General features: G+C 37.0%; 9 protein-coding genes, 3 long non-coding RNA genes and 1 other non-coding gene across 16 annotated transcripts; 8 read left to right on the forward strand and 5 right to left on the reverse strand.

Moving 5' to 3' along the window:
• Window positions 1-4,164: 4,164 nt before the first annotated feature.
• LOC120432499 (uncharacterized) lies at window positions 4,165-347,845 on the reverse strand. The gene is made up of 8 exons (XM_039597712.2): window positions 346,804-347,845; window positions 326,122-326,249; window positions 294,723-294,934; window positions 244,517-244,652; window positions 214,373-214,506; window positions 97,077-97,151; window positions 95,312-95,438; window positions 4,165-7,910 (listed from the first exon to the last, which is right to left on the reverse strand). The coding sequence occupies exons 2-8, from the start codon at window positions 326,189-326,191 to the stop codon at window positions 7,762-7,764; spliced, it is 903 nt and encodes a 300-aa protein (XP_039453646.1). The 5' UTR covers window positions 326,192-326,249; window positions 346,804-347,845; the 3' UTR covers window positions 4,165-7,761.
• On the forward strand, window positions 38,628-42,071 carry LOC120432501 (uncharacterized). 4 transcript variants are annotated; one of them, XM_052706817.1, is made up of 5 exons: window positions 38,628-38,846; window positions 40,138-40,321; window positions 40,370-41,080; window positions 41,137-41,301; window positions 41,359-42,071. In XM_052706817.1, the coding sequence occupies exons 3-5, from the start codon at window positions 40,816-40,818 to the stop codon at window positions 41,484-41,486; spliced, it is 558 nt and encodes a 185-aa protein (XP_052562777.1). In that variant the 5' UTR covers window positions 38,628-38,846; window positions 40,138-40,321; window positions 40,370-40,815; the 3' UTR covers window positions 41,487-42,071. The 4 variants fall into 4 exon arrangements, with proteins under 4 accessions (XP_052562777.1, XP_039453648.1, XP_052562776.1 ...); XM_039597714.2 differs by lacking the exon at window positions 40,138-40,321; XM_052706816.1 differs by lacking the exon at window positions 38,628-38,846 and having other exon boundaries at window positions 39,849-40,321.
• Window positions 210,339-211,707, forward strand: LOC120432500 (uncharacterized). Its single transcript, XM_039597713.2, has one exon. It carries the CDS (start codon window positions 210,343-210,345, stop codon window positions 210,979-210,981), a length of 639 nt encoding a protein of 212 aa, XP_039453647.1. The 5' UTR covers window positions 210,339-210,342; the 3' UTR covers window positions 210,982-211,707.
• On the forward strand, window positions 219,032-232,517 carry LOC120432497 (uncharacterized). The gene is made up of 7 exons (XM_039597709.2): window positions 219,032-219,317; window positions 219,376-219,533; window positions 225,598-225,666; window positions 225,922-226,020; window positions 226,094-226,254; window positions 230,701-230,806; window positions 230,933-232,517. The coding sequence occupies exons 1-7, from the start codon at window positions 219,233-219,235 to the stop codon at window positions 232,343-232,345; spliced, it is 2,091 nt and encodes a 696-aa protein (XP_039453643.1). The 5' UTR covers window positions 219,032-219,232; the 3' UTR covers window positions 232,346-232,517.
• On the forward strand, window positions 240,732-241,647 carry LOC128092607 (uncharacterized). The gene is made up of 2 exons (XR_008211928.1): window positions 240,732-241,061; window positions 241,126-241,647. It is a non-coding gene; the product is annotated as an uncharacterized LOC128092607 (long non-coding RNA).
• On the forward strand, window positions 249,866-260,630 carry LOC120432498 (alkaline phosphatase-like). Its single transcript, XM_039597710.2, has 3 exons — window positions 249,866-250,292; window positions 250,360-251,041; window positions 259,959-260,630. The coding sequence occupies exons 1-3, from the start codon at window positions 249,915-249,917 to the stop codon at window positions 260,582-260,584; spliced, it is 1,686 nt and encodes a 561-aa protein (XP_039453644.1). The 5' UTR covers window positions 249,866-249,914; the 3' UTR covers window positions 260,585-260,630.
• Window positions 347,846-408,360: 60,515 nt separating the features above from the next.
• On the reverse strand, window positions 408,361-411,981 carry LOC120432529 (uncharacterized). The gene is made up of 4 exons (XR_005608079.2): window positions 411,764-411,981; window positions 411,584-411,686; window positions 411,294-411,506; window positions 408,361-409,046 (listed from the first exon to the last, which is right to left on the reverse strand). It is a non-coding gene; the product is annotated as an uncharacterized LOC120432529 (long non-coding RNA).
• Window positions 411,982-412,146: 165 nt separating this feature from the next.
• On the forward strand, window positions 412,147-413,644 carry LOC120432513 (cyclin-dependent kinase 2). The gene is made up of 2 exons (XM_039597731.2): window positions 412,147-412,423; window positions 412,593-413,644. The coding sequence occupies exons 1-2, from the start codon at window positions 412,299-412,301 to the stop codon at window positions 413,356-413,358; spliced, it is 891 nt and encodes a 296-aa protein (XP_039453665.1). The 5' UTR covers window positions 412,147-412,298; the 3' UTR covers window positions 413,359-413,644.
• A 141-nt stretch (window positions 413,645-413,785) lies between these two features.
• On the reverse strand, window positions 413,786-415,989 carry LOC120432512 (heat shock protein 70 B2). Its single transcript, XM_039597730.2, has one exon. It carries the CDS (start codon window positions 415,798-415,800, stop codon window positions 413,884-413,886), a length of 1,917 nt encoding a protein of 638 aa, XP_039453664.1. The 5' UTR covers window positions 415,801-415,989; the 3' UTR covers window positions 413,786-413,883.
• A 5,804-nt stretch (window positions 415,990-421,793) lies between these two features.
• Window positions 421,794-424,051, reverse strand: LOC120432517 (heat shock protein 70 B2). Its single transcript, XM_039597734.2, has one exon. The coding sequence runs from the start codon at window positions 423,864-423,866 to the stop codon at window positions 421,950-421,952; it is 1,917 nt and encodes a 638-aa protein (XP_039453668.1). The 5' UTR covers window positions 423,867-424,051; the 3' UTR covers window positions 421,794-421,949.
• A 2,040-nt stretch (window positions 424,052-426,091) lies between these two features.
• Window positions 426,092-428,354, forward strand: LOC120432516 (heat shock protein 70 B2). Its single transcript, XM_039597733.2, has one exon. It carries the CDS (start codon window positions 426,282-426,284, stop codon window positions 428,196-428,198), a length of 1,917 nt encoding a protein of 638 aa, XP_039453667.1. The 5' UTR covers window positions 426,092-426,281; the 3' UTR covers window positions 428,199-428,354.
• A 9,627-nt stretch (window positions 428,355-437,981) lies between these two features.
• Window positions 437,982-438,053, reverse strand: Trnaq-cug (transfer RNA glutamine (anticodon CUG)). The gene has a single exon. It is a non-coding gene; the product is annotated as a tRNA-Gln (tRNA).
• Window positions 438,054-471,575: 33,522 nt separating this feature from the next.
• On the forward strand, window positions 471,576-471,859 carry LOC120432528 (uncharacterized). Its single transcript, XR_005608078.2, has 2 exons — window positions 471,576-471,701; window positions 471,760-471,859. It is a non-coding gene; the product is annotated as an uncharacterized LOC120432528 (long non-coding RNA).
• The last annotated feature ends 20,265 nt before the right edge of the window (window positions 471,860-492,124 follow it).

Consider the following 492,124-nt stretch of genomic DNA (forward strand, 5'->3'; position numbering starts at 1 on the left):
TCTTAATTTTATTTTTTCCTAAGATTCATGTTTGCTTTACTACTTAAGGCCAATGGATACTTATTGTATTTAAAGTTATTTCAATGAATTTAGTTTTTTTTTAAATTTTAGTTAGGATTAGTTGTTGAAGTGATTTTTTCTTTTTATTAAAGTCTAAAGTGCATAAATGTAAAACTATTGGGTCCTAAAATGAAGCATAGATTGCTGATATTATTGTTTACAGCGATAGAGCTTATTTTTTTGAGTACAATGACCCTTTGTACGACCACAAAGAGTTTAAAATGGATTTTAAATCAATTTAGAAAAATTAACCTAGCGGTCCTTCTTGACAGACAAGTTCCTACTTGACAGCTCGTTCCAAGGGGACCATAGTTAATCCATCGAAAAATGTTGTCTTGTCAATATTTTTATTTGCATTAAAATTAAAAAAAGTGATCAGAAATGGTTTTTAATCGTGTTTTTTACCGTTGTACATAAAAATTGACATAAGGCTTTAGCACTCAATTGAATAAATTTGAAGTAAATAAATGAAAGTGAACAGTTAATAAAAAGGTCCACACTTCATACAAAACAAAAAAGTTTTTTTGTATGGAAATTTTCACGATGGGGGAGGTGGGGGGAAAGGAGGGGGGAGGTTGAGACTCCCAAAAAAGTGTCCTCGTGGTTTATGGATGGTCCCTTGACAGCAACATGTTTTGGAATAAGCTGCTGTCTTAGGACCTTAGGACAGTGTTGCCAGATAGTCAAATAATGTGGCTCTTCGAAGTGGTTCTTCAAATACGTTTCCAATGACGTAAAGAAACCTAAATTTGGACGTGTTTCTTCAAAATTACCAACATCACGTAAACAAGCTCATATATATAAGTTTAAGTTTTCAATGCTTCTGACAGTGTTGCCAGATAAATAAACCCTTAAAACAACACATTTTGCATTTCAAATAAGTGGTGCTCTGGAATAACCATGTCCGTTAGAGGGATATTTTTTTAATTTTAAGAGTGATAGTCATTGCTTTGAAAAGAAGGCTGATGAGAAAAGATGGATTTCTTTCAAAAACTAGATTTAAACATTTATAATAGCCAGTAGCAATTTATTCACTAAATGTTGTGATTCTTTGGTAGATTCTCTGTCTCAATTCGCGGCAAAAAATTGTTTAATTCGTTATATTTACACCGTTTTGTTGTAGTTGTTTTTTCTTCCTTTAGCTTGGACAGTTACTTACTATCGGGTTTTGGCTCAGTTTGTCTGATTATTTCTCACATCTGTGTCACAATGTTGGTGGTTTGCTACATTAAATTTCACATTTATAATAATTCTCCCTTTTTGAATTTACATCCCTTTTGCTTGTTTTGTCACGCTTTCTGTTTTTTGTTGCAAAAATTTTCAATTTTGTAATTTTTGTTTAATTTTTGCATTGCTAATTTTGCTTTTATCGAACTGAAAACAACGAAATAGCATTTCCTAAACTTTTGTTTGTTCAACTTTTCTCTCACTTTCAACCGAGCTCAACCATTCTGCGGCCAACGGAAAATCCCGCTTCCGCGAACAATAAATAGCGATGATTCACTTAATTACTAGGCATTCATCGTGTATGTGTATGTGTTCTTTTACGCTATCAAAAAAGTGTTTTCACCATTGTGTGTCCGTGTGAGTAACAGGCTTGTAACTCAACATTATTATACAACACAGTTTTCCTATGCTTGTACTCTCTTTCGTACATTTTCCTCATTCATTCACTGGAGAGTGTTTGTTCGGTAATATCTTTTTGTTTTTTTTTTGTTTTTGTTGACAGCTTTTCCTGATCCATATCCGGCGGTGCCAAGGGGTACATTTTGGGTGACTCGTTTCTGTGGTGCCACGATGGCCCCATTTGCACTTAAATTACCCGGCCTTTTTGCGTAATCAATTTTATCGGCTTTCCACGTGGACTGTATTGTTCGGTTTGTGAAAACGGGGGATAAGTGAAAAATATTGACGGCAATGTTTGCTTCTTGGGTGATCAGTTAAATTACATTGTCAAATTAATTGAAACTTCACTAAGACTGACTTGACTCCCATGGACAAAACAACAACTAAAAAACTGTTTTGATGGAGAAACATAGTATTAATTGAACATGCGTCTTATTTTTTGAAATATACACAACATTTTACAACCAGTTTTCCTCTCAACTCGCAGACAAACTTTTACTTCGTTCACTCGGTTACTCAAACACGCTTCTGCATAACGGAACCACTTATAGCGTAAACATTCATAACAAATCTACATCAAGTTTTGTCTCACTTTCACGAGCGCCTTAAATATACACTTAGTATATCGTCATCATCTTCCCCGCGCAGTACGTCTACAACCTTGCACTTTTGTGGCTTGTTTCCGGATTTCATTTTGTGGTTTCGTTCGATTGATTTAAACTCGGGTTTTTTCTTCTTCTTCATGCATTTCCGTCCCCTTAATATCATCAGTAGTAGCGATATATTTGTAGAAGGACAGTCTTTCGAAACTTCAACAAAAAATGAACGTGCCCTTAGTGAAATAAAAACAAAATTTATCGTCTATCTGCGGTTTCCAACTCGATTCACTCTGTGTGAGTGTGGCTCAGTTTCAGATTCTGTGTGGTGCATTTTTTTGGTTGTTTTTCCCTCCCATCAGGAGAGTGGTTCTCTGGGAAATTTGTTTAAAAAAAAAAAACAAATTCAGCTCAAAATAAGATTTGATTCGAGATTTATACTTATAATTTTATTTTACAATTTCAAAAGGGATGAAACTATATCAAAGTCCGGGTAAAAAGTAAGCATGTTTTGATTTAATAAGTCAAAAATTGCCCAAAATTATTTCGAGCGGTATAGGCCTGAAGTCCATATTTCAGCTTTTTGCTTAAAAATTGGCCTTGAGACTCTTTTGACTTTTCATCTTGGACAACGGTATTTTTTTGTTGATTTTTTTTGGTGATACTTTGTGTGTACTTTTTCTATGATCAAAAACATTTTGCATCAACACTTTGTCCATAAAAGTACCCCTAAAATTTTGGCAGCTGCCCGTACAAAAAGGCTATTCAAAAATCTTTATTTTGAGAACGGTTTGTTTTATCGATTGGGTGTCTTCGGCAAAGTTGTAGGTTTTGGGACTTCTAAAAAAAAGTGAAGTAAAACCAATTCAATCATTTTTTTAAATATGACTTTTAACACAAAAAAAGAAATTATATGTTCAACACATTTTATTCAAATTCCCATTTTGGGAAAAAATGAAAAATGGGATTGGCTAAAGATGATCAAATCTCTACGAAATCGGAAATCGGGCCAAACATTCAATATAACGCCCTTTAAAAATGTTGGTTTTAGTTTAAAAATTTTGAAAATATTTTTTTCGAAAAGATCGGAAAATTTTACGAATGATTCATATTTTAACATTGGAATTTTCTCAGCTTTTCAAAAATATTTTTTTTTAAAGTGGTCAAACATGTGCACTAATTAAAAAAAAAATGAAAAACTGAAAACGGTGCACTTTATCAAAATTTTACTAAAGTACTTTTTGATTGCAAATTTGATTTTACATCGAAAAAAAATGTTGAAAAAATTTTGCACCCAATACTTCGATTTTTAAAAAAAATCAGTATTGATTCAAAAATTAATAACTCGGTCAAAGATTTTTTGCCCATTCTGGAAATTTCTGAAAAGTTGGCATTTTATGTCCTCTAAAACATATCAAAAAATAAAACTAGTGTTTTTTTTTGCAAATCAAGTTTCAGTGTCAAAAAGTTAAATAAAAAATCACCAATATTTTTTACCGTGTATAATTTTTTTCCAGTGTAGTCCGTATCCATACCTACAACTTTGCCAAAGACACCAATTTGATCAAAAAATTCCTTCAAAACATACAGATTTTTGAATTTTCATACATTGTTTTTGTATGGACAGCTGCCAAATTTGTATGGAGAATTATATGGACAAACTAATGATGCAAAATGGCTCCCAGTCAAATCAATCCGAATTCTGAAACGGAATCTAATTAGAATCGTATACGAATTCCGTTTCAAACGCAACAACCGGTTCGAACACGGAACCGGTTGTTGCGTTTGAAACGGAATTTGTATACGATTCTAATTAGATTCCGTTTCAGAATTCGGATTGAGTTAACTGGGCTTTTTTGGGCATACCGAAGGCACCAAAAAAGTTTCAGTCGGATTAAAAAATATAAAAAAAAATCGAATGACCGAAATCTGAGAAAACCAATCTTGTGTTTTTTTTGTTGTCAAAAGGATCAGAAAAATCCCTTTACATTTGCTGAAAAAACATTGCAGAAGTTTTTGGTTCAAATATCTCTGACGAAATACCTAATATTTTGCTAAATCATCAATAGAAAAAAAATCACCAAAAACTTCCAAATTTTTTTTCAACTTTACCAACATTATTGAGAAAAACTGAAGACATGTGAAACAATGACACTGACCTACACAAATTGTCAAAAATGACTGCGCAGTAGGGTGACAAGAAAAATTTAAAATTATGCAAAATCTCAAGAGATACCCTCTGGCTCGATTTTTTAGGCAACTCGGATCGTTTTGCATCATTCAACAGAGTTGTAGAGAATTGAATTTCCTACAAAAATCTCACACTTGAACCATTTTGGGCGAGACCTGGCAGAAAAATACTTCGTAAAATAATAAACTATATATAAACTACATCGATAAAAAGCGTCCTTTTAACCTTAACCGATTTGGCTCAAAGTTAGCATAGTTACTTATTATTGCCAAAAGAATCGAGCCAGAGGTAGAGATCCTTAATAGGGAGACTGGTCGAAGTGAATTTGACGTACCCAAACAGACACGAGTATGACGTATCCAAACGAGCATTTGCCCTTAACGCCCAGCAAAACTTATCAGTGTTGCCAAGCTCAAAACATACGTTGCCAGATCGATTTAGCCAGCTATTTAGGGTCTCTAGTCAGAGGGTATCCCCATATCAGACATGCATCGGCCCTAAGAGCTCTTCTTAACTGCACTGAGCTTGTTCTAGTTGACATTTACGTTTAAAGCAGTGTTATGCTTGCTGCCAGTTAAAAACGTATTGTGTTTAGCATGCACCACATTGGTTCATTGGAAAAACCGACTTCAGGTATATTTTCATGTGACTGTTCTCGTAAGCTCTCAACAAGAACTTTTTAAAAGCTCTTTGAGTGCACTTAACCCTATATCTCACTTGGTTTATAATATAACCTCCCAGGGACTTCGGGAGCTTAAAAGATTAGCTTAATTAGTTTACTCTTATTACTGGCACAACATGCTGGAAATCATCTACGCGAAATGCCAAACAAATTCAAAATGTACGTGTTTCTGGCAGAAAGGCTTCTTGCGATGAGCCTGCGCAAAAATTTTGTTGGTCAGCCGTGCGGGAAACCGGCAATGGGGCAATTCATGCGCACCAACCCGAGCATGGGTAAATAACAAGGGAAATGCGTAATAATACCTTTCTCTGGTATCAAATTCTTCTGAAACTATGGGAAATTTTGACCAATTTTGACAAAATAATTAATTTTGCGCTAAAATGATGTCTCAAAGCGAATGCTTTCATTGAAAACCGGAAATTTCAAACTTGATTTTAAACATTTTTGATAGACCCCCTAAAGAAATGACTTGAAATTGTGGAAAATTTTCTAAGTCAGGATGGCACATTTTGGTATTATTTTGGTATTAAAGTATTTTATCAAATTCCTCTGAAACTATGGAAAAATTTTGACCAATTTTGACAAAATAATTAATTTTGCGCTTAAATGATGTCTCAAAGCGAATGCTTTCATTGAAAACCGGAAATTTCAAACTTGATTTTAAACATTTTTGATATACCCCCTAAAGAAATGACTTGAAATTGTGGAAAATTTTCTAAGTCAGGATGGCACATTTTGGTATTATTTTGGTATTAAAGTGTTATATCAAATTCCTCTGAAACTTTGGAAAAATTTTGACCAATTTTGACAAAATAATTAATTTTGCGCTTAAATGATGTCTCAAAGCGAAAGCTTTCATTGAAAACCGGAAATTTCAAACTTGATTTCAAACATTTTTGATAGACCCCCTAAAGAAATGACTTGAAATTGTGGAAATAAATCTAAGTCAGGATGCCACATTTTGGTATTGAAAGGTTTCATCAAATTCCTTAGAAACTATGGGAATTTTTTTTATAAATTTTAATGAGATAATTAATTTTGCGCTAAAATGACTTGAAGCCCAAAAATTTTAAAGCTGATTTTCTTTTTTTTTTTATATACCCACTAAGATTTTTTTTTTAAACGTTGAAATTTCTCTAAGTTGGGATAACCAAATACTTTGAAAAACGAGTTAATCGACAGATTATAGAATTTTGGTGAATTTCAATCCAGTTTCATTTTAATAACACTTATTTTTCAATCTTGTTATTTTTTAGAATCTTCAAGAACTTCAAGCACAGGCCGTTCATCAATGACAAATGCATTCAATGTGGTGAAGAATATCACTAAGAACAACATGGAATCATCAGGTGAGTAGATTTGGCTGTTGCATATGGATCATTTCCGTTTTTTCACTAACTGCAACTGTTGCACTAAAAATGGTATGAAAATACCAAATTTAGGTATTTCTTGTGCAAATACCAGCGACCCGAAATGTGCTCTTGGTTGCCCAGTAATAGATGGTAAAATACCATGAAATCATACCAAAATCATGTATGTGGAAGACCACAGGAATACCAAAATCTGATTTTCCAAGGGCGCGGGAATACCTAAAAATAAAACCATGGCAATACCAAGTTTTGGTATTCAAGCAATGATCAAAAATCCAGAAGACCTCAACTTGGTATTGAAATGGTTTTATTTTGAGGTATTATTTTACCCTTGGAATAACATGGTTTGGTATTGTTGTGCCCTTCCACATACTAGAATTTGGTATGATTTCATGGTATTTTACCATCTATTACTGGGCAACCAAGGGCACATTTTGGTCCCTGTAATACCAAAATTCGGTACTCCCGTGCTATTTACCCCTGCTCGGGAAACTGTCAACATTCCAAAACGTCACTAAGAATGTCTAAAACTGAAATATAGGTGGCCCTTTTTGAATGTTTCAATAACCATTTTGTATAGACAGCTGCCACAATTGTATGGAACCAATAATGCAAAATGTCTTCTTTGGTCATAGAAAAAGTACACACAAGGTTTCGTCCAAATAAAGACAAAGTTACATTTCCAATAAATTTGCTTATTCTTGGGAGAATTACTATCAAAGATTTTTTTTTCAAAATGGCATCATTCACGGTTTATTTCAACATAAGAGGAGAGTAGGCCAGATTGTTTCGATACATTTGGATTTGGATGATTGAAAACTTAGAGGGCCTTTATCTTCAAAATCTGGCCCACCCACTTCTGATGATAAAATAAATCGTAGAAATGGCAAGTGTAATGTACTCAAAAAGTAACATTTCTGAAAAATATTTTTTTCTGAGCGTTAAATATCAATATCAATTAAAAAACAAATGGGAAAAAACATTTGAAAAGATTGAAAAGATTCGCACATTCCCAGAGAATCGCTGCTACTGATTCGCTTGCCATTTAAGGATGACCCCCTCGCCTCCCAGGGAGGGTAAACTTGTGGACACTGTGGTGGCGTGTGGTGGGGAAGGGCCAAAACAACTGGACACATCATTACAACCGACGAGCGAAGGACTGCCATTGGGAGGGAGCTCTCTTTACGAGGACGAGGACACTACGGTTTTTGTCGGGGTGCTGCTGCCGGCAGGGAACTATCTCGTGGCGTCCACGTGCTGCCGGTGCAGGGGATGAAGTTGGTGGAGGTGGTGGTGGTGGCTCAGCAGCACTGCGGTCATCCCCATCAGCAGCAGGCTGGCCCACGGGGGCAGCTTCGGACCGGGAGATCCGTTTGGTGACGTCACTGAGAAAGGCAAGAATTGAGAGATAATAAAAAAACAACATCCGAATGAAATACAACGAAAATACAAGAAATGAGTGTATCATTCTTCTGTCATGTAGGTACGTTGATATATCTGTGATTCGGTTACGTTTTAGTAGAGGGAAAAGTGGGATATCTTGCTCTTCGGTGTGCTCTTCGTTCTATTAAAGAGTTGCTCTTTCTTGTTTTCATTTTTCCTGCTCTCGTCTTTTTCACATTTTTACCACTGTTTTTTGGAACCTTATATTTTTTTTAGTGAATCGATAACATTACTGTTTAGTTTTTCAACTGCAGCACAAATTTTTTTTTCAAATGCAAGGGCAGTTGTTTTTACTGATTCAAAACAATTACATTCACACAAAATATTTGAGAGTTTCAAATTAAGTAATTTTTATCATGTTTATATTGAGATTTAAGATTTTTTAAACTTAAAATATGACATTTATTTATTTTTGTTCCGTTATTTTTTTTTCATATCACCTTGCTCATTTTCTATTTTTCAAATATTTTTTTAGCTTGAAACTGAATTAAAAAAGAAAATTCAATAAATCTAATCTAATGTTTCAAACCGACTCTGCGCCGAAATACCTACCAGCGACAGTATACCTTACAAAGGCTTATGGTAAGAGAAAATCCTTTCCTAACAAACGCTAAAAGACGCTTCCCTTGCATCTTCATTCTCTGAAAAGATCCTCCAGAGTCACACAAATAGAAGAATTACAAGAGCAAATACAGGAAAATCTTTTCTCGTTTATTTCGAGCAAATACGAGAGCCCTGCGACTTTTTCTTCATTTCAACTTTTTTTTTTGTCTTTTAATACTACTTTTTGTCCTTTTTGTGTTCAATGGTTGCAATGGACACACACACACAGTTGACGGTGATAGTTTGCACCTCCTCAAGGCGCTTAATTTTTTGATAATTATCAAGTGTTTTACGAACCCGTGATCAATTCGGAGTGATTCAAATCATTAATTAGTGATACTGTCACAAATTTCGGCTAGTGAATAGTGAATTACTGGTGGGATAGTTGGGTTTGGCTCGGGGGGATTTTTGGCTTACCGGCCGATTATCTTCTGACAATCCATTTTGTGGTTAAAGTGCGTAAGTTGTATCTGTACCAGCGGTATTCTGATCAGCTGTGGTGTTCTGTCGTTCTGGCTGCATCAATACAACTGCTGTGGTTGTTCAGACTGTGGTTGCTTGGTGTACGTGAATCAAGAAAAGTGGTTTAGTAGGAAAAAAATTCTGCAGTTGTGTCCCCGGCCTAAAATATCGGCGCTCGTGCAAGCTCTGGGTGCGTGAGTCCCGCGGTTTGACTCTAGAGTGGTCGAGGTTTTTATTGTGTGCTGGGTCACGACGGTTTGCTCAATAACGGCACTCGTTGTACTTGTACAGGAAGACCCGCGCGTATCTTCGGAGTGTCTGTGGTTGCATCCAGAGGCAGGCTTCGTGGTTTTTTTTCCGAACAACCTCTGAGTACTGTTACGAAGCGTCTCGCAACCGGTCGCTCTGAGTGACTTACTTCGGTTGTACATGCAAACAGACGATAACACGAAGTGATGATAAAGGTATGTGTGTATACTCTACTCTTTTGACCCGCAATTTGGACTCGTGCAAAATCAGCTGTTTCATCAAGAATTTGTTATAAGTTGACCGACAGTTTTGTGTTTGGTTTTTTTCCCCACTTTGGGGTTTTTTCCTTGTAGATGTGCGGTTAAATTATCTATTTTTCTTAAATAACTTTTCATATTTGTAGTTCGTTGTTATTTTTTGTCAATTTTGTGTGTTAAATTATTACTTGCATTAAGATGGAATGGGAAGACGATAATGCTGATTTTACCTGCGGCCTCTGTAATAAATTAGAAACTGATCAACATAAGCTACTAATCTGCATGTACTGCTTTGCAGCAGTTCACCTTGAATGCAAAGGCATAAGAGGCATGGCTGTTAGTCGTATTAGGAAAAATCCTTACTTCTGCTCAACAAAATGTTCCGAAATATACAAAAAAATTATTGAAATGCAACAAAATGATAAATCTTTTTTTTCATCAATCAGTAATAAATTAAACGCTACAGTGGCAAGTGTTGTATCTGATCAAATGCAGGAAGTTAAAAGTGAGGTGAAAACAATTACTAGTGCGGTTGAAGCTTCACAAAATTTCCTATCAGAGAAGTTTGATAAAATTGCGTCTGATTTCACTGATCTAAAAACTGAAAATGAAAAATTAAAACTTGAATTAAAACATGTTAAACACTCACATTCCTCTCTTTCGGCAATTGTCAACAAACTTGAAATGAACTTTGACAAAGTGAACAGGCAATCGGTTTCGAGTAATGTTGTTATTCTTGGAATGCCTTCATTAGCCAGTGAAAATGTGTCTGATCTAGTTCTAAAAACTTTCAAGCAAATTGGTGCCAATTTAACCCCTGATTCAATTGCATCTGCGTCTCGGTTTTACACTCGAGGGAGCAATAAAGATAATAAAAATAGAAACACTTTTATTCCTATCAGAGTTATTCTTAAAGACTCAGCTATGAAAGATTTTGTTTTAGATAAAAAGGCTGAATTTGGACAACTGGTTTCAACATCAATTGACAAATCTTTGGTTATAAATGGAAATGGGTCGAAAATTGCAATTCGTGAAGAACTTACAGCTTTTTCACAAAATCTCTTAAAAGAAATGCGTGAATCTCAAAATATGCTGAACATTAAATATGTCTGGCCTGGTCGCAATGGTGCGATCCTGGTTAAAAAAGATGATGATGCAAAAGTGGAAAAAATTTCAAATCGCGACGACCTTATTCGTATTATAGCTTTATACAAGAATAATGATAACGATGAAGAAATCAAATCCCCAAAGCGTAAAAAGGACAAAAAAAAGGCTTAATATTTTTATCAGTGAAGAATTTGATTTTGATTATTTTTCGCAATGTTTGAAAACGTAGAAAATTTCTTTCATGACAATTTTAGTGATTTTAATAGTAGCTATGTAAGTAACAATCATTCTTTAAAAATTTTTCAGTGGAACGTACGGGGAATTAATAACTTATCTAAATTTGATGAAATTCTACATATTATCGATAAAATGCACACCGAAATTGATATTTTTGTAATCGGCGAAACTTTGCTGAAGCGTGAAAATTGTAATCTTTATGAAATACCTAATTATAAAGCAGTTTTTTCCTGTAGGGAAGATTCAAGCGGTGGTCTAGCGGTGTATGTTAACAAAAATCTTAAAAACAAAGTAATACAAAATTTTCATGTAAATGGTTTTCATCACATTCATATCGAAATAAATCTTAAGGGTCATTATTATGATGTTCATGGCATTTATCGGCCTCCTAGTTATGATTTCAATGTTTTTAGTGACTATTTGGAAAATATTATGAACTCAACTAAACCTAACCATTTTTGCTTGATTACTGGTGATATTAACGTCCCAGTCAATCATGCCAATTTGAATACAGTCACGAAATACAAAATGTTACTAGAATCATTTAGTTTTATAACTACAAACACATACGCAACCAGACCAGCCAGTGCCAATATACTTGATCATGTGATTTCTAAACTGAATGACGTTAGCCGGATTAGAAATGATACAATTGATTTTCCGGGTATCAGCGACCACATACCAATTATTTCTACTTTCAAAACGAGAACAGCTAAGGAACCTGTGGTGCTATCTAAAAAAATTGTAAATCATTACCAACTTAATCGAGAGTTCACAATTTTTTTGAATAATATAGATATTGTCGTCAACGTTGAATCAACTTTACAATCCATTTCTACCACTTATAATTCATTACTTGAACGTTTTTCAAAAATTGTTTACAAAAAAGTTAATTTGAAGGGAACTGCTTGTCCGTGGATGACCTTAGATCTCTGGACATTAATAAGAATTAAAGAAAACTATTTGCAACGAGTTAAACGAAATCCTTTAGATCAGCATCTTTGCGAAATGCTTTCTTATGTCACTAAAAAGCTGGACTCATCGAAAGCTCAAACTAAAAAAAAATATTTTGAAAATTTATTAACAAATACGCCTCACTCAAAACTATGGAAAAATATTCGATCAATATTTGGTCACTCTACTAGTCGGGAAAAAATTACACTTATAAATAACGGCAATGAAATAACAAATAATGTGGAAGTTTGCAATGTTTTTAATAATTTCTTTTCTAGTATTGGACAAAATTTGGCAAATAATATTCCTGCGTCTAATGTCTGTCCACTTCGTAATGTTCAACGAGTAAGTGAGTCCGTATTTCTTCGGCCCTCCTCGATAAATGAAGTTATATTATTAATACAAAATTTGAAAAATAAGAAAAGTAGTGGACCTGACAAAATTCCAGCAGCTGTTCTTAAAATGAATGCTGTAGCCTTTGCAAAAATTTTATCTCAAATTTTTAATTTAATTGTTCAAACAGGTTCTTATCCAGACTGCCTGAAAATTGCAAAAGTTGTCCCAATTTACAAATCTGGTGATGTTTGGGATTGTAATAATTATCGCCCAATTTCTACGTTGTCAGTTTTTAATAAAATTTTAGAAAAAATGCTAGTGTCTAGACTGATTGATTTTTTTAACAAACATGATGTTTTTTATAAATTCCAGTATGGGTTTAGACAAGGGTCTAGCACTCAAACAGCTGTGATTGAACTAGTAGATGAGGTTGTGAAAGGAATTGATGAAGGGAAATTTGTTGGTGGTCTTTTTTTAGATTTGAAGAAGGCGTTTGATACGCTCAATCACAACATTTTACTTAACAAACTAGAATGTTATGGTATCAGAGGTGTTGCTAATGAAGTAATCAAAAGTTATTTGACAAATAGAAAACAATTTGTTCACATTGAAGGTGAGTGTAGCTCTCTATCTCCCATCAACGTTGGTGTACCACAAGGTAGTAACATTGGGCCATTATTATTCTTATTGTTTATTAATGATCTGGGTAGATTGAAACTTAATGGAAATGCAAGACTTTTTGCGGATGATACTGCGTTATTTTATCCTCACAATGACATTCACACAATAATATCACTCATGGAAAAAGATCTTCGAATTTTGAATGAATATTTTAATGCAAACTTATTGTCGCTTAATGCTTCCAAAACGAAATATATGATATTCAAATCTATTAGAAAAATTGTGCCCGATCACGATCAAGTTAGGCTTGGTTGTAACATAATTGAAAAAGTGTATTGTTTTAAATACTTGGGAATTCTATTTGATACTGTGTTGTCCTGGATTAACCACATTAACTTAATTGAAAAACGTGTTTCGTCGTACATTGGAATTTTGTGGAGGGTAAGGCTATTTGTTCCATCAAAAACGCTGTTAACATATTATTATGCCTACATCCACTCTCAAATAAATTACCTAATTTCTGTATGGGGACATACCGCTAGTTCTCATTTATTAAAGTTACAAACCTTACAAAACCGATGCCTAAAAATTATTTTCAAAAAACCAATACTTTATTCAACTCATGAACTTTACTCTGATAATTGTCATAACATATTACCACTAGCCTTTCTCTGTGAAAAACAGACATTACTTTTTGTCCATGATGTACTTAACAATCCTATGTTTCACCACACCATAGAATTTACAAATTCGAATCTGTCACGAAGAACCCGCCAATCGAATAACATTCTAAGCATTAGAGCAGTTACAACACGTGGCCAAAAACGAATCAAGTTTACAGGACCTACGCTATATAATTCACTTCCAAGCAATTTGCAATTAGTAAATAACCGCTCCACTTTTAATGCAAAAATCAAAGAATATTTTAAACAAAAACTCAACGAACTATTTAATTCATCAATTTAGTTTTAAGTAATCACTCGTCAATGTTAGCTTTTAAATAATAAATTTTAATTTCGTGGATCCCTTAAAAGGAAGACTCTTCCACTGGGATACCATCCTTGTAGTTTAACTCACCGCACATCTAATTAGTCCTTGGCTCAATTTTTATTTTCAATTTTCTTGTTTATGTGTGTACGAGCTAAGGATAGTTTGCGTCCACTACCAGGAAGTTCCTAGAGCTTTTTGGTGTGGGGGAGTGTGGTGGGCCATTAAAGAAAAAAATAAAAAAAAAAAATAAAAAAAAAAAATAAATAAAAAGAAGTGTGTGCGTGTAGGTGTGTGTGTGTGTGCCTCCGTTTGAAGGAGTCTCCACTGTGCCGTTTCCGGGCCGCTAAACCTCTCCCTTCCATTTCCGGCCCCTCTATGGAAAGGGGTTGCCCTACTCTGCTGCTGCGGTGGTGTAATTTTGAGACAATGGCAATTGTCAAGTAAATTATTCCTCTCAGGAAACCCGAGAGTAAACATTAAAATTCCCTTTCGCGAGCTTTTGCAAACAAAAATAAGAAGCTTGGCGGTGGGGATGCCCTAAAGAGGCAAACAAAGACTAGTGTGTAGATGAAACAGTTGAAAGTATTATGAGAACAGCATTTAATGTTCACCGGATTAAAAATCTTGGTTTCTTTTTGCAACCCATAAGTTGGCAACACTGACGATTCATATGAAACCTGTCAAATTTGATTGCTAAAGCAATTCTCAATGAAACAATTCGAGCAGTTATTGCATGAAATGCAATGACTTTAGTTGTAATTAGCTTTTTACCAGCATAAAAATAAACAGTTTCCCTCAGGTAAAAACGTTGACTTAAGTTCAATTTTGTTCGAAGAAGTGTTCAATTAGAAGAAGTGTACAGCGGATTCATTATTGTTGATGGAACTGCGTTCGGCTTAGCGAATTCGCTAATTGGAACGACTGACAGCTGTCAAATGCAAGGAAGTTTGACAATTAGTGCTGTTCGGTTCTCCCAGGGCCCCGGCGATGGCCTGATATGAGCTACCGAACAACATTGGCAATATGGCGTCGTTTGTTTACAAACATAAGATTGATTGTGGACGAACCGAAAAATTTACTTTTTTGTAAAAAAAATCTACGATTATTGTGCAATAACATTAAGTCTTACAAAACAAACAACATTTTGTTAAATTCTAGACCAGAATTTGATTTATTATTATTTTTCAATTTTAACCTCTTTTATCGCGATTCTGATCAAAATTGCACAGCAAATCATCGTGCCTATAGTGTATCTTTAGCTTCCACATCGATTCGCTGTAGATTCGTGTTTAAACCGATAATGGGGTAATTCATGCGTTCCAAACTGTCAAAATTCCAAAACGTCATTGCCAATCTTCGGTTCGCTGCTTTTGTTCGTGTTTGAAGTTTCGGGCCGAGACTCTGGGTTCTTAAATTTTGAATTTTGAATATTGCATGAAAATTTTCAAACTTTGGAGATAAATCACTCGGCCCTGTCTAAATATCAAACTTTGGAGATAAACCACTCGGCCCTGTCTAAATATTTTTGAACAATTCAAAGTACACGTGGTTCTGGGGACCCGAAACTTCATGCTTCCTCTCGAGTTGAACCTGCGCAGTCATTGTTGTCAATTTTTGTAGGTCAGTATTATTAGTAAAGGGGTTATGATTACCCCTAACCGTAGCCATATTTATAAGTGCAACATGTTTCAAATGAGCTATTTCCAAAAGCTTCTCACGATTTGCACTCGGCAAACCTCTCCCACAAATGCACCCATCCACACTGGCTAGATAATAGCTTCATTTAATTAAAATTAACAAGAACAATTTATTACCTCGATTCTGTGCAACGTCAAAACCCCTGGTCCTCTACGTTACGCTGCCACTGTGGCCACCGAAAAGTGTCGCCGGGAAAGTTCCGGTAAAAGGCTGCATTGTTCAGTTAAATTTTACAAAAATGACGCAAGCGCCATGAAAAAATAATTTCATTTTTGAGGGATAAGGATGTTGTTAATGAAAGTTGTTGCGATTCCTCGCAAAATGGCTCTTACGTCATTTTGTCCCAATATTTCGAAAACAAGGAAAGGTTGGGAACTTCTCTTGTAATAGTTCTAATTATGGGGAATGCTTTTCTCTGTCTTACACACTGCATTTAATTATCTCTTTTGCTCCTTCATTTTAAAACAACGATGGTGTACTATGGTAACAGCAGTGAGGGTAAAATTCACAGTCGAAATCTTGTTTTATGTTTTGAGAACTTTATTAGATATTTATAGAATTGTTTGGCGAGCTATGGTATTTTAAACTTGGTAAAAATTCTTTTCATGGGGGAAAAATAAAAAATCTTCTTAAATTTTGAAAAGTATCGTCCAATCTATGAACGACCCCTCAAAGCTCCATAAACACCACCAGAGAGTCTCATCACCGCTGCGTTGAGAGTTTGTTCATGAAGTGGCACTTTCTCTCGCTGGGAAGCCACTTACTTTATTGTAGCAACGACGACGCACACCAAGATCGACCGGCAAGCTTGCAGCCAAGTTTTGGTTGAATTATGGGCCATAATTGCTCATGTTAGCAGGCCATGGAAGTACGTTACTCTCGCTTGCTCTGGTCTTGTTTGGGCCTAATACGTTACGGCCTGGAGGGTCGCAAAATTTACGACGTTGTCTGGCTAGTCTGTGGACCAGATTTATGCCGGGAGAATATTTATGTCGCACAGTGAAGTTCTGTTATGTTTTTGTGCGGACAACGATTGTAAAGCTATTTTTCTATCACAAGTAACTTTAGAGATTAGATCGACCAAAATAACGAACAAAAAATCCAAAAAGGTATGAATTGCAAGGTGTGTTCAGCACAGAGCGAACGGTGCCGGGATCGAAGGGCTTTCCTTGCTACGCCTTGTGTAGCACCGGTTAAGCACACGCACACACACACACGGTCTATCCACAGTGACCGAGAGCTTGGGTCGCCACAAGCCCTTTTCGTCCGCAGTCTTCAAAACCTGGCCGCTCTTGCCACCTTTCACCACACAGAAAAAAAGTTGAATTTTGGAATGTTGAAAATTTGGTAGGTTGAATATTACCTCTTTATTTGTGTAATATTACATAAAAAATGTGTAAAAATGTGAACCTGATGAATATTCATCAAAAATTGATAAAAATTCATCATTTTTTGGGGTAAATTTATCATTTATTTTGCCACAAAATCTGTCACCATTTCCTGATGAATATTACCATCATTTTTTTCTGTGCAGGTCGGTCAAGACGCGCCACAAATCCCCAGAGCAACGTGATCGCTCTCACAAACCGGTCCCGATTTTTGCAACACTTAGCAAATTTCGCGCGATCGAACCGTTCGGGCAAAGAAAACTTCTAATTGTTGCAGGGTCAACAAACTTTATTGCAACGAAACGACGCGGCGCGTGGCGGCACAAACTCGTGCGTCTGCGGTAATAGTTTATTCCGAACTGTTCTCAAGTACAATTTCTCTCCCCTTTCTACTCCCTTCCGTACAGCTATCTGCTGTATCTCTCCTTGTATGTGTGATCGGGTTTAGATCACTTTCACATCGTGTTGGCACAAATTGACATTTAAGTTTAGGTTTAGGTAGATATTTACAAATTATAAACTAACTAATTCTAACGAACCCGATTTTCTCCTTAACCGTTTTATTTACAAAAATTTAACTGTCATCTTCAACAAGGTGGAAAAATGAAATTGATTATTTCAATTCAATGATAAGTTTTAATCAAACCAATCATTGATTTCAATTGGAATACAGCATTATTAACATAATCCAAACAAAAGATTCGTTAAAATATAAAAATTGAAGACAAGAAGCCATTATAGAAGACTTCAAATCTTTTTTAGTGGTTGTAGACTATTCAATATGAATAGGAAATAGAAAATATTGAGAAACTTTAGTGGTTGTAGACTTTTCAATACGAATAGGAAATAGAAAATATTGAGAAACTTAAGTGGTTGTAGACTTTTCAATACGAATAGGAAATAGAAAATATTGAGAAACTTTAGTGGTTGTAGACTTTTCAATACGAATAGGAAATAGAAAATATTGAGATACTTTGGTGGTTGTAGACTTTTCAATACGAATAGGAAATAGAAAATAATGAGAAACTTTGGTGGTTGTAGACTTTTCAATACGAATAGGAAATAGAAAATATTGAGAAACTTTAGTGGTTGTAGACTTTTCAATACGAATAGGAAATAGAAAATATTGAGAAACTTTAGTAGTTGTAGACTTTTCAATACGAATAGGAAATCCAAAATATTGAGAAACTTTAGTGGTTGTAGACTTTTCAATACAAATAGGAAATAGAAAATATTGAGAAACTTTAGTGGTTGTAGACCTTTCAATACGAATAGGAAATAGAAAATATTGAGAAACTTTAGTGGTTGTAGACCTTTCAATACGAATAGGAAATAGAAAATATTGAGAAACTTAAGTGGTTGTAGACTTTTCAATACGAATAGGAAATAGAAAATATTGAGAAATTTAAGTGGTTGTAAACTTTTCAATACGAATAGGAAATAGAAAATATTGAGAAACTTTAGTGGTTGTAGACTATTCAATATGAATAGGAAATAGAAAATATTGAGAAACTTTGGTGGTTGTAGACTTTTCAATACGAATAGGAAATAGAAAATATTGAGAAACTTAAGTGGTTGTAGACTTTTCAATACGAATAGGAAATAGAAAATATTGAGAAACTTTAGTGGTTGTAGACTTTTCAATACGAATAGGAAATAGAAAATATTGAGATACTTTGGTGGTTGTAAACTTTTCAATACGAATAGGAAATAGAAAATAATGAGAAACTTTGGTGGTTGTAGACTTTTCAATACGAATAGGAAATAGAAAATATTGAGAAACTTTAGTAGTTGTAGACTTTTCAATACGAATAGGAAATCCAAAATATTGAGAAACTTAAGTGGTTGTAGACTTTTCAATACGAATAGGAAATAGAAAATATTGAGAAACTTTAGTAGTTGTAGACTTTTCAATACGAATAGGAAATCCAAAATATTGAGAAACTTTAGTGGTTGTAGACTTTTCAATACAAATAGGAAATAGAAAATATTGAGAAACTTTAGTGGTTGTAGACCTTTCAATACGAATAGGAAATAGAAAATATTGAGAAACTTTAGTGGTTGTAGACCTTTCAATACGAACAGGAAATAGAAAATATTGAGAAACTTAAGTGGTTGTAGACTTTTCAATACGAATAGGAAATAGAAAATATTGAGAAATTTAAGTGGTTGTAAACTTTTCAATACGAATAGGAAATAGAAAATATTGAGAAACTTTAGTGGTTGTAGACTATTCAATACGAATAGGAAATAGAAAATATTGAGAAACTTTAGTGGTTGTAGACTTTTCAATACGAATAGGAAATAGAAAATATTGAGATACTTTAGCGGTTGTAGACTTTTCAATACGAATAGGAAATAGAAAATATTGAGAAATTTTAGTGATTGTAGACTTTTCAATACGAATAGGAAATAGAAAATATTGAGAAACTTAAGTGGTTGTAGACTTTTCAATACGAATAGGAAATAGAAAATATTGAGAAACTTAAGTGGTTGTAGACTTTTCAATACGAATAGGAAATAGAAAATATTGAGAAACTTTAGTGGTTGTAGACTTTTCAATACGAATAGGAAATAGAAAATATTGAGAAACTTTAGTGGTTGTAGACCTTTCAATACGAATAGGAAATAGAAAATATTGAGAAATTTTAGTGGTTGTAGACCTTTCAATACGAATAGGAAATAGAAAATATTGAGAAACTTAAGTGGTTGTAGACTTTTCAATACGAATAGGAAATAGAAAATATTGAGAAACTTTAGTAGTTGTAGACTTTTCAATACGAATAGGAAATCCAAAATATTGAGAAACTTTAGTGGTTGTAGACTTTTCAATACAAATAGGAAATAGAAAATATTGAGAAACTTTAGTGGTTGTAGACCTTTCAATACGAATAGGAAATAGAAAATATTGAGAAACTTAAGTGGTTGTAGACTTTTCAATACGAATAGGAAATAGAAAATATTGAGAAACTTTAGTGGTTGTAGACTTTTCAATACAAATAGGAAATAGAAAATATTGAGAAACTTTAGTGGTTGTAGACCTTTCAATACGAATAGGAAATAGAAAATATTGAGAAACTTTAGTGGTTGTAGACCTTTCAATACGAATAGGAAATAGAAAATATTGAGAAACTTAAGTGGTTGTAGACTTTTCAATACGAATAGGAAATAGAAAATATTGAGAAACTTTAGTAGTTGTAGACTTTTCAATACGAATAGGAAATCCAAAATATTGAGAAACTTTAGTGGTTGTAGACCTTTCAATACGAATAGGAAATAGAAAATATTGAGAAACTTAAGTGGTTGTAGACTTTTCAATACGAATAGGAAATAGAAAATATTGAGAAACTTTAGTAGTTGTAGACTTTTCAATACGAATAGGAAATCCAAAATATTGAGAAACTTTAGTGGTTGTAGACTTTTCAATACAAATAGGAAATAGAAAATATTGAGAAACTTTAGTGGTTGTAGACCTTTCAATACGAATAGGAAATAGAAAATATTGAGAAACTTTAGTGGTTGTAGACCTTTCAATATGAATAGGAAATAGAAAATATTGAGAAACTTAAGTGGTTGTAGACTTTTCAATACGAATAGGAAATAGAAAATATTGAGAAATTTAAGTGGTTGTAAACTTTTCAATACGAATAGGAAATAGAAAATATTGAGAAACTTTAGTGGTTGTAGACTATTCAATATGAATAGGAAATAGAAAATATTGAGAAACTTTAGTGGTTGTAGACTTTTCAATACGAATAGGAAATAGAAAATATTGAGAAACTTAAGTGGTTGTAGACTTTTCAATACGAATAGGAAATAGAAAATATTGAGAAATTTAAGTGGTTGTAAACTTTTCAATACGAATAGGAAATAGAAAATATTGAGAAACTTTAGTAGTTGTAAACTTTTCAATACGAATAGGAAATAGAAAATATTGAGAAACTTTAGTGTTTGTAGACTTTTCAATACGAATAGGAAATAGAAAATATTGAGAAACTTAAGTGGTTGTAGACTTTTCAATACGAATAGGAAATAGAAAATATTGAGAAACTTTAGTAGTTGTAGACTTTTCAATACGAATAGGAAATCCAAAATATTGAGAAACTTTAGTGGTTGTAGACTTTTCAATACAAATAGGAAATAGAAAATATTGAGAAACTTTAGTGGTTGTAGACCTTTCAATACGAATAGGAAATAGAAAATATTGAGAAACTTTAGTGGTTGTAGACCTTTCAATACGAACAGGAAATAGAAAATATTGAGAAACTTAAGTGGTTGTAGACTTTTCAATACGAATAGGAAATAGAAAATATTGAGAAACTTTAGTGGTTGTAGACTATTCAATACGAATAGGAAATAGAAAATATTGAGAAACTTTAGTGGTTGTAGACTTTTCAATACGAATAGGAAATAGAAAATATTGAGAAACTTTAGCGGTTGTAGACTTTTCAATACGAATAGGAAATAGAAAATATTGAGAAACTTTAGTGATTGTAGACTTTTCAATACGAATAGGAAATAGAAAATATTGAGAAACTTAAGTGGTTGTAGACTTTTCAATACGAATAGGAAATAGAAAATATTGTGAAACTTAAGTGGTTGTAGACTTTTCAATACGAATAGGAAATAGAAAATATTGAGAAATTTAAGTGGTTGTAAACTTTTCAATACGAATAGGAAATAGAAAATATTGAGAAACTTTAGTGGTTGTAGACTATTCAATACGAATAGGAAATAGAAAATATTGAGAAACTTTAGTGGTTGTAGACTTTTCAATACGAATAGGAAATAGAAAATATTGAGAAACTTTAGTGGTTTTAGACCTTTCAATACGAATAGGAAATAGAAAATATTGAGAAACTTAAGTGGTTGTAGACTTTTCAATACGAATAGGAAATAGAAAATATTGAGAAACTTAAGTGGTTGTAGACCTTTCAATACGAATAGGAAATAGAAAATATTGAGAAACTTAAGTGGTTGTAGACCTTTCAATATGAATAGGAAATAGAAAATATTGAGAAACTTAAGTGGTTGTAGACTTTTCAATACGAATATGAAATAGAAAATATTGAGAAACTTTAGCGGTTGTAGACTTTTCAATACGAATAGGAAATAGAAAATATTGAGAAATTTAAGTGGTTGTAAACTTTTCAATACGAATAGGAAATAGAAAATATTGAGAAACTTTAGTGGTTGTAGACTATTCAATATGAATAGGAAATAGAAAATATTGAGAAACTTTAGTGGTTGTAGACTTTTCAATACGAATAGGAAATAGAAAATATTGAGAAACTTAAGTGGTTGTAGACTTTTCAATACGAATAGGAAATAGAAAATATTGAGAAATTTAAGTGGTTGTAAACTTTTCAATACGAATAGGAAATAGAAAATATTGAGAAACTTTAGTAGTTGTAGACTTTTCAATACGAATAGGAAATAGAAAATATTGAGAAACTTTAGTGTTTGTAGACTTTTCAATACGAATAGGAAATAGAAAATATTGAGAAACTTAAGTGGTTGTAGACTTTTCAATACGAATAGGAAATAGAAAATATTGAGAAACTTTAGTAGTTGTAGACTTTTCAATACGAATAGGAAATCCAAAATATTGAGAAACTTTAGTGGTTGTAGACTTTTCAATACAAATAGGAAATAGAAAATATTGAGAAACTTTAGTGGTTGTAGACCTTTCAATACGAATAGGAAATAGAAAATATTGAGAAACTTTAGTGGTTGTAGACCTTTCAATACGAACAGGAAATAGAAAATATTGAGAAACTTAAGTGGTTGTAGACTTTTCAATACGAATAGGAAATAGAAAATATTGAGAAACTTTAGTGGTTGTAGACTATTCAATACGAATAGGAAATAGAAAATATTGAGAAACTTTAGTGGTTGTAGACTTTTCAATACGAATAGGAAATAGAAAATATTGTGAAACTTTAGTGGTTGTAGACTTTTCAATACGAATAGGAAATAGAAAATATTGAGAAACTTAAGTGGTTGTAGACCTTTCAATACGAATAGGAAATAGAAAATATTGAGAAACTTTAGTGGTTGTAGACTATTCAATACGAATAGGAAATAGAAAATATTGAGAAACTTAAGTGGTTGTAGACTTTTCAATACGAATATGAAATAGAAAATATTGAGAAACTTTAGCGGTTGTAGACTTTTCAATACGAATAGGAAATAGAAAATATTGAGAAATTTTAGTGATTGTAGACTTTTCAATACGAATAGGAAATAGAAAATATTGAGAAACTTTACTGGTTGTAGACCTTTCAATACGAATAGGAAATAGAAAATATTGAGAAACTTTAGTGGTTGTAGACTTTTCAATACGAATAGGAAATAGAAAATATTGAGAAACTTTAGTGGTTGTAGACTTTTCAATACGAATAGGAAATAGAAAATATTGAGATACTTTGGTGGTTGTAGACTTTTCAATACGAATAGGAAATAGAAAATAATGAGAAACTTTGGTGGTTGTAGACTTTTCAATACGAATAGGAAATAGAAAATATTGAGAAACTTTAGTGGTGGTAGACCTTTCAATACGAATAGGAAATAGAAAATATTGAGAAACTTAAGTGGTTGTAGACTTTTCAATACGAATAGGAAATAGAAAATATTGAGAAATTTAAGTGGTTGTAAACTTTTCAATACGAATAGGAAATAGAAAATATTGAGAAACTTTAGCGGTTGTAGACTTTTCAATACGAATAGGAAATAGAAAATATTGAGAAATTTTAGTGATTGTAGACTTTTCAATACGAATAGGAAATAGAAAATATTGAGAAACTTTAGTGGTTGTAGACTTTTCAATACGAATAGGAAATAGAAAATATTGAGAAACTTTAGTGGTTGTAGACTTTTCAATACGAATATGAAATAGAAAATATTGAGAAACTTTAGCGGTTGTAGACTTTTCAATACGAATATGAAATAGAAAATATTGAGAAACTTTAGCGGTTGTAGACTTTTCAATACGAATAGGAAATAGAAAATATTGAGAAATTTTAGCGATTGTAGACTTTTCAATACGAATAGGAAATAGAAAATATTGAGAAACTTTAGTGGTTGTAGACTTTTCAATACGAATAGGAAATAGAAAATATTGAGAAACTTAAGTGGTTGTAGACCTTTCAATACGAATAGGAAATAGAAAATATTGAGAAACTTAAGTGGTTGTAGACTTTTCAATACGAATATGAAATAGAAAATATTGAGAAACTTTAGCGGTTGTAGACTTTTCAATACGAATAGGAAATAGAAAATATTGAGAAATTTTAGTGATTGTAGACTTTTCAATACGAATAGGAAATAGAAAATATTGAGAAACTTTAGTGGTTGTAGACTTTTCAATACGAATAGGAAATAGAAAATATTGAGAAACTTAAGTGGTTGTAGACCTTTCAATACGAATAGGAAATAGAAAATATTGAGAAACTTAAGTGGTTGTAGACTTTTCAATACGAATAGGAAATAGAAAATATTGAGAAACTTAAGTGGTTGTAGACCTTTCAATACGAATAGGAAATAGAAAATATTGAGAAACTTAAGTGGTTGTAGACTTTTCAATACGAATATGAAATAGAAAATATTGAGAAACTTTAGTGGTTGTAGACTTTTCAATACGAATAGGAAATAGAAAATATTGAGAAACTTTAGTGGTTTAAGACCTTTCAATACGAATAGGAAATAGAAAATATTGAGAAACTTTAGTGGTTGTAGACTTTTCAATACGAATAGGAAATAGAAAATATTGAGAAACTTAAGTGGTTGTAGACCTTTCAATACGAATAGGAAATAGAAAATATTGAGAAACTTAAGTGGTTGTAGACTTTTCAATACGAATATGAAATAGAAAATATTGAGAAACTTTAGCGGTTGTAGACTTTTCAATACGAATAGGAAATAGAAAATATTGAGAAACTTTAGTGGTTGTAGACTTTTCAATACGAATAGGAAATAGAAAATATTGAGAAACTTAAGTGGTTGTAGACTTTTCAATACGAATAGGAAATAGAAAATATTGAGAAATTTAAGTGGTTGTAAACTTTTCAATACGAATAGGAAATAGAAAATATTGAGAAACTTTGGTGGTTGTATACCTTTCAATATGAATAGGAAATAGAAAATATTGAGAAACTTAAGTGGTTGTAGACTTTTCAATACGAATATGAAATAGAAAATATTGAGAAACTTTAGCGGTTGTAGACTTTTCAATACGAATAGGAAATAGAAAATATTGAGAAATTTTAGTGATTGTAGACTTTTCAATACGAATAGGAAATAGAAAATATTGAGAAACTTTAGTGGTTGTAGACTTTTCAATACGAATAGGAAATAGAAAATATTGAGAAACTTTAGTGGTTGTAGACCTTTCAATACGAATATGAAATAGAAAATATTGAGAAACTTTAGCGGTTGTAGACTTTTCAATACGAATAGGAAATAGAAAATATTGAGAAATTTTAGTGATTGTAGACTTTTCAATACGAATAGGAAATAGAAAATATTGAGAAACTTTAGTGATTGTAGACTTTTCAATACGAATAGGAAATAGAAAATATTGAGAAACTTTGGTGGTTGTAGACCTTTCAATATGAATAGGAAATAGAAAATATTGAGAAACTTTGGTGGTTGTAGACCTTTCAATATGAATAGGAAATAGAAAATATTGAGAAACTTAAGTGGTTGTAGACTTTTCAATACGAATATGAAATAGAAAATATTGAGAAACTTTAGCGGTTGTAGACTTTTCAATACGAATAGGAAATAGAAAATATTGAGAAATTTTAGTGATTGTAGACTTTTCAATACGAATAGGAAATAGAAAATATTGAGAAACTTTAGTGGTTGTAGACTTTTCAATACGAATAGGAAATAGAAAATATTGAGAAACTTTAGTGGTTGTAGACTTTTCAATACGAATAGGAAATAGAAAATATTGAGAAACTTTAGAGGTTGTAGACTTTTCAATACGAATAGGAAATAGAAAATATTGAGAAACTTAAGTGGTTGTAGACTTTTCAATACGAATAGGAAATAGAAAATATTGAGAAATTTAAGTGGTTGTAAACTTTTCAATACGAATAGGAAATAGAAAATATTGAGAAACTTTGGTGGTTGTAGACCTTTCAATATGAATAGGAAATAGAAAATATTGAGAAACTTAAGTGGTTGTAGACTTTTCAATACGAATATGAAATAGAAAATATTGAGAAACTTTAGCGGTTGTAGACTTTTCAATACGAATAGGAAATAGAAAATATTGAGAAATTTTAGTGATTGTAGACTTTTCAATACGAATAGGAAATAGAAAATATTGAGAAACTTTAGTGGTTGTAGACTTTTCAATACGAATAGGAAATAGAAAATATTGAGAAACTTTAGTGGTTGTAGACCTTTCAATACGAATAGGAAATAGAAAATATTGAGAAACTTTAGTGGTTGTAGACTTTTCAATACGAATAGGAAATAGAAAATATTGAGAAACTTTAGTGGTTGTAGACTTTTCAATACGAATAGGAAATAGAAAATATTGAGAAACTTTAGTGGTTGTAGACCTTTCAATACGAATAGGAAATAGAAAATATTGAGAAACTTTAGTGGTTGTAGACCTTTCAATACGAATAGGAAATAGAAAATATTGAGAAACTTTAGTGGTTGTAGACTTTTCAATACGAATATGAAATAGAAAATATTGAGAAACTTTAGTGGTTGTAGACTTTTCAATACGAATAGGAAATAGAAAATATTGAGAAACTTTAGTGGTTGTAGACTTTTCAATACGAATAGGAAATAGAAAATATTGAGAAACTTTAGTGGTTGTAGACTTTTCAATACGAATAGGAAATAGAAAATATTGAGAAACTTTGGTGGTTGTAGACCTTTCAATATGAATAGGAAATAGAAAATATTGAGAAACTTAAGTGGTTGTAGACTTTTCAATACGAATATGAAATAGAAAATATTGAGAAACTTTAGCGGTTGTAGACTTTTCAATACGAATAGGAAATAGAAAATATTGAGAAATTTTAGTGATTGTAGACTTTTCAATACGAATAGGAAATAGAAAATATTGAGAAACTTTAGTGGTTGTAGACTTTTCAATACGAATAGGAAATAGAAAATATTGAGAAACTTTAGTGGTTGTAGACCTTTCAATACGAATAGGAAATAGAAAATATTGAGAAACTTTAGTGGTTGTAGACTTTTCAATACGAATAGGAAATAGAAAATATTGAGAAACTTTAGTGGTTGTAGACTTTTCAATACGAATATGAAATAGAAAATATTGAGAAACTTAAGTGGTTGTAGACTTTTCAATACGAATAGGAAATAGAAAATATTGAGAAATTTAAGTGGTTGTAAACTTTTCAATACGAATAGGAAATAGAAAATATTGAGAAACTTTAGTGGTTGTAGACTTTTCAATACGAATAGGAAATAGAAAATATTGAGAAACTTTGGTGGTTGTAGACCTTTCAATATGAATAGGAAATAGAAAATATTGAGAAACTTAAGTGGTTGTAGACTTTTCAATACGAATATGAAATAGAAAATATTGAGAAACTTTAGCGGTTGTAGACTTTTCAATACGAATAGGAAATAGAAAATATTGAGAAATTTTAGTGATTGTAGACTTTTCAATACGAATAGGAAATAGAAAATATTGAGAAACTTTAGTGGTTGTAGACTTTTCAATACGAATAGGAAATAGAAAATATTGAGAAACTTTAGTGGTTGTAGACTTTTCAATACGAATAGGAAATAGAAAATATTGAGAAATTTTAGTGATTGTAGACTTTTCAATACGAATAGGAAATAGAAAATATTGAGAAACTTTAGTGGTTGTAGACTTTTCAATACGAATAGGAAATAGAAAATATTGAGAAACTTAAGTGGTTGTAGACTTTTCAATACGAATATGAAATAGAAAATATTGAGAAACTTTAGCGGTTGTAGACTTTTCAATACGAATAGGAAATAGAAAATATTGAGAAACTTTAGTGGTTGTAGACTTTTCAATACGAATAGGAAATAGAAAATATTGAGAAACTTAAGTGGTTGTAGACTTTTCAATACGAATAGGAAATAGAAAATATTGAGAAATTTAAGTGGTTGTAAACTTTTCAATACGAATAGGAAATAGAAAATATTGAGAAACTTTGGTGGTTGTATACCTTTCAATATGAATAGGAAATAGAAAATATTGAGAAACTTAAGTGGTTGTAGACTTTTCAATACGAATATGAAATAGAAAATATTGAGAAACTTTAGCGGTTGTAGACTTTTCAATACGAATAGGAAATAGAAAATATTGAGAAATTTTAGTGATTGTAGACTTTTCAATACGAATAGGAAATAGAAAATATTGAGAAACTTTAGTGGTTGTAGACTTTTCAATACGAATAGGAAATAGAAAATATTGAGAAACTTTAGTGGTTGTAGCCCTTTCAATACGAATATGAAATAGAAAATATTGAGAAACTTTAGCGGTTGTAGACTTTTCAATACGAATAGGAAATAGAAAATATTGAGAAATTTTAGTGATTGTAGACTTTTCAATACGAATAGGAAATAGAAAATATTGAGAAACTTTAGTGATTGTAGACTTTTCAATACGAATAGGAAATAGAAAATATTGAGAAACTTTGGTGGTTGTAGACCTTTCAATATGAATAGGAAATAGAAAATATTGAGAAACTTTGGTGGTTGTAGACCTTTCAATATGAATAGGAAATAGAAAATATTGAGAAACTTAAGTGGTTGTAGACTTTTCAATACGAATATGAAATAGAAAATATTGAGAAACTTTAGCGGTTGTAGACTTTTCAATACGAATAGGAAATAGAAAATATTGAGAAATTTTAGTGATTGTAGACTTTTCAATACGAATAGGAAATAGAAAATATTGAGAAACTTTAGTGGTTGTAGACTTTTCAATACGAATAGGAAATAGAAAATATTGAGAAACTTTAGTGGTTGTAGACTTTTCAATACGAATAGGAAATAGAAAATATTGAGAAACTTTAGTGGTTGTAGACTTTTCAATACGAATAGGAAATAGAAAATATTGAGAAACTTAAGTGGTTGTAGACTTTTCAATACGAATAGGAAATAGAAAATATTGAGAAATTTAAGTGGTTGTAAACTTTTCAATACGAATAGGAAATAGAAAATATTGAGAAACTTTGGTGGTTGTAGACCTTTCAATATGAATAGGAAATAGAAAATATTGAGAAACTTAAGTGGTTGTAGACTTTTCAATACGAATATGAAATAGAAAATATTGAGAAACTTTAGCGGTTGTAGACTTTTCAATACGAATAGGAAATAGAAAATATTGAGAAATTTTAGTGATTGTAGACTTTTCAATACGAATAGGAAATAGAAAATATTGAGAAACTTTAGTGGTTGTAGACTTTTCAATACGAATAGGAAATAGAAAATATTGAGAAACTTTAGTGGTTGTAGACCTTTCAATACGAATAGGAAATAGAAAATATTGAGAAACTTTAGTGGTTGTAGACTTTTCAATACGAATAGGAAATAGAAAATATTGAGAAACTTTAGTGGTTGTAGACTTTTCAATACGAATAGGAAATAGAAAATATTGAGAAACTTTAGTGGTTGTAGACCTTTCAATACGAATAGGAAATAGAAAATATTGAGAAACTTTAGTGGTTGTAGACCTTTCAATACGAATAGGAAATAGAAAATATTGAGAAACTTTAGTGGTTGTAGACTTTTCAATACGAATATGAAATAGAAAATATTGAGAAACTTTAGTGGTTGTAGACTTTTCAATACGAATAGGAAATAGAAAATATTGAGAAACTTTAGTGGTTGTAGACTTTTCAATACGAATAGGAAATAGAAAATATTGAGAAACTTTAGTGGTTGTAGACTTTTCAATACGAATAGGAAATAGAAAATATTGAGAAACTTTGGTGGTTGTAGACCTTTCAATATGAATAGGAAATAGAAAATATTGAGAAACTTAAGTGGTTGTAGACTTTTCAATACGAATATGAAATAGAAAATATTGAGAAACTTTAGCGGTTGTAGACTTTTCAATACGAATAGGAAATAGAAAATATTGAGAAATTTTAGTGATTGTAGACTTTTCAATACGAATAGGAAATAGAAAATATTGAGAAACTTTAGTGGTTGTAGACTTTTCAATACGAATAGGAAATAGAAAATATTGAGAAACTTTAGTGGTTGTAGACCTTTCAATACGAATAGGAAATAGAAAATATTGAGAAACTTTAGTGGTTGTAGACTTTTCAATACGAATAGGAAATAGAAAATATTGAGAAACTTTAGTGGTTGTAGACTTTTCAATACGAATATGAAATAGAAAATATTGAGAAACTTAAGTGGTTGTAGACTTTTCAATACGAATAGGAAATAGAAAATATTGAGAAATTTAAGTGGTTGTAAACTTTTCAATACGAATAGGAAATAGAAAATATTGAGAAACTTTAATGGTTGTAGACTATTCAATACGAATAGGAAATAGAAAATATTGAGAAACTTTAGTGGTTGTAGACTTTTCAATACGAATAGGAAATAGAAAATATTGAGAAACTTTAGTGGTTGTAGACCTTTCAATACGAATAGGAAATAGAAAATATTGAGAAACTTAAGTGGTTGTAGACTTTTCAATACGAATATGAAATAGAAAATATTGAGAAACTTTAGCGGTTGTAGACTTTTCAATACGAATAGGAAATAGAAAATATTGAGAAATTTTAGTGATTGTAGACTTTTCAATACGAATAGGAATAAAATATTGAGAAACTTTAGTTGTTGTAGACTTTTCAATACGAATAGGAAATAGAAAATATTGAGAAACTTTGGTGGTTGTAGACCTTTCAATATGAATAGGAAATAGAAAATATTGAGAAACTTTAGTGGTTGTAGACTTTTCAATACGAATAGGAAATAGAAAATATTGAGAAACTTTAGTGGTTGTAGACTTTTCAATACGAATAGGAAATAGAAAATATTGAGAAACTTTAGTGGTTGTAGACCTTTCAATACGAATAGGAAATAGAAAATATTGAGAAACTTTAGTGGTTGTAGACTATTCAATACGAATAGGAAATAGAAAATATTGAGAAACTTTAGTGGTTGTAGACTTTTCAATACGAATAGGAAATAGAAAATATTGAGAAACTTTAGTGGTTGTAGACCTTTCAATACGAATAGGAAATAGAAAATATTGAGAAACTTTAGTGGTTTAAGACCTTTCAATACGAATAGGAAATAGAAAATATTGAGAAACTTTAGTGGTTGTAGACTTTTCAATACGAATAGGAAATAGAAAATATTGAGAAATTTAAGTGGTTGTAGACTTTTCAATACGAATAGGAAATAGAAAATATTGAGAAACTTTAGTGGTTGTAGACTATTCAATACGAATAGGAAATAGAAAATATTGAGAATCTTTAGTGGTTGTAGACTTTTCAATACGAATAGGAAATAGAAAATATTGAGAAACTTTAGTGGTTGTAGACCTTTCAATACGAATAGGAAATAGAAAATATTGAGAAACTTTAGTGGTTGTAGACTTTTCAATACGAATAGGAAATAGAAAATATTGAGAAATTTAAGTGGTTGTAAACTTTTCAATACGAATAGGAAATAGAAAATATTGAGAAACTTTGGTGGTTGTAGACCTTTCAATATGAATAGGAAATAGAAAATATTGAGAAACTTAAGTGGTTGTAGACTTTTCAATACGAATATGAAATAGAAAATATTGAGAAACTTTAGCGGTTGTAGACTTTTCAATACGAATAGGAAATAGAAAATATTGAGAAATTTTAGTTATTGTAGACTTTTCAATACGAATAGGAAATAGAAAATATTGAGAAACTTTAGTGGTTGTAGACTTTTCAATACGAATAGGAAATAGAAAATATTGAGAAACTTTAGTGGTTGTAGACCTTTCAATACGAATAGGAAATAGAAAATATTGAGAAACTTTAGTGGTTGTAGACTTTTCAATACGAATAGGAAATAGAAAATATTGAGAAACTTTAGTGGTTGTAGACTTTTCAATACGAATATGAAATAGAAAATATTGAGAAACTTTAGTGGTTGTAGACTTTTCAATACGAATAGGAAATAGAAAATATTGAGAAATTTAAGTGGTTGTAAACTTTTCAATACGAATAGGAAATAGAAAATATTGAGAAACTTTAGTGGTTGTAGACTATTCAATACGAATAGGAAATAGAAAATATTGAGAAACTTAAGTGGTTGTAGACTTTTCAATACGAATATGAAATAGAAAATATTGAGAAACTTTAGTGGTTGTAGACTTTTCAATACGAATATGAAATAGAAAATATTGAGAAACTTTAGTGGTTGTAGACTTTTCAATACGAATAGGAAATAGAAAATATTGAGAAACTTTAGTGGTTGTAGACCTTTCAATACGAATAGGAAATAGAAAATATTGAGAAACTTAAGTGGTTGTAGACTTTTCAATACGAATATGAAATAGAAAATATTGAGAAACTTTAGTGGTTGTAGACTTTTCAATACGAATAGGAAATAGAAAATATTGAGAAACTTTAGTGGTTGTAGACTATTCAATACGAATAGGAAATAGAAAATATTGAGAAACTTAAGTGGTTGTAGACTTTTCAATACGAATATGAAATAGAAAATATTGAGAAACTTTAGTGGTTGTAGACTTTTCAATACGAATAGGAAATAGAAAATATTGAGAAACTTTAGTGGTTGTAGACCTTTCAATACGAATAGGAAATAGAAAATATTGAGAAACTTAAGTGGTTGTAGACTTTTCAATACGAATATGAAATAGAAAATATTGAGAAACTTTAGCGGTTGTAGACTTTTCAATACGAATAGGAAATAGAAAATATTGAGAAATTTTAGTGATTGTAGACTTTTCAATACGAATAGGAATAAAATATTGAGAAACTTTAGTTGTTGTAGACTTTTCAATACGAATAGGAAATAGAAAATATTGAGAAACTTTGGTGGTTGTAGACCTTTCAATATGAATAGGAAATAGAAAATATTGAGAAACTTTAGTGGTTGTAGACTTTTCAATACGAATAGGAAATAGAAAATATTGAGAAACTTTAGTGGTTGTAGACTTTTCAATACGAATAGGAAATAGAAAATATTGAGAAACTTTAGTGGTTGTAGACCTTTCAATACGAATAGGAAATAGAAAATATTGAGAAACTTTAGTGGTTGTAGACTTTTCAATACGAATATGAAATAGAAAATATTGAGAAACTTTAGTGGTTGTAGACTTTTCAATACGAATAGGAAATAGAAAATATTGAGAAACTTTAGTGGTTGTAGACCTTTCAATACGAATAGGAAATAGAAAATATTGAGAAACTTAAGTGGTTGTAGACTTTTCAATACGAATATGAAATAGAAAATATTGAGAAACTTTAGTGATTGTAGACTTTTCAATACGAATAGGAAATAGAAAATATTGAGAAACTTTAGTGGTTGTAGACTATTCAATACGAATAGGAAATAGAAAATATTGAGAAACTTAAGTGGTTGTAGACTTTTCAATACGAATATGAAATAGAAAATATTGAGAAACTTTAGTGGTTGTAGACTTTTCAATACGAATAGGAAATAGAAAATATTGAGAAACTTTAGTGGTTGTAGACCTTTCAATACGAATAGGAAATAGAAAATATTGAGAAACTTAAGTGGTTGTAGACTTTTCAATACGAATATGAAATAGAAAATATTGAGAAACTTTAGCGGTTGTAGACTTTTCAATACGAATAGGAAATAGAAAATATTGAGAAATTTTAGTGATTGTAGACTTTTCAATACGAATAGGAATAAAATATTGAGAAACTTTAGTTGTTGTAGACTTTTCAATACGAATAGGAAATAGAAAATATTGAGAAACTTTGGTGGTTGTAGACCTTTCAATATGAATAGGAAATAGAAAATATTGAGAAACTTTAGTGGTTGTAGACTTTTCAATACGAATAGGAAATAGAAAATATTGAGAAACTTTAGTGGTTGTAGACTTTTCAATACGAATAGGAAATAGAAAATATTGAGAAACTTTAGTGGTTGTAGACCTTTCAATACGAATAGGAAATAGAAAATATTGAGAAACTTTAGTGGTTGTAGACTATTCAATACGAATAGGAAATAGAAAATATTGAGAAACTTAAGTGGTTGTAGACTTTTCAATACGAATATGAAATAGAAAATATTGAGAAACTTTAGTGGTTGTAGACTTTTCAATACGAATAGGAAATAGAAAATATTGAGAAACTTTAGTGGTTGTAGACCTTTCAATACGAATAGGAAATAGAAAATATTGAGAAACTTAAGTGGTTGTAGACTTTTCAATACGAATATGAAATAGAAAATATTGAGAAACTTTAGCGGTTGTAGACTTTTCAATACGAATAGGAAATAGAAAATATTGAGAAATTTTAGTGATTGTAGACTTTTCAATACGAATAGGAATAAAATATTGAGAAACTTTAGTTGTTGTAGACTTTTCAATACGAATAGGAAATAGAAAATATTGAGAAACTTTGGTGGTTGTAGACCTTTCAATATGAATAGGAAATAGAAAATATTGAGAAACTTTAGTGGTTGTAGACTTTTCAATACGAATAGGAAATAGAAAATATTGAGAAACTTTAGTGGTTGTAGACTTTTCAATACGAATAGGAAATAGAAAATATTGAGAAACTTTAGTGGTTGTAGACCTTTCAATACGAATAGGAAATAGAAAATATTGAGAAACTTTAGTGGTTGTAGACTATTCAATACGAATAGGAAATAGAAAATATTGAGAAACTTTAGTGGTTGTAGACTTTTCAATACGAATAGGAAATAGAAAATATTGAGAAACTTTAGTGGTTGTAGACCTTTCAATACGAATAGGAAATAGAAAATATTGAGAAACTTTAGTGGTTGTAGACTATTCAATACGAATAGGAAATAGAAAATATTGAGAAACTTTAGTGGTTGTAGACTTTTCAATACGAATAGGAAATAGAAAATATTGAGAAACTTTAGTGGTTGTAGACCTTTCAATACGAATATAGGAAAGAGAAAATATTGAGAAACTTTAGTGGTTTAAGACCTTTCAATACGAATAGGAAATAGAAAATATTGAGAAACTTTAGTGGTTGTAAACTTTTCAATACGAATAGGAAATAGAAAATATTGAGAAACTTTAGTGGTTGTAAACTTTTCAATACGAATAGGAAATAGAAAATATTGAGAAACTTTAGTGGTTATAGACTATTCAATACGAATAGGAAATAGAAAATATTGAGAAACTTAAGTGGTTGTAGACTTTTCAATACGAATAGGAAATAGAAAATATTGAGAAACTTTAGTGGTTGTAGACTTTTCAATACGAATAGGAAATAGAAAATATTGAGAAACTTTAGTGGTTGTAGACTTTTCAATACGAATAGGAAATAGAAAATATTGAGAAACTTTAGTGGTTGTAGACTTTTCAATACGAATAGGAAATAGAAAATATTGAGAAACTTTAGTAGTTGTAGACTACGAACTACGAAATAGAAAATATTAGTAAAAGACTTCTTGACCATGAGATGGTATCTCGAAATGTGGTGCCTTATTCAGAATTTCAGTAGGTTTATATACTTGCTACAGGTAATTATAAACATCTGATGACATTGCTTCCGTTTTTTCAGGTATAGTTGTTATTTAGGTACATGATTTTCTACTACTTTCGCTCACGTGTGATTGTGAAAAAATATTAATATTTTTTTATATGTATTAATATGTATTGTGCATATTTGAACGGTTACTTTTCCTATACTTTTCAGTTAACGACTGTCTAAGAGTCAGTTTAGTTCGTCTTGTTTTGCCACCTTGCCGTAAGCCTTCACAGAAAAAAATGTAAATTTACCCGACACTGAAATCATGTTTTGAACGTAAACATGCTCAATGTAAATTTGAAATTTCTTCAAAATTGGTGAATTGCATTTAAATGCCCTTCTCGTAAATTGAGATTCAATGTAGGGGAAATCTACCCATTTTAATCCTAATAAGCGGTCGTGTTTGAATGATGCTGGATAACCTCGAGTCTCCTTTGAATTTTACTAAAACCAAGTACACCAACGAGTAGAGCCAGTTTTTGTGAACATTTCTGTTTATTTTCACTTTCACTAAAAGTTATTCTATTTCTTTTCCAAGCATTTAACAAAAAAAAAAAAATCCCAAGGGTATTCTAATCGAGGCGAATGCATTGGGCCACGCCCATTTTTCTAATATCGGCTTAGTTCTTTTTTCTTCCAACACTCTGTCGAGTGTTGCCATTTGCGCCGACAGTTCAAACGAACACTCACGAAAAGTGTCATTTATAGGGAAAGTTTCCTGGCATCGCTGGCTGTGCTGCTGGTGGTGTTGACGGCCAGCCTTTGTTCTTTTTTGCCTTCGTCTCTCGCTCGGTTTTCTTCAGCCTTCGATTGGAATGCAAAGTGAAAATTGAAACGTCAAACGACTTGGCGCGTTTGTTTTTTTGATGGCGCTTGCTAATTTATTACATTTTTCGGGATTATTCTTCAAGTGAGTGCCTTACTAATGATAAAAAGAACATGTTGCCGGTAGTTGGAAGCAATTTCATATCTTAAGCGCCGTGAAAAAGTAAGCGAAAGTGAAAAGTTAATTTTGGCGATATTCATTAAGCGTTTGAGGGATTCTCGTGTGTGTCACTGTGTGTGCCAACAAAATGATGAGAAGTGGTCTCGCAAAATACAAATTATGATCAAAAGTGCATTAAATGTGATCTTTTTGGCCAGTAAGTGGCATACATTTGCGTGCTTACTCGAGGCGGTGCTGTTGCTGGTAAGTTTATAGCCCAAATAGTATTTTTGGAGCTTTAATCGAGCATCAAACTCTCCATATGACGAAGATAGGTGTTTGATTGGAAAGGGTAGATTTCCCCTAACACATGAATCTAATGTAAATAGAACTTTTTGTTTCTGGCAATTATGAAATTTGAAATTTTGAAAAGCATGTAATTGTACTTCTGATGTTAAAGTAGCTCAATGTGAATTTAAAAAGCATTTATTTTCAATTACAAATCTGTTTCCCAAATGACAGCTCAAGCAGTCAACAAAACAAATCGGTTGAGAGTTATTGAAGTTTGGAGCGCTGCGCAGTAAAGTTGGAGTGTTTTCGCATGAACTGTCCAATTTAGTGTAGTAAAATAAGGTAAGTGAGTCGCATATCAACAGGTGAGGTCTTATCTCATTGGGAAACTCGTTTGCATTGGATGTTTGAGCATTCTTATGGGTTCAGAAGATGAGATTTTCAAAGGGGATTCTGCATCCTGTTCGTTCTTAGAGTAAGTGTTAACTGGGGTAAGCAAAATGCACTGTTTGTAACATTTTAGTCTTAAGCTATTTGACATTGTTTTGTTTGAAATCTAGAGTCTTCTACAATCGAAACGAAGTTGACTTTATAGCTGTCGGCCACCATTGCTAGTACCAACCACTAGTGTCTTCCTTTTATCTACAAGGACTTCGCCGCCCTGGGCTCCTAAGTGTATGAAAGTATGGCACGGAGCGACGGCGCCGAATACCCATATTTACACAAAGAATTTTACAGCGCCCGCCGCGGGATTCGAACCGGCGACCTACAATCGAAATAGGTGTAAATTCCAATTGCAGTTTCACAAACTTACATCATGCAACATCCGGATGCTTTTGAGAAGCGGTTGTCGTCCGGGTTGTGGCCGGGCTCTGCTAGAGAATGCGTCCAATCGTGAGAGTGGGACTTGCTCATACGACTTCTGAGACAGAGAACCGCAGCAGCAGCAGCACCGGACTGCGTAACAGTCGACAATCTGAACAGCGGGTGCTGCGTCGGATGAGGTGTGATGTTCTTGAAGGCTCACTCCAGCAGATTCTGTTTGCGACGAGACAGCTTGACGGTCAGCTCCTGCAGCTGTCGGCGCCTTCGCACACTTCCCGGTAGGCATTTTCCTTAGACTTGGTTGTCTTCAGTTCTGGCACTGCAGGCCGATTTTTCTCGTGTTAGCCCTCTTGTCCGCCGGCTCCGGGGTGGCCGGAGCGTTCACAAATTTCACAGATTTTGGCCGAGAAAAACAAGGTACCTTTCTGGTGTGGTGCACGTTTCACGTCGAAGGACCGAAAAGGAAGATATTTTCCGGGCCCACTGTGCGGTGGCCAAGGCCAAACGGACGGAGGAAATTGACGGACGCAGCACGAAGGAAAATCGCGATCGTGGCCACCCTCTGGTACGCGCTGTGAAAACACGTTTATGGTGAAAAAAATCACTTTGACAGCAAAGCAAAAACCATCGCAATTCCACTGAGAAATGTAACGCCCCGATCGGCCTGTGTCAGCCCGATTTTATTCTACCATCAGACTGATCTGGTCGTTACATTTCTCAGTGGGATTTCGCATCGGTGTACACACCCAGTAAGCACAATCAACTTTACACTCTAGAGAAAAACTAGTAATTGAATTAGGGTTTATCCTTATTTTTCTTGCTAAATTTGTATTAAAATGTACTGAACGTGTGTATCATGAATTTAATCAATATTTATTTCTATTTTAATTTTAATCGTACAATGTTTGTTTACATTCGCCATTTTTGGCTGCAGTTTTCACAACTCCCGGGAGAGTGAGTGGAGTGGTTTTCCGTTGTTACACGGTTACTGAAAATCGCACTTTTGGGAGTTCAGAAATCGCACTTTTGACAGTTCGCTTAAACGAACTGAAAAAAGTGTGATTTCGCGAACTCGAAAAATGGTAAAAATCGCCAAAAAACGAGTTCAGTTAAGCGAACTCCCAAAAGTGCGATTTTGGACTTAGCGAAATTTTTGAAATTCGTTGAAATGTTTCGTCTTAAATATTTATTGTTAGTTTGTTTTTGCGCTCCGGAGCTTCGGGTTGATTTTCAGGTAAGCCTTCCAATGTTGGCAAAAAAGTTCGGTCCACCGGTGGACGGATTACTGGACAAGAACGCAAGAGGAATCCGTCCGCCGGTGGACGGATTGCCTTCCAATGTTGGCGAAAAGGTTCGGTCCACCGGTGGACGGATTAGAGCACAAGGTTTTGCAAGAGGAATCCGTCCACCGGTGGACGGATTGCCTTCCAATGTTGGCGAAAAAGTTCGGTCCACCGGTGGACGGATTACTGGACAAGGACGCAAGAGGAATCCGTCCGCCGGTGGACGGATTGCCTTCCAATGTTGGCGAAAAAGTTCGGTCCACCGGTGGACGGATTACGCAAGAGGAATTCGTCCGAAGGTGGACGGATTGCCTTCCAATAATGGCGAAAAGGTTGGGTCCACCGGTGGACGGATTACGACACAAAGTTTTGCAAGAGGAATCCGTCCACCGGTGGACGGATTGCCTTCCAATGTTGGCAAAAAGGTTCGGTCCACCGGTGGACGGATTATTGGACAAGGACGCAAGAGGAATCCGTCCGCCGGTGGACGGATTGCCTTCCAATAATGGCGAAAAAGTTCGGTCCACCGGTGGACGGATTACGCAAGAAGAATTCGTCCGAAGGTGGACGGATTGCCTTCCAATGTTGGCGAAAAGGTTCGGTCCACAGGTGGACGGATTACGGCACAAGGTTTTGCAAGAGGAATCCGTCCACCGGTGGACGGATTGCCTTCCAATGTTGGCGAAAAAGTTCGGTCCACCGGTGGACGGATTACCAGACAAGGACGCAAGAGGAATTCGTCCGCCGGTGGACGGATTGCCTTGGGACCATCCATAAACCACGTGGACACTTTTTTGGTAATCTCGAACCCCCCCCCCCCCTCTTCGTGGACAATTGTCCATACAATAAAAATCTTTTTTGTATGGAGCGTGGACAATCGCCATACCCCCCCCCCCCCCCAAAGTGTCCACGTGGTTTATGGATGGTCCCCTTCCAATGTTGGCGAAAAGGTTCGGTCCACCGGTGGACGGATTACTAGACAAGGACGCAAGAGGAATTCGTCCGCCGGTGGACGGATTGCCTTCCAATGTTGGCGAAAAGGTTCAGTCCACCGGTGGACGGATTACGGCACAAGGTTTTGCAAGAGGAATCCGTCCACCGGTGGACGTATTGCCTTCCAATGTTGGCGAAAAAGACGGATTACTGGACAAGGACGCAAGAGGAATCCGTCCGCCGGATTAGCAAGAGGAATATTTCCACCGGTGGACAGACCTCACTTTCCGAAGATCTTTTCGATTCCAGCCTTGGGCCGGACTGGCCGGAACGATAACATCGCCGCATCACAGGTGTGCGACGGGGTTCGCTGAACCTCCCGTCCTTTCGTATTATTTTTATCACCATCTGCGATGGATTCCTCGTTCCTACCAAAAACGCGTTCCGGACTCCCTACCAAGTACGCGTTCTGGACTCGACCACCCTCAAACTGGTAAAACTTATTCTTGATTAAGCTTATCTGTAACTAACCTTTTTTTAGGTCAACTCGGACATTCCCGGAATCCTGGAAAAAAACATCCGGACGCTATCTGGCAGCCGCGTTGTAGTTGTACACGATTAATCTGGAAGATCCAAGCTATGATCTGAAGCTGGTGGGATGTCAGACGAGTGCGCATCGGTTCCACAAAGTCGTGTGGAGTCTGCTGGATTTTGGTACGGCCACGACCACGAACCCGAACGGAGTCATTGTCGGTGGTTGCGAAGGTGGCGTCATCCTGGTTTACAGCGCTTCGAAGCTGTTGGCCGGGGAGAACGCGCTGATGGTCCAGCAGGTCAAACACAACGGAGCGGTGCGCAGTATGGACTTCAATCCGTACCAGAATTAACTGTTGGCCTCGGGAGCGTCGAGGTCGGAAATCTACAACTGGAATCTGAACAACACGGCGGCGTCGATGACCCCAGCAACGAAGGCGCAACCAGTTGAGGATGTTCAGGGTCTCGCGTGAACTCACAGAAATGACTCAGCCATGGCGGATTGGGAGCGGAGCCGGTCAAAATTCGTACTACGAGGCGGCCACCGTACAGCAGCGACAACACCACAGCGAAGAAATGTACCAAAAACCTGGCAGCAGTACGGCGCGCAAGAAATCCTACCAAACCTCGCTGATCCGGTGTCTGGACTTTCTGGATCGTGATCGGGTACGCCGACGGGCGGCTCGAGTTCTGGGACGGCACCACCGGCAACTTGAAGGTAAGCTCGTAGATCTCAAGTCGTGTTGGCAGCTAACTGAGGTGCGTTTGTTTCAGGGCATTCACGAGAGTGCACTCGCAAGAACGGTGTCACCAACATCAAGCTGGCTGGGGACAAGGTGGTGGCGGCCCGGCTCAGCAGCCGCATCGACTTCCTGCGGCTCGAAATATACACCAAGAGTCGGCAGATCGACTGGGGATTTTCGTTCGCGTACCGGCGCAGTAAGTTTTATCAACTCAATTCCAAGGATCACTTTTAACAACTTTCAAAATTTCCAGCGCACATTCGCACCGGTTCGGCGGGTAGCTTAAGCATATTCCAGCAGCCGAACGGTCCGGCCAGAGTTCATCACGCCTCGGAGGAGGAGCTGCGCGGCATCCAGGTGTTTCACCAGCAGGGGCACTAGAACCGGAACCGTCATGACCGGCAGCATGGACCACACGGTGTAGTTGTCGTGAAGAAGAGTCACCAGCTGCAGTTTACGCTGCACAGTCACCTCGTGTCGTGGCCCGTTCGAGCCGCTGAATCCCAGCTGGATGTGACCTCGGTCGAGGACTACCGCAAGATGCGCGAGTACGAGCAGGAAAAGTTCCTGAGCATGGTCAAGCAGGTCAAGAACGCCGGAGCAACGCTCGCAATCTGACAAAGGGGATTCGACGACGAGGCGAACCAATTACTGCTGCAGCAAGAACTGCCTGCCGTTCGCTGTCCCATTCTGTGGTCCCGAAATCGTACTGATCCCCATCGCCACCAGCGGCAGAATCGTGCCTCGCTTGGGCTAAACTACACACAGGAAGTGGAACTGGTAACCGGAACTCGCCTGTTGTCGTCATCGTGCTTCCGGCCTTTGTCACCGAACCTAAAAATCGGCGGAGTCACGCGATCCTGCCCGGTGCATTAACTCCAAAATCCATACTTTTTATAATTGTTTGAGTTTTTAGAGTAAAAATAATAAAATAAAAATAGCGCCGTGTTGTTAATTTATTTTAAACTTAGTTTTCATTTCAATCCCAAAAGAGAAATCCAAAAGCGCCCGAAGGTAGGCAATCTCTTAACCTGTGAAATATTTCCCCAGCTCGAACTCGGCAAATCATGAAAATCATGATTTTGCCAGTTCGACCCACTTTACCAAAAAAAGTGTTATCCGAGTTGAACTCGAAAAATCATGATAATTACCATTTTTTTGGTTTTATTTGGTAAGCGTGTATCGTTGTAATGTTGTTGTCATCCGGCACCATTAATCAGTTTGTCTCGAGTTGGCGTTCATCTCATGAACTGGTCATGACGGTGTGCACCTGAAGATCAGTTCAGGATCTTTACCAACCGTTTCGACGAGAAAATCAAGGTAAGTGAGTTCAGCTTAATGCGAGAGTATATTTCTAGTGTTTTTTTGCATAGGTCCTATAAACATATGAAACACAATAGCTTATAGGACCTTTAAAAAATTCTGAATTTGCTTATTATCTTTTTGGATAATTAAAGGACGTTGCCGTCGATTGACTAATTTCTGCGAAATGCTGATAATGTTCTCAGGACATTATCTTTGTTGAGGCCAGGAACAAGAACAGATAATTTTTGGAGAACGCCCGCTCTGTGTTATAGTACCTGGTAAAGAACACCTTTTTGGAGTTGATGAAGCTGCACCTGACTTTCTGCTCATAGGCCGCTAAAACGGAGGTCTTGCGACAAGCCGTAAAATTGCCTAACAAATACGGAATGTGAGATGAACTGTAAAACTTCGGGGCACTTTGGTTTACCCCCTTTCTTTTCTTTTTTTTTAGATAGTCAAAACGGCGAAAGTTTCGTCACTCATCGCGGTAGTTAGTACCATCTGCTTTAGAAGTTTCGGCCACCGTTTTCTGTTTAAGTGATGTAAGTCAACGACATGATTATCACCTTAGTCCAGGATAGGTTCAACTATGGTCAACCGATGACGTTTAAAATTATACCGTAAGTAGAAAAAAAGTTCAATGTTTTTCATAAACACACTTGATTTCAGTACATTCATCGACAAATGGCATTTTAATTTACAATTAAATTGATGTAAATTCGCATCATTAATGACGTGCACTTTTGGAACATCATAAATTATTTAAATTTACCCGATTTTTTTTCTGTGTTGAGCTATGTTCGGAATTGTTGATTAGCTCTGCGGCATTCACATATTGAAGAAATAACCAGCCCGAATACGTTGCTTCAAGCAAAGATGCTGCGGCAGTGAAAGATAAATGAAAAAAAAAAAAAAAACTTTTTTGTTTGTGTGTGTTTTTTATGGTATGAGTATGACTTTAACCCAAGTGTTTCAAGTGATGCAAGTGTATATTTTCAAGTCTCCAAATTACTTCGAAATTACACCCCCAATGAACCCGGCAGGTTTTGCGGTGTTGGTTGTTTTTACTTGCTTTTGCATATATGATTTGAAAAGTTTTCTCCTTGTTGGCAATTTTCACGTACATAACACTGCAGTTCCTTGCACTGTGCTTTATTTGTCAATTAGCATGCATACACGTGTTTTCCCGTTGCTGCAAACACGTGACCAAACTTTGTGAAAGTTGATTGGGATATCGTATGTTTTCAGACTACAGGGTAATTTTTGGTGTTGCAAGATGGCGGTTGGGTATCACGTCTAGTTCGAGTTATTTTAAATAACGATACATATATCAATATAGTTGTGTAACTTGATAAAATTTGCATTTGCAAATGTTAACTAAATCGCAAAAAGAAAACATTTACAAACTATTAAACTGTAGAAACTTACTAATAAGTTGTAGCAGGTATCCACAAAAGTACAGACTTGGTAATTCAGAAAAAATAAATGCTTCTTACTTCTCCACAACCAAATGTTATCTAAAATTGTATAAACCTAAGGTACCTATCCAACCTCAAAAAGCTCTTTCCTCCCCTTTCGGCTTGCGGAAACTCTGATTGATAGTGTTCATTAGGTGGCATAATGGTACCATTTACTCTTGAATCATCCCCCTGGCAGGATTCTGCTGCTGCTGCTGCAAACTCGGGAAGCAAAGTTTAAAAACGCGAGGGTGAACGGTTTAAAATACGGCCAATTAAATTTAATTGAAGTTGGTCGTTTTTTAGCCGGCGTGCTTAATTTTTCAAGTGGGGTGAAAAATCCTCCTTTTTGATTTTATGGATCTTGAATAGACTGCTTGGAGTGCTGGAATATTTAGTGTGCTTAGAGGGAGGTTTTTTTTTTGTTGATGTCTAGCATAAAACCATTTTCACTTGATTTGGGTTGGGATGTTTGTGTTTGAACATCTTCTAAGAAGGCTGGATACTGTGAAAAGCATGAAATGCTTTTTTTAAGAATCGTTAACTTGTTCTTAAAGGCAGTTTCCAAAACTTTTTAACAGCCTCTCAGCTGGCACCAATTTCAACAAAGTTGACCAAAATTGAAATAAAAAAATCCCTCCGAACGCACCGAGAAAACAATAAACAAACAGTCCGAGCATAAAAACAGCAAACTCGTTTTACCCCAACACTCGAGCGATATTTAATTATTTCGTACGGGATCACTCGCCTACAGCTATTTGTTTGCGTCCTACCCAAGAACCCCACCCACTCCCTAACAAGCGCGATAATGAAGCGTGACGCGGAAAAGTTTGGCCCGTGATGTCCCTCGGTTCTTATCCGCTACCAACCCACTGCATACAGCTGGTTTCAGCTCAGCCCAGAGGGAAAGCTTTTCGTTTTTGTCGACATCATGTTGGAATGGAACATTTTCAACAGCGGAAAAAAATGATCGGAAAACTTTTATTTACCACGGTAATAGTAATAGTAAATTTCTTCATTGTATTGTAAAATATGGTATTATTTTAAACCAATATGTTGTTATGTGTTTTCACAAAACTTGTATAAACAATTTTTTGACACATTTAAGTTCACTAATAGCTTTTAGAACTTCTTACTTATGACCCATCCACTGCAATTAAAAAGCCTGGGTGTAAAATAAATTAAGCCATACTTTATGAATTATTATGTAATATTACACCCAGATGTATGTAGCCCGTGATTACGGGAAAACTACTTGACAAAAATTTAAAGCTGCTATAGGCGTTTATTTATTCGGTCTGATAGCCGAGCTGGCTAAGGCGTCAGTCCTCTCAGTGAGTGTTAAGTTTGAATCCCGTCGGTTTCGTTTTTTGTGTAGAAAAACTGTCATGTATTGTGTGATATTAAGTGACTTTAATCACAAAGGTTATATGCTAAAGTTGGCATGCAATTTAAACAATTTTGCTAGGTTGTAATTGAAAAACGTTACTAAATCCACCTTCAGGTGGTTGGTGTCTTCCTCAGGTTCATGTGAATACATTCAGTTAAAATAGCATTATTCTCCCTAAAAATGTTAGACAAATTAAGAATCCTTACTTATTTTTTTTTGATAGGATCTTCAATCTTTATAGCTTAATTGGAACAAATATTTTGATCAAATTTTTTGAGACTTGATTTCAAAAAGTGTGTAATGAGTACTTGAATGCTTGTAGCTTTTGATGGGGCTGTCAGACTTTCAATCTTGTGGGTTCGTATGAAACACCTTTTGATTACCCATATAACGATCTAACGATGGGAGAACCGGACAATATTTTCATAAAAAATATCTAAGATTCGGCCTTCGGTGTATAAATTACACTTAAAGGCTTATAATTTTTAGCAGGGTTGTCATATCTTCGATATTTTAGGCTCATTTGAATTATCTAACTAACGACGGGTCGCATGATGAACCTGGACATCATTTTCATCAAAATATCTGAGATCCGGCCTATAAAAAGTGTATAATTAGCACTAAGTGCTCATAAATTTTGATAGGTTTGTCAGATCTTCAATGTTTTGGACTTGTTATAAAGGTCTTCTAAATACCTTTCTAAAAAAGTATACCAAACATGACGGGTTTTCTAACACAAAACAACCCTTTTTACAATACTCCGGACTTTTCTCGAAATGATTTTTTTTAGCATAACTTTTGAAGTACTTTAACATCATAATATTCACTAGGGTCTTATGGGACACCAAAACGGATCGAATGAGGCCAATATGGTTGAAATTTCAAGCCTCTTTTTACACCTTAGCTTTCATCCACCCCGGTATTTGAACTGACGACCTTTGGATTGTGAATCCAACTGCCTACCACAAAGCAAAAAATCCGATGGTAAAATCGCATGGAAAACTCGCACATAACCTTTGTGAGAAAAAGCATGTTATATTGTATGAGAAAACGTGTACACAAAAAGCATGTACCGAAGAAAAAATTAGGTCTGCTTACCCCAAAAATAACATCAATTTGGCGAGAGTCATATTCATATTACTAAATCCGCGCCCCAACAATCTCGGCTATCTAACCATTATAACGTCATGATTCGAATTCCCGGACGCTTCGAAACCCGGACACTTCAACTTGTTTTATCAATTATTTGGATATAAGTTCGCATAAGGGTCATTCCACCTGAAGTGTGCAAGAAAAAATGCAAATTTGAAAATTACCATCTCCGATTCTGCTCAAATTTGGTAGAGCTGTTGAGACTATCAAAACATGCAAAAATCCCGAATTTCATCCAAATCGGACCACCCCCTCCATTTTTGTACCCTCCCAAAAAATCGACTTTTTGGCGATTTTTGAGCGAAACCCCTATCTTCAAACGACGATAACTCAGGAACCACAAATCTTAGAGGGTCGGTCTTAGACTCAATTTTGAAGGAAATTGGACGTAGAATCCATTTCCGTGATCAAAATTTAGATTAACATATTTTTTCTGCCTGTATTGCGCAATTGAAAAGTTTAAATTGCCGTATCTCAAAACAGTCCAATTTATTTTCCAAATTTGACCTCACCATCGTATTCCCCGTCTGATTTTACATAAGAATCACTTATCGACAGAAAGGAATATGTTTCGTTCCAGTGATATCGAATTTTAAAGTTTTGAGTATTTGAGATTACCTAAATTAGCTACACTCGCCGCATATGCTAGAAGCACTCAGTCGTGCTGATCAATAACTGCTACCTGCTTTTATTTAAATAAGATTTCATCACAAATAATCTTTAGCAAAATAGGCAAATATTGAATTTACACCACTGTAGGAAACTGCTGTATTATCTTAAATTAAAAAATACTATACAGTTAATTTGTGTGCTAGCCCAATGGATAGCCCAAGAATGGAATTCCCGCAGAGCTAGCAGGATTTTGCAATTGATCTTGTAAGTAACACTTAAGAAAAAGGGTACGATACATTGTCGTGTTAAAAATTATGAATTAACATGAATAAAACTCTCGTGAAGCATGATTAAGGAGGAGTATTTCTGGAAAGTATAAAACTGAAAAATGTAAGAAAATCACAAAGATTAATCTGATTAAGAACAAATTCAGTTGTGTTGATTTCTTGTTTTTTATTTTTTTTTGTTTGTCAATCATTTCGAAATCTTGGAAGACGATACAGCTGCTGTCCACATGTATCCGAAGTATATGGTTTTGTTTTTGAAATTAAATGTACCAGAATTGAAAAAAAAATCATCAATTATTCAGATGAAACTGGTTCACAATATAAAAATCGGTTTAATATTATCAATCTTTCAAACCATAAGGCAGATTTTAGAGTTTTTGCTGAATGGCACTATTTTGCTACCGCACATGGGAATTATTTCATCTACTACAGCCAGCTCTACATTTGTTCTCGCTTTAAATAAAAGAAGAATTAGGAATTAGGAAAAATATGAAAATAATATAAAAATGATAAAATTGTATTGTAAACACACTGTAGCATTTGCAAATAAATATTAAAACTTCAGGATTTCTGGAAAGTATAAAACTGAAAAATTTAAGTAAATCACAAAGATTAATCTGATTTATTATCTGATTAAGATCAAATTCAGTTGTGTTGATTTCGACACCGTCCGAACAATAATCTTTTTTTTTTGTTTGTCAATCATTTAGAAATCTTGAAAGACGATAAAGCTGCTGTCCACATGTAACAGAATTGAAAAAATCATAAATTATTCAGATGAAACTGGCTCACAATATAAAAATCGGTTTAATATGATCACCCTTGAAACCGTAAGGCAGATTTTGGGGTTTTTGCTGAATGGCACTATTTCGCTACCGCACATGGTAATAGCTCTAGACCCCATGTGAGTTATTTCATCTACATACCACAGCCAGCTCTACATTTGTTCTCACTTCAAATAAAAGAAATAATTTGAGAAAGTGGGAAGAAATGAGGAATTAGGAAAAATATAAAAATAATAGAAAAATGTTTTTTTTTTGAAAATTGTATTGTTAAAACTCTGTAGCATTTGCAAATAAATATTCAAAGTTCAAATTTTACTTAATATGGTTTAATGACACTGAGATCATGAAAAACAGTGCATTGAAAATTACCCAATAAATATTCCTTAAACAAAAAATAGATTGTTCATGGCATTGATTATCTCAAAATCGTATAAAATTATAAAAAGAATTCATCTTACAGAACACCAGGTAGTAATTATTCATCATCACGAATTAGTGCTTCTAGCAGAGGCGGCGAGTGTAGCTAATTTAGGTAATCTCTCATACTCAAAACTTTAAAATTCGATATCTCTGGAACAAAACATATTCCTTTCTGTCGATAAGTGATTCTTATGTAAAATCGGACGGGGAATACGATGGTGAGGTCAAATTCAAAAAATAAATAGGGCTGTTTTGAGATACGGCCATTTAAAGTTTTCAATTGCGCAATACAGGTAGAAAACATATTTGAATCTAAATTTTGATCACGGAAATGGACGTCCGATTTCCTTCAAAATTGAGTCTAAGACCGACCCTCTAAGATTTGTGGTTCCTGAGTTATCGTCGTTTGAAGATAGGGGTTTCGCTCAAAAATCACCAAAAAGTCGATTTTTTGAGAGGGTACAAAAATGGAGGAGGTGGTCCGATTTGGATGAAATTCGGGATTTTTGCATGCACAGCTCTGCCAAATTTGAGCAGAATCGGAGATGGTAATTTTCAAGTGCTGTTCCGCTTCAGATGGAATGACCCAGAATGTCAAAACTGTGTTATTTGATGAATTGTAACATCAACTTTCATTTAAAGATTGTTTGAACGCTGTAGTTAATGCCAAAACAATTAAATAAAATAAAATTATAAGTTTACCAAAAATGCGAAATATTTCAACGGAAATATTTCATAGGCGTCCGAAGCACCGGGAAGGCAAAGCAGAAATTTATGTTTTTGATTTTCTTAAATTCAAGCCATTTTTTATATAAACTATCGATTGTTTTGATGTTAACAGCTTATTTGAGACCTAAAGAATGCAATTCACTAACATTTTAGTCCAAATTTGTGCGATTCATAAGCAAAAGCGAGTGTCCGGAATTCGAAGCAAAAGTGTCCGGATTTCGAATCAGCTTTTATCAGTGTCCGGGATTCGAAGCACAACAAGTCATTTTGATTTTCAAATTCTGATGAAAAATTGTTAGAAATGACATATTTTGCATGCATTCTCTTAAAACTGACTGTTTATACTAAATCCTGATGATATTTCTACATTTCCAACTTATTACCTGATTTTTTGCCAGCTATAAAAAAAAATATGGTATTAAGTGTCCGGATTTCGAATCATGACGTTATTAAAATTTGGTTCAACGCCAATGCACCAATAGGTTTCTCGTACGTCGTATACTGCATTTACTGTGATACGGTGTATGGGGACCATACAGCTACATGGGTGTTGATTCTGACAATTTCACAGCGGCGAGATAGCCGAGAGTGTTGGGGCGCGGACTTGGTATTCTGGAGATAACTCTCACCGGATTGATGATATTTTTGGGGTGTGCGAAATCTTTTTTTCTTGCGTACATGCTTTTTGTGTACACGTTTTCTCATGCAATATTACAAGCTTTTGTTCACAAAGCTGATGTGCATGCTTTTGCCTGCGATTTTAAACGGAAATTTTTTGCTGTGCAGCGACTCCATCGAGACAGGACCCAGGGGCCAACATTTATTTCCCCGTCCGACGGAAGGCGTGATCTGACTAATCTCGAAAAACGCTATCTGGACCTTCTGGGATCGAACCCAGGCCGACTGAGTGAGAGGCAACCACGCTTACCCCTACACCACGGGTCCAAAAAAAAATCACGAGAACATATAAAAAAAATAACAATACGTTGACTTTTAGCCATAAAAATCAATTTCGATAAACAATAATCAAACAACAACAACACTTTGCCGAATACACTAAATCAATCAGAAAATTTCTTTTCACTAATGATGCAGAATAATTATTTTTTTCATAGAAAATGTAGGTACAAGAAAAATCAAATATAATTACAAAATTTATAACAGCGAATTATAATTGTTTTTAAATATTTTATAAAATTCAGCTAAAAATATGTCATGCCAAAATAACTGTTAAAGTAGGCCTTTTCTCTAGAAACGTAATTTTACCCCTTGGGCTTTCCCTATAACCTTCGTGCGTACTACGCGATCGTCAAACTTTTACTCTCTTTTTCTTTCCACCGATATCACCTTTTGGCAGGTCTGTCTTCACCTTCGCCGCGCCCGGAGCGCACGTGGCAGGTGTTTAAGCTTCCTGTCACTTTCAAAGTTTCCAAGTCTTCACGAAATGAACAAGCGCGATAGCAAACGAGCGAAAAACGATTCTGGTGCTCTTTCCCCAACTTTTCTCTGGCTCAACGGTGGCCGAAACAGGAGGAAAATTATAATCAAATTTATTTCACCCTAACTTTGAGCACGTAAGCTATTTGAACTTTAAATTAATTTTCCAAACTTTCGGGCGAACTTTGGATGCTTTCGGGTAGGGCGAGGACGGAGTTTGTCACCACCAAGCCTTTGGAATGAAGGGCCTAAGGTGCCCCAGTGCACCCTACTGGAAGGTCTTTAGAGACCATTGGTTTTTATGACAAGCTTTAGCACATTTCGCATGAAATTTCATCGGATTTGAGGCGTTGACGAGCTTTAACATTTTCCTCAATTATCTCATAAGAGGTATCGATTGTCGTTTTCAGAAAGAGATAGTTTCAGAATATTCAAATTACGTTCAAGTAAACTTAAAGCGAAACCAACTAATATTTTTGATGAAAATAAACATAGAAATAACAGAGGAAAACATAAAAAGCTAAGATGTTGATGGCATCAAAATGAGATTGTTCACGGAATTTAATTTTGCCGTTGGAAGTTCAAATACCATAAACAAGAAGGTAAAAGCGATCCTTAACCGGGCAGCTTAAAAAGACACTCTTATTTAAATTTGTTATTGCCCTCGACGGTCGGAGTCGTAAAAACGACACGCTGATGCTCTTCCTTCAGTCGGTCATCATCTCTCTGCCCGGGCCGGCCGGCAAACTTGGCTCGTTGAACGCTAGATTGGCTCAATTTTCCAGCCGACGTGCCGCATCGTTCAAAGAGGGATGACATCGCCGTCGACCGCCAGACCAGACGGAATTTCCGTTGCTTTTTTTTAAAGTCTTTTGGCTCTTTTGGATTGGCCAACTTGAGCTTTTCTATCTTTTCTTTTGTGAAATGGGGGGAAAACTAGAGTTCGTGGGAGTGTTGCCAGCTTTTCCGGGTTTCAAACCCTTGAATCTTGAATCCAAATTGGATCGATTTAATATTTGGATCATGCAATCTCTTTCAAATTCTTACAACTTTACAACACAACTGTTTTATTATGATGTCATATTACCATATCACAAGCTTACAAACTAATCGTCTCAGAATTATTATCTCCTACAATCTCAAAATCTTACATTTACACATTTTGACAATTATTTTTATACTAAAATTTGACAATCTTACCGTCTCACAATCATAATATCTTATCGCTTCACAATCATTTTATCCTACAAACTGGAAATCGTACCGTTTCAAATTATGACAGTCTTACTATACTGTCATACAACCATTCTCTCTTACAATCTGATAATCTTGCCGTCTCACAACCTGACTATTTACTGTCTTACTATCAGTCAGATAATCTTACCGTTTCACAACCATTGTATACTACAATCTGACAATTCGCCACCTCACAATCAATGTTTTCTACAATTAGTTAATCTTACCGTCTCACAATGTTTCTATCCTACAATCTGCCAATTTTACTATCTTCCAATCTGATAATCTTATCGTCGCACAATCTTTGTTTCCTAAGAAAAGAATCAGAACATCTAACGACCGTAAGGTCTTTTGTGGTCTTTATTGCAAGTTTCTGCTCGAACCTAAGAGTCCGCAGGCTTGAATGGGTTGAGCACCCAAATCTCTTTTAATCCAAGGAACCTTCCACCCCAGGGTTCAAACTGACGACCTTTGGAATGCAGGTCCAACCGGCGCGCCGTCAGCAATTCCACCATAGCAGGCTTTGTTTGGTGTGTTGTTTGTCCTTATACGGGACAGACGACCGCCTCTCCAATTGTACAATTTTACCATCATAAGTTTTCAATAAATTCATGTTGAGAGAGCAGACAACCAAGTAAGTTGCTGTCTTATTATTCCAAAATTGACAATCTTACGGACCCAGTTCTGAAACAACCTGATTTTAAAAATAGAGCAGTTCTCTACCAAAACCGGAAATGGATTTTATTTGTATTTTTGGTTATGGCTCAAACTTTGTGGGAACCTTCCCTCTATGACCAAATAAGCTATTTTGTGTCATTGGTTCACCCATACAAGTCCCATACAAGACGCATTTTTTCAATGTAAAATTGAATTTCCAATCGAAAAGTACTTTACCGATTTTTTGATTAAGGACTCTGTTTTCAAGATATAGCCACCGAAAGTTTGATTTTAGCGAAATATTTGAAGTTTTTAGATTTTTAAAATTGTGACCATGAATGACCATCTCTAAAATTTTTTTTTTGAAGAGTTCAGAAAATTTGCTATGAAATTTTCTAAAAGACATTGAAGATTGGACCTCTGGTTGCTGAGATACAGCGGCTTAAAGGAAAAAAAAAACACGAAAATTGAAGTTTTCTAAGTCTAACCCAAACAACCCTTCCATTTTCTAATGTCGATATCTCAGCAACTAATGGTCCGATTTTCAATGTTAAAACATGAAACAATCGTGAAATTTTTCGATCTTTTCGGAAAAAATATTAAACAAAAATTAAATCAAGATCAGCATTTTAAATAGGCGTAATATTGAATGTTTGGCCCTTTTAAAATGTTAGTCTCAATTTAAAAAATTTCAAAATATTTTTTTCGAAAAGATCGAAAAATTTCACGAATGTTTCATGTTTTAACATTAAAAAACGTAGTTGCTGAGATATTACATTTTAAAAAAATACGTCAATCATAACTCAGCGGCAGATTTTTTGACCATGTTTCTCTATGGCTTAAAAGTTGCGGGTTTTAGTCTCCTAAAACATATACAAAAAATCTCGAAAATCAAAAAAAAATTAATATTGGGAAATTGAGTTTTTTTTAAATAAAAGTTGATTAAAAAATCTGCATTTTTTCCGTTTACCTATTTTTTTCTCAATAGTCCTCAACAATACCTACAACTTTGCCGAAGACACCAAATTGATCAGAAAATTTACTCAAAAGTTACAGCTGTTTGAATCTTTACGTACCATTTTTGTATGGACAGCAGCCAAAATTGTATGGAGACTTGTTTGAGTGAACCAATGACACGAAATTGCTTTTTTGGCCATAAGAAAGTCCCTCACAAAGTTTGAGCCAAATAAAAAAACACAAGAAATAAAAATGGTCGAAATTGGCTGATGTTGTAGAGAGTTGCTCAATAGTCAAACTTTATTTTATATAACTATGAAGCTAGCACATTAGGGGATAAATAAAAAAAAAACATATGAATAGTTTGGTTTGAACATACTAAAATTTCTGTGTGTAGCGTTAACAGCAATTGTATTGAAATCTCCTTTTTTGTATTTATTTTATTTTTGATTTTTTTTTTCAATATTCGAGTTAAGTTTACGCGTAATTTAATTTCAAATTCCCAAAACTTGTCATGAAAAAGTACAAGCAAATTTTGACGGCACAAGCCAAGGGATCTGACCACTTTGCCCCCTTCCCAGAAGAAGAAAAAAACTTAACTCGTTCAAAACCAGGCGATAAGACAGTGCTCGTGACTTTTAAGTGATGAAAAAAGAGGTCCACGTCGTAAATCTATTCCGCTGGTCGACCGAAGAAGTTTTCGCTCGCCAAGGAAGAGGGGGGTAATAAAAAGGACATTCACTTGCGGGGAAAATGAAAGGGGAAAGAAAAAAATAAATATAAGTGATCCGGGGCAACTTTTTGGCTGACTGCAAGTTTAGAGACGATGAAAAGCTCATTTCGAGTCATCTTTTGAGGATCTTGTACACGCGCATAGTTTCACGCAGACTGTTTCGTGGGATTTTTGAGGGTTAATTATTAAAAGGATTTATATTTAAATTAACGAAAACGAATTTATGAACATGAATTTGGGCAATTTAAGGTTTTAATGAGCCCCGTATTAAATTAAGTCAGCACTTTTGAAACCAAAATTTAACATTGGAAATGTGTGACATATTGAAATGTTGGTATCGAAGTGGACTGAACAAAGAAAGCATGCAGACAAGTAAAGATGGTGAAAAAAGGGACAGTAAAGTTGTTGATGGAGAAAATTTTGTTTCGAAATGGTTTGTTAATACGCGTTACGAGCGACGAACCCCGGGGTTAAGGCAAGAGTGTGGACGCTGAAAGGGGACAGTTTATGAGGGCGCTATATTTCATAAACGTAAACGGATTGTTGTTGGCTGAAGTTTAGTGTGATGTTATATCGCTGATTTGTATTATTTAGCTAGACATAGATAGTGATGTTGTTTTATTTTGACTGCTTTTTTGTTTGGAAAACTCTTATTAATCTGCAAATTTAAGAGAAATATTGACTTCTCAATATAGCTACAGTATTTAAACTTTTTATTTATCTGCAGATTGATTTTATTTGTATGCAGATGAGTATCCGAAAAAATGATCTGAATTAAGTACCTACCAAATTAGCGTAAAATCAAACATTACATCGCCAAACAATTTTGTGAAAATTACTTTGAAACAATTTGCTAACCGCAGGATATTCACCTCTAATGGGATGGTCGAAGACCAGCAAAAAAAAAACCCTGAAACAAAGAAGAATCTTATAAATGATTAACAAGCTAACCGCACCATAAAAATGGACATCCTTCCGGCCTGGCACGCCATCAGCCGAGGTTAGAACCCTCCGGATAGGGCCGCAGATAAAAGGGTTCGCAGTTTCTTCGCCGGTGCACATTTATCGGAAGAGCGGTACTTTTCTGCTTGTTTTTCTTTTTGGCTTCCCGGGCAGACGGTAATAACAAAATTAATAATATTTCAATAACAAATCCTGTTAAAATAACAAAAAGTGGTATTATTTTATCCTGAAGTTCAACTTCAAGAAGAAAAAATAATAAAAGTTTCTGATAAAATAACAAAATTTGGTATTGAAGTGATATTATATTGAAAATGTTTAATAACACGCTAATAAGAGGAAATGTCATTCATTTCAAAAACTCTCCTAATAACAAAATTTGTTATTCGTTCGGTATACTGACTTAGAAATACAATTACCATAAATCGCAAAAATGGAATAGTTTCTAAGTGTCCTTAATACAATCTGTTATTATTTGTTCTTTTGTTAAATATGTTTAGATCTTTGGGATAATTTTGACCAATTTCGTCGGGGTCATTATTTTGGCCATGAAATGGGGTCCTTAAGCTAAAATTATTCTAAAAAGTTGAAAATTTGAAAGTTGATTTTTTTAATTATTTGATATACCCCCTAAAGGACTTTGTTTAAAATGGTTAGAACTATGCGATAATTTTGACCAATTTCGTCGGGGTCATTATTTTGGCCATGAAATGGGGTCCTTAAGCATAAATTATTCCAAAAAGTTTAAATTTTGAAAGTTGATATTTTTAATTATTTGATATACCCCCTAAGGGACTTTGCTAAAATTGGCTTGAACTATGGGATAATTTCATTCCTTTGTGGACCATCATTCAGTGAGGTACTCCTGGATTTTAGCTCCTGAAAAGTGCTTAAAAAGTGCAAAAATGCCTCAGGGCAAGAAAAAGAGGCGGTCCTCACCAGCAGGATCGGCAGATTTGAAGAAGCTAAAGAATGCCGAAGCGCTACCTGCAAAGCCAGGCAGTTTGAGCAAGGACGCTCAAAAATTGTCTGGAAACCAGTTCGCTACCCTCCCTGTGGACGTGAGCGAGAAGGAAGAATTTGAACGACGGGAAAAGTTGCCACCCATTTTTGTGAAAACATCGTCATCGGACTCGGTGCGAAAGTGGCTGACCGGATTTATCAAATCTGGCGCTTTACGAGCTTCCATTCGCTTGTGTGCTGATGGACTCAAAATTCTGCTACCTACCAGAAAGGATTACAACTACGTTCGGGATTTCCTGAACAACACAAAGATTGAATACTACAGCCATGACGATCCAGGTAAACGCCCCATGAAACAGGTCCTCCGAGGCCTGTACGACATGGATGTGAGTGTGCTGAAAGAAGAGCTCAAAACTCTTAAGTTGAACGTGATCGAAGTCTTCAAGATGACGAGACACAACAAGGACATCAAGTATCGTGATCAACTGTACCTGGTTCATCTCGAGAGAGGATCGACAACGCCGTCTGAGCTGAAAGCAGTTCGGGCAATTTTCAACATCATCGTGACTTGGGAACGTTATCGTCCAGTGCACCGTGACGTGACGCAATGTTCGAACTGCTTGCAGTTTGGACATGGTGGAAGGAACTGTTTCATCAAGAGTCGTTGTGCAACCTGCGGAGGTGAGCACAAAACTCAAGCTTGCGAAACAATCAAAGAGAACATCGAAGCCAAATGCTTCAATTGCGGTGGCGACCATTCGACCAAGAATCGAAGCTGCCCAAAACGTGCTGAGTTTGTAAAAATTCGGCAGCAAGCGACGACGAGGCACCAACCAAATCGTCGCAAAACACCACCAACTTTCACGGACGTGGATTTTCCTGCTTTGGCGTCACCAGGAGCAGGATCTACTCGAGTGGTTCCAAATCTGCAGCCATTGCCGTTGAATCAGCGGCAAAGAGTTGCAGAGCATACAACACCTCCAGGCTTCAGTCAGCAACCGAAGGAAAACCAACCAACATCAACGGGTGAAGGCAGTAGTGACCTGTTTTCACCACAAGAACTTCTGAACATTTTCATCGAGATGACAACAACACTGCGTGGTTGCAAAACTCGCCAGGAACAAGTAAGAACTCTTGGAGCATTCATCTTAAAATACAGTTCGTAGTTCACTCGTTCTAGTGATTTTGAATATTTCAATGGATTTATTTTTTTTAGTTTTAGGTTAGGTTAAAGTGATTTTTTTTTCTTTTTTACCCAAATGTATTCAATTCAATGCAATAATGTAAAACAATTTGAAGCAAATAAATAAATGTGATCAGTTAATAATAAAACGAAAAATACAACAAAGATGAAGAGCATTAGGCCATACCACTTATCATGTAAAAGAAATGTAATTATTATAAGAATGTTCAATAAAGACATATTTAATTTCAAAAAAAAAATGGGATAATTTCGACGAATTTCGTCGGGGTCTTTATTTTGGCCATGAAATGGGGTCCTTAAGCTCAAATTATTCTGAAAAGTTGAAATTTTGAAAGTTGTTTTTTTTAATCATTTGATATACCCCCTAAGGGATTTTACTAAATTTGGCTAAAACTAAGAAATAATTTTGACCAATTTTATCGGGGTCATTTATTTCACCATGAAATGGGGTTTCAAGCTAAAATTAATCCGATAAAATTAACTTTTGAAGGTTCATTTTTTTTAATTTTGTTATATTCCCTAACGGAATTGATTTATTTATTGAGAATTTTTGATGTGTGAATAACAAAAACTGTTATTATTTTCATAGAGCCAGGAAGTCGGAGCTGACGTTGAAGTTCGAGCTGGAGTGAGACCTCGGAGACTGCATCGAATTTGCAAATTTTCAGCAACTTTTACTTGGAGTCGGAATCTGTGAAGTCGGGTATTTTTAGAGAGCTGAAGTCGTCGTTGACGTCATATCCTGCATCCAGAGTCGGAGTTGTCTTCAAAGTATGGATTCAAAGTCGCTTGGAGGTACCCGACTCTGCAGCCCTGACTAGTACATAGGAGTTATGGCAACTGCAAGTTTATTTGCAAATTACTAATAAACTAAAACAATAACTTTTTTTGTTATGGAGACATACCAGTTCAATAACATTTTTTGTTATTATGCTGCTCCACCTCTCCGCACAAAATAACAAATCTTGTTATTCCTTCATGATTTCTTCTGTGTTATTGGTTTGTTATTGCAATAACAACATAATAACAGTTTAAGTTATTCTTCGAACAAATCTTTGTTATTGATTTTTGTTATTTTAACAACTAATCCGATCATCCCAATAACATATTTCGATCTTCTCACTTTATCAAAAACTGATCTTCCCAAGTTATTTCCGTCTGCTCGGGGAGTCAGATGGGTCGCTTAAGGCTGGTGCCACTCATACCAAAAGGTGCGATTTTGAACCGCTTAAGGATGGATCACAGACAAATCAACTTATCAAAAGATTTTTTTTTCCATTTTATGTGAAAATTGAAATTATCGATTATCGAAACATTTTATCGATTTGATTTTGTCATTGTTTTCGATTTGGGTAATTCTCTACCAACTCACACGAAATCGGGAAAAGTTGCCCCGACCCCTCTTCGATTTGCGTGAAACTTTGTCCTAAGGGGTAACTTTTGTCAATGATCACGAGTCCGAGGTCTGTTTTTTTATATCTCGTGACGGAGGGGCGGTACGACCCCTTCTATTTTTGAACATGCGAAAAAAGAGGTGTTTTTCAATAATTTGCAACCTGAAACGGTGATGAGATAGAAATTTGGTGTCAAAAGGACTTTTATGTAAAATTAGACGCCCGATTTGATGGCGTACTCAGAAATAAAAAAAAAGAGTATTTTTCATCGAAAAAACACTAAAAAAGTTTTATAAATTCTCCCATTTTTTTAATAATATTACTATCTAAGCAACTTCCTATGATTGTGTTTCAAGACAAACGAAAATAAAATACTTTCAATAAAATTATGTCTAATGATCGATGAAATCCAAAACTTACTAAAAATAACAGCACAAAAATTTGATGTTGAAAATGGAACGAAGCTAAAGAGAGGGAACCCATCCCGGACACAGGTAACAATTTCCTCGCTTCGGGTTATCTTGTTTTGGAAAACCTACGTGGAAAGTGGAAAAGTTTCATGTTTTGCCCCCGAGCATGCTGCTGGTGGAAAATGCTGCCAACATCGAGCGAAAATGATAATCCCAACCGTTTTTCATGCCACCGGCGCTCTTTTTTTTCTCGCGGGTCTGGAATTTTTGACAGTTACTTTATGGTGTTGTTATTTTGCAAAGTTTCACCCAAACTTACCAGACTGGAAAATGTGCTCGCGGAAGTTGGACCGCGATGATCAAAAGGGTATAACATTCTGAAAGTCTATTGAAAGCCACTTTAATCGTTTCAATTGATAGACTACGCTCTTAAAATGAAATGAAAATATAGAATGATTTTTAACTAGATATTGTGGCTTTAGATTAAAATCCTTCTTGAAATATTTGTCGCAAGCAAGTACAAATCAGTCAAGCTTCCCCTCGAGCACTGTTTGCAAACGGATAATCCGATACAGAACCCAGAACTCTCGATGGCAAATCCCCGCACAATCTGGAGCCACATCGAAACAAAGAATTCAATTAACGTCTGAGTCCTCACTTCGGTTGCAGCTGCAACCTGCTGCTCTGGGAACAGGTGAGTCTGTGGCAAATCCTTTGAGAGCTCGAAAGAGTTTCTACCGTTTGCAGCACTGTCCGGTAGGTTCAAGTTTCCAGGAGCAGTTTGGCGGTATTTATTTGAAGCTTTTTTGCGATTTAATTTAGCTAAACTTTGCTTGCAAAGTTAAAAACAGGTCCAAAATTAATTATATTTACGTACTTTATTTAATTGGAACGTCAATCGAAAAATTTCAATTTAAGTCCACCGTCATTTTGCCAGAACAGCAAGACCAGCAACAATGTTTGTGGAAAGTGTTCACACTATCCACGAGAATATCGCGCCAGGAAAATGATACTTGTTGCTGTTTTCCTCACTTCTGCAACTTGTTTGGGGTAAATTTTCCGTTTATTGGCAAGTTAAAACTGATTTTGACAAAGAACTTTGTCCTAAGGTTTCTATACGTGGCGTCAATCCAAAATTTTCGCGAAGCGAAAACGTTACGTGACGAATTCCCCTCTCGGCAAATTTCCCCTCTTTTTGGTGCACGCTGGTTGGATGAACGAACGTTTCCCAATCAGTCAATCGAGAGACGTGAGATTGATGTATCTAAAATCACCCCCACTCCACCTCATAATTTTCGGATCGTCGACGAGCCAACAAAACTCGGCTCGGTCGGTCCCGAAAATTCATTCTATTGCTGGACGTCGACGAGAACACATCAGAAGCAGATGGCCTGGTGGCCCGGTAGCAGACGGCCTGGAGGTCTGGGAGCAGATGGCTTGGAGGCAAGGACCAGCTAAGACATGGCAGTCGCGGGAGTCGATCATTGGAACTGGCCACCACCTGGACTGGAGTGGCCGGAGGCCCCGCGGATGTTCCGATGGGGGGACATTTGCCGAACCGTAAGAGTTGGGGCAATATGGGTATCAAACTTTATGGTTTTTGATACTGGACATGAAATTTGACATTTCGGCAGTAGTGGCCACAATCCGGAGTGGCCGGAGGCCCCGCGGATGTTCCGATGGGGGGGGACATTTACCGAACCGTAAGAGATGGGGCAATATGGGTATCAAACTTTATGGTTTTTGATACTGGACATGAAATTTGACATTTCGGCAGTAGTGGCCACAATCCGGAGTGGCCGGAGGCCCCGCGGATGTTCCGATGGGGGGGACATTTGCCGAACCGTAAGAGTTGGGGCAATATGGGTATCAAACTTTATGGTTTTTGATACTGGACATGAAATTTGACATTTCGGCAGCAGTGGCCACAATCTGGAGTGGCCGGAGGCCCCGCGGATGTTCCGATGGGGGGACATTTGTTGAACCGTAAGAGTTGGGGCAATATGGGTATCAAACTTTATGGTTTTTGATACTGGACATGAAATTTGACATTTCGGCAGTAGTGGCCACAATCCGGAGTGGCCGGAGGCCCCGCGGATGTTCCGATGGGGGGGGGACATTTACCGAACCGTAAGAGATGGGGCAATATGGGTATCAAACTTTATGGTTTTTGATACTGGACATGAAATTTGACATTTCGGCAGCAGTGGCCACAATCTGGAGTGGCCGGAGGCCCCGCGGATGTTCCGATGGGGGGACATTTGTCGAACCGTAAGAGTTGGGGCAATATGGGTATCAAACTTTATGGTTTTTGATACTGGACATGAAATTTGACATTTCGGCAGCAGTGGCCACAATCTGGAGTGGCCGGAGGCCCCGCGGATGTTCCGATGGGGGGACATTTGCCGAACCGTAAGAGTTGGGGCAATATGGGTATCAAACTTTATGGTTTTTGATACTGGACATGAAATTTGACATTTCGGCAGTAGTGGCTACAATCCGGAGTGGCCGGAGGCCCCGCGGATGTTCCGATGGGGGGGGGACATTTACCGAACCGTAAGAGATGGGGCAATATGGGTATCAAACTTTATGGTTTTTGATACTGGACATGAAATTTGACATTTCGGCAGCAGTGGCCACAATCTGGAGTGGCCGGAGGCCCCGCGGATGTTCCGATGGGGGGACATTTGTCGAACCGTAAGAGTTGGGGCAATATGGGTATCAAACTTTATGGTTTTTGATACTGGACATGAAATTTGACATTTCGGCAGCAGTGGCCACAATCTGGAGTGGCCGGAGGCCCCGCGGATGTTCCGATGGGGGGACATTTGTCGAACCGTAAGAGTTGGGGCAATATGGGTATCAAACTTTATGGTTTTTGATGCTGGACATGAAATTTGACATTTCGGCAGTAGTGGCCACAATCCGGAGTAGCCGGAGGCCCCGCGGATGTTCCGATGGGGGGACATTTGCCGAACCGTAAGAGTTGGGGCAATATGGGTATCAAACTTTATGGTTTTTGATACTGGACATGAAATTTGACATTTTGGCAGCAGTGGCCACAATCTAGAGTGGCCGGAGGCCCCGCGGATGTTCCGATGGGGGGACATTTGTTGAACCGTAAGAGTTGGGGCAATATGGGTATCAAACTTTATGGTTTTTGATACTGGACATGAAATTTGACATTTCGGCAGTAGTGGCCACAATCCGGAGTGGCCGGAGGCCCCGCGGATGTTCCGATGGGGGGACATTTGCCGAACCGTAAGAGTTGGGGCAATATGGGTATCAAACTTTATGGTTTTTGATGCTGGACATGAAATTTGACATTTCGGCAGTAGTGGCCACAATCCGGAGTAGCCGGAGGCCCCGCGGATGTTCCGATGGGGGGACATTTGCCGAACCGTAAGAGTTGGGGCAATATGGGTATCAAACTTTATGGTTTTTGATACTGGACATGAAATTTGACATTTCGGAAGCAGTGGCCACAATCTGGAGTGGCCGGAGGCCCCGCGAATGTTCCGATGGGGGGACATTTGTCGAACCGTAAGAGTTGGGGCAATATGGGTATCAAACTTTATGGTTTTTGATGCTGGACATGAAATTTGACATTTCGGCAGTAGTGGCCACAATCCGGAGTGGCCGGAGGCCCCGCGGATGTTCCGATGGGGGGACATTTGCCGAACCGTAAGAGTTGGGGCAATATGGGTATCAAACTTTATGGTTTTTGATGCTGGACATGAAATTTGACATTTCGGCGGTAGTGGCCACAATCCGGAGTGGCCGGAGGCCCCGCGGATGTTCCGATGGGGGGACATTTGCCGAACCGTAAGAGTTGGGGCAATATGGGTATCAAACTTTATGGTTTTTGATGCTGGACATGAAATTTGACATTTCGGCAGTAGTGGCCACAATCCGGAGTGGCCGGAGGCCCCGCGGATGTTCCGATGGGGAGGACATTTACCGAACCGTAAGAGATGGGGCAATATGGGTATCAAACTTTATGGTTTTTGATACTGGACATGAAATTTGACATTTCGGCAGTAGTGGCCACAATCCGGAGTGGCCGGAGGCCCCGCGGATGTTCCGATGGGGGAACATTTGCCGAACCGTAAGAGTTGGGGCAATATGGGTATCAAACTTTATGGTTTTTGATACTGGACATGAAATTTGACATTTCGGCAGTAGTGGCCACAATCCGGAGTGGCCGGAGGCCCCGCGGATGTTCCGATGGGGGGGGGGGGACATTTACCGAACCGTAAGAGATGGGGCAATATGGGTATCAAACTTTATGGTTTTTGATACTGGACATGAAATTTGACATTTCGGCAGTAGTGGCCACAATCTGGAGTGGCCGGAGGTCCTGGGGATGTTCCGATGGGGGGGACATTTGCCGAACCGTAAGAGTTGGGGCAATATGGGTATCATACTTTATGGTTTTTGATACTGCATCTTGGTAACTTTCGAGTGGTGAAGGAAAGTAAATAGATTTCACTTCGATTTCTATTTCAGCTCCACTTGCAATTTCCGTCCCCCTAGTTCGATAGGACGGTAATTATAAGGGGGAAATTTGGACCGGACATTCTAATCGAAAATTTCAACAATCATCTTGCAAAGTTCTTTGTCATACTGGTCATGTGTAACATAACCACCTGCACTTTTTTTTTTAAACTCTTGAGGAAGTTTTATTTTTTTTAATTTACTCAAAAATAGTTTCAAATAATTTAGTTGATTTGAGAATAAAGTGAATTTGACAGTACTTCATAATAATACACTAGTTCAACAATTTCCATATAACTCTTCGCCATCATGGCAGCGCACTTGGAGCTTCGCCTGGGTTATTGAAAATGAATTGCATTAATGCTTGGATAATCAGGATTATAAATTATGTCTGCCCCGCATCTACAAGTTTCGCTGCCACGAGCGAAACTATGCATCAGCAGCAGTCAACAATGTGAACAGGCAAGGTTGCTGGCAGAAATGAGGAAACGCGAGGGAATGCTTAACAACTTAAACAAAGTTGTTAGAATGAAACTTGTGGATTTAATTAAAATTGCATTTTTTTGTTGTGCCTTTCGCAGGTTTGAGGTTCATTATGCCAACATTTATTTGTTTTTGAATAAATAAATAATGAAAAACAACAAATATAAAAAAATCTAATAATTTAAGATGGTGCTAAAATTCAAGAGACCAAAACACGAATGTCTACCCTAGCCGCCTGTACAAGGCACCTGCCTCCAACTCTGCATTCCGATGCCACAGTTTCCAGTGAACCTATTCTGGCATTCAACCTAACGAGTGCTGATGCTGATACAATATTAATAGTCCGGGAACAAAAATCCGTAAATACATAATAGTTACCCCACTTTCCGACATCAGGACTCAACACGTGTTCGCTGTCAGGCAGCACTGGGAAGCTAGCAAAATTGCATTCATTTGTGATGCGAGACCTGTGTTTTGTGGTGACAGGATTAACGTTTTGCGATGTTTGAGAGTGCCCAGTCCTATTGAAAATCAAATTTCAATATTGTTGAACAAGAATTTTCATCAGATGAAGTTTTTAATACGGATCTGAATTAAATAAAATCTATTATCAAAAAAATTGAAAATATGAAAGCCCCTGGTGAGGATGGCATTTTTTACATTTTAATTAAAAAATTACCAGAAGCAACTTTGAGTAGCTTGGTCAAAATTTTCAACAGATGTTTTGATTTGGCATATTTTCCCAGTAGTTGGAAAAATGCCAAAGTAATTCCGATTTTGAAACCGGACAAATATCCTGCTGAAGCTTCGAGCTATCGGCCCATTAGTTTACTTTCATCTATTAGTAAATTATTCGAAAGGATAATTCTTCATAGAATGACGACGCACATTAATGAAAATTCAATTTTCGCTGATGAGCAGTTTGGATTTCGCCTTGGGCATTCAACTACTCATCAGTGGTTGAGAGTTTCAAATTTAATTCGAAGCAACAAATCTGAGGGCTATTCTACTGGCGCTGCTCTTCTAGACATAGAAAAAGCATTTGACAGTGTTTGGCATAAAGGATTGAAAAAGTTTAATTTTCCGATTTATATCATGAAAATTATTCAAAATTATTTGACGGATCGTACTCTGCAGGTATGTTATCAGAATAGTAAATCTGATCAACTACCGACGCCTCTCAAGGAAGCATTTTGGTTCCAATTTTATACAAGAAGATTACAAAAAAGCTTGGATATTTTCAATTCTTATTTGAAAGAAATTTGCGACAAATTATGAGCATGAGCATGAGCATGAGCATGAGAGACCACCCATGGTTGTCCTTCTCCGTTGCTGAACAGAACCGTAATATCCTTTCAACACTACTGATCATAGGCTTCGACTATCAAGTAGTATTTCCCTTATCAACAGCATATATGAATGCGCTGAAAAGATAAAACACCATGATTTCCAGAACAAGATCAGTTGCGAATAGGTAACAGTTATTGGCCACCAACGGCGCCCGCCATGTCAGTTTGTAGATCTCGATTTTAAGGGACGGGAATGTTAGTTAGCGCAGGTTGCTACTGAAAGCTGATTTACTCTGTGCTTACACCCAACAAGCGCCAGGAACCTGAAAATTGGTTAGTAGGATAGGGTGTTTGGTCAGGATTCATCATAGAAGATGATGATGCGACCCAAAATCATAGTGTTTGTTGAAAGGTTAGGGTGGTCCAAATCCGGACTTTTTTGGGGCTACCCCCTGAAATCAAAGATTGACCCATCACTAGGCTAAATTCCAAATTTGAGCTCATTCTGACCACGGGAACCCCTCCCTCCAATCGCTTAAAGTTTGTATGGGAAAAATAGTCAAAATGTATGGAGAAAAGCACCTGTTTTACTTTTTTACCTGTGGAAGGCGCCATAGTTATCCGATTCTTACCATTTCTCAAATGTAGAACCTTCATTAAATTTAGAACAACTTTCCCCAAGACACCATATTTTTTGGATTTTTTCCCGCGAAGTTATTAGCGCCCAAAACTGACCATTTTTGCGCGGCCAGCTGTAAGGGGCTACCTAACAACGATGTTTATTTCCAATTCGTACACGCACGTGCTCTCTCTCAGGTTCAAACTCTCTCACGAGCTTGCTTGCTTGCCTGCCTGCCTGTTTGCCTACAAGCTCGCGCTCTGTTTCTCTGCTTGGACGTTTGTCGTCGTCGTCGTTTTCGTTTGCTGTCCGTTGTATTATGTGATTAACAATAGATATCATATTATCAGAGCGTGTAAGAGAGAATAAAAATTTCGATGAATTAGTTCATCCATGATTGTCATTCATCCACGGTCATCTTGTATTATTGAGTAAATTTTTAAATAGGGATAATGTAATTTAATTTTTTTTAAACAAAAAATTCAAGTAAACGACAAAAAATTAAGAAAAGTTAAAATATTTGTTTATGGTGTCGAGGAACACAGAAAGAAATTTCCAGACAGCACAAAGAGTAATAATTTTATAGAGTATGAATGAAAATTTGCAGCAATAATTGTAAACTTGCCTTGACTTGTAATAAAGTATATTTTTGTTAAAGCAAACTACCTAAAGTAATATAATTTGTATTACCTGATTTTTTTTAAATAATTAAATTATTATCCTGTTAACCTGACATTTGCTGTAATTTTTTTAATGAGCCTAAGCTGTATTTTCTTTAAATTATTTTTTTCCGTTCATTTTGACATAATTTAAGAATTTATATGCTAAATATATCTGAAATCAAACCTGCTATTTTAGTTGAAAATTATAATAAACATGCCAGGAACGCAGCGCAACGGACAGCAAACGAAAACGACGACGACGACAAACGTCCAAGCAGAGAAACAGAGCGCGAGCTTGTAGGCAAACAGGCAGGCAGGCAAGCAAGCAAGCAAGCTCGTGAGAGAGTTTGAACCTGCGAGAGAGCACGTGCGTGTATGAATTCGAAATAAACATCGTTGTTAGGTAGCCCCGTACAGCTGGCCGCGCAAAAATGGTCAGTTTTGGGCGCTAATAACTTCGCGGGAAAAAATCCTAAAAATATGGTGTCTTCGGGAAAGTTGTTCTAAATTTAATGAAGGTTCTACATTTGAGAAATGGTAAGAATCGGATAACTATGGCGCCTTCCACAGGTAAAAAAGTAAAACAGGTGCTTTTCTCCATACATTTTGACTATTTTTCCCATACAAACTTTAAGCGATTGGAGGGAGGGGTTCCCGTGGTCAGAATGAGCTCAAATTTGGAATTTAGCCTAGTGTTGGGTCAATCTTTGATTTCAGGGGGTAGCCCCAAAAAAGTCCGGATTTGGACCACCCTATTGAAAGGTATTATATTTTATTCTCAAGGCAAACAATCGGATGCTGCGGATGAGGCATTTCCCGTTTAACTGTTGTTAAATTTTTAATGAAATGGTTTAATCTGAGACTGCCGGCTGTGGAAAGATAAAACCAAATAATATTTATTTATTAAATGAGGTGTTAAACGCAATGCTGCAATGATAGCGTAGTCTGATTTTTTATTATATAATCATTTAGTTCATGAATTTGTTACGGAAAAGACGCGACGAACTCAATCATCAAGTGCCTTCCGATCTTCTTTCTATTAGCTAGATAAGGTATTGATTTTGGTTGCCTCTCGAGCTACGATGCTATGGAGAGGGCTTAACACACAAACAACCGACGTCGAGCCCTCCGAGCTACGGAGCTATGGGAAGGTCTTTTCAACACAAAAAAGACTCGCGCATCACACGACGTTCTTGATGAATCAAAATAGTTTTGTTACGCGATAAACCTAACGAACTCGGATCATTTTTATCGAAAACTATATCACAATTCATGACAAAAGTGCGAAACAAAAGGCACACAAAAAAATATCCCTTTTTGCACTCCGAATATTTTTTTACGACCACGCGCTCCCTTTGCCAATTATGCACTCAATTGATGTAAATTTGCGACAAATTATACGTAAAAACATGATTTTACGTGTGATTCAACCGTTTACGTTGAATCTCATGTTTACATCAACTGAGTTTACATGTGATTATTTTTTTCCGTGTCGAGTAAATTCACATATTTTTTCTGTGTACATGGATAAGAAAATCTTAATAAATATAAATTGAAAAAAAAAACGTTTTGCGACAATCTACACAGCAAAGAAAATAGTAATCCAGCGGCGTGTAAAAGGCGTGGGTGTAAAATAAATATTGCATTATTTTATAAAATTCTGTGTAATATTACACCCTGAAATATGTAGCTCATCAGTATGGAAAACCTATTTGACCGACATGTCAAGCTCATATATAAGTTTATCATCTCCATTTTTCATCGGTCTGATGGCCGAGCGGGCAAAGGCGCCAGTCCTAACCGTTGGTGCTGGGTTTGAATCCCATCGGTTGCATTTTTTTTTGTGTTTGCAAAAAATGTACATGCAGTGTGTAATATTTAGTGTTTATTTTGACGAAGGTGATGTGCATGCTATTGCATGCGATTTTACCATCCGATTTTTTGCTGTGTATTTAATTTGTTTATGTTTTGTGCATTGAAAAAAAAACAACTTAGTTAAATTTAGTTGATGATTTGCATTGCATTGCTTTAATTTTCGGTGCACAAATCATCCCCTCAGCCGCACAGAAATTTGGTCAGTTTTTGATTCTGTGTCGATAGAAATACATAAATCTGGAAGGTCTAAATAAGATGTTCATTTTTCAAGTTATTTTATAGTCTCAGTGAGGAAGGCAAACTGAAACAGTCTTCGTGTAATTTTTTTTTGTAGCTGTTTTCAGGCATTTCTATTTTATTTTTTAAACAAAAAAATAGGTTTTCTTTTTGTTAGCTGTATATTTTTACGAAATTGTCTGATCTTTTTTTTGTGTTCTACTGAAACACTGTCTTGAATTGTTGCTTTATGTTTTATTTAATCAAGTTTTGTACTAATATCTCACTGATCGAACCACGTAGCCTAGTGGTAACGCTTCCACCTCGTAAGCGGTAGATCGGGGTTCCAATCCCGGCTCGGACCAACACAATTGGTGATCATTTCACTTCTGGATTCGATTGCTTAGTAAAGGGAAGATAGTGTATCGTCACAAGCTGGATCTTAGCACGGGATTGAAACTCGTCCGAAAAACCTGTATCATTTTCTCAATCAAAACGGTGGCACCGCGTGGTGGTAGCTGCCCTGTTTATTACACTGTGAAATTATCCATGGATAATCCAAGGAACCAAAAGGTGACAACAGAAATGTCCGCCCAAAAGGGGTGCTGGCAACCTATGCACTATGGGCTAGCAGGTGGCCAAAAAAATATATTAAAAAGAAAAAAAAAACGTTACTAAATCCACCTTTAGGTGGTTGATGCCTTCCTCACATTCATAAAGTAAAGACACTACACATCCTCAAAAAAGTGTATAAATAACACTTATTTTTTATCAAATTATCTGAGATCCGGCCTCAAAAAAGTGTATCAAAAACACTAAAGTACTTATAACTTTTGATAGGGTTGTCAGATCTTCAATCTTTTGGGCTTGTTGGAAAGGTCTTTTGATCACCTTTCCAACGATGGGTCGCATGATAGATCCGAACAACTTTTTCATCAAAATATTTGAGATCCGGCTTCAAAAAAGTCTATAAATAACACTTAAGTGCTCATAACTTTTGATGGGGTTGTCAGATCTTCAATCTTTTTAACGCGTTGGAAAGGTCTTTCAAATACCTTTCTAATAATATATAGCATGACGGGTTTTCTTACAACAACCACCCTTTTTACAATCTTCCGAAGTTTAAAATCGTTTTTTTAGCATAACTTTTGAAGTACTTTTCTAAACTTCATAATATTAACTGGGGTCTTGTAGGACCCCAAGACGGATCGAATGAGACCAAAACGGTCCAAATCGGTTCAGCCAGTCCGGAGATAATCGAGTGCACATTTTTCGGTGCACGGACTCACATCCAGACACACGCGCAGACATTTGTTCAGAATTTGATTCCGTATACGTGAAGGTGGGTCTACGAGGTCAAATAAAGAAGTTCATTTTTCGAGTGATTTTAAAGCCTTTCCTCATTGAGGTGAGGAAGGCAAAAAGCTTTGCAATTGCCTCAACAGTCAAGCCTTCGGATACCTAGTTTTGAGTAGAAATCTCGCAATCGAGAACGCCAGGGCAATGCTGTAGAGCGAATAGTTTGATTTTTTAATAGTATTACAGTTCTAGACTTTTTGTTTCATAGGTCTTATAATCATATGAAAGAAAATAGCTTAAAAACATCTAGAATTTATAATAATGTATTCTGATAAATAAAGCTCGGTCTCAGTACTTATAGTTTCCTCCGATTTCCAAAGCAAGTAATTGTGCTCTGCAAGTTCCATAAGTCCTCTTGTAAAGTAGTACTCCAAACTTTGTGTTTACCCTTTCATGAAGGTAACAACAACTCCAATCACTGCACTTTTCTTTTTTTTTTGTTCAGGAAGTGTTCTCTAAGATGTCACTTGAAAAAGAAAGTACCTCAAAAGAAAGATAAAAGAAGACAAACGCAGCACATCTCTGCAGCAAAAGGGAAATCTTTTCCGCAAAGTTTGTTCCCGTCCAGAGTGCTTTAGCGCAAACTTTCGCTCGTCAGCTGCTGTCAATGTAGTGGTGGTATACCTATAGCTTCAAACGAAAAGCTCCCCGGCTCAAACGAGCAAAATAGTTCATAAGCACTGCGAACGCCGGAGGCAAAGTTTTCTGCTCACTTGTTTGTAAGTGTGCGTGCTTGTGTGTGTGTGTTTGTGAGTGTGTGCGTTGCTCTCATTCTTCTTTCATCGTCTCAGAATGGGCAGTCTCCGCAGGAAGAGCCAGTGGGAAAAGCCCATTGAAAGTAGAGAAAAAGAAAAAAAAGTTTTTCTTTGCCCATTTTCCTGTTCGACTTTTTTTTCACAAAAAGGAGTTGGGATAACAACAGAAAAACAACAAAGACACATTCGTGGGGACACAATGGAGCAACTTTAAAATGTGGGAAAGGAAAAAAAAAAACATAAATGGAGCTAACACCAACGAGCGCTGGATGGTACAAAGTTTTGCAATAAATAAACTTTGAGAGACTGTGTGTGAGCGTGCTTTTCTTTCTGTGTCACTATTTTTCCCTGATCTGAAAAAGGGATTGTTCCATTTTGGCTAGATGTCCACTGGAGAAGTGTCGAAGGTTGTGTGTGTGTGTGTGTGTGTGAGTGAACGAATGTTTGGTACCCTGAAGTGTTGGAGTAGTTTGCTAAAGAAGAAAATAAAAATAAAACAAAGATTTGTCCAATCTCGGCCCGATCGAAACATTTTGTTCGGATGGAAGCTGTGAAAAGTTGCGCAGGTCATTGTTTTGAATTGTTTGGACAAAATGGAAACATACGTTAGCAGATTCGATCTGAGGTTGGAGTTTGGAGAGTGCGAAACAATATTTTTGAAAATGGTTTTAAGCTGGGTGATGAATAAAGAGAATGCGTAACGTGATTTTCGAATGATCCCACTTTGTTTACATCTTCAAAGTAGGAGGCTGTTCAAGCACAGGCATGACTTTTTTCTTACTGGTAAATCAACTGTTTTATAATCAGTAGTATGTGTTTTATTTTGTCTAGTTTTTTTTCGTAATTTTGTTGCTGAAAAATTGTGTGTTTTCAAGTTTTAATCTGTTTGAAGAGGCTTTTTTACGGGTGGCAAAGAACTGCGGTGAGAGGTCATTCTGCAAAGTCGTAGATAAATTCCCTGGCTGATTTTGGAATCCTGCAGCCCTTCTTGGTCCAGGGAAAAAACTTCGCTAATTCTAGCGAAGCTGATCCAATAAACAGTGAAGATTTTCACTAAACCAGTAGGTTTTTAAACTGAATCAAACAATAAAAATAATTTCTGGATGGATACAAACGCATCGACTTCATAAACAACATCCATTCATAAATATGAAAAATGAAGATCCCGCCTTCAACTTTTTAAAGATTTCTTGACTTCAAATCCAGGTCCTTTAAAGCCACACAATTTTCGCTCTCGCAAAAAAACACACACACAATTTTTAATGATCGATAACAATACTCTCTACTTTTGGCGAACAGTAAATTGGTTCCACTTTGACAGTTCAAAATTGAGGCCGTTTTGCGGACCACTATTCAGCACCCAGGTTTTAAGCTTAATTTGTTTATTTTTGGTAACGTTGTGCAGAATTCATTTAGGCTTTGTACGGTGAAATTCGGCATGATTCGAAACAAAGTTATCCGACACCAAAATTGGTGTAAGGGTTCCTTGGCCGAAATAATCAGACGCGTAGTTCTTTGTTCGGCCATTAGGGTGACCTACACTGTGATAGGGTGGTCCAAAAAATCCAAAATACGAGTAAAACTTCGGAGCAGGTTGAATACCAATTGAAAAAAAAAAAAAATCAGCAAAAATATTTTTTTTTTTATTGTTCAGTATATGTTATAATTCAGGCTAATGCACATTTTTTATATTATTATATTATTTTTTAAATATCATGTACTGCGTTTAAAAAAGTTCATTTATATATTTATTTTTCTGATTTAAGATTTTTTTCATGCATTTTAATAATGATTTGACTTATTGCGCTATGATCACTAAATGATAACCTGTTGAAATCCTTTATTACAAATCGTCGCCGTCGTGCTAACTTGTCGTACGTGCATTTTGGGCCAAATTGAGTTAAGAACGCCAATTTGTGCAGCTCACAATGCCTCACATTTTTACCTTCACAGATCCCCAAAATTCGATTTCAATCCTGAGATATTCAATAAAAACCAAAAAAGCTACGCGGATTTTTGTCACTTTTCATATAAAAGAAGTTTCAATCTTGTCGTGCTATCTTGTCACTCCCTGAAAATTTAGGTAATTGTGACAATTGGCCAAAGGGATTTCAAGTCAGGATGCGTTTGACTCACGTAACTACAAGTGAGACTACCGTAAACATTTGTAATTATAACTCGGGACTCCAGCAACCAACTTCAACCAAACTTAGGGGCAATGCACAGAATGGTCAACCAAACAAAACGTGTTTTTTATTGTTTACATTGCGTGCTCTCGTTTTTTGTTTATTCAAGGTCAAACATTAAATCGCGTTTTTCTCGGAACGTCGAAATGGCGGGTGCGACATGATAGCACGACAGCGTCGAAATGTTTGTAGTATCAAAACTCTCAAAATAATAAGCTATTATGGTTGTTTAGTCAAAAATGTTCAAATTATGCAAATGATTCTTGACTGCCTTCTTTTGCTTGTATTTAAGTACTTTTTTAATTCAAATATGTTGTTCATATCAAATCATCAATAGTTCATATTAATCAAATTTGTAACAAAAGAACAGGCAAATTAATATTTTAGCCCAAAAGCGAATGTTTTGGAAGTTTAAGTAGATCATTTTGTTCAAAAAAACAAGTTCGGAGGTACATTAAAAAAATAAATACATGAAAAAAAAAACTGTTTTTGGAAATCGAAAAAAAAACAAAGTTTAGTAGCCATAATATCCAAATAAATGATAAAGTTTTTAGAACATTTGTAAAACTGGTAAGAATTATCTCATAGCACGTACTGGGCTGAATCACACTATGTCTATGTACGTTAGGGTGGGTACGTTTTTCAAAAAGTTCTCGGATCAAGTTTTAGTATGGTTCCCCTTGTAGGGCATGCCTATAGGGACTTTCATGCCAAATATCAGCTCATTTGGTTGTAAACTGGCTGCGCGCATCAGGGTAAAAGTTTACATGAGCATTTTGTGTGTGTGTGTGTGTGTGTGTGTGTGTGTGTGCAACCAACCAAACGGGACCACGCGGTCGCTTCTTACAAATTGAGTTGTTTCCATGTATTTTAAGATCTACATTCTATGCATGCAAATAACTCGCATAGGCATTTGGAAGGTGTTAGCTCTGCCGAGCTTCGGTGACCCATTTCTACGCTGGCTAGCCGAGCGCGAGGTACTTCAGCTTTGTCGAGCCCCGCCCTGAAGAACGTTTGCACCAATCGGATTCAAACGTTATTTAGAACTTCCGAACCCTTGACAAATGGACAAGGACCCAGCGCGTATATAGTAACAGTATTCCTAATTCCAGTCGTAGCTCACCAAGCCGTGATGGACTAGTGGTTAGCATTTTTGCCTACCAATCCAAAGGACGGGGAATCGAACCCCGACTCGAGCGTCTGTGATTTTTCGTTCATGTTCAGAGTTTCAAGATTTATATTTCCTATACTTTCTCGTTGGGAGCAGATGGGAATCGAACCCAGGACCATTCGCTTACCAAGCGAACACCGTAACCAGTCAGCCACGGCCGCTTCCATTTAAAAGTTTACATGAGCAATTCTCTACCAAAACCGGAAATGGATTTTATTTGTATTTTTTGATTTGGCTCAAACTTTGTGGGGGCCTTCCCTATGACCAAATATGCTATTTTGTGTCATTGGTTCGCCCAAACAAGTCTCCATACAATTTTGGCAGCTGTCCATACAAAAATGGTATGTAAATATTCAAACAGCTTTAACTTTTGAGTGAATTTTCTGATCAATTTGGTGTCTTCGGCAAAGTTGTAGGTATTGTTGAGGACTTTTGAGAAAAAAAAGGTACACGGAAAAAAAATTTGCAGATTTTTTTATCAACATTTTTTTCACTAAAACTCAATTTCCCAAAATACGTATTTTTTGATTTTCGAGATTTTTTGATATGTTTTAGGGAACAAAAATCCGCAACTTTTGAGCCATAGAGAAACATGGTCAAAAATCTGCCGCCGAGTTATGAATTTTTGAAAAAATAGTGATTTTTGGAAAAAATCGAAGTTTTATGCAAAAACAAGTTTGACATTACTTTTTAATGCAAAATTGAATTTGCAATCGAAAAGTACTTTACAGATTTTTTGATAAAGGGCTCCGTTTTCAAGATATAGCCACCGAAAGTTTGATTTTAGCGAAATATTTGCAGTTTTTCAATTTTTAAAAATAGTGACCATGAGTGACCATTTCTAAAAATATTTTTTTTGAAAAATTCAGAAAATTTGCTATAAAATTGTCTAAGAGACATTGAAAATTGGACCTCTGGTTGCTGAGATACAGCGGCTTAAAGAAAAAGAAACACGAAAATTGAAGTTTTCTAAGTCTCACCCAATCAGCCCACCATTTTGTAATGACGTTATCTCAGCAATTAATGGTCCGATTTTCAATGTTAATACATGAAACAATCGTAAAATTTTCCGATCTTTTCGAAAAAAATATTTTGAAAATTTTTAAATCAAGACTAGCATTTTAAATGGCCGTAATATTCAATAGTTTGCCCTTTTAAAATGTAAGTCTTGATTTAAAAATTTTCAAAATATTTTTTTTCGAAAAGATCGGAAAATTTCACGAATGTTTCATATATTAACATTGAAAATCGGACCATTAATTGCTGAGATATCGTCATTAGAAAAAGGTGGGTTGTTTTGGTGAGATTTAGAAAACTTCAATTTTCGTGTTTCTTTTTCTTAAAGCGGCTCTATCTCAGCAACCCGAGGTCCAATCTTCAATGTCTCTTAGACAATTTTATAGCAAATTTTCTGATTTTTTCAAAATAAATATTTTTAGAAATGGTCACTCATGGTCACTATTTTTAAAAAATTGAAAAACTGCAAATATTTCGCTAAAATCAAACTTTCGGTGGCTATATCTTGAAAACGGAGCCCTTTATCAAAAAATCTGTAAAGTACTTTTCGATTGCAAATTCAATTTTGCATTAAAAAGTAATGTCAAACTTGTTTTTGCATAAAACTTCGATTTTTTCCAAAAATCACTATTTTTTCAAAAATTCATAACTCGGCGGCAGATTTTTTGACCATGTTTCTCTATGGCTCAAAAGTTGCGGATTTTTGTCCCCTAAAACATATCAAAAAATCTCGAAAATCAAAAAATACGTATTTTGGGAAATTGAGTTTTAGTGAAAAAAAAGTTGATAAAAAAATCTGCAAAAAAATTTCCGTGTACCTATTTTTTTCTCAAAAGTCCTCAACAATACCTACAACTTTGCCGAAGACACCAAATTGATCAGAAAATTCACTCAAAAGTTACAGCTGTTTGAATATTTACATACCATTTTTGTATGGACAGCAGCCAAAATTGTATGGAGACTTGTATGGGTGAACCAATGACGCAAAATAGCTTATTTGGTCATAGGGAAGGCCCCCACAAAGTTTGAGTCAAATAAAAAAATACAAAAAATAAAAATGGTCGAAATCGGCAGATTTCGTAGAGAGTTGCTCAAATATGAAATATGACCCGACTTCGCAGCCTGGTAAATAGAATGTGCCAAACAATATTTGTTTTGTAAATTTTGGTCACAAAGTTTGTCCATTTAATGAAATATGTACTGGCATTCATAGGAAATGAGCTTCACAATTGCCTCTAACCATGTCATTCTCGCCAGCTCGCCAAACCCTGTAAAACCTCATCTCCTGATTCCAGGTTCCAGTATAACCGCCAGCATCGTCGCGTGAAAAGTCTCGATGCTTTGTTGCACCAGTCGACAGGTACCTCGTGGAGTGTGGGGCAGGACAAAACATCCCTTTTCAATTTCCCGACAGTTTCTACATTTTTGTGGTGGCGATGGTTCGCGCCCGGGAAAAACTTTAATCTCGTTCAGCGCGATATGCGCCGCCACTTTTTCCACCGAACACCACTCTCTTTCCAGTTGGTGTCACCGGGTGGAACATGGGTTTCCCACGCGGGCACACCCCTTTTCCCCGCTCACTTCCGGGGGAACCGTGTTGATGGCGACACCTAGCGGTGAAGAGTGCAAAAAAGGTGGATACAAGGTCGGTACTGGAGAATTACATTAGACAACTTTGAAGAAGAATGTTGTAAAACTTTTGAAAATATAGAAACAACAAAAAAAAAAAAACAAGTGGTTCAAAATAAGATCCCAACAATTTTCAGCATAGCTAAAGAAGAAGACCATTGAATACGTTTGATTTTTTAAATCAAATTTCCACAGCAATCCTTTTCCGATGAAGCGCCTTCGCCAAGATGTTGTGAGTAAAAAGGAGAAATCGCGCTACAAAACGGAAAACGCGCGCTGGGAAAAGCGTGGTTGTTGCTTGTCGGTGACACCTTAACTTTCCTCTCCGGCGGGAAATAAAAAGAAAGAAAATAAGAAGAAATCTCAAAGCATCTTGACTTGGCGTGGGAGGGCTCCGTTGTTTGTGGCTGCCGTAAGTTTCCCACCAGTTATTTCCTCTTTTGGTTTTTGTGTGGTCCATGTTCTGTGCACGGAAAACACCTCCAAACACTTGGAAATCTGACAGTAGGTATGGGGAAAGTTTTGCTCGTAGCACACCACATTCCGAGAGCGACAGGTGGCTCTTGTTCTCACCAGAAGTGACTCTATCGCTGACACATCAGAGGATGGGGAGTTTGGAGGTTCTTCTTTCTAGTTGAAAATGTGTTTAAATACCGAAATCTTGGTACTAGAATTTCTTGACTGAGTATTTCGTTGGTTGTATTCTATCTTGTGTCATACACCATTTTGTTGAAGTTAGTGATGACGTTTTGTTATACTTGGCAAACCCTTCCGATATTGGAAATTCACTTCCATTTCCCGGACATTGCTATACACAGAAAAAAAGTTGAATTTTGGAATGTTGAAAATTTGGTTGATTGAATATTGTCGCTTTTTCCGAGTAATATAGACCAATTTCTCAACAAAATCGTCGTGCTATCTTGTGATACGTCATACAATTTGTTGGAAAATGTTGATTTTTTTCTTGTTTTTCACAAATTTTTGTTAATAGATAGTTAGATAGGCAATGCAATCTTTTGTTATTGAAAATATACTGATTAAGAGTTTTTCACCAATGTGTAACAGGTCGTATCGAGGTGCTCCGATTTGGATGAAATTTTCAGCGTTTGTTTGTCTAAACATGAGATGAACTCATGCCAAGTATGAGCCCTCTACGACAAAGGGAAGTGGGGTAAAACGGGCTTAGAAGTTTAAGGTCGAAAAAACATTTTAAAAAATCGTTAAATTGCTCGCATTTCCGTAAAACTTCATCAATTCCAACTCTCTTAGATGCATTCGAATGGTCTTTTGAAGCACTTCATAATGTGCCATAGACATCCAGGATTGGTTTAACTTTTTCTGATAGATTTTGCAAATAACTGTTAAAAATTGATTTTTTTAAAAACCTTAATATCTTTTTCCAACAGCCTCCAACACCCATACTCCCATAGGTCAAAAGATAGGTAATTTCATGCACTATAAGCCTACGGTATTATCTTTTTGACCAATCGCAGTTTTTCTCATAGTTTTTTTATTTTTCTATAACAAACATTTTACAACAATAGTTTTTGTCCTGTAGGCTGCCATAGCGGCACTTTTTGGTCTCAATTTTGTCATATTCGGAATCCTCGGAAAATTTCACGTAAGTTAGAAGAATTGGAGTTGTGAATTTGATTGGAAAAATTGCCATTTAGAATGAATTGAAATATTTTTTAACAATTTGTTGGATTAGGAGTAAAACAGGTTTTCGCCTACTTGATACAGCATGTGACGTATTAATCATAGGGTAAATGAAATCTATTTCTTTTTGCATCCCTCACTTTACTGAGGAAACTTCTTAATTTGACCTCGTAAACCCACCTTCACGTATACCTATCGACTCAGAATCATGTTGTGTGTGTGTGTGTGTGCAACCAACCAAACGGGACCACGCGGTCGCTTCTTACAAATTGAGTTGTTTCCATGTATTTTTAGATCTACATTCTATACATGCAAATAACTCGCATAGGCATTTGGAAGGTGTTAGCTCTGCCGAGCTTCGGTGACCCATTTCTACGCTGGCTAGCCGAGCGCGAGGTACTTCAGCTTTATCGACAAGCCCCGCCCTGAAGAACGTTTGGACCAATCGGATTCAAACGTTATTTAGAACTTCCGAACCCTTGTCAAATGGACAAGGACCCAGCGCGTATATAGTTGATAGTAACAGTATTCCTAATTCCAGTCATAGCTCACCAAGACGAGAAGGCACAGTGGTTAGCATTTTTGCTTACCAATCCAAAGGACGGGGGATCGAACCCCGACTCGAGCGACTTTGGTTTTTTCGTTCATGTTCAGAGTTTCAAGATTATTATTTCCTATACTTTCTCGTTGGGAGCAGATGGGAATCGAACCCAGGACCATTCGCTTACAAAGCGAACACCGTGACCAGTCAGCCACGGCCGCTCCTATCGACTCAGAATCATGTTCTGAGCAAATGTCTGTGTGGATGTGTGTAGGTGGGTGGACACAAAAATTGTCACTCGATTATCTCCGGACTGGATAAACGGATTTTGACCGTATTAGTCTCATTCGATCCGTCTTGGGGTCCCATAGGTCTCTATTCAAAATCAGCATGTTTAGTTAAGTACTTCAAAAATTATGCTAAAAAAACGATTTTGGCGTATGTCCGGAAGATTGTAAAAAGGGTGGTTTTTGCAAGAAACCTTATCATGTTATACATTTTCAGAAAGGTATTAAAAAGACCTTTCCAATGAGCCCAAAACATTGAAGATCTGACAACCCTATCAAAAGTTATTAGCACTTAAGTGTTATTTGTACACTTTTTGGAGGCCGGATCTCAGATATTTCAGTAAAAATTATGTCCGGGTCCATCATGCGACCCATCGTTAGTTAGATAATTGAAAGACCTTTAAAATGAGCCTAAAACATTGAAGAACTGACAACCCTATAAAAAGTTATTAGCACTTAAGTGTTATTTATAAACTTTTTGGAGGCCGGATCTCAGATATTTCAGTAAAAAATATGTCCAGGTCCATCATGCGACCCATCGTAAGTTAGATAATTGAAAGACCTTTCAAATGAGCCTAAAACATCAAGGATCTGACAACCCTATCAAAAGTTATTGGCACTTAAGTGTTATTTATACACTTTTTGGAGGCCGGATCTGAGATATTGTGATACAAATATTGTCTGAATCTTCCACGTGAACTTTCGTAGGATAGGTTTTTTTTATCAGACCTTGCCGATGAGCCAGAAAAATTGAAGGTCTGCGAACCCTATCAAAAGAAATCAGTAATAAAATTGATTTGTTAAACATGTTAAGGGAATGTTGCTATTTTTACTGAGTGTATTGACTTTATGAATGTGAGGAAGGCACCAACCACCTAAAGGTGGATTAAGTATCGTTTTTCAAAAATGTTTTATTAAATTATTTTTTAAATCAAAATTACAACTCCAATACTTCTAACTTACGTGAAATTTTCCGAATTGTGAATTACTCCAGTACATGATATTTCAAGAATAAAAAGCCACATTTGTTTCAAACGTTCCTTCTTCCCTCTTCCCTCAACCAAACCCAGAGTGCACTTGAGCCGCTATAGAAGAAGCGGGTGACGTCAGGCGGAAAATTCTGCTCGCTTGGCGGAAAACGCAGACGCAGCGGGGGGAAATTGTTAACGAAACGCTGAGCTTTCCGTGCGCGATGCGTCGCAAAAAGCTACAGCCCGAACACAGAACTTGGCTCGCGTCCGTTCATCTTTAACTTTTCACCGCGGTGAAATATCCTCCACGTCGTGCAACAGATGCTTTTGCAAGTTGGAGCTTTCGGATATCGCTGCTGCTGCGGATGTTGGCTGGTGCGTGAGTTTTTAACTAGGTTTTTCGCGGAATGCCAACCGCAAGTTATGTTTTTATGCAGTCGAAAGTTTTTTTCTGCGATCTGCTGGATGTACTGAACTGAATCAAAAGTGGTTGCTGTATAAGAGGGATGGTAGGTTCTCCATTAGAATGCAGATGAACTTGAGAAAAATCGCCGTGTTAGGGTGGCACTCTCGTTTTGTTATTTTAAACAATTTAATCACGGAAAACTTTCAAAAGCGACGTTAGATGATCAGAATTTCGTTAAAGGAAACGTTAAATGGAGTTAGAAAAATATAGCCTAATATTTTTGTAAGACCATGTTGTTTGGATTACTTGGAAATTGTCGTACAACATGTTCAAAAATAGCAGTTCGATACAAGCCTAGAGATTTTTTTTAAAGATAAAAGTGCACCTAAAATGAAAAAAAAATCACAAGGTAAGTCCCCAAGTAGCACTCATAACTTGTCGACTGTTGAATAATAGTTAGACAACATCTGAACATAACTTAAATAACAGTTTGTTTCAAAGCTTGTATAACTGACTTATGTAACTGTCGTATTTTGGGCCACAAAAGTGTTAAAACACAGTCAACTTCACTCTTTTCCAACCTTAATACACAACATGGAGAAAATTCTCACCTATTTGGGAGGTTTAGAACTCGCTCCTAACTCCATCCAATTTGCTGATATACACTGTTTAAACAACTTATTTTGGAACACCTTCGATAGAAACTTGCTTGCTCACTTCCGTTTGAAGTATTTATCACTTGATTTCAGTCAAATACGCTTTTTATGAGCTGTAATTAAACGTCAAAATGCTGATATGCCAAGATGCTGTTCCGTCATCTGCAATGTTTTCCTCGAAAACAGTTTGTTGAATAAGAATAATATTGCACTGTTTGTTTCACTGCTTATCTAACATTGCCATGTTACGGCATCTTCTGAAAAATGGGCGTGGCCAACCATTCTATAAATAACCTTAGATTTTCTCGCTTTGTTACACAACTGTTATTGGAGAATAGGTTATATAACTGATAATCAACAAACATATTCAACTTGGCATTGCGTGTTGTTAGGTGGTGTAAATTTGTACGTGAGGTATTTAGAGTTGTTTATTTATCGAAGATTGCAATAGTTTTGAATGTTGACCGATTAGTTTGAAACCTTATTGCCGGTAAAAGCTACAAAAATGTCAGCTTATGGAGTTCATGATAGCGAAAATAACAAATTTAAATCACACCGATTTCAATGTTGCTTCGTGGTACGGTAATAGAAATGACAGTTGAAACGGTTTGTTATAACTATGTTGTATATAGAGCTTTATGACGTTTCGCGTACGCACACTAGCGCACCATTTGATTTTGCTGGCCGGACAAAATTTAACCTCACTTTCTTTTCGTGTACGTACACGCAATACATGCGCACGTAGATTACTCTATAACAGCCTTTTCTGGAGTTAAGTTCTATAGCTCACTGCTGTATAACAAAGCTGACAGCAGCCTTCTTATTGACGTTTAGGCCAGCTTGTTTACTATGAAGCCTCGTGGAGAGATGTGGAAGCGCGCCTAGACCTGCCGTGGAGATAACAACAAATCGTCGAAGTCATCGGATCGAATCTTGGGAAACACGAAGTTCATCAAAAAAGGAAAATCTAAAAGTTCGCCGTGAAGAGGGTTTCACAAGAATCACAGTTAAACTATTATCAAAAAATTTAAAAATATGAAAGCCCCTGGTGAGGATGACATTTTTTTACATTTTAATTAAAAAATTACCAGAAGCAATTTTAAGTTGCTTGGTCAAAATTTTCAACAAATGTTTTGATTTGGCATATTTTCCCAGTAGTTGGAAAAATGCCAAAGTAATTCCGATTTTGAAACCGGACAAAAATCCTGCCGAAGCTTCAAGCTATCGGCCCATTAGTTTGCTTTCATCTATTAGTAAATTATTCGAAAGGATAATTCGTAATAGAATGATGACGCACATTAATGAAAATTCAATTTTCGCTGATGAGCAGTTTGGATTTCGCCTTGGGCATTCAACTACTCATCAGTTGTTGAGAGTTTCGAATTTAATTCGAAGCAACAAATCTGAGGGCTATTCTACTGGCGCTGCTCTTCTTGATATAGAAAAAGCATTTGACAGTGTTTGGCATAAAGGATTGATTGCGAAATTGAAAAGGTTTAATTTTCCGATTTATATCGTGAAAATTATTCAAAATTATTTGACGGATCGTACTCTGCAGGTATGTTATCAGAATGGCAAATCTGATCAACTACCTGTACGTGCTGGCGTCCCTCAAGGAAGCATTTTGGGTCCAATTTTATACAATATTTTTACTTCTGACTTGCCTGATTTGCCCCCAGGATGTCAGAAATCACTTTTTGCTGATGACACAAGCATCTCCGCCAAAGGCCTTCGTGTCATCACAAGAAGATTACAAAAAAGCTTGGATATTTTCAATTCTTATTTGAAAGAATGGAAAATTACTCCAAATGCTGCAAAAACTCAACATATTATTTTCCCTCACAAACCAAGGGCTGATTTTCTTAAACCAAAAAGTCATCACATTATAAAGATGAATGAGGTAAATTTAAAGTGGGAGGATCAAGTGAAATATCTTGGACTTGCTTTTGACAAAAACCTTACTTACAAGGATCACATTGAAAGTATCCAGGTTAAATGTAACAAATATATTAAATGTTTGTATCCCCTTATAAACAGGAATTCTAGACTTTGTCTCAAGAATAAACTGTTAATTTATAAACAAATTTTCAGACCTGCCATGCTTTATGCTGTGCCGATCTGGACAAGCTGTTGCTTAACCAGGAAGAAAAAACTTCAGAGGATTCAGAACAAAATTCTGAAAATGATTCTGAAACTTCCTCCCTGGTTCAGCACTAGTGAACTTCATCAATTAGCCGAAGTTGACACTTTGGATGTTATGTCCAATAAGATAATTGATGCATTTCGACAAAAATCATTGCAGTCTTCAGCTGCATTGATCCGCTCATTATATAGTTTATAAGTTAGTTTTAAGGTATCCCTTTTCCCTTTTGTACATGTAGGACCTCCTACATTTGAAATCACTGAATAGCGAAAGCTACAATATTTCATGAATAAATGAAAGTTGCTAGTATTTAAAATTGAGGTGAAAAGTCATCGTTTGTGATTGGACACTCAATAATATTTTAACTGAATTAATGTACATGGAAAAGAAATTTGAATAAATATAAATTAAAAAAAAAAAAAAAAAAGAATCACAGTTAAAAAGCGCGAAAGGATTGTTTTTTTAAATGCAATTTCTATTTTTTTTTCTAAATAAATCGGGCAGAAACAAGCGTACCAAAATAGTCAGAGATACTATTCTTATTGGCTTCGTCGTTGATTGAAATTCTAATAAGAACTGTTTGTTTACATGTAAGTTGGGTAACGGTTAGACAACTGTTTTCAATCTATCTTTCCTTTTCAGTGTGCGCTTTGATTTGACAGCACAGCCGTTAACCACGCCCCCTTTTTTTCGTTGAATCTCTTGTTAGCTAGCACAGTGTTGTCAAATACATTTGTACAACTTACTCTGATAACTTGCATCTTATTCTGGCAAGTTATACAACAGAAAAAAGTGCGCTTTTTCCAATGCACAGGAGTTGTAGAACAAGTTGTGGTAACGAGGCCAATGGGTTATACAACCAGTTAGGAAATACGTTTATCTGACAAAGTGTGTTGCTTGGGATCAATCTTTGCCTGTTGCTGTGGGGAACACCGTTGAAGACTATTGGGGCCAGCATTTACAAAGCGGATCCAGAGACAGTTTATTGCTCAGATAATGTAAAAGTGTTTGATATAAATGTTGATGATCCCAATCACAGATAAGAAATTGCCATGATTTCTTTTTTGGTGTAAAGTGTTCAGATAAGGTCCAGTTTAGGGTGGTACACTACCATCTATTTACTGAAGCTCAATTTAGAAGGGAAACGAACATCGTTTGTGTTCGTACGAGCCAGGTACTGAATTCCCGATCTACAGCTTACGAGGTGGAAGCATTACCATGAGACCACAAAGTGAAAAAAAAAAATGAATTTGGAAGGCTGAAAATTTGGTTGGTTGAACATTACCTCTTTTTGATTTTCCTTCATTAAAATTCATCAGACACAAAATCTGTCACCATTCCTGGGTGGATAATTTTGTTCTAAGACAAAAAGGCTCCAAAAATGAACGATTGTTTGGAATATATAATTTCCTTTAAGATCTGGGCTATACTGTAACAAATTAAACTATTGTGTTCTCCAAACATTGTTCTTCAAATAGATGGATTGAATATCGTTTAAGAGGAAACGTTCTACAAATTAAAAAAAAATGATTATAATTTTTGAAGGTAATATAACCATAATTTAGACTGAAAAAGTGACTCTTGAATAGCGGTACATTTACATATTTTTGCCTTCCTCACTGAGTTAAGGCTATAATCCTGCTCTAAAAATGAACTTATATTTTTTTGAACTTATTTTTTTTTCAAAGCTTATCATGCCCATAAAATGGGTGACCTTAAATAATACTTTTTGCAATTCCGTCGTGAAACTACTTTCTTTTCCTGTCATTCTTGAACGACGAAACAGCCTACTTTTCTGTACCAAAAATAACAGAATCGAATAGTAACCCTTTTCAAAACAAATGCTGAAAAGTTCTACTTTTCAGCACTGAAATGGATGCTGAAAAGTTGAACTTTTCAGCACTTGTTAGGAAAAGTTATACTTTTCAACATTTTTTGATTAGAACGATTCATTGACTCAATGCATGGACATTTGTCCTATAATTCTGTCCAAAGGGTGTTTTTCGGCATTGCAAAAAACGTTGTATGGAACTCGTTGCAAAACTTGATTTTTCATCACTCGTCGTATTTATCTAACTCGGACCGATCGAAGTAAACTGCGCGCGCAACCGGACGCGTTTTTTTCCTCTGTCACTTTTTGGTCCCTAGATTTCGTTTAAAAAAAGACAAATTTGTATCATTTGGAGACTTTGCTGTCCTTTTCGGTGAAGTGTTAACTGTGGGAGCAGTGGCAATTACGAAGTGGCCATCGAGGAAACGTTCCTGTTGTTCCAGCCCCGTGTACCAGAAATGTCCTTACTGAACCAACGTCATTCAAGTACTGCTGGATGTCTTCCTGATTGAGTGTGCTGAGTGATGGTCATCGTCTGCAAACTTCCAAGGTCAAGCTGGTTGCTGTCGTTCGTGTGGTGCAAGAATTCAGCTATCTGATCGCAAGTTCCATCAAGTTTGAGACGAACGCAAAATGCCCTAAACCACGGATTACTAATTTGGTGAGACCTTTCCTATTTGAATAACAACATATTCTTTCATCTACTCTAACATTCATACATTTCACTAAAGTCAACCTACGCCAACCTTATTATATACGCGGTAGGGTGTTCCCTCGGTCGTTCGCTGTGAGTTGTGGATTGCCTGCTTCTCTAATGAAGGTTCGACTGGGGGGGCATGCTTATTAATTTCTCGTCGCTCCATACCCTCAGTGACGTGATGGGGACAAGGGCGTCTATGCAAAGTGTCCCTACACCCGCTACAAATTTCCGGTGCTTGGGGAGGGATGAGGGAAACCATTTTGTTCTATGCGCCGGTATTTGTAGCATTAAAATTCGTGCAAAAAAACTTATGCACGTGGGTGTACAGATTACGGAGTAAAAGATGATCGAATTGTTCACCTAGCGCTCACATGTGTTTCAGGACCAAGTTGCCTGCGGGTATGGGGATCATACATACATACATACATACTCGTCGTATTTATCTAACTCGGTAAACCTCGTTAGATAAATGTACGACTCGTGCTGAAAAAATCCTCTTTTTGCAACTTGTTGCATAAACTACTATTTTTGCAATTCCGTCGTGAAACTATTTACTTTTCCTGTCATTCTTGAACGACGAAATAGCCTACTTTTCTGTACCAAAAATAACAGAATCGAATAGAAACACTTTTCAAAATAAATGCTGAAAAGTTATACTTTTCAGCACTCAAATGGGTGCTGAAAAGTTGAACTTTTCAGCACTTGTTTCGAAAAGTAACACTTTTCAATATTTTTTTGATTTAAACGGTTTATTGACAAAATACATGAAAATTTGACATAAAATTTCACTCAGTGTGTGCTTTTTGGAATTGCAAAAAATGTTGTATAGAACTCGTTGCAAAACTTGATTTTTTCAGCACTCTTTGTATTTGTACGACTCGTGCTGAAAAAATCCTCTTTTTGCAACTTTTAGCATAAACTACTATTAACAATCTTAAGGTATGGTTAAAAAAACAGACACGAAAGTTAAACGTAAATTTATCCACTGTTTTAAAGTAAAAACTACAACTCGTAAGCAGCAGTTCTCTTTAAAAACGGTTATTTCATGTCATCAAAACTCATTCATCGCACAATTTATTGCCACAATGATGGTAATTTCCGTTCACTCACATCACTTCGTCCCGCCCAAGTTGACAATCCAGCTAATGGGCACGTGCATTCACAAAAGCACTTTAATTGGCACACTTTCGTGGCAATCGTGTGCGCGTCGATTACACAACCTCTCATCGGGGCCGCCAAAATAGTCAAACTGTTTGCGTTTGATCCCTATTGGGAAGGGGCGGGTCACGGAAAGCGGAGGGCGTTCCGTTCCGGTACAACAACAATTCTCCCCCTCCCCTCCCCTCACCACCACTCAACGTTAGCGGGAGGTCCTTGTTCAAAGTTTCAATTTATGCCTATTTTGCATACATTAACATGGATGATTACATGTTTGGTACAAATTAACATGGAGAGGTTACGTCAATTTGAGGAATTTTGCTATTTGTACACCCTTTTTGCCTTCCTCACTTAGGTAAGGCTATAATCCTGCTCCAAAATTGAACTTTTTATTTTAAGCTCAAAAACCCACCTTGATGTATACATATCGACTCAGAATTGAAAACTGAACAAATGTCTGTGTGTATGTGTACCTTTGTGATTGTTTACATTGTGTCCACTTCTAAGCCAATACTTTTAGCTAATTACCGCTGCAAAAACCACAAAACCCGCCCAAATTTCGCACCAATCCGGCCATAATCGCCACCTGCATCATCGACACCTGTTATCCAGCAACCATCTAAAGGTAGGACAGGAAAATCGCCGTTGAAAATTTATCCGGCCCGATTGTGGAAGGTCGCAGGCTGCCCACCTGCGCTACCCACCTCGCCAATTCCCTCCTCCTTCCATGGTTCGTGTCCTTGCTGCAACCAAGACAACCTCCCAAACCGCCACGTCATCATAATTCAACCCGCCACACAAAATCAACAGCCTAGTTTACTTGATAACACCTGTACAATCATTGTAAACTCGCTGAAGGACCCAATAAACGAAACGTCGCCTGCTGTTGTTTTTATTTGCCGCTGCGCATCATCCGAATCCAGTACTGCCCCGTTCGACAACATCTGTCTCTTTCCACCAATCATCATCTTCGTGGTCCAGTCTACGCCTACGTGTTAGAAGAACAGAGACAGTTGCGATTGCGCTTTGTGTAAGTACGATTCGATAACAGTGTGGAACAGTTGTTGGAAACTGACACAGCACCCCACATCAACTTCGTTTCGTACAGCGCCATCTCCATTCTCACACCAGAAGCCTAATTTTGAGCCCTCGCGTGACCACTGCTGAGTTGTCCAAAATGGTTCAAGGCATTTGTGTGAAATGTGCAAACGAGGTCAAGAGCGAAGTAATCCGCTGTGGCGCGTTCTGCTCGGCGGAAGTTTGCCTGAGATGCTCGGGTATGTCCGCTGCAATGCTGTCCGCAATACGGGGAAGTGCAGGGTTGTTACGGACGGCGCGGTTCGCGCGGATGGCGCGTTTCGCGCGGATAGCGCGGATTTGGCGCGGATTTGCTGACTAGTTTTGCTTAGGCGCGGATTTCGCGCGGTTTACAATTTTGATAAATAAATAGATAAATAGATAGAATTACTTTCAAGTTATTGAGAAAAATATTATTAAGAACTACGAGAATTTGTTTTTTTTCATTGAGTGCAATTGATAGATTTTTTCTGAAATGGTTTGTTTGTATTTTCTTAATACGAACCGTCGAAACATTATGATTATCTTTTAAATGTATGGTTGAGAGTTTCTTTAATAAAATTATTATTACACTTAACTCATTTCTTAATATATCCGGCTTATTTATTTTTAATTTTATTGTGGATATATTCCATTTGCCTTTGAATTTTAGATAGGATCTACCCGAAGATATATTTTTCTTAATTTAAACATTCTTGGCGAAAAATAAAAAGATCAGAACATCAAAAAATTAATGCTCCATTATTCAAAATTCATGTTTTCAAAACTCGAACCTTTTTAATATTTTAATTTTTTTTAATCAAAATTTTTAAAATTCAGATTAAAAAAATTTCGAATTTTTGAAATCGTAATTTAAAAAATCCAGAATTTCTAAGTTCAGAATTTTAAAGATCTGAAATTCAAAACTCCGAAAAAAATCCAAATAAAAAAAATTAAAATTTAAAGAAAAATTCAAAATTAAAAAAAAAAACAAAATTAAAATAAATCAAAATTAAAAAACACTTACACTTTTGTTGATGTCTCTTGAGGTATTTTTTAAATGGACTTTTTTGCTTTCATTCCTTCAAACATAAAACAAGTTTAATTTTTTTTATCAAATACTTTCTGTATTAGTTTTTATCTTTGAAAATAACATTTCTTGAATGTTGGTCGCGATTTTTTATATGGCGTGGATTGGGGTTTCGGTCGGCGCGGATTTGGCGCGGATTTTTTTTCGACTTTCCCGTAACAACCCTGGAAGTGCCCACTGCATATGGATCTGCACCGCGTGCAAAGGCCTCGTCAACAAGGCTCGATTCTCGAATTCGTTGGTTTCTGTCGACACCGCCAACATGACTGTCACGGATTCCCTCAAAACGGAGATCAAAGACAGTATTCTGGCGGAAATAAGAACAGAAATACGGAAGGAAATCCGGGAAGGGTTCAAAACGTGCAAGGCAGCATCCTCGCAAGTCAGCTCATCCAAACGTGCGCGTGAAGATGAGAGTAACGACTCAAGCTATGCGAGCGCCCTGAAGAAAGCTGCCATCAACGTGCGTGGCACAGCACAGCAAGCAGAAAATGAGGCAGATTTGTTCCCGACAGACTCTACGTTCGCAGCCAGCGGTTCTCCCGTTTTTTGGTTGTACATGAGAGGTTTCCGTCCGAACATCACCCCTGAGAGGGTATCTGAATGGGTTCAGTCAAAGCTCGGAACCAGCGACATCAAAGTTCGAAAACTGGTACCCAAAGGCAGAGACGTGAGCGAACTCTCGTTTGTGTCTTTCAAAGTGGGTTTGCCGGTTGACCTGAAGGACGTAGCCCTCTGCAAAGACACTTGGCCTTCGCTGATTTTGTGCCGTGAGTTCGAGGACTATAACTCGCAGTCGGGGTTCGATCCGGACAGACCTCAGGCGCCAGCTACAGAGCAGTCCCAGATGATCGAAGAGCAGCAGCCGTTGGATCCCGTGCAGACCCAGACGCTGACGGTGCCTGTACAACAGACCGTTTCACCTGCCAACCAACCAACTCCGGCCGATGTCGCAATGGAGACTACCGAGTAGAAACTGCTGCCACATCCAACTCTCCACAAATTGCTGCTTCAACTCAACCAACTCATTCAGTGTTATTACCTCGACGCCAACGCCGACCGAATCGAAAGCTTGTCCCTTCCAGTCTCCTCGTTTATTACCAGAACGCAGGTGGTATTCGAACCAAAACTAACCAGTTTAACTCGGCCCTAGCCAGCAGCGATTACCATGTGATAGCGGTGTCTGAAACGTGGCTTCGTGATGGTATTCTGGATTCAGAGCTCTCATCCAACTATCAATTTTTTCGAAAAGATCGTAGTCCTGCTACGAGTGAACTGAGGCGAGGAGGTGGTTGCCTTGTTGCCGTGAAGAATGGACTCGACGCAACTCTTGTGAAACTCGCCGGCTATGATCATCTGGAGCAGACCATAATTCGTGTCAAAGTTCGGCGGCAAAATGTATTTTTGTGCTGAATCTACATAAGACCGAACAGCCCGAACGATATCTACCTTTCGCACTACGCAGCTGTCCGTGAAGTGTTATCGAAAGCTGGCGTAAACGACTTAGTGACTGTAGTTGGAGACTACAACTTGCCTGGTCTGCGCTGGACGTTTGACGACGACGTGAACGCATTCATTCCCAACAATGCCTCGACCGAAATTGAACTTGACCTTATGGAATCCTTACTGACGTCCGGAATGCAGCAGGTTTGTAATCTCTCCAATGCTAGAGGCAACATACTTGACCTAGCTTTCGTGAACGACGCAGATAGAGTTGACCTGATCGAACCTCCGTCGGCTATTCTCAAACCCGACCGACATCACAAACAGTTTGTACTGAAGGTTGACCTCCACCACAATCCCGACCAAGTTAGCCAACACTCTGCTGACGTTGCTGATTTTGACTTCAACCGATGTGACCATGTTGCTGTTACGGATGCATTGAATCAAATCGACTGGGACAACGTGCTGAACTCGGAAGACGCCAACACTCAAGCATCACAGTTCTACAGCGTAGTATTTGACGTGATTCAACAGCTCGTGCCGAGGAAACGGATAGCTAGAGATCGATCAATCAAACAACCATGGTGGAATGCTGAGTTACGGCATAAGCGGAACATTCTGCGCAAAGCAAGGAAACGACTGTTTCGGTCGAAATCACCGGAGGATAACGTTTGTGTCGAGCGACTGGAAACGGAGTACGAGCTGCTGAACGAAACACTGTACCGTGAGTACCTCGACAACATTCAAACCCGCTTAACGGATGACCCTTCGTCGTTTTGGAGTTACGTTAAGAGCAGGAAGCGAACTGATGGCATTCCTTCCGTGGTCGATTCGGGTGATCGTAGCTCAAACAGTCCTGAAGAAGCAGCTAATTTATTTGTCGACTTTTTCAAAGGCGTGTTCAACCATGGCTTGCACACCGCTCCAGCAGATTATCTCGACGAAATTCCCTCCCACAACATTGACATGCCATTTCCGGTTCTTTCTGAAGCAGAAGTTCTAGAAGCTTTGGCTGCAGTTGACTCTTCAAAAGGCCCTGGTCCTGATAAGCTGCCACCTTCTTTCATTAAAATGTGCGCTGGATCGTTGGCACACCCTGTAAGCTTAGTCTTCAACCGATCGCTTACAAATGGTCAGTTCCCAGATGTGTGGAAAGTTGCTGCCATTACGCCAATTCATAAATCTGGACGAAGGAAAGATGTTCAAAACTACAGACCGATCTCAATACTATCCTGCCTGCCAAAAGTTCTAGAACAACTGATTCACAAAAGAATGTACGCTGCCGCAGTCCCCATCATATCGGAGTTTCAGCATGGGTTCGTGAAGAAACGATCCACAGTCTCGAACTTGATGCTGTACGTTAGCTCGATAAATTCCAGCCTTGAGAAACGGTGCCAGGTTGATTCCGTGTACGTGGACTTTGCCAAAGCCTTTGATAAGGTGCCTCATAACTTGGCAATTGAAAAGCTGAGACGTATAGGATTCCCTCGCTGGCTCACGGTATGGCTCTCTTCCTATCTGACCGGCAGAACAGGGTTTGTTCGCATAGGAAGCTCACGATCGCTCCAGTTTGCCGTGACCTCCGGAGTGCCGCAGGGAAGCCACCTCGGCCCATTGATCTTTTTACTGTTCGTCAACGACATTTGCACTCACCTCAAATCCCAAAAGTTGCTGTATGCAGATGACCTCAAAGTGTTTCGTGTTGTTTCCTCTGCCATCGATTGCGTCGCCCTGCAGCAGGATATCTGCACTATTAACGAATGGTGTGTTAGGAACGGGATGAAGGTGAATGAAGAGAAATGCAACGTCATCAGCTTCTCTAAGAAACAGGACACGATTCACTACCGATATGAGATGAATTCACACTTGTTAACTCGTGTCGACTGCATCAAAGACCTCGGCGTAATGATGGACCACAAGCTCACCTTCGACAAGCATGTCGCTGTCACTTCCGCTAAGGCCTTTGCAACGCTGGGATTCCTTCGATGTAACACGGTGGACTTCGAGAACATTCGGGCACTTAAAACGCTGTACATCTCTCTGGTACGAAGTATTCTCGAGTATGCTGTGCAAGTCTGGGCACCGCATTACGCAGTTCTGTGTGACCGCTTGGAGAAAGTGCAGAAAAGCTTTACACTATACGCTCTACGTCGCCTGCCCTGGAGGAACCCTGCGTACCTAACAAGTTACGATGACCGCCGAAGATTACTACAATTAGAATCTCTAGAACATCGCCGGATTTTCCTGCAACGTCTGTTTGTGTTTGACGTTCTTACAAACCGAGTAGACTGCCCGGAGATCCGTCAGAAAATGAGCCTTCACGAGCCCCAACGTGCGCTGAGAACCTACCTGCCGTTTAGGATCGCTAGGCACACTACCGTTTACGGACAAAACCACCCGATCGATCGCTGCTGCCGTTATTTCAACCCAGTTTGGTGCTTTTTTAATTTCGACATGACAAAAGAACTATTTAAAACTAAAATTAGAAACGTGTTGTGAAGTACCTTTATATTTTTAATGTTTTATATCTGTTTATACGTTTAGTTTATAAGTATATACAGTTTGTGCGGCATAATGCCGAAGACGGTGACAAATAAATAAAAAAATGTGTGTGTGTATGTGTGTGTGTATGTGACCAATAATGTCACGCAGTTTTCTCAGCACTGGCTGAACCGATTTTGACCAAACCAGTCGCATTCGACTTGGTTTAGGGTCCCATACGGTGCTATTGAATTGTTTGAAGTTTCGATAAGTAGTTCAAAAGTTATGTATAAAAATGTGTTTTCGCATATTTTCAGAAGTTGAATAAATGGCAGTAAACTGAACCAAACATCATCATGCTATACATCGTTAGTTAGGTAATTGAAAGACCTTTTCAACGAGTCCAAAACATTGATAATCTGGCAACCCTGTCTCGAGTTATAACCACTTAAGTGATATTTATGTAATTTTTTGTAGCCGGATCTCACTTAAATGTATGTAAACAATGTCCGGATCCATCATCCAACCCATCGTTGGTAAGGAAATCAAAAGACCTTTCTAACGAGTCTACAACATTGATAATCTGGCAACCCTGTCTCGAGTTCTGACCACTTAAGTGATATTTATGCACTTTTTTGTAGCCGGATCTCACTTAAATGTATGTAAACAATGTCCGGATCCATCATCCGACCCATCGTTGGTTGGGTAATTGAAAGACTTTTTCAAAGAGTCTAAAATATTGAAGATCTGGCAACTTTGTCTCGAGTTCTGACCACTTAAGTGAGATTTATGCACTTTTTCGTAGCCGGATCTCACTTAAATGTATGTAAACAATGTCCGGATCCATCATCCGACCCATCGTTGGTTAGGTAGTCAAAAGACCTTTCCAACGAGCTTAAAACATTGATAATCTGGCAACCCTGTCTCGAGTTCTGACCACTTAAGTGATATTTATGCACTTTTTTTGTAGCCGGATCTCACTTAAATGTATGTGGACCATCATCCGACCCATCGTTGGTAAGGTAATTGAAAGGCCGAGTCTAAAACATTGAAGATCTGGCAACCCTATCTCGAGTTCTGACCACTTATGATGCAACTTATGAGCCCTTGAGTGATATGTTTGTTTTTTTTTTGTATTCCGGAACTTAACGAAATTAGACGAAATTTGTGTCCAAACCCATCATATCACATATCACCCATTGTTGGAAAAGAGTGAGGAAGGCACCAACCACATAGGTGGATTAAGTTAGTTTTTTACTAAACAAATGATTGAAACATGTTTTTTTGCAATTCCGTTGTATAACTAATTACTTTTGCTGTCATTCTCGCATGACGTCGCCATCTTTCTCTACTAAAAATAAAAGAATCAAAAAGTATTATTTTTCAATACAAGTGCTGAAAAGTTCTATTTTTCAGCACTGAACTAGAACGGGATTTTATCGGTTAATCAACTTATCACATAGACAATTGTATTAAAATGGTACTTGTTGCAAAACTTGATTTTTTCAGCACTCATCGTATTTATCCAACTCGGTAAACCCCGTTGGATACGACTCGTGCTAAAAAAATCTTCTTTTTTTTAACCTGTTGCAAAAAAAATACTATTATTAATATAAATATGAATAAATATTTAATGTCATTTCAAACTTAAAAAACAAAATCGAAAAAATGCCAACGTTTGCCCTGATACAACCAAGTAACCCCTTAATCAACGGCAGAATTGTTTTTGGTCAGTCCCATCAATCGAACGGAAACATTGTAAGCCCAAAAAGGCCAGTACCCGACCTTGTCAACAGAGAGCAGTGGGATAGCGGCTGGGTAAATTTCCAATAAACACACCGATTAGCAAGTTAATTAGATTTCTGTGTGCGTATGTGTATGTATGTATGTATGCATATATGTGGGTGTGTCCTTTGACGCAGGCAACGGCCTACCTACCTCGCTCGGGAATGGGCTCCTTCCGGCTACTCTCCAGCGGCGCCTGGGACACCTCCGAGTAGATGTTGCCCACCTCGGCCAAACATCGCAGGATTAGCTGGCCGGTGGAGTAATGGGACGGCAGGAGCTGCAGAGAGGAAGAAGTGACCTTATTTGTTTTAGGTAGATTGGAATTTAAAATGGATTGTGGATGAACACAGAACGTATTTAGTTTTCCATTTAAATTTGCTTGATTACTTTTGTAACTGTTTTGACGAGGTGGCAAAATGACATTTTAGATTTTTAAGGTATGTTTAATGTTTAATGTTGAATATTATGTTTAATGTTTAATGTTCAATGTTTAATGTTTAATGTTTAATGTTTAATGTTTAATGTTTAATGTTTAATGTTTAATGTTTAATGTTTAATGTTTAATGTTTAATGTTTAATGTTTAATGTTTAATGTTTAATGTTTAATGTTTAATGTTTAATGTTTAATGTTTAATGTTTAATGTTTAATGTTTAATGTTTAATGTTTAATGTTTAATGTTTAATGTTTAATGTTTAATGTTTAATGTTTAATGTTTAATGTTTAATGTTTAATGTTTAATGTTTAATGTTTAATGTTTAATGTTTAATGTTTAATGTTTAATGTTTAATGTTTAATGTTTAATGTTTAATGTTTAATGTTTAATGTTTAATGTTTAATGTTTAATGTTTAATGTTTAATGTTTAATGTTTAATGTTTAATGTTTAATGTTTAATGTTTAATGTTTAATGTTTAATGTTTAATGTTTAATGTTTAATGTTTAATGTTTAATGTTTAATGTTTAATGTTTAATGTTTAATGTCTAATGTTTAATGTTTAATGTTTAATGTTTAATGTTTAATGTTTAATGTTTAATGTTTAATGTTTAATGTTTAATGTTTAATGTTTAATGTTTAATGTTTAATGTTTAATGTTTAATGTTTAATGTTTAATGTTTAATGTTTAATGTTTAATGTTTAATGTTTAATGTTTAATGTTTAATGTTTAATGTTTAATGTTTAATGTTTAATGTTTAATGTTTAATGTTTAATGTTTAATGTTTAATGTTTAATGTTTAATGTTTAATGTTTAATGTTTAATGTTTAATGTTTAATGTTTAATGTTTAATGTTTAATGTTTAATGTTTAATGTTTAATGTTTAATGTTTAATGTTTAATGTTTAATGTTTAATGTTTAATGTTTAATGTTTAATGTTTAATGTTTAATGTTTAATGTTTAATGTTTAATGTTTAATGTTTAATGTTTAATGTTTAATGTTTAATGTTTAATGTTTAATGTTTAATGTTTAATGTTTAATGTTTAATGTTTAATGTTTAATGTTTAATGTTTAATGTTTAATGTTTAATGTTTAATGTTTAATGTTTAATGTTTAATGTTTAATGTTTAATGTTTAATGTTTAATGTTTAATGTTTAATGTTTAATGTTTAATGTTTAATGTTTAATGTTTAATGTTTAATGTTTAATGTTTAATGTTTAATGTTTAATGTTTAATGTTTAATGTTTAATGTTTAATGTTTAATGTTTAATGTTTAATGTTTAATGTTTAATGTTTAATGTTTAATGTTTAATGTTTAATGTTTAATGTTTAATGTTTAATGTTTAATGTTTAATGTTTAATGTTTAATGTTTAATGTTTAATGTTTAATGTTTAATGTTTAATGTTTAATGTTTAATGTTTAATGTTTAATGTTTAATGTTTAATGTTTAATGTTTAATGTTTAACATGTTCAACTAACCTGAATGTTCAGGTCTCGAGACGCCCAATGCAGATTGTCGTGCGTTGGATGTAACACAGTCGGTTCAGTTCCAACCTGCAATAACACAGAAAATATACGATTCTTATTATTATGACAACAAAGGTCAGTGAACCACACCGATGATCACAAAACCGGTTGAACAAATTCAAACAAAATCACAAAAAAAAAAGTTGCTGATACCTGAAGTTCAAATAAATAACTTTCAACAACTGTAACTTTTCGGTGGTTGTTTTTGTGCGCTGCAAGTTACGACCCCTTCCCATGATGACAGCTCAACGAGATCGTTTGCGAGGGTAGTAAAAAATTAATCAATTTGACAGCAAAACACAAAAAGTGCTGAGCAGTAGAGGCACTCGGCATTCGGATATAGTAGTGCCAACTCGGAAGTACATGATGATCTGTTCAACGGTGCAGAGCAACACCAACAAGGTCGTAAAGTGGTGCCCGATTTGTCGTTTCTTCCCGGTAGCACGGAGGGAAATAATTAAAAATATGAAAAATTTGTTAGATTTTAAAATAAAAAGAACCTTCATGACACCTAGCGAAGAATTTTCCACAGTGCAACAATTGGATTGCGCTCACTTTTTCCCTCCGTGGATATTTACAAGATGGCGCAGGAGAAATATAGTAAAAATTTATATCGATGATACAGTTTATTGTTCATAAAAAATAGACTGAGTCGTCGCGGCTTCACTCGGGAGGAAATTTTCAGAGGATGCAGCTGAAAATTGTGTCACTGTCGGGAAATGGCTTTGCGTAAAAGTACGGAACGATGATGCTCAAAAAAGTGTACAAAATTGCTGACCTCAAAAAACTGCTCAAATAATGTTAGGGAACATAATTTGGGTGTTATTTTTTTTGCTTGCCTTTAAAAGCGAATAAAAAGCCGAGATGATTATGAATTGCTTCCGTTTTGATTGAATTTACCGTGAAAAAATCTCGAAATAATTTCAAATTTTTGTCAAGAGAACAATCGATCATCTTCAAAAGTTCCCCTTTCTGAACCCATTCTGCACCCTTTTGCTTACCTTTGTGAGTAATTTTTCCACAGATTTCACATGTTCCAAAACTCCGAAGAAATAAATTTCATCCAAGTGTGGAATTGAAAAAGTTTTCCCCTCGCTTTTTTCACCCTCTCTGCTCTACACCATTTCCCGCAACTAGGAAAATATTTTAATAAATCATCAAAACCAAATGCAGGTGCGCAGTGGAATTCAATACATGATTTGGCAGCGTTTTTTATGCTGTGGCTGGAGTGTCCTGGAAACCGAAAAAATACATTAAAAGCATGTGCTACTCCGAGCAGGAGAAAACAGGTGAGGAAAATGTGGTTACAGGTTTAAAAAAGAAAATCCGAAGTTTTCAATATCGGTAATGGGGCTAACGTAGCGACGATTTTTTTTTCGTCGAGGGAATTATTGAGCTATTTGAACCTGGGATGGATTTGCTGTTTGCCGCAGGCGTTCAAGCTGGTTACTTGTTATCAAGTTTCAAGCTCAAATTTCAAAATTTGGAAGCAAAAAAGATTATTTTACCTCATCTCAGGTCTCAAAAACAAATTGCATTCATTTCCTTCACTTGCCAAATTCATTATTAGAATGCCCAATTACATTAACATGAATCAATTAGTAGACTCTGGTTGAAATGAGCTCTGTTAGACTAAAAAAAAATAATTTAAATTGGAATTAATAATTGCAGCTGCTTTTTTCACCCTGAGCTTGAAGCTCATCCAACCCATCCAAACATTTGTTTTACTAGTTCCACCTACTCAGCCTTAAATCAATGCTCTTCCACTAGTGATTAAATACTACAAAACAATATTCTTCACCGACCCGGAATCATAATCCGTCCCTCCCGAGAGCCGCATTCATTCGGAACGGATTGAACGCTTTTTTGAATCCTCGCTCATCCAAAATCCGGTTGAAATCCCCATCGAATAAGCTCGCCTGGCTAAAACCACTCATTTTTCAGGCTTCCCACCAGTTCTCACCTCGACGACCACGACTTTTCGCTCTTCAGCCCCTCCTTCCCCTCAGCTACAACCCATGAAACTAGCTGCTAAATTCGTGGTTTTCAAAACCTTCCCACGCCCTCCGACCAACCAACCCAGCTGCCGGCAAAAAAGTTTTTCCCCAATCTGATACAACTTTTCCGTGCATCGGCCAGCCGGACCGACCAGTTCAGAAGCCCAGGCTACATCAATCCCAAAACTGTGCACACTGGTCGAACTCGTTTTCCGCCGGAACTCCAGATATGTAGTGAAAATGTGCGGTTTTCTAGTTAATTTGAGGTTGAATATTACACTCGCTGAAGTTGTGGTTTTTTGGAGGGTCGAGCAGTGCCGTCCGCAACAGGGGGCATTTGCAGCTTGTTCCGGGTTTGGCGATACAGGTGAAGCGGGTTCAAATCCATCATTTTTTTTATATGAATTTTACAGTTTTTTTTTTTCAACTTTTAGTGGAACAACATTGGTACGCCACTGGCAAGATTCTAGAACTGTGCAGATCCATGAAAAATGGGCGTAACGAACCTCACTTGCCAACGGGTTTGCTTGCACGCTAGCCATAGTACTTGCAGTCAATTGGAGTTGTTCAAAGTTATGTATGAACAGTTCAACCAGGTTGAATTTTAAGTTGAAAACTTTGAAGAAAAAAAACAAAGTCCGATCCTGGGGGGGGGGCATTGGGGTTCTTCATCTTCATCGACGCGCGTTGGCTATAGCATCATTTCTATTTCCAACACACACACACACTTAGTACATCTGGAAGCGATTCGTTACGAGTTGTCTGGCACCGAACCTGACATATGTTGGTTCCCCTAGGTCGACCAGCTAGGAATCGAGTGGTGGAATTTGTTTTTGGTTGGCAACTTTTTCCAGTCCAGAGTCTGTAGTGGTTTTGTTACCAAGGTGGACCAGTGCAGTGGTTTTGTTACCAAGGAAAAGTAGAGAATGTCAGAACAATCGCTGTCAGTAGGGTGGTAACAGAGGTATATCAACGTTTTCACGTCTTCTAAACTGCAGTCCTTGCCGTTAATGGCCACCACTAGAACACACATACGTTGTAGCCACAATTAGAAAAAAGCAAGTGTGAGATATTTGTTGCATTTTCCAGGAAACACTATACTAATAAAACTTGAATAAATATTGTTTTATGTTTTTTTTTAAAGTAAATTGAGTAGCACAAAATCAATGCGCCAATCTCGAAAACAGTAATGCAAGTAGCAAATCGTGTAACACAGGAGTGCCCAAAGTTTCTGAGAGGCGGGCTAAACTTGAGATCACGTTGTTTTAGTCTATTAGACTTAAGGAGGTATTAGACTATGATAAACGAATCTATGACATTTCCCCGAAACCCATATTACCGAAGGGACATTTCTCCGAATGTCACTTCCCCGAAAAGACACTTCCCCTAATAGTCATTTCCCCGAATTCCATTTACCCGAATTTCCCATTTCCCCTAATCGTCCACATCCCCGAATGCCATTTTCCCGAATGGGCCACAATCCCGAATGCCACTTACCCGATTAGTCATATCCCTGAATAGTCTTTTCCCTGAATGCCATTTCCCTGAATGCCATTTCCCCGAACGCGGTCAAGCGGAAATGCCCGGTGCCCCGGAGCGCGCGGCATTTCCGCTTGACCGCGTTCGGGGAAATGGCATTTTAAAAGAAAAAAAAATGATGACAATTTTTATCACATCAAACAACATATTTAAAGGTTCGTATTGGCCTTGAATGATCAACTTTCTTTTTGGCTTCATTCAAAACAGAAGTAGCATTTTAGGGGGGATTCAATACAAATTCAAATACAATGAATATTGTTACAGACCTTTTTTTTTACATATATTCTCAAAACAAATACTTTTTTGTTATAGACATGATAATAATAATGCAATAGAAGTTTTGTTATTTTTTATGATTCAAAAAACATACCCTGCGATTTTCCTAGTACAGAACCCCGTACACACTGATCATTTTATCCACATTGCTGGTTTGGGATTTGGCGAAAAGTATAATCAACAAAAACTTTAAATAAAATTTGAACCAGCCTTTTGTACCTATTTGTCCGATTTTTGGGTTCTTTGACCAAAATCGAAAAAAGACAAATTTCCTTGCAAATTTCTCAAAAACAACAACTAATCATGCGGTTGAATACAAATGTTAATTGAACAAAAAAAAAAATCTGGTACAGTCCAGACTTGATTATCCGAAGGCTTCGGAAAAAATTTCACTTCAGATAATCGAAACTTCGGATAATCGAATCACGAAAAAAAAATAAATTGTTATGCCTATTTTTTATTGTCGAGCGTATGTCCCCTAAACTACGTTAAAGTGATTTAGAACTTTTAAATCCAAGGCCAATATGGCGGTGTTGAAATATAGAAAAAAAAAGCATTTTATTATTTAATAGGCAATCAACTATTCAAATTTGACTAAAATGGGGTTGCAGAACTCAAATTTGATGTTTAAAACAAGAAAAAGAAGAAAAAAAACGAAAACAAAAGTTTGTTTTTGATTCGATTATTCGAAGTCCCATACAAACCTTCGGATAATCGAACTTCGGAGAATCGAAACTTCGGATAATCGAGTCTGGACTGTAATTGGGTCCTAAAATTAAGCTTAAATTTGTTGTGGTTTGGTTGAGCGTTTTAGCAGAATGCATTACTATGAATACAAAGAGACGAGTTGTTCCTTTTAATTCCGCTATAATTTGTGATATTATTGTTCACAACGATAAGGCTTATATTTCTAAGTACAATGACCCTTTGAACGACCGCAAAGGATTTAAAATGGATTTTTAATTCAATTTTTTAAAAATCACTTCACGGCCCTTCTTGGGATAAAAGCTTCTACTTGACAGCTCGTTCCAAGGGGACCAAAGTTGATCCATCGAAAAAATGTTGTCTTGTCAATAACTTTTTATTTGCATAAAAATGAAAAAAAAAGTTATCAGAAATGGTTTTTAATTTTGTTTTTTACCGTTGTTCATAAAAATTGACAAAGAGCTTTACTACCCAATTTACAACATTTAATCAACAGCATACCCAAAAAGCTGTTTGTTCGGTAAAATTGAGAAAGAAAATAACTGTTAGTCATGGAAAAGGCTTTAGCGAAAATGATGATTAGGGGATATGAAAATTTAAATTTAAATAAACGACAATTGGCGTAAGTGTCACTTCGGGGAAATGGCATTCGGGAAAATGGCCGATTAGGGGAAATGATATTCGGGGAAATAACCGATTAGGGGAAATGATATTCGGGGAAATGGCATTCGGGGATGTAGCTGATTAGGGGAAGTGGTATTCGGGGATGTGGCCATTTAGGGGAAATGATTTTCGGGGAAATGTCATTCGGGGAAATGAGCTAGACCCCCATAAGAAGTGTTCTTAGTGAAGGGTTTCCCGTGGTCAGAATGAGTTATGAGACAATTTTTGATTCAGTGGGTAGCCCGAGGAACCTCGAATTGGGACCACCCTACTTTTATTGTTTGATTAATATTGACCTTTCAAATTAAAATAAAACTCTGTGAGGTAGATTTGCCGGATGCTGAGGTACCGCATACGAAACCTTTTTTTTACTCAAATAAAGCGCAAAACTGTATGAATAGAAATACCCCGACATGAACTGCGCGCCAACATTCACTTATAAAGCCGCTACTGCCGTTTTCTGAGGTTCCACCATCAGTCAGGGGAGAAGTTAAATATGAAATAAAAAAAAAATCGCATCCTTCTTCAACCTTTCCCGGTCACATTCCGACTCTGGTTCCGGCGGGAAAAAGACGGTTTGCCGGGTTCGGGATACAATTTGAGCCGGCAAAAATCGCTTCCAGCATCACCAACTTCTGGGTGCCGCCGGCTGAGCGTACTCTATTGAGCAAAAACTGACGTGAAAGAGTTTTCCACGCCATGCCACTCTGCCGGAAAAGATGCCGGCTCCGGAAGCCCAAAGGTTGGCAAGTTGGGCCACGCCACTGGCGCGCCATCAAGTTATGATGCAATTTAATCAAAGGTTTATCAAGCGAATGAAGCGGTGGCATCGTCTGTGCGGAGAAACGTCCAAAGGAAAATTTCATTTCACTGAAATGCTATTTTGCGGTTCACTTTCCGTTTGATGCGGCTTTGTTGGCGTGTGGCCCCGTCGAAGGTTCCTTCCGTTTGTGTGAAAATGTGATCATATTTCTTTCTAAACCTGTAATTTAATAACTCTTAACTCTTTTTTTAAAGGAAAATGTAAACAACTGAAGTCGAACTGCCAAACTGGTGTCATTCAACACAAAACATACGCTAACGTAAAACAAAAACAAACAAACTGTCACGTCACCACGTGTTTGGGGTGTTGTTTTTGTTGCACGTCACGCCCGCGTCGCTCGCACTTTGCACGCTGTCACGCTGACGAAGAAGAAGTGGCTGAGATTTCGTCTTTTGTTGTGTCACTTCCGGCTGCTGAATGCGGCACATCCGTGTGCTTCTTTCGGCTTCCACTATACTGGGTGGGTCGTAAATCCACCCAGTTCCGGTTTCGGGCAGAGAGAGATAGAGAGTGAGACCGGTTTGACGGAAATAAAATGAAGACGATAATCACATTTTAAATGTCGCACAGGGATGACACTGGTGCTATAAGAAAGGAGTACCCCTGTAGACGGCAGACTCAAAGTGTCAGAAGCTGCCTTCTGGACTTAATTCTGGCTTGCAGGGCGTAGGCTAATCCAAGTTGTCCTGGTGCTGCAAAAATCAACAGTCTACGATACTGGTGCCAGAGAGTCCGCGCTCTATTTTGAATACTCTTTGCTGGTGCTTCATTTCGACTTGATCGTGCTATCTTGTCGCACGTCGCTTTTTGACGTTCCGAGAAAAACGTGTTTTAATGTTTGACTTTGAATAATGTTGAGAATGTTCACAGAAAATGTTGGTCTGTTTCACTGAAAAAAAATGTTGATGGATTCAACTTCAACTTTACTTGACAACAGTTAAAAATAGAAAAAAAACGTAAAGAATAAAGATTTTGTTGAAAAATATCCCATGTTTTTCTAAAAATTTAAGAATAAATCAGTCTGATATTTGGCTCCATTAAAAAATGTATTTTCCCCGAAATTTTGCGGGGTGAATCGAAATGTTTCGTCTTTCGAAATACCTAGAATATTTCATTACAAAATAAATTTACTACCCAACAGTTCATTTTTTTTTGTAATCAATGATTTGATAGAGAACAGTTTGTAGCAGTTCCTTAAAAATGTAAAAGTTTAGGTTCAGCAGAGATATGCCCAACAGCAACTTTCTCCAAAAAATATGGATTACATTTACTTTAAAAAATTTCTTATCAATTGATTTACAGCCATTTTACTGAAGAAAAATTCAACACAATTTAAAAAAAATTAAAAAAAGTTAATCTACACAGTAAAAAAGTCGGTGATTTTGAAAGGTATTACAGCGGAAAACTGGTAAATTTACATATTTTAGAAAGCTACACCTCATTCTCGGATGTAATATTACCATGGTGGGGGCTCCCACTACCGGGATGCTACGGCTGTCATCTGCATACAATGTCACTGAAGCCTAAAAAGTACCAAAGTTTTGGTGTCTAGTGTCAAAATTATGGGGAGTAACATGACGAAAAAGGCGCAAAATCGAAAGGACGAAAATAATTTTTTTCTTTATTTTTGTTTTGTTAATTAAACGAAATTAAATGTGTACCATTATCCGGGGCAAATCGGGACACATGGGGTGAATTGGGAAGTGATTTCAGCAATGTTTTTGCTCAATATTTGGATATTTTTTATTGGTTTCAGTTAGAATAGACGTAAAACAACAAAATTAGTTTCTAAATTTGAACTGTTATGTCTAAAACAGCTGTTCATAGAAGGCTTTCAGGTCGAAAATTTACCACATTCAACCCACGGGGTACCATAAAAGTTGGTTTGTTTGACTCAAAAACATGCTTTCTTGTAAACGTAAATGTGGTGAAATGTACTATGCTTCCTCGAAACTGCATGGTGAACTCCACGACGTCCCTAACAATGGGCTATGCCCTGTTCGTGGACTTGCTCTTAAGGTTCCCCAATACATAACATGGTTGAGCTCACATATTGGTTTAACCACCTCAAATTGTAGATTAAAATTAAAATTATGATGATCTGAAAGTTCATTGGTCAAATTAGAATTTGCGAAGACATTTCAGAGGATTTTAAAAAGACACCTGCTGGGAAGCTTCGCCTGAGACCTGATGCTAGACATATATTGTTGTTGGCGCCATTTTTATTTTATTTTAATGAAAAGAATCATTCTGAGCAGCTACAGGATCTTTTCTCAGAAAAAAAAAAATTAATAAGATTTATTATATTTTGATTTGTGACCCTCTGAAATGTTGATCCCGAAACAGCGCCACCAAACATTTGGTGGCGGCTTCAGCAAGCTACGTCAGTATCACGGGCGTGGTTCTAACCGACATTTTTTTTAATGTGCTCCGCAAAATGTTGGGAAAAAGCCCTTCTTTCATGGTGCCAAATATCAGACTTGCAGACGAAGCACTCAACTCTACGTGAACCAGATTCTCAACACCATGGTTGGATAGTTGTTACGAAGGTTCTTCCCATCTCTCATTGAATGAATTCTTAAAGTCCCCCATTCTATTTTTAGCGAGAAATTGTAGATTCAACTTCAAATGCGCCTACGAGTTATGCAATCTTGTAATGTTCTAAAACACAACTTCAAACTTGCATATTCTCGTCCGATTCTTGTATTTAACTATAGCATTCTTAGTCCTCTCTCTCTTCAAGCTACAGTCCAAAACTTTCTCGTGGGAGCAGATGGGAATGGAACCCAAACCCATTCGCTTACAAAGCAAACATCTTAACAATTCAGCCTTGACTCCTCCTTAAAAAATGTGTAACGTACAGCAAAAAAAATCATGGTAATATTACATTTGGGAAGGAGTACATCTTTTAGGTCAGAAAAAGGGTGTTATTTTACCTCTGAAAATGTGTCATTTCACAACTTTTCTGGTGTAATGAAACTTTTTCAGTTGAGGTAAATTTACATCATAAAAGTGGATCCATTTAGATATAAATAGTTTTGTCCTAAGTATCTTTTTATATAATCAACACATTACGGGGAAACAGGGAGCAAATGTAAAAAAAAACAGCTATTGCTAAATTTAAAAAAATATTTTCCAAATAATTCCCAAATTATATAAAGGCTGTCAATCTAAACATCCCTATATCCAATTTATTTACTTTTTCGCAAGTTCATTTGAGATTTTTGTTTTAATGATGATAATTACATTTTTTTTCATTTTACTACAAATCGATAATTTCTCACCGATCCAAAATCCTCTATTGAATAAGTCTATGGTGTATAGGCACTATGCCGTGTGATTTCTCCATTTGGTTCCTATCCGAGAGTGAGAGGAAAGATTCTGGAGGGACGTTTTCACTGCAGGATCAGCAGCAGCTTCTCACACAAGTGGCAGCACTTTGTCAACCCAGGGTGAAGGATTTAAATTTATAGTTTAATGTGGTGGCATTAGTTCATGCCCTGTTTTGGATGCTGGATGATGGGCGAAGTGTTCTGTGTGCAGTAGGGTGACAGGAAGCAATGAAAATTTTAGAAAATCGTAGCTCGATTCTTTAGGTAGAAATAATTAACTGTGCCAATTTTAAGCCAAATTGGTAAAGGGTCTCTTTTATCGTTGAAGTTTCGGAATCGGAAAAATCGAAAAAATGTATGGAGAAAAGCAAAAGGTGGCGTTAGTTGTGTCGGAACTTTGTCTAGTGTAAAAATCTCATGTAAAATTTTGTGACATACAACTTTGTCGAAAACTGCAAAACGATCCGAGTTAACGCTGAGGAGTTATTAAAGATTTAAAGAAGACGTTTTTGTATGAAAAGATTTGTTTAACCAACTTCAACGATTAAAAGCGACTCTTAACCCTTAACCGATTTCACTCAAAATTTTCACTGTAATTTATTCTTGTTTAAGGTATCGAATCACCCTAGTGTGCAGGCATGTATTAATACTATAAGCTGAATTGGCTTTAAGGAGAAACGGAAAGCCTGTCTCGACTCGAGTTTGAGCAATTCCAGCTCAAATCAGGATTTTTTCTGGTACTTTTGTACCCGACCCTCTCCGATTCCAAAGAAACTTTGTAGACATATTATCCTAGGCCTACCATCCTGCATCAAAAATCATTTACTAAAACTGTTTTTTTGAAAAGTGGTCTAAACGTCAAAATTTTAAAAAGCCAATAGTGGGAATCGATTCCCCAGACAATTTTAAAATGAAAGTCTCCTTATTGACCATTGTCCTGAGTCCAATCCTTGGGAAGATACAGCTGTCTTAAAAAATAAAAATGATGAAACAACTGTTTTTGTAGGTGATTTTTGGCAATTTCTATATGACAGACTTGGATTTTTAGCCTCGTAAAAAATTTTCCCGAAAAGCTCGTCCAATTTCCCATAAGTTTGCCTTTTACAGCATTTCAATTGGATGTACGTTTAATTACATTGCTCATAACTGTAAATATAATATTTTTTTCAGTGTGGTAGAAACCTGGATAGTAAATAAGCTTACATAAATAATAAAACGAGTTAAATTGAAAAGTTGTAACAGGCAAACTTATAAGAATAAGACTTAGGACAATGGTCAATATGGAGACTTTCATGTAAAATTGTCTGGGAAATCGTTTCCCACTATCGGTTTTTGAAAATTTTGACGTTTAGTCCACTTAAAAAAAACAGTTTTAGTAAATGATTTTTGTATTTGTTTAGAAGAGACATACCATTCTGCATTTTTCGTGAGTCTTTTTGTAACATTTTAGACTGTTTCCTCAAAAAATTTGAGCGAGAAAAAATCGTGACATCACCTTGAAAATTAACTTTAAAACTTAAAAATCAAAAAATCTCATAGAAGTGGCGTGTATTTTTGTTTCAGTGTATTTTTTTCAGAAAGCCATTCCAATTTCCTACAAGTTTGTCTTTGACCACTTTTTGATACGATGCAACGGCTTCGAGATACAGTAACTTTTAAACTACAAAATACAAATATATTTAAAAACCTTTCGCCCTTCTCAAATGTTATTTTCGAGTATTGTTGGCTCCATATACACAAAAATAGCTTATATAGGCCTAGGATAACATGTCTACAAAGTTTCATTGAAATCGGAGAGGGTCAGGTACAAAAGTACCAGAAAAAATCCTGATTTGATCTGAAATTGCTCGTTTTTCGTCGTAATTTCCTTGAAGGCGCTTCCAAAAATCGATTCTGGCTTTCCGTGTCACCTTAAGAACAGTTTGGTTTTTCTCGGCATAACTTTATTTTGATGAATAACAAATGAAACGAAAAAAATAGCACTATCTTGAGACTTGAAAGTAAGCGTTTCCCCGAACGTAACGTAAATTCAGCACTCTATGAAAGTGAAATTCGCCGGAACATCCATAATCGTTTGATCGTGACCATTATCAAAATTTCCTCGCAAGTCAGCAGTTTCGCGTATAGCATCTCCTAATGCACTCTCTCTCTCGTCTAGTGGGGAGGCAAAAGATACGACACATTGATAAATAGCACTTTTTATCCCCTCCTAGAGCGTTCATCCTTTTCCGGTTTTCCACACATGCCGAAAACCGAAAGAAAACACATTTCATATATAGAGATATTTATCAAACTCCAAATGCCATTATTATTATTATGAGCGACGAGCAAATCCACCCGAGGATTTCTTCTGTATATTTTACTTTTTTGATGGAGTTTCTTTTTTTTTTTTTGGGAGTGAAAACCATTCATTGTAGAACCGGCAGACGGACCCCATCCGTCTTGCATTGGGGCGGTTTCCGTGAAAAAGCAAATCTAACCATCTGTCATCGTAAGCTCTTTCATGTATGTGGGTCGAATGGGGTGGGATTGGTTAGTTTAGGTTATGGAAGGACATGTTTCTAATGTTATTCTGTTTTTGAATTTATAGTTAATCATTCAAATTGATTCATGCAGTTTATTTACCATACAAATAGTCAAAAATGCAGCAATCGGACTAGTTACGTCAAAAATATCAAGATCAATTCTCGATATCGATATCTTTTTTGAACTGGTTAACTTTAAAGGTTACTGGCGAGCAGAAATCGGATCCGACGCAAACCTGGTTTATGAAATCCCTAAGGGTTGTCACTACCTCACCTTTGAATCTTTGAATATGTTTAATTTACAGTGTAACATTTTCTGACCTTCTCGCTTTGTTTTACGACAATTTCTGGAATTTTGGTGCTGCACAGTATCTCAAAAAAAAAAAAAAAAGGAAATGGTTCACCCTTTATGGCCCCCCGTAAGTAGGCAATCTCACCCGGGGAACCGTTATCGTTGTCGTGACAAAAAGCTCCTCCGTGATGGCGAATGAGTTATACAAATTGAAATTAATCAAACTCAAACGAAAGTGAACGGTCGGGGGCCCGAACGTCCCGTCACCGATCTTTTCTGGCATTGAATTTCAATCTCGAACAACAAAAGCAAGACATTTTTCTTCCAACCCGAAAGTTAACAAAATATCCCCCGAAAAAAAAAAACAACTTTTCTCGCCACAACGTGTCACCGATTTACAGCTTGTCCGTGCTTCCGCGTCGGCAAACTTTGACTCCAGACGTCGAACAAGTTTCGAATTTCCGGACCCGGAAGTGGGGCGACAACAACAACACTAGCAACAAAATTGCTCCGAAAACGAGCTGAGAAAGGAGAAAAATTATACTTTTTTTTTCTCTCTCGCAAGTCTCTGCAATGGATGGGTTTCAATTTTTTCCTGAATCGTAAGCAAAATTGTGCTTTTCTCGCAGCATAATGTATGTAGATATGTTGCCATAGTTGGAGCTTTTCTTTTTTGGGCAACCCTTTCCGGCGGGCGTTTTGTTTGGAACGGTAAGTTTTTCCATCTTTCTATACCAAGAGAACTTTCTCTCGTTTTCAGCAGCGAAAACCGGAACATATACTTTGCACACACACACACACACATCAAACCGTGTGTTGATATGAGTGTATGGAATGGAGTCATTTATCATCGAGCGCAAATGTTCCGGAAAGCGGACGGAAACCTTCTTTTACCGGGAGTTTGCAAAAGTGCGAAATTTTTGCTGAGCCGTAAACTTGAGTAACGAAAAAGTCATATAAATTAATGTCGAAAATTTGCATTAAAATTATTTCTAAATGATTTAAGTTTTCACCTTTAGCCACAACTTTAGCCGTTTATAAATATTCTTCAACATTTATAAACATTTCTAAATATTTTTATATACAAAGTAAAAAAAGTTGACTTATGGTAAGTTGAATATTACATACTTTTCGAGTAATAGTAACACGAAAAAAAAAACAATTCTCGAAATCGTGAATAAAATTCGCGACTGCGAGAACCACGAAGAAATATATTCACGTTTATACACAGAAAAAAATCCGGTAAATTTACATCGTTAATGATGTACCAAAAGTGCACGTCACTATAATGATGCGAATTTACATCAAATTCATTTTAAATTTAGGTTTCATCCGATGTAATTGTGCCGAACAAACAGCGCTTTAAAAACGTGTAAATTTCCGATGAAATCTACGTAAATTTACCCAAAGCAAAAAATAAAATTATCCGTTGAATCTAGAATCTGACGTAATTTTCAAATTTTATTACCGTTTGATGCAGCTCAGAAATGCACACATTTAGGCTATTTTGTAATCAAACTAAGCACTGTAATTCTAGATTATTTTTTTTAAAGATGCCTATCATTGCGCATAGGATCTTTTGAAAAAATACTCTAGAATTTATTATATGTTGGGTTTCCATGTAAAATTAACATTTAAACCCAAAATATGACCAAAAATCGATTTTTCGACACTTTGGCTCAATTCTGAGGTCAGATTCAGATTCAGCGGGCAATATTACATGGAAAAACATATATTTGGCAAATTTTCGAATTTCGTTAGGGTGGTCCCATATGGTTTTCCATAAAAAATTAGATGGAATGGAGATATTTCGAGTTTAAAGAAAAACACCCCTGATATTTTTTCAGCGTTTGTAGTGCAAGATCTCTTTTTTCAAATGCAACTTGGTGCTTAAAATTTGGCTTGCGTTTTTTTGAGATATTTAAGTTTTAAATTTGCATCTTTTTACAGTAAAATGGCTGTATCTTTTGACCGTTAAGTCCAAATTAACTTATTAGATAATAAAAATGTTTGATTTTAAAAGCTCTAAAAGTGTCTAGAACATCACTTTTCTTTAAACCTTAACCCTGAATTTCTACGCTCAAAAAACTGTTTTTTGAAGGTTTGCTCAGAAGCTTTCTCTAAATTTGGTCGTAGAAGGCATAGATTGTGAGATAAAATTTTGGTGTCTTCGACAAAGTTGCTTGGATTGGCAAGCGCAACAACTTTTGAAAAGACAAAAATAATCACAAAAATATTCCTGAAAAGTTAGATTTTCAAAGTCACCCTAATCGTGAATCACCCTAATTTCCAACCTTTCCAAAAGTTGCCCCTTAACAAATCTTCTGAAGACACCAAAGCTCCAAAACTGTGCAGTGGTATCCGTGTTTTTGCTTGTTCAGAGTTAGTTTCATAAAATAATAAAAATTATTTTTTAAATAAAAAAATGTGAAAATGTATGTTGCCCCATAGCAATTACCATACAAATTTCATTTGCTTTGCGTCCATCGAGGACTTAATCAATCGCTTACAAATTTGGGAGGTTGTTTGTGACCCTGAAAGAGACTCAAACAATGTGTTGCTGATTGGATATGTATCATTTCCAATTTTTCTATGTAACTCGATTCCGACCTTATATCCCATTCTCCTTTGAATTTGCCCTGGCGAAAATCTGATGTCGAACACAAAAACGGAATACTTGATTTGGCATAATAGCTTTAATGATAAGCAGTAAATCTTTGTTGAAAACTACATCATAAGGTATTTTGAACACCTGTTTGCCTAGCTCAGTATGGTTCCGTACTACTCGATTTGTTTTTAATTCGTATTTTCATATTGCAAAAAAAAAAATCGTCAGCTCATCACTCACTATGGTAATCGAAGGAAAAGGTCAATTTTTGATCAAGCGAATGTGAGCTATGCAATTTTCCCCAATTAGGAAATGCTCCATTTCAACTTTGTCCAGCAAAACATGCCGACCATCGAAGCGGTAGATCGAGATTTTAATTACGGCAATGGATCTGCGAGCCGTGGTATTTTAATCCCGTGAAAATTCGTCGCCGAGTCGGGTCCGACCATAAACAAGCCAATTACACAGCACTCGATTTTCTGGCGCAAAACTACTCCTCGCTAAAGGTGATTTGCGACGCTTTTCCGCTAATTGATCCATTCGCACCTTAGGGTGGCTCCATTCTAGTCCAACACTTTAGGAATACACATGTTATCAGTTATACATAACACGTAAAAAATATTTCAAACTTCAAAAATTTTCAACAATCCCAAAGGAACTTATTTTGCTGTAATTGTACAGTGTATTTAACACCTCAAAATTCCTCGCCAGTGCGCGATGGTAGTTATTACTGACATTCATCGGTTCCGGTGCCGGTGCCATCTTATTTACGGGTAACTTTCGCGCGGGATTCGGAAGCGAAAATTCAGGTCACTGCTTCGGGACAGTAGATAATGCGAAGCTAGTCCGGGGCGCGTTGGAAAATCACGACGAAACAAAATAATGAGGTATTTTCGTTATGAAATTTTCCCACACCGTAGTGCTTTGTGTGTCGCTATTTCTGCAGGGGAAAAGTTTCCTTCGGAATGTCGGAGGGTTACAACTTTGCTCATTATATTGCGCGAAAACGGAAATCGTTAGTGAAAAGGCTTTTGAGTTAGAAATTATCTTTGTTCTTAACTTAACAGCAAAAACTAAACATTGCATTGTTGATCAAATAGGCTAAAAACCAATAAATCACCCCGGATTTGTTGTTTTCTTTTGTCTTGAAAACTCCAGTTCACAATGTTCGAATCAGAATCAAATCAAGTGTTTTTACATGTTGAACACACAGCAAAAAAAAAAAAAAAAAAAATTTGAAATGTTGAAAATTTAAGTTTGTTTTTTATGATTCTATATAATTTATCATGGATACTGAAAAACGGAATCGACGTAACACCTTATAATGTGGCCCTCTTAAACCTTGCGGTTTCGTCAACGGATCCACAGGCGTGTATCGTTCTTTTTGCGACAAGACCCCGCCTCCCGGGTCTCCTAAGTGTGAAGGTATGGGCACGGGGAGAGGGCACCGAATCCCTATATTTACACTTAGAATTTTTTGCGTCCGCCTCGGGATTCGAACCAGCGACCTCTGGATTGTGAGTCCAGTGCGCGGTCCGATTGATCCACACAGGCAGACAAGATACTGAAATTGCCGGAAAATTGATAGAAATAGTATATTTAATATAAATTCATACGACCATATCAAAAAATGCTCTTGAGTTTGCATCATCAGCTGGCTTTGTTTACGTTTTAAACCACGTGACGTGATGATTTTGACGTAAGCGATCTCGTTTGCGCAGGTTTTCACCAAGAAGAAGTAAAAGAAAACCTGCTTCACTTTTTGAAACCCTGTATCACGTCCGTTCGTCCGTGATAAAAGTAAAATTTTTCAATTATTCGATACTGCATGCAAAAGATCACAAGAAAACTTTCAAATGAAGGCAAAAGCGAATCTTTGAGTTCAATTATCGATTTTCTATGATTTTTTGAACATTGGTCGATCTGTTCATTGTTCCAAATATGAGGGATGACTGTACCATCGTTTTTTTCTTTGCATATAAAAAACCAAATAGAAATGTTTTAATTATCCCGTTTTCACAAGGCACAGTATTCCAGATAGCGAAATTAAGTGAAAAAGTGTGTGACCTCAACGAAATAAGAAAATTGTTCGCTGGATATGAGTCTGTCCTCAGAATTGTCATTAAATTGTGCTCAAAGTCATATTATATTTTAGTTTAATTCAATACTATACTCAAATGTATTTAACAAGAATGATTGATTTCTAGTTGTTTTCAGTTGAGAACAAAAACATAAAATCCAAAATATATATTAAACGTTACCTGGGGTGGATCGACACACATGCAGCGAATTGGGACAGCTAGTTTGGCCAAGTTTTAGGACATTATTTTGATATTGTTAATTGATTTCGGTTAGAACAGATACAGGTAACCTAAATTAGTTAAATTTTACATTCTTTCAATTAAAATAAAAAAAATAATAGAAATTTATCTGATTCGATAAAAGTCGGAAATAACATTTTAAAATGGCTGTATCTTGAGAACTACATCAGCAAACTTACTGAAACTTTGCTCAGAGAAAATTGACAGTCAAATGGAGCTAAATTCGTCATTATCTCGAAATGCATATGCTTTGAAATGCTTAAATTGTACAGATTGTTTTGGTTTTCTAATGGAAAATCGGATGTAACATCTTGAGAGGGCTGTATCTCGAAAACTACATTAGCGAATGTTTTCATTGTTTGCTCAGAGGTGCGTTATGATGTAAGGAATCGATAGACACCCAAATCTCGGATTGCATATATTTTTTCATAATAACGGTATTTTGAGCACCGTGTATTTTTTTTTTTGCAATATTAAAATACGGACTAAAAACAAACGGAATGGTTTAACATCATATAAAGTGTCATAGAGAAGTGTTCATAGTACCAACAGAAGCAGGTTCGATGAATGAGCCAAGTTTTGATAGCTAGTTTACAAGGGTGACCTTGTTTCAATTTAAGTTAAAGGAGTTTTACTTGTGAGAACTGAAATTTTAGATCAGATGTAATGATAATGATTACATCTGTGGTGCTAAGAAAAAATGATTTTTTTTACCACATATTTTTTTAATTTGTGGAATTCCTACGACATTATGCCATTAATTTTTATAAAAAAATAGCTGAAATCAAAAACTTTACAAAATATCTTACAATTCTTCACCATTTTTCTTTTATTGTTCAATGTATGTTTCATCTGACTCCAACTAACAAACCAGTATTCACTGATGTACTACTTGAACCAGAGAAAATTGCCAATTTTCCAAAGTAATTTCCGCGCGTGTACACTATACTCAAAGCCACCATTCATCTGCGCTCGGCTCTTCTCCTAATGGAAATTGTACCCAATTGCAGGGCCATACTTCTCGCAGATGAAAAAAAATCTTCCGAAAAACTCCGACGACACACTTCTTGTTTGCATACTGCTTGAGGGAAAACTTTTTCAATTGCATCCATCAGCATCATTTTCCTTCCCACTTGGGCCAATCCCGAGGGTTGAGAAGAGGGGGAGGAGAACCAAGTTTGCCATAAAATTCCAGATCTCTTGCAGATATTTACACACTTTCCTTCTACAGTTCTACTCTTCTTGTTTGCCAAATCCGACTGATGTCAGAGATTTCCTGTGCACTGGGAGGATGTGTGTAACTCATGTTTGCACGAAGTGTAGTACCTAGAATATCGTAAACTTTTACGTAAACACCTCTTCCTGATGCCAACCTCCCCCGGAAGAGATTGAGAAAAGATGCTCGGATTTCCCAAAAATACTTGGGAGAGGTAGACTGTTGCGTTGTAAAAGTAACCCACGCAGTACTTGGTAAAAAGAAAGAGGTTGTTTTAAAGTAACTTCACAGTTTACTGGAGTGCATCCGATTGTTTGTTTGGGTTTGGGTTGTCGTCTGTGTTTCGTAATAAAATTAATTCTAAAATTGCAATCTTTTTCTAAAATTCAAAATGAAATATCAGCTCCAAAACATCTAAACAACAGGCACTATTTTAACATGATTCGTTTAAATCCTCTGCAGCGTCTCAATTATTGTTCGGTTTGTTTAATTCCTATTATGCCAGTTGATTGATTTTATCTAATTGAGCATTGATTATACTTAATGCTACAGTGATGAATCCATTGTCTAGTAACTTTTATAATAATGGAGAATTAGCTTATCGGCGCCGTAAGGATTATGGAATTTTGAATCAGAAGGTTTACCGAAAATTAGCGGAATTCACGCTTTACAAGCAGTCAAATAGCGATAGATTTTGACGTGCTGAATTTAAAACAAGTTAAAACAATGGTCGCAACTTCTGTTGATTTGATTTTTTTAAATGCTGGATATCAAATAAGCTAAATGTAACGCAGCTTAGTTTGTTGTTTGATGGGACTTGGAATATTTTTTGATATATTTTTTTCCGATAATGATAGGTTGCACTCTATGAAACATAAACCGAAATGACAAATTTGAGTAACATTATTCGTTTAATCAAACCAACAGCAATTCGAGAAACGTTATCACGTAAAATTTTACCAGAGGCAAAACGATCTGGGGTACTGAACAGATGAAAATTAATGATGGCTTCATTGATTTTCATTTCGCACAATTTAGAAATGCAATCCTCTTTGCAACGGTAATTTCCGGTGATTCTATGAGAGTAGGAACCCATTTTCAGCAATTTATATCTATAGCTAACAGAAGTGTATCGAGTCACAAAAGTGTGATTCTAATTATGCGAACTCGCTCCAACCATTTTCAACTATTTATTTGAAAATCAAAGCAAAGTTTTAATTACCAAATCCGTCGTGTATTGTTTGATTACAGTACCGTCAGTGGGGGTGACATTGGATCTTGGAGTGAAATTAGGTCAAAGTGATTTTTTAAGAAATCTTTGCTGAAAAAATCACATTCCAAGAACTAATCCTGTTCATTTTGGCATCTGTATGAAGTTGAGGTACGTTTCCTTTCAAAAAATCAACCTTTCGATATACACTATCAATTTCAAAGTATTTGAAAGCATTGCCTTGGCGTTCTCGATTGCGAGATTCCTACTCGAAACTAGGTGTTCGAAGGCTTGATTATTGAGGAAATTGCTGACCTCTTTTAACACCTTAGCTTCCATCCACCCCGGGATTTGAACTGACGACTTTTGGATTGTGAGTCCAGCTGCCTATCAGCTAGGGCGTCCAATTTTCCTGGGTTTTGAATTTCTCGGGAAACGGGAAAAATATTTTTTAAATCCCGGGAATTCCCGGGATCCCGGGATTTTTTTAAACAGTCTTAAAATCTATATTTTCATTATATTTGCTATGTTTTCAAGCTTTAAATCATAGAATCAGCTCAATCATTTTAATTGGTGATAATCTACACTTCAATCTAAACATAGACAGCTTTTAAAATAGCTTAAGGGGTTACATAAATGTAAATCGGCATAAATGTCAGAGGTTGGTATGAGAACACATTTAAACTTTTTTAAATCTATTTTCAAGACATTAAAATATCTGGAGTTTTTTTTGAAAAGGTCCTATAAACCAAATTTTCATTTTTTGTTTTTTGGGTGTTTTTGAATACCCCTGACTCAAGGCGGTTCTAAAAACACCCAAAAAGCAAAAAAAAAAAAAATCAAAATTTGGTTTATAGGACCTTTAAAAAAAAACTCCAGATATATATTTTAATCTATTAACAAAATAAATTTGAAAACTTTTGGTTGTACTATTGCCAAGATATAACAATTTGAAGTTGGCAGCTTAAAAAAATGGGTGCCACGATATCTCAACACTGCTTTGACCAAATCGGCTCATAATTTTGGTGAAGACTCGTTAAACTGGTTCCGTGTGCCTAACGAAGGTCGATATTCAATAAAGTTTATTTTTAAGGTGTAACGTGCCATCATCAGATATGGCGAAAAAACATGGTTGAAAAACTGTCCCGTTCCACCCTAAAAATGACGATTTCTTGTTCCACCTTATATACTGGAAATTTATAACTTTTTCGAAACTTTGTAAATTCTCCACATAAGAAGCACGCAGCATACACTAAATTATAATCACTGTACACAAAACATTAGCGACAACTCGACAATATAATTCAACAAGTCAACAAAATAAAATTTACCATAAATTTTGCCTCTTTTCCAGCACTTTGCTTTCGCCATACAAAAATGTCACCACCGAAAAACAGCTCCAAAATGCCGATTATTAGCCTTACCTCAATAAAATTGTAATCCTTACACGTGCTGCAACCAGCGGAATCGGCTGATAACAACCAATAGTCACAACACCCGCGAAATCCGCGAACTCGTCGTCCAAAACTTGCGAATCGAGATCCTCCGCGAGAAAAAATTCGTTTTATTTTACACGAATCAACACCAGCATCAGTTACATTAGTATTGGAAATCATCAAGATTCGATTCATGGGTGTTGCCAGAAATTTCATTCATGCACTTAGGCATTTCTTATTTTAATGTGAGCATTTTCGTCCTAAATATCGTAAAAAAGTATTTAAAAACGTTCAACTGTTATTATTATTTATTAAAAGTACTATAAACAGGAATAAAACTATGATAATCGATTGAAAAAAACTCATAACAAATTTTTTTTTCTCTAAATTCCAACGTTCTTGGCAACACTTTTCTTTGACACACCACGCAAATCATCTGACACTATCTGACTCTGACAGTTCGATTTGTTTTTATTGTCAGCCGTGCCTAAAAAAATCTTGTCTCGTTTTTTTGTGAATTTACGGTTCACGACAAGCGGATTCCGGTACGCGTTCCGGCTTCGGCGACGATCTATACGGGAAATTGGGCGAATCTCCGCCCAAGGAACAACCTGCTGAAGAAAGCGCGGAAGAGAAGAAGGAGGACATTTCGGTGCAGGTGCAAAAGCAAGCTGAAGCGACCAAAACGGAGAAAAAAAAGTTCCGGTTCGAGTCGGTGGACACTGGCGCGAAGAATACTGCTTCATCACGACGATGCTGGGAGATCCGGCCGAACTGGCGCTCAAGATCCTGCGGGACGCGGCCGAAACCAAGAAGCAAAAGATCCGCTACATTATAAAGCCAGTGCCGAGCGAAGTGGTCACCAAGGCCAACCCGAAAGACATCTTGGGCGGCGCCGGTAAGCTGTTCGATCGGTACTTTCCGAAGTAGCCGAAAACGTTCGCGATGATCTTCAACCGGCGGTTCAACAACGGACGAGGGCACGATCAACGCGCTCGCCGTAATGATCAGCGCCAAGAACCGGGTCAACAAGACCAACCTGAAGCATCCGGAGCTGTCGGTGATCGTCGAAGTAATCAAAGGGAATCGTGCCGGAGTTTTTGAAGCTGCGAATGTACAATCTGCTGGAGATTTGCACCCGGAAGGGCGAGGACGCCAAGTCGCAGGAATCGACCGAGTCGGCGGAGCAGAACGGGAAGGAGTCTGGCAAGAAGGTGGCTGCTGAAAATGGGGAGGCAAAGGATGGAGAAGAAAGATCCAGCAAAAGACGAGGACGGTTCGCAGAAGGAATCGAAACAGGATGCGTTAATTTTCGACTGTATTTTTAAGTACGGTAAAGATTTGCATAATAAATAACTATATTCATTGACTTAATAATTGCGAAATTTGCTCGTTACGGCAAGCCGCTGTGTACCAAGTGCTGGCTCATCTGGTTTAGTTAGGCTACGAAAGCGCCTTCTCTATGACCTCGGTGACAAGCTTCATCGCTTTTAACGAAATCGCTTTTTTCTGCCTAAAAATCTCACGAGAATTGAGAAAAGTATTCCGGGACACTTCAAAACTGGTCAAATGATGTCAGCTTCAAATATTTATAAAATGAAATCTTGCTGGAAACTTTAGTCGCCAAATTGGACGGTGAAAGCAATTCTATTCATGAATAATGTTACAATTTTATGTTTTTTAACATTTTAGAACAAAGTTTATATTTAGCAAATAGTTTTAATGCCAGGGGTTTTAAGATGAAAATGTATATTGTATTGTATGTCCTCAATACAGATTTAAAAAAAGTTTGTGCTCAAATCAACCTCTAACCTTTTTGCCGGTTTATGTGTATGTAACCCCTTAATTTTAGAAACGAAGTAAGTTCATAAATACTACTTTTTGATTGATTGTCTGAGGTAAAATCATGTTACATTGCGATTGGTTCAAAATTATTGTTAGGGACGATGAACTCACTAGAGGAAAAATCTCCTGTTCTGACTTTAAATTGGGCAAAGCAATTCTATGTCTTTGGCATGGCGTTTTTCATTTGAACAGATTTAAGAAAAAAAGAGAATTTAAAATATTGAAGAGATACCTTGTTTTCAAATGATAATTAAGGATTAGATAGGCATTTTTCAAATGTTTGGCAAGGATGGCTGTCAATACCACTACTACTACACGATGTCACTAATACATGTACATCGATGACGTCAACAATGATGGTCATCAAACCAACACCACTGCATCGCACTAATACATAAGCACTCAGATTGCCTTCACGTTTCATGATGAAAATATTTTTATGTTTTGCCTTCCTCACTGAGGTAAGGCTATAATCCTGCTCTAAAAATGAACTTTTTGTTAAAAGCTCGAAGACCCACCATCATATATACATATCGACTCAGAATCGAAAACTGAACAAATGTCTGTGTGTGTGTGTGTGTATGTGTGTGTGTGTGTATGTATGTATGTGTTCAAAAATCTTGCCAAGTTTTCTCAGCACTGGCTGATCCGATTTTGATCGAACCAGTTGCATTCGACTTGGTTTAGGGTCCCATACATCGCTATTGAATTGTTTGAAGTTTCGATAAGTAGTTCAAAAGTTATGTATAAAAATGTGTTTTCACATATATCTGGATCTCAATTATATGCATGTAAACGATGTCCGGATCCATCATCCAACCCATCGTTGGTTAGGTGATCAAGAGACCTTTTCAACGAGTCCACAACATCGAAGATCTGGCAACCCTGTCTCGAGTTATGACCACTTAAGTGATATTTATGTACTTTTTTGAAGCCGGATCTCACTTAAATGTATGCAAACGATGTCCGGAACCATCATCCGACCCATCGTTGGTTAGGTAATCAAGATACCTTTCCAACGAGTCCACAACATCGAAGATCTGGCAACCCTGTCTCGAGTTATGACCACTCAAGTGATATTTATGTACTTTTGACAAAGAACTTTGTCCTAAGGTTTCTATACGTGGTGTCAATCCAAAATTTTCGCGAAGCGAAAACGTTACGTGACGAATTCCCCTCTCGGCAAATTTCCCCTCTTTTCGGTGCACGCATGTTGGATGAACGAACGTTTCCCAATCAGTCGATCGAGAGACGTGAGATTGATGTATCTAAAATCTCCCCCACTCCACCTCATAATTTTCGGATCGTCGACGAGCCAACAAAACTCGGCTCGGTCGGTCCCGAAAATTCATTCTATTGCTGGACGACGACGAGAACACATCAGAAGCAGATGGCCTGGTGGCCCGGTAGCAGACGGCCTGGAGGTCCGGGAGCAGATGGCTTGGAGGCAAGGACCAGCTAAGACATGCCAGTCGCGGGAGTCGATCATTGGAACTGGCCACCACCTGGAGTGGCCGGAGGCCCCGCGTATGTTCCGATGGGGGGACATTTTCCGGACCGTAAGAGTTGTGGCAATATGGGTATCAAACTTTATGGTTTTTGATACCGGACATGAAATTTGACATTTTGGCAGTAGTGGCCACAATCCGGAGTGGCCGGAGGCCCCGCGGATGTTCCGATGGGGGGACATTTGCCGGACCGTAAGAGTTGGGGCAATATGGGTATCAAACTTTATGGTTTTTGATACTGGATATGAAATTTGACATTTCGGCAGTAGTGGTCACAATCCGGAGTGGCCGGAGGCCCCGCGGATGTTCCGATGGGGGAACATTTGCCGAACCGTAAGAGTTGGGGCAATATGGGTATCAAACTTTAGGGATTTTGATACTGGACATGAAATTTGACATTTTGGCAGTAGTGGCCACCACCTGGAGTGTCCGGAGGCCCCGGGGATGTTCCGATAGGGGGACATTTGCCGGACCGTAAGAGTTGGGGCAATATGGGTATCAAACTTTATGGTTTTTGATATCAGACATGAAATTTGACATTTCGGCAGTAGTGGCCACAATCCGGAGTGTCCGGAGGCCCCGGGGATGTTCCGATGGGGGGACATTTGCCGGACCGTAAGAGTTGGGGCAATATGGGTATCAAACTTTATGGTTTTTGATACCGGACATGAGATTTGACATTTCGGCAGTAGTGACCACAATCCGGAGTGGCCGGAGGCCCCGGGGATGTTTCGATAAGGGGACATTTGCGGAACCATAAGAGTTGGGGCAATATGGGTATCAAACTTTAGGGATTTTGATACTGGACATGAAATTTGACATTTTGGCAGTAGTGGCCACCACCTGGAGTGTCCGGAGGCCCCGGGGATGTTCCGATGGGGGGACATTTGCCGGACCGTAAGAGTTGGGGCAATATGGGTATCAAACTTTATGGTTTTTGATACCGGACATGAAATTTGACATTTTGGCAGTAGTGGCCACAATCCGGAGTGGCCGGAGGCCCCGCGGATGTTCCGATGGGGGGACATTTGCCGGACCGTAAGAGTTGGGGCAATATGGGTATCAAACTTTATGGTTTTTGATACTGGGCATGAAATTTTACATTTCGGCAGTAGTGGCCACAATCCGGAGTGGCCGGAGGCCCCGCGGATGTTCCGATGGGGGGACATTTGCCGGACCGTAAGAGTTGGGGCAATATGGGTATCAAACTTTATGGTTTTTGATACTGGATATGAAATTTGACATTTCGGCAGTAGTGGTCACAATCCGGAGTGGCCGGAGGCCCCGCGGATGTTCCGATGGGGGAACATTTGCCGAACCGTAAGAGTTGGGGCAATATGGGTATCAAACTTTAGGGATTTTGATACTGGACATGAAATTTGACATTTTGGCAGTAGTGGCCACCACCTGGAGTGTCCGGAGGCCCCGGGGATGTTCCGATAGGGGGACATTTGCCGGACCGTAAGAGTTGGGGCAATATGGGTATCAAACTTTATGGTTTTTGATATCAGACATGAAATTTGACATTTCGGCAGTAGTGGCCACAATCCGGAGTGGCCGGAGGCCCCGCGGATGTTCCGATGGGGGGACATTTGCCGGACCGTAAGAGTTGGGGCAATATGGGTATCAAACTTTATGGTTTTTGATACCGGACATGAAATTTGACATTTCGGCAGTAGTGACCACAATCCGGAGTGGCCGGAGGCCCCGGGGATGTTCCGATGGGGGGACATTTGCCGGACCGTAAGAGTTGGGGCAATATGGGTATCAAACTTTATGGTTTTTGATACTGGGCATGAAATTTTACATTTCGGCAGTAGTGGCCACAATCCGGAGTGGCCGGAGGCCCCGCGGATGTTCCGATGGGGGGACATTTGCCGGACCGTAAGAGTTGGGGCAATATGGGTATCAAACTTTATGGTATTTGATACTGAACATGAAATTTGACATTTCGGCAGTAGTGGCCACAATCCGGAGTGTCCGGAGGCCCCGCAGATGTTCCGATGGGGGGACATTTTCTGGACCGTAAGAGTTGGGGCAATATGGGTATCAAACTTTATGGTTTTTGATACCGGACATTAAATTTGACATTTTGGCAGTAGTGGCCACAATCCGGAGTGGCCGGTGACCCCGCGGATGTTCCGATGGGGGGACATTTGCCGAACCGTAAGAGTTGGGGGAATATGGGTATCAAACCTAATGGTTTTTGATACCGGACATGAAATTTGACATTTTGGCAGTAGTGGTCACAATCCGGAGTGGCCGGAGGCCCCGCGGATGTTCCGATGGGGGAACATTTGCCGGACCGTAAGAGTTGGGGCAATATGGGTATCAAACTTTAGGGATTTTGATACTGGACATGAAATTTGACATTTTGGCAGTAGTGGCCACCACCTGGAGTGTCCGGAGGCCCCGGGGATGTTCCGATAGGGGGACATTTGCCGGACCGTAAGAGTTGGGGCAATATGGGTATCAAACTTTATGGTTTTTGATATCAGACATGAAATTTGACATTTCGGCAGTAGTGGCCACAATCCGGAGTGGCCGGAGGCCCCGCGGATGTTCCGATGGGGGGACATTTGCCGGACCGTAAGAGTTGGGGCAATATGGGTATCAAACTTTATGGTTTTTGATACCGGACATGAGATTTGACATTTCGGCAGTAGTGACCACAATCCGGAGTGGCCGGAGGCCCCGGGGATGTTTCGATAAGGGGACATTTGCGGAACCATAAGAGTTGGGGCAATATGGGTATCAAACTTTAGGGATTTTGATACTGGACATGAAATTTGACATTTTGGCAGTAGTGGCCACCACCTGGAGTGTCCGGAGGCCCCGGGGATGTTCCGATGGGGGGACATTTGCCGGACCGTAAGAGTTGGGGCAATATGGGTATCAAACTTTATGGTTTTTGATACTGGGCATGAAATTTTACATTTCGGCAGTAGTGGCCACAATCCGGAGTGGCCGGAGGCCCCGCGGATGTTCCGATGGGGGGACATTTGCCGGACCGTAAGAGTTGGGGCAATATGGGTATCAAACTTTATGGTATTTGATACTGAACATGAAATTTGACATTTCGGCAGTAGTGGCCACAATCCGGAGTGTCCGGAGGCCCCGCAGATGTTCCGATGGGGGGACATTTTCTGGACCGTAAGAGTTGGGGCAATATGGGTATCAAACTTTATGGTTTTTGATACCGGACATTAAATTTGACATTTTGGCAGTAGTGGCCACAATCCGAAGTGGCCGGAGGCCCCGGGGATGTTCCGATGAGGGGACATTTGCCGGACCGTAAGAGTTGGGGCAATATGGGTATCAAACTTAATGATTTTTGATACTGGACATAAAAAGTTGCATTTGGCCATTATCTGAAATTAAGCAGTTAAAATATGCTAATGCTAAGCAGTTAAAATATATTGCTTATTAGGCAGGAAGTAATAAATAGACTACTGCAATGCACATTTTTTTATGCCACTGTGAAAATCTGTTTCTGGAAATTTAGAATAACTATCTCGTAAACATTAAGAGCCCTGTAAAGGGTAGTTTTTAATGTCTGCTGTTCAAATTTCCTTTACTGCCGCCGATTGCTTGCAACAGCCTTGCAAAAACATTCCCGCGTCTTGGTAACTTTCGAGTGGTGAAGGAAAGTAAATTGATTTCACTTCGATTTCTATTTCAGCTCCATTTGCAATTTCCGTCCCTTTAGTTCGATAGGACGGTTATTATAAGGGGGGAATTTGGACCGGAATTCTAATCGAAAATTTCAACAATCATCTTGCAAAGTTCTTTGTCATACTGGTCATGTGTAACATAACCATCTGCACCTTTTTTGAAGCCGGATCTCACTTAAATGCATGTAAACGATGTCCGAATCCATCATCCGACCCATCGTTGGTTAGATAATCAAGATACCTTTCCAACGAGTCCACATAATTGAAAATCTGGCAACCCTGTCTCGATGACAACTTAAGTTATATCTGTGTACTTATTTTTCTGGACCTAAAAACATAGCTGAAATATGTGTCCAAACCAATATTACCCATTGTTGGTATAAAGTGAGGAAGGCATCAACCACATAGGTGGATTAGGTTAGTTTTTCATATAAAAGCTACAGAGCTTTTGAATCTTGCATTTTTCAAGTATGCAAAATTCAAAAATCGGGCATCGCACACGGGAGGCCTTGTGAGTCTTCTCCCCAATTTCAGCCAATTTGGTCCATCCTATTATCTTGAGAAAAAAATGTTCACAAACTTTGACTGTTTGCTTTGCGCATGGCAAAATTTTGTGCTTAAATCGTCTCTTACTCTGTTTAATAATGAAATTAAACAATTTTCACTAATAAGCCAAATTATTGCTGATATATGCCAAATACAATTTTAATGCTTTTAAATTCTTATCGATTATTATGTATTTAACTTTGTACTTCTGCAAAAAAATATATTTCCAGGCCAAAATTTGATTTTTTTTTCAATTTCTGGAATTCCTGGGACAAATTGTAAAAAAAAATCCCGGGTTTCGGGAATTCCCGGTTTTGGAAAAATCCCGGGATTTTTGTCCTGGGAATTCCCGGGATGGACGCACTACTATCAGCGACTCCACCGAGACAGGACCCAGAGTGACGACTCCTGCACCTGGAATGAGCTAACGACCTAACCTCTAGGTTAGACCGGGTCCAACATTTACTTCCCCGTCCGACGGAAGGCGTGACCAGATAAATCTCGTCTCGGAAATTGCCACCAGGACCTTCTGGGATCGAATTTAGGCTGACTTGTGACTTGTTTTGACCCTTTCTTTGTATTTGTGCTTCTTTTTAGTTGCATTTGAACCAATGCCACCCTTTCCAGTGAAATTAGGTCAATTTTTAAACGATTGGCATTTAAGGTAGAATTAATCAACTTCAACATTTATTGGGAAAATGCTGGTAAATTATCTTATGAAAATCTTACGCTAAAAGTTTTTCGATATGAGTTGATTATTTTTGTAATTAAAAAAAAAACAAAAGGTGTATCGTTTGACTAATAGTTACCTTCACTGACGGTACCGAAAAGAGCGCATAATCATTTTGACAGCTAGAACTATTTTGCAAATTATGGGACTACAAGTGACTATTTTACAAAAAAAACATCTTTTGTTGAACACCGCTTGATAAAATTAGATTGGATTGGATTGGATTGGATTGGATTGGATTGGATTGGATTGGATTGGATTGGATTGGATTGGATTGGATTGGATTGGATTGGATTGGATTGGATTGGATTGGATTGGATTGGATTGGATTGGATTGGATTGGATTGGATTGTATTGAATTGGATTGGATTGGATTGGATTAGCTGGACATAACTAAGTTGTTTAATTTTCTTGAAAAATACATAAACTTTGGTTTTTAAGAAACAAAAGCGTCGGTATTTTGATACGAAAGTTACTGATTCAAATTAAAACAAAAAACCACTAAACCAGTGATGATGTCCTAGGTAAATATTTAAAACTTTACGTTTTTGCCCAGATTTTATTTCCTGGGAGAAGTAATTTTTATAGTTCGCAATTATCTTTAGGTATTTATTTTTGTGCTTATTTATTTTAATTCAAGAGAAGTCTTGCGGTTCAACCAAAAGTTAGTCAGTTAAACACTTTTTCAATTCAATGAACTAATGAAATTGTAAGCTCAATTATTTTCAACACTTTTTAACTGTGCCCCAGTTTGTGGGGAAAGGAGGGGAACGTCCTTGTTTCTTAATTAGCACCCATTAGCGTAATGCTTTCCCTCGAAGAGAGGCAATCCGTTGCGGAACATTTTTCCATCGCGAGTGTCGTCTGCCACAATGTGGCCACGTCCTCAGGGGACCAAAAAAATGAGTAGGAAAAAAAAGAAAGAGCAAAATCCGTTCGCTCACGAGGAAGAATAATGGGGCTTTAAAGTTTTGTGGCGTGAATCCAAAAAATAACGAAATCCGTCGTCCTTCCCGACGACGACGGTGGCGGCTAATTGCCATGACTCCTGTCTGTCTTGGAGTTGCCGGTGCACTTTTAGTTCCGACACTTCCAAAAGGAGAAGGAGAAGGAGGGTTCTTACTGTTGGATCGCTTTGAGGCTCGTTTGCTTTGCCGTGATATGTGATCCTGGATTTATAGGGGAGATTAGGCAATATTGAGAGCTTTTGACATTTGTTTTCTCAATTTTGATAGCGCTTTAAATGTTTAAATGGTGTTTTCTTGAACTGGATTTTTTTTCCAAAGGATTGAAAGAAGAGATGAAAAAATTTTGTTTTTAAATCCCGCCCTCCCCTACCATGAGTCTTGGCAGCTAAATCTTCTGGGAATTTCCACCCCCTCAGGCACCGCCACCACACCTTTCTCGTTGTTTTGGGTGGGTGAAAGCTCTTCTGGGAATGGGTAATTAACTTGCACGATTGTTCGCGCGAATCTCTCCACGTGGTCTCATACGTGTTTTTCTTTCGCTCTGGGGCATGTTTGGAGTGTTGCTGGGGATGGTTGGGAGGGATTCAAACAACCTTACGAAAGCGTGCAAATTTGATGCCATTTTCACAGAAATGCTTATGGAGGTGGGAATGTGATTTTAGAATGCTTTAAGATCGAAGAATTTTCCGTAAAATTATTACATCCTGGTGAATTTGAATCATGAAATGCTGAAGCAGTGTTGGTATTAAAATTGCTCTGGGAAATTTTCGGAAAATATTTGTGAGACATGATGAAAAAAAAAAGATTAATTGAGAAAGTGTTGAAAGATGACAAAGCAATAATTTATGTTTAAATAATCGTATGATAAAATATGTTTGTACTAGTATTCGATGTAAATACACTTTTCTGGCCGATGCAATGAATGCATACCTGGGTTAACATGGTGATTTGCATCCATTCATACGTTCACCGTAGATGTTTTTTATGTAGTTGAAAAACCGCTAAAATTTAGATCGGTAAACCATCTGTCAAAATGAACAAAATTTTACCGAATTTCAGTTGTACGATGAACAATAAAGAACTTCATTACCGAGTTTCGGCAATATTTTTTTAAATGTGTCCCAATATACTCGAAACACAGACCACAGGAATTCTCATAGTCTCGGTTGACTAAATTTATTAAAATTTGGTTCTTGAGCTTGAACAAAATTTCAATGTAGGGGAGAGTGGGGAGACTTGATCCCCGGGGACACTTGATCCCAAGCCTGTATCTCGTCAGCATGTGGGTAAAACAATTAGCTTTGTTCTAGAAAATTTTGCGAAATTGAGTAAAACTCATTGTTGAAAACAGAGAAAAAAAAAATAAAAAAATTTAGATTGAGTTACACACATTTTTCTAAAAAGTGATGCAAAAGACTTCCAAGAGATCTTTTTTCTTTGTTTTGATAAGTATAGAAAACACTCAAAAATTATTCAAAAAAATATTTTTTATACATGAATTGTTTGATAAACATATCAACTCCAAAACCCTCACGCATTTGACGTTAAATTTATCGTTATACTATTTTTACAATTAATTGTTTAAAAAAAGTGCGTTTAGGGAGACTTAATCCCTGCATTTTTACAGTCACTCGAATCAGCCTCGAGATTAAATAATTGGGCTGGGTTTTCGTACATAGTTTCCTTTAGTATAGTTGTACATAACTTATTGCAGTTTGAACCATTTTTCCAAAGTTTTGTAAACAAAAATTACCAGCTTTTGTAAACATGCTCAATTCGGGTCTAAAAAAGAAAATTTTAAGTTTTTAAATATTTTTCATGCTAAACTTGTTATATTTTGAACACAAACGTACAGGTTTAATGTGAAATTGCTGTAACTTATAGAAAATTAAAAGTTTGGATGAATAAGAAACATTTTGCTTAAGATTTCTTCAAAATGTTGAAAGGGGGATCAAATTACCCCCAACATTTTGAAAATGCCGGTTTAAAATATTTTTTTAAAACGCTTGGCATAATTCGAAGAGTTTATCTGATGAAATACCCTTATCAGCCAAACATAGCTGAATGTCTAAGCTTTCAATTCATGCAAAAAGTTCATAGTTTTGTGAGAAATTGACAGAGTTATGTGCGATACAAAAAAAGGGGATCAAGTCTCCCCACTCTCCCCTAGTGTACACGTTTGTCTGCTAATGTTGCATGTTTCAGGCTTTGTTTATTTAAGATCAAACATTAAAACACAATTTCTCGAATCGTCAAAAAGCAACTTATGACAAGATAGCATCGTCTGAACCTTTTTTTTTACATGTTGCCCGTACCATCGTATGGCGTGTCGAAGTGTAACACTTGCTCTGAATAATTTCTATAATGGTAAATTTAAATTCAAATGTGTACTTGTGGCGTATAGGCGGCCAAAGTTTGCCCTCTTTTTCCGATTGAAGACAAGAAAACACCCTCACCCGTTGGAAGGAGTTGAAGCTGAGTGGGTTGCACTCGTTTGAAAGCCGACAGCTTGTTATAAAGTCATAAACATATTTGTAGCATAAACATAATCGTTAAAGTAATAAAGTGATGAATAATTGTTTAAGGTTAGTAGCTTTCAAAACAAGCATTCAAAGCTTTAAGAAAATAATCAACAATTTTAAATTTCGAAACCGCTTTAACCGATAACCCTTCAGAAAAAAAACCTTACCCTGAGGTGGTCGCCCGGACCACCATCCGGATCCTCGATCGCAGTTTAAACTCCTGGGTGGTTCAATTAAATGATCTAATTTAATCAGACAACCAGTTATTTTTATCTCAGGTCTCAAAATAATCCTCCATTTTTTCGAGCGATGGGTTCTTTTCAAATTTATATGGGATTTTGCATATTTTTTTATTTTTTCATTTTTTTAAATAAAATTCAAACAATTGAATTGAAATTCGAAATACGCTACAAAAAGAAGGAACTTTGCTGTCTTGCCCCTGACTAAACCTTCAGTGAATGTCGAGCCACCCTATCATGCCCATTAGGGCAGGAAGATGCTCTCTTTTTTTTGCCGAGCAATGGTTTCTTTATTTAAATTTCACTTATGAATAATATATGAAGCGCCTGTAAACGGAGCACCAGAAACGCCCTTTTATTTGCGTCGTCGTCGCTGTCAACGACGGCAACCGATTCCTTGAACCCTGGCATCGGATCCGGAGAGTCGGAGCCCTAAGATGGATAATATGAAAATTCATAAACCGCGCCGCAACCGGTCCTTCTTCCTCCTCCCCAGTTGCTGCAGAACCAACTGGAGAACCGCGGAACGAGGATGTTCATGTTTTTATTTGCATCCTTTGTTGAGTTGGCAGGGGTTCCATTATTTAGAAACGTACTTTATTCTTGAAGCAATTATGCTTGATTATTTTCCATTTTTTTTACATTTTTGGAAATTTTAACAAATTTATTAGAGACTTATTTGTTTGAAAGTTTAATTTGAATTACATATACCGTTAGTCCGAAATCAAATTAAAAACAAAAAAAACTTTGTCTAACATCTTACTCGAAGGCACTGCAGTATCATTCCGGAAAACTTCTGCGCTACCTAGAGCACAGTGCGCAAGATTTCAATTGATTTGTACACGTAGAAAAATGCTTTGTAGAATCAGCCTGTACGAGGTTTGAATCAACAAAATTTTTGTTGAATATACAGCAATTCCCTACGAAAACAGCATGATTCGAAACAAAAGTTCTCCGATCGGGCTCAAAATTTTTCTGGGAGTTCCTTGGCCGAAATAATTAGACCCGTATTTTTTTGTTTGGCCATTAGGGTGACATACGCCGTGTTAGGGTGGTCCGAAAAATGGCAATTTTCGTCATTTTTCGCAAAAACCACTTTTTTCAAAAAATCATAACTCCGTGCCATTTCATCCGATTTTAGCTGTTTTAGACGCAAAAGAAAGATGATTAGTTTTGCTATTCGAGAAAATTGGAAGAAGTTACAAAAATCTAGCTTAACATTTGAAAAGGTCGTATGAAAACTTAAAATGCTGTTAAGAAGGTCTCGGGACCAAAGAGCCAATGTCTGAAAATATTTTTATATGATTGCTCGGAAAATTTCACATAACATATCAAAAAATGGTGAAGTTATGTTTTCGATACTCTGAGATATGATTTTTTGAAAATAAAAACCGCCACGCGCAAAAATGGAAAAATGACGAAAACGGGAAAAAATCGACATTTTTCACTAAAACTGCGATAACTTGAACATTTCAGCGATGACCTATACATGTTAGGGTACCAAAATTTTCGTAATTGAAATACGCAACTTTTGGTATCCTAACATGTCATCGCTAAAATTTTCAAGTTATCGCAGTTTTAGTGAAAAAGTCGTATTTTTCCGTTTTCGTCAATTTTCCATTTTTGCGCGTGGCGCGTCGAAAAACCCAGTTTTTATTTTCAAAAAATCGTATCTCAGAGTATCTAAATCATAACTTCACCATTTTTTGATATGTTATGTGAAATTGGGTCCTAAAATGAAGCTTAGATTGCTGATATTATTGTTTACAGCGATAAAGCTTATTTTTCTGAGTACAATGAACCTTTGTACGACCACAAAGAGTTGAAAATGGATTTTTAAATCAATTTTGAAAAATTAACCTCGCGGTCCTTCTTGACAGAAAAGTTCCTACTTGACAGCTCGTTCCAAGGGGACCATAGTTGATCCATCGAAAACATGTTGTCTAGTCAAAAAAAATTTTTGCATTAAAATGAAAAAAAGTGATCAGAAATTGTTTTTAATCGTGTTATTTATCGTTGTACATAAAAATTGACATAAAGCCTTAGTACCCAATTTTCCGAGCAATCAGATAAAAATATTTTCAGACATAGGCTCTTTGGTCCCGAGGCCTTCAAAACAGCATTTTAAGTTTTCATACGACCTTTTCGAATGTTAAGCTAGATTTTTGAAACTTCTTACTTGTTACGGTGGATAGCGCCGTACCACGAATTTAAGTGGCCCGTCAAATTGAAGCGACGCGTCTTAGAGTGACAGATGTCAGATGTCATGCAAAACAGTCAGTGCATGAGATGTAAATAATGTGCAAATTGTATTTGACTGCGCGCAAAGTTCTATTGGTGTTAAATTTTACATTTAAAATGTGTTAGGTTATGTTTTCTTAACATTTTTTTTTCCTCGTTGTACCTAGTGTTACAAAAATGATAAATCATATACTTTTCAAGTTATTAAAATTAACAGTGTTTAAATCACGAAAAGCAAACTAAAGCTGAAGAGCCACAGCTGACCACTTATTATGTAAACCAAATGTAATTATTATAAGAAAGATTCAATAAAGTATATTTAATCCAAAAAACATTTAAAATGTAATTTAAGTGTTCTAATGGCACCGTAAGAACGGTGTGGCTAGTAATTGATTTCGTTAACTTATCCAAAAATTAATTACAGTTTTGACCCAGCAAAGGCACGATTTGTTGGCCAATTCAGGCCGTTGACTTTTAGGTTTAATTCAGTAAGTTCTTAGTCATGCAAATTATTGAAAATACTAGCTAATCAAAACCTTAAACTATAGGAAAGAAGGGCTTGGGTAATGTAAATTGATTGATGCTATGTTGAAGGTGAAAAGATAGACCAATGTAAGTCATTTGTAAACAAATTTGATGATTTTATGCTAATAAACTTTATGCAGCAGCTATCGCATTTCAGTCGCAATATTACTATTTTCCCTAAATAGCCAAATTAATCACCTTTCTTTTGCGTCTAAGACAACTAAAATCGGATGAAATGTCACGGAGATAAGATTTTTTGAAAAAAGTGTATTTTGCGAAAAATGACGAAAATTGCCATTTTTCGGACAACCCGTAAGGCGTAAGTCACCCTTATAGCCAAACAAAAATTTTCAAGTGAACAAAACGTTTTGTTGTTTCAAATATGCCTTATATTTTAATAGCCCAGTTTTTGCATCACAAAAATCATAATTTTGCTAGAAATTTTCTATAAAAAAGTTTCAGCAATTAAACTTAACAATCAAAAGACTGAAAAAATAGCATTTCTGAAGGAAAACTATGCAGCAGAGAGAACAATTTTATTTGATTTCAATACTTGGAGTGCTATGTTTTAATTTATTTTCATGATTTTTTTTATTGATTGAAACTTTTCAAAATAAATCCCTTGGTTTTGAAAAATACTCAGAAAAGGACAATAAATGTGGAAATTTTCTTCAAAGTTGACAGTTTCCAAGGTAGCCCAACCATTGAAAAAGTAAATGTTTTTTTCATATTATTATTTTTAATGGGTCATTTTGAAGCAAACTAATAAACAAACTAGTGTTGAAAATAAGATTCATATGTTTCAATTTTAAGAAAGAAAAACAAAAAGAAATTTTCAAAAAATTAATTTAAAAAAACATTGAAATCTCATTGGTCGTTGTTAGTTTTTAAAGCTTAATTTCCTTAACACAACAATATATAAACTAAATCAATGAGGCATTTGTTGAAATTTGTTGAAATGCAAATTGGATTCAAATCTCCTTTGAAAAAAAAAAAAACACACACACTTTTTGAGTTGTTTTAAACACACACAAAATTCAAAAAATCTGGTTTTTTAGAAATATTTGCAGGGGTCTTTGTTTTCAATAAATTTGTTTTTTTTTATAAAGTTGATAAAGTTTAAAATAAAATTCTATCATTGAAAAGTTGTTCTAGAAAAATACATTATGTTTTGCTTACTTATTAAAAAAAAAAACAATTTTAATCTAGTTCTTCAATAAATAAAATTTCAATTTAAAGTAAACACAGTACAAACTGAATGATATATAAATTTATTTTGTTGTGTATTTTTAGCCAACAATCCAGTTTTTTCATATACTTCATATTTTTACGAAATTGGTAATTTTGTTTCCTTGCGCCAGTTTTCAGTTTAATGAATATTTGAAACTATCGATATATAGATAGATATATAGATAGATATATAGATCGATATATAGATAGAAATGATAATGATTAAAATTAAATTCAAACATAAAGAATGTTTTAATTTGAAGTGTACAAAATATTTGGCCGGTCAAGAAAAGCTATATTTTCATAGATGGCCAAGCTTGGATTATAGTTATACAGGTATAAAAGTTAATTAAAAAATAGCCATTTTAGCCATGAAAACGGTGCATGATATCAAATTAAATGTCAAGTACATTTTGATTGCAAGTTTGATTTTACATCTAAACATGAAATTAAAAAGTTTATTAAACTTGTCCACCTTTTTTTAAATTTTGGAACACTGCTAAATGGTTTTTGACAAATTTGTGCCATAACCTAAAAAGATGCAATTGAAAAGTAGAATTAAAAAACATATTTTCTAGCACCCCTGCATTAAACAGGTAAAACACAATCAAAAAATCGTTCCTTCTTATCTTTTTAGGCATCAAGCATAACTTGCAATAGCTCGGTAACGGGTGCGGAACGTAAGAAGAAATTAGTATGTAACCGGGATATCGTTAAACGACACAAAATGCGGCAAAAAATTAAGAAACAATTGCTTTTGTGCAAATAAAACTCAATTAATATGTTTGTTAAATGAAATTTCTCAGTTTTTGAAAAGAAAATAATCCAAACCCTTTTCTCGGTGTAAACTCCCATTCAGATCGTAATGCATGTGCTGCTAGGATTCACATTCAACTGCCAGGGATACCTCCCCCCCCCCCCTGAAATGGCCCCTCTTTATGTCCGTGGATGGCAAAACGATTCCCCGGAGTGTACTGTTGATTGGTTCGGGTTGCCACGGCACGGCACGGCAACGATCGCCACCAAATGGCTGCCAATTTGCGGTTTCTGGGGACGAATTGGAATCCGGTTCGGTTGCTGGCCAATGGCTTCGAAAGGGCTTTGAGAGAAGGGGTTGTTTCACAGCTGATGTTGGAATTTTCCGTTCAGAAACGTCCTCAGAATTGGCCACGATGGACGACGGAATGGGCAATGTTGAGACGGAAATGAGTGGTGATTAGCATTTTCGACAGAGCGATTAGAATTTATGACGCAAAACTTGTTTATTCGGTTACTGAAAATAAATTATTTTTCTATTTAAAAATATTCAATAAACATTTTATCAATCGTGAACACAGTCACAGTTAAATACAACAGATCGATCGCTTACCACAAAAAATAATGTTAATACTAGGTCATTCTCCGCCAACAAAAGCAGCACTTGCCCCAACCCCTATTCGATGTTTGTGAAACTTTGCTCTAAGGGGTAATTTTGGACCCTGATCGCAATGAAAACTAGTTTGTTCAGCTTTACAACATTCTTAATAAAAATTCTTTTACACAAATTATCTTAACAGCAAACATCACATTCGATTTGAGTGGCGTAATTTCAGTACAATTTGAGAAGTACATTGCCAATATTCTTAGAAATGATCCGTTTTTCGGTTACAATAAAAAAACAACTATTTTGGATAATTTTGTTGTCACCAACTGAAAAACGAGCTTCGTTCTCCTTAATATGAACGATTTGGTTGAAATTTCTGACATTAAAATCATCTTGCCATAAAAAATGCGTACTAAAAATGAAATCAAGCATTTTTTGTAAACTTCATTGAAAATTGTTTAAAGTTAAAGTTTTATTGAGAAGAATCTGAGAAATACCGTTTGAATCACTTTTAATCATTTCAGGATCTGAAATACTCAGAAGGGTATTTTTTCATTGAGAACAAAAATTTTGGATTTTAAAATTACGTGTTTTTTCTTACTTTGTAATGCTTCCTTGGAACTCGACAGCTCGATTGAGAGTTTCTTTTCGCTTCTCCAGTTTTGGAATGGTTTTGATATCATTCGGTAACTAAAAAAAAAGTCGCAGCGTGGCAACGCCGTTATACTAAAGTGCACTCCATTATCAATTAAAAAGGGAAACAGACAAATTTTAATATTTAATCAAACAAATGGAAAACCAATCCAGGCTGAAAGTGCTTGCCCACCCGTATCAGGGTTAAGTGGATTGTTGTTGGCGAGGTTTTTTTTGTGTGTTTGTTTGTTCTGCGGTTGGTTTGCCACCGTGTTTCATTGATAATCTCATTTAATCGCGAGTAGGTAATTGACATTAATCCGGAATCAGTAAATGCGTCACCACTCTGGGATGAAAAATGCAATAATTACGAAAAAAGTGGGGTGCCACTTAGTGTACTTATGGGGTTGATTAAATTTCGGTGATAAAAGATGGAGGTAGCCATAATGTGCATTGAGAAATTATAATTAAAATTGGATTGAATATTTCTGAACAGCTCTTGAAATTATCTGAACATACCTATCTGCCATATCTTTTCAACTTTTCGGGAACACCAAGGTTACACCATATTGAAATGTTGACATACGACAAGCTTTGGAGTTTTGATGAAACTTTCCAAAGTTTTGGCGAATGACACTTTTTGATTGGCAAACTTGACCAAAATTTGAAGGTGAGCACAATTGTGATTTAATTTTAACGAATTTGGGGTATTATAAGCTTGGATTTAAGTTTATAGAGCCCCGCAGCTTTAGTTGAAAATTGGGATTCCACTAAAACCACATTTCACCACTATCTGGAACAGTAAATTCGATGCGCTGATTATCTCTGGCAACGAACAAACACTCCATTAAATTGTACTCCAGTCCGAGGTTTGTGCGTTGAATCAATACGGTGTCATTAGTGGCTGCGTAACGGTGTTGGCAACCATGTGCAAATGTGGTTGAAAAGAGGTGTTGAGGAGGGGGTTTTGATTTTGGTGCGTTCATTAAATAAGTGCTAAAACTGATTCACAACAAAACCGCGTAACGCTGGACGATGACAATGTCAAAAAACAACCACTAATAGCTAGTGCCGAACACCACAACACTGTACCTGAGTGGTGACAACATTATTGGTTTAATTTGCTAGTGGAATGTTAATCATTTTGATTTTGCACTGAATGGGACTAGGTTTGAATGGTTACATTCTCAAGGAAATATTTGCATCTAAATCTAATCTAAATCTAATATTTTTGCCTCCCCCAAAAAAAAAAAGGAGGAAAGGCTATAAAATCACTCAAAAAATTAACTTCTCATTTAGACCTCCTAGACCCACCTTCATGTATACCTATCGACATAGAATCAAATTCTGAGCAAATGTCTGTGTGTGTGGTGGGATGTTGATCAAAAAATTGCCACTCGATTATCTGGACATTGGCTGAACCGATTTTGTCCGTTTTGTCGTCATTCGATCCATCCTTTTTACAATCTTCCGGACTTTTTTTAAAATGGTTTTTTAGCATAACTTTTGAAGTACTTAAGAGCGAGTTTTTCACCAATGTGTAACAGGTCGTATCGAGGTGTTCCGATTTGGATGAAACTTTCAGCGTTTGTTTGTCTATACATGAGATGAACTCATGCCAAATATGAGCTCTCTACGACAAAGGGATGTGGGGTAAAACGGGCATTGAAGTTTGAGGTCCAAAAAACATGATAAATCATAAAATTGCTCGCATTTCCGTAAAACTTCATCAATTCCAACTCTCTTAGATGCATTCGAAATGTCTTTTGAAACTTTTTAAAATGTGCCATTGACACCCAGGATTGAATACTTCTAACTAACGTGAAATTTTCCGAGAATTCTGAATATGACAAAATTGAGACCAAAAAGTGACTCTATGGAAGCCTACAGGGCAAAAACTAACGTTGTAACATGTTTGTTATAGAAAAATCGCAAAACTATGAGAAAAACTGCGATTGGCCAAAAAGTTAATACCGTAGGCTTATAGTCCATGAAATTACCTATCTTTTGACCTGTGGGAGTATGGGTGTTGGAGGTTGTTGCAAAAAGATATTAAGGTTTTAAAAAAATCAATTTTTAACAGTAATTTGCAAAAGCTATGAGAAAAAGTCAAACCGATCCTGGATGTCTATGGCCCATTTTGAAGTGCTTCAAAAGACCTTTCAAATGCATCTACGAGAGTTGGAATTGATGAAGTTTTACGGAAATGCGAGCAATTTTAAGATTTTCTAGGTTTTTTGGACCTTAAACTTCGAAGCCCGTTTTACCCAACTTCCTTTTGTCGTAGAGGGCTCATATTTGGCATGAGTTCATCTCATGTATAGACAAACAAACGCTGAAAGTTTCATTCAAATCGGAGCAACTCGATACGACCTCTAGAACAAACCGAGCAATATTTACAAAAATTGCCTCTTAACTAAACTGCATGATTTTTAATAGCGACTTATGGGACCCTAAGTCCCATAAGTCGCTATTAAAAATCATGCAGTTTAGTTAAGTACTTCAAAAGTTATGCTAAAAAACCATTTTAAAAAAAGTCCGGAAGATTGTAAAAAGGATGGTTTTTGTAAGAAAACCTTTCATGCTATACATTTTCAGAAAGGTATTTATGCGTCCAATACATTGAAGATCTGACAGCCCTATCAAAAGTTATAAGCACTTAAGTGTTATTTACTCACTTTTTGGATTTTGGATAGCACCCTTTAAATGTGAGGAAGGCGCCAACCACCTAAGGGTGGACTATGTAACGTTTTTCTTATCATAATACAACTTTTTTTTATAAACTTTAGTCATTATGCGTGTACTGTATTCACTTTCGTCTATATTTTTTATGTTTTGATGTTTCTATGAGGCGATGCATACAACTGCAATGATAATTATCAATTAGAGCATACCGTAATATTACATATGGAATCGGGTACATTTTTTATGTCAAATAAAAAATGTGTAAGTTTATCTCTAAAAATGTGTATTTTAGTGTTTGACACTTTTTTGTCTTAATTGGTGTAATATTACAACATAAAAGAAAAAAATATACTTAAACCTTAGTTTTTGATCACATATGCTTTTTATTAAATATCTGATGTAATTAATTTGGTAAATAAAAGGCTAATGAACTCAAATAATGAAAGATTCGGCTATTTTTCTGAATCTAGTATCAGGCAAGTAAAATATTTTACATCTGCCAAATCCCATTTTAAATCATTTTTTAAAGCATTGGCACAAGAACAACATTTCGATTTAAACAAAAACACCGGTCTTGTGATTTGACTTGTTTTATATGACGTCAATGTTTTGATAAAAGTATTTCTTGCAACTTTGGGCATAGTTTTTACTGATATATATTTTGCAGATATTTGTGTATTGTCTCAAGTTATGTTTTGACGATCTTTGATGTGGCTTAAAGGCTTGTAGGATGTGAACGTTTGAAAACTAGTATTGAAAAAATAACTAGATAACATTATAAATAGCTATCAAGCTAAAGATCGTCTGTTGTCATTTAGTGTTTTGCACAAATTCCTGTAAACAATTAAGTTAAGCTTACATCAATAGTTTTACCGACTTTTAAACGTGCTTTTAAAAAATTGCACAGTCATCCCACATATTCGGAACACCCACAAATTCGGAACACTTTTATGATAATTTGTCAATAGCATGCCAAAAGTAGCTTTTCTGTCGACCTTACTATTTTTAAAACCTTCATTTGGACATTATCTTGCTATTTCACTAGTAAAAGTATTACTTTTTGAACAAAAAACTATATTCCAAAACTATTTTGTCCAGAGCAGCAAAACACTGCCTCCAAGTGGCCTGTTTCATAATTGTGGGATGTTATTGTGCCTCCCACAATTGTTTAACACCTGAATTCAACTGATATTTTCACATAAAAGTTATCAAACCATGTATAAAACATCACTAAGCTTGAGTTTCATTGGTTTCAGTGTGTGAAGTCATTATTTGGTAATAAATATGTACTCCTGGAGAGATCCAAAGTTTGTTTACATTCGTAAGAAAAAAGGGTTCCGAATTTGTGGATTTCAAGCAGGGGGTAGCGAAGAAGACGCCATCTTGGAAGTTCAGAAAACAAACACTGTCAATCAGTCTTAGACATATGACTATGGATACACGAAGTGTGTTATCCTGGTTGAACTCAAAAGTCCCATGCAAATGTGTAAAAGCAAACTGGAAAATGAGTAATGCCGATTCTGAGTGTACGGGCGCACTGTTTTGTCGACCAAAAGAAAAAAAGCAAAAAAAAGGTAAACAGAAAAATCACTTTTTTCGATATGAATTTTCAGCCAATATTGGGATGGAATCTACAAGAATATGATAAAATTTGTCATCAGCAACACAATTCACGTGTTTGATTTGTTATGGGCTACACAGCTAAAAAAGTAGTAATCCAGCCTGGGTGTAAAATAAATATTGCTTTATTTTATGCAATTTTATGCTTTTGCATGCGATTTTACCATCGGATTTTTTGCTGTGTACCATTTGACAGCTAGTGCTTCTGTTGTGGGCTCTTATTTGACAACCGTGCTAATATCGACTGTTGTCAGTTTGCTTTGGTCGGAATAGGGTTGCCATCCCCCCGATTTCAAGGGTCAAAGTAATTCTTCAAAAACTTCATATAAAAGTTAAAATTTGCAGATGTTCGATACAGCATTCGAAAGATAGCAAGAAAAGCTTTCAAATGAAGTTAAAAGCGAATCATCAAGTTCAATTATCGATTTGCTATGATTTTTTGAACATTGGCCGATCTTTAAACCGTTCCGAATATGTGGGATGACTGTATCAAAATAAATTTGTATGACCTGTCAAGATAGCACGATCATTTTGATAATGAATCGGTTTATATTACAAGCGTGTATGGCGATATCCGGGAAACGGAAGCGAATTTCCAAAACATGTTGTTGTCACAAGATAGCACACGACAGGCGAGATAATAAATAGAATTTGTAGAATCACCTTTTTTTGATGTAAACAAAAATGCACCCAAAAAAAAGAAGAAATCATTAAATAAGAAATGTATAGTTTTTTTTTTGTGAAAGTTGCTAATTAGTTCCTCCAAATTTTTCGAAAAAAATTTGGCCATTTAAAGAATGTAACGGAAAGTCATGAAACATCTTGTAAACATTTTGTAAAATTCACTCCCAAATCAAGCAGCCCTTTTTGTAACTAACAAAAAGCTGGAAGCAAACAACTTGATTGCTTTCCTACAAAACGCTATTAAAAGCACCTATCAAGTGGAACGAGTGGTCTTAAAAACTGTAAATGACACATCAATTTATGTTGGTCAGAGCCAGACGCACTCAGGTCAGTCCGGAGTATTCTCGCTTTTCTGGTATAGTTTTGCAAATTTGCGGAAAATAAGACAGTTTTTCCTTTTAAGAACCTGTCTGAGGGAGGACGAAGCATGAAGGTCGTAAAACGAGTTTTCTACATTGTGTGCATGTTCAACAGCAATGTCGTTCGATATTATACTAGAAAAGGGTCCTAGATAAAATATCGAGTTTGTTTGCAAGAGGTCCTCGATCGGTTTTTGCTTCAAACATGCTTTAGATTTCAAATTCAAAATTATCAATCCAAATTCATTGGAAAAAATAAGGGGTTTACAGTACAGTTTTACATGTAACCAAGACAAACTTACTATTTTCATAAAAAAGCTTAAGATGTGGTAAATCTTAGTTAATCAAACCCACTCGGTCAAACTAATTCCGCTTCTCGTTCTCGCTTCAATCTACTCACGTTAACCTATTTCAGTCTGCGTTGGTAAGTGGTGTTGCACTATTCCGGAAACTCTTCTTCCCATCCCCTTTATTTTCCTGTGTGCGGTGGTTGATAGTGCCAAAGTGCACCACTTCCGGACAGACACACGGTAGATCGATGATGGCGCTTGACTGCCTACTATTTATCTTTGCTGGTTTCTCGTGTGTCCTTTTTTGTTGTTTTTGTCACCCCCCCCTCCCCTAGTTTTGCCAGGATGGATATGCATTCCGTAACCGTAACCGAGCCTTGTATGAAATTCAAATATCGAACATCCATACTCAGCCCTGGCGACGACAACGACGATGCTCACCTGGTGTCCAGAGCTGCAAGCTGTCACTGAGTTTGTGACGATCATTGAATACTAAAAAAAAAACACACACACTCACGAGGTGAAAATAAATTTGAATTTGAATTCCAATTCCTCAAGCTGCCATTTAAGCTACGGTATCAATTTTTAATACAAAAATCTCAATCACATCATTCTCATGAGTGACACCATTGCAGCCCTGCATGTTGGCACTCTCTAGTGGAAGTGCATGTCCTGCGGCGTGACTCGATGACGGTGTCTCCCGGACGAATCAGGGCAAAAAGGAACATCGATGTCCTCGTCTGCTGGTCGCTCGTCGTATACATTCCTGGCATCTAACAGTAGCATGTCCTCCTTTTTTTTCCTCCAGAAAGAACCACCCCACCGCACAGAGTTGTCGTCGTCGTCGAAGGTATTCAAATATTTCCTGTGCATATTTATGCATGTAATTTCCGTTCCGATGGTTGCTTCAACAGCAGCACACAAATAGGACATTCCTGGAAGTTGCCACCGCTGGCAGCACAGCATCGCCCTGCCAGGAGCTTGGCAGAGAAGGTTGTTTGCTCAATCATCAATCGCTTCCTTTTTGGAGCGGTCTCAACTGCTGCCTCCAGTTTGCAACCTAGTTGGCCAGGTTGGTTTGGTGCTAGAACATGCATCAATGCAGAGGAGGTCCCGCGTGTAGGTGCAGTAGTACAGGACAACAAGGAAAAGAAAACAGCAGCTATTACCAATTTTGGCGATAACTTCTTTCCGCCTTTGCGTTGGAGATTTCCCATAACTGTTTCCGTATATCATTACCAATGATAGATAACGAGTGGAATTTTATGCGAATGACCCGGACCGATCGTAATCTGTTATTTCTGTTTTTAGTACCACTTGGAAATATCACATGAGGTGAGGTATAAATTTTGGATGTGATAAAGAGGTTTTTTTTCCCTTCTTCTGTAGTTTATATGGAACTCCTATAAGATTGTAACAGAAAAAAACAGAGAGATTAGATACTAGGATTTAACAAAAATTACTTTTTGGCGGGCATTCAGGGGTTTGTTCCGGTGGGCATACTGAGCCCAAATTCAAAATATGAGATTGATTGGACGTAATTGGAGTTGGCGCTCCGTCTTTCAATTTTAAATGGGAATTAACCAGTAAAAATTTTTTTTATCAAAAATGTCAATTTTTGAGGCACTTTTGCGGCTAAAGCGTATATTTTCACCATCACTGATGTGTTGGCCAGATCCATGCGCATCTTTTGGAATATACAACATTGAATTTTGGAGCACCCTGGAGCTCAGTACACTGCCCATGATCGCATACATGTCCCATATGTATTTTCATCACTTTTAAGTTATTGATGCAGTTTGTTTCAAAATCTTTCAAAAGAGCCTACAACATCCAATGCTTTGTTCTAGAAATCAGGTTTTTTCGTTAAAACTTAACACGTAGCCTTATGTGTGAGACAAACTTGTTTAGCGTTTTTCTCAGCTTGCTGTTTTTGCATATGGGACATTTATGCGAACATGGGCAATACAGACCTTCAAAGTTTGGCGTTTTTTCGACAAATCGGTCCTAGCAAAATCAAATGGCGTCTCGGGCGTCGCGAGCTGCGACGCGTATCTAGTAATAAAACAAAATTTGACGACATTTGGATGTATTATTTGAGCCAAATTGAGTAAGAAACGCCATTATGTGAAACTCACAATACCTCACCTTTTGACCTTCACAGATCCCCTAGATTTAAAATTTTTGAAATTATTGTTTTCGAATAAATCGAAAAATTTCGACATTAGAAAATGGTGGATTGTTTGGATAACAACAATTTTCCTGTTTTTAAACCTTTTCATGGCAATATTTCAGCAACTAAAGTTCGTATCAAAAAAGTTCAAAAATGCAAAATATAATTTTTTTCTCAGATTGTGCATTTCAAAAAGTGATAAATCGCGACTATTTTCAAAAAAGTTACCTTAAAATTGCTATATTATGCAAAAGGGTGCACATTATCAAAATTTCACTAGCGTACTTTTTGATTGCAAATTCGATTTAACATCAAAAATGAAGTTGAAAAATTTTTTGCGACCAATATTTCGATTTTTTGATAAAACCAATATTGATTAAAAAATTCATAACTCGGGCGAACAAATTTTGCACAACCTGGAAATTTATGAAAAAGTTGGCATTTGATGTCCCCTAAAACATAAAAAAAATGAAAAATAGTGTTATTTTTGCAAATTAAGTTTAAGCGACAAAAAGTTAAATAAAAAATGACAACTTTTTACTGTGTATCATTATTTTTATAGTCCTTTATCATACCTACAAATTTGCCAAAGACACGAAATCGATCAACCAATTCCTTCAACAGATACTGATTTTTGCATTTTCATACATCATTTTTGCATGGACAGCTGCCAAATTTGTATGGAAAATTATATGGACAAAATAATTATGCAAAATGCCTTCTTTGGGTATACCGAAAGCACAAAAAAATTCACCCGGATTAAAAAGTACAAAAATTAAAATTGAAAAAGACCGATTTTGCACAGAAAAAATCAATTCCCGTAATCGTGAGTTAAGTTCACGAATGTGAGATCCACGAAGGAATTTATTCATGAGTATGGTGCATTTGCACCATAAACGTGGATATATTCCTTCGTGGTTCTCATAATCGTGAACTGACTTCACGGTTTCGAGAATTGATTTTTTTCTGTGTGTAGAGAATTGTTCAAATGCTTCTTTTGAAAAAAGATAAATATATTTGTTTGTTTTTTTTTTATATAACAAAAAATGTTCGTTTAAATTGGTTTTGTCTTGAGAGTCTTTAACCCGAATTTCAGCCAATAAGTTTATACATCACGACAAATCGGGGCACCCGTAAATCACCTCGGCGTTAAAGGAAAACAACGCTCTCAAAGTTTTGCAGTTCTTGTTGCGCATGGCAAAATTTCTAACTTAAATCGTCTATCACTTACTTTAATCATGGAATAACGTCATGATTCGAAATCCGGACACTTAGTACCATATTATTTTTTGTTATAGCTGTGAAAAAATCATGTAATAAGTTGGAAATGTAGAAATATCATCAGGATTTAGTATAAACAGCCAGTTTTAGGAGACTGCATACAAAATATGTCTTTTCTAACAATTTTTCATCAGAATTTGAAAATTAAAATGACTTGTTGTGCTTCGAATCCCGGACACTGTTAACAGCTGATTCGAAATCTGGATACTTTTGCTTCGAATTCCGGACACTCGATTTTGTTTATGTTTATGTTTCGCATTTTTGGTAAACTTATAATTTTATTGTAAGCCAGGACCGTGGTGTAGGGGTAAGCGTGATTGCCTCTCATCCAGTCGGCCTGGGTTCGATCCCAGACGGTCCCGGTGGCATTTTTCGAGACGAGATTTGTCTGATCACGCCTTCCGTCGGACGGGAAGTAAATGTTGGCCCCGGACTAACCTAAAAAGGTTAGGTCGTTAGCTCACACCAGGTGTAGGAGTCGTCTCCCTGGGTCCTGCCTCGGTGGAGTCGCTGGTAGGCAGTTGGATTAATAATCCAAAGGTCGTCAGTTCGAATCCCGGGGTGGATGGAAGCTAAGGTGTAAAAAGAGGTTTGCAATTGCCTCAACAATCAAGCCTTCGGACATTTAGTTTCGAGTAGGAATCTCGTAATCGAGAACGCCAAGGCAATGCTGTAGAGCGAATAATTTGATTTTTTTTTTGATAATTTTATTGTATTTAATTGTTTTGGCATTAACTACAGCGTTCCATCAAACTTTAAATGAAAGTTGATGTTGGAGTTCATCAAATAACACAGTTTTGACATTCATAATGCGACCTTATATCCAAATAATTGATAAAGAAAGTTGAAGTGTCCGGGTTTTGAAGCGTCCGAGAATTCGAATCATGACGTTATATTATCATAAAACTTTCAGAATTGATTGGAAATCATGTTTTTAGATGATTTAATTTTCCATACAAATTTGGCATCTGTTCATACAAAAATGATACATGAAAATTCAAAAATCTGTATCTTTTGAAGGAATGTTTTGATCGATTTGGTGGCTTTGGCAAAGTTGTAGGTATGGATATGGACTACACTGAAAAAAATGACGCGGTGAAAAAAAATTCAGTGATTTTTATTTAACTTTTTGTCACTAAAACTTGATTTGCAAAAAAACACTATTTTTAATTTTTTTTATTTTTTGATATGTTTTAGAGGACATAAAATGCCATTTTTCAGAAATTTCCAGATTGTGCTTAAAATCATTGATCGAGTTATGATTTTTTTAATTAATACTGATTTAAAAAAAATCGAAATATTGGTCGCAAACATTTTTCAACTACATTTTTCAATCTAAAATCAAATTTGCAATCAAAAAGTACTTCATTGAAATTTTGATAAAGTGCACCGTTGTCAAGTTAAAGCCATTTTAAGTAACTTTTTTGAAAATAGTCGCAGTTTTTCACTTGTTTTAAATTAGTGCACATGTTTGCTCACCTTTGAAAACAATAATTTTGAAAAGCTGAGAAAATTCGCTATATTTTGCTATTTTGAACTTTTTTTGAAAGGGCGTAATATTGATTATTTAGCCAATTTACGGCATTTTATGTCCTCTGAGACATATCAAAAAATGAAAAAAAAATGAAAATAGTTTTTTTTGCAAATCAAGTTTTAGTGACTAAAAGTTAAATCAAAAATCACCAAAAAATTTTTTACTTTTATCTTTCCTTTTTTTGCATTTCAGAACACAATCATGAAATAATTTGAAAATATTCAAATTTTATTGCAAATTTTTTTGTTGATTATCCACAAATTACATCGATAGATTAACGTCATGATTCGAATTCCCGGACGCTTCGAAACCCGGACACCTCATCTTGTTTTATCAATTATTTGGATATAAGTTCGCATTTTAAATGTCAAAAATGAGTTATTTGATGAATTCTATCTTCAACTTTCATTTAAAGTTTGTTGGAACGCTGTAGTTAATGTCAGAACAATTAAATAAAATATAATTATAAGATTTCCAAAAAAGCGAAACATTTCACCTGAAATATTTCATAGGCTTCCGAAGCACCGGGAAGGCAAAGCAGAAACTTATGGGTTTGATTTCCTTAAATTCTAGCAAATTTTTTTTATAAAATATCGATTGCTTCGATGTTAACAGCTTATTTGAGACCTAAAAAATGCCCTTCACTAACATTTCAGTCCAAATTTGTGCGATTCATTAGCAAAATCGAGTGTCCGGAATTCGAAGCAAAAGTGTCCGGATTTTGAATCAATTTTTATCAGTGTCCGGGATTCGAAGCACAACAAGTCATTTTAATTTTCAAATTCTGATGAAAAATTGTTAGAAAAGACATATTTTGCATGAATTCTCTTAAAACTGACTGTTAATACTACATCCTGATAATATTTCTTTTTTCCAACTTATTACATGATTTTTTGTCAGCTATAACGAAAATGATATGCTACAAAGTGTCAAGATTTAGAATCATGACGTTATGCTGTTTTGGAAATGTTTGCAACAACATTTTGGGTGCATTACAAAGCAAAATAATCAGATGGTAATATTGCATGCAAAACATGCTAAATTATGTGACATTTTTCAATTAAAAAAAAACTTTACCTCTTTTGACCAATTTTGCAACCTTTTCCAACCTTGGCGATAAAAAATGGCGACAAAAACGTTGCGTGCCAAATGCGTATCAAATCGTGTGATAATTTGACACTTGCCGGTTGTCACGTTGTACCGTGCGCGTGTTGTGCACCCAAGGGGAATGCTTCAAATCGTCGCCATCGTGCTAACTTGTCGTACGTGCATTTTGGGCCAAATTGAGTTAAGAACGCCATTTTATGCAGCTCACAATGCCTCACCTTTTGACCTTCACAGATCCCCAAAATTCGATTTCAATCCTGAGATATTCAACAAAAACCGAAAAAACTCCGTGCATTTTTGTCACTTTACATATGAAAGTAGTTTCAATCTTGTCGAGCTATCTTGTCACTCCATGAAAATTGATGTAAGTGCGACAAAAGGCCAAAGGGATTTCAGGCCAGGAAAGTCAGGATGCGTTTGTCGCACGTACAAGCTAGACTACCGTAAACATTTGTAATTATAACTCGGGACTCCAGCAACCAACTTCAACCAAACTTTGGGACAATGCACAGAATGGTGAGCCAAACAAAACGTGTTTGTTATTGTTTACATTGCGTGCTCTCGTTTTTGAATATTCAAGGTCAAACATTAAAACGCGTTTTTCTCGGAACGTCAAAATGGCGGGTGCGACAAGATAGCACGACGACGTCGAAATGCTTTTTGGATGCAAATTTTTGGAGATTTTTTTTTTGTGGCGGTCTGCGTTGACAAAAAACAGAAGCGCTGCTGCAAAGTGCTTCTAATGCGTGGTGGGCGAGGCCACTGGCGGAGACTTGTCGCCCCAAGACTTGGCCGGATTTGGGATGCCGGGCACGTTCCGGGCTCGCCGAGTTTGATTTACGACCTTGCGTTGATTAAGTTCCGTCCGTCGTCACCTGGCGCGGCCCCAACGCAACGGTGCGGAGGAGTGTGCTGCTACCATCTCGATGGCCACTTACGGCCATCGTCAAGTAGCTTTTGTTTTTTTCGTCCTCCTCTTAAGTAAAAGAGTGACTTTGTTTGAGTTTTCTCTGTATGAATAGATGATAGGCGCTTTGTAGGAAATGTTTTATAACGAGATTCTCCAAACATAAATAAACGAATAAACGAATCACAGAAAAAAGATGTTTCGTTGTCTTATTTTTTATTGTCAAGTTATGCTAAAGTGCTTTACAATTTTTAGAATCACGATTGCGGCTAAAATTACGGTGATGAAATATTGAAAAAATGCACTCTTTAATTTAAAAGGCAATCAACTATTCAAACTTTACTTAAATAGGGAAAGAGATTTCGAATTTGAAGCTTAAAAAAGGAAAATAAAAAAATAGGAACAGCAAATTTATTTTGTTCATGATTCGATTACGCGAAGTCCCATACAAACATTTTGATAATAAAACTTTGAATAATCGAAACTTCGGATAATCGAGTCTGGACTGCATAGACAACTACCAAATGTCATGAAAAAAGAATTAAATCCTTGGTTTACCAAACATAGGTGATTTTCCGAACAATATTTAAATTTTCTTTAAACAGATCATAATTTAAGTTTTTAATTACTTTCTCTCTTGCGTTTACCATGTTCCAACTTTCAAAGCCGTGCAACCCAAGTCACACCCCCACGTGTCGGTGTGAAGATGTGGCGAGGTGCAAAAGGATGTTTATGGGACTACAGGGACGATTGTGACAATTGTGAAGTGGCGACAACGGTGGCACCGGGCAAGGATGGACCTCTGTTGTTTTAATGGTGCCTGAAATTGAATCACGTCGCGCGTTGTCCTGCCAGAAGCAATTGTGTGTCAGCAAGGGAATGATGGAAAGAGAGGAATCACAAATCCGTATAAATAATTTCAAGATTTTTTAGGTGTAAACCGAAAACGCGATCAAAAATTAAAATGGAAGAAAAAGGCTTTTAACTGCTTATTGAATTGTCGGTGTACAGGACGCCGCACTGTTTAATCATTTTCTGACGTACTTTCAATTTTGCAGTCCAAACCCAGTCATTGAATTGGAAAAATAATTTTTTTTTTCAAATTTTCTATTCTTCATTTGTGTGCACCTACGTCGAAGACCAAGATTGTTTACTTTTTACTCTTTGGTCTGACAGTCTTGGTCTGACAGATTTGGTCTGTCAGTTTTATCATGGATTTTGGTCTGGTCTAGGCGAGGGATAGGACACAGCACCTTCCTGTGTGTCAGCAGCAGCACCGTACCAAGACAGATGGCGCAGAAAAAGAAAAGGTCCGAAAGGTAGATTTAGGATGACGTGAGCAGAGAAGGATTTCTTATTTGGGAGAAAATGGTCATGTTCATGTGAAATCTTTATCCTTCTAATTTTATGGTTACTCACTTGTATGATATGATTTGTTTTGGAATGTCACTCACCTGCAAAAAAGATCAGATATTTGAATTGTGTCAAAATATGGCAATGATCCACTTTTTTTTATTAATTATTAAAGCAACCCAATTGTTTTCTTAGAATCTATCAATTAAAATGAAAATCGGAAAAGTGTGCGTATTTGTGCAACACAAAAAGAAGGATTCCACTTAATTCATTAATTTATATTTCACGAAGGCTCTGTTTAATGACTAACGTTTTTCATGCGAATATTTCGGGATCAACCGGTTGACATTTTTATGAACAATATGTCGTGGAAGAGAGTGGAAATCTGTATTACTTTAATCATGTAATACGCCAATTGTAAATACTCAGTTACTTTCTTAACATAAGTGTATAATTTCAAAGCAATAATTTTAAACGTTTGTTTATTTGCAAATAAACCATTTATTTGCAAATAAACCATTTGTTTGCTTGGCGATTTTGCTTGATATTTAAATCATAGGGTAAGTATAGAAAAGTGTTATCGGAAAGATCAAATTGTCCAAATTTTGTGCTGGATCTTAGAAATGATTATGAAATTCGATCCACAACCCATATTTGGCCTATCATACGATGGGCCAATGGGCCATAAAATACATTGATATGGAAACCATATCACAAGATTGTTTTTTAAATTCATGCCATTTTTCACTCCGGATCTGAGAAATTGATTAAAAATAAATAAGGATCTTATATATATATACAGCAATTCCCCACGAAAACAACATGAAAAAAAAAAAACAAAAGTGCTTGGATCGGGCTCAAAATTTTTCTGGGGGTTCCCTGGCCGAAATAATTAGACCCGTATTTTTTTGTTTGGCCATTACGGTGACCTACGCCGTCTTAGGGTGGTCTGAAAAATGGCAATTTTCGTCGATTTTCGCAAAAACCACTTTTTTCAAAAAAACATAACTCCTCGCCATTTCAACCGATTTCAATTGTCTTGTACGCAAATGAAAGGTGATAAGTTGCCCTTTCAAAGAAAAATAATAAGAAGTTTCAAAAATCTAGCCTAACATATGAAAAGGTCGAATGAAACTTAAAATGCCGTTTTGACGGTGTCTGGACCAAAGAGCCTATGTCTGGAAATATTTTTATCGGAATCCCCGAACATTTTTACATAACATTCTATCAAATGGGAGGAGTTCATTAACAGGATTCCGAGATATGATTTTACATGTCTGGGTACCAAAAGTTGCGTCTCTTAATTACGAAAATTTTGGTACCCAAACATCTATAGTTCATTGCTGAAATTTTAAAGTTATCGCAGTTTTAGTGAAAAAAGTTGATTTTTTGCCAATTTCGTCATTCTCCGGTTTTTGCGCGCGGCGCGTCAAAAACACGGATTTTATTTTCAAAAAATTATATCTCGGAATCCTGTTAATGAACTCCTCCCATTTGATAGAATGTTATGTAAAAATGTTCGGGGATTCCGATAAAAATATTTCCAGACATAGGCTCTTTGGTCCAGACACCGTCAAAACGGCATTTTAAAGTTTCATTAGCCCTTTTCATATGTTAGACTAGATTTTTGAAACTTCTTATTATTTTTCTTTAAAAGGTCAACTTATCACCTTTCATTTGCGTATAAGACAATTAAAATCATTTAAAATGGCGAGGAGTTATGATTTTTCGAAAAAGTGGTTTTTGCGAAAATCGACGAAAATGGCCATTTTTCAGACCACCCTAACACGGCGTAGGTCACCCTGATGGCCAAACAAAAAAATACGGGTCTAATTATTTCGGCCAGGGAACCTCCAGAAAAATTTTGAGCCCGATCCGAGGACTTTTGTTTTTTTCCATGGTGTTTTCGTGGGGAATTGCTGTATATATATATAAAAATGACATATTTTAAAAGTAAGATTTTTTTTAAAGAGTTGCTCATGTTTGAAGGAATGGACAAATTAACAAATATATTACGGGTCTCGTGGCGCAGGGGTAGCGGCTTCGGCTGCCGATCCCGATGATGCTATGAGACGCGGGTTCGATTCCCGCCTTATCCACTGAGCTTCTATCGGATGGTGAAGTAAAACGTCGGTCCCGGTTTCTCCTGTCTCGTCAGAGGCGCTGGAGCAGAAATCCCACGTTAGAGGAAGGCCATGCCCCGGGGGGCGTAGTGCCAATAGTTTCATTACGGCAAACAAGAATAAATAGTTTTTGAAATACCAAAAAAATAAAAAATAAAATAAAAAATTAGATGCCACTTTTATTAGGGGAAATATACCCATTTTAAGCCTAATAAGCGGTCATGTTTGAATGATGCTGGATAATCTGGAGTGTTCCTTGAAATTTTCTAAAACCAAGTACACCAACGAGTAGAGCAACTTTTTGTGAACATTTCTGTTTGTTTTCACTTTTATTTAAAGTTTAGCTATTCCTTTTACAAGCATTTAAAAAAAATATTTTCAAAGTGTATTCTAATCAGTCGAATGCATTGGGCCACGCCCATTTTCCTATTTTCAGCTTAGTTCTTTTTTTTCTTCCAGCGCTCTTTTGAATCTGCTTAGTGCTGCAAAAATGGATGAAATTTTAAGCGAAATTTTTTAACACTCACGAAAAGTAGCATTTATAGAAAAAATTTCCTGGCATCACTGGCTCACTCCAACAGGCGCCGTGATAGTGTTGGTGGCCGCCCTTTGTTCTTTGAAGAGTTATCTAAGCCCGAGCTCACGCACACTAGCCTACCATTTGTTTATGCTGGTGGGTACAAATTTTAACCTAAAAACCCTTGCGTGTACAATAGCGTGGTTCACGTTTCTATGAAAAAGACAAAAGTTGTTATTTTGTCTTGCATCAACCGGAATTTCGTTCTTTTATGTCCACAGAAGCACTCCTGAAAATTTGAGCCCATTTGGTAAGGTCTAGGAACTCCAGTTTTAATTTGAAATTTATATGGGATTTTGATTTATTTTCCATGGGAAACTATCTTTTTTTACATTGTATTAGGATTTTTTTTTAAATCGATGAAATGACTTGATTCTTATAGTAGGAGATAGGTTTTGAACTGGGGAACAACTTTGTAGAACATACCAACATGCTAGGAAGTGACCCTTTAAAGATACAGATACTTTTAGATGGTGGCTTTTGAAGGGGCCAGCCACCATCTAAAAGTCGATTGGAATGGGTAGTCAAAATTCAAACGTCAAAAGACTTGGCGCGTTTGTTTTTTTTTATGGCGCTTGCTAATTATTTACATGTTTCGGGATTATTTTTCAAGTGAGTGACTAACTAATGTGCAAAAGAACATGTTGCCGGTAGTTGGAAGCAATTTTATATCTTAAGCGCTTTGAAATCGTTAGCGCAAGTGAAACGATATTGATGACGGCTTTCGTTGAGCAGTTAACCTCTTTAAAAATCAAATTGTTCGCCCTACAGCGTTGCCTTGGCGTTCTCTATTGCGAGATTTCTACTCGAAACTTGGTCCGGTTTCTTATTACTGCGTCGTTTTATGTATGACTCACATAATTGTCAACTGTGTTTAAATAATCCAAAATAGAAAAAAATCTGGAGCTTTTTTGGAAAAGGTTCAATAAACATAATTTAGATGTTATGCCTTTTAGGCAGGGCTGCGGAGTCGGGTCATATTTCAAGCGACTCCAACTCGAACTCCGACTCCGACTCCAGCTTTCTGAGTTAAGCCGACTCTGACTCCGACTCCGGCCCCGGCTTTCCACAAATTGTTGACTCCGGTTCCGGCTACGACTCCGACTCCGACACCTAATCTATATTTTAATATTTAAAAAACTAACTTAATCCACCTATGTGGTTGGAGACTTCCTCACTTATCACCAACAATGGCTGATAAGATGGAATTGTACAAAAATTTCATCTATTTTTTAGATCCGGAATAAAAAAGTACATAAATATCACTTAAGTGGGCATATCTCGAGACAGGGTTGCCAGATCTTCAATGTTGTGGACTCGTTGGAAAGGTCTTTTGATAATCTAACCAACGATGGATCGGATGATGGACCCGGACTTAGTTAACATACATTTAAGTGAGATCCGGCTTCCAAAAAAGTACATCAATATCACTTAACTGGGCATATCTCGAGACAGGGTTGCCAGATCTTCAATGTTTTATACTCGTTGGAAAAGTCTTTTGATAACCTAACCATGGGTCGGATGGTGGATCCGGACATAGTTTAAATACATTTAAGTGAGATTTTTTTTTTCAGCAAGTTTTCATTTACTGAAAATTTCAGTAGCGCAGATTTCAGTAAATTTAACTGAATTCAGAAATTAGAAATTGGTGTGCAGTAACTATCAAAGATACCATGGTTTTGAAATAAACAATTTTAAAAGTAACAATTTTTTAAAGCTTTTTTGAATTTATTTCAGAAGACGTACATGCATGGACATTGTGTGATCCAGCCCAGTACACACTTTAAACATACAAATCATGAGAAAATATTTGAAAAATAAATTAAATCATATCAATTAAATCACCCCGCTTTAAGGCATTTAAAAAATAGACTTGTTCAACGATATTATTTAAGGATCAACACTTTAAGAGTTTTGTAGAGAAATTGTAAACATTGGGGTAATCGATATATCTGATAAATTCAATGACTCGTATATGCAAAGTTGCATATGCAAGGCATAAGAGCGCCGGTTTAACTGTATTTCAAAATTAGTTGCAACTTATTTTCGATATTTTTTGTCAGCTTGAAATGTTTTCAGCACGACACTTTGATTTGTTTTTATTTACATACAAAATGAGCATGTTGCGTTCCAAGTAGAAGATTGATATAATAGTTGATAATGTTTTAAAAACATAATTATTTTTGTTAAATACTGATTCTGATTATAAAAAATATAAAAAAAAACTGCAGAAATGTTCAGAAAAGATACTTTATTTCTAAATGTGATTCAAAATTGCTCAGATTGCTAAACATGGTCCAAAGAGAGACAGTGTCGTTAATCATAGCCAAACGCATATTCCGCGGCACGATCGTTTGCTCAATTATTAGTTTACAATTATGGGCCAAAGCGCGCAAATTGGGTCCCATTTCTAAACGTTTGCATTGCAAGCGTGCCTGAACGATTGCACACCACCGCGTTGCTTGGGGGGAGGGGGGGGGGAATTTTCCAGCTAAATACGCGTGTTTCGTTGCGATTGCGCTATATTGCCGCATGCATGTCAATGAAAATGATTTTATCGGTACACCGGCGTCTTTGGCTCATGAAGGTGAGTCTATTTGCAATTGACTAAACAAACAAATAAAATATTAATAATTTTCCAAGCATTTGCGCGTGTGGCAATTCACAACACAGCATCGGATTGCAACTTTGTATTTCGAGTGGCAACCCGTCAAGAATATCTGAGCACAAAAAAGCGTCGTCTTAACGTCAATTTGGCCCAAAATGATCGTGTGTCAACAAAGCACAAACAGGACGATTTGTGGCTAAAACAGGGGTGCCCAAAGTTTCTGAGTGGCTTGCCAAATTTTAAGCTGGCGGGCCTGTTGCGGAAAATTAAACAAACTAAAATTACGTTATTTAAATCTATAAAACTGAAAAATGTATGCATCAGTTGAAGTTTTGTTTTGAAATTTCAGGGTTTTTTTTACAATTATGTATATTTTTTATAAATTTTCTAACGCGTTTGTTTAGAAAAGCTTTCAAATCAATTCAGAAATCACATGATTACGAGCTTTTCATTGACATTTTTATGCCACAAAAAACTTTGAAATCAGGTTGAACATTGTTTGGCTAGAGACAACTGTAATTTCACATTTTTTTCAAATAATGTACAACTTTAATGATCAGTCGCTCAAAAAAGAATCTTCAACAATAGGGTAGGGTAGTCATCAATGAGACACTTTTGGTTTTCAACTTTCAACGATTTTCCTAATTTTTTCATCAGCATGTTTTAATGAGCTTTTTGTTGCATTTTATTTCTTTTAGTGTGTTCAAACATTGACCAAAATATGAGATCGATCCGACATCTACAGACAGAGTTATTTAACTGTCTCATTGTAGACGCACTTGGCAGGAACAATGAGACAGCTGGGGAACAATGAGACACTCTATGAAAATCAATACTTTTCTTGTAAAACATCATGTTTTTGTATTGTTCCATTACAGGTGACTTGCCTTGAACATTTTAAAGCAATTTTGCCAACATGAAACTTTAACCATAAAAGTTATACTAAAAAGTATTTAAATTTTATAAAATCCATATATTTATACTAAATAACTTTGTATGTCTGGTTAAATGAAGTTAAAACTCTATAAATATGCCAAAAATCACTTTCAATTCATGTTTTGAAAGATTTACATGGATTTTGAAATGTTAAATAAAGAAAAATCAAAGTGTCTCATTGTTACCCATGGGCTAACATGAGTGGGGAACAATGAGACAGCCCTGGATTCTGGGTATATTCTAAATTTTGGTCAAATCTAATGAAAGGACATTGTAGCCCAACTCAATCCTTATGGAACGTTGAAAGAAATTTGAAGAAATATTAGTTTTTGTGTAAATGGCAGCCTACGAGCGAAAAAGTATTTTTTGTCCATAATTTACTTTTACACCCCAGAATCAAACATTTATGAATAACTTTTCAAGGGAGCGTCCATAACCAAAGCCACTAATATAGCAGACGTGTATCTCGTAGACACACCTTTCCCCCAAATATGAGCCTGATTGGTTGAAACTAAGACTTATGAGAGCCATTTTATCATTGTTCCCCGTGTCTCATTGATGACTACTCTACCCTAATTCCTAAAATTTCAACAAAATTTGATCTGCCTGAATCAGATGTAAGGCACTTAGATTCGTAACCCAAATGTCATGAGTTTGAATCCTGACGTGGAAGGTTTCTAATACTATATTTTTGGTGTTTTTACAGTTTTTTTCTGAAATAAAAATAAATTTGGACGTTTTAAGAATCATTTCCTTACATTTTTTATGAAATTTAATTTTTTTTCCAAAAATAATAAAATCACTTTACAGATAGGCCGAAGGGCCATTTTACATTATCATTTAAAATAAGGCCACAAAAAACGACCTCGCGGGCCTTACTTTGGTCACCCCTGCACTATGGGGTTTCAGGCGGCCATAAATCGAAAAACCGACATACTCTAATTATTTTTTTGGTATTTTTTTTCGAAAACAAACATTCTAACTAAGAAAAATCCGGAGTTTGAAAGTTGTAGGTTCAAAATTCACTGAATTGCAGACCTTCAAAGGCGAAAATGGTAAGAAAAAACATGTTTTTTGACAAAAAAATGATTATTTTTCATAGTTGTACTGTGTAGCTGTTTATGTATTTTTTCCTGCATCATTGTATATATTCAGAAAGGTAATTGATTCTTTTTGATGACTTTTCAATAATATTTTACAAAACACACTTTTACAGGCAAAAAAAATAATAAAAATAAAAAAAGATGGATTTTTTTTCAAAATTTAGTTTTTTTCAATTTTGTTAACGGAGTACTTTTTTTGTGTGCATTTGTGCGATCTGAAAATTTTGCAGCTTAAAATTTGAACCATGTCCTAACTTGTCTCCAAATTTCAAAGTGCATTCATGTGCACTTTTTGAGTTAAGCCATTTTGAACATTTTGATTCATGCAAGGAAATTAATGATTTCGCGTATACGCTTGGTTAAAATCACATTATTTACCTGCGGAGGCAGAAATGACGTACCTGCTATGTATGTTTTGAAATTGATTTGATATTCATGACTTTGTTGGTACCCTAAGTACGTTTAATAAAATTAGAAATTCCTATTCTAAGTATTTTACAGAAACGATTCGTCGAATACTCATATCAGTTCGTTGTTGTGTTCTTTTGAAAGTATGGATAATAATACCGTAGTGTCCCTGTACGATATAACGAAGCACTATACTGAAAACGTGAGAACTGCTTTCGAGTATATTTGTAAGAATTACAACATTGCAGAACCATCACATGATCAACTCAGGGAAAAACCACAGAGAAAAAACTACGCATGCTGTTCTGTAGCTTCAAAACGAGGTATACAAAAGCCCATAGAAGAAGTTCATATTTTAAGTAATCTAACGACAATCGGTTACATAGTGATTTTGATTTAGAAGAATTTATCGTGGAAAACGTGAATTTTGCAAGTGGATCAACCAAAAACGTGGACGAGAATCCATACAATGTTCCATAAAATAAACCGTCTAAAATTCTAAAACACCGCAAAAATCAAATTTTAATTGGAGGGGGAGGGGGGGGGGGGTCTTCAAAGAGAGGTGGATTTTAACTCAAGAAAAAGGGGAGGGAGATTGAACGTAAATCAGAAACTTTAACATAGCATAAACCGCCAATCCGTGCATCAAATAGACAGAGCACGAATATTAAAATTCACCACTTTAATGCATGTGGCCTCAAATATATGAAAAAATCGAAAATTAAACTTTTTTTTTGAAAAATATCAAAATTCATTTGTTTTCATTATACTAAGTACAAACAACACAAAAAAGTCCTAAAAAAGCAAAAAAATATTTTTGGCCGCTCGCTTATATGGAAATACCCCATAGTGCCCTGTGCTAAAAGGACTGCACGCGCGCTTGTTTGTGGTTGCTGATGAACTAGTAGGTGTGAGCAATGGCGATGGGAAATTTGTGAAATGGTGGTTTCCGTGACGGTTAAACCGCTATTCGGTAGATGTGTATGTGAATGTGTCCGCCAAGCGCGTTAACCACTTTGTACTGTGGTGGTGCATGTCGATTGCTATCATTTAACGGTGGTTATTAAGAGGGGAATTTCCAATAAATTATAAATGGTGATTAGAATAAACATAAACAAGCTTTTCGTCACCATTGATTTGTGATGAAAACGAAATTTGAATAACTAAGCTTGTATACCGGTTCTAACTTGAACATTGCAGAAATACATGCTGTTACGTCAGTCTGGCTTGATTTTTAATCCGGTACTTAATTCAAAGTTCAAAAGATCCGAAATAACTTCGAAAATCAATTGCCACGTCACTTTATTGAACAACCGGCAGCAAATCAATAAATCGACACCAAGTGGCACTCGGTACGTGAACAAGCGCTTCCCCCGGGGGGCGTTTCAATTATCGAAGGCCAGACAGTCCAAAATTCAACAACGATCCGTCCTCTGGATCACGTTTACCGTTAGTGCCCGCCATCATCAACCTACGCTTGAACGACCAAACAAAGTGACTGTCAGTCGCATCGGTTTCGGCCGTTGTTGTGTCACACACGGTGGCCGTGCCCAATAAAAGGGCATATACCTACGTACGCGATTTTCGCCGGTGGGGCCATCCGTCGCGCCAGGCCGCGAGTTATGTCTAATGGCTGGACGTGACCGGTTTTCACGCCGACCGACTGACGGTGCGTTGTTGGCTCGTCACGAAAACGTCATCGATGACATAAAATGGCCGCGTAATACTCGCGCGAGCAAACACACCGCGGGAGATTCATTTGCACGCGGTAATCGTTACCGCTCCAAACACTGTCAAAGTATCAATTTGGCGCTAATATCAAGAGGAGGTAGAGTTTCAATGATTGGGGAGTATAGGCAAACAACAACGCAACACCCATCCACGAGGAAAAAGAACACGACTGAGAGTAAGAAAGTACTGAGAGAACTATGCACATTAAGACCGAGCTTTTACCAATACTTTACGTAACACAAGACCTGAGTTTGGGCATACAATGAACACAATTTAGTGTTGGTGGCATATATTGCCGAGTGACTAGTTGATATTCATCAAATCATGGTGGACGAGGCGGTTAAGGTACACATTTGATAAAACCTTTGGTCAGCTCAGTATTGCTTGAATCCTGCTTTAAAAAAGAACTTTTCACATAAAGAAACTCCTTCATGCATAAATATCTACTCAAAATCGACTTTTTCAACTTTTTTTTAATTATTTTTTCGGGGTATTAAAATATACATATTCACCTACTTACAAAATAAATTTGAAGATATTTGGTGTGCCACGATATCTCAACACTGTCTTGATCAAATCGGCTCAAATCTATGGTGAAGAGACCGATTCCGTGTGCATGACGAAGCCCGATTTTCAAAAAAATATATTTAAAAAAAGATAAAAATGTTCTTGTGTTTTTCATATAAAAACGTCACATAATCCACCTTAAGGTGGTTGGTGATTTTCTTACATTCATGTTGTATATTAGGTTGTATTTACAAATTAATTTAAGAGTTTTTTTTAAATTTTTTTCATTTATTTTTTTATAATTATTGTTTTTACCAGAACATAAATTTTCAATCCTTTTTTGCCAACTCTCCAAAATAAAGGAGAAAAGGAGGCTGTAATTGAATTTAAAAGTGTTGATATGCTAACATTAGGTGGACGATGGAATTGCATGTTGTTCCCCTAGTCTTAGTAAACAATGTCTTATAAGTTGTATATTTCAGTAAAAAGTTCGTGTAAATCTTTGTCGATACAAAATTATGTACCTATTCAGCAACATAATTAATACAGACTTTTTTTCCAGAAGAGACGCAGACACTGCTTAAGCAATGTGGCAACCGGGCGATACGTATGCTGCGCGACTCTCGCGCGTAGGGAAAAAGTCCCGGCCTTTGAGGTTATGCAAAAATCACCCTTTTTGTAGCTACAAAAAAACTTTTTCATGGCATAACTTTAAAAGTACTTCACTAAACAGAATATAGGGGACCACAAAAGGAACAGAATAAGGCGGATCCGGCCAAAATCGGTTCAGCCAGTTCTGAGATAATTGTGTGGAAAAAATCATGTCTACACACATCCCCACAGACATTTGTTCAGAATTTGATTCTGAGTCGATAGGTATACGTGAAGGTATATCTAGGAGTCGTATTTAAGAAGTTCATTTTTCGAGTGATTTTAAAGCCTTGCCTCAGTGAGGTGAGAAAGGCAAAAACCGTTAGTTTTTGTTTTTTGTATTTTTTATAAAGCATATTTTAAATATTGGTCTTCGTCATGCACACAGGATACATCATTAAAGTCTTCACCTCAAATTTCAGCCAATTTGGTCCACCCCATCTTGAGATATAGATTGAGATAGTTTGACAGCCCGCTTTGCGCATGGCAAAATTTTGAGCTTAAATCGTCACTCAGATCATGAAACATCTTCATGAAACTTTCAGGAGTGATTCATAAGCATCTTTTGAGTGGATTTAACAAATAATCTGTAATATAAAATTTTATGATTTTCTACATGTTTGTAACCCCTTAATCGATGACGTAACTCTTTGGTGTGTGTAACAAAAACCTTTAGGAATTTTGTAGTTGAATTTTGAAATATGGGATAATATGGGATAACTCTCCGCCAACTCACACAGCAGTTGCCCCGACCCCTCTTCGATTTGCGTGAAACTTTGTCCCAAGGGGTAACTTTTGTCCCTGATCACGAATCCGAGGCCCGTTTTTTGATATCTCGTGACGGAGGGGCGTTCGACTCCTTCCATTTTTGAACATGCGAAAAGGAGGTGTTTTCAATAATCTGCAGCCTGATGTGATGAGATATAAATTTAGTGTTAAAGGGACTTTTAAGTAAAATTGTACGCCCAATTTGAGGGCGTACTCAGAATTCCGAAAAACGTATTTTTCATCTAAAAAAACTTGAAAACTTTAAAAAACTCTGCCATTTTTCGTTACTCAACTGTATTTTTTTTAATATGTCACTTTATGGGAAATTTAATGTAATTCTCGAATCTACATTGACACAGAACGGTAATTTTTCATTGAGAACAAAATTTTTCATTTTAAAATTTCGTGTTTTTTTTCTAACTTTGCAGGGTTATTTTTTAAAATGTAACAATGTTCTACAAAGTTGTAGAACAGACAATTAAAAATGTTTCATATGTACTTATGTTGGTTTGCTTATAAACGTCACGAGTTATCGCGATTTTACGAAAAAAAAGTTTTGAAAAAGTTGTCGCGGGTGACCATGAACGGCCATGATCAACGACAACCAACTTTTTCGCAACTGCTGTGTGAGTTGGCGGAGGATTACCCATTTGCAAAAAAAGCATTTTTAAGCAAAGCATTTATTTTATTTAAAAAAAAAGTTCATTATTAAATATTGGTTGGTCGTTTTGGGTATTACAGATCCTTCTGCGGTTCGGTTTGATGGGTTGCCGTGAGTGAGAAGATGATTGGCAATATAGTGGTCTTCGGCGGAAAGTATCTTGCTTGACAACTCGCCCCAAGGGGACTTTAGTTGGCTCATCGCAAAATGTCGATGTATCGTTCTGTGTTATCGCTTACTTACATGATCCGTGAAGAGGGTCAAAAATCCGTATAGTTAGTAACTTGGTAGCGTTTCTCATAATACTATTTTTCTTGTGGATTTATATCTTTTTGAGTTTAAGGAAAAAAATAAATTTCATCTGATTCAATTGCCAAACCGTTAGAATTTATTCATATTATTATTTTATTCATAAACAAGATAAAATATAACTTAACAAGAGCGTAATTTGTTAAAACAATCTTCAGAAATTATTTTTGCACCTCAAACTTTACCTTCCCGAATGTTCGTTGAGCATTGCCATTTCTGTACGTGGTAAAGAGTTAATATATTTTAACGCCAAATAGGTACCTCGTGCACGTAGCGCACTCAGCAACACTCTGTGGACATGCCGCACTTGCTTTTATCAGTAATGCATTGCAATGATGCTCACTTTGGTTGTCTGTGTTCGAATTCAATTTCGACTCACCTTCCAACAGCCCCTACTCCATACGTTTGGTGACGTTGCGTGAGTTGGGTGGGACAGGACATCCACTTGTGGGTGGTGGGTGGGCGAGCCAATATAAAAGCAAATTGGACCACGATCTCAAATCGTAGTCAGTATCGTTTGATCGACGGGTGTGGATTTTTTTGTTTTGTTTTTGCAAACCAGTTAGAGTTTGGGTAGTGAAATTTGGTGTGACCTACTAAAAAAAAACGGAATCATGAAATCGTTTCTGGTGAGTTTATTACCGGCCCCCACGTTCGAAATTTTAATCAATGGAAGAAAATTTATTAAATTGGCTCCAACAGTGATGAGGTTGGGAAAACACAGAAAAAACCAAAAAACATCATCAAAATGCATCGAGTGAGTTAGTGGAAAAGCGAAAAGCAAAACTGCAACTTCAAAACACAGCAAACGGGTATAAACAGCAAATTTATTGAAACGGAAGGGCCGAATTTGGGGAAAAAACCTGCATCCCATCGGTTTCCGAGCTTTCGTTATATGTGGCCACCGAGCAAATATTAAACGTGAAAAAAAATATATCAATAAATAAACTTGCGGAGGGAATGGATGAAAAATTTACCGCTCGTTCGACAAACATCAGCCCCCTACGAAGTGCGCTGGAAAATTCAGTTCATTTTTTCATACGCGGGCGTATTTTCGGGCCGTTTTCTGGTCGGCCAGAATCAATAAATCAGAGTGGATTGAAAGTGAGCGGCAAACAAGTCCAAAAAATGGAATACAAAATGGATATGATAGTGTAGAGAGAGCCACAAAAAATGAAAGAAATATAAATTAAATGGTTCAGGTAGCGACTATTTTCAATGTTTTAATTTCAGTTAAAAATAAATAAAAACTAACTTAATCCACCTATGTGGTTGATGCCTTCCTCACTTTTTACCAACAATGGGTAATATGCGTGGTTTGGACAAATATTTCAGCTATTTTTTTAGATCTAGAAAAATACTGGACTCGTTGGAAAGGTCTTGCAATTACCTAACCAACGATGGGTCGGATGTTGGATCCAGACATCGTTTACATAAATTTAAGTGAGATCCGGCTTCAAAAAAGTACATAAATATCACATAAGTGGTCTTAACTCGAGACAGGGTTGCCAGATATTCAAAGTTGTGGACTCGTTTGAAAGGTCTTCTAATAACCTAATCAACGATGGGTCAGACGATGGATCCGAACATCGTTTACATACATTTAAGTGAGATCCGGCTTCAAAAAAGTACATAAATATCTCTTAAGTGGTCATAACTCAAGACAGGGTTGCCAGATCTTCAATGTTGTGGACTCGTTTGAAAGGTCTTTCAATTAACTAACCAACGATGGGTTGGATGATGGATCCGGACATCGTTTACATACATTTAAGTGAGATCCGGCTTCAAAAAAGTACATAAATATCACTTAAGTGGTCATAACTCGAGACAGGGTTGCCAGATCTTCAATGTTGTGGACTCGTTGGAAAGGTCTTTCAATTTCCTAACCAACGATGGGTTGGATGATGGATCCGGACATCGTTTACATACATTTAAGTGAGATCCGGCTTCAAAAAAGTACATAAATATCGCTTAAGTGGTCATAACTCGAGACAGTGTTGCCAGATCTTCAATGTTGTGGACTCGTTGGAAAGGACTTTCAATTACCTAACCAACGATGGGTCGAATGATGGATCCGGACATCGTTTACATACATTTAAATGAGATCCGGCTTCAAAAAAGTACATAAATGTCACTTAAGTGGTCATAACTCGAGACAGGGTTGCCAGATCTTCAATGTTGTGCACTCTTTGGAAAGGTCATTCAATTACCTAACCAACTATGGGTCGGATGATGGATCCAGACATCGTTTACATACATTTAAGTGAGATCCGGCTTCAAAAAAGTACATAAATATCACTTAAGTGGTCATAACTCGAGACAGTGTTGCCAGATCTTCAATGTTGTGGACTCGTTGGAAAGGTCTTTCAATTTCCTAACCAACGATGGGTTGGATGTTGGATCCAGACATCGTGTACATACATTTAAGTGAGATCCGGCTTCAAAAAAGTACATAAATATCCCTTAGGTGGTCATAACTCGAGACAGGGTTGCCAGATCTTCAATGTTGTGGACTCGATGGAAAGGTCTTTCAATTACCTGACCAACGATGGGTTGGATGATGGATCCGGACATCGTTTACATACATTTAAGTGAGATCCGGCTTCAAAAAAGTACATAAATATCACTTAAGTGGTCATAACTCGAGACAGGGTTGCCAGATCTTCAATGTTGTGGACTCGTTGGAAAGGTCTTTCAATTTCCTAACCAACGATGGGTTGGATGATGGATCCGGACATCGTTTACATACATTGAAGTGAGATCCGGCTTCAAAAAAGTACATAAATATCACTTAGGTGGTCATAACTCGAGACAGGGTTGCCAGATCTTCAATGTTGTGGACTCGTTTGAAAGGTCTTTCAATTAACTAACCAACGATGGGTTGGATGATGGATCCGGACATCGTTTACATACATTTAAGTGAGATCCGGCTTCAAAAAAGTACATAAATATCACTTAAGTGGTCATAACTCGAGACAGGGTTGCCAGATCTTCAATGTTGTGGACTCTTTGGAAAGGTCTTTCAATTTCCTAACCAACGATGGGTTGGATGATGGATCCGGACATCGTTTACATACATTTAAGTGAGATCCGGCTTCAAAAAAGTACATAAATATCGCTTAAGTGGTCATAACTCAAGACAGGGTTGCCAGATCTTCAATGTTGTGGACTCGTTTGAAAGGTCTTTCAATTAACTAACCAACGATGGGTTGGATGATGGATCCGGACATCGTTTACATACATTTAAGTGAGATCCGGCTTCAAAAAAGTACATAAATATCACTTAAGTGGTCATAACTCGAGACAGGGTTGCCAGATCTTCAATGTTGTGGACTCGTTGGAAAGGTCTTTCAATTTCCTAACCAACGATGGGTTGGATGATGGATCCGGACATCGTTTACATACATTTAAGTGAGATCCGGCTTCAAAAAAGTACATAAATATCACTTAAGTGGTCATAACTCGAGACAGTGTTGCCAGATCTTCAATGTTGTGGACTCGTTGCAAAGGACTTTCAATTACCTAACCAACGATGGGTCGGATGATGGATCCGGACATCGTTTACATACATTTAAATGAGATCCGGCTTCAAAAAAGTACATAAATGTCACTTAAGTGGTCATAACTCGAGACAGGGTTGCCAGATCTTCAATGTTGTGGACTCTTTGGAAAGGTCATTCAATTACCTAACCAACGATGGGTCGGATGATGGATCCGGACATCGTTTACATACATTTAAGTGAGATCCGGCTTCAAAAAAGTACATAAATATCACTTAAGTGGTCATAACTCGAGACAGTGTTGCCTGATCTTCAATGTTGTGGACTCGTTGGAAAGGTCTATCAATTTCCTAACCAACGATGGGTTGGATGTTGGATCCAGACATCGTGTACATACATTTAAGTGAGATCCGGCTTCAAAAAAGTACATAAATATCCCTTAGGTGGTCATAACTCGAGACAGGGTTGCCAGATCTTCAATGTTGTGGACTCGATGGAAAGGTCTTTCAATTACCTGACCAACGATGGGTCGGATGATGGATCCGGACATCGTTTACATACATTTAAGTGAGATCCGGCTTCAAAAAAGTACATAAATATCACTTAAGTGGTCATAACTCGAGACAGGGTTGCCAGATCTTCAATGTTGTGGACTCGTTGGAAAGGTCTTTCAATTTCCTAACCAACGATTGGTTGGAAGATGGATCCGGACATCGTTTACATACATTTAAGTGAGATCCGGCTTCAAAAAAGTACATAAATATCACTTAAGTGGTCATAACTCGAGACAGTGTTGCCAGATCTTCAATGTTGTGGACTCGTTTGAAAGGTCTTTCAATTTTCTTACCAACGATGGGTTGGAAGATGGATCCGGACATCGTTTACATACATTGAAGTGAGATCCGGCTTCAAAAAAGTACATAAATATCACTTAAGTGGTCATAACTCGAGACAGGGTTGCCAGATCTTCAATGTTGTGGACTCGTTGGAAAGGTCTTTCAATTTCCTAACCAACGATGGGTTGGATGATGGATCCGGACATCGTTTACATACATTGAAGTGAGATCCGGCTTCAAAAAAGTACATAAATATCACTTAAGTGGTCATAACTCGAGACAGGGTTGCCAGATCTTCAATGTTGTGGACTCGTTTGAAAGGTCTTTCAATTTCCTAACCAACGATGGGTTGGAAGATGGATCCGGACATCGTTTACATACATTTAAGTGAGATCCGGCTTCAAAAAAGTACATAAATATCACTTAAGTGGTCATAACTCGAGACAGGGTTGCCAGATCTTCGATGTTGTGGACTCGTTGGAAAGGTCTTTCAATTACCTAATCAACGATGGGTCGGATGAAGGATCCAGACATCGTTTACATGCATTTAAGTGAGATCCGGCTTCAAAAAAGTACATAAATATCACTTAAGTGGTCATAACTCGAGACAGGGTTGCCAGATCTTCAATGTTGTGGACTCGTTGGATAGGTCTTTCAATTACCTAACCAACGATGGGTCGGATGATGGATCCGGACATCGTTTACATGCATTAAAATGAGATCCGGATATATGTGAAAACACATTTTTATACATAACTTTTGAACTAGTTATCGAAACTTCAAACAATTCAATAGCGATGTATGGGACCCTAAACCAAGTCGATTGCAACTGGTTTGATCAAAATCGGTTCAGCCAGTGCTGAGAAAACTCAGTGAGAATTTTAGTCACATACATACATACACACACATACACACACACATACACACACACATACACACACAGACATTTGTTCAGTTTTCGATTCTGAGTCGATATGTATACATGAAGGTGGGTCTTTGAGCTTTTAATAAAAAGTTCATTTTTAGAGCAGGATTATAGCCTTACCTCAGTGAGGAAGGCAAAACAGACAGAACGTGAAGTGATACAATTTACAAAACTAACTTAATCCACCTATGTGGTTGATGCCTTCCTCACTTTTTACCAACAATGGGTAATATGCGTGGTTTGGACAAATATTTCAGCTATTTTTTTAGATCTAGAAAAATACTGGACTCGTTGGATAGGTCTTTCAATTACCTAACCAACGATGGGTCGGATGTTGGATCCAGACATCGTTTACATACATTTAAGTGAGATCCGGCTTAAAAAAAGAACATAAATATCACATAAGTGGTCTTAACTCGAGACAGGGTTGCCAGATCTTCAATGTTGTGGACTCGTTGGATAGGTCTTTCAATTACCTAACCAACGATGGGTCGGATGATGGATCCGGACATCGTTTACATACATTTAATTGAGATCTGGCTTCAAAAAAAGTACATAAATATCTCTTAGGTGGTCATAACTCGAGACAGTGTTGCCAGATCTTCAATGTTGTGGACTCGTTGGAAAGGTCTTTCAATTACCTAACCAACGATGGGTCGGATTATGGATCCGGACATCGTTTACATACATTTAAATGAGATCCGGCTTCAAAAAAGTACATAAATGTCACTTAAGTGGTCATAACTCGAGAAAGGGTAGCCAGATCTTCAATGTTGTGGACTCTTTGGAATGGTCTTTCAATTACCTAACCAACGATGGGTCGGATGTTGGATCCAGACATCGTTTACATACATTTAAGTGAGATCCGGTTTAAAAAAAGGACATAAATATCACTTAAGTGGTCATAACTCGAGACAGGGTTGCCAGATCTTCAATGTTGTGGACTCTTTGGAATGGTCTTTCAAATACATAACCAACGATGGGTCGGATGATGGATCCAGACATCGTTTACATACATTTAAGTGAGATCTGGCTTCAAAAAAAGTACATAAATATCTCTTAGGTGGTCATAACTCGAGACAGTGTTGCCAGATCTTCAATGTTGTGGACTCGTTGGAAAGGTCTTTCAATTACCTAACCAACGATGGGTCGGATTATGGATCCGGACATCGTTTACATACATTTAAATGAGATCCGGCTTCAAAAAAGTACATAAATGTCACTTAAGTGGTCATAACTCGAGACAGGGTTGCCAGATCTTCAATGTTGTGGACTCGTTGGAAAGGACTTTTAATTACCTAACCAACGATGGGTTGGATATTGGATCCAGACATCGTGTACATACATTTAAGTGAGATCCGGCTTCAAAAAAGTACATAAATATCACTTAAGTGGTCATAACTCGAGACAGGGTTGCCAGATCTTCAATGTTGTGGACTCTTTGGAAAGGTCTTTCAATTACCTAACCAACGATGGGTTGGAAGATGGATCCGGACATCGTTTACATGCATTTAAGTGAGATCCGGCTTCAAAAAAGTACATCAATATCACTTAAGTGGTCATAACTCGAGACAGGGTTGCCAGATCTTCAATGTTGTGGACTCGTTGGAAAGGACTTTCAATTACCTAACCAACGATGGGTCGGATGATGGATCCGGACATCGTTTACATGCATTTAAGTGAGATCCGGCTTCAAAAAAGTACATAAATATCACTTAAGTGGTCATAACTCGAGACAGGGTTGCCAGATCTTCAATGTTGTGGACTCGTTGGATAGGTCTTTCAATTACCTAACCAACGATGGGTCGGATAATGGATCCGGACATCGTTTACATGCATTAAAATGAGATCCGGATATATGTGAAAACACATTTTTATACATAACTTTTGAACTAGTTATCGAAACTTCAAACAATTCAATAGCGATGTATGGGACCCTAAACCAAGTCGATTGCAACTGGTTTGATCAAAATCGGTTCAGCCAGTGCTGAGAAAACTCAGTGAGAATTTTAGTCACATACATACATACACACACATACACACACACATACACACACACATACACACACACAGACATTTGTTCAGTTTTCGATTCTGAGTCGATATGTATACATGAAGGTGGGTCTTTGAGCTTTTAATAAAAAGTTCATTTTTAGAGCAGGATTATAGCCTTGCCTCAGTGAGGAAGGCAAAACGATAGAAAAAGCAATGCTTTTATATGTTTAGGAAAACGAATGAACATCCCACAAAAGATAATGTCTTAAAAAAAGTTATCCTCATTTTGTTTATGTTTAGTAGATATAAAACCAATACCACTGGAGCTCAGTAACGACTTGATTTGCATTTAGATTTAATTTAATTGTTTTTTTTTTCGAATTGGACAATATTTCCATTGAAATCAATAATAAAAATCATTAAAAAATTCTAATGCCACAACCTTTTAATGTGATTTCAAAAACTCTGAGCTTCAGTTTCATTGAGATTTAGTGGCAAAAAATCGTTGCCTCAGTGTTTTATTGCATTTTTTGATTTGTGTTAAAATTTGGTCGTTGTTAAACGAAAAAGTTTTAGTCGACAATTTAATTGTCCTGCGATAAGCAGAAAGTTATCGAAATGTGATTATTTTAAAGGTGACAAGTTGGTAATAAAATGGTAATAACACGGAGAAAAAAGAGTTTTCAAAATCGTGAACAAGGGTTCATGAAAATGGGAACCAAGAACAAAGTGTTCAAATTTCATGGTACGTTTTTCAAAATCGTACCATGGGATTTGAACACTTAATTCGAGGTTCCCATATATAGGAACACTTGTTTACGATTTCGGGAACTTTTTTTCTCCGTGAACAGACGATAACTTATTTAACCTTCGGGAAGACACGTGTTTTGGCATTTCTTACAAGTATCGTTACAAAGTGTGTACAAAGTATTAAAACAAGAGCCACTCACATTTTAAACACTGTAAGAGACATTATTTTTGATGGATTAAAAAATAATATTGTATAAAATTTCTCGTCTACGAAACAAAGTTGTAGGTGGGTAATTCTCCGCCAACTCACACAGCAGTTGCCCCGACCCCTCTTCGATTTGCGTGAAACTTTGTCCTAAGGGGTAACTTTTGTCCCTGATCACGAATCCGAGGTCCGTTTTTTGATATCTCGTGACGGAGGGGCGGTACGACCCCTCCCATTTTGAACATGTGAAAAAAGAGGTGTTTTTCAATAATTTGCAGCCTGAAACGGTGATGAGATAGAAATTTGGTGTCAAAGGGACTTTTGTGTAAAATTAGACGCCCAATTTGATGGCGTACTCAGAATTTCGAATAAACGTATTTTTCATCGAAAAAAACACTAAAAAAGTTTTAAAAATTCTCCCATTTTCCGTTACTCGACTGTAAAATTTTTTGGAACATGTCATTTTATGGGAAATTTATTGTACTTTTCGAATCTACATTGTCCCAGAAGAGTCATTTTTTCATTTAGAACAAAAATTTTCATTTTAAAATTTCGTGTTTTTTCTAACTTTGCAGGGTAATTTTTTAGAGTGTAATAATGTTCTACAAAGTTGTAGGGCAGACAATTACAAAAGTTTTGATATATAGACATAAGGGGTTTGCTTAAAAACATCACGAGTTATCGCGATTTTACGAAAAAAAGTTTTGAAAAAGTTGGTCGTCATCGATCATGGCCGTTCATGGTCACCCGCGACAGACACGGACGACGAAACAAAGAGAAACGCAAAAAGTAACTTTTTCAAAAATTTTTTTCGTAAAATCGCGATAACTCGTGATGTTTATAAGCAAAACCCTTATGTTTGTATATCAAAATTTTTGTAATTGTCTGCTCTACAACTTTGTAGAACATTGTTACACTCTAAAAAATAACCCTGCAAAGTTAGAAAAAACACGAAATTTTAAAATGAAAAATTTTGTTCTAAATGAAACAATGACCCTTCTGGGACAATGTAGATTCGAAAAGTACATTAAATTTCCCATAAAATGACATGTTCCAAAAAATTTTACAGTCGAGTAACGGAAAATGGGAGAATTTTTAAAACTTTTTTAGTGTTTTTTTTCGATGAAAAATACGTTTATTCGGAATTCTGAGTACGCCATCAAATCGGGCGTCTAATTTTACATAAAAGTCCCTTTGACACCAAATTTCTATCTCATCACCGTTTCAAGCTGCAAATTGTTGAAAAACACCTCATTTTTCGCATGTTCAAAATGGAAGGGGTCGTACCGCCCCTCCGTCACGAGATATCAGAAAACGGACCTCGGTATCGTGATCAGGGACAAAAGTTACCCCTTAGGACAAAGTTTCACGCAAATCGAAGAGGGGTCGGGGCAACTTTTTCCGATTTCGTGTGAGTTGGTAGAGAATTACCTTGGTATTAATGAGGAAAAATAGGTACACGGAAAAAAAATTGCAATTTTTTTTAATCAACTCTTTTTCACTGAAACTCAATTTCTCGTTTTTTTTTTTTATTTTCGAGATTTTTTGATATGTTTTAGGGGACAAAAACCCGCAACTTTTGAGCCGTAGAAAAACATGGTCAAAAAATCTGCCGCCGAGTTATGATTTTTTGAAAAAATAGTGATTTTTGAAAACACCGAAATTTCATGCAAAAGCAAATTTGATATAATTTTTCAATGTAAAATTGAATTTCCAATCGAAAAGTACTTTACAGATTTTTTGATAAAGGGCTCGGTTTTCAAGATATAGCCACCGAAAGTTTGTTTTTAGCGAAATATTTGCAGTTTTTCGATTTTTAAAAATAGTGACCATGAATGACCATTTCTAAATTTTTTTTTTAAGTTTATAAAATTTGCTATAAAATTGTTTCAGAGACATTGAAGATTGGACCTCGGGTTACTGAGATAGAACCGCTTTAAAAAAAAGAAACACGAAAATTGAAGTTTTCTAAATCTTACCAAAACAACCTACAATTTTCTAATGACGATATCTCAGCAACTAATGTTCCGATTTTTAATGTTAATACATAAAACATTCGTGAAATTTTCCGATCTTTTCGAAAAAAATATTTTGAAAATTTTTAAATTAAGACTAGCATTTGAAAAGGGCCAAACATTTTATATTACGCCCATTTAAAATGTTAGTCTCGATTTAAAAAATTTCAAAATATTTTTTTCGAAGAGATACAAATAAAATCCATTTCCGGTTTTGGTAGAGAATTGCTCAATTATGATTATTTGAATATTTTAGTTTTGTTTTTTAAATTTAGTGACTAACGATTTTTTGTGAGAAATTTAAAAAATTTAACATAAAAATAAACTTTTTTCAATCGCAAATATTTTCAAAATGTCGCATAACTTAGTATTACTATTGCAAAGTACGAAAATTTGAGTATTTCATAAAGAATAATGGAATTTTATGAAAGTGTTTGCGTACTTCTAAAAACATTTCAGTAGAATATGGAAGAGATTTAATCGTTTGAGATGTCAAAAACATCGTTCCAACTTTTTTTTACCGCACTGTCTTCACCAAATTTTGGGCGAATATTGACGATAGCGGTAGCGTCACGATGTTGGGATAGAAAAATCGTTATCTTTATTGAACCAAGTATATTGGCTTCAGGCATTTTCTGCTAATAATTCAAGAACAAACACAATCAACTTGCTTGGCTTCCAAAAAAAATATTGTGTAATTTTACGCAGATTTTAAAACATCATGAAAAAGTGAAGAAAATACTACTACTAAATTTCCCTTCATCAAAAATTAATCAAACATAAAACCACTTTCTACGGAACCAAATAGTTCACCGGCTCTGTTTCCACTCAAGAGGGTCCTTTCACCACATCAGTACAAGCACACCCGAGCAAATCAATCGTTCCAATAAAACCGATCCTTGCCCAATAGATGGTAGATATAGTATACAGAGTGGTACGCTGCATGGCCATGAAACTGACCACGACAAGCTTGCTCGTTAGTTCCCTTTTTCAGAATTTATTAAGCACGAAAAGACTCCGTTCTAGTTCTCTCTCCGGTTTGTGTCTTGCAAACGAGATCTAGTTGAAGGAAAAAGCTTCTTTTCTCTCCCTCCAGAAGAAAGGGCGGTCCATATTTTGTACTTTGTCCCTCCTAGGACTTCCTTCGGTGCAACGAGAAGGAGAAATCACTGCAGAATCCCCTGGTCTCCCGGTTTACCAAACTACACACGTTTCTTTGTAGAAACCAGCTCCTCTGTTGTTGTCCAAGTGCATTTCTTCGAGATTTCAGAGATTCGATATTTGGTATGCTGTCTCGTTTCTACGACGATGACGACGACGACGGTGCCGTTGCGATCCAGATGGTAGCAATTGCTATCAACAGATAGTCGTAAAACCTGACTCTGATGGCTGTCTGACTAGCGCAGACTACGTGTGTTCTGTACATTCGAGAAGGTCCTTTCGGAAATGGATCCCCTCGACCCCTAGAACTCCCTCATCGCCATCATCGTCAGCACTACACCCCTCCAAGATGGATGACACTCGATATATTGTTTTTCTTCTTGACTGGCTTCCATCATCGTGCAAGATATTTGTACGATATTATTGAGGAAAGTGGAATTGCTGCACGGTGGAACTGTGGATGAATTTCTAGTAACATAATCAGTTTCAGCTCTGAAAAGGAAAAAGATGGGTGCAAGAGGCCAAATTTAAGACAATACTTTTTTTTTGTAAAATAACAAATTAATTTTCGTTATTGCAATGAATTATAGTGCTATAACAAAGATATTTTTTAGAGATGATCTTGAAGCAAGCTACTATTAATAATTGTTGGACGCGGGCCAAGATCTGCTTTCTTAAGTTTCCCTAAATTTCAATAGATTCTAACTAATTCATCTTCTACATGTTCGTCGATGTTCGCATAAATGTCCCAAATGCAATAAAAGCAAGCTGAAAAAACGCAAATGAAGTTTGTCCCACACATAAGGGTACGTGCTACGTGTTTTCGCGAAAATACTGGATTAATTCCCGATTTCAAGAAGAAAGTACTGGATGTTTTACTGCCGTTTTACGGCGATATGATATATATATGATATATATATATGTATATATATATATATATGATATATATATGATATATATATGATGTATACGCCATTGAGGTGATTTTGCTGTAGACACGATTTTCTGTTTTTGTTCATTTTTTCAATTTTAAATGACTAATTTAAGGTCTGCTCTGTAGAAACTGTTAAAAAGTACAATAAAAATGTGGCCGCTACATAATTTCTTGTTTTTTCCTAATGTCTACGATTTTAAACCACAAACATCATTTGGCCGTAAAAATAGCAATAAAAAATCACTACTTTTCCTTCCCAGTGATGTATGTATACATTGCTCGACCAAAGCTGGCTATATTTTTTGTGCCAGCTATTTTGCCAGCTGAGCGGATCCCTTAATGAATTGTCCACGTGGATACTATAGGGGGGGAGGGTATTAGGGAGCGTTCTTTTATTACGTAACTCAGCTGGAGGGGGGAGGGGGGGGGCGGGGTTGGAGGCCGTGTTACGCTCCATACATTTTTTTTGAAATTTGTATGGAAATTTTGGGGAAGGGATCTAAAAATCCGATTTTTTGTGTTACGTAATAAAAGAACGCTCCCTTAGTGATTGTCTACGCTGCAAAAACACATTTCGACGCCAACATTTCAATAAGCATCATGTACAAACCATGCGTTTTGAGAAAAACGCATTTGAAGGTTGAGCATCCATTTTCAATTCCCATTTTAATATAAAAGCAACATAAGATGTTTTAATGATAACAAACGATGAAAAACGTTGCTTTTATTGATACTTGATCATCCTAATTTAATAAAACATTATTTCCGTAATTTTATTTGAGAAAAACAAACATAACTTCTTTTGAAATCACCAACGTTTATATCACCCTGCTGGCATTGAGGGGGACGCTTTGTTATGATTCGGTTTTCTTCGCCGAATGTACATGGCGCTTTGTTCATGTTGCTTTTTTTTCGTCACGAGGTTCATGAGCAGTTCTCTAGGATTTCGGTCATTCGATTTTTTTTGTATTTTTTAATCCGACTGAAACTTTTTTGGTGCCTTCGGTATGCCCAAAGAAGCCATTTTGCATCATTAGTTTGTCCATATAATTTTCCATACAAATTCGGCAGCTGTCCATACAAAAATGATGTATGAAAATTCAAAAATCTGTATCTTTTGAAGGAATTTTTTGATCGATTTGGTGTCTTCGGCAAAGTTGTAGGTATGGATACGGACTACACTGGAAAAAAATAATACACGGTAAAAAAAATTTGGTGATTTTTTTATTTAACTTTTTATCACTAAAACTTGATTTACAAAAAAACACTATTTTTAATTTTTTTTATTTTTTGATATGTTTTAGAAGGCATAAAATGCCAACTTTTCAGAAATTTCCAGGTTGTGCAAAAAATCACTGACCGAGTTATGAATTTTTTAATCAATACTGATTTTTTCAAAAAATCGAAATTTTGGTCGTAAAAATTTTTCAACTTCATTTTTCGATGTAAAATCAAATTTGCAATCAAAAAGTACTTTACTGAAATTTTGATAAAGTGCACCGTTTTCAAGTTATAGCCATATTTAAGTGACTTTTTTGAAAATAGTCGCAGTTTTTCATTTTTTTAAATTAGTGCACATGTTTGCCCAGTTTTGAAAAAAATATTTTTGAAAAGCTGAGAAAATTCTCTATATTTTGCTTATTTGGACTTTGTTGATACGACCTTTAGTTGCTGAGATATTGCAATGCAAAGGTTTAAAAACAGGAAAATTGATGTTTTCTAAGTTTCACCCAAACAACCCACCATTTTCTATCGTCAATATCTCAGCAACTAATGGTCCGATTTTCAATGTTAATATATGAAACATTTGTGAAATTTTCCGATCTCTTCGAAAAAAATATTTTTGGAATTTTCAAATCAAGACTAACATTTCACAAAGGCCAAACATTCAATATTACGCCCTTTTAAAATGTTTGTCTTGATTTGAAAATTCCAAAAATATTTTTTTCGAAAAGATCGGAAAATTTCACAATTGTTTCATATATTAACATTGAAAATCGGACCATTAGTTGCTGAGATATTGACGATAGAAAATGGTGGGTTGTTTGGGTGAAACTTAGAAAACATCAATTTTCCTGTTTTTAAACCTTTGCATTGCAATATCTCAGCAACTAAAGGTCGTATCAACATAGTCCGAATAAGCAAAATATAGAGAATTTTCTCAGCTTTTCAAAAATATTTTTTTCAAAACTGGGCAAACATGTGCACTAATTTAAAAAAATGAAAAACTGCGACTATTTTCAAAAAAGTCACTTAAATATGGCTATAACTTGAAATCGGTGCACTTTATCAAAATTTTAGTAAAGTACTTTTTGATTGCAAATTTGATTTTACATCGAAAAATGAAGTTGAAAAATTTTTACGACCAAAATTTCGATTTTTTGAAAAAATCAGTATTGATTAAAAAATTCATAACTCGGTCAGTGATTTTTTGCACAACCTGGAAATTTCTGAAAAGTTGGCATTTTATGTCTTCTAAAACATATCAAAAAATAAAAAAAATTAAAAATAGTGTTTTTTTTGTAAATCAAGTTTTAGTGATAAAAAGTTGAATAAAAAAATCACCAAATTTTTTTTTACCGTGTATTATTTTTTCCAGTGTAGTCCGTATCCATACCTACAACTTTGCCGAAGACACCAAATCGATCAAAAAATTCCTTCAAAAGATACAGATTTTTGAATTTTCATACATCATTTTTGTATGGACAGCTGCCGAATTTGTATGGAAAATTATATGGACAAACTAATGATGCAAAATGGCTTCTTTGGGCATACCGAAGGCACCAAAAAAGTTTCAGCCGGATTAAAAAATACAAAAATTAAAATTGAAGAAAAAAGACCGATTTCGTAGAGAATTGCTCTCATGTAGTCTTTTGTTTGACAGGTTGACAGGGCTATATAAACAGAGACTGATGGCAGAGATTTTGTTTATGTTGCTTTATTTAAAATCATGATTAAACAGACTTTACTGAAGTAACTTTTGCTCATTTTTGGTGGAGAGGTAGCTAATTAGGAGTACTTTCAGAATATGCAATAACCCAGAAAGTGTCAAAATGTACATGATGCCTTTTGAAATGTTACCGTCGATTTGTTGCATAAACAATTGTCCGCAAGGGAGGTGGGTGGGTCTAGAAATTTCAAAAAAGTGTCTACGTGGATGTGGATAAGGTGTCATCCATTAAATACGTAACATTTAATACGTCAGCCGAAATTTACTCCACCCCCCTTTGTCACGATTTCCCTATGCTTTTAACACGCAATGTCACGCTTGCTCAAAACCCCCCTCTTCCCTCAGAACGTGACGTACTTTATGGATGACGCCTAATGGACGTCCCCTTAAGAGTTAAGTCGAAATAATGTAATAAAATATTGCCCAGTCTTGATTTGGTCCAACAAATCAACATTCAAACAGTATTGAATTTGACTTCTATCAATTCTCAATGTATACATACATCATGGTGAGTAAAATTGGCGTATACATCATTGTTTGTTTGCTAAATAAAATGGGCCCCAGAGCAGCTTTTTGAAAAATTCTTTCGTCAGGAGGTTGCTTTTAAGATTCTTTATCAGACTGTACAATAAAATTGAAAATGTCCAAAATAGCGTATACATCATATCGCCGTAAAACGGCAGTATAGGCTTCTCTGAAAAAGCACATGATTTTGAACCAAACTGCACCAATAACACAAACTCAATAATTTTGCAAAACTACTCATAAGTTGGATGAAATGAGAATACATTTTATAATGGCAAATAACAATCGTATTACTCTAACCGTGCACCACAAAAACAAATAGCAAAATCGTGATGAACTTCTTGCTTCACGAGAGCAAGGCTAGCAAAACTAAACTTGGAGAACTGGCAGTAAAGAATCATGCTTTTCATTATCATCATCTCTGCCGGGGACAGTGCAGTTTGACAGCTTACCCAGAACAGACGTGTGTGGAGTGCGACCCAAAGGCAACGTTCGCGTGCCTCGAGTTGTTTGACGGATGGAGGTGGAAGAGACCTCCGAGACGGATGATTTTCAACTCATCCCTGGAAATCGGAAGCGGAAGAAGTCCCCGGAGGTCACCAGAGCTGTCGTCGAAGAAAGAAAAGTGGAGCAGAATCTGCTCAACAACAACAAGTTCAGCCCGCTAGCGGAAAACAAAAACAACAACAATGCCAGCCCAGCAGGAAGAGGGGACGCCACGGCGGTTCCACCACCCGACCAGTCGGCAGGTAAACAAAAGCAACCACCTTTGGTGGTGAAGAACACCACGGATTTTTACAAGCTCGTGGCGATAGTGGAATGTTGTAAATTTGGTTTCGACCCGATTTACAATCTGACCCGATTTGGAACCAAGGTGACCTGCTTCTCTGTCAAAGATTTTGACAAGTTGCAAAAGCTCCTCAAGAAGAAGAAAGTGGAATTCTACACCCACGAACGACGGAGCGAACGAAATCATCGGGTGGTCTTCGTGGTTTGCCTGATGAACTGAAACCGGACGAGGTCAAGTACCTTCTGAAGAGGGATCTCAAGCTGGACGCGCTGGAGGTGCATGTCATCAAGCGGAAGGAAAAGTCCACCGGTAACGAAACTCCGTATATTGTTGTCTTCCCCAAGGGATACACTAATCTGAAGAAGCTCTCTGCAATGAAGGTTGTGGCAAGCACTATCATCCGGTGACAGGCCTACCGGAACAAGCGGCCGAACGTTACCCAGTGCAGGAACTGCTTGCAGCTGGGCCATGGGACCAGGAACTGCCACCTCAAGGGGAGGTGCAACAACTGTGGTGGACCCCACAAGACGGACGAGTGTAAAGTCCAAGAAGCAGAGCCGAAGCTGTGTGCCACGGATGCCCCCGAAGCCACGGACCGTAGCTGCCCCAAGCGTGCGAACTTCATCCGGAGGCGCCAGCAGGCGTCGAAACCAAAACCGCCGGCAAGGAAGGCGGAGAAGCAGAGTCCAGCAGTTCCGGCGTTCACGCCGGCGGAGTACCCTCCGCTGCCGGGCGCAGTTCCGGATGGAAAATCGAAGGATCGCCCTCGACCCGCAGGAAGCAGCCAAAGTGGCTCGCGAGACGGTGGAGCCACGGAGGAGGAAGCCGGGGGAGGTGCTCTACAGTTCGGCTGAGCTGTGGGGCATTTTCTCCGAATACATCGGCAGGTTCAAGACCTGCAAGACCCGCTTGGACCAAGTAACCCTCGTCAGTTACATGATCTCCAAGAATGGATTGTAAGGAGTTTTTTATTATTATTATTATATATTAGATTTTAAACTGATCCTCGGTCCTAACCTAGTCGTAGCACCTAAAAGGACCTAATAAAAATAAGTTATGAATAAACAAAAAATCTCTGCCGGGGAGACATCACCCATCAGGGCCATCCGAACCCGTCAGACATCAGTCCCATCACCATCATCTTTCTTGTTGGGTGTGGTGTCGGAGAAAATTGATATTGAATTCTGGATGCTACTGCTGCCTGGTGCTGACAGCACAATCAGGTCTCACCAGCAGTCAGTGGTGTGGGGTAAAAGGGTGTTGTTGCAATTTTTTGCACTCGAGTTGTGCTGGGAGCTTGCCGCTCAGTGGGAATGCAATTTTGCAACTTTTTCAAATAAACCCAAATGAATGGGTCTAATGTGGGCACGGTGTGGAGTGCATTGAAGAAGAAAAAGCTGAGATTGCGCTCTGACTTCATAAATTGCGCACAATTTATGCGATAGAGAAGGCAGGTTGATTTTTTACGTAGTGGAGTTGACTTTCTGTGAGTATTCTTATATTATTTGTTTTGCAATATATAGAAAATAATCAAAAGAAGGGCTCATCAGCAAACCATCGTTACAATTTTAAAGTAGTGTGGTAGTAGAGGTATGCAAAACAACAACATCTGAACTCAAAATTACAGATTTCCTTTGTCTGCTCATAAAGGATGTTAGATCACCAAAATGTATAACCTATCAGAAAGTTGGTTGCTTTTCAATTGGTCACAAAATCGATCTGAAAATCATTTTTTACCAAAAATTATTCAAAAGTATGCAATGATATCAATTTCTAATTAGAAACCAACAATTCATCGCAAATTAATCCTTGCCACTCAACATTCCACCCATACATTCCCGCCCTTTCTCGCCCTAATCCAGAGCTTAATCTTTACGCTTAGCTCCAAAAACCACTCCGAAGCAACCACCACTCGTAAAGTCAAGGTAGGCAGATTGATTGAATTTGAGACTCTCAGTCTCTAAGCTAGCAGCTAGCAGGTGGTTTAAGTGGGGATTACACCGGAAAAGCCACTGTTCTTCATCTCGAATTTGGCTTTGTTCTAACTTCCTGCTCCCCCAAGCTGATGTTAACATTCCCGTCCCTTTCGCACTGTGGAGCTTTTTCATGCCAGCTTCCCTCTGTTCAAACGTTTGAAAACTTTATTAAATATCCACACGAGGAGCAAAACCTACTCTGCTTCTTTGGTTGCTGCGTTTTCCAAGACGCACTTTTCCCGGGCGGAAAAACACGCGCAAATGAGATTAACTTCTCTTGCTTTCATCCTTCTTTTTCGTTCAAACTGCTGGAAAAGCTTTTGTTGAGGAAGTGGTAATGTGGAGGAGGGGTGGAAGAAGCTTTGTACCGATTTGTTGTATTTTTTCTTTGTTGGAAGCGTGGTGGTTTGGCAAATTTTTACTGCTCTCTGTGTTTTTTTTTTACTCGGAGGGAAAGTTTTCGACATTGGCATATTTCTTTTTTTTTCTGGCGGGTTGCAAAAATATACACGGAATGAAAGCGAATAAAGGCTATTAGGATTATGAGTTAATGGGTGCGATGGCAACAAAAATGAAGATTAGATTTATGAGCACTTAACGCTTGGAAGGTTAAGCCCGGATGGCGGAGGAACTAAACGGCTTGAGATTTAACTTTTTTTTGTATATTTCAAGAAGAATCAATATACATTATAATTAATATATTACTACTTACTGAATAAAGTCAATTCCACATAATTTAAACAACTGTATGATTGTAGAAAATAGCAAATGATCGAAAACAAATTATTTGCAATATAATTCACATTATCAACCAACCGAAAAAGCTTCGTCCTTTCACAGGGAGTGGTGTGAAACGGGACCGACGATCACTTTTCGTCCTGTTGACCAATTGTCCCCATATCGGATGAAAGTATCCAAACCCGGTTCTGGTTTCGCTACAGTAACCAACACCCACCCTCTTTTGATGGTGATGAGGATTTTTTTTTTCGGCTCCAGCAAAGCTGGGTGTCCTGGCCCCGTTCTGAGGCACCATTGGGCGGGGAGATTTACCCTGTCAGTCTGAGGTTACTTTGTTTGAATTATTTTTGAAAGCACAATTTTTAGCAACTATTTCAATAAAATTCTGGTCAATTATAACGTTGCATCATCAGGATAATCTAAATTTTGATTCTTCAAAATTCAAATTCAACATTAAAAAATTACTTTAGAAAAAAATATATTTTTCAAATTTACTGATACTTAGAAATTTTTTACAGTAATATCACTGTTACAATGTTAATGCACTTATGATACTTTTGCTACAAAAATTTTAAAAAAATGCTTGAAATATAAAATTTGCCCCATAAAATGTTAAAAAAAGATTAAGGAAAAGTTGGCACTGAATACCAATGGATTTAAGACAAAAGGTCAAAGAAGATCAGGAAGAATAGACAAAAGGTCGAAAGTGGACAAAAGGTTGAAAGTGGACAAAAGGTCGAATCAACAAAACGTCGAAAGGACAGAAGGTCGAATGTGAAAAAAATAAAACAAAAAATTATGATTATAAACTTCTGAAATATTTTCCTACGTGGCCGTTAATTGAATAATTTTCAAACAATTCTTGAAAGTTTTTCTATTCAAAAAAAAAATTTTTTTTCGTTATAATATTGTGAGTCATCCAATTAGTTTAAACATGAGCACTGCCCATGTTCGAATAAATGTCCCATATGCAAAAACAGTAAGCTGAGAAAAACGCATTTGAAGTATGTCCCACGCATAAGGCTACGTGTAAAGTTTTTGCGAATAAACTGGATTTCCTCCTGATTTCTAGAACAAAGTACTGGATGTTACAGGCTTTTCTGAAAGAGGACACGATTTTGAACCAATCTGCATCAATAATTCAAAAACTAACTTAATCCACCTATGTGGTTGATGCCTTCCTCACTTTTTACCAACAATGGGTAATATGAGTGGTTTGGACACATATTTCAGCAATTTTTTAGATCCAGAAAAATAAGTACCCAGATATAACTTAAGTGGTCATAACTCGAGACAGGATTGCCAGATCTTCAATGTTATGGACTCGTTGGAAAGGTCTCTCAATTTCCTAACCAACGATGGGTCGGGTGATGGATCCGGACATCGTTTGCATACATTTAATTGAGATCCGGCTTCAAAAAAGTACATAAATATCACTTAAGTAGTCATAACTCGAGAAGGGGTGCCAGATCTTCAATGTTGTAAGCTCGTTATAAGGGTCTCTCGATTACCTAATCAACGATGGGTCCGATGATGGATCCGGACATCGTTTGCATGCATTTAATTGAGATCCGGCTTCAAAAAGTACATAAATATCACTTAGGTGGTCATAACTCGAGACAGGGTTGCCAGATCTTCAATGTTGTGGGCTCATTGGAAAGGTCTTTTGATTACCTAACCAACGATGGGTCGGATAATGGATCCGGACATCGTTTGCATACATTTGAGATCCGGCTTCAAAAAAGTACATAAATATCACTTAGGTGGTCATAACTTGAGACAGGGTTGCCAGATCTTCAATGATGTGGGCTCATTGGAAAGGTCTTTTGATTACCTAACCAACGATGGGTCCGATGATGGATCCGGACATCGTTTGCATGCATTTAATTGAGATCCGGCTTCAAAAAGTACATAAATATCACTTAGGTGGTCATAACTCGAGACAGGGTTGCCAGATCTTCAATGTTGTGGGCTCATTGGAAAGGTCTTTTGATTACCTAACCAACGATGGGTCCGATGATGGATCCGGACATCGTTTGCATACATTTGAGATCCGGCTTCAAAAAAGTACATAAATATCACTTAGGTGGTCATAACTCGAGACAGGGTTGCCAGATCTTCAATGATGTGGGCTCATTGGAAAGGTCTTTTGATTACCTAACCAACGATGGGTCCGATGATGGATCCGGACATCGTTTGCATGCATTTAATTGAGATCCGGCTTCAAAAAGTACATAAATATCACTTAGGTGGTCATAACTCGAGACAGGGTTGCCAGATCTTCAATGTTGTGGGCTCATTGGAAAGGTCTTTTGATTACCTAACCAACGATGGGTCGGATAATGGATCCGGACATCGTTTGCATACATTTGAGATCCGGCTTCAAAAAAGTACATAAATATCACTTAGGTGGTCATAACTCGAGACAGGGTTGCCAGATCTTCAATGATGTGGGCTCATTGGAAAGGTCTTTTGATTACCTAACCAACGATGGGTCCGATGATGGATCCGGACATCGTTTGCATGCATTTAATTGAGATCCGGCTTCAAAAAGTACATAAATATCACTTAGGTGGTCATAACTCGAGACAGGGTTGCCAGATCTTCAATGTTGTAAGCTTGTTGGAAAGGTCTTTCGATAACCTAACCAACGATGGGTCGGATAATGGATCCGGACATCGTTTGCATACATTTGAGATCCGGCTTCAAAAAAGTACATAAATATCACTTAGGTGGTCATAACTCGAGACAGGGTTGCCAGATCTTCAATGTTGTGGGCTCATTGGAAAGGTCTTTTGATTACCTAACCAACGATGGGTCGGGTGATGGATCCGGACATCGTTTGCATACATTTAATTGAGATCCGGCTTCAAAAAAGTACATAAATATCACTTAAGTAGTCATAACTCGAGAAGGGGTGCCAGATCTTCAATGTTGTAAGCTCGTTATAAGGGTCTCTCGATTACCTAATCAACGATGGGTCCGATGATGGATCCGGACATCGTTTGCATGCATTTAATTGAGATCCGGCTTCAAAAAGTACATAAATATCACTTAGGTGGTCATAACTCGAGACAGGGTTGCCAGATCTTCAATGTTGTAAGCTTGTTGGAAAGGTCTTTCGATGTTGGAAAGGTCTTTCGATAACCTAACCAACGATGGGTCGGATAATGGATCCGGACATCGTTTGCATACATTTAATTGAGATCCGGCTTCAAAAAAGTACATGAATATCACTTAAGTGGTCATAACTCGAGACAGGGTTGCCAGATCTTCAATGTTGCGGACTCATTGGAAAGGACTTTTGATTACCTAACCAACGATGGGTCGGATAATGGATCCGGACATCGTTTGCATACATTTAATTGAGATCCGGCTTCAAAAAAGTACATAAATATCACTTAAGTAGTCATAACTTGAGACAGGGTTGCCAGATCTTCAATGTTGTAAGCTCGTTATAAAGGTCTCTCGATTACCTAATCAACGATGGGTCCGATGATGGATCCGGACATCGTTTGCATGCATTTAATTGAGATCCGGCTTCAAAAAGTACATAAATATCACTTAGGTGGTCATAACTCGAGACAGGGTTGCCAGATCTTCAATGTTGTAAGCTTGTTGGAAAGGTCTTTCGATAACCTAACCAACGATGGGTCGGATAATGGATCCGGACATCGTTTGCATACATTTGAGATCCGGCTTCAAAAAAGTACATAAATATCACTTAGGTGGTCATAACTCGAGACAGGGTTGCCAGATCTTCAATGTTGTGGGCTCATTGGAAAGGTTTTTTGATTACCTAACCAACGATGGGTCGGATGATGGATTCCGACATCGTTTGCATACATTTAATTGAGATCCGGCTTCAAAAAAGTACATAAATATCACTTAAGTGTTCATAACTCGAGACAGGGTTGCCAGATCTTCAATGTTGCGGACTCATTGGAAAGGACTTTTGATTACCTAATCAACGATGGGTCGGATGATGGATTCGGACATCGTTTGCATACATTTAATTGAGATCCGGCTTCAAAAAAGTACATAAATATCACTTAAGTGGTCATAACTCGAGACAGGGTTGCCAGATCTTCAATGTTGTAAGCTCGTTGGAAAGGTCTTTCAATAACCTAACCATAAATGGGTCGGATGATGGATCAAGATATCGTTTGCATACATTTAATTGAGATCCGGCTTCAAAAAAGTACATAAATATCACTTAAGTGGTCATAACTCGAGACAGGGTTGCCAGATCTTCAATGTTGTGAACTCATTGAAAAGGTCTCTCAATTACCTAACCAACGATGGGTCGGATGATGGATCCGGACATCGTTTGCATACATTTAATTGCGATCCGGCTTCAAAAAAGTACATAAATATCACTTAAGTGGTTATAACTCGAGACAGGGTTGCCAGATCTTCAATGTTGTGGACTCATTGGAAAGGACTTTTGATTACCTAACCAACGATGGGTCGGATAATTGATCCGGACATCGTTTGCATACATTTAATTGAGATCCGGCTTCAAAAAAGTACATAAATATCACTTAAGTGGTCATAACTCGAGACAGGGTTGCCAGATCTTCAATGTTGCGGACTCATTGGAAAGGACTTTTGATTACCTAATCAACGATGGGTCGGATGATGGATCCGGACATCGTTTGCATACATTTAATTGAGATCCGGCTTCAAAAAAGTACATAAATATCACTTAAGTGGTCATAACTCGAGACAGGGTTGCCAGATCTTCAATGTTGCGGACTCATTGGAAAGGACTTTTGATTACCTAATCAACGATGGGTCGGATGATGGATCCGGACATCGTTTGCATACATTTAATTGAGATCCGGCTTCAAAAAAGTACATAAATATCACTTAAGTGGTCATAACTCGAGACAGGGTTGCCAGATCTTCAATGTTGTAAGCTCGTTATAAAGGTCTCTCGATTACCTAATCAACGATGGGTCCGATGATGGATCCGGACATCGTTTGCATGCATTTAATTGAGATCCGGCTTCAAAAAGTACATAAATATCACTTAGGTGGTCATAACTCGAGACAGGGTTGCCAGATCTTCAATGTTGTAAGCTTGTTGGAAAGGTCTTTCGATAACCTAACCAACGATGGGTCGGATAATGGATCCGGACATCGTTTGCATACATTTGAGATCCGGCTTCAAAAAAGTACATAAATATCACTTAGGTGGTCATAACTCGAGACAGGGTTGCCAGATCTTCAATGATGTGGGCTCATTGGAAAGGTCTTTTGATTACCTAACCAACGATGGGTCGGATGATGGATTCGGACATCGTTTGCATACATTTAATTGAGATCCGGCTTCAAAAAAGTACATAAATATCACTTAAGTGGTCATAACTCGAGACAGGGTTGCCAGATCTTCAATGTTGCGGACTCATTGGAAAGGACTTTTGATTACCTAATCAACGATGGGTCCGATGATGGATCCGGACATCGTTTGCATACATTTAATTGAGATCCGGCTTCAAAAAAGTACATAAATATCACTTAAGTGGTCATAACTCGAGACAGGGTTGCCAGATCTTCAATGTTGTAAGCTTGTTGGAAAGGTCTTTCAATAACCTAACCAAAGATGGGTCGGATGATGGATCCAGATATCGTTTGCATACATTTAATTGAGATCCGGCCTCAAAAAAGTACATAAATATCACTTAAGTGGTCATTTCTCGAGACAGGGTTGCCAGATCTTCAATGTTGTGAACTCATTGGAAAGGTCTCTCGATTACCTAACCAACGATGGGTCGGATGATGGATCCGGACATCGTTTACATGCATATAAATGAGATCCGGATATATGTGAAAACACATTTTTATACATAACTTTTGAACTAGTTAACGAAACTTCAAACAATTCAATAGCGATGTATGGGACCCTATACCAAGTCGATTGCAACTGGTTTGGTCAAAATCGGTTCAGCCAGTGCTGAGAAAACTTAGTGAGAATTTTGGTCACATACATACATACACACACACATACACACACACATACACACACACATACACACACACATACACACACACAGACATTTGTTCAGTTTTTGATTCTGAGTCGATATGTATACATGAAGGTGGGTCTTTGAGCTTTTAATAAAAAGTTCATTTTTAGAGCAGGATTATAGCCTTACCTCAGTGAGGAAGGCAAAACGAAGAAAATGCATATGGGACATTTATGCGTTTAGGGGCAGAGCAGCTCTTTGAAAAATAAAACAGGCTGACTTCTAAAAATATTTTGACAAATTTTCCATTCTTTACAAATAAACCATTTTCAAGCATTGTAATAATGGATGTTTCAATTCATTCAAACACGGGCAGTTCTTTTGCCTTCCTCACTGAGGTAAGGCTATAATCCTGCTCTAAAAATGAACTTTCTATTAAAAGCTCCTAGACCCACCTTCATGTATATATCTACTCAGAATCGAAAACTGAACAAATGTCTGTGTGTGTGTGTATGTGTGTGTGTATGTGTGTGTGTATGTGTGTGTGTATGTATGTATGTGACCAAAATTCTCACTGAGTTTTCTCAGCACTGGCTGAACCGATTTTGATCGAACCAGTTGCATTCGACTTGGTTTAGGGTCCCATACATCGCTATTGAACTGTTTGAAGTTTCGATAAGTAGTTCAAAAGTTATGCATAAAAATGTGTTTTCGCAAATACCCGGATCTCAATTATATGCATGTAAACGATGTCCGGATCCATCATCCGACCCATCGTTGATTAGGTAATTGAAAGGCCTTTCCAATGAGTCCAAGACATTGAAGATCTGGCAACCCTGTCTCGAGTTATGACCACTTAAGTGATATTTATGTACTTTTTTGAAGCCGGATCTCACTTAAATGTATGTTAACTATGTCTGGATCCATCATCCGACCCATCGTTGGTTAGGTAATTGAAAGTCCTTTCCAATGAGTCCAAGACATTGAAGATCTGGCAACCCTGTCTCGAGTTATGACCACTTAAGTGATATTTATGTACTTTTTTGAAGCCGGATCTCACTTAAATGTATGTAAACTATGTCCGGGTCCATCATCCGACCCATCGTTGGTAAGGTAATTGAAAGGCCTTTCCAATGAGTAAAAAACATTGAAGATCTGGCAACCCTGTCTCGAGTTATGACCACTTAAGTGATATTTATGTACTTTTTTGAAGCCGGATTTCACTTAAATGTATGTAAACTATGTCTGGATTCATCATCCAACCCATCGTTGGTTAGGTAACTGAATAGCCTTTCCAATGAGTCCAAGACATTGAAGATCTGGCAACCCTGTCTCGAGTTATGACCACTTAAGTGATATTTATGTACTTTTTTGAAGCCGGATTTCACTTAAATGTATGTAAACTATGTCCGGATCCATCATCCGACCCATCGTTGGTAAGGTAATTGAAAGGCCTTTCCAATGAGTAAAAAACATTGAAGATCTGGCAACCCTGTCTCGAGTTATGACCACTTAAGTGATATTTATGTACTTTCTTGAAGCCGGATCTCACTTAAATGTATGTAAACTATGTCTGGATCGATCATCCGACCCATCGTTGGTTAGGTAATTGAAAGGCCTTTCCAATGAGTCCAAGACATTGAAGATCTGGCAACCCTGTCTCGAGTTATGACCACTTAAGTGATATTTATGTACATTTTTGATGCCGGATCTCACTTAAATGTATGTAAACTATGTCTGGATCCATCATCCGACCCATCGTTGGTTAGGTAATTGAAAGGCCTTTCCAAAGAGTCCAAAACATTGAAGATCTGGCAACTCTTATACATTGTGTTCTTTTTTTCTGGATCTAAAATAATGATGAAACCACTCATATACCCATTTTTGGTAAAAAGTGAGGAAGGCATCAACCACATAGGTGGATTAAGTTAGTTTTTTTTATAAAGGTGACACCTCAAATATACTTTTTTCTCTTTACCAAAAACATCAAATTTTTTATAGTCGTAATATTCTTGTGAGTTAATCCATTCTCATGTTTGAAGAAAAAAACATGTTCTTGAATTATTTTAGTGACTTTTTCCATTCTTACAAACAAAAATAGTTCCAAGAGAAGATATAAGTCCCTTGGATAAATCTAATTTCAAAAATTATTTTTTAAACCCCCCTCATCGGATAATTGAGGCTGAACTAGTACCAACCATTTTGCCTTCCTCACTGAGGTAAGGCTATAATCCTGCTCTAAAAATGAACTTTGTATAAAAACGTCGTAGACCAACCTTCATGTATACATATCGACTCAGAATCGAAAACTGAGCAAATGTCTGTGTGTATGTGTGTGTGTGTGTGTGTATGTGTGTATATATGTGTGTATGTGTGTATGTATGTATGTGACCAACAAACTAGCTCATGTTTCTCGGCACTGGCTGAACCGATTTGACCCGAACTTAATGCATTCGACTTGGTTTAGGGTCCCATAGATCGAGTTTTATACAGATTGAAGTTTTGAGTAGTTCAAAAGTTATGTATAAAAATTTGTTTTCACATATATTTGGATCTCACTTAACTGTATGTAAACTATGTCCGGGTCCATCATCCGACCCATTGTTGATTAGGTTATCAAAAGACCTTTCCAACGAGTCCAAAACATTGAAGATCTGGCAACCCTGTCTCGAGATATGGCCTCTTAAGTGATATTGATGTACTTTTTTGAAGCCGGATCTCACTTAAATGTATGTAAACTATGTCCGGGTCCACCATCCGACCCATCGTTGGTTAGGTTATCAAAAGACCTTTCCAATGAGTCCAAAACATTGAAGATCTGGCAACCCTGTCTCGAGATATGGCCACTTAAGTGACATTTATGTACTTTTTGGAAACCGGATCTCACCTAAATGTATGTAAACTATGTCCGGATCCACCATCCGACCCATCGTTGGTTAGTTTATCATAAAACCTTTTCAACGAGTTCAAAACATTAAAGATCTGGCAACCCTGCCTCGAGATATGTACACTTAAGTGATATTGATGTGCTTTTTTACTCCGGATCTAAAAAAGAGATGAAATTTTTGTATCTGAAAAATATGAAATTTCATATCAGCCATTGTTGGTAATAAGTGAGGAAGGCTCGAACCACATAGGTGGATTAAGTTAGTTTTTAAATTTTTTTTACACAATTGTTCTGTGTCACTGAAAAAAACAGTTGTTTTTAATTCGCTGATGTATTTGATTTTTCCTAAATTAGTAACTTAGAAAATTTGTTCACATAAAAATCCGTTTGAAACCGAATATCTTATCCATTACGCCGAGCTTCCGTGGCCGTGAGGTTACGGGTTTTGCCTTGTAAGCGGAAGGTGATGGGTTCGATTCCTGTCTGGCTCGGCAAAGTCAGATCCCTTCAAAGAGCAAATCTGCTCACTGGGAATACTGACCGGTAGGGGATGAGTTTCGACTAACGGCGTTCTGGGTTTCCAATCCAGAGGTCGTGAGTTTGATTCTCGTACCGGGATGATGAAGTTTTTTAATAACATCAAAAAAATGGTTAAAAAATGTATCATAGTTACAGTTGTACAGAATGGAAACGATTGTTTCGCCCCTTTTTAATATGAAAAAAATGAACACAAATCTACGATCAAAATCTCATTTGTACAAAATTTTATGAAATTGAAAAAAAGGTCACATTTCTGACAGTGTTGGACCCATTTCAAATCATGTTTTCATCACCTGGCCTTCAAAGGGGGTACCATTGCAGTATATTTGACCCTCCGCGGATCTCCGTAGTGATCCGCCCAAGCAGAACCTTTTCGTCCTGCTGCTGCTCGGGGATAAAAATTCAAGCCACACACTTGGCTCGCTGTATATCGATTCCTTATCCCGTTCATTTATTTGCCCGCAAATATGAGAGATATCCTCGCTCGGGGAGGACGAATAAAAACAAAAACGCTCCTCCTTTCGTACGAGAACGATGAAAAATCGAGCGGAAATTAGGGCGCTTTTTTTGCATATAAATGTGCTGTTGTATCCTTTTATTTTTTTGACCCCAGCGCAGATTCCGCACCGTCACCGTCGTCGGTCGGTTTGCTTTAAGCTCCACGAGATTGGTAGGATTTTGTTGCCGGATGCCAGCGATGGCTGATGTGGGATTTGGTCTGCCGGCCCAAATTGGCTTTAAACGTTTCGAGGGGGGGTTCGTATCGAAAATTAAGGACACCAGAAAGGGAAGTCGTATTTTTTTGTGTGAACTTAAAAAAAGGGTCGATTTGCAAAACATATCCCGTAACTGCTTCATCTCAAGCGACTAAATCCATCCATTTTGGGGCCAGATTTGCCACCATCATCATCCGAGCGTCGTCATCGTTGACGAGCAAAAAATCCAAAACGTGTCCGTCAAGATGGGGAGGACGAGGGGAGTTTTAGAATTTCTCATGACCAGTGGGAATTTGCACAGAGTGAAGGAATGTTTTTGAAGTCATTTTTTTTTATGCACGGTGTTTCGGAACCGAAACGGTTTCTTTCACTTGGGAGCAGTGCATTTCATGATCGATGCGCATATCCTTTGTGTGCTGAGTGTGCAATTAAATTGATTTTTTTGGTGATACATCGATTGAGGGAGAAAAAAATGAAAATGACGTCGTGATGTATCAATTTTCATGCATCGCACAGAATAAAAATAACGAATGATTCAGCGGTAAACTAAAAATAGCAAACCAAAAAAAAATATCAAAAATCAAATTAATCGCTTTACAGCATTGCCTTGGTGTTCTCGTTTGCGAGATACCTACTCGAAACTAGGTGTCCAAAAGCTTGATTGTTGAGGCAACTGCAAACCTCTTTTTAAAACTTTGCTTCCATTCACCTGGGGATTCGAACTGATGACCTTTGGATAGCAAACCAAAAGGTTGAAAAATGTCAAACTTAAACATGTATCAGTTTGACATTTTTCAACCTTGTGGTTTGCTATCCAAAGGTCATCAGTTCGTTTTTTTTAAAAACATTCTCAAACATTTTTGGCATATATTTCCTTTTACAACACCCAAACGGCGGTCGCATGATTTTGATGCATGGCGGCATGAAAGTATATCAGAATCTGCATGAAAACTGTCCTCATGCATTTTTTGCGATATAGGGGTATGACATTTTTGCCCGTTACCGACAATTATCGACATTACCGACGGCTGTTTGGTTGTATTTCACCAAAAAAAACCATTAGCAGAACGAGGATTGAACCACCAACTTCTTGGTTATTGATCCGACACGCTACCACCGCGCCATGGACACTTGATAAAAAGTGAGTGAAAGAGCACCAACATATACTGCTCTTTGGAGTGTGGCTCGTGGACGGGCCAGCATTATATGTGTTGGTGAGAACTGCAGATCGCTGAAATGTTTACACGCGGGCAAAAATGATCTAGGGGCTTGCTGCAAAAAATGTTATAAAATGTGACATTTTCTGCAGCAAATCCACTGTTGCAGATTTTGAGATATATTTTTCTTTTGGGTGAAGATGAACACACAGATTTTTAGTTTGTTATAATAAACTATTTTTTTAAATTGAATTAGACATATCTTTTAACGTTCATAAAAATTTCATCAGAATAACAGTTATCTGAGTACGCGCTGTGAAATCGAATTAAATTCAGGAATTTTGAAGGAAGTCACTTTTTATTATTCGAAATTGAGAGAATCGCGGCTTGCATCGAACCAAATCTGATACATTTTTTCAGGGAACATGATCTGCAAAATGATCTTTACAATGTGAATTCTTCGAAATAGTTTGAAAATGGCATGGTGTAATATGGCAGAGGGGAGAAAAAAATGTTTTCCGAAGCTATTGGGTAATACATAAAATTACGTTTGAATCTCAAATTTGTATCCGGACAGTATGTTGCTCTTTATTGGAGGTCAAATATGTACATAAATCCTTTTTTTGATGAGGTTGTATTCCAAAAAATCGAAAAAAAAAACTTTAAACATAGTTGCTAAAGACCCCCCAACAAAAAAATGATTCTTCCTGAGCAGTGTCCGGAAAAAACACCGCCCTCCCCCCTCCAGTTTCTATTCTACAGCGACAACTATTGGATGAATGAAAGCTCTGTGTTTTTGTTTTTGTCTTTTTGAATTACTATATTTCACCAATTGAGCCATTGCTTGTGTAGAAAATTCACCAATCAAAATTTCATGCCTCGGTTAAAATATTTATTTTTTGCCTTCCTCACGTTACTGAGGAAAGGCTATAAAATCACTCGAAAAATGAACTTCTCAATAAGACCTCCTAGACCCACCTTCATGTACACCTATCGACTCAGAATCAAATTCTGAATAAATGTATGTGTGTGTGGTGGGATGTTGATCAAAAAATTGCCACTCGATTATCTCGACATTGGCTGAACCGACTTGTTCCGTTGTAGCGTCATTCGATCCGTCTTGGGGTCCCATAAGTCTCTATAAAAAATTATGCAGTTTAGTTAAGTGCTTCAAAAGTTATGCTAAAAAAACCATTTTAACAAAAGTCCGGAAGATTATAAAAAGGGTGGTTTTTGTAAGAAAACCCGCCATGCTATACATTTTCTAAAAGGTATTAAAAAAAGACCTTTCCAATGCGTCCAAGACATTGAAGATCTGACAAATCTATCAAAAGTTATAAGCACTTAAGTGTTATTTAAGCACTTTTTGGAGGCCGGATCTCAGATATTTTGATGAAAACATTGTCTGGATCTCTTGTGCGACCTATCGTTTAATAGGTATTTGAAAGACCTTTACATCGCGCCGAAAACAATGAAGATCTGACAAGATCTAACGCTCCCTTTAAATGTGAGGAAGGCGCCAACAACCTAAGGGTGGATTAAGTAACGTTTTAAACAATGGACTTAAAGTTTGATAATTTGAAGAAAAAAAACGATACTTAATCCACCTTTAGGTGGTTGGTGCCTTCCTCACATTCATAAAGTCAATACATTCAGTAAAAATAGCAACATTCCCTTAACATGTTTAACAAACCAATTTTATTACTGATTTCTTTTGATAGGGTTCGCAGACCTTCAATTTTTCTGGCTCATCGGCAAGGTCTGATAAAAAAAACCTATCCAACGAAAGTTCACATGGAAGATTCAGACAATATTTTTATCACAATATCTCAGATCCGGCCTCCAGAAAGTATATAAATAACACTTAAGTGCCAATAACTTTTGATCAGACATGCATCCGCTCTAACTCCTCTTTTAGAAGAACTTGTTTGGCATTTCACGTAGAAGATACCCAGCATGTTGTGCCAGTGATTAGAATACGCTAATTACGTTTGTCTTTTAGGCTCCCGAAGACCCTGAGAGATTATTTTGAAACCCAACCGAGATATAGGTTAAGAACTCTTAATTGCACTCAAAGAGCTTTAAAGCAGTTCTTCTTGAGAGCTTAAGAGAACATTTACATGAACATATAGCTAAAATTGGGTTTTCCAATGAACCAATGTTTTCTACACATTATTCAAGGCAAAATCGAGAGATTTTTACCTAGCAACAAGCATTACATTGCTTTAAACGAAAATGCCAAGCTGAGTGCCGTTAAAAAGAGCTCATAGTGCCGATGCATGTCTGCTTTTGATAGGGTTGTCAGATCCTTGATGTTTTAGGCTCATTTGAAAGGTCTTTCAATTATCTAACTAATGATGGGTCGCATGATGGACCCGGACATAATTTTTACTGAAATATCTGAGATCCGGCCTCCAAAAAGTGTATAAATAACACTTAAGTGCTAATAACTTTTGATAGGGTTGTCAGATCTTCAATGTTTTGGGCTCATTGAAAAGGTCTTATTAATACCTTTCGGGAACCGTGGTGTAGGGGTAAGCGTGATTGCCTCTCATCCAGTCGGCCTGGGTTCGATCCCAGACGGTCCCGGTGGCATTTTTCGAGACGAGATTTGTCTGATCACGCCTTCCGTCGGACGGGAAGTAAATGTTGGCCCCGGACTAACCAAAAGGTTAGGTCGTTAGCTCAGTCCAGGTGTAGGAGTCGTCTCCCTGGGTCCTGCCTCGGTGGAGTCGCTGGTAGGCAGTTGGACTAACAACCCAAAGGTCGTCAGTTCGAATCCCGGGGTGGATGGAAGCTAAGGTGTAAAAAGAGGTTTGCAATTGCCTCAACAATCAAACCTTCGGACACCTAGTTTCGAGTAGGAATCTCGCAATCGAGAACGCCAAGGCAATGCTGTAGAGCGAATAATTTGATTTTTTTTTGAAAATGTATAACATGATAGGGTTTCTTGCAAAAACCACCCTTTTTACAATCTTCCGGACATACGCCAAAATCGTTTTTCTAGCATAACTTTCGAAGTACTTAACTAAACTTGCTGATTTTAAATAGAGACCTATGGGACCCCAAGACGGATCGAATGAGACTTATACGGTCAAAATCCGTTCATCCAGTCCGGAGATAATCGAGTGACAATTTTTTTGTCCACCCACCTACACACATCCACACAGACATTTGCTCAGAACATGATTCTGAGTCAATAGGTATACGTGAAGGTGGGTCTACGAGGTCGAATTAAGAAGTTCATTTTTCGAGTGATTTTATAGCCTTTCCTCAGTAAGGTGAGGAAGGCAAAAACTTAGATAACGACAAACTTAACAAGTTAAGACAACAAAACTGGAATGTACTATGTATAAAAATGTGTTTTCGCACATTTTTGGAAGTTGAATAAATGGCAGTAAACTGAACCAAACATCATCATGTTATACATCGTTAGTTGGGTAATTTAAAGACCTTTCCAACGAGCCCAAAACATTGATAATGTGGCAACCCTGTCTCGAATTCTGACCATTTAAGTGATATTTATGTACTTTTTTGTAGTCGAATCTCACTTAAATGCATGTAAACATTGTCCAGATCCATCATCCGATCCATCGTTGGTTAGATAATCGAAAGAACTTACTAAAGAGCCCAAAACATTGAAGATCTGGCAACCCTTTCTCGAGTTCTGACCACTTAAGTGATATTTATGTACTTTTTGTAGTCAGATCTCACTTAAATGCATGTAAACAATGTCCGGATCCATCATCCGACCCATCGTTGGTTAGGTAATCGAAAGACCTTTCCAACGAGTCCAAAACATTGAAGATCTGGCAACCCTGTCTCAAGCTATGACCACTTATGAGCCCTTGAGTGATATGTGTGTTTTTTGTATTCCGGAACTTAACGAAATTAGACGAAATTTGTGTCCAAACCCATCATATCACTTATCACCCATTGTTGGAAAAGAGTGAGGAAGACACCAACCGCATAGGTGGATCAAGTTAGTTTTTTTTTAAACAAACATGGACAACAAATTACCATCAGTGCAATGATACCTTCTGTTACTTGAATTATAAGCACAAATGTAAGCTATTGTTAAGTGTTATCCACTTTCCACTGTTTTGTTCTTGTTTTCTGTAATTTTTCTGGGGAACCTTAATTTAGGCTACGGGTTAAATTGATTACCAAGGATTGATTTTCTAAAGGATAAATATCAGATAAAAAAAACTGATGTTAAAGGTTGCTCAATAGTTTCGAATCAAATCGCCATCTCTGTTCTAAAAAAAGATATTCAACCCAATTGTGATAACAGTTTTCCCCAAAGTGTAACGTAAACAAGCTTCTCGATGTTATCTTTCCTCACCCCGAAAATCAACCGATGCGCAGCCAAATCCATTATTTGCACAAATCTGCAAAAAAAATCGAATCGAACTTGATTGCATCCAATCTTTACGTGTCGTCTTTTGTGTACCACCAACACCACCACCGATGTGGACCACAGCGCTCTGCTCACTAATCCATCGCTCGCGAATTCGAACAATTGCGAACCCAATTGATATGCACGTTTCTGAAGGACCCTTTTTTTCGCTCGTTCGTTCGTTCGCCCTTCCAGGACAAGGCACCCAACCTTCTCCTTCCTAATGGGGTGGGACATTGATTGCGCTTCTTTTGCAGCCACTCGGTGGTCCTTTGTGTGTAGAGACTGGTTTGCAGTTAAACTGAACGAAGTTCGGTAATGTTTTGACTTAATTGCATTTTTTTAATTTTTATTTAGAATTTTATAAAGAATTCTAAACTCGTAACGAATTGATTTGTATCGATTGATTTTTTTTACATTTTGTAATTTTTACAGTTTATTACGGGTTCTTCACAGAATCAAATTTTTAAGTGATGCAATCCATAGTCCAGCTCTAGGCGAAAATTCCGAACCCTCCAGACTCTGATTAATTTCCTACTGTTCTTTGTGCATTTAATCAGCACCTTTCCGAGCGATCGATCTTCACTTGAGCACCATAAATTGCGAGCTGCTACATTTGCATTCTTAATCCTTTTCGTCCCGCATTTCCCAACCCCTTCCGCCGTTTTCCAGCAATCAGATGAAAATTTATAGGGAGATCCCTTTCTCTCACTTCCCCCCCATCCCAGAAGAGTCGAAGAAGTCGGAGCACATTTTGCATAACAATTGTAACACAAATCAAGTGACTTTTATTTGCACCAAAGTGTGCGCACCCACCGCACATGGGTTTCACCTGGTTTTGCTGATGTTGTAGGATGACGATTTTGCCGGAAGAGCTTTTTCTTCTCTCTCGAACGTGGAGTTCCGGCATCTGCCGGAAGTGCCGAGACTCGACGTGCCGGGTGAGCAGCGTCTGTGGAATTTGATTTTCATTTGCTCGTGCAAGTGTGGAAAAAAGACTTACACGGGAAGAGTGGTATCCACATTTTAGGACGAGCACAGGTGAAACGAGATTTTTTGTACAGGGGAAGTTTAAGATCCAAAAACATAAAAAAAAAATCAATTGTGTATTGTATATTAATTTGTAAACTTGAGCCTAAAAATTGCCGTTTTGATGGCATATGGGGAATAATTAACAGAGTAAAAAGCTTGTTACACAAAAATCGCTAAAAGGTTAATAGCCTAGTTTATAGACCAAGCTTAGTGGTAACGCTTCCGTCTCTTTAGCGGCAGATCGGGGTTCAATTCCCGGCTCGGACCTACACAACTAGTCATGGGAGATTTAAAAAAAGAGGTAGAAAACGCACGCACCAGTTTTACACACTACAGAGTGAACAAATTTCAGACTCGTGGCCAAAACTCCTGTTTTTCAACATTTTTAATTTTAAATCCGCTGTATCTTCACAAGGATTGGACAAAAGAAATGGACTATTATGTACCATTGTCTGGAGAATCAATTTCCACTGTCGATTTTTGAAAATGTTGGCGTTTAGGCCACTTTAAAAAAAACTAACTTAATCCACCTATGTGGTTGGTGCCTTCCTCACTCTTTTCCAACAATGGGTGATATGTGATATAATGGGTTTGGACACAAATTTCGTCTAATTTCGTTAAGTTCCAGAATACAAAAAAAAACACATATCACTCAAGGGCACATAAGTGGTCATAGCTTGAGACAGGGTTGCCAGATCTGCAATGTTTTAGACTCGTTGGAAAGGTCTTTCGATTACCTCACCATCGGTGGGTCGGATGATGGATCCGGACATTTTTTTACATACATTTAAGTGAGATCCGGCTACAAAAAAGTACATAAATATCACTTAAGTGGGCATAACTCGAGACAGGTTTGCCAGATTATCAATGTTTTGGACTCGTTGGAAAGGTCTTTGAATTACCTAACTAGAGAGTGTATAACATGATGATTTTTGGTTCAGTTTAATGCCATTTATTCAACTTCCAAAAATAAGCGAAAACACATTTTTATACATAACTTTTGAACTACTTATCGAAACTTCAAACAATTCAATAGCACCGTATGGGACCCTAAACCAAGTCGAATGCAACTGGTTTGGTCAAAATCGGTTCAGCCAGTGCTGAGAAAACTGAGTGACATTATTGGTCACATACACACACACATACACTCACACATACACTCACACATACACTCACACATACACTCACACACAGACATTTGTTCAGTTTTCGATTCTGAGTCGATATGTATACATCAAGGTGGGTTTTAGAGCTTTAAATAAAAAGTTCAATTTTAGAGCAGGATTATAGCCTTACCTCAGTGAGGAAGGCAAAATGGTTTTAGTAAATGATTTTTGTATTTTTTTGGAAGGGACCTACCATCCTGTATTTTTCGACAGTTTTGTAGTGAAATCCTGGATGGGAGCGGCCGTGGCTGACTGGTTACGGTGTTCGCTTTGTAAGCGAATGGTCCTGGGTTCGATTCCCATCTGCTCCCAACGAGAAAGTATAGGAAATATAAATCTTGAAACTCTGAACATGTACGAAAAATCAAAGTCGCTCGAGTCGGGGTTCGATCCCCCGTCCTTTGGATTGGTAAGCAAAAATGCTAACCACTAGGCCATCGCGACTTGGTGAGCTATGACTGGAATTAGGAATACTGTTACCACCATCAACTATATACGCGCTGGGTCCTTGTCCATTTGACAAGGGTTCGGAAGTTCTAAATAACGTTTGAATCCGATTGGTGCAAACGTTCTTCAGGGCGGGGCTTGTCGATAAAGCTGAAGTACCTCGCGCTCGGCTAGCCAGCGTAGAAATGGGTCACCGAAGCTCGGCAGAGCTAACACCTTCCAAATGCCTATGCGAGTTATTTGCATGTATAGAATGAGAGCTAAAAATACATGGAAACAACTCAATTTGTAAGAAGCGACCGCGTGGTCCCGTTTGGTTGGTTGCACACACACACACACACACACACACACACACACAGTTTTGTAGTGAAATCCTGGTATATTTTACAAAAAAGAACGAAAAAAATCGTTACATCCTTTTTTAAATTTAATGATTAAACTGAAAAATCGAAAATCTCAAAGAAGTAGCATGTATTTTTCTTTAAGTGTGTTGTTTTCAAAAAGCCCACCCAATTTTCTACAAGTTTGTCTTTGATACGAAACGGCTGCGAGTCATAGTAATTTTTAAATTCCTTTATATAAAAATATTTTAATAACTTACGCCTTTCTCAAATGTCATTTTCGAGTGCAACTGGCTTCATTAAACAAAAATGGCTTATAAAAAACCCTAGGATAACATGTCTACAAAGTTTCATTGATATCATAGAGGGTCGGGTACAAAAGTACCAAAAAAGTACCTGATTTAAACTGAAATTGCTCTCCTGGATCTACATTTCGACTTCGCAATATGATTATTAGAGCAAAGCATATGTCACTACGGATCAAATCACTCCTAGAGTGTAACACCCCTCGTTTTATGACTTGTTAGCGTCACAGTAGACCAATTTAACGGTGCACATCAACCAGAGATTTTGCATTTGCACCAAGATTTTTGCTACAGATATTTAATATTATCAAAACTACGGGAACTGACGATTTAATTTTTGATTCATCCCTTACAGTACTGTTTACAACATAATTCACAACAAAATTAGACTATTTTTACATCCAGATTGTTGCAGGATTGGGTCCGTAAGTTTGACAATTTTAGAACAAGAAGAATTTTAATTTCTGAATAAACTTTAAAATAACTTAATTAATTAACTTAATTTAAAAAAATATTTAGCGATTTGCAACCTTCTCCAAAGTTGTTTCTTGCCTTATTTTGCACATTTTGATGAGTAAATGACACATGAAAAACATCATTTGACAAGTTTCCAGAATAGTTATTACAAAGTTTACAATAAATAATACAGGAATTTAAAACAAAAAACTTAAAAAATAGATATCTCCGAAATTTCCCGATGAATTATTTCGCTCTTAGAAGCATTGGAAGCTGAGAAAATTTCCTATAAGACACATTTGACAGTAATGATGACTATTTTTTCGTGAAATTTTTAATCAAGAAAACACGCCGTGGTGCCAGTTTAAACCCCATCTGATTGAAGTAGTTTTTTCCATATTCAATATCAAAGTCCAAATTTCAATTTTGGTACTGATCGGGGTTTCGATCCCTGAACCTTCTGCTTGTGAGACAGAAACCGCAACGATATAGCCTTGGAGACAGTTAGACATAAGAAAGCCTTTGAGGTGGTAATATTTTATTTTTTATTTTTTATAGTTTTAAAAAATTTGAATATTTTTTTTCATTCATTCAGTAAACAAATATTGAGTGTCCAATCACAATCGGTCACTTTTCACCTCAATTTTAAATACTAGCAACTTTCATTTCTAGAGTTTTTGAAAAGGTCCAATAAACAAAAAAAACTTATAATTTATTCATGAAATATTTTAACTTTCGCTATTCAATGAAGCAAGGTAATAAAAAAATAGGAAGATCATGCCTGTTTTGGTAGAACGCTGCAATCAACTGTAAGTCAAATTCGATGGTTACTGTTTCCTTCCAGACTGGAAGGACTGTGGTATTTGATTAGTGTCGATTCGAGTTTGCACGGAAGAGGAAATCTCATCACCGAGTCACCAAATCCTTTTTATATTTGCATTCTAGTGGTGTGTTAGATGTTTCATATCCCGATTTTAGCAGGTAAAAATCTGTATTTTGTTGAGAAATTTGAACATGTTTTTTATTACCCATGTTTTGTAAAATCCGGGAATCGTGGTGTAGGGGTAAGCGTGGTTGAAGTCGGCTTGGGTTCGATCCCAAAAAGTCCCGGTGGCATTTTTCGAGACGAGATTTGTCTGACCACGCCTTCCGTTGGACGAGGAAGTAAATGTTGGCCCCGGTCTCACCTAGAGGGTAAGGTCGTTAGCTCAATCCAGGTGAAGGAGTCGTCTCCCTGGGTTCTGCCTCGGTGGAGTCGCTGGTAGGCAAATGGACTAACAATCCAAAGGTCGTCAGTTCGAATCCAGAGGTGAATGGAAGCTAAGGTGTAAAAAGAGGATTGCAATTGCCTCAACAATCAAGCCTTCGGACACCTAGTTTCGAGTAGGAATTTTTGATTTTTGTTTTGCAAAATGGCCTGCATGAATTCAGACATATTAACATGCTAAAACAAATAACGTCAACATCAATAAGTATCAATTGAACTACCCCTTTCAATTTTGGAGTAATTAACATAAACCCAGTGCGACATCTCATGCTTCCCCCTACAACAAATTGATATGCGTTCAGCAAACGCCATGTTCGCCATTGAATCAGAAAATTACACAACCTAATCAATTTCCATCAAACGCATCGAGGCCAGGGCCAACAACGTAGTTCGAAAACCCCGCAAGTTGTCCATCGCGGAGGGCAGCTGTCACGCGATGGGGCCATTTTGGTATGCAACCCACACCATTCAAATTGTTGGTTATCAGTCGATGCAAATGGTTGGTGAAAGCCAAAAAAAAAAATGCGAAAATAGCAGTTTGATGTTTTGTGTGCAGTGAATGTTACGTAAATGTGCACACAATGGAATGCAAATTTGGTTGATGTTTTTGTGCATACATCAAATGAATACAAAGAAATTTCAATTAGCTGAATAATTATTTTTGATTGTTTTTGAATTTTACTCAGTATTCAATCAATGGTTTTTGCAGCAAAACAAACAAAAACCCTTTTTATAAAAGAAATAATATCAGTATGCATTTCAAATTGACTTTGTTTTTTCATTAGCTTGAAAGTTTAGTAATTAAAAGAATGTTATGCAGTTCACTTCTATATAATTTTATTTAATGTGAAAAGTTGATAGCTCTTTTAATGCCGTTCAATACAACGTTGCTAGAAATAGTTAACGATTTTTCTAAAGCTTTTATTGGTTATATAGTAAACATTCCAACAGTTTTAACTAAACAACTCTGTAATTATATAAGCTGGCAAAATTAACAACTTAAGGCTGATATGCAGATCGGAAGGAATGCAAAACTCCATGTAAAAAAAACGTCCAAGAAACGGTCAAGGAAAGGGTCACGATTTTTTTTTCTTAAGCGGTACGCAGCTGAAAAGGAACAGAAACGGAAAGTGGCGTTTGACGTTTCTTCGCGCGGTGCTTGTTAGTAATGTAGTGGCAGTGCGTGGCCGAATGGTTACGCTGTCCGCTTTGTAAGCGGATGATTCTGGGTTCGATTCCCATCTGCGGCAACCTTCCATCGGATGAGGAAGTAAAATGTCGGTCCCGGTCTTGGTTGTTAGGCCGTTAAATCATTCCAGGTGTAGGAGTCGTCTCCATGCCATAAATACAAACAACACACCAAACCAAGCTTACTCCGGTGGAATCGCTGGCGGCGGTTGGACTCGCAATCCAAAGGTCGTCAGTTCAAACACTGGGGTAGAAGGTTCCTTGGAGTAGAAAGAGGTTTGGGTGCTCTCCCCATTCAAGCCTTCGGACTCCTAGGTTCGAGCAGAAACTTGCAATAGAGACCACAAAAGACCCGGGGGTCGTTAATGTGGATGGTTTGATTTTTTTTTGTTAGTAATGTGTTTTGATGAAAAAATCAAAGAATTTGAATTTTACTTTTTGAATGCAACCGAAAGTTACAAACGTTTTAATAATTTTATATTCGTTAGAATAATATAAAATCCCGGCGAATCTAAAAATGCACAATCATTAAATTAAAAGGACAGATATAGTTTTTTGGTCTAGACGGAATAAAAAATAGAAGTTGTCTTCATTGCTGTTGGCCCACGTGTCGCCAACTATTGCTAGTACCAACCAGCAACCTTTGGATTGTGAGTTCACTACATTGTCCGATTAATCCTACCCTGGCGGGACCGAAATGAAATAAACCGGAGTGAAAATAAACTTAACGATAATCATACAAATATTTATTTTCTTACTGAAAAATTCGATAATAATGTGATATTCGACAATAAAAATGGAAATTAAAAAAAATATATGCAGGATTGCAAAAAACAATATTAAAGTCGAGATTGAGGAATTTATAAATTCAATAGATCAAAAAATTTAAAATTCAAAAACTGAAAGAATTTAAGATTTTATGAATTTTAGAATTGTAGACTTTTTGAATTATTTTATTATTTCCTAGTTTCCAAATTTCCTAACTTTCTAAATTCCTAATTTCCTTATTACCAAATTTAGTATTTTACTAATTTCTTAATTTCTTGATTTCTTAATTACTAAATTTCCTAATTTCCTAGCTTCCTAATTTCCTTATTTCTTCATTTCCTAAAATCCTAATTTCCGAATTTTCTTATTTCCTAATTTCATATTATCCTAAATAATCCTAATTATTTTCTGATTTACTTATTTCCTTTTATCCTAATTTCTTAATTTTCTAATTTCCTTAATTTCTCAATTTCTTAACATCCAAATTTCCTTATTTCTTTATTTCCTAATTTTCTAATTTCTTTATTTCCTAACTTCTTAAAATCATAATTTCCAAATTTTCTAATTTCCTGATTCCCAATTTCTTAATTACCAAATTTCCGAATTTCTAAATTTTCTTATTGCCTTATTTCCCAACTTCCTAATTTCATAATTTCTTTATTTTCTTATTTCTTAACTTCATTATTTCCTTATTTCCTCATTTCCTAACATCCTTACTTCATAATTTCAAAATTTGTTGATTTTCCTAATTTCATTATTTCATTATTAAATAATTTATAATTTTATAGTTTTTGTTTGTCTAGTTTCTAATTTTCAGATTTTCTAAAGAATTTTGAAATTATTGATTTCTGAATAATTCAATTTTCAATTTTGTTTATAATTAATAGTTGTTGAATGTTTTTGAATGAACGTTTTTATTTTATTTAGTTTTAACTTTTGAATATTTTTAATCTTTTAATTTTTTCTCACAAAGAACCTCAAGCGCGCACACCGTTAAACGCGTTCATACCGAACTGTCAATTTTTTTTGGGGGGTCACGAAAAGAACACGCACAATTTCTTGACCGCGTTCCTTCCGATCTGCATACCGTACTTTAGGGTGGGACGGTAAGATGAGAAAAATGATTGTTTTTTTTTTATTATTGAGAGAGAATCTTCATCAAATTTCTGACTAAAAAACAGATACAAAGTTAAGAATGAACAGCATTGCAAATAAAAAATGTCCTTCTTGGAAGTTTTGCAAATCATTTTTCTTTTCCTAAAATTAAATTGTTATTTTTTTTTCGATTGTAAAAATAATAAAATAAAGAAGCAAACAAACACTCTAAAGCCATTGGCCGTCACTAGAACAACACTCATACATGTTGCGACGACCACGTTGACCATTTTCCAGCTCCCAGGGCGGGAAACCCAGTTTTCCCAGTTTGGGGCTTCTTGGTGGGTCACGCGGTTTTATTCAAATATATGTCCAATTCCATCGAACGCAAGAGACATCCCATGCTAAATGGATTGCCTACCTTCGGGCTGGGAAACCCAAGTGGTTGCAGGTTATAACCACATATTGAACGGTTTTGGAATATTTAATAGGTTGCCAGTGGCCATCACGAATGTGGGTATTTCAGGCTTAATGATTAAATTGTTTGTTTTATCTTGAAACCTATTTTTTCGGTGGTCAACATGTTTCACTAAGCCACAAATTACATTTCTACCCCATCTCTTCGGAGTTCCACAAATCGACACCACACAAATTGAGTCACCAAAAAGTCCCTTTTCCCGTTCAGGATTGATTTATCGCAGTCAATTTAGACTGTCAATTTGGCAATTGGTTTCGGTCTGACTTCTTTATTGTGTGAGAGGCTCTTTTCCGTGACCCCGGGCCGACCTTTTTTTCACGCAGAACGATGGGAAAACTTTTCTTTTCCGGCGTGTCTACTCCCAACCGGGTGATCTTCTATGGCTCTTTCGGGAAATCAAACTAACGCCGTTGATTCTCCTGGAAGATAGCTCTTCAGGCTTGGGCTCCGGAAAGATTAGATAAGCTGCTGTCTGGAGTTGGAAAAGAGTCTTAATCATCTGTTGCCTTAGGAAAATCTGTTGGTGTTTACCCAACAGCCTGTGTGTGTGTGTGTGATTATATCATTTAGTTCGTTTGCAGTCGGTTCTTTCTAATCCTTAAATAGAACTCACACACTCCCGATGCCTAGTCCTAAAAGTTGAAGTTTGTTCATGACCCCCAGGCTTCTGTCCGGTCATGTTCGACAACGGACAATTTCAACAAATTGTTTACCTTCCTCAATATCCACTTCCAATCCCCTAACCCGGGTGCTCCCCAAGCAAGCACAAAAGCTGAAAGATTCCTATTTCTAGATCTTTTTCCATGGCCGTCGTCGTCGCCGGACCTGGTCGCTGGGAAAGTGGAAATAGCTCCTAAACGAAAATTTATTGTGATTGCTTTAGTGCGTCCTTGTTCTGGCCACCGTGACCGGTTTCAGGTTTGTTGAGTCGCATCCGGAGGGGCTCCGGAAGACGCGGACACCCACACACACACTCACACACACTTAAAACGACAATAAAACTAACACGTGATGGAATTGGCACTCGAGTGTATAACTGACTGACTCGGTGGGAGTCTACCATGGGCAGGGGTTCCTCAGTCGCTGGAAAGCAATTGGAACGTTCCTCTAGCGATGAAAAAGACAGCGCGGTGTTGCGTTAGCGATGCAGAAGTATTCATTTTGCACGACATCATGTTGCATCAGCGATGTCTAATCAGTGCAGAGGAGTTAGGTATCTTTTTCTCAACTCCATCTTCAGCTTATGAGATTTGGCGATTTCAATGGCGACTTAAAAAGTCGCGTTCGCGAAGCCTTTACGCGCTTGGGAACCACATTTCCGCCCAAAGCCATCATCACTGTGAAGAGGAAGATGTCCCAGAGCAAACTCCGTGCTCGCCCGATAATTTGATATCGATGGAATCCCATTTACTGCGTGCGTGTTCCGGGCTCGGAAGGTCTCCTCAGCCGGAAGGGGACAAACCAGCGAGCGTCTTTGTCCATAGGATCAGGGTCAGGGACGTGTGTTTTATCGAGCAGAAATTTGATGGAACCCGTCACCGCAGGGATCCCGGAATCTCGGATAAATTGCCCGGATTCAACATCCTTCGGAAGAAGAATGTGTCCGAGGAAAAGATTGGCTGCAGGGGAGAGTTCCATTTTTCTGATTTATTTATAGAAACAATAGACAAGCTATTACGAAAGTGACAGCGCCCCCGGCGACAGGTGAGGAGGGGGGGGGGGGGGGGATTTCCGTGTCGGACATTTGTCAACTTTGGATGTTGAGGAATCTGGCAGGTAAAACGTACGTTTGTTCTGGAGGTTCTGGCGACAGAAACGTTTCGTTACCGATGTTTAAATCTATTTATTGCTAAGTGCATTTGAAGAGTTCCATTTAAAACTGTTTCCGTTCTACGTGATTTTCTCTCGCACCCCTCCTTCAACCGAACCCAAAGTGTCCCAAATAATTGAAACACGTCGGCTTAGATTCTACCGGACCGGAAATTGTTTGTTTTCCCACTCTCCGAAAAACACTCATCTTGAACGAGTCATGCCCCAAAAAAACCCTGAACAAAACGAAATTCTGCACGTCGAGAAGCCGTTTCTTTTGTAACGTTTTGATCAGGGTTTCGGAGCGTCCGCGGTCGACCCGGGGAATTTCCGGCCGCAAAACACGTGTCAAAAATGGCACGCAAAAAACAATGTCGACTCAGACAAAGGAAAGGTGCGATCTTTTTTGTCAGGTTCAATTCCAGGCAAAAGCTACCCATTTGAAAACAGTCGCCCTGTTTCGCATTTTTCTCGGAAATGAGGAGGGGGTTCGGAATGTTTGCGCTCCATTTTGTATATTTTTTTTCACCCTCTTTTAACTGACCCCTGCGTCCGGGGGTGAGGTCCAGGGTTCATTTCACCCGATTAGTGAGGCGAGGCGTGAGATTATAATTGTTTTTTTTTTGTTTCGTATCTCCCATTACGCGCCCGGAAGGTAGGCCCCGTTTTGGGTAAGGGAAATGGGCTCGGTAAAGCTTTTTCGTTTTCAGAGTGATTTGAAAGTCACATTTTGAGAAATAGTTTTATATTCGATTTTGGTTTATATTCTTAGTTTTTTTGCGTGATTCAATGTGGTTTTTAACCCGGGCATGGTCTTCGGGTCTATAGGACCCAGTAGCACTATAAAAGTAATTGTAACTTTTGACCAAAAACACCTAGAGATCTGAAATTTTGTGACTTTGTGTATCTTACTAAGACACATATTCTGGCCAAAAATGAACTTCCGGTGGCCACCGGAAGTGCCCACCAAAAAAAAACTGACACCAATGGTATTCCGGGTCTATAGGACCCAGAAATGTTTTCAGCTGCCAAAATTCGACATTGTAACCGATTTTGGATGTCTTGACCGCAAATGAAAGGCTAGGATGTCTACTTTCTGAACCCAACCGGCAGAACCGGTTTTGGACACCGTGGCCACCGGGAACCTGCTACAACCGAAAAAAGTTCTTTTTGAGGCCCCTACTTTGAGGACCTGTATCTCCGAAACGATTGCACATAGCAGGTTGCTTCCGGTTGCATTCGACAGATAATAACCTGAATTTTAAGCCCCAGAAAAAATAATTGGTCCATAGTGGCCACCGGTTCCGGTAACCCGGAACTTCCGGAAAACTTGATTTTTGCAGTTTTTGACATAAAACCGTCACACAGACCAGTAATTTGAAACGGATTATTTTCCAAATCATTGCAGAAGGATACTACATACTACCCCTGACTGTTTGGTATCGGTTCTGGCCAACTCTGGCCAATCCGGAACCGGTTCCAGGGTACCACTAAAACGGTTCCAATAATTGTCACGCTAGAAACCCGTCATGTTGCATATAAAACTTCATGAAATTGCATGTTATGACCATCTGAGGTCATGCCGATGTCCTCTGACCCATCCTGGTCACTCCGGAACCGGTTACCGGTGGCCACTGGGGGACACTATCGGAATATGCAATGAACCCTATCATCCGACGTATCAAACTTCATGAAATTGAAAGTTATGACTATCTGAGGTCATGCCGATGTCCTCTGACCCATCCTGGTCACTCCGGAACCGGTTACCGGTGGCCACTGAGGGACACTATCGGAATATGCAATGAACCCTATCATCCGACGTATCAAACTTCATGAAATGGAAGTTATGACCATCTGAGGTCATGCCGATGTCCCCTGACCCAACCTGGTTACTCCGGAACCGGTTACCGGTGGCCACTGAGGGACACTATCGGAATATGCAATGAACCCTATCATCCGACGTATCAAATTTCCAGAAATTGAAAGTTATGACCATCTGAGGTCATGCCGATGTCCTCTGACCCATCCTGGTCAATCCGGTTCTGCCGGTTGGGTTCAGAAAGTAGACATCCTAGCCTTTCATTTGCGGTCAAGACATCCAAAATCGGTTACAATCTCGAATTTTGGCAGCTGAAAACATTTCTGGGTCCTATAGACCCGGAATACCATTCGTGTATGTAGAAAACGAAGACCATGGCCAGGTTAAAAATTTATTTTAATTTTTTTCAAAGCCACAAAAATGCTTTTGATTTTATTTTTATCTTACCGTTACACCATCCAATGTGAATTCTTCTATTTTAGATTCCCGTTATTTCGAGTGAATTTTTTTTGTATCAAAATTCATCAAACGTTAAGCTGGCAGTTTTTTTAGCGTATTAGGATTTGTTGATTTGAAATATGCTTTATCTATTTTTTTGAATTTCTGGCTCGGCAAAGTCAAATCCCTTCAAAGAGTAAATCTGCTCGCTGGGTTTCGACTAGCGGCGTGTTGGATTTCAAATCCAGAGGCCGTGAGTTCGATTTTCGTACCGGGATGATGAAGTTTAAAAAAAAATGGCTAATCAAATAACATTTTCACCCTTGCAGATTCTCGCCACCTTCACGGTCGCTTGCGTGTCGGCCTTCCCGGAACCTCCGCGGGCCCGCATCGTCCTGCCAACCAAGCAGCTCCAGCTTCCCGAGCTCGAGTACGGCGCTCCCAAGCCCGAATACCTGCCTCCCCCGTCGTCCGAGTATGGACCTCCCGCTCCCGTGTACGGACCCCCAGCCCATGAGTACGGCCCACCAATCCAGAAGCTGATCACCAAGAACGTCTACGTGCATGTTCCCCCAGAGGAGCCCACCGAGATCATCAAGAGTGCCCCGCTGGAGCAACCCATCGCCAAGAAGCACTACAAGATCATCTTCATCAAGGCCCCGGCCCCACCGGCACCGATCCAGCAGCAGATTCCACCCCCGGTCCAGGACGAACACAAGACGTTGGTCTACGTGCTGGTCAAGAAACCCGAAGATCCGGCCCCCCTGGAACTGCCCCAGGTTGAACCGACCGAGCCCAGCAAGCCCGAGGTGTACTTCATCAAGTACAAGGCCAACGAGCACAAGGAACCGGCCAAGACGTACGGACCTCCGGCCAACACCTACGGACCGCCGCCATCGGCCCCATCCGGACCAGCTCGTTACACGCAATTCTAAGGGTTTTCATGGTTTTAGGAAAGTTATTAGCTTCTTTTGTTATCGTTGTTTGTTAAGTGTTTAAGTTAGCTAGCAGTGATGCCAGATTAGCATTTGTTGTTGTTCTTCTTAAGAAAAATGGAAATATTTGGCTGAATTTCACTCGTTACGAGATTGTGAAGATGTGTAGCCTCAACTTGTCCTTCCCCTAACGACCTAGTCGTAATCCCAGCACGTCCGCTCCTACCAAAACCACTGTTCCTGGTACTGCTTCCAAATCCAGCTTCCATTAGTGCAGTAATTGTCCCAATCCTACCACCACAACCCGGAAAAGCAAACAACTCCACAATCTCCATCAGTGTGTGACATTTAGTGGAGGCTTAGTCTGTAAGGCAGTGGCACTATCGTGGAAGAATTTGATCCGTAGAAAAATAATAAGGGAAGTGTTGCCAGCACGTTCCTTCTCCTCCTGAAAGTTGTCGATCTCGCTATAGTCGAGATCGATCAATTGCAGGTGGCAAAGTGGAAAAGTGCTAGAAAACAGTACCAAAGTGTGTAAATATTGATTCTTCCGTTGCGAACCCCGGTGAATTAAACGTGACGAAACGTTGGGTTAGCTTTATAAATGTAGGTTAGTTCACAGAAGTGAAAGTAGGTAAAAACCTTGCAAAGAGAGAGAGAGAGAAACAAATAAAGCAGCAAATGAAAAAAGCGATTTGTCGAGTGTAAATACAGCTCTTAATACGATTTCTGTTCTTTTTACTTCCACCCACCCAAATCCATCGAGCTTTCTCTTTGATTTTCCTCGCCAAGCTTGAGGTGGAAATCTGACGAGTTCGACATCACACAGGTACAGGAAGCAGTGGGGTGGGGCAAATAGATGGAAATTCGCTGAAATAAGGTTGGGATTTATTCATCATGCTTTTCCGGGTCCCTCGAGGGCTCGCATCGAGAAATTGGATTGGCTGGTTGTGGTCTCTTTTCGATTGCCACCTGCAGGTACTAGGATAACTGATGGATTGTTCCAGGGTAATTCCCGTCTGAAACGCTGAAATGTGATTTACTTCGAAGTGGAATTGGTTACATGCTTCCATTTAATTTAACTTCTTCTATTTAAAATTCATAGAAAATTTAAGCAAAACTGGAACCAGAAATCGATATTATAAACGTTGAAATTTGCTTTAAAGAGCAAAATGCTATTGCGATATCAATAGTCTTTATAACTCAACCATATCACGTTTCTTACTTTGATTCACGGGCTCACATAAATCCAGCCCTTAACTATCCCAGCATAACGGACACCCATTCGCCATTATATTTAATTACGCAACAGCCGTTCCAGCCAGCAGGCAAGTGAGCAGAGCGCATAAACTACATTACCGCCATAAGTACCGTTGCCAGAACGACCCGATATGTTAAGCCTCCCTGCCAAACATCGATCTTATGAGGTGCTGCCCAGCAGAGTCGATAAATAATGAACCTTGTGACCACCTTACCTTCCACGACGGGTCGTCATGCTTCGAACGGCTACGGAAAGCACAAAGACGCTGACGCCAATCTCGATGACCATCTAGCAAATTATCGTTTACCACCCACCGTCGCCCTAAGGCTAAGGTCACATAAATCCGAATCTCATTGGAAGTGTGCGTTCTCAGAAAGGCTGCGAGTGACCACTGCGAGATCAGGGATTCCAAAACGTAGGACATGGCTTGAAAGCATGTCTCACAATCTTGCCGCTTTTATTCAGGGATCTGACACGCATACAGTTTCCTGAAGTCCCTACCAGAGACGCTGTCAATATTGTTTACGTATGGTTTTTGAAAAGGTCGTATGAAATAAATACATAATATTTTTCCCAAATAATGATTTTTTATAAGTTTCTACCTCGGTTTTTACTCTTTTTGCATATAAATGCTAGATAATTACAAGCACTACGTTATTTTTTTATATTTAACATTTATTAGATCAATAAAACAAAGTTCTACTTGGCCATTCAAGAAAACCAACACATCACACTGACCTGAACTAAAAACTGAATAGCTTCAGTTTCCTTGAAACAAAATAAAATTTGTTTGATATTTCCTGTCCGTTGTATTAAAATGAATAACGCTTTCAGAATACTAACTAAATTTCTGTCGAAAATGCTTTAAACTAGCTGTAACTGAACACCAAAGTGCTGATATGCCAACATAAGGTTCTCGGTGGAATTATATGCTCTTCCCCTAGCTCAAATAAGAGATTAAACATAAATCTTTCTTCAAAAAAACTGAAAAAAGTTTTTATTTATGTAATTTATGTCCGAAGCGCATACTACCTTTTCAAATGCCGATCGATCTTGGTTCGATTTTGACTTCACTCGCTTTGTATGTGGATGACAGTCGTCAATAATACAAAAATACAAAAATAAAAAAATACAAAAATACAAAAATACAAAAATACAAAAATACAAAAATACAAAAATACAAAAATACAAAAATACAAAAATACAAAAATACAAAAATACAAAAATACAAAAATACAAAAATACAAAAATACAAAAATACAAAAATACAAAAATACAAAAATACAAAAATACAAAAATACAAAAATACAAAAATACAAAAATACAAAAATACAAAAATACAAAAATACAAAAATACAAAAATACAAAAATACAAAAATACAAAAATACAAAAATACAAAAATACAAAAATACAAAAATACAAAAATACAAAAATACAAAAATACAAAAATACAAAAATACAAAAATACAAAAATACAAAAATACAAAAATACAAAAATACAAAAATACAAAAATACAAAAATACAAAAATACAAAAATACAAAAATACAAAAATACAAAAATACAAAAATACAAAAATACAAAAATACAAAAATACAAAAATACAAAAATACAAAAATACAAAAATACAAAAATACAAAAATACAAAAATACAAAAATACAAAAATACAAAAATACAAAGGTTACTAAAGAAATTTTATTCCCAATGTTTTAAGAAAAGAAAAATATGCTTTTCAAAACCACTGCAAATAACTTTCTCTGAGAAATATCACCATTTCGGTCGTCTAGGTGTGTGTGTGTTAATTAAAAAGAGTTATGTCTGCTACTAATGATGCCAATAAACATCATTTGGCATTCCCATACGCACGCAGACAGACCATGACTAGTTCATTTTCTTCCTGCTAGTAACTTAATTCCGTGGGAAATCCCTTGCCACAGTTGCGGAGCAGTGATTCGTGAGGTTCACCGCAGGAGTTTCTTCTTTTATCTGGTTAGTGTTTCTCTATCAATCACCAACCCTCAAGCTTAATATCTTGGATAATAAGAGATTTAATGGGCAAAAAGTATTCAAATCAGTGCATTTTCCATCCTCGAATTTTCAAATTGACAAACTCTTCCCCGTGCACTTACCGTCATACTGTTCAGCAAAAAGGTGATGGCGGCGCCCGGCTTGGACGGGGGTGTCGAGCAGTTGGCCCGCAGGATGTCCCCCGGGTCGTACTTTGTGTGTTCCGTCCACAGCGTGGGCACCGAGTGGGGCAGCTCTGCAACGAGAGGGAAATGGAAGAAGCGAAATTATAATAGAAGAAAACATTACCATTGCTTATTCAAAACTTTCATTCATTACCGGGAGCTTGCTGGCGTGAAGTGGGGGGAAGAGTGCAGTTCCGCGGGAAGTTACTTTCGCCGGAAGAACCTTTGCTAAGAATTGGACCAAAGTTTGCTCCACAAAAGACGTCGTACTTTCCACTGTCATTTCATAATTAATATACTGAGCGCTTCCAGCTGAAATTTACTGCTTTTTCTGAAATTGGTAGCTGTTGGAAAATTACTGTATATGCGAGCAGAACATGAATGAAAATGTCGTGGACTTTTTTTTTTTCAAAAATATAAATAAAAACATTTAAACTAAAATTAATTTTAACGCCATGCCAAAATGGCATAAAATATGTCATATTTCGTGTCTTATAACACTTATAACACTTATAACATAAATAATTTCAATTAATTAATTTTGGAAACTCATTTTGAAAATAGATCAAACCATCCACTTTAACGACCCCTAATATTTTGTGGTCTCTATTGCAAGTTTCTGCTTGAACCTAGGAATCCGAAGGCTTGAATGGGGGAGAGCACCCAAACCTCTTTCTACTCTAAGGAACCTTTCACCCCAGGGTTCGAACTGACGACCTTTGAATTGCGAGTCCAGCCGCGATTCAACCGGAGCAGGCTTGGTTTGGTGTATTGTTTGTACTTATTGCATGGATACGACTCCCACACTTGGAATGACTTAACGGCCTAACGGCATAGCAACAAGTGAGATTGGGACCGACATTTTACTTCCCCATTCGATGGAAGGCTCGAACACATGATCATCCGCTTAAGGAGCCATTACACAACGGCAAACAAACAAACAAACAAACTCGCACTTTTTGACAGTTTGCCAGTTTGCCTGCTTTGTTTGCTGGCCTGGATTTGTCTGTACAAACGTCAACCTGCATACATTTTGCCCTGGGATGGGATAAACAAAGAGAAAAAAACCTATTGTCAAACTAAACCACTTTCAACATGGCCGCTTCTGTCAACCTAAACCAGTCCTTTCTTATGAGGAGAAAATGAGAAGTATTGTAATTTGAGTTGAAAAAAAATAAAACAATTTCAAATCAATTTCACAAATAATTGTAAATTTCATTAATAGATTGATTTAAATATTTTCAATTGAAAGGCATTTATTTGTATCGTACACCGAATGTTGACCTATCAGCATTTTATTTAAAAAAAAATACATTTCATGAACTGACGATTCTTTTGCCCATTTAAAACTATTGTTATTTTTTGCACGTTACAAAATAATGTCATCTAGATTGAACAATATTAAACCCGTGCTTCCCGTGAAATTAAAATGTGGCGTGACGGAACAACATCGTAGAACTGGACTTTAAAAGCAAACAAAAAAAATGGCCACAGTTTAGACTATTTGATTTTTTTGCACCTTTTCATTTCAACACGTTTCCAAAAATTGAAAAACAAACTTTTGCTCTTTGAAGTGAACGAATTGGTACAAATTTGAATTTTTGCCAGCCATTTCTTTCGATTCTGACACCTTAGGTCGTGCGACCTACGGAATGTTAACTTTCGCACTAACAACATTAGTCGAGTAAAAATTGCCGCTGAATTCGCTTTGTAAATGCCGGCCCCGATGCTCTTCAAGTGTGCTCCTCTTTGGGGAACTGGGAAAGATTTATTTACTTTCTTTGCGTAACGGGACAAAGACAGGAGCAGATCTAAGAAAAAATCACCCCTCCCATTTAATGACTTGCAGGCTTTTTAGGATTTTTTTAGATTTAAGTAAGAAAACGAACATTTTTTGACTCGTCGTGATCGTAAGTCGTAAGTCATCCGCGTGCTTGAGCACTGAGTTGAAAAACATCATCAAGAAAATTTGTATTGTCAAGCTATCTGTATCACAGATTGCTTGTTATTTGTATTCGATCACGAATTTTCTTGCAAAAAAACAGAAGAAGAATTCAAACTTAAACACTCAAACAGAAAACTCTATCCAGCCGTCCCGTCCCAGATTTTGCCTTGTTTGCGAGTTTGACAAACTTTCAAACACGAAAAAGTGCGAGTTTGTTTGTTTGCGATAGTGTAATAGCTCCTTTACAAACCGGACAGCGTAACCATTGGGCCAAGTCTGCTGATCTGGAACCAATACGTTGATGTGTTTCCATGACAAATTGCATAAAGAAAATTTATTTTTTCGGTTGTATTGGTATTTCCAGCTTAGATTTTGGGGTCGTTTGAAAAAGCTAGAAATCTAGTAAATTTGGTTTGGAAACTATTAAGTTGAGGCCAGACATTGGTGAAATCTGTAATTTATGGCCTATCTACAATCACTTAACTTAGGAGTGTTTGTCGTCGCGTGTTTTTAAATCGTAGTTTTAAGTATGAAATTCGACAGGAAACTGCGAGAAAAGTGACCCATTCGACGCGGGAGATCGGACTCTTCAAGAAAAGCATAGAGTTTCTTCGAAGTTCGACGAAAATGAGGAGTTTTGCGTGAAATTGCTTCACGTTTTTCTCATTCGGGCTTGTTTTGCGTGACAGGTGGTGCGGTTGTTTTCGTTTTTCACCGTTCCGTAGCGTGGTTGCGTGAAAGTTTCCTTGCAACTTGTATGCAATATTGATTGCGAGTGTTTCAAGCCAGTGGTGCCAGAGGGTTTAGAACTAAAATTAATTGTAATCTGATTTTATAAATTGAATTAATGAGGTTTTTATTTTTGTGTGAGCTTCGGAAAAAGTTGCGCATCCGGATTAGAGCGCATTTCTCGTTGATTTTTTTTTATGAAATCGTTGGTTTCGCGCGACACGTTGTTTTTTTTTCACGAGTGTTGGTCATGTAAAGGGCGCAGAGGTGAAAACGTGCAAAGATGTCTGGCGCTAAAGCACCGAACGTCATCATCATCCCTCGGAAAAAAGGGTCACTGTAATCATCCAAAATTAGCAGTGTGGTGTCTTGATTCCAGATAATATCCTTTTCAAGAAGCCTAGATATTGCTCTCTCAAATTTTTTACTATTTTTTCTTACCTTTTTTTTAATTTCTTTTACTCTCTTTTAATAATGTTTCTACCCAAATCCTCATTCTGTTGTACTTAGTTTTGCCCACCATACGACCCAACTTTTGTTTAATCCTTTACTTTTTCTTAGCGCTATCGATTTACTTATACCGTTTTAGATCAAACTCGGCAGTCTTTGAACAAATCTTTTCTATTTCGCCTCAATACTATAACTGTCCACTCTACCTATTAGATAATCACACACAAATTTTAAATGTTTCAGCTGGGTATTAAGGTAATTTATTATATGATTTTAAATGATAAATTGACATTATATTCAAATTATATATTACACTTAACACACCCTACACAATACCTATGCAACTATCAATCGGAGCGTTTGGTACGGTATGTCCACGCATCCTTCCTCCCCTCTAGATTCTGTGAAATGTGATCCGTTCTCAGAATCCTCTCTGCGGTAAACACAACGCAGTAGGGCTGGCCGCTTTAATTTTTGTAATACATTTTCGGGTGTTCTCGGGTGTACTGCAATTATTAATAATGACAAGAAAAGTGCTTGGGGCGTAATCTTATCACAAGACTTTCCAGCATGCTTTCATCGGACTGGCTGCGTTTGTGTTAGATTGTGTTAGATTAGATTAGATTAGATTAGATCTACAATCACTTAACTTAGAAAATTTCACTTAGCTTAGGAGTTTGAATCAATGGAAATGAATCTGATCTTCTACAATGAAAAGGAATAAAATTAGAAACTTGACGTATGGTTTGGAAAATTTCAAAACCTACGGTAAGTTGACGTTTCCATATCAAAGGTAAACAAACAACTGCATAGCAACGTATATCAGCCCAGCAAATTTTCTAAGTTGATTGTGGATGACGGCCGTAAGTTGTGTACATTTTCTAAGTTTTACTTTACTTAACTATTCTAAGCTAAGTGATTGTAGATAGGCCATTAGAGTCTCAAGACATATTCATAAAAAATGATGGCTATTAGGATGGTTCGAGATGGTCAATTTTTAAGAACATGCTTTTCGATTGTTTTTTGGCCCCTAAACTTGCTGTATCTTTTGACAAGAGGACAAAACTTTCTTTGGGAATGTTTTCGAGAAGTTTTTTAAATTTAATTCTATTGTGCTGGTTTAAAAAATTTAAAGGATAATAAAAATGATAAAAATCAAAATGTAAAAAGAGGGGGTGTCCATACTGATTTCCATACAAAATTGAAATGCAATGCACAAATTGTGGGCGCAACCAATTGCTGCCAAATTTTAGATAGACCTGCTTACTTTTTCTTAAGTTTGTTCTATGAAACACACCGTGGGGGCACCACAACACCATTATGCAACAATCGAACCAACCTATTTGGGTGGCCACGTGTATTTCCCCATGGCAACGGTATCATAGCAAACACCTGACGACGACCGCCCCCCCGCCCCCTCCCCTTGAACCAAGCCTGACCAACTCCAAACAAACACAGCCGGTGTAGCATGGTGTAGCCAACGAGCTAAACCAAGCGCCAGGGAACTCCCCCCGGTAGCAATCAGTTTCGCGTCACAGTTCTGCCTTGTTGGTTTGCTTTCGCAGCTTGTTTGGAGTTTGTTGACCGAACCACCAACCAAAGCAGCCCGATTTTCCATCGATTCTCGTGAGAAACCCGAAACCGTGGATTTACCAGCACCTCCCACTGCCGGAATGGTCCTGTTGCCGGAAATCTACTGCCCGGAGCAGATTGTGATACCGGAAAACTTCAACAACGTGCTCAAAGTTTACGCCAAAGGTAGGTGCCCAGGGAGGGAGGAAACACTCTTTACGATTTTTCCAATTTTTCCCCCCAGCTGTCATCCGGACGCAGCCGTTTGATTTATTGCGCTGGTCGGCCGCCTACTTCCGGTGTCTGGCCCTCGAGCGGACGCCACCGGTGAAGCCCCGCTACGAGCCCGAGCTGCGGCGGGGTCGGCTGTCCAGCGGTGCCCTGCGGGTACTAATCGATCAGGTAATTACTTTCCTCAACACGCGGTAGGTCTCCCCCGAGGAGGCGAAACTTTTCCGGGAGGTCCCCGCGGGATGTTTGTGTTTAATTTTGTGATGAGATGTAGGCAAGGGGGGGACGGACGGAAATGATTTCTTTCTTTTTTGGTGGACGGTGATTGGTTGATCCCAGGATGGCAATTAATGAAGATTTATACGAAATCGGGTGGGTAGGGGGCTGAACGGAACCAAGTTGAGATGTATTTTTCGAGTTTTTGTGTCAATTATGCTGCAAAAAAATGTTTTATTGATATTAATTCATTTTAATCATCTGGGGATCAACGGATAAACCCTAAACTTGTTTAAATTTGCGGGTTGACTGCATCGTGTATTTTTCCAATATCCTATGCAACTTCCAAACTTACTAAGTCACATAATTTCATGGTAGAGAAAATTCACCAACTAAAAAGATGATTTTCAATCATTTCTGAATGTTTCAGGAAGATATTTCGTGATAAAACTGAGTAAGAGAGGATTTAAGAGCGAGTTCACGAACAGGGCATACCCCTTTGTTTGGACCTCACCAATCTGCCTGTTGGTACATAAAAATGAAAGCTAAAAAAAAGAAGCTGTTTTTTCTGGTGTCATCCTTGGAAACGAACTTGGTTTTCAACAAATGTGAATCGAAGATTTTTTAACTTTCATTTTTAAAGGGTTAAAATAGATGAAAATATTTTTTTATGTATCTTTCTATTACGAAATTGTCTCAGGAACACGAATATGATAAAATTATCACCAGAAAATGGGATCTAAGGGGTCCCCCGAGCAAAAATTGTCAGCCAATAAATTCGGATCGAGTTGATATCTGGATGGAACACTTTTTTTATTTGAGTTTGAAAATAATGCTATTTTTTAACTAAAATGCCAATAACTCCCTTTAGATTTAACCTTTTGGGATGCTTCTCCCTGCATTTTGTGGCATTTCTTAAGCCCTTTCAGATGCATTCTGAATTTTAAATTAAATTGCTTAAGTTACCTTCTAACTTTGTGTCCCGATTTGCCCCACTTCTCGTTTACCTAGAGTGCTCATATTTTGGCCAGATGCTGGTTTTATATGTACAAACAACCCCTGAAAATTTCAGGCAGATTGCTGAGGTCGATGCGAGATGGGTATGCTTTGCTCGTGGACTCGCTCTTAAGTTCACAATGTTGCCATGTGGAAAGCGAACTGTCAAACTTTGTGAACGTTTTTTTTAAACACCGAGTTGATTTACGAGTGCCACAATATCTCGAGGTGGGATGGACCAAATTGGCTGAATTTTGGGTGAAGACTCCCAAGACATATTCTGTGTGCAAGACGATGCCCGATTTTGAATTGAAAAAAAAATACAAAAAATCAAAACAGTCGATTTTTATATGAAAAACATAAAAAATATTTTTATCTTTTTTTTTTTAAAAGTTTATAAAAATCGGCCTTCATCATGCAAACAGGACCAGTTTAACGAGTCTTCACCAAAAATTTTAGCCGATTTGGTCTGTAACGATTCTGCGTTGCACACGAAACGTTCAACAGCTTAAGCGCCACTTCCAAACGGAAGGCTGTTGTCGCAGTTGGAGGTCCGGCTAGAAACTCTCTCTTCGGGCAGGCTAAAACGGAGTGGCACCAACCAAAATGTTCATTAAACTAACCCAAAATTAAAGACCGAAAACTAAGATTTTTTTTTTACTATTAAAAATTGTGAAAGAAAACCAAGATTTGAGCCAATATTTGTGTGTATTTATTGATTTAGCTGAAACTATTGCGATATGTGACTTCGTTTACCAACTGACTTCGACCCAAGTTCACTAAGGACCGACTAAATTTGTATTATTTGTATTAAAAGAAAAGAATAAAGATTATATTTTATCTCTCAGATTAAAAGAAAAAAAACTGAGGCCAGAAACTTTTGTAGTTTTGATTATACTTTTTTATTGGGAGGAAAAGCCAAGCTAAAAAACCTCCATCTTTTGCGTGGACAATTCAACTCAGTCCAGGTGTGATCCTAACCCTTTTTCCCTACACCTTCTGACCGCTAAACGTCCCTATTTCCCTATCCGGTTCCTAAACGTCCCTACGGAGTTCGTTACTTGCGATTTGTGCGGTGCTCCCACGATGTGTCGACAATTCCGGTCCGATGTCGGCTGGATCGATCGGCGAAGGCGGGCCGATTCTTGAAGCGTGTGAGGCGAGGCGAGGCGTTACCGGCTCAGGCGTACGGTTGAGCGCCGGCGCGTGTTGTTGTTGCAGCTTTGGCGTCCTGCCGATAGATGGTGCTAGTTGTCGGGGCTTAAATCGGTCAAATGCACATGTGTTGGTGGGTCAGTGTATGCTGAGGGGCGTCATTGATCCCACAAGGACCTGCTACCAACTCAGGCGTGCGTTTCCGGAAGTCGTGGGAGTATTGAGCCGAAGCTAACCCACCCCGAAAGCAAACACGTGGCAGAGGGGTTACGGACGTGTAGCGTTATCCGTTCCCACACTGACCTCTAGCGTTCGATCCCAACGTGCTCTCGCTAAAGTGCTACGAGATGGCGTCCTAGACCGACTAAGGCGTTACCGGTGTGACGTTTTTCCGGTTGCCGCTGGGGGTGGCAATAGAGCTGTGCCAACAGCGAAAAGCAACGGGCTGTCCCCAAATTCCGACACACCAAAAGATTCTCAAAGTTCAAGATTAACAAACACTTCACTTCCGGTTCCAAAAAACGGCTTCCGATCCAGGATTGCGCTCCCAGTCGACCACGTTTGAGCTTTCCAGCTCCAGATAAGCCACCCACGTTGATGGGTTCCTAAATCAACGTGCACAAACCAATCGAACTAATTAGCGAACTCCAAATTTAAAGCGTCCAAACTAATTCTTACCTTTCTCGCTCGTTCTGATTGCGGCGGCCTCACACCTGCAAAATTACTCCTGCTAACTAGGCTCGATCACAGATCTGCCTCCAAAATTCTTCACACCTCGACTGCAAAATTTAATTTCACCAAATCAAGTACAAATTACAAAAAAAATATCACCAAAACTACCTTTTCAAGACGCACTCAATGCGGTTAACTTTAAAAAAAATCACTGCCACGATTTCACCTGATCGCAATTGACGACGATCAGAGGACGCGAAATATCACGGTCGTAATTAAACTTTTTAAACGATCCGGACTGTGTCACGAGTTCTGCCAAAGTGAACGAGAGTCAGTCTTCATCGCTTGTACGAACCGACAATCTTGGTTTTCTCCCAAATTTTACTACAAAAGACTTTTTCATTTTGCTCTCTTTCTTGTTAATTTTCAAGGACAAATTGAGCTTCAAAAAATTTACACAGGAGATGCTTCCCAAATGGCTTTAATTTTAAACCGAACACAATTTGCCTAAAAATCATTTTCATCTAACAAAACGGTGCAAAATTGGGTTTCTGCTATCCTCCCATAGGTGGCGACGATCAAATTTCCCTAATTTGGTGCGTGTCTTAGCTGACCCAACATATCTTAGCAAACATACATACAGGGACTCCCAATGATGTGGTTACAGGTCAAAGCAGTGTTAAGACATCGTGGCATTCGTTTTTTGAAACTTCAAATAGCTAAATCTTTGGTTTATAGACGAATATGACATTTTTGACGATTTACTTGTATGTGACCCCTTAAAGAAGTTTTTATCTGAAACTTTCAAATACAGTCCAGACTTGATTATTCGAACTCTCGATTATCTGAAGACCCATAGAAACCTTTGGATAATCGAATCATAACAAAATATACAGTTATCCCACATATTCGGAACATCCACCAACTCGGAACACTTTTGTGGTAATTTGTCAATAGCATACCAAATGCATCTATTCTGTCGACCCTACTATTTTTTAAACCTTTACTGCAACTGATCGCATAAATGTCCCGTATGCACTTTCATCGCTTTTGAGTTATTGATGCAGTTTGGTTCAAAATCGTGGCTCTTTCAAAAGAGTCTACAACATCCAGTACATTGTCCTAAAAATTAGGTGGAAATCTATTTTTTTTTTCGCGAAAACTCAACACGTAGCCTTATGAGCATGAGCATGAGCATGAGCATGGTTGACTGCCAATGAGCTGCTACTCCGTTATTGACAGATCAGCTGAAGTTAAACAATGAATCAAAAATGATCAGTGGGAGCCAACCATCCGTTCACTGTTTAACCCCTGAAGACCCCGACTTTATTAGTCAATACCGGCGCCCTCCCAAGAAGCCTGCAGTTCAACAAAAGGGAGGAATGTTAGTCCGATAGTTGAAGTTGCAGACTCATCAAGCACATAGTTTTTCGCTATATACTTGTTGATACCGCTTGAGACCGTTGAATCCACAGCATCTCCTTCAAGCATCACGTGATTATTTTTTTTTTGGGTTAGTGGGATAAGGTATTGGCTTTTCGATGCCTCCCGAGCTACGACGCTATGGGGAGGACTTTCATAACAGACCCGTCGGCGAGCCTTCCGAGCAACGATGCTATGGGAAGGTCTTTCTGGTAAACACACAAAATCACTCACTCACAGTTATTTTGCTCCACTATTAACTCAACGATCCAAATTGTCAGTGCGTCTTTCGTTCATTATATAGAATTGGCTTTTTCACCACAAAAAAAATTAAACCTTATTCGAAAAATTTAAACACAATCCACCCGACGCCGTGCCTTCCGATCAACGATGATATAGGAAGGGCTTTGAAAATCACAAAAGAAATCACTTTTCACTCCGCATATTTTTTACGACCACGCGCTCCCTTTGCCAATTATGCACTCTGCACTCGAACAACGACACAAAAGAGACGGAAAATAACACGAAAAAACAGGACTGCACGTCCCCACAAGCACCGCACTACTGATCACTTAACACGTAGCCTTATGTGTGGGACAAATGCGTTTTTCTCAGCTTGCTGTTTTTGCATTTGGGACATTTATACAAACATGGGCAGTTTACTTGAATATTTTCTGGCTATTTCACTAGTAAATACAGGACTTTTAAAACAAAAAACTGCATTTCAAGACATGTCCAGAGCAGCAAAACACTGACAACGACAAGAGACAACGGTGTGTTTTTGTGATTCGATTATCCAAAGTGATATGTATCCATGGCCTAGCATAAGCATAAGCATAGGTGCCCACCCGCAGTTGCTACTCCGTTATTGACCAGGACCTCCAGAAGTTACATCCACGAGCCGTGGAAGATGAGTGGGAGCTATCTTTCCTCGCTTCGCAACTTCTCAAAGGCCCCTATCATGCTGATGAATAGCGGCGCCGGCCACGACCAGTAGTAGGGTCACGGGGAAGTGGATGGGAATGTTAGTCCGATACTTGAGTGATAGAGACCACCCAATCGACTGCATCTCCGACAAAGTATCACATGAGTTTTGAGGGGGTTAGTAGATGGGTATGAGGTCAGGATTCACGAGTGGCAGTGATGTGACCATGAGCATTTTGTTTATCGGTTGAAAATGTTAAATCTTAGGCAGCCGGCTGCGGAAAGATAGATAATTGATTATTTAAAAAGTTTTTTTTATCGAACGCGTGCCAGGGCTGGACTTATCAGTATATTTTTACTGTTTTTACAATTTAGATAACGCGAGCAAATTTCAAAAATAGTAAAAAAAAGGACACTTTACTCTTCATAAAATCGATAGTTTGATGAGTTAATACTAAAACTGCCAGTTGGAATATTTTTTTACGATCATTTACGACGAAAATTATCGCGAAAAAACAGGACTGCGCATCCCCAGAAGCACTGCACATCAATTATAATAACCAATCACCCCATGCACACAAACAGCGACACAAAAGAAATGAAAATAAGCATGCAAAAACAAGACAGCGCGTCCCCGTGGGCAGCGCACTTATGATCCTAAAGTGATATTTATCCATGGCTTTCGGATAATCTAGTCTGGACTGTAATTGAAAATGAAAAGCCTGTGGTATTTGTTTTCATTTCGATCGTATTTGTTTTCATTTTGATCGTATTTGTTAAACAATAATTGGTTCTATTTCCTGTTAATGGTGAAGGCCCCCTGACATCCACTTTTTACTCTTTCCTTCAGCTTGGCAAAGGCTTTTTCGTCCAAAAACGGATCCTGCAGGAAAAATGGCAAGGATTATGCCTGCCGGAAGTAAGCAACTTTACGATTCTTTGGTTCCAATAACTTTTGCTGAAACAAGCAACAAGAAACACACACACACACACACACACACACACACACACACACACACACACACACACACATCAAACCCACAAATCTCAAACCGCATCGAATAGTTTTCGGATCCTCCTCTTGGTTTCGGAAAAACTTTGTCCTTTGACTCCGGGTTCTGACTTTGTGCCCGTTGTGTGACTATTCCCCTTTTTTCCCTACCCCATCGAACAGGACGACCTATTGAACCTCCTGTCGCTGTTGCGGATGCTGGACTGGCCCCAGTTGCACTGGCTCAAGATTGTGGCCGTCTTCATTGGGCAGTTGAGTGACGTAAGTCTTGGCCAAGCCCTGCACTTTGTGCTGTTGTGTTGCTCTAATGGGCGAACTTCCTCCTCCTTCGCAGAGTCTGTCTCGGACGGCCGAAATGATCTGCGAGCTGCTGACCGAGGAACCGGAAGGTGGCCCAGCGCCGATTCCGCTGTGGATGTTCAAGGAGTGCTTCCTGGCCGTGGCCCGGCTCGATTGTGGCGCACTGCAGACATTCGTCGATGGGAGGAAAGTTTTGTAAGTAGAGTTGTTTTTTTTTTCGTGGGAATGGGACGTCGGAAGCTGATGAAAGTTGAAAAGCGCCAGTTTAGTGCCGGAAATGGCGGTTGGCGTCGAGAGTTTCAGCATTTTTGAATGACCCATTCTCAACCCAATACCTCCCTAGTAATGTTCATGATTGTTAATATCAATGAAATCGTCACTGTCGCACGTGAATATTGGGCCAAATTGAGTTTAGAACGCCATTTTGTGCAGCTTAAAATTCCTCACATTTTGACCTTCACAGATTCCCAAATTCGATTTCAATCCTGAGATATTCAATAAGAACCGAAAATAAATTTATGCATTTTTGTCGCCTTTCATGTCAAAGAAGTATAATCTTGTCGTGCTAACATGACACACCCTGAAAATTTATGTAAGTGCGACAACTGGCCAAAGGGATTTCAGGTCAGAACGAGTTTGACACAGGTAAAAGCCCGACTACCGTAAACATGACTCGAGACTCTAAAAATCAAATTCAATCAAACTTTGGAACATTCCACAGATTGGTCAACCAAACAAAACGTGTTTGTTATTGTTTGTATCGTGTGCTCTTGTTTTCGTTTATTCATGGTCAAACATTAAAACGCGTTTTTCTCGGAACTTAAAAAAGCAAGATACAACGCCAAAGTAAATTGTTATGATACTTTCGAAAAAAATAAATTAAATTTTTGAATCAAATTTAACATTTCAAAATGGTCAATTATTCAAAATTACAAACAGCAAAATTGATTCCCAAACATTAAAAATATTTTTTTCGAATGGTTCAGAAAATTGGAAATATCGTTTGTTATTGAGCAATTCTCTACGAAATCGGTCTTTTTTCTTCAATTTTATTTTTTTTGTATTTTTTAATCCGGCTGAAACTTTTTTGGTGCCTTCGGTATGCCCAAAGAAGCCATTTTGCATCATTAGTTTGTCCATATAATTTTCCATACAAATTTGGCAGCTGTCCATACAAAAATGATGTATGAAAATTCAAAAATCTGTATCTTTTGAAGGAAATTTTTGATCGATTTGGTGTCTTCGGCAAAGTTGTAGGTATGGATACGGACTACACTGGAAAAAAATGATACACGGTAAAATTTTTTTGTGATTTTTTTATTTAACTTTTTATCACTAAAACTTGATTTGCAAAAAACACTCTTTTTATTTTTTTTTATTTTTTGATATGTTTTAGAGGACATAAAATGCCAACTTTTCAGAAATTTCCAGGTTGTGCAAAAAATCATTGAGCGAGTTATAAATTTTTGAATCAATACTGATTTTTTCAAAAAATCGAAAAATTGGTCGAACAAATTTTTCAACTTCATTTGTAAAATCGAATTTGCAATCAAAAAGTACTTTAGTGAAATTTTCATAAAGTGCACCGTTTTCATGTTAAATCCATTTTTAGGTGACTTTTTTGAAAATAGTCGCAGTTTTTCATTTTTTAAAAATAGTGCACATGTTTGTCCATTTTTGAAAAAAATATTTTTGAAATGCTGAGAAAATTCTCTATATTTTGCTTCTTCGGACTTTGTTGATTTGACCTTTATTTGCTGAGATATTGCAATGCAAAGGTTTAAAAACAGGAAAATTGATGTTTTCTAAGTCTCACCCAAACAGCCCACCATTTTTAATGTCGATATCTCAGCAACTAATGGTCCGATTTTCAATGTTAATATGTGAAACTTTTGTAAAATTTTCCGATCTTTTCGAAAACAATATTTTCAAAATTTTCAAATCAAGCCTAACATTTCAAAAGGGCTAAACATTCAATATTACGCCCTTTTAAAATGTTAGTCTTGATTTGAAAATTTTGAAAATATTGTTTTTGAAAAGATCGGAAAATTTTACAAATGTTTCATATATTAACATTGAAAATCGAACCATTAGTTGCTGAGATATCGACATTGAAAAATGGTGGGCTGTTTGGGTTAGACTTAGAAAACATCAATTTCTAAGCAACTAAAAGTCGTATCAACAAAGTCTGAAGAAGCAAAATATAGAGAATTTTCTCAGCTTTTCAAAAATATTTTTTTCACTACTCACACTTTCACATGTGCACTATTTTTAAAAAATGAAAAACTGCGACTATTTTCAAAAAAGTCACCTAAAAATGGATTTAACATGAAAACGGTGCACTTTATCAAAATTTAACTAAAGTACTTTTTGATTGCAAATTCGATTTTACATCGAAAAATGAAGTTGAAAAATTTGTTCGACCAATTTTTCGATTTTTTGAAAAAATCAGTATTGATTCAAAAATTCATAACTCGCTCAATGATTTTTGCACAACCTGGAAATTTCTGAAAAGTTGGCATTTTATGTCCTCTAAAACATATCAAAAAATAAAAAAAAAATAAAAATAGTGTTTTTTGCAAATCAAGTTTTAGTGATAAAAAGTTAAATAAAAAAATCACAAAAATTTTTTACCGTGTATCATTTTTTCCAGTGTAGTCCGTATCCATACCTACAACTTTGCCGAAGACACCAAATCGATCAAAAATTTCCTTCAATAGATACAGATTTTTGAATTTTCATACATCATTTTTGTATGGACAGCTGCCAAATTTGTATGGAAAATTATATGGACAAACTAATGATGCAAAATGGCTTCTTTGGGCATACCGAAGGCACCAAAAAAGTTTCAGCCGGATTAAAAAATACAAAAAAATCGAATGACCGAAATCCTAGAGAACTGCTCTATTATCATTTTATCATTTTATTATTTTAAGAAGGATAATTATTTTTTAAGATATTTTTATTAGAAAAAGGCTGTTTGGATGAGACTTTAAAAACATAAATTTTTTTGTTTCTTTTTCTTCAATTAGCATCTCGATATCTCTTAAAAAATAATTTCAGAAATGGGCAATCATGGAAACTATGCATACAAAAATCGAAAAGCTGGAATATTTCAGTGAACATTTAAGGCCGATGCAAATATTTAAAAAAGTTTTTGTCCCTCGGCCCTGGTCGAGGTCAAGGGGGGAGGGGCAAAAAAATAAAAAAATATAAAAATTTAAATAACAAGTCATAATCTTCACATTTAAATGAAAAAAGTGTTTTAAAGTGCATTTTACACTAGTTCAGTTGTTTTGCAATCTCTAGTTTTCAAAAAATCTAAGATCTGACAAAAACAAAAATTGTATCGAAAAAAAAAAAGATTTTGCATCGAAAATTTTCAAAAAATCTTAAGATTTTTTAATAAACCCAAACATGCTAAAAATGGTTTTAAACGCAGGAGAATGTATTTTAATTTGATTTCAGCTGGTTGCCCTTGAATTTTCATTGAAATTTTGAAGTTTATTGCAAAAATATTTTTTTTGCCCCCTGATTTTTCGGGCCAATTTTGAAGGGGGGGGAGGGGTGACAAAAACTTTTAAAAATATTTGTACCAGCCTAACTTCAAGTGGTTAATTACAATGAAGAATTTTTTGATTTAAAAATTGAAACTGAAGTAAATAAAAGTTCGTGTAAAATTTTTATATTCCAGGTTGAGGTACACGAAAAAAAATGTATTTTTCACATAAAATCAATTTTCTTCAAATCCTTCAGTGATGTGAAAAAATATTTTTTTCCGTGTATCAATTTGTGAGCTGAATTCGAAACAATTTTCCACAAATAAATTATATTATTCCATATCAAAAAACATGGAATTCTAAAATCATTATATGTTAGGGTGACAAGAAAAAAAAGACATCATAGATACCTCCTAGCTCGATTTTTTGCAAATATTTTTAAAAGTTTATGTCGCCCCTCCCCCAAAATAAAAATATTTTTTCAAAAAAATATCAAAATTTTAATATAAATAGAAGTCTAATCAACTGAGAACAATCTTAAATGCCTTTTTTTGCATTGATAATCATATTTGACATGTTTGGAGTTTGGACTCGTTTAAAAATATTTTGAACTTTTATAAAATTACTATGTACAGCACCGAAAAAACAAATTTCTCGCAAAAATAAAATTTTCGTCAGTATTTAGAAATTTTGGAAATCAATGATTGCAAAACAACTGGACAGGTGTATGATGCATTTTTAAACACTTTTCTCATTCAAATGTTGACACCGTGGCCTGTAATTTCAATTTTTAGCTTTTTTGAGATTTTCCCCATATAAACTTCAACGATGCAAAGCGATTCATATACCTTAACCGATTTGACTCAAACTTGGCCTAAAAAATCTAGCTACGGGGTATCTCTTGAGCTTCAAAAAAAAATGTTTTCTATTCCACGTTTATTCTTCGTTTATAAAAAGAAATGCTTGAAAATTAAACGATATCCCTTGTAATGCAAATACTGCAAACAATTTAAAAGTAGAATAAGTAGCTCGATCAACTTTCAAAAACTTTTCTTGCCCAACTGGTTCATCCGTTTTCCTTCTCCTTCCTTCCATTATCGAACCCACCTCCGGTGGTGACCTCACGCTCACGCCACGTTAGAGAGGACGGCCAACTCGAGCGGAAGCGCCCGATGACGGAGATGCCAAAAGTTTTATCGTCAGTTTCGTTCAAAAACGCCATCATCGACAAGTACAAGAGCATCATGGTGAGTACCTAGTCCAAGTCGACAACAACTTCTTTTTTTCCTTCTTCTTTAGTTTCAAAGTGGGGACAATTTGTCGTTTCTCGAGTGTCGATAGTTTGCGGTTGCTGTAATTTATCTTCGTTTTAGGGAATCGATACCAAGTTGGACCGCGGGGACGCGGAGTTGCTGTCGGTTGAGGAGAGGTTCGAGGAGTTGTCGGAGGTTCCGTCGCGGATTGATTCGGATTTTCGGTTTGTCGGGGATGAGACCGATCCGGGTGAGGTGGTACGACGAGCACCGGATTTTGAGAGTGTGATTGTTTTGCTGGATGAGCTGCGCGAGGAGAGGCTGAAGGAGCAGTTGAGTACGGTGGCGATTTCCGAAGCAAAGCTGGAGCGAGCTAAGGAGCGATCGCAACGATTGGAAGATCTGCGGGAGGGTTTGCCCGAGTATGATTATGAGAAGTTGATGGAAGCGGAAAGGCAGCAATTGCTGAAAGACATGGGACCTCCGTGGTTGTTGCTGTATTTGTTTTCACGTTCTACGGGCCGGGACCGATCGTACAACTACTTGGAGGAGACTTCACTGGAGGATGAAGGTTCGGTTGCGGGGTTCTCCAACGATAGCTTCGACATGCGGGGAGCTGAGCGGTTGGACGTTGAGGAAGGAGACGAGGAATATCACAGCGTTGAACGCCGTCGATCGTCGACTTACTCAATGCCGGCTTCGGTGCGATCGCGGATGAGCTCGATCTATTCGTCTGCGACGCGTATCGCGAACGAAGTGTTGTCCAGGATCATCTGTATGGTAGACGAAGCCATTATCGACGGTGAGTGCAGTCTGTCGGTGGCATCGATTGCGAGCTTCATCGAGCGCAAGAGTCATGATGAAAGTGCGAGGATAAGCGAGCATGACTTTTCGACGTTGAAGGACTTTATGGAGGAAGCGCAGCGTAAAGAGTTGGAGGTGAAGGATCTGAATCAGCTGTATCACTTTTTCGTTGGGGAAAGCTTCAAGGCAGCTGCCGATGAACCGAAGCGAGATCGTAGCAAGGAGATAACGTCGATCTTCGAGGCAAGTGGGATCGAAGTGGATAATACGCTGCTGGATGCGCAAATCTCGGAGAACATGATCCTGGGATTGGTCCAAAAGGAACCGGAACCGGTGCCAACGCCAGACTTGTCTCCTCGTCAAATACCGGCAGATGAAGCCGTACTCCACGTAACAGCTCCAGATCTGGAAGCTGTTCTGGAAGACGAAGAGGAGCCGCCAGAAGAACCCAGTGAGGAGCAAGCACCATCACCACCGGAAGTGGCCACCCAAACGGATCCCCTAAACGTCAAATGTACCGAACTGATGCGCCGCAGAACGTTGACGCGCAGCTCGGAGCTTATGGTGGAGTACAGCTGCCGAATTCCGCCCATTCCTGGAATTGGACCTCCGTTGAGCGAAGACGTCATCCAGGCATTTTTGGGCTACTTGGCCAAGCGAGCCATTCACCAGCAGGGGTTGATTTATCCGAGGAATTTCCGGGAGACGCCCTGTCCGAAAATTGGTTAGAGCTGTCGTCACCCGCTCGCGAAATGAGTAAGTGCTTCGCATTAGCGACGGAAATGGAACATCATTAATCACATTCGTGTGTCTTTGTCGCGTGGGACCAATATTGCATATTAGTGTTACACAGAGATAAGTGTGCTGGTGGAATTCAATAAATTTATAGAATGAAACAACACCCACTCGTATCAATCACTTTCGAGTGCTCTCCAGGATGTGCAGAAATTGGATTTGCCACGTGTCTGTTTCAAATACAATTATCACTCGTGTTTCATCGGAAGAAACGTTTCAATAGCCTCCCACAACATTGTATTCAATTCATCTTATCCCTGTTTGTTACGAGCTACTGTTGACCACAGGAGTTGGAATGGGAAGGAAGATTGCTTGATGGTCACATCCCAATTTTAATTTTAATTATATTAGGAAAAAAAAGCTGTTCTTCCCTGAAAGCTGCCAGACAGCGTCTAGGTCCTTTTAGACAAAACTTCATTCACTATAGTTAAGAGACAACAACGGACAATTTATTCACCCACTTGAGAGATGAATGATGCATTCCCAAACCTAGAGTTCCAAACAATTTCCCGGACGCCGGACGGGCACAACAAAGAACACTTTCCGAAAATTTTCCATCGGCGGAAAATGACAATGAATGGCAAAAAGCAGCAGCAGCAGCATCCGGTGCTGAAAATGATAAATTATGCCATGCTTGATAAATTAAGGACAATTTCTCGGTGCTGCCGGGTGGAAACTTCTGTGTGTAGAAGAATGTGTGTTTGTGTATGGGACTATCTAATGTTTGGAAAGCGCGTCAGAAGGACCCATTTAAAGTACATCCTTCATACTAAATGCTGGATTAATGATGCCGACAGTTTTCGAGTGGCGAATTTATACAGCAGCGTTAAATGCCTTCTCGGATGGTGGGGGTGGTCAAAGGCAAGCACACGCACGTTACACTAGAGCAGCTAGAGCTTAATTAGAATTGTAATTTGGATGGTTGATGGCTTTTTCATCAGTTCAAATAGGTTAGATGCACCGGTTTTGGGCCAGCTAAGCATAGCGCACTATTAAATTGATGTATTCTAAATGGCTCAGTGTTGATGCTAAAGCTCGTACATTGTCGATTTTTCGATAAAATTAATTTACATCGTTGTATCAGCCTGAAACAATTCACACATATTTCGGGCCTATTGTTCCGAGAAGGGTAGAGTAGTTATCAATGAGTAGGGCGTCCAATTTTCCCGGGTTTTGAATTTCCCGGGAAACGGGAAAAATATTTTTGAAATCCCGGGAATTCCCGGGATCCCGGGATTTTTTTTTAAAACAACCATAAAATCTAAGTTTTTATTGAATTTGTTATGTTTTTCAAGCTTACTAATATAGAATTAGCTCAATACTGTTAATTTTTGATATTTTAAACTTCAATCTAAACAAGAAGAGCGATTTTCAGTTTGTTTAAAAAATATTAAATACTGTTGTTTTTTGTTGTGCTTTGGATTTTTAATGAATCATGATTTTTAATCCAATGTGATTTAAATTATTTCATATTAATCATCTTAAAATCATTAAAAATTTCTTTTATTTTTCATAGGAAATGACTTCTTACGCTTAAAGAATTTCATTGAAACTGTAAACAAAAACAAGAAACGAAAACAAATAAAATGATACCATCCAATGTTAAATTTTAGAAAAGTTTATAATTTCATGTTTTACAAAAAAAAAAAAATTAAAAAATTATCTTAAAGCCACTACCGCCAACTGAGGGAAATCGGGACTGCAGTCTGAATAGGTTCAGGATATTTTAGAGCAATCCCAGGCAGACGGTAATAACAAAATTAATAATATTTCAATAACAAATCCTGTTAAAATAACAAAAAGTGTTATTATTTTATCCTGAAGTTCAACTTCAAGAAGAAAAAATAATAACAGTTTCTGATAAACTAACAAAATTTGGTATTGAAGTGATATAACATTGAAAATGTTTAATAACACGCTAAAAAGAGGAAATGTTATACATTTCAAAAACTCTCCTAATAACAAAATTTGTTATTCGTTCGGTATACTGACTTAGAAATAAAATTATCATAAATCGCACAAATGGAAAAGTTTCTAAGTGTCCATAACACAATCTGTTATTATTTTTTCTTTTGTTAAATATGTTTAGATCTTTGGGAAAATTTTGACCAATTTCGTCGGGGTCATTATTTTGGCCATGAAATGGGGTCCTTAACATTCCAACGCCCAAGGCTCCAAAAAAGTTGGAACGGTAACTTCAACTCAACGGATCTCGGGCATAACTCAACCAATCAAGATGATTCTTCTTTCCAGTGATTTGTTAGGATGTCTAGATGATTCTAGAACTTTGCAGAACTTAATTTGATCAAATCTGTAATTTTTGCGATTAAAAACATCGTTCCAACTTTTTTTTTCGCGTACAAAAAAAAATTCGCCAAAAATTCCGCGGAGGCAGTCGTTTTGAAAAAAGGTGGAACGATTTTTTCGGTCGCAGAAATTACAGATTTGATCAAATTAAGTTCTGCAAAGTTCTAGGATCATCTAAACATTCTTACAAATTACTGGAAACAAGAATCGTCCCGATTGGTTGAGCAATCCCCGAGAACCAGCGAGTTGAAGTTACCGTTCCAACTTTTTTGGGAGGCTTGGGCGTCCGTGTAAGTTGGACATGCGTTGGGCGTTCCAGTGTTAAGCTAAAATTATTCTGAAAAGTTGAAATTTTGAAAGTTGATTTTTTTAATTTTTTGATATACCCCCTAAGGGACTTTGTTTAAAATGGTTAGAACTATGGGATAATTTTGACCAATTTCGTCAGGATCTTTATTTTGGCCATGAAATGGGGTCCTTAAGCTAAAATTATTCTGAAAAAAATGAAATTTTGAAAGTTGATTTTTTTAATTATTTGATATACCCCCTAAAGGACATTGCTAAAATTGGCTAGAACTATGGGATAATTTTGACCAATTTCGTCAGGGTCATTATTTTGGCCATGAAATGGGGTCCTTAAGCTAAAATTATTCTGAAAAGTTGAAATTTTGAAAGTTGATTTTTTTAATTATTTGATATACCCCCTAAAGAACTTTGTTAAAATTGGCTAGAACTATGGGATAATTTTTACCAATTTCTGTGGGATTATTATTTTGGCCATGAAATGGGGTCCTTAAGCTAAAATTATTCTGAAAAAAAAATGAAATTTTGAAAGTTGATTTTTTTAATTATTTGATATACCCCCTAAAGGACATTGCTAAAATTGGCTAGAACTATGGGATAATTTTGACCAATTTCGTCAGGGTCATTATTTTGGCCATGAAATGGGGTCCTTAAGCTAAAATTATTCTGAAAAGTTGAAATTTTGAAAGTTGATTTTTTTAATTATTTGATATACCCCCTTAAGAACTTTGTTAAAATTGGCTAGAACTATGGGATAATTTTTACCAATTTCTGTGGGATCATTATTTTGGCCATCAAATGGGGTCCTTAAGCTAAAATTATTCTGAAAAAATGAAATTTTGAAAGTTGATTTTTTTAATTATTTGATATACCCTCGAAAGGACATTGCTAAAATTGGCTAGAACTATGGGATAATTTTGACCATTTTCGTCGGGGTCATTATTTTGGCCATGAAACGGGGTCCTTAAGCTAAAATTATTCTGAAAAGTTGAAATTTTGAAAGTTGATTTTTTTAATTATTTGATATACTCCCTAAGGGGTTTTACTAAAATTGGCTAGAACTATGAAATAATTTTGACCAATTTTATCGGGGTAATCTATTTCACCATGAAATGGGGTTTCAAGCTAAAATTAATCCGATTAATTAACTTTTGAGAGTTCATTTTTTTAAATTTTGTTTGATTCCCTAACGGAATTGATTTATTTATTGAGAATTTTTGATGTGTGAATAACAAAAACTGTTATTATTTTCACAGAGCCAGGAAGTCGGAGCTGACGTTGAAGTTCGAGCTGAAGTGAGACCTCGGAGACTGCATCGGGTTCAACAAATTTTCAGCAACTTTTACTTGGAGTCGGAATCTGTGAAGTCGGGTATTTTTAGAGAACTGAAGTCGTCGTTGACGTCATATCCTGCATCCAGAGTCGGAGTTGTCTTCAAAGTATGGATTCAAAGTCGCTTGGAGGTACCCGACTCTGCAGCCCTGACTAGTACAGAGGAGTTATGGCAACTGCAGGTTTATTTTCAAATGGCAAATAAACCAAAACAATAACTTTTTTTGTTATGGAGACATACCAGTTCAATAACAATTTTTGTTATTTTGCGGCTCCACCTCTCCGCACAAAATAACAAATCTTGTTATTCATGCATGATTCCTTCTGTGTTATTGGTTTGTTATTGCAATAACAACATAATAACAGTTTAAGTTATTCTTCGAACAAATCTTTGTTATTGATTTTTGTTATTTTAACAACTAATCCGATCATCCCAATAACATATTTCGATCTTCTCACAATATCAAAAACTGACCTTCTCAAGTTGTTTCCGTCTGCTCGGGAGGTCGGATCGGCTCTTAAAATTTGAGTTTGAGTAGAACAAAGTGATTTGAACCTTGCGTGATTTTTTTGTGTCAGTTTTCTATCATTTTGACTTCGAAATGATTTCATTTCCAGGTAATGAGTTGCTTAATTTTAACTATGAAATCTTTTTTACCCTCAAAATCACGAACAACTCTTGAAGTCGATGAACCACCTCTCTAGAGACGTTAAAAGAGCGAAAAATCAAAGAAGCTCCTTTACAAAGGTGAAGAACACGGGAGAGCAGCGATAGCTCAAAAGTTCTCTCTTCAAGAGGGTAATTTATTAACGAAAGTGCACTTCATTTTGGCATGATTTTACTTCGGGGATGTTGGAGATGAGGACGGAAGGTCTGCGAAAACGAAGGAAACATAATTTTGGTTGATGATCCTTCAATTTTGGAGAGAAGCTAAAAGATACTTTTTGCTTTTTTGAGAAGAGGAAAAATGTATAAAATTGGCCGACATTATCTCTTGAAGTTGAAAAAATGAATAATTCATTGATTTTTGTACAGTACAGGAAAAACAGAATAATAACCTACACTAAATTACACATTTTCAATATCATGAAAATGGTAACCCGGGCAGAAGGTAATAACAAAATTAATAATATTTCAATAACAAATCCTGTTAAAATAACAAAAAGTGTTATTATTTTATCCTGAAGTTCAACTTCAAGAAGAAAAAATAATAACAGTTTCTGATAAAATAACAAAATTTGGTATTGAAGTGATATTATATTGAAAATGTTTAATAACACGCTAATAAGAGGAAATGTTATACATTTCAAAAACTCTCCTAATAACAAAATTTGTTATTCGTTCGGTATACTGACTTAGAAACCAAATTACCATAAATCGCACAAATGGAAAAGTGTCCATAACACAATCTGTTATTATTTTTTCTTTTGTTAAATATGTTTAGATCTTTGGGATAATTTTGTCTAATTTCGTCCCCTAAGGGACATTGCTAAAATTGGCTAGAACTATGGGATAATTTTGACCAATTTCGTCGAGGTCATTATTTTGGCCATGAAATGGGGTCCTTAAGCTAAAATTATTCTAAAAAGTTGAAATTTTGAAAGTTGATTTTTTTTTTAATTATTTGATATACACTCAAACCCCGATGGTTTGACACCAACTGTAGTCAAACGAACGGTGTCACTTTTTAGTTTGACACCCCTTTTACACGGAGTTCACACATACTATCAAACGTTTGTTTCAATAGTGTGCGTAAGCTCCGTGTAAAAAGTGACAGTTCGTCACTTTTTAGTTTGACTTTGACCAACCAACGGGGTACAAACTAAAAAAGTGTCAAACGAAAAAGTGACCAACCACCGGGGGTTGAGTGTACCCCCTAAGGGACTTTGCTAAAATTGGCTAGAACTATGGGATAATTTTGACCAGTTTCGTCGGGGACATTATTTTGGCAATGAAATGGGGCAATCAAGCTAAAATAATTCTAAAAAGTTGAAATTTTGAAAGTTGATTTTTTTAATTATTTGATATACCTCCAAAGGGACTTACCTAAAATTGGCTAGAACTATGGGATAATTTTGACCAATTTTGTTGGGGTCATTATTTTGGCCATGAAATGGGGTCCTTAAGCTAAAATTATTCTAAAAAGTTGAAATTTTGAAAATTGATTTTTTTAATTATTTGATATAGGGACCATCCATAAACCACGTGGACACTTTAGGGGGGGGGGGGTTATTGCGATTGTCCACGGTCCATACAAAAAAGTTTTTTTTTGTATGGAGAATTGTCCACGAGGGGGGGGGGGAGGGGGGGGGTAACAAATTCCCAAAAATGTGTCCACGTGGTTTATGGATGGTCCCATACCCCCTAAGGGATTTTACTAAAATTGACTAGAACTATGAAATAATTTTGACCAATTTTATCGAGGTCATTTATTTCACCATGAAATGGAGTTTCAAGCTAAAATTAATCCGATAAAATTAACTTTTGAGAGTTCATTTTTTTTTTATTTTGTTATATTCCCTAACGGAATTGATTTATTTATTGAGAATTTTTGAAGTGTGAATAGCAAAAACTGTTATTATTTTCACAGAACCAGGAAGTTGGAGCTGACGTTTAAGTTCGAGCTGGAGTGAGACCTCGGAGACTGCATCAGATTCAGAAAATTTTCAGCAACTTTTACTTGGAGTCGGATTCTGTGAAGTCGGGTATTTTTAGAGAGCTGAAGTCGTCGTTGACGTCATATCCTGCATCCAGAGTCGGAGTTGTCTTCAAGTATGGATTCAAAGTCGCTTGGAGGTACCCGACTCTGCAGCCCTGACTAGTACAGAGGAGTTATGGCAACTGCATGTTTATTTGCAAATTACAAATAAACCAAAACAATAACTTTTTTGTTATGGAGACATACCAGTTCAATAACATTTTTTGTTATTATGCTGCTCCACCTCTCCGTACAAAATAACAAATCTTGTTATTCCTTCATGATTCCTTCTGTGTTATTGGTTTGTTATTGCAATAACAACATAATAACAGTTTAAGTTATTCTTCGAACAAATCTTTGTTATTGATTTTTGTTATTTTAACAACTAATCCGATCATCCCAATATCATATTTCGATCTTCTCACAACATCAAAAACTGACCTTCCCAAGTTATTTCCGTCTGCTCGGGAACAGAAGGTGTGAAAATTTCCAAATACATAATACCCTAATCCCCCGAGGGTCACTCATCCACACAGCAATCAGTCTTCGCACAGGTGTTGTCACTTTGTCTAACTCTCGCTTCAAATTATCTATAAGCATATTGTGTGTGTTTGTTTTTCTCGAGTGCTGTGGAGCATAAATTTGCAGCCCGCCAAAAATTTTCACGGCCCATCACCTTGCCACGGCTGCTGGCTTTAAATCTCCCTAAACTATGGGGACGGATGGATGGACGGACGGAAAAAGCACCTGTTTGTTGTTTCTCTGCACGGGGAGATTTGCGGGTATGACGACCCTCTGTGAGAACCAGGTGTTCTAATCTGAGGGGTTCTTCAAGTGGAAAATTTGAGCGATATATTTTCATGCATGTGAAATATGGTGCCACGTTTTGTTTTGAAACGAAAAATAAAGTAACTAAGGAAAAAAAATTAAACAAAGCATGAAATCAAACAATAAATAACTTAATTTCACCCGTTTAAATGTAAGGCTTGACTTGACGCCATTTTTGTGCTTTTTGGGTTTCAAGTGTAAGTTTAAGTTTTTTTTTAATAAACTGGTGAATTTTTTTCTAATCTTGTTTCGGAAAACATAAATGGTTTTATGGTTAATTTCACCATTTCTGTTCCAACCTAAGAAAAATCTTTATTCCAGTTATCAAAAAATCGTTTCAGTGTTTTCAGGCATTTTTATTGGTACTTATCCCGGGCAGACGGTATTAACAAAATTAATAATATTTCAATAACAATTCCTGTTCAGATAACAAAAAGTGTTATTATTTTATCCTGAACTTCAACTTCAAGAAGAAAAAATAATAACAGTTTCTGATAAAATAACAAGATTTGGTATTGAAGTGATATTATACTGAAAATGTTTAATAACACGCTAATAAGAGGAAATGTTATACATTCCAAAATCTCACCTAATAACAAGATTTGTTATTCGTTTGGTATTCTGAATTAGAAATAAAATTATCATAAATCGCACAAATGGAAAAGTTTTTAAGTGTCCAAAAAACAATCTGTTATTATTTTTTCTTTTGTTAAATATGTTAAGATCTTTGGTATAATTTTGTCCAATTTCGTCGGGGCTATTATTTTGGCTATGAAATGGGGTCCTTAAGCTAAAATTATTCTAAAAAGTTGAAAATTTGAAAGTTGATTATTTTTTATGATTTGATATACTGCCGCTCTAATCGTGTCCGTCCCATATGCAAAAAGAGAGTGCTGAGATAACGCAGTGAGAAGCCCAAAAAAAGTTTCACCATTTTTTTCATTCTAAACCAACATTTTCTATATAATTTTTTATACAGTTATTTCGATATCAGTCTAAAAAACACCACTATCATAAATTTGATTTAAAAAATTAACAATTTGATGGTAAATTTGTGAAATTTTCAACAAGAGACCGACTTGACTTTATTTGTCCATAAATAAAGGCAGGTCAGTCATGGTATCAAGGTAGGCTTGAACATTTACACCAGAGATTCATCCTGATTCAACTGTCATTTCCAGGTTTGTTTTGGAAGTTTTCCAAGTAATTAATGGTCACCAAATGATACAAATTTGTTTATTTCAGATTTTTATAGGATTCCAAGATACAAAAATATGACCAGCAACGACACCAGAAATTTAAGAAATACAGAGGCAAATGACATATTGATGCAAATCTCAACTGCTTAACCGTAGGAATTAATTTCAAAAAAATCCGCTTTTCGGAGGTGGAATCTTTTCCAGAACCAGGATCAAGCCTATTAATTCAAAACAATATAGAACTAATTGTATGGTGTAGACATTAGCCATAACGGTATGCATTTTATTTTTTCTATTCGTGGTTTTCCCTTAAAGAAGAAAAAAAAAGCAAAAAAGGTTTGGATTATTTCGTTTTAAATATTCAAATATTTCATCAGAAATGAACAGATAATGATATTTTTATGCTTTACGTATTCATAAAGACATACTCTGTAAAATTTAAACAATTCTGCATCCACTCAAACGATTTGCGAGACATTTCTATATGAGAAACTGACTTGCCTTTATTTTGCATATGGGACAGCACGAAAGTCATATTTATTTTGGAATTTTTAGAACAAACATTACTTGTTCATTCAATAGGCTAAAATAACATGTAAAAACAAGACTTTTGTGAAGTTTATCTCATTTTTGACAAAAATACATATGGGACGGACTAGATTGGAGCGGCAGTATACCCCCCATAGGACTTTGCTAATAATGACTAGAACTATGGGATTATTTTGACCATTTTCGTCGGGGTCATTATTTTAGCCATAAAATGGGGTCCTAAGCTTAAATTATCGTTAAAAGTTGAAATTTTGAAAGTTGATTTTTTTAAATTATTTGATATTTTATTTAATTGTTTTCCCCCTAAGGGACTTTATTAAAATTGGCTAGAACTATGGAATAATTTTGACCAATTTAATCGACCAATTTAATAATTTGACCATGAAATGAGGTCCTTAAGCTTAAATTAATCTGATAAAATTAACTTTTGAAAGCTGTTTTTTTTGTTTGTTATATTCTCTAAGGGAATTGATTTATTAATTGAGAATTTTTGAAATGTGAATAACAAAAACTGTTATTATTTTCACAGAGCCAGGAAGTCGGAGCTGACGTTGAAGTTCGAGCTGGATTGAGACCTCGGAGACGGCATCGGATTCAGATAATTTTCAGCAACATTCACTTGGAGTTGGAATCTGTGAAGTCGGGTATTTTTGGAGAGCTGAAGTCGGCTTTGACGTCATATCCTGCATCCAGAGTCGGAGTTGTCTTCAAAGTATGGATTCAAAGTTGCTTGAAGGAACCCGAATCTGCAGCCCTGACTAGTACAGAAGAGTTATGGCAACTGCAGTTTTATTTGCAAATGGCAAATAAACCAAAACAATAACTTTTTTTGTTATGGAGACATACAAGTTCAATAACAATTTTTGTTATTATGCTGCTCCACCTCTCCGCACAAAATAACAAATTTTTTTATTCCTTTATGATTCATTCTGTGTTATTGGTTTGTTATTGCAATAACAACATAATAACAGTTTAAGTTATTTTTCGAACAAATCTTTGTTATTGATTTTTGTTATTTTAACAACTAATCCGATCATCCCAATAACATATTCCGATCTTCTCACAATATCAAAAACTGACCTTCCCAAGTTATTTCCGTCTGCTCGGGTAGACAACTTTCAAAATTGTTTGAAACTTTGTATGAATTAGCTTAAAGGTATTGTCAACTGTGTCCTTTAGGTGCGTGCAGGAATCTAACAAGTTTCAGCTTAAAATAAAAAAAAAAAAACCAAATGTTTTCCATGGATTCAAATTATTTTTTTTGTGAGATTTTGTTTTTCAATATGATTTTTGTAATACCGTAAAACGGGGTGACTTTGATAGCCGGGGTGACTTTGATAGGTTTGCGATTTTTCCGCAAAATGAACAGTACAATTAAAATACGTACGGAATGGTTTAGAATCATACTGACCGTGGTAGAGAAGTGTTCAAAGTACATCAAAAAGAACTTTTCATAAAATTTTGAGAAGTTTAAAAAGTTAGTTTACTATAGTTAAGAAAATATTCCTGAAAGTCATTATTTTAAACTTCTCAAAGTGTTTTGATTTTCTCAATGAACATGATTTCGAATCGGAAAACGGAATGCATTTTCGGATTTTTTGGACAATTTTCCACTAGGAGAAGGTTAAATAAGTTTGTTAATAATAAATAATATGTGTTTTTGAAACTCAATTTCAAAAAATCTCCAGATTTATAGGCATTTTCAGTAGAACAAATTTTATACAAAATGAGAAAACTTGTGATTCGTGCTTCGAATTCAGTATAAAATGCAATAAAGATCAATAATTTTATAAACAAAACTAGTTTTAACAAATTTTAGGCAAAATTCCGGCTTTTTAACAATTTTACCTAAAATTTTTATTTATTTTGTTTAAAAGCTTATAAAGTTAGTTAACTAATTATAAACATTGATTTTTTTCTCTTAAAAGCTATATCAGCTACTTTAGTGATGGTACATTACCATAAAAATAAAGTTTGAACATTTGAAATATGATTTTAACAAGAAAAACTATGACTATCAAAGTCACCCCGGAATTCAAACTCAGAATTTTTAACGTAACTATTTTTCTAAACACTATTGAAACAACTTTTTTTCCAAAATAGTGCATGGACTTTGTGTGGCCTACCCCAGTACATGTTTTAAAAATTATAATCTTGAGTAAAACCTTACCTGTTGGAAAATATTCCAAAAACAAATTGAAATCCTATCAAAGTCACCCCGGTTTACGGTACTTATTTTCAATCGAAGTTGAAAAAAATGACTGAAATTATTGTTGCTGATGTTTTATCAACATACTGCTTCAAAACTAAATCTGAATGAATCTCCACTCTCCCCCTCGCTAACCCATCTGACAAATCGCTGATGAGCCAACAAAAGCTTCACCTCTGACAGAATTCACATTGTAACGTAATTTGGCTGCAAACCATCTCTACTCCTCTTGTCAAGAAAAGTGCCTGCGGCATCGCGGCGCCGTTTCACCCTGCTCAAACCGAATGTCAAATTAATTAATGAGCCCAGCATATTTTTAGGCGCACGTCACCGCCCACCGTACTTCCCCATGTGAGCGCCTTAAAATATGCTACACTCCATCACAAAGGCAGCGGCGGGGTGTCTCTTCGTCGACGTCTGTCAGGCGAAGAACCTTCCTCAGGATGCCATCTCGCGGACAGTGGGGGAGAGAAATGTCCTCGCTGAGTAAGATTAAGCACTGTTTGAAAGTTTTTACCTTAAATAAAAGGAGCTTCTCATAAACTACGAAAATATTTGTCTATGGTTCCATCGAGAAAAGGAGAGTCTTTTCTTTACGAAATTTTGGCCAACATTGTCAAATCGTCTCGTACTCTATGGACGACCACACCTCATTACATCCTTTCCTAAAGATACTCACCGACAACCGTGAGTACGTTGGTGGCGACGCCGGTGTAGAACGAGGGCGCGTCCGCCGTCACCTCGCAGGTGAAATTCCCGGACAGGTTGAAGCCCACGTTCCGCAGGGTGACGTGCGTTGCGTTCGAGACCGTCATCTGGAAGAAGAAGAAGGGTAAGAGATTGAAAGAAGGTTGATTGATGGTGGGTTGAGCGAAAGTTTGCGATAAAAAGCTGAATGGAACGACATATTTCTTGATTTGGGAGGGCAGGTGTAATGAAATCACGCTCGCTTTGTTTCAACTGATGCGCACTTCCTTTATGGCTGAGGGCATTTTTGGAGATTAACTTGATTTATTTGGCTACTAAAGATCTATTTCTCTCTTTAACAACAAACATGGCGAAAAAGCGTAGATAAAATGCAATTCTCTTGAAATATTCATGAGTTTAATACAATATCTGTATTATACTTTCCAAAAATCCTACTCCTATTCCTTTTTATCGATTTTTACGAGCATAAAACCAATAAACAAGTTTTATTAATTTTAATTCATAACTTTTTGTTCAGTGTTAGTTATAAGATCAATTACAATTCCTTGCTAGATCCGAAATTTTGCCCTGTACTGAGTATCGTTCTTGCCCCGTCTGACGCCACAGAAATTAACCGTACACATTTATTTCTGTTAACACTTGTAGCCCCAACGGGGTCACAAAAGTTGGAAAGGCAACTTCACCGGCCCTTAGAACACTTGAAAAAAAAGTTGGAAATGCTTTTTCCATTGTTACTTAGGGTAGACGTATATGTTTTGGATCTGTCTTGTTGTAGGTGATTCTTGACATCCTTCCGGATCAAATTCAACAAGTGAGCAATTCTCTACGAAATCGGTCTTTTTTCTTCAATTTTAATTTTTGTATTTTTTAATCCGGCTGAAACTTTTTTGGTGCCTTCGGTATGCCCAAAGAAGCCATTTTGCATCATTAGTTTGTCCATATAATTTTCCATACAAATTCGGCAGCTGTCCATACAAAAATGATGTATGAAAATTCAAAAATCTGTATCTTTTGAAGGAATTTTTTGATCGATTTGGTGTCTTCGGCAAAGTTGTAGGTATGGATACGGACTACACTGGAAAAAATAATACACGGTAAAAAAAAATTTGGTGATTTTTTTATTTAACTTTTTATCACTAAAACTTGATTTACAAAAAAACACTATTTTTAATTTTTTTTATTTTTTGATATGTTTTAGAAGACATAAAATGCCAACTTTTCAGAAATTTCCAGGTTGTGCAAAAAATCACTGACCGAGTTATGAATTTTTTAATCAATACTGATTTTTTCAAAAAATCGAAATTTTGGTCGTAAAAATTTTTCAACTTCATTTTTCGATGTAAAATCAAATTTGCAATCAAAAAGTACTTTACTAAAATTTTGATAAAGTGCACCGTTTTCAAGTTATAGCCATATTTAAGTGACTTTTTTGAAAATAGTCGCAGTTTTTCATTTTTTTAAATTAGTGCACATGTTTGCCCAGTTTTGAAAAAAATATTTTTGAAAAGCTGAGAAAATTCTCTATATTTTGCTTATTCGGACTATGTTGATACGACCTTTAGTTGCTGAGATATTGCAATGCAAAGGTTTAAAAACAGGAAAATTGATGTTTTCTAAGTTTCACCCAAACAACCCACCATTTTCTATCGTCAATATCTCAGCAACTAATGGTCCGATTTTCAATGTTAATATATGAAACAATTGTGAAATTTTCCGATCTTTTCGAAAAAAATATTTTTGGAATTTTCAAATCAAGACAAACATTTTAAAAGGGCGTAATATTGAATGTTTGGCCTTTGTGAAATGTTAGTCTTGATTTGAAAATTCCAAAAATATTTTTTTCGAAGAGATCGGAAAATTTCACAAATGTTTCATATATTAACATTGAAAATCGGACCATTAGTTGCTGAGATATTGACGATAGAAAATGGTGGGTTGTTTGGGTGAAACTTAGAAAACATCAATTTTCCTGTTTTTAAACCTTTGCATTGCAATATCTCAGCAACTAAAGGTCGTATCAACAAAGTCCAAATAAGCAAAATATAGAGAATTTTCTCAGCTTTTCAAAAATATTTTTTTCAAAACTGGGCAAACATGTGCACTAATTTAAAAAAATGAAAAACTGCGACTATTTTCAAAAAAGTCACTTAAATATGGCTATAACTTGAAAACGGTGCACTTTATCAAAATTTCAGTAAAGTACTTTTTGATTGCAAATTTGATTTTACATCGAAAAATGAAGTTGAAAAATTTTTACGACCAAAATTTCGATTTTTTGAAAAAATCAGTATTGATTAAAAAATTCATAACTCGGTCAGTGATTTTTTGCACAACCTGGAAATTTCTGAAAAGTTGGCATTTTATGCCTTCTAAAACATATCAAAAAATAAAAAAAATTAAAAATAGTGTTTTTTTGTAAATCAAGTTTTAGTGATAAAAAGTTAAATAAAAAAATCACCAAATTTTTTTTACCGTGTATTATTTTTTTCCAGTGTAGTCCGTATCCATACCTACAACTTTGCCGAAGACACCAAATCGATCAAAAAATTCCTTCAAAAGATACAGATTTTTGAATTTTCATACATCATTTTTGTATGGACAGCTGCCGAATTTGTATGGAAAATTATATGGACAAACTAATGATGCAAAATGGCTTCTTTGGGCATACCGAAGGCACCAAAAAAGTTTCAGTCGGATTAAAAAATACAAAAAAAATCGAATGACCGAAATCCTAGAGAACTGCTCAAGTATAATCCAAATCGGTTGAGTTTTCGCCAAGATATATCCGGATGAAGTTGCATTTCCAACTTGTTTGACCCCCTTGATGCTTCGCGTAAGTTTTGACCCCATTGGTGCTACAAGTGTTTAACACAGTTTTCACCGATAGAATATTGTTAATCGAACATATTCTAAATCAGTGGCAGTGCGTGGCCGAATGGTTACGCTGTCCGCTTGGTAAGCGGATGATTCTGGGTTCGATTCCCAGGAATTCCCGGGAAATTTTAAATTTATTGAAAATTGTTATGATCTCGGTTTTAATAAATATTATGCAACAAAATTGTATAAGACATCAACATTAATAGTTTAAATAAGTATGAAGATCAATTAACAGATTGATTGCATGTAGAAAATATTTCAACTACAAAAAAAATATTTTGGTATTTTTTGATGAGAAATTTTAAACATGCCCCTATGACCAGTTTATTGAAATGAGAAAAAAATAATGAAGAAATTATGTTTTTCATGACAAATATACTGATTTCAGCTCTTGAACAAATGGTAAAGCTTTTTAGTGTTGGTTTTACTCCAAACAACCCAATGTTTTGAAATATTTGAAGCAAGCTTTAAATATTTTTGCATTTTGAGAACAAACAAAAGAAAGTAATTTTTCAATGATTTTTTTTTGTATTATTATTCAATATGATTTAAATTATACGATAAATTAACATCATTCAGAAAAAGGCTTCAATTTTTTTTTCGCATTTAGCCCTCTAACACCTGTTGTTGCACCAGTGCTCCATAATTTTTTTACTTCAAATTGTAATTTCTTTAGTACTAGGTATTCAACCAATTGAATGAATTCTTTTTGCACCAATTCGATTTTCATCTCAATTGATCATGGTGAACAAAAACGTAAAAAATCCTAATTTTAATTTGGAGGTAAGGAGTTAATATTGTTTTGATGAAATAACATGAATCTGTTAAAAGCTTACCTAATTGAAATAATTTAATACTTTCAGCAAGATCTATTCCCAGTTGCTTCAAACATTAATATTATCAGAAATTAGTCTGATATCATAATTTCTGATAATCTGATTATTTATATATAAACCAAACAATACATTTAATTGAACAAAATCATGTTGAGTTTGTTTATTTATTATTTTTTCAGAGCGTTTTCAAAAAATAGTTCCAAGAATTTAAGAAAATGTATACTTTCGCTTGAATTTCGGGAATTCCCGGGAAATTTACAAATATCCCGGGAAACGGGATATATTTTTTTTGGGAAATCTAGGGATTTTTTCCCGGGACGGGAAATTGGACGCTAGTCAGTGTGCGTCTAGCAGATTAAGCTGATTTAGGTAATCTCAAAAACTCAAAACTTTAAAGTTCGATATCTCTGGAACTAAACACATTCCTTTCTGTCAATAAGTGATTCTTATGTAAAATTGGCAGTGGAATGCGATGGTGAGGTCAAATTTCAAAAATAAATAGGGCTGTTTTCAGATACGGCCATTTAAAGTTTTCAAATGCGTAACACAGGTAAAAAAAACATCTAAATCTAGGTTTTGATCACGGAAATGGATTTAACGTACAATTTCCTTCAAAATTGATCTTAAAACCGACCTTCTAAGATTTGTGGCTCCTGAGCAACCGCTGTTTGAAAATAGGGGTCATCAAAAAGTCGATTTTTTGGGGAGGTACCAAAATTGAGGGACAAAACTCGGGATTCTTGCCAGTTTTGATAGTATCAACAGCCCTGCCGAATTGGAGCAGGGTCGGAGAAGGTAATTAATTTTCAAATTTGTATTTTTTCTTGCACACTTCAGTTAGAATGGCCTAAGTACAAAACCAATAGATGATAACTTATTTTTTTGGCATGGACCGATCATGCCAAAAGTTTTAAAGGTAAACCCTTTTTGTCAAATGGTGTACACCCTGGTGTGTCCAATTAAGTCTCCATCACAGGTATTTTAGTATCTACAGTAGGGTGACAATAAAAAAAACTCGACATCAGGGATACCCCTTGATTCGATTCCTTAGAGAAAATTAAGTAACTGTGAATATTTTGAGCGAAATCGGTTAAGGGTTAAGGGTAGCTTTTTATCGTGGAAGCTGGTAAGAAAAAATCTTTTTACACAAAAACGTCTTCTTTAAATCGTTAATAACTCATCAGGGTCAACTCGGAACGTTTTGCGGACTTGGACAAAGTTGCACAATTTTACATTAAAATCTTACACTTGACAATGATACGACGCATTAAAAGCCGCCGGAATTTCGATTTTTTTGCTTTTCCCCATATTTTTTTTAATTTTCCGTGCAAACTTCAACGACAAAAAGCGACATTTGGTTCAACATTGGAACAGTTACTTATTTTTACGGGCCAAAAAAAGCGATTTTGAACATTTTTCATTTTTCTTGTCACCCTGATCTACAGTCAATTTCAACAAAACCACTCGTTATCTGTAAAAGCTGTAGCCTAGTGACTAGTAATTTCTATTCAAAATGTGCAGCTATCGATATCCAAAACTCAAATCACTCCGATATCGACGGATGCATTGATAAGCCTTGACCAGCGCATTGTCTCCATCGGATTATCTGCATTGCTCAATGTTGTACAAACCTTCGGTGACAAACGTTTACTCGACATGAAGCTCGTTCTGCAAATTTGTTCCATCTGCCTTGTAATAACGTTGGCAAGTTCCGCTTCCGTGAGTCCCCACGTCGATCCGGAATTGACCCCTGCGCCAACTCCGTACCCAACGCACCCCATGGACGATCCCGAGTGGGCGCCACCGGTGGGGCCACGTCAAGAACTGGACAAGCAGTACTGGATTCGTACCGGCCAGCGCTTGCTCGACGAGCAGCTGTCCAAAAACCAGCTGAATCTGAACGTGGCGAAAAATGTGGTGATCTTCATCGGTGATGGCATGTCCATCGCCACCCAAACCGCAACCCGGATGTACATGGGCGGTGAAGAGCTGACGCTGTCTTTTGAGCAGTTTCCGTACGTGGGGTTGGCCAAGGTAAGTGATTGGTGTGCCTGGTGGGAGTTTAATTAGTGAGTGTTGGTGCCATTCTTCCCTTTGGTAGACGTACTGCATCAACTACCAGGTGTCGGATTCGTCCTGCACGGCGGCGGCCATTCTGACCGGGGTCAAGAACAACTACGGAACGATCGCCGTCAGTGGTCACGTCCCGTTGATGAACTGCGAGCGAAGTTTGGTGGAGGAGAACAGGTTGACGTCGATTCTGCGGTATGCTCAGCTGGATGGGCGTTCGACGGGGATTGTAACGACGACTCGGATTACGCACGCTACTCCGGCGGTGGCTTATGCCGTTGCTGGAGCAAGATACTGGGAAGATGATGGGGACACTCCGGAAGGATGTACGGACATTGCAGCCCAGTTGGTGCACGGTGAAATTGGGCAGAACTTGACGGTGGCACTTGGGGGTGGCTCGAGGCACTTTTATCCGGCGGGAGCGAACACCGTGCATGGCTCCACTGGAAGACGGCAGGATGGTCGTTTTTTGGTAGACGAATGGCTGAGAAATGTTGAAGCTAGGGGAGAGTCAGGAATTTTTGTGCACGATAGCCTGGGACTGTCTCAAGTAGAGGTTTCCAAAGTAGATCGGCTATTTGGGCTGTTTTCGGCGAACCACATGAGCTACCGACTGGAAAATGCCGTTCACGAACCGACGCTGAAGGAAATGACAGCAAAAGCGCATGAGATTTTATCAAAGAACGATCGAGGCTACGTGCTGATAGTGGAAGGTAGGTTTACTCTATCTTTTTTTTAAACTAAGTCAAGTGAAGGAGATGTAAAAAGGGGATCAATTGAGAGTTGGATCGATTTACTTTAATTGATGTTCTATCACTTTAATCACTTCACTTAAACACTGGAACGCCCAACGCATGTTTAAATTACACAATATTTAAAATACTCCCAAAAAAGTTGGAACGGTAGTTTCAATTCGCTGATTCTTGGGCATAACTTTACCAATCGGGACGGTTTTTTTTTTTTCAAGGGATTTGTAAGAATATCTAGATGAACCTAAAAATAAAAGGGTGATTCTAGGTTTCTAGGAGCATCTAGACATCCTAACAAATCACTGGAAAATAGAATCGTCTTGATTGGGTGAGTTATGCCCGAGAACCAGCGAGTTGAAGTTACCGTTCCAACTTTTTTGGAGCTGGGTGTCAGAGGTTTTCCATTTCATTTGTACTACCGTTCTACGCATAACTGTCCCATGTTCAAAAAAAGGCAACTGAGAAAAACGCGATTGAAATTTTTCTATCGAATTCTGTGTTTCTACGCATACTTATCCCGTGGGCCCCTATTCGTCATATATGTCCCTAATCACCCCGGTTAACATCACCCTTATTTATAATCTTCTTGCAGGTAAACATGTAGACAAGATAAAATGCTTCGTAAAACTCATGATCTCGTGATAGAAAATATTTGGTGGGACAATTATACGTAGAAGTTCAACGATGGGACAAACAAACTTGGTGTTGTTTTCAATGATTTTCTGAACAGTGTACTAGATTTTAAGTGTTTTTTTTTTTTGAAAGTAAAACGAAACTTAAAAATGATAAAAAGTTAGAATCGTCCAAAACTTACATGGGACAATTATGCGTAGAACGGCAGTGTTCTTCATAATAAATAAAACTCAGAAATTCAAGTAACAAACGAAACATAAATCAAACCATTCCATTATTGTCATTCTTCACCCCGCTAAACGGAGCCTGTTCCCCAATGTCATTTTTCTGTTTGAATTATTGATTTGGCCACTCTGCTCTTGATATCGTAGCGCTATCGGTTGCAACGCTCTTTCCATGAGCAACAAGCATCTGTCCAGCAAACTGCAAACTATCTAGTCAAGGCCAGAGGACGTATCTTTTGCTGTTGGAGCATGAAATCAATAGAGGAAATGAATTTTATTCCATTCTGTCAAGGTTCCTGCCAGAGCCGGGCTTCGGGCCCACTCCGGCAGAAGGTCCGGACGGATAGCGTATAGTAGTTTCAGTCAAATTGTGCAACAGCCAGCAAAAGTGCCATCGTCGTCTTCTGCAGTTGACACAACTGGAGCGCGAGCAGCGCCTGAGAATTTCAATATTCGAAGACCTTAGTTTCAGGGCAACATTTAGTAGAATAAAACGTGAAGTCCTGGGACAGGTAAATATATTCCTAGGAGACGCTCCGAGATTGTGTGCCACTGAGGACCAACTCGAATCTTCTTGCACCCTTTGACAAAGTTGGTGGGAATTGAACTTCCTACAATAATCTCACTCTTTGACAAAAGGCAAAACCTGCGCTACCTGCTGCCAAAATCTCGAAGCGATGTTTTTCCTCATACATTTTAGCGATTTTCCCCATATAAACTTTTGGAGTTTTTTTTTAAAAGGTCCAATAAACAAAATTTCCGTTTTTGCTTTTTGGGTGTTTTTGAATACCCCTGACTCAAGGCGGTTTCGAAAACACCCAAAAAGCAAAAACTGGAAATTTGGTTTATTGGACCTTTAAAAAAAAACTCCAGACTTTAACGATAAAAAGCTACCCCTACCCCTAACAATAGTTTAGATGAATAAGAAACATGTTGTTTAAGATTTCTTCAAATGGTAAAATGGGATCAAGTTAAATACCCTTAATATTTTGAAAATGCCAGTATTTTTTAATGCTTGGCATGATTTAAAGAACAAATACACAAATCGGCCAAACATAGTTGAGTGTTTTAGCTTTCAACTCATGCAAAAAGTTCATAGTGAGCAACTCTCTACGAAATCGGCCGATTTCGACCATTTTTATTTTTTGTATTTTTTTGATTTGACCTAAGAGCAATTCTCTGAGATTTCTGTCATTCGATTTTTTCTGTATTTTTTAATCCGGCTGAAACTTTTTTGGTGCCTTCGGTATGCCCAAAGAAGCCATTTTGCATCATTAGTTTGTCCATATAATTTTCCATACAAATTTGGCAGCTGTCCATACAAAAATGATATGTGAAAATTCAAAAATCTGTATCTTTTGAAGGAATTTTTTGATCGATTTGGTGTCTTCGGCAAAGTTGTAGGTATGGATATGGAATACACTGAAAAAAAATTATACACGGTAAAAAATTTTTTGGTGATTTTTATTTAACTTTTTTTGTTTTATTTTTGTCACTAAAACTTGATTTGCAAAAAAACACTATTTTTTTATTTTTTTGAAATGTTTTAGAGGACATCAAATGCCAACTTTTCAGAAATTTTCAGAATGGGCAAAAAGTCTATGACCGAGTTAGGATTTTTTGAATCAACACAGATTTTTTCAAAAAATCGAAATATTGGTCGCAAAAATTTTTCATTTTCATTTTTCGATGTAAAATCTAATTTGCAATCAAAAAATGCCTGAGTGAATTTTTGATAAAGTGCACCGTTTTCGAGTTACAACCATTTTTAGGTAACTTTTTTGAAAATAGTCGCAGTTTTTCATTTTTTAAAATTAGTGCCCATTAGGGTGGGTACGTTTTTCAAAAAGTTCTCGGATCAAGTTTTAGTATGGTTCCCATTGTAGGGCATGCCCATAGGGACTTTCATGCCAAATATCAGCACATTTGGTTGTAAACTGGCTGCGCGCATCAGGGTTAAAGTTTACATGGGAATTACTATAGGAAATTGGAACTTTTTGTTCAAACGCTCCTACAGGTCTGGGAAAATAACGCGCCAACTTCTGGTATGGTCAGGCCTATGGGGAATGTTCTGGAGAACACTTTTACTGAAGAGAGCATATGGATTCGTTGTCCCTAGACCTGGCGCATCGGCAAACAATTCGATGTCTCCGGAATCAACGGTTTTCTCTGGAAAAGCATCAAATTTTCCTTAGCATGCTATGAAAGCTTGATGAACACCGCGACGCCATACGTCAGGCAGCTACCACGTGATTGAAATATTTGCGAAAAAATACAAATTTGCTATGCAAAGATTCTGAATTCGACTAAATAATATCAGGATTGCTCTAAATGATCATTTTCTAGTTAAAAGAAGGTTTGCAATTGAATATTCCAGCCGTTTATCACCCACGTGGTAGCTGTCTGACATATGGCGTCGCGGTGTTCATCAAACTTTCATAGCATGCTAAGGAAAATTTGATGCTTTTTGGGGGAAAACCGTTGATTTCGGAGACATCGGATTGTTTGCCGATGCGCCAGGTCTAGGTACAACGAATCCATATGCTCTCTTCGGGAAAAGTGTTCTCCAGATCATTCTCCATAGGCCTGACCATACCAGAAGTTGGCGCGTGATTTTCCCAGACCTGTAGGAGCGTTTGAACAAAAAGTTCCAATTTCCCATAGTAATTCCCATGTAAACTTTAACCCTGATGCGCGCAGCCAGTTTACAACCAAATGTGCTGATATTTGGCATGAAAGTCCCTATGGGCATGCCCTACAAGGGGAACCATACTAAAACTTGATCCGAGAACTTTTTGAAAAACGTACCCACCCTAGTGCCCATGTTTGCCCACCTTTGAAAAAAAAATTTTGAAGAGCTGAGAAAATTTTCTATATTTTGCTTTATTGAACTTTGTTGATACGACCCATAGTTTCTGAGATATTGCCATGCAAAGGTTAAAAAACAGGAAAATTGATGTTTTCTAAGTCTCACCTAAACAACCCACCATTTTCTAATGTCGATGTATCAGCAACTAATGGTCCGATTTACAATGTCAAAACATGAAACATTCGTGAAATTTTCCGATCTTTTCGAAAAAAATATTTTCAAAAAATTTAAATCAAGAATAATATTTCAAATGGGCGTAATATTGAATGTTTGGCCCGTTTGAAATGTAAGTCTTGATTAAATTTGTTTCAAAATATTTTTTTTCGAAAAGATCAGAATTTTACGATTGTTTCATGTTTAACATTGAAAATCGGACCATTAATTGCTGAGATATCGACATTAGAAAATGGTGGGTTGTTTAGGTGAGCCTTAGAAAACTTCAATTTTCCTGTTTCTTTTTCTTAAAGCGGTTCTATCTCAGCAACCCGAGGTCCAACTTCAATGTCTCGTAGACAATTTTATAGCAAACTTTATGAACTTTTCAAAAAAAAAATATTTTCAGAAATGGTCACTCATGGTCACTATTTTTAAAAATCGAAAAACTGCAAAAAATTTGTTAAAATCAAACTTTCGGTGAAAATATATCTTGAAAACGGAACCCTTTATCAAAAAATCTGTGAAGTAGTTTTCAATTGAAATTCAATTTTTCATTAAAAAATAACATCAAATTTGATTTTGAAAGAAATTTCGGTTTATACCAAAAATTACTATTTAAAAAAAAAAATTATAACTCGGCGACAGATTTTTTGACCATGGGTGTACCCCATTTGGCATAATGGACATTTGGCATATCGGGTTTTCAAGAAGGACGTTTGGCATAATGGACGTTTGGCATAATTGGTCCAAGACATCAGGGACGTTTGGCATAATGGACATTTGGCATAATGGACGTTTGGCATAACTCGTTCAAAAACCATCAAGGACGTTTGGCATAATGGACGTTTGGCATAATTATTGTAGCATTTTTTGTTTTGTTAAATTAGTATTTATTTTTTGTAAAGAATAATAACTTATAGCTTTTTTCCTATTTTCTAAACAGATAATTTTACTTTAAAAGATTTTTTTTTTTTTTTTCAAAAAACCAAGTATCTATTTTCTTTCAATAGATGTGATTTTTCCTCATTTTGGAATATTTCTTAATAAAGCTTTAATTGCATTTTTTCATATTTTTTAAATTTTTTTAGAAAGAGTCTAAATAATATTAAGATTTTTCTCCATTTTAAATACTTTGCAGCTAATTTTTTGTATTAAATTTTTCCTTCTTTTATTTTAAATACAACTTACAAAGAGATGTAAGTTTTGCCAGTCTTTAAATATCTTGCAATAAAGATTTATACTATTTTCCCTCCTTTTTTGAATTCAACCTAAAGAATGTATGTACATTTTGCTCTTCTTTAAAGAAATGCAATTAAGATTTTTAAAGCAATTTTCTCTCCTTTTATTTTAAAACGAAAAGAAGGCATAATCTCTCAAAAGATGCTCAGTTTGTGTTTTTTGGTTTATATTTTGCAATTATTGTTTATTATGCAATTTTCCCTTCTTTAATATTCAACCTAAATTAGGGATGTGCATTTTTTTTTCTTTAAATATGTTACAAATGAGTTATGCAAGCTATGAAACTTTCCCTTCTTTTATTTTAAATTCAACTTTTAGAAGGGAAAATTTCTAAAAAAATACTTTTGGAATATTTGACAATTGAGTTGTTCCCTTCTTGTATATAAAATCAACTTATGGTAAGAAAAGTCTCTTTAAAGATTCACATTAAATGTTTGAAAATTGCATGATTTTAATGTTTTTCACCTACCTCTATTTAAAAAATCAATTTAATTAGCAATTTTTTTTTTAACAATTGTCACTTCTTTAAGATAAGTTTTGACTAAATACAAGAAAACAGTAAATCTGCAACAAGAGTCATACATCGACATCTGGCATAATTGGCAAAGGGAACGCGTGGTCGTAAAAAAATATTCGGAGTGAAAAGTGATTTTTTTTTGTTTGTTCCTTTTGTTTCGCATTTTTGTCGTGAATTGTGCGCTGCGAGGATAAGATTACCCTCTGAAAATGCAGCGTCATCAGTGCATAATTGGCAAAGGGAGCGCGTGGTCGTAAAAAAATATTCGGAGTGAAAAGTGGTTTTTTTGTGTGTGTGCCTTTTGTTTCGCATTTTTGTCGTGAATTGTGATATAGTTTTTGATAAAAACGATCCGAGTTCGTTAGGTTTATCGCGTAACAAAATTATTTTGATTCATCAAGAACGTCGTGTGGTGCGCTAGTCTTTTTTGTGTTGAAAAGACCTTCCCATAGCTCCGTAGCTCGGAGGGCTCGACGTCGGTTGTTTGTGTGTTAAGCCCTCTCCATAGCATCGTAGCTCGAGAGGCAACGAAAATCAATACCTAATCTAGCTAATAGAAAGAAGATAGGAAGGCACTTGATGATTGAGTTCGTCGCGTCTATTCCGTAACAAATTCATGAACTAAATGATTATATAATTAAAAATCAGACTACGCTATCATTGCAGCATTGCGTTTAACACCTCATACTATAAACAAATATTATTTGGTTTTATCTTTCCACAGCCGGCTGTCTAAGATTAAACCATTTCATTAAAAATTTAACAACAGTTAAACGGGAAATGTCTCATCCGCAGCATCCGATTGCTTGCCTTGAGAATAAAACATAATACCTTTCAACAAACACTATGATTTTGGGTCGCATCATCATCTTCTATGATGAATCCTGACCAAACACCCTATCCTACTAACCAATTTTCAGGTTCCTGGCGCTTGTGGGGTGTAAGCACAGAGTAAATCAGCTGCCCTAGTAGCAACCTGCGCTAACTAACATTCCCGTCCCTTAAAATCGAGATCTACAAACTGACATGGCGGGCGCCGTTGGTGGCCAATGACTGTTACCTATTCGCAACTGATCTTGCTTTAGCAATCATGGTGTTTTATCTTTTCAGCGCATTCATACATGCTGTTGATAAGGGAAATACCACTTGATAGTCGAAACCTATGATCAGTAGTGCTGAAAGGATATTTCGGTTCTGTTCAGCAACGGAGGGGCAACCATGGGTGATCTCTCATGCTCATGCTCATGCTCATGCTCAACAAGAGTCATACATCGACATCTGACTACCCTTGTGTCACCAAGCTGTGGTGGCCAAAGCAGTTTAGTCATTGAGTTATTCTATTAAAGGTCCCTGGTTCAATTCCCGTAGACTACACATTTTGTTTTGATGGATGAACTTTTCCTTGAAATGGACTCGATGGCATAATTTTCTCGGTCATCTACAACTGTGTTCTCTGTGTCTGTAAATCTTACCGCTACGCTCTTGTCGGACGAGTGCTGTCCAGTTCTGGGTTATTTAGATTGAATTCGAAAAAAATATGATCAAAAGAAGGGAAAATTACATTATAACAGCTTAATTGTCCAAGATTTGAAGAGGTTTTTTCATCTTTAAGTTGAATTTCATATAAAAGAAGAGAAAATTTTATTTAAAAAAAATCATTGCTAATTATATTGATTGGGGAAAAATGTAAAGCTATCAAGAGATATTTCCTTCTTTAAACTAAATTTTATTTTCAATAAAAATACCAAAATTTCATTTAAAAGATTTATTGTAAATTATTCAAAAAGGAAACTATTTACTATTGGGGAAAAATAAAACAAAAATAATCTAGTAATAATAATGCCCAACGTCCATTACGCCAAAAGTTTATTATGCCAAATGTCCATTATGCCAAACGTCCTTGATTGTTTTGGAACGAGTTATGCCAAACGTCCATTATGCCAAATGTCCATTATGCCAAACGTCCCTAATGTCTTGGAACAATTATGCCAAACGTCCTTCTTGAAAACCCGTTATGCCTAATGTCCATTATGCCAAATGGGGTACACCCTTTGACCATGTTTCTCTATGGCTCAAAAGTTGCGGATTTTTATCACCTAAAACATATCAAAAAATCTCGAAAATCAAAAAATACGTATTTTGGAGGTGGGTCTCGTGGCGCAGGGGTAGCGGCTTCGGCTGCCGATCCCGATGATGCTATGAGACGCGGGTTCGATTCCCGCCTTATCCACTGAGCTTCTATCGGATGGTGAAGTAAAACGTCGGTCCCGGTTTCTCCTGTCTCGTCAGAGGCGCTGGAGCAGAAATCCCACGTTAGAGGAAGGCCATGCCCCGGGGGGCGTAGTGCCAATAGTTTCGTTTCGTATTTTGGAAAATTGAGTTTTAGAGAGAGAGAGAGAGAGAGAGAGAGAGAGAGAAAAAAAGTTGATTAAAAAATCTGCAATTTTTTCTCAATAGTCCTCAACAATACCTACAACTTTGACGAAGACACCAAATTGATCAGAAAATTCACTCAAAAGTTACAACTGTTTGAATATTTACATACCATTTTTGTATGGACAGCTGCCAAAATTGTATGGAGACTTGTATGGGTGAACCAATGACACAAATTAGCTTCTTTGGCCATAGGGAAGGCTCCCACAAAGTTTGAGCCAAATAAAAAAATACAAATAAAATCCATTTCCAGTTTTGGTAGAGAATTGCTCTAGTTTTAGATTTTTTTTTACTGAGTTCGGTAAAGTTTACCGAAATTTTAACTGCTGAACAGTTACTTCATTTCGACAGATCTATCCGACAGACCTATCTAAACTTAACGAATTTTAAACTATTCAATATTCTCAACAAATTAAGATCTGCTCGGTCCAGTATGCTGAACATTTCTGAATGCAGTAATTCTTTTTCAAAATTTATTTATGCTGACATCCTACAAAAGAGTTTTTCTCAAAGCATCGTTCAGCTCTGACAAAGCTTTCTATTTTTCATGTAAGAGAGAGGTAGAGAATGTGGATGAGAGAGAGAGAGAGAGAGAGAGAGAGAGAGAGAGAGAGAGAGAGAGAGAGAGAGAGAGAGATTTCTGCAACTATATAAATCTTCCGGAACAGATCAAAAGGGGAAGGCTCTCCATGTGGGCTGCTTTGGGTTCCCGCTGAAAACACCAATCACCTAGGTTTGGTTCAGGTCAAATGAATCAATGAAATCGAAAGTCCGGTTGATTTGAAGACAGATTTTTACTTTCAATTACAGGAGGTCGCATCGATCACGCCCACCACGACAATCTGGCCCGGCTGGCGCTGGACGAAACGGTCGAGCTTCACCGGGCGGTTCAACACGTGGCCACGGCAACGGACGATCGGGACGACACGTTGATTCTCGTAACGGCGGACCACTCGCACACGCTGACGATGGGTGGCTATCCGGTGCGGGGCAACAACATCCTGGCCACTGGGGACTTTTCACGCCTGGACCGGATGCCCTTTTTCACGCTGTCCTACGCCAACGGAATGAGCTACTTTGAGCACTTTTCACCGACCGGGGGCCGCCGCAATCCCCAGTGGATGGATTCACAGCGGCCGGACTTTGTCTTTCCGGGGACGGTTCCGTACGAGGACGAGACGCACGGCGGAGACGATGTAGGTGTGTTTGCCCGGGGCCCACACGCGCACCTGTTCAGCGGTTTGTACGAGCAACATCTGATTGGGCACGTGCTGTTGTACGCGGCCTGTCTGGGCCCACCGGAAGGGACGAACACCGGGCGTGTGTCTGAGGCCTGTAAGCGACGGCTGACGGGGGGTTCCAGTGGGGGAAGGGTCAATCCTGTGGTTGTCGTGGTTTTGGTTACGATTGCTGTCGTTCTACTTGGTCGGCAATAGCCATCAAACGGGTTGTGTAATAAATAAACCATCTTTAACTTGTCAACGGCAGTTCATCAATCTAGGGCCGAGCGGGAACCACAACCAACTTCCACTTGATTACTTTCATGGACTTCACACGTGCGACAAACACCTGTTGACGGAGCTCAGGAAACGTTTACTTCACCTCTCAGACTTACTAAGCTACACGCTCACACACACTCTTATTGTAGTGGCAAGAAGGACGGCCACCAACAGGAAGGTGTTATTTATTTCCAACCAACATGTTGTTTATTAGCACCTTCCGATTCCGGTGTGGGTGACAGGCAGGACGATGGAGTCGGGATGCTCCGACTCCGGCTTTCGGAATTTTAGCGACTTTGACTTCAGCTCTCAATAAAGATCCGACTCCACAGCCCGTTGACAGGGACCTGCGGTAGATGAAATGGCAGTAGAACTGACCGCTTTAATTCATTGAATACATTTGCGGGTTTCTCGAGTAAAAAAATGTGGATAAACCACCTTATGTGTCGCCTCGATAAGGCTCGATAGCATGTAACAAAGTGTTGCGCCAATCTGATTTATTGCCGGAAAATTGAAAAGTCCCTCCCGCAACCAACCAGTCAAGGCTGTTGTGGTGACTTATTGATAGCTTACATGCTTACACTCACAACTCCGTTCCGACCTAGTAGGCTACCCTTCTTTCCAAGAAGTATGTCCGTGCTTGAAAGCAACCAGAAGAAATTACATCAATTTCCTGGGGAAAATGTTCCTCGACGGAGTTGTTAAAAGTGGGGTTTCTAACAAGAAAATATTGTTCCCATTTATTGTTGGGAAATAATCACAGTTTACTGTTATCAAAATTCAAACACGTAAATTCAAGAAAATTTTGACGTCATTTTTATAAACAATTTTTGAAGTTTTTATTTCCTCATTTAAAATTTAACCGTAGTCACTGCAAAGCACATCCTGTCGATCCAAGACGTGTGAAAACCAATGCCAATAAATCATACATTTCGCCAGCTGTGGTCAGTTTGGGGCCAGGATCGAAACAAAAAAATACACACCAGACCATCCCCCCTCTCCTGGCAGTGATATGTGTAACCTATCCTTCCAGTGGGACTTTCTGGCTCGACCGGGATCCAAGCCCGCAGGAACTTTTCCCTCTGCCCTGGATATGGTACATTAATTGACAGCACACTGACAAGTGTTTTGATAAATGGGCGATTCTTTGGCTGACCTTTTGCCGTAACGTGTACAAAAGATATCACTCTGGCTTTCTCTCTCTCCATTGACGAAATTTGGCCTCAGGTCAGCTTTTTTGCAATCTTGTAAGGGTAGAGTTCTTGGAACATGCTCGACAAAGGAAGAAGTTCTGGAAAAATGAATGATGGCCATAACCCTTCTCGATGTGCTCCGGAAAAAGTTGACTTATGAGCCCATTGGGAGGGAAAGATTTGGAGGTAGCGGGGAAACAGAGCTTTCATTTGGAACTTTGTACCTTTAAAATGATATTCGTTCAGAGGTACTTTTCTGTGTATCATTTTGATTTGGTATGTTGCTCTTATTAGCTTGTCTACGTAGTTGGTTACTCATTGAGATAAATAAAAAAATCTAGGATTTCCAGCAAAAAACTTTTTTTATATGATATGGTGGCCTAAAAGATACATTTTTTGGCACTTGTAGTGTCTGGACCTTGCATTAAAAAATCGGAAAAATATTCATGTTTAATACATATTGTTCAACTTTAAAATAGGTTTATAAGTTAATTGGGTAGAAAATAATTGGATTATAAAATAAAATAAAGCTTGTAGAATGACTTAACAAACAGATATATATGTTTGTTGTGTATTCTGTCAATACAGAGTTCTTGAACCATTAGCTACACAGCAAATAAAGTAGTAATCCAGCTGCGTGTAAAAGGCCTGGGTGTAAAATAAATGTTGCATTATTTTATTTATGAAATTCTATGTAATATTACACCCTGAAATATGTAGCCCATCAGTATGGAGAACCTACTTGACCGAAATGTCAAGCTCATATATGCGTTTATCCTTTCAATTCTTTATCGGTCTGATGGCCGAGCGGGCTAAGGCGCCAGCCCTTACTGTTGGTGCTGGGTTTGAATCCCGTCGGTTGCAACTTTTTTTTTATGAGTAGAAAAATTGTACATGCAGTGTGTAATATTAAGTGTTTATTTTGACGAAGGTGATGTGCATGCTTTTGCATGCGATTTGACCATCGGATTTTTTGCTGTGTACGCAATTTTATTAGGCCCCACCATTTTTTTTATTAAACAAATACAAATGTTACAAAAATACTCTGATAGATGTTGTCTCCGAACATGAACTTTTCAGTTATTATATGATTTTTGAAAGTCCATTATTTTTTAGTTAAATTTTGAAAACTTATGCATGAGCAACTCTCTGTTAAAACCGGAAAAGAGCAGTTCTCTCAGATTTCGGTCTTTCGATTTTTTTGTATTTTTCAATCCGGCTGAAACTTTTGTGGTGCTTTCGGTATGCCCAAGGAAGCGATTTTGCATCATCGGTTTGTCTATATAATTTTCCTTACAAATTTGGCAGCTGTCCATACAAAAATTATGTATGATAATTCAAATATCGGTATCTTTTGAAGGAATTTTTTGATCGATTTGAATCGATTATTTAACTTTTTGTCACTAAAACTTGACTTGCAGTTTTTTTTTATTTTTTGATAAGTTTTAAGGGACATCAAATGCCAACTTTTCAGAAATTTCTAGGTTGTGCAAAAAATCTTTGACCGAGTTATGAATTTTATAATCAATAATGATTTTTTTTTTGAAAAAAAAATCGAAATATTGGTCGCAAAAAAATTTCAACTTCATTTTACGATGTTAAATCAAATTTGAAATCAAAAAGTACTTTAGTGAGAATTTGATAAAGTGAACCTTTTTCAAGCCAGCCATTTTTAGGTTACTTTTTGGAAAATAGTAGCAGTTTTTTTTTATTAATGCACCTATTCGCCCACTTTTTGAAAAGCTGAAAAAAATCTCTATATTTTGCTTTCATGAACTTTGTTGATACGACCCTTAGTTGCTGAGATATTTCCTTGCAAGTGTTTAAAAACAGGAAATTGATGTTTTCTAAGTATCATCCAAATTTCATGACTGTTTCATATTTTAACATTGTAAATCAGACCATTAATTGTTGAGTTATCGACATTAGAAAATGGTGATTTGTTTGGGTGAGACTTAGAAAACATCAATTTTCCTGTTCTTAAAAACTTGCAAGGAACTAAGGGTTGTATCAACAAAGTTCAAAAAAGCAAAATTTAGAGAATTTTCTCAGCTATTCAAAAATATTTTTTTCAAAAGTGGGCAAACATGGGCACTAATTTTTAAAAGTTAAAAAGTGCAACTATTTTCCAAAAATTTACCTAAAAATTGTATAACTTGAAAACGGTGCACTTTATCAAAATTTCATTGATGTACTTTTTGATTGAAAATTGGATTTTACATCGAAAAATGAAGTTGAAAAATTTTTGCGACCAATACTTCGGTTTTTTGAAAAATTAGTATTGATTAAAAAATTTATAACTCGGTCAAAAGCTTTTTGCACAACCTGGAAATTTCTGAAAAGTTGACATTTGATGTCCTCTAAAACATATCAAAAAATTAAAATAAATTAAAAATAGTGTTTTTTTTCAAGTTTTAGTGACAAAGAGTTGAATAAAAATCACCAAAAATTTTTTACCGCGTATCATTTTTTTCCAGTGTAGTCCTTATCCATACCTACAACTTTGCCGAAGACACCAAATCGATCAAAAAAATCCTTCAAAAGATACCTATTTTTGAATTGTTATACATAATTTTTGTATGGACAGCTGCCAAATTTGTAAGGAAAATTATATGGACAAACTAATGCTGAGCAATTCTCTGAGTTTTCGGTCATTCGATTTTTTTTTGTATTTTTTAATCCGGCTGAAACTTTTTTGGTGCCTTTGGTATGCCCAAAGAAGCCAATTTGCATCATTAGTTTGTCCATATAATTTTCCATACAAATTTGGCAGCTGTCCATACAAAAATGATATGTGAAAATTCAAAAATCTGTATCTTTTGAAGGAATTTTTTGATCGAGTTGGTGTCTTCGACAAAGTTGTAGGTATGGATATGGACTACACTGAAAAAAAATGATACACCGTAAAAAAAAATTTGGTGATTTTTTATTTAACTTTTTGTCACTAAAACTTGATTTGCAAAAAAACACTATTTTTATTTTTTTTTATTTTTTGATATGTTTTAGAGGACATAAAATGCCAACTTTTCAGAAATTTCCAGAATGGGCAAAAAATCTTTGACCGAGTTATGATTTTTTGAATCAATACTGATTTTTTCAAAAAATCGAAATATCGGTCGCAAAAATTTTTCAACTTCATTTTTTGATGTAAAATCAAATTTGCAATCAAAAAATACTTTAGTGAATTTTTGATAAAGTGCACCGTTTTCAAGTTATAGTCATTTTTAGGTAACTTTTTTGAAAATAGTCGCAGTTTTTCATTTTTTAAAATTAGTGCCCATGTTTCCTCACCTTTGAAAAAAATATTTTTGAAAAGCTGAGAAAATTCTCTATATTTTGCTTCATTGAACTTTGTTGATGCGACCCATAGTTGCTGAGATATTGCTATGCAAAGGCTAAAAAACAGGAAAACTGATGTTTTCTAAGTCTCACCCAAACAACCCACCATTTTCTAATGTCGATATCTCAGCAACTATAGGTCCGATTTACAATGTTAAAACATGAAACATTCGTGAAATTTTCCGATCTTTTCGAAAAAAATATTTTGAAAAATTTAAAATCAAGGCTAACATTTTAAACGGGCCAAACATTCAATATTACGCCCATTTGAAATGTTAGTCTTGATTTTAAATTGAGGGGGGGGGGGGTCGCATCAACAAAGTTCAATAAAGCAAAATATAGAGAATTTTCTCAGCTTTTCAAAAATATTTTTTTCAAAGGTGGGCAAACATGGGCACTAATTTTAAAAAATGAAAAACTGCGACTATTTTCAAAAAAGTTACCAAAAAATGGCTATAACTTGAAAACGGTGCACTTTATCAAAAATTCACTAAAGTACTTTTTGATTGCAAATTCAATTTTACATCGAAAATTGATGTTGAAAAATTTTTGCGACCGATATTTCGATTTTTTGAAAAAATCAGTATTGATTCAAAAAATCATAACTCGGTCAAAGATTTTTTGCCCATTCTGGAAATTTCTGAAAAGTTGGCATTTTATGTCCTCTAAAACATACCAAAAAATAAAAAAATTAAAAATAGTGTTTTTTTTGCAAATCAAGTTTTAGTGACAAAAAGTTAAATAAAAAATCACCAAAATTTTTTTTACCGTGTAGCATTTTTTTTCAGTGTAGTTCATATCCATACCTACAACTTTGCCGTAGACACCAACTCGATCAAAAAATTCCTTCAAAAGATACAGATTTTTGAATTTTCACATATCATTTTTGTATGAACAGCTGCCAAATTTGTATGGAAAATTATATGGACAAACTAATGATGCAAAATGGCTTCTTTGGGCATACCGAAGGCACCAAAAAAGTTTCAGCCGGATTTAAAAATATAAAAATTAAAATTAAAGAAAAAAGACCGATTCCGTAGAGAACTGCTCTGCTGCAAAATGGCTTCCTCGGGTATACCGAAAGCACCACAAAAGTTTCAGCCGGATTTAAAAATACAAAAATTAAAATTCTTAAAAAAGACCGATTTTGTAGAGAATTGTTCAAAAGGATTTTATTTATATTTTTGAATTAGCTCAAACCTTGGGAGCCTCCCGCAAGAACCAAGAAACCAGTTTGGTTTGGCCAGCCAGGTTTTCTTGTGCTTTGTTTTTTAAATTATTTTATGTTTACTTGACTTAAACTTTTTAAAAGTTTTGCTCTTTCTAGTGAAAAACATAATTTCTTTTTTCTGAAGTAACATTTATTTGTTGTTTCAAAATAAAAAAAGAAGCGAAGAGAACAATATTTAAAAACCCAGTATTGTCAAATCAAGTTATCTATTACGAGCAGCCTTTTGTTCTTATTTCTTCTAGAAATGCCACCCATCGAACCCTAATGAGGGCGAATTTTGTTATTTCTTTTCCTTGCACCGGACCTCTGCCCCCATTTAGTTCCGAAGAAAGTTTCCCAAAATCTGAACTAACTGTTGGTTTGGCAAGATTTCCTCCTCGTGAAACATGACCAACATGATGAAGTGTGTTCGTTCAGTCTTTCAAGAAGGAAATCATTAGCCGAGTGTTGTTTCAGGGAAAAGTTTCTTGGTGAAAGATTTCTATTTCCGTAGCTGCCTCGTCGATTAGTTTCGAGTTTGTTGAGCAAGTTGAACAAGTTCGAGATTCACATTGCATCTAATGATGCCCTTTTCCAACGAACCCGATTAAACTTCAATGGTTTCGATGGGGGAGCGTGATTCTTTTCAACATTATTTTTTCTCCTTTTTGAGAAAGACAAACAGAAATCCCAACTGAAAGGTATTCAGCGGCGTTTTCAATAAGCTTGAATCCACCCATCGACGTCGGGAGCAGGAAATTGATTTCCTTCTGTCTTCTCTGCGATTTTCCGCCCCAATTGCGTGCAATCGCACTATTCGATAATTACCGTTTTCATTTGCAGTCTGCACACTTCAGAAATGGGTGTGGGTGATAAGAACCTTCCAGGACCAGCACGATTGCATTTCAGTTTCTGAAAGTTCAGCACATTTGGTCATCCGGGGAAGACGTGCGGCTTTCATTCGGCAAATTAGGTCGTCAAAGCTTGAAAGCTTGCTTTCGACTTGGTTTGGTTTTTTTTTTCGTTTTTTACTGCCAGCTCGTAAATTGTAAGAATTGGCACTTTTGAGAGTGGCATTTTTCTTACTCGTTCTACTTTAAACCGTTTAAAGTGGATCGCAATCATTTTACGATCTGTTTAAATGCGCATAAAATGAGCTGGAGGCTGATTTAATCGTGACCGACGTTGGCACGTTTCACTGTGTTTCCTCAAGCAAGGTTTTTAAAGGAGAATATTTTTAGATTTCTCTGCACCTTCAGATTCAAATTGAAATAAATTCTCGATAAATCATGAACTTTGTGACTCTGCCTTAGAAAATTAGTCAATTCAAGATATTCATCGAATTTTTAATCCAAAATTCTTAGTTTTTTAATAGATTTGACTTCTGGAGGCTAGTCAACTGTATTGAACACCGTCATCTTGGGCAAATCGGGAATAAGAACGGCCTTGTTAATGTACAATATTTTGCCCAATTAACGGTACTTATAATTATTATTTTCGTACCACTCATTGCGTGAGAGTATAACGTCATGATACGATTTCCCGGACACCTCATCTTGTTTTATCAGTTATTTGGATATAAATTTGCAAAATTATTGTCAAAACTGTATTATTTGATGAATTCTGACATCAATTCAAATATGTTTGGACGTAGTAGCCAATGCTAAAACAATTAAATTAAATAAAAACATGAGTTTACCCGAGTTTAGTTCGAAGCACCGGGAAAACAAAGCAGAAATGTATGGTTATTATTTCCTTAAAGGGTTTTTTTTTCTTAACTTATTTTTATTAGGTCCTTTTAGGTGCTGTGACCAGGTTGGGACCGAGGATCAGTATAACAATATATAAAAACAAAAAAAAACTCTTTAATTTCCATACTTGGAGATCATGTAACTGACGAGGGTTACTTGGTCCAAGCGGGTCTTGCAGGTCTTCAACCTGCCGATGTACTCGGAGAAAATCCCTCATAGCTCAGCCGAACTGTAGAGTACCTCCCCGGCTTCCTTCTCCGTGGCTCCACCGTCTCGGGGGCCACCTTGGCTGCTTCCTGCGGAACGAGGGCGATCCTTCGATGTTCCGTCCGGGACTGCACCCGGCAACGGAGGGAACTCCGCCGGCGTGAACGCCGGAACTGCTGGACTCTGCTTCTCCGTCTTCCTTGCCGGCGGTTTCGGTTTCGACGCCTGCTGGCGCCTCCGGATGAAGTCCGCACGCTTAGGGCAGCTGCGGTCCGTGGCTTCGTGGGCTCCAGAGCAGTTGGTACACCGCTTCGGCTCGGCTTCTTGGACTTTGCACTCGTCCGTCTTGTGGGGATCCCCACAGTTATTGCACCTCCCTTTCAGGTGACAGTTCCTGGTTCCATGACCCAGCTGCTAGCAGTTCCTGCACTGGGTCACGTTCGGCCGCTTGTTCCGGTAGGCCTCCCACCGGATGATAGTTTTTGCCACAACTTTCATTGCAGAGAGCTTCTTCAGATTCAGTATCCCTTGGGGAAGACCACAATGTACGGAATTTCGTCCACGGTGGACTTTTCCTTCCGCTTGATGACATGCACCTCCAGCGCGTCCAGCTTGAGATCTCTCTTTAGCAGGTACTTGACCTCGTCCGGTTTCAGTTCATCAGGTAAACCACGAAGAACTACCCGATGATTTCGTTCGCTCCGCCGTTCGTGGGTGTAGAATTCCACTTTCTTCCTCTTGAGGAGCTCCTACAACTTGTCAAAATCTTTGACAGAGAAGCAGGTCACCTTGGTTCCAAATCGGGTTAGATTGTAAATCGGATTGAAACCAAATTTACAACTTTCCATTATCGCCACGAGCTTGTAAAAATCCGTGGTGTTCTTCACAACCAAAGGTGGTTGCTTTTGTTTACTTGCCGACTGGCCGGGTGCTGGAACCGCGTCTTCTCCTCCTGCTGGGCTGGCATTGTTGTTGTTTTTGTCGCCCGAAAGCGCGCTGAATTTGTTGCTATTGAGCAGGGTCTTCTCAACTTTTTCTCCTTCGATGCCGATTTCAGTGACCTCGCTGGACTTCTTCCGCTTCCGATTCTCGCGGACGGGACGAAAATCTTCCTCCTCGGGGGATTCATCCACCTCCATCCGTCAAAAACTTCCAAGCACGCGAGATGACAACACGAGCAAAACACGTCTTAACTTGTCGCTGGCTTGCGACTGAGTGTGATTTTAATTGTTGTGTTGAGGAAATTAGGCTTTAAAAAAAGCTTGCCACGACCAATGAAATTTGAACTTTTTTAACTAAATGATATCAGGGATATGATAAATCAATTTTAAGCAAAACAAAATTAAAATAAATTTAATTCATTGAAATTTTCTTTTTTTAAATTTATATCAAGATATATTAATAATATTTGCATTATTTGTTTATTTATTTAATAATTTTCATAGAATTTTAAGAAAATAATAAAAAAAATAATTTACTTTTTCCAGTTTTATCAAACATTAGATCCGGCCCGCCACTGCTTCAGAAAAATCAGATCTGGCCCGCTATTAAGAAATGTCTGTGCAGGAAAACAAAAAAAAAGTAAAAAAATGCCTTTGCTTCAAAACAATTTTAATTTTATTTGAATAGAATTTTAACCAGTCTAAATTTGCTTTGAAAGTTTTTTCAAAATATTTCAGCAGCTTTTTCAGCATTTTAAGTAAACTTTGGTCAGCTTCTCACTTGACTTAAGGTTAACAAATAGGTTGAAGAAAAAAATTCAGTAGAATCACCAAGTTATCATAATCTTAACGTATCCTAGATTTTTTCTACTGCCTCAAAGACGCTTCCATCTTATCTTCTGTCATAATATTTACAAAAACGTTCAAAATGAGCATTTCCCCGAAATACTTGAATCGTATAAATGTCAATCTTACCTGGCATTAAAAACCCACTGCCAGCCACCTTCGCAAGATCAACCCAGTTCATCTGCTGGGAAATCCTTCACTCCAAATAACGACCTCAAAAACGCCCCTTCGGAAGAGCTTTCGGAGCAAACAGCCAAGAGAAAAAAAACTCCTCTGCCAGAAGATGGCACTGAAATATAAACTAATTAACGTCAACGGCAAAGACACCGTTCGTCGTCGTTTTTATCTTTATTGCTTCTTAGACACTCCTGGTTCGTCCTAACTCTTCGCTGCTCATGCTTCTTGGCCCCTCCTGCCTGTCAGGTTCAGCGTTCCCACTTGGTTTGAAGGAAAAGCTTCTTTTCCCAGATTGTAAGCGCAACAAACACATCGTTCGTTAGACGTTAAGGGCTACTCCCTGGGTTCACGGTGGGTTTTTTTTTTGGTGAAAAAAAATAAAGAAAATTTAAAGTTGGTTTGAAACCAAATAAAAAATTCATAATTTGAAATAGAATACCTGCTGTTACGAAATTTTGTTCTTTCAAAAACTACTGAAAGCCCACCGTGCCCATCTCATGACTGCTTTGCCAACGCCTCAAATGAAATCCTAGAAGAGGTGAAGAGTACTAGCAGACGAAGATTGGAAATTGATAGCGTTAGAAAAGGGAAAAGTTTTAACGCTCACCCCCCCGCTCCCTTACCATGCACCGCAAAGACCACCCTTTTTTTGGGGGGAAAGTTGGTTGGAGTTGGTTTATGATCATTGGAGCCAGCCACGAAGGAAGTCAGCAAATTAATTGGGGAATGTTTTCGAGGGTGCCAACAGAGGCAAAATAAAATTCGCACATTTCTACAACGGGTGCAACTGAAGCAGGATGAGAGTTTTCTGTGTTTTATTAAATATAAAGCATGAAATTGTGTTGGATATTCCACTACCACAAATTTTAAGATGGTAGCGTTTGTTAATGATAGCTGTAATTTATCAAAGATCGACAGAGTAAGATGTTTTATGGGTCACAGAATTAAATTCAACTTAAAGGAAGATAATTCTAAGAACCCAAAGAAGTACAACAGAACAACAGAACAACAGAAAAATAGAACTAAAAACGCATTATAAATTGGCAAAAATCAGGAGGACATTCAATTCTTAGAACATATAAATTTAAATGGAAATCTTAAATATCTCTCCAAATTTTCAATGCGCCAACAAACCAACTTTGAAGTGGCGCCGATTTGCATTCCGTCACCACAAAACCCGCACTGGCTGTTTGCAACGGTCCAAACCCGGCAGCTTTGATGTTCGCTATTTCCGGAAAGCCGCTCTCTTCAGAACAGCGCCAAGAGTTTTCCCAGAGCACTTGAACTAGTGATTAAAAAGGCCCTCAAACGACGGCCACACTTTTGCTACAAATGTTTATTTTTGTCCCACGTGCGTCGTCCACGTGGCGGCCCTCTTGGGAGATGAATCGCTCAACTCCGTGGAAATGTGCCGGTGGTGCTGGTTGGTTTGTGGGTGGGAAAATTGCTTCCACTTAAAGTTGGAATGCTTGCGGAGTTTTAGGGATGCCAAAGGACGGTGGTCCTTCGTGGAATTCTGCGATGGCCAAGAACGAGCCCCGAAGGGATAATTATAGGAAGGAAGGCTGAGATTGAAGGGAGCGATGTCTGGACGACTTTGAGGATACATTCACAAAAATGGTTCATCCTCTTGAAATAATTAATATTTAATGCGACGATAAAAAGATGAAATGGGCTTTGATCTACCTCTGACAAATTAGTTGGCTGCTAAGCTAAATCATTCTGAGAAAAATTTCACAAGTTAGAGTTGAACTGTGCTCTAATTAATTTTCGTGGAATTTACCTATCTCAAGTTTAGGGGCCATCCATAAACCACATGTATTTTAAAAGTGTGTATAAAATGAGACAACAATTTGATTGCCATTTCCTGAATAAAAAAAAGTTCCCTTTTGTTCTTCAGAGCAAACTATTTTTTTCAGGTCCCACTTCCTTCCCAAGATGTTAAAAGTGCTTTCTTAAAAGTATTTCGATTTTATGCTCGATAATTACTCTTTATATTTTACCTTGATTTTATGCACTTGAAATATAATTCAATTTCAGCTAACTTACCCATTTCCTCAGTTTGAAAAAATTCTCGTTCCTTTCTTACAAACCGGAAGCTCACCGAAAGTTGCTGACAGTTCCGCTTGCCGGGGCCAATAATTCACTCCGACAGTGGTGGCATCCCCTGGGGGAAACTTCCGATTAAAAGGATTGCCGGCGTATCAGCAAAGTAACCTCATTACAGACACTTTTTTCCGCCGTTCCCAATATCTTCATCAGCTGCGCGTGGGAAAAATGGGATTATTACTCTTAACTTTGGCCAAAAGCTCTGTCACACACTCACAAACTTGCTGTCAGAGTTTGGGTAAGGATGAAAAAGTCACGAACTTGGCTTTTTCCCCCTATCCATGATTTCACATTTTTTTCTTTGCTATCAAGTTTGATCAGTAAAAGCTGGGAAAAAGCAGTCATTATCCCTTTAGCAAGTGATGGGTGAAACAACGACGACGATGACTTGGTTGGGAACAGAGCCAACTTTTACACCCCCACTTTTTTCATTGTTTTAGCAGACTTAAAAACACACACACACACACTTACTCACTCTGTGAGCCAGACACGCCTCAAGTGGTTCTTTGTCCTTTGTTAGTGTTTAAGAGTGAGAGCAGCCTATAAAACACACCCAGTGACGCACAAGTGCACTATGGGGTTTCAGGCGGCCATAAATCGAAAAACCGACATACTCTAATTATTTTTTTGGTATTTTTTTTCGAAAATAAACATTCTAACTAAGAAAAATCCAGAGTTTGAAAGTTGTAGGTTCAAAATTCACTGAATTGCAGACCTTCAAAGGCGAAAATGGTAAGAAAAAACATGTTTTTTGACAAAAAAATGATTATTTTTCATAGTTGTATTGTGTAGCTGTTTATGTATTTTTTCCTGCATCATTATATATATTCAGAAAAGTAATTGATTCAACTTTTTAATAACATTTTACAAAACACACTTTTACAGGCTAAAAAAAATAATAAAAATCAAAAAAGATGGATTTTTATTCAAAATTTAGTTTTTTTCAACTTTGCTAATGGAGTACTTGTTTTGTGTGCATTTGTGCGGTCTGAAAAATTTGTAGCTTAAAATTTGAACCATGTCCTAACTTGTCTCAAAAATTCAAAGTGCACTTATGTGCACTTTTTGAGTTATGCCATTTTGAACATTTTGATTCATGCATGAAAATTAATGATTTCGCGTATACGCTTGGTTAAAATCACATTATTTACCTGCGGAAGCAGAAATGACGTACCTGCTATGTATGTTTTGAAAATGGTTTGGTATTCATGACTTTGTTGGTACTTAGGTACGTTTAATAAAATTAGAAATTCCTATTCTAAGTATTTTACAGAAACGATTCGTCGAATATTCATATCAGTTCGTTGTTGTGTTCTTTTGAAAGTATGGATAATAATACCGTAGTGTCCCTGTACGATATAACAAAGCACTATTTTGAAAACGTGAGAACTACTTTCGAGTATATTTGTAAGAATTACAACATTGCAGAACCGTCACATGATCAACTCAGGGAAAAACTACGCATGTTGTTCTGTAGCTTCAAAACGAGGTATACAAAAGCCCATAGAAGAAGTTCATATTTTAGGTAATCTAACGACAATCGGTTACATAGTGATTTTGATTTAGAAGAATTTATCGTGGAAAACGTGAATTTGCAAGTGGATCAACAAAAAACGTGGACGAGAATCCATACAATGTTCCATAAAATAAACCGTCAAAAATTCTAAAACACCGCAAAAATCAAATTTTGATTGGAGGGGGAGGGGGGGGGGGTGGTCTTCAAAGAGAGGTGGATTTTAACTCAAGAAGAAGGGGAGGGAGATTGAACGTAAATCAGAAACTTTAACATAACATAAACCGCCATTCCGTGCATCAAATAGACAAAGCAAGAATATTAAAATTCACCACATTAATGCATGTGGCCTCTAATATATGAAAAAATCGAAAATTAAACTTACAGTATGTAAAAAAAGTATTTACACCCCTTGGGCACTATGCACATTTTGTGATGAAACATGTAAAAAATTTAAAGTTTGACAGGAACCTAGTACTACGTTTTGTTCAGAAACTCATGGCAAACATTTTGCTACAAAAAGCTCATGAAAAGATGATTTCTATAAAAAGTTATATAACAAATACTATTACGAAAATAAAAAAGGTGCAAAAAAAGTATGTACACCTTTCGAAAAATTAACATAAATAATGTTATTTGTTGACAAATCACCATAAATCCAGTCTCCCAACTCCAAATTGGCATCCTTGACTGATTAAAAAAAGAATTTGGATTGAATATAAAGTTTACTAACTACTTAGTATAAAAGTTTATATAACTCTGGAAATTCTATATAAAACTTATCTAAACTTAATTTTGCAAACTTTTAATTCAACTAAATGTCAATATATTACCATATAATTGCTAAATAAACATTTTGGAGTGGGTATAACACCGTTTTGGGGGTATTTGTATCGATAGAATAGATTTTTCGTTGGAATTTCGTACCAACCCGGAATTACGTCGTAGGAAAATCCGCCTGCATCCGAACCGGTCCACGATTCACAAGTCAACCTATGTGGAATCGGAAAGGGCATAAAATTTCCGATCTTTTGATACCCATACATCTAGGTTTTCTTTAAAACCTACGTTTTTAAATACCTGGGCAAAAAGTAAGTTTGATCAACGAGAACAAAAATTACGAAATTCCATACATTTTTGGCAGGTTGCTCAAACGAAACCATAACAACGTTTTTGCTTAGGTATTTAAAAACGTAGGTTTTAAAGAAAACCTAGATGTATGGGCATCAAAAGATCGGAAATTTTATGACCTTTCCGATTCCACATAGGTTGACTTGTGAATCGTGGACCGTTTCGGATGCCGGCGGATTTTCCTACGACGTAATTCCGGTTTGGTACGAAATTCCAACGAAAAATCTATTCTATCGATACAAATACCCCCAAAACGGTGCTATACCCACTTCAAAATGTTTATTTAGCAATTATATGGTAATATATTGACATTTAGTTGAATTAAAAGTTTGCAAAATTAAGTTTAGATAAGTTTTATATAGAATTTCCAGAGTTATATAAACTTTTATACTAAGTAGTTAGTAAACTTTATATTCAATCCAAATTCTTCTTTTAATCAGTCAAGGATGCCTATTTGGAGTTGGGAGACTGGATTTATGGTGATTTGTCAACAAATAACATTATTTATGTTAATTTTTCGAAAGGTGTACAAACTTTTTTTGCACCTTTTTTATTTTCGTTATAGTATTTGTTATATAACTTTTTATAGAAATCATCTTTTCATGAGCTTTTTGTAGTAAAATGTTTGGCATGAGTTTCTGAACAAAACGTAGTACTAGGTTCCTGTCAAACTTTAATTTTTTTACATGTTTCATCACAAAATGTGCATAGTGCCCAAGGGGTGTAAATACTTTTTTTACATACTGTATTTTCTGGAAAAATATCAAAATTCATTTGTTTTCATTATACTAAGTACAAACAACACAAAAAAGTCACAAAAAAGCAAAAAAATATTTTTGGCCGCTCGCTTATATGGAAATACCCCATAGTGAAGTGGGGGTTGTGTGTGAACATGTGGTGGAAGCATAGAAAAAAATCTTGCAACTTTTGAGTCTTTTTGGCGATTATTTTTTTCCAGGATGAATCTTTAATTTTAAGAAAAAAAATTTTTTATTATAGAGCAATTCTCTACGAAATCGGTATTTTTTCCTAAATTTTAATTTTTGTATTTTTTAATCCGACTGAAACTTTTTTGGTGCCTTCGGTATGCCCAAAGAAGCCATTTTGCATCATTAGTTTGTACATATAATTTTCCATACAAATTTGACAGCTGTCCATACAAAAATGATATGAGAAAAATCAAAAATCTGTATCTTTTAAAGGAATTTTTTGATTGTTTAGGTGTCTTCGGCAAAGTTGTAGGTATGGATACCCGAGCAGGGGTAAATAACACGGGAAAACCAAATTTTGGTATTACTTGGGCAAATAACAGCAACCAAAATGTGCCCTTGGTTGCCCAGTAATAGATGGTAAAATACCATGAAATCATACCAAAATCTTGTATGTGTAAGGGCACAACAATTCCAAACCATGTTATTCCAAGGGTAAAATAAAACCTCAAAATAAAACCATTTCAATACCAAGTTGAGGTCTTCTGGATTTTTGATCCCGAGCATGGGTAAATAACAAGGGAAATGCGTAATAATACCTTTCTCTGGTATCAATACCAAATTTTGGTATTCCTGGACCCTTTAAAATTTGTCTTAAGGATTATGCAAGAGCAAAATGTGGTATCATACCAATTTAAGGTATTGTTTTGATATTGCAAAATTGCAGAATTTGTCAATGATCGAACATTACATTTTGGTATTCTTTTGGTATTACAGTATTTTATCAAATTCCTCTGCAACTATGGGAAAATTTTGACCAATTCTGAAAAAATAATTAATTTTGCGCAAAAATGATGTCTCAAAGCGAATGCTTTCATTCAAAACCGGAAATTTCAAACTTGATTTTAAACATTTTTGATATACCCCTATAGAAATGACTTGAAATTGTGGAAAATATTATAAGTCAGGATGGCACATTTTGGTATTATTTTGGTATTAAAGTGTTTTATCAAATTCCTCTGAAACTATGGGAAAATTTTGACCAATTTTGACAAAATAATTAATTTTGCGCTAAAATGATGTCTCAAAGCGAATGCTTTCATTCAAAACCGGAAATTTCAAACTTGATTTTACATACCATACCATACCAAACAGCTTAGAACACCATACGCGGTGCCCGTGCTGTATCAAGAAGGTTGTTCCATGTTGCTCGGTTCTGGGCTGCAGCTCGCCAGTCTCCTAGGTTGCAGATCTTTCTTAGGTCCGCCTCGATCTGATTACCCCATCGTGCACGCTGCGCTCCTGCTCTTCGGCCAGTGCCGCCATCCGGTCGCGCGCGGTCAAAGACCATCCTGACAGGATGGTCTTCGTCCATCCTCGCGACATGGCCGGCCCACCTGAGCCTCCCGATTCTCACCAGGGTGACGATGGTCGGTTCTCCCAGCAGCGCGTGCAGTTCGTGGTTCATGCGCCTTCGCCACTCGTTCTGAGCTGTACGTACTCCACCGTAGATCGTTCGCAGCACCTTCCGTTCGAAAACTCCAAGGGCTCGTTCGTCCTCTTGCCGCAGCGTCCAGGTCTCGTGGCCATAGAGGGCAACCGGTCTAATCAGTGTCTTGTACAGGGTCAGCTTCGTGGCGCGTTGCACTCGATCAGATGTCAAGGTTTTCCGTAATCCAAAGTAGGCGCGATTCGCGGAGTGGATACGAGTCCGGATCTCTAAGCTGGTGTCGTTGTCGGCCGTTACCAGCGATCCCAAGTACACGAATTCGCTCACCTCCTCCAGCACATCGCCATCCACAGCTATAGGGGTGAGTCTTGGGGGGTCAACGTCCTTTGAGCCCCTCCCTTTCATGTACTTTGTTTTCGTCGTATTCATGGCCAATCCAATTCGTCCTGCTTGCGTCTTTAAGGCGGTGTAAACCCTTTTCACCGTCTCTAGGTCTCTCGCTATAATATCAATGTCGTCCGCATAAGCAAGAAGTTGGACTGTCCTGTTGCAAATCGTGCCTCTCGTGTCTATACCCGCTCTTCGCACAACTCCCTCAAGTCCGATGTTGAACAGCGCATTGGATAAGCCGTCACCATGTCGTAACCCTTGATGCGATTGGAAAGGGTCCGCTAGCTCCCCTGCCACTCGCACGTGACACATCACACGATCCAAGGTAGCCTTGATCAGCCGAGTCAGTTTGTCCGGAAATCCGTTCTCGTGCATGATCTGCCATAGCTGTTCGCGGTCGACTGTATCGTACGCTGCCTTGAAATCGATGAAGATGTGATGTGTGGGCACGTTGTACTCACGGCATTTCTCGAGGATCTGCCGGAGCGAGAAAATTTGGTCCGTGGTGGCCCGAGCACCAGTAAACCCCGCTTGATAGGGGCCCACGAACCTCCGTGCGTACGGTGTCAGCAGACGGCAGAGGATCTGGGAGAGGATTTTATAGGCCGCGTTGATAAGCGTGATGCCGCGGTAGTTGCCGCAGTCCAGCTTATCGCCCTTTTTGTAGATGGGGCACACGACACCATCCATCCATTCTGCTGGTAGTTTCTCCTCCCTCCAGATCTTAGAAATCACCAAGTGGATCGCCCTCGCCAACTGCTCTCCTCCATATTTGAAGAGCTCACCGGGTAACCGATCTTTACCGGCGGCCCTGTTGTTCTTCAGCTGCCTGATCTCCTTCTTCACCGTCTCCAGATCAGGTGCCGGGAACTGTTCGTCGGCAGCAGGCGGTCCAAGTTGGGCTTCAAAGCCGTCTCCATGCGCTACATCGCCGTTGAGGTGCTCGTTGAAGAACTGCTGCCACCTGTTCAACACCTCGCCTTTGTCCATAAGAAGGTTTCCCTCGGCGTCCCGACAAGTGTTGGCTTGCGGCACATAGCCTTTGCGGGACCGGTTAACTTTCTCGTAGAACTTACGCGTCTCGTTCTGCCGGAACAGCTGCTCCATTTCGGCGCGATCGCGATCTTCCAGCTGGCGCTTCTTGAGCTTGAAGACCGTTCTCTGCTGTTTCAGCGCTTGTTTGTATCTGGCCACGTTCTCATCAGTTGCAGCTCTCAGCTTCACCGCATAAGCTGCTTTCTTCTCGTCAAGTAGCCGCTGGCACTCCTCGTCGAACCAGCGCTGCTTTCCAACTCGGACCGTACTACCTAGCGCGGCTTCAGCGGCACTGCCGATGGCCGAGCATATTCTGCTCCATCCATCGTTGAGCGAGGCAGCGCCGAGTTCCTGCTCCGTTGGCAGGCTCGCTTCCAGCTGCTGCACGTAGTGCTGAGCCGCAGCCGTGTCCTGCAGCCGCTCGGTGTTGAACGGCGGTGGGAGCCGGCTCCGTCGTCGGTGGTACGTCGTCGACAGTTTTGAGTGCATGCTTGCACCCACCAGGTAGTGGTCCGAGTGGATGTCCGCACCGCGGTACGTGCGGATGTTCCGTATGTCCGAGAAGAATCGGCCGTCGATGAGGACGTGGTCGATTTGTGTTTTTGTTCGTTGGTTAGGCGATGTCCAGGTGACTTTGTGGATGTCTTTCCGGGGGAAGAATGTGCTCCGTACCACCATACCGCGGGAGGCTGCGAAGTTGATGCACCGCTGGCCGTTGTCGTTCGTGACGGTGTGCAGGCTGTTCGGCCCGATCACCGGCTTGTACATCTCCTCCCTTCCTATGCGGGCGTTCATATCTCCGATGACGATCTTGACGTCCCTCTGCGGGCAGCTGTCGAACTTCTGCTCCAGCTTCGCGTAGAACGCTTCCTTCTCGGCATCGGATGATTCCTCGTGTGGGCAATGTACGTTGAAGATGTGATAGTTGAAGAAACGGCCTTTAATCCTCAATCTACACATCCGGTCGTCGATCGGCTCCCAATCTATCACACGACTCCGCATCTTGCCCAACACTATGAAGCCGGTTCCCAGCTTGTTTTCGGCTCCGCCGCTCTGGTACATGGTGAGCTCCAAAGCATCATCCTCCCACATCTTCGCTCCCTTCCAGCACATCTCTTGCAGCGCTACAACATCGAAGTTGCGGGGTTTGAGCTCGTTCAACAGAGCGTACTCATACCCATCGAAACGTAGCGATCTGCAGTTCCATGTTCCGAGTTTCCAATCGGTGTCCTTTTTGTGCCTAGGTCTATGCCGTTTGTTCCGGATCCTTATTCCTTCTTGATTGTTCGTAATATTTGAATTTTCGGTATGCAGCCGGATTGGGGCTGCGATACCTAGTCTCGGGGTGGGGCTGCCACCTTGAAGCTACCGAGACCCAGCTCCGGTTTTCTCTCGACACCGTAACGGGGGCCTTTCTCTCGAGGCCTAACGGTATAGCTACTAGGATGTAACAAAATCACACTTTTTTGTGGGCATTTCAGGGGATAATCTCCTAGGTGTACTAAGTCAGAATCCCAAATATGAGCCCGATTGGTTGCGACAGGACCTGGCGCTCCGGCTTCAAAGTTTAAATGGGATTTAACCCGTAAAATCGGTGCGTTTTGGTTTTAGCCATTTTTGAGTCCTTCAACGATTTTTGGATTTTTCAAAAACCTCATGAGCTTATAGATTGTGTTTCAGGGTACAACTTTGCCGAAGACTGCGAAGAGATTTGATAATTAGTACTGCTTGTACAATGATTTGAAAATAAAAAAACTTTTTGCCATTAATTTGTTTGATTAGTATTGGCAACACTTTCTTTGAACGCGCGCATCCTGGGCCAGGCGTCGTAAACTGGGTCGTAACTATAGCAACGAGAAAACATCCAGCGTACAACGGTCAAAGTTTGATACATGGAAAGAAAATGCATTATTTGGATGTTGTGCTTATGTTTTCGATGGTGCCGGAGGATTTGATTACCGGTGCTGCTCTTTTAAACTGTCGTAGATTCCTGTATTCTATTTGACAGTGACTCGCCGGATTTAGTTGTAGGCACACCTGATCCTGTCATTAAACCGTGTGGATCTTTTTCGTCGCGACCAGTTGTGGTGCTGGGAGATGGCGAACCTATGCTCGAACATAGTGCAATTGGTGTCTTATGAATTCGAAAAATATCTAGCCAGAGAACTCTGCTGTTTGAAAATAGTATTTTCTTATGTTGTCAATGCAATACATTAATTTGTTTATGACCGATTTTATTGCCAAATTGCCATAACTCTTCAATTGAAAACGAGTGGAAACTATCACTAAAAGGCATGTCTCCCGAAATATCTTCCGGATTACGGAATATTCAAAATGCACAAAACATCCGTGCATAATAAAGCGCTTTCAAGACAGCTGCGTTAGTTGTCACTCGAGCAAGGTTTAGAATCGGTTCTGCCCGGGCATCCAACTGAACCCTGAAAGTCAACCGGAGAGCTTCTTGCAGTTCCATAAGAACTTTCGTTCTCAACAATCACAACAACAAAAACAACAACACGACGCTGGACAAATACATACCGACGCGTCGCGACGCAACGTAGCATGCGTTGCATAGTTTTCCGAAAGCGCGCCTCAAAAGCGAGTGTTGCCAGAATATGTTTTACTTTATCAGAAAAATAAGAGAAAAGATTTTGTAAATTCTATACCATTTTCCAGAGCGGTCAAATCTCTTCGCAGTCTTCGGCAAAGTTGTACCCTGGAACACAATCTATAAGCTCATGAGGTTTTTGAAAAATCCAAAAATCGTTGAAGGACTCAAAAATGGCAAAAACCAAAACGCACCGATTTTACGGGTTAAATCCCATTTAAACTTTGAAGCTGGAGCGCCAGGTCCTGTTGCAACCAATCGGGCTCATATTTGGGATTCTGACTTAGTACACCTAGGGGATCATCCCCTGAAATGCCCGCAAAAAAGTGTGGTTTTGTTACATCCTAATAGCTACACCCTCCGAAGAGGATGGAGCCCCCCTTCCCTGTCAGCATACTACCATAGTTCCCACCGGGGTTGGTTACCCGATCTCTCCAATGGTTACTAGTATCCCGGCTAGCGCCGCGGGGAGGCCAGGGTATCGGAGTTACTGGACAAGAGGCTAATGGACCACTTGATGGGTCTATTTTATTCCTGCGGTACTCGAAGTACCTATGGTACGCCATGTCCAGTCGTTCGCCAACCACTTGATTTTAAACATTTTTGATATACCCCCTATAGAAATGACTTGAAATTGTGGAAAATATTATAAGTCAGGATGGCACATTTTGGTATTATTTTGGTATTAAAGTGTTTTATCAAATTCCTCTGAAACTATGGGAAAATTTTTACCAATTTTGACAAAATAATTAATTTTGCGCTAAAATGATGTCTCAAAGCGAATGCTTTCATTCAAAACCGGAAATTTCAAACTTGATTTTAAACACTTTTGATATACCCCCTACAGAAATGACTTGAAATTGTGGAAAATTTTCTAAGTCAGGATGGCACATTTTGGTATTATTTGAATATTGAAAGGTTTCATCAATTTTCTCTGAAACTTAGAAAATTTGTAAAAAAAATTTACGAGTTAATTAATTTTGCGCTAAAATGACTTGAAACCCAAAAATGTTAAAGATGATTTTAAAAATTAGTGTAATATACCCACTAATATTTTTTTCAAAAACGTTGAAATATCTCTAAGTCGGGATAACCAAATTCTTTGAAAAACGAGTCAATCGACAGATTAATGAATTTTGGTGAATTTCAATTCAGTTTCATTTTAATAATACTTATTTTTCAATCTTGTTATTTTTCAGAAGCTTCAAGAACTTCAAGCACAGGCCGTTCATCAATGACAAATGCATTCGGTGTGGTGAAGAATATCACTAATAATAACATGGAATCATCAGGTGAGTAGATTTGGCTGTTGCATATGAATAATTTCCGTTTTTTCACTAACTGCAACTGCTGCACTAAAAATGGTATGAAAATACCAAATTTTGGTATTACTTGTTCTAATACCAGCGACCATAATGTGCTCTTGGTTGCCCAGTAATAGATGGTAAAATACCATGAAATCATACCAAAATCATGTATGTGAAAGACCACAGAAATACCAAAATATGATTTTCCAAGGGCGCGGGAATACCTAAAAATAAAACCATGGCAATACCAAGTTTTGGTATTCAAGCAATGTTCAAAAATCCAGAAGACCTCAACTTGGTATTGAAATGGTTTTATTTTGAGGTTTTATTTTACCCTTGGAATAACATGGTTTGGTATTGTTGTGCCCTTACACATACAAGATTTTGGTATGATTTCATGGTATTTTACCATCTATTACTGGGCAACCAAGGGCACATTTTGGTCGCTGTTATTTGCCCAAGTAATACCAAAATTTGGTATTCCCGTGTTATTTACCCCTGCTCGGGGAACATTGCTTGAATACCAAAACTTGGTATTGCCATGGTTTTATTTTTAGGTATTCCCGCGCCCTTGGAAAATCATATTTTGGTATTTCTGTGGTCTTTCACATACATGATTTTGGTATGATTTCATGGTATTTTACCATCAATTACTGGGCAACCAAGAGCACATTATGGTCGCTGGTATTTGAACAAGTAATACCAAAATTTGGTATTTTCATACCATTTTTAGTGCAGCAGTTGCAGTTAGTGAAAAAACGGAAATTATTCATATGCAACAGCCAAATCTACTCACCTGATGATTCCATGTTGTTATTAGTGATATTCTTCACCACACCGAATGCATTTGTCATTGATGAACGGCCTGTGCTTGAAGTTCTTGAAGCTTCTGAAAAATAACAAGATTGAAAAATAAGTATTATTAAAATGAAACTGAATTGAAATTCAATAAAATTATTAATCTGTCGATTGACTCGTTTTTCAAAGAATTTGGTTATCCCGACTTAGAGATATTTCAACGTTTTTGAAAAAAATATTAGTGGGTGTATTACACTAATTTTTAAAATCATCTTTAACATTTTTGGGTTTCAAGTCATTTTAGCGCAAAATTAATTAACTCGTAAATTTTTGTTTACAAATTTCCTAAGTTTCAGAGAAAATTGATGAAACCTTTCAATATTCAAATAATACCAAAATGTGCCATCCTGACTTAGAAAATTTTCCACAATTTCAAGACACTTCTGTAGGGGGTATATCAAAAATGTTTAAAATAAAGTTTGAAATTTCCGGTTTTGAATGAAAGCATTCGCTTTGAGACATCATTTTAGCGCAAAATTAATTATTTTGTCAAAATTGGTCAAAATTTTCCCATAGTTTCAGAGGAATTTGATAAAACACTTTAATACCAAAATAATACCAAAATGTGCCATCCTGACTTATAATATTTTCCACAATTTCAAGTCATTTCTATAGGGGGTATATCAAAAATGTTTAAAATCAAGTTTGAAATTTACGGTTTTGAATGAAAGCATTCGCTTTGAGACATCATTTTAGCGCAAAATTAATTATTTTTTCAAAATTGGTCAAAATTTTCCCATAGTTGCAGAGGAATTTGATAAAATACTGTAATACCAAAAGAATACCAAAATGTGGTGTTCGATCATTGACAAATTCTGCAATTTTGCAATATCAAAACAATACCTTAAATTGGTATGATACCACATTTTGCTCTTGCATAATCCTTAAGACTAATTTTAAAGGGTCCAGGAATACCAAAATTTGGTATTGATACCAGAGAAAGGTATTATTACGCATTTCCCTTGTTATTTACCCATGCTCGGGATTAGCGCCCAAAACTGACCCTTTTTGCGCGGCCAGCTGTAAGGGGCTACCTAGCAACGATGTTTATTTCCAATTCGTACGCGCACGTGCTCTCTCTCAGGTTCAAACTCTCTCACGAGTTTGCTCGCCTGCCTGCCTGCCTGCCTGCCTGTTTACCTACAAGCGCGCGCTGTTTCTCTGCTTGGACTTTTGTCGTCGTCGTCGTCGTTTTCGTTTGCTATCCGCTGCGCTGCGTTCCTGGCATGTTTATTATAATTTTCAACTAAAATAGCAGGTTTGTTTTGAGATATAATGAGCATATAAATTCTTAGCTTATGACAAAATTAAAAAAAAGTGCCCTGAAAAAATATAATTTGAATAAAAGGCAGCCTTGGCTTATGCTCATTTAAATCATTCACCTGAGTAAGAATCGGATAACTATGGCGCCTTCCACGGATAAAAAAGTAAAACAGTTGCTTTTCTCCATACATTTTGACGATTTTTCCCATACAAATTTTAAGCGATTGGAGGGAGGGGTTCCCGTGGTCAGAATGAGCTCAAATTTGGAATTTAGCCTAGTGATGGGTCAATCTTTGATTTCAGGGGGTAGCCCCAAAAAAGTCCGGATTTGGACCACCCTAATGTTTATGTATTTTTCAAAATAAACCTTAAAAATTTCTGTATTTTGAAACTTTTGATTATGATCTTTAGTCACTGGTTTTTATTCTGAGAATTCCTTAGCAATACTTTAGAATATTTTTGAATATTTACTAAATTTTTTATGGACAGCTGCCAAATTATATGAACGCTTGTTTGAAAGAACTAATTATGCAAACTAACTTCTTTTTCAAAACACGATCAAGCACATCCGAGGAAATCCGGTAATAAAGTTTATGACAAAAATCAAAACGAACGCTCGATTCCAGAGCAGCAGAAAATAACCGAAGTGCTTCCCAAGTGAAACCCCCCAAGATGTCTAATGAATATTATTTTCACCTCATTTTCAGTTCAAACTATAACCACCACATTATACGGAATCACCCGGTGGAAAAGTGCGCGATAAAAGCAAGCTTTTGAGCTTTTAATTGGCGAGCGCATGGAGGCGGGTTGGAAAATCTCTATCAAGACACGTGCTAACCAAGCTGGCAATTCCTGGTAATCAGGAGCGAATCATGAGGAGGACGATTCCGAAGGTTTTCTTTGGAATGTCTGAGCGGACGGGGAAGGGGAATGATTGCAGCAGCAAGCAGTGTGGCAATTAGAAGTACCAAATTGGACAAGATTGCTCCCGCAAGAATGCGAGTTGGGGGAGGCAAGGCGTTGAAAATTTAAGTGGAGTGAAAAGTGTTGTGGGAATGTATCTATGGAGGATTTGAAATGAAGTCATAATCATTTCCAAAGAAGCTATTTGGTATTGAAATTTAACATTTGAATGCCAATTGAAACCAGAAAGAAGATTTTCTATCGCTCAAGCTTTAAAATGTTATCAAAAGTGCTTTAAACACCCTTCTACCGTTGCTGTCATTTTCCACTGTCCATTTGAGCCCTCTCAGCCATGATCACCCGAAAAGAAGGAAGTCTAAAATTAAGATTTCACTTTCCAAGTGGCTACACCTCGACCTTCGTAAATAGCTCTCCCGTGGCAACCGATAGGTTCAGGTTCAGGGTTTCTCAGTTCCATTCAGCTTTTTGTACAATTTTAGATACCGACCAACCATCCCGTAGACCTTTCTCTCTCGTGGACAGTCATAGCTGCCACGTGGTGGAAATTTGTAGTTTTTATCGTTATGGTTATCGCTTTAGTTGTGTTTCATCCATTTCCCAAGCTTTTCGTCCGCTTTTCCGGGGCCCAACCTAGCCCCCTAACCATCATCGACCATATCGAGCAAAGTGGTCGAGGCGCTGTGTTGTGTTGCTAAACAGTAATAAATATAGTTTTGGAAGGTTGAATATTTGTCGTATACCATCTGTTTTCGATGTAACCTCAATTTATGTGGAACATGATTAAAATTTACACATTTTCAGAGTTGATTTAAGTTTTAAGAGAAGTATGCATGTTTTCTGACACAACACATCCAAATGCAATATTACCTTTTTTACTGTGTTGTGTATACAAATGGCTTTGGGACACAGCAGCTTTATAGAAGATGTTTGAAAAAGGGTTTCAAGTGCTTCAATAATTTAAACCTACACAAGATAGCGATCTTCACTTTCTAAGCGAGCTGGTTTAAATTTAAAAATGGTTTGAATACTGGCCAATATTAAATCAAAAAGATCCAGGAATTCTTAATATTTCTCTTTTTTGTAGGGTAATCTGAGCGAAAACCTTCCCAAATAAAGCCCCCAACTGAGTCATTCGTAAGCTTCACGTCTCTTGATTCCGGCGCAATGAATCATGTGGGTCATTAATCCATTCGGTCAACGGACCCCAAACCTCTGACGCCCAGGGCGGCCATCTCTCAGAATCCTACCCGAAACAAAATCCAACGCACAACTCACTCCCTCTCTCATCGTCATTGGCCATGAAAATGAGTGGCAAATTGAAATTAAAGCCTTTGATCAAATATGTAATAAAATACCCCCCCGGACACGACTCCGGCAATTGTACGCACGACGCAAGCACGCACCCATCCGGAAGAAGGGCCCATATTCCGTCCGGTTTAAGTACGGAACTTGTCCAACCGTGTATGTCCTTTCGCTATCGTTGAAATATGGAACAGCAGGTACCGGGGTTGTTCCGGTGTCATCCGGTGATCCATTCAAAATGATAAACTAAAAAGTGGGCTGAGAATTTAAGAACTTTTCATAATTTTAAAGTATTAAGTATTAGTATTAGTATTATATTGGTATATCAGCACTTTGGCGTTCGATTATAGTTTCTGAAAAGGGATTTCAACTCCTATCAACCAATAAATAGCCGTATGGAAAGTGAGCAAGTAAGTTTCTATGAGACATTTTGCAAATTGGACGGATTTAGGAACGATTCTTAACCCACCGACCATTTATGCAAACAAAATGAGTTTTTCTGATAAAAAAAATCAAAACATGAAAGTTTTAACGGGTTAAAATCCATTCAAACTAAGAATTCAGAAAAGATATGATATTGCGTATAGTTTCAGATATCTATTATTTCCGGATTTTTATAAATCCATTATTGAAAAGGAGTGATGAAGGCTCCAAGCACACATGTGGATAAAGCTGGTTTTTTTCTGAAAGGTGCACCAAATCGATCTGATAAGTTCTTCTTAACCTTCCTAAGGTATTGGGGTCTTTTTCGGCCTTTTTGAAAATTAAATCTACCATAACTTTTGCTATATACATTAGGGTGGGTACGGATTTTTAAAAGTTCTCAGATCAAGTTCTGGTGTGGTTCCCCTTGTAGGGCATACCCATAGGGACTTACACGCCAAATTTCAGCTCATTTGGTTGAAAACTGGCTTGTCTCAAGCGAGTTCAAGTTACATGGGATTTAGTATGGGAAAATTTGAATTTTCGTTCATTCGCTCCTACAGGCCTGGGGAAAACATGTAGAAACTTCTAGGACGGCCAGGATTGAGCGGAATTGTCTGGAGAACAACTTTTCCTAAGAGATCAGGTCGATTCGTTCAACCCCCATCGTGCTCAACGGCAATACATCCGGGGTTTTCGGAACCAACGGTTTTCCCCCAGAAAAGCATCGAATTTTCCTCAGCTTGATGAACAGCGCGACGCCACATGTCAAACAGCTACCACGTGGACTAGCATCGCCTTTACAAAATTACTTTTTATTACTTTTTGAACCATAGAATTAGCATTCATGGTTAAGGCTACCAACTGTACGGATTTTTTCCTTACCATACGGATTTTCAAACCTCTTCGCGGATTTTTAACAGGCCAGATTTTTTGTAGGGAATTTTACGCATAATACGGATTTGTACGGAATTTTAACAACTTTTTAATCATTGAACTGCTTTTTTGAAAAGAGAGAGTTTTCCGGGGTTTCCTCAATTCAAACATGATTATCAATAATTCTAGAGTTTTTGAACTATTGTCTTTCGTATGTTGATAGGACCTTTAAACTCTTGAATTGTTCTTTTAGAAATTCCTTACTAAATATATTTATCATTTTCTAAAGGCTTTCTAAAACTTGTGAAAACATATGAACATTTGAATTAACAAATCTAGAGTTTTAACAGATCCTATATACTGTTATGTTTCACATGATATAGAATCTTTTCAATATAAAAAAACGCTGGACATGCGTTCGTGAAAACACTGAGAACGATATTATTCGTAAAAGGAAACTTGACATTTCGTAATTTTTTAAACGTTTAACAAAAAAAAATTGAAGAACATAATGATTTGATTCAAATCACGGTTTATTTTATGAATACTTTTAAACGTGCAAGTCATAAGCACTCTGATAGCATTTTGTGAAATTTGTTAGCTGTTAAAACGACGCAGTTTTATATTTTTAATTCTCAAATTTATTAAATTTAATTTATCTAAATAATTCATTGACAGTTTTTGCTACACCATGGTGTCATATCGGCAAAGTGTACGGATTTTTGCTCAGTAAGAGTTGGTAGCCTTATTCATGGTGATCAGGATACTATTCAGCTGTATTCTGAACCTCCAAATAAGAAAAAAAACTGTTATGGGGCAAATTTTACAATCACGTGGTAGCTGCTTGACACGTGGCGTCACGCTGTTCATCAAGCATTCATAGCATGCTAAGGAAAATTTGATGCTTTTCTGGGGAAAATCGTTGGTTCCGAAAACCCCGGATGTATTGCCGTTGAGCTCGATGGGGGTTGAAAGAATCGACCTGGTATCTTAGGGAAAGTTGTTCTCCAGACGATTCCGCTCATTTCTGGCCATCCTAGAAGTTTCTACATGTTTTCCCCAAGCCTGTAAGAGCGAATGAACGAAACTTCAAAATTTCCCATAGTAATTTCCATGTAAACTTAAACCCGCTTGAGACAAGCCAGTTTTCAACCAATAAGCTGAAATTTGGCGTGAGAGTCTCTACAGGGATGCCCTACAAGGGGAACCACACCAGAACTTGATCTGAGAATTTTTCAAATTCCGTACCTACCCTAATATACATGCAAGAGCCTTGAAATTTGCTGACAATAAATTTATAGTATAAATATTGCGCAATTCTCACTAACTTGGACATCGCACTAAATTATAGGCAATCAAACGTCAAAATTACCCCCCACTAGAGGGCGCTGAAACTTGGGGTGATGTTTTCATTATAACCTACAGCGAGTAAGTTGGTTTGAAATTTGAAATTGTTTTATTTCATCATAAAATCGAAATTTATAGCAAATTATACCATTTTCAGGTAAGAAATAAATAGCTTAATTGATATAAACGAAAATATTTTTGTGATGGCCGATTTAACCTGTTCATTATCTGATTCAAAATAAGGGAATGTTTTAATCAACCAAAGCCTAACTAATCAATTGAGAATGTAGATTATTCAAGAGGAAAAATATTTTTTAAAGTCACTTCCGAGGTCACTTCTACCATAAAAGCAAAGCTCTGCTTGAAAAATGGTAATTGGAATGATTTTCAAAATTTGCAATCTAACCTCATTCTCGCGTTTTCAATCCGGATCTAAGAATTTTCAATGAAAAAGACAACTTAGCAAAAAAATCAAAAAGTCAATCGATAGAACTTTTTATTTCTTACCTCCTGTTAACTTTATTTTATTCCAAAAGATCAATTTTCTTTTAAAAAACCTTTAAATAGTTTTCACTCGCCTTTGCACTTATCGCGCAAAAACGTAAACGTAACCTTGCACCAAAGTTCTCCTACTCGAATGTAGGTGGCGAATCGAGTTTTTAGCTTTGGTTTTGGGGGCCTATTGCTACTGATCGCACTATTGCGACTTGTCAAACTGGCTTGGGAAATTTGAAATTTCCTTAAAAATGATCAAAGAGAGCCGAGGTTTATCACTTGTTTTTTAGCTGTCACTCGCAATTTTGAAGTGCGATAGTTCAGTTTGGTGGAAACTGCGACTGGAAATGTAAATAAACAACGAGTGGTTGCCTAGATTTTTTAATTTTTGCTGTCAAAAGTGCGAGAGAAAAGTGCGGGCAAAATCCAAGTTATAATGCAAGAATCGATACACATTTTACAAAACAAACAACAAACAAACCATCCACATAAACGACCCCCGGGTCTTTTCTGGTCTCTATTGCAAGTTTCTGCTCGAACCCAACTCGAACCTAGGAGTCCGAAGGCTTGAATGGGGAGAGCACCCAAACCTCTTTTTACTCCAAAGAACCTTCCACCCCAGTGTTTGAACTGACGACCTTTGGATTGCGAGTCCAACCGCCGCCAGCGATTCCACCGGAGTAGGCTTGGTTTGGTGTGTTGTTTGTACTTGTGGCATGGAGACGACTCCTACACCTGGAATGACTTAACGGCCTAACAACCAAGGTCAGGACCGACATTTTACTTCCTCATCCGATGGAAGGTTACAGCAGATGGGAATCGAACCCAGAATCATCCGCTTACAAAGCGGACAGCGTAACCATTCGGCCACGCACTGCCACAAAACAAATAAACCTTGAATGACCCTTAGGGGAGCACACATCTTTCAATTTCATGAAGATTGATATGTCGTATGATAGGGTTTCTCTCATATTCCGGAAGTGTCGCCAAGGGACCATCGGTAACCGGTTCCAGATTGGCCAGGATGGCTCAGCAAACAACGGCATTACCAAAGATGACCATATCTTTCAATTTCATGGAGTTTGATGTGCAACATGATGGGTTTTCACCAAAAAAAAAGCCAAGTTGGCCGTTCATCGGGTACCCGGGAACCGGTTTTAGGTTTCCCAGATATGGCCAGTAACACTCCAGAGTAGTTCTGGCATGAACATTTCGGATGCTCCGGATTTCCAGAACGGATAGGTCACCTGGCCTGATATTGATATTTGTGGTAAAAGTACCTTTCGAGTGCAACCCGGAGCATCCTAATTGGTTGAAATTTACCGGAGATAAGGACATCAGAGTTGGGGCCTCAAAAAGATCTTTTTTCGGTTGTAGCCAATTTCCGGTGGCCACAGTGACCAAATCCGGTTTTCCAAGGTGGTTTGAATGGGGAGAGCACCCAAACCTATTTTCACTCCAAGGAACCTTCTACTCCAGGGTTCGAACTGACGACCTTTGGATAGCGAGTCCAAGCGCCGCCAGCGATTCCACCAGAGCAGGCTTGGTTTAGTGTGTTGTTTGTACTTAAAGCGTGGAGACGACTCCTACACATGGGATGATCTTTACGGCCTCACAACATCCAAGGCCGGGATCGACGTTTTACTTCCCCATCCGATGGAAGGTTGGAGCAGATGGAAATCGAACCCATAATCTTCCGCTTATTAAGCGGACAGCTAAACCATTTGGCCAAGCCTGCTGCAAAAGAACCGGAATCGGTCAAATACTGGATTTTTAATCAGTCTACGATCAGCAGAGAAGCGAGTCAGACGTGTGTCCCTCACACACCAAAAAAGTGCTAAAAAGTGCAAAAAATGCCTCACGGCAAGAAAAAAAGGCGTTCCTCACCAGCAGGATCGGTAGATTTGAAGAAGCTAAAAGTGCCGAAGAGCTACCTGCAAAGTCAGGCAGTTTGAGTAAGGACGCTCAAAATTCGTCTAGAAACCAGTTCGCTACCCTCCCTGTGGACGTGAGCAAGAAGGAAGAATTTGAACGACGGGAAAAGTTGCCACCAATTTTTGTGAAAACATCGTCATCGGACTCGGTGCAAAAGTGGCTGACCGGGTTTATCAAATCTGGTGCATTACGAGCTTCCATTCGCTTGTGTGCTGATGGACTCAAAATTCTGCTACCTACCAGAAAGGATTACAACTACGTTCGGGATTTCCTAAACATCACAAAGATTGAATAATACAGCCATGACGATCCAGGTAAACGCCCCATGAAACAGGTCCTCCGTGGCCTGTACGACATGGATGTGAGTGTGCTGAAAGAAGAGCTCAAAACTCTTAAGTTGAACGTGATCGAAGTCTTCAAGATGACGAGACACAACAAGGACATCAAGTATCGTGATCAACTGTACATGATTCATCTCGAGAAAGGATCGACGACGCCGTCTGAGCTGAAAGCAGTTCGGGCAATTTTCAACATCATCGTGACATGGGAACGTTATCGTCCAGTGCATCGTGACGTGACGCAATGTTCGAACTGCTTGCAGTTTGGACATGGTGGAAGGAACTGTTTCATCAAGAGTCGATGTGCAACCTGCGGAGGTGAGCACAAAACTCAAGCTTGCGAAACAATCAACGAGAACATCGAAGCGAAATGCTTCAATTGCGGTGGCGACCATTCGACAAAGAATCGTAGCTGCCCAAAACGAGCTGAGTTTGTAAAAATTCGGCAGCAAGCGATGACGAGGCACCAACCAAATCGTCGCAAAACACCACCAACTTTCACGGACGTGGATTTTCCTGCTTTGGCGTCACCTGGAGCGGGATCTGTTCGTGTGGTCCCAAATCTGCAGCCATTGCCGTTGAATCAGCGGCAAAAAGTTGCAGAGAATACAACACCTCCTGGCTTCTGTCAGCAACCGAAGGAAAACCAATCAGCATCAACGGGCGATGGCAGTAGTGACCTGTTTTCACCACAAGAACTTCTGAACATTTTCTTCGAGATGACAACAACACTGAGTAGGTGCAAAACTCGCCAGGAACAAGTAAGAACCCTTGGAGCATTCATCTTAAAATACAGTTCATAGTTTACTCGTTCTAATGATTTTGAATAATTCAAAGAATTTTTATTTTAGTTTTAAGTTAGGATTAGTTGTTAAAGTTATTTTTTTCTTTTTTACCCAAATGTATTCGATTCAATGCAAAAATGTAAAACAATTTGAAGTAAATAAATGAATGTGAACAGTTAATAATAAAACGAAAAATATAACAAAGATGAAGAGCTTTAAGCCATATCACTTAGAATGTAAATGAAATGTAATTATTATAAGAAAGTTCAATAAAGACATATTTAATTTAAAAAAAACTGGATTTTTAACGTGTGATTTTTTTAATACCAGGGGAAGGTTAAGACACAGATTTCCAAATATTCAAGTGACAATTTCATAAACATTTTTTTCTTCTGTAGTGCAACAGTTGAAAGGTTATTAAACATTGATAATGGAACTGTACTCTGACTCTGGCTCTGCGGCAAAAATGGCACATTAATGTCAAAATATCGTCAAAAAAAAAATTTGGGAGTCAAGAAAGTTATTTTCAAAGTCGTGTTTCAGTACGTCTCAGTTTCTCGGTGGTAATAGTTTGCTGGTAAAAACATATTAGAGTGATTTCAAATGGCCACTCTAAACAACGATGGTAAATTTAAACTCACTATTCAGCTTATGCAAATTTAGTAGTTCACGCGGGACAGAACTTCATCCCCTAGCATGCCGAATGGAACAGGTTTAAAGGTCGACCCGGACGCCCTGTCTCGCAGCATCCCGAAACCTGTCATCGAGCTTATGTTTGAGCTTCCGGGGTGAACTTCCGCCCGACGAGTGTTCGAGATCCGGACCTGAATGCCGTTCGTTGTTGACCCAAGGGATCTGTTGTCCTGCTGAGTGCAGTCCCGTTGTCCACATCAAACCTGAATCGAGAGGCCGTCACGACGACAATCGCCAGATAAGACCCGGGTGTGGTGGCCCGCGCCGTGCGTGGGTTGAGTCCGTCTGCAGTCTTCAGGTTTGACACTGAGCACTCAGGGTGAAATGTCTTTAGCTACGGTGAACGTGACTTGAGCTTTGCCTGGGCGAGGACGAGTGCATGTTTCAATTTATGCAGATTAAAGGGTTCAACGTATATGCCGTACAAGGTGGATGTGATGCGTAGCTGGCATAATGTTTGCTAAGCATTAATTATGCTCGGCTGAACCTGGGTGACGAACAACGTGTCACGCCCTGCTGTTCAATGAATGGTGTTGTTGTTTCACGGAGAGAGCAGGATGTAACTGGAATTATATTGTATGCAGATGGTAACTGGACGTCAAACTACTCTCGCTTCGTTCACTGTTATATTACGCCTTAAAAAACAAGTAAACCCGAAATTTGTGTCAGAAAAACTTCAGAAAAGTGTAGTTTTACTTACGTCAACCTTGATGCCGGTAAACGGAAAGATCTTGGCCGGCGGGTTCTCGAACGGTGAGTACCGGTAGAACTCCAACGTGCCCCGGTACCACTTGACCGAGTACAGTGGCGCACCCTCCATCTCGTACTGGCAGTGCAGCTGGGCTTCCTGACCTCGCCGCACCCAGGGGGGCTTAATGACCAGTGCCAAATTCCGAAGTCCCGGTGATGCCGCTGGAATGGAATGTTTGAGAAAAGAAAAATATTCCTAAGTTATTTACTCGCAAGGCTAAACATTCTAAATTTTAATTAAGAACTCTAATCACTATACTTTGAAAGCCAAGTTTGTAATTTTATCGATTTCGATAAGCTCCAAAGGACCCAACACAACGAGAGAAACTTTTCGCAGCATTTGGTCCCAAACCTCCGTAAATACCATGGTTTTATTATCCCGCGAGCTCGTATTTCGTTAAGCGGCCTTTTCAGCCATTGCCACGCAGTCGCTTCCCGACAAAGCGAGGCAAAGTGAACGGAAAGCCTTTATTGACATTCACAAGTTTATCGGATTTCATTGCTTGACGGGGCTACCACCTTGTCACTCCAAGCCACGTGCGGCCATTGACGGGGTTTATTTTGGATCCAACCAAGTTCATTGTGTCAAATAAAGGTCAAACTTAAGACATTTAGAACCATATAGTTTATCAACTTTTGAAACTTATTATTAAAAAATATCAGTAAGTTATAAAAGATGTATATCAAGATCATAAAAAATAAATTTTTCAACATTTTCCCGTAGTGCCACCTGTGAAACCATCGTCAGGCCGAGGGAATAAAATCCATTAAGCTGAATTTCCGGTGAAAAGGGGTGGGAGAAGTTTGCACAAGATATAAACAGAGACGCGCACTCTCTTATAGAGAAGGGAAATTTTTTGAATCTTATTTCAGTTTATTATTATTTACTCTCTAATTAGGGGAAATATACGCATTTTAATCACACTAAGCCGTTCGACCAATTCTCATCACTTTTGCCATTTCTGCTATTAAATCAACATTTTCAGATGTTTCAACAATGGAGAGTTGCTTGCTCACTTTTATTTGAGCTATTTATTACTTTGGAACAGTCAAAAACACTTTATATAAGCTATAATTCATGATCAAAGTGCTGATAGGCCGATAATAGAAATAGGCTGAGAAAGGGTATAGTTCCCCTAGATAGTAAATTAACAATAAAGCTCCATATTTTTTGAGCATGAAATTGATTCTGAAAGGTTAATATGCTGATAAACGATATCGAAATTTAAAAAAGCATTGATTTCTAAAGAATTTTCAAGAAATATTTTTTCTGTAGGTTTTCTTCTAGCATGCTTTTGCTTTTAACAAACATTTCACATGATTATTTCAGGAAACTTTTTGAACCTTTTGAATAATCAAATTATTCGCTTTACAGCATTGAAATCTCGTCTCGAAAAATGCCACCGGTACCTTCCGGAATCGAACCCAGGCCGACTGGGTGCTATTTATCGCTTCAACTGAATTGCTCTTAAAAGCGACTTTCATTCTTCGTGTTCGCAGTTCCAATTACGAAGATTTCGTCCTAATAATTGTATTTATGCTAGCATAAACGACACTCTGCGACTCCAATCAGTGCTTAATTTTCCTGTTTTTTTTTCTTTTCCGGCAGAATATAATAACCATTTTGGCCATTCCATCGCCGTCACCGTCTTCATCGTCGTTATTTGTCGAGTTTTTCAAACGAATTTTCCAGACCGCTTTGGTCGATTATGCTCAGAGAATAATATTGAAAATGGAGCAGTGGTTTAAGCTTGCTGATTTCTTTTAAATTTTATTTGCACATTCCGCGGGATTATAAATTTTTATCGTAGATTTTTATCAGAGATAGTGCGTCCGGGACAAAATTCCCGGGATTTTTCAAAAATTGGGAATTCCCGAATCCCGGGAATTTTTATATTTTGTCCAGGGAATTCTTGACATTGAACCGAAAAATCAAATTTTTGTCTGAAAATTCACATTTTGTGGTGAAAATAGGTAAACAGTTAAATACTTAGTAATCGATAAGAATTATAAAGCATCGAAATTTGTATTTGGCATATATCAGAAATAATTTGGCTTATACGGGGAAAATTATTAAAATTTTAGTTTATTGATCAGAAAGATGCCTTGCGCTTTAAATTTTTTTTTTAAAGTGAGGCTCAACTTGTAACATTTGCTGAACAAGTATTAAATATTTGAAATCTGTCATTAATTTTGAAAGATTAGTGCGCTGACCACGGGGACGCGCTGTCTTGTTTTTGCATGCTCATTTTCATTTCTTTTGTGTCGCTGTTTGTGTGCTTGGGTGCGTGGTTATTATATATAGGTGAAGGGATTTTATTAAATGATCATTATATTGCATTATTATATTTAATTGATTATATAACCACACTATATTTTACACTTAACACATTAAACAAAACACATATGAAACTGTAAACAGGAGCGTTTGGTACGGTATGTCCACGCATCCTTCCTCCCCTGTAGATTCTGTGAAATGTGCTCCGTTCACAGAATCTGTCTCTGCGGTTAATGCAACGCAGTAGGCCTGGCCGCTTTAATTTATGCAATTCATCTTAGGGGTTACTCAAGTGTACTGCAATAATTAATATTGACAAGAAAGAACTTGGGGCGTAATCTAACCCCAAGTTCTTCCAGGATGCTTTCTTCGGACTGGCTGCGCTTGTATTCGATTAGATTAGATTAGAAATCTGTCATTAATTTTGAAATACAGTCCAGACTCAATGATCCGAATGTTCGATTATGCGAAGTTCGATCGACCGGAGGTTTAATGGGACTTTGGATAATCAAACCTCCCACAAAATCATTTTTTTTCTATTTTTTTTTATTATTCGAGTTCGGCGACCCAATTTCAGTCAAATTGAAATTGTTGATTACCTAATAAATTCCCATTTATTCCATTCTCAATCACTTTATAAAATAGTTTAGGTGTCTGCCTACGATCGACAATCAAAATTAAGAAAGCAAAATAGTAGTTTATGCAACAAGTTGCAAAAAGATGATTTTTTCAGCACGAGTCGTACATTTATCCAACGAGGTTCACCGAGTTGGGTAAATACGAAGAGTGTTGAAAAAATCAAGTTTTGCAACGAGTTCCATTAAACATTTTTTGCAATTCCAAAAAAAAAAACACACTGAGTGAAATTTTATGTCAAATTTTCATGTATTTTGTCAAAAATCGTTTAAATCAAAAAAATGTTGAAAAGTGTTAATTTTCAAAACAAGTGCTGAAAAGTTCAACTTTTCAGCACCCATTTGAGTGCTGAAAAGTAGAACTTCTCAGCATTTATTTTGAAAAGTGTTGCTATTCGATTCTGTTATTTTTGGTACAGAAAAGTAGGCTATTTCGTCGTTCAAAAATGACAGGAAAAGTAAATAGTTTCACGACGGAATTGCAAAAAAATGTTTTTTCGTGATTAAGCGAAGCAAGCGGCCCAAGATTTGATTATTCGATGTGAAAATTTTCCAAGACCTTTGCCTTGAAGCTTGAGTTTTTTGCTGACTTTTCGGAAAATATTCAAAACAAATCAGGTTGACAGCCAAATCAACGCTGAATTTCAGTTCAACCTGCTGATTTTTACACAGCGGTTGTTCGGCGGCTGTAACCTCCTGTCAGTCACTGCGAAGGAGTAAATTGATTTTATCTCGCAATAAGCAATACACTAAATGTAAAAATATGTTCAAAAATTTAACGCATTGTTTTATTTCAAGTTTTTCTGTTTATTTTTCCAAAAAACTTAAACTGTTAAGAAGTTATTAGTTTTTTTTTCTAATTGTTAGAAATATTCTCCAACTTGTCTCCAACCCCACTCTATGGTGACATTGTGTTGCCCTGCTCCACGTCGAACAGCTCTTCCGAGTCACTCTGGCTCCGGCAAGGTCGCTCCTTGTGTCTTCGTTCAACAGCTCGCCAAGACAAAGAGAGCGAGGGAGGACGCGTTCAACAATCTTCTTCATTATCTCTTCGCTTGCCTGATGATTTGGCCGTCATAATTCCATCCCGGGGACGTCAAAAGCGTCAAATTTATTTTATTCAAAAATCATGTCGTGTTTGCCTTTGCCACCCCACATCCCCTCCCTCGGGTGGGATTTGTCGAGTAAGATGGATAAATTCGGGCAAAAATGAGAACACAAAAACGGCTGGCCATTTTTATGGACGATAGTGAACTTTTAAAGCTTCTCGAAATTCTTATGTTTGAGCGTGATAAGCCTGGAATTTTACGTCACATTCCAACCGTTTGTCCTCCGATTGGATGGGCAACTCCGTGAATCAATTAGCCCCAGTTTCGGCGTTTTCTTGGAATCATCTTTGTTGAACTTTGAATGGGCTTGAAGATGTTGAAAGTCAAGTTGGGCCAAAAGTTTCCTAGACATGGGAAATCTCCTCAGATATTTGCAGTGAAAAAACTTACTCTGATTAACGATAAATGGTTGGTTGGTTTTGTATCTTGTAGCTTCAAGCATTTTAAGAACAACAAAATGGTTTTATCATTGGAAAATTATTTCGAGAAAAAAAAACCCGGAAAGTTCAGAGCATTTCTTTGTATGTGACTAAGGGAGAAGTAAAGTAATTCAGTTCGAGTATTTGTTCAATGGGAAAATTAAAAATAATAGAAATATGATATGTTTTTAACATCCATGACCTAAAAGAGTTTAAGGGTTTTATCCCATTCCCCAGAAGGCCATTCCCCAGAAATCCATTCCCCAGAATGGTCCATTCCCCAGAAACTCATTCCCCAGAATGACCCATTCCCCAGAAAAGTTTTTTTATTATGAATGTAATTTATTTCAAAAAGTGATCAGTTTTAAAATGTGAAGTGTTTAGATTTCGTCTATATAGTGATAACTGCTGACAAAAGTTGAATGTACCCTTCTTTAAAGATGGGAAAACTCTCTTGACTGTCATTAATGCTGATGAAAGTTTAATTTTCCCTTTAACGTTGAAATTTTCCTTCTTTAAAGAAGGGAAAAAGTTGAATTTTCTTTCAGCAGTGTGTTTTTGAAGAAGGAAAATGTCAATTAGTATCAGCAGCAGTCACGATGTCTTCTTTAAACCGACTTTAGAATTGAATTAATGTTGAAAATGTTATGCGCCATTATGCCACATTGCGTTATGCCAAACGGCATTATGCTAAATGGCATTATGCCAAATGGGAAATACATATAACAAGTTTATCAAGGCCCTAACATTTCTGAGGAATGGCTCATTCTGGGGAGTGAGATTCTGGGGAATGGGATAGAACCGAGTTTAAGATTTGCCTCATCGACTTATAGAATAATGCATAGAATCAATCAAAGTTAAACGCTTTGATATGAGTTATTACTGTCCACAGCATTTCGTAGCAACTGTGGATAAACCTTGTCAAATTTTGGTTCGCAGCTCGTGCTAGACCATCCCCAAATCTGTGATAAACAAGTTCACCAAGGAACGCTACGAATCCGGACATTAAAAAAAGTCGATGAGTGAACAGGTAACGGACCAACTCTTCAAAGGTGACGACTTCCGCACAGGCTGAGCTATCTCGTACCACTTTGCCCCGTTTGACCCTCTCTAAGCGCATCAACTCCATGTCGTGGAACAATTTGCTGAACTCATGTTCGACCAGCCCAGTTTCAATTTGCTGGCCAATCAGCTCGTTGAATCTCCTGATGAAGGGTAAATCTTTGCGAGCCATCATTGCCAGGTTGGAGACTAGAACCGATTCCGGAACGACGTGCACAAGATCGCGCCCGTCTTCGTCGTGGAAGGTTTGGGCCAAATTACGGGAAAAGGGTTCCATCAGCAGCATTCCCACAGGGTTCTTGCTGAAGGACTCGATGGTTTGCCGTTTTGACAGAGGATTGATAGAGAGGCGTTTTCTAATTCGCTGAATACGAGAACCGTCTGTATCGTCATTTATGCAATTGTATACTGGTTGAGTTGTAATAAGTTGCAGGTCTGTCGCTAGCAAACGCTCCAGAGTGTTGATGTCATGATTACGCGGGATGCTTGCAACTTCAAAGTATGTAGCCTGAAAGTATGCGTTGAAGAAAACATTAAAAAGCATCACCGCAACTGCGACGTGTCTTAATTTTTCGAATCTATCTAATGAAACGTTCAGCAATATCCCGAAACTAGCCATTAACAAATAAGACCGGTCTGTTTCACGTGTTGGTCCGTAAGTCCGCCGGAAAAATATCCCAAACGAACAAAGAATGAGAAAATAGGCCAAAATCAGCATCTGATACTGAACTGTAAGTGATTCCTTAAATCGAAATCTGTTGCTTAACTGATCGCGATTCTTCGGCACTGCAAAGAGCAACTTTGTTTGTGTTAAAGGATGCAAAAAATCCGTTTTTTCTGCAGTCAATTTGTAAATCAAGCGTGGGTGAAGATCAACATCAACATTACCAGGATCCGAATCTAGGAAAAAAAAAGTTTGACTGGATTCTGTGCTCATTTGTCTAACCCCATTCAAAATAAAACATTACCATCTAGAAATTTAGTAGACGTCGGTTGGATAGAAAAATTCATGTGCTGTTTCATCACCTGCATGATATTAATTCCGATGGAGTGCAACCCAGGTTTTTTATTGTTATTTATAATTTTTGTAATCTAAAATAAACACAAGTCATCTAAAAATCAAGTTACCCAATAACATTTGCAACATTACCAGAATTGGGTATCCGCTTAAATTTTGAAAGTTTTGCATTTTCCGAAGATATCCTCGAGAATTGTGCAAAGCTGCCAAATTGTGATACTCCATCGTGAACGGATTGAACAGGCTCCAATGCTGTTCAGAAGTTGGCGTCACAATCACGACATTCACGAGGTGGAAAAACCTCCACACAAGTTTATGAAGGTCAGCCACTTCCTCAACCGTGGCTATAGGGTATGTTATGAGGCATCGCGCAAGCGGGTTCGTCTTTTTCACCAAACGTAGAGACGAAAGAAATTGCTGTTCACCTGTGATGAAGACCACGTACCCCTCGGAGTCAGAGTGCTTCCTGGGGGCTCGTTCTAGGACGTTGATATTCTCTAAATTTTCATGAGAAATCACGTACGCAGGTATGTTCCACCGATCGTTGAAAAAATTTACGTATTTATCACTCTCCACGTCGTTGGGTAAATTAATGAAATACACCTTTTTAATACCCTGTGCGATGAGTCATCTTGTAACTACTATTCATGAAATTAGAATGCTTAACTTACCTCAAAAAAGATTTGCAAGTGAGTAACGTTTATATAATGACTAGGCACAAGATCAAGAATTTTGTTGGTGGTTGTAAATTTGATGAAACTCATAAAATATAGAAAATATATTAAAAAGAACATGGTGACACTCCGTAGCTTAGACAGTTATTTATTAAATGTTGTGGCATTCGTTGTAATGTTGGCTTTCACTCTTGTTTATTGCGACTAAACGATTTTTTTTTTGTTATAATTGGTCAAATCCATTACCGCTACATAGCCATTATGTAGTTGTGTTCAATTGAAACGAATGTCACTTTTTACTGTTAAGGAATTAAAACTCTAAGGGTAATGCAATTGTCCAGGGATATTTCAAACTCAGCACGACAAAAAATGGAGACTGATGAAACTGATTTTAAAATTTAGATTCGTTAAAAAGAAGGATATGGATAACAAGATTTGAAAAGGGGCTTTCAAGATATCATTTACTGAAATAAAATTGAACCAAGATTTCAACAAATTTAAACAGTGTGAAACAAACAGCAGGGTGGAATCGAGTGATATGGAAAAATTGAAAATGATAAAAATTCAATCTGCAACACATTGTTCAGGTCCCTTTTAGGATCCCAAGCAATCTCCCAAAATTTTTGAACGATTGGTAAAGCCAACGATTGGCGCAAGGCGAATGAAATGTGTATGAAAATTACAATTTGGAAACTTGCATTTTGACATTTTTGAATCAACAAAATTTATGTATTATTAATTTATGCAACTAACACCATAAAAGTATAACCCTCAATGTCCTGAACAGCTATCCCAAAGAGAGTATGGTGCTATAGTGCGTCACAAAAAAAGATACAGAATTTTCAAAAGTAGTGGATTGAAATTATCACTTAGAAAACATCAATTTTCCTGTTTTTAAACCTTTGCATTGCAATATCTCAGCAACTAAAGGTCGTTTCAACAAAGTCCGATAAGCAAAATATAGAGAATTTTCTCAGCTTTTCAAAAATATTTTTTTTTTCAAAAGTGGGCAAACATGTGCACTAGCCTGTCCCATTTTGAGGTCATGTCAAGGAATTTTAGGTGCTCACTTCTTAATTGATAGATTATGATGTTAGGAACAATGTTTTCTTAGACAAGAAAAAATAATAAAATACTTTCTCGCACCCCCTAGTCGATTTACTGAAAAAAGTCACTTTTTTGAACAAATTTTCTAAAATCGCTTGGAATCAATACAAAAACTGTTTCGATCAGGTGTGTATTATCTTCAAACGATAGGTTTTTGTCCATAGATTAAGATGCACTATCAATATTGGACCAAAATTTTAGTTTTTGGACTCTCCCAGGCGGATTTGTGTCGAAAAAATCGCAATTTTTAGAAACTTTTTTCAGAAATGTTCATTTAATTTAGGGTAGCCTATTTTTCCCAGTGAAACCAATGCATGCAGCTCGTAGGAAATTTCATGGCGCACATTTTTCTTCTGTGAAAATCCAATTTCGACACTCCAGAGCCGAGATATTTGAGTTTTAGTGAGGAAAAAAGTGCCAATTTTCAAAATTTCTCAGAATTCAGAAGCAAGGCCTACTAATTACACGATGTAGCAAGCATATGTCTCAATGGTCAGGGTATACTTTTTTATAGTAATTTTGGCCGCTGACTCCGAATCTGAAATCAAATTTCGTGTAAACAGTGATGTTTTGGAGCTACACCCTTTTGGAATGTTATTTGCGTGCCTTAAAAGGCAGTTTTTGTAAATATTGCTCGGTTTGTTCTAGAGGTCGTATCGAGGTGCTCTGATTTGGATGAAACTTTCAGCGTTTGTTTGTCTATACATGATATGAACTCATGCCAAATATGAGCCCTCTACGACAAAGGGAAGTGGGGTAAAACGGGCGACAAATCGAGCCTGGGAGAGTCCAAAAACTTAAATTTTGGTCCAATATTGATAGTGCATCTTAATCTATTGACAAAAACCTATCGTTTGAAGATAATACACACCTGATCAAAACAGTTTTTGTATTGATTCCAAGCGATTTTAGAAAATTTGTTCAAAAAAGTGACTTTTTTCAGTAAATCGACTAGGGGGTGCGAGAAAGTATTTTATTATTTTTTCTTGTCTAAGAAAACATTGTTCCTAACATCATAATCTATCATTTAAGAAGTGAGCACCTGAAATTCCTCGACATGACCTCAAAATGGGACAGGCTAATGTGTCAAAAAAGTCACTTAAATATGGATTTAACTTGAAAACGGTGCACTTTATCAAAATTTTAGTAGAGTACTTTTTGATTGCAAATTTGATTTTACATCGAAAAATGAAGTTGAAAAATTTTTACGACCAAAATTTCGATTTTTTGAAAAAATCAGGAAAATCAAGACACCAAATCGATCAAAAAATTCCTTCAAAAGATACAGATTTTTGAATTTTCATACATCATTTTTGTATGGACAGCTGCCAAATTTGTATGGAAAATTATATGGACAAACTAATGATGCAAAATGGCTTCTTTGGGCATACCGAAGACACCAAAAAAGTTTCAGTCGGATTAAAAAATACAAAAAAAATCGAATGACCGAAATCCTAGAGAACTGCATCCCCTACAACCACGACATCAACACGTTGGATCATTAGTTGAAGACCAATTTGCGCTTTGTAACGTCACAAACAATCTACGACAGTTTACGAGATATTACCAGCGATTCATATCAAGAAACGTCATCGAAGTATTTTCGGAGAAAACTCATGGTTTGTTAATGATCGCCTGTGAGGCCCATTTTTTGGCTCAGACCATCCACGATGACCACGGAAATGATTTGGTTCACGTCGTGTCAGAACCAGTCCACGAGCTCTACCAAGCGATTGTGACTCGCACAGATTTGCCCTTCAAGAGAAGATTCGACGTGCTGATTGGCCAGATGGTCGAAACTGGAATAGTTCAGCATGAGTTTAGTAGGGTGACTACTTACATTAAACAACTACGTTTGGCGCGAATTAAACAAGGTCAAGTGGCCCTCAATAGTATGCCTGTGGCTGATGTGGTCAGTTGTAAGGAACTGATTCGGACCGTGACCTCGCATCGGGTATTCTTAGTTGCAAGTTTTGTTGCATTCTTTGGTGAGTTGTTATGCCACAACGTTGGAGAATATCTTAAAAGAGCTATTATTGAAATATGGAATGCAGTACGATGTCTTGGTTACGAAATAATGTGGAAGAAGATAGTTGGATTTAAAGTCATTTGCACCAAAAGAAGACACGTTTAGTAACACCGTAATACCTAGAACTGTTAAGTTTATCAAGTAAATTTGCTATCGAAAACACCAAACAAAAACAAATATAATCGAACGAGGCTCTGTCTAATCTAATCTAAACTAATCTAATCTATGATCTTGTGATTAGATTACGCCCCAAGCACTTTTCTTTCTTATTAATGATTGTAGTTCATCCGAGTACACCCGAAAATGTAAAAGAAAAGTTGAAACGGCCATCCTTAGCACGTTATGTTTACCGCAGAGAAGATTCTGAGAACGGATCACATTTGGGTAATTTTCCGCCAACTCACACAGCAGTTGCCCCGACCCCTCTTCGATTTGCGTGAAACTTTGTCCTAAGGGGTAACTTTTGTCCCTGAGCCGAGGTCCGTTTTTTGATATCTCGTGACGGAGGGGTGGTACGACCCCTTCCATTTTTGAACATGCGAAAAAAGAGGTGTTTTTCAATAATTTGCAGCCTGAAACGGTGATGAGATAGAAATTTGGTGTCAAAGGGACTTATATGAAAAATTAGACGCCCGATTTGATGGCGTACTCAGAATTCCGAAAAAAAACACTAAAAAAGTTTTTAAAATTCTCCTATTTTCCGTTAATCGACTGTAAAAATTTTTGGAACATGTCATTTTATGGGAAATTTAATGTACTTTTCGAATCTACATTGCTTTTCCCGATTTCGTGTGAGTTGGTAGAGAATTCCCCATTTCACAGAACCTACAGGGGAGGAAGGATGCGGGGACATACCATACCAAACACTCTTATTTACAGTTTTATATGTGTTTAGTATAAAATATAGTTTTGTTATCAGTGTTGCAAATGAGTGATTGTGAAAAAAAACTAAAAGAATTTTATCTAACAAAACTTATAATTGCAAATAGAGGTTAACTTATCAAAATAGGTTTTAAGTTGTAATATCTTCTAACAGATCTTCTTCATCAAATTGTTTTTAAGGTGAAACGTTTTGAGTCCAACAATTACGCACCACATTATTTCGTAGCACCTGCTAGCAAAAACAGCCAACATTTTACCAACCATTTGCTTTGCACATTCTCCAAAATTGTGCCACAGCAATTCTCCGAAAAACGCTATGAAAGAAAAAATAAAAAAAGTTAAATGAGAACTTATTGTTCGAATCAGTTCGTCAAATGTCACAACGTCGGAAATAGCCCCAACATTGGTTGCCATTTTGCCCCGTTTGACCCGGTCCAGGCGCTTTAGTTCATTATTAGCAACAACTCGGTTTAACTCGTGTAGAACCATTCCGGTTTCGATCATCTGACTGATCAACTCGTTGAACCTTCTGATAAAGGGCAGATCCTTGCGAGCTTTCATCGCTTGGTAGAACTCGTGCACCGGTTCAGGCACGACATGTACCAAATCGTTACCATGATTGTCGTGGATTATCTGAGCCAAATGGCGAGCCTTGTAATCGATCAGCAACAGTCCGTAAGAACTCTGCGAAAATGTTTCAAAGTAATCGTCCTTAACTTCGTAGATTTCGAGGCGTTTTATGATTTGTTGAATACGGGAATCTCCCGTAATCTCACGTAAGCAGTCGTAGATTGATTGCGATGTTACAAAACGCAAGTTTGTTTTTAGCAAGTGATCCAACGTATTGATGTCGTGGTTGTAGGGAACGCTGGATATTTCAAAGTAGGTTGCCTGGAAATACGCGTTGAATCCCACGTGGGCAAGCATTATCGCTGTTGCGACGATCCTTAGCCGCTTGAAATCCACCAATGCAGCGTTAAACAATATACCTGCACTTGCCAAAAACAAATAAGTTCGATCGGTTTCACGTGAAGGTCCGTAAATCGTTCGATGGAACTGTCCAAAAAAGTTAAGGATCATGAAATAGAACATAAGCAGAACCCTAAACTTTGTTGTTAGTGAATCGTTGAACCGAAATCTGCCACTCATTCGCGATCGATTCTTTGGCACTGCAAAGAGGACCTTGGTTTGCATGAGAGGATGCAAAAACACAATGCTCTTGTTGGCCAAATCGTAAATCAACCGCGGGTAGTTATCCACGTCTACGAAATGTGGCTCCGAATCTTGAAAATAAAGATGAATGAGATGAGATTTTTAGTCACTATATAGTTATTTTAAAATTTACCACTGAGAAATTGCTTTTGACAAAGGACTTTGTCTTAAAGCTCTATCTGCGGTGTCAATGCAAAATTTTTCGAAAATGTAGCGTTACCGTCGCAAGCCCTCGGCGTGACATTCTGTTTCTGTTGCGTAGATGCCGTGAAAACTATTTAAGCTAAAAGTTAGCCTCTGGAGGATTTAGTGTCCATCAGACTTTCATCAAAGACGGACCTTACGTTGGGAATTTTATTGCTCACACACACACACGCAGGTGGTGCACGAACTTGAGAGGAGGTCCAAGAAGTTATTGACGGTAGCCAGAACGGTCACCGGAATACCGAAATTATTGGGAACAATTTGGTAGGATATCGGCCACACCCGGTGTGGCCAGTGCCCTGAGGGAAGGTTCTACCGGGAGGACATTTACGGGACCATACAAATTTGGGCAATATGGGTATCAAAATTCATGGTTTTTGATACTGGTAATGAAAATGGCCATTTTGGCAGGATTGGCCACACCCGGAGTGGCCAGTGCCCTGAGGGAAGGTTCTACCGGGAGGACATTTACGGAACCATACAAATTTGGGCAATATGGGTATCAAAATTCATGGTTTTTGATACTGGTGATAAAAATGGGCATTTTGGCAGAATTGGCCACACCCGGAGCGGCCAGTGCCCTGAGGGAAGGTTCTACCGGGAGGACATTTACGGAACCATACAAATTTGGGCAATATGGGTATCAAAATTCATGGTTTTTGATACTGGTAATGAAAATTACCATTTTGACAGGATTGGCCACACCCGGAGTGGCCATTGCCCTGAGGGAAGGTTCTACCGGGAGGACATTTACGGAACCATACAAATTTGGGCAATATGGGTATCAAAATTCATGGTTTTTGATACTGGTGATGAAAATGGCCATTTTGGCAGGATTGGCCACACCCGGAGTGGCCATTGCCTTGAGGGAAGGTTCTACCGGAAGGACATTTACGGAACCATACAAATTTGGGCAATATGGGTATCAAAATTCATGGTTTTTGATACTGGTGATGAAAATGGCCATTTTGGCAGAATTGGCCACACCCGGAGCGGCCAGTGCCCTGAGGGAAGGTTCTACCGGGAGGACATTTACGGAACCATACAAATTTGGGCAATATGGGTATCAAAATTCATGGTTTTTGATACTGGTAATGAAAATGACCATTTTGGCAGGATTGGCCACACCCGGAGTGGCCATTGCCCTGAGGGAAGGTTCTACCGGGAGGACATTTACGGAACCATACAAATTTGAGCAATATGGGTATCAAAATTCATGGTTTTTGATACTGGTAATGAAAATGACCATTTTGGCAGGATTGGCCACACCCGGAGTGGCCATTGCCCTGAGGGAAGGTTCTACCGGGAGGACATTTACGGAACCATACAAATTTGGGCAATATGGGTATCAAAATTCATGGTTTTTGATACTGGTGATGAAAATGGCCATTTTGGCAGAATTGGCCACACCCGGAGCGGCCAGTGCCCTGAGGGAAGGTTCTACCGGGAGGACATTTACGGAACCATACAAATTTGGGCAATATGGGTATCAAAATTCATGGTTTTTGATACTGGTAATGAAAATTACCATTTTGACAGGATTGGCCACACCCGGAGTGGCCATTGCCCTGAGGGAAGGTTCTACCGGGAGGACATTTACGGAACCATACAAATTTAGGCAATATGGGTATCAAAATTCATGGTTTTTGATACTGGTAATGAAAATGACCATTTTGGCAGGATTGGCCACACCCGGAGTGGCCATTGCCTTGAGGGAAGGTTCTACCGGAAGGACATTTACGGAACCATACAAATTTGGGCAATATGGGTATCAAAATTCATGGTTTTTGATACTGGTGATGAAAATGGCCATTTTGGTAGGATATCGGCCACACCCGGTGTGGCCAGTGCCCTGAGGGAAGGTTCTACCGGGAGGACATTTACGGGACCATACAAATTTGGGCAATATGGGTATCAAAATTCATGGTTTTTGATACTGGTAATGAAAATGACCATTTTGGCAGGATTGGCCACACCCGGAGTGGCCATTGCCCTGAGGGAAGGTTCTACCGGGAGGACATTTACGGAACCATACAAATTTGGGCAATATGGGTATCAAAATTCATGGTTTTTGATACTGGTGATAAAAATGGGCATTTTGGCAGAATTGGCCACACCCGGAGCGGCCAGTGCCCTGAGGGAAGGTTCTACCGGGAGGACATTTACGGAACCATACAAATTTGGGCAATATGGGTATCAAAATTCATGGTTTTTGATACTGGTAATGAAAATTACCATTTTGACAGGATTGGCCACACCCGGAGTGGCCATTGCCCTGAGGGAAGGTTCTACCGGGAGGACATTTACGGAACCATACAAATTTGGGCAATATGGGTATCAAAATTCATGGTTTTTGATACTGGTGATGAAAATGGCCATTTTGGCAGGATTGGCCACACCCGGAGTGGCCATTGCCTTGAGGGAAGGTTCTACCGGAAGGACATTTACGGAACCATACAAATTTGGGCAATATGGGTATCAAAATTCATGGTTTTTGATACTGGTGATGAAAATGGCCATTTTGGCAGAATTGGCCACACCCGGAGCGGCCAGTGCCCTGAGGGAAGGTTCTACCGGGAGGACATTTACGGAACCATACAAATTTGGGCAATATGGGTATCAAAATTCATGGTTTTTGATACTGGTAATGAAAATGACCATTTTGGCAGGATTGGCCACACCCGGAGTGGCCATTGCCCTGAGGGAAGGTTCTACCGGGAGGACATTTACGGAACCATACAAATTTGAGCAATATGGGTATCAAAATTCATGGTTTTTGATACTGGTAATGAAAATGACCATTTTGGCAGGATTGGCCACACCCGGAGTGGCCATTGCCCTGAGGGAAGGTTCTACCGGGAGGACATTTACGGAACCATACAAATTTGGGCAATATGGGTATCAAAATTCATGGTTTTTGATACTGGTGATGAAAATGGCCATTTTGGCAGAATTGGCCACACCCGGAGCGGCCAGTGCCCTGAGGGAAGGTTCTACCGGGAGGACATTTACGGAACCATACAAATTTGGGCAATATGGGTATCAAAATTCATGGTTTTTGATACTGGTAATGAAAATGACCATTTTGGCAGGATTGGCCACACCCGGAGTGGCCATTGCCCTGAGGGAAGGTTCTACCGGGAGGACATTTACGGAACCATACAAATTTGGGCAATATGGGTATCAAAATTCATGGTTTTTGATACTGGTGATGAAAATGGCCATTTTGGCAGGATTGGCCACACCCGGAGTGGCCATTGCCTTGAGGGAAGGTTCTACCGGGAGGACATTTACGGAACCATACAAATTTGAGCAATATGGGTATCAAAATTCATGGTTTTTGATACTGGTAATGAAAATGACCATTTTGGCAGGATTGGCCACACCCGGAGTGGCCATTGCCCTGAGGGAAGGTTCTACCGGGAGGACATTTACGGAACCATACAAATTTGAGCAATATGGGTATCAAAATTCATGGTTTTTGATACTGGTAATGAAAATGACCATTTTGGCAGGATTGGCCACACCCGGAGTGGCCATTGCCCTGAGGGAAGGTTCTACCGGGAGGACATTTACGGAACCATACAAATTTGGGCAATATGGGTATCAAAATTCATGGTTTTTGATACTGGTGATGAAAATGGCCATTTTGGCAGAATTGGCCACACCCGGAGCGGCCAGTGCCCTGAGGGAAGGTTCTACCGGGAGGACATTTACGGAACCATACAAATTTGGGCAATATGGGTATCAAAATTCATGGTTTTTGATACTGGTAATGAAAATGGCCATTTTGGCAGAATTGGCCACACCCGGAGCGGCCAGTGCCCTGAGGGAAGGTTCTACCGGGAGGACATTTACGGAACCATACAAATTTGGGCAATATGGGTATCAAAATTCATGGTTTTTGATACTGGTAATGAAAATTACCATTTTGACAGGATTGGCCACACCCGGAGTGGCCATTGCCCTGAGGGAAGGTTCTACCGGGAGGACATTTACGGAACCATACAAATTTGGGCAATATGGGTATCAAAATTCATGGTTTTTGATACTGGTGATGAAAATGGCCATTTTGGCAGGATTGGCCACACCCGGAGTGGCCATTGCCTTGAGGGAAGGTTCTACCGGGAGGACATTTACGGAACCATACAAATTTGGGCAATATGGGTATCAAAATTCATGGTTTTTGATACTGGTGATGAAAATGGCCATTTTGGCAGGATTGGCCACACCCGGAGTGGCCATTGCCTTGAGGGAAGGTTCTACCGGAAGGACATTTACGGAACCATACAAATTTGGGCAATATGGGTATCAAAATTCATGGTTTTTGATACTGGTGATGAAAATGGCCATTTTGGCAGAATTGGCCACACCCGGAGCGGCCAGTGCCCTGAGGGAAGGTTCTACCGGGAGGACATTTACGGAACCATACAAATTTGGGCAATATGAGTATCAAAATTCATGGTTTTTGATACTGGTAATGAAAATGACCATTTTGGCAGGATTGGCCACACCCGGAGTGGCCATTGCCCTGAGGGAAGGTTCTACCGGGAGGACATTTACGGAACCATACAAATTTGAGCAATATGGGTATCAAAATTCATGGTTTTTGATACTGGTAATGAAAATGACCATTTTGGCAGGATTGGCCACACCCGGAGTGGCCATTGCCCTGAGGGAAGGTTCTACCGGGAGGACATTTACGGAACCATACAAATTTGGGCAATATGGGTATCAAAATTCATGGTTTTTGATACTGGTGATGAAAATGGCCATTTTGGCAGAATTGGCCACACCCGGAGCGGCCAGTGCCCTGAGGGAAGGTTCTACCGGGAGGACATTTACGGAACCATACAAATTTGGGCAATATGGGTATATGGGTATGTCCCGCCCGTGTGGATCAATCGGACCGCGCACTGGACTCACAATCCAGAGGTCGCCGGTTCGAATCCCGCGGCGGGCGCTCTAAAATTCTTTGTGTAAATATGGGTATTCGGCGCCGTCGCTCCGTGCCATACTTTCATACACTTAGGAGCCCAGGGCGGCGAAGTCCTTGTAGATAAAAGGAAGACACTAGTGGTTGGTACTAGCAATGGTGGCCGACAGCTATAAAGTCAACTTCGTCGTTTCGGGTATCAAAATTCATGGTTTTTGATACTGGTAATGAAAATGACCATTTTGGCAGGATTGGCCACACCCGGAGTGGCCATTGCCCTGAGGGAAGGTTCTACCGGAAGGACATTTACGGAACCATACAAATTTGGGCAATATGGGTATCAAAATTCATGGTTTTTGATACTGGTGATGAAAATGGCCATTTTGGCAGAATTGGCCACACCCGGAGCGGCCAGTGCCCTGAGGGAAGGTTCTACCGGGAGGACATTTACGGAACCATACAAATTTGGGCAATATGGGTATCAAAATTCATGGTTTTTGATACTGGTAATGAAAATTACCATTTTGACAGGATTGGCCACACCCGGAGTGGCTATTGCCCTGAGGGAAGGTTCTACCGGGAGGACATTTACGGAACCATACACATTTGGGCAATATGGGTATCAAAATTCATGGTTTTTGATACTGGTGATGAAAATGGCCATTTTGGCAGGATTGGCCACACCCGGAGTGGCCATTACCCTGAGGGAAGGTTCTACCGGGAGGACATTTACGGAACCATACAAATTTGGGCAATATGGGTATCAAAATTCATGGTTTTTGATACCGGTAATGAAAATTACCATTTTGGCAGGATTGGCCACACCCGGAGTGGCCATTGCCCTGAGGGAAGGTTCTACCAGGAGGACATTTACGGAACCATACGTCTTGGGGCAATATGCGTATCAAAATTCATGGTTTTTGATACTGGTGATGAAAATGGCCATTTTGGCAGAATTGGCCACACCCGGAGTGGCCAGTGCCCTGAGGGAAGGTTCTACCGGGAGGACATTTACGGAACCATACAAATTTTGGCAATATGCGTATCAAAATTCATGGTTTTTGATACTGGTAATGAAAATAGCCATTTTGGCAGGATTGACCACACCCGGAGTGGCCAGTGCCCTGAGGGAAGGTTCTACCGGGAGGACATTTACGGAACCATACGACTTGGGCCAATATGGGTATCAAAATTCATGGTTTTTGATACTGGTGATGAAAATGGCCATTTTGGCAGGATTGGCCACACCCGGAGTGGCCAGTGCCCTCGGGAAGGTTCTACCGGGAGGACATTTACGGAACCATACAAATTTGGGCAATATGGGTTTCAAAATTCATGGTTATTGAAACTGGTAATGAAAATGGCCATTTTGACCGGATTGGCCACACCCGGAGTGGCCAGTGCCCTCGGGAAGGTTCTACCGGGGGGACATTATTCGAACCATACGACTTGGGGCAATATGGGTATCAAAATTCATGGTTTTTGAAACTGGTAATGAAAATGGGCATTTTGACTGGATTGGCCACACCCGGAGTGGCCAGTGCCCTCGGGAAGGTTCTACCGGGGGAACATTAATCGAACCATACGACTTAGGGCAATATGGGTATCAAAATTCATGGTTTTTGAAACTGGTAATGAAAATGGGCATTTTGACTGGATTGGCCACACCCGGAGTGGCCAGTGCCCTCGGGAAGGTTCTACCGGGGGGACATTATTCGAACCATACGACTTGGGGCAATATGGGTATCAAAATTCATGGTTTTTGAAACTGGTAATGAAAATGGCCATTTTGACCAGATTGGCCACACCCGGAGTGGCCAGTGCCCTCGGGAAGGTTCTACCGGGGGGACATTAATCGAACCATACGACTTAGGGCAATATGGGTATCAAAATTCATGGTTTGGCCACTACGGGTGTGGCCAATCCGGGTGTGGCCAATCCGGTCAAAATTGTCATTTTCATTACCAGTTTAAAAAACCATGAATTTGGATTCCCATACTGCCCCAAGTCGTATGGTTCGATTAATGTCCCCCTGGTAGAACCTTTCCCAGGGCAGTGACCACTCCGGGTGTGGCCAATTCGGTCAAAATGGCCATTTTCATTACAAGTTTCAAAAACCATGAATTTTGATACCCATATTGCCCCAAGTCGTATGGTTCGATTAATCTGCCCCCGGTAGAACCTTCCTGAGGGCACTGGCCACTCCGGGTGTGGCCAATCCAATCAAAATGCCCATTTTTATCACCAGTTTAAAAAACCATGAATTTTGATACCCATATTGGCCCAAGTCGTATGGTTCGAATAATGTCCCCCCGGTAGAACCTTCCCGAGGGCACTGGCCACTCCGGGTGTGGCCAATCCAGTCAAAATGCCCATTTTCATTACCAGTTTAAAAAACCATGAATTTTGATACCTATATTGCCCCAAGTCGTATGGTTCGATTAATGTCCCCCCGGTAGAACCTTCCCGAGGGCACTGGCCACTCCGGGTGTGGCCAATCCAGTCAAAATGGCAATTTTCATTATCAGTTTCAAAAACCATGAATTTTGATACCTATATTGCCCCAAGTCGTATGGTTCGATTAATGTCCCCCCGGTAGAACCTTCCCGAGGGCACTGGCCACTCCGGGTGTGGCCAATCCAGTCAAAATGGCCATTTTCATTATCAGTTTCAAAAACCATGAATTTTGATACCCATATTGCCCCAAGTCACTGGCCACTCCGGGTGTGGCCAATATCCTATAAATGTGGTCCCAAGCCCATTGTCCCAAATCATTCTGGTCCGGTGACCGTCCTTACAATCTTCATAAGAACAGAATTCCTCCCAATTTAGTGCACAAACTGTGTCTTTCAATGTGTGCGTGTGTGTGTGTGAGCAATAAAATTACCACCGTGGATCCGCTTTTGTCGAAACCTCGTAAGGCACTGAATTTTTCTGAGGCTATCTGTTAGCTTAAATAGTTCGCATGAAATGTGGCAACAGTGGTGCAACATTCTCGCGTGACAGTTCCACGTAAACAGGAGAGGAGGCAAAATTTGCACCATGTTGCCATATTTCATGCGAACTATTTAAGCTAACAGATAGCCTCAGAAAAATTCAGTGCCTTACGAGGTTTCGACAAAAGCGGATCCACGGTGGTAATTTTATTGCTCACACACACACACGCACACATTGAAAGACACAGTTTGTGCACTAAATTGGGAGGAATTCTGTTCTTATGAAGATTGTAAGGACGGTCACCGGACCAGAATGATTTGGGGCAATGGGCTTGGGACTAGGCTTGGGACCACATTTATAGGATATTGGCCACACCCGGAGTGGCCAGTGCCCTCGGGAAGGTTCTACCGGGGGGACATTAAACGAACCATACGACTTGGGGCAATATGGGTATCAAAATTCATGGTTTTTGAAACTGGTAATGAAAATGGCCATTATGACTGGATTGGCCACACCCGGAGTGGCCAGTGCCCTCGGGAAGGTTCTACCGGGGGGACATTATTCGAACCATACGACTTGGGCCAATATGGGTATCAAAATTCATGGTTTTTGAAACTGATAATGAAAATGGCCATTATGACTGGATTGGCCACACCCGGAGTGGCCAGTGCCCTCGGGAAGGTTCTACCGGGGGGACATTAATCGAACCATACGACTTGGGGCAATATAGGTATCAAAATTCATGGTTTTTGAAACTGATAATGAAAATGGCCATTATGACTGGATTGGCCACACCCGGAGTGGCCAGTGCCCTCGGGAAGGTTCTACCGGGGGGACATTAATCAAACCATACGACTTGGGGCAATATGGGTATCAAAATTCATGATTTTTGAAACTGGTAATGAAAATGGCCATTTTGACCGGATTGGCCACACCCGGAGTGGCCAGTGCCCTCGGGAAGGTTCTACCGGGGGGACATTAATCAAACCATACGACTTGGGGCAATATGGGTATCAAAATTCATGATTTTTGAAACTGGTAATGAAAATGGCCATTTTGACCGGATTGGCCACACCCGGAGTGGCCAGTGCCCTCGGGAAGGTTCTACCGGGGGGACATTAATCGAACCATACGACTTGGGCCAATATGGGTATCAAAATTCATGGTTTTTGAAACTGGTAATGAAAATGGCCATTTTGACTGGATTGGCCACACCCGGAGTGGCCAGTGCCCTCGGGAAGGTTCTATCGGGGGGACATTAATCGAACCATACGACTTGGGGCAATATGGGTATCAAAATTCATGGTTTTTGAAACTGGTAATGAAAATGGCCATTTTGACCGGATTGGCCACACCCGGAGTGGCCAGTGCCCTCGGGAAGGTTCTACCGGGGGGACATTAATCGAACCATACGACTTGGGCCAATATGGGTATCAAAATTCATGGTTTTTGAAACTGGTAATGAAAATGGCCATTTTGACTGGATTGGCCACACCCGGAGTGGCCAGTGCCCTCGGGAAGGTTCTACCGGGGGGACATTAATCGAACCATACGACTTGGGCCAATATGGGTATCAAAATTCATGGTTTTTGAAACTGGTAATGAAAATGGCCATTTTGACCGGATTGGCCACACCCGGAGTGGCCAGTGCCCTCGGGAAGGTTCTACCGGGGGGACATTATTCGAACCATACGACTTAGGGCAGTATGGGTATCAAAATTCATGGTTTTTTAAACTGGTAATGGAAATGAGCATTTTGACTGGATTGGCCACACCCGGAGTGGCCAGTGCCCTCGGGAAGGTTCTACCGGGGGGACATTAATCGAACCATACGACTTGGGGCAATATGGGTATCAAAATTCATGATTTTTGAAACTGGTAATGAAAATGGCCATTTTGACCGGATTGGCCACACCCGGAGTGGCAATTGCCCTCGGGAAGGTTCTACCGGGGGGACATTAATCGAACTATTCGACTTGGGGCAATATGGGTACCAAAATTCATGGTTTTTGATACTGGACATGAAAATTACCATTTTGATTGGACATTTTCCGAACCATACTTGTTTTGGCAATTTATTTCCACAGAGGTGCCAAAGATTGAAAACATTTTATAGGAATAAATTATTTAGGATTAAATACATAGGCAATGTTTTAAAAATATAAAATAAAATAGAATATTTTTTAGGAGTTTTGTACAAAGTTCTTTGTCATATTGGTCATGTAGAACATAACCACCTGCACCTTTTTTGTAGTCTGTAAAGTAAACTTCATTTGCTCCTCGAGTGCCTCCATAATTCCTATGCCTAGTGCTCGCAATCCAGGCTTTTTAATAGGATTCGCTGAGCTGGTAACCTGTTTTGAAGAGTCCGTAAAAAGTTAATACAACATCATTAATTATTGTATTACCTTACCCGTATTGAATATCCTTGCAGATTTTTGAAGTTGTGCATGTTCTGGAGATAGGTCGGGGCATCGCTCATTGTTGCCAGATTGTGGTTTTCTCCTCTGAACGGATTGAACAAGCTCCACTGCTTTTGACGCCCGGAACTGCGAGTCACAATTACGACATTAACCAGGTCAAACAACTGCCAGGCAAGTTTGTGAAGATCAGCAACTTTCTCTGCTTTGCCTTTTGGATAGATGAAAATACATCTTGCCAGCGGGTTGGTTTTCTTCACCACTCGTAGAGCCGATATAAATTGCTTCTGGCCGTTGATGAAAAACACGTAACCCTCTGAGTCAGAGTCCTTGCGTAGGCCAATGAATTGATGCGTTTCCTTCTTTTGGTAAGAAATCACGAATGCTGGGATGATCCACTGCTCGTGAAAGTACTTCAAATATGCTTCATTTCCTAATTCGTTCGGTAGATTGAAGAAGTGAACAGTGTTGATACCCTGAGTGATACACTATTAGAAACTGTTATGTTATAGTTTTAGTGGGTACGAGATTTACCTCAAAATATATTTGCATATGAGTGTAGTTTACATGATGTTTGGACAAGTTTTCGAGTATCTTGCTCGAAAAGGCGTAACTTATAAAGCTCATCGAAGCCAGGAAATATGACATTTTCAGCATTTTAAAAACAAATTAAAAAACTGCACACACCCGAAATGTTTGTATGTTACTGCTGAAAAGACCTTGTGGAATATGTTTGCGTTACTTTACATTTTCGAGTTATGAAAGTGCCAATATAAACCAATATTTACCACGAACTTCTCATAGGTAATTATTTAAAAATACATATTCAATATAAATGAGTAAAGATTGTTCGAAAGTTCAAGGTTCAATTCAGATCAATTTCATTGCTGTTTTGGACAGGGATGCAAAAGTCATCTATGAAACACACACTCATTTTGCTTAACTTTGGGATGAAATCAATTGTATTTTTTGTTTCTACGTAATTATAATGTTTGCAATACTTTTAATAAACTTTGAAACAACTTCGCTACAAATAGTATCATTTTCCTCGCACTGCCAGATTTAAGGTGAAACTTCCCTTGAGAAACTACCGACAAAAGACAAACCTCGCAGGGCCAATCTGTAGAAAAAGTGAAAATTTATCGTCTACAAGTTTAGCATGAAAGCCGTTCCTTTCTCAGCTGGTTTTCCCAAAAAGAGAATAGACTAACGCCATTAATCTTACATTTAATTAGTTTTCGTTCGTATTTATCAGGGCAATTTCGCTCCATCACCGGCAGCAACCTTCAGGAAGGGTCAAAACGATGCTCGTAAATAACTCAACCATTTCAACCGTTGTTTGCCGAACCAGGGAGGAGCAGAGACTATTTTGGGATTGGAACATTTCGTCCCTGACGGGCGATGATTGTCGTTGTCTTGCCTGAAAAAAGGGTCAACAGGAAAAAAAAGTGCAAACACATATATGCTTTCATTTAGGGAAATGCAGAAGCAACCGTGAATCTTCTGGTTGTGAATGATTCGTTAGGCACAGAAGGAACGTGACATGAACATTTTTTGACATATGGGTGAATCTATTTGCAGCAGATGTGTCACAAGATAGCTCACAAACTACGATAAATCAATCTATTCAAGATCGGACCATTTTTGTACAGTATTGGACAGGTATGATAAAATTCATAACGAGAGATTACATAGTTTGAAGATCACCTGGTTTTGTTACAGCAATGGGTACTGTAAAAAATTACACTGTTAATCGATAGGTTTTTTAGAAATATTTCTCATGTGTAATGAAAAATGACAATCTGCCAACACTGTCATGAGATGCATTAAGTAGTTTAAATAGAAATTCAACCTGGTTGAAAATGGATTATTAATTTAAATATCACCATCGTTCGTAATTAAGCAATGTATCTGCAATACATGCTGATGTACACTGCCAACACAAGTTCAGGCATCAATCATCAATTAAACTTAAAATAGGGTAGGGTAGTCATCAATGAGACACTTTTGGTTTTCAACTTTCAAACATTTTTCTAATTTTTTCATCAGCATGTTTTAATGAGCTTTTTGTTGCATTTTCTTTCTTTTAGTGTGTTCTAACATTGACCAAAATATGAGATCGATCCGACATCTACAGCCAGAGTTATTCAACTGTCTCATTGTAGACGCACTTGACAGGAACAATGAGACAGCTGGGGAACAATGAGACACACTACGAAAATCAAGATTTTTCTAGTAAAACATCATGTTTTTGTATTGTTCCATTGCAGGTGACTTGCCTTGAACATTTTAGAGCAATTTTGCCAACATGAAACTTTAATTAACAAAAGTTATACTAAAATGTACTTAAATTTCGTAAAATTCGTATATGTATACCAAATAACTTTGTATTTTTGGTTAAATGAAATTAAAACTCTATAAATATGCCAAAAATCACTTTTAATACATGTTATGAAAGATTTCCATCGATTTTGAAAAGTTTAATGAAGAAAAATCAAAATGTCTCATTGTTACCCTTGAGCTGAAATGAGTGGGGAACAATGAGACAGTTCTGGATTCTGGGTATATTCTAAATGTTGGTCGAACCTAATGAAAGGACATTGTAGCCAAACTCAATCCCTATGGAACGTCGAAAGAAATTTGAAGAAATATTAGTTTTGGTGTTAATGGCAGCCTACGAGCGAAAAAGTAATTTTTGTCCAAAATTTACTTTTACACCCCAGAATCAAACATTTATGAATAACATTTCAAGGGAGCGTCCATAACCAAAGACGCACCTTTCCCCAAAATATGAGCCTGATTGATTGAATCTACGACTTGTGAGAGCCATTTTATCATTGTTCCCCGTGTCTCATTGATGACTACTCTACCCTACTTGACATTTACAATGTAAAATACCACCATGCCAGAAAAATAATTAATTAGGGGAAAGTGGGGCAAGTGTAACAAGCTAAGGAAATGCTCGTTATAACCCATTAAAAACGTTAAAAATTTTTTTGGATTTTTTATAATCACCTTATTCCAGGTCTTGACTGAGACTTTGATAGAACAAGTTTAAAAAAAATCTGTTTTTTAATGTAAACAATTGATTTTAAAATTTTTGATTTTTCTTACGTGCTACTCAACTAGTGGGGCAAGACGAACAACCAGTTGGGGCAAGAGGAACAATGCATGAAACAACTTGTTAATTTGCTAACAATTGAACTGTTATCACTCAGATACATCAGATTAGAAAGTATTTGAAACTTTTCTTTAATTTTTAAATTAAAAAAAATATTTTACTAAAAATTTGATCGTTTTTACGAAAAAACTATTACTTAGATGATAAATAGTACATTTTCATGATATCACTATATTATGCATGGACAATTTTTTTAAACAATTGTTTATCAGTTTTTAAGTACTTTTGTGCAGGGCTGCGGAGTCGGGTCATATTTCAAACGACTCCGACTCCGACTCCGGCTTTCTCAGATTAGCCGACTCCGACTCCGACTCCGGCTCCGGCTTTCAACAAATGGTTGGCTCCGACTCCGACTCCGACTCCGGCCTACCAACTCTAGCCGACTCCGACTCCAACTCCGACTCCAGCTTTCAACAAATGGTTGGCTCTGACTCCGACTCCACATATTTTTAAATGTTTCAAAAGTTAGATAACTATTATCAGTTAATTATTTTTAAATCATTGATAAATAGGATTATTTAAATACTCTCTAAGCGTCATGTTTTCTCAAGAAAAATAAGTAAAGTAAAGTAAATAAACGGAAAAAAGTTTCTAGGTAACATGTTTTACACGTTGTGGAAACAGAAATCAAAAAATATCTTCAGTTTTAGAGGCATTTTGAGAAGAACAGTTTTGTAAGTAAATTTGGATTTATTTGCTTAACCTCAAATTTGAAAATATTTTTTTCAAAGCTAATAAATTTAAATATTAAATTGTTATTTTTGAATGAATAATTAAAAGAAACCTGGCCTTAACGATCTATTGGACATTACAATTCAATTTGCTCACTTTCAGGCTGACATTTATAAGAAGCACAGTGACAGGCACCTTGTTTTTTAAATGACAATTTTGAACGAAACATTTTTTTTTAAGACGTACATGGACATTACGCTATGGCTGAAGGAGATTATTATTGCAAATCAATGTATCTAAACAATTTCTTCGTGGAAAGGACGCTGAAGATGTCCTTTTTAAATATCGGTGACATAAAAAATATTTTACCCTGGAAATTTTCAATTTATTTTAATTTTAAATTTTATATCCTTTAAAAAGGAGGCGCACGATACTTCGTGAATCTTCACCTAAAACGAAGCTTTATGGATGATCTTGCGCCTCCATCAAAATATATGAAAAATCTTAAAATATTATAAAAAACAAATATCCACAAGTAAAATATTTTCTAGGTCACAAGTATTCCATTTTTTAAGGTACATTGATTTGCAATGATAATCACCTTCCGTTATATTGGCGTGGGATATAAAGTATGAGGAAATTCGTACCAGTTGATAATTTGTTGATTTTGTTTTTTTTTAATAATATTTGAAAAATAAATTAAAATCCTATATTTTGCTCTATACATTTTTTTTAATTAGTTCATTTTTGTACCGAATTCTTAAGATTTGTTCAACGATAATTTGCAACGATATCAAAATGGTGTACCTAAAATCAACTTCAACATCAACAATCAATGATTATTTCAAATTCGTTGCAACTTCTTTTGACATTTTTTGTTATTTTAATTATTTTAAATGCAACACTTTGATTTTCTTGTACTCAGTTATAAACAAAATGCGCATGTTGAGTTCCAAGTAAGAGATTGTTATTATCGTTGATAATTTGTAACAAAAGTTAAACTGTAACTGACTTTTTTTGGATTTCCAAAAACAGTGATTACTATTTTTAATCTTTTTATGAACCTCGTAATTTTTTTCCTAAAACATGATTTAACTTAAAACCTCCAAGACATTCGCTATCGGGGTAAAAGATGACTGTGTGTGTACTTTTTTCAGAAAGAACTGGATGAAATTTGGTCAAATTTGAATTGAAAAGGCACATAAATATAGGCAAAAGGAAGCAGTCAAGAATCAATTAGATATGTCTGACTACATAACCAATATTTTTTATATTTTTTTAAATTATGATACTACATACTTGGGTAAGAGGTTATCATTTAGTGATTATAGTGTAATAACACAATTAGAGCTTTCCAATCACAATAAAAAGCTTCAAAAACATAATGGCATCTGATAAATCAATTAAAAATACAAGATGTTTTGTAAATTAAGCTGTTATATAGCATAACTGAACAATAAAAAAACACATATTTTTTGTTGAATTCAAGATAACTCCGACTCCAACTCCGACTCGGGGTTATCAGAAATCTTCGGCTCCAACTCCGACTCCGACTCCAGCTCTTAAAATTTAGCCGACTCCGGCTCCGACTCCGACTCCAGCTGCTCGAGTTTTGACGACTCCGACTCCGACTCCGACTCCAGGTCCCCAAAAAGACCCGACTCCACCGACTCCGGCTCTGACTCCGACTCCGACTCCACAGCCCTGCTTTTATGTATTAATTTCACAATAAAATATGTTGTTGCATGCTAAAAATCCATATGTTACACTTGCCCCATCTGGACAAGATTTTTTAAAAGCTCTCTACAAAAATAACCAAAAGTTAAATCATACATTATAATAGGTGCAAGGGACACTACTGATTTAGGGAAAAAAACATTTTGATAAAATGAGCCTAAAAACGAACCCTAAGCCTTATTTTGTACTTTCTAAATATTATAAGGAAACAAAGGTTTTGAAAAAAACTTCTTTCAATCTTATGCCCCGTGGCGTTTACGTCGTTTTGGCGGTTATGTGGTAGTAGAATCAGCTAATTGCACTGCTAGCAACAATTCCTCATATTGGAAATAATCAGAATTGTAAAAAATACGGCCTTACGAACGATTGTTCATCTTGCCCCATATGGTCGTCTTGCCCCACCTTCCCCTACTATTCACAATATGTCATCTCAAACTCTGCATTGGTAGGGATCATACGTGGTATAACAGTTCTGAAGATTGCACCTTTTTTGAGTATAAAAATGATGCTGATGACATATTTTCTGGTTCAACTCTGCAGCTTTACGCTCTCGAGCAAGCTCCTGGAACTTGTGACTGATCCTCAGGTTCGTACAAATGATCATCAGTTGATGGTCTATTTTGAGGTAAAATTATTTAAAATTGACATGGCAGACCACGTGATTTAAATATTCTCGTCATTTAGGGTATCAAAACCATTTATTTCGTTAACCAACCCTTGGGTAGTGAATCATACGTTAAGTATTTCCATGAGCAGTGGAACGTACCTGTGATTATGAATTCTTATGTTGATTTGGCAAAGATCAATGTTCAATCTCCAACTCCTCGCAAGCATTCTGACTCAGAGGGATACGTGATCTTTATCAAAGGCAAAAAGCAGTTCGTCTCGACTTTGCGAATGGTTCAGAGGTCAAATCCCCTGGCCAGATGCTTGTTCTTCTATCCGCAAGCTACGGTTGAAAAGGTTGAACAGTTGCACAAACTTGCCTGGAAACTGTTCGGATTGGTGAACGTAGTGATTATGTTTCCACTGTCCGATCATCAACAGTATTGGAGTCTGTTCAATCCATTTAAAAGCGAATATTACAATATGGAAAACATGAGAGATGCCCGGCGCTATCTACGGAATATGCATGACTATAAAAATTTACAGGGATATCCTGTTCGGGTGAGTGCGACGAATAGTTCTTCTCTGGTAGACTTATGTGAATCGAAGAATTTGGTTTGTTGCAGCTAAAAAAGTCCAGCAAAACTCATGGTTTGAATTCTATCGGCATACATATTATGCAGACAATGAAGCCACACATGAATTTTTCTATTCAATCATCGTCAAATGGTATTTTGAATAAGAATTATAAATGAATTGTTTAATCTATATTTTCTTGCTTTAGAGAAAAACGATGTGGATCCGCAACCCCAGTTGATGCAGAAGTTGGCAAATAAGAATGTTGTATTTTTGCACCCCCTAACTCAGTGCAAGCTACTATTTGCAGTGCCTAAGAACCGAAAACAGATCGGCGGAAGATTGCGGTTCAAGGAATCACTCAAAATCCAACTTCAGTTGTTGATTGTATCTTATTTTATAATTTTACTCTTGTTTGGCAGATTTTATCAAAAGTTGTATGGGTCATCACGTGAAACTGAGACTTCGTATTTACTACTGGCGAGTGCCGGGATACTGCTAAACGTTTCATTAGTTGGCTTCAAAAGACTACGCTATGTTGTTGTAACAATAATGTTCGCACACGTGGGATTCAATGCATATTTCCAAGGAATGCTATTCGAAATAGCTAGCATCCCTAATAACCACGATATCAACACTCTGGACCATTTGCTGAAAACCAATCTGCATTTAGTTACAACACAGCCAATTTATGACAGTCTTAACGGAGTTACAGGAGACGCTCGCATCCAGCTTATCAAGAAACGCCTTAATGTTACCTCTATGAGCAAAGTCCAGTCGTTGGAAGCCTTCTCAAACAATACCCACGGATTGCTGCAGATCGACAAAAAGGTTCATCATTTGGCCCAGACCATGCACGATGATCAAGGCAACGATTTGGTGCACGTCGTCCCGACATCAGTCCATGAGTTCTACCAGGCAATTGTCGCTCGCGAGGACCTTCCCTTCATAAGAAGATTCAACGAACTGATCGGCCAAATGATTGAAACGGGAATAGTCCAGCAGGAGTTCAGCCAGGCGATGGCATCAATGGAACTAAAACGATTGGAACGGGTCAAACGGGGCCTGATGGCACCCAATAGTACGGCTTCGGCTGAAGTCATCAATTTAAACGAGGTGATTCGAAGTGTTAAGTCGCATAAAGTATTCTTCGTGGGTGGTTTTATAGCATTCTTGGGTGAGCTGTTCTATTATAAATTCGGAAAACGCATAGAAAAAACTGCTGGAGAGATTGGTTTATGGATTGCTTCTAGGTGCTATGAAATTGTGTGGGCGTTAATAATTGCTTTGAAAAATGTAAGCAAATTCCGATTTTTTTTGCGAGGAAATAACGGCTAATTTGAAAAAATGCTAATTAAAAAAATGAGAACGCAGTGTAAATAATAACAAACACGATTTGTTTGGAATATTAATGCACTTGTGACAATTTAGCAGGGCAACGACGATATAACTTCCAGTCCGTTCGGAAGGGATCAATAAAATTAGCTCATTCTAAATTAATGACAACTTTATCAAGAGAGCAACTCTCTTGTTTCTCTATTTCCTTTACTTTGTTCCAGAGTTTACGAGAAACAAAACTGAAGAAAAGCAAGACATTTCAAGAACCGAGAGTTGCTCTCTTGCTCACTGTTCCTCCTGCAATTGCAACCACTTACCACAATTGTGAACCCAACACAGCAACGCCAGCAGCACACTCACAACGATACATCTATCTTTATCGGCCATCACGAGTTATTCCCGTGTTTATGTACGAGTTGCTATAATCCGCCAAATCCAAGCGATCCTGTCGAGAGAACAAAACGAGAAAAGATACACCGTAAATCACTCTTGCTCGCGAAAAAAAAGTGGAATATCTCGCAAAGTGCATCGCAAATTATCTCAGTTTGCTGGTGGTGGTAGTGGTGGAAGTTCAATCACGATAAAAGCTCCGAAACTGATGCTGCGTTTATTTTGCGCCAAAATGCACACAAACACAATTAAGAAGCCATCCTTTTATTGCTTTCCTTTCACTGGAGTACCGATTCTGAAATTGAGCGCTTACGCACATGTAATCACGTATATGTGTGTGTGTGTGTGTTGTCTGTGTGCACATAAATACTTAAGCCGCACTCGCGAGAGCACAACCCGAAAGGGTGGGAGTCGGATGACGAGGAACCGTTAAAATTATGAATTATTCGATATCGCGGCCCATAAATCAGGAAATTCGCGAATCGGCTGAATGTTTTCTGGGTTTGGCGAACGGATTTATTTACGATTATGATGATGGTGATGTCGATGATGATGGAAGGCCAACATTTATCAAAGTCAGCATAAAATGAGATATCTTTTTTGAGGGGATTTGGGTTTGACAAGCTGGTTGCTGCCCTTTGCGTAATTATTTGTTTTATAGGTCATTTGTTAATGCACTTGAAAAAAAAACAATCTTTACCGCAAGATCTTTATTAGGTAGCGATTTCAAGATTCATCAAATTGCATCATTTTGTTCAAGTGTTAATAATTTAAATGTTTCAACAAAATTACGATTAAGAATAAATAACATTGTTTGCCAAATACAGTGCACGTAAACTAAAAAATAATAATAATTCATAGCACTAATAAAGAAAAAGAGAATGATTGTAACAGAATATAATTTGAAAAAATATGTTACTTAATTCATGTTTAGGTTGATGGTGCGTTCCAAACAAATTAAAATTATTCACAAAAGCATCATACATCGTTTCAATGTAATTACGATTAAACTTCACAATCCATATCTTTACATAGACTTGTCAAATCTTCAAAATGCATCAAAATTTCAAAGATCGGAGTTCAAGAATGTGTAGGGGAAGGTAGGGCAAGTCGACCATTTGGGGGAAGAGCAACAATCGCTCGTACGGCCGTAATTTTTAACATTTTTGATATTTCCAATGTGTATAAACGTTTTAAAAATCTAAATATTAGCCCACATTAACAGCTCTTATTGAGTTTTTTTACTATGAACACTAAATCATAACCTAATTATTCTCTCTTATCCAAGTTTGTTTGTTTTTAAATGCAAAAACAATTGTGGACTCTATGCTCTATTTAACTGATTTTAGATTGCTTCCATTTGCTTGTATTTATGTACACAAAAAAAACCCTCATAAATATTTAAATTTTCCATCACGCGTTCGATAAAAAAAAAACTTTTTAAATGATCAATTATCTATCTTTCCGCAGCCGGCTGCCTAAAATTAAAAAAATTCAACCGATAAACAAAATGCTCATGGTCAAATCACTGCCGCTCGTGAATCCTGACCTCATACCCCCTCAAAACTCATGTGATACTTTGTCGGAGAAGCAGTCGATTGGGCGGTCTCCATCACTCAAGTATCGGGCTAACATTCCCATCCATAAATCCATAAAAAATCTGTATCTTTTGAAGGAATTTTTTGATCGATTTTGGTGTCTTCGGCAAAATTGTAGGAATGGATATGGACTACACTGAAAATAAATGATACACGGTAAAAAAATTGTGATTTTTTATTTCACTTTTTGTTACTGAAACTTGATTTGCAAAAAAAATACTATTTTAGAAGACATTAAATGCCAACTTTTCAGATATTTCCAGAATGGGCAAAAAATCTTTGACCGAGTTATGATTTTTTGAATCAAAACAACTTTTTTCAAAAAATCTAAATATTGGTCGCAAAAAAATTCAATTTTATTTTTCGATGTTAAATTGAAATTGCAATCTAAAAGTACTTGAGTGAAATTTTGAATAAGTGCACCGTTTTCAAGTTATAGCCATTTTTAGGTATCTTTTTTCAAAATAGTCGCAGTTATTGATTTTTTTAAAATAGTGCCCATGTTTGCCCAGTTTTGAAAAAAAATAATTTTGAAAAGCTGAGAAAATTCTCTATATTTTGCTTATTCGGACTTTGTTGATACGACCCTTCGTTGCTGAGATATTGCCATGCAAAGGTTTAAAAACAAGAAAATTTATGTTTTCTAAGTCTCACCCAAACAACCCACCATTTTCTAATGTCGATATCTCAGCAACTAATGGTTCGATTTACAATGTTAAAAAATAAAACATTCGTAAAATTTCTTTTCGAAAAAAATATTTTCAAAAATTTTAAATTAAGACTAACTTTTCAAAAAGACCAAACATTCAATATTACGCCGTTTTAATATGTAAGTCTTGATTTAAAATTCTTGAAAATATTTGAAAATAAATGTATATGAAAAAGAATCAATTTTACATCGAAAAATGAAATTGAAAAATTTTTGCGACCAATATTTCAATTTTTTGAAGAAAATTTCATAAAAAATCATAACTTGGTCAAAGATGTTTTGCCCATCCTGGAAATTTCTGAAAAGTTGGCAGTTAATGTCCGCTAAAACATATCAAAAAATAAAAAAAAATAAAAATAGTGTTTTTTTGCAAATCAAGTTTTAGTGACAAAAAGTGAAAAAAAATCACGTATATCATTTTTTTTTCAGTGTAGTCCATATACATACCTACAACTTTGCCGAAGACACAAAATCGATCACAAAATACCGTTAAAATATACAGATTTTTGAATTTTCATGCATCATTTTTGTATGGACAGCTGCCAAATTTGTATGGAAAATTATATGGACAAACTAATGATGCAAAATGGCTTCTTTGGGCATACCGAAGGCACCAAAAAAGTTTCAGCCGGATTAAAAAATACAGAAAACAGGAATGACCGAAATCTCAGAGAATTGCTCAGTATTTTTTTTTTTTTTTTGTTTTAGGAAACATGAAATGCCGACTTTTCAGAAATTTTTAGAACGAACAAAAAATCTTTGACCGAGAGCTGAAACCGGAACTGGAGTCGGAGTCGGTTTCTGCTGAATTCAGAAAGCCGGAGTTGGAGTTGTTTAAAATATGACCAGACTTATCGTTAATAACTTTGATATTCAATCACACAGCATTTCAGCTGAACTCATCCGAAAAGAAATACAAATGAAATTCAAATCGAAAAACTAAATGTCCTGCTGCTTCTGCTTTCCCAACGCAAAACGGATTAACATGCCCTCTGGCACCAACCTCGTGCCCCACTGTGGCCAAACAACTCCACCACCCCCTCCAGGGGCCAGATATTATGAAATATGGAAAATGCGTGCCCGGTGAAATATGAAAGCATGATCGAATTACCCCTCACACCCGAATGTTCGCGTTTTGATTCGACCGTGAACAAGTGAATTTCTCATGCCAGCAAAGAGGATTTTCTGTTTTCCCAAAGTGGCAAATTTTTAACCAACACCCACGGATCTTAAATTTCCGTTTCTTCAGTTATATTTTATGTTTACCACTCGCAAGAATTTATCTCATTACTGGCTTCTTACGAAATTCATAAAGAAAATCTCGTGCGTTTTCTCGGAAATTTCCAAGGACTCGGAGCAGAAATAGCCACAGCAGTTTCCCCATTATTTCCGGGGAAAGGAAAGCTCAAAACTGCGGAAAAGAAAAAAAGCCAACTAGCACAAACGAAGACCTGATAACAAGCTTCTTAAACATTCGACGACTAAAATTGAGGGGAATTTTTCTAAGAAGTACGAAGAGCAACTATCAGTGCTTATAAAAGCTATTTTAATCGACAACGCTAGCACCTTTGATCCAAAGTTATTTCAAAACAATGTGGATGAAAATCAACAAGTTTAATTTATCTACTATAAGAAGCAGTTTTTCATTGTTCAGCATAGTCCATTGTATGACAATCCCGGCTAGTGCACAGTATAAACAATGTTCATCACACAGCAGAGATAAGACTACACATAGGCAACATTCCACATAAAGTCACAAGCTGTTGTTACTGATGTTCGAAGCATGGTGACGTGTGTTCGCATGTTGTTCGCCCCAGCATGCCCATTTGCAGTACCAGAGAGGCATCATCTAATCACCCCGGCAGTGAACAAAATCGCCGGAGTCTAGCCTTTTCCATCGGTATCAGCAGTGCAAGGTTGGACCCCATGCCAGCATGCGAGCTACGCCCGGAATGATAATGATGCCAATATATTAAGCGGTATTCTGATACCTCATATATCACATTCACCTGTGAGCGGGCGGGGGTCAGTTGAGGCCAACCTGCGGGGCTTGGGATCACACTAGTGGTGTAGAACTTCCTGCTTTTTTTTATCTGCCAAAATTTGGTTCTACCACAACGAGCGTCAGCTTCCAAAAGCGAGTCCGTAGGGTTGATTGGGGTCTTAACTTGTTCTTTCTTAATCTTTCAAAATTCTGTTAGAACTCACTGTTGCAGAAAAAAACTACGGCCTTCAAAGAAAATAAAAACATAACCTTCCCCAGCTAACCCTACGGCGAACGAATTTGAAAAACACCCACGCCGCCCACCTCGACGACCTAACGCTTTCATATACTTCGGGAAATTTATACCTTCTGCAATGTGAACTCTCCACGGCTGCACAAAAGCGAGATGAATGGGGGAAGCGCTACTGACATTAAAGAGCTCCATCACGTCGATCATACACACACACAGACTGCAGTCGACGCAGCTAAATCCTCGTTCGAGGTCGTTTATGGGCACATCAAAGTTTGATTTACATTCAACGCCCACCCTGAATGTTGTATTCAGGGTCAGTAAAGCAGGAGCAACCGGTCGGATTCAGCGTGTGCGAATCACATTTGTAGGATCTAGGTTCGGAGCGACCGACTGTGAGTGTACTACAGAGGAGAGCTTTCGATAAACATCTGAATAGGGGAGAGTGGATTTCGATCTGACGACCTAACCTCTAAATTAGGCAGGGACCGACATAATACTCCCCCATCCCGAAAAAAATGACAATAGAAGTGCACGTCTGCCTAAAATGCTAACCAGCAAGCTTCGACTTCAGCTATTTGAAAACACCCGACTCCATTGACTCTGGTTCACAACTCCACAACAAATCCCATTCAAAGCCGACTCCGACTCCTGTTTCTCAGAGTTTTTCACTTCGACTCTAACTCAGGCTTCTTTTAATTTGTCGACTTCAGTGTTGAATCAAACTTTCGAATTTCATTACCGCTTGTTCACGATTTTGGGAACTGTTTTTTCTCCGTGTATCACAAGGGAAGAGCGGGCCAAAGTGGGCGTAAATTGGACTCCAGGGGAACATTCTGAAGGGTTTCGTAAAGCTCCTGTTCCACGCAATCACCTGGCTGTGTCTGAGTGTATATTAGGGTGTAATATGGTTGCTCAAATTTAGTGAGCACAGCATCTTTTCAGTTCCTATTGGGGTTCTAAACAACTCCCCAAAGTTTGAGAACGATTGGTTAAGTCCCCACTTTGAGCAAAGCAATTTAATTTTCCATATAAATTTGTATTTGGTAGTGCGTGGCCGAATGGTTACGCTGTCCGCTTTGTAAGCGGATGATTCTGGGTTCGATTCCCATCTGCTCCAACCTTCCATTGGATGAGGAAGTAGAATGTCGGTCCCGGCCTTGGTTGTTAGGCCGTTAAGTCATTCCAGGTGTAGGAGTCGTCTCCATGCCATAAGTACAAACAACACACCAAACCAAGCCTACTCCGGTGGAATCGCTGGCGGCGGTTGGACTCTCAATCCAAAGGTCGTCAGTTCAAACACTGGGGTGGAAGGTTCCTTGGAGTAGAAAGAGGTTTGAGTGCTCTCCCCATTCAAGCCTTCGGACTCCTAGGTTCGAGCAGAAACTTGCAATAGAGACCACAAAAGACCAGAGGGTCGTTAATGTGGATGGTTTGATTTTTTTTTATTTGAAATTTGTATGTGGAAACCCATTTTTTGGATTTTGATATCCACGTTTCACGTTGTATTAAAACCGGATTCATATTCGGTTGCTCTGGAATGTGCTCTACAACTTTTCCGAAGAGAGTATGGTGCTCAACTGCTCCTATAAAAAGATACAGCGTCTAAAACGTGTTTTTTGCTCGAAAATTACATTTTAGACGAGTTTTGAAGACACTGATTCTTCTTTCAGGAGCAAGTTAGCACCAAACTCTTTTGGGGAAAGTTGTAGAGCACCTTCCAGAGCATCCGAATATGAATCCGGTTTTGATATCGCGTAGAACGTGGATTTTTTTAAATACCAAATTCAAAAAATGGTTTTTCCCATACAAACTGTGAGGACTTAACTAATCTTTCTAAAAATTTGGGGAGTTGTTTAGGACCCCAAAAGGAAATGAAAAATTGATGTGCTGGAAAATCTTTTTTTACACCCTAGTGTATATATGTTAGGTATTCCCTCACAAGCAGACCTTCCGGATCATGGAAGCAACAACCAGACGTGCATCGCCACTCAATAGCACTTGACAGTTTTTCTAAGGCCATGGCTTGGAAAAGGCACCATATCAATTTGTTTTGTGTCTAAAGTATGTTTTTGTCAATGCACTATGAGGTTATTTTTTTTACTATGAGGTTATGAACGACCGAAACCTTTATCTTCACTTATTCGCTAGTTTTAGTGATGAAGTGCTATTTAAGTGCTAAATAGCACATTTAGCACTTGAAATTTTTGTGATATTCAAATTACTATAAATTTTTTGCTTATCAAAATTGTATAGTGAACAACGGTTATTAAAAGCATTGAACTAAAGCTTGTTTTGATGCACAGTGAGCAAAGATTCACTCTGCCGGTTTACGAAGGCAATCATCTCAAAATGTGGTGAAGTGCTATTGAGTGCCGATGCACGTCTGGCAACAACGCGCATGATGTATTTGAGCAATATTCGTTTGATTTTTTTTTCTCGATGATCGGTGGAATTTACGTGGGATTCGGGCGGTGGGTAGGTTTGCGGATGCGCCAAATTGATTATCTGGTTGAGTTATAAAAATTAACAGAGAGAGAAAAAAGGGTTTTTTCCATCGTTATGGTTTTAACCGGTGTGAAATAGTAGTTTATGCAACAAGTTGCAAAAAGAGGATTTTTTCAGCACGAGTCGTACATTTATCCAACGAGGTTCACCGAGTTGGATAAATACGAAGAGTGCTGAAAAAATCAAGTTTTGCAACGAGTTCCATACAACATTTTTTGCAATTCTGATAATCACCCATTGTGTGAAATTTTCATGTCTTTTGTCAATAGTTCGTTTAAATAAAAAAAATGTTGAAAATTGTTACTTTTCGAAACAAGTGCTGAAAAGTTTAACTTTTCAGCACCCATTTCAGTGCTGAAAAGTAGAACTTTTCAGCATTTATTTTGAAAAGTGTTGCTATTTGATTCTGTTATTTTTGGTACAGAAAAGTAGGCTATTTCGTCGTTCAAGAATGACAGGAAAAGTAAGTAGTTTCACGACGGAATTGCAAAAAGAAACTTTTTCAAGCACCACGAAAATTGAGAAGAGGCGGTATTTTTGCAAACGCGCTATACTTCGGGAGCATTTGTGGGATTTAATTATTCATTTAAGAGCGAGTCCACGAACAGGGCATACCCCTTTGTAGGGGACGTCGTTTGGACCTCACCAATCTGCCTGAAATTTTTAGGGATTGTTTATACATATAAAACTAGCATCTGGCCAAAATATGAGCACTCTAGGTCAACGGGAAGTGGGGCAAATCGGGACACAAAGTTTGAAGGTTCAAAAACGTCAAAAATCTTAAAAAGGCTATAACTTAGGCAAAATTCAATTTAATTTCAAAATTCAAAATGCATCTGAAAGGGCTTAAAAATGCAACAAAATGCAGGGAGAAGCATCCCAATTGGTTAAATCTAACGGGAGTTATTGGCGTTTTAGTGAAAAAATAGCATAATTTTCAAACTCAAATAAAAAAGTGTTCCATCCAGATATCAACTCGGTTCGACCTGCAGCTTGTAAAGGTCATCTGAGACTACCATATGAGACTGAGAACGCTTTGGGTAAGGCAGTTTAACATATCAAGTAGACACTTTTACTCTTAGTGAATTTTTTAATTGTAAATTTTTGCTCAGGGGACCCCTTAGATCCCATTTTCTGGTGATAATTTCATCATATTCGTGTTCCTGAGACAATTTCACAATAGAAACATTCACAAAAATGTTTATTTTCATCCATTTTAACCCTTTAAAAAATGAAAATGAAAAATGAAGCTGCTTTTTTTCTGGTGTCATCTAGTATCCTTGGAAACGAACTTGATTTTCAATAAATGTGAATCGAAGATCTTTTAAACTTTCATTTTTTAAAGGGTTGAAATGGATGAAAATAAACATTTTTATTCATGTTTCTATTGTGGAATTGTCTCAGGAACACGAATATGACAAAATTATTACCGGAAAATTTGATCTAAGGGGTCCCCCGAGCAAAAATTTATAACCAAAAAATTCACTAAAAGTAAAAGTGTTTATTTAATATGATAAACTGCCTTAACCAAAGCGTTCTCAGTCTCAGATGGTAGTCCCAGATGTACCCTACAAGATGCAGGTCGATCCGAATTGATATCTGGATGGAACACTTGTTTATTTGAGTTTGAAAACTATGCTATTTTTCACTAAAATGCCAATAACTCCCTTTAGATTTAATCAATTGGGATGCTTCTTCCTGCATTTTGTTGCATTTTGAAACCCTTTCAGATGCATTTTGAATTTTGAAATTAAATTGAATTTTGCCTAAGTTATTGCCTTTTTAAGATTTTTGATGTTTTGAACCTTCAAACTTTGTGTCCCGATTTGCCACACTTCCCGTTGACCTAGAGTGCTCATATTTTGGCCAGATGCTAGTTGTATATGTACAAACAACCCATGAAAATTTCAGGCTGATTGCTGAGGTCGATGCGAGATGGGTATGCTTTGCTCGTGGACTCGCTCTTAACAAAAGCTCGAGTGAAGTTTACTTGACAGCCATGCAGGTGAGAGACAACGACAATTTAGGAAAGGGAGAGGTTTTTGTCATAGACTATTGACCACAAGCCGGAGGGAAGGGGTCTAGGGGTTTATTCCTTGGAAGACCAAGAACGTCCTCATACTACCAACAAAGTAGTCCTGATCAGTAGCCCTGCCGCTATGTGGGTTTGCCCCGAGATCAAAATAAAGACCTTTTGATTGTAGACTAGAGTGTAACAAAACATATTTTTTACAGGGCATTCAGGGATTTGTTCCAGGGGGCATCCAGAGGCGCTTTGCATTTGAATTTTAAAAGGAATTTAACCCATAAAAAGAGATTTTTTCAAAAAAAAAAATTTTTAAACGCGTTGAACACTACTGTGTTTACTTTCAACATCACTGTCGTATAGGCAAGAACCAGTTTAAATCACAGAATTTATTCATATATTTTTAATTTAAAACAACAAATTCAAAGAGAAAAATCAATCAAATATTCTTCATCATTTTTTGCATTTTTCATGTCACAGCAAACATTGAAATCTTATAAATAAATATTTCTTTGCAGTTTATGTCTAACAGTCTGCTCACGGCCGAGAGGTTACTTTTAAATTAAGTGCAATCGGTTACATTATGTTGATAATTCTTTGCGAAAGAATTCTCCTGTCCTCTTCGATGTCAGAAAAAAATTGCGTTTAATTCAGATGGAAGTCACTTAGATTCAATCCCGAGCAGGCAGGTTTTTAAGTGCAAAATAAGTTTGAAGTCCAGGCCTTGAAAAAATGTTACACCATAAATTTCAAACTAATACGTAAAACTTTTTTGATCCGAAGTTTGGGAACGATTGGTTTAGTCTTCAATTTGCGCAAAGCGATTTAATTTTCTATGGGAAATTCACGTTCCACGCTGTACTAAATTCGGATTCTTATTCGGATGCTCTGGAGTCTACAAGTTACTCTACAATTTTCCCGAAGAGAGTATGGTGCTAGCTTGCCCCCACACTCTCTACGGGAAAGTTAAGTACAGTATAAAACGTGAATTTTATAAATATCAAAATAAAAAAAAACATCCCGTACAAATTCCCATAGAAAATTGAATCGCTTTTCATAAAGTGAGGACTAAACCAATCGTTCACAAACTTTGAGAAGTTGTTTAGGACTCCGAAAGGAACTGAAAAATTTCTGTGCTCGAAAATCGATTTTGATATTACACCCTACTAAGCATGCTACTTTTACGAGTTTTATTTTGATTTAAAATTTTCATGCAAACCCCCGAAATTGACAGTATCTGTATCGGTAGCACATGAGAATGTTTATGAGCCAAGCGCCTCCATATTTTCGTATAAAGCACATATTTTTCGAAGGAGACGCGTGGTTTTTTTTATTGATTGAAAATTCTGTATATTTCAACAAGTTTAAAGCAGCCTTTTCTCCGTGATACAAACAAACAAGTTGAGCTCACATAACTCAAGTTTCAATTTGTTTAGCTGTGATATCAATACTCAAAAGAGGCCCATAATCTGCACTTTTTTTTGAATGCTCAACAGTACCGACTCCAGACCAAGTGGGACCAAACCCGGGGAGTTGGCAAAAGCCAAAGCACAGGCTGTCAAAAGGGAAAATGATTTGTTTCGGGATTCACCACAATTCCTGCCCGAATGGCGAAAGCGGCACGAGAAATCGCGCAGAGACATGATTTAAGAACATCGTGTTCAAAAAACGGGCTCGTTCCTCCAAAGTCGGTCTCCCTTTCACTGTTTGTCAACTGGCTGTCTGTGTGTCACTAGGTGCACATGTGAACGTGCGTGTATGTGACGGAACCCGATGACAGATAAATCAAAATCGGGTTGGAATCAATCAGCTGGAGCGAGATTTATGCGATTTGATGGTGCGATAGCAGAGCGTTTGGCTTTGTGTTCGGAATCGAGGGATGGAGCTTTAAACTCGATTAAGGAGCAGCATCAGTGGGTTGATTCATTTGAAGTTGGAATTATTTATGGTGGCTAGGGCAAGTGGTAAATGCATTATTCATGCTTCACTTTGTGTCTGACGAGACGGTTTTAAGGAATTATGGCAGAGAAATGGGAGAATGGGATTGAAGATGCTTTTTTTACAGCGTATTTTACACACTTCACATACACAAAAAAATTGTGTAAATTTGGAAGGTTTAATTTTGGAAGTTTGAATATTAACTCTCTTATGATGTAATTTTACCACATTTTAGACTTAAAAAGTGACATTACACCAGAAAAGTGGCAAATTTTCAGAGGTAAAATTACACATTTTATCTGACATAAAAGATGTACCCCTTTCCAGATGTAATAACGTTATGATTCGAATTCGTACAAATTTTTTAAAAATTTTATTTCTGTTGATCGTACAAAATCTTGAAACAAACCTTCACACCCGAATTCATAAAGTTTCGCCAAAAAATGAAAACAAGTTCGTCATCTGTCAGACAGTTTATTTTTTCTGATCATAGTGACCGATAAGATAAAAATACTATACTTTGGTCCTTGATTTAACCCTGGAAAAACAACTTAGCTTAAACGACTTATAACTAAGCCAGTTCTGCTCAGATCGTTTCGCGATGTTCTACAAAGTTGTCCCCTATAAAAAATCTATAAACAGCTCACAAAGTATGTTATTTGGTCCAGTTTTAGATTTTAAGGACAATAATGTATATGTATATGTATACACAATAAAGTGTAAAAAGTGCTGTTTTCCCCATACTAACGGGTCCAATATCCAATACAAAATTGAAATCGAATGGGCACCTAGAATTCTGAACCGAATCACCTGAAAATTTCAGGAGAGCTTCTGTAGATATGAAACTATGATATTCTGCCCGCCTATCCGATCTTGCTCAACTTTTGGCTTTTGTGACGCACCCAGACTGGTGGCAAGCTTTTCAAAAAGTGAACCTCACTTTTGACAGTCCATATAGGGTGAATGCTCAGATCAGAACCCGGTGCGGACCAACATAGCTGGTGATCGTTTTCCTTCTGGATACGATTTCTAAGTAAAGGAAAGGTAGTTTATCGTCACAAGCTGTACATTATCTTCTTGGAATATTGACATTTAACCTCATTTTACACTAAAATATGTTAATAAAGTTAACATTAAAAAATGTGAACGATTGATTTCGTCCTCAAAAGGCTGGATAATATTTTATTTTTTCTAGTTATTTATTTTTCGACAAAACATATTCAAAATAATTCATCAAAAACACAATTTGAAATATTTTTTCACAAAAAAAAACTTTTTTTCAATTGCACATTTGCTGGCTCTTTTACCCTATATTTAGCGTCAGAGGGGTAAAGCGACCAAATAGCGGGGCCCACGGTCCAACCAATGTGAGTATCGCGGCCCATACATACAATTTCGTCGCCATCGTGCTAACTTGTCGTACGTGCATTTTGGGCCAAATTGAGTTAAGAACGCCATTTTGTGCAGCTCACAATGCCTCACCTTTTGACCTTCACAGATCCCCAAAATTCGATTTCAATCCTGAGATATTCAACAAAAACCGAAAAAACTCCGTGCAATTTTGTCACTTTACATATGAAAGTAGTTTCAATCTTGTCGTGCTATCTTGTCACTCCATGAAATTTGATGTAAGTGCGACAAAAGGCCAAAGGGATTTCAGGCCAGGAAAGTCAGGATGCGTTTGTCGCACGTACAAGCTAGACTACCGTAAACATTTGTAATTATAACTCGGGACTCCAGCAACCAACTTCAACCAAACTTTGGGACAATGCACAGAATGGTCAGCCAAACAAAACGTGTTTGTTATTGTTTAAATTGCGTGCTCTCGTTTTTGAATAGTCAAGGTCGAACATTAAACGCGTTTTTCTCGGAACGTCAAAATGGCGGGTGCGACAAGATAGAACGACGACGTCGATTTGACAATCTTGCCATCAGGCTGGACGCACCCTAACGTGCCATTCGAGCTTCAATGTTATGGTCCGTGTCATCTCTAAATTTTATTTTTTGAAATCTACAAATTTTAAAACCCGAGGTAGTAGGGCTTTTAGGCATCACTTTTTCTACAGGAGTAATCAAAACGAATCTAAAGGAAAACAATTCCGTACTACACCACCTATAAATCCCATTGCTGATATAACATCCCAAATACAAACATATACAACACACAAAAACATCGGAAGTTATCCGGGAGCATTGTTATTCTAAACGCAAAAAACATCTGTTCCGATACGCATACAGTATGTAAAAAAAGTATTTACACCCCTTGGGCACTATGCACATTTTGTGATGAAACATGTAAACAATTTAATGTTGACATAAACCTAGTACTACGTTTTGTTTAGAAACTCATGCCGAACATTTTGCTGCAAAAAGCTCATGAAAAGATGTTTTCTATAAAAAGTTATATAACAAATACTATTACAAAAATAAAAAAGGTGCAAAAAAAGTTTGTACACCTTTCGAAAAATTAACATAAATAAAGTTATTTGCTGACAAATCACCATAAATCCAGTCTCCCAACTCCAAATAGGCATCCTTGACTGATTAAAAATATAATTTGGATTGAATATAAAGTTTACTAATTACTTAGTATAAAAGTTTATATAACTCTGGAAATTCTATATAAAACTTATCTAAACTTAATTTTGCAAACTTTCAATTTAACTAAATGTCAATATATTACCATAGAATTGCTAAATAAACATTCTGGAGTGGGTATAACACCGTTTTGGGGGTCTTTGTATCGATAGAATAGATTTTTCGTTGGAATTTCGTACCAACCCGGAATTACGTCGTCGGAAAATCCGCCGGCATCCGAACCGGTTCACAATTCACAAGTCAACCTATGTGGCATCAAAAAGGGCATAAAATGTTCGATATTTTGATACCCATACATCTAGGTTTTCTATAAAACCCACGTTTTTAAATACCTGGACAAAAAGTGAGTCTGATCCACGAGAACAAAAATTACGAAAGTCCATACATTTTTGGCAGGTTGCTCAAACGAAACCATAACAACGTTTTTGCCTAGGTATAAAAATATGACTAAAAGTTATAAGCACATAAGTTTCCTGATATATGAAGATCTGACTACCCTATCATCTGATGGTATGAATAATGAACAGGGATGCCAGATACACAGATTTGTCTGTGTTTCACAGACATTTGAGCTCGTGTCAGACATTTTTTGAGGTACACAGACTTTTTAAAAACTTCGTCAAATTGTTATTTTGTTAAAATATCAATTGAAACTTATTTCGTTAGTCTTCAAATGCTTAAAAACACATGTTTTGATAGATTTCTATGGCTGTAAATTGATTTATTTGAATTTTAGACAAAGACACAGACATACACAGACTTTTTCACAGACATTTTAAAAAATCATGTGGCATCCCTGATAATGAATCAAGTTGATAGACCACTGAAAGGTCCGCCCTTTTGCATCTATTTTGGATAGCATTGCCCTCTAAATGTGAGGAAGGTGGATTAAGTAACGTTTTTCTAGCAACGCCACTAAACAGGCAAACCACTGGATTTATTTTTGTCAAGTATCGACATAGTGACTGGAATACTAATAAATTGAATTGAATTGAATTGAACCGTTATATTTCAACAAATTCATTTTTTTAAACTATGCCCATAACATTGCTGAAAGAAAATAATTGAAAATAATGTTTTTCATTTTAAAAAACGATGAACATTATATATCGCTCAATTCCACGTATCACCAACCACTCGGGCAGGTGCGGCCAGCGCAAAGATCTATCGTCATCGAGATTGAATTTTTTTTCATCTCAGATCCCAGAAAGTCGACGACTGGGAATCGATTTTACGCGGTGGCACGCGGTGAAAAGCCAAACCCAAAATATGGCCTAGACGTGAGTTGCTCGCAAACTCGTCGGTGGGTGTGGGCTCAGGTGCTTCCCGTCAAAGACAACCCCGGTGGGACGAGAGGAATTGATGAGTTTCCTTGTCGAATTGCACACGCTTGGAAAATGTTCCTTTCGTGGAAGTTGATTTTGAGAAATTTCGAACCTCTCGACGGTGTCGCTCTTTAGCGGGAACAATCTACGGTGAAAATGTTGGCTAACACAGTTTACTTTATGACGCATTTTGGTAGGTGTGTTTCTACATCCACGCTGAATTCATTGGTAACGCACAGCTGAAATGGCTTCCAATCAATTACCGAGGTTTGAAACTCTTGTTTCTGTGATTCATTTCCTGGAATCGATTTCGACATTTGAAGGGTAGCGACTTGAATTTATTTCAAGATGGAGAAAAAACGGCACGAATTTGATATTACATTTACTTATATTTCAAATGAATTTCATACCTCATAATCTCATCAAATTTTCGCCACCTTTCGATCGAGTATACCAATTTGCATACATCCCAAACCGTAATTCTAGTCCTAACAAAGTTCACTTGGGGACCGGTCCGTCTATCGCTTCCAGGGAGCAGTACAAGGTGTGAAGTAGTTCCACGTCAGCGCAGATTAGCCCGTCCCTCATCCCCAGAATCCACATCAAGGGTCATCCCAGTCGTTCATTTACGCTTTTGTTCAAAATTTTTCACCATTACGACCCCTAGTTGGTCACGTATGTAGGCTGTAGTGCCAATCGTACGTCCTAGGTAGAGCGGGTCAGCTCACTGACGTCCTGAACTGTACAGCATGCACACAAAAGGTCGTCCTCGTCGGTGCAGAAAATCAACCCCACTTCATCAATACCGGCTCCATCGACGGGATCAATCGTCGCTTGACGGCCTGATGCCGAGCTAAGCTGACATATTGAAAGGACTACCAGAAGGGTAGTCGCACCCATTTTTCAACGAACCGTATCCTATGTCTACGGTATGATAACTGGACGTATGAACATCAGTTCCACTGTGTTAGGTGTATGAAACTCCAGGAGGTATGGATTTACACTGCACGGTGGAATCTAATCGGTTCTATAGTATTTTAGGTTTTGTTTTTAACTGTTATTTAAAGTTAAGTCTCAAATTTTAAAACCATGCCATTTTGAAAACACTCATCGGCCTCAAACTTGTAGCTTTCTTTTTCGTTTTGCCTTCCAGTGTCATTTTTGTAGTTGTTTTCCCGAAACGAGAGCTCACTGAATAGGCTCGGAGGCATCTGTTTAGTTCGCATGATTGGGACAGTTGTTGAAACTAACCTGGTACTTTGGAGTGCACTCCGACACCAGCTCAGTTTTTCAATGTGGGGGTGTATATTCACGAGCAATTCCGTGAATTCAAACATTACGACTTGTAAACAGCTACTACCCTAATCTGAGATATGGACCATGCAACAGCTGATTAATTCAATGTTGGAAATAGAATTTGCTGGCACTTTTTGTATCGAGCATCAGCTGAAGAAAAAAGTCACAAAATTATCTTCAAATTAGGACAAATCGAATGATTATAGCACGTGAAGAAAAGAACTAAATAAAATATGTCGAAAGCTTCTTGATTCTTGATAATTCCGCAATAAGTTTTCAATAGTGCATAATCTCGCCCGTTTTTATTTTTGCTTAAGGTGACGCTTTATTGAAACAACATAACAGAATTATCATAAATTTGTCGAAAAAGATTATCATTTTTTCTAAATTGGCAGTTGTCCCGATCCCTCTTCCATTTGCATGTACCTTTGTCATAAGGGGTAATTTTGGTCCCTAATGACGAATCCAAGGTTCATTTTTTTAATCTATTGACGGAGGGGCGGTATAACCCCTTCAATTTTTCGTCTAGAAGATTTTTTTTTTTTCATTTTAAAATGTCGTGTTTTTTGTAACTTGCAGAGTTATTTTTAAGAGTGCATCAATGTTCTGCAAAGTTGTAGAGCAGACTTTTTGAATTTGATGTATAAACATGTGGAGGTTTATTGTGATCTTCATGAGTTATCGCGATTTTACGAAAACAAGGTTTGAAAAAGTTACAGTCATCCCACATATTCGGAACACCCACAAATTCGGAACTTTTTTGTGATAATTTGCCAATAGCTTGCCAAATACAGTCATTCTGTCGGCCCTACTATTTTTGGACATTTTCTTGTTATTTCACTAGTAACAGTAATACTTTTTGAACAAAAAACTTCATTTCAAAACTAATTTATCCAAAGCAGCAAAACACAAGGAGGGTGCTGTGTCCTATCCCTCGCCTAAACCAGACCAAAATCCATGATAAAGCTGTCAGACCAAGACTCTCAGACCAAAGAGTAAAAAGTAAACAGTCTTGGTCTTTGATATAGGTGCACACAAATCACGAAAAGAAAATTTGAAAAAGAATTTTATTTTTTCAATTCAACAACTGGTATCGGGCTGCAAAATTAAATGTATACCAGAAAATGATTGAATAGTGCGGCATCCTTAATACCGACAATTAAATTAGCAGTTTAGAGCCTTATTCGTTCTCTTTAATTTTTGATCGCGTTTTCGGTTTACACCTGAAAAATCTTGAAATTATTTATGCGGATTTGAGATTCCTCTCTTTCCATCATTTCCTTGCAAAACACTGCCTCCAGATTGCCGTTCCATAACTGTGGCATGTTATTGTGCCTCCCACAATTGTGGAACACCTAAATTTAACTGATATTTTCCCAAAAAAGTTATTAGACCATCACAAAGCTTGAGTTTTATTGTTTTCAATGTGTGAAGTCATATTTTGTAAAAAACATTCCTGGAGAGAACCAAAGTTTGTTTACATCTGTAAGAAAAAATTGTTCCGAATTTGTGGGTTTCAAGGGTCAACGCTTTTCTTTAAAAAAAATATATAAAACTATAAATAAATTTACAATCAATCGATACATCAATCAAAAGATCACAAGAAAAGCTTTCACATGAAGGTATAAGCAAATCATTCGATTCAACTATCGATTTTCTATGATTTTGTGAACATTGGCAAATCTGTAATCCGTTCCGAGATGACTGTACTTCTTTTTATTTCTCTTTGTTTCGTCGTCCATGTCTGTCACGGTTGACCTTGAGCGGCCATGATGACTAACTGTTTTGTGGTTGTACAGCATTCTCAGTGCACTACCAAATTGGGCATCCAATTTTTCATAAAAGTCTCTTGGACACCAAATTTCCAAACCATCCCCATTTCAGGCTGCTATTATTGAAAAACACATTTTTTTCCAATATTCAAAAATGGAAGGGGTCGTACGATCAGGGACAAAAATTACCTCTTAGGATAAAGTTTCAAGCAAATCGATGAGGAGTCGGAGGCAACTGCTGTGTGATTTAGCGGAGAATTACCTTAATTCAAAGTTATTTTCGAATTTTTGATAATCCGAAGAGGTCTTTCTTCAATTAGAACAAAATTTTCATTTTCAAATTAGGGGAACTATACCCTTTCTCAGCCTATTTCTATTATCGGCCTATCAGCACTTTGATCGTGAATTACAGCTTGCATAAAGTGTTTTTGACTGTTCCAAAGTAACAAATAGCTCAAATAAAAGTGAGCAAGCAACTCTCCATTGTTGAAACGTCTGAAACTGTTGATTTAATAGCAGAAAACGGCAAAAGTGATAAGAATTGGTCGAACGGCTTAGTGTGATTAAAATGGGTATATTTCCCCTACATGTTACTAATTTTGCATTTAACTTTCAAAAAAACTTGAAATTATTTTTTTCTGAAAGTTTAGCAAATGCTGCGTAGGAATGACCATTTGAAGGGTTTGGTGTATTATAATTGTATCGTGCTCGATGTCAAGAGATAAAGAGTGCTAAAAAGTTGTCTAAAACGGGGTTTTTGACTTTTTTTGGAAATGCAGTTTCTATTGACAGGAGAAAGATAGCACCAAACTTTCTTCGGAAAGTTTTAAAGCATATTCTCATTTTCAACCCTATTGTGTGTTAATAAAAAGTTTTCAGATCTTCAATGTACCGCTTATCGGAAAGGTCATTTGATTACCTACGTAACATACAGTATGTAAAAAAAGTATTTACACCCCTTGGGCATTATGCACATTTTGTGATGAAACATATTTAAAGTTTGACAGAAAACTAGAACTACGTTTTGTTTAGAAACTCATACCCCGACCCTTTGCTACAAAAAGCTCATGAAAAGATGATTTCTATAAAAAGTTCTATACCAAATACTATAACAAAAATCAAAAAAGGTGCAAAAAAAGTTTGTACACCTTTCGAAAAATTAACATAAATAAAGTTATTTATTGACAAATCACCATAAATCCAGTTATTAATTTTCGATCTGCTAATTTATTTTAAATCTGCTTTTCATACAATGAACTAAAAGAGACACGTGGTTCTTAGAATGAAACCATATCATTTCACAACTTTATATTATTAGGTCCTATAAACATATGAAAAACTATAGTTTATAGGACCTTTTCGAAAAAAAGCTCTAAATTTTTACTCGCTAACTATTACTGGCCGAAAATTTACTGAAATCTAAACTATCGTTAATACAGTCATCCCACATATTCGGAACGTTTTCCAGATCGGCCAATGTTCCAAAAATCATAACAAATCGATAATTGAACTTAATTATTCGGTTTTTACCTTCATTTGAAAACTTTTCTTTCGATCTTTCGAATGCTGTATCGAACATCTGCCAATTTTACCTTTTATTTGAAGTTTTTGAAGAATTACTTTGAAAGGCTTTGAAATCCACAAATTCGGAACACTATTTTTTACGAATGTAAACAAACTTTGGATCTCTCCAGGAGTACGTATTTATTGCGAAATAATGACTTCACACACTGAAACCAATGAAACTCAAGCTTATTGATGTATTATATGGTTTGATAATTTTTTTGTGAAAATATCAGGCAGTGTTGGAGGCAGTGTTTTGCTGCTCTGGAAAAAAAGTCTTGAAATGAAGTTTTTTGTTCAAAAAGTACTACTTTTACTAGTGAAATAGCAAGAGAATGTCCAAATAAAGGTTCTAAAACTAGTAAGGTCGACAGAAAAGCTACTTTTGGCATACTATTGGCAAATTATCATAAAAGTGTTCCGAATTTGTGGGTGTTCCGAATATGTGGGATGACTGTACAGTCCAGAAACGATTATCCAAAGTTCGTTAATCCAAAGATTTTCAATGATGCGTACAGTCATGTTATGCAAAAAAAAAACCTCTTTTTTCGCAAAATTAAATCCAAGTTCAGAGACACCGAATTGGTCAAATTCGAATGGTTAATTTCGTGTAGTATTATCAAAAAAAACTCTAAATATTAAAATAAATTCAATAATATAATAAAAATACGTATAAACAAAAACGTTTATCCCACATTGAATCTAAGCTCGGAGAATTCCTCCAAGAAAATCCCACAATTTTTCGATACAGATGTTCCACATTTCCAAAACACACACCCATTGTACACTCATTATGAATATTTTATTTTGAATGTGTTCTTTTCCCCTCGGATTTTACTTCTCCCCAAATAGACTTTTTACCAGCCCTAACTTCAGCAACCCACCAGCACCGTCACGCACCGTCTTTTCCCGGTAATCGTAAAATAAGAAATACAAACAGACGGAATTAGGCTCCACCAATCCGGAAAATCCCCAAACGCGCCACCACCAGCATCACCCCAAGAAAAGATCAAGATTATCACCTCCTGCAGATGATACTCACCCCAACACAGTTATTCCACCACGTGACACACGAACACAAAAACACACGAGCTCAACACTACACAACAACCCCTTTCCCGAAACACAACTGGGTGAAAATTTCTTCTTCCTATACAGGTTTCTTCAACTGCCACACTATATAATCTTGAAGGCAAGGCGATTCCGTTCAACGACAAAACGACAAACGTCTACGACCACAACGACGACGACTCCACCTCCGCTAATCCAGACTAAGCATCCACTGAGCCGTCGACGACCTGCCTTCTTCCTGTTCTGCTCCTCTTCCTTTTCCGTCTTCTTCGTGCTTTTGTTTCGAATTTCCTTTTCCTCCGGCGAAACCTACCAGCTCCCACTTGAACTACTTATTCAAAGACCGGAAAATCGTTTTCCCCCTCCTGCTTCCGCCGGCAAACCCAGACCCCTTCCGGTCCTTCCTCGAGTGTGTTGCGTTCTCGCTTAATCCGTATTATAAACTATCGCTTCTTCAGCTTACCACTCATGTGAAGATTCGCCTTCTCAGCTGCTTAAAGTGGTTCCACTTAACTGACGGAAGTTGATTGCGATTTCCTCGTAAGTATTTGCGTCAACCGCCGTTGGCAGATCCTTCTCCTGCCGCCAGCCGATTTCCCGCGAGGTAATCCAATACACGACTCCTAGCCTTGCCGACTCAACATTGTGTCACACCTCTCGAGTACAAGCACCACTTCATTAAAGGATGCCCCCGTCCTGCTCCCACCCAATCAACGCTGACATCTGTTATTCGAACACTCTTTTCTGAATGCCCCTTCCTGAACGCACCCACTTCCGGCACGCGGAACACGTCGTTGCTCCGTATGGTTTCACTAATGAACATCCACTTGGGAGACCACCACCGTCGCCAGGACCAACTCCGCAAACATTGACGCGAAATTACAAAAATCGCACCAACACACGCGAACTCGGCAAAAAAACGTCAATTTCCGGCCAAATTTTAGCAAAGTTCACCGCTAGCCAAATTCAGCACTACCACGACGACGCCGTACCGTTACGTACGAAGGAATTCCGCGGACTGAACGACGGTGTCGGACGACACTCTGGGACTCAGCATCTGCCGGAATGTGTGCCGGAGAGCGGGGAACGGAGCGAGACCGGAAGTGTGTCAGCTGAGGGCGAAATGGTCCATCGGGTGGATGGGATCGAGAGAGAGCGCGAGAGGGATGCTCTCGTGTAAATGGAAGAGAGAGCTTTTCTTTCCTCTCTTTGGAGAGGAATGGTGCTCTGTTTTTGTTATTGGAAGCGTGAATGATGATTGAGATGACTGATGAATGTCGCTTGGCTCTCTAAACTAAAAAAAAAAAATCAGTTCTCTCTGAACTAAGGTCCGATTTTCAATGTTAAAAATTGAATCTGATCTGAAATTTCTGATCTCTAATATTTTGAAATATTTCGAAAATTTTGAAATCGAGACTAACTTTTGAAAAATGCCAAATATTTAATATTACGAAAAACTTGTATCACAGCTCAGAAGAACTCATTTTGACATCTAAAATATATCTGAACCTGGAGGCTGAATAGTGGTTCGCAAAATGGCCTCAATTTTAAACTGTCAAAATGGAACCAATTTGCTGTTCGTCAAAAGTAGAGAATATTGTATTGTTTTTTTTTTTTTTTTTGCAAGAATGAATATTTTTTGACTTTTGAGAACCTGGGGTTGTAGTCAAGAGACCTTAAGAAAGTTGAAGGCGAGATTGTATTTTTTTTTATAATTATGAATGGAAGTTGTTTATGGGGTCGATGCTGTTGTATCCATCCAGAAGCTGTCTCTATTGTTTGATTCCGTTTGAAAACCTGGTTTAGTGAAAATTCTTTCTGTTTGTTCGATCAGCTTCGCTAGAATTAGCGAGGTTTTTTTTTGCTGGATCAGGAAGAGCTGCAGGATTCCAAAATCAGCCAGGGAATTTATTTGCGACATCGAAGAATTACACTCTCGCCGCAGATCTCCGTCACCCGTAGAAAAGAAAAATCTCTGCTGACCGCGACGCAACAATTTTCCACCAAAAAAAATATTCAAAAAAAATACCAAATAAAACACATAGGGGAACAGCATCTAATTCCAGCGTGCCTCTAATGTTGGCAGGTCAGAACTTTGACATTCAATTAAAGCTAATTAAAAGCGTTTTAAACTTAAATGGAGTGATAAATAGCTCAATCAGAAGTGAGCAAGCCAGTTTCTATCAAAAGTTTTGCAAAATGAGTTGTTTAAATAGTGAAAATCAGCAAATTGGATGGAGTTAGGAGCGAGTGCTTAACCTGCCAAACATATGAGAATTTCCCCTACTACTGATTATAAAACATCTCATTTACCAGTAAGAAAAAAGTCATGCTTGTGCTTGAACATCCTCCTACTTTGTAGATGTAAACAAAGCGGGATCATTCGAAAATCACGTTACGCATTCTCTCTATTCACCACCCCGATCTGAACATGTGATTTTTATTGATGATTGCTTGGTGCAACTACATTTTTTAGTCAAAAGTTGAAATAATCAAATAGCATTTTTTATCTTTTTTTTCAGCAATGCTTTTGATTTTTATTGATTATAAAATTACTCTCAATTTATAGATTACTGCATATTTTGATAGATTTGTTGTATGAAAAGCTGACATTTTTTTTTTTTTTTTTGACGAACTACCTACTGATGCAAAATTCCAAACAACTGCTTGCCAATCCAAACAACAAAGGATCGAACCCGGTTGATTCCAAATTCAATGAGTCTGGAACTTTCTCATTGGGAGCAGATAGGAATCGAGAGTGGCAGTGCGTGGCCGAATGGTTACGCTGTCCGCTTTGTAAGCGGATGATTCTGGGTTCGATTCCCATCTGCTGCAACCTTCCATCGGATGAGGAAGTAAAATGTCGGTCCCGGCCTTGGTTGTTAGGTCGTTAAGTCATTCCAGGTGTAGGAGTCGTCTCCATGCCATAAGTACAAACAACACACCAAACCAAACCTACTCCGGTGGAATCGCTGGCGGCGGTTGGACTCGCAATCCAAAGGTCGTCAGTTCAAACACTGGGGTGGAAGGTTCCTTGGAGTATAAAGAGGTTTGGGTGCTCTCCCCATTCAAGCATTCGGACTCCTAGGTTAGAGAAGAAACTTGCAATAGAGAACACAAAAGACCCGGGGGTCGTTAAAGTGGATGGTTTGATTTTGAGGAATCGAGCCCAGGACCATTCGCTTATAAGGCAAGCGAATATCGTGAGATTCAAAATGTTTATTTTTGTTTAAAAAAAGTGCATTCAAAGTTTAATCCAAACCAAACATTCTCAGAGAATTGTTTTAATCCTAGGTAGCACCCTAGCATTGCCCCATCCGACCACGTGTCATAGAGGCTGAGAAATGGACCGCATGGAATCCCGGAATGCTGTGAATCACAGATGTAAACAAAACAAGCATTCCTCCTCAGCGTTGCGATCTCTTGCTCTCAACTCCCGACCGAAACCCGAGCAGCATCCGAATCTCCCAACCGATTTGTTCGGAGAGTGGAGCTCGCCAGCATCTCCCAGATTGTCTCCGGTGTTGGGGTAAAGACCTACCCCACACGTGGTAGCGGCGGAATGTACACAGCAGTTGGAACCATTCGCGGCCGGTTGAGGCTCCGAAAGCAGGTGAGTGGGCCAAAGCATTAAATTAGGGCTTGTTTAATGCTTTTGCGTCGAGATAAAGTTCTTCGGTCCTGCACGAGAGTCTGAGACAAACAGACAGTCCAACTACTGGGTGCCAAAATGAGATGCGAATGGAGGATGCAGGTTCTGCTCGAGGGTCACGATTTTTATCTCCGGAAATTGCAGGCACCCTTAAACTTTGCATGCTAGAAGGCATCATGCAAACATGGTTGAATGTGGGTACACACACGAATACATATGGTTCGGTTATGTGCTTCAAGGGTTGACTAAAGCAGTAAATTCAGGGTGAATGAAGACAATTGAGACAGGTTAGTGTGCTTTTCGGGGTGAAACATATAGAATTAAACTCATTAAACTTTGTTGAAAAGATCAGCAGAACAACCAAATAAAGAAACAATAAATGATAAATGATAAATGATAAATGATAAATGATAAATGATAAATGATAAATGATAAATGATAAATGATAAATGATAAATGATAAATAATAAATGATAAATGATAAATGATAAATGATAAATGATAAATGATAAATGATAAATGATAAATGATAAATGATAAATGATAAATGATAAATGATAAATGATAAATGATAAATGATAAATGATAAATGATAAATGATAAATGATAAATGATAAATGATAAATGATAAATGATAAATGATAAATAATAAATGATAAATGATAAATGATAAATGATAAATGATAAATGATAAATGATAAATGATAAATGATAAATGATAAATGATAAATGATAAATGATAAATGATAAATGATAAATGATAAATGATAAATGATAAATGATAAATGATAAATGATAAATGATAAATGATAAATGATAAATGATAAATGATAAATGATAAATGATAAATGATAAATGATAAATGATAAATGATAAATGATAAATGATAAATGATAAATGATAAATGATAAATGATAAATGATAAATGATAAATGATAAATGATAAATGATAAATGATAAATGATAAATGATAAATGATAAATGATAAATGATAAATGATAAATGATAAATGATAAATGATAAATGATAAATGATAAATGATAAATGATAAATGATAAATGATAAATGATAAATGATAAATGATAAATGATAAATGATAAATGATAAATGATAAATGATAAATGATAAATGATAAATGATAAATGATAAATGATAAATGATAAATGATAAATGATAAATGATAAATGATAAATGATAAATGATAAATGAGAAATGATAAATGATAAATGATAAATGATAAATGATAAATGATAAATGATAAATGATAAATGATAAATGATAAATGATAAATGATAAATGATAAATGATAAATGATAAATGATAAATGATAAATGATAATTGATAAATGATAAATGATAAATGATAAATGATAAATGATAAATGATAAATGATAAATGATAAATGATAAATGATAAATGATAAATGATAAATGATAAATGATAAATGATAAATGATAAATGATAAATGATAAATGATAAATGATAAATGATAAATGATAAATGATAAATGATAAATGATAAATGATAAATGATAAATGATAAATGATAAATGATAAATGATAAATGATAAATGATAAATGATAAATGATAAATGATAAATGATAAATGATAAATGATAAATGATAAATGATAAATGATAAATGATAAATGATAAATGATAAATGATAAATGATAAATGATAAATGATAAATGATAAATGATAAATGATAAATGATAAATGATAACACAGCGTAACAAAATATTTTTTTTATTTTTTGGCAGCACGAAAAAAAAATGCTCCTCTAGGGATCGGCTTCCCGAACAAAATGCAACCTGGCGCATATTTTTATTGTTATCCTAACTCGAGATATTCAATGCAGAAGTTTTGCATATGAATCACCCCCCGTCGGAAAATATTTTTTATTTTGTTTTCTCTGTAACTTTTGATCAATTAGGTCTTTTTGGACGCTTCCGGTGTCATTCGACGGTAAATTGTTAGAAAAACTCAAGATTTGGTCCCATTGGCCGGTTCCCGTAACCGGTTCCGGAGGAAATCCGGAATATTGGCCAAAACTGTGCAAAAACTTCAAAATTTTGAAGTTTTTTGCTCTTAATGCGAAGTGAACGCACTATAGCATGAAACAATCCATACAAACTAAAAAAATGTTGGTCCCAACATGTTTGAAGGTGTTTAATTGAAAAGGTGGCCATTGAGAACCGGTTCCGGTGAATCCGGATCCGGAAACTCCGGAAAAAATTAAGCAATATTTTCACAATTCCAATGTGTCAGACAGATATAAATAAAAGTGTTGTTGAAGCATTCTTTGCTACTTCATATTCATATTACCACAAAAACATGGCCAAGTGGCCAACGGGAACCTGCTCTAAATGTTCCGGATCAGGGAACCTGTGGAAATTATATATTTTTTATTAATGTTATGAAGCAGTTTTTATTAAGACATTTTCAATGTATCTGGAAAAAATCTGAATTGATTCAAAATCAAAATCAGAAATGTGGCCAAGTGGCCAACGGTAACCTGTTCTGAATGTTCCGGATCATGGAACCAGTGGACACTTGACATTTTTTTTAATTTTAAAGGCAGTTTTTTATTAAGAAATTTTCAAGGTTTCTGGAAAAAATATGAATTAATCCGAAATATAAATAAAAGTGTTTTTGAAGCATTCTTTGCTACTTCATATTCATATTACCACAAAAACATGGCCAAGTGGCCAACGGGAACCTGCTCTGAATGTTCCGGATCAGGGAACCTGTGGAAATTATATATTTTTTATTAATGTTATGAAGCAGTTTTTATTAAGACATTTTCAATGTATCTGGAAAAAATCTGAATTGATTCAAAATCAAAATCAGAAATGTGGCCAAGTGGCCAACGGGAACCCGTTCTGAATATTCCGGATCAGGGAACCAGTGGTCACTTGAAATGTGTATTAATTTAAAATAGCATAATTTAATTAGGAAATTTTCTAGTTTTCTACAAAAATCAGAATTAATTAAAATCAGAATCAGAAATATGCCCAGGTTACCAACAGGAACCCGTTTTAAATGTTCTGGATTAGGGAACCAGTGAACATTTGAAGTTTTTATCAAGTTTTCAAAAAACATATTTAGATTAATGAAATTTAAAAATTCCTGTAAAAATTAGGAACATATTCGATATCAGAATTAGAAATATTGCCAAGTGGCCTACGGGAACTCGTTCTGAATGTTTCGGATCATGTTACCAGAGGAAATTTGAATTTTTAATTAATTTTAAAAATGCATATTTTAATTAATGAAATTTTTAAATCCCTGGAAAATCTGAATGTATTTAGAATAAGAAATAAAAATGATGCCAAGTGGCCGACTGTTCCGGATCAGCGAGCCAGTGGTCACTTGGCATATTTTAATTTAGAAATTTTCTAGATTTCTAGAAAAATCTGAATTTATTTGAAATCAGAATTGAAAATGTTGTCAAGTGGCCAACGAGAATCTGTTCTGACTGATCCAGATCAGGGAACCAGAAATCACATAAAAAGTTTATTAATTAAATAAAAAACATTTTTTTAATTAAGAATATTTCTAGATTTCTAGAAAAATCTAAATTTATTTTAAATCATACTTAAAAATTTTGCCAAGTGGCCAACGTGAACCTGTTCTGACTGGTCACAATTTTTATTAATTTAAAAAATATATATTTATTTTACTGATTTGTTTTAAAGTTTTGGAAAAAATCACAGTTTATTTAAAATCAGATTTAGTAATATTGCCAAGTGGCCAACGGAAACCCATTCTGAATGTTCCGGTTCAGGGAACCAGTGGTTACAATTTTTATTATTTCAGTAGTCACAATTTTTATTATTTTAAAATAAATATATTTATTTTACAGATTTTTTTAAAAATTTTGGAAAAAATCACAATTTATTTGAAAACAGAATTAGAAATGTTTCCAAGTGGCCAATGGAAACCCATTTTGAATGTTCCGGATCAGGGAACCAGTAGTCACTTGAAATGTTTATAGATTTAAAAAAAGCATAATTTAATTAGGAAATTTTCTAGTTTTCTAGAAATAGCAGAATTAATACAAAATTAGAATCAGAAATGTGGCCAGGTGACTAACAAAAACCCGTATTAAATGTTCTGGATTAGGGAACCAGTGAATATTTGAAATTTTTATCATGTTTTCAAAAACATATTTTGATAAATGAAATTTTAAAATTCCTGTAAAAATTCAGAATTTACTTGAAATCAGAATTAGATGTTGCCAAGTGGCCAACGGGAATCCGTTCTGACTGTTCCGGATCAAGAAACCAGTGGACATGCAGGGTTGTTACGGGAAAGTCGAAAGAAAATCCGCGCCAAATCCGCGCTGACCGAAACCTCAATCCGTGCGAAATTCACGCCATATAAAAAAATCGCGACAAACATTCAAGAAACATTATTTCCAAACAAAAAACTAATACAGAAAGTATTTGATAAAAAAAAACTCGTTTTATGTTTGAAGGAATGATAGCAAAAAATCCTTTTAAAAAATACCTAAAGAGACGTCAAGAAAAGTGTCACCAAAAATTTTTTTTTGCGAATCAGAGGGACACTACAATAATTTTGACGAATATAAACGAAATAGAAAATTATAAACCAATATAAACAAAATTTAAAAATCTAATAAATGAAATTTAACTTTAAAAATATAAGCTCAAAAAACCAAAATCTAAAATTTGAATATGATTGAATTTTAGATTTCGAAATTCTAAAAATTCAAAATCTATGAATTTTAATACAGATTGTTTTCCATATTCCACACTTAATTTCGAATAATTCCGAAACAAATTTCATTTCCAATATTTGAAATATTTTCTTCCAAAAATTAAAGAATTTAAAAATTTAAGAATTTAAGAATTTAAGAATTTAAGAATTTAAGAATTTAAGAATTTAAGAATTTAAGAATTTAAGAATTTAAGAATTTAAGAATTTAAGAATTTAAGAATTTAAGAATTTAAGAATTTAAGAATTTAAGAATTTAAGAATTTAAGAATTTAAGAATTTAAGAATTTAAGAATTTAAGAATTTAAGAATTTAAGAATTTAAGAATTTAAGAATTTAATAATTTAAGAATTTAAGAATTTAAGAATTTAAGAATTTAAGAATTTAAGAATTTAAGAATTTAAGAATTTAAGAATTTAAGAATTTAAGAATTTAAGAATTTAAGAATTTAAGAATTTAAGAATTTAAGAATTTAAGAATTTAAGAATTTAAGAATTTAAGAATTTAAGAATTTAAGAATTTAAGAATTTAAGAATTTAAGAATTTAAGAATTTAAGAATTTAAGAATTTAAGAATTTAAGAATTTAAGAATTTAAGAATTTAAGAATTTAAGAATTTAAGAATTTAAGAATTTAAGAATTTAAGAATTTAAGAATTTAAGAATTTAAGAATTTAAGAATTTAAGAATTTAAGAATTTAAGAATTTAAGAATTTAAGAATTTAAGAATTTAAGAATTTAAGAATTTAAGAATTTAAGAATTTAAGAATTTAAGAATTTAAGAATTTAAGAATTTAAGAATTTAAGAATTTAAGAATTTAAGAATTTAAGAATTTAAGAATTTAAGAATTTAAGAATTTAAGAATTTAAGAATTTAAGAATTTAAGAATTTAAGAATTTAAGAATTTAAGAATTTAAGAATTTAAGAATTTAAGAATTTAAGAATTTAAGAATTTAAGAATTTAAGAATTTAAGAATTTAAGAATTTAAGAATTTAAGAATTTAAGAATTTAAGAATTTAAGAATTTAAGAATTTAAGAATTTAAGAATTTAAGAATTTAAGAATTTAAGAATTTAAGAATTTAAGAATTTAAGAATTTAAGAATTTAAGAATTTAAAAATTTAAGAATTTAAGAATTTAAGAATTTAAGAATTTAAGAATTTAAGAATTTAAGAATTTAAGAATTTAAGAATTTAAGAATTTAAGAATTTAAGAATTTAAGAATTTAAGAATTTAAGAATTTAAGAATTTAAGAATTTAAGAATTTAAGAATTTAAGAATTTAAGAATTTAAGAATTTAAGAATTCAAGAATTTAAGAATTTTTTTTTGCGAATTTTGAGATTTTTGTTTTTTTTTGTTTGCAAAATTGTTTTAAATTTTATATTTTTTAGTTTTCAAATATTGTTTTTTTAATTTTGATTTTTTTTAAATTTGATTTTTTCTATAAATTTTGAATTTTTGATTTTTAAGTTTTTTGGAGATTTTTAAAATTCTGAATTTAGAAATTTTGGATTATTTTAATTACGATTTTGGAAATAATCTGAATTTTAATAATATGAATGAAATAATCTGAATTTTAAAAAATTGTTTAGAAAAACTATTAAAATATAAAAAAAAGTTTCGAATTGATGAAATTTGAATTTTGAATAATGAAGCATTAATTTTTGAATGTTCTGATCTTTTTATTTTTCGCCAAAAATGTTTAAATTTTGAAAAAAACATTACTCAAAACTCAAAAGAAATTACATATTCAGAGGCGGACATATTAAGAAATGAGTTAAGTGTAGTAATAATTTTATTTGAGAAATTCTCAACCATACATTTAAAAAATAATCTCTACATAATCTTCATCGAAATTTTTCGACGGTTCGTATTAAGAAAATACAAACATTTTCAGAAAAAAAATCTATTAATGAGAAATTTTCATTGCAATCAATGGAAAAAAAAAACAAATTTGCGTAATTCTTGAAAATATTTTTCTTAATAACTTGAAAGTAATTCTTTATAATAAATTAATAAACATTGTGACCAGTCAGAACAGGATCTTGTTGGCTACTTGGCAACATTTTTAATTCTCATTTCGAAGATGTTCTGATATTTAACAGGAATTTTAAAATTTCATTAATCAAAATATGTTTTTTGAAAACTTGATAGTAATTTCAGATGTTCACTGGTTCCCTGATCCAGAAGATTTAAAACGGGTTCCTGTTGGTCACCTGGCCACATTTCTGATTCTGATTTCAAATAAATTGTGATTTTTTTCCAAAAATCAGTATTTTTTTTTAAATTAATAAAAATTGTGACCAGTCAGAACAGGTTCTCGATGGCCACTTGACAACATTTATATTTCTAATTTTAAATAAATTCAGATTTTCCAGCAATTTAAATAAAAATTAAATATGCTTTATTAAAATTAATTAAAAAAATCAAATGTTCTGGGACTGGTTCCCTAATCCAGAACATTTAATACGGGTTTTTGTTAGTCACCTGGCCACATTTCTGATTCTTATTTTGAATAAATTCTGCTATTTCTAGAAAACTAGAAAATTTCCTAATTAAATTATGCTTTTTTTTAAATCAATAAACATTTCAAGTGACTACTGGTTCCCTGATCCGGAACATTGAAAATGGGTTTTCATTGGCCACTTGGAAACATTTCTGATTCTGTTTTCAAATAAATTGTGATTTTTTCCAAAATTTTTAAAAAAATCTGTAAAATAAATATATTTTTTTAAAAATAATAAAAATTGTGACTAGTCAGAATAGGTTCTCGTTGGCCACTTGACAACATTTTCAATTCTGATTTCAAATAAATTTAGATTTTCCAAGAAATCTAGAAAATTTCATAATTGAAATATGCTTTATAAAATAAACAAAACAAAAAGTCAAGTAAACACTGGTTCCCTGATCCGGAACAGTTGGCCACTTGGCAACATTTTGATTTCTAATTTTAAATATATTCTAATTTTTACAGGAATTTTAAAATTTCATTAATCAAAATATGTTTTTGAAAACATGATAAAAATTTCAAATGTTCACTGGTTCTCTAATCCGGATTATTTAAAGCGGGTTCCTGTTGGTCACCTGGCCACATTTCTGATTCTGATTTTGAATAAATTCAGATTTTTCTAGAAAACTAGAAAATTTCCTTATTAAAATATGCTTTTTTTAATTAATAAACATTTCAAATAACCACTGGTTCCCTGAACCGGAACATTCAGAATGGGTTTCCGTTGGCCACTTGGCAATTTTACTAAATCTGATTTTAAATAAACTGTGATTTTTTCCAAAACTTTAAAACAAATCAGTAAAATAAATATATATTTTTTAAATTAATAAAAATTGTGACCAGTCAGAACAGGTTCACGTTGGCCACTTGGCAAAATTTTTAAGTATGATTTAAAATAAATTTAGATTTTTCTAGAAATCTAGAAATATTCTTAATTAAAAAAATGTTTTTTATTTAATTAATAAACTTTTTATGTGATTTCTGGTTCCCTGATCCGGATCAGTCAGAACAGATTCTCGTTGGCCACTTGACAACATTTTCAATTCTGATTTCAAATAAATTCAGATTTTTCTAGAAATCTAGAAAATTTCTAAATTAAAATATGCCAAGTGACCACTGGCTCGCTGATCCGGAACAGTCGGCCACTTGGCATCATTTTTATTTCTTATTCTAAATACATTCAGATTTTCCAGGGATTTAAAAATTTCATTAATTAAAATATGCATTTTTAAAATTAATTAAAAATTCAAATTTCCTCTGGTAACATGATCCGAAACATTCAGAACGAGTTCCCGTAGGCCACTTGGCAATATTTCTAATTCTGATATCGAATATGTTCCTAATTTTTACAGGAATTTTTAAATTTCATTAATCTAAACATGTTTTTTGAAAACTTGATAAAAACTTCAAATGTTCACTGGTTCCCTAATCCAGAACATTTAAAACGGGTTCCTGTTGGTTACCTGGGCATATTTCTGATTCTGATTTTAAATAATTCTGATCTTTGTAGAAAACTAGAAAATTTCCTGATTAAATTATGCTATTTTAAATTAATACACATTTCAAGTGACCACTGGTTCCCTGATCCGGAATATTCAGAACGGGTTCCCGTTGGCCACTTGGCCACATTTCTGATTTTGATTTTGAATCAATTCAGATTTTTTCCAGATACATTGAAAATGTCTTAATAAAAACTGCTTCATAACATTAATAAAAAATATATAATTTCCACAGGTTCCCTGATCCGGAACATTCAGAGCAGGTTCCCGTTGGCCACTTGGCCATGTTTTTGTGGTAATATGAATATGAAGTAGCAAAGAATGCTTCAACAACACCTTTATTTATATTTCGGATTAATTCATATTTTTTCCAGAAACCTTGAAAATTTCTTAATAAAAAACTGCCTTTAAAATTAAAAAAAAATGTCAAAAGTCCACTGGTTCCATGATCCGGAACATTCAGAACAGGTTACCGTTGGCCACTTGGCCACATTTCTGATTTTGATTTTGAATCAATTCAGATTTTTTCCAGATACATTGAAAATGTCTTAACACTGGAACGCCCAACGCACGTCCAACTTACACGGACGCCCAAGCCTCCCAAAAAAGTTGGAACGGTAACTTCAACTCGCTGGTTCTCGGGCATTACTCAACCAATCGGGACGATTCTTGTTTCCAGTGATTTGTAAGAATGTCTAGATGATCCTAAAATTTTGCAGAACTTGATTTGAACAAATCTGTAATTTCTGCGACCGAAAACATCGTTCCACCTTTTTTAAAACGACTGCCTCCGCGGAATTTTTGGCGAATTTTTTTTTACACGCGAAAAAAAAAGTTGGAACGATGTTTTTGTTCGCAAAAATTACAGATTTGATCAAATTAAGTTCTGCAAAGTTCTAGAATCATCTAGACATCCTAACAAATCTCTGGAAAGAAAAATCATCTTGATTGGTTGAGTTATGCCCGAGAACCATTGAGTTGAAGTTACCGTTCCAACTTTTTTGGAGCCTTGGGCGTTGGAATGTTAATAAAAACTGCTTCATAACATTAATAAAAAATATATAATTTCCACAGGTTCCCTGATCCGGAACATTTAGAGCAGGTTCCCGTTGGCCACTTGGCCATGTTTTTGTGGTAATATGAATATGAAGTAGCAAAGAATGCTTCAACAACACTTTTATTTATATCTGTCTGACACATTGGAATTGTGAAAATATTGCTTAATTTTTTCCGGAGTTTCCGGATCCGGATTCACCGGAACCGGTTCTCAATGGCCACCTTTTCAATTAAACACCTTCAAATATGCTGAGACCAACATTTTTTTAGTTTGTATGGATTGTTTCATGCTATAGTGCGTTCACTTCGCATTATGAGCAAAAAACTTCAAAATTTTGAAGTTTTTGCACAGTTTTGGCCAATATTCCGGATTTCCTCCGGAACCGGTTACGGGAACCGGCCAATGGGACCAAATCTTGAGTTTTTCTAACAATTTACCGTCGAATGACACCGGAAGCGTCCAAAAAGACCTAATTGATCAAAAGTTACAGAGAAAACAAAATAAAAAATATTTTCCGACGGGGGGTGATTCATATACAAAACTTCTGCATTGAATATCTCGAGTTAGGATAACAATAAAAATATGCGCCAGGTTGCATTTTGTTCGGGAAGCCGATCCCTAGAGGAGCATTTTTTTTCGTGCTGCCAAAAAATAAAAAAAATATTTTGTTACGCTGTGTAAATGATAAATGATAAATGATAAATGATAAATGATAAATGATAAATGATAAATGATAAATGATAAATGATAAATGATAAATGATAAATGATAAATGATAAATGATAAATGATAAATGATAAATGATAAATGATAAATGATAAATGATAAATGATAAATGATAAATGATAATTGATAAATGATAAATGATAAATGATAAATGATAAATGATAAATGATAAATGATAAATGATAAATGATAAATGATAAATGATAAATGATAAATGATAAATGATAAATGATAAATGATAAATGATAAATGATAAATGATAAATGATAAATGATAAATGATAAATGATAAATGATAAATGATAAATGATAAATGATAAATGATAAATGATAAATGATAAATGATAAATGATAAATGATAAATGATAAATGATAAATGATAAATGATAAATGATAAATGATAAATGATAAATGATAAATGATAAATGATAAATGATAAATGATAAATGATAAATGATAAATGATAAATTATAAATGATAAATGATAAATGATAAATGATAAATGATAAATGATAAATGATAAATGATAAATGATAAATGATAAATGATAAATGATAAATGATAAATGATAAATGATAAATGATAAATGATAAATGATAAATGATAAATGATAAATGATAAATGATAAATGATAAATGATATACGAAAACCTCGAACTTTTACTGTTTCTGTTTCTCTTTCAAATCAAAACATCGCAAAAGGTATGTTTCCCTAAATTTTACATTCAATTACTCAGTGTTTTTATCAGAATTCCTTTGTTTCTTTCCACGAACAAGTTTAGCTACAGGCCAGAAAAAAACCCTTGTTTAGGCAACTCAACTCCAATAAAGTTTCAAGCTCCCAAGAATCGAACTCAAACAAACCCCGGCCCACGTCCAGCCCCGCAGGGCAAACAAACAGAGAAGACACACATATTGGTGATTTTGTTCTGCATTTTTCTTTTTTCGGTGCTCCTTTTAGGTCTTTGTTTTTCTTTATTTTGGACGCTGCTTCTAAGAATGAACCGTGAACCGTGATTTAACCTCCTACGTGGAATTGATCCGGCGGGTAGATTACCAGCTGGAAAATTGATTTCAAAGTTCTTTGTTGACTTTTCGTGCTTGAGGTTTTTTTTAGCCTGAATGAATACGTTTTAAATCAAGTTATGCAAATAATGTTACAACTCAAAAATTTAATTAATTTTATTTAATTTGCTTTTGCAGTTATATTATTAATTTTGTATTTTCAATTAGTGTTCAATCAATTTGAAAAAATACAACATATAAAATTAAATAGTAAAATGATAATTTTCCACAAACATTCTATACTATGGATGTATTTTTAAAATAATTTCAAAATGTGTTGAAACGAGTTTTTTTTTGTCGATTCACTCACACAATGAAAAAGTGAAAACTTCGACCTAAACCAACTTTTTTGTTTTACCAAAATTCGATTCCCATGTTGCGATGATTTTCACTCTTGAAAAGTTTTCCGCTATTCCACTTCCATTCCAATGTTCAACGCTTTTTCCCTTTCTTCTCCTGAAAGATTCACGCAAAATTCCTCAAAGAGTGGCTCCACAAAAAAGCGATAGTGAACCCGAAAATCATTCGAACAAACAGAGACCTCAAACTTTCCCCACTGGGGGAAGGAAGATTGTAATGTGCGGGTGTGAGACCACTCCCACACAAACCCTCAAATGCCACAAGCACTTTTCACTGTGACAGAGAAATGGACCCTAATCCTTTCACTTCCTCCACTTATTTCTTTTTTCGGAAAATTCCCCGGAACTATTTTTCCGGGACCGAAGCGATCCGGAAAAAAAGTGACGAAAATCGCTTTTCATCAGTCGGTCTGTTTTTCCAGTGGTTTTCGGATGAAATTGAATTTTCCTACTTTACCTTACTGATATATGTGCGCTCGCTTAAGCTGAGAGAGGCGAGGAGAGTGGAAAACTTTTCACTCGACCGACATTTAATTGAGTTAATTCGTTGGTTAAACAAACGGGTGTTTGGACGAACCGGAGGACCATCCTGGTTGCGAGTACTACTTTTTATCTGTTGAGTAGGTTTGATGTTTTTTTTTCATTTTCTGCAAAAAATATCCCACTCGTTTGGCAAGCGACTATTACATTTGACAGCATTTTTTTGCCCAAATAAAATCGAGGAAAAGTGTTGAATGCAATTCATTATGAGCGGTAAGCTTTTGGTATAACTATTCATTCACTCGATTTCGCCATGGCATCGAACTTTGGATAATCCATCTCGAGCGGAGGTTGTCCGCTATAAGCTCTGCTTAATTTATAATCTGGAGCAGTGCTTTCCAACCACAGTTTGCTAGTCAACTTATTACAATTTATGCATGCAATATATTTAATTCAACGGGAATTTATTTTAGCTTTGGATAAAATCAGTTCTATCCATTCATAAATTTTTTGACAGTTCTAGGTTTGTATTCAGTCAACTGAATACAAATGCACTTTCCTGCATTTATTGCACTTTTACGAGAGCGAATGACTTATAGGGTTGAAGTTAAAATCAACAACAACAATTGTACTTTTAGTACGATTGGGTTCGAAAATGTTGTGAAATTTCCATATACACCGTATTGTACATTGTACAACTAAGCATATGGTTGTAAAATTATCAAACTATCAGCTCAGTTCAGCGCATCAGCGCAGTTACAATACATGTTTTGAAAACTAATGATAGTGTTTAGTGTGCTAGGTAAATTCCGTATAATTTCAATTTAGCTACCGTTTTAAAATGTGATGTGAGCATTAAAATATTGTTTTAATTGATAATTTTCAGCTTGAAAATCACTAAGCAAAAAAAGATATATAATTTATAGAGCGTCCAATTTCCCGTCCCGGGAACAAAATTCCCGGGAATTCCAGGGATTTAAAAAAAAATATTTCCCGTTTCCCGGGAAATTTGTAAATTTTCCGGGAATTTCCAAAATTCAAGCAAAAGTATACATTTTCTTAATTTTTTGGAACTTTTTTTTTATATTGCTCTGAAAAAATAATAAATAAACAAACTCAACATGATTTCGTTCAATTAAATGTATTGTTTGGTTTATATATAATTAATCAGATTATCAGAAATTATAATATCAGAATTATTTCTGACAATATTAATTTTTGAAGCAACTATGAATAGATCTTGCTTAATGAGTATTAAATTATTACAATATGGTAAGCTTTTAACAGATTGATGTTATTTCATCAAAACAATTTTAACTCCTTACCTCCAAATTAAAATTGAGATATTTACGTTTTTGTTTACCATGATCAAATGAGATGAAAATCGAATTTGTACAAAAAGAATTAATTCAATTGGTTGTATACCTAGTACTAAAGAAATTACAATTTGAAGTAAAAGAATTATGGAGCACTGGTGCAACTACACAGAAAAAAATGTAAATTTACACAGCACGTATTTACTGTTTTGTTTGTAAACTCACTCAATGTAATGTTTAAATATGATGTAAAGAGTAAAAAGTCATGGAAATTACTCCAATGTAAATCTAAATCTAATGTAAATCATAAATCTAATGGAAACGTTGAGCATGGAAACTCAAATCTGATGAATTTCTACCCGTGTTCGGCTTCCTGTAAATTCCTATTTCGCTCTCATACTTCGCTGGCTCACTGCCTGTGCCTCGACCTGAACAAGTTGATGCTTTAGCCGCTCGTTTATAAAATGCGAAGATGGCTCAGTCGGCAGCGGGTAGCAGCAGTAATACGAAACATCCTACCCGTCGTCCGTTCGATTCCAGTCCAGCGTTATTCCACTTGGCCGTCGACGAGAAAGCGTCCCCTACCTGTGAAACAACTTGTTAAAATCATAATTTCCTTTTGCTTCCCGCTTCACTCATTTTAATGTAGAACATAGAGTACATCCTTTTCCTACTGCAATCCAAGTCGAGCTTCTCATTCCCATTGGCCAATCAGAAGTAGTTGATTTGAACTAATGTAAATTTCACAACTAATGTAAATTCCAAAACTAATGTAAATTTCAAAACTAATGTAAATTTCCAATGAATCTAATGTAAATTTCCAATGAACCTAATGTAAATATACATCATTTATCATGATACCTTTTGGTACATGATAAATAATTTATTTTTTTCTGTGTACAGGTGTTAGAGGGTTAAATGTGATAAAATAGAAGACTTTTTGTGGAATGATGTTAATTTATCGTATAATTCAAATCATGTTGCTTAATAATATTTAAAAAAATGAAAAATTCATTCTTATCATTTGTTCTTAAAAACTGCAAAAATATATGCAAAGCTTGCTTCAAATATTTGAAAACATTGGGTTGTTTAGAGTAAAACCAACACTAAAAAGCTTTACCATTTGTTCAAGAGCTGAAACCAGTATTTGTCATGAAAAACATAATTTTTGTATGTTTTTTTTTTTTTTCATTTCAATAAACTGGTCACGGAGGCAAATTTAAAATGTCCCATAAAAAAATAACAAAATACATTATCTTGTAGTTGAATGATTTTTTACATGCAGTCGAGCTGTTAATTGATCTTCACACTTATTTTAACCATTAATGTTGATGTCCTATACTATTTTGTTGCATAATATCAATTAAAACCAAGATCATAACAATTTTCAATAAATTTAAAATTTACCGGGAAATTGGCTAAAAATTTCCGTTTCCCGGGAAAATTGTACCCCCGGGAAATTGGACGATCTAATAATTTAGCATACAAAAATCTTTCCTGTTGTTTAACATGTGATTTTATAGGTTATTTTAGCACTTTTGACGCTCCTAGATATTGCGCAATTCTCACTAACTTGGACTTCGCACTAAATTATTGCTATCGATCGTACTTTTGCGACTTGTCAAGCTGGCTTGGGAAATTTTAATTTTCTCAAAAAATGATCAAAGCGAGCCGATGTTGCTCACCTGTCAATCGCAATTTTAAAGTGCGAATGTCCAGTTTGGTGGAAACTGCGACTGGAAATGTAAATAAAATGTAACCTATGGTATTTGCATCCCAAGATTAGTGCGATCGTTTGTTCCGCGGCACGTTACGGAGGGAGCACTTGAGCAGGCTTGCGGGCAGAACGACATACTAGCGTAGCTGTCCAGCTCCTACGGACGCTACCAAAGCTGCACCGCTAGTTGCGCTAGTCACCGCCAGGAGCGCACGAGATCATCGCAAACGCCCGCCTTGGGTAGCGGCGATGACCAGGACGATGGGACGATGGGACGAAGGAGTCCAGAAGGGGGAGGTTGAGGATCGCTGGGAAAACCCCGCCATTGCAACGGTCACTTTGCCTGGTATCTTGAAGAGGACGGTCGATATCCGTGAAAATCACCGTCACGAAGTAGTGAAATTTTAGAAGTGAAGTGGAAGATCCGGTAGACGCCATCCCGGAGAAAAGCCGTCCGACGATCTGGAGATCCGGACGCAAGCAGGAGGAGCCTGCGTTGATTTGTGGACATCCAGGTAAATACCGTTGCTTCCCCGATCTATCGCCGTCCAACCTCCCTCCGCCATCGCTAATTTCCGTCCCCATTGTGCCCACAGAACCCCTCGGTGTTCGTACGCTTCGCGTACAGGCCGGCACAGACGCATCCGTCCGCCGTAAGCCACCCGACACCCGCGGTATTCCCCGCGCGGTACATCGTACCGCCGAGCACGATCGCTCACGCACGAGGATCGCCCGCGACACCGTTCCGGTGTGGGAACCGCCCTCGCGACGCCGCCATTTTGGTCTGCGGACCAACCGTCGCGAGATAAGACGCCAGCCTCGCCAGCCGTTACACCAACCGACGCCGGAAACCAGGCAGACCGGTGGATTCGTCCGCCGTAGTCCCAGAGTCCGTCAACATACTCGGGAGCGTCGAGGCAGGTGGCGCAGAAGAGGGTCGAGTACGAGAGCAGCAGCTGACCGCCCATAGTGGTCGCACAACGAGAGAGGAAGACGTGTCCCGCCCCGGTTGACCGAGTCCCGGAGGTCGGTGGAGGCGTGTAGCCGTTGTTCCAGGAACGCGAGCTGAGAGTGGAGAGAAAGCGGAAGCAGCAGTTCCGGAAAGGGCCCGAAGAAGAAGGAAGAAGGACGTGTGAGGTAGGAGTATCTAATAAGAAAGTGGGAGAACTAGGAAGTGAGGTACCTACGCAGCTTGAGTCTGCCAATAAACCGCTGGTAACCTGAATAAAGTGGGTTTGTTTTGTCTAATAGTCTAATTAAGTGTTTCCCTACCGATTCCGGATTAACATGCCGACCCTGAGGCAAAGAGGGGGGTCTCATTAATGCTGGAGTAGCCCACCATTAGTTACAAAACAACTGCTGGTTGCCTAGTTTTTAGAAATTTTATTGTCAAAAGTGCGAGATAAAAGTGCGGGCCAAATCCAAGTTACAATGCAAGGATCAATATTTCCGTGAAATTTTTTTTTCCGTGAAAATTGCATTTTTTTAGCGTGAAAAATCACTAAGCCTTATGAACTAATGAATAAAATGTAATTGAAAAAATTATTCCCCTTTATTCAAACTGTGGTTGAATTCATCAAATATTATAAATTTATTTTTTGCAAATCCGTCGTGAAACTACTTACTTTTCCTGTCATTCTTGAACGACGAAATAGCGATCAGTAGTGAGGTGCCTGTGTGGACGCGCAGTCTTTTTTCGTGTTATTTTCCGTCTCTTTTATGTCGCTGTTCGAGTGCATGGGGTGATGGATTTCTTCTTCTTCTTTTTTCATTTATTTTTTGTTCGCGCGTTCGTTGGCCGATGAATTTTATTTTTGTTCTCTTTATATAGTTTTCGATAGAAACGATCCGATTTTTGTTTTTTTAGACAAGCAAGTCGTATTGCTGGATTAAGTCCTTTCCATATCATCGAGGATCGGAAGGCACGTCGACGGATATGTTTTAAGGCTTATGATATAAAATAATTTTAATGAATGAAGCCCTTCCTACATCACCGTTGATCGGAAGGCACGACGACGGAGAATTTCTGGAGAATCGCGGTCGAATTAATACTATATTTAAATCCCTAGATAGGTATCTTTCCGCAGCCGGCTGCCTAAGATTTTTAAAATTTCAACCTATAAACAAATTGCTCATGGTGCCTACCACAGTGAATCCTGACCTCATACCCATCTTACTAACCCCTCAAAACTCATGTGATACTTTGTCGGAGACGCAGTCGATTTGGCGGTCCCATCACTCAAGTATCGGCTAACATTCCCATCCACTTCCCCGTGTCTTACCACTGGTCGTGGCCGGCGTCGGTATTGATCAGCACGATAGGGACCTTTGAAAATTGCGAAGGGGTGATGATTGGTTCCTACTTTTCATCTGTGGTCCACGGAGCAATGTTTGGGGGTCCTGGTCAATAACGAAGTAGCAGCTACGGGTAGACACCAATGCTATGCTATGCTATGCATTCTTGAACGACGAAATAGCCTACTTTTCTGTACCAAAAATAACAGAATCGAATAGCAACACTTTTCAAAATCAATGCTGAAAAAATCTTCTTTTTGCAACTTGTTGCATAAACTGCTATTTCATGTTTTGCCTTCCTCACGTTACTGAGGAAAGGCTATAAAATCACTCGAAAAATGAACTTCTCAATTAGACCTCCTAGACCCATGAAGGTATACCTATCGACTCAGAATCAAATTCTGAGCAAATGTCTGTGTGTGTGGTGGGATGTTGATCAAAAAATTGTCACTCGATTATCTCGACATTGGCTGAACCGATTTTGTCCGTTTTGGCGTCATTCTATCCGTCTTGAGGTCCCATAAGTCGTATTAAAAATTATGCAGTTTAGTTAAGTACTTCAAAAGTTATGCTAAAAAAACGAATTTAGCAAAAGTCCGGGAGATTGTAAAAAGGGTGGATTGTTTTTGTAAGAAAACCCGTCATGCTATACATTTTCAGAAAGGTATTTAAAAGACCTTTCCAACGCGTCCAAGACATTGAAGATCTGACAACCCTATCAAAAGTTATAAGCACTTAAGTGTTATTTACGCACTTTTTGCATTTTGGGTAGCACCCTTTAAATGTGAGGAAGGCGCCTACCACCTAAGGGTGGATTAAGTAACGTTTTTTAAATGAGGTTTTGCAGTGCTACTGTGTTTCAAATGTAAAATTGTATTCCTTTCTGCTAGATTGAAGAACAAAATCACTTATTTCCCATGATTCCCTTCATCAATCTTAATGAAACTGGTAGCAAAAGTCGAGATTTTTTTGCTCTAAAATAATGAACTTCAAATTTTCGGGCGCGCAAAAAAATGTGAACTTTTTGTTCAAAAACCATGATTTGGAACACGAAAAAAATAGTTTCCCTGTGTATATCAATGAAATAAACTGTTATATAGACAATGACACCGTCTTTGCAGACTGAATACTAATGTTAAATGGGACAAACATTGAACGAAAAGCTCCAGGAGGATAAGGCGGGAATCGAATTCACGCCCCATAGCAACTTAGGTATCGGCAGCCGAAGCCACTAACCACCGCGCCACGAGGCCCTCCAAAAATTATAACAGATGTGTTAACATATATTCAACAAATTTTTATTGATTTTTGATAGACTTTCTTGCCAAATAGTCACAATTATTATCTTTTTCTAAATTTACAGTTTATTTAGAGACAAATCAAACAAATATTGGAAAGTTGTACACCAAAATGTTGGAAATACTGTTTCTTATCTGAATCCAGCAGAAGTTTTATAATCATGTTGATTTTGAATGTAAAAACATTTTTTTTTTTTTCAAAAATCATAGGTTTACGCTACTTGTTCATATAGATATACAGATATTTGAATTCTAAAAAGAACTCGCCAAGTAATCTAAAAATAAAGCACATTGTTTTAGTTTTTCCAAGTTATAACAATCACTGCATCCGGCACCCCAGCAGCAGCAAGGGTGAACTTTTCCCCACCCTCACCGTTGTCACCTAGGGCCATGGGATAGAAAACGATCCGCGAGAAATCGCTTCGCGCAACACTAGCCTAGAGGTGCTAGATTAAAATTTTGTTCATTTAAAACTTTTTAATGGGGTTTTTGCATTACGACCAGCAACCCCAGACCAAAAGCTCAACCCGATGTCGTGGGGATAGTTTTGTCACCGGCAATGGTGTGAACTGCCCCTGGTTTTTACACGTTAGCATACCATGGAGGGAATCGAAAGCAAAAGGATTTTCGACACGCTTGAAAAAAATGGTTTATTTTTTCCAATTCAACCAACTTGGAATGAATTCATTTTCCCTCGATTCAAAATACCTACTCAATCTAGGGGATCCAACAATTGTGTTAACCAGTGTCGCGAAAGTGTCCTTCCGGAAGTCGTGCGCCACACAGAACCGAGCTGATCACCCGAGCAATGTATTTAATTTGCAGTATCACAAAACGTGCGCCGAATTCGAAGATTTCCCTGGAAAAAAGCACCACCTCGACTGTTCCGTCCAATTTAAAGCATTAGAAAATTTTCCACCTACAGCCAGCGAATTCGTGTTTTCACGGCACGTGGAAATCCCTTCAAATGAAAACCAAAAAAGCACAAGATTTTCCCGCCAAAAATGGTCCGTGACCGTGCCACCTTCCGGCGCGCAGACGACTTCGACGGCGATCGTTTGATTGCCGAACGAGATTCAATAATAGGACAAATTAGATTTTCTTTCCGGGGCTTTTTTTATTTCTTTCCAACAAGGAAAATTTCGTTTTGCTCCCACCCACAATGCTTTCGCGCTTCCATTGATTATTGGGCGCATGGCGAACAAGACGTGATTCATGGATAGCGCACGCGAATGAAAGAGAGGAAGAGAGCGTGTTCTTCCGATGAAATTGGGAAAGCTTCTTACTTTCTTCCGTTGTGCCGTTGAATCGAACAAGCTGATGAGTGAGGAAATTGTTTTACCTGCGGTGATTTTTTTCTCTGGTTTTGTTTTTCTACAGTGCAGATGTTTTCCTTTCCCACCCGACACAAAGCATTGAGCTTTAATTAGATTGTATTCAATATTTTAAGTTAAAATTTAATGCGAGTGTTGCTGAAATTTAAAATGTTTATAATCAAAATCTTCAATACAATTTGATACTAACTAGCTGGGAATATAAAAAATAGTGACTATGGACGGACAAATAACAACAACAACTGTTCAACAAAGAATAAGAATTAACATTTATGATCTAAAAAAAATCTAAAAACTTTTTCGAGAAATATATAGCTAGGGTTAGTGAATTTTACCAATTTCGCGGGCTGCGTGAAATTGGCTAACTTCAAAATTTTGCTAAATATTCCGTGAAATTTACCAATTTTCTAGAATGCTTAAAAATACACTGAAAAAAATGAAATATTCATCAGGGAATGATAAATTTATTGCGTCAAAGTATTTGTGTCAAACACATTTTTTTTTTGGTAATATTACTTAAAAAAGAAGTAATATTCAATCAACAAAATTTTCAAAATTCCGAAAATCAACTTTCTTTTCCGTGGAACAAAGTTCAAAGTTCCACTGAAAAGCGTGAAAATACAGTATGTAAAAAAAGTATTTACACCCCTTGGGCACTATGCACATTTTGTGATGAAACATGTAAAAAAATTAAAGTTTGACAGGAGCCTAGTACTACGTTTTGTTCAAAAACTCATGCCAAACATTTTGCTACAAAAAGCTCATGAAAAGATGATTTCTATAAAAAGTTTTATAACAAATACTATTACGAAAATAGAAAAAGGCGCAAACAAAGTATGTACACCTTTCAAAAAATTAACATAAATAATGTTATTTGTTGACAAATCACCATAAATCCAGTCTCCCAACTCCAAATAGGCATCCTTGACTGATTAAAAAAATAATTTGGATTGAATATAAAGTTAACTAACTACTGGCTGTCATTTTTGACCTCCCGTTTATCTTTGAAATTTTCTTTAAAATGTGCGAAATTAGCTAAAATAAGAAGACTTTGTTACTATTTCGGGTGCCAAACATTAACAGCGGAACTGGTGGAAGTGCGTCGGAAGTCATTTTCGAGAAACATTGGAAATTCGACTTCCACGACTACGGAAGCAAAAAAAAAAAAAGCAGGAACAACATTCGAAAAGTGACCTTTAACGAAGAGTTCCTGTGTGTCCAGTTCCAGTTCCTGCCACATAAGATCCAGGACGGCGTTTTGGATGGCCTTGCCGACAACAGTGTCAATCAAGAATGACTGAAGTAGGTGTGGGTGATGTTCATCGTCTGGCCACTTCAGAGTCATGTGACGCTTGCCGTATATCGTGGGATACCATGTCCGCTGCCGGGAGTTCTGCTGATCAAACAGATTCAAAACAAGAATTCAAGAAAAATGAAGATTCGAGTGGAACATAACGAGACGATTAGGATTGAGCCGTTTTTGAAGGATTCGTGTTTTTGGTGAGAGCTTTCCATTTTTAAATTTCAAGTAACCCTTACATCCACTCTAACATTCATACATTTCACTGAAGACAACTACGCCAACCATATTATATACGCGGTAGGGTGTTCCCTTGGTCGTTCGCTGTGAGTTGTGGATTGCCTGCTTCTCTAATGAAGGTTCGACTGAGGGGGCATGCTTATTAATTTCTCGTCGCTCCATACCCTCAGTGACGTGATGGGAGCAAGGGCGTCTATGCAAAGTGTCTCTACACCCGCTACAAATTTCTGGCGCTTGGGGAGGGAAGAGGGAAACCATTTTGATATATGCGCCGGTATTTGTAGCACTAAAATTCGTGCAAAAAAACTTATGCACGTGGGTGTACCGATTACGGAGTAAAAGATGATCGAATTGTTCACCTAGCGCTCACATGTGTTCCAGGACCAAGTTGCCTGCGGGTATGGGGATCATACATACATACACATACAATATAAAGTTAACTAACTACTAAGTATAAAAGTTTATATAACTCTGGAAATTCTATATAAAACTTATCTAAACTTAATTTTGCAAACTTTTAATTCAACTAAATGTCAATATATTACCATATAATTGCTAAATAAACATTTTGGAGTGGGTATAACACCGTTTTGGGGGTATTTGTATCGATAGAATAGATTTTTCGTTGGAATTTCGTACCAACCCGGAATTACGTCGTAGGAAAATCCGCCGGCATCCGAACCGGTCCACGATTCACAAGTCAACCTATGTGGAATCGGAAAGGGCATAAAATTTCCGATCTTTTGATACCCAAACATCTACGTTTTCTTTAAAACCTACGTTTTTAAATACCTGGGCAAAAAGTAAGTTTGATCCACGAGAACAAAAACTACGAAATTCCATACATTTTTGGCAGGTTGCTCAAACGAAACCATAACAACGTTTTTGCTTAGGTATTTAAAAACGTAGGTTTTAAAGAAAACGTAGATGTTTGGGTATCAAAAGATCGGAAATTTTATGCCCTTTCCGATTCCACATAGGTTGACTTGTGAATCGTGGACCGGTTCGGATGCCGGCGGATTTTCCTACGACGTAATTCCGGGTTGGTACGAAATTCCAACGAAAAATCTATTCTATCGATACAAATACCCCCAAAACGGTGTTATACCCACTCCAAAATGTTTATTTAGCAATTATATGGTAATATATTGACATTTAGTTGAATTAAAAGTTTGCAAAATTAAGTTTAGATAAGTTTTATATAGAATTTCCAGAGTTATATAAACTTTTATACTAAGTAGTTAGTAAACTTTATATTCAATCCAAATTATTTTTTTAATCAGTCAAGGATGCCTATTTGGAGTTGGGAGACTGGATTTATGGTGATTTGTCAACAAATAACATTATTTATGTTAATTTTTCGAAAGGTGTACAAACTTTTTTTGCACCTTTTTTATTTGCGTAATAGTATTTGTTATATAACTTTTTATAGAAATCATCTTTTCATGAGTTTTTTGTAGCAAAATGTTTGGCATGAGTTTCTGAACAAAACGTAGTACTAGGTTCCTGTCAAACTTTAAATTTTTTACATGTTTCATCACAAAATGTGCATAGTGCCCAAGGGGTGTAAATATTTTTTTACATACTGTACAAAATTAAACAAAATTAAAACATATTGTAAATAAGAACTAGAACATATTATCAGAATAATCAAAATCACAAGTTGCAATGTGTAGAATGTTGGCAGTTATTTCTCCATCCAACTTAATTTAATTTTCTATTATTTTTCGGCTTTTTGTTTGTAAAGTATGTTGTGCATGTAAATTACATGTTTATTTTATTGTTTGAAAAGTTCTTCCATCAAAACTATAAAATATTTTTTAAATTGACGTTAAGTACAGTATACATTTGTACAGCTTCTATTTGTTTCGTAGTCTGTGTCTGTCGCGGGTGACCATGAACGGCCATGATCGATGACGACCAACTTTTTCAAAACTTTTTTTCGTAAAATCGCGATAACTCGTGATGTTTATGAGCAAACCCCTTATGTCTATACATCAAATTTTTTGTAATTGTCTGCTCTACAACTTTGTAGAACATTGTTACACTCTAAAAAATAACCCTGCAATGTTAGAAAAAACACGAATTTTTTAAATGAAAAATTTTGTTCTAAATGAAAAAATGACCCTTCTGAACGGAAAATGGGAGAATTTTTGAAACTTGTTTTTTTCGATGAAAAATACGTTTTTTCGGAAATCTGAGTACGCCATCAAATCGGGGGTCTAATATTACATAAAAGTCTCTTTGAAACCAAATTTCTATCTCATCACCGTTTCAGGCTGCAAATTATTGAAAAACACCAAATTTTTCGCATTTTCAAAAATGGAAGGGGTCGTACCACCCCTCCGTCACGAGATATCAAAAAACGGACCTCGGAATCGTGATCAGGGACAAAAGTTACCCCTTAGGACAAAGTTTCACGCAAATCGAAAAGGGGTCGGGGCAACTTTTCCCAATTTCGTGTGAGTTGGTAAAGAATTACCCATGTAAAAAAAAGTATTTACACCCGTTGGGCACTATGCACATTTTGTGATAAAACATGTAAAAAAATTAAAGTTTGACAGGAACCTAGTAATACGTTTTGCATCCGAACTTTTGATACCCATACATCTAGGTTTTCTTTAAAACCTACGTTTTTAAATACCTTGGCAAAAAGTAAGATTGATCCACGAGAACAAAAATTACGAAATTCCATACATTTTTGGCAGGTTGCTCAAACGAAACCATAACAACGTTTTTGCAATTCCGTCGTGAAACTACTTACTTTTCCTGTCATTCTTGAACGACGAAATAGCCTACTTTTCTGTACCAAAAATAACAGAATCGAATAGAAACACTTTTCAAAATAAATGCTGAGAAGTTCTACTTTTCAGCACTGAAATGGGTGCTGAAAAGTTGAACTTTTCAGCTCTTGTTTCGAAAAGTAACACTTTTCAACATTTTATTAATTTTAACGATTTATTGACAAAATAAATGAAAATTCGACTTCAAATTTCACTCAATGGGTGTTTTTCGAAATTGCAAAAAATGTTGTATGGAACTCGTTGCAAAACTTGATTTTTTCAGCACTCTTCGTATTTATCCAACTCGGTGAACCTCGTTGAATAAATGTACGACTCGTGCTGAAAAAATCCTCTTTTTGCAACTTGTTGCATAAACTACAATTTTGCTTAGGTATTTAAAAACGTGGGTTTTATAGAAAACCTGGATGTATGAGTATCAAAAGATCGGAATTTTATGCCCTTTCTGATGTCACATAGGTTGACTTGTGAATTGTAAACCGGTTCAGATGCCGGCGGATTCTCCGACGACGTAATTCCGAGTTGGTACGAAATTCCAACGAAAAATCTATTCTATCGATACAAATACTCCCAAAACGGTGTTATACCCACTCCAAAATGTTTATTTAGCAATTCTATGGTAATATACTGACATTTATTTGAATTGACAGTTTGCAAAATTAAGTTTAGATAAGTTTTATATAGAATTTCCAGAGTTATATAAACTTTTATACTAAGTAGTTAGTAAACTTTATACTCAATCCAAATTATTTTTTTAATCAGTCAAGGATGCCTATTTGGAGTTGGGAGACTGGATTTATGGTGATTTGTCAACAAATAACATTATCTATGTTAATTTTTCGAAAGGTGTACAATCTTTTTTTGCACCTTTTTTATTTTCGTAATAGTATTTGTTATATAACTTTTTATAGAAATCATCTTTTCATGAGCTTTTTGTAGCAAAATGTTTGGCATGAGTTTCTGAACAAAACGTAGTACTAGGTTCCTGTCAAACTTTAAATTTTTTACATGTTTCATCACAAAATGTGCATAGTGCCCAAGGGGTGTAAATACTTTTTTTTACATACTGTATGTTGTGAAAAAGAACAAGCATTCTTGTAAAAGTAATATTCATTACACATTTTGGTTGGTTGAATATAATCTCTTTGCAAGTTCAACCACCGCCAGCGATTCCACCGAAGCAACCGACCGATCTTTGATTCGTCAATATTTGTCTCTAATCCAATGAAATTTTTCATCTACGCAAAATAAAAAAATGATGCTAGTATTAATCACGGAATAGTGACAGATTTCGTGTCAAAAATATGTAATATCATATTAGAAACTTGTGAATTGTCGTCAGTTTCTGGTGAATTTTCATCAGGGTCAGATTTTTCAGCTAATTACTGAAAAAAAATACATTGCTAATACGATATTTTGAAGGTAGAATTAGAAAATCAATTATAAAATGTACATTTGGTTTGATGAAAAATATACACATATTTTTCTCAATATATTCTATTGACCTTATAAAATCCTGCGAACCGTGACATTTTTACGAAATATTAAGATTTGTTTTAATAGTCCCCGTGGAAATTGAAAATTTAAAAGCATTTAGTACATTTATACAGATATATTTTTGCTACTAGATCAAAGTGTGAAAATTTCGAAGAAAATTCAAGTATTTTCAATTATCTTGGTGAGACATGACTGATTCGAAACTTGTTCGAATTAAAAAAGTAAATAAATTGAAATAACAAGCCATGTTTTCAACATCTGAATGAAAAAAATGTTCAAAATATTTTTCAACTAGCCCAACCATGCTAAATATGATAAACAATGCAGAAAGATGCACTTCAAATTGTGTCCATAAAACTTCTATTTCCATTGAAATTTGTAAGATAAAGTTAAACACAAATAACCAATATTCATTCATTTATTTAAAACTCATTTATTTAAGGTGTACTGTTTGCTAATCATGCAACTAAAATGATCTTCAATGTTCTCATCAAGATCCTGTGCTCACAGCTAATCAAATAACTGTCGTGACCGCCAAATCTCACCTTTCATCATCACGATTTTCACTCCAATTACGGTTCATTAAACAAATTGGCGCAAGCTTCTGAACTGCTTTACTTAATTAACACAGTTCCACTAGCACGGGTTTTTTTCTCTCTCTCTTACCACATCCATTCTAGGCGTGGAAGCTCTCCATGGTTAAGCTTCGTGGAAACGGGAGTGGCGTGAATCAAGCACGAAATAATTCAATTAATTAAGCTCCATGAAAGAGCATAATCCACCACCACCACCATTATTGAGGGTGCAGTTAGTTGTGCAAACTTTCTTCGCCTTTAATCTTCACACCCTTGCACACACACGCACACACCTACTCGCATTATTATCACGACCACATTCAATTACGTGTAGGGGTTGCGTGCAGACGCATCACACTCACATACTCGCTTGCTTATGGTTATTTAGCGCTGAAGGAGTGACGATTAGTCAAGTGAAAGAGCATGCAACTGTCAGGGACAGAACACACAAACACACCAAAGCTTTTAACACGTTGAAGCGACGAACACAAAGGGGCTAAACTCAAGTGTATTGGTTTGCGTCGTGGAAGAAAAAAAGTTTGCTTGAACGGGACTTGAACTCGTGACCGGTCATTGATAGAGTATCAGCGTTCCACCAGATATACAACAAATGTCACTTAACCCCTTTGATGAGTCACGATTGGTAATGCCTGTTGAAGTGTACGCTATCGTGTGTCGCCATAATTATAAATGTTAATGAGTTGGAAAAGCTTTTCACTATCCACGCACACACAAACACGATGAGTCACTTTTATGTGTTCACGATGAGTGCGTGTGCTATGCATTGAGCTAGTACAAACTATCGTTGGTTGGAAGATGGAAAAGGCAGAGGGCAAATGTTTTAATTACATTAGGAGTGGCTTTTGAAATGTTATGCTATTTCACTATCGAATTAGATTTCATCATCAAAGAGAGATTGATTCGAATCAAATTTCCGAAGAGTAATGACAATCTACGTGATTGATGATATGTGTATCAAATGCAACATGCTAATGTCAAATTCTAATCAATTGATGTTATTAGGGCAATTAAAATATATGACTTCCATTTAATTCTCGAAATGAAACTCAACCTTTCTCTTCATCACCAACACAAACTGTATACAGACAATTACCTAAATCTGTTTGGCTAATCTGAATTATAATCTGGATTAAGATTCTCAAACAAATCTTCCAAACGGACACAACGAATTTGCCGTGGACATGTAAATGAAAGCAATTAAAATAATGAGGAAATTTAAATGTGAAACCACCCTTAAAACTTCCAATTAATTCTAGAATAAGGACAACTCCTCTTCAGAGACTTCTAGACTCAACGCTACACGCCTCTCAAAACATTGCCACAGGTGGAAACCGGTCTGCCTGTGTGGATCAATCGGACCGCGCACTGGACTCACAATCCAGAGGTCGCCGGTTCGAATCCCGAGGCGGACGCAAAAATGCTAAGTGTAAAATATAGGTATTCGGTGCCCTCTCCCCGTGCCCATACCTTCACACTTAGCAGACCCGGGAGGCGGAGTCTTGTCGCAAAAAGAACGATACACGCCTGTGGATCCGTTGACGAAACCGCAAGGTTTAAGAGGGCCACATTATAAGGTGTTACGTCGATTCCGTTTTTCCGGTGGAAACCGGTTGAAATTCCCTGTCTCTATACTACGAGTCCGGACCATCTGGAGGGTAATCCTCTTAGGGACATTTTTCTCCGATAGTTTTTTGTTCCTTATACAAATGTAAAGGCTACGCCAAATGTTTCCATAAAAAACTTATTTAGATTTCTTCACCCTTCATGGTCGCTCCCAAACAATGTATGCTTCAATTAATTTTTAATTGAGGTTTACGCCATATTTAGATTTTTTTTAACACAAGGCTCATTCCTGCGATTTATTTTACTTTAAGCCTGAATAAAAATTAAGAGTATCATAAGACATTGTAATTTTATTGTGTACCCAATAAATACTTTATAAAGCTCTTCAATGCTTGAATAAAACTTTCTAGTTTGGAAAAGATTTTTGTAGCAACCTGTAGGACCTCCTGCAACTTATAACAAAGCATGGAGCATTTATGAATGTTCTCTCAAAGTGAACCAAAAGCCTGCACAAAAAGGGAACAGCATGCTGATTTACTTGATTAAAGACAAATATTCTTATGCGAATTGGAATATGATAGTTGATAATTCAAGATAGCTCGAAAAAATGGAACGCGTCTTAAAAATTATCACAAAAAGACCGCTGCAATCAGCATAAGCAAAACTGTAAATGACAGCGCGTATCAATACACATTAATAAAACCTTGATATTTTTGAACAAGACTAGGGACTCGTAATTGGGCATAAAATAGCAATTTTATAAAAATAGTTGGTAATTAACTAAAGTTTTGATAAGTTTAACTTTAAAAAAACTAAATTTTAACCATTTTTGCCTTCCTCACCTTACTGAGGAAAGGCTATAAAATCACTCGAATAATGAACTTATTAACTCGACCTCGTAGAACCACCTTCACGTATACATATCGACTCAGAATCATGTTCTGAGTAAATGTCTGTGTGGATGTGTGTAGGTGGGTGGACAAAAAAATGTCACTCGATTATCTCTGGACTGGATGAACGGATTTTGACCGTATTAATCTCATTCGATCAGTCTTGGGGTCCCATAGGTCTCTATTTATAATCAGCAAGTTTAGTTAAGTACTTCAAAAGTTATGCTAAAAAACGATTTTGGCGTAAGTCCGGAAGATTGTAAAAAGGGTGGTTTTTGCAAGAAACCCTATCATGTTATACATTTTCAGAAAGGTATTAATAAGACCTTTTCAATGAGCCTAAAACATTGAAGATCTGACAACCCTATCAAAAGTTATTAGCACTTAAGTGTTATTTATACACTTTTTGGAGGCCGGATCTCAGATATTTCAATGAAAATGATGTCTGGGTCCCTTAGGCTTCATCCATAAAGTACGTCACGCTAAAATCAGCCAAAATTTACCTCCCTCCCCCTCCCCCACTTTGTCAGGCTTTCCCTATACTTATAACACGCAATGTCACACTTTCTCAGACCCCCCCTCCCCCCCTAGAGCGTGACATACTTTATGGATGACGCCTTATGCGGCCCGTCGTTAGTTTAATAATTGAAAGACCTTTCAAATGAGCCTAAAACATTGAAGATCTGACAACCCTATCAAAAGTTATTAGCACTTAAGTGTTATTTATTCACTTTTTGGAGGCCGGATCTCAGATATTTCAATGAAAATGAAGTCTGGGTCCCTTATGCGGCCCGTCGTTAGTTAGATAATTGAAAGACCTTTCAAATGAGCCTAAAACATTGAAGATCTGACAACCCTATCAAAAGTTATTAGCACTTAAGTGTTATTTATTCACTTTTTGGAGGCCGGATCTCAGATATTTCAATGAAAATGAAGTCTGGGTCCCTTATGCGGCCCGTCTTTAGTTAAATAATTGAAAGACCTTTCAAATGAGCCTACAACATTGAAGATCTGACAACCCTATCAAAAGTTATTAGCACTTAAGTGTTATTTATTCACTTTTTGGAGGCCGGATCTCAGATATTTCAATAAAAATGAAGTCCGGGTCCCTTATGCGGCCCGTCGTTAGTTAGATAATTGAAAGACCTTTCAAATGAGCCTAAAACATTGAAGATCTGACCACCCTTTCAAAAGTTATTAGCACTTAAGTGTTTTCTTTCAATTTGTAGAGGCTGGATCTTAGATATTTGTATGAGGATGTTGTCCGGATCCGTTATCCTACCCATGATAAGTGGTAAGAATAACTGAGTTAAATTCATAGAACACTGAAAGAGTAGATGTTGCTATTTTCGATAAAATTTCTTCATAAATGTGAGGAAGGCACCAATCACCTAAAGTGGATTAAGTAACTTTTTTTTATATAAACTTACTAAACAAAGTTATCAGGAGTTCAAAGTTGTTACAAACTGGCTAAAAAAAATTGAAAAATTCTTTACATGTTTAAGTTTATGAAATGGTAAAACCTGTTGGATTTGGTGAAAGATGTAACAAAACTTTATTGCGTTTGATAAAACTATCATAAAAATGCTTAAGAATCAAAGGTAGTCAATATTCGATATATGACACTAGGTATCGATCCTTTACTTTCGGGGTACAAAGGCGAAAATTCAAATACTTTTCATACTGTAGCCAATTTATTGATTCTAAGTACATGGTCCTAACCACCCTAGTTTTCTATAAAAGTTTTAATACAATGCTTCTCGGCTCGAACCTTAAACCAAGCATCCACATGATTTGTATTGAAGCACGATTTTTCTCATTTTGTTGCATGGTGTTATTTGTAGTGGATCATCAATTATGTTTCATTTGCCCCATTGTACCTCTCCCTAAGGGATAAATACAATTTAGGACGCAAATCCGTTTGAATTCTATACATTTATGTTAAACTCATCTGCTTTGCAAACACAACACTACAAACTGCTCGTTGAACTCATTCTCAAGCCAACGCACCTCGTTATCACTTCTAAAGCTCACCTCAATTATTCATCGTGCCCGGAAAACACCTGACAAGAATTGCAGCATGAAAATACATGATATATAAGCAAAAAAACACCCACCTTAAGAGATTTCCCGCCTTTTTTCCCCATGGACACGCATTTCAAAAGCCATACGGGCCCCGGCAGCTCTTCAAAAGCTCTTGAAAGGGCAGCACGAGAGAGCGAGGAGGAAAAAAAGGACATCATCATTTCGTTTGAAGCTTCAAGTGGGCCCGTCTCTTCTGGGATATTTCAAGCATAAATCTTCCGCCCTTTCCGGTACACCTGGTGTCAGCGTATGTGTGTGTGTGTACCTGTTTGTACAGGAACAAACATACATACACAAGACACGCATCAGACATGCCGGCGATTTCCATCGTATGGTGGGAAGACCGGTTTCTCGTGATGTCAAATGATTGCTACCACGTGGCAACTTTTGCCCTCAAAATTTGATAAGCACGATTTTGATTTTTTTTTTCAACTTCGTCAATTTATCTTTTATTTACAAAGGAAACAGGTTTAAAAATGTTTTTTAACTCTTCACAAAATGAAATTTAAAAATAAGTGTCAATTTTATTTGTTTAATTGCCTTACCCAAACCATTCTCAGCATCAAATGGTAGTTTAAGATAAAGTAATAAATAACTTGCTTAAAGTAAGCAAAAAAAAACAAACCATCCACTTTGACGACCCCCAGATCTTTTGTGGTCACTATTGCAAGTTTCTGCTTGAACCTAGGAGTCCATAAGCTTGAATGGGGAGAGTACCCAAACCTCTTCATACTCCAAGGAGCCTGTAATTTCCGAATGGTCAAATGAATCATTTTCCCACAATTGACTGATTTTTTTTAATTCAGGCGTGAAAGAAAAAACGGCCAACATTTATCCATTGATACTCGATGGTGAAGAGTGCATAACAAAAAAACAAAAAAATGTATGAACAATCTAATTTCCTTTCGGTTTGCCGACAGGGAGCGCTACTTCCATCCAAATATTTCGAAAAGTGAGATTGTTATCTAAATTTGAAGCTCTACAATTTTGTTTAAAAACTTTTTTCATCAACAACAGGTTCGAAGTAACAATGGGTTAATCTTAACCAATTTAGCTCAATGTATGTAAAAAAAAGTATTTACACCCCTTGGGCACTATGCACATTTTATGATGAAACATGTAAAAAATTTAAAGTTTGACAAGAAGCTAGTACTACGTTTTGTTCAGAAACTCATGCAAAACATTTTGCAATAAAAACTCATGAAAAGATGATTTCTATAAAAAGTTAAATAACAAATACTATTACGAAAATAAAAAAGGTGCAAAAAAAGTTTGTACACCTTTCGAAAAATTAACATAAATAATGTTATTTGTTGACAAATCACCATAAATCCAGTCTCCCAACTCCAAATAGGCATCCTTGACTGATTAAAAAAATAATTTGGATTGAATATAAAGTTTACTAACTACTTAGTATACAAGTTTATATAACTCTGGAAATTCTATTTAATACTTATCTAAACTTAATTTTGCATACTTTTAATTCATCTAAATGTCAATATATGACCATAGAATTGCTAAATAAACATTTTGGAGTGGCTATAACACCGTTTTGGGGGTATTTGTATCGATAGAATAGATTTTTCTTTGGAATTTCGTACCAACCCGGAATTACGTCGTCGGAAAATCCGCCGGCATCCGAACCGGTCCACAATTCATAAGTCAACCTATGTGTAGAGCGTCCAATTTCCCGTCCCGGGAAAAAACAAATTCCCGGGATTTCCCGAAAAAATATATTTCCCGTTTCCCGGGAAATTTGTAAATTTCCCGGGAATTCCCGGAATTTAAGCAAAAGTACACATTTTCTATACTTTTCGGAACCATTTTTTAGATGCTCAGAGAAAATAAATGAAGATGATTTTGTTCAATTAAATTTAATTTATAGCTCATATATAATTAATCAGATTATCAGACACTTAGATATCAGATAATATTAATTTTTGAAGCTACGGGAAAATTAATTAAGCTTTTTCAAGAATATTTGGATTTATTTCATAAAAAAAAATATATTAAATTGAGAATTTTTACGTTTTTGTTTACCATGATCTAATGAGTTGCAAATCAAATTGGTATCTTAACATTTTTATAATAGTTTTGTGCAAGAAGAATTATTTCAATTCGTTAAATACCTGGTATTCAAGAAATTACAATATGTAGTAAAAGAAAAATAGAGCACTGAAGTAACAATGGGTGTTAGAAGGTTAAATATCAAAACATGTAAGACTGATTGTGACATGATGTTTATTTCATATGTTTGAAAACATTGAGTTGTTTGATGTAAACAAACAAGAGAAGTTTGATTTTTGCTTTGCCTTTTGTCCATGAAAGGAAACCATTATGACTTTTTTTAGAAAAGTTATTTGTCATGAAAAACATAATTTCTGCATGTTTTTTTGTATCAAACCACGCTCTCTTTTACTGGTCACAGAGGCAAGAAAATAATTTGTATGATTGTGGAGTATGGATTCATTTTAGAGAAAATTCTCGTAGGTTTCGCAGGTTAAGCACTCGCTCCTAACTCCATCCAATTTGCATTTTTTTTCTATTTAAACAACTAATTTTGCAAAACTTTTAAAAGTAACTTGCTTGCTCACTTCTTATTGAGCTATTTATCACTCTTTTTCAGTTGAAATCGCCTTCAATGAGTTGTAATTGAACGTCAAAGTGCTGACCTGCCGACATAAGAGGTACGACGGAATTAGATGCTGTTCCACTACTCACTGTCTAATTACCTTGCTAATAAAAAAAATGACATTATTTTTTGATTTATTGTACTATTGGAGCTTATAAAATAAGAAAAACTAACATTTTTTTATGATTTTTTACATGCAGTTAAGCTGTTAATGGAGCACCCGCAGTCGAGCAGTTTTTGACAGTTCGCTCCATAAGAAATACATTGTAGAAAAAAGCAAAAACTGCTCGAATGGAAATGCTCAATTGATCATCACACTTGTTTTAGCCATTCAGTCGCTGTTCTAAACAACTTAGTTGCAGCACAACCAAGATCAAAACAATTTTCAATAAATTTAAATTTCCCGAGAAATTGGTTGAAAATTCCCGTTTCCCGGGAAATTTGTAACCCCGGGAAATTGTACGCTCTACCTATGTGGCATCAGAAAGGGCATAAAATTTCCGATCTTTTGATACCCATACATCCAGGTTTTCTATAAAACCCACGTTTTTAAATACCTAAGGGTCATTCCATCTGAAGCGGAACAGCATTTGAAAATTACCCTCTCCGATCCTGCTCAAATTTGGCAGGGCTGTTGATACTATCAAAACATGCAAGAATCCCGAATTTCATCCAAATCGGACCACCCCCTCTATTTTTGTACCTCCCCAAAAAATCGACTTTTTGACGATTTTTGACCAAACCTCCTAGTTTGAAACGACGATAACTCAGGAACCACAAATCTTAGAGGGTCGGTCTTAGACTCAATTTTGAAGGAAATTGGACGTAGAATCCATTTCCGTGATCAAAATTTAGATTAATTTATTTTTTCTACCTGTATTGCGCAATTGAAAACTTTAAACGGCCGTATCTCAAAACACCCCAACTTATTTTTTTTATTTGACCTCACCATCGTGTTCCCCGGCCAATTTTACATAAGAATCACTTATCGACAGAAATGAATATGTTTTGTTCCAGAGATATCGAATTTTAAAGTTTTGTGTTTTCGAGATTACCTACATTAGCTTCATTCGCCGCATCTGCTAGAAGCACACAGGCGGGCTGATCAATAACTGCTACCTGGTCATTTATTGAAATAATATTTCATCATAAATAATCTTTATCAAATTGGGCAAAAATTAACTGTATAACACTGTAGGAAACTGGAGTTTAATCGCGAATGTTTATCTGTTAAAAACAATGAATGAAGTGAATTTCTGTGCTAACCCACAGGGCAGAGAAATAACGACACACAGTAAAGGGCAGAATTGGATTCCGATGCAAAATGCAATTAATCTTGTTAGTAACACTGAACAATAAGTGCACGATACATTATTGAGTTAAAAATATGAATTAAAATGAATAAAATTTGTTGATTTGTTGTACTCTAGTGAAGGACGATCACAAGGAGTAGGAAAAGGATTTCTGTAAAGTATAAAACTGAAAAATGTAAGAAAATCACAAAGTTTGATCTGCTGCAAAGCGGCTAATTCCCCAAATTTTGTTGCGATGATTTCGACATCGTCCGAACAACAGTGTTTTTTTTTTCTTCTGTCATTCTTGGATTCTTGGAACACAATACGGCTGCTGTCCTCACGTATAAAGGATTTTTTTTTAAATAAAATGTACCTTGACCAAAATCATCTTTTAATCAAATGGAGCTGGCTCACAATATAAAAATTGATTTAATATGATCAATCTTTTAACCCATAAATGAGATTTGCAAAATTATGGTAAAGTGTCAATAATAAACTATAATAATAATAAAGCAGGTTTTGGGGTTTTTGCTGAATGGTACTATTTTGCTACCACCCATGATAAAGGCCCTAGTCATGGCCTCGGAGGTTCTCTAAAACGGTTAGCAACACGTAAATAAACGGTGCATTCAAAATAACCCAATAAATATTTTTTTCACAAAAATAGATTGATCAAGGTAGGGGAACAGCATCTAATTCCAGCGTTCTTCTAATGTTGCCATATCAGCGCTTTGGCATTCAATTACAGCTGATTAAAAGCGTTTTCAACTGAAATCGAGTGATAAATAGCTCAATAAGAAAGAAGTGAACAAGCAAGTTTCTATCAAAAGTTTTGCAAAATTTGTTGTTTAAATAGTGAAAATCTCGGGTGAGTTTTCAAAAAGCTGAAGAGCCACCGTGACCTCCGACACTAATATTTGTTTTTCTCCCAATTGTAACAAGATTTAATTTTTTTTTTCAGTTTGGGGCACTTGAGAGACGAGTTGATGAACAATCTTAAGCATTTTTGAAATTTGTTTTTTCGTAAGTAGGTCGGATACCGATGCAAAATAGGCTTTGTTTACCATTGGCAATTACGGCTTTTTGACTTAACCTGCCAAACATACGAGAATTTCCCCTATTAGCCATTTGAATAAATATTTGCGTAAAATTATAAAAAGATAAATTAAATTAACTATCTCCCAGAACACCAGGTAGCAGTTATTGATCAGCCCGCCTGTGTGCTTCTAGCAGATGCGGCGAATGAAGCTAATGTAGGTAATCTCGAAAACACAAAACTTTAAAATTCGATATCTCTGGAACAAAACATATTCATTTCTGTCGATAAGTGATTCTTATGTAAAATTGGCCGGGGAACACGATGGTGAGGTCAAATAAAAAAAATAAGTTGGGGTGTTTTGAGATACGGCCGTTTAAAGTTTTCAATTGCGCAAATAAATTAATCTAAATTTTGATCACGGAAATGGATTCTACGTCCAATTTCCTTCAAAATTGAGTCTAAGACCGACCCTCTAAGATTTGTGGTTCCTGAGCTATCGCCGTTTGAAACTAGGAGGTTTGGTCAAAAATCGCCAAAAAGTCGATTTTTTGGGGAGGTACAAAAATGGAGGGGGTGGTCCGATTTGGATGAAATTCGGGATTCTTACATGTTTTGATAGTATCAACAGCTCTGCCAAATTTGAGCAGGATCGGGGAGGGTAATTTTCAAATTTGCACTTTTTCGTGCACAGTTGAGATGGAATGACCCCTAAGCAAAAACGTTGTTATGGTTTCGTTTGAGCAACCTGCCAAAAATGTATGGAATTTCGTAATTTTTGTTCTCGTGGATCAAACTTACTTTTTGCCCAGGTATTTAAAAACGTAGGTTTTAAAGAAAACCTAGATGTTTGGGTATCAAAAGATCGGAAATTGTATGCTCTTTCCGATGCCACATAGGTTGACTTGTGAATCGTGGATGCCGGTGGATTTTCCGACGACGTAATTCCGGGTTGGTACGAAATTCCAAAGAAAAATCTATTCTATCGATACAAATACCCCCAAAACGGTGTTATAGCCACTCCAAAATGTTTATTTAGCAATTCTATGGTCATATATTGACATTTAGTTGAATTAAAAGTTTGCAAAATTAAGTTTAGATAAGTTTTATATAGAATTTCCAGAGTTATATAAACTTGTATACTAAGTAGTTAGAAAACTTTATATTCAATCCAAACTATTTTTTTTAATCAGTCAAGGATGCCTATTTGGAGTTGGGAGACTGGATTTATGGTGATTTGTCAACAAATAACATTATTTATGTTAATTTTTCGAAAGGTGTACAAACTTTTTTTGCACCATTTTTATTTTCGTAATAGTATTTGTTATTTAACTTTTTATAGAAATCATATTTTGATGAGCTATTTGTAGCAAAATGTCTGGCATGAGTTTCTGAACAAAACGTAGTACTAGGTTTTTGTCAACATTAAATTGTTTAGATGTTTCATCAAAATATGTGCATAGTGCCCAAGGGGTGTAAATACTTTTTTTACATACTGTAAATGCTTAAAATAACTCAAAAAAAACTTTTTCTGCTTGTGAAGCACAGGCGGGGGTTGTACACTGGCTACCGTAATGCCCAAGCATCCTTTCCCCCATGATAGTTCTGTGAAATGAAGATCCCTCTACAGAACCTGTCTCATGCGATTAATGCAATTGAGCAGGTCTGGCCTGGTACTTCAAAGCTTCTAGGATGATTTCTCCGAACGTGTTGTTAGACTTAAACAAAATTTACTTAATTCTGTCATGTCATTCTGTCATTTTGACTTCTTTTTACATCTATCTTAAAATATGCAAGAGCTAAAGAAAGCGAGCCATTAGCATTTATTATGATTTTCAAGAGAGAAAAAGATTGTAATTTGAAAATTAAATCCCCAAACCTACTTTCACACTAAACTTACAAGCCACCAACATAAAGCATCTTAGCGGGTCGTTACTGGAAAATTGTAGTTTCCCCAATCACCCCACCTTTTTTTTTTTTTTTGTGGGATTTAAGACTACTGCGACCATTTAGTTGATCTATTCACCCCACCTTGCGAAAGTACCTTGATTTACCCAAGATGTCTCCTAGCATCGTTGGGAAACCACCCTCCCCAACAATTTCTTTTCATACCAAAAGAGAAAGCAGCAACAACAACAACTTCTCCCAAAGAGGATAACAATTTTCCCCTTCAATGAACTTTCGTTGTTCTTCCCAGGACGCATCATCATGCAAACGTGTCGTCCTTGTTCTTCACGTCAACTGAACTCATCAAAGGAGAAGAGAGTGGGGAGGTTACGGTACACGCTTGTTATCCTTGTACTCGAACTTGAGTGAAACTCACAGGACCCGGGACGTTGCACAAGGCTCTACGATGTCCTACTTCTAACACCCACTCAAGAATTCCCCCGCTTCCCCCACCGGGCTTGCAGCCGCAGCATCCACTAATAATAATGATAACAATAATAATAACAATAATAGCAAACAACAATAGTGTCGTTGTTCGGTACTGTGTCTATGGTTTGTTCATGGTGTGCATGTGGGCGTGTGAGGCGGAAAACGTACCGAAAAACTTCTCGAACTGCTTGTTTTCAACTTGTAAGCCTTCTCTTGAAGCACCTGCCACCTTGGCCCTGTTCTCCACGGTGTGCTTATTCGTTTAAGAAGGTTTTAAAGGTTTACTTTTCAGTACCAGTGCTAAAAAGTTAAATTCCAAAGGAAAGTTACAATATAATATAAGTGCTCAGTACGGTATGTCCACGCATCCTTCTTAAGCCTGTAGATTCTGAAATGTAATCCGTTCTCAGAATCCTCACTGCGGTAAACACACGCATATTGACAAGAAAAGTGCTCGGGGCGTAATCTATGTATGCTTTCATTGGACTGGCTGCGTCTGTGTAAGATAATATTAAATTAAGAAAGTTTAAATATTATTTAAAAAAAACATAAAAAATGAACTTAATTAGCATGTTCGTTAATTTTAGAAAGCTAATTTATTTATGAAAAACGGAAAAATATTTTCCAAAATGAAAACAATTACTAGAAAACCAACCCGCCGTGTCAATTTAAAAAACCTCGTGTCATTCCCGGGCCCAGCCTTCCAAAGACACATCCCTGACATCATCATCATCGTAGATGCTGGCAGGGGGTTCTTTTTTGCGTATCGTCCCCCATAGCCTTGCTGCTCGAGGAGCCGAAAGAAAAAGGATCTCAAGAAAATGACAGTGTTTTGCTGCCAGTACCGCCGGTGGTTGAGTTTAAAATTTTAAGAATCTCCCCGCCTGTCGAAACTTGTGCGATATACTGTGACCGACTTGAGAAAGTAGTCATTTGGTTTTTTCTCCTCCTTGAAGGAAGCGCAAGAAAAGCGGCAACAGCAGTTGAGTTGAATAATTAACAGACCACGGGCAGTGATGAAGCTGCATTTTGATGAAATTTTTAAACAATTGCTCAAGTCATCGGACGTAGAGCTAGAGACGTAATTTCAATGCAAATTGTGTTGAGCGATTAAAAAAACGGTGCAATCTGGAGCAAAATTATAGTGTTGGAGATGTTGAAGTTAACTAGTGTTGTATACTCAATTACAATTGAAAAAAACCTAACCTATGAGTTTAGTATTTAAATTATAAATAAAGCAAACCATCAAATTTCATAACAAAAATTTAATGAAAAAGGTTTGTTTGTTTCAACTCTTATTGTTTATAATATTTACAGAATCAAGCATTTATATGCTAAATTATTTAAAAAACAAAAATTTCAATTTCATAAAAATGTGAAATATGGGTAATTCTACGCCAACTCACACAGCAGTTGCCTCGACCCCTCTTCAATTTGCGAAATGAAAAATTTTGTTCTAAATGAAAAATGACCCTTCTGGGTCAATGTAGATTCAAAAAGTATATTAAATTTCCCTTAAATGACATGTTCCAATTTTTTTTACAGTCGAGTAACGGAAAATGGCAGAGTTTTTAAAACTTTTTTAGTTTTTTTTCGATAAAAAATACGTTTTTTTCGGAATTCTGAGTACGCCGTCAAATCGGGCGTCTAATTTAACATAAAAGTCCCTTTGACACCAAATTCCTATCTCATCACCGTTTCAGGCTGCAATTTATTGAAAAACACCTCTTTTTTCACATGTTCAAAAATTGAAGGGGTCGTACAGCCCCTCCGTCACGAGATATCAAAAAACGAACCTCGGATTCGTGATCAGGGACAGGCCTGCAAAATGTTTCCGACCCAGCGTACCCATGAAGCAAACCAAAATGTCAGTTCACTGCTAACATCTGACTGAAAGCCTACTGTGTCCGTTCAACCACTGCCGCCTGACTCGTGCCGGTCGGCTGCTGGAGAATGAGAGACGTGAAAAAATGAGCTACACTCACTCAATTCGTGTCGTATGACCGACTCGTAAAATCCTCTCTAAACACTATTTTGACTATTTTTAAACAATTGAATGGTTCTGGACTGTGCAAAATACTTAAAACAAGAATAACTTATATTCAAAATTACATTTCCACGCATAAATACAAACTTTTTGAGTAAAAACTTGATTCTTTATGTGTGTGCGTGCAAAGTCGAATGCGCGTTGGTCGACTACTGCCTCGCATTGCAGCTGCTCAGTGAGCTAGGGCACTCACGACTGAGTCGGGTTTGTTTATGTCACGGTTTTGCGGTTCAGTGAATGGATCTGAAAAAACCGTGTATGCGTCGCCGATTTTCGCGTCAGGACCCCTGACATTTTCAGCTCTGATCAGGGACAAAAGTTAGGTACCCCTTTGCAACCCCTCAGGACAAAGTTTCACACAAATCGAAAAGGGTCGGGGCAACTGCTGTGTGAGTTGGCGGAGAATTACCCATATACTGATTAAATCGGTTAAACCATTGATTAAGGGGTTTTTTTAGTTTGCATGGGATTTTTTTTATTTTTACTTTGGGACCATCCACAAACCACGTGGCCACTTTTTGAAATCTCAAAAAGTGTCAACGATCTAATTTTTATTTTGAAATAGAAAAATTTGCTTACTTTTTTCAAAATAAAATTTGTAAATGTAAATTTGAATCCTTAAAAGTCAAATCAAATCCACGAATAAACACAACATTCTTCAATACCATATCAAAACAAGCATGTTTAATTCATGTCTTCAGATACTGTCACCCGTCCCAGAGTCCTGCAAAAAATGCCAGTTCAGAATACCCAATTTCTTGCGATACTGCGGGCCATCCCAAGTGCATATAATTCCCAGCAAATGAGCATCGTTGTCGGCCAAGCGAACTTGAGCAAAAAATTAGAAAAGTGCAAATGAGACGGCTACATGCGCTCGCCGCTATCTAAATGTATTAAACATAAACACAGTGGTCCAAGAATTAAAAGCAAATAAAATCCTCAAATTGGCTGTTTTTACATTTCTGTGTGTGTCTCCATTTTCCGCTCGATGGCAATAGGGTGCTTCCTCCCTTGCAAGGGAGAGCGGGGGAATGTCCTCGAAGGTTCCCAGTTTGTGGCTGCCCCTGAATGTATGCAATAGTCGTCGTCGTCGTCGCCATGTTAGTGGTCCAGTGGCCACTGCGCTCGGGACAATTTATTCAAATGAACATTTAATGTGTAAAACAAAACCGAAATGCCGACCCTCGTTCCGGAGCTGGTTACGGAGCCTTGACCCCCGAACACCCGTGGGAGAGGAGGCCCCATTATCTGTGTTAAATAACGTCATGATTCGAATTCCCGGACGCTTCGAAACCCGGACACTTCATCTTGTTTTATCAATTATTTGGATATAAGTTCGCATTTTGAATGTCAAAACTGTGTTATTTGATGAATTCCAACATCAAGTTTTATTCAAAGTTTGTTTGAACGCTGTAGTTAATGCCAAAACAATTAAATAAAATAAAATTATAAGTTTACCAAAAATGCGAAACATTTCACTTGAAATATTTCATAAGCGTTCGAAGCACCAGGAAGGCAAAGCAGAAATTAATGGTTTCGATTTCCTTGAATTCTAGCAAATTTTTATATAAACTATCGATTGTTTTGATGTTAACAGCTTATTTGAGACCTGAAGAATGCCATTCACTAACATTTCAGTCCAAATTTGTGCGATTCATATGTAAAATCGAGTGTCCGGAATTCGAAGCAAAAGTGTCCGGATTTCGAATCAGCTTTTATCAGTGTCCGGGATTCGAAGCACAACAAGTCATTTTATTTTTCAAATTCTGATGAAAAATTGTTAGAAAAGACATATTTTGCATGCATTTTCTTGAAACTGACTGTTTATACTACATCCTGATGATATTTTTACATTTCCAACTTATTACATGATTTTTTGCCAGCTATAACAAAAATGATATGCTACTAAGTGTCCGGATTTCGAATCATGACGTTATTCTCAACCATACAACAGTACGTTAAAACACACGTGGTCAGGAATGGAGGAATGTACGAGTAGAAGAAAATGAAAACAAATATAATTACCGGGTAAGTTACAATATCAAAATACTCATTTCACGGTAGTGTTTTTGCAGCGGGGAAATAAAATTTGGTGTCTTTTGATCATGAATAAATTTGAACAATGTGAAAAAAACCTTTGTAGTTGTACTATCGTACACAGCACATCGTGGAGAATTTCCCTTATCAACAACACTTTCTGTTTTCCATATCCTTGATACTTGTCCCATGGAGTGCTGTTGCGATAGAAACGGTCGGTAATGGACGGCCATCATGGTGCTAAAAGTCTGATTTACTAGTAATTATCTGGGTGATGAATAGAGTTATCTACGTGCGCATGTATCGCGTGTACGTAAACAAAAAAGATTGAGGTTAAAATTTGTCCGGTCAGCAAAATCAAATGGTGCGCTAGTGTGCGTACGCGAAACTTCATAAATCTCTATAGAGAGAACGCGTAACGTGATTTTCGAACGATCCCACTTTGTTTACATCTACAAAGTAGGAGGCTGTCCAAGCACAAGCATGACTTTTTTTCTTACTGGTAAATGAGCTTTTTATAATCAATAGTATGTGTTTTATTTTGTCTAGTTTTTTAAATCATTTTTTTTTGTGGAAATTGTTGCGTTTCTATCAGTTAGAAGAGATTTTTCTTTTTAAAGGGGGCGCAGAACTGCGGCGAGAGTGTCATTTTGCGATGTCGCAGATAAATTCCCTGTCTGATTTGGGAATCCTGCAGATCTTTCTGGTCAACAACTTCTAGATATATTCAACCGCATCGACTCCATTCATGATTTTAAAAATGACGATCTCGCCCTCAAATTTCTTAAGATTTCTTAATTTCAACTCCAGGTCCTCAAAAACCACACATTTATCCTTCTTGCAAAAAAAAACAAAACAATGTTTAATGATCGATAACAATACTCTCTACTTTGGGCGAACAGTAAATTGGTTCCACTTTGACAGTTCAAGGAGGCCGTTTTGCGAACCACTATTTAGCACCCAGGTAATTACTTCTATTCGTGAAGTGACGTTGTAACCTTTTAAAAAATATTTTCCTTTTACAATTCCGTTTTGAGATTATCCAATTTGGCTTAAACAATGTCAAATTGTGTCATTTAATGAATTTTCATAAGAACTTTCATTACAATTTATTTAGAAGCTGTAGTAAATGCTGAAAATGAAATGAAAAAATAAATAATGCATCTAAAACGTGATATATTTTTTTTGTAGAGCTTTGAAACCACTGCGACCAATTATAGGAATATTTTGGTAAACGTGATATATTACATACACTGAAACTTTGGATAGGCTTCAGCTCAATTTTATGATTCTGAATTCTTTCTATCACATTTAGTTGTTCTAATAAAATATCGATAGTATCGTTAACAGCTGGTTTAAAATCCAAAGTATACCGTTTATTAAATGTATTCTCGTACTCGTGCGGTACTAATATTTTCGTGATTGGAATAAGCAACTGAAGTTTTCCCAAAAAGTAGCGATCATAGCTGAAATTTTAATGTAAACGCAGTTTTAGTTTAAAAAAACATTTTATTTTATTTTAACATTGAAAGTTCACTAACAGAAATTTACCTTATATCTTTACATTAACAATTAAAAAAAAAGAAGTTGTAAAAGTTATGTTAAATGTTGCAAACCCGTCTTGCTAACAAATGACTGTAAAACTGTGCACTTTACTAAACAACATCTCTGCGCTTAATACAGTGTTAGCAGATTTCATGATTTCCCGGGCAGACGGTAATAACAAAATTAATAATATTTCAATAACAAATCCTGTTAAAATAACAAAAAGTGTTATTATTTTATCCTGAAGTTCAACTTAAAGAAGAAAAAATAATAACAGTTTCTGATAAAATAACAAAATTTGGTATTGAAGTGATATTATATTGAAAATGTTTAATAACACGCTGAGGAAATGTTATACATTTCAAAAACTCTCCTAATAACAAAATTTGGTATTCGTTCGGTATACTGACTTAGAAATAAAATTACCATAAATCGCACAAATGGAAAAGTTTCTAAGTGTCCATAACACAATCTGTTATTATTTTTTCTTTTGTTAAATATGTTTAAATCTTTGGGATGATTTTGTCTAATTTCGTCGGGGTCATTATTTTGGCCATGAAATGGGGTCCTTAAGCTAAAATTATTCTGAAAAGTTGAAATTTTGAAAGTTGATTTTTTTTAATTATTTGATATACCCCCTAGAGGACTTTCTTTAAAATTGGCTAGAACTATGGGATAATTTTGACCAATTTCGTCGGGGTCATTAGGCTGGTACAAATATTTTTAAAAGTTTTTGTCACCCCCCCCCCCCCCCCCCTTCAAAATTGGCCCGAAAAATCAGGGGACAAAAAAAATATTTTTACAATAAACTTCAAAATTTTAATGAAAATTCAAGTGCAACCAGCTGAAATCAAATTAAAATACATTCTCCTGCGTTTAAAATCATTTTTAGCATGTTTGGGTTTATGAAAAAGTCTTAAGATTTTTTGAAAATTTTCGATGCAAAATCTTTTTTTTCGATACAATTTTTGTTTTTGTCAGATCTCAAATTTTTTGAAAACTAATGATTGCAAAACAACTGAACTAGTGTAAAATGCATTTTAAAACACTTTTTTCATTTAAATGTAAAGACTATGGCTTGTTATTTAAATTTTTATATTTTTTTTATTTTTTTGCCCCCCCCCCCCCCTTGACCTTGGCCAGGGCCGAGGGACAAAAACTTTTTTAAATATTTGCATCAGCCTTATTTTGGCCAGGAAATGGGGTCCTTAAGCTAAAATTATTCTAAAAAGTTGAAATTTTGAAAGTTGATTTTTTTTTAATTATTTGATATACCCCTAAGGGACTTTGCTATAATTGGCTAGAACTATGGGATAATTTTGACCAATTTCGTCGGGGTCATTATTTTGGCCATGAAATGGGGTCCTTAAGTTAAAATTATTCTAAAAAGTTGAAATTTTGAAAGTTGATTTTTTTTAATTATTTGATATACCCCCTAAGGGACTTTGCTAAAATTGGCTAGAACTATGGGATAATTTTGACCAATTTCGTCGGGGTCATTATTTTGGCCATGAAATGGGGTCCATAAGCTAAAATTATTCTAAAAAGTTGAAATTTTGAAAGTTGATTTTTTTTAATTAGGCCGATGCAAATATTTAAAAAAGTTTTTGTCCCTCGGCCCTGGCCGAGGTCAAGGGGGGGGGGGGCAAAAAAATAAAAAAATATAAAAATTTAAATAACAAGCCATAGTCTTCACATTTAAATGAAAAAAGTGTTTTAAAATGCATTTTACACTAGTTCAGTTGTTTTGCAATCATTAGTTTTCCAAAAATCTAAGATCTGACAAAAACAAAAATTGTATCGAAAAAAAAGATTTTGCATCGAAAATTTTCAAAAAATCTTAAGACTTTTTAATAAACCCAAACATGCTAAAAATGATTTTAAACGCAGAAGAATGTATTTTAATTTGATTTCAGCTGGTTGCACTTGAATTTTCATTGAAATTTTGAAGTTTATTGTTAACATATTTTTTTTGCCCCCTGATTTTTCGGGCCAATTTTGAAGGAGGGGGGGGGGGGCTGGGGGGTGACAAAAACTTTTAAAAATATTTGTACCAGCCTTATTTGATATACCCCTAAGGGACTTTGCTAAAATTGGCTAGAACTATGGGATAATTTTGACCAATTTCGTCGGGGTCATTATTTTGGCCATGAAATGGGGTCCTTAAGCTAAAATTATTCTGAAAAGTTGAAATTTTGAAAGTTGATTTTTTTTTAATTATTTGATATACCCCCTAAGGGACTTTGCTAAAATTGGCTAGAACTATGAAATAATTTTGACCAATTTTATCGGGGTCATTTATTTCACCATGAAATGGGGTTTCAAGCTAAAATTAATCCGATAAAATTAACTTTTGAGAGTTCATTTTTTTTAAATTTTGTTTTATTCCCTAACGGAATTGATTTATTTAATGAGAATTTTTGATGTGTGAATAACAAAAACTGTTATTATTTTCACAGAGCCAGGAAGTCGGAGCTGACGTTGAAGTTCGAGCTGGAGTGAGACCTCGGAGACTGCATCGGATTCAGCAAATTTTCAGCAACTTTTACTTGGAGTCGGAATCCGTGAAGTCGGGTATTTTTAGAGAGCTGAAGTCATCGTTGACGTCATATCCTGCATCCAGAGTCGGAGTCTTCAAAGTATGGATTCAAAGTCGCTTGGAGGTACCCGACTCTGCAGCCCTGACTAGTACAGAGGAGTTATGGCAACTGCAGGTTTATTTGCAAATTACAAATAAACCAAAACAATAACTTTTTTTGTTATGGAGACATACCAGTTCAATAACATATTTTGTTATTATACTGCTCCACCTTTCCGCACAAAATAACAAATCTTGTTATTCCTTCATGATTCCTTCTGTGTTATTGGTTTGTTATTGCAATAACAGCATAATAACAGTTTAAGTTATTCTTCGAACAAATCTTTGTTATTGATTTTTGTTATTTTAACAACTAATCCGATCATCCCAATAACATATTTCGATCTTCTCACAATATCAAAAACTGACCTTCCCAAGTTATTTCCGTCTGCTCGGGTTACTAATTGCAGATTTATTCGTTAGAATTTTCAACTCCCACTCCCTCTACGTGTTTTGCCTTCCTCACCTCACTGAGGCAAGGCTATAAAATCACTTAAAAAATGAACTTCTTAAATACACGTCCTAGATATACCTTCACGTATACCTATCGACTCAGAATCAAATTCTGAACAAATGTCTGTGGGATGTGTGTAGACATGATTTTTTTTCCACACGATTATCTCAGAACTGGCTGAACCGATTTTGGCCGGATCCGCCTTATTCTGTTCGTTTTGGGGTCCCCTAAGACCCTATTAAATTTTATTATGATTAGTTAAGTATTTAAAAAGTTATGCCAAGAAAAAGATTTTTGTAGATACAAAAAAGGGTGATTTTTTGCCTAACCTCAAAAAGCCGGGTCTTTTTGTTTACGTGCGAGAGTCGCGCCAGATGCGAAACGCCCGGTTGCCACATTGCTTCAAATGAGAGTCTGCATGTTTTCTGGAAAAGTCTGTATCAGGTATATTTTTTTTCATAAACTTATTTTCATTATTACTTTGTAAATGTGAGGAAGGTACCACCCACCTAATGGTGGATTAAGAAACGTTTTTTTTTCATATTCAACTATTGCAACTTGATTCGGTAACTTTGACTTGTGCAATGGCTGAGCAGTGTTTAATAATTGATACAGTCTGGGAAACTTTGCTGTTTACAGTACTTCTCCGTTGTTCCTCTTGGTGGCTGTTGGAAAGTTGCAGCTCGTGGAAGTTAATTTACATTGTAAAATATGTTGTCCTCACTATGAGAGTTATTCACTATGAGATTATACAAAGAAATGACAGTATTGTTCTATTAGCCGATTTGAAAATCCTCAACTAGTGTGCTTCATTCCTAATTCAGCATCCACTAAATCCTCGACAAATCCCTTTCTTTTTACAAACAAGACTACACAACACACGTTTCAGTCGCCAAGTCACGCTCTGAATCTCCTGTTTCGACTCAAGCCAATTCCGCACCGTTCGCCGTCCAACGTGTCTGCCCTGGAAACAACCCAATTCCTATTCCGGTGAACTCTTCATTCCGTATGCGCATAGGAATCTGCTTGGCAAAAGCCCGAGCCAATGCGATGAAAACGAAGCTCTGATTAGTAATCGATGGCGGATTTCTTTCATTCTCTCTGGTTTGACGATCCCGGGCAATTATCTGGAAATTATTGTAAGGTTTCGTGACCGGCAGCCGTCAACAGCGAAGACCCAGCGAATCAGCTGGAACATCAAGGGTTTCCAGAAGCGTTTATTACTTGCCAGTCTACCAATTAATTACTCGAATTACTGGTCCAAAATGATTAATTACATAAATTACTTAATTACATTTCACTACGATAAAAAACATTTAATTTTAATTTAAGTATTCATTTCTACGGTTCTGAACTAAATTATTTATAAATAGCTCATTCGATAGCTCTTCAAAAAATTACGCTTTTTTTTTTTTTTTGTACCGATCTGGATATTGTGAATTATAATTTTAATTGAAAATAGCTATAGGCGATCAAACTTCAAAAATGCCCCCTTTAGAGGACGCTGAAACTTTGGGTGATGTTTACATAATATCTTACAGCGAATTAATTGGTTTGAAATTTGGAATTGTTTTATTTTATTATAAAATTGACATCATTTCAGGTAAAAAATAAGTAGCTCAATTGCTATAAACAATAATGTTTGTTTTATGGCCAATTTAACCTGTTCATTATCTGATTCGAAATTCCATTATGTTTCACGTTTCAATTAACCGTAGCCTTATCAATCAATTGCAAAAGAAGATTATTGAAGTCGTGTTTGTCATTAAGGCAAAACAACATACTGTACTGTTTTACTTCAATGTTTGAGTTTTAATATAATTAATTATTAATTTAAAATTGTATTCAGTTTATTGCAAGTTTATCGAAGTTGTTTGAAAAAAAGCCACCTGATTTTTCGAGCCAAACATAAACTTTGACAAATATTTGCAGCGGCTCTTCATGAAAATTGTGAAATTCATCAAAATAACGTTAAGTTTTAAAATGTTTTTCAACATTGGTTTGACATTACCTTGCATTTTTTTTCTCAAGCATATTAAAAAAATCCGTTACTGAAAATACGGATTATGTGAAATGTGACAATTACATTGGATTTAATTTGTGCATCTGAATATTAGTCGATTTTAATTTCACTGAGTTTGATTTTTAACATTTGTCTCAGACATATTTGGAAATTTTTCGGGAAAATAGTTTAGCTCTTTAGAGAGATAAGGACTGTCAATTTCTGCTGATTATGAAAAAGTATAAAAATTGTATTTTTGCAATTCCGTCGTGAAACTATTTACTTTTCCTGTCATTCTTGAACGACGAAACAGCCTACTTTTCTGTACCAAAAATAACAGAATCGAATAGCAATTCTTTTCAAAATAAATGCTGAAAAGTTCTACTTTTCAGCACTCAAATGGGTGCTGAAAAGTTGAACTATTCAGCACTTGTTCGAAAAGTAATACTTTTCAACATTTTTTTGATTTAAACGATTTATTGACAAAATACATAAAAATTTGACATAAAATTTCACTCAATGGGTGTTTTTCGGAATTGCAAAAAATGTTGTATGGAACTCGTTGCAAAACTTGTTTTTTTCAGCACTCTTCGTATTTATCCAACTCGGTGAACCCCGTTGGATAAATGTACGACTCGTGCTGAAAAAATCCTCTTTTTGCAACTTGTTGCATAAACTACTATTTTCGTATTATTTTTGATAATTTTTTTATTATTTTCAATATTTTTTAAATTATTTTTAATATACTTTTATTGATTTTTAAATTGCTATCATCTGAAAAATTGTTTTTTAAAATGATAATTCACTATTTTTTTAATTATATGATCCACATAAACTTTTTTTGATAATTTTGACTGCCTATTAGAAGGAAAAGCATAAAAAATTAATCAATTCTAATGTAGTTCTTGCAAAACAAAAAAAAAATTTTATAATTACCTCATGAAAATGAATAGATTTCGGATTCACTAAACATTTTTCACTGGGTAATATATGATGGCGTTGCCTTTTGTTGTTAATCAGCTTCTATAAACAACATGTAAAAATAAATTTTAGGAGAGTTTTAGGAGAGAACTATGGCAAATTAGGCCTTCTACATACAGAGCCAGTCTTTTTTAATCTTTATGTTTCAATCTTATTTGAAATTAATAAAATACTGCTATGATAGATTATATGTAAAAAGTAAATAGTTTCGTAGAAGAAGTACAATTAAAAAAAAATATTTAAATAACTCAAAAATTACTTAAATTACCAATCAACTACATTAAATTACTCTAATTACCATAAATTACTAATTAATTAAAGAATTACCTAATTACCAGCTAAAAATCAAAGTAATTATTAATTACTTGCCAGTCCGAGGCCTTGCTGGAAACCCTTGTGGAACATCTTGATTGCCGTCGAAAACGACGAAACTACAAATGATGAAAATCCCTGCGATTTAGATCCGAATCGTTTGTCGATGGCTATAGCTGTTGACATACACTTGTATTGGCCTTTTCCCGACGTGACGTATCGCAGGACATCGATTACGGAATCAAAAAGCTTCGAAAGTTGGAAGGACGCCAATAAGCTTGAGCAAAACATTCGTAGTCCGTGAACGGGTTTGTGTATTCATAGCAGATTAGTTTCAATATTATATAAAATTTGTATCACGTTTTCCGCACATCTGATGCAATGTTTTTCATCAAAGGAAGAAGAAAAACGTTGAACGCAAAGTTTTTGGAAACAGTCTAAACCGCCGAAAAATGGTTGTGTTGAGAAGTTTGAGATGTGTGTAACGAAATGAGACATTTCTGGGCTTAAGAAAAGTTAAGATTGTCAAAATGAACGGAGAAAACAAAGTTCTCAAAATCGTGAACAACCGTTCATGAAATTCGGAACCAGTGTGTTAAAAATCCTTGGTACGTTTTTGAATTTGAACACGATGTTTGGTCCCGAATTTCATGAACACTTGTTCACGATTTTTGGGAACTTTATTTTTCTCCGTGTGGTCAAGGTCGTAGATGGTGTCTTTCATTTTTGGGGCAATGAATGCGAATGATGGTTCTAAATTCAGGGTCCAGAAATAGTAAATTGATCTAATCTAATCTAATCTAATCAGACCCTAGCGCAGCCAATCCTTCGAAGGGATCCTGGAAAGTGCCTTACACTGAAAAAATGATGGTAATATTCTGGGTGATGAATAGAGAGAATGCGTAACGTGATTTTCGAATGATCCCACTTTGTTTACATCTACAAAGTAGGAGGCTGTTCAAGCACAGCATGACTTTCTTCTTATTGGTAAATTAGATGTTTTATAATCCGTAGTATTTGTTTATTTTTTCTAGTTTTTGACATTTTTTTGCTGGTAAATGTTGTGTTTTTAAGATTTAATCGGGTAGGAAAGGTTTTTCTTTTTACGAGCGACAAAGAACTGCGGCGAGAATCTCATTCTGCGATGTCGCAGATATATTTCCTGGCTGATTTTGAAATCCTGCAGCTCTTCCTGGTCCAGCGAAAAAAAAATTGCTAATTCTAGCGAAGCTAATCCAATAATCAGAGAAGATTTTCACTAAGCCAGTAGGTTTTCAATCGGAATTAAAAAATAATGACAGCTTCTGGATGGAAGCATCGACTCCATAAACATCTTCCATTAATTCATAATTATACAAAATGACGATCTCGCCTTCAACTTTCTTAAGATTTCTTGACTTCAACTCCATGTCCTCAAAAGCCACACATTTTTTATTCTTGCAAAAAAAACAATTTTTAATGATCGATTACAATACTCTCTTCTTTTGGTGAACAGTAAACTTTGACAGTTCAAAATTGAGGCCGTTTTGCGAACCACTATTCAGCACCCAGGTAATATTCATCAGAATATGGTGACAGATTTTGTGGCAAAAAAATGATTAATTTTAACCCAGAAAATGATGAATTTTCATCAGTTTTTGATGAATATTCATCAGGTTCACATTTTTACACATTTTTTACGTAAAATTAATCATAAAAAGAGGTAATATTCAACCTACCAAATTTTCAACATTCCAAAATTCAACTTTGACGCCTAGCACTATTCTTGTCATTTATTAACATTTGTAGAGCGCCATTGCATTAGAATGCATTGAAACATCACAAGCGTTAAAGTGGCCAGGCCTACTGCGTAAAGCCGTATCGCAGAGATGACTCGTAATGGAGCACTTCCATTCGAGCAGTTTTTGCTTTTTTCTACAATGTATTTCTTATGGAGCGAACTGTCAAAAACTGCTCGACTGCGGGTGCTCCATTCTGAATCGACAGGGGAGGAAGAAGCGTGGGGACACACCACCATTCGCTCCGAGATTTGGTTGTATTCGTTGGGAGCACCATAGAGTTATCTAAGCCCGAGCTCACGCACACTAGCACCCCATTTGTTTTGCTGGCGGGTACAAAATTTAACCTGACATTGCATTTCCACGAATGCCCTGGGCACTATTAGCCGTGGTTATAGCGTCACATCTCGCTCTCTGTAACAGTATTCCTAATTTCAGTCAACGCTCACCATGTCGTCATGGCCTAGTGGTTAGCATTTTTGCTTATCAATCCAAAGGACGGGGGATCGAACCCCGCCTCGAGCGACTTTGATTTTTCGTTTATATTCATCATTTCAATTTACTGTGTTCTTAACTTTTTCGTTGGGAGCAGATGGGAATCGAACCCAGAACCATTCGCTTACAAAGCACAAACACCGTAACCAGTCAGCCATGGCCGCTCCCCCAAGGGTCCAGAAATAGTAAATTGAAATGAGAAATTAATAACTAGATGTAGGGGAACTATACCCTTTCTCAGCCTATTTCTATTATCGGCCTATCAGCACTTTGGTCATGAATTACAGCTTAAATAAAGTGTTTTTGACTGTTCCAAAGTAATAAATAGCTCAAATAAAAGTAAGCAAGCAACTCTTCATTGTTGATACATCTGAAAATGTTGATTTAATAGCGAAAAATGTCAAAAGTGATGAGAATTGGTCGAACGGCTTAGTGTGATTAAAATGGGTATATTTCCCCTAAATCGTTTCTACATGCATAAAAGTTAATAATTAACAGAACAGATAATCCTGTGCAGAGCAAGCCGCCACCAAATTCAAATCTCAGTCAGATGACACCAAATTTGCAATTGTAAACCTGTAATCAAAAGCACGAGTTGACAAATTGCAAGCACAAGCCATTCACTTTCTTCCTTTGCAGAGTTGATCAAGAGTTGTTTCACTGCAGCATCTTCAAGCACGTTGTCCTTGCGCTCTCTTTTCTCCGACTCATTATGCAAAATACCTGCTTCTAATTTCATCTTTTATTTGTCTTGTGGTGGGTGTGCTTTTTCTGCTGCGCCAGGTTATCCCCCTACCCGTAAGGCACTTTGGGGCTTGTAATGATGGCATCAAACAGAGGACCAGGGGCATGGGAGGAAGGTCTAACCATTATCCCTGTATTGCTCATTTTTGTGATTTTTCATAATTTGCTTTTTTTCATTTTAGTATTTTCTCTACATTCAAATGATTACATTTCATGTTTTACGGTGTTCTACTATTATTTGCAATATTATTATTATTATTTATTTTTTTGGTTGGCATGCAGTGTTTGTCCTACTGGTAGGGGAAATCTACCCATTTTAATCCTAATAAGCGGTCGTGTTTGAATAATGCTGGATAATCTAGAGTCTCCCTTGAATTTTACTAAAACCAAGTACACCAACGAGTAGAGCAAGTTTTTGTGAACATTTCTGTTTATTTTCACTTTCACTAAAAGTTATTCTATTTCTTTACCAAGCATTTAACAAAAAAAAAATTCCCAAGGGTATCCTAATCGAGGCGAATGCATTGGGCCACGCCCATTTTTCTAATATCGGCTTAGTTCTTTTTTCTTCCAACACTCTGTCGAGTGTTGCCATTTGCGCTGACAGTTCAAACGAACACTCACGAAAAGTGGCATTTATAGGGAAAGTTTCCTGGCATCGCTGGCTGTGCTGCTGGTGGTGTTGACGGCCAGCCTTTGTTCTTTTTTGCCTTCGTCTCTCGCTCGGTTTTCTTCAGCCTTCGATTGGAATGCAAAGTGAAAATTGAAACGTCAAACGACTTAGCGCGTTTGTTTTTTTGATGGCGCTTGCTAATTTATTACATTTTTCGGGATTATTCTTCAAGTGAGTGCCTTACTAATGATCAAAAGAACATGTTGCCGGTAGTTGGAAACAATTTCATATCTTAAGCGCCGTGAAAAAGTAAGCGAAAGTGAAAAGTTAATTTTGGCGATATTCATTAAGCGTTTGAGGGATTCTTGTGTGTGTCACTGTGTGTGCCAACAAAATGATGAGAAGTGGTCTCGCAAAATACAAATTATGATCAAAAGTGCATTAAATGTGATCTTTTTGGCCAGTAAGTGGCATACATTTGCGTGCTTACTCGAGGCGGTGCTGTTGCTGGTAAGTTTATAGCCCAAATAGTATTTTTGGAGCTTTAATCGAGCATCAATCTCTCCATATGACGAAGATAGGTGTTTGATTGGAAAGGGTAGATTTCCCCTATTATGCATCGAGTTATAATATTTTTTTAAATATATTTTTGTTCTATTTAATGTGTTGCCCAACTTCTCTAAAAGAATCTTGTATTTCCGTCCATACATTGATCCATACTAGATTTTCCGGAGTTTCAATTATCCGAAGTTCGATTAAACTTTGGAAGGCGATTTTTATTACCATGCTCCAACGTATATTTTTATTTCGAACAGTTTACAATATTTAAAAAGAATATATTATTAAAATTATTATATTTTGTAACTTATTTTGTGGTAAAATTTTAAAAGTTAAAAAAATCATATAAAATTTGTATTAACCTTTGAATGGATAAGAACGATTTATCATTTTTATTTTATTTTTGCAAGGGGTTTGAGGGTTAAAAAACCATGGTCGGGAAACAGAAAAAAAACTCAGTAAAAGGGTGACAATGATGGTGTATTTTCCACCAAACCCTTCCGTCAGGCCACGACAAATTGGCAGTTTTCCTCCCTCCTCCGCCTCATCATGCAGCATCGTGCACGGTTAACGTGGTTTGCTGAGAAAAAGGAAAAACAAACAAAAAAGAACAACTCTCAAAAGTCCTCTGAAAATGAATAACCAACAAGGTATTAAAACAACACTATCTTGCCGTTTCTTTCTCTTTCCTTCGGTTGGTCTTTTCCGCTGGTCACGGCCAGCCGCTCGTGCCAGTAGTGTAAAATTTCACGACCCACGACGACGACGTCGGCGATGCAGATTGCAAACAATGGGCTTTTTATGTGCTTTCGTGACACGAGCGACAGAGATGGTACTTAGTCTCTCTGGTCACACACGTACATACCTACAGATGTTTACTCTTATTTTTCTGGGTAATTTAAGTTTACTGCATATCGAGGAGTGTGAGCCATGAATATCTGGAGTTTTTTTTTTAAAAGGACCAATAAACCAAATTTTCAGTTTTTGCTTTTTGGGTGTTTTTAAATACCCCTGACTCAAGGCGGTTCTAAAAACACCCAAAAAGCAAAAACTGGAAATTTGGTTTATTCAGCCTGATGGCAAGATTGTCAAATTGTATGTATGGGCCGCGATACTCACATTGGTTGGACCGTGGACCCCGCTATTTGGTCGCTTTACCCCTCTGACGCTAGATATAGGGTAAAAGAGCCAGCAAATGTGCAATCGAAAAAAAGTTTTTTTTTTTGTGAAAAAATAATTTCAAATCTGGAGTTTTTTTTTTTGAAAAGGTCCAATAAACCAAATTTTCAGTTTTTGCTTTTTGGGTGTTTTTGAAACCGCCTTGAGTCAGGGGTCTTGAAAAACACCCAAAAAGTAAAAACTGAAAATTTGGTTTATTGGACCTTTTCAAAAAAACTCCAGAAATTGTGTTTTTGATGAATAATTTTGAATATGTTTTGTCGAAAAATAAATAACCAGAAAAAATAAAATATTATCCAGCCTTTTGAGGACGAAATCAATCGTTCAAATTTTTTAATGTTAACTTTATTAACATATTTTAGTGTTAAATGAGGTTAAATGTCAATATTCCAAGAAGATAATGTACAGCTTGTGACGATAAACTACCTTTCCTTTACTTAGAAATCGTATCCAGAAGGAAAACGATCACCAGCTATGTTGGTCCGCACCGGGTTCTGAACTCCCATTTGCGAGGCGGAAGCCTTACCGCATGGCTCGGTCTTAACAAAAAAATAACTAGACAATAAATAACAATTTCAAATTACAAACCTAAATATTAAATAAACTTATTTTCAAATTTACTTATAAATGGCCTGTATACCCTATTTTGTGCAACCAGTTTATGGAGCATTCACCCTATATGGACTGTCAAAAGTGAGGTTCACTTTTTGACAAGCTTGCCACCAGTCTGGGTTTATTGGACCTTTTAAAAAAAACTCCACATATGTAATTTGAAATAATTTTAAATTCGTTTTCTAGTGATTGAGGTTTTGCAGCGTGACTGTGTTTCAAATGTAGGTGGCGCCAAAATGAGGTTACTTGCCAAAAATCGTATTCCTTTCTGCTGGATTGAAGAACAAAATCGCTTATTTCTCATGATTCCCTGCATCAATCTTAATGAAACTGGTTGCAAAAGACGAGAAAAAATTTTTGCTTTAGAATAATGAACATCAACTTTTGGGCGCGCAAAAATTTGTGACCTTTTTCTTTAAAAAACATGTTTTGGAACACGAAAAAATGAGTTTCCCCGTATATACCAATGAAATAAACAGTTATATAGTTGATAACAGATGTGTTAACGTATATTCAACAATTTGTATTGATTTTTGACAGACTTTCTTGCCAAATAGTCCAAATTACTATCTTTTTCTAAATCTACAGTTTTCTCATAGAAAAATCAAACAAATATTGGAAAGTTATACACCAAATTGTTGGAAATAATTTTTCTCATCCGAATCCGGCATAAGTTTTATAAAAATGTTGGTTAGGAAGGAAAAAACACATTTTTTCTAAAAATCATAGGTTTACGCTATTTGTTCATAGGTGGCGACACGCGTCATTTAGTTTTGCTGCAAATTCTCTATAAGCTGGCAGAAACTAATCCAAAACTAATCTATAATAATAGTAAATGAAACCTAATTTAAATCAATTTTTCAAAAGAGCTGTTCAGTAAATTCAAGGAAAAAAGCATGAAAATATAACTAAGCCCCACACATCATTCGAACCGTTTATGCGATTGCCACACTTCACAAAAACTTTCATCGATGTTAAGTAATACTAGAATGTAGTAAAAATCGAAAACTGCAAAAAATTTGAATATTTCTAAGCACGCGCCATTCCGAACATCGTCGCGTAGTGCTTCTACTCGCCACCAGGATGCGTGCACTTTTCTGTGTGTTGGTGTTAATTTGAATCAAATTCAGTTTTCGCTACTCACCCCTAGGTGTCGCAACCCTGACTGAAAAGTCCGTCGGACGTCCGTCGTTTGTCGTCCGTGCAATCGTACGACGTCGCACGACAATGTCGCGCGACTTTCGCACGAATGTCAGACGTTTTTGCACCAAAATGTCGTATTTGTCGTACGATCGATAATCGAAATCGCTCGACATTGTCGTACGACATTCGACGGATGTCGCACGGTTTTGTTATTTAGGATGTCGTACCTTTGTCGTGTGCTGTCATTTCGGAATTTTGAGGTTATTTTTAAAATAAAATTCACTTTGTTGAACTTTTGGATTATTTTTATTCATTTTTAATAGTTTGCACTAGTCTGGCACATTGTTTTGAATTATTCACTATCACTGCAGCCACAGTTTTCCTAATTTCGCTCAATGGCGGCTAATCCGGTTGCCTTCGGTTCCGCTGGACTTTCCTAGGTCTGTTAAAAGAAGGAAATACAAACCGACTTCGTTTGGTTCGACGATGGCCAACCGCTGTGGGAAGGGTTCTGTTTGTCTACCCTGCCAATGTTCGAGTGCTGTAATTTGTCCCCCTCCATCGCCTTCACCTGGAGTATATTCTCGACCGAAAGTATCTCCAGGAAGAAGAATGATTTCTTGATAATGGCGCTTTTGCCATTCCGCTAGAAGTTCAACACCACCAACGCAATTTCATTGTCCTTCTCTACTTGCTGGTCCACGTCCAGCAAAAAGCACTCTGGAACGAATCAAAAATTTTAGAATTTTAAGATACCTATTATGTGTTATATATATTTAGAGTAGTGGCCATGTATTTTATTTTATAGAATTATAGACTTAAAAAGATATTAAGGATTAGAAAATTTAAAAATTTTAGAATGTTAAATTTAAAAATAGAACCTTCAAAATATTTACACTTTCCAACATTTTAAAACTTCTATAGTATATTAGAACTCGAAGAATCAAAAAAAAGATTTTATTGAAATTTAGAATATTAGCAATTATTTTGTACCATTAGATTTTAAGAGAATTTTAGAATTTTAGAATTTTAGAATTTTTGAATTTTAGAATTTTAGAATTTTAGAATTTTAGAATTTTAGAATTTTAGAATTTTAGAATTTTAGAATTTTAGAATTTTAGAATTTTAGAATTTTAGAATTTTAGAATTTTAGAATTTTAGAATTTTAGAATTTTAGAATTTTAGAATTTTAGAATTTTAGAGTTTTAGAATTTTAGAATTTTAGAATTTTAGAATTTAGGAATTTAGGAATTTTAGAATTTTAGAATTTTAGAATTTTAGAATTTTAGAATTTTAGAATTTTAGAATTTTAGAATTTTAGAATTTTAGAATTTTAGAATTTTAGAATTTTAGAATTTTAGAATTTTAGAATTTTAGAATTTTAGAATTTTAGAATTTTAGAATTTTAGAATTTTAGAATTTTAGAATTTTAGAATTTTAGAATTTTAGAATTTTAGAATTTTAGAATTTTAGAATTTTAGAATTTTAGAATTTTAGAATTTTAGAATTTTAGAATTTTAGAATTTTAGAATTTTAGAATTTTAGAATTTTAGAATTTTAGAATTTTAGAATTTTAGAATTTTAGAATTTTAGAATTTTAGAATTTTAGAATTTTAGAATTTTAGAATTTTAGAATTTTAGAATTTTAGAATTTTAGAATTTTAGAATTTTAGAATTTTAGAATTTTAGAATTTTGGAATATTAGAATTTTAGAATGTAGGATTTGAATAATTTAAGATTGTTTTATAAACATTCAAATGTTAATATTAGAGGAGAGTGGGGAGACTTGATCCCCTTTTTTTGTATCGCACATAACTCTGTCAATTTCTCACAAAACTATGATCTTTTTGCATGAATTGAAAGCTTAAAGATTCAACTATGTTTGGCTGATAAGGGTATTTCATCAGATAAACTCTTCGAATAATGTCAAGCTTTTTAAAAAAAATATTTTAAACCGGCATTTTCAAAATGTTGGGGGTAATTTGATCCCCCTTTCAACATTTTGAAGAAATCGTAAGCAAAATGTTCCTTATTCATCCAAACTTTTAATTTTCGATAAGATACAGCAATTTCACATTAAACCTGTACGTTTGTGTTCAAAATATAACAAGTTTAGCATGTAAAATATTTAAAAACTCAAAATTTTCTTTTTTAGACCAAAATTGAGCATGTTTACAAAAGCTGGTAATTTTTGTTTACAAAACTTTTGAAAAATGTTTCAAACTGCAGTTAGTTATGTACAACTATACTAAAGGAACCTATGTACGAAATCCCAGCCCAATTATTTAATCTTGAGGCTGATTCCAGTGAATGTAAAAATGCAGGGATCAAGTCTCCCTAAACGCACTTTTTAAACAATTGATTGTAAAAATAGTATTACGATAAATTTAACGTCAAATGCGTAAGGGTTTTGGAGTTGATATGTTTATCAAACAATTCATGTATAAAAAATATTTTTTTGTATAATTTTTGAGTGTTTTCTATACTTATCAAAACAAAGAAAAAAGATCTCTTGGGAGTTTTTTGCAGCACTTCTTAGAAAAATGTGTGTAACTCAATCCAAACATTTTTAAATTTTTTTCTTTGTTTTCTACAATGAGTTTTAATCAATTTCGCACAACTTTCTAGAACAAAGCTAATTGTTTTACCCACATGCTGACGAGATACAGGTTTGGGATCAAGTCTCCCCGGGGATCAAGTCTCCCCACTCTCCCCTACTTATTTTTAATTTTAAACTTTTAGAACTTGATAATGTTAAAATTTTAGAATGTGAAGAATTTGAGGATTGTACAATCTTATAACTGTAGCATTTTAGAAATTAAAGAATTTTTGATTTATGACATATTGGATGTTTAGAATTCTTGAAATTTCGTCATCCAAATCACTCCTGGCACAACTCCGCCAAAAAACACTACTCACCAGTTCCAAATCACCCCTGGCACAACTCCGCCAAAAAACACTACTCACCAGTTCCATTGATAACAATTTTTGGCGGATCAGGATCGCAGCCGGGAGTTTTTTTTTCGTCCTCCTCTACCTTTTTATTACTTGACGTTTCATTCTCTTCTGCAAGGAGGATTGCTTCCACGATCGCTGACCGGTTACTTGCCCTCCATTTTCCGGCATAGCCCGCCGGGTTCATGACATTTTCCGTCCGCCTTCTAATCCACCCACCGAAATCTGGAACAGCAGAAACTTTGATTAGATCCCTTGCTCATTCCGGCCGTAATCGGATGACGTGGACTAATGGCACTGACCGGATGATAAATGTGATTGCTAGTATTTACAATGACAAGATCGGTGCCATGCCTGGCATCGAACCATGTTTCCACTGCTGGACCGGTACTCGGCGTATGGCATCTGAAAAATAAACAAAGAACAGTGTCCAATGCTCTTGAATTAAAATAGAAATCAACTAACTACTCAAACAAACTTACTTTGTTTTGCTCCTATTTGATTTTGTATTTTTTCAACACTTATAACTAATTCTTGGATCCAGTCAGAACATGTTTTTGCTTGTCAGAGTACTTTCGTCGACATCGCCAAATCGTCAATCTGTCAAAAAATTGATGCGAAAAAAGATGTCATGCATGTCGAGCGTTTGTCGTCCGTTTGTCGTACTTTCGACCAATCGATATCGAAACGGTAAAATCAAAAGCGTGCGACAACTCGTACGACGTGCGACATTTTTCAAACAGGGAAGTCGCACATTTCTATTTCTTTTTTCAGAAGCCCCCCGTTGCTCCTTGTTCTAAAATTCCTAGTACCGCTGCAATCAAACTCGCTTTTGACGTTGAAAATGGCGCGAAAACCGTTTGTTTTTTTCCTGGCCGTGGTCCTTTTTTCTGATTGGAACACTGCGGGATCAACATCCCCGGCCGGTCTTCTAAGAATGGCTCGGTTAACAGGATTATGACCGTTGTCCCCGTAAAAGAGCAGCTGTCGTCAGTGTGGATTGATTAGATTGGAAACATGCACAACATTGGAAATTTTCAACGGATCGAGAAGATCGGTGAAGGAACGTACGGGGTGGTGTACAAGGCGAAGGACATCAACACCCAGAAATATGTCGCCCTCAAGCGGATCCGGCTGGACAGGTAAACAAACAATTAAGGGCGGACTGGTCAACTCGGTGGGTTTGCCGAATTTAAACAGTTTGAATAATATTCATGATGTTGCTTTTCTAGTTATGGTTATCTTTTTAAACTGTTGCGTTGTGGGAGAAAATTCATGTTCACATTTAACTATTAGGTTTTGTACTTTTAGTGAAACCGAGGGCGTCCCATCCACGGCCATACGGGAGATTTCTCTGCTCAAGGACCTTCAGCACCACTCGGTGGTCGAGCTGTTCGATGTTGCCATTATGGATTCGAGCATCTACATGATCTTCGAGTATCTGGATATGGATCTGAAAAAGCTGCTCGACAAGTACAAACCGTCCTTCACGCCAAAGCTGGTCAAAAGCTACATGCACCAAATGCTGGACGCGATTGCTTTCTGCCACATGCACCGGATTTTGCACCGAGACTTGAAACCTCAGAACTTGCTGATCGACCGCGACGGACACCTCAAGCTGGCGGATTTCGGTCTGGCTCGCTCGTTCAACTTTCCCATGCGGACGTACACTCACGAGGTGGTCACGCTGTGGTACCGCGCGCCAGAAATCCTCCTGGGCACCAAGTTCTACGCAACCGGGGTGGACATCTGGAGTCTCGGTTGTATATTTGCGGAAATGATCTTGAAACGGCCACTCTTTCCCGGTGACAGTGAAATAGACCAGCTGTATCGGATCTTCCGCACCATGAGCACACCGGACGAGGACAACTGGCCCGGAGTATCGCAGCTGCCGGACTACAAGCGAACGTTTCCCCGTTGGGAGGCGCAGCCCGTTCCGGATGATATCGTACGGTACAAGGCGCACGACCTGTTCGAACAGTTGATGGTGTACGATCCGACGCAGCGGATTTCAGCGCGGAACGCGATGATGTTGCCGTATTTCGACGATGTCGAGCTGATACCACCGGGGATTTGAAAGTTCATGTAAGTGATTTCACTAATCATAAGTTAGAACAATATTCATCTCACTTTAATGTTTTTTGAATGACACAATTAAAAAAACTGAAAAGCCGGAAAATAAACGTTTTCAATCTTTTTGGGATTACCGAAACATTAATTTTTTTTAAAGATATTATTAAAGTTTTAAGTCGAAGTGTAATTGCCAAATCACTAAAAACATATACTTTATTCTAATCAAATCAAATATATTTCTTGAAAAAAAAACAACTCATCAGATCAACAAACCAAACCCATACCGGAAAATAAACTAATAAGTATTAACACAAACAGAGATAAGTTAATGCTATGCCGAAATTCCGTATTGAACGTTCAGATTGTTTCCTGTAGGTCAAAAAATGCTGGCTTTCTTTTCATGAATATCGTAAAACTGATAAACAGAAGCATTTGTTTTTACATACATAATAATTTATTAATTTATATTTAAAAATACAGTAATACTCTCTTTGAAATCACTTAGTTGAAAATCTCTAATTCATACATTTTAATCGACTTCCTCAACGGTGGGACCTCCTCTTCCACCAAATCCTCCCGCCTGCTGTCCACAGCTGGTGGCACCTGCACCGGGCATCGATCCCTGGTGCAACCGCGTCATGATCGGACTGCACACCTGGTTCAGCTCCTTCATCTTGTGCTCAAACTCGTCCTTCTCGGCCATCGTATTTCCGTCCAGCCATCGAAGCGTTTCGTCGCATTTGTCCTTGACCGTGTTCCGATCCGAATCGCTCAGCTTATCCCCGGCCGTGTCCAGAGTCTGCTTCAGCTGGAAACAATAGCCCTCCAGTTGGTTTCTGGCCGCGATGCGTTCTCTCTGTTTTTCGTCTTCCTCGCGGAACCGGTCCGCTTCCGAAACCATCCGGTCAATATCGGCCTGGCTGAGTCGTCCTTTGTCGTTCTTGATAGTGATGTTCTTCTCCTTGCCAGAGCTCATTTCCTTGGCCGACACGTTCAAGATTCCGTTGGCATCCAAGTCGAATGTGACCTCAATCTGTGGAACGCCACGTGGTGCCGGAGGAATTCCGGACAAATCAAACTGACCTAGCCGGTTGTTGTCCTTGGTCATGGCTCGTTCTCCCTCAAACACCTGAATCGAGACTCCTGGTTGGTTGTCCGCGTACGTTGAGAAGGTTTGAGTTTGCTTGCATGGAATGCGACTGTTGCGTTCAATTAGCTTGGTCATCACTCCTCCGGCAGTTTCAATTCCAAGCGATAGAGGAGCCACATCCACCAGCAAAACGTCCTGGATCTTTTCATCCTTGTCTCCGTTCAAAATAGCTGCCTGAACTGCTGCACCGTAAGCTACGGCCTCGTCCGGATTGATCGAAAGGTTCAGAGCTTTTCCACAGAAGAAGTTTTGCAGCAGTGACTGCACTTTCGGGATTCGGGTCGATCCGCCAACCAGGACAATGTCATGGATGGCGCTCTTGTCCATTTTGGCATCCGAGAGGGCTCGCTCCACCGGTTGCAGCGTGTTACGGAACAAGTCCGAGCACAGTTCCTCAAATCGAGCCCTTGAGATCTTGGTGTAGTAGTCGATTCCGTCCAGCAGGGCATCGATCTCGACAGTCGCTTCAGTACTCGAGGACAGTGTACGCTTGGCTCGTTCGCAGGCCGTTCGTAGACGCCTCAGAGCACGTGGATTCGACGAGACGTCCTTCTTGTATTTGCGCTTGAACTCGTCCACAAAGTGGGACACCATTCGGTTATCAAAGTCTTCTCCTCCCAGGTGAGTATCTCCGGCCGTGGAACGAACCTCAAACAGTGAGCCCTCGTCAATGGTCAAGATGGATACGTCGAAGGTGCCACCACCCAGATCGAAGATCAGCACATTTCGTTCTCCTTTAAGGTTCTTGTCCAGTCCGTAGGCCAATGCCGCTGCCGTTGGTTCGTTAATAATTCTCATAACGTTCAGCCCAGCGATGGCTCCAGCATCCTTGGTGGCCTGGCGTTGAGAATCGTTGAAGTACGCCGGAACGGTGATGACCGCGTTCTTGACCGACTTGCCCAGATACGCCTCAGCAGTTTCCTTCATCTTAGTCAACACCATGGAACTGATCTCTTCCGGTGCAAATCGCTTACGTTCGCCTTTGAACTCGATCTCGATCTTTGGTTTGCCACCGTCACTGATCACCTGGAACGGCCAGTGCTTCAAGTCGGCCTGGATCTTCGGATCGTCGAATCGGCGGCCAATCAATCGCTTGGCATCGAAGACCGTGTTGCGTGGGTTCATGGCCACCTGGTTCTTTGCCGCATCGCCAATCAACCGTTCCGTGTCCGAAAAGGCCACATAGCTGGGAGTCGTCCGGTTGCCCTGGTCATTCGCGATGATTTCAACCTTGCCATGCTGGAACACTCCGACGCACGAGTACGTCGTGCCCAAATCGATTCCAATAGCAGACATTTTTGCTTTATTTTTTATTTTTTCACTTGAACTTTGATGTAAAACTTTGTAGGTGAACTTTTCACTTTACTTTCGAATCACTTGGGGTAACTTCTCTTGGTAACTTTTGCCTCTGGTGTAGGACTTGCTCACGTTTTATTCTCTCTTCTGCTAGTGCTTTGCTCGCTTGTTGGATTTGAACTGATGCCGGCCCAAGTCGAGCAGCGCGATTATATAGGAGAGAGTGGTCGTTCTAGAAAATTCGAGCGCATTCGACGCGAGCGCCCGAGAATGTTCCATGCGATGTGCTCGACTTTGATCCGAGTGGTTCGTGACTTGGATGAATCTAGATAGTTCGTGAGAGCTCTTATTGTTTAATTAGGATATTTTAATGAATGAAGCACAATTTTCTCACAAGTAGGAATGAATTACAAAACATTGTGTGAAATATCAATGCTTGATATTCCAGTCAAGATCAAATATTAACTCAGACAAATTGATTATAAGGAAGGAGCAATGCATTTTGTGCAAAATATTGCATGCAATATTAAACATTAAGTCTACCTTCCTGCTCGCATTTTCTAGCAATGTTTGTTTTTATTCCTGTTGCTATTTTTAACTTCAGTCTAAATACTTACAATATACATAAACAAGTATGAGTAAGATGAGCAATGAAGGGCGTTACTTGAATTTTAATTTATGTAAAAAAATCGTAATGCCTAATTTTGTCTGAAAATGAGAACAAAATAGAAATTAAATCATCTTCTAGGTACATACTCTAGACATATACTTTTTTGGTAATCAAAAGACTCTTCCAACGCGCCCAAAAGATTGAAGTTCTGAAACCCTATCAAAAGTTACGAGCACTTAAGTGTGAATTTAACACTTATCAGAGAGTAGATCTCAGATATTTTTATGAAAATGAGGCCCATCGTTGGTGGGTAATCACAAGACCTTTTCAACACGCCCAAATGATTGAAGATCTAACAACCCTATCAAATGAAAAATATAAGTTTATCACTGCACAGTGGTCCAGATCGCAAAATTATGTGGAAAATTGTTTTTTCCGAAAAATGGTTAAGTTTTGGAGCTTTGGTGTCTTCAGAAGAATTGTTGCATATGGAAAGGGGCAACTTTTGGTTTGGTTGAAAATTAGGGTGGTTCACGATTAGGGTGATTTTGGAAATCTAACTTTACAGGAATATTTTTGGGAATTTTTTCGTGTTCTGGAAAGTTGACGGGCTTGCCAATCCAAGCAACTTTGTCGAAAACACCAAAATTTTATCTCGTAATCTACGCCTTCTACGACAAAATATATAGAAAGCATCTGAGCAAACCTTCAAAAAACAGTTTTTTTTAACGTGGCAATTCAGGGTTAAGTTTTAGAGAAAAGTGGTGTTCGGAGCACTTTTAGAGCTCTAAAAAAACATTTTTATTATCTGACAAGTCAATTTGGACTTAAGGGTCAAAAGTTACAGCGATTTTAAGGTAAAAAAGATGCAAATTTAAAACTTAAATATCTCGAAAAGGCGCAAGCCAAATTTTAAGCACTAGGTTGCATTTGAAAGAAGAGATCCAGCACTACAAACGCTGAAAAAATTTCAGGGGTGTTTTTCTTTAAACTCGAGATATCTTCATTTGAAAAAGTCTAATTTTCAAGGGAAAACCTTATGGGACCACCCTAACGAATTTCGAAAATTGTCCAAATATATGTTTTTCCATGTAATGCCCTCAGAATTGACCCAAAGTGTCGAAAAATCGATTTTTGGTCATATTTTGGGTTTCCATGTAAAATTATCATTTAAAATCTTCAATGTTTTGGACTCATTGGAAAGGTTTTTTAATAACCTAACCAAAGATGGGTTTATTGATGGATCCGGACATAGTTTACATACATTTAAGTGAGATCCAAATATATGTGAAAACACATTTTTATACATAACTTTTGAACTACTTATCGAAACTTCAATCTGTATAAAACTCGATCTATGGGACCCTAAATCAAGTCGAATGCAACAGGTTCGGGTCAAATCGGTTCAGCCAGTGCCGAGAAACATGAGCTAGTTTGTTGGTCACATACATACATACACACACATACACACAGACATTTGTTCGGTTTTCGATACTGAGTCGATATGTATACATGAAGGTGGGTCTACGACGTTTTTATACGAAGTTCATTTTAAGAGCAGGATTATAACCTTACCTCAGTGAGGAAGGCAAAAAATCTTAAATCATGATCGAAATTTTCGGAAAATTCTTTCTTTAACGGTTGGACCTCTCTTCTAAGAGAAACTTCCAGCATTTTCTTTTCCCAAGAATTAAACTCTCTCCGCTCTCTTCACTGAAATAATCCAACATAGCAAAATCAAATGTTTTATCACGTGAGTCACTTCGTCAACACGATAACTTCACGTGCTTTTCATTTGAATCTCACGTGCTTTACATGTCAAATTAATGTGAAAATCATTCAGCTCTAGCTGATCGTTGACAAAAAAGAATTCATTCATTATTCGGATGATGTTCACGTGAGATTGAAATGATTTTAACTTAGATTTTTCCCAATTCGCTTGTCCTTTAGTTTCGAAGTGAAAGCCACGTGAGATTGAAATGAATTGCACTTTGATTTGCCCCATTTGACTTTTCCTTTGATTGGGAAGTGAAAAACATGTGAGACACAAATGTATTGGTTTTTAATTGCGTATGGTGAAAAATCTTCATTAGTAAGATGGCCACGGACGATGATGGTCAAAAATTTGCTTCTGGCTGATTTTGTAAACGAATTTTCTCTTTTCTAAAGATTTGTTTGCAAATTTAAACTAAGCATTCAATAAGTTTTCGGTGAGTACAAAAAAGAATACTTAGTGAAGGTGCCGAAAATTTGATACTAAGTTTCACTTTTTTTCAGGAAATCATGTTCCAGCTTTGGCTTCGGAATCCACACCTGATGCGGCGTATCGGAAGATCCGCTCTAGTTTCATCCGGCTGGCTATGGAGAACTACGACCAACCAAACCACAAACCAATTATTTCGGGCGGTGCTTCTCGACGTCCGCCAGGAAGTGCCCTCAAGTTCTACGGACCCAGAATCTCAATCAGACTTTCCAACACTGCGTAGCAGTGACCTTCAGAATCAGTGGAAAAAAACTAATGTATTGTATGTGTTTTTACTATGGTAGTTGTTCGGTAACTGGGCTTTGTTTAACTAGGCTGCTTTTTAACTGGGCGCTCGATAACTGGGCCGTAGCCCAGTTAAAAAGCAGACAAACGTCAAAAAATCAAAACAAACCAAAATGACCGAGGGGTTAATGGATGCAAAAATCATATTCGATAAATAAAAAAACTTTTTTCAACCTTTTGTTTAATTTCAAGTTACAATTAAAGCAATGTGAAAAGGAAGCATTGTAAATAAATTTGAGTAACTTTTATTATGCATCGATGGTCCCCTCCTTTTTTTGTGTTCAGCCCAGTTAACGAGCAACATTCGGTGACTGGGCTACGTTCTCAGCCAAGTTACCGAACAATTACTGTATTTTGAAAAATAAATTTATTTATGTAAGCAATTTTTTGAATAATTCAATTTCAATCCAAATTAAAATACTAAATATTTAACACACATGAATTCCAATGGAAATCCATTTGAATCGCACTACAATCTCATTTCATATTTATAAGCTAAGCATTGGAAATTCATGTGAGATTTCACGGCAGATCAACGTGTTTTTCATTTAGAATGACAGATTTGTGTCATTAATTGATTTAAGTATTTTTCACATGAAATTCACATGCTAAGCCGTATGGGGCAAATTCACGTGTAAAACATGTGATACTGCTAAGTGTCTTTATTTCACTCAAAATAATCCACACGTTGATGCTACGTGAAAAATCACGTAAACCCGATTTTCCCCTCGCTAGGCCCGTTTTACGTGACACACGTAAAAATAATGTGAAAGTGTACTGGCAAAAAAAATATCACGTTGGAGTTACGTGATAAACCATATAGTATTTTTCCACTAGGATTTTTCATGTAGCTGTTATGTGTTTTGAAATGTAACTTCAACGAATCTTTTTTTCTCGAGTGCGCCAAATTTCTACGTGATTATTTTAGTATGAAAATTTACGGCGAACGGTGAAGACCTATTGCCGGACTGTGCTCATGAAATTTCTTTAAAAAAGTAAAAGTTGGTAAGTAATAATAAGTTTAGAATGTTTCATTTTGCTTAATCCATGTTTCTTTACAGAAACCGGTCTCTGGAAGAAGAATTTACTATCCCTGTGGAAATTCTGGCCGGAGCTAACATTAGCGACCTGATGGACCCCTAAAAGGCAATCTCGATTTCTTCAGTCGAAATGGCTATCAAGGTCGGTGCTACCGTGGTGACACCAACTTACGGACAAGGACGTGGGCATCTCCGAGTGTGTCCTAGAGAAGTGCTAATGGAGCTGTTGTCCGTCTTTGATCCGATCATCTACACCGGGTGCTTTGCGGTCACTCTCATGCAGGCCAGAACAAGTTCAAGGCATCAGCCCACGCGTGTGGCGCTAAATACTAGGAGCAGACAATAACTCGACGGTGAGAAGAACTCATGACTGCAGTCAATCATCGTCGTTTTTGTTGGATAACAAGTGTTATGCGTTGCATCGCGATCGTTGCATCGCATGCATCCGTGAGATCTTTCAGCAGTAAATTATTAATTGATAAATAAAATAAATTTAAATAAAAGGAGAAAAAATCTTTTTTTTTCTTTTTTTTATTAGAAAAAGAATGAAATAACCTCCTTAAACCAAAAAAAATCATATAGGGTTTACTACAACAAACATGTATAAATCATTGGTTGATTCATTTAGTTTTTACGGTGGAACACGTAGAATCAACGTGAAATGATCTGGCAAAACAAATTTCATTTCTACTAGCGTCACCTCGTAGAAGTTATGTGAAAACATTAGTGGAAAAATACCACATAGCTTTTCACGTAACTTCAACATGAATATTTTTTTGAGTGTTCAGTGTTGTCTACGAATCTATACTTATACTTTTAAAAGTATAGCTGACTAAAACTAAAATTTAAAAATGTTAATCGAAAAGAATGAAAACTTCCGGTGATTTTTTTTAATAATACCATAAGGCGGGTCAAATTTTATTTAATGTTTTTGTCACCCCCGCTTCAAAGTTGACCCGAAAAATCAGGGGGCAACAAAAATATCTTTAAAAAAAAAACTTCTAAATTTCAATGGAAATTGAAGTGCAATCAGCTGAAATTAATTAAAAATGCATTCCCCTACACTCAAAGTCAGAAGTATCCCTCAAAAGTGTACTTTCAATCCTCAAAAAGGATACTTTCTATCCTTTTTTAAAGTTCACCCGGCGTCACCCTTTTAAAAGGGTATGTCAAATTCAGTACATTTTCGATACCCTTTTAAAGGGTGAGGACGGGTGAACTTGAAAAAGGATACTTTTTACTTTGAGTGTACGTTTAGATTCATTTCTATCATGTTTTGGTTGATTTAAAAGTTTATTTTTTGAAAATTTTCGATGGTTAGAGACTTAAAGTTTTGTTTTTGTCAAATCTTACATTTTTTGAAAACTAATGATTGCAATAAATTCAACTAGTGTAAAATGCATTTTTAAACATTTTTGCATTCAAATGTTGAGACTACGGCTTGTGAATGAAGTTCTTAAAATTCAGCCAAGGAGGTAATGGATCAATAAAGGTTGAGAAACACTGAATTAACCGAATAATCTTTGCGGTTATCTTTATGCAGTTTGCCTGGCCGCTTTAACGTTTGTATTGTTTCAAAGCAATTTAGTGCATTGGGGCACCAAACCCAACAATTTTTTTATTGAACGTTTAAAAAAAACTCTAGAACATACCGCTTAACTACCAAGCGCGCTGAAAACTTGGTTGGTTCCATAGAAAACCCCGAGCGAAGAATGTGATCCAACAAATATGTCGATGTCATTTGCGCATGACCGAATTTCAAAATGAATTTCGGATAAAATATTTCCACCACGTGTTAGAGCTGATACTATCCATTACTTTATTTTGTTAAATTAAAATAATATGTTACAATTGAAAATCTGAACTTAAAATAAATCTTTACAAACTAATCAGTCAACGTATTATAAATAAATCCTAAAACCATAATCAATTCATAAAACTAAGACATCTTTTAGTCAACCTCCTCAACGGTGGGACCTCCTCGTCCACCAAATCCTCCCGCCTGCTGTCCACAGCTGGTGGCACCTGCACCGGGCATCGATCCCTGGTGCAACCGCGTCATGATCGGACTGCACACCTGGTTCAGCTCCTTCATCTTGTGCTCAAACTCGTCCTTCTCGGCCATCGTGTTTCCGTCCAGCCATCGAAGCGTTTCGTCGCATTTGTCCTTGACCGTGTTCCGATCCGAATCGCTCAGTTTGTCCCCGGCCGTGTCCAGCGTCTGTTTCAGCTGGAAGCAATAGCCCTCCAGTTGGTTTCTGGCCGCAATGCGTTCTCTCTGTTTTTCGTCTTCCTCGCGGAATCGGTCCGCTTCCGAAACCATCCGGTCAATGTCGGCCTGGCTGAGTCGTCCCTTGTCGTTCTTGATGGTGATGTTCTTCTCCTTGCCAGAGCTCATTTCCTTGGCCGACACGTTCAAGATTCCGTTGGCATCCAAGTCGAATGTGACCTCAATCTGTGGAACGCCACGTGGTGCCGGAGGAATTCCGGACAAATCAAACTGACCCAGCCGGTTGTTGTCCTTGGTCATGGCTCGTTCTCCCTCAAACACCTGAATCGAGACTCCTGGTTGGTTGTCCGCGTATGTTGAGAAGGTTTGAGTTTGCTTGCATGGGATGCGACTGTTGCGTTCGATCAGCTTGGTCATCACTCCTCCGGCAGTTTCAATTCCGAGAGATAGAGGAGCCACATCCACCAGCAAAACGTCCTGAATCTTTTCATCCTTGTCTCCGTTCAAAATAGCTGCCTGAACTGCTGCACCGTAAGCTACGGCCTCGTCCGGATTGATCGAAAGGTTCAGAGCTTTTCCACAGAAGAAGTTTTGCAGCAGTGACTGCACTTTCGGGATTCGGGTCGATCCGCCAACTAGAACAATGTCATGGATGGCGCTCTTGTCCATTTTGGCATCCGAGAGGGCTCGCTCCACCGGTTGCAGCGTGTTACGGAACAAGTCCGAGCACAGTTCCTCAAATCGAGCCCTTGAGATCTTGGTGTAATAGTCGATTCCGTCCAGCAGGGCATCGATCTCGACAGTCGCTTCAGTGCTCGAGGACAGTGTACGCTTGGCTCGCTCGCAGGCCGTTCGTAGACGTCTCAGAGCACGTGGATTCGACGAGACGTCCTTCTTGTATTTGCGCTTGAACTCGTCCACAAAGTGGGACACCATTCGGTTATCAAAGTCTTCTCCTCCCAGGTGAGTATCACCGGCCGTGGAACGCACCTCAAACAGTGAGCCCTCGTCAATGGTCAAGATGGATACGTCGAAGGTGCCACCACCCAGATCGAAGATCAGCACATTTCGTTCACCCTTTAGGTTCTTGTCCAGTCCGTAGGCCAATGCCGCAGCCGTCGGTTCGTTGATAATTCTCATAACGTTCAGCCCGGCGATGGCTCCAGCATCCTTAGTGGCCTGGCGTTGAGAATCGTTGAAGTACGCCGGTACGGTGATGACCGCGTTCTTAACCGACTTGCCCAGATATGCCTCAGCAGTTTCCTTCATCTTGGTCAACACCATGGAACTGATCTCTTCCGGTGCAAACCGCTTACGTTCGCCTTTGAACTCGATCTCGATCTTTGGCTTGCCACCGTCACTGATCACCTGGAATGGCCAGTGCTTCAAGTCGGCCTGGATCTTCGGATCGTCGAATCGGCGCCCAATCAGTCGCTTGGCATCGAAGACCGTGTTGCGTGGGTTCATGGCAACCTGGTTCTTTGCCGCGTCGCCAATCAACCGTTCCGTGTCCGAAAAGGCCACATAGCTGGGAGTCGTCCGGTTGCCCTGGTCATTCGCGATGATTTCAACCTTGCCATGCTGGAACACTCCAACGCACGAATACGTCGTGCCCAAATCGATTCCAATCGCAGACATTTTTGCTCTACTGTTGTTTTTCACTTGAACTTTGATGTAAAACTTTTATGTGAACTTTTTCACTTTACTTTCGAATCACTTGGGATAACTTTTTTGGTTTGCCTCTGGTGTAGGACTTGCTCACGTTTTATTCTCTCTTCTGCTAGTGCTTTGCTCGCTTGTTGGATTTGAACTGATGCCGGCCCAAGTCGAGCAGCGCGGTTATATAGGAGAGAGTGGTCGTTCTAGAAAATTCGAGCGCCTTCGACGCGAGCGCTCGAGAATGTTCCATGCGATGTGCTCGACTTTGATCCGATGGGTTCGTGACTTGGATGAATCTAGATAGTTCGTGAGAGCTCTTATTGTTTTATTATGATATCTTAATGAATGAAGCACAATTTTCTCACAAGTAGGAATGAATTACAAAACATTGTGTGAAATATCAATGCTTGATATTCCAGTCAAGATCAAATATTAACTCAGACAAATTGATTATAAGGAAGGAGCAATGCATTTTGTGCAAAATATTGCATGCAATATTAAACATTAAGTCTACCTTCCTGCTCGCATTTTCTAGCAATGTTTGTTTTTATTCCTGTTGCTATTTTTAACTTCAGTCTAAATACTTACAATATACATAAACAAGTATGAGTAAGATGAGCAATGAAGGGCGTTACTTGAATTTTAATTTATGTTAAAAAAATCGTAATGCCTATTTTTGTCTGAAAATGTGAACAAAATAGAAATTAAATCATCTTCTAGATACATACTCTAGACATATACTTTATTGGTACACGCAGAAAAAAGTTTTGTAGAATCAGCCTGTACGAGGTTTGAATCAACAAAATTTTTGTTGAATATAATCAACGTCGATTTTGCGTTGAAACAAACCTTGATTTTCTCGATTCCACAAAAGTCTTTTGTTGTTTTGAAAAAGCTGCTTTGACGTTTAGCGTTGATTCAACAAAAAATATGATTTTCAAATCAACAAAACGTTTTGTTGATTCAAATATGCCTTATTTTTCTGCGTGTAATCAAAAGACTCTTCCAACGCGCCCAAAAGATTGAAGTTCTGACAACCCTATCAAAAGTTACGAGCACTTAAGTGTGAATTTAACACTTATCAGAGAGTAGATCTCAGATATTTTTATGAAAATGAGGCCCATCGTTGGTGGGTAATCACAAGACCTTTTCAACACGCCCAAATTCCGTAGTAACAGTTCAATAGGGCGAATCTGCGTTTGTAAACAAGCAGTCTATCCCCCTCTTACTTGACGTGAACTGTCACTTGAGCGAAAGGGATACACTGCTTGTTTACAAATGCAGATTCGCCCTATTGAAATGTTACTACGGAATTATTGAAGATCTAAGATCTCTGTTGACGCACTGCGTTAGCGTACTCCATTTCTGAAATGATCGATGAGGTAAAGGAAAGAATTTTGTAAAAAGAGGAAGAAAATGTCAAATGGTCAAAGCAGAGGAGATGTAGAGATAGAAGAAATGCCTCATCAAGTGCAATTTGTTGTTCGCAGGAATTATTTGATCTTATTGTAAGTAAAAAATTTATCAACAGCAATAACAGATCGGCCGCCAAAGTAGGTTTCATATTTTTGTATCAATTAAGAACATATCTACTACGGAGGCAGCGGCGATTGATGTTGTGCGGGGTTTAGAGGTGTAGATAGAAACTGTTAAAGTGAGTATTTCATCGAGATTTGCATTGTAAAATTAAGTCTGAAATTAAGTTTTCAGCTGCAAGAATAAATGCTGCTCTAAAAATCATTTCGCCTACCGGTCCGAACAATCTCTATCAAATAAAAAATATAACTTTATCAATGTGAGAAAGACTACAACCACCTTAATGCGGATTAAGTATCGTTTTTTATTTATTTATTCATATACCTAGTACTAAACCAAATTCATCTACAAAATGGTATACTGCAAACGGTATTTTGAGCTAGAATATGACTGTAGAGAATTCGAAATAAAAAAAAATCTTAAATCATGATCGAAATTTCCGGAAAATTCTTTCTTTATGGTTGGACCTCTTTCCTAAGAGAAACTTCCAGCATTTTCTTTTCCCATGAATTAAACTCTCTCCGCTCTCTTGTCTACGAATCATCAATCATCCAGCATAAAAGTCGAGCACATCGCATGGAACATTCTCGGGCGCTCGCGTCGAATGCGCTCGAATTTTCTAGAACGACCACTCTCTCCTATATAATCGCGCTGCTCGACTTGGGCCGGCATCAGTTCAAATCCAACAAGCGAGCAAAGCACTAGCAGAAGAGAGAATAAAACGTGAGCAAGTCCTACACCAGAGGCAAAAGTTACCAAGAGAAGTTACCCCAAGTGATTCGAAAGTAAAGTGAAAAGTTCACATACAAAGTTTTACATCAAAGTTCAAGTGAAAAAAAAAAAATAAATAAAGCAAAAATGTCTGCGATTGGAATCGATTTGGGCACGACGTACTCGTGCGTCGGAGTGTTCCAGCATGGCAAGGTTGAAATCATCGCGAATGACCAGGGCAACCGGACGACTCCCAGCTATGTGGCCTTTTCGGACACGGAACGGTTGATTGGCGATGCGGCAAAGAACCAGGTGGCCATGAACCCACGCAACACGGTCTTCGATGCCAAGCGATTGATTGGCCGCCGATTCGACGATCCGAAGATCCAGGCCGACTTGAAGCACTGGCCGTTCCAGGTGATCAGTGACGGTGGCAAACCAAAGATCGAGATCGAGTTCAAAGGCGAACGTAAGCGATTTGCACCGGAAGAGATCAGTTCCATGGTGTTGACCAAGATGAAGGAAACTGCTGAGGCGTATCTGGGCAAGTCGGTCAAGAACGCGGTCATCACCGTTCCGGCTTACTTCAACGATTCTCAACGCCAGGCCACCAAGGATGCTGGAGCCATCGCTGGGCTGAACGTTATGAGAATTATTAACGAACCAACGGCAGCGGCATTGGCCTACGGACTGGACAAGAACCTTAAAGGAGAACGAAATGTGCTGATCTTCGATCTGGGTGGTGGCACCTTCGACGTATCCATCTTGACCATTGACGAGGGCTCACTGTTTGAGGTTCGTTCCACGGCCGGAGATACTCACCTGGGAGGAGAAGACTTTGATAACCGAATGGTGTCCCACTTTGTGGACGAGTTCAAGCGCAAATACAAGAAGGACGTCTCGTCGAATCCACGTGCTCTGAGGCGTCTACGAACGGCCTGCGAACGAGCCAAGCGTACACTGTCCTCGAGCACTGAAGCGACTGTCGAGATCGATGCCCTGCTGGACGGAATCGACTACTACACCAAGATCTCAAGGGCTCGATTTGAGGAACTGTGCTCGGACTTGTTCCGTAACACGCTGCAACCGGTGGAGCGAGCCCTCTCGGATGCCAAAATGGACAAGAGCGCCATCCATGACATTGTTCTAGTTGGCGGATCGACCCGAATCCCGAAAGTGCAGTCACTGCTGCAAAACTTCTTCTGTGGAAAAGCTCTGAACCTTTCGATTAATCCGGACGAGGCCGTAGCTTACGGTGCAGCAGTTCAGGCAGCTATTCTGAACGGAGACAAGGATGAAAAGATCCAGGACGTTTTGCTGGTGGATGTGGCTCCTCTATCGCTTGGAATTGAAACTGCCGGAGGAGTGATGACCAAGCTAATTGAACGCAACAGTCGCATTCCATGCAAGCAAACTCAAACCTTCTCAACGTACGCGGACAACCAACCAGGAGTCTCGATTCAGGTGTTTGAGGGAGAACGAGCCATGACCAAGGACAACAACCGGCTGGGTCAGTTTGATTTGTCCGGAATTCCTCCGGCACCACGTGGCGTTCCACAGATTGAGGTCACTTTCGACTTGGATGCCAACGGAATCTTGAACGTGTCGGCCAAGGAAATGAGCTCTGGCAAGGAGAAGAACATCACCATCAAGAACGACAAGGGACGACTCAGCCAGGCCGACATTGACCGGATGGTTTCGGAAGCGGACCGGTTCCGCGAGGAAGACGAAAAACAGAGAGAACGCATCGCGGCCAGAAACCAACTGGAGGGCTATTGTTTCCAGCTGAAGCAGACTCTGGACACGGCCGGGGATAAACTGAGCGATTCGGATCGGAACACGGTCAAGGACAAATGCGACGAAACGCTTCGATGGCTGGACGGAAATACGATGGCCGAGAAGGACGAGTTTGAGCACAAGATGAAGGAGCTGAACCAGGTGTGCAGTCCGATCATGACGCGGTTGCACCAGGGATCGATGCCCGGTGCAGGTGCCACCAGCTGTGGACAGCAGGCGGGAGGATTTGGTGGACGAGGAGGTCCCACCGTTGAGGAGGTTGACTAAAAGATGTCTTAGTTTTATGAATTGATTATGGTTTTAGGATTTATTTATAATACGTTGACTGATTAGTTTGTAAAGATTTATTTTAAGTTCAGATTTTCAATTGTAACATATTATTTTAATTTAACAAAATAAAGTAATGGATAGTATCAGCTCTAACACGTGGTGGAAATATTTTATCCGAAATTCATTTTGAAATTCGGTCATGCGCAAATGACATCGACATATTTGTTGGATCACATTCTTCGCTCGGGGTTTTCTATGGAACCAACCAAGTTTTCAGCGCGCTTGGTAGTTAAGCGGTATGTTCTAGAGTTTTTTAAACGTTCAATAAAAAAAATAGTTGGGTTTGCTTTGAAACAATACAAACGTTAAAGCGGCCAGGCCAACTGCATAAAGATAACCGCAAAGATGATTCGGTTGAGTCAGTGTTTCTCAACCTTTATTGATCCATTCCCCCCTTGGCTGAATTTTAAGAACTTCATTCACATGCCATAGTCTCAACATTTGAATGCAAAAATGTTTTAAAATGCATTTTACACTAGTTTTGCAATCATTAGTTTTCAAAAAAAATGTAAGATTTGACAAAAACAAAACTTTAAGTCTAAAAAATAATTTGCGATACTAAACATCGGAAATTTTCAAAAAATAGATTCGTGGGACTGTACATTGGTATTGTCTGAAAATTTAAAATGTCTTCAGATTAGTTCAAATATGCTAGATATGATTATAAACGCAGGAAAATGCATTTTAACTTGTTTTCGGTTGATGTAACTTTAAATTTCATTAAAATTTGGAAGTTTTTTGAAATTTTTTTTGCCCCCTGATTATTCAGGCCGACATAAACTTTGAAAAATATTTGCAACGGCCTTATTAAAAAATCACTAGAATTTTTCATTCTTTTCGATTAACATTTTTAAATTTTAGTTTTAGTCAGCTATATTTTTAAAACACCTGCAAAATTAATTACGCAAAAAAACACAGATCGTTCCCCAGGGGGAAATTCCTCACCGGTTGAGAAACACTGGTATAAGTGGATCGCCGCGAGCACCATGCTAAGAAGTTTGGTGCTCCGGGACCCTCTTGGATGGGACATCGTATTTTCCAAATGAACTGGACACTATTTGCCGTGGCCACAACTCGCTAAAAGTTTTTGAAACCGCATAGATAAAAAGAAAAAAAAAACGGTAATTCTGCCTTTCGAATTACTCATCCAGTACGTCGCAATCATTCGCTAGTCTTGTTATTCTGATGAACACCACGGAACAGCTGACTCTGATAGCTGTTCATTCTAACTCGCGCGCGATGGCGTTCATCCGATGCCGGAAGTTACCCGAGCGCCGCGTTCATCCCGAACCCGCGTGTGTCCCGATCAGCTGTCTGTGGCTCGACAGGACATTCCACGCCTGGTGGTGGCACCGTCGCCAGTCAGTATCGTCGCGAGTCCTGAACCTAGTCGTTGGTCGTCGTCGCCGTCTGCCGTCCTTTTGGGTTGAGAAGAGCCACCACCCCCTGACCTCCCTCACAATCGCTGAGAGGGGGAGGTCACACCTTTGCTTCGCTTCTCTGTGGACTAAATCGCTTTCCGCGGGGGATGTTTTTGGTCACCTAGCAGGGTCGTTTACCTTTGGACGGGCGAAACTTCTGGATTGTATGGTAAATTCTGGATTGAGAAGCCGGAATTGAATCGAATCAACGTATGAATTGAGATATAGCTGCACGAGGAATTAAAGAAAGCAAATGTGCGTGTAATTGTGTGTATTTGTTTACGAGAGCAAGTGTTGAAAATCTCGTCCCACAAATTCCCAAATAGGAAAATCCCCCGTGAGCGAGCCTCGGGGAAATCGTACCACGAGGAAAATAGATAAATTCACAGTGTTCATGGGGAAAATGATTAGATGCCGTCAAGTGGAAAATTAAGCTAGAATGATATGGTGAAAATTTATGACCCGCAGCCAAATTCAAACACATAAACAAGTGCGTGAGGCATTTTCCATGTGTTTTCTACGGTGGAAATGGTTTGTGAATGAATAAGGAAGAACCCCGGCTTGGAATTTTGTGAAACTATGCGGAATTAATTACCAAACTTTTGAGACCAGCCGGGAATGGGATTACACATTCTCACGCCGGGTTAGGAAGGATTTTACCGAACATAAATCTTTGCGGCGGGCTTTGGATTGTGGTAGCACGGTGAGTGTCGTGAGATGTTGGAATTCCAGTGGAATGGCTGCAATACTGCCCAACTTATATCATTTTTTTGTAGGCAAATAAAGTACATTATCTGTAACTAATATTTCGTTCTACTTTTACGTAGAACATGTCCCTGTAAAAAATCTTTGAAAATAGATTAGAGTGTTGATACGAGTTTTACGTTGGAACACAGTTAGTTGTAGGTTATCTCATTGCGGTTCGAAATATAAATTTAAATTGAAGATAAACAATGTATTCGAATACAGTACAGACTAGATTATCCGAAGTTCTTAAAAAAACCCTTCTGATAATTTGTGATTCGGATTTTTTTCGCTGTCTTTTACTGTTTTGATTAACCGACAATACATTTTTATGTTATGTCCTACCGTAATTGTACGCTTAATTGCCCCAGCTGTAATTTTTTGTATGATCCTCTTGCCACAAACAACTTGGACGTTGGTTGAAAACGACCTATGTCCCTAGATTTATGCGTAGGGGATGGTGGGGAGACTTGATCCCCGGGGACACTTGATCCCAAGCCTGTATCTCGTCAGCATGTGGGTAAAACAATTAGCTTTGCTCTAGAAAGTTGTGCGAAATTGACCAAAACTCATTGTAGAAAACAAAGAAAAAAAAATAAAAAATGTTTAGATTGAGTTACACACATTTTTCTAAAAAGTACTGCAAAAAAAATCCAAGAGATCTTTTTTCTTTGTTTTGATAAGAATAGAAAACACTCAAAACTTATTCAAAAAAATATTTTTTATACATGAATTGTTTCATAAACATATCAACTCCAAAACTCTTACGCATTTGACGTTAAATTTATCGTCATACTATTTTTACAATCAATTGTTTAAAAAAGTGCGTTTAGGAAGACTTGATCCCTGCATTTTCACAGTCACTGGAATCAGCCTCAAGATTTAATAATTGGGCGGGGTTTTCGTACATAGTTTTCTTTAATATAGTTGTACATAACTTACTGCAGTTTGAACAATTTTTCAAAAGTTTTGTAAACAAAAATTACCAGCTTTTGTAAACATGCTCAATTTTGGTCTAAAAAAGAAAATTTAATGTTTTTAAATATTTTGCATGCTAAACTTATTATTTTTTGAACACAAACGTACAGGTTCAATGTGAAATTGCTGTAACTTATAGAAAATTAACAGTTTGGATGAATAAGAAACATTTTGCTTAAGATATCTTAAAAATGTTGAAAGGGGGATCAAATTACCCCCAACATTTTGAAAATGCCGGTTTAAAATATTTTTTTAAAACGCTTGGCAAGATTCGAAGAGTTTATCTGATGAAATACCCTTATCAGCCAAACATAGTTGAATGTTTAAGCTTTCAATTCATGCAAAAAGTTGATAGTTTTGTGAGAAATTGACAGAGTTATGTGCGATACAAAAAAAGGGGATCAAGTCTCCCCACTCTCCCTACGGTTGTACACTCCAGACTCCATTATCTAATCCAATCCTAGCGCAGCCAGTCTTTCAAGGGCATCCTGGAAAAAGGTCTTAGGTTGATTAACGCATAGCATCCCCTTGTAAGTATTAACTTTTACAGTGCCCTATCGCATCGGAAAGCATTAAAACTTCACAAACGTTAAAGCGGCCAGGCCAGTTGCGTTAAGTTAACCGCAAAGATGATTCGTTGAATTGCATTGAACTTGAGCACGATTGAACACTGAACACTGCATAGTACAGTCCAGACTCGATTATTCAAGATATTCGGAAAAATTTCACTCCGATCTTGCACACAATCCAGAAATTGCCAAGGAACGAACCAAAGATCAACACAAAACGTAAAAGTTGAGATTTTTTTAAAATAATTTGATATTTAGCAAATTGTTGATAGTAGCATTATGTTCAAGCATACTTTCGGTTCCGAAAATTCGATAATCAGGCTCTTAAAGTTTTGAATTTAATTGGCTTATTGGCTTATTTTAACACGAAAAATTAAAACTGAATTTCAATTTCAATTAATAATTTCACTTGATGATGATTCGCATACGTTGGCAGAAATTTTTCATGTAGACTAGAAAAACATCCTGTCGCGCCGTTCGTCTCAATTAAATTCCCCAAATCTCAAAATCAAGATACACACAACTTGACGTGTTCTCGTGAACAAATAACATCCTTTTGCAGCAGAGCGGGTAACATGTTTGCCGCGACATGTACACGCAGAATTATCTACCGGTTCCCAATTTTCCATCAAGCATGATTTGTTTTTTTTTCCAAGAAATGTGACAAAAAATACTTCTGAGAAAGAAAAGCGAGTCGAAAACCCCACTTGGAACCTCGCTGCTTTCTTTTTTTTTTTTGTTTCAAAGTATCGCCATGTTACAGTACAGCCATGTTTGATTTTGTTTCTTTGCTCAGCAATATGGTCTTGTTTTGCCAAGACTTTTCCTCAGATGTCGACAGTGTTGAGGTTTATCTCGAAGCAGGGCCGTAGCCAGGATTTTTGTTCAGGGGGGGCTTGGGTGCAAAAATTCAAGGAGTATAAAAATCAGCAAATCATTTATACCATCACTTGGTTTGTGGTATAATTATTGAGATGAATTGTAAAATTTTAATGTAATGTATGCAAAAAAGTTTTCGAAGATTTTCATATTAAGTTATCAATGTATTTATTGAAGAAACTCGTTCGTCATTTTTTTTCTTTATTTTAACAGCTAGTTTGTATTAAAGGAGTAGAGAAAGTGTTTTTTTTAACATTTCCTTGAATTGTTTAATTGTAATCCAATTTCGTGATAAACGTCGCTAAATTTAAAATATACTTAACTTGAATCAAATTTTTGAAAGCATAAATTTTTTTAAAAAGAAATATCGATTTATCTAACCATAAGTATTATGTCTGGATTTACATTTTCAGCTGTGTGATAATTGTGATGGTTTATCTAACATTTTTCATTTTTTCTAGCACAACATAAAACTCATAACTGGAATATTTGTTTTTCTTAAAATTTTATAAACAAACTTAAACAATGTTTTATTTTAATTGTTCTAAGCTATTGAAGCCATTTCATATTTTGCGAAGCTCCTGGTGCTCTCAAAAATAAATAATTTTAATGAAATACAAAAAAATATAATCGTTGAAATTTCAGCTTCTGAAGTGTCTCCATGGCAACAAAAAAAAATTACGTCGAATCTCAAGTTTACATCAACTGAGTTTACATGTGATTCATTTTTTCCGTGTCGAGTAAATTCACATTTTTTTCTGTGTAGGCCTATAATAAATATATATTTGAAGAAAAAAAATCAGTGCCTGTGTTTAATTTTAATGTGTTCAAAAATTTAGATAAAATGTATTTAATTAATTTTTTTAACGCCAAAATATTCACTGGAAGAGTTGTGAATAATGCATATGTAACCATTTTTAAATGCATATGTAACCGTTAAAATTTTCCTCAATTGCATCAAACATTAAAACGAATCATGTTTAACTTTAATATTCCGACTAAACGCCATTTTCAAATTCATTACTCATTGTATTCTGAAAATTTGTCCAGAATTTGAGCAAAAATAAAATTTTAAAACATGACAAAAAAATTTAATTAGATCTCAATTCTAAAGATAATTTTTAATAAAATTTTAATCTATACACCGTAATCTGGGGTGAATCGGGACTACAGTCTGAATAGGGACAGCAGTTTTTAGAGCACTTAAAGCTTTCAAATTTGAAAATGGATGTACACATTTTGTTGGCCTGACTCTGTTCTCACCGAAACCAACCAGAAAAATCAAAATATTGTGCTCCAACATGGTTAAAACTGCTGTCCCAATTCGCCCCATGTGTCCCGATTGACCCCAGTTTACGGTACATGTTTAATAATTTAGGATTGTAACCATTTATTAAAATCGATGTTTGTTCAAGCGATATCTTGACTCTAGGAATGGTTTAGAAATTTTATATTTACGAAACCTTGCTAAATTAAAAATAAAGAAAACTTTATGTAAGAATTCATAAATTGATTAGTTTTATCCTGTAAATCTAATCTTAGTCTGCACTTGAATTCAAACATACCAATATTCGAAGCATCAAAAAAATAAGATTATTAAAACATAATTTATTGAAATGATTGAAAATTATTTTTTGAATGTCTTTATTTAAAAATGATAAAAAATGTTTTTTTTTATAATTTAAGGATTTTTTTAGTTGTAATTATTTTATATTTTTTATGTATTTGATTTTTTTCATTTTTGGAATTTCTGATTTTTTTGAAATTATCATGTGTAATTATTATCTTAAATTTTTGTTTTAAAAGTAAAGAATACTTTATGTAAGAATTCTTAAATCAATTACATTTTTCCTGTAAATCAAATCTTAGTCTGAATTTTGCTACAAGAACTATATTTTACTTTCAAACGAAAATTTTAAAAAATGTCCTGTAGTACGGAGACTCTTAAAACTCCATACAAAAAAATCTCAAGGAACGGTCAAGAAAAGGTTTACGAAAAGACTTCTCTTAAGCGGTACGCAGCTGAAAAGGAACAGAAACAAAAAGCGTCGTTTGATATTTCTTCGGGAGCAATATGTGTTGATGAAATTTTGATTTGTTTATTTGGATGCGACTGAAAATAACGTTTGAAAATAATGTATTCGCTTAAATAATATTGAAGAATTGCCTCATGAAGCTGACTATCAAAACGTTGAATCTTAAAATGCTGAAATAAGGGAAAAGCCATTACAAAAATCACTTAATTTTCTGGTAAATATAAATTAATTTAGGAATACTAGAATTCAAACATAAAAATATTTAAAGCATCCAAAAATTAAGATTGAAAAAACATAATTTATTGGATTTTGAATAACTTAATTTTAAAATGATATTTTTTTTAGTTTAGGATTTCTTAAGTATCAATTATTTTATTAATTTTTCAGTTTTAGATTTTTTTATTTTTGGAATTTCAGATTTTTTGATATTATTCTGTTGAATTGTTATCTTAAATTTTTTATGTTTTTATTATTTTTATTTTTGATTTCTGGCATTTCTTTGTCTTATACCAAAAAAATTAAATCAAAAATTATGAAAATTTAGAAATTTGAAAGTGTAAAATTTTTAAATCTTCAATTAGCCGTTGCAAATATTATTCTGAAGTTTATGTCACTAAACTCTGACCAAAGTTGAGAGGGTTACAAATCAAAACTACAAGCTATGGTTTTATTATTTTAAGTGTTCAAAACACACTTTAAATCAGTACAGTTGTTTTGCATCATTAGTTTTCAAAATATCTAGCTGATGGCGAAATCCTTTTTTCGTGAGAAAAAACTTTCCGCGGTTCCGCGACATGTTACAAAAATTCTAAATATTTTAAAAACGAGCCCAAACATGTCGTATATGATTATCAAAGCAGGAAAAACATTTCAAATTTGTTTTCCGGACCGACCTGGTCGCTGGTCCTAAAAAGACTTAATCGAAATAAGTTATTTCCATTAAAATTGTGAAGCTATTTTTTTTTAAATATTGTATTTGCTCTCTGTTTTTTGGTCCATTTTGAAAAGGTGGCAACATAATTTTGGAAAATATTTACAATTGATATTCAGAAATAAGAAATTATAAAAAAATAATAAAGAAATTTTAAACTTTTCAAAATGCAAAATCTAATCTGTAAAATCTAAAAAATATAAATTAAATAGTTTAAAAATGAATTATTGATCAGAAATTATATAATTTGAAAGTGATGTTTAATTAATTTAATTTCAGAGTTGTTGAATCCAAGCTTAATTTTTTTTAACGTTTTGAATTTTTATCATTTTATTTCTTCCTTTAAAAATCGCAAGCTCATGCACAAAGTGAAAATTAGTTGATAATAAGTATTCACTTAGTTGATCTTCCGATTTTTGATATATTAAATAAAAATTGGAGAATGGCCACGGTGGAAACTAAAAAATGTGACCAAAAGAAAGCATTTTGGACGAGTGGTTTCGGAAAAAAGGTTTACGAAAAAGTAATAAAAAAAATACACGCAGATATTTCTCAAGCATTTTTCTCTAAGGTCTTAGATATGTGACTAACCATATTTCTAAAACCAAAACGATAAAATTAGAATTGTATTTCTGATAATAGTCAAAATTCACTCAAATGTTTTTCATATTAAATGCTTTCGTTTTTGAAAACAAAATCTAAATATTTTTGAGAAATTATGATAAATTTTGAAAAATGTAGAGAAAAAACATGTATTAACAGTTTAAAGGTTTTAATGCAAATAAAGGAGGGCTATTAATTTTACAATCCAAATTCGACTAGCCGAAGCCTCGATTATCCAAAGTTTCGATTATCCAAAGTTCGAAGGACTTCGGATAACCGAATCAGGAACAAATGAAATCGGCATGTTTTATTTGCTTGTTTTTGACATCAAATTCGGCATCTGTTTTTTTAATGGTCCAATACACCAAGTTTTTGGTTTGGTTTCAAAAGCACCCAAAAAGCAAAAACTAGAAATTTGGTTTATTAGACCTTTAAAAAAAACACCAGAAATATTTCTTGACCTCCATTTTGACCGCCACATTGAATCCAAAAATTCTAAATTATTTTATGGTTCTTCAGGGGTCATACTCTACAATCAAAAATAAGACAACAAGATCTAAGGATTTTTGCTGTCCCTATTCAGACTGTAGTCCCGATTCGCCCCAGATGACGGTAATTATTTCTATGCAGCCCCTTAGAGCAGTCCGCTCGGAAATTGCTATTTTCGATGGTTAATAACTTTTTAGCAAAAAACCCAAAAAAATAAGGTGTCTTCGGGAAAGTTTTTCCAAATTTAAAGAAGATATTAGTTCTGAAAATTGATAAGAACTGGATAGTTATTGCGCCTTCCATTGGTCAAAAACTGAAACAGTTGCTTTTCTCCATACAATTTGACGATTTTGCCCAAACTTGGTGGTCAGTGGTCAGAAAAAGCTCAAATTTTGGAACTTAGGCTAGTGATGCGTAAATCTTTGATTTCAGGGGATAGCCCCAAGTAAGCCCAGATTTGGACCATGCTAACCAATGTAATGCTAAAACTACAAGATAAATTAGATGTTACTGAATGGAACAATGTTCAAATCTGCAGCTCAATTTTTAAATATCCAAATTTTGGATCCATAATCTACAAAAACTGAGCCCGGCAATGGACAGGAAAATTACTTAGTTTGATCAATCAATTCTTGATTCTCTATCTTACAAATTATTTCTGGGAAGAGAACACACAATCATTGATTTAAGATTTTTTTAAGGTAGTTCAATTTAAAAAAAATTGGAAAAAATTTCGGGGGGGGGGCTGCAGCCCGGAAGCCCCCCCCCTGGCTTGTCTCGAAGTTAGATGGATGTAGGTAGGTTCTCTCAGCTCTCAGCCTGTAAATCCCTGCTGTGACTGAAGATTGTGTCTGTTGATTGATTGCGTTGTGGCGAACTGCTGGCAAAGGGAATTGCAAGGGAGCAAATATTGAATTTTCAAATTAACCTTTTGATATGTGATCACGGAGACTGTTTGGTAAAAACAAATCAAGCCTGTTTGCTTGTTTGTTTTGAAATTCAAGCTTTCCTTATAAGCTGGTTTATAAAAACAGCTCTTGGTTGTGATAAGAGTAAAAAGTATTTACATCAGGTTCCACCGAGATTTGAACTCGGATCGTTGGATTCAGAGTCCAAAGTGCTAACCATTACACCATGGAACCAACTTAACTAATTGTTCACATTTAACGTGAAGGTTGAAATTTGTGGCGAGCCATACGTTTTCAAAAGTGAAAGGTCGTTTAGTGACTTTCTAAAAGATCGTTTGAACGGCGCGCATCAGATGAATGAGTGAGATATTTTTACCTTACGCGCAGTCATAACTTGGCACAACGCTATGGTGTTTTCGGTCTAAGCGTTACTAAATTTAGATCGCTTCCGATTTGGGACGACCAATTGGTGACGTTTGTCACAACGAAATGACGACCAACTGCCCAAATGCCTAAATAACATCCAGGAATTCCATTGAAGAGCGTTCTGCTGATTCATTGAAGCGCGCTTACAGGTGAATTATATAACATTTATGAATAAATTAGCATCGGCAATCGGTACCTCACTTAGACCCGTTAGGCATTCGGCTCTGAATTGAATTAGTCATTCGCCAAATGCGCCTTAATTGTGGCACTTTGTAGAAGTACAAAAGACCATAATTTCACCCCATAATTTGGCGTTGACTCCGACCGCAATGACTTCGATAAATTTTCCCCCAAAAACCAAAACGGTCCCTTCCTTGATGTGGTGGGAAAGCTAAAAGAAGAACCAACGTATTGGATTGTTGAGTCGTGATTTATTAGTTTTCTTACCCAGGGTGGTAAACCGCGCACGAGAACGTAGTGAAATATTGGAAATAAAGCACCCTCGAGTGAGAGGGGAGCTTACGGAATTTTCTTAATTGATTTGGTCAACATTTTGGCGGAGCATGAATATTTAAAAAAATTTACTGCACATCAATTTTGTTTTTCGAATGTCGTACTGCTCCACCGTCACGAGATATCAGTGAATGGAGCTCGGATTCGTGATCAGGGACATAAATTACCTCTTAGGACAAAGTTTCACGCAAATCGAAGAGGGGTCAGGGCAACTGCTGTGTAAGTTGACGGAGATAATGAAAGGGGTAGTAAAAAAGGGATAGTAACGTCCCTCCGTCACGAGATATCGATTTCGCTGTAAATGTTTTCAAAATCGGAAAAACGACGGTTTTGGAAACTTTTCTATGTTTACAAATTCGACAACAAAGAGTTACCAGATTCCCTTACAGGACATTTCAAAAGGGCGTTGAATGTTTGGCCCTTTTGAAATGTTAGTTTTTGTTTTAAAAATATTGTTTTCAAAAAGATCCGAAAATTTCATTATTTTTTTTTCCACAACACATTTTTAAATCGGCCCAATTTAAAAAAAAACTGCGACTATTTTCAACAAAGTAACCTAAAAATTACTATAACTTAAAAACGGTGCACTGCAAATTGTCCAAAATTGTCAAACTTACGGACCTGATCCTGCAATAACGGAATTCTAAAATTAATCAAACTTTGTTGTAAATGACTTTGTGGACAGTACTTTAGGGGATGAAAAAAAAATATTTCGTACCCGTAGTTTTGAAGATACTAACATGTCTGTTACAAAAATCTGGGTGCAAAAGCTCTGGTTGATGTGCACCGTTAAGTACTTTTTGACTGCAAATTCTATTTTACATAGAATAATGAAGTGAAAAATTGCTGCGACCAATATTTCGATTTTTTGAAAAAAATAGTATTGATTCAAAAAATCATCACTCGGTCAAAGATTTTTTGTGCGTTTTGGAAATTTCTGAAAAGTTAGCATGTCTCCTAAAACATACCAGAAAATTAAAAAAAATAAAAATAGTTTTGTATTTATTGAAAATCAAGTTTAAGTGACAAAAAAAGTGAAAATAAAAAATCGCAAATTTTTTACCCTGTATCATATTTTTTCAGTATAGTCCTTATCCATACCTACAACTTTGTTTCAGCCGGATTTAAAAATACAAAAACTAAAGTTAAAAAAAATACCGATTTCGAATAGAGAATTGCTCATGTGGCAACATTAGAAGCACGCTGGAATTAGATGCTGTTCCTCTTAGTATACGAAGACAAAGTTTACCACCCACTAAAGCGTCCATTCTTCAACGTTATCGCGTAATACATTGTTTTCCCCAGATCAGTCAGTTGTCTTCCAGGTATGCTGCTCCTTGTTACGCCATTCATCTTTCACCTGACATCTTGAAAAAAGTTGTTTATTTGCTTAACCACCGTTTTTGCTCTCTTCTGGTTCCTTCCAAGTACGTGCGGCACATATATGGTAGAGCATTGAACAATACCAGTGTGTCAAAGTGTGGGCGGTGGTTACGACTTTAATGATTAAGTCTTCCCGGTAGCACAATGGCATCTCAGGTGTCACCGAGTCTTCCCACATGCCAAATTGTCAACTTGACAAAAGGTTGCGTGTTGGCGAAAAAGATGGATTGATGAAAACTCTTGCTGTGTTAATTGAACTCTTTGAACTACTATCTAAGAAAATTTCCAACAATTTCCCAAGATTTCGTCACCACTCATGTTGTGGTTGTGACATAAATCAACCGTAAACCATTAGGCAAAACCACACACAGGGAAGCCCTCCGTCGTCGGTTCTTGAGCTGTGTCCTGGGCATGTGTTTACCTATGAGACCGTTTCGTTGCTCATTAAGCGCGCGCGGAATTCTATACTCGGTGGTGGTCTTTAGCCGCAAAAACCTCCTACCTCCACACACACAGACAAGTCTCCCCCTTATTCAAAAGGAAAGCCGGTGTAATCATTAGCTAAATGGCCCAGGAGACCCGTTCGGGCGAGATGAATGTCTGTTAGGGTGGTCCAAATCTGGGCTTTCTCGGGGGCTTCCCCCTGAAATCAAAGATTGATACATCACTAGGCTAAATTCCAAATTTGAGCTCATTCTGATCACGGGAACCCCTCCCTCCAATCGCTTGAAGTTTGTATGGGAAAAAACGTCAAATTATAAGGAGAAACGCAACTGTTTTAAGTATTTATCTGTGTAGGGGGCAACGGTCGTCCAATCTTTATCCATTCTCATATGTAGGACCATCGTTAAATTTTGGACAACTTTCCCGAAGACACCACCTTTTAAAAATTTTTGCTGAAAGTTATTAGCATCCGAAAAGGACCATTGCGCGGCCGGCTCAAAGCCCCTTAAAGCCGTCTGCACAAAATTGATCATTTTCAGAATCTAATAACATTTCAGCAAAAATATGGTGTCTTCGGGAAAGTTGTTCCAAATTTAATGAAGGTCCTTTATCTGAGACTTGATAAAGATTGAAAGACCATTGCGCCCTCCACAGGTAAAAAACAGAAACAGAAACTTCAAGCGATTTGAGGCAGGGATTCCCGTGGTCAGAATGATGAATTTGGAATTTAGCCTAGTGATGGATCAATCTTTGATTTCAGGGGGTACACGGAGAAAAAAGTGTTCCTAAAATTGTGAACAAGCGTTCATGAAAATGGGAACCACGAACAAAGTGTTCAAATTTCATGGTACGTTTTTCAAAATCGTACCATGGGATTTGAACACTTTGTTCGAGGTTCCTATTTTCATGAACGCTTGTTCACGATTTTAGGAACTCTTTTTTCTCCGTGTAGTACCGAGATTTGGATTTGGACACCCTAATCTCTGTGTTACATCGCAGCATGACATATTTAGGTGTGTGTGTTCTGTTTATGTGGATAATGTTAGTATTTGAGCAAATTATAGACATACACCTCATAAACTAGAATAGTTGCCGGAAAAGGGTTATTCATTTTTAAATTAAGTAGAGAAAAATTACAATTTTATTCTACAATCAATTTCAATTAAAATGATATCTTCAAACTTTTTTCTATTATCAATAAAATGATTAAACAAATGAAGTGAGAGTACAACAACTATTTTTTAAATTTTCATGAAGCAAGCACTTCATCATACTGCATTAAGTTGATTGCTTACGTTTCAAGAACAGAGCAGGAGAGCGTGCATTGTTACGAGGTCCTGGGCTTCCCTCGTACACTCAGATGCTATTTAGCAGAATAATGAAATGACTAACATTATAAAAGGGCGTAATATTGAATGTTTGGCCTTTTTGCAATGTAAGTCTTGATTTGAAAATTTTTGAAATATTGCTTTCGAAAAGATCGGAAAATTTCACAAATGTTTCATTTTTTAACATTGAAAACCGGACCATTAGTTGCTGAGATATCGACATTGAAAAATGGTGGGCTGTTTGGGTGAGACTTAGAAAACATCAATTTTCCTGTTTTTAAACCATTGCATTGCAATATCTCAGCAACTAAAGGTCGTATCAACAAAGTCTGCAGAAGCAAAATATAGAGAATTTTCTCAGCTTTTCCAAAATATTTTTTTCAAAAGTGGACAAACATGTGCACTGATTTTAAAAAATGAAAAACTGCGACTATTCTGAAAAAAAGTTACCTTAAAATGGCTATAACTTGAAAACGGTGCACTTTATCAAAATTTCACTAGAGTACTTTTTGATTGCAAATTCAATTTTACATTGAAAAATGAAGTTGAAAAATTTTTGCGACCAAAAATTCGATTTTTTGAAAAAAATCAGCATTGATTAAAAAATTCATAACTCGGTCAATGATTTTTTGCACAACTTGGAAATTTCAGAAAAGTTGGCATTTATGTCCTCTAAAACATATAAAAAAATAAAAAAATAAAAATAATGTTTGTTTGCAAATCAAGTTTTAGTGATAAAAAGTTAAATAAAAAAATCACCAATTTTTCTACCGTGTATTATTTTTTTCCAGTGTAGTCCGTATCCATACCTAAAACTTTGCCGAAGACACCAAATCGATCGAAAAATTCCTTCAAAAGATACAGGATTTTTGAATTTTCATACATCATTTTTGTATTGACATCTGCCAAATTTGTATGGAAAATTATATGGACAAACTAATGGTGCAAAATGGCTTCTTTGGGCGGATGTGCGACAAAAGGTCGAAAGTGGATAAAAGGTCCAATGGATAAAACGTCGAAAGGACAAAAGGTGGAATGTGAAATAATGAAACAAATAATTATAAACTTTGAAAAATTCTTTGAAAAAAATATTAAAATTTAAAAAAATATAAAAATGCAACGCTGATTTTTTCTTTGAGTTAATCCTTGGTTTATCCATCTATCCTATTAAGGAATATTTTCTCAAACAAACAGAATTACTTCCAAAACTTTTTTTGAGAAGATTTCCATTCTAATCTAATCTAATCTAATCTAACCCCTTTTTTTTTGAGAAGATTTCCATTCTTTCAAAAAATAGCAACCTATTCTTGACTATCATAATAATGTTGTGAGTTTTTCCATTCTTTCAAACATGAGCAGTTCTTTTAAATAAAGGTCGACTTCTAGAATATTTGTTAAGTTTTTTTTCAATTGAACAACTTATTCTTGAATGTCGTAATGATTTTGTGAGTTTTTCCATTCTTTCAAATATGAGCAGTTCTTCAAAAAAAAAATCAACCTCTAAATATTTTTTTAGATTGCATTATTTTGCATTATTTTATGCAATTTAATGTAATTTTACACCCTAAAATATGTGTCCCATCAGCATGGGAAACCCACTTGACCGAAATTTCAAGCCCATATATGCATTTATCCTTTCAGCTTGTCAACGGTCTGGTGGCCGAGTGGGCTAAGGCGCCAGTCCTTACTGTTGGTGCTGGGTTTTGAATCCCGTCGGTTGCAACTTTTTTTTGTGTTTACAAAAATTGTACATGCAGCGTGTAATATTAAGTGTTTATTTTGACGAAAGTGATTTTTGCTGTGTTTTATTTTATTTTTAAACCCCTATTCTTGACTGTCGTATTAATTTTGTGAATTTTTCAATTCTCTCAAATATTAGCGGTTCTTTTTAAAAATACTTCTTCAAAAATATTTTACAAGTTTTTTTTTTATTTTTTTTGAAATATTTGAGAGACTTTTATATTTTTTTCAAATTTAAAGAGTTTTGAAAAATGAAAAAGTCTTGCTTCTTAAATATTGTTGCAAGTTTTCTATCCTTTTTCAATCTATCTTTCATGGTCACAATAGATCCTAAGAAAAATATGACTTCAAAAACATAGCTGCATGTATAAAAAAATCGATCGTATTTATTTATATTTTTTAAGATAAATCCCCCTAGCCCTTCCCCCCCTCTCTCCCATTCAAAAGTCTCCAAAAAACCGGGGCAAGTTATTATTCAGAAGAATTATAAATTTATAAGAATATAGAAGTGAAATTAAAGAAAAACGTTCAAATCACCTTTCCATAGCTGCTTTTCAGTATTTGTGTATTTCGACTCACATCAAAAGTTTTGTTTTATAACATATTTTTTTAATTCGGCCTTTTGTCCTTCCGACGTTTTGTCCATTCGGCCTTTTGTCCACTTTCGACCTTTTGTCCATTCGACCTTATGTCCATTTGACCTTTTGTCCATTCGACCTTTTGGCATTCGACCTTTTGTCATACTTTGGGCATACCGAAGGCACCAAAAAAGTTTCAGTCGGATTAAAAAAACAAAAATTAAAATTGAAGAAAAAAGACCGATTTCGTAGAGAATTGCTCAACTGAGTGTACTTCTTGCTCGTATCCTTCTTATGGCCAAAGTTCAAGGTTTTGTCTGGGGTCGTATTTTCGTAGTTTAAGCATTACCTTTTGTAGAAACTCACCTTGAAGAGTGAGCAAATTTTACAGAGCCAATTCTTGGCTTCTGCTATAGAAAACAGTAGAAGAGAGGGGCGCAATGTACGACAAATTTGTAAAACTTCATCCAAAGATGACACTGAAGATGGGGCAACCTAGCGAGCAGAGTGACATCTCGTCCTAAAATTATTATGGCGGTACGTAATCGGCTTGAGAAACGGCTTAAAGACAGGGATGCACTTTCATTTAATGAAAACAATAGATAATTTTATTAAGGCTATGTTTAACTTTGCTTTTTTCTCAAATAAGTGCGTCAGTAAGCATATTGAAATTATCTGAAAATCATCCGCATTCTAACCCTTTTCAACTGGAGGATTATCCCATAAACTTCAAGGCATCTCTATAATTCCACAATTAACGACGCTGGAATCCATCAAATGCAGCATCCATTTTTTGTTTTGTTTTGCGAAATGTGAGGTGGTTGGAGGTAACAATGCCTTTATGCCATCATCGCACTCCGTTTCACTCGCTGATCCCTCGGGGTGGATTATTCGAGGATTATGAAGCTTCGGGTGTTAAAGGCGAATTTTATTATGGGGTTACCTCGGGGCAGATGTGATACGGAGGTGATCTCTCCCCCCCACTCCCCCCCATGAAAATAAGTGCATTTTTCATTTTTATGGTGCAATACAACTGCTATTTCATGTTTGGATTTTTCATGAGGTGAGGATTATCCATCGTTATGGGTCTGTATTAACCAGCGGTTTGAAATCATTTGGTTTTAATTTGATACATGGAAAGCCTTAAGGAGGTTCTAGACTACGACAAACCAACTCGCATTTTTTGACAGTTTGTCAGTTGGCTTGCATTTGTTTGCAGAAACGTCATCCTTTATATATTTTGCTTTGTTTCCGAGTATGGAAAACTGTCAAACACAAAAATGTGTGAGCTTGTTTGTCATCGTCTAATATGTCCTTTTTTAACAGAAAAAATGAATAAATATTAACAAAACTCACGTTTAGGAACATTCAAAATTTATTAAAGGATTGCATCAGCAAAAAAAAAATCAGAGGTTTGTATGAGGTCATCAAAATATACATTTTTATTTATTAATAAAACAAATTTTAAGACATTTGGATGTATCATTGCCTTGATATAGGTATTTGAAATAAGCAGTTTCAAAAAACGAGTGCCACGATATCTCAACACTGCTTTGTCCAAATCGGCTCAATATTTTGAAGATTCGTTAAGCCAATTCTGTGTGTATGACAAAACCTGATTTTCAAAAAGTTTGCTAAAAAAATAATAAAAAATTTTTTGCCGAGATATGCCTTGAAAGTCTTCACCTTAAATTTCAGCCAATTTGGTACATCCCATCTCGAGATATCGTGGTACCCGTAAATCAACTCGGTGTTTAGAGAAAACGAACAGGAAGTTTGACAGTTCGCATTGCCCATGGCAATTTTTTTGGGTTTAATTCGTCTCTTACCTAGTTTATTCATAAAATATCTTCTTGAAACATTGAGGAGTGATTGAAAATCATCTTTTAAGTGGATTTAATAAGTTTTTTGAAATATGAAATTTTTCGTTTTTCTACATGTATGTAACCCCTTAAGTGCCAACACAATCATCGATCAGTCGTTTCCATTACTTAAAATAAAATCATTTAAAAAACTAAAAAACATTTTTTATAATTTTTTTTTCTGTTTTGTCTCAATTTATTCTTTTTGCCCCCCAAATTGGGGTGTTGTGCTGCGACATCGTTGAATTTATTTCTCCGGCAAAAAGAATAAATTAAGACAAAGCCAGGGATGGAATAATCGCGAAAAAAATCAATTTCGCTTGCGAACTTTCTTCACCCGCGAAAGAGAGAGGAGGCAAATCACGCAAAAGAAAATCGCTCCTGAAATTCTCCAAGAAAATCAGTCTGCTGATGATTTTTTGTGAATTTCCTTGTCAGCACCACACAAAAATATTTATTTCACTTTGTTTACACACATTGTCTATCTACAAAATGTGACAGGTCATTATTCGACGTGTGACGTTACACTGGCAAGTGTAGTAGTGAAAAAGATGTTCCGTCGAATAATCAAGATGATATTTTTTTTAGATTCTTTTTACCGATCTTTCGTGCGCGAGAGAGGAGAGCCATGCTCCCTTGGGATTTTTTCTCTCTTGATGAGCATTCAAAGATGTTCATTGATGATGATTATTCCATCGCTGGGCAAAGCAGAAAATTCTAAAAAATAATTTATGACGAAAAGCTTGAGATTTTTTAATATACGTATTACGACCTTAAGCCCACACCAATGATTTCCAATCACATAGTTTCCCTAAAGCCCAAACAAAATCAAGCTTTCCAATATTTACACTGCACCGGAAGCTATTCGGATTCAATTTCGTCATTCACTCGAATGCACTTCGATTTTTATTTTCGTTACGTGTATCTATACATTTCCGCGCAAAAATTTGGATTTCCCAATCACTTGTGGTCTATCTTTTTCAACACAAAATTCGATTCGGTTCGCGGGAAACCCAACTTACTTCCACTTCATTGTGCTAATCGAAAAAAAGAATTTCGGTTGTTCGGTCGATTGATAAACGTTTGCTTTATATTTGCTAGAAATGTTAACACTTTTTTTATAAATGCCTGATGTTTCTTCTTGAAATTCCTAAAAAGACAATTTTACTTTTCTGTACTTTTCCAGATAATTTCCAGTGAGCTTCCGTTGTTTCCCTGCAGCAAAAAGAAGAGACATTGTCACAATAATTCTTTGCGAACACAAAATTGGATAACATTTGCCTACCCTCATTTTTTCTTTGGGCGTAACACGCTAACAATGGCTGGCGGCTTCGACTGGAACCATGTTGAAACATATTTGGCAATTTTTTGTCTGAACGAGCTGCCTAGAGGGAACTGGTGAACAGAATCACCCAATTTGAATTTCCCCATCAGACGGAGCAAACATCCGACAGTTGGAAGCGTGTTTGGTGCGCGAGTGAGCGAAGCAGTGGAGACACTGCCAAAACGTTGGCAGTAAATTTGCATAGATTTTTGGGTGGCGCGACAACTTTTCACTTTTGCATTAAGTATTATTGGTTTTCATATTCTTGACTCAAAAATAGTTTCCCGAAACATTGTTGCAGCGTACTGGGAAGCATGCATTCTCTCGTCCTCACATATAACGGGGGAAAAGCTTCGAGCAAGTGCAGCTGTGCTGGTACCAAAGTCTCGTTCTTTTCTAAAATTGCAATTTGATTTGGCGGGAGATTTGTCATGCTTGCTTGCTGATTCTTTTTCACTTCGACTTTGAGTTTGACAATAACGACAACATAAGATTCGTCGAAACTTCTGAAATTTCCTCTCGAAGAAGATCTTGTTTGGGTTGGGATTAAAAATTAATATTGCTTAGTTTTTTTTTTATTACATTTTTCCTCTTCGGTTGTTTATTTATTATGTCACCATCTCTAAAAATGTTCCACAACACAATTTTCCAGTAATTGAAATTTAGTGAAATTATGATGTACACACCACAAAAAGATATTAAATTGTTTCGTTCAATAAAAATGTAAATTTTGCCTTCCTCACCTTAAGGATAGTATGCAGATCGAAAGGAAATGGGTCAAGAAACAGCTTTACGAACAGCAGAACAAAGGAGAGGGAGCGATTTCTTGGGGCTTTTCTTCACCCTCTCTGACTTGCTTGCGCTGCCGCTGCTGCCCATTTGAGTTTTTTCTTGACCGGGTCCTTCCGAAGTGCGTATACCGCTTTACTGAGGAAAGGCGCCATCTTGAAATCGACCCAAGTGCTTGTTTACAAACCAGTTCCGTAAAAAATACGTTTTAACGTGTGTCCGATCGTTAGTACTGTTGCTCTACCTGTGCAAATCGCCTCCCCCACCGAGTCCTCACCCGCTGATGCTGCCGGTCTGCTGCTCCCGGCCACAGTTGGTTTAAAATCCACCGTCAAAATACGCCTCACCTAGCTCGCCACTAGGTCAGATTAAAAGCTCCTGCCACCGCTATTCCTGCTGCTGTTCTATCATCCAGAGGTAAACGAGTCCCTCCTGGAAACAGCGATCTCCGTGCTGCTGCTGCACGTTGAGTCTGCAGGTAAAGCTGTGCTGAGCAATCGTTGATAACAACTTTGGTATAATCAGTGCAATCGAAAATTGGATGTAACCTCATGTAACCAAGTTGGATGTAAATAAAGATCGTGCTGCCTTGTCGTCTTTCATTCATCCCCCCGGTACGCCCTGTCCAGCTGCGCATCTGCCATCTCGCTTCAAATCAGAGCTGTCACATCGAGAAGCTCGTTCTGTATGTATACAACGGGGAACTCTTCTAACCAACGTCGATCCAAGAGGCTGAACAACACCGCTGTAGCAACGTGACAAGGTGTGAGTATCGTGTCTGAGCAGCTTGAATGTGTCTTGAACCCATACGCACTACACACACACGCCTTTGTGTCCAAAAATTAGCGCCATCTATTGGTGAGCACTGCTCGCGTGGAAAAACTTCAACTTGCTCCTAAGCGTCCAAACGAGTTGAAAATGGGTGATACACGACTGAGTACAGCACTACCGGAAATCGCCGAGATCGTCCAGAACGAAATGAAAACAATTACCTCCAGCATTACTGAGAGCCAGCAGTTCATCTCCTCGACCTTCGATGATTTCGTTGCAAAGTTTACTGTTCTTAGCGACGAATTTAAAGCATTACGCCGAGAAAATGCTGTACTAAGAAATGCTCTGGAAAACCTTCAAGCTCAAACTAAAACTCTACAAACACGCGTTGACGATCAAGAGACCGCTGCTGATTCGCATCAAAAGTCGCTCCTTGCATCGCACGTAATAGTTTCAGGAGTACCGAACATTCCTAACGAAAACGTTGAAGCTACAGTCGAGAAAGTTGGCATCACCATGAACTGCCACCCCCTCCTGAAGCATGTCGTGTCGTGTGTAAGAATGAAGTCGATGAACGGTCAGCCCTGCCCTCCCATCAAAATCATATTCGACCACCCAGAAACAAAGACTGCTTTCGTGGAAGCAAAGATACGCTACGGGAAACTTCCTGCATCATCGATCTTCAAAAATATCCCCAACAACACCGGAAATGTGGCCATAAGGAACGAGCTATCCCCACTAGCAATGAAAATACTAAAAGAGGTGAGAAGCAAGCAGAAGAGTATTGGGCTTCAATACGTCTGGCCAGGTATGCACGGGGAAATTCTGGTGAAAGCAAACAGCTTTTCTAAGCCTATCAAGCTCAGGACTAACGCCGATCTTCGGAAGCTAATCTCAACTTCATGAGTGCAGCAAACCGTATCGTATGTCGTAACATTGTTAACAAGGACCAATGTACAATTTAACCTCACAAAACACCAAAGTTGAAACCCCCAATCTACCTATGTTTGCCACTGGAAACCAACTTCTGACGCTGCTGCAAATCAACATTCGTGGGATAAATAACCTAGAAAAACTGGACTGCTTTACTTCCTTCGTTGAATCGCTGAGAACCAACGTTGACGTAATAGTAGTTGGAGAAACTATGTTGAAACAGGAGAGATGCCAATATTACAACATCGCTGGGTTTAGCAGTGTTCATTCCTGTCGTAACCAGTCTTCAGGAGGACTTGCAATGTTCATACGCGACGGTATGGACTACACTATCAAGAAAAATATCTCGCACGACGGGTATCACCACATCGAGATGTCGATCAAGCTTAAGCATAAAACGTGCACCATTCACGGTGTCTATCGTCCGCCGGATAATGATCTTCCCCGACTGCTTGCTTTCGTTGAAGGCATTCTTGCAACGACTGATCCGATGTGCCCTACGTTCATCCTAGGAGACATCAATGTCGCCGTGAATAAACCAGCTGAAAATGATGTTCTGGAGTACCTCAACGTGCTTGCTTCATACAACATGTGCGTGACAAATACCGTTACAACTCGCCCGCTGAGCAACAACATTCTTGACCACGTTATCGCGAGAACAGACGATGCTGATCATACTCACAACTACACGATCGACTGCGATTTGAGTGACCACAGCTATATCCTGACGCAGTTCAAATCTCCACCTAAACTTCCACACCGCGTTACCTTGACTAAACCGAAGACCGACTACAGTTCTGTAAAGTGTGAATTTGAGCAATTTCTCCAAAACACTCAGTGGGAAGCTATGGAACCTAACCTGCGGCTAGCTACAATTGCTAATGTCTACAGGGAGATTAAGCGTGCCCATACTACCGTCGTCACAGTTGAAGCTAAACTCAAAAAGGGTGACTGTCCCTGGTTTACGTTGGACGTTTGGGTGCTGATCCAAGTGAGGGACAATGCCCTGCAAAACTGGAAAGCCGACCGCCAAAACCCCCACCTGCGCGAGCTGCTTGATCGTGCAAACAAGTTACTTGCTGCAGCCAAAAGAAAAGCGAAACGCGACTTTCATTCAAAACTCTTCAACACCAATAACGCCAAACTTCTTTGGAAGAGGATCAACGAAGTTTTGGGTAAGAACTCGAAGCAAGATGCTGTCGTTTTGAAGGTCAACGAAAGCGAGGTAGCTGAGCCAACCATGGTTGCAACTCACTTTAACGACTATTTCACGACAATCGGAGCAAAACTCGCTGAACAATTGACGTCTACGCGGAATATCAACGAGTTCAACACGATCAAGACTTTACCTCGAATGGGTGGGTCTTTCTTCCTGTTCCCTGCCGCACCCGAGGAGATTGCACGTGTAATCAAGACTCTAGACCCGAGTAAAGCTGTTGGCCATGATGGGTTTCCAGTAACAGCACTAAAACAACACTCTGAACAGCTCTCCAAGATCTTAGCTTCAACTTTCAACGACTCTGTGACGAGTGGTACCTATCCAGAACATCTCAAGGAGGCGATTGTTCACCCTATCTTCAAGGGGGGTGATCCTACACAGATGAGTAATTACCGTCCTATATCTGTCCTGCCATCAATGAACAAAATCTTCGAAACCCTGTTGTCGTCACGGCTGACCAAGTTCCTGAGCAAACATAAGTTTTTCTACGAGATGCAGTACGGCTTCCGGAAAGGTTCCTGTACTGAAGTTGCTGTTCTAGATCTTGTGAATGATATCTCTGAGGTGATTGATCAGAAGCAAAAAGTTGCTGGATCAATTTTCCTTGACTTAGCCAAAGCTTTCGATACGATCGACCATGAGCTTCTTCTGGATAAGCTCAACTCGTACGGTGTTCGTGGTCTGGTGAATGATCTTCTTCGAAGTTACCTGTGCAATCGTCGACAAAAGGTTAGTGTAAACGGAACTTTCAGCCCCGAACGTTGTATCAACTGCGGAGTCCCGCAAGGAAGCAATGTTGGACCGTTACTTTTCCTAATATACATCAACGACATGGCCAGGCTAAAGCTCCACGGTCGGCCCAGGTTGTTTGCGGATGATACTGTTGTGACTTATCGCAACGGTGGCGTACTAGAAATGGTATCCGACATGACTGATGACTTGGCCAAGATCAACGCCTTCTTGGAGAATAATCTACTATCACTAAATGCTAAGAAAACTAAAATAATGTTTTTCCGAGGAAGCCGCATGACAATACCACCTCACCCGAATGTAGAAGTGAAGGGCTGCTGTATTGACGAAGTCGAAACCTTCAAATATCTTGGGATACACTTGGACTCAACGCTTACTTGGAAAATCCATATTGAAAACCTGGTCAAGTCTAATGCGCCACTTTGTGGAATGTTCAGGAAGCTTTCTCACTTTCTTCCGCGACACGTGCTGATGAAAGTTTACTATTCGTTTGTGCATAGCCGGTACCAATTTGGAGTATCCATCTGGGGCTCAGCCTGTGCGTCACATCTGAAGACAGTCCAGATCCAGCAAAACCGGTGCCTGAAAGCGATCCTGAAGCTGCCTTTCCTGTTCCCTACACTCGAACTTTACAATTCAACTCTTCACAATGCTCTACCTATTGCTGCTCTCCACGAACTCCAAACAACTATACTAACGCATCGCATGGTTAAACTGAAAGACATCCATCATAACTTCGAAATCCGCATGCTGAATCACCAACGTGGGATGAGAATCCAAGAACGTTTAGTCGTTCCCCGCTTTAGGACGGAATTAGGGAGGAGAAGATTTTGCTGCAACGGACCAAGAATGTACAATAATTTACCCGGTGATTTAAAAACAAGTGATCAACTTCTTAAATTTAAACAAAAAGTGAAATTTTTCATCCGTGCCAACCTAGCTAGATACTTGTAACGTTTTTAATGTGTATTGTAGTGACATGTTAGTGTAATCTTAGATAATGTAAACAGTACTTGTAACTAATCGTTACTGCAAAGAGGTTTTTTAGAGGAACGCAAGTTCATTGAGACCTTAAGTGCACACGAATTGTTAAACTGAAAATAAACGACTAATTTGATTGATTGATTGAAGGCTATAAAATCACTCGAAAAATGAACTTATTAATTTGACCTCGTAGACCACCCTTCACGTATACATATGTGTGATGTGTGTAGGTGGGTGGACAAAAAAAAATGTCACTCGATTATCTCCGGACTGGATGAACGGATTTTGACCGTTTAAGTCTCATTCGATCCGTCTTGGGGTCCCATAGGTCTCTATTAAAAATCAGCAAGTTTAGTTAAGTACTTCAAAAGTTATGCAAAAAAAAAAAAGATTTTGGCGTATGTCCGGAAGATTGTTAAGAGGGTGGTTTTGCAAGAAAACCTATCATGTTATACATTTTCAGCAAGGCATTAAAAATACCTTTCCAATGAGCCCAAAACATTGAAGATCTGACAACCCTATCAAAAGTTATTAGCACCACTTTTTGGAGGCCGGATCTCAGATATTTCAATGAAACCTGTCATTAGTTAGATAATCGAAAGACCTTTCAAAACAAAACATTGAAAATCTGACAACCCTATCAAAAGTTATTAGCACTTAAGAGGCAGTATTTGTAGATTCTGCTCGGTTTGTTCTAGAGGTCGTATCGAGTTGCTCCGATTTGGATGAAACTTTCAGCGTTTGTTTGTCTATGCATGAGATGAACTCATGCCAAATATGAGCCCTCTACGACAAAGGGAAGTGGGGTAAAACGGGCATTGAAGTTTGAGGTCCAAAACACATGAAAAATCTTAAAATTGCTCGCATTTCCGTAAAACTTCATCAATTCCAACTCTCTTAGATGCATTCGAATGGTCTTTTGAAGCCCTTCAAAATGTGCTATAGACATCCAGGATTGGTTTTACTTTTTCTCATAGCTTTTGCAAATTACTGTTAAAAATGGATTTTTTTAAAACCTTAATAACTTTTCCCAACAGCCTCCAACACCCATACTCCCATAGGTCAAAAGTTAGGGAATTTCATGGACTATAAGCCTACGGTATTAACTTTTTGGCCAATCGCAGTTTTTCTCATAGTTTGACGATTTTTCTAGAACAAACATTTTACAACGTTAGTTTTTGCCCTGTAGGCCGCCATAGCGGCATTTTTTGGTCTCAATTTTGTCATATTCGGAATCCTCGGACAATTTCACGTAAGTTAGAAGTATTGGATTTGTAATATTTCTTTAAAAAATAATTAAATAAAACATTTTTGAAAAAAGAAAAAGATCTTATTAACCCTATGACCAATACGTCAAATGCTGTATCAAGTAGGCGAAAACTTGTTTCACCCCCAATCCAACAAATTGTTAAAAAATATTTTAATTCATTCTAAACGGCAATTTTTCCAATCAAATTTACAACTCCAATACTTCTAACTTACGTGAAATTGTCCGAGGATTCCGAATATGACAAAATTGAGACCAAAAAATGCCGCTATGGCGGCCTACAGGGCAAAAACTAACGTTGTAAAATGTTTGTTCTAGAAAAATCGTCAAACTATGAGAAAAACTGCGATTGGCCAAAAAGTTAATACCGTAGGCTTATAGTCCATGAAATTCCCTAACTTTTGACCTATGGGAGTATGGGTGTTGGAGGCTGTTGGGAAAAGTTATTAAGGTTTTAAAAAAATCCATTTTTAACAGTAATTTGCAAAAGCTATGAGAAAAAGTAAAACCAATCCTGGATGTCTATAGCACATTTTGAAGGGCTTCAAAAGACCATTCGAATGCATCTAAGATAGTTGGAATTGATGAAGTTTTACGGAAATGCGAGCAATTTTAAGATTTTTCATGTTTTTTGGACCTCAAACTTCAATGCCCGTTTTACCCCACTTCCCTTTGTCGTAGAGGGCTCATATTTGGCATGAGTTCATCTCATGTATAGACAAACAAACCCTGAAAGTTTCATCCAAATCGGAGCACCTCGATACGACCTGTTTCACATCGGTGAAAAACTCGCTCTTAAGTGTCATTTAAACACTTTTTGGAGGTCGGATTTCAGATATTGTGATGGAATTATTGTCTGAATCTTCCATGCGAACTATCGTTGGATAGGTTTTTCATCAGACCTTGCCGATGAGCCAGAAATATTGAAGGTCTGTGAACCCTATCAAAAGAAATGAGTAATAAAGTTGATTTGTTAAATATGTTAAGGGGGAATGTTGCTATTTTTACTGAATGTATTGACTTTATGAATGTGAGGAAGGCACCAACTACCTAAAGGTGGATTAAGTATCGTTTAAAAAAAACGATCATTTCAATGGGTATTAAAGTTTATTCAACTGAAAACAATATAAAACCATTTTTCTGCGTTATCTTTTTGAAAAAAAAGTTCACTGTGGCCTTCCCGGCTTTCAAATCACTTTGGACTCCGGCCTACTACAATCGACTCTCTGGTTGTCAATATCCAAGGGACCGTCGAGGAAGAGAATCATCAGTTTACAGAACGATGCAAAATGAAGACTCGATTGTGAATATTGTTTTCTTGATACCCAGCTATGGGAGAGAATCATGACAACGTCCAGCAAACAAAAACAAACTAATGTCAAACACCCTTCAAAGCTTCGTTTCGCAAAGAAAAATGTCTATGCAAGCCATGAGAAAATGAAATTATTGACAACAGGAAGAATTATTTAAAGCAAAAAGAATCCAAGGGGCCGTCGAGGAAGAGATCCTTCAAGCAAGAGAAAATATCGAGGAATGAAGAGAATTGAAGTATGCAGATTGAAGGGACTGAAGAATTCATCGAAAGATGGAGCAATATTAATATCGAGAAGATCGACAGCCAGAGAGTCGACTGTAATACGTATTTACACTAAACTTCCTTAAAATTTTATCTCAATGTTCTTAAGTTTCTTTTATTGTTTTCAAAAATGATCTTATCATTGTGAAATTTCAGATCTTTTTTTCTATCAAAAATTAATGTAAAGAATTTTCTTCATTGGTTTTTTTTTTTGAAATATTGTTTAGGTGGTTAATTCACTAGCTTTAGAAGCTTTGATAATGTTTGGTAAAATTGCATTATTTTAGACCATCTTTGCCCAATTTATACCATCTCATTTCCTTAATACAGTTTGGGATTTTTTGTTGTTCCCTCAGCACGCAAACTATTGCATTGTTTTTAAAGCATATAAGAAAACGGGCCAAACAAATTTAGCTAACTTCACAAAAAGGTAAACATTTGTTTTTTTTAAACAAATCGAAATAATATTGAGGTGATGAAATAAATAGCTTTAAACTTTATAAAATTAGGTCTTCGTGAATAGATCTTATTTAAAATAAAAAAATGATTTAAATAACATAAACATTACAAATATTGAAAAAAATATAGAGAGGAAAAAATATGTTTGAAAAAGCTTAGTAAAATAAAATAAAATCGAATTGTGTTTCGGGGATGTTCAGTCGTGGGGATTCTAATTAAACACCTAGCTGCAGCAGTTCACCGAAGCAAGTTTCAGCAATTCTCCAGCAACACCTCCGCCTCGTGTAAGCACACAAATTAATGTCATTTACTGGCCAAAACGATTGAAATCAATGCACATTTGATCAAAATTTCTAGTTTAGTACACCATTCCTTTTTACTTTGATTGCCCACTTATCCATAAGCAAGATGAAAGCTTTTAAGCTTAATGAAAGTTGAATCACTGTCTTTTCACTTGCGGAAGCTTTTTCACAGCGCTTTAATTACGAACTTGCTTCCAACTACACAGTTAAAAAATGTGTAAATTTGAGTATCATCTCTTTTAAGATGTAAGTGGCACTACATTAGAAAAGTGGTAAAATTACACATTTTCAGAGGTAAAATTACACATTTTTCCGACACAAACGATGTACCCTTTCCCAGATGTAATATTACCATGTTTTTTTTTACTGTATACCGCCCAACATGTTCATTTGAACCTGCTTTAGCAATTCACATGAAAAATTATCCCAAAACATGCAATTAATTAGCAAACGCTATAAAAAACAAACGCATTGAGCCACTTGAGGTTACCTATTCTAATCATAGGCTGACGAAACCCGACCGAAAAGCGAAGGCAAGTAAAGGACAAAGGCTGACCACTAAGTCAACTCAATCGGATTTCTGAAACGGTATTCAATTCGAATCGTTTACGTATTCCGTTTCAAACGCAACAATAGATTCCGTGTACGTACCGGTTGTTGCGTTTGAAACGGAATACGTAAACGATTCGAATTGAATTCCGTTTCAGAATTCCGATTAAGTTGACTGGGCACCAGCAGCGCGTGTAAGAGTGAGCCAGTGATGCCAGGAGACTTCCTCTGGAAATGCTACTTTTTGTTAGTTCAATCCTAAATGTTTGTTTCAAATGGCATAAACTGGCAGCCACAAGAATGCGCAGTCAGAAAAAAAAAAGAAATCAGACGATAATAGAAATTGCATGGACTCCAGTGCATTCTCGTCAGACTTGGGAAATACTTGGGACTATCTTTGTAACAAGCTTGTAAAAACAATACGAATAATTAAACAAATTAAACAAAAATGTTCACAAAAAACTGCTCTACTTGTTTTAGTAAATTGCAAGGAACACTCCAGACTATCCAACATCATTCGGGCACGACCGCTTAGTAACGTCATGATTCGAAATCCAGACACTTAGTACCATGTTATTTTTGTTACAACTGGCAAAAAATCATGTAATAAGTTGGAAATGTAGAAATATCATCAGGATTTAGTATAAACAGTCAGATTTAGGAGACTGCATGCAAAATATGTCTTTTCCAGCAATTTTTCATCAGAATTTGAAAATAAAAATGACTTGTTGTGCTTCGTATCCCGGACACTCTTAAAAGCTGATTCGAAATCTGGATACTTTTGCTTCGAATTCCGGACACTCGATTTTGCTTATGAATCGCACAAATTTGGACTGAAATGTTAGTGAATGGCATTCTTTAGGTCTCAAATAAGCTGTTAACATCAAAACAATCGATAGTTTCTATAAAAATGGCTAGAATTTAAGAAAATCAAAAACATAAATTTCTGCTTTGCCTTCCCGGTGCTTCGGACGCCCATGAAATATTTCCGTTGAAATGTTTCGCATTTTTGTTAAACTCATATTTTTATAAAATTTAATTGTGTTGCGTTCAAACAAACTTTAAATGAAAGCTGATGTTAGAATTCATCAAATAACACAGTTTTGACATTCATAATGCGAACTTATATCCAAATAATTGATAAAGAAAGTTGAAGTGTCCGGGTTTCGAAGCGTCCGGGAATTCGAATCATGACGTTAGGCTGGTAATGGGTATATTTCCCCTTTATAATCAGTAACAGCATTGAACAAGAGTACGACTCGTCCATTCGTCCTCATGATAATGGAACGAATCCCGACAAAGTCGTCACTAATTTGGTAAAAATCAGTGCCACGTGGGATGTTTTCCGTCGAACCCATCCGTCGAACATTCGGAGGATTCGCGTTTGGGAGCTGTCACTGAGCAACAGGTTGGGGTGGTGAAGGGTGGGCGGAAGAGAAGTGTACTGATGTCGCTACTAATAAAACATATGGAAAAGCCGAATCGCGTGAGCCAGCTCGCATCACATGGAGGCATTTCCTCGAAGGTCCCCGGGGGGTGATAAATTATACGCACACAGTTTCACACATACACATATATGGCGTCTATCTTTTGATGGCAGAGGGATGTTCCATTACCAACGGCGAACACGCTGTCTAACTTTTCAATTTGCACAGTTACAAGTGACTCCGGTTTAATATTTGACAGTTCAATTTCGGTGAAATTACTTCCAGATTTGTTGTTCTTTGTTTTTAGAATATATTTCATCTCTTCACATTTTTTTATTTTTTTGACATGTTTCTCACCAGTCGTCACACAATTTTCCTGGTCTGTGCCTTGGGGTTCAAATTATACTGCTTCTGGTAATCAACCAAGGATAAACGAGCTGATGGGCCAGCAACACCACCACCAACAGTGGAGCAGAATAATGATTTATGAAGACAACGTGAACGAGGCCCAAGGTCAGACTGTTGGCTCTGCTAGTGAGTGACTGTGAGTAAAATTGAGATGTCAGGCTAGTGCATCCCGTGCAAACATGAGCTGTGAACTGTGAGGTACATAAACATTGAGTGAACATGGGCAAATAATGTTGAGTTGGACGTTCAATGGATGGAGTAAGAAGTATTTTTTTATATTTTATGCTACTGCTGTGTTTTGGATAGAATGCAGATGCATGGTAAACCATTAAGAAAATTTATATTCTTTTTAAAGCTTCTCTAGAGTGGATTATCCTGTAGAGCAGTATGATCTCAGTTTATTTACTCTTCTTCAGTGAGATGAAAATTTTATGGAGCTACACGGACATAACGTCAGAAAAGTTCAATCATATACTCAACTCTCGATAATTTTTATAGTGATAAGTCAGTTCTAATTGAGTTGGTAAATAATTATGGTCCTTTTTGCAAGATTGAATTTTAATATGTCGCCAGTTTGTTCACCTTTATGGTTGTAATTATTGTTCAGGGACACATTCCAAATCTGTCCTCGAAAACATGATATTCCTTCAAATTGTTTGAATAATTCAACCAAAACTAACACAAGGCCAAAAGCAAGTAAATTTTTGATGAATTTTGTGTATGCCTTCCAAAGCTTCTCACTTGCTTCCCAACTGCTGTCAGAAGACGACGACAACGACGACTCACCTGTAATTTATTCCTGGATCTCCCTTCGTGACACCCTCCTTCTTCAACGCACCGGTCCTATAAGTTGTCCGCGTGGGAAGATTGATGGAGCGTGCGTGTCACGTTTCTGCACGGAACGATTGGAATTATTTTTTTCGTAAATATTTTATTCTCTTCAATTGCATTTTTTTATTTTATTTTAAGTGCTTTGAAATCAATAACATATTTTCAAAAAAATCACTCAAAATAGAAAAAAAAACAAAACCACACAAACATTCTGTGGCATTTTTTTTCATTCTGGGGCATCAGGATGACGAAATAATTTTGTTCCCACGGATCGAAAGTAAGGTGTAATTGGAAATGGTCCCCCCTGGTAAGGGGACGTCACTAGCGGGGCAATTATGAGGACGCACAGTTTGGAATATCGATTTCTGCGCTCAAATCACTTTCACGTGAGTGAGCTGCCAGATGATTTGAATTTATCCTCGGGCGGAAATAACCGTTCCACTGCATTTTTTTCTAGAAACCCAAATAAGAAATAAAAAGTAACATTTTTGATACTGTTTTGATTTCCGACACTTATTTTGACGACAATCGGTAAAATACAAAACAAAAACTATTCAAAGGGTGTTTGGAATTAAAAAAAAAAAGTTTTTTGAGCACTCTTCATATTTTTCCTACTCATCATCATTTTGCAACTTGTTGCACAAGGCCAATGCAAATTTGAATTTAAAATTTTTGGAGCCCTATTAAATTCAAACACGTAAATTCGATGTGAAACGGAACAGCATTCAAAAAATTTACTTTTTCGATCCTGCTCAAGTTTGGTAGGTTGTTGATACTATCAAAACATGCAAGAATCCTGATTTCATTAAATTCGAACCACCCTCACATTTTGGTATGTACTTCCCTAAAAAATCGACTTTTTTTTTAATTTGACTTTAAACTGAAATTAAAAAAATCAGCTTTTTAATATTTTTTTTTATTTTTTTTTTATAATTGTGTTACATTATCATATCATAACAGTAAAAAATTGTTGTTAGGTTACAAGTTTTAAGTGTTACAGTGAAACCTCTTTTTACGCGGCGCCGTTACGCTTTTTATTTCATTGATATTTCTTAAACCACACAATATTTTTGCAAGCTTTCAAAAGCGGTTTGTAGATCAGAACAAAACCTACAATTTGTTTTTAATAGGTTGTCAAAATATTGCATAATTCCAGCGAAATCGACAAGTTACAAAAACGTAACGCATCCCGTAAAAAGAGGTTTCTCTGTATTGAAACAGAAATCAAAAATATTTTCGTGTTTGTAGGACTTTTTTGTAGAACAATTTGCTTTCTATATAAATTTTATCAAATGATAAACTTGCCCCATTCTCTGCCAACCCACATGACATCAGAAAAGTTAACGTCATGATTCGAATTCCCGGACGCTTCGAAACCCGGACACCTCATCTTGTTTTATCAATTATTTTGATATAAGTTCGCCTTTTGTACATGTAGGACCTCCTACATTTGAAATCACTGAATAGCGAAAGCTACAATATTTCATGAATAAATATGTTGCTAGTATTTAAAAATAAGGTGAAAAGTCATCGATTGTGATTGGACACTCAATAATATTTTAACTGAATGAATGTACATGGAAAAGAAAACTGAATAAATATAAATAAAAAAAAATGATATAAGTTCGCATTATAAATGTCAAAAATGGGTTATTTGATGAATTCTAACATCAACTTTCATTTAAAGTTTGTTTGAACGCTGTAGTTCACGTCAAAACAATTAAGTAAAATAAAATTATAAGATTACCAAAAATGCGAAACATTTCACGTGAAATATTTCATAGGCGCCCGAAGCACCGGGAAGGCAAAGCAGAAATTTATGGTTTTGATTTCCTTAAATTCAAGCAAAATTTTATAAAAAATATCGATTGTTTTGATGTTAACAGCTTATTTGAGACCCAAAGAATGCCATTCACTAACATTTCAGTCCAAATTTGTGCGATTCATTAGCAAAAACGATTGTCCGGAATTCGAAGCAAAAGTGTCCGGATTTCGAATCAGCTTTTATCAGTGTCCGGAATTCAAAGCATAATAAGTCATTTTAATTTTCAAATTCGGATGAAAAATTGTTAGAAAAGACATAATTTGCATGTATTCTCTTAAAACTGACTGTTAATACTACATCCTAATGATATTTCTTCATTTCCAACTTATTACATGATTTTTTGTCAGCTATAACAAAAAAATATGCTACTAAGTGTCCGGATTTCGAATCATGACGTTATTTGCCTTCGCTTCTCGCTCCGTTTTCTTCAGCCTTCGATTGGAATGGGTAGTCAAAATCGAAACGTCAAAAGACTTGGCGCGTTTGTTTTTTTTTATGGCGCTTGCTAATTACTTACATGTTTCGGGATTATTTCTCAAGTGAGTGACCAACTAATGTGCAAAAGAACATGTTGCCAAAACTTGGGGGCAGTTTTGCATCGGAAGCTTTGTGAAAAAGTAAGCCAAAGTGAAAAGTTGATTTTGTCGACATTCATGATGCGTTTGAAAGTTTCTCGCGTGTGTCACTGTGTGTGTCAACAAAATGATGAGAAATTTTCTCGCAAAATACAAATTATGATCAAAAGTGCATCAAATTTGATCATTTTGGCCAGTCAAAAAAACCAAGCTCTTTAATTTGAACCGCTTGCTACCAATTTCAATGAAACACTAACTATGCTTTTTCAAACATGATAAAGTTGCAACCTCAACCGTACGACCATTTTCCATCACGATATGTTATGCCACACTTGAACCACACCACACCGTCTTATTTCATCCCAACTTTCCTCCCTTTTGGCGATGGAGCTCCGACGATTCCCAAGAACTACCGCACGGGGACCACTCGCTATCGATCTATCACGTACGTACGGTTGTAGCCTTCGGCGCCTTCTGGTACACCTGAACACACGTTCTAACCCGGTCCGGTGGAAAGAACATGGAGGCAGGAGACTGACCCCCGGGGGAGTTCCACGTGTGGCGATAACTTTTAGTGTCAATAAGGACCGGTATGAATTAATTATGAAGCGGTTGCACGAGAGCATCTTCAGCGTGTCTCCAACTCGGTCCTTGTAATGCTCGAGTTGATAACTTTCTTTCACAGATAAACTTGTATCAACAGCTGTGCGTGGTGACAAGTTTTGGCAGCTTAACGGGAAGCTCATCCGGTGGCAAATGACTGCGTCTGGTTCCCTCCATTAAGGAAGAAGCTATCAGCTCCACAATCAGTCGGTTATTCATCATCGTCGTCCTCGCCGTCGACATCATCATCGTCATAATCATAATCATCCACCTCCGCACTTAGCTGGGCACACAGACAAATGGTTAAGATTCGGTTCCCGAAAAAACGAAATCGAATCCTATTGTGGTTCGGGGACAAGTTACACTTGTGGCGCCACTATCACTTGAAATTTAAAATGCATTTTCTAAACAGACCAATAGATTGCGCTGATGGTTACCTTTATTTTTGACTAAAGATCCGTATCCATTAGGGTGACAAGAAAAAACGTTTTTTTTTAAGATTATAAAAGATACTCCCTGACTCGATTCGTTAGACAAAATAAGGAACTGTGTCAATTTTGAGCCAAATCGGTAAGGGTTTAGAGTAGCTTATTATCAATTATCAACAAACAACTTTTTCGAAGACCGCAAAACGATCCTGACGAGTTATTAGCGATTTAAAGAAGTCGCTTTTGTATGACCAGATTTTTTTATTTTCAACATTACCGATCTATAGCGACCCTAAAACCGTACCCGATTCGGCTAACAATTAGAATAGTTATCCCTGTTGTCGATTATTTTTATTGTCACCCTAGTATCCACTTGTCTGTGACTGAGTCGAGCAGTGAAAGTCACATCCGTCAGAAATCCCCAGACATGAGGACATAGAGTCGTGATACCACCACGTGCTGCTGGCAAAACAACAATCGCGCTTGGGTCGCGGCACTTTGTCAGAATTGGATTTGGATGCCTTTGAGGAACACTCTGCTTTGGCACTGGAGGTCGCATTTGATTTGTTGTTACGTGTGCTGCTGCTGGATGCTGGGCGTGATTCTGATGAGAAGGAAATGGAATTAACACGACGCCGAAGGATCTAGCTAGGGGAAGTACTTTGTCACCACACTTGCCATTTCATTGGGGACCACGTTGTGTGTTGTTTTGGCAACGAATGAACATATAATTTCAGTAACACCGCTTAAATTGGTTGGTTAAGCGCAAAGCTTTATTTAAGAGTGCAAATAATTCAAAGGTCGTAAATTAAGAGGCAGTATTTGTAAATATTGCTCGGTTTGTTCTAGAGGTCGTATCGAGGTGCTCCGATTTGGATGAAACTTTCAGCGTTTGTTTGTCTATACATGAGATGAACTCATGCCAAATATGAGCCCTCTACGACAAAGGGAAGTGTGGTAAAACGGGCTTTGAAGTTTGAGGTCGAAAAAACATAAAAAATCTTAAAATTGCTCCATTTCCGTAAAACTTCATCAATTCCAACTCTTTTAGATGCATTCGAAAGGTCTTTTGAAGCACTTCAAAATGTGCCATAGACATCCAGGATTGGTTTGACATTTTCTCTTAGCTTTTGCAAATTACTGTCAAAAATGGATTTTTTTTAAAACCTTAATATCTTTTTGCAACAGCCTCACAGAAAAAATAATGTAAATTTGGAAGCTGTAATTTTGGAAGGTTGAATATTACCTCTTTTATGATGTAATTTTACCTCAATTTGACTGAAAAAGGAACATTACACCAGAAAAGTGGTAAAATTACACATTTCCAGAGGTAAAATTACACCTTTTTTCTGACATAAAAGATGTACCCCTTCCCAGATGTAATATTACCATGATTTTTTTTTCTGTGTAAGTTACAAGTATTGGAGTTGTAATTTTGATTTAAAAAATAATTAATTTAGCTGAACATGATTCGACGTGAATGCAGTGAAGAACTACGAGATGTTTTTCATCATGTTGTTTCCAATGTCCACTTTTAAAATAAAACTCATTGTAGGGGAATACCATGTATTCCCGCCTGTCATCTGAGCACCAAAAAAAGGAGGAAGGAGGCGAACCAAATGTGATGAAGATAAAACTAATTCCTCAACTTGCTTTACGTAGGTAGTAATCGCTTACGTATTTTGTAAATTCATGCTATGTTTCTTTATTCAACTTATTTGGAATTACTTTTCAAAATAAAAAAAAACAATCCAGACAAAAAAAAACAAGTAAATTTTGTTTATTAGAATTGAACTTATTCTTGTTCCTCAAGCTAACATTTTCTATCTTAACACAAGCCACACTTTTTAGACCCGTATTTTCGGCACCATAAATCGCAACACTTCTCTCGCAAACCAACCGTCGAATCTTCTTGGAGGGATTTTATGTGTCGCCACAGAATTAATTTCGGCAACACATAACTCTCCTCCACGGATTACGACCCAGCACGTGAAAATGCTCTCGTGCGGTATTTCGCAGTCCTTCCCAGAATTGGTGCGTTATTATACAGAAAGTTTTGTAATTGAATATTTTCACCAACCTCGCCATTGCCGCAGAAAAAAAAATGAACATTCGCAGTGAACGAAATCGTCAACAGCGCAGCAGGACCCCTTAAAGTTTACTAAAGAGCAAGAACTCGATGAAATCTGGACAATGTTAGGGAATTTCGGTTCGTTTACAAAACAAACAAATCTAAATATCTAATCTTTGAAAAGATCAATCTTTCTTTTACACAGAAACTGTCTAATCAAATGAAATAATTAGTGAGAAAATGGTCTATTAGATAAATTAAAAGACATTTTTTCAGTAAAAAAATGTAATTTAAACTTTTTTTTTTGCAAAGTTACTTCTATTCCGATGTTATTCGGTATTATGTATTATTTAACTATGTAATATTACATCATTAAATCTTCCAACTACTGAGTGTATGTCTAATTTACTAATTTAATTATTTATGTTAAGTAATTTAGTACAGCTTATTCCAGAAAATTTCCGTGCAAATTTCAAGCATCTCAAGCTCCAGTTAAAAACTGCCAGAATGGAAGATGTGGATCAAAAATTTGCATAGCAATGGCGAAAGTTTTCCGCATGTTTTGACACTTGACATTTGCCAGATCCGGAGAGAACTCTGGAAAAGATGAGGAGCACGATGATATCTAATCAGTAAAGGAGGGGGCACAAATCAAGCGTATTGTTGTGGTGATGAGAACCGTTGGTTTTGAAATTATACATAGCATGGTTTCCAACTATTGTTCAATCTGTCAACGACAGATATTTCGATTGTGGGACGTCCTTCTCTTACTTAATATATTGTGTTATAGTATGATGCGTTTGATACTGCTGGATATTGATTTTCTGAGTCAGGGAGGAATTATGATTTAGTTAAATTCGAATACAAAAAAAAAATGTATGGAGAATATGGTAATACATCAATACAAAGGATTTGAGGAGCTTTTTGAATGAATTCATAAAAATATTCAATTCAAATTTAGTTTCAATGATTTTTATTTGAATTATCTCGAAACGGTTGATACGGTTACGGTATATCCTTGCTTCACGTGTCACTCCGACCCTAACACCAATCACTTAATTTTACCCACGTCAACAAACTGCCAAGCCAAACAGATCTCTTTCCTGAAAATTTAGTTTATCCATTTAATCACCCCCTGCACACTAGGCGAAAGATGTTTTCTGAGCCGGTTTGTAGTTGTTGACATAGCCTGATGTTAATCGTTCCCTAAAACAACAAACACACTCTAACGTAATACCGCATCGCCCAAAGCATTTTCTAAAATTGTGTAAATTTGCTCTCTCGTTTCTGGTAGGTTCGTAGCTGAGAGACACAGCTCTTCATCTAGCACGACCCGTGGCGAGGATATTTTCATCAACGCGCCTTGGTGGTATGCAACTGGTAGAGCACCGGAAGCCGCTGCTGTGACGTCGAGAGGATTACACACAAAATGAGCAATCTGGTCCAAATATATAATAATTAAAGTATCATTAGGTTTGCCGGGCGTGACAGCGGTGTCGTAGGGATGGGGGCGGCAGCACGTGTCAGTGAACGGGTATAAAGTGTTGAGCCAAAATGGCGGCGCAATCGCCGGTGATAAAGTGAGGTTATGTGTTGACAAGTGAAAAGTTTCTTCGGGCAATGATTGCCAAGTTTGTTCGTGTGTGACAGGACAAACCTCGGCGTCATTTTTCAAAAAAAGCAGAAGAAGAAGGGGTTGTTTGTTTGTTTAGTGCACACCCTGCCGTTTGTCCCCTCCCTTTTTAACGCCCACAATTTTCGGACCCCGGAACCCCGTTGAACCAAGAGCCGTACGGTGAATTCGCTCGGTGCCTGCGTCCGGGGCAGTAGCAGTGGCAGCGGTGCCACTGCGTTCTCGCCGACTGCCCAACCGTCTACCCCAACCACCACCACCGCCGGTGCCCCCACCCCCGGATTAGGGGTCGCTTCTGTCACGACCATGGAGGACGTCCCGCCGCCGCCGCCCCGCAAGAGCTCGCTCAGCATCGACCGGGCGGCGTTCCTGCTGCTGCGGGTCAAAAAGGCCTTCAAGAAGAAGCGCCAGCAGCGCAAGGATAAACTGTGAGTAGAACTAACTTTACGCATGTGTGTGTGTGTGGGTAATGATTATACTTAATAGCCATGGGCACCTATATGAGGATTCAGATCGCATGGATTGGGTTAATTTTCCTTCCTGGAAGGTTGGTAAGGTTTTTGTTTCATGTGGTCTATCTTGGAAAAAAACAAATCGAAATAGTCCAAATTGTTTAAACAGAAAATGTGTTGCGTACTTCAACCTACTTGAGGTCGATCTTACATGAAATGTAATTAAAATACCAAATTACAGTCAAGACTCTATTGTCGGAGGATCTTGGAAAAATTTCACTCCGAATAATAATTAAAAAAAATATTCCCTGTGTCAAAAGTAGTTATTTTGCAACATTTTTCCATTCCATACAAGTCTCCATAAAAATTTTGAGGGCTGGTCATACAAAATGGGTATGTAAATGTATGAAAGCCTGCATCTTTAGAAGGAAATTTCTCATTAAAAAAAAACAATTACGAAAAAAACCTCTTTTACGTAAAAAGAGCGGTTGTGGCTAAATGGTTACGATGTTCGCTTATATATAAACGAATGGCTCTGAATTCGGTTCTCATCTGCTCCCAACGATTATGTTCTGATCTCATTAAATTTAGAATTATTAAGGACGTGGCCTCACATCGTGCTGCCATCTAGTATTTTTAAGAGCAAAAGTGGAAAAGTGCTGAGTCATCGTCTAAAAATAGATGGCGTCCTATCTCGCCCAGCAAAATGAAGTCGATAAAGTAGTCTCGGGTTCTTTTGAGGAGAAGTGGAAAACGTGGTCTAAAATGACAACGCCACAAACGTTCGTTACCACCAAGGATCTGACACGCATGCAGTTTTCTGATGTCACCGCCAGAGGCGCAGTCAGTATTGTTTACGCGTGGTTTTTGAGAAGGTCGTATGAAATGCATACATATTTATTTTTCCAAATTATTTTTTTATTATCTTTTGCATATATATTTGAGATAATTACAAATATTACTTAAATTTCTCCACATTTAACAATGATAATATCAAAATAGTACATAGTTTTTCTTGACCATCCTAGCAATATGTCACAAAACACAAAATTAAAAATGGAATAGATTCAATTCTTTGAAACAACATAAATTACGTTCAGGAAGAATGACCGTTGGTTTAAAATAAATTCTGGAGTTTTTTTTTACTGTCCAATAAACCAAATTTTCAGTTTTGGCTTTTTTGGGTGGTTTTTTAGTACCCCTGACTCAAGCCAGTTTCAAAATCAACCAAAAAGCAAAAACTGGAAATTTGGTTTATTGGACCTTTTTAAAAAACTTCAACATTGCGCTATTAAAATACTCACTCAATTTCCGTCGAAAATGTTTTAAACTAGTTTTAATTGTTCACCAAAAAGGTGATATGCCAACATAAGGTGCTTGATGGAATTAAATGCTGATCTCAAAGTTCAGGTCCGAGATTAAATGTAAGTCTTTCTAAAGAAAAAATAAACTGAGAAAGTTTTATTTTTTGTAAATTATTTTCAAACGCTACGAACCAAAAACTTGTTTCGATCTTGGTTCGATTTTGACTTCACTCGCCTTGTATGTGGATGACAGTTGTGACGTAGCCGTGGTTACCACTCGCATAACACTTTTGCATGTCATTAAATATTTAAATTTAAATGCAATTTGATGTAAATTTGCCACAAATTATACGTAAAAACATGATTTTACGTGTGATTCAACCGTTTATGTCGAATCTCAAGTTTACATCAACTGAGTTTACATGTGATTCATTTTTTCTGTGTCGAGTAAATTCACATTTTTTTCTGTGTATGGAATGTTAACATAAACCAAATGAATCCGTTTTGTAAATGCGGCACCGACACTCTTCATGTGAATTGTGAATAAGAAAAAATATGTATTTTTATAACGCGTTACGGATTTTTAACTCAGGGTTGTTGACGTGGTAGCCTTACCCTAGTAAATTTTTAGAACTTAAAAACCAAAGAAGCTTATTCCTCCTTTCCTCTAACTATCCCCCATCTTTTAGTTACTTTTTTCCTTCCACTGTTCAATTCGTTCTCCCATGTACCAGTAAACTCTTACCCCGTTTGAATTAGTCAGACTCAGCTGTTGAGAGATACCCCATATCTCAGCTTAGATTAATTACTGCACTGATGTTTTTGCCAAAACTACCCAATAAATGAAATAAAATGAAATGAAACAAAAGCTTATTCAGGGAGTATGGAGGTCATCAGAACCTTCATAAAACCTAATTACTTTAAAATGTTAGCCGTGGGCAGTGGGCCCCACCATTCATGTATGGAAGGTGGGGCCTGGCAAGAAAAGTTTGGGAACCAGTGGACTAAAACATCTTCTCAAGTCACGAGCCATTCAAAAAAATTACTTAGACTTGTATGGAGAATCGCAAGAAAAAAATAAATCATCCGAATAAGAGGAATCTAAGAATCCAGTAAATTGCTTTGCCGAATTCCGGCTCATTACAATCTTTCCTGAAAAATTCACTCCGCGTAACGTTGCCAATCACTTTGTAACAAATCGTCCTCGAATTACGCCGCAAACTTTTCGCGAATTTCAATAATGACGTTTTTGGTGTCGTTTTTCATTTCTTTTCTTTTTTTATGCCACATAGTAAGAAAGGAAACCCGACTCTGAATCTAGCAGGCTGCCCGTCCCGCCAAATCTGAATGCTTTGTTTCTTTTTTATTCTCTTCCTAGAAGAAACCCCCACACCCCACAACCTTTCGATTCCCATCATTGGTGGAATGTTAATTTGAAATTTCCAATTCTAGCACGCGGTTTTTCACACCGCGTGGAAATTAGCTCCTTTGTGGATTGGGGGCTGGGAGTGCCTTCGGGAGCGCGAATAAATAACAATAAGAAAAAGGTGCTTCCCATTTTTTTTTTCATTCTAGCTCGCCATCCAACTGAGGATTAATTCAGCGGAAATTGGCTCATTTGAATTTGGCCTGAAGGAGAGGAGGACTTCCCAAACGAGGGATGGCAGGAAATCGCTAAAAGGCAAAAGTCGAAATCAGTTCCAAAGTCAATTTCGGTGCCATTTTAAGAGCGATAGAGAGAGAAGGTGTTACTTGGAGAAATTTCCAGCATTTGTGGAATGCTAATTACAGTCTCCTGCAAAGTGCTGAAGGAGACAATTTCAGCAAAGAAAGGTGTGTGCTAAGTGTTAATTGCTACCGCCGTGAGAATGTTTTCAGTTCTTGGTAAAGTTTTGAATCTTTGTGCTGAGTTGCACCTGAGAAATTTGTCAAGTTTAATTTGATGCATTTGCATAATGAGTGAATGGCAAGTAGTTAGTGAGTTAGTCAAAACTACCCATCAGCGATGAAACAAATTAACTTTTTTGTTTTAAAATGGTTTAAGAAGAATTTTGAACATTGTCAAAACAATGGATTAAAATTTCCATTCTTTCTTTTCCAGGAAAATTTCCCACTTATGCACGAAAAACAAATTGATTTTCCTCAGCCTATACACTTCATTTGCCCGCCTTCTCTTGTTGGGCTCATAAAAAATGTTTGTGCTGTCACGATTCGCTTAAAATTTTCCAGGTATTCCACCATCCCACAGGGTTGCCTCGGCACGAGAAAATAATAATCCGATTTTTATGCGATTCTTTTTTTATCAGCGAAAGAATAGACAAGTCAATTAAAAGCGAACACTTTTTGGCTGGCCCCAATGTTGCCGATCTTAGCCAGTACTAAAAATGTTTTCCCACCTTATTGGATTGTTCTGAATCTGGCTCGTAAAGCAGGATTGAAATCGTGAGGTGAGGTTTTACAGAAAATCAATCTAAAAATATTTGCCATATTCTGTCGGAGGGTAGATGTTTCTGCTTTGGACTTGCTTGACAAAGCTTCCACTTGTTCCACCTTATTTTCATGAACATGCAAAGAAAAAAAATGCTCAATTTGATTATGTTCTATTACATTTTGTTACATATTTGGTTAAGTGGATAAAATTAAACTTTGATTGCGTTATTGATCCTTGCACTGTAATTTGGATTTTGCCCGCACTTTTGACAGCAAAAATTCAAAAATCTAGGCAACCACTTGTTGTTTATTTACATTTCCAGTCGCAGTTTCCTCTAAACTGAACTTTCGCACTTCAAAATTGCGAGTGACAGCTTAAAAACAAGCGATAAACCTCGGCTCTCTTTGATAATTTTTGAGGAAATTTTAAATTTTCCGAGCTAGTTTGACAAGTCGCAATAGTGCGATCAATTCTTCATGTAAACTAATGTCAAGAACAAAAATAATGACTTTTATAACCCGCCGTTTGGCATGTGGGTTGAGATTATCCCGCCAAACAAATCACAGCAAACTTGCCAGGAAAAACTTGATTGTCAAAAGTTTTCTGTTTTTGCTTGAGTTAGAAGTTTTTTTTGTGATCGCTTGTTTTTCGGGGCTAACGAACGGAATTTAAGAATCTATCTGGTCCAGGACCTGAGGTTGGTCGTGATTTATTTAATTTTCTCATTTTTCACATCTTGTTTATATTGTTTTCAGGCAGAGGCCATAAACGTACAAGAAAAATTTTCCGGAACAAACAAACCGGTGGAATAAAAACAAAATTGAGATGTGACCCAGGAAAACAACCACAAATTGATATAAAAAATAAAATGATGATTCTAAACATTTGTTGCCAGCTGTTTTTTATTATTATGGGACAGAACAGAATCTAGAATCTAACTGACTCCTCTGCTTATTTATGTTTGCGCCTGGTTGAAGTATACACAATGTAAATGAGCAGGATGTGAAAAATGAGAAAATTAAATACATCACGACCAACCTCAGGGTCCTGGACCAGATAGATTCTTGAATTCCGTCCGTTAGCCCTGAAAATCAAGCGACCACAAAAAAAGCTCAACTCAAGCAAAAACAGAAAACTTTTGACAATCAAGTTTTTCCTGGCAACCCAGTTTGCTGCGATTTGTTTGGCGGGATAATCTCAACCCACATGGCAAACGGCGGGTTTTAAAAGTCATTGTTTTTGTTCTTGACATTAGTTTACATGAAGAATAGCAATAATTTTGTGCGAAGTCCAAGTTAGTCTTTTATTTTGCTAAACTTTGTGTCATTCCTTCGTTCATACAAGGCTCCATACATTTTTAGAAGCTTTTAATATAAAAATGATACATAAATATTCTTAAATCTATAACTTTTAGATGACTTTTCTAATCTGTCTAATTCTGTCTTTGCTGTGGGAATTAACAAGGAAATTTTAATAATTTAAATATTTCATTAGCAAAAGTCCGTTTTACCGTTTATGACATTAAGTTCTAACCGGTTTATAACACAAGGATAATTCTCTTTAGAATTTATCTCTCAGTGAGTGCTCAGTGAAATTGTTTCGATGGAGATTCTATCATCGCTTGTTTGCATAATTTTAAAATAATTTGCATGTAATAATTTAATTTTAATTTTTTAAATATTTTTTTCAAATTAGGCTATCACTTTTTCCCCCAAAAAATCTGTTTTACAATTTTAACATTCGATCCAAAGTTCCCAGCAGAGGCGATATCTTCCATTACAAAGTGTCTCATTCGTTCGTCCATCAAAATAAAAAGACTGAAGGATACACATTGCCATCATAAATCGTGGGCGCGCGGAGATTTTCGCTTTTCAAAAAATAATACCAAGCAAGCCCAGGACGATGATTGACTGTCGCGCGGATTAAGGTGTGAGGGGGGATGTATTTGTCTTTAGGACGTGGCCCCAATCTCCGAAAATATTTTCGATTTTTGGGAGCTTTGCTTTTAACTTTTTTTTCTCTCTCAAGATTATAACAAACTTCAATCCGCCATCCTGTGGCTTGCGAGCTAGCGGCCATCGGCGTGATCATGGTGAGACAATCTGAGTTTTGCCATCAAGACTCAAAACGTGAGAGGATTTATGAAATGTTGAGCTGGAACCATAGCTTATGAATGATGAGTTGATTTAAAAAAAATGCCAAAAATATAAAATTCTTCCAATTCACGAAGGTGTAAATTTATTTTCAAAACCAGATTTCTAAATTAATCATGCCACAATGATTGCTTTGAAAATGAAAATCAAAACTTTTAAACTTTACGGTAAACCTTAGCAACAGCATGTGTAATATCTCACAGTCACACGATTGCAGGTCGAGTTTTGGTTCAGGACGACCAACTTTTATTGCCAGCAATTGTACTCCGCTCGAGAACCACAAAAGTTTGACGTGACTTTCACCTATATACGAGGAAATCTGTGCGCTGCAAATCGTTGAATCACATGTCGTGATGGTCTCGAGAGGTTGATATTGCACATTTTGTGGGTTTGTTTGGCGCACTTGCAGAATCGGAAAGTGCTGTTTGCTGTGAATCCAATTTGTCGAAGGACGCCTAAAGTTTGACCAGAAGTGCTGTTGTAATCCCGAGCAGGGGTAAATAACACAGGAATACCAAATAACATAACATTTTGGTATTCCTGTAGTCTTCCACACACATGTACTTGTTATGATTTCATGGTATTTTACCATCTATTACTGGGCAACCAAGGGCACATTTTGATTACTGGTATCTGCACAAGTAATACCAAAATTGGGTATTTTCATGCCATTTTTAGTGCAGCAGTTGCAGTTAGTGTAAAAACGGAAATGCAACAGCAAAACCTACTCACCTGATGATTCCTTGTTGTTCTCAGTGATATTCTTCGCCACATGGAATCTCTCTGTCCTTGATGAACGGATTGTCCTTGAAGTTCTTGAAGCTTCTGAAAAATAACGAGATTGAAAAGCAAATGTTATCAAAATGAAACTGGATTCAAGTCACCAAAAATTCAATAATACTATCGATTGGCTCGTTAATCAAAGTATATTTTTTATCCTGACTTAGGGACATTTCAACGATTTCAAAGTTTTCTTAGTGGGTGTATCAAAAAAATTAAATCATTCTTAACATTTTTGGTTTTCAAGTCATTTCAACCAAAGTTGGTCAAAATTTTCCCATGGTTTCTAAAGAAATTGATAAAATACTGTAATACTGAAATACTTTTTTTTTCACAATTTCAAGTCATTTATTCAGGGGGTGATTAAAAATTTAAAAAAAAAACAAGTTAGAAATTTTCGAGTTTCAATGCAAGCATTCGCTTTGAGACATCTTTTTATCACAAAATTACAAAAATTACCTTATCAAAATTGGTCAAAATGTTCCCATAGTTTCAGAGGAATTTGATAAAATACTGTTGTAATAAAATAATACCAAAATGTGATATCCGATCATTAGGGCCAGACATGCATCGGCACTATGAGCACATTTTAATGGCACTCAGCTTGTTATAGATGGCATTTTCGTTTAAAGCAATGTTATGCTTGTTGCTAGGTAAAAATCTCTTGATTTTGGCTTGAATAATGTGTAGAAAACATTGGTTCATTGGAAAACCCGATTTTAGCTATATGTTCATGTAAATGTTCTCTTAAGCTCTCAAGAAAAACTTCTTAAAAGCTCTTTGAGTGCAATTAAGAGTTCTTAACCTATATCTCGGTTGGGTTTCAAAATAATCTCTCAGGGTCTTCGGGAGCCTAAAAGACAAACGTAATTAGCGTATTCTAATCACTGGCACAACATGCTGGGTATCTTCTACGTGAAATGCCAAACAAGTTCTTCTAAAAGAGGAGTTAGAGCGGATGCATGTCTGATTAGGGCTAATGATTTTTCGCGATTTCACGTAAAATTTGGGAAATACCGTGAAATGCCGCTAAATTTGAAATATTCAATTGATAAATCGCTACTCAGTGCAATTTAGCTTTATTTTTTAGTTCAAACATTTTAAATGATTTTTGAAAAGCATCTTAAAAGCAGTTAACAAATAAATAAGTATTTCATTTCATATCAGATCTACAATTATATACTGAGGATTTTTTTTTCATTGTTATTTGTTGAAAATATTGTAAATTAGAATACTCAACAAAATGAAGATAGTTCCTTTACTCAACAAAATTCCAAAAAGATTTTAAAAGAACATTAATCAACATTTCTTTGAAAGTAAACGAAGATAACATCTTATTTATTTTGAATTTTTTGTAAAATTTATATCAATTAATCAACGATATTAAACAACGATTAACAAATTGCATTTAAATATTTTGAATATAAAGTATGTGTTTTAATTAAATTGATTAGTAAAATAATACATATTGATATCATGTTTGTTAACCATTTTGCAATGCATTATATTTTTTCTTGAATTATCAAAAAAAAAAAAAAATACTTTAATTTCCCTATTGCTGAAATTTTGGAAAGCAAAAAATTCTTTATTGCATTTCTTTTAATGTTTTTCTGTTTGATGAATTAGAGGACGTGCTTGTTTTATAAAATCTCAATAAAATTAAAACAGCTGAATCATAAATTCTTGATTTTTTATTAGGTCCAATAAACAAATGTTTACATTGAGTGTATCTCTTTCACACCTTATGTAAATGTTTATTAGTATAAGCGTGTTCAATGTAAAACATTTGTTTGTAAGACCTAATACAAAAAGTCTAGAATTTAATTGACGGAAATTCTTCAAAATTTCCCTAGATTAATACAATACTCCTTTTTCAAATAAATAATTTGTGTCAGGGGGTTTAATTTGTATATAGAACTACACAGCAAAAAATCCGATGGTAAAATCGCATGCACATCACCTTCATCAAAATAAACACTTAATATTACACACTGCATGTACAATTTTTGCAAACACAAAAAAATGCAACCGATAGGATTTAAACCCAGCACCAACAGAAATGACTGGCGCCTGAGCCCACTCGGCCATCAGACCGGTGAAGAGCTGTGAGGATAAACGCATATATGAGCTTGACATTTCGATCAAGTAGGTTTCCAATACTGATGGGCTACATATTTCAGGGTGTAAAATCACATGCATAAAATAATGCAATATTTATTTTACACCCAGGCTTTTTACATGCAGCTGGATTACTACTTTTTTAGCTGTGTACTAATATCTGTTAAGACACTTTTCTGTTAATAACTTTGCTAAAAGTATACATTTTACGTTTATTTTGAGCAGTTTTTAGAGTACCGTGAAATTACAATGTTTTGTAATTGGCATGCCGCGTAATTTCGATTTTTTTGTCGTGAAAAATCACTAGCCCTACCGATCATAGACAAATTCTGCCAATTTGCAATATCAAAACAATACCTTAAATTGGCATGATACCAAATTTTGCTCTTGCATATTCCTTAAGACAAATTTTAAAGGGTCCAGAAATACCAATATTTGGAATTGATACCGGAGAAAGGTATTATTGCGCATTTCCATTGTTATTTACCCATGCTCGGGATAACCGAAGGGTTTTTCAGAGTTAAACTTTCATTGAGTTTTAGCACTAGGGGGTTGTAAAAGTTTAAACTTGCACTGCGTTCCTGGGGAACCAGTTTAGAATACTAACGGCAATTAGCTTGATTGGCAGTAAAAGTTAGTACCCTCACGGAGCAATTGTTTGCGTTGGTTTTCCCACATGTTTTGAAATGGAAGATAAAGTTTTTGTTGCTAGCAGAATCGTAAAATGTCTGCTCTCAATTATTCAAATCATCAATTCAAGCGACTATAGTTTTTACTCACGAGAATGAATCAAATTTCTGGAACAAAATTTCGCAGCACGTGCTCATTTATTCAGGTGTCACACTCGGGATTCAACCACCATGACACTTCCCTTAGGGCACGTGAGAACCCTTCCAAAGTAGCTGATTACGTTGCTGTGATTCGTTGCCGCTTACTTCCCGTGACAATACGCGGGTTGAATATTCAACAGCTTGCTCCCACTCTCCTGCAAGCATTACCGGATGCATTTTCTGCGCTTTTCCGATTTTCCGAGGCAAAGATTTTCTTCTTTGCATTTACCCTTTCGCAATCCTTCAAGTTTTAGTTCACAAAAACATTCAAAGCTTCTTCATCCCAGATTCAAGACGAAGCTCTTCGGATATTACTCTATTCCTTAGACGAAACAATTGTTGTCAGTAATCGCATTGTTCCGCAGGAAACTTTCATTTTGGTTAAGACTTTCTTCTGTTGATTGATTTTGTTTGTGTCATATCGATGAAATTACAGATTCAAATGTTCATGTTCCATAAATTTCAGACTCCTCCTTCTCATTACAACCAAAAAGTTTTAAAAGCTTCTGTTTACAACTTGTACCAATCGGCGTAATCTTTTAATTTGCTCCAACTGTAGCTAGCAACTTGAGCTCAGAGAAAAAAAAGCATGAATAAATTTCTCTAATTAAAAACTCCACCCGCGAAGGCCAAGGATCAAATTCGCACCGCACGTCGCGTGGAGATATCAGGCCCGGAGCACGCGGAAGGAAGCCATCAGCCAAAGTGGATTGCCGTGGGGACACCCGCGCGTGAATAATTTATAGTGACATTATTCCGCTATCAACACGATGTCGACGGAAGTGGCAGGGGCCGCATGTCCCAACAATGTTCCGGAAAAAAAAGGATGTCAGAAAAAAGGGCAGCAAAGTGCACGCTTTTATCGGTAATCATATTTCAAGATTTTTCCTCACTCTGGCAAGCAAGTGCTAAAAATGAATCTTTTTCCAGCAAGTCCCTTTTCAAACATTATTATCGATTATTTGTATATTTAATACCTGTTTAACCTTTCCATGGTATGTTCCTGAAAGTTTGCAAAGGATACTCGAAAAAGTTACTTTTGATAATATAACACCGAAAAATATTTCAATTTACATATTTTTATATGTAATTACACTCTTTCCACTGAAACGACATCGAAAAATAAGTTTTATTCAACCATCTGACACATTGCATCTTATTCAACAAAGTTTTAGGTAAAATTAAAAAAAAAGAGGTATTACACCGTACAATTTTTAGAATCCCAAAATTATGTTTTTAGTTGTGAAGTTTCAACTCTGTGTCGACATCAGGTCATGCCACGTTTAGTGGCAGAGTGTTGTGATTGCTTAAGCCAACATCAAATAAGTGGTTGGTAAAGCCGTCAATACTACACAATATAAAAAATCATGGTAATAAACGAGATCAGAAATCACTAGCTCAGTGTGGATTGAAACGTACAACCAATCGCTACCACGAGCACCCAGCTGTAGAAATCCTTCTTGAACTACTTTTTGATTTTTGATTTGATGGGATAACCAACAGGGCCACAAGGATGACCTATGTAGCGGTTGCCTAGAATTACAGTGGCTCAGACTTAAAAGAAGCATCTTCAAATTACTGCCGTATGAAGGGCCAAAAGGGGATGGTTGGACGCGAACAAGCAAAATCACTCACGGTGTCCTCAGGGGAAGAGAATCTCCTTCCGACAGTAACCTCCAATAACTCCGAAAAAAGTCTGACAAAGCTGAAAAACAGGGCTCGCACCCTGTTGGGGGCCTAAAAGGGCGCGGCAGACAGCTGGAAACTGACAGAAGTCAATAAGTGCAGTAATTAGACAATCGTTAAGAATTGTTCAATCAATACACTATTTTCCCCTTGCGACGTAGTTCTGGTCTTCCACTATCTACATCCAGTCTCCGCCACTACAGCATACTGTCCACTGCCCTGATGCTCCCTCCCCAATCCCCGGCTTTGATTCTAACTACTGATGAAAAGGAAAATCATAGATGAGAAAAGGTCAATGCGGATGGAGAGCAAATCGAGCTCAGTATCCCCTCACAAAGACTGGTAGTAAGTGTGAAAAAGACAGTGGAAAATATAAGAAAGTCAGAAAAATGAAAAGATAGTATGTCAATGCGGATGGATCGATGATCCCCTCACAATGACAAAAAAGAGACAGATGATAGGGAGAGCAAAAGAAGAACAGAAAATCAGGAATAAGAAATAGTCAATGCAGATGAATATCAAACTAAACTCAATATACTTTAAATACTTTAAATACTTTTAATACTTTAAATACTTTTAATACTTTAAATAGATTCAAAAATGTTTCTATTTGACAACATAAAATCCGCAATGTTGCTCCTAAACTCAAAAAAAAAAAATCTAAATTAAAATCAAAGGATCAATCAATGCCCAATACATACAATTTTCATCCATATTCATTTTCTTTATACGCAAATTTACGTTATTTTCTAAGCAAGCCGCAAAATACAATTGATCCAAATCAACAACTGAATCACTAATAAAATTATTTGAATCACACAAATCAGTTACAAGAAGAACCGACACATCAGATACCAAATCAAAACGTTTCTTTGAATCAGGTAGAATGCTTAAAACACTATGAAAATGATAACTATCTCTATCAATCAGAACAAATAATCTCCAGTATTCACCATTGTCAAATTCACTCAACCTGTATACTTTAGGTGGAGCATCTTTAGAATAAACTACAATACATTTCTTAAACATTGCAGCAATTATCCACAACATATCCATACTCAACAAAATATCACAATTCAAAATTTCACAAACCAAGTCTATGAGAGTTGAAAAAATAATACCGAACTTAAAAAGTACATCATACACAGAACCATTAAACGATATAAATGATGCTACATCCTTTCTAAACTGAGAAATATCATTCGAAGAAAACTTCAAATTATTTTTCCTTCCATGAATTTGATCAAGCAAAGCTTTAATTAAATTATCATTCCCAAACTCAATGAACTTTGTCTTCACCTTATTCTCCAAGTTAAAAACATTAGTCCAAAAACACTTACATTTACGACAAACTTTATTGTCAAAAAGGCAAACATTTGAAGAACATTCTTGAAACTCAAAAGTAACGTCCTCTTTCGTTGAATCATTAGTTAAACTACAAATTTTAATGTCCAAAATACTTCCAAAACTCAGGCTGCCCGCTTTATGCTGTGTGAAAAGTAATATATCAAATTGTTTGCAAAAATCTAGATTGTAACAATTTTCCCGTTTAATATCAGATACGTTCTCATTACCAAAAAAAAAAGAAAAAACCATCGATAATAGATTTCCAAACCCATCAATAGATAAATTTGCAAGACGAAAAGTTTCACTGTTACGACTAATTAGGTCAATCAACGAACTGTATAATGAGTTTATATAAAATAATTTGACAACCACCTCCAAGTTATTAAAAATTTTCGTAACAATTTCCATTTTAAATAAATTTGTATCAACCCAAAACATTAAAACCTTGTATCAAAAATATAGCCCAATAATCGGAACGCACTCACCAAAATTTTGCTTCAACCTCTTCAAAACCAGGAACACTTGAGTTAATAACAATCCCAACAGTAGGCACTTGCTATAACAATCCAAAATTAGACAAAAAAAAAAAAAGTTGCTAAGCAACCCCCAAACAACATAAAACTTTCACAAAAAGAAAAAATAAAAACCTAGTAAAACCAAAACACATAAAAAAATAACCTTCCCAGCACTAGAACAATTTGGCAAATCCACAAAATAGCCAAAATTATCTTGAAACACTTCCTTACAAACGTTTTTCCTTTCACTCCAGATTGCTACAGATTCTTCCTTCTTCTCAAAATTGAACTTCACCCCCCCAATCTTCTTTCTTGCTTTTCTCCCGATCTTGCTTTCAACCGGACAGACTTCGGCCGGGAGAGGCTGTCACCACCGGGACTTCTATTCTCCAGCCGCCTCCAAAAGCTCCTTCCACCTCTAACCTCCGGAGCCTGGCCGGAGCCGGAGCCCTTCAACCCCTTTTTTCCTTCGGCAAAGTAAATTTCTTCCTCTTATTCACTTAAAAACTAGAAGCTCCAACTTGACCACACAAAAAACAAAAAAAAAAACAAACCGGAATCCAACCGGAATCCGGATACCGGTACCGTTAAAACTCTTCAAATATTAAAATTCGCGATATGACGGAAGACGATAAAAATCACCCGGAGCAAATTTTCAAACACCCGTACACCAGCAAAGCCAACTTCTTTTTCCTAGAAATCCTTCTTGAACTACTTGGCTTTAAATCACACACGAATTTACTCAGAGAGGAACAAAGCTTAAAGGGTTACGTACATGTAAATGTCAGAGGTTGGTCTGAGGACACATTTAATTATTTTTTTCTGTTTTCGGGGCATTAACATGTACGTTTTCATCCATTGACAAAACAAATTTGAAGACATTAGGTTGTAGCATTGCCGAGATATAGCTATTCAAAGTTTCAAAAAACGGGTGCCACGATATCTCAACACTACTTTGGTCAGGTTTTGATTTTTGAATTAATGAACTCACGACGTGGTTCGACCCCCTGTTCTTTGGATTGACAAGCATTGATAGCTTGAGGAGAGCTTAGTCTGATATATTTGAATCCAAGAATCGGACAATTGTATTCTTAAGAATACATGTTTGAATGAGTGAATTTCAGAACTAAACAAGAAATTGAATCGAAAAATTTCCTCGCTAAAAATAGCCTGGGTGACTGATAGAATTCATCCAATAAGAGATGAGAAGAATTGAAAGCTTTCCCATTAGAAATGAGAACACACGAAGAATTCAGAAACAACAATGCAAACGTTCATTACCACTCGCACAAGGTGGCTCCTTAGATCATAGGGACGTGGCGTTACATCGTGCTACCATCTGGATTTTTTTAGTGCAAGAGTGGAAAAGTGCTGAGTCATCGTCTAAAAATAGACGACGTCCTATCTCGCCCAGCAAAATGAAGTCGACAAAGTAGTTGGTTTCGATGGAGAAAAAGTGAAAAACGTGGGCTAAAAATAGCGACGCCACGTCCCTACTCACCTCCCCAAAAAAACGACCAACTCCAACCGAAACTTACTTGAGGACACCGTGGAGATTTTCGCTTAATACTCTGGTGGAATTGGTTCTATTCCCAATTATCGATTCCTAGGCAACTTGGGCTAAGAGAATTAGGCCTGTCGAAGCCAATCGCATACCAACTGATCATAGTGAGAGGGAGAGCAGAATAAAGAGAGTACTCAGTAGCAATGCGTTGCGTTGAGTCTGCTTTCGCCGTTGTCATGCTATCTTGTCACACGTTGATTTCGGGTCAAATGAAGTTAAGAACGCCATTTTGTGCAGCTCTTAACGCCTCACATTTTGACCTTCACAGATCCCCAAAATTCAATTTCAAATCAAAACTCCGTGCATTGTTGTCACTCTTCATTTGAAAGATTTTCCAATTTTGTCGTGCTATCTTGACACACCCTGAAACTTACTGTAACTTACAGTAATTATAACTCGGGACTCCGGCAACAAAATTTAACCAAACTTCGGTGCAACGCACAGAATGGTCAACGAAACAAAACGTGTTTGTCATTGTTTACATTGCGTGCTCTAGTTTTTGTATACAGTCCAAACCAGGAAAGTGCTGTGTCCTATCCCTCGCCTAGACCAGACCAAAATCCATGATAAATCTGACAGACCAAATCTGTCAGACCAAGACTGTCAGACCAAAGAGCAAAAAGTAAACAATCTTGGTCTTCGACGTAGGTGCACACAAATCAAGAAAAGAAAATTTGAAAAAGAATTTTATTTTTCCAATTCAGTCATTGATTTGGACTGCAAAATTAAATGGACGTCAGAAAATGATTAAACAGTGCGGCGTCCGGTACACCGACAATTAAATAAGCAGTTAAAAGCCTTATTCTTCCACTTTAATTTTTGATCACGTTTTCGGTTTACACCTGAAAAATCTTGAAATTATTTATACGGATTTGTGATTCCTCTCTTTCCACCATTCCCTTGGTCCAAACTCGATTATTCGAAGCAGGGCTGTGGAGTCGGAGTCGGAGTCGGAGCCGGAGTCGGTGGAGTCGGTCTTTTTGGGGACCTGGAGTCGGAGTCGGAGTCGTCAAAACTCGAACAGCTGGAGTCGGAGTCGGAGCCGGACTCGGCTAAATTTTAAGAGCTGGAGTCGGAGTTGGAGTCGGAGCCGAAGTTATCTTAAATTTAAAAAAAAAATATATGTTTTTTATTGTTCAGTATTTCCTTAAGAACAGCTTAGTTTACAAAACATCTTATATTTTTAATTGATTTATCAGATGACATTATGTTTTTGAAACTTTTTATTGTGATTGAAAAGCTCTAATTGTGTTATTACACTATAATCACTAAATGATAACCTCTTACCCAAGTATGTAGTATCATAATTTTAAAAAAATAATAAAAAAATATTGGTTATGTAGTCAGTTCTTGAATGCTTCCTTTTGCCTATATTTATGTGCCTTTTCAATTCAAATTTGACCAAATTTCATCCAGTTATTTCTGAAAAAAAGTATACACACAGTCATCTTTGACCCCTATAGCATATGTCTTGGAAGTTTTAAGTTAAATCGAGGTACCGTAAACTGGGGTGACTTTGATAGCCCGGGGTGACTTTGATAGGTTTTTCAAATGCCCTTGACGGGCATATTTAAACATTTTTGAGAATTTTGAGTATGTAAGCATTAAGGGAAAGCTTATTATCGAACATATATGCAAAAATGTGACTGTTACATTGGATATATCAAAAATAGTGTCACCCCGGGCTATCAAAGTCACCCCAGTTTACGGTACATAAAAAGATTAAAAATAGTAATCATTATTTTGCAAATCGAAAAAAGTCAATGACAGTTTAACTTTTGTAACAAATAATCAACGATAATAACAATCTCTTACTTGGAACTCAACATGCGCATTTTGTTTATAACTGAGTACAAGAAAATCAAAGTGTTGAATTTAAAATAATTGAAACTATCAAAAAATATCAAAACAAGTTGCAACAAATTTTGAAATAATCATTGATTGTTGATGTTGATGTTGATTTTAGGTAAACTATTTTGATATCGTTGCAAATTATCGTTGAACAAATCTCAAGAATTCAGTACAAAAATGAACTAATAAATAAATATAGGATTTTAATTTATTTTTCAAATATTATAAAAAAAAAACAAAATCAAAATAATATCAACTGGTACGAATTTTCTCATACTGTTTGTCCCCACCAATATGAAGGAAGGTGATAATCATTGCATATCAATGTACATTAAAAAAATAAAATATTTGTGACCTAGCAAACATTTAACTTGTGGATTTCAAGTTTTTTCATATATTTTGAAGGAGGCACAAGATCATTCATAAAGCTTCGTTTTAGGTGAAGATTCACGAAGTATCGTGCGCTTCCTTTTTAAAGTATATATAATTTTAAAATTAAAATAAATTAAAAATTTCCAGGTTAAAATATTTTCCATGCCACAAATATTTGAAGAGGACATCTTAAGCGTCCTTTCCACGAAGAAATTGTTTAGATACATTGATTTGCAATAAAAATCTCCTTTAGCCATGGCGTGATGTCCATGTACGTCTTAAAAAAAAAAACAAAAAAAAAGTTTCGTTTAAAATTGTCATTTAAAAACATGGTGCCTGTCACTGTGCTTCTTAGAAATGTCAGCCTGAAAGTGAGCAAATTGAATTTTAATGTTCAATAGATCATTAAGGCCAGGTTTCTTTTAGTTTTTCATTCAAAAATAACAATTTAATATTTAAATTTATTAGCATTGAATTTTTTTTTTTTTCAAATTTGAGTTAAGCAAATAAATCCAAATTTCCTTACAAAACTGTTCTTCTCAAAATGCCTCTAAAAATGAAGATATTTTTGGATTTCTGTTTCCATAACGTATAAAAACTTGTGACCTAGAAACTTATTTACTTTACTTTACTTTTACTTAACTTATTTTTCTTAAGAAAAACATGACGCTTAGAGAGTATTTAAATAATCCTATTTATCAATGTTTTAAAAATAATTAACTAATAATAGTTAAATAACTTTTGAAACATTTAAAAATATGTGGAGTCGGAGTCGGAGTCGGAGCCAACCATTTGTTGAAAGCTGGAGTCGGAGTCGGCTAGAGTTGGTAGGCCGGAGTCGGAGTCGGAGTCGGAGCCAACCATTTGTTGAAAGCCGGAGCCGGAGTCGAAGTCGGAGTCGGCTAATCTGAGAAAGCCGGAGTCGGAGTCGGAGTCGGAGTCGTTTGAAATATGACCCGACTCCGCAGCCCTGATTCGAAGCCTCGTTCATGCGAAGTTTCGATTATCCGAAGTTTGTTAATCCGAAGGTTTGGTCTGTATGAGACTTCGGATAATCGAATCAAGAACACATTTTTTCGTGTTTTCTCTTTATCTTGTTTTAAACATTTAATTCGATTTCTGCGAATATTAAATTACAATATTTCGTCACTAACATATTGGCCGCCATCTTGGATAAAAAAAACTTAAATCACTTTAGAGTAGTTAAGGTATCATACTTAAGCTCGAAAATCAAACATAAAACAAAAAAAATGTTTTTCTGTGGCCTTTGGATAATCGAGTCTGTATTCAAGAAATTTTGGTTAATTCATTATTTTTTAGCGTGTGTATTGAGTGGTGGTGCGAGCAATATTTGACCCTTCTGTGGAAACGACAGCACACGTCATCGGAGTGACAGCAAACCAAACAACCCTTGTTTCACGCGTGGAGTCAGTCCACCGTGTTGACATTATCAAATGGTAGCAGTTGTGCTTTCACGTCTCAATTTGTAAAATTCAAAATTCCAGTTGTTTTACACTGCGATTGCTTCTATGTAAGATTTCCCAATAAGAAATTTTATATTTCCCTTTTTTATGCTGACCCTAAATACCAATAAGGATACGAGGCTACGAACGCTCAAGCACTGACGAACTGACGTGCCACCAGGAACAAATTGGTCGATCATTTTTGACCGCACACTGTTTCTTTTTCTTTCTACTGTTCTCTTCTTCGGCGATTGTCAGAATTCGAGTTTGACGTTTTGTCAGATCAGCTGTTTCCTTGCTGTGAAGAATTCTGGAACAACATGTGTAAATGGCGGATAAGAGTTGGAATGGAAATGTTACGAAAAGTCTAAAAGATAGCCTAATTTGGAAGTTTAACGAAATTTCTTGCCTCATTTCACATTAAATAATGCAAGATTTGCAAAATATTCATCGTTTAGTTCAGAATTTGCAAAAGTTTTCAGGCTTCAATATGTTTTCCACCATTTTCATTTGTTGTTCCTGAAAGTTTCTCAGCAAGTGCAGCTGAGCATCTGTCAAATCGTCTGTTTGACAATCGCTGATCGCTGAGGGTGAGTGAGAAGGAAGATAGGAAAGTGCGGTCAAGTTTGGATTCGGGGTGGCACGTCAGTTCGTCAGTGGCTCAAGTTCCAACTGTAAAGCAAGTCACTATGGACCGCCGCAACAACAGTAGCTGGACGTGTGCTTCTTGTAATTGTAACAGTTTGCCCAGAATGAAAAAATATGGAAACACAAAGCGTAAGCCCTGTACGTTCCCCGGAGCACTAAGTAATGTTTTGAGGACTTGTAGGTGTGGTTAAAAGTGGATGTGTATGTGTGTGTGTTTGCCTGCTCGAGGCGACTTGGTGGCGGCTTCAATGTCGGGTTAGGCGACTCTTGAATTTTAAAGCTGAGATTTGTTGATGGTTTAGAGCTAACGAGCACTTTAAGAGTAATTTAATCTCACCACGAGACGTTGCACCAGAACAAAAATCGAACTTTGCTTCTTCAAGTGTGGCCTCATCGTTGTCGTCAAATTATCACTTGACATTGTTCATCTAGCTTCAAACAAAAGCGATTACTATCTTGCAGCACCACTGTGGAATACGGTTTTCCATGTTGCTTCTAGGCTGTTGTATGTTACAAAATGAAACAGAATGGTAGACTTCCCTATCAAGCCACAACCGACTGCACCAATTCAGGTATTTGCAACAATCACTTACCTAAAGTATCAAGTAGGTATCGTATTGTTTCGCGCCCGACCTCCGCCCTGAACCATCCGTTAACTTCATTGCAGGTCAAACAAGCTTGGCTTATCGAATTTCACCCATCGCCGAACCCTATTACAGTATCATGAATCAAAACCCGGAATTCCGGGGTTTTCACGTCGTGCTCCTCTTGCGTGGTCCTTGTAAATTCCACCACCAGAGTGGCCTCCAGCATCGAGAAAAAAGCACTTGCGCCTGGATGTCGATAAATCATCGTACTCGCCATAAAGCATACCATCGGTTGGCCGAAAAAGGAAAACAATCCTTTCGCCGTAAACCCCTTCGAATTCGTGAAGGGGTGAGAAATTCTTCCACGAGCGAGTGGAAATTCCACAACCGACGTACATAAATCTGCCCATTTTTTCGTCGTCGTCGTCCAGCCCGACTTTATGGCGCAACATTCCTCAGTACGGGACAGTGGCATACTTTCAGGCGTACTTACCGTGGAAGCCAAGTTCAACGGGCGGGTTGTGTCGTCGTCGTCACCTTTCGCCGGCGGCATGTTCCGGGACATTTGGGACATTCCTTGAGTCTGCCTGGTTTTCCTTCAGTTTTCTTTGGTTTGTGTTTTGTTTATCAGCGAAACTTTCTGTCAAGCAGAAATTTTAACTTATTATGTTTACATTCCTTGCTTATGAACACATAATCTTACACAATGTGATAGTTTGTGAGCGAACAAAATTTTAAAATTTCAATACATTTAACGTTCGTTACATCATTGACGAACGTTCCCCGTTTGTCGTTAAAAATTGTTTACTCTACCAAGGCTCTTGCAAGATTGGCCCGAGGCAAACGGTGAATGTTACAGTGTGCTGTTTTAACTTTATTGTTACAGTCCTTTCCGGGCAAATTGTGCTTCTGTTGACCACAATCTTGAAAGGCACGTGGAGACGGATGTAATGAGCTTGTCGTTTAATTTTTTATGGTAGCAAGTTCGGTCGTATTCCTGCGGAGAGTGAAAGGAAAAGTCCTTCTTGTTATATTGTTCCAGGACAAAATAAACTTATGAAATGATCTGATTGTTTTAAGGGTAGATGGTTTTGACAAGTTTTGAGTGGCTTTTGTTTGGAAGGTTCAACTGTTTGTTTGTTTCGAATGTTACTGTTTTTTTTGTCAAATTTATAAGCAGTCCAAATTGTTTTTTGAGCTTCTTGGCTGAGACTAAGAAGAAGCTTTTTTGTGTGTGTGTCCAATCCAATACCCGCTAACCGGTAGCGTGTTATGGGAAAGTATAATTTTTATCAGACTTTGTATTTGCTGAATGCTGATTGATACAACTTATTTCAGTCCCGGGTATTAGGTGGTGATAGCCCTCGCGCTGCTTCCAACGACCCATTTCAGAATGACAGAGCTCTCTGATTATTTTTCATTTTTGTTCATATTCAAAGTTCAAATTCCTGATTCCAAATTTCAAAGATACCGACCGGGATTTGATCCCTGAACCTTCTGCTTGTGAGGCAGAAGCCGTAAACATTAAGCAACGGAGCCGGTATTGAGACTAACAAGAAGCTTTTTTTCTGTTAAACTCAAACAAATTTTTAAAATCATGCAATGTCTTTTTTAGTTAAGTACATTTATTAATAAACTAAAAACATTCCGATACATTCCGGCGTTGCAAAGTAATGAATTTTTTTAGAACTCGTATGTCTCGTATGCAGCGATGGAGGAATCATCAACAGATGATAATCTTCTAATTTTCATCAAGAGAAAAAAAAATCGAAGGGAGCATAGCTCTCCTCTTTCGCACACGAAAGATCGGCAAAAAAAAAAAAAACATCATCTTGATTACTCGGTGCAACATCTGTTTCACTGCTATACTTGCAAGTGTAACATCACACGTCGAAAAATGATCTGTCACTTGTTGTAGATGGGCAATGTGTGTAAACAAAGCGTATTACATAATTTTTAGTGGTGCTGACTGGAGCGTTACAAATGTCCCGGGAAACGGGAAATTTTCAGCCAATTTCCCGGGAAATCCCGAGAGTTCCCGGGAAATTTTAAATTTATTGAAAATTGTTATGATCTTGATTTTAATTAACATTATGCAACAAGATTGTATAGGACACCAACATTAGTGGTTTAAATAAGTGCGAAGATCAATTAACAGCTTAACTGCATGTAAGAAATCATTCAACTAATAGAAATTGTATTTTGATATTTTTTGATAAGAAATTTTATACTTGCCTCTGTGACCAGTTTATTGAAATGAGAAAAAAAACATGCAAAAATTATGATTTTTATGACAAATACTGGTTTCAGCTCTTGAACACATGGTACAGCTTTTTAGTTTTGTTTTTACACCAAACAACCCAATGTTTTCAAATATTTGAAGCAAGCTTTGAATATATTTTTGCATTTTTTGAGAGCAAACAATAGAAAGTAATTTTTCAATGATTTTTTCTGTATTATTATGCAATATGATTAAAATCATACGATATATTAACATCATTCCACCAAAAATCTTCTATTTTTTTTCGCATTTAACCCTCTAACACCTGCACCAGTGCTTCATAATTATTTTTCTTGTAGTTTCTTTAGTACAAGGTATTCTACCAATTAAATTAATTCTTTTTGCACAAATTCGATTTTCATCTCATTTGTTAATGATAAACAAAATTGTAAATCTTAACTAATTGTAATAATTTAATACTCATTAAGCAAGATCTATTCCCAGTTGCTTGAAAAATTAATATTTTCATAAATAATTCTGATATCATAATTTCTGATAATCTGATCAATATTATATAAACCAAACAATACATTTAATTGAACAAAATTATTATTTTTTCAGAGCATTTTCAAAAAATAGTTCCAAAAATTTAAGAAAACGTATACTTCCGCTTAAATTTCGGGAATTCCCGGGAAATTTACAAATTTCCCGGGAAACGGGAAATATTTTTTTTGGGAAATCCTGGGAATTCCCGGGATTTTTTTTCCCGGGACGGGAAATTGGACGCTCTAGTGCTGACAAGTAAATTCACAAAAAACTTCAACTGATTGATTTTCGTGGAGAAGTTTCTTTCACGTGATTAGCCTCCTCTCTCTTTCGCGAGTGAAGAAAGTTTACCCGCGAAAATGATTTTTTTGCGTTTATTCCATCCCTACTCGTATGGTATCAAAACCATTCTATAACATAAAAACGAAACGTTCGGGAATTCAGACCATGACGTTATGAGCAGCTCGCAAAATTTAATGGTGACGTGTTTGGAAATATCAATGATACAAAATGGCTTTTTATAAGGATTTCAGGGCTACAGATTTGTTCTGATTTTTGTGGAGTTTCTGAATAATGGCTGGATAAACTTTTAAAATATTATTGAAATATTGATGAAGACATAAAAAAGAAATTGTTCCCACTACAGCATTGGCTCGGCGTACTCGATGGCGAGATTCCTCGAAACTAGATTTGAAGGCTCGATTGTTGAGGCAATTGCAAACCTCTATTTACACCTAAGCTTCCATCCACTTTGGGATTCGAACTGACGACCTTTGGGATTGTGAGTCTAACTAGCCAAACAACAAACGACTCCACCGAGAAACCAAGGAGATGAATCCTACACTCTAGGTTAGACCAGGGCCAACATTTACTTCCCCGTCCGACGGAAGGTGTGATTAGACAAATCTCGTCCCGAAAATGCCACCGGGACCTACTGGGATCGAACCCAGACTGATTGGGTGAGGGGCAACCACGCTTACACTTACACCATGGGTCCGGCCCACATATTGATACCAAATCAAGTTATTATTACCAAGATAAGGTTTGTCCTGGAACTTCCGTTGGCATTTACTCGGATTATAATAAACATTACAACATTTGCTACACTCTGGTAACACTTAGCTTTACAGTCAATTCGCACACGATGAAACATCTAGCCGCTGTGTCCACCACAAACAACTGTGCCAATAAGCATATTTTCACTCACCTTGACGTCTACACCCACCAGAGAACTCCAGATTGCACGTGGTGTCACCATTGTCTGTCCTAGGCTACCTGGCCCAACGAAAGTCCTTATTTGCGAACGCAAACAATCGGTTTGTGGTGCTAGTGCTACCTTGAGAGAGTGCAAAATCTTGTTCACCGGCAACTAAGCAGCTTGTAAACCAACGACGACGACTGACTACGATGAGCAAAGTGCATCCTCGTACTTGGTCTGGTGAATGTGCACGGATAACGTGCTCCTATCCTGGTGTACCTTGGAATGTTGTGTTACTGTCGGGCAAGGACTCGTGGGGCTGAGGGTGTGAGTAAAAAAAAAAGAAATCTCCGTTGCGTATTGTGTGACCCGGTGAATACATATTTTCATCTTTTCAACGCTGTACAAAAAGAGAGCTGTTTGCAATTTGAAGCGAAAAGGTCGTGCTGATTTGCAGTTATCTTGTTACCTTGACTGTGCGCTGGAATGCACTGATGATGATAAATGGTTTAGATTACAAAGAAATGTTCGTCTTGTTCAAGTTTTAAACCGACTATACTATTTCATCCTGTCGTTTGGTGTCTTTTTACCTTTTTTTATTTTTTATTGTTTTGTATCGTTATATTTTTCTGCTGTCCTCTTATTATATTAAACTTTTTGTTCAGATGTTTTGAGGTTCAATTGCTCGCTTTGTCTCTTGTACTATTTTTCTCTTGTTATCTCGTTCTCTTGTTCTCTTGTTCTCTTGTTCTCTCGTTCACTTGTTCTCTTGTTCTCTTGTTCTCTTGTTCTCTTGTTCTCTTGTTCTCTTGTTCTCTTGTTATCTTGTTATCTTGTTCTCTTGTTCTCTTGTTCTCTTGCTCTCTTATTCTCTTGCTCTCTTGTTCTCTTGTTCTCTTGTTCTCTTGTTCTCTTGTTCTCTTGCTCTCTTATTCTCTTGCTCTCTTGTTCTCTTGTTCTCTTGTTCTCTTAATTTATTTTTTTTTCCTTTTTTCCTTTTGTCCTTTGGTCTCTTATCCTCTTTTTATTGTTCTGTTCTTCTGTTATACATAATTTTATCATTTAATTATTATTTTATTATTATTTTTCTTATTCTTTTTATCTTCTCTTTTCTTATTCATTTGCTTTGTTGGTTATCTATTTCTTGGCAGTTCTGGAATTCTTTGGGTTTCAATTGCCATTAGTTATAGATTGCTTGATTGATTTATTGATTTACTCATCAGGAGTGGGCGAAATACTAA

The sequence above is a fragment of the Culex pipiens genome, chromosome 1 (genome assembly GCF_016801865.2).
Source record: "Culex pipiens pallens isolate TS chromosome 1, TS_CPP_V2, whole genome shotgun sequence".
NCBI lineage: Eukaryota > Metazoa > Arthropoda > Insecta > Diptera > Culicidae > Culex > Culex pipiens.

Bases quoted from the DNA above. Each gene is read 5' to 3' on its own strand.
- LOC120432501 (XM_052706817.1), top strand. From the start codon at position 40,816: ATGTTCAGGGTCTCGCGTGAACTCACAGAAATGACTCAGCCATGGCGG. The intron at 41,081-41,136 runs GTAAGCTCGTAG...CGTTTGTTTCAG, and splicing joins GCACCACCGGCAACTTGAAG to GGCATTCACGAGAGTGCACT. The intron at 41,302-41,358 runs GTAAGTTTTATC...CAAAATTTCCAG, and splicing joins TTCGTTCGCGTACCGGCGCA to CGCACATTCGCACCGGTTCG.
- LOC120432500 (XM_039597713.2), top strand. From the start codon at position 210,343: ATGGCTAATCAAATAACATTTTCACCCTTGCAGATTCTCGCCACCTTC.
- LOC120432497 (XM_039597709.2), top strand. From the start codon at position 219,233: ATGGTCCTGTTGCCGGAAATCTACTGCCCGGAGCAGATTGTGATACCG. The intron at 219,318-219,375 runs GTAGGTGCCCAG...TTTTCCCCCCAG, and splicing joins GCTCAAAGTTTACGCCAAAG to CTGTCATCCGGACGCAGCCG. The intron at 230,807-230,932 runs GTGAGTACCTAG...TCTTCGTTTTAG, and splicing joins ACAAGTACAAGAGCATCATG to GGAATCGATACCAAGTTGGA.
- LOC120432498 (XM_039597710.2), top strand. From the start codon at position 249,915: ATGAAGCTCGTTCTGCAAATTTGTTCCATCTGCCTTGTAATAACGTTG. The intron at 250,293-250,359 runs GTAAGTGATTGG...TCCCTTTGGTAG, and splicing joins CGTACGTGGGGTTGGCCAAG to ACGTACTGCATCAACTACCA. The intron at 251,042-259,958 runs GTAGGTTTACTC...TTTCAATTACAG, and splicing joins CTACGTGCTGATAGTGGAAG to GAGGTCGCATCGATCACGCC.
- LOC120432499 (XM_039597712.2), bottom strand. From the start codon at position 326,191: ATGGCCGATAAAGATAGATGTATCGTTGTGAGTGTGCTGCTGGCGTTG. The intron at 97,152-214,372 runs GTAAGTGCACGG...GTGTTATTGCAG, and splicing joins TTTTGCTGAACAGTATGACG to GTTGGAACTGAACCGACTGT. The intron at 95,439-97,076 runs GTTAGTTGAACA...TCCTCTCTGCAG, and splicing joins CTCGAGACCTGAACATTCAG to CTCCTGCCGTCCCATTACTC.
- LOC120432513 (XM_039597731.2), top strand. From the start codon at position 412,299: ATGCACAACATTGGAAATTTTCAACGGATCGAGAAGATCGGTGAAGGA. The intron at 412,424-412,592 runs GTAAACAAACAA...TTGTACTTTTAG, and splicing joins AAGCGGATCCGGCTGGACAG to TGAAACCGAGGGCGTCCCAT.
- LOC120432512 (XM_039597730.2), bottom strand. From the start codon at position 415,800: ATGTCTGCTATTGGAATCGATTTGGGCACGACGTACTCGTGCGTCGGA.
- LOC120432517 (XM_039597734.2), bottom strand. From the start codon at position 423,866: ATGTCTGCGATTGGAATCGATTTGGGCACGACGTATTCGTGCGTTGGA.
- LOC120432516 (XM_039597733.2), top strand. From the start codon at position 426,282: ATGTCTGCGATTGGAATCGATTTGGGCACGACGTACTCGTGCGTCGGA.